General features: G+C 39.4%; 3 protein-coding genes and 1 pseudogene across 17 annotated transcripts; 3 read left to right on the forward strand and 1 right to left on the reverse strand.

Moving 5' to 3' along the window:
- Nucleotides 1-4,070: 4,070 nt before the first annotated feature.
- On the forward strand, nucleotides 4,071-262,582 carry Dock10 (dedicator of cytokinesis 10). 12 transcript variants are annotated; one of them, XM_076914939.1, is made up of 57 exons: nucleotides 4,071-4,274; nucleotides 107,666-107,785; nucleotides 123,660-123,749; nucleotides 144,679-144,761; nucleotides 158,973-159,045; nucleotides 159,312-159,434; nucleotides 159,669-159,803; nucleotides 167,788-167,971; nucleotides 170,288-170,373; nucleotides 170,642-170,725; nucleotides 170,853-171,008; nucleotides 177,149-177,370; nucleotides 177,568-177,690; nucleotides 178,949-179,031; nucleotides 184,389-184,511; nucleotides 186,525-186,604; nucleotides 188,211-188,398; nucleotides 188,960-189,025; nucleotides 190,742-190,834; nucleotides 193,717-193,840; nucleotides 194,028-194,149; nucleotides 194,504-194,590; nucleotides 196,235-196,327; nucleotides 196,793-196,911; nucleotides 198,919-198,988; nucleotides 202,295-202,408; nucleotides 204,546-204,617; nucleotides 210,591-210,737; nucleotides 211,885-211,968; nucleotides 213,571-213,667; nucleotides 215,300-215,344; nucleotides 220,830-221,005; nucleotides 221,131-221,247; nucleotides 223,061-223,172; nucleotides 223,817-223,938; nucleotides 224,035-224,149; nucleotides 224,241-224,307; nucleotides 224,531-224,578; nucleotides 225,729-225,830; nucleotides 227,054-227,178; nucleotides 228,047-228,159; nucleotides 230,427-230,564; nucleotides 231,733-231,915; nucleotides 232,951-233,061; nucleotides 233,981-234,196; nucleotides 236,227-236,284; nucleotides 236,601-236,699; nucleotides 238,386-238,492; nucleotides 241,920-242,042; nucleotides 242,181-242,294; nucleotides 249,270-249,416; nucleotides 251,293-251,503; nucleotides 253,464-253,654; nucleotides 258,044-258,144; nucleotides 258,302-258,440; nucleotides 259,678-259,753; nucleotides 261,950-262,582. In XM_076914939.1, the coding sequence occupies exons 1-57, from the start codon at nucleotides 4,149-4,151 to the stop codon at nucleotides 262,012-262,014; spliced, it is 6,588 nt and encodes a 2,195-aa protein (XP_076771054.1). In that variant the 5' UTR covers nucleotides 4,071-4,148; the 3' UTR covers nucleotides 262,015-262,582. The 12 variants fall into 12 exon arrangements, with proteins under 12 accessions (XP_076771054.1, XP_076771053.1, XP_076771049.1 ...); XM_076914934.1 differs by having other exon boundaries at nucleotides 4,076-4,274; nucleotides 107,669-107,785; XM_076914933.1 differs by lacking the exon at nucleotides 4,071-4,274 and adding an exon at nucleotides 57,162-57,380 and having other exon boundaries at nucleotides 223,844-223,938.
- LOC117722324 (large ribosomal subunit protein eL21 pseudogene) lies at nucleotides 13,764-14,246 on the reverse strand (annotated as a pseudogene).
- A 38,906-nt stretch (nucleotides 262,583-301,488) lies between the features above and the next one.
- On the forward strand, nucleotides 301,489-315,196 carry Ccdc195 (coiled-coil domain containing 195). Its single transcript, XM_034522021.2, has 3 exons — nucleotides 301,489-301,726; nucleotides 308,277-308,499; nucleotides 315,154-315,196. The coding sequence occupies exons 1-3, from the start codon at nucleotides 301,489-301,491 to the stop codon at nucleotides 315,194-315,196; spliced, it is 504 nt and encodes a 167-aa protein (XP_034377912.2).
- Nucleotides 315,197-411,117: 95,921 nt separating this feature from the next.
- On the forward strand, nucleotides 411,118-488,830 carry Cul3 (cullin 3). Of its 4 annotated transcripts, none has more exons than XM_034521266.2 (16): nucleotides 411,118-411,307; nucleotides 429,196-429,393; nucleotides 448,527-448,640; nucleotides 463,356-463,516; nucleotides 464,702-464,816; nucleotides 466,415-466,643; nucleotides 470,032-470,177; nucleotides 471,007-471,183; nucleotides 472,261-472,431; nucleotides 472,883-472,990; nucleotides 475,820-475,944; nucleotides 476,437-476,533; nucleotides 477,393-477,527; nucleotides 482,505-482,691; nucleotides 484,965-485,110; nucleotides 487,161-488,830. In XM_034521266.2, exons 1-16 carry the CDS (start codon nucleotides 411,242-411,244, stop codon nucleotides 487,290-487,292), a joined length of 2,307 nt encoding a protein of 768 aa, XP_034377157.1. In that variant the 5' UTR covers nucleotides 411,118-411,241; the 3' UTR covers nucleotides 487,293-488,830. The 4 variants fall into 4 exon arrangements, with proteins under 4 accessions (XP_034377157.1, XP_034377159.1, XP_076771055.1 ...); XM_034521268.3 differs by having other exon boundaries at nucleotides 411,167-411,307; nucleotides 429,196-429,265; XM_076914940.1 differs by lacking the exon at nucleotides 411,118-411,307 and adding an exon at nucleotides 430,320-430,470 and having other exon boundaries at nucleotides 429,254-429,393.
- The last annotated feature ends 49,999 nt before the right edge of the window (nucleotides 488,831-538,829 follow it).

Raw genomic sequence — 538,829 nt, forward strand, 5'->3', positions numbered from 1 at the left:
GTATGTTTTCTTGTCACTTCCTTATTTCCTTGACAAGGTGGGAAGAAAGTACACTATGAAATAGCATTCAGTTAAAGGACAGTAATTTAAAAACACTATAAATAAATTCAGTGATATGTTTTTTTCTACTAAGAGAAACAAGATGTGCTTGTATCAAAGCATTTTTTCCCCCAGCTGGCTCACAATTCTGATTGGTGATTTCTGTTATTCTTGGGTTAGCAATCAAATGAAGCTATATATTTATTTATCCACCATTCTTTAAGTTAATGGTCAAGGTAAGTAACCTGATTCTTTGGACTCCTCCTTCCCCACTACTGTATAATAGAAAATATGGACTTTTCTCTTAATCGGGAGTCTGAACGTCTTTTTATAAAATCAGAAAATGATTTGAACTGACATTTGTATACCTATCACACAAAGTGCTCTATTTGAATAGCCATACTGCTGAATTCCTCTCAGCTTTATTTTATGCATGAGGGAATGAATTTTTCTAGTTTGATTTAAGGTGTTCTGATAAACACCATGACCATAAGCCATCTGAGAAAGAAAGGGTTTTTGTTTGTTTGTTTGTTTGTTTGTTTGTTTGTTTTTTTCAGCTTGCAGGTTACCTTCAGTCACTGAGGACAGCCAGAGCCGAAACTCAAGCAGCAACCTCTTGGCAGGAACTGAAGCAGAAACCATGGAGGAATATTGCTTACTGCCCTGCCCCAGCTTGTACAACTATATCACAATAATGCAAAGAAGAAGAAGAAGAAGAAGAAGAAGAAGAAGAAGAAGAAGAAGAAGAAGAAGAAGAAGAAGAAGAAGAAGAAGAAGAAGAAGAAGAAGAAGAAGAAGAAGAAGAAGAAAACATGGCAAGGTTTTCATTTCTATACTTAGTACTGTGGTTTTAAAAAAAAAAAAAAAAAAAAACCCTAATCCATGTCTTACTCAAGTGACTAGTAATATTAGCCCTAAGCCAAGTCTGGTAAAATGATAAAATTATTAATTATGTTTTTCTAATTTATGGAGCTTTGACCTATATCACAGCAGGCTATAAGAACTTCCTAAGCCTTAACAAAGCCAATGAAGCCTTCAGGTAATGAGGAAGGGTATCTGGGAGGGAAAGAAAGAAGGGAGAGAGACAAAGAGGAAGAGGGAGAGGGAGAGGAAGGAGAAGGGGAAGGGAGAGGGGGAGGGGGAGGAGGAGGAGAAGAAGAAGAGGAGGAGGAGGAGGAGGAAGAAGAAGAGGAAGAAGAGGAAGAAGAAAGGAGGGAGGGAAGGAGAGAGGGAGGGAAGGAAAGGAAAGAAATGTAGATTGGAAAGAAAGGGAGGAACTCTTTATTTTTAAAATAATTTTACTGGACTATAAAATGTTGCCATGGGTCTTAAGGGTGTCATCTTCAAAAGCTTACCATCTCCTCTTACCAGCAAATTACAGTCATGTTTTACAAATTAGTTACTCCAGTTGAAATGGAGCCTTTTGGAAGCAGAAACTTCAGTGAGCTTTGTACTGCATGTCCCCGAGTCAGAGCCCTTTCAGAGTTGGTTCACCGTGAGTGGCTACTGCCTGGGGTCACTTCTTTCTGTTGCAAGATTTTGATCTATAACAGCTCAAGGGGAAGACAAGAATTATGACCTGAAGGTATGTGTTTACAGTCTATGCAGTCATCTGTGCCCAGAGAAGGTGGGGGATGTTGACCTAACTATACAGCACGTACATTTTGGTCACTCTTCAATAGTCTATTGCTTATCCAGTTGCTGTGACAACATAATTCGGACCAAATCAACTGAAGAAACAGTTTCCTTGACTAACATTTTAAGGGTCTCCTTCATCAGAGCAGGGAAGTCGTGACAGAGCTCGAGGAGGCTAGGCACAGTGCATCTGCAGTCAAGAAGCAGAGAGAGATGAATGCTGTGCTCGGCTTGTTTTGTCTTTTACGCTCATTCTGGGAGCCCCAGGCATGGGTGGATAGTTCTCTCCACATCAATTAACCTCATCTAGATAATTTCTCACAGACCTGCCTAGAGACTTGTTTCCATGGTGATTCCAAATCCCATCAAGCTGACAGTAAAGACTGGCCATCACATACACTATTCAATGTCTTTAAATTTGTACTTATTTTAGAGATAGAGCCATACTGATTGCGTTCCTGTAATGGTATCTCTTAACATAAAATGAAAACATAAAAAGGTGAGGCTGGAAAGAAGGTTTGTTTATTAAGAGCACTAGGTCTTCTTTCAAAGGACAAGGGTTTGTTTTTCATTACCCACAAATATCTGTAACTCCAGTTCCAGGGTATATGATACCTTCTACTGGCCCCGTAGGGTACCAGGAACACATTATATACATATATGTTTATATGTGTATATGTGTATATGTCACTCAATAGCAACTCACTGTGTACCAACTGTGAAAGAGCTCCAACTCTGTCAAGTGATACAGAGCTCACTGAAGTTTCTGCTTCCAAAAGGTTCCATTTTAAACAGAGTAACTAACTTGTAAAACATGACTGGAATTGGTAAGAGGAGACAGGTGTTGGCAGGATCCTGATTCCTGCGCCCAGGTTTCTGCAGTTCCGTGGGTAACTGTGAGCTAGAAGTGTAAACCCAATAAATCCTTTTCCCCTCAAGTTGATTTTGGCCAGAGAATTTCAACACAGCAAAATAACATCAACTCTGAATTGTTGCTGCACCCAAGATACACTATGATGCATGTTTCGTTACTACAACCTTTGCTTCTGGTCCACTTTAGACTTCTTGCAATTCTCTGCCTCAACACTCAAGTCTCTGACTGTCCCGACTTTCTGAGCCATTGAGATTCGTTCATAATCATGAGTTATTCAGTTATACTATACACCAGACAGTATTTATGAACAGTTTGTCAAACGTTAAGATAGAGTCACACTCTGTGCAGCCCAGACTTTCCTCAGAGGGAGCCTGTTAGCCTAAGTACATGTGAAGCACAAGCTACACCACAAGCTAAAACGTTTTTAACTTTAGAAAACCACAGAGACCACAGATCCAAAGCAAACAAAAAACAAACAAAAAACAAACAAACAAACCAGAACTTAAGAAAGCCAGAATGTCTCTACAGCTTTCCCAGGAGCCATGCTTTTCTACCCACCTACATTGGGCAGAAAACCACCCTGCATATGACTCCAGGTAAGAAATTTAGAATACTTTAATCAGATAGCTCAAGGCAAGGGTAGGTGGGCATTTGATAAGAAAGCAGAAAAATCGACTACGAACCACCCACCACATTCGACTCACCCTATCCCATAACCCAACAGGCAGTTCTTATTCATCTTAATTTCCATCCCGAAATCCCTTACATTGCCCAGATATGCACTAGATTTTAATTCAAATTAGTATGCAAAGTTAAGGAGGCATTTGGTAAACCATCCTCTCTCTCTCTCTCTCTCTCTCTCTCTCTCTCTCTCTCTCTCTCTCTCTCTCTCTCTCTCTCTCTCTCTCTCTCTCTCTCTCTCTCTTCTCATTTTCCAGAGCAGTGTGTCTGGTATAGAATAGAAAAGCAGTTGAGGGAAAATTGGCGACAGGTGTGAATTCACACAGACTATCCCAGGACTAAGTAAGGACTCTGGGTCTCCAGAGAGACTTCAAAGCAAGGAGCCCAGCCACCTGAGGGATAAAACCTCTGACCCACCTCCAAGGGTGCACAGGATACCTGAAATCAATCTTTCTCCACTTTCTAGCCTCAGAATGTAGATCTGACCCTCGAACCCCGCCAAATCCCCAACCCTCCATGCACATCGGATTTGAGAGTAGGGCGGTAGGCAGGTCCAGCTCGGAGCCTGCGGAGGCAGCCCGGCATCAGTCTCGGGTGGGCGGCGCGGGTGGATCCACCCTCGACGCGCGTCCCGCGGCTCCCGCTGCAGATGCGCCCCAGCCAGGCGGAGTTGACCGCTCGGTCAGAGAGGCGCAGAGTTTGCAAAGTCGTCGCGGAGCTCGAGCTGGAGCGAAGGGGGTGGGCAGAGTGGGGGTGCGCGCGAGAAAAACCCGCCTCTTGTGAGTTGAGCGGGGAAGAGGGGGGGAAAGGCTCTGAGTTCCGCTTCCTGAACAGCGGGTGGGTAGAGCAGACTGGCGCGGCCAGGGGACCGGCGGGACACACTCGCTCCGGGGCCGAGGCGCCAGTGGAACGGCCGGCGATGGCTGGCGAGCGGACCCGCAGGTTCACCCGGAGCCTGCTGAGACCCGGACAGGCGGCTGAGCTCCGGCACAGTGCCGCGTCCGCCGCCGCGGTGGCCGTCAGCAACCGTCAGCAGCAGCAGCGGGTGAGTGCTGTGCGTCCCTGGCGCCACAGCGGGGCTTGCCCGGGGACCCCAGGCAGGCCTTGCCGCCAGCCCTGTGAGCCTCTGTACTGGAGCTAGCTTGTCCTCCACCCTCGCATTCGCTCCCCCACAGAGAGACCCCCCCGGAGACACCTCCGCCAGGCAGTGTCACCAAAGAATTAAGGACCAGAGGCTCATTGGGGGACTTTAGGAACGCGGGACGCTTAGATGAGCAGCTGCGTGGGAGAGGATGTGCCCACGTTTTAAGGGGAATGCGGGGGGAGTGGAGGAGGCGGGAACGCATCCATGCTGGCTCAAGGTGACAGGGGTGACAGGGACCTGGGCGGCGGGTGGGGGTGGCGTAAAGGGGTGGTGGTGGAGATGTAAACAGATGGAACCTGTAGATCCACTGGTCTGCGCGTCCCTCTCCTCCCTGTAGAACCTGGAAAAGGTGCAGTGAGCTCCTCAGCCAGACCAAAGCTGAAACCCCCACCTTATATCTAGTGCGGCGGGGGGGGGGGGGGGGGGGGGAGAACTGCAGTTGGCACAGCTCTCCCTACCCCCACAGTCTGGAACCCGACAAGCCACTTTATACTGTTGCAGAAAGAGCTGGGGGAGACAGGGTGGAGGGGGACGTGGTTTATTAAGTAGCCGGTGGCTTCTGGTGTGTTTTGAAGCTGTTTCATGGGGTTCTCCCTCCAGAAAGGGTCCACTGGTTACTTCCTTGTCGAAATGCCTTCTAAGTGCTGGGTGATTTCCGCGGGAAGTCCCTAAGGCAGAAACCAGCATCAGGTGCCCAAATCATACTCGTGCATCTCGAGATATTCATAAATTCCAGTAGGTGTCACACTAAGGGATGAAAGCGGCAAGCAGGGAGCGCACATCAACTGTGGTGGATCTGGGTAGCAGTAGGGAATAGCCTCCCAGCTAGAGTTTGCTTGGCCACGGAGCTCTTGGCCTGACTTTGTTGGACCAGAATCCTCATTGTAGGTTTCATTTTCCTTTTTTGCCAGTAAACACCATTAGGAATTAAACAACCCTATTTAAGAGTGTCGAAGAGAAAGAGTTGCCTTTGCCAGTCACCAAAGAGGAGGGAGCCAGAGCTGGTCAGAGCCAGTTCCCACAGCCAGAATCCGTTCTCTTAAAGCCAGAGGTCGCGAAGCTGAACACAGCGGAAGCAAATTGCCTGGCAGAAGGGCCAGAGCATCAGATGCCCAGAGGGTGGGGGCAGGATGGAGAAGCCTGGGGTGTGAAAAGAACTGGTAGCCAGGCTGCCTTCCCTTCCCCTTCCCTCACCACTGGCTGCAATACGCAGCTGCCAGAGACAATTCAACTGTTAGCCAATCCTTTGACAGTGCCAGCCTGTGGTTTTGATATCTGCATGCATATTTTTAGGGAAGAACAGACAAACTGTCAGAAACCGGTCATTCTGAAAAGCAGGTGGAGCTATTACGAAATCAGACACACATGTGACAGTAATTTTTACTTGTAAAGCAGTGTTTCTCAACTTCTGGGTCTCGACCACTTTGGGGTTCAAATGACCCCTTCCACAGGGGTTGCCTCAGAACTTTGGAAAAATATAGATATTACAACTCATAAAAAGCACAATTATAGATATGAAGTAGTAACAAAGGTAGGTAACTTTATGGTTGGGGGGTCACCACAACTCGAGGAACTGTATCAAAGGGTCTCAAGATAAGGAAGGTTGAGAACCACTGTTTTAAGGGATTACTTAGGGTTGTGCCTCTGTTATTCTGTCATTTGCTTTACAGTAAAATTGTTTTGCAGTTAGTTCATTTTAGGGACTCTTAGTAAAAACATGACAGAGAAGTTTAGCAGTGACAGCATCCAACTAGTTGCAACAGCATGCCTTCTTTTATTTGTGTCTTGTTTTAAGTGGATTCTCAAAATGTTTCTGCAGCAATGGGATTTTTATAAATAATATGTATCCCTTACACACACACACACACACACACACACACACCCCTCCAAGATTACCCTACACTTGAGACCCTAGTGAGATCTTGTCACAGTGAATGAGCAGTGTCCATCCTTAAGGGCAGTGGGAAGGGGCATTTCATTGGCACTTCATTGGCACAGGTGCCCTGCCATCCTCACTTCAGCACCTTGGCCAACACTCCAGAACCAATTCTTGCCAAGATATTTCTAGGGATCTTACACATCTAGGCAGGCAGGGTTGGCAGTGATTTTGGCAGGAAGCCGCAAGCTCTGCTCTCTCCCCTACCACCTCTCCTGAAGGGAAGTAGGAAAGGTTGGGCTTTTTCACGCAGTAGTACTTCACTCAGCCAGACCAAGAAGGCCACTGCACTCTTAAGGGACGTAAAATCTCAACATTGGCCTACATGGTACATGCTCATCATAGGCTTGCATTAATCCAGCTTCTTCAAGCTCTATATCTCTGTTGCTCTACGTTCTCAAAGGCTGTTTGTCAAAGGGAAGCTGGAGGATGATGGGGAGAAAAAAGATAATGAGGAAATACTGTGATTTGTCCATTTTAATAATAGGTAGCAGACACGCATCTGTTTGCTGCAGCAAGCTATCCTCTGTTATATTGAGGGACTCTAGGGATTTCTAGTGAAAAAAAAAATCTATTTCACTTCTAAGTTTATAGTCTTTTCTGAAAGCCCTTCAGAATGTTACAGAGAATATAAATCTTGGCCTGTGCTCTACCTAATAAAGATAGGTGAGGGGGTTAGATTAACTACATCTGAGAATGAGATGAAGTCCAAAATTCATTTGGGGTGTGGAGACCAGAGATCAAGGCAAACTGACTGAAGTACATGACCAAGGTCAGCTTTGAGAGCTGCCACAGGAAGTGGAATTCGTGTCAAAGCAAACGTGATGTCAGTGTTAAACCACTGGACTAGGTTTACGTGTGTGCATGCAGACTCCTGGCTTGGACTTACCACATCTTGTCACTCTCTAAGAACTAGTATGTACAACAGACACTTTGAAAAAAGAAATGGTCCCTTTAGTTACTCTTCTTTTTTAGAAAATTAATGACTAACAACTTATTTTATGGCCAAATCATAATATTAAGTCAAGTTTACACTATTTCCTGAAATTGCTTTCCCTGTTGTCTTATGAACAACCCTTTCTAGTTTGGAGTTTCAGTCCTAATAGGATTGGAAATATGTTAGGACTTGAGTGTTTTATCACCATGGTTCAATACACATGCGCATACCAAGTCAGTTTTAGAGGGTTGCTGCCACTAGCTTGAAATAAGAAACATTTTTTCAAAAGTAATGAGGTGTGTCTATACTTTACATGGATTAGCTTACATCCATTACTTCTTACTCTTCATTAAAATATAAGCCTAAGATGTGTGTGTACCTTTCTGCACATATGTATGATCCCATTGCAAACAAATACCTTTAACAAGAATACCTAAGATTTATGCAAGTATCACAGCACATCTGTAATGTACTTATGGAAGGAAAGTATCTAGGTGGTCAGAATAACTAAAGGCTTTGTGCAATATGGAAAACATCAAATGTCACACAGGTGGATGGACACCTCCCTAGGTCAATTTGTGCCTGAATGTATACTGCCTAGATTTCCTGTGCTATTTAATGCCCTTATGATGGTTTCTCTTTTGTTACACAGAACATCCTCTCTAACTCATTCTTAATTGCATAGAATCTGTTATTAACTTAAAGAGGAAACAGCCTGCCAGAAGTGATTGCAGTTAACCATGATTTTTTTTATGACCACCCACTCAAGCAGGGTAAATGGTAAAGGAAGAAAGAACTTGTCCCATAATCACAAGAATACTTGTCTGCTTGCTTTGATGTCTCCTAAGTGTGGTTTCTACTTACAATACTACTTTTGACATTTTATGGAGCCCTGAATAAATAGAAGCTTTGACCTGCCAAAGAACTTTGACTGAGAAATAATGAGCATCTAACTTGACTGCAGGAGGAATTCCTAGAAAGAAGAATGTCCTCCCTTCTGAGCTTTGTGACATTTAAATAGTGGAGAGTATGAGGGACTTCTGAAAGTTGAACGGAGGAGTCTGAGATTTCCCAAAGGTTAAGTCAGAAGGAAGTAGAAAGATGTTGAAAGAGCCACTGAATGAAAACAAAGCACTTATTTTTACTCTGAGTATCCAGCATTTAAAGCAATATGCCATATGCCTGTTACTTTAGCATCTCGGGCACACACAGCCCTTTAAGAAAAAAAGATTTATTTAATTGTTTATGACTTTTATGTGTATATTTGTGTGGCTGCAAGAATTAATGCACACTACATGTGCATGAAGGGTCCATGAAAGCTTGAAACGGGTGCCAGATTTGATGAAACTATAATCACACATGGTTGCAAGCTGCAATTAGAGCGCTAAGAACCAAACTCTGGTCCTCTACAACAGTGGCAAGTGCTCTTAACCATGAAACTATCTAGCACCAATATTTTTAATATCAGGGTTCTTTATGACAACAAGACTTACACTTTAGCAGAAATCGACGCCTTCTTTTATCCAATATGCGTAAATTCTTTTGACTTTTCTGTTTGGTAAGGAAGTCAACAGGAAGTTCACAAGACCAAGCCTGAATACTATTGATTATACCAGCTAATACTTAAAGACTTCTTTGAGAAAGTAACTTCTAGAAAACTTTTAGAAGGGTCAGCAAGGAAACAAAGAGCCAACCTGTAGGATTGGAGATTTCTGTCCCCACTACATCCAACCATTTTCTGAAGACTTGCTTATCTTAGTCAGAGCTTTTAATCACTGTGAAACAAAAACTATCTAACATGTAGCATGTCAGGAGGAAGGGATGTTTTGGTTCATGGTTTCAGAGGGTTCAGTCAATCATGCCTGGTGTGAAGGTGTGGTGAACCAGAGCAGTTCACATTATTATATGGCAGCCAGAAGACAAAGGGAAAAGAGAGCAAGAAGAAGCCAGGATAAGACACAGCCCCTTAAACCATACACCTTGGGACACTTCACCTTCAAGACCCAAGAATGTATCACAAATGCATCCATCTAGAATGAATTAATTGATCTAGAACCCTCACAATCGAATTATCTGCCCAAACAGCCTCATAGACACACCAGCCGTGTGACTTTCTAATTTCTAATCCAATTAAGTTAATAGTCAACAAAAGAGAGAATTATAATTGCATTACACTAAACCAATTTTTCAGAACCTATGGGGTGCCTGAGACAATATTTAATGTTTTTCTTAATACTTGGGACAATACTATAAGGAAGCTACTATTGTAAGTTCCAGAGAGAAGACCATTAGACCATTAAGACTCCAAGGGTTAAATCCATTGCCCAAGGCTGAGTGACTGACATAATCCTTTTCCCCCTCCATCCTGAATAGTAACCATACAAAGTTACTCTTCTAATAAACATCTAATATTTTTTTCAGTTTTGTGCTAAGTAGAACCACTAATTACTGAGCATGGAAAGCTTATTTTTTGCCTTCCGGTCTATCCAAGACGCAGCTAGCTCACCTAAAGAATAGGAAATCATTCTTCCTATTCAAGTTTCAGAGAAGCTGACAACATTCATATCAGAGTTCCTGTGAGGTTTGTAGGAGCACTAGAGTTGTTTCTGTACCTTTATAATAGTAGACCCTCTATAGGCAAGTACAAGTTCAGTTGTTAAATTGGAAAAATGTGAACTCACTTGATCACCCTCATCTTGTGTCTGGCAAAGCCTTGAGTGCATCTTGTAGGCAATTGGCTCGATGCTACCCAAGGCCACTTCTCGGACTGCTTATGCCTCTGTAACACATTTCATAACCCCTATCTATGATATGCTTGTGCATCCTGAAGCACATTTTCCACCTCTCCGGGTTGTGCCAGGATTCTTGTTTCCACATCTTTTCTTATCCAAAACAGCAAGGCTTACAGAGAAGCCTGTACAAAGACAATCACTCTGAGCATCCCGAGAGTCCAAAAGGCAACCGTAGTAAGAATAACAAGCAATATGAGAGAAGCTAAACACAGTCAGATTTGGTCACTGAAGTTAAATCAGGATAGCCACTGAGGCTGGTAACTTTCCTGAAAGTTCTTCCTATGGGCATGTGAAAAAGAAAATGCCATGGAGTTTAAGATCAAAGAAATAAGAGCAAGGAAAGTAATCTGCATTAGGCCTATTCAACATTAAATTCTAATGATACCACCTGCACCAGGAGCATTGGCATCAGTTAGGAGCTAACTGCAAGTGCAGTCCCAGGACTCACACCACACGTATCAAGGCCACATTTTAATAAGTTCCTCCATTTATCTGTACGCACCTTAGGCTTTTAGGTTGAGAAAAAGAATCATAGCATACCTTAGAAAGTGCTAATCCAAATCAGGAAACATCCTGGGTTACAGAGTAAGAGTCATCACTGTAAAAATGAGACAAGTTGAGGTTATCATTTCTCATACCCAAGAACTTTAAATAATTCTAACTTGTGTATTATGGATTGAATATTTGTAGCCCCTCCTTGCCCCTCAGACACTTGTGTTGGTATTTTAAGCTACCCTTAGTATTTGGGGATGGCACCATTGGGTGGCAATTTGAGGTAAATTGTGTCATGAGAATAGAAGTCTTATGAGGGTGCTCATGGTTTTAAAATAAGGGAGAAATACTTCCTTGCCTCTGCTACAGTAAGAAGGATTCCTGTCTGCAAATTCATGGTCCCCTGATCGTGACTTTGTTGCCTCAATGCTATATGAACCAAATATCTGTTTTTAATGCCACCTACCTGTGTTGTTACAGCAGCATGAAATAACTCATGGAGCCTGCTGTTATGATGATTACTTGTTGCTTTATGTGACCCATTTTGCTACGTGTTGAAATGTTTAGAAATTTAAAATGAATCCTGTCAGTAAATCTAAAGATTACAACCAGAACATCATAAAGGCATTTTTGTCTCTCATAGTAGTGTGTCTCTTTCTCTCTCTCTCTCACACACACACACACACATACAAATATCCCTCTATTCATCTTGAAACATCCTAAGGATGGGATTTTGTAGAGCTAAAAACCTTTGACCCTATGGGATTCTAATCATTAGGGTATAGTAGGAAATAGGAGGGTCTACAAAGCTGGAGTCTAGAACTCCATGTCTATCCCCTGGGCTTATAGTGTGATGTTACTTCTCTCTTTGGAGCCTCAGAGTCTAGATTTGTGATCATGGGCCAGATGTGATGGTGCACACATCTAATCCCAGCATTTAGGAGGTAGAAGCAGGGGTATTTTGTGAGTTCAAGGCCAGCCTGGTTTATACAGTGAGTTCTAGACCAACCTAGACTATGTAGAGAAGCCCTGTCTTTAAAAAAAAAAAAAAAAAATCCTATGATTGGTCCTTGCATTTGCAGTTCCTCTGCTTCAGGGTTCTGATAAGTTCTCCAGATCCCTTGTAGGTCACAAACCTGCTCAGCAGTGCCATCCTGGACATCATTTGAAAGTCGTACATTCACTTCTTTAAGGTCTCATTACTCTGCTCTGTTGATTTCATGGCTCTCAGCGCTGCCTACAATAATCTTCTGAACTTGTCTCTTGCAAATTTTTTTATACTCTGCTTACTGTCTGAAAGTAAATATAGGGGTGAGGCTTTCTCACTGCAACTGAAGTACTTAAGGAGAGCTAGGACAGTAGGCTGGGTGGGAGGTTGTAGTGAAGGTAGGACTTGCTGTTAGTGTGAGGTACCATCCTTTATTGCATAATCCTCATGATCTTGAAGCATGGGTCAAGAGATCAATAGAAACTCACTAAGATGCCCTGTGGATCAAGTATTTTACTTGCATTGTCTTTTTACAATCAACATTTGGTTCCTATTTCATTTCATAGTTAGGAAAAATGCTCATAGACAAGGAACTTGCCCTTGATTGGTAAGTGAATGGTGAATCTAGAGTCTATTGCAGACAGTCTGGCTCCATATGGTCTGAGCTTCTCCTGAATGGTGCAAATACCTTACCAGGTAGGAAGAGAGGAAGAGCCTCATTTGATATGCAGTTAGCATCCAAGAGTAAAGGAAGCCACTCAGTCTAAGTTTCTAAAACAGCTTCTGAACATGAAGCACTGGCAATACTTTTGTTTCACTGAACAGTTCACTTGTGACGTCCAAGTGGCATGAGTAATACTCTCTAGGGCATCAGTCTCAGTGCTTAGTCATTTCTCAGCTACAGGGTTGAGACAGAACAGAATGGGTTAAGTTTTGCTAACAAAGAATCCTTCAGTTCTAAAAGGAACATCATTCCATTCTTCTCCTTCTACACAAACACATTTTTGGCAAGATAAGCACCAAGTGGTTGGATTGCAATAAATTGCATCTATTACATTGTCTCTTTCAGTCTTGATATGATGTTCATGTTTACCAACAAGGGTGTTTCTTTCCTTCAGACTCTTATTTGTTTGCTTCTTATCATTCACAACAGTATCTCCAGGCTGGAAATAAATGCTGGTGTTTGCTGGACTAGACATGTTGACCTATATTTAACGATGTAGAAATAATAAAATTTAATGAATTTGAATGAGTTAGTGGCAATAGACAAAAACATTTGCCTTGGGAAGGCGTTAATAGTCTCTGATTGGTCTAAAGTGGACATGTCTGCCTCTAAAATGAAGAGACTTCATAGAACTGCATCATTCAAAGGCCCCTTTAATTTCTGCTTCTGAAATATGAAAGTTCTTTGTTTTTCTAATCTAATTAGAGCATACTGTTTCTCCTGACATAGAATTTAGGAAGCTAGGCAGCTCTTTAATTTAAACTTAATACCAAGATGGCAGAATTAAACAAAAGATTGGAAGGGAGTCTAATTGAAACGATGACACCATTCATGATCAGTACAATGAGCTTTTTTCCCTTCCTGTAATAATCTTAGTAATTACCAATTTAAATGACTAATTCAGGCTGTCAAAATGACCCATGACTTTTGGCCTTCCAAATCACATATTCTATAAAAAGAACTCGGGCGCAAACATTTGACTCGGCAAACAAGCAAACAAAAAACTTAACAGAACTTGCTATTCAGTGAGATATGATAATTGGATTATTCTTGAATGTGTATTGTTTATTTAATAAGCTGCTCAAGGTCTCTTTGTCCTAACTCTTTGGCATGAGAAGAAAGGGATTGCATGTAGCTAGGAGATCTTCACCAATTGTGAGAGGTGTTGAAACTCTGTCACACTGAGGAAGGAAATGCAAATGGGGAAGAGACTTTCTTTTTATGGTTTTTCATTTCCTTTATTTAAAACCAGCCATTTGTTCTGAAAGAAGATGGCATTTTTTTTTTAAAAAAAAAAAGTGAATAAAATTGTGTTCTGTTTTGCTTTATTATTATAAAGTGCAAGATGGATAGCTATAAATTTGTTCTGAAAGTACTGTTTATTGGCATAACAACATGTACAGATAACATTCTTCCAGAACCTTCCTTAGTACCACAATCTATTTTATTTATTTATTTATTTATTTATTTATTTATTTAAGGAAAAACTCTGCAGTCGGTCCTTCATTTCTCTTTTGCACACTAGGCCATGAATTCATATGGCATGGGCTCCAGCAGCTCGGGTTCATTTCCTGTTAGTCCTCATGAAGTGCGCTTCTCTGGGTGGCGCAGGCTAGCGCTTCAGCTGAACCCAGGTGCCTTTCTCTTTGGCTTCCTTCGTCTTCTGATCGTTCTCCTTCATCAGCTTCAGGAAGCCATCGCTGCTCTTCGAGTGCTTGATATGCTCAGTCCGCACACTGATGCTTTTGGCCAGAATCTTGTCCTTAACTTGCTTGTTTACAGTGATGTCCACAGCATGCTGGGTGACATTGTAGACTCTTCCAGTTTTGCCGAGGTAACACTTATGGGGCATTCCTTTTTGAACAGTGCTCATTCCTTGATGTCTACAATATCCCCCTTCTTGTAGATTCGCATGTATGTGGCCAAAGGAACAACTCCATGTTTCCTAAAAGGCCTAGAGAACATTTACTGAGTGCCTCTCCTCTTTCCCTTTGTGTTCGTCATTTTAGCGAGTTAACTGGAAGATGGCTGCCGTGGCGGAAAGTCCACAATCAATTTTAAAATGCATTTTTTTTTTTTTTTTTAAAACTAGCAAGTGTGGTTTCCAAGCAATGTAACTGTGACCATGCCATTAACCTTTAGATTGCTCCTAAAATAAAATGGCAAACACTAAGACCTGGAAAGATGCTTTTTAGTTCTGAACATAGAGGACATTCTTTGTGATTTTAAGAAGGCTATTCAAAGAATAAAGCTACTCTGTTAGTTTGTTTGTTTTGTTTTCATTTGTCACTTCACCAAATTGATTAAGATACCTGACTTTAGCAACCAAAAGAACTGGCTCAAATGTTTTACATGTAAATAAAAATGCTAGAACTAAAATGAGCATCGATTCCAGGCATGGTTACTTACAAGAATTACCGGACTTGGCAAAGTGGGGACTGGACCATAGCAAGGTCAGGGGAGTCAGGTTCCTCTAGCACTGTGGAGCATCAGGAACAAGGCTCCAGTCCCATTTCCCTCTTTCTACCCTAAAAGAAGGGAAAGGTTCACTTCAGTCAGAGAGCATCCTTTAAAGGACTCTGAAGGCTCATGGTCTTGGGGAAACCCCTATCCACATGGATGATAGAAAAAAATGTACCTCAGTCTCTGAGCCACCAACCAAAGAGCATACATGGGCTGGTTGAAGGCCCGGGCACATATGTAGTCGAGGGCTGCCTTATTTGACCTCAACGGGAGAGATGCACCTACTCCTATAGAGACATGATGCCCCAATGTGAGAGGATACCCAGGGGTAGGGGGCACCTTCTCAGAGGCAAAGAGAAGGAGAAATGGGGGAAGAACTCTGCAAAAGGGGACAGAGAGGGGGACGACATTTGGAATGAAAATAAATAACAGAATTAATCTTTTTAAAAGAAAATTGTGAATGGTTCCCCCTGCCCATGTCTACCCTTCCCTGTCAACCACTGATCAGGCAATGAGAGATCTCTCTCTCTCTCTCTCTCTCTCTCTCTCTCTCTCTCTCTCTCTCTCTCCTCTCTCTCTCTCTCTCCTCTCTCTCTCTCTCTCTCTCTCTCTCTCTCTCTTTCTCTTTTTCTCCCTCCCTCCCCCTCCTCTCTTGCTCTCTGTCACTCTCTCAAGGTTGTTTTTGTCTCTATGACTCATATGACTTGCTCTAAGCATAGTGTGGTTTCAGAGAGGTAGAGAAGGAGTCTGTTTCTTTGTCAAGCCCTGGCCTGGCTAGCCCCACTAGCAGCCACACTGACACAGGGTCCCAGGTACCTACACCCTGTTCACTTCAGAGTGGGAATAAACTGTGTTCCCATGAACCTCGCAGAGGGCAGAGCCTAGGGTACTGGAGATGATGTTTAGATATTTGGAGATGACTACTGAAAGGCTAACCTCTAGACCTGCTTAAATGATATCTGCCGGTGCACAATCTAAACGATGCTTGTTTGTGTTAATTCTTCCGTATTAGAGGAAAAGATGTAGGTGGGTTTTTTTTTGTTTTTTTCCTCTGACAGTTCCAATATTTTACAGACTTTCAAGCTCAGACATGTGGTTATTGCATCTCATTTTTTTCAGGGCAACAAAATCCTGGCACACAGTAGGTGCTTAATAAGTAGTCCTCAAACTTGGGGAGTGGGGAGCCATACATGAAGACGGTAGAAGACAGATGAGGCATATGAAAAGCAACTGAAGTGCCTGGTATCATACGAGCAGAATTCCTGGATATCTTCACACTTGGCTTCTGGTGTGAGGCATAAGCCTTGGCCCACACAGGTGTTGACGTGTTTTCTACGACCCCAGCACCTTGCTTGGGTCACCAAATGGTATATGCAGGTCTTGCTGATTGACCTGCAGTATTGGTGTCTGTACCGGCTGGTTTGGTGTCAACTTGACACAAGCTGGCATTATCACAGAGAAAGGAGCTTCAGTTGAGACAATGCCTCCATGAGATCCAGCTGTAAGACATTTTCTCAATTAGTGATCAAGGTGGGAGGGCCCCTTTGTAGGTGGTGCCATCCCTGGACTGGTAGTGTTGGGTTCTATAAGAAAGCAAACTGAGCAAGCCAGAGTAAGCAAGCCAGTAATTAACATCCCTCCATGGCCTCTGCATCAACTCCTGCTTTCCGACCTGCTTGAGTTCCGGTCCTGACTTCCTTTGATGATGAACAGCAATGTGGAAGTGTAAGCTGAATAAACCCTTTCCTCCCAAACTTGCTTCTTGGTCATGATGTTTTGTGCAGGAATAGAAATGCTGACTAAGACTGTGTGTTTCCTGCAGGTGCTGTTAGCAGAGAGTAATTGATTAAAATGGAGGAATCCAGGGGCCACGAAGTGTTGATAGCCATTTGTTCCCAGTATGGAGAGTGCTGGAGATGAAAATGTAAGGACAGGTTTGGGGATAGTAGATTTCTCAGAGTAGTGCGAGTTCATCAGTGAACGCAATCCTATTTAATTCCTATTATTTATACTGGACTCGTACCTTGCTTGCTTGAGGTTAGACAATGTTCCTGACTCTTGTACTTATTACACTGCCTCCAGTTTTAAAGTTCTGCTTTTTTTTGATACATTGCAAGTGTTTGTAGGCTTAGAAAATGCTGAGGTTTTTATTAATTTAATAACTACCGAAAAACTTAATAATATCCCACCTTCTCACTGCCCACTGATAACACAGCTGTACTTTCTGGGTGTTTATTTGAAGCACTTGTGTCTTTACAAACGTCTGGTGACATAAATCTTAGCTAATATTAAATACTTACATTTTAATGTGTGTTTAGGCATTTAAGTTTTGGGTGAAATTTTGTTCCGCCAGAAACTTTAAATACAAGTACAACCTAAAGTTTATGCTAAGAACAAGGGGGAAAAATGAGAAATTCGTGGATAGTCTACAACACTAAACATTGGAATCTAAAGGGAAAATGCATCTGAAAGAGAAAGGAAGCTAAGCCACAGGAGGGAGGGAAGGATGTGCTTGCTCGCTCAGGGTTACAGGATCTAGAGACAGTTTCTAGCCCTGTGCCTCTCCTCTATAGGCCATGTGCAACACCTGTAACAGTGAGTATAAGTCTGTGTCATAAAACAGATAACACTGCTTGTTTTTCCTTGGACTCTCCAGTGAGAGCGTAGGGGCCTTCCATCCACTAGAGGATGGAAGCTTCAGTTGTCTGAATCCAGCATAGCTGGCTGAGCAGACCTACTCGCATCTTGAACACTTGAGGTCTCTAGTCCACGTCATTTGTTGGGACTCTGCACAGATGTCTTAAACATGTGTGAGTGCATTTGTCATCCAGTTGAGAACATGAATCTCTCAATTCATGAATGTAGAAAGGAGGTAAAGGTGCTCTTGGGTTTGAGCCATTCCTGCGAGCTGACTTTTTGGTCACCAAATCTGAATGACTACACCTGATCTCTCAGAGTCCTGAGAGCTGAGTGAGACTTGGCTGAACCTGGCTTGGTAGGATTTGAATTATGTGAATGGATTTCTGTTGCTTCTATAACCAGTGACTACAAATCTAGTGCTAAAAAGCGTTGATGTTTCATACAGGCAAGAAGCTGGTAAAGGTCTGTACTGGCTGGTTTTATGTGTCAACTTGAAACAAGCTGGAGATATCACAGAGAAGACGCCTCTCTTGAGGAAATGTCTCCATGAGATTCAGCTGTAAGGCATTGTCTCAATTAGCGACCCAAGGGGGAGGGCCTAGCCCATTGTGTGTGTGTGTGTGGGGGGGTGCCATCCATAGGCTGGCAGTCTTAGGTTCTATAAGAAAGCAAGCTGAGCAAGCCAGGGGAAGCAAGCCAGTAAGCAGCACCCCTCCATGGCCTCTGCATCAGCTCCTGCCTCTAAGTATCTACCTTTGTGAGTTTCTGTACCGACTTCCTTTAGTGATAAACAGCAAGTGTAAGGCGAATAAACCCTTTCCTCCCCAACTTGCTTCTTGGTCGTGATGCTTTGTGCAGGAATAGAAACCCTGACTAAGACAAGATCTCATCTGGTTATGATCAAGGCATCAGCCAGGGTTGTGTCTCTTTCTGAAGTAATTCAAGGAGAATGTGTTTTGTGCTCATTTTGGTTGTCCTGGAATTCAGATCCTTGAGTGTGTTCAGTGGAAGTTTCTATTTTGTTGAGTGTAGACTTAAGTCAACCTCCTTGGCCATGGCTCCCTTCTCCCATTGTCAAAGCAAACCATCATGGGTCAAATTCATTGTATGTTACATCACTTTGACCCTTCTGCTTCTCTCTTTCGATGATAAAGATTTACACCATGGCCGTGGCCATCTCATAATATCCAGGCCTTTCATCCTAAATACATCTGCAATGCCCCATTTTCTATGCAAGTACATTCATAAGCTCCAGGAATTTGATACAGATGCCTTTGAAAGGTGAGGCACAGAACAAAAGATGTTCAGAGATACATTAAAAGAACAAATTATCCCCCAAGAACTGCTTTCTGATCCTAAAGTAAAGTGGAAGAAGCAGTCAGGGACTACAGGTCATGGGACAGGGTAACCTGCTATCAGTATGGGTCTTCCTTCCTCGTGTAAACCTCTAGGAAGATGCTCAAACAGACATGCCTGGTAGTGACTATAGATACAGTTGATTTGAAAATGAAGATTTACCATCACATTGTCAGTATTTACTCCATCTCAGGTGCCACCTCACTTTGGTTCCTAATTAGTCTTAGGTTCTTCTTTTTGTTTCCACAGCACTGTGCAAATACATTAGTTACCTTCACTGTAATCACATAGCCACTGCCCTGTCTTATCAGAAAGCTACAGTTTTATCACAGCTTTATATATGATTCCTGGTTGGATGGACAGACAGAAATATATGTATTATTATGGTCCTTTTAAATGCTCTAAACACTTCATGTCATTCCTAAAAAGGGCACGCATTATAATAAGCATTTCTCTCTCTCTCTCTCTCTCTCTCTCTCTCTCTCTTTCCATATTTACATGCTTTGCTGAGTACCTGCTCTTTGGAAACAAGAGCCCAGGCATTCGAGTTCAACGCCTTTGAAAACAATAAAATAGATTCAGATGCCCTTTAACAGGCCTCATTTTAATTATTACCTCTCAGTGAGATAATAAGACTATGGAGGAAAAAAAAAATAATGCATCTTGGACCTGCAATTTCTTTAGATTTTTACAAAGCAGAACCTATTATCTCTAACTTGGAGTTTTTAGTTATTAACATTTTTTTTTCCTTTTGAAAACCTTTCCCCCTTAGTTGTGATGAGTCATTCCACTAAGTATTAAATTTTCGAGTGTGTGTGGGTGTTGTGTAGCATGTGTGTGTATATTGCCTGTGTTTGTGTGTATGCTATCTGTATGTTGTGTGTGAGTGTGTGTATTGTGTGGCATGTGTCTGTATGTGTGTGTGTTTGTGTGTATGCCATGTGTATGAGGTGTGTGTGTGTGTGTGTGTGTGTGTATGTGTGGAGAGTGTGAGTATATATGGTGTGTATGTGTATATGTGTGTGGTGTGTGGTATGTGTGTTTTGTGTGTGTGAGGTGTATGGTGTGTGTGTAAGGTATGTATGTGTTAGTGTGTATAAGTCTGAGTATGGTATATGTATGTGTGTGTGTATTGTGTGTGTGTGTGTGTGTGTATGTGTGTGTGTATGTGTGTGTTTTCTTGTGTACATGTAGGCAAGACTGACTGGCCAGTCAGCCTTGGGATATGTCTGTCTTCAGCTCTCCTACACTGGGAGGATTACAAGTATACTCGACCATGCATGGATAATTTTCTGTACTCAGGTCGTCATGCTCGGGATGTGAGTACCATCTGAGCTATGCAAATCCTACCCCCTCCTCCATCCCCACCACAACAAGCCCTGAACATTAAATTTCTACAAGTCATTCTGTGGTTGGAGAAATATGAAGACAATTAATCGCCCCATTGCTACCACTGAAAAATCTTCTATCTCATGTCTCTAAACCCATTGTCTCCTTGCTGCCTGTGTCAAAAACCCATGTGCCATATTTGAGCATCTGTATATGGAATACACCTTTCAGCCTCAGCCCTCATGTTTGGTCTTCCTCCTGCTCAGAATGCTCCTATCAATCAGTAGAATCTGCTTTTTAGATTTTTGCTCACTTTTCTAAAGATTTATTTATTTTATTCATATGGGTACACCGAGGGTGTCTTCATACACATCAGAAGAAAGCATCAGATCCTATTACAGATGGTTGTGAGCCACCATGTGGTTACTGGGAATTGAACTTAGGACCTCTGGAAGGACAGTCAGTATTCTTAACCACTGAGCCATCTCTCCAGCTCTGCTCTCACTTTTCATCCTAAGGAATCTTCTCTGAAATCCTAGGAAGCTTCTGAGTCCAGGGAGCTTCGGTTGCACCAGATATGACTTTCTTGTATCAGCTGCCTTTGCATCACATGGTGTCACATTTCTTGTGACAGCTTCTACACTCATGAGCGTCAACATTCAATAATGGCACTATCCTGAAGCAGTTGGGAATGTGAATGATGTTTGAGCCATTTCCATCTCATTTAATTTACATCTGTTGTTTTAATTAGCACTGTTTTCTAAACCTTCTTGTGCACAGACATGGATTCCCTAGAGCAAACTCTTCAAACTTAGAAATACACCAGAGGTATGGAAAGATGGCTCAGTGGTTAAGAGCACTGACTGCTCTTCCAGAGGTCCTGAGTTCAATTCCCAGGAACCACATGGTGGCTCACAACCATCTGTAATGGGATACAATGCCCTCTTCTAGTGTTGTCTGAAGACAGCTACAGTGTACCAGTGTACACTGTACAAAAAAAAAAAAAAAAGAAGAAGAAGAAGAAGAAGAGGAGGAGGAAGAAGGAAGGAAAAAAGAAGAAAGGAAGAAGAAAGGAAGGAGAAAGGAAGAAGAAATGAAGAAAGGAAGGAAGAAAGGAAGGAAGAAAGGAAGAAATACTGCAGAAAGGAATTGTCACTTCCCACTGTCATGGTCCATGAAAGCATCTCTTTGTGCCATTGCCTTGACACTAAACTTATAGTCAGATTTGGGGTTTTGGCAGTTTGGGACGTAGAAGATGCCTTTTACACTTACATTTCCCTGTTTAAAGGGTAAAGGACCTTTGTACGTGTTCTCTTGCTCCTTTGCACAATTTTGTCTTAGATGATTTGCATTAGACAGCAAGTGTGCCAAAAGTGAATGTTCAGAATTTTTTTGTGATAGTAATGTTGCTTTATAATTATTCAACCCATTTCATTCGTACTCAATATTTTAACACAAAAGGCTAGGGCAAGTATTTCCAGCTTTGCATAGTTAAATGAAAATGGATTTTTCTTTTTTTGTTATTTTTATTGGATACCTTATTTATTTACATTTCAGATATCATCCCCATTCCCCACCCCCAGAAATCCCCTATCCCATCCCCCCTCCTCCATTTTGCTTTTATACCATTTTAATTACATGCAAGTATTAAGGTCAATTCTAGGTCGAGGAACTAGCAATATAAAAGTATTAAGGTCAATTCTAGGTCGAGGAACTAGCAATATAAGAGATGCAAATAGTCAAGGAACAAGCAATACCATAAACATAAATAGTCAAAAAACAAACAAGGCAATAAACAAAGTTCATAATCACTCCCATGATCACTATTTTTAAGGGCTTATCCGGATGACCAAAATATCTGAGCCTACTTCCCTGTCCTAGCCCCAAGTTATGTTCATGTTTGAAGCCTACTTCTTTGTTCTAGCCTAATGTCAGATTCCTGCCTGAAGCCCACTTCCTTGTCCTTGGCCAATGTCAGATTCCTATATAATATCCTTATAATGAGAGTAACAGCAAGAAACACAAGCAGGTGTCTTCAGTTAAGAAATTTTCAAGTATTCCAAATTTTCCCCTAAAACTAAGGACAAAAGGATATTTGGGCTACACAGTTTTCCTGGCTCCAAGCCATTTCTTGTACAAATGATGCTTTATTTAAATCAAACTGAATTGCACATTGAATCCTGGCTAAGTAGTATAGAACTCCAAGCCTGCACAGCAGATTGAAATTTCAGAGCTTTAGAATTTTCTTAGAAAGAGATTCTGGTGGTAGAACTCTGAAGCCTTTTAAAAAGTTCTCTGTGACTTTAAGACTTGATTAAGGGTCAAATTCTACATGTCTATGAAGATTCATTGTGGGAAGTGAGGTTCATGTAGAAGATTCATTTTTACTACCACAGGGATGCTGTGGATAAGAAGCATGACTTGAGGAGAGTTAAAGGCCCCATTGTACAGGTTCTGGGTAGCGAAATGAAATGGTCCAGGAAGAGGTTAAAAACTCCTGTGTCAAATTCGAACAGGCAATTCCAATGTGATCCTGTAAGAGAAACAGCACAAAGTTACTTGTTTTGTGACTTGCCCAAGATGAACCGTTTTAAAAACATTTACAATCCAAGTTCCAAACCTCAAAATTTAGCCAGTCTATTGTAAAATTCTGTGCTATATGGGTGTGCCCCCCGCACGTGGGCATGGCATTAGAGTGCTATAAATTTAAGGTCATAATGGGCAAATGCATAATTAGGAAGGTATGATCTAATATGACTAAGCATAAAACCTAACTTGATTTGGAAAAACATCAGGGCTGGGGGTAGCTCAGTGATTAAATAGTTACTTAGCCTGTCTTACAACCCCGAACATTATCATCAGTTCACCCTAAGGTCAAAAAGGCCAATCACTTTCTCCAGAAAGCTCATGAGTAGAGTAGTAGCTTATTGGAATGGAAATATTCATAACTTTGTACTGTAAGTTATGTAATGTGTGAGCCCCAGCTTTGTGTTATCTGATGAGCTTCAGACTGTCCCAGCATCGTGGTATGATCTCTGTCTCTGGCTGTTAGAAATACCGAAGGGCCCAGGCACTGAAATCTGTGTGTCTCAGGAGAAAACTGGGGAAGGAGACTTTTACAAAACTATATTAGTTGTTTTCCATAGTATAAAAGTATAAGCCTTTCTCCACCCACCCTAGCTCTGAAATAACGACACAGGGGCCTAATGTATTTATTAAAAAGCCTCATGAGTTATAGCTGGGCAGTGTTCTCATTTACTCTAACCCAACCATGCTGACCTGAGCTACTTGCAGAAACTTCCCAGCCAGGAGGCATTACCTGAGATCTTAGTCTTGCTCTGCTTGTTTCTGCTCCATCCTTCCATCAGGCCTCTTCTGGTCTGGATACTCATTCCTGGCTACTCTCTCCTGGTCTCTCTCTCTCTCTCTCTCTCTCTCTCTCTCTCTCTCTCTCTCTCTCTCTCTCTCTCTCTCCCTCCCTCCCTCCCTCCCTCCCTCCCTCCCTCCTTTTCTCCCATCCCTCTTCCTCCTTCCCTCCCCCTCCCTCCCCCCTCCCTCTTCCCTCCCCCTCCCTCCCCCCTCTCTTTCTCTCTCTTTTCTCTTTCACCTGGAACCCCTTCGCTGGAATCAGAAATCCTCTTCTGCTTAGCTATTGGCTGATCAACTCTTGATCAACCAATCAGAGGTAATAGAAAACAATTTTTACACAACATCCAGATGTGAGATGCTTAACAATACCAATGTCTGAACTGCAACCAGATCTCTGGGCACAATAATCAGCATCTGAATACACCGTGCACAAAAACATCCCCAACCCTATAGAGTGATTAAAATATTATGAGCTATGCAACCTGAAGAGAGAGTTTATTTCTGGCTTATGGTTCCAGTAGGGATAAAATTCCATCATGGCAGGATGGCACTGACAGCAAGCAGCTGGCGTGGGGGCAGGACCAGGCAGTTGAGAAGACAATATCTTCACCAGTGAGCACAAAGCAGAGAGAATAAACTGGGAGTGAAGCAAAGCTGTGAGCTCTGAAAGCCTGCCCCAGTGGTACACTTTCTCCAGCAAGGTTGTACCATCTCCCCAAACAGCAACCCCAGCTGGGAATCAAGTGTTCAAATACCTGAGCCTAAGGGGAACACTTCTCATTCAAATTACACACAAACAGAAACAATGAAACCATCTGGTTCTTTCTTCTACTTTTGTCTCAATCAAAGTGCAAATTCAGAAAATCTGAATTTTAGGGATTCTTAGAGAACCCAGGAACAAGCACCTTAATGCAAGACTTCCAGGAAAACAGAACTGTCCCAAGCCCTAGAGGGGACAGGGCTTTTATGCAAAAGTCCCACTCTCAATTTCTTTTCTTGAAATCTCATTCACTTCTTGATTGACAGATTTAAATAGGTAACCGTTACCTTTTGAAAAATAATACAGGGTGTTTGTAGGAATAAGTAATTATTAATGGCCATCCTGAGGTAGGCAGTGCCACAGGATGGAGTGGGGGAGCATTATGTAAGTGCTTAGCGGGTGTGAGCAGCAAAGATTTATGAAATGATAGCTTTCCTGGTATTTGTATTTCGCTGACTACTTGTTACCTACAACATTCTGTGATGGACACAGGCTACACTCACTTCTATTTTTTTCTCTTATAGTTAAAAAATACTATCTAGTGGAATGCTTATCAACATGGATCCAGCTTACCACATTGTTACACTGAGATATGATTTGGACAGGGGATATGTACGTGATAAGATACAAACTGTTGAGCAAAACAGTAGTGGTTCCTGACACATTTGTATTTTCCTTTAAAGCTAAGTTCTACAACCCCTGTCTTTAGCAAATCCTCGGCTAGCTCTCCTCCAAAGTGTAGTTTCTGAAAGCAAATGTGTAATATCTTTAGAGATGTCCTGAGAACCAGGCTATAGAAACACTATTCTGTCTTATATGCATTCTGATACCTTTTAAAAGTTGCCTTTACATAGAAAGCAAGAAGTGTGTATGTGTGTGTGTGTGTGTGTGTGTGTGTGTGTGTGTGGTGTGCATGCGTACACATGTGTGTGCATATGTAACCCAGGATCCTTAGGAATATAAACCATTTCCTTTCCTAAGTAAATGTTCTAATGTATGTCAGAAACTCCATTTTCTGGAGGTGCAGCATTTTCTAAGTGTTGGCAAGCAATGTTTGCCTTATCTCATTTTGAGATGCTTGGAGTATAGTTCAGAAAATTGCATCATCTTGTGACAGCAGGCAAATTGCCCTCTGGTAATTTAAAATAGCTACCTCTACTCGGAGAACAGAAATTCCCCAGAGGACATCACAATAATCCACGTAACTTTTGTTCTTTTAAATAATGTTCTAAAGTACACTTTTTTTTTTTTTTTTACAGATTAATCATAATAAGAGATATATAGGGAAAAGCTTCTTTTCAAAACAAGTAAGTTGCTCATTGTTTGGCAGGAAGCAGAATCTGTTTCACAGTCAGCTCATTGTCTTTCTACTGCTTCACCAATGAGTCCACCACATTTTATCTCTCACCTTCACGATGACTCATTTGTTCTGCTCCATAGACCGCATCGACAACAGATAAGCATCGTTGCATACATCATTCCCAATAAAATGTCAAGTACATACAGTAAAAAGTGTTACAACTTACTTTTTAAAATGCTTTATATTTTAGTGTCTATTTTTAGAGCATTCACTTATGAATCAGTAACGGGAGTGTTCTAGACTGGGAGGGGAAAATAACATATGCTGTTGGCAGTTCTTAAATTATGAAAGGCAGCGGAGCTGAGTGTTCTGTGTGTTGGAAAAACAGGTATGTGTTGGGTCCATATCTCTTCCAAAGAGCTGGAGTCCTATGCCTTAATTCTTGAGAAAACACATGGACCACAAACGTGCTTGAAATGTATACCCGCGTCTTAAGGGGCTCAGCCTGTTGGTTCAGCTTTGACAATTGGTCACATAGTTAATCAGAAAGCATGGGAACCAACCTAACTCATACTCTGATTTTTAGCTGCTGATCCTTAGCTTCAAACCGTGAAATCACTACACCAATGCTTTTTGGACCGAGGACTGAACTTTTGATCAGTCTTTTACCCTCACGTTGCAATTTGACATGTCAGGGCTGAAGGCAGCTTCCAGTGATGAAGAAGTAAACACTTGGCTTCAGAACATCAGGGGATGCCAGGATGTTGTCAGAAAACAGTAGGCATGGGATAGATAAGGACCCAGTGGGATGCAGGGAATTGGGGTTTGGGAGAAGCAAATGCCAGAATGATTGAAGTGGTTACAAAGAAAAGGACCAGGCAGGAGCCGAGGAGGCTGCAGTGGAAGTGGGCTAAGGACTAGTATCTTAGCCAGGAAAAAAAATTAAACCACACTCTCTTGAGCTTTGAAGCTGCCAGTCCCCAAATTTACAGTTGTCTTCTTTTACTTAACCATGAGAGTCTGTTTCAGATCTCGGGAACCTAGAGTCTATTTTTCTTGGGGTGTGTGGTAACTCTCTATAGGCTCTGGAAACAATCACATCATTAAAGTGGCAGCAGGAGCTCATTCACAGTCCTCTATATCAGCAGGGGTCCTGAAGCTGTAAAGGGATTCAGGCCTAGAACGTGAAAGAACAGATGCTGAGGAAGATCCACTGTGCTCCAGCTGTGAGGCTCTTTTCCTTCTCTAACTGAACTCTCAAGGTCTTTTGAACAATCCATTAAAAAGGGCTTAGAAGATGTGAAGCCACTTAAAATAATAGTTGCTATTGGTGTCAGAGCTATAGAAAGGTCTATATGACACCTCCAAAAGATGTAGAACTTCTCTACTTCCAATTACAACTTGTTTCCCTTCTGTGAGAACTATTCCTCTAGAGAGGAGCTGACTTTTAGAACAACCCGTACTTTGCTTTAAGCCTTCTAGAAATGGTGGCTAACTCTACACTAGCCCTGGATGAGCATTTCTCTCTCCCAGTTGGCAGAAAAACAGATGAACTATCAGTTATGATGGTTGATGTGATATTCAGACTAGAACAGAGAAGAATAAATGCTTGCAAGACAAAAATGATAAAGTGTTTCCGGATGCACAATGCTCTTTAAAAAAAAAAAAAATACACAAATACATCATTTGGAAAGCACAGTGGATGTCATGTCATAATTTTGCTTAAGCTTTTCTTTTTTTTTGCTATTGAAAAACTTGTCAAATAGTGCTGGTTGCACACTAAGGGCCAACTATGCTGTCACTGTAAACAGAGTAATTGATAGGGAGGGCTAGGGACTGGGAGGCAGAAGGTGGCCTCTGTTTTTTGTTGGCAGAGTTAACAAAGAGCAGATCCAATTATAAATAAACTGATGGCCCAAACAAGGATTACCAGGATAACTCAGTCAACACAAGGTTTTGTTTGATTGAATTTTCTACATGATTTCATCAATGAATAACCTAACTTCATTAGGGGCATCTGAAATGAGAGCCGGCATAAGCAAGCGCTCTCAGCAAACTCGGCCTAACATTTCCTCTTCACATATTTTTGTTCCTTTTAGTAGCAGCCATATTTCAGTTACTGACTTTTGTGGCCATCCATGGCCAAAGAGGGGGGAAAATAAAAGATTACTAACAAGTTCAGTTTAGAAATCAAAATAAAATGGACAAACTGGAGAAGTAGCCATGTTGAATAATTAAATTATCTTAAGTGTTTTGTACAAATAGCATACAAATTCAACTCACCTCTACTCTCTCTCTTTCTCCCCGCCCCCAACTACCCAATGTCATCTTTATTTCTACTTCTATCTATAGAACATGAAGATCTTTGTATGCATAGCAGGATTTTCCCAGAGGCTAAGAAATCTTCCAAATAGAATTTGCATGGCTGATTCCATCCTAAACTAATTTTTGACAAGTTGGAAATCCAAAAGCGTGGAAAATGTATTCAGAAGGCCCCAAGCAGAAGTGACTGACCCTCTCCTCTCTTGACATTTCCTAAAAAATGAAATTATTGAATAATGAAATTATTTTAGATTAGGAAATTTCTTTTGAAGTTTTCTTTTCCTGGTTTAATTTCAAATCACCTCTTTGAGCTAGAGCTTGGGAGACTTAAATATAATAAGGAAAGGGATTTATCATATATGATGCTTTAAAAAAATATATCACTACCTACATTTTAACTAGATATTTACTTTCACAAATAAACCCACAATATTTATTTAAAATTTATGACTTTTAAAATATTTTATTGTTTAAACTGTGTATGTGTCTATGTATATGTATATTTGTATATATATACAAATATATGTATGTATATGTAAATATATGTATATGTATGTATATGTAAATATATGTATATATATTTGTATATATATACATACATATATATGTATATATATACATATATATGTATATGTATGTGTATATTTGTATGTGGAGGAGTGGTGCATATCTAAGTCACTGTAGTGCCCAAGGAAGCCAGAATGGAGCTAGAGTTACAGGCAATTTTAAGGAGCCTAGTATGGGTTCTGGAAACCAAACTCAGGTCCTCTGTGAGAGCAGTACCTATTTTAAACCACTGAACCAGCCTCTAAAACTGACCCTTATTTTAAGCATACAATAATAATTTTTAAACTTGTTTTGTTTTTTATTTTTATGTTTATTAGTATGTGCCTGAGTATGTCTGCACCATGTATATACAGTGCAAGGAAGACCAGAAAGGAGTGTCAGGTCCCCGTGGGACTAAAGTTATAGACAGTTGTGAACCACCATGTACTTGAGAATTGAACCTAGGTCCTCTAGAAGAGCTGTAACCCAGTGTCATTAAGTGGTAAGAGATCTCTCTAGCCCCAAATAACTTCTATATATGATGCAAAGGTATAAATAAAATAATAAAATTTGACATCTTGATAAATTATTTTACCTTTTATCTTCTCATGTACACTGCTATAGGAAGGTTCATAGTATGGCATTTAAAAACTAAATTATATAGTAGTGCCAAACCCCTTAAAGTCACCTGAGTTTAGATGAAGGGGCCATAGTATATTTTCACATTCACAGGACTGGTGAATGAATTGTGTACACACAATTCACATTCAGTCCTTGGAAATCTTTATAATGGAAAAACTGTAGCTAGGAGTATTTGAGTGAGATCTCTGGCTCAGAGGGCCTTGGCTAACAATCTGATGGTGCCAACCCCTCTTCTGTGCCTACCAAAAGTAAAGATGGGTAAAATATCAAAAGGAAAATTGGAAAGAAATATCTATAATCCACAAATAACATCTTGGAGTGCTAAGGGTGAAGCAGAAGGAGTGTGACACCTAACCCAGGAGGCCTTTTATGAACAATTAGGAGAAGAGAATTCAAAGTTTCCAAATGTAAAGAATCGCAAAACAGGTAGAAACATCCATCACCATAATGTGATCCTTGTGCACTGCATAGATGTGTTAACACACTACCTCTCATGAATACACACAATTACTACATGTTAACTGAACTAAAAATTAAATTAAAAAAAAAAAAACCATTATAGGCTGATGTCACAGAGCACAGGAAGAAAATGAATGCTATATAAAGGACCAAGTTAAATCAATAATCAAAATATCAATTTAGTTCTGATCATACAGAAATGAGAATCTACAAAGTGTTTCTTTAGAAGTACACAGTTACTCTACCATAACAAAAAACTATGCTGTGGTCTGAGAATGCAGTTTGATCACATAAACTGCAAGGTGGCATTATTTAGTCTTCAGTTTAAATTCATTTCTTTTTAAAATTGTATGTATTTATTCACTTTACATCTGATCATGGTCCCCTTCTCCCAGTCCCACCTCATACAGTCCCTTTCTCCCTCCCCTGCCCCTTCTCTCTGAGAAGGAGGAGGCCTCCTCAGTGTTACCCCACCCTGACACATCAAGTCACTGCAGGACTGGGTACATCCTCTTCCACTGAGGCCAGACAAGGCAGGTCTGTTAGGGGAACAGGATCCACAGGCAGGCAACAGAGTCAGGGACAGCCTCTTCTCTAGTTGTTGGGAAAAGGTAGCCTTACTCTACAAATGAACTTCATGTTGGTCATCTTCCAGCAACTTGTAGGGTCGAGATGAGGAAAATTCTTTGTTTTGTTTATTGGCTATATTAGAAAGCTTTTTTTAAAAAGCCAATTATTAACAATGTTGTACAATACAATAAACTCACAAGATCTTGGGTGATTATTAGGTGTTCAGCCCTAGCCTGCATAACACCAGCACCCAAGAGCTGAGAAGACTTTTCATTCATGGGAAGGTCCATACGATAGAGGTTGGTTTAGGGCTTTGCCTCTGATTGCTGGAGTCTATGTTAAGATCTTTAGGAGGAGTAAATTAAGCTTATAGCTTAATCATTTAAGGTCTGAGTTCAATCCCCAGAACCCACATTAGAAGCAATGGCATAGTAGCACGTGCTTATCATCCCAGCACTCCAGGAGCTGGAGATAGGTAAATCCATGTGCTCACTGGACAGACAGTGAAGCTCGCCTGAGAGACCCCGTCCAGTGAGAGATCCTGTCTCAAAAAGCAAAGTGAATAGCTGCTGAGGCATGACACCCAAGGTTGTCCTCTGCTCTTCACATGCACTTGTGTGTGCAGCCACTTGTACACATGTATGCTCTCACACACATACACACATGCAGCCACCTCTATACACACACACACACACACACACACACACACGCACACGTACACGTACACAAGCACATGCCAAGAAGTAGATTTTTTAAAGTGTCTGTAAAAATGGTGGCAATAATGAACACAGACATTCTTAAATGAACCAAGTGGATACCATACACATGAAAATTTTACACCTGATAATAAAGAAGAAAATTCAAGGGAGACCAAACTCTCAAGAGAACCAAAAGCATTAAGAAAATACTAAATCCACACATGGCAAAGGTAAAAGGAATCAAGATGCCAAAAGTGTGAAAGAGAAAGTTTATCACTTTAACTGCGCTACATCTAGCAGGAGAAAGAACTTACTGAACTCCTTAATAACAGAAGCCCAAAGCAAGAGGGTTCACGTGCAAGCTCTGGTGGGCATCCCGGAGTAAAGTCAGAGCAACTCTGCACAAGCTAAAGTTTAATAGCAAACTTCATAGTAAATGTAAGATTTAACCTCACCCACTACTAACTAAAGAATAGACTTAGTAATACTAGTTTAATATACAACATATAAACAAAGAAATGTCCAAAACTCTAGCTCAAATTTTTCTTTAATTCCAAAAGATACTTAAAGAGAAGTTTTTGGACTGCCCTGACATCTGCTATCCCTAGAGAATAAATGACATCATAAAAACTTCCTAGGGACAAAGAATAAGACAGTTTAAAGTGTACACTTCATATGGGGAATTTTTTTCCTTCAGCTGTCGACATTTTTCTCCCTCTGTTGAGCCTTTAAGCTGCATTTCATATTTGTTATTACAAATAACATTTCTTTATTATGGCTGACCTCTGGGAAGTTTTTGAATTATTAAATCGTTGCTATTGTCTATGTGGCCATTTACTGAAGTCCACAGAAAAGAGAATAAAGAATGTAGAGGCTTGTTTTGGAGGCTGGCAATTCTTGTCACCACTCGAGTAACATATACAAGTAACAATAAATGTACTTTTGAGTAATCAAGGGATATTTGCAGTTAGCAGACTCTGCTGATTCTCTTCCTCCACCAAGGAAATGATTCTTTTCCTATTGAGAGCTAAAAATTCTGCTTTTTGAGCAAAAAGAAGCAGAGTTTGATCTTAACAAGACAATGACCTGCACAGTGTCTGTGATGTGAGTTAACTCCAAGTATTGATCAGGACTGAGATTTCATTTAACCCTATTGTAGCTGCACAGGAGAATACATATCTATGTTTTCTTACAAACCCAGGGCTTCCAGGTGATCCCCATTAACAACAGAACCGTAAATAGCTGTGACCTTCTCTCTGCAAAAGTGGAGGCTGTGGTCACTGCAGCTAATTCGTGTGCTTTTTTGTGAAGATTATTTCTAAACGACAAGGGATGAATTGTGTTGTCTGTAGAGCACTGCTCCCGCGTGGCTCACATTATTATGGTAATTGGTTATAGGAATTGAATATGATAAGTGAGCACCAAAATTGAAGCACCTTGTCAGCTTCGGCATGTTCCAGGAACTTGTTTGGCCTATCTGATGTAAAAATTAGAGTCCTCTTGGCATTCTGGTTTTTCAGATATGGAATAAAAAACAAAAAAAACCACATGTTACCTTATAAACACATTAAAGGATTAAGGAATTGTCTTTAATTTGCAAATCAAGTGGAGGCAGATGGAATTCAGTATGATATTATGGCTAAAGTGGAAAGAACTCAGGAATGCCTTTCGGTTGTTGTGTGTATTCTTCTGGACTAGTGCATAGATATCCCTGCAAATGTTTTCCAGAGCTCCTTTTTAAACCAAAGCATCATTCAGAATAATTCTTGCTTTCAGTTGCTGTGAAGGAATCAAGTCTGATTGCTGTCCATCATGTTTTGGACCAGAGTAGTTATAAAACCCAGACGGAGAGTCTTTCACCATCAACTTTCAACACAACCCGTGGCAATCTTGATGTCCGTATTCCAGGTTCCCTTTCATGTAACTAGAGGGAACGGTTTTGTCTTGCTTATGAATAGCAAGTCTGACTAAATGGAGTATTTCCTGATAAATCTGGACACAAGACTTACTAATACTGGATTGTTATTGGTAGCAATGATGTACCAACGTCACCGTCAGTTCTATTTCTACTTCCTGCTCAGTGGATTTAGCAGGGACTTTGTTTCTCTTCTGTCAGGCCGTGTGTGTCTGCACAGAGTCAGCCCTGCTGTGGTTTTCTCTTGGGGCACATCCTGTGAACAGTTCACATCATTTTCATTCTGTCTCTCTTTACTTTCCCACATCTGAAGACAGAGCCTAGGACAGAGCCATGTGAAGCAAGCTGTCCACTGCTGAGCCTTGTCCGGGCTTTCAGGAGCTTCTGTCCTACAAGAGCTACAGCTTTCTGCAGTTTTCTTTCAAAATAATTTAGATCCATGGTACCTTGCATACAGATATGATTTCCCCATTAGTTACCCGATGTTCCAGCTTCAAGCTCTGCTTTTGACATGGCTGAGTTTCTTGACAGAAGTTACAAGCTCCCTTTGAAACCCAGAATTATAAAAATGTGTTCTGTTTTAAAGGTTTTTAATCAACATTTAAAACCTCCAATACGAACATTTTATTGCATAAGAAAACAACACAGCTCCTGCAGTCATAACTGTGAATGACTTCTGGTGAGCACCCATTGGTGGCCTTGACCTCAATATTTGACACACATGAAAAATTAAGCTATTTCAGTTATTCTGTGTAAGTTAAATCAACTTGATTTTCAAATTTTTTATTTCCTCTCTGGCAGGTGAGAAAGTAGACACTTGAAGGATACCTGGACTGAATACCCCTAGTAGGTTTGTTTGTGTTGGGGGCTCTGAGCTATTTCCTCTCAGGAGCAAGGAAAGGAGTTAAGATGCCTATCTTTTCCACTTTGTATTTAGCTGCAAGATTTTTTTGACAACCACATCAGTGCTCTTGTGTGCCTTTTTTCCCCAACTAATGTTCATTGTTGTGAAATCTTTGAGATTCACTAAGACCAGCTTGCTGGGATAAGACTCTGAGTGGGGCATCTTCTGAGACAGAGACCATATCAGACTTCCCACCCCAGAGAACTGTACCCTGCAGTGAGTCAGAGTATGTCTTCCTGGAGCTGTCTTCCAAAACCTGAAATGTTTTCCGTGATGTTCCTTCATGGTAGTTGACTGATCCATTTTCCAGCCCTCAGATTTGGTTTCCAGAAGTCAAGGCCAGAGTATCAGGATACTAGAGCTGGTGTGTTTAATATGGGCTGAACACTAGCTGGGAAGAAAGAAGCCCTGGGAGACTTCTGCTTGACTGTGAAAGACCTGCCTTGGAGTCTGCCTCAATCTCCTAATGTTCATCCGTTTCCTTTTCTGGATTCACTTTTCACACTTTAAGCAATATACCCAATTTGAATCCATTGTTTAAAATGTTAATTTCCTGAACCATGTAAACCATCTGACTCAAATGCTAAAATTTTTACCTTTAGAAAAACCGTGTGTCAGGCATGTATAGTGGTAGCCAACACCTTTCAGTTTGTGTGTATCATCTCTACTTAGTTGTACCCAGAGGAGACGATGGAAGTAGAAGACATGTGAATGATATGTAAGTCTAATGCTTTGACCATACCATTACCCGAAGGCTCAGGCATTTGAATATTTGTTTCCCATCTAATGGTGCTGCTCTTGAAGTTTGTGAAGCCTTTGGGATATAAGTCCTATCTGGCAAAGATAGACCACTAGAGACAGACAATAAGAGTTACTGGTTTCTGTTTCCTGGTCAGTCATTACCATGTGAGGAACAATCACGGGAAACTTTGTCCCTAACTGTCAACCCAGATGCCTTGGGTTTTCCTCTATGATAGACTGTATGTACTGAAGCTGTGATCCAAAAGAAATCCTGCTTCTAGTTGCTTCTGTCAGATATCTGGACACAGCATTGAGAAAAGTAACTATTAAAATATGTACAGAAATGTCATAACGAAACCCATTGTTTTGAGTGCTAACAAAAAAATGAAAAAGATTTTGTTAACATGCCTTTGTTACCTTGATAGATTGCTGACCTGACTCACCCCCATCCCCATCACCCCACCTCCCATTAATCTTACCATTTCCTGCACAGGAGGGTACCTTTCCATGGCAAGTGATTGGAGTTATAAAGTGCTTTGGTCAGATAGAAATTAATAAACACACACTATACACAAAGAGAGAGAGAGAGAGACAGAGATACACAGAGAGAAACAGAGAGACAGAGAGACAAAGACAGACAGACATGTGTGCGCACGCACACACACACACACACACACACACACACACACGGGTGGGGTGGGGTGGAATATAGGACTTACAAAATTCATAGCCATAGTTGGACAGACAATTCTTCAGCTCCTCAGCAGTAATGAAGTGTTGCTTTCTGAAGTATTGGGTGGTTTGTTTCCAAGCAACATCCAATTGATGCATCTCTTAAAGGAATCTAGAGCCTCAGCTTAACAGGAAGAGAGCCCTCCAGAGCGCCGTCGCTGAGTCTATGAAATCACACCAGCAGTAGTTTGAAGGAATTAATTATATCATTGAGCATTATGGGACCCAAGCATTGTATTGGATCTGAATTTTTTAAAAGGTTACAGGTATTTTAGTCAGTTTCAGTTGATTGCTATTGAAGAGATCACTGCTCCTAAAACAAAACTTACTGTGTGGATTTGTTGTGTTCCCTTCATCTGTATTATTTTGTGTAGGCCCACTGCCGATAACAAAGAAATGAGAGTTTCAGCAGACACTAGGAAAAAAGAATATAGAATATTGATAGAATATTATATATTAGATAAAAATCAAATGTCTCCTTAGTTCAAAACTTTCCATGGAAACAGTGTTTTAACAACCTAGTCCAAATTGACCCCTTACTTGAATTGGCCTAGTTATTCAGACATTTCTCCCTAGAGGGCATCATATCACTTCTCAGTGTTTCCTATGTTGGTTGATGGCCCTATGAAGTCATATGAGATTGAAACCATGTAGGTCGCAAGATTTGAATAGTTATATAAATTTATCAGTGCTAGACCCTTCACATAAACATGATGAGTGTAATTTCACTGGGAATATTTTGTGTGAGTGTTATGGCAAACAAGGGCTTGTGAGAGAAAACAGTGATATCCCATGAGCATGGTTCCAGCTAGCTGTTCAGTTTACTTCTACCTCAAGTTTGACGGAGAGCCTGGTAAAGACCAGGTAGTGGGGTGTCAGATGGGATAGTGAGGTGCAATCATTGGACCTCTACTTGCAGTTGGGTTGTCATGTCATTTGTATGACCTACCCCTTACACTTCACTTTCATATATAATACAGATGCCCACATGGTTACAGAACTTTCTAAAATTTTGCCATAATTTTCTATCTCTGTGACTGACAATCTTCAGTGCATAAAAAAAGTTCTGTACTTCTAATAGAGGAAGTGGCATGAGGGTTCCAAAACTGGAGATTTAGGTAGTTACCACATGAAATTTTGATGATGATCTGGTACTCATAGGGAGAAATGCTGGAATGAATAGGTGACTTAAATAAAAGGTTGAGTATGATTAAATTAAAATGGTTAATTTCTGTTTTTTTATAGAAAATTTTCAACTAAAAGGAATATCTGATCTTTCATCTAAGATACAAATACTCATCCTAGCCAAAGTAAATACCAGTTACTAAATAAGGTATTTAAAATATGCCACACAGGGCTGGAGAGATGGCTCAGTGGTTAAGAGCACTGTCTGCTCTTATAAAGGTCCTGAGTTCAAATCCCAGCAACCACATGGTGACTTACAACCATCTGTAATGGGATCTAGTGCCCTCTTCTGGTGTGTCTGAAGACAATGTATTCACATACCATAAAATAAATAAATCTTTAAAAAAAAATATGCCACAGAAGATTCTCAAATTTTGAGGGAAAATAGCCAGCTGAGTATTAAAAAGGACAAATATTAATAAAGATGTCTTGGTCTTCTTAAAGCACACATGTTCTTATAAAGTTACCCTACAATGATGGTAAAATACTAGCTTGGGAAAAAATTACTAACTGCTAAAGACACAGCACCACACATGATGAAGAATCTTTGTTTAAGAAATATTATTGCATTTATGATAAGTGGATGATTCCATTCAGGGTAAAGCTTTTGTTTCTAGGACATTTTGGATGATATCAGTTGGAAAAGATCTCATGAACTTCCAGCAGTGGCTTTATGTATACCCCTTTGAGGTATATTGAACATATTATATTACCATAAACATGGGGGTTATGTTGTTGTGGGGTTTTCTCTTTATTTTTGTGTTTTAGTTTTTGCCACACCATTACAAAAGTAGACTCTCTTAAAGAATGGAGTTCATATTACTGGCTAAGAAAACAACTTTTTCCAATTAAAATAAAATTATGTGTATGAGTGTTCACTTGCATGTTTGTATGTGCACCATATGCCGCCTTCGGTACCTATGGAAGCAGACCACTTGGAACTGGAGTTACAGATGGTTGTGAGCCATCATGTGGATGCTGGAAACCACACCAGGACCTCTGCAAAGATTCTTACCCTCTGAGCCATCTCTCTAGCTCTAGCTACATTAATGTTTTGAACATAATTATAACAGTATCTTATACCTTTTCAAAGGAAACCATGCCTCTTTGCTCAAAACCTTTGCACATTTCTCAAAGCCATTACTTCTGTTTCAAAGACTTGCTATTTGTCCATACCTGTCTTAGTCTGTTTTCTGGAACAACAGTATTCAAAGTATAATCAGTGACAAGAAAGCCTATTTTCTTCTTTGTTTTAAAATTTAACCTCATTCTATTTACTTGCTTATTTATGTACTTTTTGTAAGTGGTGTGGTTATGTAGGTGTGTTTGCATTATGGTGAGTTTGTGGAGGTCATAGGACAGCTTGCAGGAGCTGGTTCTCACCTTCTATCATGTGAAACCTGGAGCTCCAATCCAGGTCATCAGGTTTAATGACAAGTTCCTTTACCTCTTGACTCATCTTGTCAGCCCATTCTTTATTTAAAATACTGTTCTGTGAATATAACTTAACATTCTGTTCCTTACTTCATGCTAGTTCTTACTGATGGCTAAATATTTTTTATAAGCACACTGTTGAATACTATTTTTTCTTTATATATTTGTGAGTTTTTTCTTTACTTAAACTAGCTAGCATCTCCTTTTAAGCCTCCACTGAAAAGTAGACTATTCTTACATATGAGAACATTAAAGATCCTGATGACTTCAACCCACTAATTTTGCTACCAGCTTCATGTCATCATCAAAAGTGTTTTCATGCCATAGCCTCGGATTTGTTTACATTAATGGCTCCAAGAGCACCATGATGCCTGCTGCTATAAACTACCTGCCAAAGATGTGTAGAGGAACAAGTTGGACATCTTATCAGATGCCTTTCTAAGATTCAAAAACTCTTCCTATCTTAGACCAAGGAAAAGGAAAACAAGATTGTCACGCCCATATTTGGTCTCTATGATTTCTGCCGGTCTCCTTTCCCACAAGTTCTCAAACCATCTTGCTAAGGCACCCTCTACAAACAAAGTGGACAGTAAGGCAACAGATCAAAGAATATCTCTCATATCGTTGATAAATTCTGTGATGTACTGGGCATCCTTAAGTCTCTCGGCTATCCTTAAAGTCCCTGCTTGCCATCTCTCTCACCCCACCAGGTCATCCCCTGGCTTTGACATTTGTGTCCCCAGGACTGCGGCTGTGGTGTTTGAATCGGGGATCTTGTTTTACCTCCTCTTGAATTTCACCTTCCAGCAGAGATTGCTGACTTGAGGAGGTTTTGGAGACAGCAAGGCAACCTGTTCTAGATGGAGTGTAAAATTACAGTTTGTACTCTCAGAGAGTTTAGGGGTTTGTAGCCCTTAACCTACCACTCTGCTGGAAGGTGATGGAATCTCTGGCTCAAGGGGCAATGGTTTAAAGGCTGTTTTGTTTTTGTTTTTCTAACAGGAATGTGAGGTCTCGGCTTTCAGTTCATTGCCAAATCTACTGTAATTTATCTAGCGATCTCCTTTCTAAAATTAGTTTTATAAGATGCTTTGATTGATTTGAGACTCTTTATATGTTTAACTTAGTGTTCATCCTCCATTGTATTATTGCCCAGCATGAGTAAAGACGATTACACTTATGATTAGAGGAATAAAACAGGCCCATTTGGGGGCCAAGTATAGATCAGTCTTATCCCTTAGTTGAGAAGCTAGGCCACACATGAACGAAATTGCTGATGTACAGACTCTAATGGCTCTTTTAATGCAAACAAAAATTGATTCTGGAGGCAGAATGCTGCAGGATGGAGCTGCCCTGAAACTCTGCCTCAGCACACATTCAGCATTCTTGCTTCCCTGTTACGTAAACAGGTGCTTTACAGACTGGGAAGCCAGCCTGTGGCTTTGTGACTGGAGCACAGGAGGAGTAAGGAAAACTATCAGTTATAACATGACCCTACTTCCATACATAAATGCTTAGCTGCACAGCTCTGGGAAGTTTCCTCAAACTCTCTGAGCTTCAGGGTTCTCAACTTTAAGAACGCATGAGTCTTCTTGAGCTGCTGTAGCAAATACCACCCCAGATGGCTTATAATAACTGAAATTGCCTTGTCACAAGCCAAAGTCTGAAAGCAAGTCAGTAAGTCTATCTCAGGAGAAGGTCTGTGATGCCTAACCCTGTATGTAGCAGCGCCAGACATTTTGGGGGCTGGACTATATGATTCTAGGGTCTGCCTCCATCTTCAAAAGGCCTTCTCCATATTTGCTCCCTTGAGTATTTTTGTTACTCCTTCTAAGTAGAACTGAGGCATCCCCACTTAGTCTTCCTTCTTCATGAGCTTCATGTGGTCTGTGAGTTGAGTCTTCGATATTCCAAGCTTTTGAGCTAACATCCACTTATCAGTGAGTAAGTACCATGTGAGTTCTTTTGTGATTGGGTTAACTTACTCAGGATGATAATTTCTAGTTCCATCCATTTACCTAAGAATTTCTCGAATTCATTATTTTTAATAGCTGAGTAATACTCCATTTTGTAAATGTACCACATTTTTCAAAACGTGGGACAGAAACTGAAGGAGGGACCATCTGGAGACCATTCCACCTGGGTATCCATCCCATGTACAGTCACCTAAGCTAGACACTGATGTGGATGGCTGGAAGTACATGCTGACAAGAACATGATATAGCTGTCTCCTTAGAGGTCTGCCAGAAACTGACACATTCAGAGGACAATGCTCACAGCTAACCACTGATATGATCAAGTGTTTCCCAATAGAGAAGTTAGAGAGAAGACTGAAGGAGCAGAAAGGGTTTGTGACCCCAAGAGGAAAGCAAAAATACCAATCAACCGGGGCTCCCCAGGGTCTAAACCACCAGCCTGGGAGCACATAGGGAGGGACCCATGACTCCAGCTGTATATGTAGGGGAGGATGGCCTTTTCGGTCATAGGTGGCAGAGGAGATTCTTGGTCCCATGAAAGATGAACACAGAGGTGGTGGTGGTGGGGAATGTGAGGGTGGGGAAGGGGCAGTGGGGACAGGGAGTAAGATGGGGGCACTGCCTCATAGAAGAATGAGGAGGGGGGATGGGATAGGAGGTTTCTGGGTGGGGGGGGAAGTGGGGTAAGGGGATAAAATCTGAAATGTAAATATAATACCCAATAAAAAATAAAAACAAAAAAACAAAACAAAAAAAGGCCTTCCCTTCCCTTCCCTTCCCTTCCCTTCCCTTCCCTTCCCTTCCCTTCCCTTCCCTTCCCTTCTCTTCTCTGTATCTTGCTCTGCATGATCCAGCATGCTCTTAGTTTCAGACCTATTTATTTCTAAATACCTATGTTTTCTAAAACAGTCCCCGTTCTGTGTTCTATAGATTGGAGGTGGCATGTCTTGAGGGACAGGGTACCACTCAGCCTACTGTAGTAATAACAACATATTTGTGTCACAGATGAAATAAGGGAGTGGGAAGCATATAGGGAGCTTGAGAAATGTTAGTCATCATTTTATGATTATTAAATATCCCTTAATTTTGCCATTATGACATGTACTTTTGAGAGAGCCGGCTGCATTCAACAGGAAGCTCTGCTGTGACACACAGAGACTCCATTTTGAATGTTTCAAACAAAAGAAAGATGATGCTCTTTCTCCTATAGTTTAGAACTCCTTGATCTTGATCTTATTTTGATGACAGGGCTTTTGGTGTGATGTCATCATCATCATTATGTGTTCCTCACCATTGTGTCATTGTCATCATCATCATCGTCATCATCGTTGTTGTTAGTTGTTATCTGTCCACGTGGTGCAGACCACACTGATCTGGCCATACACATTTTGCAGCGGGTACTGAGAATCTAGGACAATCTTCACTCTTGCTGCTCTGGAGGCTGTGAGAAGCAGGGCCCGTCAGTCCTTTCCATCTGTGTATGTGGAGATAAATGACTAACTGGATGAGTGTATGAACATCCTCCTGACATACAGTGTAGCCATTGCCAATGTAACTAGTAACCTCTGAAACATTGTGTTTCAATATTCCCATTTGCCCAGGAAAGCTGAAAAAATTGATGGAATCCCTACCAGGAAAATATTAATGATGCATCTGTCAATAACGGACTCTCAGAAGTAGGAGGAGTTTTTTTCTTAAACTCACTAAGAACATTTGATGTTGCATGCCATATCTGCCTTTATCAGCAGTTCAGTTAGGGACTGAGACCTGGAGAAAGGAGAACATAGGTAAATGGTACTGGGGATAGCATCACTTCCTTCTTTTTTTATATTAAATAATTTTATTAGCTTGATGGGCATTTCATACTTGTTTCGATAATATCTGCCTACCCTCAACTAACTCTTCCCAGATCACTTGCCCCCTCCAGTTTTGTGCCCTTAAAAAAACACTGTTGATTTGTGCTGCTTAAATATTCTTGTATATATACACTCCCACTAAAGCATAATTGACTATCTGACATGATACTCTTAGAAACAATGTTTCCTCTCCCTGTACCTATCAATTGCCAATAACTGTGTGGTACTTGGTGTCCAACTACCTTCTTCATGTTAAGACTGGTGTTCCTAGGGTTTGTACTGGTCTTGCGCATGCTTTTGCAACCACTGGGTTTATATGTAGATCTGTTCTTCTCTGTTCAGAAGACACTGTTTTCTTCTAATTACCTATTGCCTCTGGCTTTTATACTCTTTCTGTACTTCACCCATTTTCTCAAAGATCCATGACCCTTGAGAGGAAAAGACTGCACTGTCTATGAAACGAGCCATTTGGGGTTAAGCATTTTTTAAATATGTATTTTGGCCAACTGTGGGTCTATACTGAAAGCAAAGTTTTGTGACAAGGTTTGAGAGATACATTAATCTTGGGTATAACTATATACTCACTAGAAGTTGGTTTAATACTATGTTAATTTAGCAGAATACTAGAAGTTGGTCCTCCCCTAGGGTATATGAAATTTTTATCCATAGTTTCTTTTTTTATTATTATTTTTATTTTATTTAATATTTTATTTACATTTAAGATGCCTTCCCCTTTCCCCATTTCCCCTCCCTAGAAAACCCCTGTCCCATGCCCCACCTTTCCTTTTTGCTTTTATATAATTTTTTTAAATGTTAATCAAAGAATTTATAAGTTTGGTAATGCTCAATCAGAAGCATAACCCAATACCCAACCTAGATATAAAAACTATCTTTGACTGGTGGAGACCTGTGAACATGTGCCTCCATGCCCCCTCTCTCTTTCTCTCTCTCACCACCTAGCTTCTCCTCTCCTTCATCTTCTCTCCTTACTCCATCTCTTGCTCTCAATACTCCTTCCCACTTAGCTCCTCCTACATATCACTCTTCCTTCTTACAAGACAGTATAACAGGAACCCTTGCTCTTTGAAGCGTCCTCTCTGCATGAACACCAGGGGGCGATGCTTATGTGGAAAATGCCAGCATAAATACCTTCTAAGGCTCTTTGCTTCTGAAGCCAGAGCCTCTCATCTTTAAAGAACTTAGTATCTTCATTTTTCTTCCCATAGCAATTATCCAACACACATGACCAAGAGCAAACAGCTTCTAAGAAGCCATGCATAAACCTTTTGGCTAAACTAACTGGCCCTCTATAGCCATGGTGGTCCCGAAGTTCTGTATCCTTCTTAGAATTCAAATGTTGCAATCTCAACACCAAACAATGAAAGCAGGATGAGGGATTCGGAGTCCAGTTGTTAGAGGGCAGCAGAGTCCTTATCAATGGACTCAAACCTGAGGCAGCTGTTCCAGCAAATGAGAACTTGGATGTAACATGTGTAACCTAGAAGGCAGACCCCTCTCCTGACCCTAAATCTACCAGTGACTTGGTCCAGGACTTCTCTACCCATTCAAAATATGAGAAATCAGTTTATATTGAGTATGACACCCTATTTGTAGTAGTTTTGACAATTGGAATAAGATGAGATATTATCTTTCCACAGTTCAGTGATTGAAACTCTGAGGATACCACCAGTGCCCATAAGAGGCCTTATCTGCCGGTTGTTGACAAGAAATAGCATTAAACCATTTTCAGTAGGTTAGCTCTCCAATTAGCACATTCTGAACCAAATGAACACAGTTGCTAGTCGTTGGCTTTTCTCCCTAGTAATAGCTTGAATTTTCCGTGCCTTTCTCAGAGGGGAAGGCACAGAGGCACTAGCTGGCACATCTCAGCTCGTTTATCCAGCCCTGCTGATGACATGGACTTTCTTGAGACACTATGAGCATGTTAAAATTCTATTGGCCTTCTGACGAGTGTGACACTATTGCTTTCCATGAAACAAGAACATAAAATACTCAGAAAGATATAGTCATGTCTTCCCTTTTGGGGTGTTTTTCTTCAAGTTTTCCATGAAGGCCTTTGATAATAATTGTAATGATTCTGCAAGGGCTGTTTTGAATAAAGCATTAATTTCTAGATGCTAGGAGAACCTTAACATTCAAGAATCTTCCTTTGTGTTTTTAAATGCCAGCAAGAGATGATTAGAAAGTGGATCAGTGAAAAATTAATGTGTGTGTGTGTGTGTGTGTGTGTGTGTGTGTGTGTGTGTGAGAGAGAGAGAGAGAGAGAGACAGAGACAGAGACAGAGACAGAGACAAAGAGAGACAGAGAGACAGAGAGACAGAAAGACAGACACAGAGAGATGGATGATTTCAATGCTGTTTTATAGCTGATAAGACAACCCTTGTGGCTTGAAAAGGTGCATCATAAGTTTTCGTTAGAGACAATGTGGTTTTGCACAATAGGAATATAAAATTGAAAGTCACATTCTTTTTGCCTTGAAAATGCTCTTTGTTTCTATGTCAAGGTTACTTGTGAGTTTAACGCTAATTGCTTTACCTTTAGTGCCATGTGATGAGACATGATGCAGTCTGAAGAATGACCCAAGGGATACTGTGATACTGTACACAATAATGCTTTCAACCCACGCTGAGCTTGTCTGAGCATTTGCTATGCAGTATGATACAGTTTAGTGTCCACTGCTGCATTCCATAAAGTTGCAACTCAGTTGGGAAGCTGGGAAAGGCTGCTTCTTTAGAATTAAAATTTTCTATATCAAAGTTATTGCCAACAAATTACACAACCCTCTAAAGAATCCATCAAAACAAATGAGGATATATATGAATAGTATTACCTCAGGAAAAAAATAATTTTACACATATACACACACACACACACACAAAACTATACACACATATATACACATATATAGTTTTTACCAATGTATATGAGGGCTGTGTTCCAGTGTATATTACACTATTCCTCAGGACCTCAAATAGCATCCAACAGCAGCCTGTAAATATTAATTCAGTGAGAAACGAGAGAGAGAGAGAGAGAGAGAGAGAGAGAGAGAGAGAGAGAGAGAGACTGAGACTACAGGGAAGGAAAGCTAATAAGCTAATGTCACAAAGCAGAGCATCATTCTCTGTAGTGGCATTGTTAATTCTATCCTAGAGAAGATCCTCACAGGAAGTTCACTTCTGTGAGAATTCAATAACAGTGCTTTGTAGGGAAAAAATGTGTTTAAGAACTCCCAGTACCCTTTGACTGTATAAAATCCTTTACTGGGCTTGACCAGCACCCCTTTGGTGATGTTGAATGTTGGTAGTGGACACTTTTGGGTTAAGAATAAATGTCAAAGGATGAAGGGAAATGTGAGTTCTGTAGATGAATTTTTCTGTTGTTTGCCAACGAGGGAAGGCCAAAGAGTGTCACAGACATTTCAAGGTTAAACAAAATGTTATTTGTTTATTCGGTATGTGGGAGACGATTTTTTTCTTTTTTGTGCTACTTATTAGAAAGAGTCAGCAGAGAGGAGGGTGGTGATTGACAGAGTATGACCCTGGAAGCCAAGAGTTCACAGTCATGGGCTTAAGTAGCAAGAACTTCCCTCCCATCAGAAAGGAGAACATGGGGTGGATCTATGTAAATATTTTAAGAGAGCATCAAGCATACAAATAACACCAGAGTGTTGAGCCAAGAAATCCCAGATGCTTCTGAGACGTCTTGGTGATATGCCTTTGCTACTCGTTCATTTATTTTCATTCAGCTGTTAAGTGTTGACTCACACACCGACAACAGAGGCAAACTTTTAAAGAGACACATGAAAACCTTAGAGCGGGCAAACGTCTAATGGGGAATGAGAAGTGGGTTGTCGCTTGTCCAGTGCCCTTCATTTTGTTCCTGGAAAGTAACAGCTACAAGGGAGAGGTGATGTTAAGAATGGAAGTATTTGAAACATGGGAGCCCGTGTGTGGATCCCTGGGAAATCTAAGTGTAGAGGAATTTTGCAGCTTTAGAAACAGACATGAGAAAAAACACAGAGAAAAGACGGCCAGCGCCATGGATCTCTGCTTGCCAGAACCCATCCCTACCTCCATGAGCACACACCTATCTTCCACTCCCTCTCCTTTTGGTTTCTTTACTCTATTTCAGCCACTCCTCTTCCTTCTCACTTGTCTTCTATCCTCAAATCTAGCATCCTCTGCCTGCGGACCCTATTATGCAGAAGCCAAAGTCTCCTTGAGTTTCTTTTTTTACTTTTTTTTTTTTTTTTTTAACCTTATGACTTTGAAATAGAGTCTTTCACTGGACCTTTTTGGCTAGGATGTCTAGCCAGCAAGCCCCCAGGATATGCCTGTTTCTGATCCACAACACTGGGTATCTACTTCCGAAACTAGAGGGAGAGCTATGGGAAATGGGTGAAAGAGGGCTGTATCTCATATAGAGAACGACAGGAAGAGCTTGTCTGCTGACACTGAACATGAGCCAACAACCTCTTCCCTGGAAGCTTTCAATGGACATTAGCAGGAAGTTAAACTGTCCTAAGGTAGAAGCCAGTAGAGAGAGGTACAGTTGTTGTAGGTGTATTTCAGTGACCTTTCCCATCTTCAATTTATAGCTGTTTGTTTATTATTATTTTGAAAAATCATACTAGACATAGTGGCATGTGCTTTGAACATCAGCCCCCAGGAAACAGGAGCAGGTGGACCTCTGAGTTCAAAAATGACTTGGTCTACATTGTTAAGTTTCAGGCTACCTGTAGCTACATAGTAAGACCCTGTCTAAAAATAAATTACATCCGTTGAATGAACCTCACAATGATGTAGCACATCACTACTGATATTGAGAGTTGTGCAGTAATCCATGAATAGTAACAGCCAGTCGCAGCATGATCCTGAGTGTGTTTTATATCTCTCTGTCGGATGGCAACCAGACCCTGGCTAAGGTCTAATTAAGCTAATTGGCAAAGTACGTTAGGATTGTATCTTGATCATATACATTTTTCTAAAAAACTAAGAACATACGCTATTTGACTTGGGAAATGTTTTCTGCATCCTTGCTTGAGGGATTTTCAAGGTAGAAGCAATACTAGTCTGGTGGCCATATGTCCACTCCCTTCCCATTACCAAGAAGTCACAGAGAAAAGTTCCCCTTGAACTGTGGCTTTGCCATCTGGCGGCTTGGCGTGGTGTCTTTCTAACAGGAAGACAGAGAAGGCGTAGGGGAGCGTGGTGGGAGACAGATACATTCCATACTCAAATCTTAAGTTCCCTTTTTGAAAAATGAGCCTTCTTTCTGTTTGTTCACTTCTGCACTTGACTAGAAAACAGGATAATGACACTTTGCCTAAAGGGTAAACACCAACAGCCTGCATTCTTCTCTTCTGAAATGTTGGGAGCCAGAGCTTCTCCCCACCCACTACCGGACGTTTCTGCTTTTCCATGACTGTTAGAGCCCTTGGCTATGGAGGGCACACTGAACTCAATTGACTGTGTAACAGGAGTCTATGGAACTTGCTCAGTGAGCTCACAAATAAGACTTCTTTCCCTGGGCTTTTCCTATCCCAGGCAGCAGGTTGAATTATCTCATTTATCTGTCTTCATTTAAGAAATACCCTCATCTCTGTTCTCCCACCACATCAGGCAAGAGTGAAGGCCATGATGTCTCTTGGAAACCAGTACTGGCTTCACATGTCAGCGGCAAAAACTGTATTATTATTATCATTATCATTAGAACAAGAGGAGGAGGAAGAGGAAGAAGAAGGTGGTTAAGTTTTAGGTTTTAAAAAGAAGGTGACCATTATCTTATGACTACCTCCAAGCCCTGCTGCCTTCTTTGGTTAAACCTTGACATGTGTTATTTCCTTTCGAATGTTTTTATCTGAGGGTATGTTGGATGCCTGGGTCTGGCAAACAGCAAAGCTCAGATGTGTTCAATGTGCCAGCCTCCTTCTCAGCTTTCTAACTGATTTGGGAGAACATTTGTCAGTGGCTTTGAAGACTGTCATCTTGATGTTTGAAGAGCAACCTGTGATTATCGAAAACTAGATTTCAGCCAGGATGTTGAGGACATGGGTGGTGAACTCCTGCCATGACTCAAATGTGAAAGTGAGCCTGAGAGAGAAAGCAGAGCAAGTGCTGAAAGGAGTTAGTCATTTATTTATCAAGTGACAGCTGAGACTAGTTTTCCCGTAGCTAACTTTTGAAACTAGCTCAGTTTACTCAGTTTAACTCCCTAATTTTTCATTGTGAATCACAGAAAGTACTTGTCAAAGTAAAAATTCCTTCTAAATGTTTCAGAGATCTCTCTGGCCCTACATTATGGCTACTGGACATCTTCTGACTTTTCCTGGTACATCAGTGTCATGGTGAGCTTCCTTTACATGCAGGACTTAATACTATGTCATTCATACAGACCTTTATTCTGTTTACAGTTTATAACATGAATGAATTCCAGACACTATGGGCGTTGGTTTTGTTTTTATCTTTTTATTTTTGTTGAGTTGGCTACCACTAGTCCTTTCCTTTGTGACTGACCATTTCCTTTGTAGATAGTTCATATTTTAAGTTAGCCTCACTCAGTCTTGGACTTAGCCCATTTCACTGGTGAGGTAGAGTGAGTTACACTTCTCGCTCTGTCTCTCTTGACTTTGTGTCTTTTTTTGTTTTCTAATTTATTTATTTTATGTGTATGAGTATACTGTGGCTGTCTTCACACCAGAAGAGGGCATCAGATCCCATCACAGATGGTTGTGAGCCACCATGTGGTAGCTTGGAATTGAACTCAGGCTCTCTAGAAGAGCAGACAGTGCTCTTAACTGCTGAGCCATCTCTCCAGCCCTTGACTTTGTATCTTATTGTCTTTGTACCTTGACTTGGAAGACCATTACTCGCTGATACTTATATTTGGTTACTTAGGAGACTATGATAACGATAAACAATGTTGCATTAACCAGAGTTGTAAAAGGAGAACTAAGCATATTTGTGCCACTGTTATACATTGCCTTACTTACAACTCTACTGCACAGGAGGAAAACGGAAGCCATATTCTGGACAACAAGACCAGAATTCAAAATCAGGTCTTTTTGACTTCAAAGTTTCTATTTATTACTTTGAGCCACTTTTTAGGTTGCACACTGGAATAATGCAACGTGGTGTCTTCTATTAGGAACACAGCCAAAGTCCTGTCTGATGGCTGGTTCTCAGGAGGCTGGCTTCATGGCAAGACCAACCATAGTCCTTAGGAGTTATGTATGCTTGTCTTCAACTGGAGCATACTTCTATTGCTAACTGAATGTTCCATATTAATATTTGATCAGGACAGTTGTTGGAACTGTTTTATTTCTAACTAAAGGCCAGTTCAGTTCAGCAGACTTCTGCAGAGTCCTATGTAACGTAGTAGTGACAGTGTGAGAACCAGCCCCCTAAACTGCTCCCATACCCTTTGAAAAATTAAGCATAAGCCATCTCTTTCTAGAGCTGCAGAAATTATGTCTGTTTCTCCCTGAGTCTTGGCTGTAATTAGAGTAGTTTAAGTTGCAAAATGAGAAACCTCAAGCTATCCAAGCATTGTTATAATGCTTCAAATCTGTTTACTTGTAGGAAATGACTACATATGGTTCTGGAACTTATGACCCATTACCATGGAAACTAGCTTCAAAATACAGGGGAGGAATATCTAAAATCCTTCTTCCGCCATCACCCAGGGAACACTGTGTGTTCATAGACAAGAAAAGGCAGGTGGGTAAAAAAAAAAAAATGTGGAGGAGGTACAGAGGAAACAGGCAATAGCAGGAAATCTTTAAGTCTTCATTTTTTTCAATGGTGTTGAGATAGATAAACAGAATAACTACTCTGCATCTGATACTGGGCTGAGCCCTTGACATGTGTGTTGGGTCTTCATGAGTACTCATGATTTAATAGACAAGGAAACAAGCTTTAAATCTTTGTTTAGGTTGAGAAAGGCAGTAAATGACTCAATAGGAATGTAAATTTTGGCAGCTGACTTCCTGATTTTTTTTTCTTTTTTTTTTCTTTTTTTTTTTTTTTTTTTTTTTTTTTTTTTTTGCCTAACTGCTACACCATTAAGAAGAAGAAAGATTTACTGTGTTCATTGCAACATGAGAAATGTAATACATGATATTAATGGAACATTTAAATTACCCATGCACTCAGCAGGAAGCTCACTTAGAGAGTATGAGGGATTATTCCTTGATGCATCTAAATGTACCAACAAAAGAATAATTGGCTTTTGTGCCATGCCAATGCCAAGGGGAAGAAAATGAAGATAAATGGGGGCTTGGCAACTGCACCTGTGTTCTTAAACAATAGAAGCACTTGCTTGTTCCCAATGTGATTAATAATTGTACAACTCAGTCAGCATCCAGGAAAGTCACCTGTAAGAAGGAGGCCACTATAATTAAGGGAAAATGAAAGGGAAGACGTCTTCAAACAAAAATATGGAAAACAACAGGTCTTAGGTTACTATTGAAGTTCATTCATTTGCTGAGTCCTTGAGTTGAAGTAGGCATAGGAGAAGCAAGTTGATGCCTTAGGGAGAATCACATTGGTAATCATTGGTCACCTTTCAGCTTAAAAGGTCTCAGTGCCTTCCTAGACATTCAGATTCTATGTAAAAGGACTTACTCTGTGGAGATAGACATGGATGAAAATCCTTCATAATCCCCACCCCGGAAAACAGCCAAATCCTGTGAATTGGTTTTATTTGACTTGGAACTAAAAATCTATTTTGTTTTATTCTTTGAGTATGCTCCTCCTTTGAGTCAATTTTCTTTGGAAAGAGCTGAGCCTCTGAGAACTCTAAGAAGCCCAGTAGAGTCAAGAGCCTGATGATGGTGGCAGAGACAGTGGTACCAGTGACAATGTTTATCTTTATGTTTCTACTGATTGATGTGTTCATCAAACAAAACTTGATTTCATTCCCCTGTTAAAGATCTGTTATAGCTTAAATAAGCAGATGAGTTTTCTGGTTCTCTGCCTTAGTCCCTAGGTCTTTCCCATTTTTTCCCATCAGGGAAATCAACAGACTGCACCATGTAGGGGTAGAAGGACAGGGACACAATGTCTGGGAGAGAATTGAGGTCAGTTAGCATATATGTTGTCTTAGTTAGGGTTTCCCATTGCTGTGAAGAGACACCATGACCAAGACAACTCTTATAAAGACAACATCTAAGTGGGACTGGCTTACAGGTTCAGAGGTTCAGTCTATTATCAAAGTGGGAGCGTGGTTGTATACAGGCAGGCATAGTGCAGAAGGAGCTAAGAATTCTACATCTTCATCTGAAGGCCACTAGGAGAAGACTGACTCCTGTGTGGTTAGGTAGAAGGTATTACTGGCCACCCCAAAGTGACATACTTCCCCCAACAAGACCACAGCTATTCCAACAAGGGCACACCTCCAAATGGTGCCATTCCCTAGGCAAAGCATATTTAAACTATCACATATGTCATGCTATATGTCATATAGCATATCAATTGTCAATGACTCTGAAGACAAATGACTGATGCCTTATGTAATTGTGACATGAACAACTTGTTAGCTGAATCCCCAGTATCTCCATTCTGGGAATATTTTGGTGTTTTCCATTTTCTTAGTTCATGAGGATCAGCAAGGGACTATATAGTATTCCAGCCACATTTCCACATTCCAAAAAGATGCATTGGTATCCATGTTAGATGGATGACTGAAATCATTCCTGCTAGTGAAAGTCTCTCATGACAAACACATTTCTAAAACTTCTCTTATCAGATTCGTTGCATTTAAAATTATTTAAATCCCCATAAAATGTGACTTAAACCAATCATTACCTCAACCATTTTCTAAGACTGTTAACTTTCTTCTGCAATAGTGGTACAAGAAATTTCACAGTCTTCTATGAGGGATGAACCTGTAAAAGGTATTTTTCAGGGTTACTTCCCTGATAATGTGCTTACACCCAAAGTTTGTCTAGTATACAACTTGTCCTTGGGAGACAAAAGTTAGAATTGATATGATTACCATTCAGAATTGCTTGTAAGATAAGATTCTAAATCCAGGTGGCAAAATTAAAATTGGAGTCTGTACTCCATAACTCACTATAACTGCAAATATATGAGCTGTTTAGCTTCTCTGTGCCTTGATTTTTTTCAGTTGCAAAAAGGGGGTGATTGTAGCACTCTCCTATAGGTGGGGACATAAATAAACCAATACATATAAAACCAAAGTTGCGCTGAGCACCCAGTGAGTGCTCTGTGTAGCTATTCTTTCTTGGTGCATCCATCACATTATCATACACAGAGGAACCACTGCAGGATGAGCACAGGATATGTAGCCAGCCAAGTAAGCACAATCTTAGCTTTTACAGAAACATAATTTAATCTTAAATCAGCCAGAAATTCACCGCTTGTGTGTTGGAACCAGCCAATAGGGTACAGTTAGTTATATGGTTGACACTTAGGGCTGTTAGGCAAGATCTGTCAAAGGGGGCTTCTGAGAAGCAGTATCATCTCTATGCTGAACTCAGAAGCTAAGAAGGGAGGTGAGCAAGCACGAGAGAACATCGCTTTGATTTCTCTACAACTGCTATGTTCCAGACTCTCTTTCAGTTATATCAGTTAAATTAGTTATAGTTACACTAATATACTCAAGTATAAAGTATGCTCATTTTGTACTGATTACACTGAGAATCAGAGAAGTTAGTCAAATTCCTTGATCATATATTTTCTGTAGCCCATGAGCCTTTAATTGAGCTGGATTCTGAGGCTGAAGCCCATTGTGTACTTGTCCCCTTGCACTTGCTTGTTGCCTTTCCACCAGGACACCATCAAGACAAGAATCTCTTAGACTGGAGCCATATTGCTTAGACATATTGAGTCTATGTATGATTCATTTTTGTATAAGTTAATCATATCTACTGCAAGGTCTCCAAAGTTGGGGTACCTGGCTGTGGGGACAAATGAACATTGGAAGGTTCTTTCTTTATTTGGTCAAACTGACAAACCTGTGCTCTTACAGTAACCAACATATCAGTTGAAGACTTGATTCAAAGACATGAGAACCAGGCTTTCAGGGAGGCAAGATACTGCACCAGCCACATCCAACAATAGGGTTTCTGTGAGGTGCCAGATGTTGTGGAAGAAGTTTCCTCCTTCTGAAAGTGTTGTTGGGGGCTCCTGGAGTGCTGCCTGTTGAATGCTAGAGAAGGTCCTCTACTGGATTTCTCTTGTTCTTTTGCCTACTTCCTCCAGCTGGGAGCCATTCCTGGACCCCAGGCATCACACCCTCCTGCTGAACCCATGAGATTCTGTGACTCCCCAGTCCTTCACTTTCAGTTACTGGTTAGTCCGATCACACTCCCTTTTCATCTTTCAGTGATGTGCATATTCTCCTCTGTTGAAGGAGCCCAACTCCCTCTTCTCATGAGTCCCTTCTATGCTACTCCACAATGTCTTCACCCGGTATAGGAAAGAAGGAAGGTGATAAATGTGCCTTTTCTGCTGTCAGAGTTCTGGGTCTGAAGATTCCACTTACAGTGAAGCTGCTGGCCCAAGGACATATCATACACAAACACACAGACACACACACACAGACACACACACACAGACACACACACACAGACACACACACACACACACACACACACACACACACACACACAGTGGCTTAGACAAGAAAAATACTCTAGAGACTGGAAACTCAAATTTCCTTCTCATCTATATAGGCTGCCTTCCTTCGTGTCTGCCATGGCTCCCTTTACTTTGTGTACATAAAGACAGAAACAGAAAACCTCAGAGTCTCTCCCTATCGTTAAGGACATCTGTCTTAATGAATTAGGGCTTCTCTATTATAATCTCACTTAACCTTTAACCTCTCTCTCTAAATGTGGCCATGAGGTGGGAAGTCCAATGGCATCATGGGAATTTGCTGTGACTACAGTTCAGTCCAACCACAGACATCTGTGCATTCCTATGTATTCCTTATTTATGAGGAAGATCTACTCAGAACTTATTACAGTCTTGAAGTAGTTACCTCAAGCTAACATTTAATAATGCAATGTAGGATATGTCACTAGGATGTCCAGAAAACATGAAAGCTCATCTCTGTCGCTACCACAAAACTTCCAGTGATCAGTCTTAGCTTTATAATATATTTACATCCTACAGAAGGACCCCCCCAACCTCAGCTAAAGGTCAACATTCTCTTAGGAGCCATAGAAGCACCAAATGTTTGAGGAGACAAAGAACCCAGGCTTCACCCTCATCCTGTCCAACTACAATCCAATCCAGGATGGTCAGAATAGGCTTAGATACGTGGCAAGAGAGATGAGCTGTATAGATTTAAACATACAAGTCTTACATAATTTAACAAAGCTGGAAAGCTAGAATACTTTCAGTTGACATTACTTATTTAAATTAAATGTGTTTCCTTTCCCATTAAAGTAAACAAGACCTTTGGATATACTACCCTAGTGGTAGAAATAGCTGCTCCTACACTTAGAAAATTTTTAAGCCAAAAAAAATCTTAGACAGTTACTCTAAAAACTCCCTTCACTTAGCAAGATGAGCCAATGAGCAGTTTTCTGAGTCAAGGGCAGGCACCCTTTTGGTGTAACAGACTATTTAGGAAGTGATTTCTTATCCCTGTTCCTTAATTCCTCCTCCTCCTCCCCATCCTCATCCCCTTCCCCATTCTTCTTCTCCTTTATCTTTGACCACCCTCATTTTACTTCTTATAGCATCTTTCTGCCTATTGTACAGAACCCTAACAATTGCATCTTCTTCTGCTTGTCTTTTGTTTCCCTTGGAAAAGAAGGTTAATTCAAATCTATTTTGCATGTTTTTTTTCAAGCTTTCTTTTTTTCCCCACTATGCATTGGTTTAAGATTTTATAAATGATGGATGAATTGATACACAGTATGTATTTAACAACTCAAAGTCTTATTCTCAACACCTTGGAAAGCTTAGTAATACCCATTGTTAGTGACAATATCCCTCCATATTAGAAAATGAAGTTAAAAATATCACCTGTTGAGTTTACATTTGGTCTGTGTCTAAATGAAATCATGTCCACTTAGGAGAAGCTGTAGGTGAAAGTGAAGGAATGTCTCCATAAGTTACTTTCAGGTTGGGGTATCTTTGAGGCCAAATTAATGATTTATATGAAAAACAAGCAGACTCCAGACAGAGGATGTACAGTTCATTTTAAAATATTTCCCTTCTGCCCATGTCTATGCCATGTTGATATGAGGGACTGCTTTTTGGAACAGATTTCTGTCTTCTTCCCTAATCAGAGCCACCCCTTGCAGCCATATAAGCCTCAGCTCTCACAACCTAACTCCTTTCTTACTGCTTTGCTGTTGAACAGGTCTGACCCTCACCTCCCATGTTTTCCTTGTCCAGTGGACAACTGTTTTATACTCTGGATTTGAAAGGAAGTCATCCTTGGGCACTCTCTTAAAATACAGAGTTAGAGTCAGAAAGGAAGAATGAGGGATGGAGGAAGGAAGAAGGGGGAAGGGTAGCGAGAGCTCTTCCTTAGCAGTCCATCAATAATAATAGGAGCAGATTCCTCAGAGCCAAAGAGAGGATCGATGCAAACAGGCTTCTAATAGCTAGAAAGCAGACCGTGTATTTCCCTAAAGACTGTGTCATCTGCCAAAACATCAGGCTCCAAAAGCCACCCCAGAGTGTTAAAGGTGGCCCGAAGGAAATTCAGAAACCAAAGTATGCCTTTGAGCCCCTGGGGTGTGTGTGTGTGTGTGTGTGTGTGTGTGTGTGTGTGTGTGTGTGTGTGTGTGAGACTGAGCTAGGAGTCTTTCTCCATTTTCCTGATAGAGCTGGAGGTGTGTATGATTAGCCATGTGTTCGTGAGCAGGTGATTATCAACCATGTAAAGGACTGGAGAGAGTTCTGCTATGAGATTGGGAATAGGTGGCTGGTGGTCAACCCCATCCATCCATCCAGAGCCTGGAGGGACAACCATATTTCAAAGGATACATGCGTAAACACGAACTCAAACTTAGCACTTGTTAGTCTATTCAATAGACTTGTGCCAAATGAGCTAAGCTGTGGTCTCTTATCCGTAAGTGGTCTCTTATGCCCCAGTCTTCTGGAGTGAAATGGTTTAGAATGGAGCATGGTCATGGCCGACAGAGGTCCAGAGGAACGGAAGGACTTGCTGGCGCTGTTAACATGCTTTTCTTCCTCTTCTTTCTCTGGCAGCACTAAAATATGTTTTCTCAAAACAGAATGAGATGAAAACTATTGGCAGGCAGAACGTCTTAAAAGAGGAGGGGGAAAAGAAACATTTCTTTGGCAGACATACCAATTAAAACGGTACTGTGTTGTGACAAATTACTGAGTAATTAATGCCTGATTGAGCTTTTTTTTTTTTTTTTTTTTTTTTTTTTTTTTTTTTTTTTTTTTTTTTTTTCTATATATGCTTTTGTGAAAGTGACATGACTGTGCCTGGGCCAGCCACAGCCACACCTCATAGAAGAATAAACCTTGCCTAAACTGCATTCGGTAGCACGCCGTACACAAGGAGCCCCGAAACTAAATAGAACATTGTGTTGTTTTGATTTTCTTATAATTATTATTTAAATCTCTGAGAGCTGGGCTGAAAGAATTAGCTTGGTAGGAAGATCCTAACATTGAAAAATCCTCCCGGGATTTCATGCTTTCCTCGTTTGTAAGCAAAATCCATTTTCCATGAGATATTTTTAGCTCCTGTATCCCCTGCTGCCCTATTCTCTTTCAGTATACCATTAGATCTTGAGGCCATTCCAGATGGGTCATGTGATTTCTAAGTATCCCTCTTTGGTTGCCTCCTAAGTGACTAGTCTTCCAGAAGTCAGGGAATACTAGACACTTAACTACCAAAGATCACAATGTGTTTCTGCAAAGCTTTAGTTCTCATTGATAGGATGTTAAAATGTTTTCCAGCTGTTTCTAAGAGGTCAGCTTGTCAGAGTGTGCCGAGTGACTCCTGATAGAGATTTTTCAGCCCTATAAACCGCCTATGTAAATATAAAAATGTATTAGGCTGCAGAACTGAGTGTGTGGGAACAGAACAACTACACCATTGAGAGGAAATCACGGAGAACACTGGCATCTCTCACATGATCTGTTATCGCATGCATACTTTTTGATAAACCATCTAGATTCGGAGTACTTTACATTTCTGATGTTGACCACTCTTCTGGAATTTATGCAAAGTAAAACCCCAACAGTTTAATGAAATAACCAGAAAAACTTTCTTCAGACAGTGTCTTACATATTTTAAACTGCCGTCAGTCAATACACTGCCTGTTTGCCTTGGGAGAAAAAGAGTCAGCATAAAGTCTGATTTCCAGTTGTTTAATTTGAAGAATGATTTATGGTTTGTGTGTGTGTGTGTGTGTGTGTGTGTGTGTGTGTGCATGCACACGCGCGCACATGTGTGCATGAGTAGGAAAGACATATTTACCCAAAGCTCTGAAACAGGAATCCAAGACAGTCATTGTAATAAACAGAAACCATGCTTTCAAACTGCACTGAGAAACCTTCGCTGGATGAAGTGCTCTGATGTTGTTGAGTGTGTTCAGTTTCCGTGGATCAAATCTTTCCCATCTCTGCATCCAAGCTATTTGGCTGTGATCAGATGATCAGAGCTCAAGGAAGTGATTGGAGGGTGAGCTGGCTGCAGCTGCCGTGTAGGCTCGTTCTCAGGGACAAGGAGCCACTGTTTTTCAAACATCACATCAACATAGAAGTTATTCTGTAGGCTCCAGGATGCAGCGATGGGCTGCACTCCCAGTATTGTTCTGCTCCAAGCTTTCCGCTCTGTGGTCCAGAGGAGCTGTCCACACATTTGCAGAAGACGCCAGGAGGAACCATCCCATGAAATCGTGCCTCTCGAAAGTGATGATGAAATGATGACCAGACCCAGAACCCTCATAATGGTACTGTATTCTTGGCAAACAGCCTCTTGATTGAACTGTTATTACGGAGATAGATGCTATATTTTTGGAAGTTTGGGTGTTTGGCTTTAGATCAAGATATGTGTGACCTCAAGTTTTCTACCTTGTTGTTGCTGTTTGGAGGAAAATATCTCTCAGAAGCATTGCTAACATTCAGAGAGCTGATTTTTCTTTCTCTTAGATCTTTCATGTAAATGTGTGGTGTGCATCTGAGAAAGTCTCTGCTTGCTAGCATTTGTATGTTGTTAAAACACTGCGGCATGGGGGGTGGGGGGAAGAACAGAAAAATTTGACATTTTATTTCACTGAATTCTACTCTGTATGTCCTCGCTTGGAAGAGGAGCCCAGAATGTGAGTTTCTTTATTTATCACTTATAAACAATCACAGGAGTTAGACCTCTAACTTCAAGCTATCTGGGGTTGTTTTTCTGTCCTTTTTCTGACTCTGAAAAGGAAATGCTTTTTCAAAATGCTTAGTTAACTTTGGCACAGAATCAGAGTCATGTATTGGGAGTTTTGTGGAATGCGTGGTGTTTTTATTAGAAAGTTTTTCCTGCCAACTGTCAAATTATATATATATTTTTTTAAAATTTGTGCTTTTATTGTAGCAAATGTTACTCCTCTGTGCCTGTGTTTGAGTAGCAAGGAGTAAGTACAGAGTCTGTCCTTACTTTAAGATTTGGGGAAGACATCTGCTTAGTCATGGATATCTCCATCAAGCTGTAGGCTGTGTGCTGAACTTTCCAAATCTAGGGATGTGTTGAAGTCAGGGTACTTTCAGCAAACCGACTTTTCTTTTCTCTCTTAGATTTCAGTGTTCAAGGATATAGTAAATAATGAATGAAAAAATACCTGTTGCACTAACAGTTCTTTATCGAAAATCATTTGGCCCTGGATACACCTCCGGGTGACAGGTGACCACGGGGTGACATTGTACCCCAACTTTTTGACAAGTCAAAATTTGAGTTTTCATAAAACAATATTGCTCTTGGATTTAGGTTTATGATTATCTCTTCAGGGAAGCATGAAATCCAAAAAGTTCACACTCATTGGCTCTATAAAACTTAAAAGGACTTGAGATCTATTAAAGGCCAAAAACATTCTTGATTTCTAATTGTTATCAATAGTATAACATTCATATTGATTATAGACATGTATATGTGTATGTTGTGTATGCCAATAGTTTTCAACTTAGATTGTAATTTTTCCCAAAATAAATAAGTAAGGTATTTTAATTTCTTACATACTAATTAACTAGTTTTCCAAGTTTTCTTTTGATTTACACAGTTCTTTTATCAGTATTAAATAGAACATCATCATGGATTGAGATAACCCTTACATCTTGAATTTATATCATTTCACAGTTTATTAAATCATTTTTTCCTAAAAGTTCCTCTCTCTCTCTCTCTCTCTCTCTCTCTCTCTCTCTCTCTCTCTCTCTGTGTGTGTGTGTGTGTGTGTGTGTGTGTGTGTGTGTGTGTGTGTGTGTGTGTATGTTCGAAGTTGTAAATGAATATTTTATCACGTTTTTCGCTTCAGTGACTTTAGGACAAATTAAAATTCCTAAACTCTAAACTCTGAAAGCAGAAAAAAATTCATCATGTCATGATAACATACAATATATTAGCAAATCTTAAAGAAAGAATTTTGGAGTTTTTTTCATCACAAATAAATGACAGATGTGTGAGAAACTCAATACACTTGCCCTGATCTGAGCATAATGTAATGAATGCATAGATTAAAATATCACATGGCACCCTCTAAGTTCACATCCTAGAACTGACAAGTGGCAGCATTATAGGCCACAAGGCCCATTGATTCCAAAAGCCGCTCTGCTTTCCACCTTTTTTTGTTTCTTAATGAAAATAAACTCCTGGACCATGAAGAGTAACTTAAGTTCGTACAAAATCATTGTGCTTCTTGAAAATGTCCTCTAAGGTGACTTCAGAATTCATACGCATAGCACAGTGAAAAAAAACATCAGAAATCTCTACCCTAGCTGTGAAGTGTCAGAATGATGGCACATTTCGGAAGGCATTTTCTTCTGGGTGTGTTACATTAGGTGATTTAGTGAACAAATGTGTTAATGAGAGCATGGCCCACCTGTCAACATAGTACCTTGGCAATTTTTGCTTGCTTCTACCCCATGTGGAAGCTACTATGCACGTAGACCTTTTACCTGGGGCCTCTAGTGATTTCTATGAGAAGAGATGATGGGGATGCCGGGACTCTGTGGTTTCAGCAACCAATAGAGGACCACGTAGGGTACCGTGTTGAAGAGCATGGCTCAGGTTTGAAAGATGAGTATCCAACCTCCCCACCAAGATCCCCTTCAGACTGATGGATTTGAATGTCAACTCATGAATTTGAGAGTCTCTAGAACTACAGAAAGCAAAACTAGGAGCAGAGAGAAGATTGCTAGACAGAAAGGTATAGCAGTGTTCCAGCTAAAATCCAGCATGATTTTTCTCATAAGTTTGTAAGAAGTGTTTGGATTCAGGATACATATCAATAACAGAACAAGTTGGGTTTGCTGTGAGGCTGTGAGTTTGTTTGTTTTTTTGTTTTTTTGTTTTTTTTTTTTTACCAAGCATGGGGGAAAGAGCAGTCTCGGTTTACTGTGCACTTCTCTTTTAAAGGGTTGATTTTTTATCATATATATATATATATATATATATATATATATATATATGAATAATTTGCCTGCAGGTATCTCTACCATGTTGATGTGTGCTGCCCACAAAAGGCATGCAATCTCATGGGACTGGATTACTGGTGGTTGTGAGCCACTAAATGTAGCTCCTGGAAACTGATCCCAGGTCCTCTGCAAGAGCTGCAACTGCTCTTAAGTGCTGAGAGATCTCTCTGGCCTCTGCTGTTAAGTTGTTGGTGTGTACATTCAGAACCAAGGTTCTTTAATAGAAATGTGTATGAGAATAGTAGCTCAGGACTAAGAGTCTACGTCTGTTATAGAGCTGCTGAGTTCTCGATGCCTTATAGATAGATCTATGTTGGCAAAGTTAAGTAGGAAGCTAGACATGTGACTCTGGAGTTTTAAGGAAATTCATAAGGAGAAGTAAAGCATGGCCCAATATAAATACTAATGAATGATTGATGAATGGGCAAATAATTTACTAATGTCCTGTACTATTTATAATGTGTAAGTCCATTTCACAGCTAAGCACATATTATTTTATAACCTGTCTCAGGCTGAACTTATAATTGATGTGTGTGTGTGTGTGTGTGTGTGTGTGTGTGTGTGTGTGTATCACATATATATATATATATATATATATATATATATATATATATATACATATATATATATGTGTGTGTGTAGTGTATATATGTGATATATAGGATATAGGCAGAAATCAACTCTATGGTTTTTTTATTTGCTTCAGTGGTACATAGAACAATGCCTTTTATAGACAAAAATTGGATAAGGATCTGTAGATTGACATCTTTGAGCAGTTGACACTAAGATGCAAAGCTTGGTGAACTTTTAACCATTAATGAAACTATACAGGAGTAAAGTAAGGAAAGAAATAAATGCAAAGGCTCTCTGTTGATATCTTGCAGGTATGGTATTGCCACTCAGGACTTGAATACAGATTTCTATAACAAAAACCCTTGATTTTAGTTGTTCTAGCCTTGTGTAGAAATCAGCTTACGACTTTGTGATTGTGCTTCAATGTGGGATCCAAAGGAAGAGATTTGTTAAACATGAAAATGAACTATTTAGTCCTTTTGGCATTTATCACGGACACATAAATCTGAACAGCTGAGGCTATTAAAATTCAGTGAAGATGAACTGGCAAAAAGAAGAAGAAGAAGAAGAAGAAGAAGAAGAAGAAGAAGAAGAAGAAGAAGAAGAAGAAGAAGAAGAAGAAGAAGAAGAAGAAGAAGAAGACATTCCTTCCTTAAAAGTTTTAAATTTCCTATTATGTAGAAACTTTTCTGATGGGAGAAATTACAAAAATATGTGTGTTGGTGCATGTCTGTAGCTGTTGGTATGGAGACAGAATTCAAGCTTGGGTTTCATTCCTTAGGACATTTTCTATCTTTTTCTTTACTTTTCTTTTTCTTTCTTTTCTCTCTTTTTTTTTTAGACAGTTTTTCTCAACTTCCTGGAGCTTACTGATTATGCAGGCCAGCAAACCTCAGTCATCTGCCTGTCTCTCTCTATCCAGCATGAGGGTTTCAGGTCTGTACCAACATAGCCTGCTCTTTTACGTGGAGTGCAGAGCCTAAACTCAGGTCTTCATGCAGTACAGCAAGCACTTTACCAACTCAGCTATTTCCTCAGTCAACACAAAATATTTATGAATTATTTTTTTATTTCACTTATCGCCTCTTTTGATAAAGCTTACAGATACCAAATTTAATTTATGTAGATCCACTTTTCTAGTTAATTCCTATAATTTCTTATGCCTTATAGTCACTTCTAACCCCATAGGTTTTCTTTATTTTTAAATCCTTTTTTCTTCCTCTCAAATAAAGAATGACTATCCATAACACAACAGGAGACCTGGGAAGCAACGATCAGGCAGCTTTCTGTCTCTGTCTAGCTATATAGTGAATCTTCACATAACAGATTCACAAGTCTCAACCTGAAAGTGAAACATTTTAAAAGTCAACTAACATTTTGAGATGATTCTAAAACAGTAGAGGACATAAAATGTAAGTTTGGGCATAACAAGGGTACAGTGTATACATAAAGTTAAATACGGCTTTAGTTTTTTAACTTTTGCTCAAAGATCAAGAGATATGACAATAGTCTAAATATGTGGTAAGTCTGGAAAGTAAAATCATTGCCTATCAATGATTTGCACTAACAGAATAAACTTATCATTTTGAGGGACTCTTAGTTATAATTGCCACCCCAAAACATGTATCATAAACTATCCTCTGATAATGGAAAATTTTCTCCATCCAATGTCTTTGTGAACTATATAGTGCTCATGTCAAATTCTATCTTTATCTCATAGCCCATGAAACAGGAATTATTCTCACAATTTTAAGATGGCATAAAATGAAGGGATGAAACCAAACATAAGGACGAGAAAAGAGGAAAGAGAAAAGGCTGGAGGGATACAGAAAAGATGGATAATGTACCAAATCTTAAACACTATATGATTCTTCAATACTATCAATAGTGACAGAAAAGGTTGATGGTAAATGACAAGGCCTCAATCATCAGGGAACCTTCTCTTGTCCTTAATTTTAATTTTCATAGTATGCTCTATTATCCAGTTGATCCAAAGAAACTTGGATTTTCTTCTGGATGCCTATTGTTTACCTGAGTGTCTAGGAGCTAATGTGATTGAATAGTGACTCTAGATTTGGAGTCAAAAGAACAAAGGTCTGATTTAATAAAAGCCCAGATGTCCTGGACATTCTCAGTCATTTCTGTATTTGACATAGGGCAAGGTGTCTGTCTTGTCCTTTGGAGCACCAGAATATTTGCCTTATAGAATCGCCCTGTACAACAATTAATACTTATGTTGGTTGCTTTTCTTAGCACAGTGACAAAATACACATGAAAGCAATTTAAGTGAGAAGGGATTTATTTTTGGCATACAGTTCCGGGAGATGTCAATCTATCAGAGCAGAGAAGGTATAGAGTGTTTATGGTGTCATAAACATATGGCAGAGACTTCTCACACTGCAAAGAAGGTTCTAGAGGTAGAGTGAGCAAGAGTGGAACTAGGGTGGGGCTATAACCTTCAAAGGTCTGTCCCTTCTTACCCACTTCCTCCAACAAAGTACCACATCTTAGATACTCCTTAGCCTTTAAGATAGCACCGTCGGCTGGGGAACCAGAGTGCAAAGTCTTGAGCTTGTGAGAGACATTTCAGAGTCAACTGCAGCAGTGTCACACAGGGCTGGAAAAATGCAAGCATGCAGGCTCCCTTAGTCTATGAGCCCTCTGTAATCTGCTACCCACTGGGTATCTCATGCAGCAAGACAAGGAGGTCATTTGCATTAGGAGTTAAGGTGTTTCTTCCATATCTATACTCAGAGGATGCTACCAAGAGTATATCCCCAAACCAGAGGCCAAGGAGTATGCTAGTTAGTACAACTCTGCATGGCTAGCTCTTCCCTCTGCGTTTGGATCCCCTTTTACAACATGCAAGCACAATAATCCTTGCTTCTTGCTCAAGGCCTTTAAACATCAGGATGAGAAGCAAGATGAAGGAAGGAAAGAATTATTTATAAAAATCATATTTCAGGTTTCTAACTCATTTGTTTACATATATGCTTAGTGAACAAAATAAGGACCAAAGAGGAATGTGATATGGGCACTACTTCAGAGGGAGAAAAAAATAATCTCTTTATATCTTTCCACTAAATAGTCTAATAAAACTTTTGCTGAGGGATTCTTCACATTCTTTGCCCAGTTGCATATTTATTGAATGGCTCTATGAGGTAGAAGCTTTTAAGGTCTCTAGATCCCAAATTAATGTTCTGCCCCCATTTTAGTGAGAATGGATTTGAATACACTGACTTAAGACTCCCTCAGGAAGGGAATCCCATGTAAATAATGGAAACTGAGTTTAAATAGTATGCCAAAGATCGTATAACACAAAGCCTAAAAGCCCAGAGAATCTTTGGCAGTAATCTTTCTTTGCCTGTGAACTCATTCTCAACTGAATCGTGACGCCACAGAAAAGAGATAAATGCTTTGAGTGTCTTCTATGGGTAGAAGAATTAAGGCTTGGAGCTTAGTAAATAACGACACAAATCTTGTAGGAAGAGGCTTACAGAACTCAAATAACATGTTCTATCGTCTTGTCCAAATGACTGTGCATCGTTTTTCTAAGTTGCACCAGCTTTGAAAATGATAAGAAACAAAAAAATACATTAAAATTAAAACTCACAATATGGTAAATAAAAGCAGAAAGTTGTGGGTATGATGAGATATATAATAACCAATCATGTAAACCAAAACCAATGCATAGATTCAACTATATAGATAATGTAGGTACAAGTAAATAAATGTGTGTGTGTGTGTGTGTGTGTGTGTGTGTGTGTGTGTAAACTATTATAACTTAGTGATATAATGCTTAATGCTTTGAGAGAAGCCATTGTGTAAATGTTGTAAAGATTATATTACCCAGTAAAAAAATATTTTGTTTCATGTCTAGAAAAAGGGTGTGTGGAAGGGTGGATTTATGTTCATGCTTCAACTCTAGGATTCAATATGACCCTAATCCTAAACACTGATCTTATGAAATAATAATGATATAATGGAGAAAATGAAAAAAAATTGTAGTGATACAATTGAAGAGTCAGATGTGTCTTCTGCAAGTCAAATATGAATGTAGCCATTTGTCTTGTTTCTTCAGTGAGATTTTCCTAAAATGTCAATTCACTCTGTCAGGTTTGGAACTGATTCGCTGAGTTAAAGGACTACCAGTTTAGGATTGTTGAAAATACTGCTATAATTTGGATCTGGAGTTTTCCCAAATACCTGGGTGTTACAAATTGGTCCTGAGTTTATGGCACTCTCTGGAGATAGTGGAGTCTTTAAAAATCAATGCCTAGTGGAAGGAAGTAAACTCAGTAAGATTCACCCTTGGGTGCAATGTTGGTAGTACCAACATCTTTTGCTTTGTTTTGCCTCCTGGGTGACAAAAGATAAACAACCTCCTTTAGTGTACATACTCTCCCATGTTGCACCCTGCTGTTAAAAAGTTCAAATGCTATGAACCGAATGAACCACAAACTGAAGTGTCAAGAACTAAACCAAAATAAGCCTTTCTTCCTAAGTTCATTATCTGAGGTTATTTTGTCACAGCAGCAGAAAGCTGATAGATCCACTTCGTTTTGAAAGTCTATTTTTATTTATTTTGTATTTCATTTTAAAAGATGCATTCACTATGCATGTGTTGAATGTGTCACTGATTGTTTCAACATCGAACATTTAGTCCATAACTAAACAGAGCAGAAGACCTAGCATATCACAGCATCCATTGGACACAGGTGATGATATGGCTGCTCTAGTCTGATACAGTACACAGTTTGGAGGCTGAGACAGCACAAATGGACGTAAGATCATAATCCTGATTGCTACTTACGTGAGAGCTTTTTACCTTAGTGCTCTAACCTTTGTGGATCAAGTGACCATCAGTGAAGTAGCCGTAGTTCAAAGACCTGGAGAATGAGAAAATTCTAAGAAGACAGAGAATACTCTCGACTATGACAGGACATGAGAAACTGCCATGTGCTGTCAGAATGTGTGTTCTGATTCTCTTACCAAACCGCCTGCTGATTGTATGAGCCCTGGGTCAATTCTTTCTGCTGTAGTTCCTCATCTGTAAAATGGGACTAATGAACATACCCATCTGTATCAGTTTCCTATTGCTGCTGTTATCAAATACCACAATATAGTTTTAAACAGCACGTGTATTGTCTTACAATTAAACCAACACATATTTATTATCTCATATCTCTGGAGCAGAAACCTGATGCAGATCTCACTTAGAGGAAATTGGCAGAGCTACCTTGCATCCTGAAGGTTCTAGGAAAGAACTGATTTCTAATCTTTTCCAGTGTCAAGAAGCCTTCCACATTCATTGGGTTGTGTGGTGGTTTGAATGAGAATGGTTTCCATAGTCTCCTATAATCAAACGAATACTTGGTCCTCAGCTCGTGGGACTGTTTGGGAAGGATTAGGAAGTGTGGCTTTGTTGAAGGAGGTGTCTCATTGGGGTGGGTTTTGAGACTCCAAATGCCCACACCATTCCCACTTAGATCTCTCTCTCTCTCTCTTTCTCTCTCTCTCTCTCTCTCTCTCTCTCTCTCTCTCTCTCTCTCTCTCTCTCTCTCTCTCTGTGTGTGTGTGTGTGTGTGTGTGTGTGTGTGTGTGTGTGTGTGTGTGTTGTAGTTGTTTTCTCAACTTGTAAGCTCTCGGCTTTCAAAGCCAGTAGGGAAACATCTTTATATAGCTCTGCCTCTGCCTCTGCCTCTGCCTCTGCCTCTGCCTCTGCCTCTGCCTCTGCCTCTGCCTCTCTGCCTCTCTGCCTCTCTGCCTCTCTGCCTCTGCCTCTGCCTCTGCCTCTGCCTCTGCCTCTGCCTCTGCCTCTGCCTCTGCCTCTGCCTCTGCCTCTGCCTCTGCCTCTGCCTCTGCCTCTGCCTCTGCCTCTGCCTCTGCCTCTGCCTCTGCCTCTGCCTCTGCCTCTGCCTCTGCCTCTGCCTCTGCCTCTGCCTCTGCCTCTGCCTCTGCCTCTGCCTCTGCCTCTGCCTCTCTTGCTTCCCTTGGGACCCCATAATTATCCCAGTAATCAAGGCTTTCTTCATTTATAGATCGGTAACTGTATCTACCCCTATAGTCTTAATTCCTTCCTGTCTTGTAAGTGATACATTGCTAACTTCCTGATATTTGAACGTATACATGTGTAAGGAACTATAATTCTGTCTGCCATACTATCTCAGGAGGTTATTACAAAGACTCAATGGATCAACACAAGTAACATGCCCATAATAAATCCTGGTGAATAGGAAAAGCCTGGTAGATTTTAGTTATTTTATTGGTTTTTAGTGTCTTGATAAAACACATTTACAAATTATGTTTACTTTAGGTTATTTTAGGGAAAAATTGGATTGCTAAAAAGAAATTTCATTTGTATTTCAGGGAATATGAAAAGATGGAAAGGCAAGCTTAGAAGTTTTTTTAACCATAGCACTTTAATATTTATTTAATATTTATTTATTAATCTTCACATAAATAGATTATTTAGAGAACATACAAGGTTGTTTGAGGTTCACTTTTATGTTATCCACCATGTGCTTATTTTTGTTGTTGTTGTTTTTAAATGTAACAATTTCTTTGTGTGCTTTTAAATCAATTGTGGAAGGAATAGTTCTCCTTTTCAGTTTTCAAATTATATAAAATTTAGAAATAATAAGGGCCAAAGATGCAATTGTAAGAAATGTTTAAGACTGGGAGATAAGGAGATGGGACAATGGGTAAAGTGTCCCCAACACAAACATGATGAGCTGAGTGTGGACCCCAGCTTCAAACATGATGAGCTGAGTGTGGACCCCAGCTTCCTTATGAAAGGCTGGGCCTGGTGGTGCACATGTATAATCCCCATGCTGGTAAACCTTAGGGGCTTGCTGGCCGAGCATCCTCATCATAACAGCAAGCTCTGCTTTCAGCAAGACATCCTCTTTCTAAAGATAAAGTGGAAAGTGAGAAAGGAACACTCACAATGCCAGCTTCTAGCTGCCACACACACACACACACACACACACACACACACACACACACTGGCCAGCACACACACAAACACACATAAAACACCTCAGATACATTTATACCAATTGACCACTTTTCAAACCCGCCTTGGCCACAGAGAGCTTTAGCTGCTGCATTGGACAGTGCAGGCCCAGCAGACCATGAACTTGCCCAAAGTCAGATACCTCAGAAGCATTTGTCGAGGTACTTTTTTGATCTCAGAGCAGTACTTGCAACCAGCCTGCTACACTACCAAGCCTTGTGTATGATCTACAGCTAAGCCTGGTTTACCTCCCATCTCCTTGTGCATGTTCATTTCTTTGGCTAACACAAAACCTGGACACAATCACAACAACAACAAAAAAAATTGGCCATTTCACATCTTTAAATTTTGTAGAAAGGACATAAAGACCTGCTAATCTGAGAGTTTAAGGGGAATTAAAAATGAATCATTCTTCTCTTGTCCCTAGAATATTCTCCTAAACTGGATAATTATGGCAGCACTATCAAGTTGGCAAGTGGTCTATATCAAAATAGATAGAAATGAAATGGTGCCCAGGTTAGCAGTAGAGGCAGAAGCATCCTGTGTAGCCATTGCCCAGCATGTACCTGCCGCTTTCCTTTTGCTGGCAGCCCAGCCAACCCTGCACCTTCTTTCCAGCTAGAGTGTAATCAAACCCACTCCTCCCTTACAGCCTGGCCACACCCACTAATTTAGCTTTTTTTTTTTTTTTTTCCTTTCTCATTTTCAGGCTGGATCTGTTCGTTGTCTTTTCTTGCATTGCCAGTCATTAATGTCTCAGGCCTAGATTTCTTGTTGCTGCATTGGACAGTATAGGCACATCAGGTAGTGAACTTCGACAAATCCATGCCTCTCGGGAGGATTTCAATTGCTTTTGAACTCAGTACAGTACAGGCAGCCACACTGACAACACTGCAGAGCCCAGTGTAAGCTATGCCTGGCTTACTGATAAACACAGGGGTGTACCACTCTGCTGCCCAGTACTGCAAGATGCCTGAGGCTTTTCTTTTAGTTCACACAATTGTTCAATGAAGACTGTATAGAATAGCAAAATGTTAAGAATTTGAGATGAGAGATTAAATTCACCTTGCTGGAAAAGAAAGTTCAAGATCAAGAAGATAAATTGGTATGTTGGTGGTTTTATAACATTTGGTGCCAGAATTAGGATGTATGATCAGTTCTGAAAACCAGGATACTCATTTGTTTTTTAAATACATACTAGTCCTCACCCTTCTGCTCAGAGGCAGCAGGCTCCAGTTCCAGAGTTCATGCATAATTTCAACTTGAACAACATAGATGCTACCTACAGTGCCATAGTACAATAATAATTTCAGGAGCAAGCACATAATAGCCAGTTTCTGATTATCTGAGGAATAGATCCATTTGAGAGGATGAAAGCCAATTCTGCCTTTCTGTACACAAAGGACTCCTGCTCCAAGTTAGTCTCTTGACTTTTCCTCAAGGACTAAATAATAAAAAAGGCATTGAAGTTAATCTGTGGAGTTAACAATGGCAGCTTTAAACAATGACTAGTTCAGCACACAACAGTGGGGATCCACGGGGCTGTGACAAGACATGATGAAGGACTTAGGAGGTAAATAACCCTTTTGTCATTTCTTCGTATTAACTGCCTACAGGCTTCTGTTTAGGCAACAGATATGTATCTCTGTGGTCTTATAAAACACGGAATATCAAAGTTCTGGGACAGAAACTAGATGGTCTAATAACATGGCCAGCTTTTTTTGCTGTTTGGAAAATAGGGGACTCTAAGCTCAGACCCTGAGTTCTTTGAACCTCTGTGTCTTGAATTGAGACACAAAAATGACTCTTCATAGTGCTGCTGTTCATTAAGACATCCAGGATGAAAATGCTCCCAGTACACTGTCTAGATTGCCCAGGCACTGCCCTTTGTCCTTTGTTATGCTCAAAAAACATAAATATCCACTGTGCCCCAGCACTATAGAAATTAAGATAATGACCTCTCTAGGCAGAAGCATGATCTGGATGTTACTTGGGAACATTGTAGCGTGCTATATCCCACTGTTTAAGAAACTAGAATGTTAAGTCAACGACTTAATAAGTAAACAAGTTGTCCAAAAAAGAACTCACTCAGTGAAAATGGCAGCTATCTTAGTTTGGGTTTCTATTGCTGTTACAAAATACCATGACCAAAAAGCAAATTGGGAAAGAAAGGGTTTATTTGACTTAAACTTCCATGTCTCTATTAATCATCAAAGAAGTCAGGACAGGAACTCAAACAGGGCAAGAGCCTGGAGGCAGGAGCTGATGCAGAGGCCATGGAGGAGTGCTGCTTACTGTTTACTGGCATGCTCCTCATGGCTTGTTCAGCCCATTTTCTTACAGAGTCCAGTACCAGCCCAGGGATTGCACTACCCACAATGGGCTGGATGTTATTTTGGGATAGTTCCCAGGAGACATTGTAGCATGTCATTTCCCACTGTTTAAAAACTAGAATGTTAAGTTAGAGGCTCAATAAGTAAACGAGTTATCCAAAAGAGAATTCCCACATCAATCAATCTCTTGCAGCTGGATCTTATGAAGGCATTTTCTCAATCGAGGTTCCCTCCTTGAAGATAACTAGTTTGTGTGTTAAGTTGACTTAAAACCAACCAGCACACCAGTAAACCAAATTATGGTCTCCAAATGGAAAGGAACTTAAGAAATCAGGCAAAAGTAGAGCTTGGGAACAAGGAGACATGAAGAGCAGGAAGATACCAACTGAGCAAGGAGGAGGCACACTAAGGTATAATACCACAGGGCCTGCAGCTATTAAAGTATTCTGTCATAAGGCTCGCTTTAAACAAAATATGCCTTAGTACCACTCTAAAACAATGCAACGTTTCTGTCCTTATTGTTCGCCCATTCTTTCTTTTTAATCATTTAATGTAACAGTTTTTTTTTTCATAGTGACAGCCATCTTTTGTTAAAATGTTGCTTATGTCTTTAAAGACTGTCGAGTTTCGAGCTGAGCTTGTAAAAATTCCTTTCTTTCATTTGGTTCAGAAAGTTAAGTGAAAGATGTCAGATCTGTAAATGGCAGCAGACTGTTGTTACAGGAATTGGAGATGGTTGTTTTGAACTGTAGCATATGAACCAATAGATATCTTAGAGTATTGATTTTGGGGGAAAATGGGAAATAAAACATTAACATCAAACATCTCATTTTGCATCATAAAAATTACAAGGTATGCATGGGTCATAGTGACACAATAAAAATTTCTAGAACCCCCAACATTTACCATCAGATGCCTACAGATGTTTTTAGGGAAAGAGCTGTTTGCTATAGTTGTGATTAAAATTAATACAGATCATCAATACATTATGTGACTGCCTTAATGGCAACAATGGACAGGAGAATTGAGTTTACAAAATGAATATTACTGAGCAAACCCAGAAGTGTGTGTGTGTGTGTGTGTGTGTGTGTGTGTGTGTGGTCTGCCTTGTACACACAAAATCAAAATCATGGTCCCGATTTATATTGTTTTATTTTGTTAGTGGTTAGGTGACTCTCCCCACTTCAAAAGCTTAGATTCCCATTTTCTATGCAGAATTCAGTTGTGATTTTACTGAGATGTGTTCATAAATACATAGTAAGTAGCAGAAGTTGCAGAAGTAGCAGAAGTTGCAGGAGTTGCAGGAATTGCAGGAGTTGCAGGAGCATAGGAAAAATCAGAATGCAGAAAGCCTCATATCTGTTACCACCTTTCCAGAGGCTGCCTGGTCCTTTGTACAACTAACGTTTCTAAAACTAACTGGACAAAAGCAAAGAGCCCAATTTCAAATTGAGATGAGGGAGAAATACAGAACTAACAGTGGACATTGCCTTCAATTCACAGAAGATGTCTGCTTCTCCACAGCCCCTGATTATAGTCAGGCAAGCTCCCTTGACTTTCTCCTTCTGCATCTGCTTTAAGTGTGACCTCTATTACAAGTTAACTGTGGCTATTTTGTAGTTAAACATTCAAGGCTTGTTCATTCCTTTGACTCTCTCAGCCTAATTTATACCCAAACACATAGCTTTAATATTCTCATATGTGTGCCATGTCGCCATGTGTGGATTCCACTGCCATGTTTCATACATTGGCCTGGCGACAATATTTTTAAGTAGAGTCATATGTACACAGGAAAGGCCATCTGTTCCTTTCGTTAGCTAGCTCTAGCCCTTCCCAGCCTTCATTTGTCTGTGCTGAGATTAATTTTTGTGTGTGTTTTTATGATTACAAAGGTTAAACCACCTATATTTCCTATAGATTATAAAATATTACATGTGACTTATTTTGGTAAGAAAAAATGCTAACTGGATTGTTCTTAGTTGCTTTCTTCTTGATGATTTTTTCACCTGCTTGATTTCTGAGAAAAGTCTGCCTTGTACACACAAAATCAAAATCATGGTCCTGATTTATATTGTGTTATTTTGTTAGTGGTTGGGTGACTCTCCCCACTTCAGAAACTTAGATTCCCATTCTCTGTGCAGAATTCAGCTGTGATTTTACTGAGATGTGTTCATAAATACATAGTAAGTAGCAGAAAGCAGAAGTTGCAGAAGCATAGGAAAAATCAGAATGCAAGAAGCCTCATGTTTTCTCATTTTTAATCCTTATTGAAATATAAGAACAGGAGCTGGAGAGATGGCTCAGCATGGGCTTGTCTTCCAGAGAACCTGGCTTACTAACACAAAAATGGTGGCTCACATGAGTCTTTAACTCCATTTCCAGAGAATCTGACACCTTCTTCTAGCCAGGCAAATATAGTAGATATAAAATAAGATATTTGTATATATAAAATAAGTAAAGTAAATACAAAAGAGAGACAATTTTTAAAAGCTTTGAAAGAATTACTGTATTAAAATGTTAATTTTATTATGAAGTAAAAAATATAAAATATACCTTTGAGATATCTCGCTCTAACTTCTTCCCCCAGATTCTCTAGAATAGCCATTATTGATGCTTTACAGATACTATCTTCTCTTTTGGGGTACGTAAATGTCTGTGCGTCTGAATGAATGTGTAGCTCTGTGTGCAGATACACTGTTAACCATTGAGCCATCTCTCTAGTCTCTAGTTTCCTTTTGATAAAATAAGGGAACATATTTATATTTATAAAATTAAAGTGACTGTGAGATGGTAAATTTGGACGCAGCTGCTTCTAAGTTTAATTTCCTGTCATAACTTGGCCAGAAGTTCTGTTATAGCCACTGGTCTACATTGTGTTATAGCTAACAATTTCAGATGCTTTATTATAAAACAAAATTTGAAGTATGCTGTACCTAATGTCTTGCTATAAGGTAGAAGCCTTAAATATTTAGTTCTTATGGAGATTATATAGATGTACAAAAAAATGTACATCGTAACCCTTGGCAAAACTAGTGGAAAGATTGAGCTTTGCCTGTTAGCACCTCATTTTGTGTCCAAAGAGCAGTCTCTTTGCAAGATCTTAGCTATTAGTAGTGATATTTTAGGTATAAGGTTTTCCCAAAGGTATGTGTAATTTCTGTCTCTTCTATCAAGAATAAGGTTGGATGGAACACTGCTCTTTCTCTGTTTTATCCAGAATATATGATCTCAAAATGAGCTACTTAACTTTATAACCCTGAACTAATTGGCAATGGTAGATTTATCATTATTTATTCATAGCCTCTCTCAAATATAATTGACCATAAATCCAACAATTACCATGGTATAGGCTCAAAGAAACTGTTATATCCCCCACGATACCTTTTTCACACTTAGCGATTTTTACCAGCTTTAAAATTAATTATTTTCCTCTGTCCTGAGGAATAGAGCACTGTTCTTTAAAACCCACAAATCTGAGGTAGTAGCGGTCTTACCAACTTTTAGAAGGGAGAAAAGAGCTAATGGGGTGCTGATTCTTGGGTCTGCTCTTGGGACTCTGGTCCTTCAGTTGGGTTGTCAATCAACAACTTCGATACAAATAGCTTTTGCCTCTTCATATTAAATTTAATTTTCTCATGTTTCATTAGGATCTTAGAAGCCTATTCTTTTCTAATAGAGACAGAGAGGGAATGGATCCAGACAGGAGGAACTGGGAGGACTAGAGGGAAGGAAAAACATAATCAGGGTACATAATGTGAGCATAGAATCTATTTTCAATAGAAGGAAAAAATGAAAAACGATGATTTCTAGAAAATAGAAGTGAAGCATAAACAAAGCTCCCACTTTGCTTTCATTTTTTTAAACATTTGTTTGTTTATTTGTTTGTTTGTTTGTTCGTTTTTCAGGACAGGCTTTCTCTGTGTAGCCCTGGCTGACCTGAAACTCACTTCTAAATCTGGCTGGTATCAAACTCACAGATACCTTCCTACATCTACCTCCCCAGTGCTGAGATTAAAGGAGTTATTTCTTTAATCTCACCCAGCTTATTTCTTTATTTTTAATTAAAATACAATTACATCATTTCCCCCTTTCCTTCCCTCCTTTAAACCCCGCACAATCCCTCTCAAATCTACAGATTCTTTTTCTACAATTTTTGCTGTGATGTATATACATATACATAAAAATATAAAGACAGCCCTGTGAATCTATTTAGTGTTGCTCGTATGTATATGACTTCATAACTAGTCATTTTGTATTTAGTAATAAAATAAGGGTCTATCCCTAAGGAAAATGAATTCTCCCTCTTTTAGAAGTCATTAGTTGCTTATAGTTGTTTCTCTAGGGATAGTTCTATGTTAGCGTGCCCATTGGTATTGGCCTGGTTCAAGTCTTATTTATCCAGCCATATTATTATGATATCATGGGGGTGGCTTCCCTGTCATTTTTTCCTGTTTTTTTCTCTAATAATTAGCAAGAATTTATAGTTCCATTAAACTAAATATTCAGTCTCATATGAATTAACAGTTAATAAGGAAAGTGGTTGCATTCATTTAATATATTTGAGCAGTATGCTATCAAGTAAGATTACATCTTTCAACAAGTAAAACACTAAGGGGGGGGGCATGACTCCTAGGAGGTACCATCCACATGTATTTTTAAATTGCTTTCACATTTATCAGAGAAATGTAAGGCCTTCAGAAATAGCTTTGACAACTATTTGGAGGGAAGGAGAGCTCAGACAGCGGATGATACCCAGACTAAGCACTTGGAAATATTGGTCAAATACATGAAGGCGTCAGAGTGTCTGTTGTCCCTGCTGCATCATGATGGAGTAATATTAATCAATTAGTTCAATTCTGCCATAGATAGTAAGTAATTGCATTCACTGGAAGCCACAGTGGTCTATTAATAATGCATCCTATACTTCTAAAAGTAGCACTCCTCTTGGCTTGTAAAAAAAAAAGCTGGTTTCTGTTCTTTTTTTTTTTTCTATAAAACTCATTATTGAAGTAGATCTTGTGTTCTTCTCATAAGTTCTTCTCATGTATTTCATGAGAAAATACATAATTATGAATAATATCTCTGATGTTGTTACATAAAATTGACACAATTCAAGTTTCTTTTTAAGAATGCTAAAATAACCCTTCTGGCATAGTGTTTTAGGCTATAATGCAATTGTAATATCAACGTTTGAGTCAGTGCTCACAAGTCATAACTTACAGTCCACATGTGACCTTTCTGAGTTTTCTCACCACTAAGTTGTAATGTTTTACATCGTCCCAGAAGTACAAATCAAACATGGTTCCTGTCCACTACACAGCTTCAGCCCACCTTCCCTGTCACTGGGTTGAAATAAGTGTGGTCAGAAGGTGAATGCAAGAGAGCCTAGTAATCAGAGCTATTGTGATTTAAAACAGTCTCTGAATGTTTAAATGCTATTGACACACACACACACACACACATCTCCAAACATGGAGAGTATGCAACTCTGGGACAGAGCTGAGTCCCAGGCCACCGGCTTGTCATTCTCACACACAGTCAAATTAGAGTTTCACTGTAATTGAGTGATCCAAGGTCAAGGAAATGCTCACCTCCTTAAAGACACTACGATTCCTTTGGCTGATGTCTGTGGAAAATTATTTTGATGGTATGCAAGTATGAGGCTAAGGATTATATTTTAATTTCCAAAAACATCTACTCCAGTGTCTAATTCAGAAGGATGTCTGTGGATGTATGTGCACAAATAATTATTCAGACTAGCCTGTCTTGACTGTGAAACAATCGACGGGGAACATGGCCATATGTAGCTGACAACTTAAATGCGTCAGCAAAAGGTCAGAGAGGACTGGACAGAGAAGCCCCCAAAGCAGCAAATAGTCTCAGAGATCTGTTTTAAAAACCAGAAGAAACCTCAGCTGCTGCTGCAGAGTCCAGTAGAGAGAGTGAGTACAGATGACCAGTGTTTGCAATTAGATTGAGTCATTAATTATTTTCCTTGCTGACTTCAGTGCTTAGTCAGTACTAGTGGACAGCCATGAAAATCTGCCTGGTTTTCATCCTACTAAGCTGAGGTTTTACTGAGACCCAACAAACCCAAACCCACTTACCTAAACATATAATGCCTTTTACCTAATTCCAAAAAAAATCACACTAAGTATTTCTTTAAAGATGTATTTCCCTAGTTGATGTACACAAGTACTTTGGTCATATTACCATGGAAAGTGACTCTGGGAGAGATGGGTGATTTGGCTGAATTTTGGAAAAGAATAAGCCAGTTCTTCAAAGGTGCCACCATCTTGCCCTGAAGTCTATCTCCTAGCCACTATGTTGATAACAAGAAATCCTATGCCTTGGTATTCTTACAACCTGACATTTATCCTGTGTCCTTGCTAAACTCCTGCAATCAAGAAGATGTTGCTGTTCCCTTCTTTTACAAAGATATTTAAAGTCATCTAAGTCTGTCATTTGCTATATGTACCAGTTGCAAACCCTGTTTTCTAAACTATGTGACACAGAATAAGTGTTCTCAATCTGGGCGTATTAGTGCCTTTAACACTAGCCCGCAGTAAGTTGAGGCAGGAGGATTGTTGTGAATTTGTGGCCAGACTGGGAAACACAGGAATTATAGCTAGAATATTCTAAAGGCAAAGCGTTTGTGCAAGAATAAGCGTGGGAAACATCACATACCACATACTCCCAGGAATTCTGTTGGCACATCAAGCTTTGCACCAAGGAGGTCTGTTTGGTTATGCTTGGCTCATGTTTCCAAGTGTAGCTGACTCTATGAATCTCCTGAATCTTATGACATTAGGGAACTCTAGATACACTAGGGGAACACAAAGGTACTGAGAAGAAGGCTGCTGCTAACAGCTTCTGACTTGGGAATGGCACACTTAAACCCAACTTTCTACAATTGCTACAAGGAGAAGGGATTGCTAAAACAATATTATTCCAACATTAAAATTATGAGGGTTATGTAAATAAGGAAAGAATTTGAAAGTGAGTATCAGGTCTCCAACTTTATCTCCTAGGTGGAGGTAATGTCATGAACATGATAAATCTACATGGAAGAGGGTTTGAATGGTAATGCTATGATCATTTGAAAGAAAATAGAAGGCATCTGATTTTGTGGTTAATTTTTAGTATTTTGTAATGCAAAATTCCCATCAGAGCAGCTCTGAAACGATCTTCTTTAGGCTCAGTGTGGGTAAAGAACTTTATCTTTCTAACTATTCTAAATATTTAGTGTAGTACCCAAGCTCATTCATGGAGTAGAGAAGCGGTTGCAAAAAGTTAATAACATTTGAAAAAAAAAAGGCCTTAGCTAAGTCAAGAGTAATAATGAACCAGGAAGTGCGTGTCGGCCTTCAGATTGCAGCTAAAGCCCTGGGAAGCTGAAAGAGGAATAGAACCAGAGACAATCATGAGCAAGTATGCAGAATTGAGAACACTGTTTTGATACAAATTACGCCTGTGCTTTTGTTTTTATGTCATTTCTTTCAGAACATAAGCATATAATGGTGACAGTTCCACTGAGTGAGGGCACTTTGTCTGATATGCTCCAGGAGGTAGAAGGTCTGAGGTATTACTTATGGGAAATATCAATGCCCAGTGACCATAATAGAAAAGCTGCCTTAACTCTTTCTTGTTCTGTAGACTGAAGACTGGGGATGCATAAGTAATTCTGCAGTAAGTTTATGTAGTGATTGGGCACAAGTCAGTCCACAGGGAAGAGGCAAGTAGCACTGAACACTAAGCACCTTCCAGAAACACAGGTGTCCCGATGTTGTCTTCAGTTCTTCAAATGCATTTAAGTTGAATGTAAGAATAGTGTGTGTGTATGTGTGTGTGTGTGTGTGTGTGTGTGTGTGTGTGTGTGTGCCTCCATTTGTGTCTATATGCACTTTTTCTTTTTTTTAATTGGATATTTTATTTATTTACATTTCAAATATTATCCCCCTTCCCAGTTTCCCCTCCGGAAACACCTATCATGACCCCCTTCCCCTGCTTCTATGAGAGTGCTCCCTTACCTACCCAGCCTCTCCTGCCTTTAAGAAACCTGTATGTTCAGGTTTCATAAAGATAATATGAGAAATTTGAGTATGAAAATAGGGATAATATTTTCAGTGTGGTATTTACAAACCTTATCCAAAGGTGTGTCATGTCAGAAGGCACACCTACTTACATCTGAATGAATTGTAACATCTTTGTAACCATAAGAACTGAATATGTACAGTGAGGGCTTCTAATTGGAAATTGTCTTTCTTTTCCAGCTATCAACTGAAACTAAAAACGGGAGAACAAAACAAATGCTTTTCCCTTTCTAGACATCAATTTACTTGAAAATAGATGACACCATTATGTTACTTAGAAACACAAAAATATGAACTATTGAGTATGAAAAGAGCTTTAGGACAAAGACATCCAGGAAGACAACTGTTTTACCCAAGGTCATTCAGCACAGAAGTGAATAGACTGTATCTACACCTAATGTCCAGTGTAACTCACTGGTAGACTCTGTCTGAAAGAATTTTTAAAAAATGTCTTATCAAAAGCAGTCTCCACTCCATAGCCATAGCTCCTGAAACACAGAAGTAGACACAAATTGAAAGCTGGTTTCTGAATAGACATATCTGAATGGCAATTAAAGTAAGAGGGCCGCCAACTTTCAATCCTGCCAATGAGCTTAGGATGCGATCTAGGTACCCGATCTCCTTTCCAATCTATTGCATCTTTGCATCCGAGTGAGCAGATTAAATGTCCCTTTGTCAGTGTGCTTTAATACCTGTCCATGTCCTTGGGGAGTTACGAAAAGAGCTTAGGGCAAGACAGAAAATAAGATGCCATGCTCCCTTTGTCCTGTTCAGAACGTCAAATTGGTAATTATAATGTTGCCCCTTGCTATATTCCAGTAGACAACCCAGCATAGTTGAGACATAAAGACCATACTGTTTACTGGTCTGGCCATTCCCAGACCTTGGTTAGGCAGGAAAATAACCATGAAAAGATAAAACAGCATATGATATTGGTTAAAGGGTGGCTTTCTTCTTTGGCATTTGAGCCTTTTTGTGTGGGATGAAGGGAGATGGCAGAAAGGGGATAATTGGAACCTTTTGTAGTTGTGCATCATGGGGATTTTAAGATGAAACAACAGTGTTGGCAAAAGGCAGGAAACACAAAGAAGTCAGCTTTGTGAGGGTATGAGTGTGCAGGGGTAGCCTGGTCACTCCGTCTCATTATTTGTATACATGCCAAGTGTGTCTGTTTCCACTCCTATTCCTGTCACTACCACATGAAAAAGCACTTGCTCTCGTTTTGGTGTTTCTACCTCTCCCCTTCATTCTAATGGTCAGATCTCAGTTATCTGGGGCCTTCCTATATCCCTTCCTAAACACATGCCATAGGCATCTGTCGGGACCCGCACTAACCCCACATTCGGGCGGCCAAAAAATGTCGTGGCCTGAGCAAAATGTTGAGGCCTGGGCTGCCCCGCGTTTGGCAGCCACTGTATCCCGGCCCAAGTTGCCACTCCAGTCCGCGGGTCGGGGTTCAGCAAGAGAGAGAGAGTGAGGACAGACTCGAAGAATGGAGACCAGCCAGAGTGTGTTTCAATCCCGTTTATTCTTCAGTCTCTCTTCTTAGTCCAAGTCCCAAGTCTTGAGTTCCTAGTCCCTAGTTCCTAGTCCCTAGTGCCTCCAAGTTCCAAGTTACTTCTTCCAAGTGCCAAGTGCCTAATGTCTAATAACTAACTCCAAGTTGTTCTCTCTAAAGTGTCTCCTAAAAGTGTCTCATTCTCTCATCCATAGTCTGATTCTCTACCATCTGCCTCTGCCTTTTATATGTCTCACTTCTAAGCCATGCCTCTAAGTCACACCTTTAATCATGCCCTTAGGTCTTGTCTCTAAATCTGATCTCTAGGTCACTCTTAAGTCACACACCTTTAATCTTAGACACCTTTAATCTCACACACCCAAGGTATCTAAACCAAGATTATCGGAGTGTGCTCAGCTGCTGTAGGCTATTGTAATCCAAGTCTCATGTCAGGGTATATGGCTCAAGATGGCTGCAAAGCTGATAGCTGCTTTCTGCTAAAAGTCAGCCCCCAACAGGCACCCAGATTAAAACCACCTCCTTGAAAGGATTTTCTCATAGCTGTGCTTGCAGCTGATACTCATTGAGCATGTTCTTAAATCTCAGACACTGTGCCAAGTGCTCTACACATCAAAGCTCACAGCATCCAGTGACTCTCTTCATGTTAGACAGTCACTCATCCAGAGTCCTCCTGCAAATGAGACTGGGCTTCCAACATAAGCTGGCTGATTTATAATCATTGTAATCTTACAGTGGCAAACACCACACTCCCACCTTTATCCTGAATCTTCATCCTCAACTCCAACTCACCTAGGTGTCTAACTTGTGTCTCACAATATCTCATCTCATATCGAAAGTTGTATGGCTTTCCCCACTAAGACTAGAGGCATACATTGCCCCCAAACAAAAACATGAATCAGAGACTCAGAGTGGTAGTTTGAGGTGTTGTGGAAAAGAATAAACGGTGAAGGCTGGTAGTCCAGAGATTCCTTTAAGTGTGTCAGTTCACTATGTGGCACACATAGGCTACCTCTCTTCCTAGGGAAGCTTTGTTGTGTCTGGAGATGGTTGACTGTCACAATGAAACAGAATTGTATGGTTGGCAAGAGGAGGAAGATGCAAATGGCATCTCCTGGGCTGAATCCAGAAAGATGCTTCCTTAAACATCCCACAGTAGACAGGATTCCCCTTGACAAAGAATGAACGGGTCCAAAACGTCCAAATGTCAGTAATTACGTTTTAGAAAATGTGATTTAGATAATAACTTAGAGAGACATGACAAGCAAAGCCACCTTTATTAAGTTATATGCAGAGGAATGGTCCAGGAAAAGGAGATGACGTGAAATCAGAGGAGGGTGTGACAGATAAAGGGGAAAGCTGGGGAGATCTGAGGCACACATTCTTATGGCTGACTTTATTCCAGGGGTTTGTCCTTACTCACCCCAATATACAGCACAGTACAACAGGTTTGTTAATTTTCTTGACTGAGAGTCCATTAGGGAAAGGGAACATTTGACTATATACTGAGTCTTCAGTCTGGCATAAATAAATAATTTGCATAAGGAGGTGGTCTGCACAGGAGCACTCCTGAATGATTGTTGCCTAAAACACTGTTGGGTGAACTCATTTCCTGGTCACTCAAGGTGTGGTCCATGCAGTATCTGTAACATTAGCAATGTGCTCGGTACAGCAGATGACTGCTTCATCTCCTGAGGCCTGAGGTAGGAATCTACTGCTTTAACATCTTTCCATTTGTACATATACTGGGAAACTCTCTTTGGCCTCCATTACAATGGTGTCTTTAAAACCACTATTTTGCACTTGTTTTGGAATTTGTTTCCCTTAAAGGATTGTGTAGGTAATCCAAATAGGCTGGATAAAAATGTGTTATTGGCTCTCTATAAGTTATTTCTCTGCCAGAAATGAGCCAATTCAATTCAGGTTAGATTATATTAGATGCAGGTTTTTTTGGTAGGCTGAGGGAAGTCACCTTCCCTCAAGGGCTGAGGGAAGTCACCATGAGGAAAAAGACCAGGGGGTCAGGGGGAGAAAGAGAGAAAGGGCACTGTGCAGGGAGAGAAGAGATGGAGAAGAGAGAGGAGAAAGAAAAATGTCTGGGTTACATAGTGAAGAGCCCATGGGAGCGGGGCAGCCCAACCCCTGGACTGGAAAGGTCAGGGTTGGGGGCAGGGCTTGCCAGGCAGGGACTGAGGGATGCTGGGAGAACCCAGAAGCCAGGTCTGCTTGATATGTGAAAGTTGTACCTCAGATCCTTGTCCCTGGGTCCAAAACCAAACAGTTCTTTCTTTGTGTGCGAGAGAGTGTTTGAGTGTATGGGTGTGCATATGCTCATATGGTGTGTGTGTGTGTGTGTGTGTGTGTGTGTGTGTGTGTGTGTAGCTATGGAGGCCAGAGGTCGACTCTGGGTGACTTCTTCAATTGCTTTCCAACATAGATGTTGAGACAGAGCCTCTTACTGAATCTGGAACTCCCTGATTCAGCTAAACTGGTAGCCTCCTTAATGACTCTGGAAATAACATTGTACATGATAAAACCAATTATCAATGAAAATTTTGGTTCATTTATAGAATAAATGAGCCCCAGAAGTCCTCAGCCATCTTTCTGTCATTGAGATTACAGATAAATTCTGCTCTGCCCAACTTTTGTAAGTGGATACTGCAAATCTGAACTCAGGTCATTGACCATGAATGACAATACTTTACAGGCTAGACTATCTGCCCAGGCCCTGCCCCTGATTTCTGAAAATATGTTCTTTCAAAATAACAAAGATAATCAGAGATTAAATATATATAATGGTGATATTCTATAAATGAACCAAATTTTTCATTAATATTTTATCTTATCACGTATAATGTGATTTCCAGAGTCATTATTAAAGAGTAGGTGACATTCATATTGAAAGTCATCATAAGCAATGGTCACAGGATGCCAATTTTAGGTACTTATTTTGTTTTAAAGGGAAAGGACTGTGGTCTGTTGTGAATTTTGCCAGCCGGGATTCAAGCCAACAAGCAAAGAGATGCCTCTGTCTCTGTGAAAAATCCCACTGTACAGCAGTCTCTGTCTACTTCAAAGCTATAGCCTTTATTCAGATTTCCTAGGCCCCATATAACTAAGGCTGTATTTAGGTATCTTCACCTGACAGTCTATGAAAGAAATCATCTGATCCAGCCAAAAATAGCTTTCAGCTCTTCTTCCAAAGATACTATGATTTTTTTCCATTACATTTTATTCCAAAGGGATCATTTCACAGAAGAACACTTTCTCTCTCTCTCTCTCTCTCTCTCTCTCTCTCTCTCTCTCTCTCTCTCTCTCTCTCTCTCATAGCAACAATCAAATGCTAGAAGCTCTTTATGCCCAGTTCCTCTCCACTGCATTGGGATTTTTGTTTGCATTGAGCTTGTATAGGTCTTGTTCACACTGTCACAGTCTCTGTAAGTTCATAAATACACCTGCCCTGTTGTATCCAGAAGACTCTGTTTCCTTAAAGTCATCCACCATCTTGGCTCTTACAATCCTTTTGCACCCTTTCCCACATAGATATTTGAGTCCTGAAGTGAAGAATATGATGTACACATCACACTTAAAGTTGAGCACTCTGGTGTTTCTTATTCTCTGCAGGTTGAACAAATGTAGGTGTCTGACTTAACTGCCTTCTATTGCAATACCCAGCGTCTCTGATAAGGGCTGAGCAACACACTGTCTGAAAAGGCAATACTTAAAAACATTGTAGTATCATTCCTCTTGACAAGGGAGGAGAGTTGATAAATATACAGAATACATGTTTTTAGAAAATAATTATTTTTTAAAAAAATTATTGGCTGTAGAAGAAAAAAGGGTATTGCCTTTGGAATACAATGTAATGGAAGAAGCTAAGTAAAGAGTTAGCAGCATAGTTTTTTCAGGATAACCATAGCAAGCTAACTATCTGCATTAATATGACCCAGAGGCATAATAATCCCACATCATGGTGTTTCTGAGGCTATTGTCATTTCAGTGTTGCTATGCCATTGTTGTCTGGGGATGGAAACAAGTGGGTGTGAGTTAGGTTTTCATTTCCATTATAACAAACGGTTGCACCCTAGAATGTGCCTGTTTTCAGTAACAGACCAACCTGATGCTGGACACATTTAAATACACATGTCTCTTTAAAGACAGTTGTTATCTATAGAATGACAGCCCCTGTTCTTTATAATAAAGCATCAAAAATTGTAAGATCTATGATGAACAAACTCTAAAACAATAACTTTTACAATATGAGACTTAGGTAAAATATATGAAACTACAATGTTTTTTCTAAGGATGAGAATGTATGACCAGTGAGAAAGTCCATGAATGTAGACATGTAATTCCCTTCTCTGATTGTTATTAGATTCTAACACAGGATAAGAAACAAATCCCTTACCTTCCTTATACCTTACTCCATCTATCCTGAATCAATTTTCACCTGTTGAATTCTATTCAAATCATAATATGAATAAACATCCTTATAATGTGATAAATGTCTGAATGTAACTGGATGGGTTACTATTAACTATTTTAATGCATTGAACACATTACAAAAATTGTCACACCTGTCTATCTACACACTAAGCCAACACACTACTCACAGACATACAACATACACACACACTATATGTTTTGATACTTATCTTGTGATTCATTCTGCATGGGGCTCCTTATTTTCCACGAAGGCACAAAATACTTTATTCTAAAATCAATATTATTTGAAGGAGAGTTAGACTAAAGAGAAAAGATTGTACTCTACCTACATTGTATTCTACCAACACTGCCCACTAAAAACGTTGTCTATAGAAGTGGGAGATTTGGTTGAGAAATCCATGCTATCATTGGTAACTCGGAACTGTGAAGCTAAGTTGATCTTTTTACACAGAAAGAATAGGCTTGAGTGCTAGTAACATGAATAGACCTTCTGTTGGTGCTGGGGCTCCAGTAAGACCACACAGGATGAGGAAGTATCGCCTTGTTGCTTGGTTTCTTCTAACTGAGCTGCTTGATGCAGTGCTTGCAGGTGCTCCACGGACCAGCCTTAACTTTCTCTGAGATACAAAAATAAAAACCACCACCACCACCAACAAAAAACAATGCAGTGAGTTCCCAGGAGGAAAAAAGGAAGATCAATTGGAAACAGAAGAAGAAAAAACTATATACAAGATAAGCCCCTAGGCCATTCTTCAATGCTAAGGAAGTAATCAGTAGGTTCTGCAAAGCTTAAACAATGATAATACAGATTGGATGCAAATAAAGAAGAGGTGGGTACCACAGGTGAAAGTGCTGGTAACCCATGTTCAGATTCAGGCTTGCAAACCTGTGTGGCCTCATGTGTACACATAAAACTTTCAACCCCTGAGGTTTCAGTTGTTCTAAATATTTTAGTCCTTTTTAGGAAGTGGATATGCAGACATCTATGAGACATTATCAAGTTGCTGTGCCAAGTTTAGGCTCAATGTGAGGCCACTAGCAAACTGGATAGCCCTACTAACATGATGTGATCATAATCGACCGTTTTAAATCATAACATTACTGAGCATGTGAAGGAGGGTCTTCTTGCAGCTTTCTCCTCTGGCTGATGGCCTTTGCTGTTTGCTCGTCCATTTGATGCTCTGTGTTATTTCACTTCCTCTCTGCCTAGTCCCCTTCTTTGCGCATGACTCCTACAGAGCTCACCTTAATCTCATTGTGATGTTTTTTTCCAGTAAACGATCTACAAACTAAACCTCCATTCACACACACTCATTTTCAGCTCAGCAGAAACTCAGATCCCACCTAACTGCTCAGTGGAAACCACATTCAGAGGCCAGGGGTTTTCTTCACCTACACTCCCTTCTCACTGTATTCTTCAGTTTAAAAATACTTTGAAAAGTTAAACACACAAAAGGCCAGACTCTAGCCAAGGTGGATGATAGATAGCCTTAAGATGTTCCCCAAGGAAAAAACAAATACTAATCTTTAAGTGCTACTGGGACAGATTTTTGAAGTTATGGGTTAAAGTTGCGTGATGATTAATTTTAAGCATTCATTTGCCACAGCCAAAAGTAAAGAGGAAAGGAAGGCTGGGAAAAGAGCCTAATGGAGAAATGGTCTAGATCAGGTTAGCCTGTGAGCATGTCTGTGGAAGATTTTTCTTGGCTGTGAATTGAGGTCAGAAGAGTCATTACGGGGCACGCCACTTCACCGCAGGACCCTGAACTGTGTAAGAGAGAAGTAACAGCAACAGCAGCAGTAAGCAGGCAGCCTGGGCTCACTTGTTTCTCCCTACATTTGACTGGGGATATGATGTGACCAGCTTTGAGTTCCGCCTTGACTTCCTCTCACTGATGGACTATAGCCTGCAGTCATAAGCCACACAAACCCTTTCCTCTCCGATGTTGCTTTTGGTCGGGCTACTTCATCACAACGGAAATGAAACTAGAACAGGTTAGGAGACAGCCAGAAAATATAAGAATTTTGTGTATTGCCATAAAAGAATAAGATGCCCTTCACACGGCCTTAGACTCCTAAGCATCTTCCTGTCTTAGAACAAGAGATGAAGATAATTAGAAACGTAAAGCGGAACATGAGCCAGTGGACTTCTCCTTGTAAGAGGGGTGCAACAGTTTCTGACTTAGAAAGGGACCATTAGCCAAAGATCACGGGCAGCCTCTAGAAGTTGAGTATAACTTTAAATCTCCAATGTCAAGAAGTGAGTTTGCCAGCAATCTCCCATGAGCCTGGAAACAGATTCTCTCCTGGAGCTTCAAGAGAAGACACTGAACTGCTGCCATCCAGATTTCAGACTTGTAAGCCTCTAAGCAAGGATCAGTAAGGTCATGTGTGCTCAGATTTTTTACCCTTGAAAACTGTGAGATCATTAGGAGAGGTTGATTTCAGTCTCTGGATGTGTGACAATTTTTTTTTTTTTTACAAGAGCAAAAAAACCAAAAACAGATTGCTAGCATATTTTCTCAAATTTCTGAAGTCTTGGTATTCAGTTTCCTATTTCCATTAAAACATGGTTAAGAACATTTGTTTTAACTTCCAAACAACTATTAAGAGTTGCAAATGTACTTTACCTGGCTGGATGCATGTGTGTCTTTGAATACATATACAAGAATGCATAGCCCTGAGAGTTTCCTATTTTTCAGTTACCTCTATTTATATGTTTATTAACTCATGAGAAATTCACACAATGTATTTTAATCACATTAACCACTTCCCCCAATTCTGCCTAGATCCACTTACATTTCCTACTTACTTATCTTTTTTTTAATCCTCTTTTTCTAAAAGCCCATGGAGTCTCGTTTACTCTCAGATATGTGGCCTTCCATGGAACATGGTAGACAAACCACTGGACATATATACCTTTAAAGAAAACTCATTCTTCTAGCACCTATTGGCTACCAATAGCTCCCAAGCTAAGGGTAGGATGTAGTGCCAACTCTGCTTTCTATGCTGGGATTTGGTCTGGCCTGGCTCATGCTTGGTGCCACATCCACTGTGAGTTCATAGATGCAACGTCTCTGTTGAATCTAAAAAACATTATTTACTTATAGTCATCAACCTGGAGTTCTTACAGTCTTCCTGCCTCCTTCCCCATCATACGTCTGAGCATTGTGAGCAAGGGATAAGATAGAGATGCCTCACTTAGAGGTGACTATTACTCAGTCTCTTAGTCTCTGTACTTTGACCAGTTATGGCTCTCTGTGTAAATTGTTACCTACAGCAAAAGCAAGCTTCTCCAATGAAGGTTGACAGATGCAATATTATCGGGATATAAAAGAGCGATTCATTAGAAGCTGTTTCGATACTATGTCTGTTTAACAAGAACAATAGTAGTAGAATTCTCCCGAGGGATCATGAGCTGTCTAGCCACAGTGTCTTGGACCCAGTAACAGTGCCAGTTATGGATTCCATCTTGTAAAGCAGGCCTCAAATCCAATCAGAAAGTGTTTGGCTATGTGGACGTAGCCTATCATGAAAGATATGTGTGCCACGACTGCACCAGTGGGCTCCTCTTGCCAGGTTAGCCATTTCTGTAGCTCACAGTGATCACAGTGCTCACAGCTAGGTAAGACTGGAGATTATTTATATCCTTTGATAGCCCACACAGCACCTCCTAGCACTGGGAAAGCTATCTAGTAGGGAATGCAGCCTCCAGGTGAACACCAGCTTTATTTCTCCATGTGTTATGACTCAAATATGTGGTATCTTCAACTATAGGGTTTCACCATCAAGTTCTGGAAGGTAACCAAGAAGAATGGTAATAGACTGTAATTTCTGGGTATCTTCAGATCCTTAGTAGTCAACAATTCCACTCCTGGAACTGGAGCTTTTATTTGTTAACCTCTGGTGCCTAGTAAGGGGATTTTCATTATAGGGTAATTCCCTTTAAATCCTTTTCACATATGTTTATGTGTATATATTTTAGGAAGAATGTGTATATATTCTATAGTAATAGGCTTCCACATGACTTTTTCAAAATTTCTCTAGTATTTCTTATCCCTTCCCATATTCTCTCTTAGACCCTGTTCTCCCATAACCTTCCCCAATTTAACCCTTCCTTTTCCATTATTCCCCTTCTACCATTTATATCACCATTTTATATACCCCCTCCTGGAAAAAAAAAACTTGACACCTAACTAATTTCATGACCTCTGTGGGTATTCCAAATAAAACACATATTTCTGAAGATTCAAGGCTAACATTTGCATGCAAGAGACAAATATGTGATGTTTGTCTTTCTAGGTTTAGGTTAACTCCCTCAGAAGGATTGTTTGAAGCTCTACCCATATACCTGTAAATATCATCATTTTGATTTTAGCTACCGTTGATGCTACATCTCTTTTCAGGCCCTAGATCTATCCTGGGCTCAGGTGTCACACAACTATCTTTATATACCTCTTGCCATAATGTCTGGGTTCTGCACTGTGCTGGTAATTGCTATGGTGTATTTTCGGAATTGCCTTCATCTGTCATATTCAGAACAACTCTAGGGTCATGTTCTTGATTTAATATATTAGTTTCTGCAAAAATCAACTTACTTTTGTAAACTCTCAATTGATCTGTATCCATGCCTTTTCTTTTCCCATCTTTAGCCTGGCTCATCCTCACATTTTAGAGATGGACCTTTCTGTCTCCTTGACACAACATTCAGCATTGAACAGTCAGTGTAAAGAAAGAAACCCTCTCTTCTTATTTCCTTGTAATAGGATTCATCTCTCTGATAAGCCAAACTCAGGAATCAAGAAGATTCCAATTCCAGATGTGCTGTTAACTGGCTTTGGGACTCTTGTTACTGCGGACCCAGCTATCTCCCTATATGAAGGTGAAATAGCACTTTCATTAGGGTGAGAATAGCCATAATAACAAACTTACTTCATGGTTTAAATAAGCACTTGGACCAACACCCAGCACCTACTGTTTGCTCAACTAATTCCTTTCATTATTTTTTATTTAATTACTAAGTCTGTCTTGATAGCCACCTCAGAGTTAGTATAGTAGATTGATAGAAATCCCTGGGTTTCTATCCAATCTATAGCTGCCAAATGAGGATCCTCCTAAAATACCATTTTAATTAATATTTTGAAATCCCTCAGTAGTCACTATCATTTTCAGACATTTCATGATGTTGACATTCAGAGCCATAAAGGAACCATTTCTGGCTTCAATTTTCACTCCTCTCTGTTCCTCCTATTTAAGTCTTGGCCCTAGGTAACCTTGGCATCCAGCTTTTTTCCTAATACTCTATTTAGCTCTCCCTGTTAACCTCTACATTAGTTAATATGATATAACAAGCAAAGTAATATATTGACTTGTTAAAGCATTTTCTCAGTTATCCTCATAATTTCTACAAAGTTGCAATTATGACATGTCTGTTTTATAGATAAGAAAAAGGAGACCTAAAATGGGTGAGCAATTAGCCAAGGACAATCACCCTCCATGATAATGACCATTCTCCCTTGATGCCTGTTCATGCTAGATGTCCTCACCTGTGCCCACCTTCTTGGTTCTCATCTATTATTCAAAACTTCCTTAAAAAGGACATCTCTATACAGCACCCTCCCTGCAGGCTTCTGCAAACTCTAATGGAATCCTCTGTCCAACATAGCTTCTTAAATCAAGGGGAAATGTCATGCATTTCTCATAAAGTCCAGCAATGCTTAAAAATAGTGTTTAGTCGATTCTTATCACATACTGGATTCAAGGGGTCTTTTTCTTGATGAACTTTACAGTGAATTCTTCCTATTGGACCACTGGCTTGTCTTAATCAATGAATCTCACTCATTGTCCTTGTTATTTTTGCTTTGAAACACATTTCTGAAGAAGTATTTAAAATGGGATAAGATGCTACAGGATGCTGGTGATGTACATTTTAGAGCTCCTCAGTGATACCAACCCATAGGCCAATGTCTGCTGTGCTATTGGCTTTCCCCTTTTTTGCAGTCACAATGAGGTTGGTCCAGCTAAAAACCCCATATACCCTTTGGTAATGCCTCTTTTTAAAGGGAAGCTGTGTTCAACAGCCAAAGACACAGAGAAATGACAGAACCATTTTCCCCCCTCAGGATGGGTTTTAAAATCTAGCCCCACATATACATAGTATGAGCTCTTCTACAGAGCTACAGCCTTAACCAAAAAAAAAAAAAAAAAAAAAAAAAAAAAAAAAAAAACTAGGTTTAGATTGCAGAAGCTGAAGCATGGGAGGGACTCCAGGATTCAGAACTGTGGTGCCTAAAGAGGAATAGGAGACAGACATATGCAAAGATTAGAAAGAGAGGAAGTTGCTTCAGAGTTTCTTGAGGTTATTATGTGAATTTTGGAAGGTGCTCTGCCTATTTGTTTAAAATTGTAAGTTAGGAATTTGGAGTTCCATAGTTAGGAAAACCCACAAATATATTTCTAGATTTATGATCCCTGCCAGGCTTGGTAGTTTCCAATCAGTTGAGACTTCTCCAATGAGTGGATCCATAGTTGTAAAATACTATTTTTCCAGCCACGAAAATAAAAATAAAATCTTACACCAGAAAAAAAAAATCAATATGTCAGCAGACTGCTAACACAGCCTATCTGGGGTCTGCCCATGTGCTAGAACTAGAAATCAAAGGTTACAAAGAGGCTGAGTTCTGTTTAGAATCATTCATGCAAATGATCAATGGTCTGTCTCTCTGTCTTGTATTAAGGAAGATGGCTAGAGAGAACCTCAGCATGAGAACAGCCATTCAACAGCTGGTAGTTAGCTGCTCACAGGAAGTGGTGACTTGTGGGTTTGCCTTTCCTTTCTGTTGAGCTACATAGATATAGCATGAGCCCTTCCCTTCTTAGGGGAGCGGAGAGATTTGTTCAACCAGCTTGGTGAAGCCTCAGAAAGGAAAGGTGTAAGGACATTGGTAGTTTTCAAATATTTTATGACTTGATTTCAAGGCATATGATGAGCTTCCGAGGAAAGGAATTTTGGAAGAGGAGGCGAACAGTGAAGAGAGTGAACCCAGAAGGAATCCACAGGGTTGGTGCTGTAGGTATCTGAGCTGGCTTCTCATCTTATTGCCCATGCTTTCTCTGAAAAATTGTATGCTTTAGAGCAGGCTTCTACAAGTTACTGGACAAAGCACTCTATACAGTAGCAGATTCTATTTGGCTCATAAATAGCATTTTTTTTAAAAACTTGAATATTTATTTTAAAAGTCATGTTGCTTTTCAAACTTCCTGTAATTGAAAAATACTGACACTGGATTTCATCTGAATGTTACTAGAGTGATAGAAATTCATCTCGTGTTATCGTAATGTTTCTGTGTCATTATTTCTGAAATTGTTTCTCTTGGTTCTGTTTGTTTGCTTTTAGATTTATATTGTGGTTTGAGTTCAGGGTTTGTATTTCTGAGATAGAGTCTCACACTGTCATCTTGGATGCTTTGCAATTACTATAAAGTCCAGACTGATCTGGGCTTCCTTCTGCTTCAGCTTCTGAACAAGGGGTTATAAGTGGGAGCTTTGACACTCCACTCAGTCTCTTTCCCCGAATATAGTCTGCAGTTCCCTGAATTAAGACCCCAAAGGGCTTATTTGTTTACAACTATATATATTTTTTAAATATTTATGTTCTATTTTTATCATGTACCACTAATTTAACAGTCTTAGAAAGAATAATTCAAGCTGTGGAGAAAAGGGTAAAGAGTTATATCAACAGAATCAAGGAAGAATATAAAAGGTCAGAAAAATTTTATTTTACCATGAAAATGGGTCTTCCTATTTATTCTTGCAAAATGAAGGGGAAATTATGGATATGCAGATGTCCTTACAGATACACATCTAGAAGTCTGTACAACTCAGTGGTAGCCTATTGCCATGTACCTCGTGTAACAGGAGAGGTTCAGCTTACATGGAAAAGGCTGCGGCAATGTTGTTGAATAGGTCATTATTAGAAGAGTGATCATTTCACAGGGCTGTTCAAGTTCTGCTCGACATCTTCAGAGCAGGCTCACTCAACCTCAAAGTCACAATCATTTGGGATCTGGACATACTTATTGTGGGGGTTCTTCGGCGTGTTGTAAGACATATAGCAATGTCTCTTATTTATGAGGTCTTGGTGGCAACTGTTCTGGAAGACAACTTCCAACAAGTGTACTTGATGGGAAAGACTGATTGCCTGGTTGAGAACTGCTTTTTAAGCTTTTTTTTTTTTTTTTTTTAAAGAAAGAAAGAAAGAAAGAAAGAAAGAAAGAAAGAAAGAAAGGGGAAGGAAAAAAGAAAACAAAAAAACCTGATAAAACCAATAATACAAATGTCCAACTCTAAAAACAGAGGTGTCTTTCAGTCAAACACATGAGATACATGTGCGTGTACATATACATACATACATACACACCCATACATCTATACATGGCTTTCTTTATACTAAAAGGGTCTTGTGGCCATTTAAAAAGAACAACTTTTACTACCGTCTGGCCTGTAAGAATGGCATTGTGTTATGTGTTCACCATCTATCTCAGGAGTGTACATCTCCACAAGGCACACTCAAACAATCATGTCCCTTGGCATTGTTCCTCAGGCATGTGGCCTGGGTTTGCCCACAGAATTTGCTCTCCATTTGTGAGAAATCTGAGTCCACTAGACAAACTCCATAAAAGCATACTCAGCTGTTCATTTTTAGTCCGATAAAGAGAATAATTGTTTCAAAACTTTTCCTGGTGTGTAATGGTTTCAACCTTCAGACCAGTCCAGGGAGCATAATTCTCCTGGTACATCTCTTTCAGTGTTTAGAAGCACCGTGGGTCAAGTCACCATGGGATTTACTTTTGGTTTCCACTAAAAGAGACAACACACAGGAGAAGAATGTGTCTATCTTACAACCACCACACATACAGTATTGGCAAGAGGACAGTCCCCAGTGTCTCAAAATATAATGAAGCTAATTACTCTATGAATTATGTTAATTGAATTTGAACGTATTGCTACTGAGTACTAGGGGAGAAGGAGCCAATAAGGACCTGGTGTTTTCCCACAGCATTCAGTAGCAATGCATTCAAATTTAATTAATATCATTCATACAGTGATTAGCTTTCTTCTGAGGAAGGCACAAGGGACTTTCCTGCTGCAGTTGCCTGGTTTTGGTCTGCCTAAGATAGGGATATCTACTTCCACAGGCTTTATCTTTCTACGGAGTAGAGAATTGTTCAATCCATCCTTAAGTATTATGCTAAGATGTGGTTTTCATTTTGGAAAGCAGACTCCAAGAAAATGAAATAAGTAATTAGAGGGGGCTGTATGAGATTGATGCCTCAGGGTCATTCTGACTCTCTCTCTCTCTCTCTCTCTCTCTCTCTCTCTCTCTCTCTCTCTTTCTCTCTCTCCTCACAGACAGATTATTTAAATCACTCTGAACCTCTGTTTTCCCTTCTGAGAAATGTTCATCAAACGTCCACCCTGCCTTAAGAGTGTGTGTTGGAATTACATGTGTGCCTTCTAAGCATAGTTTGAAAGATAAAAAAAAAAAAGGGTAAAATTATTATTTTTTAAGGATTGTTATTTCCAAGGGCAAGGTGGAAATGGGACACAATTGTAGTGCAGGCTTCTTCTCTGTGGCTCAGTTAAAGCCTCAGAGGTACGGGGAATTCTGTCATGATTGAAAAAGCAATTTTGGTAAGACAGTTACTCAGTAAATATAAATCTGGGTTGTGTTGATTGTCTGGTACTCCAGGGTCCCAAAATTCTCTGTGTGGATGAGTTGGTCTTGCCTCAAAAATCATGTGTCATCTCCTCTTCTGTGTATATCCTGGTTAGCAGAAGCCCATCCAGATAGAATATTCCACTGCACATTTATCTCAGCTTCTAAACAGTAACCACACACCTAGATTGTCATTAGAGCCTCCTAAAGAGGCCATAAAGAAGACTCAGATCAAGTGACAGAATTCCCCTATGGAGACTTAAAGTCATGCTAGGGAATTTAAAAAAAAATGATGCCTTTAAATTTTCTTAACTATTTTTATATATTACAGTGAAAGGAAGATAATTTTTATTGGATATAATTGCCACAATTTCTTCCTTTTTTCCCCTCATGTGAACATTAGCACCACATTCAGTCTATGCTCTCAGGCAAGTTTAACATTTGCTCAATTTCATATTAGTTAAGAATAGTTACTAAGAACCAGGACTTCTATGTCTTTCACATTGTGTACTCTCTTGGCCCAGACTTATGGTGTGTGTGTGTGTGTGTGTGTGTGTGTGTGTGTGTGTGTGTGTAGTATGTGTTTTTCAAAGGTTACTTAAAGTTGTATAATTTACTCTGTTGGATTTTTGAAATTATTTTGAGAACTTAAGGTATAGCTGAATACTATATGGTTTGCGTAACACTTGCAAAGCACTGAGTTAGACCCTCAGCACCTCAAAAATAAATAAATAAATAAATAAATAAACCATCATTACAACCTTCTTTACATAACATTGTTTGGAGGCTCAGCTTATTTGCCCAATTTTTCAAATGTATTGACCAAGAATTACCTTCATATATTTGGGTCCATGTTTCCACAGGCAGTGTACCTGTGGGTCATGACTCTTTGGGGGCTAAGGACCCATTCACAGGAGTCGCATACCAGATATCCTGCACATTAGGTATTTATAATAGGAATTGTAGCAGTAGCAAAAGTACAGTTATGAAGCAGCAATAAAAATAATTTTATCATGGTGGGGGAAGGTCACCACAACTTGAAGAACTATATTAAAGGGTCTCAACATTAGGAAGGTTGAGAACCATTGGTTAGACAGTACTGTGTTGTGAGAAATGTTCAGGAGAAATGAAACGTACGGTGACATTATCACCAACCTACATCCTTGAATTGTAGAGGTATGCATGCTGCCCTCCAGTTGATAATCTTCTCATAAGCTGCATTTGTACGTTTATTTTTAGTTTTTTTTTTTTTTAGTTGAGATTATTTAATATGATCTCTGCTGCATAGGAAGTGTTAATGAAACTATCATTTCCTTTGTCAGTTTCATGGCCTAATTTGGAAAGATCAAGTCCATGATTAATTTCAGTTATTATGTCCATCATCTGTACAGTCAGAAGCAAATGCAGAAGTTTTAAAAATAACCATGATTCATTGTTTTAAAGTTGCCGCTGGCTTGTGGATTATTAATCTGCAGGATTTCTGAGGGTTTGGGAAAGCTTGGGTTTGCGCGACAGTTTGTCCTCTCCCTAGGAATGTTGCCTGCGAGCGCTTCAGGAAGTGAAATCTATATAGGCAGAGACGCTAACTAGAGAGACACCCACTGGTTTCCTACATTCATCATGGTGCATTGCATTATTCTGCTTTCTTTCGGGTCGGCTTTAGAGCACTTATCCAGGATAACTCATAGGCTAATATGAGCCATCTCCTTCCTACTCACATACCCTCCTTTTGTGTTACTGCTTGTTGCATAGGAACATTTAAAGTGCGGGTATCTATTTAGGCCACTGTGTAAGGAGCTAGTTAGCAAAAGGAAATATAAACTGAGGTCCCAGGAGTGATGTGGTAATGCTTCTTTCTCTTCCATGTTCTTGTGGCACTGGGGATCGACCCCAAGGCCTTGCACATATTAATCAAGTACCCTACCTATCACTGGACAGGGTGATGCTTGGTGATTAAGAAAGGAGACTGGAGAAGGATTAAAACAAATCCTGATTGCCAGAATGAAAGTCACAAAAGGATACTTTGAAAGAAAACAAAGAAGCAGGAGTGACCAGGACTTCTGAACTTAAGTCAGTCCACCCCCCTAAAAAAGGAGAAGTGTGCTTTGAAACTTGATGCAGCCTAAGAGCATATGTGAAGCCAAATTAGAGGAATTGAAGTGGATGGCAGAAATATGGAAGGTAACTCAGGTGTCAGGGAGCTGCAGAGGGCTGGCTCCAAATTGGTTGGGAGGGGGGCCAGTAACATAACAGAAAATAACCTTTCCTCAAAGTTGACTATTGTGGGAAAAACAAGAAATAATGCAGGAAAGAACCACCTGTCTATCAGAGTGTGCTATAGATCATTTGTTAGAGGAAAAACTTCACGGTGCATGGGAAATAAGTTCATCATCCCAAACCTTTCGTCATATGAAATTTTTTAAAAGATTCCCTTGAGAGCTGGGCATATGCCTCAGCAAGTAAAGCGCTTGCCATGTAAGCATGAGGTTAGGGTAGCAGTAGAGACTGGAGCTCACTGAGTAGCCAGCTTGGCAACCCCAGAGTTCAGGGAAAGATACTCTTTCAAATAGAACCATTGAAGAAGACACCTGATATCGACTACATACCTTCAAATGTATGTGTGTGCTTGCACACATGCGTACACACACACATACACACACACACTCTCCTACAACATACACATACCTGCATGGACATAGACATATTCCATACACACATACAAACACAGGTTTTTTTTCACTTAGTGGCAGTTTCTAGTGTGGATCCTCACACAGTATTATTCATCTTCACTGCAAAGATCCTGAGTCTATCTTTTCATTGTCTCTTCTCCTCCTCTTTGCATTCCTAGAAATAATTTCCTGTCTCCTATTCCTGACAATCTCTTTCTGGGGACCCAGTGACCTCTTGCCATTATTCAGACCTCTAATGCTCTGCACTGTTTTGAAAAAATATCACTAAGTAGGCAGGAACAGTACCCAAAATTATAGACCTGCTTTAGAATCCTTCTGACAGGAAAATAAATTTTGGTATTCTGGCCCTTGGAAGTCCAAATTGTTGACAGAGTGGACCACAGTCTTCAAGGTGAAATGGACTGAAATATAACCCTTCCATCAATTTACTGGTCAGGTTGCACAAGTACTCAGAATCCAAGGATCATCTGTTTGGGGAAAAAATGCTCAACTGTGATGCTCTCTTCTAGAATTAAGATACGTTCTCATTAAGAGGGAGAATTAGCGTGTATCATATCTCATGTCATTGATCATTTATGGAAAGTTTATTATGACAGTGGCTATTGTTACTGTTATTAAGTATTTTGATACAGCTGTGTTGGTTTTTTTTTTTTTTCTGTAAGGAAACATGGAGGAAATAGTCTTAAAATAAGAGTCACACCAAATGGGTCTCCTGAGATGAAAATCACAGAATAAAACAAAGTAACCTGAGCCTGGGCATAGCTTCCAGATGCTTTTATAAACTGAAAAGATCTGCCAGCACTCCTAGAACAAAGAGGTGCCTCTTATGGAGAGCAAAATTATAGCCTGTGACTGTAAGCATTGAAAGCAAAAGTGGCCATATACTCTTTTTTTGCATCTCTCTTAGGAATGTGATGGTTGGGTGAGTTTATCCTGGTAGGAAATTAGAGATTAGAGCTGCTCTTCATGTATGACCTTGGAAAGCCAAAAAGTTACTGAAGCCTCTCATACACTGCGCCCATGACACCTAGGGTACATTTTTCACAGTATGGAATGATATTGGGTTGTATGAGTAATCCACAACCGTTGAATTCTAAAATCAGAAGTCATGGGCTGCAAGATGGTGCACACGAGTATTCACATCTGAATAAGCCTGGGAAATGATAGGCCCCTGGTTGTGGTAGGTACTGCTCCTGGTATTACTGATTAGAATTCTTTAATGGCAAGAATTAGAAATCTACTCCCACAGTCCAGAGAAGGGCACTGAAAGCAGAGTGTAGAAAGAACAGGAAGGAGCTCAGAGCCACTGAGGCAGAGGGAAAGTTGTCACAGTAGATGGAAGCAATGGATAGTTCCGTGAAGCCCAGCCCCACAGATACACAGCTTCCACGATTTTTCTGACTCCTGCCGTCCATTCACTCAGGATTGGAAATTCCAGGGGGAAGGTTGAATGGGTTTTCCTTGGACTCTTTACCCAGACAAGTAGACACTCAGATGTTGGGGCCTATGCTGCCCCACTTTGGGCGGCCTAAAATGTTGAGGACCGCACTAGTCCCACGTTCAGACACCAAAAATGTTGCATCAAAAATGTTGTGGCCCAAGCTAGCCCAAGATTTGGGTGCCAAAAATGTTGCAGCCCTCTCCACTCCATGCTTGGCAGCCACTGTATCCCGGCCCAAACTGCCGCTCCGGTCGGCGTGTCGGGGTTCAGCTAGAGAGAGAGTGAGGATAGACTCGAAGAATGGAGACCAGATAGAGCGTGATTCAATCCCGTTTATTCTTCAGTCTCTCTTCCTAGTCCAAGTCCCAAGTCTTGAGTTCCTAGTTCCTAGTCCTCCAAGTTCAAAGTTACTTCTTCCAAGTTCTCTTCCAAGTGCCTGCTTCTCTGTCTTCTCTCTGCTGTGTCTGATTCTCTGTTCTGTTCTGTCTCTGCCTTTTATATGTCTCACTTCTAAGCCATGCCTCTAAGTCACACCTTTAATCATGCCCTTAGGTCTTGTCTCTAAATCTGATCTCTAAGTCATACTCTTAAGTCACGCACCTTTAATCTCACACACCTTTAATCTCACACACCTTTAATCTCACACACCTTTAATCTCACACACCTTTAATCTCACACACCTTTAATCTCACACACCTTTAATCTCACACACCTTTAATCTCACACACCTTTAATCTCACACACCTTTAAGCAAGATGTTATCAGAGTGTGCTCAGCTGTTGTAGGCTATTGTAATACAAGTCTCATGTCAGAGTATATGGCTCAAGATGGCTGCAAAGCTGATAGCCACTTTCTGCTAAAAGTTGGCCCCCAACACTCAGAGACATCAGCCATCAGAGAAGTCAGACCCGTCATGACTAGTCTTTAAAGAGACTGTGAGGAATGGGTTTATATTTGGAAGTTTGCTGAAAATATAAAATTTAGTTGGAAGAACTGTTCACATGCAATTTGTGCTAATGTGTATGTATGTACATGTTAAACACACACACCAACTTAGCCTGAGAGTGAAAGTTTGTGCCACTGTTGAAGTATTAAGAGTGTAAGCTGACAGTGGCTTTTATCACAGACCCTCTATAAATTAATTTAAAGTTCCCTGCTGCTTGTGAAGAAACATTAATCTCCCCAGTGTCAGGCAGGCTTGTAATTGGCTTGTGATGTATTTTTAATGATATTTATTATCTTTCAAGTGTTTCTAGAAAACTAAATGAGACGTGTAATTTAATTTGTTTTAAGTCTTATTGGATATTTTCTATATCTTTATAAGCACCACCATTGTGTAAAGAAGCAGTTACTGTCCTTGATTTAAATTTTAATTTGCTATATGGAACTGTGGATATTTAACACGTTCTAAAGATACACACAGGGTTAGCTGCACCTAGAACAGAGGCCTATCATATACCAAGTTTCTAAAAATAAAAATAAGACTGCAAATGTAAATTAAATTTGAGAGTATCTTTTACACAATAAATTCCTTAACACTGGTTTGTCTTTGGTTTCTAATGAAATTATATTAAATATGAAAAATTGACCATGTTAATCTCGCATAGTTGCTAAAGCTCAATATGCTTTATCATGTTCAGATTTGTTCACATTTTTGAAATGAACTAATATTCAAAGGGTGACTACTGCTTGATTTCGTCTATGATCTGTCTGCCTTGGTTGCCAGGGAAACCATTTCAAAACTCAGCTTAAGCTGAGTCTGCCCAGCTGTGTGGTTCTTAACTTTGATTTTGGCTAGTGTTTTTCCATTCTCATGAAACTCATGTGGTTCAAGACAGAGAGGGAGTTAAAGGGTCAGCACAAGATGGCTTAGTCCTTACTTAACCATTTCCTTTCCAGTTAGAAACTCTGCCCTTGTTTTCTGAAGCTCGAGCTTCTGAGATGTCGTCCAGTGGAACTCCTCCTGATGAAAGGCTGAATTAAATCTGTCACACGACCACAGGGTGACAGCTGCAGCCTTAGATGCAGCTGTGAGGGCTCTCTCCAATCTTCCCATTTGTTTTAAACACAAATAGTGTGGAAGTTGGCTCCATTCTGATCTCATTAAAGCCAAAGAACCCTGGCTTCTCTTAGTTTCTAAAGAACTCTTGTTCATTTGGACCTTTAATTTCTTCTAAGAAAGTTAACCTACCTCTCTCTCTCTCTCTCTCTCTCTCTCTCTCTCTCTCTCTCTTTCTCTCTCTGTCTGTCTGTCTCTCTCTCTCTTTCTTTCTCTGTCTCTCTCAGGTTTCATCATGGAATACTAGCTAGTCCTAGAACTTACAATGTAGACCATGCTGTCCTTCAACTCATTGAAATCCACCTGCCTCTGCCTCCCATTATGCCTTACTAGCCTGTTATCTTGATAGCACAGAGTTCATTTGTTTTTTCTTTAGTTTATATTTCAGTTTCGATATTATATGTATTTGTGTTTTGCTTGCATGTACGTCTGTGTAGCTCAAGTGTGTAGAGTCAAGGAGGGAGTATTGGATCCCCTGAGACTGAAGATACAGACCACTGTTAACTACAATATGGGTATTATTGAACTTGGGTCCTCTGTAAAACTAGCCAGTAATCTTAACCACTGTGCCATCTCTTCAGCCAAACACTGAAATTATTTGACCACTATATTGTTTGTAAAGTGGTCTGATAAACTAAAGATAGGAATGATTATGGTGATTACGATTATTTTAGGATTCTTCTAAATAGCCTATGGATGGTCACTGAGAGCTCTTTGCTTTTCTGAGTTCTCCTGAGTGCTAATAGAGCCTATTGTACTTGTCCTTAAGTAAATCTTTATTTTTGATGTTTTTCCTGTATCATTAGTTATAGGAGTTCTATATTAGTTATATAACCTCAAAAAGACATTTATATATGATGTTATGTTATTGTCAGTAGATCACAGTATCTGAAAGTCAAACTTCAGATATATAGAAATCACTGGGAGGGGAATCAGAGAAGACTGGCAAGTCCCAAGTCGCATCACAGGATGCACTGGGTGACACAGAAAGATCATGAAACTTTACAAGCATAGGAGGGAAACTCTTTTTGTACCATTTCTTTGAAAAGACTCGGTGACCCAGTAGGGAGTCCCACAGGCTCACTTCCCCTGATTATACTTCCAATTTAGAAGCCAGGTTTGAGTGTGCAGCCTCCTGATAGAAAAAGCTAACCGCAGATGCAGTCCTGCTTTCCTGACCCCGTCCACCTTGCCCTGTCCACAGCTCCCTGCAGTGGACAGACTCATTTCTATTTGTGTAAGTTAGAGTGACAGAATGAAATTAGAAGCATGGTTTTTACAACATTGATTTTTTTTTCTGGAAATTTGTATCTGCAAAGCTAATTGAACCAACTATGAATCTGATCATGATCTGAATATATAAATACAAAAAAAAAATATTTTCCAGGCTATTTTTTTTTTTCAGGGGAAAAAAGAAAGTCAGACCAGACTCTGAAAGTCATGCTGAAGGGTAATAAGCGTATCTAGGAAGCTCACCTTCCTTTTCCTAAAGGGCATTAGAGAGGCCTGGGTCCCTTTTTATTCAAGTTTATTAATTCTTTTACTTTGATTAGAATTATTCATTTTTAATAGAATTTTAAGGGAAATTTAGATAACAAATGTAAAATATATTACATATCTTGGTAAATGAAAAATTTAATCAACTCTGTATGATTGAGGGCTGGTTGCTCTTGATTTAAGTATAAGGCTTTGGGTAGGATTCTTTTTAAATAAAACAAGTCTATATTTTACTGGTATCTAGTGGTGCATTTACTATGCTGACATATTTTATGTGATTGATCTTTATAACAGCATAAAAGGGCACTTTTATCCACCCTGATTAACTTCAGCCAAGATTCCTATGGCTTGCTCAAGTCAAGGGCTGGTAGGTATGAGATTCTAAAACTTCCCACTACAGTTTCCAGTTGGAATCCTTTGCTATAACCACCATTTCAGGACCTTGTGTAAGTAACTCACCAGATGTTTGTGGCTCCCTACAAAGCTAAAAATAGTTCAGTTATTAAATCGCTAATTGTGCTTCTCTGTGTTGCTGGCATGAGCTTCTAGAACCACATGCCCAATCTGTAATTATTTTCTCTGGCCTCTTTTCCCCAGTGTTTTGTGTATCTTTTGTTGTAATTACTTGAATCTGTTAGTGGTTGAAATTCTATGTGAAGCCCCACTGTGATATTTCTGGGCTTCCTCTCTGGTGGATTTTCAAAGGGTAAACAATTTTAAAATCAAATAACTCCCCAGTGTTTAATGAAGGCTTGATTCTTTTGAAGAACCAAGTTCATCCTTTTACCATGATGAAAGCAACACATGTTCTTCCAAAACCATAAAAACAACAACATCCTAAATATTCCAGTACCACCCAAATGCAATAAGCTAATGATGTTTGAGTCTATATAATTAGTTTTCGTTATAGTTTTAAAGTCAGTGTAGTTATTCTATTACATAATATTTATTCTCATCTTCATTGAACAATAATAAATAAGCATTTTTGTTTTTATTATAAACTATAGAGAAACAATTTTAATAAGTGTTCATTGTTTTATAGGCTTCATCTCATAATTTCTGAATCAACACATGTCCTGTCAACCTAACAACTTCTTAGAAACCTAGGTAGTAGAGATTACAGTTCTAATCTCCTGTGTGGATCTACAAATATCTAGATTACCTTGTACTGCTCACCTTCTGAGACAGTACCTCTCTTCTTCCTTCTGAAGCAACACTTGAACCCTAGGCCTTACCTTACTTGAGTTTTCAATAACAAAACCCCAGTTATATGCAAAATGTTGATAGCTTACTGAAGAATTTAGAAAATCCATGGCTTGTAGCAATTCCCCACTGGTTTATTCCAGACGCTTTCCTAGTCTTAATGTCATTTATAAAGCAACTTGCAGACATATCCCTTTCTCTATTACCCATGATTCTCAACAATGATTTCTTTTGAAAGGCTATACTTCAGTGTTGTCACTGGTTAGGACTGGCCACCGTCAACGTTACCTACCTTTCTTGTCACCCTCGGGTGAAATTGAATACATTTTTCCATCTTATAAGGAAGATAATGTTGCAAAGACATTCTTATATACATTTTGGATTTTATATGTGTTTTTTCCCCTCATATAAAATCTAGGTTATCCTTGGATCTGGAAGAAGGAATATACACTTAATCATGGAACACATGTTTATTGAATGTGTCCTATACACATTACAAGTACATTACAGGTGCTTTCAATCTATGGCAAGTAAAAATGGTAAATCAGTCTTTATCTTCTTAGTATTTAAGAAAACAGTATTACAGACTGAGTATTCTTCTAAGAAGTACAACATCATTTCATCCTTAAAGGTAGCCTCTACTAAGTTACTTTACAAACATATAACTAAAGCAGGAGGAGTTTAAGCATCATGCACAAATTTTAATAGCTCATGGAGGTGAAGCATACATTCTCACTGTTTTTTCATAGAAGGCCAGCAACCGCATCCTCTCATAGACTTTAAACTTAGCTAAAACAAGGCTAGATAGGCTTGGTTAATTCTAGTGTGACTGTACTTTTTATTCTAGAGAAGGGTTGGCAATTTAGTCATATTTCAAATACTTATTTTCTTCAGTGTCATTTCTTCTCGAAGTTGATTTTGAATTGCTCTGATGAAAAGAATCTAGATGTTTGTGCTACTATCCTTTACTCTAGAAATTAAAACACTTGGTTCAAGAAATGGATAGTCTACTTGTTTCAGGTCAATCGAATAGTCTTGACAGACTAGACTGTTACCATGTCAGCTTAGACCCTGTGCCCTGAGCTTAGACATTGTGTTAGCATACCATTAAAAGTTGTGGATAAGTACAGAGGAAGAAAGCTTTTGTTTTGTTTAGGAGCCCATTCTAATCCTGTGAAGTTGATTTGGAAAGGGGTTGTGGATTTGGGAAACCCAATCAAACAAATCTCTTAATAGTGCATAAGAAGAATAGGGCCTGTTACCACTGTGGTGCAACATCCCCCTGCTGCATAATAAGAGGTGCTGGTGATGGGTGTTTTTCCCAGGAGCAGTGATTTTAGAATGGTTAATGAAATTCATTACTCATTTACAAGACAGAGTAAGAGTAAAAAGCACCATAAAAACCCAATTCAATTCAGGGTAATCTTGGCACATGTTTTATTCCACTTGGTGTATTTCCAAAAGAAACAGGCCCATTAAATTCAGGAGGGACAGCTCAACCCTTGTTAAAGCCATAAATCAGTGTTGCTCACTTCCCAGTTCCATTACGTGTCTCTACCCAGAGCCAAAAGTGAGAAAAGATCCAACCATCCTTGAGTGTTGTAGAGGTATATTTCCCGCTACATTAAACTCGGTATTTTGGGAGGAGCTAATGTGGGAGGAGTAAGAAAAGGAAGAGGAGAAGGAAGAGGAGGAGCTAAGAGAGAGGACCAGAGGAGAGAGGAGAAAATGGTGGCAGATGTACACGTGTCTCCAGCAGTCTAAGATAGTTGTGATATTTAGATTAGGTATTGGGTAACACCTCTAATTGTGTGGGCTTCTTGTTATTTGAGCATTACCAAATATATAAAGCTATTGGATCATCTTTAGAGTCTCATTTCTACTGGGTATCACATGAGTGGCAGGGCTTCTGGCCCGCCTGAGTCGCAGGCATCTGTGGCAGCAGCAAGAACACGCTGCCTCCACCACTCCTGACCTCAGGCCTTGCCTAGTCGGGAAGATGGCAGCCCTTTAACAACAAGCCAGATCAGGTGATGCTGATCTTAAATATTAACCTTAACAGAGTGTGTCTTTCTCAAGACATTGAGCAGACAGGTTCTTTATTTTAGAGACAACTGCTGCTTGTCTACCCTTGGGCTCTCACCACAACAGACACAGAAAGTCTCCATGCAAGCTTTGTCAAATCTCAACTTCTAAGTGCTAGAGAATCTATTAGTGCTGTTTTGGGTTCTTTGCATTTAACTGAGTCTTCTGTATCCCAGACTGGCTTTCAACTCACCAACCTAGCTTAGGATGACCTTCAACCCCTGTTCCTTCTACTTCTATCTCCTCAGTGCTAGGATAACAGGCTTGTATCACCACATCCATTCTATGCAGTGGAGAGGATGGAAGGCATGAGCTCACACATGCTCAGCAAGGACTCCACCAACTAAGCTCTATCTCTTGCCATCTTAATGAAATTTACTTTCTAAAATCATATTTTAAAAAACTACAAATAGTGCGGTATTTTGATTGATACACATTAAGAGAATCCGTGGAAAGACAAAGGTTTACTAATGTATCCCTCAGTCAAAGGTTACTGAGCACATATTCTAGCTTTGAGCTTCCCCACGTCAAAATAATCTCAATGCAATACCTAATCTTAATGCAAAATAATCTCAATGCAATAAGGAAAGACTGGGGGATGTCATTCATGAGTTCCCTGCTGTGCCAGATACATAAAAATGTGTCTTTACAAACGTTTGCAGTCTATACTATACTTTACTGATCTATCAAGAATAGTTTGTGGTTTGATTTGTAAATTGTTGTAACTTTAGACTCTGGAACTCTGATGTGCCTACTGTAGTAGCCTGAATTAGACTAAATTTCGCTAGAGCTTGTATTTCACTGAAAAGTCTTCTCTGAAATATCATTTTGCCTCCATTTTTTTTCTTTATGCATGCTTGGGAGGAGTGTATCTGTGTGTACAGGTGTGTATGAACATGTATACATGTGAAGGACAAAGGACTATGTCAGATGTGATCTTTAGGGATGCCAATCATCTCCTTTGAGATTCGGTGTTTTACTGGGCTCAACAATTAGGCTAGCCAAAACCAGTAATTGCCAAGGATCCTCCTATCCTTGCTACTCTCAAGCAGTGATTGATTAGTAGTAGGCAACCGGTATTATACCCAGCACTTTTAACATAGCTTCAGGGGTCAAATTCAGGATCTAGTTGCAAGGTAGGCACTTTATTTAGTAAACCAACCCCTTAGCCCCATTTTCTGAATTAAAGTGCAAGTTCAGGACTAATGAGACATAACATTTAAAAAATGAAACAACTCTCCTGACATGCTGTTTTCCTTTACACCTCAGAGTTGCAATGCACTCCTGTTCACACTGGGCTTAGAAGAGAAAAGGGGAAATGTGTTAGCTACCATTTCATAGGGCATTGCAGTGAGTACTGACAAACATTGCACACTTAGATGTGTGTGTGTGTGTGTGTGTATGAAAATGCAGCAGCTCTAGGAAAAGCTTCCTAGATACTATAGAGCCTCTGTAAATTCTACTCCAATATGTGAAGTGTTTTAAATCACTGTCATGAAACACTGTGTTGTGCAGCTCAACTCCTTCAAATGCCCCATGGAGCACTTTTTTTTTTTTTTTTTTTTTTTTTTTTTTTTTTTTTTTTGCTAAGTATAGCCAGTTCACTTGATGGGGCCTTCTAGAAAGAATACTGACCTCACCAGTTTCCTTAAGCATTTAAGGTGTTTGTTTGTTTTTCTTTTAATCCAGAAAAAAAAAATGGACAGACATCTTTGCTATTCCATGATGTTCACGTTTTGATGTTTCTAATACTTGGAAAAATCATGCAAAAAATATTGAATTTTATTTTAAGAAGACTGTTAGCCATTTTAAAAACTTGAATGAAAATTTGGGGGAGTCTGCTTTACAGAGGTGGGGCATCTAGTGGGAGGCCTGAAGGTTGATAGGACAGTTTTCACTGGCATTACTATTTACAGCATCACACTAGCATACAGGTTTCATGGTGACCCCTCACTCTTCTAGGAGCCCACCTCCCCTAAAAACCCTCAGTATGGACCAGTCTTTTCATTCATTTACATGAATGCTTCACCAAAGGATTAGAGGGTTCCTTTCATTGTATCTTCAGTTTTCTGTTTTGTAATACTTTCTTGAGGGGAAGAGCTCTATTTTTCTCACTTTGTGATCTAGTTTGGTGTGGAGGCAACACATCAGCTCTGAAATGACACATTGCTTCTCTCTCTAGAACTTTACAGTTTTGTTTTGTTTTGTTTTGTTTACTAGTGGAGGTATGTTTCTAGGCAGATGTGCAGCTTCTCTTGGGTCCAGGATTTCAATACCATTTGATTTTCTGCGTATTTTCTTCAGGCTCACCCATGTTCACTACAGTGTATCTCACATAGTTCAATTGTTCTATCCTAGTAGAGGCTGACCCGGCTTTTTCTCTGTAGAGGCAAAGAAGCTCAGAGCCAAGCAATTAATCCTGACATGAGATCTGTGCTTCATTGACAACAAAGACGGCCTGCAATAGTTTGATTCCTAGCAGGTTGCCAACATTTGCAAACTGACCTAAGTGGAACTCACAAAGTATCAGACTCAGCACAAGCAGTGGGGATTATTGTCATAACATTATACCGAGTAAGCAGTAGTGGAGATCAAGTCTACATAAACATTTCTCCCATCTCCATCAGTACAAGCAGCTTGAATTACTCAGGGAGCTGTAAGGTATTTTAGGGTCTCTTTATTTCAAATCTGGAAATAATCACTGTGCAGTTCTGGGGCTTTGCTCCAAATTCCTGGAGTCTGTATGAGACCTCATTGGAAGGAACGTGTGATGTCATGTAATACCAACACTTCAGTGACAGCTAAAAAAATGAAACGGAAGCAGTCACAGAGAAGAAGCAAGATGATACACGTAATGCTTAACTCTGTTTTGTTCTCTTTTGTTTTGTTTCCCATAGCAGGAAAAGCCAAGACTTTTGGAGCCTTTGGATTATGAAACTGTCATTGAAGAACTTGAAAAGACCTATCGGGATGATCCTCTTCAGGACCTTCTATTCTTCCCCAGTGATGACTTCTCAGTAAGTTATCCTCATGCCCTTTTTCCTATGGCTACCCTGACTCATATCACTGCTGCAGAATGCTGCTTCCAGTAATAGACTAACCCAAGGACTTGCCCAGCTTGAAGGAGTGAATGTGATGCTTAACGGTGGTCACAAAGAACCAGAGCAATAATGCGTGGTACTTCCGAGTCCAATTATTGCTCAGATCTCTATCAATGTCCAGGGCCCTTTCCATGGCTTTCTTTTGACTTACAGAGTGTTTCTTCCCTGGAACTATTTCCAACTAAAAGATTCTAAGGAACAGAAATCAGCCAGGAGAAAGCATACAAAAGAATTGGTATGAAAGAGGTGATTGTTTAAAACCACCATAAATCTTGATTTAGGAGATGATGAGGCTTGGGCTTAAATCTTTGTGCAGTGATTTACAATGTAAGATATGTTCCCTTTAGGACAGGATACTTGAGATACTCCTGAAGTTACTGGAGAGAATGAATGAATGAATGAATGAATGAATGAAAAGGACAGAGATAGCCCATTTAGTCAAGAGCTTGTCTGGCAAGCATGAGGATATGAATCCATTTCCCAGAACCTGCAAAGACATCTGGTACATAACACATACCCAGTGCTGGGGAGATAAAAATGGGAAGATTTTAGGAGCTGGATTCCCAACCTAACCTCATTAGCCTGCTTCAGCTCAGTGAGATAGACCTAGAGAGAAGGAAAGGAAATTAACATTGAAGATAAGGATGATAATGTTGTGATGATGCACACTAGTATGCCCCAAGCATTCAGTTACACTACTTGTTCTCATCTGGAACATCCAAACACTGTTAGAAGTGGCTCTGCAGACAGAGGTTGCCCTGGGCAGTTGGTAACATTTTCCAGTTTGTTCCTAAGACAAAGGTAGTCTCAGACCTCTCAGACTTCAACATTGTGAATGAGAAGGCAGCTGGAGGGTAACCATGCAGAGCAGGCTGTGCCCATGGGTTTCTCTATCAGGGAGTAGAGGTCCTAGTTTCCACAATTTACTAAGATAGCTTCGGCATCCTCTCTCACCTCTGAGGACAGATCCAGCTTCTGGCTTCAAGGTGTTGTTGTTGTTGGGTTGGGTTGGATTGCGTTGGTTTTTTTGTTTAGTTTTTGTTGTTTTGTGTTGATTTGGTTTTGATTGTTGTTTTGTTTTGGTTTTTTTGTCTTTCATGAACTTAGGAAAAGAAATTACAGGAAAATTGATAGGCCTACAGATTTACCTAAGTTGCTAGAGGACTCGCCTGAAATGCTTGAGGGCCTGTGTCTGATTGAAGGCAAAAAAGAATAGAGGAGATAGAGTTAGGACTTATCTGGTCCAAGAATAGGTAACACTGGAAGAAAGAAGGCAGATGCAGGCCTGAGGAAAAGAATTCTTCCAGTCTGTTTTTCAATGTTTAAAATGGCTTCCACTTACTGTTGGCACATCCTAAGAAAGGTTTATCTCTGTAGATCTCATTTCTGTGGTTGGACTGGGACTTGAACTACAACAGGAAGTTGAACTATCTTCTTCCTCTTCTTTTTCTTATTTTAATTTTACATCCTTATTTTGATTCTTTAGCCTGAAGATAAACTGACCCAAAATACTTTCTGTCAGATGACACCAAATTTTATGAATCTTGGAGCATCTTTTCTTCCAGCTCTGTCATCCAGAAATATGACAAGTATCATTTCCAGAGCCCCTCCAGCTCAGAGAGAAAGAGTGGGGAACTCACAGGTAGACTTGAAGCTGCTGAGAACTTGAACGCCAGTCTGGTCATCTGTCCACCTTCAGTTAGACATTGTTTCTGACTTTTTTCTTCCTTTGCCATCCTTGGCAGCATCAACAGAGCCTTTAATAGTTAATGTTCTGGTTTCCCACTCTAATCAGTCCACAGGACTATTTTGCCATGTGCCTGTTCAAACCCCATGTGTGGTTCCTTATTGCCTTCATAATGATAGTGTAAGGCCAGCTACATGGTTCAGTGAGGAAAGGGGCTTGCTGCCAAGTTCAAGGACCCTAGTTTGATTCCCAGAATACATACAGTGGAAAAAGAGAACATGTTCTCACAGGGAGTCTTCTAATCTCCTGCCCCAGCCTACTTCATCCCCACTGCCACTTTCAAGTCCACCATAGTCAGATGCCAGCACTATTTTCACCCCACTATTCTATCACACACCCCTAACTATAGTCTTTACATATGCAATAAGTAATGAGATATAAAATATTGAATATTTTTTCTAATACTTCGTTCTAAGAATTAAGAGAAAGCAATGATTGAACAGAAATGTCTTGGTTCTAAGGATATTGGAGATCTTACTGATATGTGTGGAAAAGATAAAACTGATCAACACATTAACTAAGAAAATAAAGATATTTTTTAAGGTTAAAAATGGAGCATTGTGATGATGGAAACTGAGACCCAGGAAGCACTGAATTAGACTGGGTAATTGGGCAGCTTCTGTGACTGGTGACATTTGAGCTGAGCTCTGATTACTCCAGGAGAACCAGACATACTAAAAACCCAAGGAAGAACCATTTTATGCTCTTAGAAGAGAAGGAAGAAGGTTATAATAGCTTTCAGGTCAGATAGGTAAGACAGCATAAAGAATGGTCTGAGGCAAAGTTGCCCAGGAATGAGATAAAGATTTGTATCTTTTTCTAAATGCAAGCGGTGAGTCACTGGCCTGTTCCCAGAACAAATGACTGAAGTTTACTGTTAACACCCCATGTAGCTTCTTTGTAGACAACATGTAGTGGGTTTAGAAAAAGCCACAGGCCAGCTGGGAGAAAAGCATCCAATTAGTACACTCAAGAGATGCACAATGACCCCAATCTTATTATCCAAAAATTACATTTCCTAATGACTGAATTTTCATTTGTATTAAGTAATTGATAATGAGCAGTATCGAACACCGCATCAGCATAAAATTGCCAGGGATTTCAGTAATCATCTGGTGAGCTTTGCTTACTCTTTCTTGATCCATTCTTATTCTTTCTTGTCTTATGCATTTTGGCTTGGAAATCTAGATCCCATGGGACATAGGCTGCCTATTTTTGTATGTCTCATAAGCTAAGAATTGTTGATTTAAATAGGAGAGGAAAAAAACTCTAGTTGGTAACAAATGAAAACAGTGTGACATGCACATCCTGGTATCCATGAGCAAAGGTTTACTCAAGCACTTGTCCCGGTTCGGTTGATCATTGCCAGTGCTTTCATACTGCAAAGACAGGGCTCTAAGCAGTTGCAAAAGTTTGAGTTGGACATCCAGTGCTGTTCTAGTCTAATTTCCATTGCGATCATAAGATATCCTCACCAAAAAAACTTCCTAGTAGAGTAAAGGGCCTACAATTCCAGGATTGTCTATTACCATGAGGACACCATGGCAAGAACTTAAAGCGTGGCATGTACAGCTGGGTGCTGAGAATAAATGCCTGGGACCTCATTTGCTGCTGGTGTTCACACTCAGCTACTCTTCTTCACTCTAGTACAGTTTAGGGTCCAGCTCATGAAATGATGTTGCCTGCAATGGATTTCATCTTGATTAATAACAATCAAGATAGACCCCCATAGCCATCCCAAAGGCTAGATCACTCCCCATTAAGAATCATCCCACAGGATTCCAGGTTGTGTCACATTGACAGTTTACCTAACCTTCACAGGCCCTAAAAAACTTATCTTCTGATTCTGTACACACACAGTGCGCAACTGCACACACACACACACACACACACACACACACGCATGCATGCAAAATCCACATAAATCACCCTAATAAAATATAACTATATTTGTTCTGAACAGTTCTTTTATGCTTTATATTGAGTATATGTACACCTCTAAATTCCCTGGCATCATCTTCCCCATTCACAGACTCTCTCAGAGCAGTGTTGCTCACCACTAAAACAATATACAATGCCCCTGGAAAGAGTGTCTTTTCCTTGATTGTGCTGGAGCCTTGGGATTCTCTGTGGTGTGTCTGGAGAGTTTTCACCCATCCAAGCAGAAGTAGTAATAAAATGACTAGACAAATCTTAAAGGGTGGATTATGGAGCATCTTATAACTCCCACCTGTCCTTTCAAACATCAGTAATCTCTCTTCAGATAAGAAGACCCAGCTTACTTCCGTTTCTATGGTTCTAAGCACCCACACTTCCTGCCGACATGATTCATCACTTGCTTTGTTTAATCAATATTTATTCAGCACCCACTGGGTGCTGAATATAGAGCAATACTTCCTAGAGGAGTGAGACTAACAAGAGAAGCAGGAGTCTTAAACTTTACCAACTTGTGTCCTAATATGGATAATGAGTAAGGCGGATGATATTGCTTGTGGTTGAATACCAAGAAACAGCAACTGTGTCTGGCGTTTGATACCACCAAAAGAAAGCATGCGTCTCGCCATGCAGTGTTCTTGCACTGCAAGCATGAACTTTTTGCCTCTTCACTTTGATGGCGTGAGATCCTGCTATCATTTTTTGCCTAGCTCCCCAGAATGGCCTTCTGGCAAGCCTTTTTGCTTTCTTTATGGACATACTTTGATTCATTCAAATCCAACACTCACAGGAAGCCTTCAGAGTCACAAACCATATAGCCTCATACTTCTATGAAAAAAGAACCTTCCTCATGAAACCCCACCCTTCACTTCCCTCACCCCCCACTCCTGGCTCCCGATGCTCTCCAAGCTCCTCTCTTCCAGCCTTGTGGCTGGCTCACCACCACACAGAGCACCAGACTTTCATTCTGTTCTCACACTTAGCAAACACTTTGCCTCTGTGGGATCTGAGTTTCTTAGTCAGCTGTCCCCAGGGATTCATCTGTGACTTAGTTGTAAATGTGACCTCTGTAAAGAAGAATTGTTGGTCTCCAGCCTTCCCTTCTCCTGTATCAGACTTACTCTATCACAACACTATAGTGTTTCACTTTAACGTTACAACTTGAAAACATCTACACTTTGGTGTCTTTGCTTCCTTGCCTTTTCCCTTGTGGACCTGGAACACAGACTAGGCCTCCATGCAAGTACAGCAGGCACTTCACCACTGAGCTACACCATTACCTTTCAATTCTTTTTGTATCACCTTTCCAGAACTCCCTTCTCACCAAAAACTACAGCTCCACAGCCTAAGGATCTCTCCCTCCCTCACCACTGTAAGATGCACAGCAACTGAGGTAGTACTTGGCACAGAGCAAGTACAGGAATAAATTTAGGCACTGGAAGGAGGTCTCAGTGGGTAAGGTGCTTACCTCATAAGCATGAGGACCAGAGTTCAGATACCAGGAAATCAAGTAAATTTCAGAAGGGCATCGTGGTCTGCTGGGAATTCCAGCCTTAGCTGAATAAGACAAGACTAGCTATATTGCTGAATTCTGGGTTTAGATATGATGCCATTCTTCAGTGAATACTGTAGGAGAGCAGTGGAGAACAATTCCTTACATCAGCCTTTGGCCTTCACATACATATACATACATACAAACCATGCAAGCACACATACATGTACCATACACACATATACATGAAAAAAATAGAAAGAGAAAAAAAAGTAATAAGATAAATTTCGTGAATCTTCTTTCAGAAGCCATTGGGTTGTTACTTTTAAGAAATAACTTTGATTCTTTGAAAACCTTTGGAATCTATTAGGACTATCTTGTATCTCACTGGTACAATTAGGAATAAGTATGCTCTAATTGTATTTTGAGAGAAAAGTTCTACTTTAACAGGAAGAGTGATATGTAGGAGGAGCTAAGTGGGAAGGAGTACTGAGAGGAAGAGATGGAACAAGGACAGAAGATGAAGAAGAGGAGAAGCAAGGTGATGAGAGAGAGAAAGAGAGAGGGGGCATGGAGGCAGATGTTCACAGGTCTCCACCAGTCAAAGATAGTTTTTATATCTAGGTTGGGTATTGGGTTACGCTTCTGATTGAGCATTACCAAACTTATAAATCCTTTGATTAACATTTTAAAAAAATCATATAAAAGCAAAAAGGAAAGGGGGGCATGGGACAGGGGTGTTCTAGGGAGGGGAAATGTGGAAAGGGGATGGCATCTTAAATGTAAATAAAATATAAAATAAAAAAATATTAAAAAAAAAAAAGAAAACCTTTGGAATCAAAGGCCATTCCAGAAGTAAAAGTCTTGAGCTTAAAACAAATAGGGTAACTGCCTCAGCTCTATGACGAGAAAATGAAAGTTAATAAGAAATTCTCCTCTTTGACACAAATCAACATATTGCCTTAAAAGAAAGACACTAAAAAATTTGATCCACTCCTCTCTAGAGACCTCTCTGTCTAGGATAGTCCCTGGTACACAAATGACATCAGCAAAGCTAGTTTCCTCTTTCAGAGACTTTAATGTACTAATTTGAATGATTTCTGTTATTAGAAAAGGTAGAAATTAGTTCGTCTCCACAGATCCAATATACAGCATATTGTTATCATTCATGAGAATTCAAAAGAGTCTATCAAACCATGAGCTAAATGTTCTTTCAGAAGCACTTTTCTTCATCTTGGCATACTGGGTAGAAATTACTCACCTCCCATATGAATTCAGGAACCAAACAACATAAACTCTGCACTATCTCAATCATAATTTTATACTATGAAAAACCAGTGTACACGCATGTATTAAATATCTGTGTATTCAAAGACATGTTCAGCTTCATCATTGATTTGGCTATTGTTGATTTTATCTTTACATTTTGAAGTTGGTAGTGCTAGAAACAGACCAAAAATAGAGTTGGCCATCAACATGTGACTCAGTAAAGTAGTTACAGGTTGTAATGGGGGAGGGGGAAGCTGAAGAAGACTTTCAAGGAAACAATGAATAATGTTTGATGACTCACAGTAGAAACGAAGGTGACAGAGCCATAGATGACTTTCTTGCTGGGCTGAAGGTGCACAAAGCCTGGAATAGAATCATTTGAACAATGGAGTTCAGATATTCAGAAATGAGGAACACTACAGCCTGCATTTTTTCCAGTGTTGCCTATTTAGATACTGCTGTACTGAAGCTTAACTTTGAAAACTACCTTCAGTGAGCTCTGCATGTACAGCAAGAATACCAATATAAACAGGAGACAATGCTCTCACTTAACTAGGCCGGACTTTCTACCACTAGAAGGGCCACATTCAAAGTCATAGTTCTCTGCAGTCTGTTCAGTGGGTCAAGTAGCCTGTCGAAGAAGTCACAGCATCACCTCAGAGCCCATATTCTTAGTAAAAGTTCAGATTAGTATTCTAGGACATTCAAGTTTACTCAACTGGGAAAGTTGTCATTGATGACTGCCAAAAATGGCAGATTGCATCATGTATCAAGGAAGGGCTCACAGTTTTTTCATAGTATATTTTTAGTGATTGAAAACAACTGGTATTTGGGGACTTCCAGACTTTACCACACTGGCCCTTCTAGGAGAGGAAGTTCAAAGACCTTGTTATGGTTAAAGTTACAACGCAGAAAGGTCATAAGTTTTCTTTTTATCTGAAACACAATATTTTACAGGAATCAAGATTCTTTTTAATCTGTGGCTTTTGAATATGAAAAGCATACTTTAAATGGCTCATAATGTCTGTATAAGGACATTGCCATTGTGATTTAAAAGCTAAGTAATAGCCTGTGTTCAATTAGATTCTTTCTGAGTTATAACATTCCTCTCATTCTAATGGAAAGGCTCTTGTCCAACAATGTAAGCAACTGAAGACAAAATTCAACCATAAGTACTTTGATTTTCACTCTTTGTTTCCTTTCAAACAATATACTATGCTCCAGATGCTTCCAAAAGAAGTGAGGCCTCCAAATGGGAGTAAATATTAACTCCTCAGATCTCACTGTGAATGATGCCATCAGAAAGTCAATGTAGTGTTATTTAACAGCAAACAATAAAAGTGTGTTGTATCCAGGAAAATTCATGGAAGACAACTATTGTATTTGTTCTCTCATATTAAATCCAGAGAGGAAAGATGTAAAATAACAAGTGAACTATGGGGAATTTAGAAGGGAAAATGGAAGAATAAGATAGAAGGGTGGATATGGTCAAAGTATATTGTATATATAAATGGAATTGTTTTAATGAAGCCTCTTTGAGTAATTAATACATATTAATTTAAAAGAATAGCAAATGAAAATAACAAAATTAGTGTAGTGATACAATTGTAGCTTTGTTTTAAAGAATATATGTAGAGGCCCTTTCTTTGTTTCCTTGTACCCAGAATGTGTGTTCACATGAAGCTTTATACATTAATATTCACAGAAACATAAACCCCAAATGGAAACAATACAAATGTCAACCAACTAATAACTAAAAAAAAATTGGCATATTCAGCAATAGTAAGGAATGCCATATAAAGATGTGCTAAAATTTGGATGAACCTTTAATACGCCATGCTATTCCAGTCACAAAAGACGACTGTTGCATGGATATTTTCTCTGGGGGAGATGAAGTAACATCACTTCTTCCTCATAAGACTCAAGGACAAATGAAACTAATATTCCATCCAAATTTTCCCTTGGAACCAATGAGCTTGCTGGGCTTAGTTACAGACCATGAGTGAGAAGATTTGGTAAGAGTGTAAGTGACTCAAAAGCCACCAAACTAGAAAGTCTCCACGCAGCATGGATGATGGCTTCTCCATGGCTGCATAGCTGGAGCACCTCTCATTATTTTCCCCTACCTATATACTCTAGCACGTCTGTAAAACCTTTAGGCCATATGCAAATAAGACTGAATTAAATACAAATCACTGGGAAGATTGGCTGGACACTTGGGTAGGAGTCCAGTGACCCTTCCTATGTCCTCATCATATGAGAGAAGGCCTGGTCGTTAGTGACTTGCTTGGGTAGGTACAGCTGATCTGATGAATATAAGTCTCATTTGCTCAGAAAATAGGGCCATGTGTCAACCACATAAATATGATTCCAGTTAAATGGAACATGTAGGCATAGGAAGCAGATTAGTGGTTGATACTTCTCAGGTACTGAGGAAAAGGGAATCCTCTCAGACTGCTAGGAAGTAGGATTTCTTGAGTTGTGATGAAGACATGCTGAGGGTAAATAGAGGTGATGGCTGCACAACGCTGAGTGTGCTCAAAATCTAGAGGAATTTGTCCGTTGAAATGGTCCGTTCTATGGTAGAACAATTGTATCTCAATAATGTCCTCTTTTATTTAAAAGAGGTTGTTTTAGGTTATGAGGTTAGGAGAGGTGTAGATAGTCACAGAATAACAACAAACCATTAAAACACATCTATGTTCAAGTGATTTAAGAGGAATAAATTAAAAATACCAAAGGAATGATAAAGAGTATAAAAACATTAACAGCATTTCATTTGTTTAGTTTTATTTTGAGTATATTGGTATCTTGTCTACATGTATGTTTGTGTACCACAAACATGCAGTGTCCAGAAGAGGACATCAGATCATCTGAAACTGGAGTTACAGACCATTGTGAGCTGCCATGGGTGTGCTTGGAATCAAATCTGAGGCCTCTAGAAGAGCAGCCAATGTTCTTAATCACTGAGCCATCTCTGCAGACTCTGACTGCTTTACTTTTATAATTTGTTTCCAAAGCAGATTTTATGACACCTGCTGTATTAGTCACCTATCTAATTGCTGCAACAAAATACCTAACAAAGCCGCTTATGGAAGGAAGTGTATATTTTGGTTCACAGTTTGAGAGTACAGTCCATATGGTAGAGAAGTCCTGGCAGCATGAGCTTGAGGCCAATAGATCATACTCCACCCACAGTCAGGCAGTACAGAGAGATGAATGCCAATACTCAGCTTGTTTTCTCCTTTCTATTCACTCCAAAAACCCCAGCCTATCAGAAGGTGCCACCCATATTTAAGGTGGTTTTTCTTCCTCAATTAAACTGACCTAGATAATCCTTCACAGGCCAAGTAGGCCCAGAGGCCAAATTATCTAGATAAACCCTCACAGATGTACAGAGACTTGTAAATTCTATGAAGTTGACGATCCAGATTAACCCCCAAGCCTGCTTATACACCATAAAAACACTCAATTGAAATGATTAGATGAGTCAATCAACTGTATAGTCTTGGGAATTAAAATATCCCATGTCTTCATGTCTTGACTTTCTCTATGACATAGACAGTAAATTGTAGAATTTAAGAAAGAGATAAACTTTGGGTTTGTTCTATTTGGTTTGTTTGCGTGTGTGTGTGTGTGTGTGTGTGTGTGTGTGTGTGTGTGTTTTAAAGAAACTGGTATCTATTTGAAACCTGAGATCTACAGAGAATAAGTTGAGGATTTCTTGAAAACAGAAAGATAAATACAAAGACCCTCTCCAGAGGCCCCACACCATTACGCAAGAAGGATTGTGAACTCTACTATGGGAAAAGGCATAGAGAGTCAGGCAAGATGAGCAGGCTACTATGTCAGCACAATGCCCTTCTGAGGGAATCACAACCAACATGCTTCTTCCTCAGCCTCCCATATGGTGGGCTTAGCCTGTAGCCCTGGATCTAACTGATCAAGGGGGCCTGCTGGTGCAGCACAGGCTTTATGCTGACTTATGATCACTTGTTTCTGTCACTGATCACATCTTTCCCTATGCAGAATAGATAATTGTGCGATTCTCAAAAAATAAATTCAATGCTCAAAAAGACAGAAATGGCAACTACCCAAACCTATACACACATCAGATTATTGCAGGTACTCCATTAAATCTGCAATAACTCAAGTAGTTGTCCTTGTTAAAAAAAAAAAAAAAAAAAAAAAAAAAAAAAAAAAAAAGAAAGAATGTTTCATCCTTACTTCCTTAGGGAGTGGAAGATATACCTTGAGTCTAGAACAGTGTATCTCAACTGGTGGGTTACAACCTTCTGAAGGTCGAATATTAGATATCCTGCATATCATATTATGATCACTAACAGTAGCAAAATTGCAGTTATGAAGCAGCAACAAAATAATTTGATGGCTGGGGGCCACCAAAACATGAGGAACTGTATTAAAGGGTTACTGTTGTGTTTTATAAAAATATAAGGAGAAGATGGAATGTGTTTGGTAGATGTGTAGTCGGGTGTTGAGAAAGAGGTGCCTCTGCAGGCTCATGCTGAGGCATCCCTTCCTCCTTCCCTCTGAGGGACCATCCACAGAAAGGTGTAGTATAGAATAGAGTTTATTCAGGGCATGGGGAAAGGAGTTGAGGGAGTAGAGACAGAGAAAGGCAGAGAGGCAGAGTAGAGGAGTAGAGGCCGGCCATGAGCATGTGGGGAAAGAGGAGGAGCAGGAACAAGGGAACAGAGCAAGGGCAAGAAAGCAAGAGAGAGATGAGGGGCAAGCATCCCCTTTCATAATAAGTCAGGCATGCCTGGGCGTTGCCAGGTAACTGGGGGGGTGGGGGGAGTCTAGAAAAAATGCCAACATTCCCCCATTTTGGTTTAATTAAAAAAGAAAAATTAGAAAGAGGTGATGGTAGAGAAGGAATGTGGTCATCGTGATCTTTAGCTACTTCCTGGTGACTCTGGGGCAACGTGTCTCTGGGAAGCCTAAGAAAATGGGGATGAGGATGTTGGTCCAATCTCGGGAGACTTGCTGCCCAGGGTCTGTGGAATCATCTATGGATAGCTTGGAAGGAACAGGTCCAGTAGAAGTGTCTGTGAGAGGAGATTGGAGCATCTGGGGGTTGCTTCTCTAGAGCTGTCCTGGATGTAGTAAATGCATGGACTTGGCAAGATGCTGAAACACTCACACACACACACACACACACACACACACACACACACACACACACACATTATAGGTAGAGAAGAAAGTTAACTACATTTGGGAGAAAAAAATTTTTGGAAATTTAGGTATACATTTGAAAATACATTTGAACCCCTTAGGTCTTGGTGGTTGGGGGAGAGAATGAGAAAGGTTGAGAACCACTGGTCTAGAAGATGAATCACAGAAAAAGGTGAAAGAACTTTCCCAGAGCTTTGCTGGTCTGATGGTAGAAGACCTTGAACCTTACTGACATACTTAAATAGTATAATGACTAAGTTGTCATGCTGGACCTTGCTGGATTGTGATTGCACACTACTTACAGATGGTTCTTCACAGTTTATGCAACCTATAGTCTATGGTTTAGTCAGAACTAGAAGAGACTCCCAGTAGAGCACAGTGAAGTTATTAAAGAGACATTCTCACCCAGTTAGCAATAAATGAGAAAAAAAAAAAAACACAATGGTGGTGGTGCTTTCTGAATGTGGTAAAATGTGTTTATAAAGCAAGTCTAGTAAATGCGTCTTCTCCAATAGATCTGAACATGGGTGTCTTAACCTACTGGATTCTGTGGCATTTCCTTTTCAATTCACAATTAATCCAGGAGAGATCTTAAGCGTGAGTTACTGTGGACCTGCTCACATCTGTTAGGACTGATGGATTACATTAACCAGCCATCTATTTGTCCTTGCCTTTAACAGCTGGAATCTATTATAGGTACTGACATAGGGAACCTTCTCAGCCCTGGGATAGTAAAAGCAATCCATCCCAGACCTTCGCAGTGACATTTAGCCAACTGAGAAATGGCCCCCGTGCACTTAGGCTGAAGTCTAATCTAGAGTCATTTTAGCCAGCAGAATGGCTTCTGCAACAAAACCGCAGAGACTCCTCGGTGTAGCATAGAAGGAACTAGAAAGTAACCAGGCTGCAGTCAAAGACACTGAATATCGTGAGCCTAAAACTGCAAACACAGGCTTGGGGCCTTCAGTTCAGATGCACTTTCTTTTCCAAGTGCCTGACAATACCTCCCTTATAAAACGCTTGCCACCAGATGAGGAGCTCGGCTGAGTGCCAGTGCTGTCTGAGATCTGGTCCATGCTACTGAACTGTACCAATTGTGGAACAGAGCTTTATTAAAGAGAACAGGAAGTCTGTTGTGGCCAAGGCAATTTGTAGTGGTCTGAAAGCATAGACTTCTCAGAAAGGAAATTCTTTTTAAATGTATTAATACCCTTAGCAAGTAGGACTCTTTAACCTTCTATTTTGAACAAGTCACTTGTGCTCTACCACAAGCACTCTAAACAAATATAAAATAATTGGAAAGAGACCAAAGTTTTTGAAAGATTTAGCCTCATGGCCTTTTAGTTGTTTCAGACAAATGTTCCAGTGTTCTGCTGATATAGTTAGTATGTTACAGCATGCACTCACATGCACATTGCCATTCTTATGCCATGTGTGTGTTGTACAAAGTATTTGACGTACACAAACATTGCAAAATAATGATCTAGACTTATCACAGTGTTTCAATCATAAGCATGATTCAACTACAACGGTCTTATTTAATAGAGAATCAGCATCATTCCTTGACTATAAATTCATCAGGAATCCTCCAATGTATTGCACATACGATGAGATGGGTTTCCTAACACTACAGGAGTGATTTCTAGCCTCATGTGTTCCACAGGGATATCACCTTACAAACTTGTCTATCTTCATGATGCTAGGTCACTAACGAAGTAACCATGTGAGTTTATATCTTTTTATACTGCCAGCTCCTGAAACTCACTAACCTGCTAACCAATTATGTACCAACTCTTTTTTTTTTTTTTTTTTTTTTTTTTTTTTTTTTTTTTTTTTACCAGCCAAGCAGTATCCTAAGAATTTGTGGTGTCACTGTGAGCCTTGCTTGGAATCAAGTTACTCGACATCCCACCAGGCTTAAGGAATGTGTTAGAACAGCTGTAATTTAATAAATAAAAATAAGAAACTAATGTTATTATTTTGGGAAATAAGAAAAATATTGACACTCTTTTTTTGTTTAACAGTATAGAATGTATTGTATTTTTTTATGTTATAGAAAACAAATTTGTAACCTTAATTCGCAATACTTTCTGAAAACAAACCAGGTAACCCTGTGTATCTGTGAACTGTCTTTCCAAAGTCATGCCTGGGCCACTGAAATCTAAACAAGAATCCTCAAGGGTCAGTCTTGACAGTTAGTATTGGCAGAGAGACTAACAACAAAGAAGCAACCTGAGGGAATTGCAACAAACAAGGAATTAGAAATGAAAAAAAAATCCAGATATTGCTAACCTGGCTTCATTGCACTTTATACAGAAAGAACCACTTCCTGGTCTGTCTGCAGACTTCTGCTTCATCTGCAAGATCTACACTTGCTCTCTTTGTCTATAGTAGGCTTAATTTGGCAGCCCAGCCCTAGCATTTTTATTCCTATAAGTGCCAAGACGCCTCAAAGCTTGGTGAGCTTGCCCTGTCGCTGTATTTCCAGCCAAGCATTACTTTCACTGGATGGAGTATCAGGAACACTTTTTTTTTCACCGTTATTTTAATCTTCTGATTGTAGATTCACATGACATTCTTCCTCTTTCATATGTTGAAATCCACGCTTCCCATGTGCCCCAGCATATACATGCTCCCAAAGACACTTCCATGTATCAAATGCATTCACACGTGCACAGGAATACACAGATTGACATAGCACCCTCACAAACAGCATGCAAACTTATGGCACCTATACACACTATAACAACACAGCCTTATGCACAGCTACAACCACACACCCGCACTTACTGTGTAGACACACTCATGCACCCACTGAGCCACTGGCCACACCCACACATAGCAGAAACTCTGATGCTCTTACAAGCACTCACATGCCCTGACACCAAACACAAACTGCATGCACGCACCCGGAAAATTCAACAGATAACCAACTAAGTACTCTGTTGGACATTAAGGTTATAGCAGTGACAACAAACAAATTATTTTCCCACATGGAACTAGTCAGGGCTGAAGGGAGCATTTAAAGAATATCCCAAGCCTGAGAACAGGAATGATCCACACAGCATGGCTACTGCTGACAGAGGTGGCTGCAACACCCGTGAGCTCAGAAGATGAAACTCCAAGACACCTCGTGGACCCGTTTTTCCTAAACTAACAGTGGGTTTTGAGATTCTCACCCATTTCAACCACTAATCCAGAAGTATGCCTTGCATCAGGACCAGTTTAAAGAAACTGTAGTTTGCATCTCAGAAACTCTTAGGAATCATTTTTTTATTTGGGGGAATGTGTGTATATGGTATAAAAACTCTCAGTGATTGGTACCATGAGTGGGACTGTCAGTCCTTTGCCACATAACCATGAGAGTGTACAGACGGAAAGAAGTCTTTGCCTGTGGTACAGTTACTAGAAAAAGTATAAACCAAAACCTGGAGACAAAGCAAAGGAAAAAAACCTTTGAAATTCCAGTCTAAATGTTTCAAGGCATACTTTACATATCGGTTTATGTGAACCTATTTAACAGAGTGCTATTTGTTTAAGTAGCTATTTGTTTGAATTTGTGAAAAATCCTTTAGTTATTTTAACAGAAAATAACATTTAAAACAAATCAAATTTTCTTCAAGCCCAAATTTATTGTACTTCCTTTCATCTATGTGTGCACACGCACGTGCGTGAACGCGCGCATGCGCACACACACACATACATACATATACACACGAATGTACACACATGCACACTTCCTAAACAGGGCAAAGTTAGCATGTTACTGTTTACAGTAGGATTTTGTAAGTTTTTAAAACTCATTTCAAATTTATTTTAACATGAACAGCAGGAACAGTAACAAAAGATTCCAATAAGAAACAAGTCACACACACAGATGTTCACATTTTTTTCCTCTCAGTAATAAAAGCGATCTTGAAACTTTTTAAGTTTGCACAGATGAAGCAGTAACTAGGGAAATTGTAGTAGCCATGTTTTTAGGGCTCTTTGCCTCATTCTCGGTTTATTGGGATTAAAGCAATAAGGACAGTAAGGGCGGGGCCCCTTCTCTGCCCAGCTCTATGACAATCTGTTTTGGTGTTTGCGGGATAGTAGATCACTTTGCTTTCAAGAAGGAAGGCTTAATTTCTTTTCATTGCTCCTCCCAGACAGCCACGGTTTCTTGGGATATCCGAACACTGTATTCAACGGTACCGGAAGAGGCGGAGCACAGGGCCGAAAGTCTGCTGGTGAAAGAGGTAAGTACAAGTGCTGCTTTCATTAATTGCACTCTAAAACGTTAGCTTCCACTCCCAGCCACCATGCCAGACAATCGTAACTGGCTTTCTACTACTCTCCAACAGCGTGCTCACGTGCAAATGAGAATTTTACAGATTCTCTCAGTCGTGATGTCTTTAAACCTCTGTGTGGCCCTCCATCTTTCTGTAGCCATTTTTGATTATGTGGTAACTGTTCTGTCTTAGGATTCTCTTCCCTTTGTGCTTTTCTTTAAACATCCACAATGAGAAGAGTTTTAGTATGTTAATAGAAAGATTTGATTTGGTTTTACAACTTCAGACAGCATGTGTAAAACGAAGAAGACTGTACTTCATGAGACTGTTGGATTGTAGGGTATGTTTTTAGAAATATAGTTCTCTTGACTGCTGTGAAAAGGGGTGATGACAAATTTCTCCGGACATCTTGACGGACTGAAGTGAATTCAGTTGGTGGAACAGCTTCCTCATCTTCTAACCAGGCACTAGGCTGTACACAGCAGCTGAATAGCAGGACTTTACAGGATGAATGAAGCCAGCCTTTCCTTTACACACAATAGTGGGTTAGAGTGCAGAATTACACAGGTTAGCTGATATAGGAAGGGTCTGAATGTCCTGCTTATTTTAAGAAAGTGGTGTATTCTGATTATGATTCTAATGAAACTTTTATGACACTTAATAATCAAGTTAGACTGTTTAGCCAGGTCGTCTTATATGTCGTTCAACATAAACTGCACATTCTTTATAAAGACCATAAATTTGGGTCCTGGGTTCAGTTCCTGATGCCTTCTCATTTTGTTGTAAAGAAGAGCAGAATCTTTGAAGAACATTTCCTTTTCTTACTGTTAATTGCTAATATATTTAACATCTTTTAAGCTATTGATTTCAATATGAATAACTAATTCATCAAATTCTGTATAATGATTTTATTTTTAGATTCATAATTACATCATTTTTAAGTGATTGTATTTTTTTCTTCTATTCAAATAAGAGTATTACATCCTTAATTTTTGTTTTATTATATTATCTAATATCCCCAAAATAATGTTGAATAATAATGTTAATATTGAGTGTGCTGTTGTCTTATTTATTTTGATTTTAGGGGGAAGCCATTATAATCTTTTTCATTCTATAAAATACCAGCTTTTATATTGGTTTCTGATATTGCATTATTGCCTTTTAAGAAATACCTTTGAGGTACTTATGCATGGTTCTCTTTCACCAGAAGACCTAATTAATTGATACCGCTTTTCTGATATAGCTCAGCACTGAAGTAAAGTTTATAAATTCTTTGCATGTTTACTTGCATTTCTGTTATACAATTTCTTATTTATCTTGAGTTATTACCCTAATAGGCTGTTAGATTCATTACTGCTGTTTTATTACAAGCTTTTGCATCTATACACATGAGTAAATTTTGCATCTTATACAGGACACAGTTGCATCTATAAACATGAGTAGAATTCATTTCTAGCTGTTACCTTACTCTGTTGATGTTACAAAAAAATCTACCTCTAAAAAAATAAAGTGGAGATATAACAATAGTGACTAAAAGATCGACAAGACACTACTAAAACTTCTGGGGAGCAAACACATAATTTTACAAGGACACAATGAATGGACAAGAGACCTTGTGTAGCTCCATTGATATCACTGGATGGTCATGAATTCACTGTACAACAAAGAACGTGTACTGCCAGCAGCAACAGAAAAAAAAAGCCATGTTTAATGAGCCATTGCTGAGAATAAAACCAGTGAGGTCTGTTTTAGAGAGTTCTTATCACACATGTGGGCAAAGGATGCATACATTTTACCTACATGGAACATTGTGCTAACAGCTCCCAAGAATGCCGAGTTCCCACTTGTACCTGAAATTGTACCTGAAATGCTAATAGCTGCAAAGACCCTAGAGTGTTAAATCAAATATGATAATCTGTCCAAGTTTTCAGTGCCTACAGTTAGTGATGTTTTCTCGGATAGCCACTGCCTGTGAGCAACTGAGTTCCAAAACTAACTGCAGGGCCGACCAACTTGTTTCTGTAGGTTTTGAGTAGTGATCAGAATTGAAATTTGTTTGATACCTCAATGAATTAAGTAAGTTTTCATAAACTGAGAAGCAGATGTATCAAGTCAAAAAAAGTGTATGAACCGCACTTTCTTTCTATGTCACACAAGAAATAAACAAAGGGGAAAACAACAGTGTCTAAAGAAGGTGATTAACTAGCAAATAAGGAAGACGGCACCCAGAGTCCCCACAGAAGGGCGAGCAGCTCAACAAAGAGTTCACTGTCCAGTGCTGGGGAATATTTTGAAAGGTCTGTTTCTCTTATTACCTAAGAAAAAAACTCCACATGATTAAACATTTAAATTAGGAAAAAAAAATGAAACAAAAGTTACAAAAGGGTAGAAGAACATTTTAAAATGAAAACAAGGAAGATTGACAAATGTAACTCAGTAAAAATTTAAATTTCAGTATGACAACTAGTATCCTATATACAGGGTGCATATAAATTCCTAGCAGTCAAAATTTTAAAGATGTATTGTTTAGCTTATATGTGTGTGTGTGTGTGCCCATGTGAGTTGATATGCTCCCTGTACATACAGGTAGCTATGGAAACAGGACAACAGATCCCATGGAACTCAAATTTTATGCCACCGTAAAATGACAGTGATGGGTGCTAGGAACCAAGCATGGGTCCTCTGCAAAAGCACTTAGTGCTCTTAACCACTAGGCCATTTCTCCAATATTTATATACATGGAGAGAAACAAACATAAATATATGCAGATATAATTACAAGCATGTGTACTAATGATTTGGAAATTTTTAAATATCAATGGGGATTCCGTTTAAAAATTTTTATTAATGTATCTATGTTTTGTAATAATACACAACCAATAAAAGCCAGGCAGGCATGCTGGTACTTAATTCCAGCACTCAGGAAGCAGAGGCGGGTAAATCTCTGAGTTTGAGGCCAGCCGGGTCTACAAAGGAATTTTCAGGGTAGCCAAGGTTACACAGAGAAACCCTGTCTTGAAAATCAATTGTGCGGCCAGGCGATGGTGGCGCACGCCTTTAATCCCAGCACTTGGGAGGCAGAGGCAGGCGGATTTCTGAGTTCGAGGCCAGCCTGGTCTACAGAGTGAGTTCCAGGATAGCCAGGGCTACACAGAGAAACCCTGTCTCGAAAAACAAAAACAAAAACAAAAACAAAAAAAAAAAAAAAAAAAAAACCAAAAAAAAATCAAGTGTGTGTGTGTGTGTGTTTGTGTTTCTAAATAGATATAGATTAGATCTAGATCTAGATCTAGTTCTAGATATATTTAAATAGCACTGTTTGAATTTCTGTGATACATTGTAATGAGAAAAAAGCTAGTCACAGATTGTGAAGTATAATATTACTAAAGACATAAAACTCATAAGTCTGTAATATTACTCATAATATTCATAACTCATAAGTATGCAATATTAGGTCTTGTAGAGCAAAGGTATATATAAAAGTTTAATTTTTCAATTAAAAACACTTTCTGAGTAATTAATTCAAACTTATTTTGAAATGCTGCCAGAATTGGAACCCGAGTACATGACCGGTTAACCCAAATCCCACAACCAATTCAAAACCTTCCCCACCAATCTTTAACAACGTCATGTCTCCAAGTTTAATGCTGCCGCCTGGAAACCACACATGTTCAGCACAGGAGGCCTCCCGCGTGTGTGATCTTCGTGATCTGAAGTTCTGTGTTCCCAGAGCCGCTGTTCCACAGCTTCCAATGTCATTCACTCTATGGTTCTCTAAGAAAGTCACCTTTCATTGCAAATAGGTGGACTGCAAACTTTGCCTTGCTTTCGTTACTTTTCCTGTAAGGAACCGCCTTCCCGGTGCTTTGGTTCCACTTTGATTACATTCGCCCACTTGCAGACTTCTCTCTCTTCCACTCCCAGCTCCCCACTTCTCAGGAGAAGAATTCCTCCAAAGAAGGGAAACGAGGAAAGAAATCATTTTATTTTTCTGTTAATTCCCTGTATCGTCAACAGCACAAAAGGCTCCAGATTGTGCTTGGTTTGAAAGATGGAGATGAAGCAGAACCTGTGCTTTACCATCGGGAAGCAGGAAAATCCTACTCACACGTGTCCCTCAGTAGCAATGGAAAGCAATAGCCAGGCCTGCAGGTGGCAGATAAAAAGAAAAAGGGTTTACAGAGAGCTACTTTAAGATAGAGAAGGCACATGCGTGCACACACACACACACACACACACACACACCACCAGCCAAAGAATTATGCAGAAAGGAGAGTCTTAACCTCAAATACTAATAGCAGCCAATCATTACTGCTTACTTGCTTTGTGCCACATAGGCATCTAAACCATTCATTTATAATAATTATAAACAAATGTTACAGCCAAGCATCACTTTTAAAGATGAGGAAACCGCGTCAGAGAAAGATTAAGAAACTTTCATACATGCAAGAATATATTCAATATCTAACCCCAAGCCATGGAGCCAGAGCCCCTGGATTTTGATTGACAAGGCTAACTGCCACTGGAAGGAGTCTGCCCTAGTGACCGTGCCGCAGCCTCTGCCCAGGCTATCCTGGTACATATAGTTCTTAGACTGCACAGTGAGAACACTGCTAGAGTTTCTTAAACCGGATAAATAAAGCTAGCACTAAAGTGGCCTCAGACATTTGCAGGGCTTTTGTAGAATGCTGTACTGAGCTTCCTTCTTGTTCCTCCCTGTATCAGGTTGCCCAGTGACTTCATGTGGTGGCAAGGACAAATGTCGTGGTTGCTAGGCAACAAATTGGAAAGAATCTAGTTTCAATACATCTGGTTCAATAAAAATCTTGAATTTTCTCTCACATTACTCTTACACTGACAGTTCACAGCCTTTTGTCAAAGGCAGTGGCATTCTTTTCCTTAGTCTCCAATGCCTTCATATTTTTAAAGGAAATTAAATAAAAGGAACCATGGATTTTTTTTTTCTACCTAGTGATTGTCCTCCCTGTCTAGTAGAGGAAGCTCTGGTGTTTCCCACACAAAAGTATAGGCTCCTTTCATATCTACAATGCCACCAGTTGTGAAAACATCCAGCCACAGTTCAGCAGCAACGTACATTCAGGTCTACGGCTGAGCATCATGCAACACAAGCAACATAAGCTCATTTTACAGCCTCATCCACGAGCCTTACACGGTTAACTTGCCTCTGTGCACAGAGGGTGGCAATCTAACCTCAGCTCACTCTGACTCTGGACTCCAATTTTTTTTTAAGCCTACGCTTGGTATTTCCACTGCTAACAAATAAACATGTTTATTTTGGCATGCCATTAGTCTTTCTGCCTCAGTTTCTCCATCTTATATAGGACTATTAACCTAGTGATGTGATCCTGAAAATAAAACTAGCAAAAGTATGGAAAAACACTGTCTTGGGAAGATTGTCTTTATCCTCCAGAGTACTTTATAAACCTCTATAATACCATTAAAAATAAGTAAAATCAGTGCTCCTGGGAAAAAAAACAGGCACCACTCCCACTGGGGACCAGGGCAATAAAAGAGTTTATATATAGAAGTCAGGGTTCCTGAGCAAAACTTCTATAGTAAAGTTTCTGTTTAAATATGCACAAAGGGACAATATGAAGCTGAGCCCACTAATTTAAACTAAGCTGCTGGTTTATTCTCTCTTAACAAAAGAAAATGAAGAAACGGCAGAGTGAGAGTGAGCAATGCAAGGGCTCACGAGAAAACAAGCCCTGGGGGCAGATGAATGGGTGAGGGAGACCTAGACTAAGTTTTCAAGGTTCTTTGGTACCAAAGCCCATTTGGTTAATGGAACCTGACATCTCTAGAGGAGCAAAATCAACATAAAATGAGAAGAAAATAATAAAGTCAAGAGTATAGGTCTCACTTCAGTCCTAGAGTTAGATACTTAGGGACTAAGTGTTACGGAAACAATACTAACAGAAGTAACCTCCTTTATGCCTCTAGCTAGACTGGTCCATAAGTGCACACAATCTTGATGTCCTATCTTTATGTGGACAGTACAGAGTTACCATGGAAAGTTCCTATTTTATGCCAAGATTCCAAACTAGAAATAGTGGAGTTCTCCAGGAAGAGAAGGAAAATAGGACACATGACTGAAGAGAAAATATGTATCATATTTAAGGGAGGAAAATTTTAAGCAGCCATAGAAAATATATACTAAAAGCTTGAAGACCTCCTACTTGAATTAAGGCACAATCAATTTCATACTAGCAGGGTATTTTGCAGAAACACAGTTCACCAAAGTATTTGCGAGTACTACAAAGACACACACACACACACACACACACACACACATGAGGGACAGGGGCCGAGGATTAACTTTTAGTTAGTAGACATCCATTCAAACCATTTTAGAAGCAAATGTGTTATAAACTATTTTCCAGATGTATTTGACCATGGATAAAACAATCTTGTTTTCTCCTGCTATTTTGAGAAACACATTTGTTAAATGCTGGCCTTAAGCTGATAAAAAGAAATCACCCGAACAAAGGACCTAATATATTTCAATTAAAATGCAAGTAGCTATCCAGTAAACCCAGCATGCATGCTTGTCCTTGGAGCACCTGCTAATGATGCAGAGGAGAATATTGAACCTCCAAGAGCAAGTAAGTAGTGATTTCTTCTCATAACCAAATCGCTACTGTTAATTCTTATTTTTAAGATTAAAATGTCTGCTTTTGTTAATCGTTGGTTCATTACTAGGACACAATTTCCAGACAAGCATCTGAGAAAGCTGTTCTGTGGACTCTTTCTCATCTAAGCAAATTGTCAAAATAAGCAGGGCCAACTGCATGTTTAAAGTCAATAATCATGACCAGGAAAGTCAAAAAAACACACTTTTTCAGCCATTAAATACCTCCTCTCAATCCTGTGACCAATTAATAGGCTATTTTTTCTGTTTTCCTGAAAGTAAATTTGGGTCCAGGAGCATAAACATGTTGTTACTGCGTTGCCCCCAGTTTAATTTATTGAAGTTAATTATGGCAACTTTCTGAAGTGTTAAATTTTTAAATAGAAAGTTCCTTTCCCAGTGAGGTACTGTTCGTGTAGATCATGGCGTTCCTGTGGATCTAGCATGGAAGTAATGAAAGGCATCAACCACTAACTCTATGGCTGGACTGGATTAAGTATCTGGCACATACCACATTACTAAGCAGGTGTTTCCCAGTCCATGTTCCTGAAGAGCGCAGCACCAGGAAAAGTCACACACCTGTGGTCAGACCTACACTTCAATCTGATGAGAAACCCCCAGAGGTTTACTGAGAAGAAGGAAGCCCGGGTTTACGTAGCAAGAAAAATATAACAAAAACACACTAAAGGATAGACTGGTTGCTGGGGGTAGTGTCAAAGCCTGAAGAAAAGTTGGACAGATGTGAGGCTATTAATATCCCAGGAGGGTGATTATGCCGACCTATAATAACAATAATAGTATTACTGTAGTGGTAAAACTAAAGGGCTAATAAAGGAGACAGAATTTGGCAGGATTTGGAGACTAAAAACAAAATAGTAGAGAGGAATGTGTCAAAGATCACCAACACATACAGCTTGGCCTGCTGTGACATTAACTTAAATAAGAGATGCAGAATACAGTGAAGATTACTGGTGCAGGCTTTGAAATATGGAAGAGAAGCCTATGTAGTGAGGCAGAGGGAAGTTAAAGGGAAACAGAGAAAAGGAGAAAGAAGGGAGGCAGGGAGGGAGGGGAGAGAGAGACAGAGTGAGAAGGGGAGAGGAGGGGAGGGAAGAAGAAAGAAAGGGAGGATACGAGGGGAGGGGACGGGAGAAGAGGGGAGGGGAGAGGAGGGGAGAAGAGAAGAAGAGAAGAGAAGAGAAGAGAAGAGAAGAGAAGAGAAGAGAAGAGAAGAGAAGAGAAGAGAAGAGAAGAGAAGAGAAGAGAAGAGGAGACAGAAAAACAGAGAACATAGAAGAAGGAGGAGATGACTATATAGAAAACAGGAGAAAGTTGAGGACAGATGCTCTGGTTTGAATGAGAGGCTAGGACTCTTAGTTATGTCCCCAAACTAAGGGGCTGTTAAGGAGGACCTTGCATAAACTGCAGAGATGGGGGCAGCCAAGAAGTGGGACAGAAAGATTGAGAACTAATACTCAGAATCAAACAGAGATGAACAGCAAAAGTGCATCCATGGTATAAAACACCAAGCTCACTGGATGGTAATATGAAGTCATTAAGGGTCTTTAAGAGAAAGTTTCAGAAGTTAGTGGCATGGACTGGTTATAGTTGTAGTATATTAAAGCCTAAGGAGATGTTGGAAATGTTACCATCAAACTGTTATTTATAATGTGGCTTGGTGTTGCAGCCCGAGCTACCCAACATTGGGTGTCAAAAAAGTTGAGAGCCACTCTAGCCCACGTTTGGGGGCCAAAATGTCTTGGACCACTCTGTCAATGTTGGAACCCACACTGCCAAAAGCCCTGGGGACTAACTTGTTAGCCTGCACTGCCCCAAGCTGCTCCAGTCCGCAGGTTGGGGTTCAGCAAGAGAGAGAGTGAGGACAGGTGCAAATAATGGAGACCAGACAGAGTGTGATTCAATCCCGTTTATTCTTCAGTCTCTCTTCTTCTCTTCAAGTCCCAAGTCTTGAGTTCCTAGTCCCTAGTTCCAAGTTCTTCTTCCAAGTTCCTAGACTTAAGTACAAGTGTCTAATTCCTAGTTGCCAGTCTCCAGTCTCAAGTGCCTACAACTACTTCCAAGTTCTTCCTCCAAGTGCCAAGTGCCTACTACCTAATAATTTCTTCTGAGTTCTCTAGTCCAAGTGTCTTCTTCCTCAATGCCTAATTCCTACTCCAAGTTGTACTGAACTCTTCTGTCTGCCTCTCTCCTTTTATATGTCTCACTTCTAAGCCACGCCTTTAAGTCATACCCTTAGTTAGGCCTTGTCTCTAAATCTAATCTCTAAGTCACACTTTTAAGTCTCACACACCCAAGGGAAGATCCTGGCTATCTAAAACAAGATGTTATCAGAATGTGCTCAGGTCTTGTAGGCTAGTAATCAAGTCTTGTAAAAGACTTGTAATCAAGTCTTTGTCAGGGTGTAGGCTCAAGATGGCTACAAGGATGATAGCCGCCTTCTGTCAGCTCCCCACACCTTGGGAATAAATTCAATAAAGATGTTGTACTCTTGAGACAGAGTGCTTTATGCACAGAGGAGGTAAAAGTTGTTCACTGAGTCATGTATTGATCTTGAAGTTACATACCAAAGTACCATTCACTAATGGAAAAGGCAATATCCCCCAACATAAAACGCACATTGGTGAAGGAAAATCATCTCGAAGAAAATGCCGAGAATGTGTTTTCTTCCTCTTCTCTCCTTCCTGTCTTACCACCTAGATTTTGTCAGAAGGCATTCAGTGAATTCAGGAGAGAAGTGGGAAGTCCAACTTAGAAAGCTTCCTGGGACAAGGCCTAGGTACATGACAGAAGTTCCAAGGGTTGGAGAGCAACTTGCCATGATTCCAAATGAACTTCATGACGCTCACCTTTGTTCGTGAGAAAGAATGTGTCTGGTGGTAACACTTCTCTTGTTGCAAGAAAAGTTGATTTTGTTTTTGTTCCTGGGTAAAATGATAAATTTTCTGTCTGATTTTGAACTGCCAGGCACGTTAGGATGAATCCACTCATCCTAAGTGCCTTTGTTTAGTGTACTTGTTACAGATGTTTCTGTACCTAAAGAGCATGACATCAATAAATATGGAAGTCTTTCAATAGTTTCTTTGAGAGAATAGGTTGCATTCATAACTAAAATGGATTAAATGCATGCTGTTTCCTGCTTTGAAAACACTGGACAGCAAAGGAAGGACCCTTAGACTAAAGGCCAGTGCTTCTTACTTTAGAACTGACTTCTGTTCTATAACATCATACTACGAAAACCATTTACATTCCTAAGAACATTGAGAGATGTGAAACATTTAACTCCAGTTGTTAAAAAACAAAACAAAACAAACAAACAAACAAAAACCTATGCTCTCTCCCAACAAAATTAGGATTAATAGAAATATTCATTTGTGTATGTATATTGGCTTCTACAGTTTATAGTTTTATTAATGAATGAGGTTCTTGTTTCCTGCATGAAGGTTTTGTTGGAAGTTTAGGGACCTCGTTTGGTGTGTACTTTTTCAAAGTTAATTTTGAAGTAAGGCTTTATTTTATAGCCTTGAAATTTTAATGGGGATATTAAAGGATATTAAATATAAATTTTAATGGAGCTACTAAAGGTCAGTTTTCCTGTTTGGTCTGCTCTCATTTGCACATGGGCATTCAGTGTCTATCATAGACCATAAATCTATGTTCAGAAGCAAACTGTTAATGCCATATTTATTAATACTAAACACACAAAAGATAAGAAACATAAATTAAATGCATTTAGAATTGAATGATTTCAGGATAAAACATACCAAGAAAAGTTGTGATGAAAATATTGGAAAAAATATCCTTTTTCATATTAGTAACCTGAAGAAATTGTCTGTTTGCTAAAATCTCTACAAAAATAGTCTTGGTGAATACAAAGAAAGAGCCATTCCAATTTAAAGTTGGCTTCTTCATGAACAATAATATCCCCTCCCCATACCCCCTCCCAATACCCCCCTCCCCATACCCCCTCCCCATATTCCCCTCCTCATGTCCCCCTCCCCATACTCCCTCCCCATACCCCCTCCCCACAGAATGTTCATCAGTGGAAAGAAATTTATGTGGACCCATTGGGAAACTTGGCATGTAATACTATAAATTTGCATTTTGAGTTGAAACTGAATCTTCTGGTCATATTGAATTATAACCCAGGTCTCATGTTTACATGAGAAGAATGTTTGAATCATAAAACAATTGCCAAGGCGTTTTAGTGTCAGCCATTATTCATGTCCTAAAAATTTACTAGGAAGATCTTTCCAAGGGATTACAATAGGTATTTCCAGGCTAGGCCCAAATGTTACTTGTGAAAGTTCAGCTGATTGCCTAATAGATCACATTTTAAGAAAATAAACCAACATTTGTGTCATTTTTAACTTACAATTAGCAGAGATACTGTGGGACCTGTCAGCCTACTCTCAATTGCAAAACAACAGCAGAAAAAAAAAAATGGAAATGGCATTCACTTCTTTCATTTGTAGCGGGTACTTCATAGGCATTCTGATTACAGTGAGCATATTGAGTCTGCACATTTACATATCGCACTATCTAATACCGTGTGATTTTTTTAACAAATATTTTTACTTAATGTGCATTGGTGTTTTGCCTGCATGTGTGTCTGTGAGAGGATGTCAGAAGTTCTGGAACTGGAGCTACAGACAGGCATGAGCTGGGAGTTGAACCTGGGTCCTCTGGAAGAACAGCCAGTGCTCTTAACCACTGAGCCGTCTCTCCAGCCCCTCCCTTGTGGGATCTTTTTTTAAAAGCAGAATTGAAGTTCACTCTATTAGATCTTTCTGTACTATCTGAAACTAGGTCATGTGTATGTCACAGTTTTGTACTGTCTAATATCATTTTTACTTCCCAGCTAAGTGTTTGACAGGCTCATTAGCTGTCCATCTTGGTTTTAGACAAGCAGAAATTAATTGTTGTGCATTAAGGGAACGCACAGCGTGGGTGATCCAACTGAAGAAGCCATTGTTCCCTGTGCCTTTTCTTTTGTTTCTATGGTATCCATGTGTTAGGTGATCACGCGCCCTGCTTTGTAGGAAAAAATCCCTTGTGCTGTTCTTGACCTGGCTAATGGCACCTCTGTTCCCGCTGAAAGGTCTCATGTAGGCAATAAATTATCCAGTCATCCTTTCAATGTACAATTTGCCTTTCTTCACTTAATTTCCTGATGCTTCATTTTCAACATGGATTCAATAGCCATGGCACGAGTATAAAAATTGTTGTATTTTACAAATGTAGAATTACTCAGTGAGGATGAAGGACCGCGGTGGTTTCTTTTATGGTCGCATTCATTTCTCTGGCAAGAAACTACTTATGTGTTTAAATAAACCTCCATAGCCAGAAGGGGAAATAATTTTGTGACTAATAAGCCATTTGTTACCTTTCAAGTACTCTGTAGCCAGAATCTAATCAGCAGCCCTTTGAAGAGGTTGACAAATTGTATTGCCAAACAGAAATTGCTAGTTCAGAAATTGTAACATGCTTTGAATTGATCCTAATGATCCTCTGAAGAGGGAGAGAAAGGGAGACATGAAATATTTGGGGAGTCACTTGTAACTCTCCACTTTCCTAAAGTATTTAGATTCTTTACTTCAGTTATTTTTTTTTCTAAAGCGGGGCTATTAGTTCTTATAGTTTTAATATAAAATGTCCCACATTGGCTCCTGTGTTTGAAGAATTGTGGTGCAGCTAGTGGCAGTGTTTTAGAACCTTTAGGAGGTGGACCTAGCAGAGGAAATGGGTTACTGGGTGAGAAGCACTGAGTATTGTATGCAGTCCCTACTTCCAGAACTTTCTATGATTCTTTCCTTGTAGCAATGTAAACAAGAAGCCTCACACTGAGCTGTGCCTTCTCTATCATGCTGAGCTGTGTACTTTCAAACTATGAGCCAAAATAGACCCTTCTTTCCTCTAGTTTCCTCATCTCCTGTAATTGGTCACAGTGGAGAGAAAAGTAATTTTTTATTATTATTATTATTATTATTATTATTATGTATCAAATACATATTGAATAGACTCTGTGATGGTTTGTATATGCTTAGCCTAGGGAGTGGCACTATTAGAAGGTGTGGTCCTGTTGGAGTAGGTGTGTCACTGTGGGTGTGGGCTTTAATACCCTCATCCTAGCTGCCTGGAAGTCAGTCTTCCATTAGCCACCTTCAGATGAAGATAAAGAACTCTCAGCTCTTCCTGCACCATGCCTGCCTGGATGCCGCCATATTCCCATCTTGTTTATAATGGACTGAACCTCTGAACTTGTAATCTAGCCCCAATTACACTTTATCTTTGTAAGACTTGGTTTGGTCATGATGTCTGTTCACAGCAGTAAAACCCTAACTAAGACAGCCCCCAAAAGTAAAATCATGTGTTAGAGTGGACAATATTGTTTTTAAAACCTGTATGTAGGGGCTGGAGAAATGTCTCATTGGTTAAGAGCACTTGTTGCTATCACAGAGGAGCTGGCTTCAGTTCACAGTATCCACATGGCAGCTCATAACTATCTGTAAATCCCATTCCAAGGGATCTGAAACCCTTTTCTGGTTTCTACAGGTACCAGGCAAGTATTTAGTTCATAGATAAAGATGCAGGCTGTTATCCACATAAAATAAAGGTAGGGGCTGGAGACATACTTCAGCAGTTAACAACAGTGGCTACTCTTGTAGAAGTCCTATGCTCAGCTCCCAGCACCCACACCACAGCTAACATCCACCTGTCGTTAGGGTCCAAGATCACTGGAGAATGATACCCCAAACTAGAATAGTATGCAAAAGCAAAGAACATTTATTCAGCTGGATTTCCTGCATGCAGGGGTCTCCCCATTTGTGAATGTAGGCCCCTCGTGGGCTTGCAGGCTCAGCTTTTATTGTCAGATAGGGAAATTCCAGGGAGGGGTATGTGCCCTTTTACCCTTGACTGGTTAGATCTATCTTTAGTGTTCTGACTAATTCTATAATTGGTTAGGCTCTGAAGACCATTCTGGGGTGGAGGGGGTCATTTATTCATCCTGGCTCCCTATTCTTACGTCAGGCCAGATGACAAGATGTTCTCAGTTTGGCTGCTCACAGCTACGGTTTCCTGGATCCGGTTCCTGTATCCAGGTTCTCATTTCTGGGAAACAGAAACTTAGGCCTCGTCTCCCAAACTGTCAGTTTACAGCCTGCCATAGAGTCAGCCTGGCTCTGAGTTTAGTCCTCTCACTGTAGCTAAGTTCCAGGGAATCCAATGTTCTTTTCTGGCCCCCATGGACATTACACACAAACATGGTTCAAATATGTGCGAGCAAAATGCCCATACACATAGCATACAATAAATAAACTATTTTTAAGTAAATGAGTCTATACTGTGCATGAGTTATTAGCATCCATGGCTTAAAGATGAGACCTAATGCCCTAAGTCAGAGTGATGAGTGCCAGGCCACATTGTCACTTGGGCAAAATGATGGATTCTGTCTGATGAAGTAGCAGTGTTTCTTTACATCATTTGGAATCACGCGTGGCGTTTCATTATATTTATATAAACATACACACACATATTCAACACCTTTACAGAGATTCTGACTTTATGGCATTCAGGTAGAACCCAGAGACCCCAAAATATTCATGGACCTGGTTTTTAAAGCACTATCATGATTGCTGAAAAGCCCGTGAGCATGTCAAGGTTAGCTAGGACTTTTGTATCTAAACACAAACACACACACAGGCCAAGATGGAAAAAAATAGATGCACTTCAAACTGGTAAATGATTTTTAAAAATGTGCAGCAGGACATCTCTGAAAAATTACGAGTTCCACTAGTTCTTTCTCAGTCTTCCACTTTGAAGTCCACGGTGCCGGTCTCCAAGTGAAAAGGGATGGGGAGCTGATGTCTTGACACCAGAGCTAGGCACCAAGGGCGAAGTCCATAAGGGCAAGTGGAAGCCACTGCCTTGTTGCAACATGTAGAACTAGCCTGTGGCTCTGGATTTCAGCTTTGCTTTTGGTCAAAGAGATCCTGTAGCCACAATCATCACTGTTTCTAATGATCGTTTTCGAGTGACTGTGTGGGCTGCAACAAAGAATAGAGAGTAATTTTCTATGCATAGCATTTGAAAGTGAAGTGCCATCGCCGTGTAGGAAAAACGTGATGTGTTTGTAAAATGTGCCGGCTTCCACAGAATCAGAGAAATTGCAGATTGAGAAGGAGGTCTCAAGAGCCATCCAGCCAACCCTCGATTTTCACCACCCTACCACCTAATATGAAACCTTGCCAGCAACTGCAGAAGAAACACAATGAGAACAAAATTCTTCAAAATCACTGCTACTGCATCTCCCTAAGCTCTTCTTATACAAACCAAGGAAACCAAGTTATTGTTGGCAATTGAAATGAATGTGAGTTATAGACTGGATCAAACTTGAAGGAAGAATTGATTATTTTTTTTAAAGCGAATATTGGTGGAGTCCTTTTTTTATGCTAAGTGATGTATAAGAGTTCTTGTTTTTGGTCCTTGCAAAATCAGTGTTACTTAGATGAATAGAGAAAGAATTACTAAGCTACTCATTTAAGATGCCACTGATAATAAATAAGACAACAGAATTCAAAATCAGACCTGTCAGAATCTAGGGCAAAAACAAAACACCATCAAACTTTTTTGGAGTGATGGACCAGATGTGCTATAGAAAGCAGTAGGCATCAAACAATGCATATGTTTTCTGAATGGATTTTTGGAGCCAGACAAATTCCATTTGAATTTTTCTCTCAGTCATACATGGTCCTAAGTAAAGAAACAGATCTCTTCCTGTGTCTCTGATCTATTAAGTGAGAACAGTAAAATCCCATCAAGTGCTTAATAAGATGATGTGTAAGGTGTTTAATAGCAAAATATCTGAGAAATATTGGCAATGGGAGAGAGACAAAGGAGAAAGGAAGGGGGCAAGAGGAGAAAGAGTGATAGATAAAGTGGGGAGGGAGGGAGGGAGGGAGGGAAGGGGAAGGTAGCAGAGAGGAAGAAGAGGGAGGTAGAAGAGGAAGAGAAAGAGGATGAAGAGGAGGAGTAGGAGGAGGAAGCTCATTGCTTTTAACCAGTAAATTTAATAAGTAGCAAATCTTGAGGTCAGTTAAATGTATGGCCTATTGCAAACAATATGTGTAATGCGTGTAAGTATACTTATTTATCATGGTTGGAATAGCTACCCTTAGGAATAAAAGTTCAGTGAACCCTAGACCTGTTCATCTGTGTCCCACTAACACATTTCAAATCAGTTTTGCAACAGAAACATCTCACCCAGCCCAGTATTCTGAGCACTCTGAAGCTGAGTCTGGGATCCTAATAAGTAAAAAATATTTGACCAAGATCATTGGCCAATATTTTTTAAAATGAGAAAATATTTAAAGTACTTTGAAAATTCTGTCCTAAAGATAGCATCCAAAGTGGATACTACTTAGAGGAGGGTTGAGAGGCTGTAGGCAGGAAGACATAAGTCTTTTTGATAATGGCATCAGATTTGATGTGATCGTAAAAACAAGTTACTTGTTTCCCTACTCTAAGTCCACACTCATGTCACCCTTTCTGTAAAATCCACCCTATTTAAATCACGTCTCCCATCCCCTTCCTCTGCTGAGATCTTTCTTGCAACATTCCCATTCTCTGACACAAGGCATAACCTGTAATTTTTGCATTTTTTTCACCAGACTTTCATAGTGACATAAAGAAGAGGTGATTTCTATTTATTGTTCCCTGGAAAATTCTTACAACCTAGATACAACTACTTCTGGGTCATATCAAGGCTTAAGAGTGTTAGATGAATTACTGAATGAATAATCTTCAAATTTAGTAGACTTGGGTTAGTGAATTATTATAGTGTGAGACCTCATTCCACCTAAAAGGAAAATGTAGAAAGCAAATCTAAATGGGGCTGTTGTGGCATATCCACCAAAGAAGACTGCTCAGACATGGGCTTAAGCCAATAGAAAATCTTTATTAGCCAGCCAGCAACTACACTGGGTGTGTTACTGAACATAGTGTGGCACTGAATCTTTCTCAGGGCAACCCTTTAAGCACAAAAACTATGTTCTGGGCTGACATACTCCAGTTAACAAGAACAGTTAGCCACACGTGGAACTACAGAAGCCAAAAAAGCAAAGTTAGTATATTTTTAAGACTTTCCCAGGACTGTAGATTTGTTGGATTAAGTCTTTGCTTTAGTTTGGGCAAGTGGTGCTGTCTGTGTGCTGAGTTTTACATACCGAATGTCACTTTCATCATGGAGCCTGTTGTATTCGCATTTCAGGGCATACACACTGAGGTCTGGGGCCCTGTTATAGGGACTACAGATGCAGATATGTGGTATTATGGTTGCCGAACATGTTCAAGGCCCTTGGTTCAATTCCTCGTATCACCCAAATTAAAACAATAGTAAATGATAAAGGAAAGAAAAAGTAAGTAAACAATAAGTCTTTACAACATATTAACTGAATAAAAATAATATCCATGTACAAATATAAACAGAAACAAACAAGAAAAATGGACTAGAAAAATAATAAAACATATTCTAAAGGAATAAAAATAGGGAGTGGGTGTCACTTTCCATTTTAAAGCACTGTAGAGATGACTCAGTTATTAAGAGTACTTGCTGCTCTTACAGAGAACCAAAGTTTGGCTCCCAGCATGTACATGACAGGTCACAACCCTCTGTTCTTCTAATTTCAAGGAATCTGATATCCTCTTTGGGCTTCAAAGGCACTAGGGACACACATGATGCACACGTATTCAGCCAGGCAAAACACACATTACACATAAATTAAAAATTAAAAAAATCTCAAAACACATTTTGTCTCACATGAAAATGGCCATAAGATAGGAAACAAGGAGAAGATAAGGGAGGAGAAATGGCCAACCACACTCCTGGGAGTCCAGACAGCCTGGCTCACAGCATGCCCTTAGCCTTTCTGCTCCTTGTCTGAATGCTTGGCATTTTTGTCTAAGATGGAGAAGGACTTTTTAGCCAAGGGACCTATTAAAAGCTCAGTTTTCTTTGTCTGCACTTTGCAAATCTGACTCAAGGATTGGCAAGTCGCTGCTGAATGTTAGCTAAATATACTGTTTGTTCAAACCCATTCAATCCAGTCTTTCAGACCTCCTTAAATTCCTTTCTTCTCTGTGTGTACCTGTCTTGCTGGGGGTCCTCTTTTAAAGAAGAAGAAAAAGATGTTGTTTTTCTTTTTAAGATATATTTGTCCTACATGTACATAATTCATTTGTGTCATATTCCCTTCCCAATTGTCATTCTAACACCTCCCAGATCCACCTCTGCCATGGGCTCTCAACTTTGTACCCTCTTTGCATCTATTTTGTCATGACCTACCAACCCCAGTTTTTGCTGCCCATATGCTCATGAGTGTGAGGCCACTCAATGGGGTTCAGAGGACCTGCCAGGAGCCATACCCTCACAAAAACCAACTTTCCTTCCCCCAGAAATCATCATCTGTCAACTCCTCAGCTGGCTACAGATGCTCTTGCAGCTCCATACTGGAATCATTAACTGTCCACTCCTCAGTTAGATGTGGTTGCTCATAAGCTGCATACTGGAATGCTGACTGGCTTGCTCTTATACAGGTCTTGTGCAGCCAACCATGAGTACAGAGATCCTACCATGCCCAGAAGACTCTGGGTATGTCAGTCTCCCTTGGCCTCAAGGTCTTACAGTCTCACTGCCTCTCCTCCATGGGCTCTGAGCTCGACTGGAGAGGGTGTAACACAGATATCCCATATGTGTCTGAGCACGAAACACTTACCCTCTGCGGGTTCACCAGCTGTGAGCTTCTTTGTTAATGATTGTCCAAAAGATGCGCAAAGAACCTGCTCTCATGAGGTCTGAGAGTTCTCGTTTTTATTTATTTGTGTACTTAACAAAAATTGTTAAAGAGACATTGAGGATTGGCCCAGTGGATAGAAGCATTTGCTAAACAACCTAAGCCTCAGAGCCTACATTTAGAGAGAAAGAGAGAGAGAGAGAGAGAGAGAGAGAGAGAGAGAGAGAGAGAGAGAGAGATCCAAATGCAGCAGTGCCCATTTGCATCTGTAACACCAACATGCCTAACACAAGATAGGATTCAGAGACAGGCGAATCAGCCAGAAGCTCAAACACCAGTTATTCTGAAGTATGCCAAGAAATGAGAGGCCCTACCTCAACAAAGTAGAAGGAAACAACTAACTCCCCAAAATTATTCTCTAACCTCCACAGGTGTCCTGTAGCAAGCATGCATGTCTCTGTTTACATGGAGGCATACACACATACATGTGCACTTACACACACACACACACACACACACACACACAAGCAGTAAGTGATTGTTTTCTTAAAATTAAAAAAATAGTATATAAATACAAAATGTTCAGGTTTACGAAATAATATATGTTTATCTTGGATCATTTCAGATCTGAGTCAACATCTGTTGCCTCATGTTCTGCCTGCCTTTTGTGTCATTAAAAATCCTTTTTCTAGCCTTTTGAAATCACAGTATACATAGTTATGAATGGTCATCCCATTGTGTCATGGCATGCACAAAATTTTTACTTACAACTAAGTACAATTTCGAACCCTCTGTTCCCCCTTTTTTCTCCTTCCATCCTCCCAGCCTGCACTCTGTCTCCATGATCAGCATTGCTTTTAAGCCTCCATTGGCACTGTGAACACCCTACTAGCCTCCCACTCCTGCCTTTGTCCTAACCTAACTTTCTTTGTCCAGTTTGTGCGTGGGTACTTCCCTGAGCAAACACAGCTATGGTGCTAAGAGAAATCAGGGCCAGAGTCATCCAGAACAGATAAGATCCCCTAACCCATCTGTTATGTACATCTGAAGTCCCCTACCTCAGGCCTCTTAATGGAGTCCCTGTCTAAAAGGTCTCATGTTAAGCAAGGTTGTCAAGGATCCAGACAAGGAACAGAAAGACCACAGCAACCCTAGTCAAAGAGCCTGAACCCTGGAGGTGTGGTTCTTTCCCACCTAGCTCCCTGACTTTCCTTACTCCCTCTGTCTGCAGTGGACTATACCCACTTTCCATCTAACTGGACAGAAGTCATGACTTCACTTTCCTGCCTGCAGCATCTATGAATCTTCTCTGTCTTGTTCTCAGTTCCGAAGACAACCCCACTGGCCATTATTCCTGATAGATCATTAAATGTTTTGTGCCTCAATTTTTTTCCACTAGTGCAAAAAGATACGCTCTGCTTGTCATCCTAATATACAGCTGCTTAATTCTCAAAATCCAAGGGGGGTGGGGAGTCTTAGAATCTAGTTTGAGATAGTAAAATCTCTATTACAAATCCATGATTATTGCAATAAGCTACATGGTAGGTAGATGTTTGGAAAATATTTTATGTTCATAAGTAGCATAAAATCAATATTTAGGGAGAGGATACAGTCAGTAGAGCTATAGGGACTTAGCTTCCTGTCTTCAGTACACATATGTAATTCTAGGCCTGGGGACAAACACTTGTAATCTTAAAACTGTGGATAGTGCAAGGCAGGTGGAAGTCAGAGGACCCTTGAAACTTACTGCCACGCTTGGATTGCCTAATTTGTGAGTTCCAGGCTCAAAAGATAAGGTGGAGAGTGACCATACTCAATCCATCTCTGGCCTCCACATACACGTGCACACACGGTCACATATGCATACAACACACATAATTCACTAGCTTTATTTTCAACATAATCCTAAGTGATCTTTTATTCACATTCCATGAAACTCAGAGTGATGGAAACGCACAGGTTTCAAAGAGAGAGAGAGCTGAAAAAAAACAGCTTAAGGCTGGGCCAACAAGGGTGGGAATAGTAAAGGGGCAGAAGGAACAGTAGTTCAGTGACAAAAGCAGAGTGAGGAAAAAGAGGCTGAAATCAAATGAGAACGTCCTTGGTGACTGAGGACCATTGATGATGGTCGAGGTGACAAGTTACACCAGCTTCTCATTGAGAGCTGCACATCTGCTCTGACTCAATGATGACTGTGCTGGGTTTCCTGATGATGGAGGAAAGCAGAATAACTGTTGAACAGTTAGTTCCTCCTTCAGGAGTCTGCAGAGAGTTCCGTGACACTAGAGGATCTCTGAGGATTATGAAGAACTCTTACTGACTTTGAAGTGGCCAATATGGCCGCCTCCATGCCCGCCTGTGATTATGAGAACAGTTTGCCAGCACAGCCGACTTTTAATGACAATTTTTATAACTGTCTTTTCTGTCCATTTCAGGCTTGTAAATTCTACAGTTCCCAGTGGCACGTGGTAAACTACAAATATGAACAATATTCTGGAGACATTCGACAGCTACCCCGGTAAGAGCATACCATCTGTTCATTATAAAGACTGCTTTTACACACATATGTAACAATCACCTCTTTGCAAGCTCCAGCATTGTTTAAAAATACGTGTGTTTATTTTATGTCAGGGTACATTTTGCAAATTCTATAAGTCAAGATGGAGGACATTTTGATGAACATCATACAGTTATGTGTTTACAGTCTGAGTTTGGAATGAGACCTGGTCTTCCCTATTTTGGTGTGTCGCCGCAGATTTAGCCTTTGCTAATTGTTGCATCATCTATCAACGAGCCTTTCTTTCAACCCTGGCACTAGGAAAAGCCAACTGGGCTCATAGAATTTCTGACCAAGTCCTGTGCAGTATTTATATCTGCTTTATATTGCTTTATGTACTTTTACTGTGGGATGTCAAAGGCATGCAAATGAATTCCACACAAGGGCATATATCTAAAAAGAGCAAAACAGAAACAAAATGCCTAACTTCTCCTCTGACACTTGGGACCACAAAGCCTCTAGGAAGGTCACTCTGTTCTGCTTCTCCTCAAGAGTCACTTCATACAGAGCCACTGGGTGACCTGCATCTATTTACTGTTTTCTCTACTAAAATAAAAGCTATCAAAGGACAGGGAATTTCCCTGCCGAAACCTGAATTCCTGGCACATGATACTATGGAGTAATTTATTTTAATGCACAACATCCCCAAATGGTGATGAGTTGCTTAAAATTTAAACAACAACCACACACACACACACACCCCTGCTTTGAACTAGTACCTCCCAGTAACCCTAGTTAATTATCCCACTCTGTGCTCCCGACAGGTTGCAAGTACCCACATGCCCAAGAGCCATCTGGATTCGTGAATGAAAGACACACACACACACACACAAACAGACACACACACACATACACCACACACACACATACACCACACACACATACACCACACACACACACACCACACATACACACCACACACACACCACACACACACCACACACACACCACACACACACCACACACACGCACGCGCACACGCAAGCATGCGCGCGCACACACACGCACACACACATGCACGCACACACCATACACATGCACGCACATACACACACACCACACACACACACACCACACACACACACTACACACACACACACACACGCACACACGCACATACACACGCACATACACACACACACACATACATGCATGCACGCACATACACACACACATGCACGCAGGCACACACCAGTTAATTTTGATATGCCTTAGCCAGCTCAAAGGCTGAGCACTTCTAATCCCTCAGCTAGCAGACAGCTCCCTCTGGAATTCCAGAGTTAACATCCTTAAAATCTGTATTTCATTTCAACAACCCCAGACCCAATCAGGGAAGTGACCACTAGGGCCACTTACCCAAATTTCTTGCTTGGCTGGTCTGCCCTATGCCCTTCCCATGATGATTCTGATGCTTCCTCTCTTTATCTCTCCCAAGCCTGGGAATCCAAAATGTCCTGTCTCTGTCTGTCCTGTCCATCCATTGCTCCTGGCATCTTTATTTAGCAATCAGAGCCCACTGGAGACAGGGTCTCTCAGTGTCTTACATGTAAGCAGTTTTGGGGACCAAAATTCACATTATAACAGCATTAGGCCCAACCCACTTCACTTGCCATCTTGTTGGTTCTTCAAACATGATACACATGCTTCAGAGAAAAAAAAAAAAAGATAGTCAAAAGTTCTGATACACACTGGGTCAAGTTTTCTCTGTCTGTCTGTTGGTTGGTTGGTTTTTTTGTCCATGCTACAAAATTCAGCTCTACTTTGCAATATTTTCTGTCGGCAGAAAAATCTTTCCAAACTAGGATACTTGTAAGTGCTATCTCACTTCCTGGAGGCACACTCTGAAAAGGGGATTTTTGAATGGCTCTCAGAAGGTGACATTTGAACTGTATTCTCAAGAGACAGTAGCTGCCAATGCTGGAATCTCAGGGGGGAAAAAAGGCCTCCTACAAGCCCTGAGGCAGAAGTTGGTGTGATAACTTTAGTAGACTGAGAGGCTGGGAGGCTGAGGGGTGAGACCTCTCAGAGGGAAGCATAGCGACAGGATCCATGGACCTTATGAACCCTGGAGGAGAGCTTAGATTTTATTCTCACTATGATAGAAGTCTTGAGGAATGTCTACTAGGGTGTGACATCTTTTAAAAATCACTTGCCTCACATTTGGAGAAGTGACATGGAAAAGAAAGGAGAGGAGGAAGCATTTTTTTCAGAAGTTGTCTCACTGTGAAGAGCAGGCCAAAACAGGAAGTCTTTTATTCAAAGAAAACTCTGCGCCTTAACTCCCACAGATTTCTAAACATTTTGTAAAACTCAGGACTCCTTAATGATCATCTTTTGTAACTACTTCTTGGGAAAGTCCTGTCACAGCCTGCAGTGTCTTAGCTAATTAATGGTTACATTCAAGATGTCAGAGTGGTGGTCACACACTTCCTCTAGGTGAGATCGAAAATCAAATTGCTTTCTAACCTCTGCACTCCCTCTCTTTCTGAGGATCAGTCATAACTTGGAAGATGTACCCATGCTTAAAAGTTTAAATTAAATGGTTGGACCTAGGCAACTACATTCAACTCCTGTTATTTTTGCATGTGTCTGTGCAGTGCTCATGCATGTTTGTGTGTGTTCAAGTGCATACAGGGCCCTAACGTTGGTGTTAGGAGTCGTTTTTGTCTATTCTTACTGTGCCTGTAGCAGCAAGGGCTCTCAGTTGATCTAGAGCTTGCCAATATGGCTAGTCTTGCTGCCCGTCTTGCTTGCCACGGTCTGTGTCTCTAGCTCTGAAGTTACAGGGGGGCTACCATGCCCATCAGCATTTATAAGGGGTGGGGATTGAAACTTCAGTCCTGTGCTTCTGTAGCAGCAATTGCTTTGCCCAATGAATGATCTCCCCTGGCCCTCACTTTTGAGTAAAATTCTTTCCTCTGTCTTCCATATATGGGGCACTTTCACTACCAAATACTAACTTGTTACAGTCATGATGCCATAAAAGAAGTAAACACAATATTTCATGATCACAGAGTTCTCCCTCCATTCAAAAGATACAGAAAGCATATCCACTGAGGAGAGATTCTGGGCATGATCACCGAGTTAAGTTTTTCATAACACGTGTGGACATATCTCCCACATGGTAAGAAAAAGTGACTGAAGTTTGTTGAATTTTATTGATATTATCTAAAGAAAGTAGAAGTAGATAGTAAAATGGGGAAAGTTCGACACAAAGGCATAAGTTTTAGCTTTTTTCTTTGTATCCACATAAAATACATTCTATCACTTAAAGAGTATAGAATTCCCTAGTATATGCCCCAGAATAATGAATACTTTAACACTGCATAGTAGAATTATTTTTTAATGATTTTACAAAGCTAAGACATGCCCCCTAAAGACTATCCATATTTAGGTCAGGAGTGGAACCAGATTAATTTATTTAGGCCGTATGAGGCTGCTAAAAGGACATTATGTCCGTGCCTCCTGGATTGGAAGGATGCTCCGATGTCTGCTACCAACTTAAACTGACCACTTCTTTGTCCAAGTTGCTAAGGTTACAAAATAAAATTTTAAAAGATGAAATTATGGAAAAGTAAAAAACAGTGCGACATACTATTTGAATTTACAAGTAAGTATGCTAAGTTAATTTTAACTGTTAAGTACCCTGCACAGTCAACATTAAACATTGGAGTTCCTGGGATATTCAAAGGGCATAAAAATTATGATGATGCTTATTTCATTAGTGTGTGGCTAAAATACAGAGATATACAATGTAGAAAACAAAACAACCACAACCACAATAACAACAAAACAACAAACAACTTTACTACAGTTGACCTGAGAAAGAAGAATATTTCCCAATGATATACATTTTGGCTGAAGATCAAATCAAGTATCACAAGTTTAACTGGGCTAGCAGAGGAGAGAAGAGAGAGAGAGAGAGAGAGAGAGAGAGAGAGAGAGAGAGAGAGAGAAAGAAGATTTCATTTTAAAGGAAGGAAGCAGGAGCTTCTAATCAGGAACTCAAAATTATTTTCTTCTACATAGTGTGTTCAAGGCCACTCCTAGCTATCTGTAACCCTGTCTCAAATATAATAGAGAAAAACACTTTAAATAGATAAACAGATATTTGTTCAGTGTTAGAATATGCCAGGTGTGATACATAACATTTTCTCATGTGACACTCATAACCATATATAATAGGAACAGTTGTTGCATTTTCATGGGAAATGTGGGCACTAAGTTCACAGATAATAACTAAAGAGGCACTCGGGTATTGTCATGATCCTTCTCAGGGCGATAGTAGGAAATATGAGATAAAACTGAGATTCTCTGTAAATTACTACTTACATTAGGTTCAAACTCAAATTATGAAGTCCCTAGTCAATCATTTATCTTCAGACTCCAAAGGTTCTTAAAGACCACCCAGTGCTCCTTCCTGTTGAAATCTGAAGGCAATAGAGATAAAACCTTAACGATATCTTTAAATTAAAGAACAAACATTGTTGAATAATCATGTAAACTTCAAGAAAGGACAGCAGGGCTGGGCTGTTGCTCTTTTAAGGTAGGGTAAGGGGTGTGTTGCCCTGGAGACCAACAGACAAAAAAGTCCTCAATTGCTGGGAGTCTCAGAAATGGTTTAAACACTTCCTGCCTCCTGCACCTGGAAACTTTTCCTGCACCACTAACTTCCCTTTATCTGTGTCTCTATTGCTGCAGCCTTTCATTCCTGGGTGCTCCAAACTTGCTGTCCTTCCCCGGGACCTTAATTATGTCTCTCTCTACCACAACCATGTTTCCCTGGCTCCTCACTGAACCTGCTGTTCTTCACTGTCATCCTAAGCCACACATCCCAGAGCTGGCCAACTTTGATCACTTTTTCTGATACAACTACTTAGTCACTCCTTTCTCTTTGGTTTTCTTTTCCAAATTATTTGTATTAGTTCTTTGAGAATTTTATACAAAATATTTTGATAATATGTGGACCCTCCTCTAAATCCTCCTGGACTCACCTCACCTTCATCTCTCTACCCACCCAACTTGTTCTTTTTTGTTCAGACCCAATGAGTCCAATCTGTATTGTCTAAAGACTCTTGGGTGTGGTCCTATCCCCCAGAGAATTATCAACCAACCAGGGTCATACATACATACATACATACATACATACATACATACATACCTGGCTCTCCCTTTCCCAGAAGCCATCAGTTTTCCGTAGCTGTGGTAGGGAGTAAGACTTCCTGCTTGCCTCCCAATCCATGTTCCATTTTGTTTGGCATGAGTTCTACCAGGTCTTGTACATGCTGTCATGACTGCTGCAAGTTCGTATGTGCCCTGTTACGTTTGGAAAATACGGCTTCGCTCCGGTCATCCACCACTTCTGTCTCTTAAAACCTTTCTTACCCTTGGCAGGAGGGGGGGGGGGGATGATGTAGATGTTTCATTAAGAGATGAGCCTCTTATTCCCTGAATATTGGCCAGTTGTGTGTCTCTATGTTAACTGGCATCTATTGCAAGGAGGAACTCTCTTATAAGTGTTGAGAAATACACTCATCTATAGGTATAATGATAAGTCATTGGGATTGGATTAATATTCTATTCATTTAGCTGTATTAATAATAGTAGTAGGTAAATCACCTAAGGTCCATGACCTATGTACTCACAAGTTATTGTCCTGAATATGTTTCATCTTTAGAAGCGAGCCTTAAATTCAATCAAAAAAGGTGTTTGGTTATGCCCATAATAGTCATGTCACTGTTGGGTGTGTCTTGTAAGACTGGTCCAGACTGTTTCCACTGTTCTTGGTACCACTCGGAATTTTATGGTAAAGTCCTGTTACTGAAGATACTACATTTAGAATTTTAAAACATGGAGAAACATATTGGTCCTCACATGGAAGCTTCACCCCTGTTGGCTAACACTCAAAATGCTGGACAGTGCTAAGCATGCTACCAGAAAAGAAAATTAGTCATTAGTATTGCCTAACTAAGAGTCCTCTGACTTAATGACTGGTCTGGAAAACTATGCCCACAGGGTATATTCCTATCATGTGCCCAAAGTGATGTTCTGAAATACAGAGACATTGAGGAATTGTCAAATCCAGCGGACAAGGAAATGAATCACTTCATATCATCATTTTTGTGGTGACAGATCTTAAGACCACTCCCTCTCCAGTTTACAAAACTGTATGTGTGGTGTCTTGACATGGGAGTTTCCTCCACTCACTCTTTACTGCCATAACTAATCAGTTTAAAAAAAAAAAAAAAACATTCTATGATGCACATGTTTCAAACAGAACAGCTCAAGCAATTGCTCTGAAACTTGCCATTTGAACTTGCCCCTAGAACCCAAATGGCATGTCACCTCTCATGGGAGGGAGAGAGGAAAATATTATATTCAAAGGCTTTATCTTGTCAATCAAATAAAACTGTGAAAGAACCAGTTCCTTGTTTAAGGGGTATAATATGTTTTTCCAGAAACAGAGAATGGGTTAGGAAGTGTTTTCCAGTGATCCAAAGAGAATGCTGTAAAGACTGCTTACTCTGCCTTCCCAGGAAGTTGACCATGACCAAAAGGAACAGAACAAGTTAACATCATTGTGTCAAGTAGCACAGATGAGTTGGAATGAAATCGAGGCTCTGCAAAGAAAAAAAGAGAAGGATTCTGTATTCTTAGTGTTTTCAGTGATGATTTGAAGTCATCTTTCCTGATTAAGTTGTTTCACAGAGACATCCTCCAATCCTATCTCTTCAGTGTGTTTATATAAGTGGCCCTTGGTCTCTTCATTTTTTTATCTCTGTAAAATAGCAAGATTAGACAAGATTGGAGCCCCATACATCTGTTGTTAGGCAAAAAGCAATAATGTTTGAATGCTGAACTTCTGTCTATATTTTTAAATATCTTCCAACTTGTCAGTCAATAAGCTATAGATGGGGAATGTCATATTACATATTATTGGGGTTTTTATATAAATTAATTTGGGTTTGTAAATATATAAGTTATATGTATTTATTAACAGATATGTTTTAAATACCTATCAGACTTCAAAATGAGGTAACCTCCATGGGAAGGGGAAGCAGGTGCATTCTTCTCTGTATGAGCAATGTAGACTCCACGACATCAGCATCAGGTGCATTATTCTGTCATCTTAGCCCTATTTTCTGAGACAACCTTGTTCATTGAACCTGAAGCTCACACTTTAGCTTTAGTGACTGGGAGTAGCTCCTAAGAACTTCCTATATCTCACCCACCCCTACCAGTACTGGTGTAACAGTTATACTTAAACACAACTGGCTCATACATGGGAACAGGGGGTTGGAATTCAGATCCTCCTCACACTTCTGCAGAAAGCACTTTCTCCACTGGACCATCTCCTAGCCCAAGGGATAATCCCCAAATAACGGTGACTACAGCTCTTCTTCCCACTTTTACTGTTGAGAAAGACTCTTACCATATGCAAGTACTGATCAGCAGGTCTTGAGATTTTCACGAAGACCACAGACAAAACAGTAGAGAAGGAAACTGGCACACTTCATCCACAGCACTCAGCCTCGGGTCCTGTGTTCATCACAGTAGCTTTCAGGACCTGGTGATGGAAACGGGGAGGGGCAGGATGGGTAATAGTGATGGATGTAAATGTCTTCTAATTTTTGAGAATCTGTTGAGACATGGACAGTGCTTAGCAATGTGGGGAAAAAAAAGGCTTGGGGATCCCGCAGTTCCTCCTGCCATGCTGTGGGTAGTCGGCTGGGAACGCTCTGGGTTTCTCCAGCTGGAAGTTGGGCCCGGCTGTTCATTAACTAAAAGTCTCTCCCTGGCTCCTCACGGTTTCTCATAGCGGCACAACCCCAACACACGAGGAAGCCCTTGGGTTTCCAAAACTGGTTTATTCACATGGCGAATTGTGGACGGATCTGGATGCATACCCCCCAAAACCCAGGATCGACTTGAGTTAAAAGGGGAGGGGAAAAGGGGGGAGGGGCTGGGGAGGAATGTTTAATCGGCTCCACCTCTGGCCTTCAGGTATGTAAATCTCTCTAGGGCCTGTTCACGCCCTCCACCTGTGTACATGACTGAAGGGTGGAGGTGAAATGGAGATTAGACCTTGTGTTAGGCCCAACATCCCACCCTTTTTTCTTTCATAAAAGGAGGGGCAACTCTGTGTTAATGAGAGATGTGGACCACGTGGAAGTGGGCCTAGGAACAGGGCTAAACATCCTACCGTCCCTTAAAAGGGTCTCCGGGGTTTAAAGCCCGTTCAACCAGGCTATGTCCAAACCATCTCTTCACGGCCCAACATCTCACTGTTTTTTTGTGAAAATTTGGGATGAGGTGGTCAAAATAAAACACTATGTAGGCCAGAGGGTGTAGCATAACCAAGTCAAGGGTAATGGGAATTGAGGGTAGGGTTTGGAAGGCAGGGAATCATTGAAACAATTAAATACAGATTGTACAGTTTGAGGGTAATAACATCTGATTAATCTAAATAGACATTATGTTTTCCTCACTAACATGTAACTTTAGCTATGTGACTTTAGCAAAAGAGTTCATTTGTAGCTGGAAGGTCTGGATCTGTCTTCTGTAGTGAGCATCTCTGGGTTCTGGCGTGCATCTCTGGAGCCTGGTGTGGGTCTCTGGATCTCAGCATGTTCTGGGTTCTTCAGTCAGATGAGACGACTGGAAGAAGGCAGCTTGGCAGGTTCCAGGAGGTGGCTCTGTCTCTGGATCTCAGCGTGTCTCTGGAGTCTGCAGTCAGATGAGGTGGCTGGGAGGAAGCAGCTTGGCATCTCAGGCAGGTTCCAGAGGATGGCTGGACTCTGTTGGATCTGTGGGTATACCTGTAGGATAATCACAGCAGGGAAGGAGCATCTCCAGCAGGGAGATGTCTGTAGGCTGGATATGGAGCATTAAATTGCTTGGGAACAAGCACCTTATGGCCTGTCGTTAAGATCCTGGAAAAGCAAAGGTGTTTGAGGAAAGTTTAGTCTTAGAAGGTATCTTTGAGTCTGTTTTTGGATGGCTGAGGGAGAAAAACAATGTTAATTTTGTATTTGGGATTGGCAGCAACAGTTTGCCTGTAAAAGAAATTAGTTGTTAATTAAGACTCAAGAAATGGTGATCAGCACGTTCACTTAAACTGTGGAAGGAAATTAGATGGCTTTTAAACCTTGAAGAAATTATAAAGGTTGAAAAAAAATAATGTTGGACATATATCACGAATATTAGAGAGAAAAGGCAGCATTAAAATAAAAAATTAACAAACATTTTGGTTGAAAAACACAAGCATTGTTGCTCTAGGTGTTCCTGTTAGAAAGAAAAGGAAAATTTTTTGGTTGAAAAACAGGAACATTTGTTGTAGGCCCTCCTGTTGGGGAGAAGCAGTATGGCGGGTTTAGAAGCAGTGGGGAGGGGCCTTGTTCTGCGATGTGGCGTCCGGGTGCTCATGTGGCGTCCGGGTGCTCTGGCAGAGAGGACCTGTATTCCACCTTTCTTTTTATTAAAAATTTTAATTGTAGAGAAGGATCAAAAGGCTAACTTGAAGTTTATAGGGAGAGATACCTAGGCTTGATAGGAGAGCTAAGAGTCAGAGAGTGAAAGGCTATATGAATCTCTCACCTAAGGAAGGAGTCTTAGGAGGGTCACAGCAGGCACTGTGACTTGAAAGACAGCTGTTGTCTGTGAAGGAGCCCTCTCTGTGGAGCTGGGGGATGGGCAAAGTGGAGGCTAGGGGGTCTGCCATCTTGCCCTTGAGCTGGAAAGCACATGGAGAGGGAGAGACAGAGAGAAAGAGAAGGAGTTAAAGTAGAGAAGTTGACCAGGAACACATGGAGAAAGAGTGGGGCCTAGTCTTTTGAACTAGGCAGTAGCTAAAAATTAGAAGAAGCTAACAAGGAACACGTGGAGAAAGAGGGGGGAGACAGAAAGAAGCCTGCCTAGTTTTGTGAACTAGGCTGGGAATTACTCACTGTCCTGGAGTTTCGGGGAGAGGTTTTCTGTGGGCAATAACTGGGGAGAACACTCTTGGAGCTGGCTCTACTACCTGTAGCTGGCTCTACCACCTGTAGGGAACGATATGGGCTCATGCGTGGGTGAGCGGGTCCCCTGCGGAACCTCAGGCGGTAGGTTGGATTCCGATGGACCAGGAGTTGTGTTCCCTCGGGGACTTCATCTTTCATCTGTCTAATCTCACCAGCATTATGGGGAGGTCCACGGTGCACAGCATAGTGGCTCCCTTCTACTGGAACTCCATCTGGGCCAGTCACATTTGTTGCTTTAGGACCCCCTTTTCCTACAACCACATCAAACTCTACAATTTCTCCCTCCCCCACACTGCGCAGATACTTTCGTGGATTATTCTTCTTGATGGCAGTCTGGTGTATAAACACATCTTCTTTGGTGTCATTTCGGTTTATAAATCCATATCCATTTCTGACGTTGAACCATTTGACAGTGCCAAGGACTTTGGTGGCGAGAACTTTCTTCTCCAAGTCCTCGATGCCCACGGGAGCTGAAGAGGCCGGGGCGGGTCCGGGGGCTGCGTCTCTGCCGGGGCTCCCCGCGAGGGGCGCGACTGGCGCCGGGGCCTGGGGCGTGCCGCTGGCTGCAGGGCTCTTAGGCGCAGGGTCAGCGGCCTGCAGGAGCGTGGTGTCGCAGGTGGTGGCCTCAGCCGCCTCGCTCATGCCGCCTCTCTGCTCTCTCCGGGCACCGGTTAGCGCGGTGGCGGTCTCGGAGGGGCCAGCTCGCAGCAGGCGGCTCGGGGGCGGGGGACGCGCGAGCTCGAGGTCTCCCTGGGTCTCCCGGCCCCGAAGATGGCAGGTTGTAGGGCATTCATCTTTCCAATGTCTTGTCTCCCCACATTTGAAGCAGATTCCTTCTGTTTTTACTGCTGCCACAAATGCCTGAGCTATGGATGTGACCTGGTGCGATGCAGTTCCTATTTCTCTGGTTGCCACAATCCACCTATCATGATGTTCTTCCCGGAGACCCTGGCAGGCTAGTCTAGACTCAGAAGTCATGCCTTCCCAAACAATGGTTTTAAGAAGAAGGTCTCTAGCTGTGGGATTGGAGATTTTTCTTTCTAAGCTCATTTTAGTTCTGAGGATAAAATCAGACAGGGATTCTCCAGGCTTCTGATGAAGGGAGAGTAGGGAGTGGGCAGGGTCTTGAGATCCTGAAGGTGGGGTAAGCCTATTCCAGGCTTGAATGGCACAGAGGCGGACCTGGTCATAGTAGCCTGTTGGCTGACTTGCCTGTTGTGCCCCAGTAGAGAAATCTTCCTGGCCAAAGAGTTCTTTAAAACCCCATGGAGTGTCATCTTCCCTTCCCTGGTTTTGCCTGACTTGCTGAAGACACTCATCACGATAATACGCCTCCCATTCTAGAAACATTGGATCAGGAAGGGCAGAACGGCAAATATCTCTCCAATCTTGGGGGGTGTTTAAGTTGGCAATATGGCTCTGTAGGAGGGATTTTGTCCACGGTGCATGAATGCCATCTTCCTTCACTGCCTGCCTGAGTTCTTTTAGGTCGGAGGCTTGGATAGGGTGCCATTTAAGTGGTTTAGTTCGAGTGGGGTGGATATTAACTGGGAATGTTTGAGCAGTTTGGGTTTTATCTATGGATTTTGAAGGACTGCTACTTTTGCGGCTAAGAGGAGGGGGAGGGGACTTATCTCTCTTTGGTTGGGAGGTAAGAGGGAAGGCAGGGGAAAGCTCCTTTGGTATTTTAATGAAGCCTTGCCTTTGGATGGGGGAGGGAGGGACAGGAGGAGCACATGGTTTCATTTCCTCCAAGGCATAAGGGGGAAGGGGTGGGTATATGGATTTTATTTCTCTTATTAGTTGGGTAAGGGCCTCAAGGTCTGAAACCAGGTGACTTTTGGGACCTTGGTTTTTGGGTTCATTTAACTGAGGGGCCCCAGTAGCTGTGTTGTTCTCAGTCTGTCCTATTTTTGATGGTCTTATACATTGCCGAATTGCAGCTAAGATTGGCAAAAACTCACAAGGGGGTTTTTTATCTCTGTTTTTGATAAGGGAAGCTACTTTGCTCCAAGAGTCTGGACTGTAAATATTATCCTCTGCCATGCATGGTGCTATCTGAAGGACTTCCTCCCAAAACAAGGAGGCTTGCCTTTTGCCTATTTTTATCCCGTGGGTCTTTAGTAAAGAATATATTTGCCTGGCTTGGGGTGAACATTTACGTGAGGTGGAGTTTCCCATGATAGAAAAGAGGAGAAACGCCTTGTCCAATGGGAACGTTCCCTTGGCCTATTGGCTTTGGGGGATTCCACAATGGTCCAAGAGCGCCAAGCCTTCCCGCAGATTTAAGAACTGGCAGCCGCCCTTATGGCTTTTAAATGGCTGCTGCGTCACCAGATTTCTTTTTGTTTTAGAGAGAGTCTAGATAGAGTCTTTGCCAACGCCCGTTGCGGGCTATCGGGATTTAAGCAGAGGCCAGGGAAGCTTTGAACTAGCACCAGAGAGTGGCCCTGGCCAGGAGGTAGCAAAGGCTCCCTTGGCTTACTTAAATCCGCGCGATGGCTTCCGACTGAAACACAGGAGGAAAAAACAGATTTCTTGTTTCAAGAGTTCGGGGCTTACCCTTCCCGCGGTATCAGTAGCTGCGTGGTTGTGTGGCTTCCAAGGCCCCACGTTTGAGGCGCCAGATGTGGGGAAAAAAAAAGGCTTGGGGATCCCGCAGTTCCTCCTGCCATGCTGTGGGTAGTCGGCTGGGAACGCTCTGGGTTTCTCCAGCTGGAAGTTGGGCCCGGCTGTTCATTAACTAAAAGTCTCTCCCTGGCTCCTCACGGTTTCTCATAGCGGCACAACCCCAACACACGAGGAAGCCCTTGGGTTTCCAAAACTGGTTTATTCACATGGCGAATTGTGGACGGATCTGGATGCATACCCCCCAAAACCCAGGATCGACTTGAGTTAAAAGGGGAGGGGAAAAGGGGGGAGGGGCTGGGGAGGAATGTTTAATCGGCTCCACCTCTGGCCTTCAGGTATGTAAATCTCTCTAGGGCCTGTTCACGCCCTCCACCTGTGTACATGACTGAAGGGTGGAGGTGAAATGGAGATTAGACCTTGTGTTAGGCCCAACATAGCAATGAATGGGATTGCCTTCTGTGCTACAGCTTCCAGTGGTGCACAGGGAAGTAGGCACTGTGCTGTCCTTCAGAGGGAAACTAAAAGCACTTTCCATCCATTAGGTACTATCCTGTGAGAATGCTCAGGGGGAACTGGAGTGTAAGGAGCCTTTAGCCCTCTCCCTTTCTCTTCAGAACATTGTTAGCGCAGGAAGAAATCTGTGATGGGTTTAACAAATTCACCTCTGGTCTTCTTTTCTCGTAGTCTGACTCAGATTCTATGTGGTATGTCATCTTAAAACATTAAAGGGGAAGTCTGCACATGGGAGATTTTATGCCTTAATAGGTGGCAAAGGGCTGACAATCAAGGAAAGCTTAAACTTTGAGTGGAGAGTCTGGCTTCTGCCAGCCATTCATTTTGAGACAGGCTTGAGCCAAGGAAAACTTACTTCAGACTTATTTTATTCTGTACATATAAAGCCATGTGGGCTTGCTTGCTCCCCTGGGATGTCTGATCATGCCACAGCCGAATCTGAAATTTCTGTGATGCCAAAGGGTGCACACAGCACATGCAGCCACCGCTACTCCATTTGAGTGGGCTTCTGAGGGGCTACCACAGGGGCATGATGCAACGTGAGAGCCAAAATATAGGCTGCTTCTGGGAAATCAAGTCCTTTCATGCCTGAGGCTGCTGTCCAACCATGCAGAAACATTGACTGTGTCACATACAGGTGACCCAAAATAAAGCTCACAAAATTGTCATTGCTTAATATCCTGCTTCCGATTGCAGAGGAGGAGAGGAAACACTCAGATTTACGTCCTTCCTCTTTGCTCTCATTCAACACAAAAAGATATGTACAAATCTACATCAATTTGTAACTCCTCAATTTAAAATATGCACTTAGTAGAGATAAGATACAATGTCTTAAAGGGAAAGGTAACACTTTCCAGAGAAAGAACCGATAGATTTTAAGGTTGCAAAGCTTACAGAAACTGAAACAATGTTAATGGAGTCATCGTGATCTTGGAAACAGCAGAAAACAAAAGCAAGATATCAAATAACAAACTCGACATATTTTTTTCTCTTCTTTTTCAAATATCAGAGCAGAACACAAGCCAGAGAAACTTCCGTCACATTCCTTTGAGGTTGACCATGAAGACGCTGACAAGGATGAAGTAAGTGATTGTTGCAAGGAACAGGTTTCAAACATAAGGGCAATTAGTTCCTGCCTGCACTGGCTCCTTTGCAATCTCTTTCTGGTGAACAGCAGGAGCTGGTTGTGTTGGGGCTTTTAGGCAAAATGATTCATGTTTGTTTTGACACCGAACATGATTATTATGGATGAGTCAAAGAGGACTAGAAGTCTTGCTTTTAAATGCAGTGTCTAAGATCTGGGCTCCACCAGGCTTGGCTGCCTTGCTAATGATGGCTTTTGTTTCAGGATACCACATCCCACTCATCATCCAAGGGCGGTGGGGGAGCTGGAGGTACTGGTGTGTTCAAGTCTGGCTGGCTTTACAAGGGGAATTTTAACAGCACTGTGAACAATACTGTCACTGTTCGGGTAAGGACACCTCAAAACTGATCCCAGATCAGTCACCTTTCTGCACATCCCTTCTTGAGGCACAGCATGGAGACAAGCCATTTGCATGAAGTTTATGTTTTCTACATTATTTTATTTACCAGAGCCTCTGCTCTAAGTGCAGTGCCCTGCTGATGAAATTAATCTGAAGCCTTGTCATTTTCTTGAGTAGCAGTGTAACAGAATTCAAACTCTCTCCTTTTATCTTCTCTTTAGTCGTTTAAAAAACGCTACTTCCAGCTGACTCAGTTGCCTGATAACTCCTACATTATGAACTTTTACAAAGATGAGAAGATATCCAAAGAGCCCAAGGGCTGCATCTTTTTGGATTCCTGCACGGGTGTGGTGCAGGTGAGTGAAAATCATCTTCCCCGTGATGGCTGTATTTTTGTTGCAGGACTCATGTAGCAAACATGTAAACTGTATCTGTGTAAGTCAAGAGCTGTTCTAGACTCCGGGAACTTGCTGAACAGTCTAGATCCATACTTCCACAAAACTTACTTTCCATAAAGAAAAAGAACCAAGAAATAAGCAAAGAAACAAAGGAGCAGTGGAATCAATTGGTTTTGTTGTTGTTTTTCACTGAAAAACAAAAAGAGGTAGACAGATAGATGAAATGTATGTATCCTGATATTGGAAAGAAATATTGATATTTGAAAAGAGACATTTTTAAAAGAATACAAAAATAATTAAAATGAAAAAAACTAAAAGATCTCTGCAGGAAGGATGCGTGGGAGCGGTAATCGCAGAGTCCTGAGGTATAAAGCAAGACTGAGCTATTTCTTCAGGCACAAGAAGAAAATGACCCTTATCCAGTCTACAGCCTAAAAATCCAACGAACTAATGAAATTCATGAGGGAAATATGTCAGTCACATATTTGATGCATATACTTTATAAACCATATTCGCTTTATTACCAAGTAATAAATTCCACATATACACACACGTCATCTGTCTTTGAAGTGGAGATTTTCTTTAAAGTCACAGATTCCTTCGACTGTCAAGAGTTTACAGACAAGAATGTTCTAGAAGCTCTTGATCTTCAAATTATTGTCCTTAGTATTTCACATGATAAGTGGAAGGAGAATAATTCTGTAGTTGTCTCCTGGTCCATGGACATTGGATGTCCTTTCTTTTTTAAAAAAATAAATTCATAAAAAAAATCTGTTGTTGTTTTTTTTTTTTTCTTAAAAGTTGAAGCAATTAAATATTGTAGCAATCACTCCTCAAATTTTACAGTAAGACTCTGGACCGTAGAGATATACTTTTTGTATTAAGCACACCCCAGATCTTTACAGAGCCTGTAATGTCATAGCTGAGTTTCCATCCTGAACCATTACAGAGGATGCAAAATAGTGTTGTCTGCAGCCTCTCAGGCCTATGCTGTTTCTGGACACTTCATCTGTTAAAGTCTGGAACTCCTCCAGAAAGTAATAAGGCTGAACTTTAAGAATTAATTAAGTATTGCTCAGTACCCTGCTAGAAGGGAAAGCTAATTGCATTTTAATGCAGAAGCCAGCTTTCCATATGGAAAGGGCAATGAGGATCCTAATGGAGAAAGGATATGGTTGTCTGTTGGTGGCTGCTCAAAGGAGACTCTTCGGCCTTAAAATCCATAGCAAATCTTTAACAATACTTTGGATATCATTGATTACATTTTATAATTATGCTGAGCTGAAATTTGTAAAGTTTTTCCTTTTGTTTTCTCTAGTAAGTGGGTCATTATTTCTAAAATAAGTTCCATCATATTCTTTTTTTATGTATTAAGCTCACAGGGGTGAAATTTATATTGAATGCCATTTCGACACACCACTGTATGTTCTGATCTGTCTATTCTGAACACTGGTCTTTATCATCTCGAACTTAGGTTTTATTTCACTCCCTTTTAAAGCATTGTCTTAGGAAGAACCTGACAGAGCAAGCAGAAGCTTAGGGTCAGTTCTGGTCAGCCTTCAGATCCTAGTTTTGCTGTTTACAACCTAAGCCCCTGAGATTGTCACTCAGCTTCTAACCTCAGGATTCTCATACATAAAACTGCAATAAATGTGCAAAGACTTCAAAAAGACCTAGGTGATTGTGTGTCTGCACCCTGCTTCACTGCCCCCATTATAGTTCACAACATGGGAAGAAGGACACCCTACTGCAGAAAAGCCCTCTAGTAAAATGTGATTTGCATTTCTCAAACTGATTCCTAAATATGTTAGTTAATCCATATTTTTTAGTCACGAACTCATTAATTCATTCAGCGCTTTATTTAGTGATTATATTATGCTTGGAATGAAGCATGGGGAACACTTCCCTTCTAAAGTCAAGGTCAGATACTCTGGCAGGTTCTGGGCATGCAGAAGAATGATAACTCTTACATAGAACATCTCAAATCTAATCTTCACACGTCACCTTTCTGAGATCTTCTTCTTGAGTCACAGCATAGAATCTACAGGGTATCTGGATCTTTAGGATTCTGCAAGGTGGATTTTACATATGTGCCTTTTAAAGAGTTCATCAGTAGATCCCTGAACTTAATCAAGACCGTTCACAGTATCTTCTTCCTTTATAGAAACAGGGGTCTCCAGTTCTTTGAGGTCAGTCTCTTTGGGGTGACACACATCAGGGACATTGTCACCTTCTGGTAGCCCCAGTTCTTACATCACAGCTCTCCCTGACTTACACCTTTTTACACCTGGGAAGGAAATTTCAAAAGAGATCATGCAAATTTTACCCATCACTCCAGTAAGCTCCTGGGGACATTTTGTGCCTGAGCATGAATCACAGGTGTACAAAAGCATAGAACAAATGAATAACTAGACTGAGTCAGATCTGTTTTGTCAGGGATCGTTGCCAGATTCTCTTGAAGAAAAAGAAAGAAAAAGAATAAAATCTTTGCCTCAGTAAGTACTACCTAACTTCTAAGATCTTTTGGGAGTTCAACTTTATGACAGTCCTTCAATGAATATAGCATTTTAGCTTGCCTCATTTGTACTCAATCTATACCATTATTGTTCCCACAAAAAAATTATTGGAATTATAAAACATACACTACAAGGGTGACTTCAAGGAGAGGGAAATGTCAATTCTTTCTCAGGAATAGCAAATTGGTGTTTGTGATTTGCAGGTTCTTGAGTCATGCTAGTAAATAAAATTCTAACCATCCTTTTTTTTTTTTTTTTAGATTATCAATAAACAGTATTATATCTTCATTATAGGCCAATCTAGAACAGATTGCTGCCTCACTTTTATCCAAGGACTAAGGAATATTTATGTTTGCATTATCCAATCTTGGTTCTTCAGGCTTTCTTCGTTCATTCACTCATTTGCTTCACCATCTAGCCATTCATTTATGTCTACATTTTGGGTCTTGCCAGCATTGAAGAAAATGGCTCAGGAACCCCATACGTCTAAGGTCCCATCTCAACAGTGCTAGTGGCTGAAAGCATGTCACAATGGCTCAAGATGATGGTGGAGTGATACCCACAGGTGACACTCACAGATCTGACTCATCCTAGCCACTACATGGATATGAATTTTTTTAAAAAATAATGACTACATGTGTTTAGTAAAAGGCTAGAGATTAAGATAATTTCTGCAGGTTAGACATCACACTTCATGAGTGAACTGAGGCTGAGTGTGAGATGCAGGAGTGCCTTAAACAGTAGAAAAGTAGTGTGTGCATGCTCAACTAAAAACAGTCACATGGGAGGAGTGTAATTTTGAAATAAAATGAATTTAGAAGCTATATATGGCCCCCACATTACCCATTAACAATTTATGGCTCTGAAGATTTTTATTTCCCTTTATAGTAACAACCAGAAAGGTAGTTATCCATTTAATATATTAATATACTTGATGGGATACATATTACTATTGTCCTGTTTATCAAAATAAAACCAAGAGAAAATATGTCTTTCCCAAGTCACAGAACTAATAAGTGGCAAAATTAGATATGGGGTAGAGGAATTTCCAAGATTCAGAAAGTGGTCCATGGGAGTGTTGTATTTACCACATACAAAATTAGCATATCCATAGACACAGATAGCAACTGAGAGAAGACACATGGACAAAGAAACTCACAAGGACATGAGCAGTTTAAGGCAGCCAGACTTAGACATAGGATTCATCTTAGTAACTATATGCATATGTATGCACAGTTCATTGAAAAAGCCAGATATAGGAAAAGGTGTGGTTCCTTTCTTGAAAGAATTTCTAGCCTGTGGAGAGAATACACCAAAAAAGAAGTGGAAGATAGATAGATAGATAGATAGATAGATAGATAGATAGATAGATAAATGACATGAGTAACAATCTCAAACATTAAGTTTTATCATTGCAGTGAGAGTACATTTATCACTGAACAATGCCTCATTCTATTGTAGCAATGATATTATAGTATTCACATTATATTATCATCACACATTTCTGCCTTTAATTTATCGACACCTTATTAGAATATAAGTTTAAGAGTTTGAGGAGATAACTTAGTCAATGATTGCAGAAAAATACGAGGTCCAAAGGTAAGATGCCTAGAAACCCATGTAAAAGTTGGGTGCTGCAGTATACGTCTCTGATCCTGAGTCTTCAACGTAAAAGTAGGCAGATATTTGGAGCTCATTGACCAGCTGTCCTAGCTGAGTGGCTAATTTGCAGATTCAATGAGAGACTTTAACTCAAAAAGTAAGATGGAGAGCTATTGAAGACATCAACATTGAGCTCTGGTCTCTACACACATGCACATAAATACACATGGACTCGTTCACACACAGACATATGCATAACACACACACATGCACACGCGCACACACACACACGAAGCTTAGTAGGAAAGCCTGAAGCAGGACACATAGTTAACAAGGGAAAGCACTTTGGGTGACTATTTGCTAATGCTGTGTGATTGACACTTGATAAATTTTGCTTCTTGAATGAATGGATAAACCTTTTTAAAAAAGTAAAAAAGATGAAAGCCACTAGCATCACAAGCCTGGGTGGGATGTCACGTGTTAGATCATTCTCATTTGGTCCTTGTAAAAATCTATAAACAATCCGAGTAGTATAATAGGCAGAATGCGGCACTTGGTTTGGGTAATTTCCCTCTTTACTACCGAGCCTTCTGTTGGCATTTGTACTTTCCTTACAATCTATATAATTGGGATGTTTCCAGGTGACTAGAAGACCTGCTGTACAATGGCAGCCACCATTCCATACGCATCGTATAGAGACATAGAACTGCCGCCTTTCCTATTGGTTATGTCTCTGGGTAGTACTAGCTTTATGTCAGTGACAGGACATTGATTTCAAGAAAGGGGGGAAAATTGGAAGCGTAAAAATTGTCATTACCTCTTCATTACTATTCCAATGACAATTGCCTGTTGGAATTATTCAAGTATGTTACTGATTTTCCATGTTTGTCTTTTCTTTTTGGTTGTTCTACCCGTGGTTGTCTTTGGCATTACAGAAAGAGCACGAGAAAGTGCTCCCAATGTAGACATCACCCCAGCATCACCCCAGCATCACCCGAGCATCACCCCAGCATCGAACCCCTGCATCAACCTCAGCATTGCCACCAACTCTGCCATAAACTGATGGACACTGCAAGCAGCTCTGTCTCTCTCAGAATCGCAAACACGGTGCCCATTTCCCGTATACACATCCCATTTGAGAAACAATAGCTTGTTACACTTTGCTGAGTTTTTTTTTAATATATGTATTTTAATAACTCTTTTGAATTATTAAAACATTGGCAACCATAGTCAATCCATCTGAAGTACAAAATGCAATTTAGAAAGTCAAGTCTTACTTCTAAAGCTGGATCTCAAAGCAAATTGCAGTGGATCCACTTTTAATTGTGACCCAGAGGAGGATCTGAGAGAGTTTTCCAGCTAGCCCATGCTCTTTCCAGCCTCGGGTGAGACAACAGATTCCACAGTATTGAATTTCCAAATAGCACTAAGATTTGTTTGCATTGTGCTATTCTTTGATTTTGACAACATCCAATCAGAAGTTATGGCCCACACTCAGTACACCCCTACTTCTTCCTTGAGTGTCCGTTTTTAATTCTTCTTGTCATGTGAAGCAATAGGAAACCTCTTTCAGCCCCATTGTCTTTGCTGGCAGGGCCCTGTTTCAGGTGTCTCAGGCAGTCTGAGAGACCTTCCTGCACCACAGTGTACCAGGAGGCTTTGTCAGGGTGGATGGAGGGAATCTGCCCGTCTCTCCCACGTGGAGCATCTAGAGCTTTGCGTTCCTAAGATCTCTGGATACTACGTGTATGGCTGCTTACTCTCTATTTGGGCTGCTACCCTGTTAGAATTGCTATCAAATGCAAGTCTTCACTCTTACTTTGTTTTATCCAAATAATTCTATTCTGTGCCCTTACAGAATCTAGTATCTCTTTTTCAACGCATTTATACAATGTTTAAGTGTGTTTATCTTCCAGTTTTATATGTCCAGGGCTAGCTGTTTAACATTTATCTCCTCCATTCTGCAAGCACAGAGACCAAAAAGATCGCCCGTGCTACAGAGGGAGGAGCAATGAGCTCCTGGGAAGACTTGGCAAAATAGCATAGGCTCATGTCTTACCCGTTTTACATTTTTACATGTTTTTTATTTCTAAGCTTTATTACCAGTCTTTCCTTTTCCTTCACTTCTGAAGTTTTTATTGTCTCAAGGCTTACGTGTTACCACACTGTAAGTTTTCTCATACACATACGAGAGAAAACTGTGACTCCCTGTATCATGAAAACTCTTAAATGTGTGGTAGTGACAGGGGTCACTAAGCCCAGCTAAACAGGTGTCAGTAGGATCCCAGATATGGAAGTGAAACAGGACCCTTTTCCCTGTGGCTTTTTGCTGTGGTTATAATCCTATGCCATTACTCGGGACAAGTTCCATTTTGAATTTACATTTCTAATCTGTGGTTAGAATATATAAAACTCACACCTGCTCCTGTGTGTGTGCCCCTTCCTCCCCTCCCGCATATCCTTCCTTTCACAGATTTCAATGTATACACTACCTCCTGAGGGTGGACTTCCTTGACTGTTCAAAATGCAAATCAGCCTATATCTTAACTCTATTCACCACAAAATATTCAATTTTCCCACTGTTTGTTTCCCCCATTCTTTCAATCTACATATGCCTTCACAATTTCCCCACTAAAATATCAACTTTAAGAGTTAGCTTACTCTGCTCCCTTTGTAAACTGTGACTGGTTTTGACCCGTGTGTGAACTGTTACAAGCAAAACTATGCAAACCCTCACAAAAGTATGTTTAAAGGATATATATGTTTGTCAAGGAAATTTTTTAAGAAGAATGAAGTGTATACGTCCAATTTATTTTACATACTCCAGAGTTCAAGAACCTTTGTTTCCATATTCTAAGTTTGGAAGCTGAATAATGTTGTCAATGAAGATTCAGAGAGAGAATATTGATCATGTCGGCACCTGGGGAGTAAATGCTCACTGTGTTTGGTGAACACGCTTGGGGTGGGGTTCATTTCAGCAAGAATGGTATTACATGAGCAACACGGGACTACAGCAAGGCCTCCTTGGTTGGACAACAAATACAATGTCGAGGTGTCAAATTAAAGAAGAGCAAGGAGTTTGGCATGTGAATGGATGGTCTTGGGAGCCTTTAGATTAAGTGAAAGTGAAAAGGATTTAAGCAGAGCCAGGAGTTTTGTTTGGAGAAAGGGCAAGAGGGAATGGCCATCGGGAGTATGGAAATATGCAGAGACGGTTAGATGGAAAGGAAGTCAGGTATAGTGAGGGTCCAGGGAATCAGGGGTATTTTAATTTAATTTATTTGATTTTATCTATTTTAATAATTTATTTTTATTTAAATTTATTTTAATAAAGTAATGGCTGACATGCCAACAATGCTAAAAAGATAAAGTAAGGTGCAAAGTAAGAAATGTCCCTAGTGTATGAAGACATGGTGCCGCTTATTAGCGCTATGGCAGATGCTGTTTCCAGGGTGTGATGGCGGGGTCAGTAGACTTGCTAGTATGAATAGCAATAGAATTTAGGAGACAAAATGAATGTGGAAGGTCTCAAAGCAGTAATCTGAAGAAGGCTCCACTATACTCACACTTGGGCCTAAGATGAAAACCTTTGAGCCAAAATGCCATCCAATCGACAAAAAACGGATATAAGATATTTTCAGTCCAAAAAAGTTCTAAAAAAAAATAATAATAATCCAAATGATTGAACTCCTCTTAAGCTCTTTTGTGTCTTGTAAGGCTTTGTTTTTGTCACCTGCCTGGATGGAAACGCTGGAATCCAAAGACCTCATCGATGTCTCTCTGTCTCACGGCTTACTGTTTGGTTCTTTCTCGTTATACCACAGAATAACAGGCTGAGGAAATATGCCTTCGAACTGAAGATGAACGACCTGACCTACTTCGTGCTGGCAGCTGAAACAGAGTCAGATATGGATGAGTGGATCCACACACTTAACCGCATCCTGCAGATCAGTCCTGAGGGCCCACTCCAGGGAAGGAAGAGTGCAGAACTTGCTGAGCTGGGACTAGGTAGGAGCCCGGGGAACCATCTCCCTGCTTTGGTTAAGTGTTTAGTTCACTTGGACAGTTAGTAGCCATGGGAACTGTCAGGCTGGACTCAGACATTCTTGAGCTACCTGCTCCAAGAAACTGACCCCAGAGCTTTACTTTTACTGGGTCACTACAATTGCTACACAATGGTACAGTTTTGAATTGACTGGAAGGGACTGGAGACCATCATCCAACAAACAGAGCTGGATCTCAAATCCCAGTAACTCAAAATTTATACACATTTCTGATGGAAAGATTTTATAGAGGTACATTTTGAATTTGGGCTTTAAGTTACATTTAATAAGTGCAATATATTGTAAGAACAAACATGCTTTATTTCCTCTTAGCTACAAGGCATCTTGTATTCGTGGTTTGTTTGTTTTTTTTTTTTTTTTTAAACAGTCTTGAGGTCAGCTGATATGTGAAAGTTCTAACATCACGTGGCACATTGTTTTCGTAAGAAAATAAATAAACCTGGAAGATTGATTCAGTCACTAAAGTGCTTGGCAGGCAAGCATGATGATCTGAGTTCAGATCTTAGCACCCATGTAAAAATCTGGTTACAACCGTGTATACTTACAAACCTGATACTAGGGAGGCAGAGAAAGGACCATCCCTGGAGTTTTCTGGACAGCTAGTCTATCCTTATCAGTGATCTCTGGCTTCAGTGAGAGAACCTGTCTCATGACATAAGGTGGGAAGTCACCAATGGATTCTTCTAGTTTAACAGTCATACAGGTCTTTTCTAAAGAAACTAAACGGGTGACAAAAGCAAACCTCAGGAATCCGAGGAAGGGACTGAGCATGGTGTGTGGTAGCAATTGGACAGGAGATAGAGTAGGTGAGGATAATCAGAACACATTACATGCATGTCTGAAATTGGCCAATTAAAAAACTGATCAATAAAAATATAAGATGGGAGAAACTGAAGAAGACAATGGACATTGTCCTCTGGCTTATACATGTTGTAACTATTATTTGGGGAGGGATTACCCCACTTAGACCATATACTTCTTAAATAAAAGACACAAAACCTTTATATTTATAATAAGCTTAAAAGCACTGGAGCTGGGCAGATATCTACCCTTTAGACTGTTTGGTCTGCTTCCCTGTCAGTAACCCTTAGATACCATTTGCCATGTTCTACCTGGGCTGCTCCTATCTGACAGGACAGCCCTCAGGGCCAGCACTCATGATCCACCTACATGATGGCAACTTCTTTCTTCTCCTTTCCTTCCTCATTCTTCTAGTAATTCCTGCCTGAGACCCCGAGCCCAGACCCAAAGCCCCACCTATGTCTCTTCTGCCCAGCTACAGGCTATAGGCATCTTTATTACCAATCAGGGATAACTTGGGGAGGGGTCAGGGTTTACACAACAAAAGCTGGTGTGTGTGAGGATTTGCTTGTCTTGAAGCAACCAAATCTTGGGGTACAGAATTTAGCATTTGAATACAAGCAGCAGCAGACCAACCCCCTACACACATATTCATGTGTAGGCACACATGAACATGTACATACACAAACACACACTTACAATATTTTTCTTTTTTCCAGTCTAGTTCCCTCATAAGATTCTACACATTATAGTCAAGGAGAAGTAAAAAAGAAAACAGAAGAAGCTGACAGTGTAGCAGTCAAATCTTCGCTATGTAGTTGGGAGCATCTCCTCCACAGACTCAGTCAGTGTTCCTCACAGGAAGCCATTTCAAGATATTCAAGACAACTGTGAATTAGAAACCAAAGTACAGCCATTACTGAGTTCTACATGCAAGAAGTCACAGATAATGAGGAAGAAAGTTATCGCTGGGTTTTCCACGGCCGCCGTAGGCTATAGCCAGTGTTTACATTAACTTATTACTTAGTAACTGTCAAATAGAGTGTACATGTTTACAGTGTTCTACAGACTTTAATTAGTTCCAGATAAAAGATGGGCTCTAAGAAAAAAAAAACCTGAAGGTAAAAGTTAGAAAAATATTAAAATATTTATATATTTGTGAAAATTTTATCGAGTGTTGTTGAAAGAAGTCAAGAAACCTATACACCTTAGCATCTTTAGGATCCAAAGAGCTTAGTGATAGAGAGTGCTAGGATGGCAAGGATCCTCACATGACTATTGGGAAGTTTCATTTCCAACCCCTGATTGCTTAACAGTCTGGTATATTGTCGAGAGGACAAGAGGAGGGCTTAGGCCCATCAATCTCCCTCTGAGCTCACGAATTTAATCCACTACTGTACATGAGGGAAATTTATGCCTCATATTATTATATAACCTGTGGTTTTTCTGTCTTTTCAAGATCCACTGGATAATTCCGTGACGTGTGAATGTGCGCTGGAGGAAACAGATTCTTCAGAGAACAGCCTGCATCCAGACTTTGCAAAAGTAATGAAGTTGAAAATGTATTTTCCCACACATTTGAGTTACTCACTGATTTCATGGGAAAGATGGCACTCCTTTCCTTTAAGATTTAGACTAAGAACTAATCTCAAGTTTTTCAGTAATCTAAAATGCTTTTATAAGGTTTGCCCTCTGTTGATGGATGACTTAATAGTGTAATAAAACTAAGGGGCTGTTTCTTGGCAATTTGGGGTATTTCTGGGGCTACCTGGGGAAGTCTAGACACTAGGGACTAACATGGGTTTCTCCACAGTACCTCACAGAAACCGAAGACACTGTCAAAACAACACGAAACATGGACAGACTCAATCTATTTTCCCTGGACCCGGATATTGATGTAAGTCAATATTCTGAGCAGAGATGAACTTGACCTACATAACCGTGGATTCTAATGTAAAAAGTTCTTTTTTCCATGATTCGTATTGGCTAATGAAGACTTTTGATAACTTTTTTATTTTTTTTAGACCCTGAAGCTGCAAAAAAGGGACATTTTTGAAAATGAGTTCATGATCAAACCCTTTGAAGAGAAAGCTGCCAAAAGGATCATGGTCATCTGTAGAGCTCTCAACTTAAATCTTCAGGGATGTGTTACAGAGAATGAATATGATCCTGTAACCAATGTAAGTTCCTCTCTCATTCTGTCGTAACCAGCAGGCCTACATCATTCTATCCTAGCCCAAACTTTTCTACCCCTGCTAATGCCGGGGTCTAGCATCTAGTAGTCAGAGAGTCTGTTTGCAGGCACTTCTCATATGGCAAAGGAGCACAAATTCTGAGAAGAGTCCTTTATACACTGCTATAAAAGTTTCCTTTTAACTTTAAGATGCAACAAAGGGCCAGCGTTCTGAAGTCCTTTGTACACAGTCAGCACAGCGATTTCCTACAAGATTGTTTGTATGTTTGGTGACATTGAAGGGGACATTCACTCATTTATTGTAGTGCTGAAGCTAGGATTTGGGGCCTTAACAAGTGCTATCCAAGTGCTTTCCCCACGAGCTCTGGCCTTTGGTTTTATGAGGTAGAGTATTACTAAATAGTTCTGGCTAGCCTAGAACCTGTGATCCTCCCCAAGTGTTAGGGATGACAGGTGCACACCACCATGCCTGACTCAAGGTGGCTTTTAAACTGACATTTGGGTTTTGCTGTTATTTGGAGGAAAACCTGCTAACAAACCCACCCTAAGATTTCATAATATTCCTGCTTAGAATAAGATTAAATGATAAAGCAAGTATAGAAATCTTGAAGAAACATTAAATAAAAAATATGGGTGTCACAAACAATGGCAGGTATCATGATGGCACTGCACTGTATTTGCAAACACCTAATGCACAGTATGCCAAACCCACATAGAATTTCTTTGCCGACTGATAGAACTCTCTAGAAAATCTCCTCTTAGTAGAAACATAATAGTGGGCAATTCGAGACTGATTGCCAATGTATGTGTGAGAAAAGAAAGTTAAATGTTGGAGCTGCAGAGAAGAAAATAGGTCACTGTCATTATCCTATCATTGAAAAGAATGGCAGTCAATCTTTCAGTGTGTTTTATTTCATTCTCTTTCAATGCATCCTGTTGTAATGTCTATTACATCTCAATTGCTGACTTCCATCCCAGAAAAGAAACTTGACTTTCATGCTCTTGACACACAAGCCATATGTCTCTTAGAAGGCAGGAGTGGCATTGTTCACTTGCTTGGCCCTATCCAGTCCCACCCATGCCTCCCTTGTGAGTGAAACTAACTTGATGAATTGGGGCACAGTGGGTCACAAGAGACAGTGAGACCTTTGTCCCTAGCACCTCCTTTGTCTTTAGGCATCATACCTGCTACTGTAGGGACAGGATAGATCCATATTTTTCTATATTTGATGAGGAGAATCCATTGAGATGGTCAGGTTGGATCAGATTCTCTCGCTTTTCAACTTAGGAATTGCAGCATGTACTCAGGTGTCTTACCTCAGTCTCCCCTATATAAAAGGTGTGCAAAAGAGGCAAACATTTCAAAGGGTCATGTGATAAATAGGTAATCTCTGGGAAGCTCTAAATGCTCAGTGCAATGTAGCAATCATTCAGTTCAAAGAGGTGACGATGAATCAAAATATAAATCTGAAAATCTAGTTTAGGCACTGACCTGGAGACAACCTCTAAGATGGTTCACACCCATAGAGAAGGGGACCGGTGTGAAACATTTAAACATGACCAGCAAAGCTACCAACAAAAGACTAAGATGGCTTTGCTGCTGTTTGAAGAGAGACAAACCAGAGAAACATGAGATAAGAGGCTGACAAAGAACAAGCCCAGTGTATGTGATGGCCCCGACACCATGCAACATGAAGAAGAGAGGCCAATATGCATGAGGGAGGATAGGTGCACTTTCCATGTAGAAAAGAATAATAGAAGGAACCAGGCCATGCCTTCATGCTGAATGTAAAACAAAACAAAGTGCCTAAAATCTTGGTTCGTGAAACCATTTGGAAATTTTAAGAAAACTTGATCCAAAGTGTAAGGCCACGTAGCCATCATACTACATAAAAATAGATGGGCCTTATTATTTCATACATTGATCTATACTAAAAATATAAATATTTTAAATTTATGGGTTTTTTTTTAATATAGCACATCCAGTGCAATTTAAAAATCTATTCTGGAAATCGAAAGTCTACGAAAATGGGCTTATTTTTAGATGTGAGGGCCATGGGACTGTGATAATAACTGTTTCTCCATGCCAGCCTCCCCGCTGATCACCAAGGTTGATTTGACTGGTCTTCCTGGCTAAGAAAATATCTCTAACTCTCACCACCTGAGGGGTATCTTTCCTGAAAGCTGCATACATAAAGAGCACAGCCTTCCCTAACAGATAAACGGGGCCACACTAGTAGTTCTTCCTCTGATGAAGCGCCACACCAGCCCCTAGAGACAGTGTGACTCCACTGCCAAAGACAAGCGACTCTTCCCATGTAGGTCATGTTCAGAAACTACATGGTTCAATTTGCTCAAGTCTCAACGGAGTAAGCTCTTTGGGAATATTTTTATGTTTGTTTGATTTTATTTCATTCTGTGTGCATCAGTATGTTTTATGGATGCGTGTATGCTTACCTTGAGTTATCTACAAGAGCAGCCAGTACTCACTGGTCAATGAGCCATTCCCTCCAGCCTCCTGAAAATGGCTTTTTAGGCACGCTGCTTTCCTGTCTCTTAGGCCAAGAGGTTTAGTTGATTTCTAGCATCTAAAAGATGTTTTTAAGTAAATGTGCAGTGGGTGTACATGTTTAAAAAAATACAGTAGGAAATTACTTTTAACAAATAATTTCATTGCACGTGTTAGTAATCGTATTGAAATCAGTAAAATGGCCTCACTTGGGTGGCAGTTTAATCATTGGATGGAACTGGGTTTTTTGGGAAACTTCTGTGTGTTTATACAGCAGTGCTCTTTCATTTATGGCACTCTTCAATCTCATTCTTGCTTTGATGAGTGTGTTTCAAAGGCCAGTTCTCCACATCTCGGGAGAGCTGACGACTGCATTTCATACGTGAATGTCTACAGCCTCCACGAAAGACTCTTTTGTGATGAGGAGGCAGACTTTGACAGCATGCAATTTTTCAGTCAATCAAACAGAATATCAACTTCTAGATGATGGTTTTATAGTATGACACATTTCTTTGAAAGTGGGAATTGACTCCAACAATCCAAGCTACTTAAGCCGTTTCATTGTATCTATGTTTAAATGTTCCTGTTCCTGTGTTCTCAGAGGGAACTCACCAGCCTAAGCCTCCGTAGCCCACAACTTCAATTATCAGGCTTTGAAGGCGTTTTGTTAGACAAATCCATCCTGAAAGCCAGCCATTCAAAAAGTAAGGTTTGGCATTTTCGTTGCAAAGGTAGATTGGAAAAAAAATGAATCACCACAGGAGCTTTAATTTCTGACATGTTATTAACAGAAATCGTGGATTTCCATTCAACAAATGGGAATGAGCGTCAAAACACAATTCAGGAAAAAATAATGATTTTTTTATATCTTGACCTTCCAAGTGGTTTTTTTTTTTTGTTTTTTTTTTTTGTTTTTTTTGTTTTTTTTTTGCACCTTGCTATTCTCTCTTTATTTTTGCACTTTCAATTCTTAGCAGACTACAATTACCACAAACAAGGAGTTTTTCCAAACTAAATTAAATTACTAAAATCAAAATTGTACTTGATAATTACTTTTAAATAAGCATGAATGTATGTGTGTGCGCGTGTGTCTAGAATAGTGGATACATGTTTGTGTGTGGGTGCATACTCCCATATGAGTCAGTGCGTAATGTACGGAGGCCAGATGTCAAAGCTGGCGTTGTTCTCCACCTTAATTTTTGAGACAGAGTCTTTCACTACATCTGAAGCTCACTGATTCAGCAAGACCGGCTGGCCAATGAGCTCCCGGAACCTTTCTGTCCTTACCTCCCCAGCACTGGGATAACAGTGGCCTGCAGCCATGCCCAGCTTTTTATATGAGTACTAAGGATCTGAACTCAGGTCCTCATAATCTCTCAGCAAGCTCTTCACTAAGACGACTCTGGGGCCTCAAAAAGACTACTTTGAACTTTATTTTAATTTGGAATTCCAACTCTAATAGTGAGGAAGTTGACAGGCATTGCTATCATTAAATAACTGAACAGTGCCCCGGCTACAAACTAGTCACAGTGATACATCTCAAAGGACAGGAGCTATTTGACAAGGCTCACAGCACCAGTCTGTACATCATGTACAGCACTAATTGGGCTGCAGTCCTTTGTGTAACTTACTTGTTCAGAGAATATTGGCAGAAGACCAGCCCCAACTCACAGTTTAGGAGCACAAACCAAAGCAAACTATTATTGACAATCTCTTAGAACCCCCCACTTACTTGCATAGCTACTAAATCAAATGCACGTTCATTTATCTAGTATACTTAATTATACATACATAATCTGTGTATGTGCAATGTGTACATAAGCTTGTTTATTTTGCCTAATTTAACTCATGCTATTTCACTTTTCCATGTTTTTGCCTTGTTGAGGAAGGAACACAGATGTACACAGATGTCAGCACTCCACCACTGTCCTGCACCCCCATCCCTTAATTTGTGTTGATTGTGACACTTTTCTAGTTAACCACTCTGTATCCCTTAAATATGTCTTCATTTCTGTAGTGTTTTGGCAGCATTTTAAAATTTTGTATCACATTTTGTTTTGTTTTTTTCAGAGTTGTGGCCTTAGGTGAATGGTATAGCATTTACCTGGCCCGTGTGTGGCCATAGGTTTGACATTCAACACTATAAAGGGAAGGAAAGAAGGAAGGAAGGAAGGAAGGAAGGAAGGAAGGAAGGAAGGAAGGAAGGAAGGGAGGGAGGGAAGGAGGGAGGGAGAGGGAAAGAAGGGGAAGAGGAAGGGAAAGAAGGGAGGGAAGGAGGGAGGGAGGGAGAGAGGGAGGGAGGGAGGGAGGGAGGGAAGGAGGGAGGGAAAGTAGAGGGAAGAGCAGGGGAGAGGAAAGGAAGTGGGAGGGGATGGGAGAGGAAGAAAAAGAGAAAGAATGGAAGAAGGGAAGGGGAGGAAAGTAGAAGAGAAGAAGAAGGAAAGAAGAAAGGAAGGGAGGGAAAAACATCTGTACAAAGACTCAGGAGTAGAGTGTGATCACTGGGAACCAACACAGTGGTCATCTTACTGAGAGTTCAGACTGGACAATAAGAGTGGTGGGGTACAGTTGAAGAATAGCAAGACAGTGAGGGTTGTCTCAGAATACATATCTGCAAATATGATTGATGATAAGGGGAAATGGTAACCTTGGGGTCATGAAAACTGGCTGTGGACAGCATGAGGAGAAATTAAAGTTAGCATCACAGCTGCTGAAAGTTGACCCTGGAGCCAGGAATGTGATGAACTCCAAAATGAATACAAGACAGAGGGACTAAGTAATATATTTTTGAAACCCTTGGCTAAGATATTTGTCTTCTTTTCAGAAGTCTTCCCATCTCCTCTGACAACAGGTCCTCTCACAGGCTGATCCTCGTCTATGTGTTACAGTATCTCATTCATGAACATATTAAAACCACGTAGAATGTAGGAAGCACAAAGTCAATGGGAAATACATGTTGTACTGTCGTTTCAAGCTGTGAATTTAAAATATCCGAAAAGTTCCAGTTGTGGTAGCAGTGCACATGGGTAGAATTTGATGAAGGAGACAGAGGCAGGAGGAGGATCACGAGTCTGAGGCCATTCTGGGCTACACACTTAGTCCAGTATTGGTGGCAAATGCCTTTAGTCCCAACACTCGGGAGTCAGAGACAGGATCTTTGAATTTGAGAACAGCCTGGTCAACAGACTGAGTTCCAGGGCAATCAGGGCTGTACAGAGAAAGCATGTCTCAAAACGAACAAAACCAAAAGCCAAAAGAATGGAGTGGGGGGGAGGGACGATGAAGGAAGGGAGGGGGAAGAAACAGAGAGAGGAAAGAGAAATCTGAAAAGAAATTGGAGTAGTGCAATGTTTCTCAGCGTACTCTGGAGACTGGGGTAAAGGGTGTTTTCTTTGAGTCCAGGGGAAGCAGAGAACTCTTGGGTGGGTGTCTAGGGTCAAGAAACAAAAGAGATGAGCCCTGGGCTTGGAGGCCTCTGCTGCAGGGACTGATTCTGTGTACTTCACACTGGGTTATAGAAAGCTTGCTTTCTGCCTTTCGTTCAATTGTGTTGTGAAGTTCGGTGATGTACAGACTGGTGCACTGGCAGAACCATCCGGTTTTTGTTTTGCCCACAGATTGAGCCCTTTTTCGTGAGTGTGGCGCTTTACGACCTCAGAGATAACAGGAAGATCTCTGCGGATTTCCACGTGGACCTAAACCACCCTGCTGTCCGGCAGATGCTCTCAGGGGCCCCAGCAGCCTTGGAAAACGGCAATATTGACACTGGTACACCGAGACAATCAGAAGAACCTCGCATAAAGGGCCTTCCAGAGGAATGGTTAAAATTCCCAAAGCAGGTTGTGCTTTCGTTTCCTTGTAATGGGACAGAAAAACCTTGCCTTTTAGATTATTCTTAAAGATAAATAGTCCATATGGGATGGGAAATTTCCCAAATAACAATGTTTTAAAGCTGTCGTGTTTTTAAATAACATCTGTGAATGTCTTCAAGGTGGCTTTTTTGGTAGTTATTATCCACTGCTCTCTTTGGACACAGGCTGTCTTCTCTGTGAGTGACCCTCACTCTGAAATTGTTTTGGTGGCCAAAGTTGAAAAGGTCTTAATGGGAAACATTGGGAGTGGTACTGAACCTTACATCAAGAATCCAGACTCCAACAAGGTACTGATTGTTTTCTTATCAATACTTTCAGTTGCTTTAGAGAGAGAGAATCATGCTGTCTTCCTGCATTATGTAATTTCATAAATGTATGACTTTCAACATTAACCTAGCAGCATAATTAATATCCACCAGAAACTTTTAAAAGTATTTTGGCGTGTGTCCTTTAGACTCAACAGCATAGTCTCTGATGTCTATGAATGTATTAGTAGAAATAAATTTAAATTCGGATATCATTTTAACCCCAGAGGTTGAGGTATTTACAATAACCAAGTTAGGAGTCAGTGAAGGCAATTTGCTAAGATCTCAGCAAGCTAACAATGGGCTCAATAATAAAAACAAATGATTATACACTAAATATAGTATTAGTCAGGTGCAGGAAGCTAGAGATAAAGATAGTTGTGACTGGCCTGTGTAGTAAGACCAGGCTTTCTGTTTGCTTCATTCTATCACCCTGTTATTTCAAATAAGCAAATTGTGGATTATCACTGTTTATTAAAAAATAAATAAAAGTATATATAAAGGAAAGGTATCAAGGAAATAATGCAAAACGATTGAATTTGAGCATGTGCAACATTTTAGAGTATAGCTTTACATTTAATGTCATACTACATAATTACATATTATATATCTATTATGTATTGCATTCAATGAACTATCTGTTCAGACCACATCCAGCCTGTGGCCGGCATTTGTAAACAAAATCTTATTGACAGTCAATCCCACCTCATTTATTGCATAGAATGTCTGAAGCCCTGGGTTTGATCCAGCACTGAAAATGGAAGTGCTTCTTGTACGACTACCTCCCAGCTATAGCAATAGATTTGAGAAATTGTGACAGAGAATGCAGAATCCATGCAGCCCTTTACAGAAAAAGTCTCCTGATGAATAAAAGAAATGATCTTGTACCAGTTGTGAATATAAATTTGATAACTTTCCATTCAAGATTTTAACTTCTCTTAGCTGAAGGGAAAGGAAAAACGAAGGCAGGAAGAGGAGAGGAACGGGTAATAGCTGATATTTCAAGACAAGGGGTTGTTCTACATATAGAATTTTAAAATTAAAAAGAAAGCCCAGAATTCTGCAATAACTTGAACACGGGGGGGGGGGGTGTCTCACATGTAATCTGTAGGCCAGTAAGGAGAAATTCTATAGAATTTCAGTAGACAATAAAATGGAAAAAATAATCACTATTATTTCATATGTACAGTTTGTAATTGGCTATCCCTAAATAACATTTTATTTACATTTTTCCCCTCAGTTTGCACAAAAGATTCTAAAATCTAACAGGCAGTTCTGCAGCAAATTGGGGAAATATCGGATGCCATTTGCTTGGGCAGTGAGGTAAGGTCCTACTGTGTGACTCATGGAATAGAAATGTACTTACAATCTGCTTTAGAAGCTATGCTTCTGAACACCTGTGTATCATCTGATGCTTTTTAATGAAACTACACCTAGAGAAATAACACGCTATCATCTTCATAGACATCATGAACTCTACAGAGACACACTTCATTTATTAGTTCAGTGAGACAGCTTACACTAAAGGCCCCTGCCTCGAATCAAGTGTGGGCATGGCCAGATGTACTGGGGGAACTTAGTAAGTATGAAATCACAATCATAATTTGTTTATATGTAACTGCTTTTAGCGAACACTGTGTTTTGTCTGTCCAGAGAGCCTACTGGACACACAGAAGGAGGGATACTGGATACCTTCCTGTGCACCTGCATGCTTTCACTTATGCATAGAGCTCTGCTCGGTATGAATGTCCAAATGAAGCCATCAAGTTGATCACTTAGGCTGCCTTTGATTTGAATGTAGATTAATACAATTATGTCCCCAGCTGACTCTGATGGAAATGCTGAGTCCTGTGTGCTCAAGCAGAAGACCATCCTTTCCAGAAATGGGACCTCTGTAGAAAATAGACTTTGCTTTTCAGATCTCTGACACATCAACTCCCAAGTGTCCTTCTCAGTCTCTTTGCGTCTTTACCTAGTATAAGAATTCCTTAAAGGAGGGAAACCTTGCCATAGGCTCATGAAAAAAAAAAAAAAAAACCTCAAAGATCAACAATGAACAAGCTAAATTAAAGGGGTGTGATTATAGGCCTAGTATAAAATGCCCCACTTATTGAATATGGGGAACATTATCCCAAAGTCAGTCATTTCCGTTTAAAATTCAAAGTGCATAAGGAGAGCTAGTCTGTTGTGTATTCATCTATTCATATAGCTTCCACTGGGAAACATATTCAGAGGAAGCCCACCAGTGTGTGTCAGGATGTTGTGGTCATTATTTTACATTGGGGACGGGGTATAGGAGTGCTATGGAGTCCAGCACCAGTAATGCAAGACAAATCCCTGCAGGCTGCAAGTACCAACTTGCATTCAGACAGCCTTGCAGCAAGGGTGGAAGAGCCAGGCTGCAGAGCCTGGTAAGCCAGCCCACCTGTCAAGGTCAACCCTCCATTTATTGTGTCATTGAGCAAGCTTCCTCTCTGGGCACAGAGTCTCATCTATAGGATGGAGCAGCCAATACTTGTCTCATGGGTAATATCTTCTATTAACTTCAAATATACAAGGATTTGGCATAAAATATGTCATGAATATTATTTTTGTCCCTACCTTTCAGACATGAAAAACATATTATAGACATTGTCATTATTATTATTGTTATTGTTGGAAGTCACTTGTCGTTCATATTCATGCTGTGACTTCCCACTTGTTGTAAATTTGGGCCAGTGAAGAAGAGTGTGAAAAAAAGAAGTAAGTCATGTGTCAGTTATTTGCAGAAGTAACATCCTGACTCTGAAATTGTCAACAAACTGTCTGGAAGGCAGATGGTGCTTCCATGGTAGCTGAAAGTGCCATCAACTTTTGAAGTAGCTATTTCTAGGAAAAGAGAGTTAGCAAAGTCACAAGCCCATGCTGGATGAGGGCTCAATTAGTGCTTTGACTTTTGTTAGGAACTTGTACAAACCACCAATGACTTGTATTTACTTGAGTTTCTCGGGCAAGTGAGGAAAAAATGGCCGATCATACCCAGATTATGGTTTTGGTTTTGTTGGGTCCTTTGGATTACCTAACCTCAAAAAAAAAAAAAAAGTTACACAGCCACCCAATGTAGCAAGCCCTGCCCCACCTTCCAGTGCAAACATTGCTTCAACTAGCAGTCACTCACACCATTTTGGAATAGACCAGCTCCATGGCATAGGTAATATATTGTTGGTCCTGCATATTCTCCATTGGCTTTCCTCCATACTTTATTTTCTGCTAACCCAGCTCTGCTTCTTCCCTCGGGGTATTCAGATACCTTTGCAAGCTGGGTGGAATGAAAGGAACGCAGTGTGGTAGGTTCACAGGAACTCTGGTCTTGAGTGCTGGGGTTGGGGGTGGGAGCAGAAAGAAGCCTTCTCTGAGACAGTTTTTTGGTGTTACAGCTCTCTTTATTCATGGGTAGTAAGGGCTATATAAACACTGGGGAGTGGGTAGGGGTTTTTGAGGTGAGTGAACATTATTGGCTGGTGCCCAGATGCTGGAAGGCTTCATTTACACAAAGAGGAACTCCAGGTGCTTGCTGGGCATGTCCTTATAGAAAGAGAAAAAGTTAAAGCTGGAATTTGGCCATGATGCTATGTGACTACCTGAAGGTGGGCCAGAGATGGGGGTCAAAAGGATATGAGTACCTTAGTACAGGCAGGCTCAGAACAAGAAGGAAGCAATTCCTACTCCTGCCAGGCTCAAGATGAGATTTTATGGGATTGGACACAGTTTGACCTTATTTTTGCTCCAGGCTCACTTCCGGGGTCACATGGCCTGCTTTGACCCACAATTTCCTATCTTGTTATTTGTTTCAGAGCATAGCTCTGAGCATACCCTAAAACACTTCAAAGCAACTGTAGTTAAAAATAGTAGCATTAACAGTTACGTGGAACCAGATTTTTACCCAGCTGCTGCAGTACACACAGATCTCATTGCTGTGAGCATCTAATTTGAAATTTATCTGGTATGTTCTCAGATTGGGTACCAGTTGTACTGCCACTTTGGATCAAAAAGGATTATCCTTTCAATAGGTGGAGAACACACATACACACACACACACACACACACACAGTTGCACACACACACATACATGCACAGTAACACACAGCCACACGGGATATTTTACAACTCACAATTAGAAAAGAAGGTGAATTCACAAGTGTGCCCTACTGCAATTAAACTTTTCCCATACTTATGCAGGATCACACGGGGGCCCAAGGCCACACCACGCCAGGATCACCTCGCAGATTCTTGTATATTCTAGTCATTTTAACTTACAAATGACTAATCACAGTGCTCAGTTTTCTTCCAAGTCAGTCAGGCCTACCACAAAAATAAATGTTCGTTCTCACAACTGAACAGCTAAAGATGCTCAGTACAGTGATATCCAAGAATCTCATGTTGTCAACGGCCCAGCAAGTGATGGTCTGCCTCTGCTTGCATCCTTCCAGTGACAAGGCTCCTAGTACACCCTCACCACGTCCTTCTCTCTGCCTTCCTATAGTTTTGTTATTAGATAATTCAGTTTTATACAGTTAAAACTGCCAATCAACCAAATTTATTTATTTTTTTGCTGCCTTATGAATTCTAGGTTAAATGTTCTACCATTGGAAATACACCCTCAGTCCTTGAAGAGAATGTTAACTGTCATTATTATTTTGACAGGGTGTCTGTATAGCTCCTTGTGGCTTTGGATGCCTGTCCTTCTGTCCTTCTGCTGTCTTTACCACCCCATTGCTGAGTCACGTGTCCATGCAGGGCCCTAACATCTTTCATCTGCTGTATTCACACACACGTAGACATGTCAAAAGTCCACATGATGGTATGTGCCTCTAGCCTTAGCCCTTGAGAGGGCGATGTACAAGGGTCAAGAGCAAAGGTTCATGTACTCCGGTCATTCCATGTGAAGGACTTCCACAGGCCAACTGTTGATATGATCAAAACAAAATGGAGTTTACAGGGCACGTAGATTAATGTAGGTGCGGTAATTTATTCACTGAAAAAGACTATTATTCAAGTTGAGTTTATAACTCCCTCTTGATTTGGGAATCACAGTGTGCTGGTTTCAGCATGTCAAGTGCTTGCTCAAATGGCCCTTAAAGTATTTATGCAAAAGTCAGGTTTTTTTTAAGTTAAATGCTTTGAAATTTTTATCCCATGCTAATGTTTTTATATTGTGGGCATGCGCAGCTTGCCACGGCACTCTTGTGGCCGTCAGAAAACAATGCAGAAGCTCTCTCATCTACCACATGGGCCCTAGAAACAGCAGTTGGTGGCCAGGTTTGGCAGCAAGTGTCTTTACCTGCACAGTTATCTTTAGTCTTCAAGTTAAATGTTTTTATTCTGCTTTACTGATGTTATTTCATTAAAATTTTATGAAGGAGAGATTTGGTTGATTTTTCCTCAGTTACTACTTAACAACAAGAATATCAACAAAACTGTGAGGAGACAATTTCAAGGAGTCTAAAAATATCATTTGAATACATCTCTAGCCCATGTTCCTTTTTTCCATGTTATTTTATACTAAATATCTATAGCTAATATCAGTTTCAAGGCCATTTCGCTACTTTATTGAAAAATTTGATCATTTAAATGATGATGATATATTCTAGCTAAGGCTCTTGAGCTAGAAGAAATAAAAATCCAGTGTTTCTCTAATGTTGAAGAAAAAGCAGTTATATGAGGGCTTAATTTTTTGATGCATAATAAAGATGGTGTGGGTAACAGCAGAAAGCTGCATGTGAAGCAAATATTACCTGACCTCACTTGATCATTTAGACAAAAGCAATTATATATTTTAAGTAAGGCACTATAATTCCAATGAAATGGATGAAGGAAAGAAAAGTAACATACATTAGCCTTATTTCATGCAAGGCTCTGATATTTCCTGTATTTTATGCTTATTTCTGTCTAAAAGTTAGAACATGGGCTCATTTATCTTCACAAAGACAGTTTAGGAATCTGACTTTCTACTGCCATAATTACAACCCAATTCCTGTTACACACTTGTAAGTTCTAATGCTGCCACCCTAAGTGCATTGGTTCCTTTTTGCCTGGGTTAAGGCACCTTGAAGAAACACTTAAATAGAGAATTTTAAAAGATAGTTCAGACAGTGCAGTGTTTGCCTTGCGAACATGAAGAGCTGATTCTGAGCCACAGAACCAAGGTTAAACATTCTGGGCATGATGACGCATGACTGTAATTATAGCACAGACGAAGTGGAGACAGGAGGATACCTGGAACTTACTGACTAGCTAACCTAGGCTCTTTGGTGAGTTTTAGGCCAGTGAAGATCTTGCCTCATAGAACAAGGTGGATAATGTATATACATGCATATGTGTACACACACACACACACATACACACTCACACACACAAGACTAGCTGACCCTCACCAGCACAAATATTTTCTTGTTTTTCTCAACTCCCCAATACTCCGGGGTTTTGATATGGTAAAAATGTGAGAAACCATAAAAACATTGTAACAAGAACTCTTCCCACTTTAGATATAGAGGTGAAAAGGAGAACCATGACAGAAGCGTGTTAAGTCCCTTGAATTCTCTCAATTGTAAATTGGAATGATCATTAGTGATCCTCCTGAAAAACACAAGTTACTAAGCAATAACAAAATATAAACCTGACTAAGCATTCTGTTCCTGCAGATCTGTATTTAAGGACAACCAAGGGAATGTGGACCGGGAGTCAAGATTTTCACCACTGTATAGACAAGAAAGTAGCAAAATGTCATCCGAGGACCTCCTAAAACTGGTATCAGACTACAGAAGGTAGGATATTCTGGACGCCCCTTTAAGTACTGTAAGCTATTGCCACATTGATTTCTTCTGTCTCCATAACAATACCTGATGCCCTGAGTCTCAACTATCCAGACACCTCCAGAAACAAATGGTTTTATGGTGACTTCTCTTTTGTCCAAATGGTGCCACAATCACATAGAAGATTTGTGACATGTTAGGCTATATCATTCTTCTACAGCTATGTGACAGTAACACCCCCCCCCCCGAATTATTATTTATATACTCCTGATTCTGTAGTTTCAGTTTGCCTCTTCCATATATGATATTGGCCGGCAGAGGTGAGTTGGGACTGGAGAATCAACCTCTATCCCACAGGAGCCTCTTGAGATGTGTTGATACCCTTACTATACAATATATCTTACACTCTTAGCCTCCAACACAGAAAGTGATCTAGTACTCCTTAACCATGAATAACGATTCTGTTTCTTCTGCCTAAGAATCAGCATGTCTCTTATCAATTAATTTTGTACATCCCTCAAAAATATCATGGTATGTGTTTGTCCAGTATCTTCTGTAGCATCAGTAAATTATCTTCTTCTATTAAACTAGAAGGGGTGTCTTATCAGTGTTATTATTATTATTATTATTATTATTATTATTATTACATATTACTTATTGAAGATTTTAGAACATACAATTAGGATGAGAAGTAGACTCTTAGGGAAGACCCTGTACTAATCTCAATTCTTCCAAGTCCAGGCAGGTCCCTGGTAATATAAGACCTTTCTTCATATCACTCACTCATCAAATATCCTGGTCAAAACTTGCACTCAAGTCTTAACAGGGCTCCTCAAGCCTTTATGAGAAAATAAAAAGTAGTTTTCCTATTGCCTTCTTGACCGTCCCCTCAGGCACGACAAGCTGTATTGATAAGCATGATGGAACATATAAAGATTTGTGAACGAACTCATATAACAAACAGTAAAACAAGCCCTGTCAACCCTCGTGTTGACAGTGAACACAAAGAAATTATAATGGTGCATAAGAGGGACCTACAATGCACAAAGAAGTGCTGATATTAAGTTAAAACTGGCATTAAGTTAAAATCTCTATTGGGGAACAGTTTCTGTGGTATAAATTAATTTGTCATTGCTGACTTCAAACCACCAGTGTGGTTCACTGAACACAAGGCTGGGAAGAGAGGTAAAGAACCTTGGGGCTCCAATATGGTGTGTGTCTGAGTTCTGTTCCTGAATAAATACCTGACCAAAGCAATTTAAGAAAAAGGCTTAGTTTGGCCTATGATCCTGGGGGTTATAGTTCTTCATGGAACAGAAGACACAACAACAGGAGTAGTAGTCAACTGATCACCATTGTATCTGCAGTCAGAAAGCAAAGGGTGAACAAGGAAAGAAGCTGGCCTATAAAACTCTAATACCTGCTCCCAGTTATGCACTTCCTCCAGGAAGACGCTACCTCCTAAAGGTTCTGCAGTCTTCCAAGAGTGCCAACAGGGGGAGCCAGCAAAGGAAACAGAACTGCCAGAGTGCAAGAGTGAGCATGGATGATGATGGAGGGCGGGGAGGAGCCTACACACCTGTAGAGGCAGTCAGGGTGAAATGTAAGCTCTTCCATTCATAGCAGAACTTAGCTTCCTGCTCAGAAAGTCTTAAAATCCACTTCACCAGTGAAATGCTCAAGCAAATGCAAATACATCTTATTGACAAGACCATATAATTTACTGTTATACCCATCTGGTGCAAACGAAGTCGGAGAAAATAAGTTTAAGTTATTATTCAGGATAGCAGTAATATGACTCTTCTATAACATTTGTTTTTATTTATACTAGCTTTATTGTATAGGAGTTCAACTAACCAAAGGGAGGAAAAATCATTGCACTATCATTTACTGTCTATTCTTTACCCTTCTCAAAGCTCAGAATTATAGAAGATGAATTTTTCTGTGAAAATGAAAATAACATACTATGTGTGTGTGCGTGTGCGCGTGCGTGTGTGTATGTGTGTGTATGATGTCTTTTCACAGAGCTGACAGGATAAGCAAAATGCAGACCATCCCTGGAAACCTGGATATTGCTGTGGACAACGTTCCCTTGGAGCAGACAAGTATGATGCCCATGTTATTTGTGTTGTGCTTCATTTAGAGACTTCCAAGTATCTTGTGCGGGAGGGCCGTTTGGTTCCTTGGTTTGTCAGTTAACTGCTTGGTCTCAAGACTTGGGTTGTTTGGGGATTCTGCCTTCCAAACTGTAACTGGAATTCATTATAGCACAGGAATATGGGACTTATTTGTTCGTTGAAACAGACATGGAGTTCATAGTAGAAACTGTATCCTGAATAGCCTAACTATAATCTGTAATACAAATATAAATTTAATTTATCCAGCAAGATACCAAATTATTTACATAATCCTTAATACTCTGAAGCGTCACAGGAATGTGGTGTCAGATTCAAGTACACTAATAGCTGATAGTGAGAGAATTCAGATTCTGTCTAGTTTCCCAGACTCAAGTACAGACTGGTTCTGCCATACTGTAGTGCCGTAAATTGCTTTGTGCACTAGACATAGCCATCTAAGAGACTGAATTGTTATTACACATAGTGTCTACCTTCTCTGGAACTCGACAAAAATCCCGCTTTTACTGACATAAAAATGAGGATTTCAGAATGCAGATAGAATCAAGGTTTTCTGTAATAAATAATAAATGGGTCATAACTACTGACAGAGAATATTAGGCTGGCCATCTATCCTGATATATGTCCACAAATCACTATAATATAAACTATAATGAGAATTCTAACTTAAGCTCTGACCTCAAATCATGTTTACATGATTGATGGGGAACAGCAAAGGACAAGCTATTTCCTCTGTGTGATTTAGGGAACAAGGCTTTACTGCCCACAGCAAAGACAAACAACGGAAGAGAAAGCTAAATATTCTCTTTAAAGAAATGGTATGGTATTAGAGAAATTTGAGCATATAAAATATTAGATTCCTGATTAAATACTAGAATTTTTATCTGGTTTCCCGGGATGCACAGCCCATCACTTGTTTTCTCTGAGTCCAGGAAGATCCTCTGTAGAAAGGGAAAGCAGCAGAGCATCTCTCCTTCAACGTGGCAGTTTCCACCTTCAAACAGTATAATGGCAGAAGTTTTGACTTAGACATTCCTAACCATCTTTTCTTTATTTTTTCCCTTAGGCTGTTACTACAAAGTTAAAGTTTTAAAGGTGGCAAAAATTGAAAGAAAAGAAAAGTAATAAATTATGTACAGAGAGGAGGCTTTAGGCATTTGCTCTAAAAAATCATTCCATATATGAAAATTGCTATTAATTCATGTTACTATTAATAATAAACCCACTGAACAACTTTTATTCTGCCATGCAATCATATATATCATATGTGTAATAGCAACTGAAGGTCAATGGGCTACATTTTATCCTAGAAAATCTACCTAGTATAGTCTATGCACAGGAAATAATAATGAAAAATATCAATCCATCTCAAAGATTTACTATAGTTCTCAGCCATGAGTTTCAATACTAAATATATAATTTTCTTATTCCCAAGGTCTACATCTCACATTACCATCCTCTTGGAACACAATACCAAATTTCCATTTTAGGTGGATTCATGTTAAAATATGTTAAGTGTTGCTCACTTTAGAAGACCCATATTTAATGACAAACTCTTATCTTCTGATTTTTTAAGACTGTGTAACATCGTCCTTTATCCCTGTCAAGCCCTTCAACGTGACGGCTCAGTCAGAACCCACAGTGGAGGTGGAAGAATTTATTTATGACTCAACAAAGTATTGCCGTCCATACAGAGTATACAAAAATCAAATTTATGTCTACCCAAAACACCTCAAGTATGATAGCCAGAAATGCTTCAACAAGGTATGACATATGGTTCAGAGGCATTGACTTCTCAGCCCACCAAATCCGGACCACACAAGATGGTTCTTGAATGAGCATCTACAAATAACTATGAGCTAAGACTTGAAGGAAATGCTTATCCAGGGGTGGGTTCATCCTAGAATTCACTTCAGGATCATTTAAAGAGGAATGTACTTGAAGCATCTAGAAGTGTTACAAGAGAGTTGTCTTACAGTTAGTTCTTTATTCTGAATAGTTTAAAGATGCATGCTTGTGTAATACATTAATAATCCTTTCTAAAATCAGCCTGACATAAGTTTGATCTAGACTATTTTTTCAGTTTCTTATAATACTTTGAAAATAGCATGCATAGTTCTGTGCTGGGAACATTTTTGTTTCCTTTAAAATCTCTCCAAACCCTGCAGTTTCTGAGGACCATGGATAATGTCACAAGACAATGTTGGTTATTCTGCATTTTTTTCACATTTAATTAGGAGCTACTTTTTTTAAACCCTTATATTGTTTAGGGTGTTATTTAAGAGGAAATTACCATCTCCGTTATTCCCCTCACTATAATTTCAGGCACGGAATATAACTGTGTGCATTGAATTCAAAAATTCAGATGACGATGGAGCCAAGCCCATGAAGGTGAGTCAAGCCATCTGAGGACACAGCATGAGAAGAAGGGCAAGCACCTTGCTCTTTTACACCACAAAGGGAATTTTTTTTTATATAAATCTGGTTAAATGAAAAGCAATTCTGGGCATTGGTTTTAGATCTCCTGAAAATGTATCTGATTTTACAGCCATCACTAACTCCATCTATCAAAAATGCTAGTCTCCCACAGCTCTTCACCTCATGATTTGGAAAAAGGGAAGTCATCACAATGTGAAAAAGATAGTCATTCCCTGTAGATAGTCTGCCCGGTCCACCTCTTGACTGTGCACACTTGATTAGTAGCAGTATACCCTGTCTGTCATCATGCAGTCTTCAGAGAAAGGCTACTATGCACAGATCTACTAGATAATGCAGGATGTCCCCGGAGAGCTCATATTTATGTACAGGCTTATTGGCCAATGCAAGGTGCCCCTATAGAGCTGACATTTATAAAGCCCAGTGTCCAAGGGGCTCTAAAATAACAGTTCAAGTTGTTGAGCACATGGGTTAATAATGCCACAATTTTGACCTGTAAAACTTTAACAGGATTGCCTTTTCTAGCATTTATACATGATACACAGTTTTTGTTTTTGTATTTTTAATATGAGGGGTATCAAATAACAACAAAAAAAATAGCCTATAAAAATAAAGAGAAAAGCTATTTTTGGTGAGCCTATACTCACATCTTCCAGGCCGCAGTAAATCAGAGGGAGGAGGTAAAGAATAACCAGGATAATGTCTAACTAACGATACCATTGCCTCGGGCTGTTTCACATAATACCATTGGGTACAAATCATGCCCAGATTGATGCTACCAAGAAGTTTGTAGTCTTATTTCAAAGCGTGGCGATGAACTTAAGAATGAGCTAACTCATATAGGATAAAGAGGTAGTGTTCAAGATAATCTTAAGCTGCTGTGAGCATCCATGCTCATCAAGCTTTTCTACAGCATTAATATCAGGAAAGAAAACTTAGCATGTGATGTCACTATGTGATGTCACTGTTAAGCGAAGACAATGACCAGGTAGGAATCTCAGCCGTCCTGCCAAAGCATGGCTCCTAATGGGGATGAATTTGGAAAGAAGGGAAAGAGCAAGTGTGTGGGTTCCATGTTTTGTCGCATTCTTAACACCACATAGAGACATGGCATGACCAAATGTAAGACTAGAAGAGAGGCTCCAATCTCTAGGCATGGATGATGTCTCACGTGTGTGATTCACGAGAGCCTGTCCAGGACTCTGGTTTCATCAGAGGCTGCGATAGACTATCAAGAGCCCAGTTTCTCCCACCCCTTCCACTTTAATTAGTACGAGTTGATTTGAATGAAACTGGCATCCAGCCAAGCCTTAGAACCTTAACTCTAGACAAGAGTTGGCTCCGTGGTCCCCAATAGGAAGTCATCCTTCAGGAATCTGTCTTGATTAGCTCATATTTACAGTAGTCAAAAGTCATACAGCAAGTTGGTTCACTATTTTACCCTGGTGCCATACCTATGCGATAAATAAATGCTTTTAGGTGATCTTTGATGTCCCATTGCATACTACATACATATAGGATAATGTATCCATAAAGTTCGAAGTTAACTGGATGTCATCCTGGGAAGTAAATCACAAAGTGTGCCTTAGTACTGGAATTGGGGGCCGAAGAGTTGACTTTTTGAATATTTTCAGGTACTCACAATTGTTTCCTTCCTAACCTTCTAAACAGTGTATTTATGGGAAACCTGGAGGGCCCCTCTTCACTTCCGCTGCCTACACAGCTGTGCTTCACCATTCTCCAAATCCAGATTTCTCTGACGAGGTAAGGATCGGGCCCCTACTGCCTGTGCCTAAAGCTTCTGAGTGAGTAGGTCAGGAGAACCTTGTCTAGACCACATCTCAAACTAAGAACAGTTGTGTTACTTTCCAGGACTGTTAAGTGACAGTGACTACTGTGACATTGGCTGATGATAATCCTGGCTTATGTTTCAAATTCCTCCGTGGAATACAAAAACTGAGCTTCCAAAAAGGATGGTTTTATTGTATTTTTTTCAAGGGAGACAAATTTCTCATTTATTTTATGCATGATTTTAATAGAGAGATTTTATTAGAGAGTATTAGCAGTTGGTGGCAGCATATCATGTTATAGCAGGAGGAGATGTTTTGGATCAACACCATTGCTCACAGCTGTATGAACATCACTGGGCCCAGTCCTCTCATCTCATGGTTAGAACTGTGACTTACCCTGGAAAACCTAACACTTTTATTATGCACTAAGCATGCATGATCTCCTCCATATCCTTGAATTAACTCAGCCATAGCCTTGAGAATCAGGTACAGTTATCACCTCCTGTTATATAGATGAAGACACTGTGGCTCAGAGGAACCAGGGTCATGTTACTACTAAGTAACAGTACTACATACATATTAGCTATGTTATCAACAGCCCATGACAAGTTTCAGTGATTAAACTCAGCCTCTAACCATAAGGCAAAAATCTGAACTACTTCAACCAATTAGGATTTTATGTGAATTCCTCAACTAATGCTGTAACAAATAGCACCCATTAGTTGCCTAAAACAATACACACTGTTTATACCTCTGGTGGTCCAAGATTGGAATTGGCTGTCACATGGCTGAAATAATGGCATCACTGAGGCAGCATGTCTCCTGAAATTTCTAGAGGAAGATCTGTTTTCTTACCTCTTGCAGCCTCTAAACATCACCTAGCACCTTGGGTTGTAATTCCACACCTGCCTACCTTTATAAGAACCATGCTGGGACCAAAAATGTTGATAGAGTATCCCCTCACTTACATTAAGCCCTAAGTCCTATTCCTAGCACCACATACAACTGGGTGTAGTAATCACAGCCCTTGGGAAGTAGAGGTAAGAGAATCATAAATTTAAGATAAATTTTTGCTATTTAGAGACTTTGGGGCAAGCATGAGATACATGGGATCTTTTATGAAAATGAAAAATATGAGAGAGAGAGAGAGAGAGAGAGAGAGAGAGAGAGAGAGAGAGAGAGAGAGAGAGAGAGAGAAAAAAAGCAAGCAAAGAAGGGGAGACAGACAGACAGAGACAAGTCTTGCTGTGACCACATTGTACCCACTTGTGATATCTGGTATAATTTTACGGTCCCTACCTTAGTTACATCTTTGAAGTCACCTTTGCCTTGCACAGTCATATTAATGGGTTCTGGATTTCAGAACGCAGAGTCAACTTCAGGAGCCATTATCTGACTACCACCCCCATGTTACCCATTTGTCATTTTCAAACTAATTAACAGAATTCCCTGCCCTCACCTCCTACATCCATCTCTACTTAATGCTCTTATTTTCCCTCCATCAATCCAGGTCAGGAGGTTAAAAAGCAGCTAAGGGAAAGAGTTATTATCAAATTACAGAATCTCTACCGTATTGATTGACCTTTTGACAAAACACTTGTGAAAGATTCATTTACACGATGTAAGAATTTCATAAATTAGTGTTCTCAGTGTCTCAATGCTGTTAAATCTGGCGTTTGATCTTTTTTTTTATTTTCTTATATTTCCTGGAATCTCATAAAACCTATGAGCTTTCTACATGACATATAGATTATTAATCACTTAGTGGTCTCTGCAGCACAGATTTAATACTAACGTTTTATTTTCTTGATTACAGGAAAAAAATGATTCCATTAACTTTAAAATGGGTATAAATTAGCCAGTGCATTGTTATAATAAAATGTAACTGCAGGATTTTTAATTGAGGAATTTGGAAGGCTAGTTCTATGTCAACTTGACACAAGCTAGAGTCTTTTTTTAGAAGAAAGGCCCTTAATTGAAGAAATGTCCCCACCAAATTTGCCTGTGAGATAGCCTGTAGTACTTTTGTTATTATTACTGTTGTTGTTAAATGATGTGGGAGAACCAGACCACCATGGGCAGGGCCTCCCTTGGGCTGGATGTTCTGGGTACTGCTAGAAGGCAGTCTGAACAAGCCAGTGAACAAGACTACTCCATGGTTTCTGCTTCAGTTCCTGCCTCCAGGTTCATGCGCTGCTTGAGTTCCTGCCTGTCTTCCTTTGAATAAGCCCATTCCTCCTCAAGGTGTTTTTGGTTGTGATGTTTTGTCACAGCAATAGAAACCCTAAAACAGGGATGTTCTTGTTACTATTTGCTGGAATTCTTAAGTACACGGCTATGTAATCTCAAAGTTGGTTAAGTAGTTTCCTAGTGTTCTGCTTATTATTATGTATTTTGAAGTGTATATTGGCTTTTGTAGCAACTTAAGTACACTGATATAATATATCAGCTTGTAAGTCATCTAAATCCAGACATCCTTAAACTTCATCATACACCAGGATTATCTGGAAGGCTCACTGAACCAGAATACTCAGATTGGGGTACTTAGCATGTCTGGGTTAGGCCTGAGAGTTTATGGTTCCAGGCGATACCAATGATTCCATTGCAGGGACCACACTTTGTCATCTACAGCCCTAAATTCTTTCTTAAACAGAATGAGAGTAACTAGCCAGATGCACACGACATCTAATTAATAATCTATGAGTATTAGTTATAGCTTGATTTACGCATTCTCTGAACAACCTAGTGACTCATATAAAGCTAAAGGCAGGCTACTCTTCTTTAAGGCTGTTGCCTCGTGCTGATGTTAAGCAGATGATTTTAATCTCAATCCAAATGCAATGCCTTTCATTGCAGGTGAAAATCGAGCTGCCGACTCAACTGCACGGAAAACACCACCTTTTGTTCTCTTTCTACCACATCACCTGCGACATCAATGCCAAAGCCAACGCCAAAAAGAAAGAGGCTCTGGAGACGTCAGGTACTTAACAGAAATGACCTGAAGTAGGTCAAGGTGACACGTGTTTAACTTGAGTTGGAGACCGTTTTGAAAAGATGGAATTTATCGATTCTTAAATAAGTTAATGTTTAGAGTGACAGATGCAGATTTGTACTTCTTAGCACAGAGGGTTGTGTTCAAAAGTTTTCTCCCGGCTGTTTCTTTGCAGTGGGATATGCTTGGCTTCCTCTGATGAAACATGATCAAATAGCTTCTCAGGAGTATAACATCCCAATAGCAACGACCCTGCCTCCTAATTATTTAAGCATTCAAGATCCTGCAAGTGCAAAGGTATTGAGTAGTGTATAATGTACAAGAAAAGTATTTTAAACATCAACGGTGAAAATGGCTATCTTTTTTCTCTGCTATTTAAACTAACATGATAGCATGTCCATTGTACTTACGAAGTGAACCTATAATGATACAACTCTTATTTTACTTATGGCCACTAAAACTGAACCATTAAAAAAAATTGACTCCATGGAAATATATCATGCTCATCTCCCAAGCCTCCAAATGAATCTGTACTTTTTCTCATCTTTAGAGCTATGTAGTAACAGCTCAGAACAGCAAATTAGCATAAACCAAACGGCTTGAGACCTTTATCTCAATTTGTCAGTGATGGTGGTAAACTCTTTCTTGCAGCATGGTGGAAGTGACATTAAATGGGTCGATGGTGGCAAACCGCTTTTCAAAGTGTCAACGTTTGTTGTATCAACAGTAAACACTCAGGTGAGTACTGTGTCCTACAGTAGAGGCATAGACTATGATATAGAACCTGACAGTAACTCCTGCATTATAGGAGGAAATGAATTGTCACATGGACAGGCGGCTGAACTTGCCAAGCAAGAGATTGAGAGTGTACTTCCTGAATGACCCCTAAAGTCACTCAGACCTTAGAACAATTGTCACTTGTCCTAAGGCTTCCTGGTTCCTTGAACCTGCAGAACATTAGGCTGCCCTGTCACCTGCCCAGGTGGCATCTTGCTTTTATCATGAAATTCTTCTTGAGTTGTGAATAAACAGATGCAGGTGAAAGCTGGTTATCTTACTATGACAGACAGTTCGCAGCTGAAGTCCACCCTGCCTTTCCTCTGTCAAAAAATGCCTACCAGGGGCCTGACACACAGTCAGCTTTTAATAACTAATAACCAACTGGACAAATATATAAAATCATATCTAATGGGGAATTGACCATCTCTAAGAAAAGAACTACACCTAGGAAACAGAAATGTGATACTCCAACACGCTATGAGAGGAATCATAGATGCCCATCTAGGATATATAGCTAAAGAAACAGGACAAATATATTCTCAGCCTCAAATTATCTTTCACTCCTTGACCACATAACTCAGCTCAGAACTTGGAGAAATTCTAAGCAGATTTCAACAAATAAAAACCAAGATATCTTGGGTTTTCTGCCACAATTTCGGTTATGTCATACCAGGCTGATGCAAACATGCCAAGTCTGGAGCTATCCCTAGGTATCCCACAACACACTGTCCTTTGTGTCGTGAAATATGTAAGAGAGATTTATAAAGTTCTTTCAAACATGGACTGGAAAAATAAGGGATATTGGAAAGAAAGGAAGAGAGACAGGAAGGAAAGGGAAAATAAGAAAATGGAAGAAAAAGAAAAATGAGAAGCAGGCTCGGCAGAGAGGGAGAGAGGGGATGAGGGGAAGGAAGGAAGAATGAAAGATGGAGGGAGGGATGGAATGGAGTGGCGGTAAAGAGAAAAAGAAGAAGGGTGGGTGGGGAAGGAAGGGAGAGGATGGAGGGAGAGATGAAGAGAAGGGAGACAAAAAGGAAGCAGGCAGAGAGGAAGGGAGGGGAGGGGAGAAGGGAGGGAGGGAAGAAAGGAAGGATGCAGGCAGAGATGGAAGGAAGGAGGGAGGGAAGGAAGGAAACAGGCAAGGAGAGAGGGAGAGAGGGAAGGGGAGGAGGGAGACAAGAAAGGAAGGAGGCAGGCAGAGATAGAAGGAGGGAGGGAGAGGAAGGAAGGGAGGGAGGAAAGAAAGGAAGGAAACAGGCAGGGAGAGAGGGAGGGAGGGAAGAAAGGAAGGGAGGGAGGGAAGAAAACAGGCAGGAAGAGAGGGAGGAAGGGGAGGATGGAGTATGGAACCCAGCCAGCCATGTGATGCCATGCCCTTGCCAGAGCTATTTGTCCAAAAGAGAGGAGAGAATAGTGAATAGAAAATGTGTTCGTATTCATCCAGAGTGCTGTGGTTCAGATGGGGCCTTTAGAAGACCTCTCTTTCTATGGAAGAAGAGGGCTCTAACATCTGATTTCATGAGGAGACACTCCTTACAAGTGCTTGCCATTGGCACTGAGTTTGTGTGCCATCACAAACTAACATTTCTTTTACCTTTGCAGGACCCACATGTGAATGCATTTTTCCGTCAGTGCCAAAAAAGAGAAAAAGACATGTCTCAGTCACCTACCTCAAGTTTTGTCCGCGCCTGTAAGGTAACATGCCATGCAGATTCATTGCAGAGTCATGCAGATTCAGTGGTTTTCAGAAAAAAAAAAAAAAAAAAAAAAAAAACAGGCAAAGGAAACCTGTTTCCCACTGAATAGCAAGCTAAGATGTGATTATTATTCAGGCCTTCCAAAGATCTTAGAGTTCAGGGAGCAAATTATTTTTACTTCATGGTTTCTACATGATTCTGTTATATAAAAAGGAAGAGAGGCAAAGATCAGCTTTTTATCTGAAACAAAAATATTGAAAATTAGTATGTATTTACCATTGCTAATTAAGCATAGAGTCCCTTCAACGTGACCTACACCATCCACAAGGTGAAGCAGGGAAGCAAAGGACCAGATAAAGGGTGGGGGTTAGGTGATCATGTCACACCCCTGAAAGCACCTGCAGACTGTGCTAGACTACACTTCCTGTTTATCTGTATGTTTCCTCCTGTCATTTCACTGCAGAACTTGCTAAATGTGGACAAGATCCAGTCAATCATGAGTTTCCTGCCTATCATCTTGAACCAGCTCTTTAAAATTCTAGTGCAGAACGAGGAAGATGAAATCACTGCAACCGTCACCAGGTATCCATAGCAACACTGGGGGGTGGGGCAGAGGGGTAGCCTTTGGTCTTACGGAACTCTGATGACATGATTCCAACTAGATAGCCACTTATGTGTACGTTTCATGTGAACATGTTTTTCAGATGTAAGCATTTCTCACACTCTAATCCTTATTTTCTGGTCCCTATCTAATATCATTAGTGGAGGGCTAGATGGGGTTTTTTTTGTGTGTTTTTAAACATTCTATTTTGAGATAACTATGGATTCATAAGCCATTGAAAGGGATAATATTGAAAGAATAAGTGTCCTTGTTACTTACTGTCCCCCATTGGCAACACACACATAGACACACAGACACACACAGAGAGACACACACAGACATAGACACACAGAGAGACACACACAGACACAAACACGAACACATACACACACAGAGACACACATACACACACACTGACACACATATACACACAAATACATACACATATATATACAAAGACACACACACACACACACCCTATCTGTGTATACACAAAATTACACAATGTGTAATCACTTGGCCTTGGCTTTTTTTACTTATCATAGTTTTCTCAGGATTCAGGCCGTCTCTCTGTGATGAGACCATTTCTTTTCATGGCTGAGAAGTATCATATATAGATTATACCACTGTATGTTTAAGGATTCATTTGTTGAAAGATATCTGAACTTTTCTCCATTTGGGGGCTATACGGAATAAAGTCACTATAAATATTCATATATAATTCTATATAAACATAGCTCTATATATACTATATAAGCTTTACTTCTGACATGGATCCCCAGTAATGCAATGGTTGTACAACTTATTACCTGGGTGTTAGATTTTTTCTTTTTAAAAATTGCTAAAATATTTACCAGAATAGTTGTGTCATTTTATAGTCTGACAGAAGTTTATAATTGCATCATTTTCTTTCTTTTGTGTTAAATTTGGTCACACCATGCTCTTCCGACATCACTCATGAGTCTAGTCATGAACTCGGAATTTTGCATTTATATTGTTTTAAATAACTTAATCATATAATTATTTGTTTATAAATGGCCATAGCATTATAAGAAAAAAATCAGCTCTAGTGTTGAAATGTTGACTGTATCTTCCCTGTTCATAGACAGACAGACAGACAGACAGACAGACAGACAGACAGACAGATAGATACAGATATACAGATATATAGATAAATATGTGTGTATACATATATTTTTGTGTGTACATACACACATACACATTTACGATGAAGGCTTTTAGCCTTGTTTTTAACAAAAACCTCCTCAAGTTCTGAAAAATTAAAAAAAAAACACTATCAGTTCCACAAACCTCCAGTTCTGGACCCAGATTAAAAATCCCAAATTGTGTCATCAACTAATGTCTCTTTCAGCTGAGTGTATATGTCAATTTTGACAAGATTTTTAAATCTTGAAACTTCTATATCTTTTGTGATTTCTGAGATTGCCCAAAGCTCTCCAACCAGGCAGCAACTGTTCATGTGTATATGACAAAGTACCAATGTACCACTGCTACATGAAACTCTAGCCCAGCTAATGAGGGAGCTATCCAGATTAACCTAATCTTTTTTTCCAAAAATAGGTCTTCTACTCTCAGGTTGGAAGATGAGCCCTTTAAAATGGAATATGATCATTAATCAGAGACTAATTGGGTACTTAAATATGATCCCTTTTCCAGGAAGACAATGTCAGCCAGTGCAGAGACCACACGTGGTACATTCAGCTCAGACAAAATGTCTCCAGATATTGCATGCTAAGACCTTAGTCCTTGGAATGTTTCTAATTGGAAATGGCTCCCTGGTGATAGAAATATATCAAGTGCCCTCTACTGGGGAGTAAGGAAAGAATGAGAAGAGTGTGAACTGACTGGTTTATTCATCTGTCCACTCACTCATTCATGAGATACCTCACTTCCAAGCATTCTAATGCGCAGATAAAGTGCTGTCTGCATACCTTCAGCCAGGTCACTGAACATCCATGCTTTTCCAGGGTTCTGGCTGACATCGTGGCCAAGTGTCATGAGGAGCAACTAGACCATTCCGTCCAGTCATACATTAAGGTAAGGAGACGCCATTCGGGCCCTGATCGTATCTCCTGTGTTCTTCTGGCTTGTCTCGTTTCCTGTCTGCACTAAGTGGGAGGTTCTCACCCTGACATTTGATGGCACCCACCACGGTCAGAACACAAATATGTTTTAGAATTTTATTTCTTTTAATTGATGGGCTAGCAGTATTACTGTTTAAGTGCAAAGCTGCCATGTGAGTGTGTAACTGAGTATTGGTGTGGGAATGGTGGAAAGAAAAGAACAACAGAGAAAGCTAAAATAGTGCTCCTTTGAAGCTGACGTTAGAAATATATGGAATTTCTGGCCTAATTAAGGAAGACTTCTGCGGGTTTGTTGAATGCTCTATGTTTCTTCTGCGATGTTTTCTTAGCTCTTTTTATTGTTTTTCTCAGGCATTATTTCATTTCCCCAGTTACTGTATATTTGTACCTGCTTCTGGTATGTTGAGTCCTTTATCTTCTGTCATGAACCATTTGCCCATCTCATTGGTGTGCACTGCTTCCTCAGTGTCCCTTGTCAAGTGTCTACTTGGAAGTATTCTGTTCTCATTTTCAGTTGGCTGGAAATTGGTGCCAGTGAACTTGGGATGATGTTTGCAATCTGATAGCTCTGCTCCAAACAGCCTCCCACTTGAATGCACAGAAGCAACCCAATCCAGACACAAAGACAAGCATTCTAAATTAGATTATAAGACATACAAAACTTAAAATCCTATTTTTTCCACACAAACTAGGTCTTTGGAGTTGTTGACTTTTTAAAGCAAATACATTTAAGTCATACATGGCAATAAACATAGACTCGTGCATTCTAAATGTCTAGAAATGCGGCCGGAGAAGAACTGGGGCCCTTTGTGCTAGAAACTTCTTTTTAACAATAACTGGTATGGTAGAAATGTTGCTACAAAAAGAAGTAGCTAGAAATCTCATTCTGGAATGAACCACTCTGAAATTCCACCTCCAAGGATTCCTATCTATGTATTTTCTGCCAGAAATGTTGGATGTCTTCTTCAAGTACCAAACCATGAGTGTATGCCCCTCATTAAAATAGCCTGATTGCTAGAAATAGACATTTCACACAAACTTCCCTGTGATATAATTTTACCTGCTAGGACCTCGACTTCAATTGCTAAAAGCCAATTACAAATAACCTAGACACTTACTTTGCTGGTGGATTGATACATGCATGTATTTGCCAGTGGAATTATTTGGAGAGAGTTTATCTCCTTAATACTTACCCTAACTTCTATTTCAATCCACAAAGAGACTATCTAGAATAAAGTGATTCCTTGGATCATTGTACTTTATTCCACCAAGTCTCTTTCAAGTGTAGTGTCAATGTCTCATTCAAATGGAGTTGTTTAGAAATATATTAAGAACATCAGCTATTGTGACTACATCTGCCATCACCAAGGCCAGAGACCTGTGAGAACCTCAGATGCTCTGACTCTTACTCTGTGGTCCTCTTGGAAATGTGTCTTGGAATGAGTTTTCTTCCCAACCAAGAAAACATGAAATATCTTGGCAGGATTGTCTCAGTCTGCAGTACAGAAGAGGAGTGGTTTATCTCTTTTGTTCTAAAGTAATTCAACTCCAGAAATATTCATAGATGAAATGCCAGTTTGACGATTCCTACGGATGTTTTAGACTTTATTTTCAAATGAACAGACACTTCCTAATAAGTGCAACTACTTCAGAAAAATCCCTAAACTAAGAGATGAGAGACAAGAGCCTGAGCAGTGGCAATGTCCTCACAAGTGAGCTTCAAAAGGAGGTGGCTAGAAATCTCAGGAAGTATCTAGATAACGGGAGCCTCAGTTTTCTCCTCTGATACATGAAAGGAGACACATCAGATGAGGATCCAGCTGTGTGCTTCTGTGATCGGACACCTGCTGAGTTAAATAGTTAACAGCCTGACCTTGAGCTCAGAGTCTGAATTTATTCTTACCATAGATGGGGGGAGGCATTTAACATATAAATTTATACTAAGTCCCACCCCAAGGAATATTGCTAAAAAAAAAATTTTAAAGAAGAAGAACCTGATGGGCTGACTCCGAGACATGCTTGTATATCCTCGGGTGGTGTGACAGTCATTGCAATTTATATTTATTCAGAAGTAAACGAAACACCATTTCAAGTTCAGTGGTACTAAGTGCTGCTAACTGACTCCATTCACAGTATCAAGCTGCACACATACACCATGGCCTTTTCAAAGATGTGCATCTAAGTAGATCTAATTAAATGTCATGCTTCACAAGGGTTTGTAGCACTGTCAATTCCGAGAATCAAGTTTACAACGTAAGAGTATTCCAGCGCCAGTTGCAATGAATCACCCTTCAGGCTCAATAACTGCACTGAGTTAGACAGTTGGTGGTGAATTTGTCTGCATATGAAGCACAATACTTAAGGGAAATTAATCACATTTGTTGTAGCTAGTTTTCTAAGTCTGTTGGCTTTTTGTCTCCCCTTTGAGAAGAGTGTCAAACCTCAGGCCATATGATGGTGCTGATGGGCTTGAAAGTCCCAAGAAAAGGTTAGCAATCCAAAAGTAAATGTGCCAGTCTCTTGTCTACCTTCCCTCTCAATTGTAGTCTGTTTTAAATTGTGAATATCATGAAGGCCATACCTTTTCTTGAGGCAAACCCAACTCCTAAACAAACTACTGTAATTCAGCATGAAGCATTTTATGTTTTGAAATGTGGGTGTTGATGTATGTGTGTTCCTAAAGTATATGAAGAAATAAAAAAAAGTGTCACCAAAATGATCTTTGGAGAAAAGGCTAGAAAAGTAGGCAGCATTCGTTATCTTACTGATGGCTGATATTTACCAACCTCTTCATAGCTGTGTAAAGCACAGAATGGTAGAACCTGGGCTTGTGGGGAACTCACCTCTGGAAAGCACCTGCTTCCCCACTTGGCTATTTGAGTGGGTGCTCTACCCTTTCAGGATGAAGAATTGCTACCATGCCACCTGTTGCCAGTGGAAGGAAAGAGAAGGGGAGAGTGTCCTAAGTAGGTGGGTCCAAGCCCTCCATGATTCCTTGAACCTGCTCAGTGGCTCTCTGGCCCTTTCTCTTGATTTCTACAAAAAGAGTGCCAAGAAGAGCTTAGGTGAGCAAGGCCCTACTTCTGCAAAGACCCCAAATAGGAGCAAGTGTGTCCTCTCTTAAATCATCGGGCCTCCACTGACTCCATGACAAAAGTAGACACAAGCAGTTGATTGTGAGAAATGAGTCATTTTGTGGGATAATCTTTGAAAATTTTTCTGGATAATTAACCTCTTTCACCTTTTGGGTTTTCTCCAGTTTGTATTCAAGACCAGGTCCTACAAAGAGAGAACGATACATGAGGAACTGGCTAAAAATTTGAGTGATCTTTTGAAGTCCAATGATTCAACAATAGTCAAGCATGTTCTAAAGGTAATTCTCTTCATAATAGTGGATAAGTTTGGAAGCAACGGATGCAAAATTCTTATCCCTAGAAGATGATAGGACTTGCTGATTTCCACAAGTCATTTTCCTTCTAGATTCTGACATAGGTTTCATATCAAAGTTTAATTATATCAAATTATCTATTAAAGATGGAGGTCTATATCAAGAGAACAGAGGAGTAGGTTACAGCCAAGTTAAATGCTTTGATCTAAAGGCAGAATGAATTACTCTTTAAAAATCTAAAACATTCACAAACAGTAAGTATAACACAAAGCTTGGGCAGCTAGTTACAGCAGGATATAATACTTAGGAAAGAATTGTTAATGGTATATTCACAAGCATATTGACAACAGAGAGTAAATGTGTAACAGCCAGTTTTTGGTCTCATGTGTAGGGACATGAAGAGGAGACCATAGATTAAAAACTATAAAACTATGTTATGGAACCCTGAATTTAGATGCAAGCTTCTTGTCTGTTGTCACTTGAGAAGTTCATCTGACCAGATCCAACTGATTAGCAAACTTCTTGAAAGGCAATTTGACATCATAAGCCATCAGCAGAAGTTCACCAAAATCTAATTCTGAGAGACCAAGCAGTTTATGTTTTAAGCAGCCTTTGAGTATAGTCTTTTATTCATTTGATATATGTCAGGCATCTACCTTAAAGTAGTCAGACTCATAGGCACTTGAGATACATTAGAGCAAAGACTAAAATTCCGTGCCCTTGGGAGCTTACATTATACTGGGGGAGTATTGAAATAATTTAAAACAGACACACACACACACACACACACACACACACACACACACACATATATAATTTTTATATATGTATAAATTATAAAACATATAATTATATATGTAAATATAGTGAGAAAAAAAGCACAGAGCAGTTACTAGGGTAAGGCAGGTGACGAGACAGAGAATGGGGTGCTTGAGAAGAAAGCGTGAAGGAGGTCAGGGAGCTGCCCAAGAGGACATTAGAGTAGAGTATTGCAGGTGATGGAAAAGCTTTTACTATTCAGTGAAGCTATAGCACAGCTCTGGGTCTGGGACAACCTGTGTGGACAAGGATGGGAGGACTTTAAATGAAGCCAGAGAAACCATGAGCAGCCTGGGATGCCTGAGGACCACCATGGGAGTGGAGACCATCTATTGAATTCATAAACAAATGGCAAAACATTTGTCAGAATGACTAAAAGTGCAGTTTGGGACAAGATAGATGATGGAGGTGGTTTCAGTGTGCCTTGGATTCATTAAATTGTCCTAATGGTGTGGGCTACACTTCCAGTATCACGCAGACACTTTGATTCCTTTAATGAAGTTATCCCTTCATTAAGCCACATTTACTTCTCTACAAGGGACATTACCCTCCTGTCCTTCACCTAAGCCAGTCCTTCAGAATTTAAGATGATCTTCCACAATGGTTGCCACAGCAGTGCAGCAGCCAAAAACTAGATGTGGTTCAAATGCCCTCTGGTAGCAGAGCAAACCGGTTCACACTCGTTGGGTATGTGATATGGTGATGAGATGTGACTCCATGCTAATGACTCTCCATAAGTGGGACTCTAAACATAGTTGTGTTGAATTTAAAAGGAAGTCTTAGGAGACTATGTTAAGAATAGCAATTTTTATGTGAAGTTCAGTGATTTAAAATTAAAATACTTTATTGTGTAAGTATTGGTAGGAAGATGACTAGCACAAAATAGAGAACTTGACAATGAGCCTGCCATGAAACTTCATTTTAGTTTTGTTAACTTAAGTGAAACAGAGTGTCTCACGAATCACTTTTTCATGAACAGATGCTCAGAAAGTCATCTCAAGTAAATCGTTGACTTTTTAATCATAATTTCTATATTATTAACCTATATTATTAATAATATTCTATATTATTAACCAAAATTTCTATATTATTAAAAAATTGAAATACATGACGTGAACTATTACAGTTATAACTTTGATAAAGGTTAAGGTAACAGAAAATGTGTTACTTCCCTGGTTCATTTAACCTATTCATTTACTTTAAGATTGAAAAACATGAGTAGAAATATTCTATTGTAAAAATCATAATTGTCATTACGTTACCATAGATTAATAAATCCTTCATTGTCTCCTCTCCCCTGCAGCATTCTTGGTTCTTCTTTGCCATTATTCTAAAATCAATGGCACAGCACTTGACTGACACAAACAAAATCCAGGTAAGATCATAGGTAATATAGCAATGCAATATCATCCCAACAATTACACTAATGAACATGTTCTCATTAGTTCCACGTTTATTGGCTGTGTAAAACCTGAACCATTTATGTTAATTGCTTTTTAAGTACAGGAAATGATCGTATATGTTAATAAAGGCCCACTTAGAAGCAGATTCGAAGACAAAAATGACAAATGCAAAGATCTATGGAGGAGACTTAACTCTAAAGGGCAAATGGGACTGAAATAGACAGGTCTGATCCCTATGAGAAAGGGAGGAGGGGCTGGTTAAAATGAGCCTGGCAGTGAAGAAGCTTTCAGCCTGGCCAGTGAGTCATCTGGAAGCAAAGAATGTTCATTGGAGGCATTGTACTCTGCACAGGTCCTGCTGGCAAGCCCCAACCAGCTCCATCATTGAATGGAAGCAGCCTGGGATACTGTGGTTTAACCATGAATGACTGATTGAGTCTTGGATATGGCAGCTTTGTTCACATTTTCCACAAGTTAAAGAACTGTGCGGGCTTCTGCAGTCCACAGCCACCATGCCTCACTGCGCACAACCATGAATCTGCTCCTCCATAGCCCCCATAGGCCTCTCAGAAAATGAGGGTTGGTGAGATTAACTCCAGCTCCTGCCATGGCACCTGGCCTCCTCAGAAACCTACCTACCTGAGCTCACCTTCCCTTCCTTTATAATCTAGGTCTGTTCATCCTAGCTCACAGCACAGAAGGGCTTGGTGACCCACTGAAGAGTGTGATCCACACCCTCTTTCCAGGGTACTCTGAATCTCTGATAACCTGACTTTACTGCAGCCAAGGCTGCTGCGTGTCATCACTCACAATCACTGTAAGGCAATGAGGACCCAACCATGAGCACCCAAGGGAATAGCATGAGTTATCATACACCTCCCATGTAGATAAAGCTATGGGAGGAGCTCTAAGACTCTTCCCTGCCTACTAGCATACCCAGGGGTAGAGTCAGAACGGTATTGCACATAATGGATGGCCACAGTAAGGATCACTGACGTTGTTCTGACTTGCCTTCCTAGTGGAGGTTAGACAGCACCAGAGTTCTCTCTGACATCCTTACAAGAAAGCTCCAAACATGAGTTCCATGCTCACTGTTGATCCAAATGCCCTTTTCTTCTACATGAATTTCACACCTGGGACCAGGTAAATTAAATGGCTTTGAGTGGTTCTTTCATACACATGCACACGTACATGCACACCATCTATCCATCTAAATGTTACCAGAACTTTAGTCAAGGATGTTCAGTGTCTATAAGTATGCACTCCTAACAGGGTACACATGATAGTGATTTGGGTTTCTTGGTAAGAATGTTATGTAGCTCCTCTGTCCAGTGATGCTTCAAGTGTGTGACTGCCCCCCTCTCTCTAGCATACATAGCCTTGGTAAATGTCCATAAGGCATGTCAGTTACCACCATAGTTCAGCTCCTGTATATTTCATACATCATTTATTCAACTCTACGAGACCCTCTGAGTCAAGCATCTTTGGATGTCCCTCTACCTTTAGCATTAATCACAACCCTCTAGCCAAGCACATCACATGGCCTCAGTCACTAGGGTGACACATTATCTTCTTGGCTGTTAATGAGTCAGTCCTGTGACTGCTTCTGCTATCACCAGACACACAAGACACCATGAAACATCACAGTGATGGTAGTACCAGCACCTTGTTGGTGGCTTGGGGGTCATTGGAGTATTTGCTTTCCTGTGCAACATCAGGTTTTAATGGGCACAATGGTCACAGTTAATAGCAATTCCTGCAGGTATCCTTTCTGCTGTGTCTTTACTTCAGCCTTTATCCTCTGCTACAGTGGCCAGGACAATTACAAATTTGCTTTCAGGTGACTTATATCCATTTCTAGGATCTGAAAAACATCAATTCCTATAGAAATTCCTATAGAAAGGCTATCATTTAATCCTACATGCTCAAAAAATACCTTCTCCTCTATGAATTGTAGAATATGCCCTTTTATATTCTGACCCTTTTATCAAATGACCTCAGTGGCCAATATTAAATATGCTTCATGTTGCTTTGGTACATGCTACCTAGTTTTCATAGCCAATTATGGCATAGTCTCTAGTCTTCTTGGTTAGGTCCAGGAAGCTCTCAGGTTGGGCCTTTCACCAATGAAGAGGTGGGTGATCTTCTCTAGAGTTTGTCTATTTGCTTCCAAAGCCAGGGCTTTGTGGTATCTTCTCTAGCGAAAGAAGGGACGACTGTTGCTGGGAGATAAACAACACTATAAACAGTAAAAGTTAAGGACAAAACACTGGGGTATCAAGTCACCAACCAGAAGGTCCTGCCAGGCCCCAGCACTTGCCAACCATCACCTTGACCTTGGTATGCTCTCCTGTTCACTCATCTCTGCAGAGTGCATATCTTCACCACAGCCCCTACATGTGTGTTTTGGATACATCTGCTTTCCAACTTCTAAAGATAAGAAAGAGCCTCCTGCCCCAAAGGAAGAGGAAAATCTAACATGAGATAAGAATGATTCCTATCCCTGAATTTTACTGTGCTGGGATCAGAAATTTTCTCAATGTTGTAATGCCTGTTTTGTCCCTGAAGTGCTGGGTAATAAAAATGACACTTTATATATAGATAGCAGCTGGGGTTTTTTTCAGCTGTACAAGAATGGATTGGACTAGCATTCTGCTACAGTTGTAATTGATATGAATCTTCTCTGCTAGGAAGGCCACAGAACAGACTAAGAACAAACCATCTAGACAGCCCCACTATGCCCAGCAGTTCATCTTTACTGATCCCAACTTGCTTTTTTGTTACCTACTTCAACAGTAGCCCTCAGACTAATTCCAGCACCTTCCATTTTTCTTACTAGTTTCCATAGGAAAAGTTGTCGTCATTTGACACAAATGCATTCATAGTAGAATTCTCCCAAGTGTTTGAGTACTTTCTTTTCTTTTCTCTCTTTTAATTATGGAGTGAGTGGCTTTCTACACTTAAGGAATTTTAGTCATGAACTTCAGGAGCAAGTCTGGAGAATCTGAGGGAGTCAGGAGCAACGTGTAATTTGGTCCACTGATGCTGTGATGTGGCTTCACAGAGAGTATTCCTGTGTGATCCTAGTCCTCTGATTTAGGATCATTCATATTCCTGGCATCTGCTACAGGTCTTCCCAGCAGGTCCACGGAACTAACTAACCTTCTTTTCCTCCCCATCACTCACTAATTTCCAACAAAGCTCCCAAATGCCCCAGACCTGGGTTGACCCCTCATGACCTTGCCGTCTAACAACCCAACTCTTCCTCCTCTCTGTTCCAGATGTGCAGTTTGGGAGTCATCACAATACCCTTCCACCTATCCTTCACCTCAACCTTTTCTGATATTTATCTAGGGAATGATGGATATTATTCCATGTGTGTTTAGCACACCACAGGCCTTTGGGTTAAGAGTATGAGTAGACAACACAGAGAATTTCAAAAGAAGGGAGGACAAAAAGAATAACAAAATCTCTCAAAGGAGACAATATAAGCTCTGCTATATGTAATAAGTCTTAGAAATTAACAAGCCCCAAAGAGGAAACTACAAATGTGTTTTACTTATGTGACAAGTGTTTGTTGAGCCAGGGGATGGCCCTGTCAGTAAAGGGGTTTCTGCACAAGCCAAGGGCCCAAGTGTGAGTCCTTGTACCCACATATAAAGCCAGGTGTGGTCTCATATACTTGTAACTCCAGTGCTGTAGAGACTGGTGCATTACCTGGAGCTCACTGGCCACTAGGCATAGCTTAAATAGCAAGCATCGGGTCTCAAAGAGAGATTTTGTCTGTCCCACAAAATAAGGACAGCTCGTAAAGAAGACAGCTGAGATTAATCTCTGACCTCCACCCCTACACACACACACAGCCATATATACCTGTCTATTTCAACGCTCCCCACAAACACAATAAATAAATAAATGACTATTGTTTTTTGGACAGGTAAATTATTTGTCTTTATTGCCCAAGATAAATGGAGAAGAATGAAAATGGCATATGTGATTTATGAGATTTGATGTTCTTATCAATTTGTATGATTTCAACAATAAAGTTTAAATACATACAAAAATAATGATGAGGCTTTTAAAATACTTAAAGTGTTGTAAAGTATTACAAGTATACTCTCAGTATTACTTGTAATACTTACAATTATTACAAATGGTGTTGCAGAAAGAAAAATAAAAGTCAGCTTCAATGTTCCATTATTAAGTCTCCATTTAGAACAAGCCCTGTAATAACAGCCCTCATGGTTTGTATTTCTACAGTATGAAAGGCTGCATGCTTGCAGTTGAAAATTATGTGACTCAATCTAACTCTAATTGTAGTGACAATAATTACTAAAGCCAACTTGCGGAGATGAAAGAGTTCTATTGACCTTATAGGAAAGGCCTATGTGAACCCAAAGAAAGAGCTCAGCTGTCTAAAATTGTCCCCCTTTATAAAGACATCCAAACATGACATAAAATTGTGATGGGTGTATTATACAATCTCACATCTAAGCTCTTTTATATCTTGTGTTATAAGGATCTTGATATTTCTTGTCTGTTGGACATTCTGGAAACATAGTTTAGGACTGACTAGAACTCATGTTAGAAACTATTTCAGACCAGTACCAATTTTCATCCAGTTATTTGCTTATTTGTTACAAGTTTTTACATTTTTATTTTTGTAAGTGTACAATGTGTATGTGATAGTGTATAAGTGTTTGTGTTTGTGTGTGTGCGCGCGCGTGTGTGTGTGTGTGTGTGTGTGTGTGTGTGTGTGTGTGTGCAGAAAAGCATGTGTTTGCTGAGGTCTTGAGAAGGCCAGAGGTGACACCACTCACTCTTCATCTTAATGTTTCTTGAGACAGTCTATCACTGAACCTGGAGCTCCGTGATTGGCTACTCTATGTAGCCAGTGAGCTCCAAGAATCCGTCTCTGTTCCTACTCCCTGTGATACTGTTGAAGATGCAAGCCAACATCCCCAGTTATTACAGTTACTCCTGCTTCCAAAGTAGAGAATTTATCAACTGAGCCATCCCCAGGATATTCATTATCATCCTATTTCTTTACATTTTGACAGTCTTACATGTATACAATATATTAAAATCACATTCTCCCCTCCCCAATATCCTTTGTTATCCCCCTTTCTTTCCTTCTGTACCCCTTTTTTCTTCCCATCTAGTCCCCCATAGGTCACACCATTAGACAAAATTACATACTCTCCTCCAGCATCCATTAGCAGTCATTAGCACCTTAGGGACTTAAGCAGAGCCATGTGGGCACTCCCTCCACCCATGATTGAAAGTTTAAGTATCCAATCCTGTATAGGTTGCTGTAGCCACTGTTTAATCACAGTAGCCAGAGCAATGTCATATCTGGATGGCCAAATTCCACAACGCTATTTCCAATCCTCCATGATTTAAATTCTTTCCTTACTTTCTTTTGTGATGTTTCCTTGTCCTAGAAAGGGGCCATGCTATAGAAGATGTCTCTTTTAAGGCTGAACACTCATAGATTTATATTTTAATATTCATTCTAAATTAAAATAAATGGAGCTATCTGACTAAATGAATGTTTTAGAATAATATTCATCTTTAAATTAATATATTTTATTTAAAGTTTAATAGTTATTGCTTGGGAGGCAAAAGAAGGGAATTAATATGAGGGCATAAAATTATTCATGTTTTACTTTGCACATATCTATGTGGTTTGAGTATTTGAGATTAACAGTTTTTAATGGAAAAAAAGTGTAAATTTACCAGTCAAGCTAGAAGGGAACATTTAGTCAGAACAGTAGAATTATGACCTTGAAACTTAAAAGGCTTGTGAAATTTATTACTGCTTTTCAAGTTTTCCAAAGAACTTCTTTGGTTAGCTGTTCTGTAAAGTAAGGTAAGTCTTTCAGTTTGCTGTCCTGGCTTGGAAATTCACATACCACGTTATGAACAAGACATTTTTTCCTTAGCTTCCCAGAGCTCAAAGATTCCCTGAGTCTTACCAAAGTGAACTAGACAACCTGGTGATGGGCCTGTGCGACCATGTGATTTGGAAATGCAAGGATGCCCTTGAGGAAACCAAAAGGGCGAACCACAGCGTTGCCAGATTCCTTAAGGTACAGCTATGCGAGAGCACTGTTCTGTTCAAGTCCCCTTGACAGTGGCTGCAAGGTATCCTAAATGTCATTAACTTAATCTCTATTTATAATGAAGTATCAAAACTCAACAGTGAGATGAACACTCCCACTTTTACACCTCTTCTCTTGAAATATGTTTAATATTCATTCGAGCCCAGAGGCTCATTAAAGAAAAATGAAGGTTAGATAAAAATGTGCACCTGAGTGTTGTCAAGTCATGGTGCTTCTAAATAATTTCAAACAGGAAGCAGAGATGCTGAGAGGAGTCACCTTGTGGTGATGTCATTCTCTTGAGGTCATTGCTGTCTATGTATAAACTTTATGTGGAGGCAACAGAAAATGTCTAAGATGCAACGTAAATGGCAATGATCAAATGAATAGATTGACAATGAGTGTATCTACTAATAACAGCAATAACAACAGAGCACATAGACTTCAGGTTCACACATGCACACATACATACAAAAAGTTTGTGAATGGAAAGGTTATATTATAAATGTCTACCATACACACATACTTTAAATTTAATGGCATTTATTGACACAAAAGACAACAAAAGCTTTGGGGGATGATTGTTAAAAGTAATAGAGAAAAATATAGAAACTGCTCCCTCATAAAAATTGCAGGGTCTCTTCTCTTTGTTCTTCAAATGCATGTTTCCCTGGATGAAATAGAAAACAATCCCCTGGCGAAGGAAACCAATAAGAATGAAGAGAGTACTGGCCCATTGTACCATTTTCCATCCCACCCAGAGGTACAGCAGATGGTCTCCACCCAAGCTACTCTGGGATCAATGTACTAAAAACAGTAATAAGATGTAACCAAGTAATTAAAAAGCAGGCAACTTTGTATATAAAAGGGAAATCCTAAAATACCTCGTTACAGAATTCCAGGCAATATTTTAAACAGTTATTAGGTGCAAGTTTAGAACCTCAAGCATTAATCCTATCTGTAACATTTGAATTAGTTGCTATATTCGGATGGGTGTTCCAACATGCTTTAGAGATTTTTTTTTTAAACACTTACATAGCATGCTTAGTTGAATATTACTCTGATTCAGTATATAATCATCTTTCCCAAAGTCTCACAAGTAAAAAGATTTGACTTTGAAATTATATCTTCTTAGCGCTGCTTTACATTTATGGATCGGGGATTTGTGTTTAAGATGGTGAACAATTACATCAGCATGTTCTCTTCCGGTGAGTTCAAGGTAAGGACCAGGGATGGAAGTAATGGTTGGCCCCATCCAGCATGGTAACTAAGGTAATCTCTGTGTGTATCTGCCTGAAACACTGACTTAGCATCCACCTCGTGAGTCATAAAATAATGTCTCTACCATCTGGTTTGGAACTTTTCTTTGTTGACAAAATTTCTATAACTATTTTAATCTCATTGATATGGATATTCAAGTTGTTTATATTCTCATAATTTAATTTTATTAGACCCTTCATTTATTCTAGATGTCCCAGGGTTATTGTTTTAAATATTCCCTAACAGTCTTCTGGACTTCATTGTAGTTTATTACAATACTCTTTTTATCTCTAATTTTATTAATTTGGATCTTCTTTCTTTAGTTAGTTTGGATAGGGTGTGTCAATCATATGTATCTTTCCAAAGAACCAACTCTTCGGCTGATATTTTATGTTCCTATTTCATCAATTTCTTCCCTCAGCCTTCATTATTTTTTGTAACTACTCCATTCTTTGAGGTTTGCACATTCCTCTTTATCTGAGACTTTAAGATGTACATTAAGCTATTATTTGAGATCTTTCTCTTTTTTCACAGACACACTCATACCTATAAACTATTGTAGAAATAACCTTAGCTGTATAAAGTTCTTTAAATATTTCTTTCAAAACTATCCAGTTGTGTTCCTTTGATGCATGAACTGTGAATAATCTCCATTTAAATATGATTGTACTAGACCTATATATTTTTTGAAGATCAATTGGCATATTCTCAGTGAAGAATAATTAATATGTGTATGTAATTTAATTATATACTTGCTCACATACAAAAGAGCACATCGAATACCATTCTTGTTTGAAATGGCAATTTTCTACATTACTGAATGTTGTTGCAAGAAATAGAATTCTATTCTGAGGTAAAAGGATTTTTTTTATATTTTGTGAACTACTATTAGTGTACATAGTAATGACAAGCTAATTCACTCTTAAAAACTATTGTCTCTCATACATGAGAGTGGATATAAAACTGTTATGACTGTTAATCATTCCTATGTAAAGTATGTTTATCTTAGACCAAGTCTAAATCTGACCAAATCCAAATGTTATGAAAAAAAGACATCTTTTTGCAAAAACAGGGGAGAAAGGAACTAAATGACAGATGTTGAGAACTAGGGGCCTGTGGACTTGATGCCACTTCAGATAATATGAACCATTGTCTTCCTTGATACTGGACCTCACCTGTTTATAATCAGTCTGCTCTGTGATTTGAGTTGGAGTCTTGGGAGGGCTCCATTCACATGATACAACAGGACTGAACATACAATAAACATATAACATAAGCACAACTCAAGGTGTTCTCTCATAGAAATGGAATGTGGGATACAGTTGCTTTCTTCCTATAGATTGTCTTGATCTGTGTGCAGATATAATGAATGTGACTACAAGAAACACTTCTGAGCAAGCAGGCTCCCCTAAACCTAGGAACTACTTGGTGGTCATACAAAATTAACTATTTCTTCTTTGTCACAGTCCAATTGAAGCACACACCTTTCTCATTCTTTTGCTTGTTTTTATGAAACTTCTTGATGTACAAACCATAACCACACCATTTGCTTCTGTTTCAGACTTTATGCCAATATAAGTTTGATTTCCTTCAGGAAGTTTGTCAACATGAACATTTTATCCCTCTGTGTCTCCCCATAAGATCTGCGAACATTCCAGGTAACAAGTCCGAACATCTTCCTAAGGCCCTACAAGGCTGGCACTTGTTCCGACTCTGTTCTCCAATTTCCTTAACCATTCTGTTTGGACATTTAACTTGGCTATATAAGCCTAATCATCTGGTAAAAATACAAAAAAAAAAAAAAAAAAAAAATCCCCATGTGGTTATGACTACAACACTGTATTTTTCTTCCCCTTTACATTGGAGAGAAATCCAGTAGAATTTTCAACCTTGTTACTATAAACCAAAGAATTAAAATGAGAATCCTACTAGCTCCTAAAGGCTGAGTTCCATTGATAGTGAAACCTAAAGACAAGGACAAAAACATCAGGCATGTAACTCCAGTTGACGCTGTTAGTTAGCATGCATAGCTGAGTCAGAATGGCGTTCTTCTAAGAGTCACACAAGGAAGACTGGAAAGCCAGAAGAAAGGAAGGAAGGAAGAGAGGGAAAGAGGGAGGGAGGGAGGGAGGAAGGAAGGGAGGGAGGGAAGGAGGGAAGACTGCCTTATAAACTCTTGACACTCCTAGGCCAGAGAGGAGATAAGACTGGGTACAGAAATCAGAATGAAGCATGTTTCATTTACAAAATTTGATATACATCATTACATTTAAATACCGCAATAGGGCTGGAGAGATGGCTCAGCCGTTAAAGGCTAGGCTCACAACCAAAAATATAAATACCACAATAAAATGTTCATTTTGTAAATTTGAAATGAGAGAGAGAGAGAGAGAGAGAGAGAGAGAGAGAGAGAGAGAGAGAGAGAGAGAATAAATGTGTGCCTATGGGGAAAAATCATGAGTGAAAGTAAACATCAGAAACTAACTGAGCATCCAGCACAAAGAGAATACTGAAATTGAGTCAGAAACTTGAAATTCCGTGATACCAAGCTATGAATAGGCTGTTCACACTGCCCTGTTGAAGGTCAAGAAATCCGAAAATAGTAGGAAAAGAGTCTCTTGCAGCAGCTTGCGTTGACACTACAGAAGGAAAGTTGCAACAGCAGGCCTAGAAATATGCTAATATTTTCATTTTAAATACAATCTATATGGATTCCCACATTCTTTTTCCAGTGAACTGTCACATCCCATAGTGGAGGGGGAAAGTAGAAATTTTAAGTCAGACAAAAACATTTTTGGGCTTTGGATGTTGTTTATGTGTGATGTTATTTTATCTGTCCTTAAAGGCATAGCTCATTAGTAGAGTCCTTTGACTAGAATGTATGAAGCTTAAGGCTTGATCCTCAACAATGAATAAATAATAGGGGACTGGGAGAGAAAGAAGAAAAGGGAAAAGGAGGAAGAGGAAGACAATTTCTTTTCCAACTTAATGCCAAGTTATTCTTGGCTAGATAAGTTAGCTAAGATATTCAGGGGGGAAATCAAACCTTTATTTAGTCATTATTAGTGTAATCATTCTTGGTCAACAAAGCAAATATATATATATATATATTCTGTTCATGAAATTGAAGGGCATACAACCTAAGTTTTCTTGGAAAATGGTGATATAATAGCAAGTAAATTGAAATATGTCTTAAATTTCTTCTATAAATTAAACTAATTTATATATACATATGTATATATATGTATATGGATGTATCTGAAATTATTCTTTATTTATACCATATCTAGATCCTTTGACACCTTCAGAATCAATTCGAGAGTTGCATGCCTCAGGTAAGCAATGACATTTCATATTACCTGCATAAGCACCATAGCGGTATTATCATGTTAGTGGGCATGGATGCTACAAATGCCTATGTGTTCACCTATAACCAGCATATCCAAATGCTTATCTGAATTTTTCTCTCTTGTCACTTACAATTTGATATCTTAATTTCAATTCCTTTATATTTTATTCTTCAGAGGTTGCAGTGTTAATTTTCCAAGTCATCTGAAATTTTCCTCATATGTACAACAAATAAAGTCCTCAGCTACACACATGTGTTCCGTACAACTTGGTCTGTAAAGCATTGCTATTAACTACAGTCTCCATGCCACATACTTGGCATCATAATGAGTTCATTTCCTCACTGAGAGTCTGTGCCTCAGAGCAAAATGCCTCGTTTCTCTCATCTCTCCAGTCCCTCAAACTACGTTTCTAGTCTACTTCCAGGAGCTCAGCTTTTTAACATCCACAGATGAGATCCTGAGTGTCTGTGTTTTGTTTTCACTTCCCACTGCTCCCTCTACTATTTGCAAAAAGCAGATCCCCTGCCCCCTTTCATATCTTTGGGATAAAATCCCAACAAACATGGAGTTGCAGATGTTTATTTAAGATGTCAGTTTTTATACAAAGTCTAAAATGGCAAATGATGACAAGATGTGTGAAGAAAAGAGAGTCCTTGTGCAGTCTTGGTGGGAATGTAAATTAATAAAGCCATGAGGGAAAACAGTTGGAGGCGTCTCAAAATAAAAGGTAGGTAGGTAGATAGACAGATACATAGATACATACATACATACATACATACATACATACATACATACATGATAGAGATATATATATAGATGATAGATAGGTAGGTAGATAGATACATATATACATACATGATAGAGATATACATAGATGATAGATAGGTAGGTAGATAGATAGATAGATACATACATACATACATACATACATAGATGATAGGTAGATAGATAGATAGATAGATAGATAGATAGATAGATGCATGTATACATGAATAGATGGATGGATAGATGACAGACAGATAGATAGATAGACGGATAGATAGATAGATAGATAGATAGATAGATAGATAGATGATAGAGAAAGAAAAGATAGGGAGGGAGGGAAAAAGTAATTATAGATAGATTGATAGATAGATCCCCCTACTGTATGAATAAACAGAGGTATGCTTGTCATGTCCTTGAGAAGGCATGTGGTCACTGAAGCACTATTCCCAGGAGGTAGTAAACGGAAACAGCCTGGGGCTCCAACTGCCAATGAACAAAATGCACATTGCAAGGTGAATTACTGTTTGCCCATTAAATATTAGTGTCGTTTGTGGCATGATGGATGGAACTAGATCTCACTCCAGTGAGTTAAATGAGCCAGAAAGAAGGACAAGTTACACTTGGATCTCACTTATATGTGACTCTACAACATAGGCACCTAGAAGTTGAGAGAGTACAGGTGTGGTTCTGAGAGGCTCAGCAAGTATGTAAGGGAGATATTGAGAAAGACTGGCCAAAACAGAGTCAGTTCTGCTTCAGTAGAAGCTAGAAGTCCTGGTTGCTGTTGCATAGTAGAGAAATGATACTGGGTAACATAATACACTATACACTTCAAAAAGCTAAAAGAAAGGACACTGAATATTCTCATGATAGAAGAATAATAAATATTTAGGACATAAGTATGTTTAGCTGATTTAAGCATCATGCAACATATATATAAATGCACACATGTATGTATATGTATATACATATGTATATGCATATACACATATAAGGCATTACATGCTGCCTCGTTCTCATGAAGAAATTTTATGGGTTTTTTTATGTATTAGTTAAAAAAGAGAAAAAGAAATGTTCTGATTTAAGTTCCTTTGGGTGTATATCCTTAAGTTTTATTACTGAATGACGTAGTTCTGCGTTTACTTATCTGAAGAATCCCCATTCTGGTTTTCCATATTGGCTGTACTAATGTTCAAGTTCACGTGGGCAGTGTATTGGGTTCCTGCTTCTTCACTTCGTCCCTATCACTCATTATCATTTGACATTTGATAGTGGCCACCCTGACAGGCATGAGCTGACAGCTCACTGGGACTATGATTTGCACTTTCCTCGTTATCAGTGGTATTAAACACTTTTTATTCTTTTGTCAGGAACTTAACATCTTCCTTAGAAAACTGCCTATTGAAGTTCTTTACCCATAATTAGAGTTTAGAGTATTATTTTGTTTTGCCATTAGCTGGTATAGATTATTTATGCTTTATCATTTTTAAGATGGACTTTTTTAAGTGTTATGAATGTTTGATTGCATGTATATATGTGTACCACCTGGTTGTCTGGGGTCTGCAGAGGCTAGACTACAGCACTGTATCCCCTGGAACTGAAGTTATACGTGTTTGTGAGCCACTGTGTGTGCTGAAAACTGAGCCCAGGTTGTCTGCAATTGGAGCAAGTGCTTTTACCTACTCAACCATCTCTGCAGATCCTCTGTCTTTTGAATCCAACACACCCCTTCCTATAGGATATATAGTTTGCCCATATTTTCTTGCAATCTTTAAGTTGACTCCTCCTCATCCATCTTTTTTCTTCTTCCTTCTCCCCATTTTATCCTCTCTCTCCTCTTCCTCCTCCTCCTCTCCTCCTTCTTCTTCCCCTTGGTTTCCTTTGATGTGTAGAAACATTTCCTAATTTCAGTGTACTTTCAGTTGTATGTTTTGGCTTTTGTCACCAGGATTTGTGGGGTCATACTCATAAAGGCATTAAGCATTCCAACATGAGGAAGTTTCCCCAATGTTATCGTAGGTGTTAGCCCACTGCTATGGGGAAATTACACTGTTGTACATGATGTACAACTGCAGATTAGTCTAATCATTACGAAAGAATTAACATAACAGTTCAGGCTCAAATCTTCCAGTCCCACTGGCTTTTCCCTCTCCCAGCTCTGTCACTTCCTTCAGCCAGCTAGTCCTGATGTTCCTGCTGCTGCCAGTTCCTATGACGCCCCCCAAACACTGTCTCTTCTGTCCCTTCTACATTGAGTTGTATCTCTCACTTCATATGCTCCTATATCTAATTCACCTAAATACCATCACCATATTAATAAGTCAATACATCACGAGCTTAATCACAGGCCATTGATCTTAAAACCCTTAGTGTCTGCCAAGCAGTGGGGGGGATGGGGTGGGGCACACACCTTTAATTCCAGCACTTGGGAGGCAGAGGTTAGCAGATCTCTATGAGTTCGGGGCCACCCTGGTCTACAGAGTAAGTTCCAGGCTACAGAGAGACTCTGTCTTGAAAGAACAAAACAAAAGCAAAAACATTATTGAAAACCAGCTCTGAACAATATCTTCAGTAATCTAAGGAAAGGATGTGCAGTTGCTGAGGATGTATAGCAGGCATACACTCAAACATACTTGGTGGATGCAAGCTCCAATGAACAAGCTCCAACAACTTTACATACATATACATACACACACATACACACACACACACACTTTACATATATGCATATATACACATTTTGGTTGATGAACCAAATTCCAACAAGCTGGCTCCAACAATTTTGCACATATACATATATACATTTATGCACATATATACATTTGGTAGACGGAGCAAATTCTCACAAGTTGACTCCAACAACTGTATTTTTTCACCCAAAGCTTATAGGTCCCAGCAAAACCTTTCAAGCAATATAAAGTTACAATGTGATTACATTCTATTTTTTTCTAGTGAACAATTATGGAAAAACAACATGTTCCCCAATACCTTCCCATGAAAAAACATTACATTGTACAGGTAAAAAAAAAAAATTATTCCCAAGAACCCACATACATTTGTAACTAAGCAACTTGTTATAGATTAACAAATTGTGAGCGAGCAAGGTAATTTTCTCAGCTAGTTTTTCTTACTGGCAGGCAGCAATTTGAGGTTATAAAGAAAGGATCAATTATTTTATTATTTATCTTAAAACAATCTTATAAAAATCTTAGCGGAATCACAAATTAAAGTGTTATATAAAAAAAACATCAGTCATATCTACTTCAGATCCTCAGGGCACATATCTACTCATTTAACACATTTTTTCTTAAATCAGATCAGGAAGCTGAGAGTATATAATGAGAAAAAGAAATTAATCATCACCTTGATCTTTCTTCAGCAAGAAAGGCAGCTAGTGTTGGTCAGGCTGCCTTTGTTCTTGTTCCCTGACCTCAAAAAAATCCCTACTCAACCAATTAAGAGTGTGCCTTTCTGAGGTTCAAATTGTTCCCAAAGATTTTCTACAACAGAGCCACTATGAAAAACATCATAACTTAGCTTCCAAAACAATCTGTTTTTCCAAATGCTCTCTAAGGGTGGTAGTCATTGCTGACAATCTACATTCCTAAATTTTTTCCAAGGGTGGGGATTGGATCATTAATCTGCTCTAGCAGGAATGCCTGAGAAAGATCAAGCACTATTCTAGTGAGTGCCAGTGATGCTGGCCAGTGAGGGGCTAGAAGCCCCCCAAGAGTTTTCCTACAACTCAAATATTAGGAAGAATGTAAAGGTCAGAAGGGCAGCAAGTACAGTAACAGCAAGAAGCCCTCAGATGCATAGTCCTCAAGGCTCTGCCTCTCAAAGGCACACCCATCATGATTGTGCTAACTGGGTGGGCCTGCATTCCCTGACTTCTAAAGTTCTTCCTCTCCCACAAGCCTCAACAAAACAAAAAACAAGTAAGAACAAACAAACAAACAAACCCTTCTAGTCTTAGCCACTCCTACAGAACTTGAATGAGGGGGACCTAAGTGCTGGATACAGAATTTGTACTTAGGTTACTCCACCTTCTACACACAGACACACACAGACACACACAGACACACACAGACACACACAGACACACACACAGACACACACAGACATACACAGACACACACAAACACACACACACACACACACACACACACACAACATTTCAAGCCTCGATTTCCAGGCCCCCTCTTTTGACCACTGTATTTACTAATTCCTCACACACGTCTGTCTCCATGTACCTGTCTGTATTTCAGAAACCTGTGCCATTGAAAGGAAGCCTTCCCTCTCTCCCAACATCCTTCCCCACCTCCATTTACCATCTCAGTAAGTCCAAACCATCCAGCATCCTCCAAGGTCTAACTTGATGTAACCCTCTTTTCCTAGAACCTTTCTCAATTCCTACAGACACAAAAACACCTTTTAGCCCCTGCAATGACGTGAGCTGCCCATTCGATAGGCAGTGGCTGTTAACTATGCTGTGTTAGTATCTGTGCTTGTGTTTAGGTCAGCAAATATTTTCCCATCTGAAGAGACACTTCCAAGGTCACAGCAGGCCACATCGCTGTAGCAAGGCTGTTTTGTAGAATCCCTCCCGCTCAGGGGGCAGGGGTTTTAGTAACCGTTTGATCTGCCTTTTGTAATCATAATGTGGCTATCAAGTTTTCCATAACATATTCTCTTCCTCTCAAAGATATGCCTGAGTACTCGGTCACAAATGAATTTTGCCGCAAACACTTCTTAATTGGAATTCTTCTCCGAGAAGTTGGCTTTGCCCTGCAGGAGGACCAAGACATCAGGCACTTAGCTTTAGCGGTCCTAAAAAATCTAATGGCTAAGCATTCTTTCGATGATCGATACAGGGAACCTGTAAGTAGTCTTTCTTTCTCTCTCCCCCAAAACACCATTTAATGGCCTGCTGCATTAAATGAATATAAAACTCTTGAGCCTATTGATTTTTATGTGATTCATTTCTCTTGTCTGCCTTCACCTAGAGGAAGCAGGCACAGATAGCAAGTCTGTACATGCCGCTGTATGGCATGCTCCTGGACAATATGCCAAGAATCTACCTGAAGGACCTGTATCCTTTCACAGTGAATACATCCAATCAGGTACATTTGCACAGCTCTCCAAATTTCCATTTCCTTATGGAATTTCTCTTATTTATATTTATGTGCTGTATAACCATTTCTTCTCCCTGTAAGCGAGCTAGGGTTAAACAACAATTTTCAACAAGTACTTGATCAATACCTTTTGTCCCTAATGGGTGCTTGCAGCTTCCACTTGGCCCGTTTCTCTCTTTGGGATCGTTTTCATTCCCTTTATTCTCCGAAGCACCACCCACGGTTGCACAGCCTTTGCAGCTTATATAATGTCTTCATAGCCTTAGCCTCAATGTTTTTTCTTCACCAACTGCTCCCCAATTTTTTCCCATGGTTACTAAGTGTCTCATATGGTCAAAAGCCCAGTGTGGCCCATTGTGACTGTCGTCTATGCAGCCAGTATGGTGACAGTACAGAAAACTATTCAAGGTTCTCAGAGACGGTTTAGTTGGCAAAATGCTTGCATGCAAGCATGAGGACCTGACTTTCATCACCAGCACCTTCATAAAAGGCTGCGTGTGTGACATGAATCTGTAATCTCATCACGGAGAAGGTAGAGACAGAGAATTCCCGAGGGCTCACTGGCCAGGCAAAGTCAATCACGCTCTTGGTGCATTGAGAGACCTTGCCTCACAAAAGTAAGGTAGGAAATGATAGAAGAAAACACCTGACATTGACCTCTGACCTCCACATCCACGTACTCCTGTACACACACATAAATGAACATGTAAATACATACATAAAAAATTAAACTCATGAGAGAGGACAAACATACTCTGAATCCAGTAATAGTCCAGGATAGAACCTTCTAAAAGTTAGAATTATTCCTTTAGATAATTTTTTGTTTGAGGAACAATCAAATCCTATCAGCATTGTGTAACATGTACACACCCTTTAGAAAGTTATTCAAGTTCTCTAGGCCTCTGTTTTCATATTTGTAAACTGGGACAAAGTGCCTGACACAATGTAAAGTGCCTTAATATCAAATTGTGTAACAAAACATTTGTCAAGATGCTCGGAACATACAGATTTAAAATCTAGTCCCTAGTGATGTATATATATATATATAATCTCATCATATATATACATATATATGCATATATATGTATATATATTAAATCTATAGTTTAATACATTGCTATATCAGTAATTGTTTTAGCCCACATATAAAAGATTGTCTCTCATACATCATTTAAAAAATTCCCAGAAGAAGGAGCAGAAAAAGTGTAAAAGCCAAACATTGAGGAGGAAAGCTATGAAACTATGAAATGTTGTCATATGAGATGGTTTTTAAACTCAGGAACTTGCAATAGCTATGATTGCCTGTACTGGGCCCTGCAAAAGAGCAAGCCAGTAAATAGTCAGTCATAGGTGTGGAGAGGATCATGGGACCCCGCCAACCCTGGGGAGCTAATGGCAGGGGAGGGAGGCTGGAGAAAAGAGATTCTCCATCTCCAATGATGTAGCCATTTCTGAGTTCCTCATGCTCCACTGGCTAACCCATGCCTACTCAACTAGACTCTGTGAAATCCAGTGAGTCACATAGCAGAAACAAAGGCAGAAGATATAATAGTGTGAGGAGGACTTAGTGGGAGGAAGGAAATTGTAAAAGAATAAAAACTTATCACCGTGCATAAAAAAATCAAACTGTGAATGCTTTTGACAATACTCATTGTCATTGCCAACTTTAGTGGAACATCTTTGCTAGAATACAAAGTGTCAAATGGCATACCTAATGGAGAGGGATGTAAAAGGCATGATGGTCCACCATTCTGCACCCCACTAACCCTCATTCCTCTCCTCTCCACTTTTTTGAATGCAGGGATCTAGAGATGACCTCAGCACTAATGGAGGATTTCAGACTCAGACGTCCATGAAACATGCAACTTCTGTGGATACCTCATTTTCCAAAGACGTTTTAAATTCCATAGCAGGTACTCAAGACCTGCTGAGAACACTCGTGTTTACCACTCATCAACATTTACATTGTACACCATGGTGCTTTCTATCCATAATTCATAAGCATAATGTACCTGGCAAAGTACACCATGCTATATAACTAGTCTTTAACGTGCTTCTTTGAATGCCATCCAGTAACGTCCACTTCTGCTTGGCTTAAAGGGCTGTCGGCTCAGATGTTATCAAATTACTTTATTCTGCAGTCTTTAGCTTTTTGTTATGCAAAGCTTTTTAAAAAATATAATAGCTCTTCAGCTTCAAGGATTATATTAAAAACTATTTTGGAAATGTCATTTCTATTTCCCATAAACTGTCAAGTTAAACACTCCCTCCTCCAAGCTATCTTCTGTTAAAGTATGAGTTATCTCCGTCTATTTTTCGTTTTAAGAGATCAAAAGAACAAAACTTGATGTGCACTTAAAACAGTTTCAATGTTTCTAGATTCATCATGGCCACTGTTGTGATGCTTTAAATGTTGCATAGCTCCCAAGTCAATCCCAGATTGTATGTCACAACTCTGTACCCACCTCAGCAGTGAGCAACCCTGTTTCCTCATGTTTGCTCTTGTTTGTGCTCATACATCTCATCACCATATGTGTGCTGTGGCTTCTGTTTGCAGCATTTTCATCAATAGCTATTTCTACAGTGAACCATGCAGATTCCAGAGCATCCTTAGCGAGCCTCGACTCCAACCCAAGCACCACAGAGAAGAGCAGTGAGAAGACAGACAACTGTGAAAAGGTGCAGCTTCCCTCCCCGCCACACATGTCAAACACTGCAACTACAAGCCAGGGTTCTCTCAGTCTTCCTTATCCCTATTGGTCCTTTGATTCCCAGATCCCAAGGCCCCTGTCTTTGATTGGGTCAACACTTCGGTTTGACAAATTAGATCAAGCAGAAACCAGGAGTCTTCTTATGTGTTTTCTTCATATTATGAAGACCATTTCAGATGGTAAGCAGAATGTCTTCAAGTCAATATAAAAGGAGAAAAGAAAGAAACCTACATTTCTAAGAGCCTCATGCCATGCTGTGTTTCTTTCTAGAGACTTTAATTGCCTACTGGCAGAGAGCACCCAGTCCCGAGGTGTCAGACTTCTTCAGCATCTTGGAGTAAGTTTAGGGTTGATCCAATAACTTATTTTCTGGAACTTTCAAAATAGCTCACTATACCACTCTTTATTCAAAGAAGCCCTATGGTAAATAAATATCAACAATAGTATATGGAATATGTAAAGAAAATTTACTGTTTTTCTTTCCACATATTTAGATGAATTGTTATGTTGTTGTGTATAAATTAAGGAATATAAATAATAATGTTTTTTCCTCTTTCTAGTGTTTGTCTTCAGAATTTTAGATACCTGGGGAAACGCAATATAATCAGGTAATTGTTTTAAATTCTAGTAGATTAACATAGTCTTTTTAAAAATCACAGAGCTTTGAATATGGCTCATTGAGTGAAATACTTGCCATGCAAGAATAAAGACTTAAGTTTGGATCCTAGAACCCACATAAAGCCAGACACAAGGAAGGGGTCTCTAATCCCAATGTTCCTGTGAGAATTCTCTTTGTGCTGGAAGCTCTCAGGCTCAATAGTCTAACATTTGCAGTGGTGTACAAGAAACCCTGCCTCAAACAAGATGGAAGGCTCGAGAGCTAACATCCGACATTGACCTCCAACCTTGTGAAGAAGACCAGGATAGGGGAGAGGGAATGTTTCATTATATAGATATTTATGTACATAGATGGTAGATAGACAGACAGATGATATATGGAGAAATAGAGAGAAATACGAAAAAAGGAAGGAAAGAAAGAAGGGAAGAAAGAACAGATAGATATAATAGATGCAGATAGATAGATAGATAGATAGATAGATAGATAGATGCATTCATACATACAGGCATACATATATAAACAGAAAGATAGATAAATTTATATGGGTAAAACATCTATTTCAGAACATGCTTTTAGTAAGGTAAAAACAAAAATTAATCTAGAATTACTTCATGCTGGCACCATTTGTCACAAAGACAAGAACATCCAAAGCCCTCTAACTTCCTATTCTCATAAGAAACTAAAATGTTGATTTTATTTTTATTTTGCTTATGTATGTGGTGTTGGGCTGTGTGCGTTTGCCTGTGTTTTAATGCAACCAGAGGTTGACATTAGGTGTCTTCTCAAACACTCTTTACCAAAAATACTGAGTCAATATCTCTTCACCTGAAGCCAGAGTTTACCAATATGGTTATTCTAGCTAGCCATCTTGCCCAGTGGACCCCTGATTCTGAATCTTGAGACTGGGATTACAGATGGGCCTCCATTTACAGAGATGCTGAGGTCCAGAAAGCAGGTCCTGATGCTTTCTTTCATAGCAAGCACTCTACCATTATAAGCGATCTCCCAGCCCGTTACTTGTCATTAATTCACAGAGTATGAAACATCTCATCATTCAGTAATAGCTCGTCACTGGTTATTCTGTTTTTATGTATACATTATAAATATGGAGCTGTGCTTTAAACTTGTGTTCCTTGCAGGAAAATCGCTGCAGCATTTAAGTTTGTACAGTCTACCCAGAACAATGGAACTCTGAAGGGATCCAATCCTTCCTGCCAGACATCAGGTCTCTTGTCACAATGGTAATATCTTCTTAGCTTGGTATTTAAAAATCATACATGTGTTGTTTATACGTGAAAGTGCATTTTGTGAGGGTGGATACGCTCATATATGTACATATGTCAAAACAAATGTGGTTTTAATCAGCTTAATATATTTATCTGAAGAAAAATTTTAGCTTACTTCTCCAGCTCCCTCACTGGCTTAAAAATGGAAATGAAGAACTGTGGTTTATTTATGTTCAGTTAAAGCACCACACCTTGAATGGATGAAGATTAGTAAGCATTTCAATCTTGCTAAAACCTAAAAAGTGCACAGAATTCCAATAAAATGCCCCCCTTCGTTCTTAGCAATATAGGAAAAAGGCACTCTGGAATCATGACTCCAGTTCTGATGAGCAATTAAAAGATCTTCTTAGTGTTTTTGAAGCTCATGTTGTTTAAAGGGTCAGAGGTCATGAGGAAGCCAGGGAACCCTCACAAGTCTCCTTAGATTATCTCATTACTAGCTAATCTCCAATTATGCAGACCTTACTCACTTCCTCATTAACCTGTCCAGTCAGGATCAGTTGCCCTGAAATTCTACCTCCAAGATCCTCTGGGTCTAACAATTAAAAACTGTTTCTCCAAACTTCCCTGAGTTTGATTTATTCCTCTCAGGCGTATCATAAGAATATGCGATATGGGTATTTTAGAAAAGGGCTTTAGGAAGAAATAGGAAACTGTAGACAGTCAATAAATAACAAAATAGATATTGCTGCCATCCGTGGGGACCTATAGAAATGAGCTTCCCCTGAGAGAGTAAATTTAAAAGATGTAATCATGGGTTTGCTTTGCAAACTATATACAGAGTACAATAAAGAATCGTTTCACATGTTTCATAGCAATTGTAATGCACCTAAGGTCACCACAGTCCACCGTGTGTGATGGACAAGTCTTAAAGTTCCTCCTTATAGAGTAGCCAGATCATGCTGGCCCTCATCTCCTGGAAACCAGAGCTTTTCCCTCACTTTCAGACTGCAATGAGCTCAAAACCTGGGAGAAAAATTCCCAAAGTCCCAGCCATACATCCCAGAACTCATTACTCCTCTAGATGCAGGCACCATCCAGACTTCATAGGTTACAGAAAGCCAAAGTTGGCTCTCCACAGATTCAGCCCAGACAGGTCCTTTCAACTACCTGAATAAATGCTAGTTAGGTAGGACATTGTGGGTTAGAGTCAGCCATAATTCTCATCTCCGTTCCAGGATGCATACCACTTCCGGCCACGAAGGACATAAGCAGCACAGGTCTCAAACTTTACCTATAATCCGAGGCAAAAATGCACTTTCCAACCCCAAACTTTTACAGATGTTGGACAACACCATGAACAGTAAGTAAACCAGATGCAATTTTCTCAGCAGGTGTGTAATACAGGAAGTGCATTGTGTGTGAGACAGAGAAATGTTGTAATGCCAGGGAAACCACTGGTCTGAGGGCCACTGCCATAGGCCTGCAAGTATTTCTTCAAAGAAAGAATCACCAGAGTGTAGCTGTGCAGAAAAAATTAAAATGCCTTCAACAAGAAAGAAAACGAAAAATGAAACTCAGTGTAATGGTCTCGGGGTAGCTCGTCTAGGTACTTTTGTTGTTGTGAGGTTTATGGGGTTCTCTTCTTAAACGGGTAATTATTGTTGATTTTAGGGGAAGAGGATAAAAATGTCTATCTCCCACAAGCAGTAACCATGACATCATGACTCCAGAGATACATAACATCCAGCTTGGCAATAACATAAAAATAGAACCTGGTGTTGTGAAGCATGGAAATTATGATCATGTGACCCATGATTACTTGTTTGAATCTACATTGTCTTAAGCTCTGAATACACAATGTGGCTTTCTGAAGAGGCTGTTTGTGTGGACTGTCCACCGAGACCATACATTTAGTCTATTAGCCCAGAAGCAAGATCTTTAAACAGGCTGATAACAGAAGAAATGTGACCCTGCTGTGGCTAGATTAAAGAAAAAGAATTTTAAAAATAATAGTAACCCTGCAGCTGATACATGGAAAGGGAACACATGTCTAAGATGATCTAGTGTTGTTTTTTTTTTTAATTGAGGCAATAAATGAAATTGATCAAATAAAGGCACTTTGATTTTTATAAATTATTCATCAAAATACCAGTAAACACTGCAATAGAAGAAAATGTTTCACTGGACATAGAGGATTGTCTTACACTTTTCAATTTTGTATTTCATAGGCAACTCCAACGAAATAGACATTGTCCATCACGTAGACACAGAGGCCAACATAGCTACCGAGGTCTGTCTCACTATTCTGGACCTGCTGTCTCTCTTCACCCAGGTCCACCAGGTAAATATGATCAGAATGTTTTCTGCAAAAATGATGACTTGGGTGGAGGGGGAAAGCCATGAGAAGCCAAGAACACTTTTTTTAAAAGATGATTTGTGAAATTAATTAATCTGAGGTAAATCAACTTCCACACCCTTGGGAAGCATTTTAAAAATGAGATTCTTCAATTTTGCTAGAGGTTGATAAACACTGGCTTAAACCACTCGCCCGGGTGTGTCACTGCTGTCAATATTATCTTTCTTCCCATTTCCTCTTCCTGTGCTGCCAGGCATCTATGAGTGAGAATAAGACTCCATATTTTTTAATAATAAAATATGTACTTTTGTTAACATAATTAGTAATACAATATGTAATGACAAGAACAAATGCTGAGAAGTGCATCCCTCAATGATTTTGACAGTACGTGAATGTTATGGTTTCTTCACACTAGGTGGCAAATATATTACCACGCCATAAAATCTTATTGCACTATCATATATATATACATAGTCTATTGTTGACCACATGTTATTGAATTATGTGTAACTATACTAATCTGTAATATAATTATGTTGTTGCTACAGTTTGGGTACCAAGGCTTCAATCCAGGGTTCTCTGGGGGACATTGAAGATTCCATATGTTTTAACAGATAAACAAAACACAAGTAGTGCTATGCTTTAACTGATGACTAGGTTTATTAAAAAGTGCTATGCCAAGCATCTTTCTTATTTGTTATATATACAATATTGGTGAGGTGTTATCGTGATATATTTAATAAAATTTCTAATACTAACAAAACTATCGATACCATGTTTTGACAAATATTTAGAGAAATGGTAAATTCTCATTCACAGAAAGTAAGACTCCAAATGGGAAAAGACAAGTTGGAAAACACTGTAGTAGTTTCTTTAAAAGCTAATTATGGAGCTGAAGAGATAACTTAGTGGTTGAGTATTGAGTTCAGTCCCCAGTACCTACATTGAAGTACTCACAGTGGCATGTAATACCAGTTCCAGGGAATGTCATGACATTATCTGTCCTACACACATGTCTTCATACACATGGCACACATACACACACACATGCACACCTGCACACATATACATATACATAAATCAAAACAAAAATAAATATTTTAAATGCCAATTATATACCTATCAGGTGACCAACCATTTGATAGTAGCACCTGACCAAGAAGAAATAAAAGCACCTACCATGTAAGGCTCCACTTACAAGTATACATACCATATTTATTTTAAATAACCAAAACCACTGGAAACAACCCAAAGTGCACATCAACAGGTGAATGCAGAGGCTATACCATACATGAGGCTTCAAAAGGCAAACCAGAAAAGAGTACTTTGTCATTCCACTTAGAAAATGCCATTTAATAGAAGCAGCAGATCAGTGACTGATTAGAAGTATGGAGATAAGACAGGAATACAGGATTGCAAAAATGTCTATGAAAACCTTAGGAAGTAGTGGCTGTTTGATTTTCTTGACTGTGGTGGTGGTTTCGTGAGTGTATGCCAAAGGCAAATTAATGCAATTGTACTTTCTGAATGTATACAGTTTCTCCCACCAATTGCATTTTAATAATGCTCCTAAAAGCATTTACAGCTCAACCAAAAGAACCTACTTTAAGGGCTGCACCAGGAAAGGTTTGATCTGTTAAATAAAACCTCTCCCTCCAGCAGCATTGCACCAAGAGAGCCTTGCTTTCGAGTAAAATGCCAACACAGTGGGAGAAAAACACAACCTGATTTTGATTCTTTATTCCCTGCTGGCCATGCGCCTTAAAAAGCACACAGTTGAAAGGCTTCCCTAATGCCTATCTGCCACCTCGACCTCTCTCTCATGACCCAACCCACTAGCCACACACCAACTACTGTTCTTCTTCCTCAAGCTTGAACTCGCAAGCTTCCCTGCAACCCAAGGCTCTTACCCCACGACAATCCTCCCAGGTATCTATGAGTCACATTCCTTCACCTTCATTCATCCATTGGAGGGATCTTTGCTCACCCTCTTAAGCAAAGTAATCCACAACCCACAACCACTTTCTGTAACATCTTCCTACTCCAGGTACTGTCTTAATCTGAGTTTGGTTTGGTTTTGACACTACTGTATAAGCTTCCCTGAGAGCATGCGAGAATCATCTTTTCTCACTTAGAATTTGCTTCTATCACTCAAAATTGTGTTCGACACACGATAGGTTCATAATAAATGTTTCGGAAGGGAATCAATTGCTCCTCTACTTATCCTAAATAACAGCCATTCTGAATTTCAGAGACAGCTCCAACAATCCGACTGTCAAAACTCACTCATGAAAAGGGTCTTTGATACTTACATGCTGTTTTTCCAAGTCAACCAGTCAGCCGCAGCCCTGAAACATGTGTTTGCTTCTTTGAGACTGTTTGTGTGCAAGGTAAGGATGTTCCAGGTCACAGGGAAAGCTCAGCTCAAGGTGCCAATAAACACCTAATAATCTTTGCAGCTCTCAGTGTGTGCGGCAGGTTTATTTCATGCTATTTTGATTTTACTAGATACCAGTCATTTGCTGTTGTAGCAGTGAATTAATAAAAACACTTTGACTCCCAGCAGGTGGAATGCACAATGCACCCACCCAAGAGCTCTCTGGATTCTCAAATGAAATACACACACACACACACACACACACTTTCATATGTTTTGACTAGCTCAATGGTTGGGCACTTCTAAACCTCCCTGCTGCAAGCACACACTTCCCCCTAGTATTACTGGCTTAACACCTTCTAGATCTAAATTTTATCTTTGTTTCTATATTATCTTCTGGGAGCATCCTCCCACTAGGGCTGTATTCCCTTTCCACCTTCATTGTAGGGTGCTTTCTCTCCTGCAGTTTTAAAATCTGATCCTTCTCCCTCTGAGTCATGGTGATTCTCCATCTCCTTCCCTCTCTCTCAGTCCCTTACCTGCACAATCTAAAAGTCACATCCTGTCTCCTTGCCCAGCCATTAGCTGTATGTCAATGCTTTATTGTCAATCAAAGGAAGCTGGGGCAGAAAACCTCAGGTCTGGAAGCGTGGCTTTTGGGGGGTCAAAATAAGACAAAGCATTAGAATCAGTTCCCAACAGCTGTCTCAAAATGAGTGGCATACCAAAATGTGGTGGTACTATATGGTGACCAATTATATGGTTGCTGCTTGGAGTTTTTAAGCATAAAAAGTTTGGCAAAAGGAAGGAAAAAAGGGAGGGAGGGAGGGAGGGAGGGAGGAAGGGAGGGAACATCAAGTTAAAGGTTTCACACAAAATAGCTAGAGTAGCCATCTTTGAAAATGACTATAAACAGCATCTGATATAACAATATCAAATGCATAATGGAACATTTCAAAGACCTCATGTGTTTTGAGTTGCTATCAGTTATTAGCACGTGGAATGTTAATACAAGAGAATAATTAATGCAAAAGAAGAGCTTATTGAACCTGGACTTAAATAACAGAAGCATCCCTCCATCTGCTGCAATTGGAAAAATCATATTTTTTAGTAGCATTTTAGTCTACAAGTTTGAAACACAAAAGAACTTGGCTGACTCCCTCATTCTTCCATTTCTCCAGTTTCCTTCAGTGTTTTTCCAAGGGCCTGCTGATCTCTGTGGCTCTTTCTGCTATGAAGTCCTAAAATGCTGTAACCACAGGTCACGGTTAACTCAGATGGAAGCCTCAGCACTTCTCTACTTCTTCATGAGGAAGAACTTTGAATTTAACAAGCAGAAGTCAATTGTCCGGTCTCACTTACAAGTAAGTCCTACCAGTTTTCATTAATGTTGTTGTTAAAATAACTGGTGTGTTTTGGCAGTGAGTAAAGCATCCTGTTACCAAGCAACCTGTCAACTGAGTTTCTAAACTGCTCTCCCAGCACACTTGGTCCTGGTTTATATAAGAGGAGGTCTGGGCAAAATTAATGGATTACAGTTTACATTGCCACTTGAGCTTGTGTTTCTTCTGCTTGTGCACTAGAATCTTATGAAATAATCAATTCCAAGAGACATGGTTAATCTAGGAGGCAAAATCCAAGCAAATTCCAAAAACATCCATGTCTTTTTTTCAAGGCATCCCAAGATTATAAGATTCTTGCATCTTTCCCGGGCTATTTATAGTCATAATAATGGCATTCATTGAACTTTCTAGAAGAAATGTATAGTGTATTTGTCTAGCCCAGTCAATTTCCTTAAAATACAGTTTCTAGACTAAGGAAATGACTCGTCTGTGGAGTGTGTGCCTAGCAAGCCTGGGAACATGAGTTCAAGCCATAAAACCCATGTTAAAAGCCAGGTACAATGGTATATGTTTGTAATCTCAGCACTGAGGTTTCAGAGACAGGAAGATCCCAGAGGCTTACAGCCATCTAGTCTAGCCAACCTTAGTGGGCTCTATAGATCATGAGAGATCCTGTCTCAGATGACAAAGTGAATAATATCTGAAGATCGGCATTCAAAGTTGACCTCCAGACTCCACACGTACATCTGGGCCTATACAACCATAGGCTCATCTTCCCACATGCATCCATAAAACACAGAGTGTAAATTCATTTTGCTTTAGAGCAGTGTTCTCAACCTCACAACCCCTTTGGGTCACATATCAGATATCCTTCATATCATATATCTACATTACAATTCATAACAGTCGCAAAATCATAGTTATGAAGTAACAACGAAAATAATCTTATGGTTGGAGGTCACTGCAGCATGAGGAACTGTATTAAAAGGTCATAGCATTAGGAAAGTTGAGATCTGCTGGTTTAGATAGAATGTTCCTTTTTCTTTTTTCTTCCAGCTCATTAAAGCAGTGAGCCAGCTAATAGCTGATGCAGGGATTGGAGGATCCCGGTTTCAACACTCCCTCGCAATTACCAACAACTTTGCCAATGGAGATAAACAGATGAAAGTAAGAGATGCTTCATGGGCTAATTTCTAAAGAATCAGAAGTAAAGTGGGGTTTTATTTGACATATCAAAACCACAAGGTATTTATGAGTTCTGTCCATAGTTTATCAAGATTTTGACCACTCATATTCTTTGCTTATTTAAATTAAAATCATTAGGTCTCATATTTTCAGTACATGATCTTTTAGGTGGAATTTCCAAGATCTTCATTCGATTATTATATAACAAAAATTGCCAGATGTACCATCATTTATTAATAATCATCATAAGCAAACTTATTTTTCTTTCCCTCTACTTATTATTTTAGCACCTTTGGTAGAAAAGGCTTCAATCATAGCTTGATCTGGAGATCAAGAGCGCTTTGAAGTCCCCCACCCCACCCTATTGCTTTATTGCATCAGTTAATTGCTTCACTTATAGCTGTCTCAGGATTCAGCTCTGAAGGTATAAGGACACTGATATTAAGAGTAGAAAGGCCCTTCTTCAGACACTACCAGTTCAAGTAAAATGGGATGTCCTTGATATCTATATTTATAAGAATATGATTAGTCAATCCAGGGTCACATGCCATCAATATGAATGACATCAAAACTTGTTTAAATGACATAGACTAGAGTCAGAAAGAACTGAATTTCAAGGGCATTCAGGAAACTCTTACTAGGAAGTTGGGGTATAAGGCAGTAGAGTTGACAATGATTCTTATGACCAAGATTCTTATAGTTCTGCCTTTTCCCAAACTATACCCCTGTAGCAATAGGAATGTTTGAATATAATTGCAATGACAATATAGATGATGCAAACATTTATGAGCACTAGATAAAACATAACAACATGTGGTACCATGCCCTAATTAAGAGTATAGGTTGAAGTTAACAAAGGAATGTTGAACAGATAGTGACCCAGGCTCTCTCTTTTCCAAAGAACAGCAATTTCCCAGCAGAGGTGAAAGATCTGACTAAACGTATAAGGACTGTTTTGATGGCCACAGCCCAGATGAAGGAGCATGAGAAGGACCCTGAGATGCTGGTGGACCTCCAATACAGCCTAGCAAACTCCTATGCAAGTACCCCTGAGCTACGGAGAACCTGGCTTGAAAGCATGGCCAAGATTCATGCAAGAAATGGAGACTTGTCTGAGGTGACGAACAAAGGCTCACTCATTCTTCATCGACATTGCCTTCCTCACCTGAATAATTGGCTTTTAATGTACACAACATAGTATGAAACATACCATATTTTCCACCAATGTAACAATATACATCTACATATCAAGTGCAGCTACTTTATATGTAGGCATCAATGACATCTGATTCTAAGTAGAAGACATCAGATTGTGGCCAGATATAGAGGTGTCAATATCAGTTGTTTGAAATGCAGTGTACAAATAGATGGCTAAAACTTGAATCTAAAGACAGTGTTGCTGCCTCGCAGGAATCTGACATTGGCCAAGGACAAGGAAATGGGCTTCAGGCAGGAATCTGACATTAGCCTAGATTTCAGGCAAGAATCTAAATTCTAGGCTAGAACAAAGAAGTAATTTCAGGCAGGAATCTAGTACAAGAAGGCTTCAGATATGACTTTGGGCTAGGACAGGGGGCTAGGCTCAGGTATATTGGTCATCCTGATAAGCCCTGAGAAACAGTGATCAGCCCTTAGAAACTTGGTTTATTGCCTTGCTTTTTCTTTGACTATTTATGTTTATTGTCTTGCTTGTTCCTTGACTATTTGCATCTATTCTATTGCCAGTTCCTCAACCTAAAGCTGACATTAATACTTGCATGTAATTAAAATAGTATTTTTAAAAAGATCAAAAAATTACAAAACCCCTTGGTAATATCACTACCTGTAATTCACAAATAACTACTTGTAATTTACAATGCTAAGACATAATAAGGTAAAATAATACAACTAGTAAGTTGCACTATACAGAACCGGACTTGGTCACTCTCCAAATTCTGCATCTATAGCCTCCCAAACCTCCCCTGAATTTGGGTTTAAAAAGACCAGAGGTGGACATTTGTTGTGTCAATTGCTATATGTGCATTTGTCAGACCAGCTTGATTAACAAAGTTATTGAAATCTTGCATATCATTTCAAAAGAAAAAAAACATTCAAAAGTTAGCAATTATATCAGAGTTAATATTCTGTGTTTTCAAACTTGTTCCCTGAAAACAGCCATGGAGAAGAAAGTCCCCTGGGTGAGGATTATAAATCAATACTTTTTTCTGTGGCAGGTGTAATGCTGGATAGATTTATGCCCAGCAAATTTGGTGATTTATAGCATCCAGGGGCTTCTGAGTTACCGCTACGGAAGTTCTGCCTTTTCCCAGAACTATACCCCTGTAGGAGTAGGAACTACATCTACTAGGATAAGCCTAAAGCCTGAAATTTTATCTAGGCTAATAGATAAGCATTTGTTAATCAGGGACTCTAGAATAGAAACCAGAACCCTGGCTTGGCCGCAGTTTGGTGAATAACTTATTTAGTTCCAGTTCCCATTAACTTATCTGAAATGGCAGAATCCATTCGTGAAACCTTAAAAGAAGACATGTGAAGCCCTGGGCCCTTCATCTAGTCAACAGTCAACATATGCACCAATGATGGAAGCATCTGGAGGAGAAACAAAGCATCGCCTGTGTCACCAGTTTGAGGAGAACCTGCCTGTTACGTTAGCTTACACACTATAACCAAGGCTAAATGATGAGGCAACTGTTCTAAAGGCAAGAGAAATTAAAGAGGAGCCAGAAGTAGAGGCAAAAAAACTGAGAAGGCAGATATTTTTTACTTCCATTTTTTCTCCAGATACTAGAGTCTATATATTTGAGAAGAAAAGAGATACATAGCTTTTAAGTAGCAATAAATTATGATTAGACATTAATAAAGGAGGGGCTGTTATTTGTGGGAAAGTTGTTTAGGATAGCTTAGTCATCCCATGTCAGATCTATATCAAAAAAAAAAAGAAACAAAAATATCCCCAAATATCTATTTTCTTCTTGATGATAGACTTTGAAAAAAATCCAGTAGATTGACATTTTCACGTCTTTCAAAATGAAGAGTTAGTCTACACGACATATTCTGAGGGAGCACACTGACTACCTTTGAGAAACCACTGGTTTCATGAAAAATTAAATCCATCCTTGACATCTCTGTTTTTCCATTTTGTTATAGGCTGCTATGTGTTACATCCATATAGCTGCACTCATCGCAGAATACCTGAAGCGCAAGGGTAAGAGGGCCTTGTAAAGGGGCTACAGCCTGGAGATCATCATACTGGAACCTAACCACCTAAATTCATTAAACTTATGTTTTATTAAATAACTTTTACTTTTATAGGCATTTACTATTATGCTGTACTTTAATATTTTTAATTCTATGATCTCACCAGCATATTCATTTGATGTACAGTGAAGCTAACTGGATGGTCAACTTCTTGGTTCAAAATGATGATTTTGAAGCCTCATTGATTAACAATTTGTGGTTCCATAAACTTGTATTAACAAGAACATTCAGCCATGCCCTAACCTCATCTTGCACTACCATAGGTTACTGGAAAATGGAAAAGATTTGCACACCACCCCTGCTTCCAGAAGACACCCACCCCTGTGATAGCAACCTATTACTAACAACTCCAGGCGGAGGAAGTGAGTGGCTCTAACTGTGTTCATTTGCCTTTGATGCTGAGGAAATCAACTTTACAGCTTTAGGAAACTTCCGTAAATGTGTTCTTAGAAGCAAAAGCCATGACCTGAAATCAGGTCAGCAGAATTTACTGTATAAAAAGCTTAAGCTCAGACCAGTCAGAAACCACATCCTAAACTTAACAAGTTTAGCTTTCTTCTCAGTTCTCAGCAAATAGAATATGATCCAGTCTTCTGGATAATGAATTATGGTCATGCCTATCTGCATGCTGGCCTGCCATTGAAATCTTAGCTTGAAAGTGCTAAACCATGCAAACTTGCAAGAAGAATCTAGTTTGTGAGTGTAATAGTTTATTCAAAATATGAATGTAGATATATACATTTAGATAGATGTATATACCTTTATGATTGGTATATTATATTTTGCTTCTTAAAGACTGTGTATCCTAGTTATATAGTAATTGCCTAGCAAGTATAAGCCTTGGGTTTTGATTTCCAGCATTGCAAAATTAACAACAACAATAATAACAACAATAATAATAATTTACTCTAACAATTTATAATATATAATTGATATTTATTTACTTTCATTAAAAATATTCCACCTTAAATGTCTAAAATAACATTTTGAAAAAACTATACTATCTTTGTGTAAAAATGTGGCTGTATCATTCATACATTTTATCTAAAATCTCTTTAAAATTTCTTTCAAGTCCAAAGTTTCTGAACAACAATCTACTTGATAACATTATTTGAACTTGCAAATTGCTTTTGAAAACTCAGTGTAGAGTTCCAATCAAAATATCCAAACAAAATGAAAATGGACTTTGATTTTTTCAATACTTCAGAAGCACAATTCCATTCATACTCATTTAAACCTGAGTACATTTTCAAAAAGGTCACAGTGGATTTTCCAAATAATACATTAGAACCAAATCAGCTAAATGAACTATGAGATAGTGAGGTCTCTTGCTTGGGGCCCTCGGAAAAGACAGATTTATAACACAGGAGCAGATCCACCTTAAAACCCTTCTTACTGCCGTATGCCATACACACACTAGTTTTTATATGCAAATTGCAGGCATCACTTTATTTATTTAACATGCTCTTCTGACTCAGCCATTGATCATTTTTATGTCCTGCAGAGCAACATAAAGACTTTCATATTTTACCTAAAACCAAACTGGAAAAACCTGATGAAGCTCAGGTGTCAGTTCATGTCCCAGTTACTTCTGTGACTCTTAAATACTCAAGCATTTGAAACAGTCCGTGTTATTTGGAAGGTAATAACGGTGATGCTATGCCATATCTATTGGAAAGGGATACACTTATGAGCGAACACTAAAATGGGAAGGTGAACCCTCATGCTTCATGAACACATATTGATATATTTATCAGCACATACCTGAATCCCATTGATATATTTGAAATCTCTAATATGATTTTATGTTAGAAAGTTTCAGAGCTAGAGAAGTAAATGATCCCTTACAATGTGCATCTGATTAAAAAAAAAAAAAAAAAAAAGAATACATCAGTAAACACAGGCAATGCCAGAAACCATGATCTAATCATCACGTGCCTTTCAAGTGTTAGGATACTGCCAAGCGTAACCTCATGAAGCAAGCCATGTTCTAATCCCAATACGAATTGCCTCAGATAATATTTCATTGTCTTTGATCCCCTCCCAAGGCATGTTCTCTATGGGATGGCCAGCTTTTCTGACCATCACCCCAAACATTAAAGAAGAAGGAGCAATGAAAGAAGATTCTGGAATGCAAGACACCCCGTACAATGAGGTAAGATACAAGTTATCTACTATCTTGATGAAGTTTAAAAATGCAGTCAATTGTGATTTTTTAATGTGCATTCAAAAGACAGATAATGTAGTTATTATCTATATATTTATCAGCACATACCTGAATCCCATTGATATATTTGAAATCTCTAATATGATTTTATGTTAGAAAGTTTCAGAGCTAGAGAAGTAAATGATCCCTTTACTTCAGGGATTCAGGTATGTGCTGATAAATATCTATCTGCATTATGACTTTAATAAACAAAGTAATGTTGAGGCTCAAATAAAAAGGAGATTAATAGATATCAAGTTCCATGAATAAAGCATAATCTTCACTAAAATTTTAAGCTAGGCCAGATTTATTTCACTCTGATGAACTCAGATGTTTACCGTGTGCTCTTCTATAAGGTACACAATCTCTATGCTCTTATAAAATGTAGTAAGGAGGCTAATTTTTTTTTATGAACTTGGCACAGCAGTTCTTACACAAGTTTACTTATTTACAAATTTGGCTCAGTAGCAGGGCTCACAATTTCTGTGAGAAAGCCTTCTGACATGTAAGCTGGTCAGTTCTCATAAAAAAGTAGTTTTCTAGCAGGAATCACATAACAACAATTCTAGTGAATAAAACAGAGTTTCCTTCACCAAGAAATACAGTATTCCATAACCTACATTTTCTTAAGTCTTAATGTTATATAGATGTAGAAAATGCAAATTTAGAAGGTAGATTTTTATGAACTTTAGCTTTCTGCATAATGCATACAACTATAGTAAGTTAAAAGATACTGTCAGAAATATCCAAACAATATTATAAACTTGCTTTAGAGATTATATGATTTCACATAGTTGGACATATTAATTAATATACCACCACTCTGAAAGACATTATAATTAAGAGCAGGAAAACGAAGATTAATCAAACCTAATCCCTGCTTTTGAAGAATTCAGAATTTTGGAAATAAAATCTTCCTTCAATGTGAAAAGAAGCCCATTCGAAATAGATATCCAATAACTATAAACTGAGGCATTGTATTTTTGTAATTAGAAGATGACAGTTTTCTACATGAAAGTGGTTGTAATGGAGGTGCCTGGGCATCAGTAAAAGCTCTCTATATTTGATTCTAAATATTGATATTAGATAGAACAAGGTATTGTTGCTTGCTTTTGCTACTCTATTGATTCTTCTTCCTCCATCCTTCTCCACCCCCTTTCTTCTGCCCTTTTAAGCCCCTAACACTAGCTAAGAGAGAACAGAAAGATAGAGGTGAAAGGAAACAGAATAACATCTGGGGTCAGAAAGAAGGCAATGTTATCATTAGGCCACTTCCCACTGATTGGGGTGGGGGTTCAAGTTCCTTGGGGCAAGTTTGCTCCTTGTCATCAGGATATCTAATTTCTTCTCATTGTTGTTTCTTTTCTGTGCATGACAACTTAACAAACTGTGACCAACAACAACCAACTAGCAACCCACCCTGCCTCTCGGGGCCCTCGCATTTATATACCCTCTAAAAAGTATTCAAAATTCCAAATGTCATAAAATCACAGAAACTATCTGCAGCTGGCAAAATCATACCCCAGCCAAAGCACGAGGCAAATCGTAGTCAGCTGCTGTGGACAACTAAAGCAGCCCCATATTCCATACCTGGGATCAAAACAAAAACCTATTCTTATAGTATTTCTGTGTTTTTTAATTCCAATTTTTTTGTTAATTAAATATAATCTTTATTTATGAATATACACAGAAAAAAGTTAATGAACATGACCTCTGATAGTATGTAGGTAATAAGGTTTGTATATAAGTCAGCCTCTTCAACAAATCATGGCCAAGGCATGTTGAAACAGGTTAAATCATTACAGAGTATAGCAGGAAAATGAGGTACTCCTCCAAAACACACCTTTAATCAAAGGGCATGTTCCATATTATCTTCTAAAATATTTAAGTCTTAAATATCTCCATGGACTACAGGTATTGGTGTCAGATTTTATTATTATAAATTTATAGTCATCCTAACACAATTATCATAAGGAACAAACTTCCCCCATTGTTTTGAAATGTGTACTTTGTACTAAATTATGTTCATGGAAAACATAGGACTTTACCTTTTTAAATTTATTTTATTGGACATTTTATTTACACTTCAGATGTTATCCCATTACCCCATCTTCCCCTGCCCAGGAACCCCCATCCCATCCCCCCTCCTCCTGCTTCTATGAGGATATGTCCCACCCACCCACCCACCCCAATCCCACCTCCCCACCCTCGAATTCCCCCTCACTTGGTGTCCAGCCTTCATGGGACCAAGGATTTCCTCCCCCACCTATGCCTGACAAGGCTATCCTCCCCTACATATACAGCTGGAGCCATGGGTCCCTTCGTATGTGCCTCCAGGCTAGTAGTTTAGACCCTGGGGAGCTCTAGTTGGTTGGGATTGTTGCTCTCCCCATGGGGCCACAAACCCTTTCAGCTCCTTCAATCTTCTCTCTAACTTCTCCATTGGGAACCCCTTGATCAGTTCAATGGTTAGCTGTGAGCATCCATATCTGAATATGTCATACTCTGGCAGACCTCTAAGGAGACAGCTATATTAGGCTCCTGACAGCATGCACTCACTCCCTGACATCCACATCAGTGTCTACCTTTGGTGATTGCACATGGGATGGATACCCAGGTGGAATGGTCTCCAGACGGCCCCTCCTTCAGTTTCTGTTCCACACTTTGTCTCCATATTTGCTCCCTTGAGTATTTTGTTACTTTTTCTAAGAAGGACCAAAGTACCCACACTTTGGTCTTTCTTCTTCAGGTGTCACACAGGAAAGGAATGTTTTGGTGTATGCAATAGCATCATGGTCAATGCTTTAGAGGATGGGACCACTCTAAAGATGGGGAGAGAAAGGTAGAAAGCTGGAGCCAGAGTAAAATAAAACACAAGAGCAGAGTTCTATAAAGGGATTGTGGACCACCTTGAGAGTCAGTCTGGACAGAACAGATAGTGCTATATAAACTGGACCTCCATAAAGGCTTATGGGCATGGAGATCTCATGAGCAGATTTATGTTTTAAAAAGGAATATCACTTTGAGCAAACATTGGAGAGAAACACCTGTTTGCTAGAAAGCTACTCCAGGTCTAGGAGAGAAGGGGCAGGGGTTGGAGCTGAGCATCAGTGACAGTAGCAAAGGAAAGAACTGAAAAGGTTTGAGCTTAGTATGCCTACTTTATGGGTTAGGGGATGATGAAACGAAGAAAGGGAAATCCAAGATGGCGCTGCAATCCTATGGTGGGCTGTAAATGTCAGTAATGAAGATCAGGAATCAAAAAATCACATTGTGGAAAGACTTAAGGCTGATATAGTTTCAAAACCAAGCTTCTGGAAGGAGCCACATCTTTAAACATATTTTAAAAACATCCTTTTCTCTGGGGAACTTGCAGAACATCCTGGTGGAGCAGTTGTACATGTGTGTGGAGTTCCTTTGGAAATCCGAACGATACGAACTCATCGCTGACGTCAATAAGCCCATCATCGCTGTCTTTGAAAAGCAACGAGACTTCAAAGTATGTGATCTCCAGCTCTGAAAAGCCGCCAGCCTGTTTGACTTCCAGTTGACGACTGGTGTACAGCATTGAAACCTAACAACGTTCTCCCTCACATGTCAGCAGTTTTCTCACAAAACCCTCTGGTTTTTGTTTCAGAAATTATCAGATCTCTATTATGATATTCATCGGTCCTATTTGAAAGTGGCAGAGGTGGTGAATTCCGAGAAGCGATTGTTTGGTCGTTACTATAGAGTGGCGTTTTATGGGCAGGTGAGTTCGTTAGAAGTAACATGGCCTGACCGCTCCATTCAGGTTGCCATCTTCCATTCTTTATAAGACATCTTATGACATGCACCAGTAGACTGGGGGAGGGATTATTCTGAACCTATATGGGTGTTTTTATGGATGTGACCATTTTTTCAGTTTGCCTATAGGAATGTATTAAATACACATAGGTAGAGAAATCCATGAAACTTATTACAAGTTAAGCTAAAAAAAAAAAAAGAAAAGTGATCTCTAACTTTTGGAAGTAGAAGAGGCTTCTTTTTAATTATTCTCTGCTTCGCACTTTATCCTAAAATACCTAACAGGTTTATGTGATAGATTAAAGTGAGATTGAATCAGACATGCTTTAAGAAATAGCATCTGTAACACTCAAAATTGACCACCATTTCCAACCATTGACTTTACAGTCCTGTAAATTGTATCTCCTGTTTGTTTTGAAGCAGATCGTCACAGGGCTATGTTGTCTCCTAAGTCATGGGCCAATGTTGTTTTACAGTTATCTTTCTCAATGTTCATCATCAATGAACAAGGTTAAAGATGTTAGCTAGCCATAGCATTGGCCTGAGGAGATGTGTTACACACTAGTTATAAATAGCTCTGCATAGTGATGCTTTAAATGGTAGGGCATTCAGGAACATCATGGTCCCTTTTCCAAAAAGCTGTGACATTCTTCTCTCTCAGCACCAAGTCTTTCTGATGTTTGTAGAAGGATGCACCAACCAATTTTATATTCACAGTGGCTCTCAGACTTCTCAATTGCTTTCCTCTCCTTCACATGAGGCACGATTACTCACAGCTTCTTGTTTTCCTCAGAATCTGTTAAGACTTACAGATAGAGTCTGTTCCAGGATTGTGATTACAGATATTTTCCCACTTAAGTCTTTAGCAAAACAAATTTTCCTCTGATCAGTAAAGATAGCTTTAAGACTAACTTCTGATTCTGTCTACCTGGAAAGGATCCGTAAATAATTACCTCCACAATCAGTTTCATCATTTTTCTCAGTTCTTAACAGCATCACAACTGCAGAGACAGAGAAACCTAGTGGTATGAGAACAGACTATAAGGAAAAGTTATAGGCATGTGGAAGGGGAGTATAAAGAATATTAGCTAGCTTCAGTTGAGGAAGAAAGAAGCGTAAAGGACCCAAAGATGAGAGGAGATGGTATTTGGGAAGAAATAAAAAATGTATGGCCTTGGCGAAGCATTAGCAAGAAAAATGACAGAAAATCGCACCAAGAAATGGATCCGGGAATTGAATGACTGGAGAAAAAACTCAGGCTAACCAAGCAGCATAACGATGGCCTGTAGGGGGTGCTTTGCTAGGCAGGATATAATGGCAAATCTTTGGGTGATCTTGCCAATGAAAAAGACATGAAGTTCCATTAATGCCCTGGTCATGCAAACCGGCGTGTGAGATGCAAGCTGGTGAATACGTGGAACGAGCTTTGCTGCCTCCCAACTAGTTTTTAATGCAAATGTTTGCTCTTTTCTTTCTTTGGTCTTAATTGTTCCAGGCTGTGGTAAGTTCACTTCTCTATGTCCCTTTGCATGTACTAATAATCCTCACACTTCCCTCCTTACAGCTTTACTGAACCTTAACACTTGTGTACAGATTGACATTTGGTATAAAGAGTGAGGGAGCTGCTTTGATTTGTTTTGGAAGCATCTTTCATTTCTGGAGCTAAATTCTGTTTATTCCAGTTACCTGAATTACAAAAAAAAAAAATCATTTTATGCACATTATCTTTCTCCAGAAGCACAGAGAATGTAATCTAGGAGCTTTACACACACACACACACACACACACACACACACACACACACACACACGAGACAGATACGAACATCACGTATTTTAAATAGATGCAGAATAGACTCAATGGAGGAGATCACCTGTTTATTTGATCTTTCATGACTCAAACCTTATGGCGGTGGTTCCCAACTTTCCTAATGCTGTGGCCCGTTAATACAGTTCTTCATGTTGTGATGACCCCCAACCGTAAGATTATTTGCTACTTCAGAACTGTAACTTTGCTATTGTTATGAATTGCAATGCAAATATCTGATATGTTGGATATCTGACATGTGAGACCTCTAAGGGGGGTCAGGAGCCACTACCTTATGGAATAAAAAAGGTCAGATGTTGGAATAATGGCTGTTTACAAGGAACTACAGTTCTTCCCAGATTCCTTTACAAGGAACCCCTTTGAGAGGTAGGGCTCTGTATTAGTAAATTCTGTTCATTTTCAAAGGTGGTGGTAGCAATTCAAAACACAAAGAATCAAGGAGAACAAATCTTCACCCAACAGGCAAAATCTTCAGAGATGGAGAAAGAGATAAAGAGACGGAGAACACAGTCAGAGCAGAAATCACTGGCCAATATCAAGAACTCTCAGAAAACCATCATTGAAATTGCCTATCTTTAGGCATTATGTTAACCTCCAAAAATAATGTCTTTATATGGTTTGATTTTATTATTTTCCATTAAGGTAGACAGAAATATTCTTTCAAGATCCACAATGTCACCATTTAGCTCTTCTTATTGAAACAATATAAACCTTTTTTTTTTGTAATTCTTTAAATTTCTTCCCACCTCCACGCCCTATGTGTATTTTATACCTTCATTTATAAACTTGGACTCATGAGTCCTTAACTGACCTACTAGAAAAAGACTCAGAAAACCATGTACTAAATAAACAGAGGGGGCCATTGGGGAATGCTGCTTTCAAATGACCTAACTTTGTTCTTTTTGCAGATTTCTTAAAAACATGCTGTTGGTGCATTTGATTTCTTTTTTAACACTGGCAGGACTATCAATGCCTTGGGTTAAGAAAAATAAATCCAATTAGAGCTTAAAAGAGAAAACATTTTGTCATTATGTGCAGACCTGATAATATCACCTGAGCATGGCCTTCCATAGGGTTCACTATCAACTGCCTTTGAACAAGGAGAACCTGTGGAGTTCATCCTGATAAGCTGCAAATTAGAGCTTTAATGATCATTATGCAAATGATATTCAAATGCACACGCCACGGGGAGCCAACCAGCAAGTGTGAATTGTGGTATTCAACAGGAATAGACAGCTCCCATCCCTTCTCCTTGATGAGAAGAGAACCAAAGTAGACTTGCACATCCTCCTGAACCTGTGCAGAATGCAGGTTCAAGAGCTCAGAAAGGAACTACACGGCACCTGATTAGCATAATACCCATCCACAAAAAAAAAAAAAAAATTCTTATTCGAGATGGCATTTTATATTCCTCTAAAACACACCTTTCACAGCCACATTGATGCATCTTGCAATCATGCTCAAACGATGATGTGAATATAGCATGAAGTAGGCTCTAGGTCTGTACAGCGTCCTTTGAGGACACATTAGAGTCCTCTGTGAACAAGCGTTTTCATTTTATTGTACTGGCTAGGGTATTTAATATTAACTAAGTTGGTAATGAGTCAGACATTAGCAAACAAGTTAGAAACTCTTTTTTCACAACAGGGACTATATATATATATATATATATATATATATATATATATATATATATATATATAACATGTAAGTCGTGCATAGCATGGAGTTTCTCACACAACCGCTGGCATCATTGGCTACAGATCTAACAGCCTGCAGAAAGCGTTCCTCCAAGTTCCCTCAAGGATCCGTTGCATAAGGAAACAGCGGTAGCAATCAGACACTGCCTGTAATCACCGAAACCCTTAGGAGCTGTCCTTTAGCAAGAAGTCAAGCCAACGAATGCTTGTTACACAGCTTCAAACGTCAGCTACCCCTGGAATTAATTCGCTGAGAAAACTTGGCAGGGGAGATTTATTCAGTACACCAATGGGTAGAGGTTATATTACTCCCAATAGTGCCTCCTTTGGTGTAGATGCATTTCAGAATGTGAACGAGAAAGAACTTGAAGGGAGGGGGAACATACGTGTGTAAATAACAGCTCCACTTTGGATTGGGATATACTCTTTCAGCTCTTTGCCTATATGAAAGTCACTCATCTATGTATCTACCCATGCATCCACCTATCTATCATCTATTTCTTTCTATCTATCTATCTATCTATCTATCTATCTATCTATCATCTATCCCTCTCTCATGTGTGTGAGAGAGAGTTTAAACATAACCAATGAATTCCTACTTACCGAGAGCAATTTCCCTGCCTTCTCGTGTCTTCCTGTCTCAAGGAATTTAGTCTACTACTAACATTTTCTGTACTGATTCTTCTTGGACTGCATTGATTTATTTGTGAACTTTGGACCATTCTGCGGCGGGGGCACTGATTTGACATCCAAGTTGTGATCCAAAGGCACCTCGATATTCTGAAGAATTTATAAAGAAAAATCTAGAAGGAATCAATAATTTTATTTGTCATTTCATTGAAATCGATTTTCATCCATATTTACTGCCTTGAGGTTTCACAGTCTATGTGTGCTACCTCTACTGACCCCAATTACTTGCTTAAGTAGAATGTGCTGCTTCAGAAGGACAACATATTAAAGCATATACTGCATTATAAAATGCCTTTGGGGAAAAAAAATCAAACCAGCTAGAGCAATGTACAGGCCACATTTTCCCATTGTCTGGAAATGCATCCAACCTGGACACAAAGCAAGTGGGAAACTGCCTCCTGGTTTGCATCACTCACTCACACCCCACTTGTAAATCATTGACTCTGTGGGCAAATCTGAGAGTGAACCTTTCCCTCAGATCATGCCTTACAGCTCAGTGGCCTCCACCCTCTTGATGGGTTCCCTATCACAAGGTAAGGATCCTTTCCAAACATTTTACAGTTGCCATTGGTCTGGCTCAAAAACGTGTCTTCCATAAACCCTGACAAATAACACATTAAATTCTTTATTCAGCTACCCCTCTTTCTTCTTCGTTTCATCTCAGAATTATCAGTAGGATACACCACACCTCACATGTGCGTGTGTGTTTGTGTGTGTGTGTATGTGTGTGTGTGCATTCGAGCACACGCACACACGTACACATACACAAACACACACAAACACACACACACAGGCGCACACACACTCACACACACACTGACTTTAGGAAAATGGCTCAGTGTCAAAGTCCTTGTTTTCTCTGCAAGCAAATTCAAATCCACAGAACCAACATGAAAAACTAGGCAAGTCAACACATACCTGTAACCCTAGCCTTGAGAGTAGAGACAGACAGATATCTGGAGCTGGACATCCAAGCCTGGCCAAATCTATAAGCTTCAGGTTCCATAAGAAGCCCTGTCTCAAAAACTAAAATTGAAGGCATCTACCTTACATCTACACATCTCTCTCCATACTCGGTAGGAACAGGGTGGGGATGAGAAAGGGGTAGGGATGGTGGTAAAGTCTTTTCCTGAAACTTGAATTCATTTTTTAATCTGTTGCAATTGAAGCTGTAAACATTGCTTTGGCTGAGGCCCTTTGGGAATTCTGGTATTTACCTTCCCAAGTCTCACTCCTCTGATCTGTCAGTCTGTCAGTTTTAGCTACTGACTCCTGAACTTGAAGCTGACAAAAATCTAGAGTCATCAGTGGAGGCAGCAGAATTTTTTAGTCAAAAAAAATGATTTTTGTCTTCCTGGTGCATACATATGTGCCTGTCACACATCGGTGCATGTGTGTTTACATGTGTATGAGGCACACGTGTTGGGGGTCTAAGTGTGCTTGTGTGCTTATGCATGTGGAGGCTGGGGAGAGATTCATTCTGATCAAATTTCTACCTTCTTCAATGAGGCAGAGTCTCTCAGACAATCCCCGAGATCACTGATGTGGGTAGTCTCATTAGCCAGCTTACTCGGAGGGGCCGTGTCTCCATCTTCTGGGACCAGAATTACAAAAGGCATTCTCAAGCCCTGGATTCTATGGATTGAAATCTCCCATCCTCAAACTTGTTTCCAAATAACTAGCTACTAAACCATCTCCCAAACCCCTCAAAAACAATGTAAAACAAAATAAGTGTTGTTTCTTCTTGGACTCGGTAGTTTTACAAGCCTCAAAATCAATTTATTTGCAGATAAACTGCCATCAGAAGAAACCGATAGTGAAGGTTCTTCTCTCTCAGCTCATCTCATATTCTAAGCCCACATTTATTCCACAGGGTCAGAAGGAGACATGTTCCTGTCTCTTCAAAGAGAATGAATTATAAGGAATTTCTCACTTAGTTATCTACAGATAATGGAATCTTCTCTTTCCCTGGCTTCAAACCAGACAGATTTATAATGGCCAAAGCCCACTGGGCTCTCATGGAATAAAAATGATGGCTCGGGTGTTATTTTTAGTCCTGCAAACTCCAGCTTTTCAAGGGTTTAAAAACTGAGTAATTGAGTTACATATAACTAGCTTGTACCCTACAGTCTTTGAAGACATATTAATGTGGGAACTTTTAAATAGCTGTAATTGGGGTGTACCATGTGCAGTTTCTGTCACAGTAACACTGCAGAGTGTCAGAGATCTGCAAACAAGATAGTATAGGAACGTGTAGTGACACATTTAGGTACCCGTGCGTGCCATATGGGGTCACCTGGGCTACAGTTAAAGACTAACAGAAGACATAAAATGGTAATGAATGGTCTAAAAATTGTCAAACATCACTCAAAATGTTGTGTTCTACTTAAGACTACCACTAGAGGGCATTCTTCCTCCAACTTATATGCAAACAAATTCTTCCTTTGATTTGTCCAAGTAGGAAAATTATGCGTAGGGTATGTGCTGGCATTCCTTTGCCTGGCTAGGATGTTTATGCTGTTGTCTGATTATGACACAATATTCTCTGCTCGCTACTCTCTCCCTTTCTGGTTTGAACTTCATAGGCTGCCAATTAATGGCTTCAGACAACTGAAGGACTGGAACTTTTTTTTTTTTTTAAGTAAATAGCTTTGTTTTTCTGCCTGTGATTTTTCACTGAATTTCTCTACTAAAGCCAGTGGTTCGATGTGTGTCTCCCCTAGGGATTCTTTGAGGAGGAGGAAGGCAAAGAATATATCTACAAAGAGCCTAAGCTGACGGGTCTCTCGGAGATTTCCCAAAGACTCCTCAAGCTCTATGCAGACAAATTTGGAGCAGACAACGTGAAGATAATTCAAGACTCCAACAAGGTAAGGGAACACACAGTGTTCACACGATGTGACTTGACTAGGTCCTTTCTATTTTTTAGCTACTGTTTTAATTACCTAGCTGATCATGTGGAATGAACTATCCAAAGTGTTTGAGACGTTTTCCTTATTGGTTGGCTGGTGAGCTTGGGGGTTTTCTTATGTCTGTATGTACATGAGTTTATGAACACCATGTTTATGGATGTGTTCACAGAGGTCAGGAAAGGGCATTGGGTCCTCAGGACTTTGGGGTTACAGGTGATTGTGAACCACCCTGTGGGTACTGCTAACCCCATCTGAGAGCAGTAAGTAAGCACTGTTAACCCACTGGGCCATCTCTCCTTAGCATGATTATAAGTTTTTACTTCAGTAATTTTTATATCATTTTTAGAAACAACTTAGCAAGTCTTCTGCTTTTTCCATAGTTCATATGCTTTTGAGTAGCAGTTAAAATGTTGAAGTAGCTGTGCTCAGAAGCAGAGTTGGAGGAAAAGCAAGAAACTTACCTGTTCAGGAGGCCTTCGTGAATCCCACCATTCTGATAGAACCTCGATAGAACCCAGCTTGCTATCGCATGATATTAATTTGAGAGAGTACAAAGAAGCTCTCCTTGGCTCCAGGAAGCAACGCATCTTCTCATTCAACTACTCCCAACCTTCTCATATATGATCATTCCCTAGTCAACCTCTAGCAAGCATCCACTTACATGCTGCACCCAGAGCATGGACTTGGGGCACGGAATCTCTTCTTCTAGACCTCTCAGTTCATATGCATGAAAAACCTTCTATGAGTGGTTGATTAAACAGAGTGCAATGGAACGTCCCAAGAACCATCATAGAGCAGTGCAGGAGAAAACCAGGGCAGGTTTGTTTGGCCAGTGCTACCCAGAGGAGGTGATCTTTGAGCTGACAATAGCAGGGCAAAATGTGTTGCTGAAAGCCATGGACATTCATAGAAGCCCAACCCATGCTGACAGGAAGGACAATTCGTGTTTAGAAAGGCAGGTCTTTGAAAGACAGACTAAACAAAAGTATGACCAAGAGAGAAAGTTGGTTTGTGACCAATGGCATAGAGTTCTAGTAAGCCAGCAAACAAAGTCATTTTTTTTCCTGCTTTCATTTTCAAAGCTGATATTGAGGGAAGTTTGATACAAAATTCATGGCTCTGGGTATAAATCATTACGAATATATCCATCACTCTTAGCTTGAAAGATCGGACTGTGGCTGGAGAGATGGCTCAGTGGTTAAGAACACTGACTGCTCTTCCAAACGTCCTGAGTTCAATTCCCAGCAACCACGTGGTGGTTCACAACCATCTTCAACGTCATCTGACACCCTCTTCTGGTGTGTCTGAAGACAACTACAGTGTACTCATATATGTAAGATAAATAAATCTTTAAAAAAAAAAAGAAAGAAAAGAAAGAGAGCTAGGATTGCCTTCTCTGTTAGAGCTAGCACAACTATCATAGTAGTGACCTGTTTAAACAGATGAAAAAAAGTAAACACAAGGATGAGAAAAAGCTACCCCCACAGAGGAATAGAGAGATTTGTTTCCACTTTCAAGAAATGTTCACTCTGCACAGGGTAACTTGCTGCAGATGGGATAAAAGTTTAAGCAATGCCCTAGGCAGGAATCTGTGTTGAAAATACCCACAAGGCAGCCTGGCCCTGGCATGGTGAGCAGAGTTAGCTCTAGCCATGTTGCTACCAGAGCCTGCTCCTTACTCACTGTCAGTCACTCCATCTTCTGTGGTTTGACGAAGTCTTCTGTGGTCTAAAGAACACGAGTGCCTTTTATCCACCAGGAGGCAGCAAGGGAACTCATAAATCACCTGCAGTTCACTAGTCTTGCTACATATACCCTTAATGTGTTGACACAGGTAAACCCCAAGGATCTGGACCCCAAATTTGCCTATATTCAGGTGACTTATGTCACACCATTCTTTGAAGAAAAGGAAATAGAGGACCGGAAGACAGATTTTGAAATGCATCACAACATCAATCGCTTCGTCTTTGAGACACCCTTCACTCTGTCAGGCAAGAAGCATGGTGGCGTGGCCGAGCAGTGCAAGCGGAGGACGGTCCTGACCAGTAAGTGCAGGGGCTGGCTGCCGGGAAACCTTTCCCACCTCAGGCTAGGACAGTGTTGTTGTAGGCTGGATTAGCATAAGTCATGTGTTGCCGCAGGGGTGAGGAAGACACCTCAGTTAGCAAAATGCTTTGTTGTACAAGCATGAAAACCTAAATTCCATCCTAGCACCCACCAAAGAAAGCGAGGCATACAGGCATGTATTGATAATCCCAGCACTGTGCAGGCAGACACGGGTAGATTCCTAGCACTCAGTGGCCAGCCAGCTTTAACCAAATCAGGGAGCCCCAAGTCACTATCTCAAAAAAGGCTCTGTCTCAAAAACAAGGTAGTAGACTTCTGAGGAGTAATCCTCATTTTGGTAACTGACCTCCACACACACACATGTGCAAACGCACAAGTGCACCTGTCCATAGGTACACACATATGAAGTTGCTTTAATCCTGCAGATAGGTTTCCAAAATGTGTCGACCTAGATTTGTTTGAGGGAACAGGAGATTCATCCCTCTTTATGTTCTGCTAAGAGGAAGCCTCTTAGCCAGCTATGGTGGTGAACCTCTCTAATTCCAGTAGTGGGAAGGAGCCTAAGTTCAAGGCAAACCTGGGCTACATAGCCACATTCCACGTCAAAAGGACAATAAAATGGGGGGGGGGGGGAGAGGGACCTTTGAGAAGATACTGTCCATAGAACTAGTTTGACATCCTCTCCCTTGAGCTGGGATATTCATAAGTATCATGTGTCATGCCATGGTAAAGACACCGTCACTAAACTGCCCTCCTCTCCATGAACCCCCCATTACCTGTGTCTGAGTTAGCAGCTATTGCTATGATCAACTTTAGGGTAACATTCTACCCACTGTAGAATTCCAGCTCTTCTCTGAATGAAAGTAGGCCTTGATCTGCAGCACCTAATTCTATGCTTGCTGCATCTCTTCTGTGAAGTAGTCACCCTTCCTTTTTTTTTAACAGACACTGAGAACTGACTAGAGGTTGGGCTGCTTCAGGGTTCTGTCAGTCCATGTAAATAAAGCACAACTGTGCCCTCACGGTGCTCACAGTGGGGTAGAACAAAGACCCAAGTAAAGGAAGAACTTCCGGGGAAGGCTGCATAAACAAATAAATGTTTTAAAATATAGGGGCATGGTCAGAGAAACGAGTGAAGTTTCTGTGGAGGAAGGCTATGTTGAGAGACCCCAGTTTTGAGTTGAACCACCAAGAATCACACTGACGTGCAAAGTCTGAAAAGCATTCACCTTCAGAAAGATGACCCAGAGGATTAGGGTTAAGACACATCTCAAGTACAACTCCTATATCCTATTCTGTATTGAGAATTCATTTTTTTATCTTTAGTAAATTATTTTATTAATTTACATTTCAAAATGTAAATTAATAAATTTTATTAATTTCAAAGTGTAAATTTATAAAATAGCCCCTCTTCCCAGTCCCCTCTCCCTAAGTTCTTCACCCCATCCTCCCAGCCTCTGACAGGGTGCTCCCCCACCCTCACCTCACCACCACAAGCATCCTTCTTCCTTGGGGCATCAAGTTTCCACAGGATTAAGCACATCCTCTCCCACTGAGACCATACAAAAAAAGTCTGCTGCTACACATGTGCCCGAGGACACAAAGCAGCCCATGGAGGTTCATGAGGATTTTAGTGCACTGACCAGTTTCAGTACACGCTGTAATCCTTTCAGATGTGGCTACTCTGTCTTAACACAGCCTCGGGAAGGTTGAAGAGAGCTAGTAGAGGTGAAAATGGACACAGGGAGAAGTAGCTGGGGATAGAACTAAGAAATGTAAGATGGGATGACCCCTAGGCTAAAAATAATTCACATCCAGGGATACCACACAGACAGAATGTGATATGTTCTTGGAAACAATAAGAAATCCTGAAGACCTTCAGGGGAACCTGGGACTTCTCTTTGCCCCTTTACATCTCTTTGCATGTCCTTGGTGCAGCAAGCCACTTGTTCCCCTACGTGAAGAAGAGGATCCAGGTCGTCAGCCAGTCAAGCACAGAACTGAATCCAATCGAAGTGGCAATTGATGAGATGTCCAGGAAGGTCTCTGAGCTTAATCAGCTGTGCACCACAGAGGAGGTGGACATGATCCGACTGCAGCTCAAACTTCAGGGCAGTGTCAGCGTGAAGGTCAGTGAGCATCACCCAGAGCTCAGACTCACACAGCCAGAGAAACTTGCTATAAAGTGCTGTGGAAATCTATTTTATATAATCATTTACTATATTGTATATAAGAAACACTCGGGCTATTTGTGTTACTGTCTATATTAGTCACTTTCCTCATTGCCGTGAACAAGTATTTCCCAATACCTGAGAATAAATGACTTAAGGGAGGGAGAGCTTGTTCTGGGTCACCGTTTACCAGTGCTGTCAATCAAGGTCAGGGAAATATACTGGCAGGAAGATGAAGTGGCTGGTCACAGTGTGCCCCAGTCAGGATAAAACGAGAAATGAATGCTGGTGTTGAACTCACTCCTATCCAGCCATGGAATAATGCTACCCACATTTACAGTGCATCCTCCCATCCCAGTTAAATTAATCTTGAAAACCCCTCACAAACATGCCCAGAAATTGACTTTGTAGATGATACTGTGTTCTGTCAGTTGACAACATTAACCATCTAAAACTTTTATCTGCATCTTTAGAATTAGATTAATGCCAACATAGATGAAGGAAAGGGTCATAAGATCCCACTTCTGGTTGAAAAGCACTGTGTTAGGTCGCCCCTGCCCAAATGATCAGCCCACATGTATACACATGAGCAAGACTAATCAGATTCAAGAGGTTGTTACGGGTTTGGAGATGGTGTGTGTGTGTGTGTGTGTGTGTGTGTGTGTGTGTGTGTGTGTGTGTGTCTGTGTGTGTCTGTGTGTGTCTGTGTGTGTCTGTGTGTGTGTGTCTGTGTGTGTCTATGTATCTGTGTATGTACAAAACGATAATAAATATAGAAGAGGTTATTAATTCCACAGGGAGTGGGGAAGACTTGGGAGGAGTTGAGGGTGTGGACGTGATGATAATACAGTATAATTATGTCTAAAATTCTCCAGGAAAAAAATTTTAAATCTAAATTTAAAAACAAAAGAAGTTAGGAACCTCAAGGTGGTGGGGAAAACCTCCAGTGGGAGAGGAAGATAGATGTGGTGGGCGTGGGGGTGTGCAAATGACCAAAATTCATTATATAAATGATTTAAACCACCATAAAATATTAACACATCCATAGACGCACGAAATTTGGCTTCAAGAAAAAATCTATTCTCCCTAATCCTTCCATATCATAAACCCTAAAAAATAAATTAACCAATAAATACATTTTGCACTCTATACTTACCTGTTATAAAAACCTTATTTGTTATAAAATATTTTTTAAAGAAAGTTTAATAGTTGAAAAATGTGCATTAGTGCTTATGGTCTGTGAGGGATATGACAGAGGCCTAGAGAATGGACAGCAGGTGACAGGGAGAATAAAGCATGTCAGAACCTCTGAGGAACACCAACAGCTTCCGTGGCTGGTAGAGGCACCCATCACAAGCTGGATATCCACCCCTAAAACTAATGATGCTAGCACAGGAGGGCTGGTGGGAACAAAGAAAGTGAGGGCCCACTAATAAGGAACAGGCCTGGCCTCTCCTGAGTGCTTTGAGGAAGAGGATGGGGTTGAACCCCAACATGTCCCTCATTGTGTGGAGGAAGGTAATAGTGAGGTGACTCTTGGGACAGCATTTAATCAGTTAATCAACATAAAATAGTATCTTAATATACTAATTTTACAAGTCAAAATTAACATGAAAAGCCCATAGTGAACAAAGTAGTAACGTCTTATGTCTGGGACGATGGCTCAGTAAGTAAGGACATTTGTTGTGCAAACATAAGGACCTGCATTCAAATATCAATAATAGTAATAATAATAATAACAACAATGATGACAATGATGATGGTGTGGCTGCATGCACACCTGTAAGCCCAAGGCTGTGGAAAGGGGCAGTAGATAGATATGGGGGATGGGGGCCTTGCTGGTAATCAGCCTAGATCCAGGTTTAGTGAAAGTTCCTTCTCAAGGAAATAAGGCAGAGAGTGGTAGAACAGGACATCCGATGTACTCCTTTGGCCTCTGCCTGTGCACATAAGCGCGCATTCAAATATGCATGAGGAGGGGTGGCAAAGAGGAGAGAGAAAGAGAGAAAAGGAAGAGCTGTAAAATGCCCAACAGGTAAAGGGCCTTGCTGCCAAGCCTGAAGACCAGAGTTCAATCCCTGGAACCTACAGAGTTGAAGATAACTGACTCCCACAAGTTGTCCTCTGACCTCTTTACGTGCATCATGGCACCTATGCTAACACATACATACATACATACATACATACATACATACATACATACATACACACATACACACACACACAATACACACTACCATAAATAAATAAATAAATAAATAAATAAATAAATAAATAAATGGCAAATTTTTAAAATAATTAAAGAGAAAGAAAGAAATAGAAAGTCTAAGATAAAATCAGACCAGTAGCAATGCCTTTCCCTGTTATGTTTAACCTCTAACAAAAGAAAGAATCATTGATGCTGGCACTGATATGCTCATTTCTCTTTTCTGTGTCCCCACTGACTGACTCAAAAAGACTGAAATAAATAGTTACATTCATACTGAGCATTAAAGAGAGACAAGCCAGCAGCCCTGGGCACAGAGTTGAGTGGAGGATGAGCCTGGAAAATCAAAGTCACTGCGTGTAACACCAGTGACTGTGCCTACTGCACCGCAAAGCTCAGTGTCCAAGGGCATCTGACTTGGGATAAAACATTAGTTCCCATCCTGTCATGGTTTCATCTCTGCTGCTCTTTTATTAATATTAATGTTCTATTTATAAATTAGTAATTATAAGTTGTTAAATTTATAATTAATGATTGGTCATTGATATCAATTAATGTTGACATTGTCAAGGTATTATAAAATACCTTGACAAAAAAACAACCTCAGGAAAACAGGTTCTACAATTCCAGTGATATAGTTCTCCATGTAGTGAGAAGTCAAGGCAGAAGCTTCACATAGCTAGTCATGTCGCATCTACAGTCAAGAGCAAAGAGAAATGAATCCACACATCTTCACTTGCTTGCTTGCTTGCTCAGCTTGATTTCTCTCCTCTGCACATCAGGAACCCCTGCCTAGAGAATAGCGCCACCCACTGTTGGCTATCTTCCCATGTCAATTCACATATGGACAAGCTCACAGGCCAAACCAGCAGAAGCAATCCTTCATTGCCAGATGATTCTCAGCTGTAGGGTTGAAAATTAAAGCTAATCATCATACTTTCCAAAACTCATACCCATATTAACAGATTATATCACTAAGAGACATGAAATCATTTACTCATGTGCATGTGTGGGAATAGAAGCTGGTATTGTAAAGCTGGGGGCAGGGGATGTGTCTCAGTGGTCGAGCACATACATATCAAAGGCAAGGTCTAGGGCCCAGCCTCCAGCACTGCAAAAATAAAATAAAATAAAATAAAATAAAATAAAATGGTCATGCAATCATTCAGCAACTCTGATAAACACTTCCTTGGCCCAGATCTTTGCAGGGCTTTCAAGTGGCACATAGAGAAACACGGATTGCCAAGGCAGTATGCACACCATTACCTCTGTGGAATGTCTTTTCATAAGAATTATGTGTTTATTTTAGTGCTAACAGAAGAAAAAAATCAAACACTGGATATCAAAAAGTATTAAATTTAACTTCCGTGAAAATATTTAAGGGAAAGAACCCTCATTTTCCAAGTTGCTATAGAAAGGGCACTCGAGCAGTAGGTGAAGGCCACAGGAGGCAGAGGGGCTGTGTTCCATGATATTTCCTGGGGAGGTGTGTTCAAACATCTGCCCATCCCAGAGAGAGAACCAATGATAAAGCTAGTAGTGATCGTATCAAAGTCCAACTTGGCAAACCAGTAAGGTTCTTTGGATTACTTACTGAAGTGTGCATGAGGAGTTACTCACAGAACCATGTGTGACTCAGACGTCCCCAACACAGGTGACAAATCACATACACCCCGAGTCCCTAGAGCTCTCTGCTCAACTTACAGGCAGTTTGCTCTACAGGTTAGGTCTCTTTCTTCCTTGCGAGTGTTTGTGCTTAGATTCAACCTCAAGGAGGCATCTTGTGAAGCTCTTCCACTTTCTGGGACTTGTAAAGTTTGGTTTATTTCCTAAGTCTCACTAGCTACCTTCTTACTTTGGGAGTGGGGATGTGTCAGTGCAAGGAAACCACAGCATAAGATGACACATGACTAAATTTGGCAAGGGGAACAGGAAAGGCCAAACTCTAGGGTATCTAATTAGTGGCTTACTGACCCTTAGAAAAATAACAGTTTCAGCAAGGATACAAAGTGGTAGATTACAACGTGGTGGGAAGGTAGCAGAGGACCATGTGATTGGTCAGAAAACTAACCCTCCCTTTACCATGAAAATGATCCATAAAGGAGAGGAACCAGCCTCAGCTAAATCTCTTCTCCCCACAGGTCAATGCTGGGCCAATGGCTTATGCTCGAGCCTTTCTTGAAGAAACTAATGCGAAGAAGTATCCTGACAACCAAGTAAAGCTACTGAAGGAAATATTTAGGTGAGATTGGAATGTTCCTCTTTTAACTACCCCATACAGAAAGGCATGAATGCCATTCAAGGTAGCAGTCTATCTACCGGGTTTCGGACCCAAAGTCACTGAACTCAATGCCTCTTCCTGTGACTGGCTTTTAATTTGCTTAATGTTGTGGTTAAAGGCAATTTGCAGATGCGTGTGGGCAGGCTCTCGATGTGAATGAACGTCTCATCAAGGAGGACCAGCTGGAGTACCAGGAAGAACTGAGGTCCCATTATAAGGACATGCTCAGTGAACTGTCTGCCATCATGAATGAGCAGGTGAGTGTCCCCTGGTGTGGCTCACAGTTCCTGGCTATTGCTATAGGGACTGTAGAGTCTTTCCTTAGTGTACTGTTCCTGACATCAGCACTGTGATGTTGAGTTTCTCTCTCCCTGTGTACAACAGCCTTGGCCCAAAGCATAGAAAGAGAACTGAAGTGCTTTTCACAATTTTACAGGTACTTACCCAAGTCATACAGAGTGTTGGCTCTCTAGAATGTGCAGTTCTGGTTAGACACTGAGAAGCACAAGGTGGGAACCTCCTCTCTACCCCCCACCCCACTTAAGGCCTGCTGCCACTCCATCATTCCCTTGAGGAACTCAATACCTAAGATATGGGGTGGCATTTCACATTTTTGCCACTAGGGGCTTCTAAACCATGCTCAGAGTGAACCTTGGGATTTTCCATGGGTCTTTTACCTTGAGAATTCCTTAGCAGACACTCGACCACAAGCAGAGGTCCACAATTAGTAGAAAAGAAAAAAAGATAGATTAGATAGATAGATAGATAGATAGATAGATAGATAGATAGATAGATAGATAGATAGATAGATAGATAACTTTGATAACATAATATATGATATATAACAAACTCTACTCCATACTCAGGTTGTTCATGATCCTGGGCACATATCCACCATAGTCTGTATGGCTTGCATGAATTGTGACCATTCAATAATGTCAGCATTTTGGAGGCGCTAAAAGCAAGCAGTTGAACATCAAGTGACCTTCCCTAGCCTGCTTAGCAATATCCATCAACCCTCACACTCTACTTGGGTGGTGACCTGTAGCCTTCCCAGTAACGTGATATCACTGGTTTCACATTGGTTCCCTCTCCTCCCCTTAATGACCTAGTACCATCACCACAGAGCAAGGCAAATGCTGGAACTGTTATTTGGACCGTATGTAGGACATGTTCCTTCTTCCCTGTCTTCTGCCACCTACTCCTTTTAATACTCCACACTAGCTCAAGGAGGAGGGAATGGTAGGTTGACTTATGATGGAAAGAATAAATCTCTGTAGATAGGATTCCCAACAGAGATCGTGCTAACTTTGGATTTCTGAGAAGTGGTGGGAATTAAACACCCCGGTGAAGCACACATGGGAGACATCATTAAATCTGGGATTTAAATGAGGAGAATGGATGTAAAAGCTGGGAAACCACACTTGTCTCTCACTAAATTATGCCTGGCCTTGAACTGTCTGGCAAAATATTTTTCTCTTTTTTTCCTGGCAGCTCTGTCGTGGTCCATGTCTATACAGCTTCTGCTCCTCTGTGTCTAGTATTTCCCTCAGTGCTGTGAGCAAAAGTGGTATGTTTTTCTCTTCCTATGTCTATCCTGTCCTGCAGCCTTCTGTTCACCCACCTCTCCCCATCACCAGCCCTGTGCCCCAGTCGACTTTGGTGGCTGAGCTCCTGTTAAACCTTCATTGTCACTTGAAGACATGTCATGTAGACAGCTTAGCTTTCAAAAAAGAAAGCTCGTGCTCCCTCACCTCCTAAATGTATTTGAGCTCCTTCGATTTTTTTTTTAAAAATAAAGAACCAAAAATGTTTTCATGATACTTCAAAATATAAAAGAAAGACACAAAGGCCAGGTGTTGAAGAGGAGAAAAACATAAAATGTCTTTTTTGTAAAAGAAAACTTTAACAAGAGAAGGAAAATTTGGCTCTCTGCTTCCTGGAAACAAATCAAAGAGAAAAACCTGATGGATTGCACCAGTCTCCTTATTCAGTAAAAGAAATGTATCTGTTGAAGAGAAAGGTGATTTTTCCTGCTGGTTTTGAGGATATAATAGGGCCTCATCACATAGGTGACTGACTATATGATGGACTATTTTTCCTTTTTCTGAATGTGAATTTACATACTCCTGAAGCAGGTGCACAGATAACTAAGTGCTGAGAGAACTTATCAGCTGAGCTTTCAAAATCGGGAATAATTTGAACCAACTGACATAGAAACAGAAACACAAAATTAATTATACCATATGTACCCCAACAGGGCCAAGGAAAGTCTTAGCTTGAAAATTACCAAAAATAACCATATTGTTAGGGGGAAACACTCATTATAAGCGAAAACAGGGTCATGCCTGTAACCTGCCTGTGATCTCAGCACTTGAGAGTACAGGAGAACAGGAACACTTCCGGATAATCATTGGCTACACGGCAAGTTTGAGACCAGTCTGGGCTACATGAGATCCTTTCTCAAAAAGAAAAAAGGAATGATCATAGCTGGAGAGGCCAGTGAGGTAGTTCGTTGGTTGAAGTCTCTTGCCTGAAGCCTAATGACCTGAGTTCATCCGTTGGGACCCACATAGTAGAACGAGGGAACTGACTCCCACGAGCTGTCTCTGGCTTCCACATGAACAGTGTGTCATGTACGCATGCACACACACATTTAAAAACAATAAAAGGAAAAAGAGATGGAACAGAACCACACTAGAGTAATGCTGGTGTGTAAAATGGAGATGTGAAAAATTGGTAGTGACAAGGTACCCCTTCCGTTAATAGGCAGCCAGAGTCTCACACTGTTTCATAAGCAACCCCAAACCAAAACTATGAAGACCGTTCCTTGGCTGGGGCCAATGGAACTCATACCAGCACGCAAATGAAGCATAAATATAAGATGCTCTTTTGGACTGTGTTTCAACTGAGTGAGTATGGCAGCAGAATCAAGTCAGCTGTGGCCATGAGGATCCAACTTAAAACACAGAGGCGGGAGCAGAGCCATTTTGTTCTGGTGCCAGGAAAGTGAGATGTGAGCATGGCTTGCTGTCAGATGCAGATACACTTTAGACACATAAAGAACCAGATGACTTATGCACAATCTTTTGACCCTGACCCGAGGAAGGGTGTTAAGGCAAGCATGGGACACTCCGATGCTGAGTGCTCTATGGAAAAAAGCTCTGGGGTGGGACATCAGCACATTACAGTATGTGAGGTCAGTGAAGAAATCATAGCAGAAAACAAATACTCGCCAAATCTCTTTTGTACAATGATAAACGTCAGGGATGGATCTGCAGTTTCTGTAGGGCTGTGGCTACTGTTTGCATACAGTTATTTTGATATAGCTGACAAAGTGTCATACTGATATTATTTTCAGGTAAGTCGAGTTGACTTTCATATACTCCCATTAATGCAAACATTCAAGTGAGTTTTCCGATGTTTTCCCTTTTAGGATAGATGTTAGCAGTATAAATTATAAATTTTTAGAATAGAATAAGATACTGGAATTAATCTAATACATTTGTAACCACTTAAACATTTATGAATTTATATCTGACAGTCAGAGTATATAGTAAAGCAACTTTGAACATCCCCATAGCAACCAGCATATGGGCTTTGAAGAAAAATAGTCTTCAGAACTACTTTGACTAGGATATTTTCCAAACTTACTAACACCCCATTGGGAATGAGTCACTGTTCTGGATTTTAATTCTGTGTTTGAGGATATGAAAATTGATCTCTACTTATTTTTATGTGTGTGTTGTATCTGTCTTGCTTTAAGATTACGGGCAGGGACGACCCAGCAAAGTGCGGAGTGGAGCGACCTTACACCACCCGTGTAACTAGCAAGGGAACTGCGGCTATACCTGTGGTCTCCATCTCATCCAGTGCTGAAGTTTGAGAGGAGCCCTGGAGCATCTAATGCACCTCTCAGAGAACTCTCTCCATTTTTGCAGCTAATCTCGGGGAAGAAAGAGATAGATTTAATTTATTTGAAGTTTTTACAGCGTTAATCTTGTTTACCTCGCTAGCTTGAGATTTTGCCAGCCTCTGAATTTGCACATTTTCTATTATTCCTTTGTTTCCTTGAAGTAGTATTGATCAAAGCCACGCTAAACGTTTGTTCTGAAATTCCAATGAACGTGCAGCTTAGAAGCAAACTGAGTTTTCTTTTGGGTATAATTTGTTCAATTCAAGGTCTTCATACACGCATTTTAAAGGTCAAAGTGAATGTTTTTGTAACATTTAGGCATATTTCCGATGTAAATAGAAGATTGTAAAATATATGGTTTTTATCACATTTCAAAGAATGTTTTTAGTTGATACTTACGAAAGTACTAAAATTATATGGGTAACGTTTCAAATGTTATATTAAAATATTTGTGTATGTGTAAAAAATGTTGATAAATACTAATCTTTAAAGTTTGTGGACTTCCTTTATTTGTAATATATGTGCTTTTAAAGAGCAATGGGATGTGAAATTATAAAAGTATTTTGCTGTTGTTAATATGAATAAAAATACAGTTACTTTGCACTTGATTTCCTTTGGGGAACTGGGTTGGTAGGGCATTCATCTGGCATGCACAAATGCCTACGTTCAGCCCTCAGCACTGAGCGATTCAGACATGGCGATGACACCTGCAATCCCAACACTCAAGAGGTGGAGATGAGAAGGTGTGATAAATTTAAGGTCATCTGCAGCTACTTAGCAAGTGAGGGGACAACATAAGTACTGAGAGGAGGAGCCAGTTGCTGCTATGACTGGCTCCTTGGATAGCCATTGAACCATCCATATACTGTGCTTTTAATGCCTTACCAAAAGCCAAAGAGGGACCTGAGCTTCAGCCTGGAGGATCCTCTAAGGATGAATTAAACACTTAGGGTCAATATGAACCAGAATCTTGATGGCTGTGGTAACCATCCACACATCTTCTAGTTCTGTACTCTGTAAACCTGTGGAGGGACTGTACTTTACTATCTCTTAGGGGGATGGCCAGGACATGTGATTTGCTATAACCACTGAAATGGGAAACATAAGCCACTGACCAAAATCAGTTTAGGTAGAGTCTGAAAAGCCTAAAACATCCCTAGTCTCCAGGTAACCACAATGAGCCAGACATACACATAGCCCGCATAACACCATAGCTCACACTGTCAGAGAGAAACACAGTTTCTCCAGAGTTAACATCCCCTGAGACTCAAGATTGATTGTAGCTGTGGCTTTATTTGTTCTCATGAGTGTGTCTGTCTTACTGAAGCTGTGAATGACGATCCGTGAAGTTTGGGAGAGACTGACACATTTCATATGGCAGCCTATTTCCCTGTCCTCATCCAGTGTCAGTGGTGGTGGCATCAACTGACCTGCGTACAGCTGCAGAAGGCAAGCTATTGAGTGGCAGCATACAATCGCCCTCGACCGCAATTCCAAAGTTAGAACTCAAAGAAAGGGATCTTAGTTGGACTCAGCCAGCCTTTTGCTACCCTGGCTTTATTAGCCAGTATCAGCACAAAGAGACAAGGTGGGCGTTAGAGGAAAGCTTCAGATATCAGGAACGCAAAAGTGACAGATGAACTCTGTCATCTCAAAACACATCTAAGTTTTGTCCTCCAAAGCAGGTTACCGCCTAACATTGCCCAGTGTTGAGATGGATTCTAGCTCCGCAAGTTGCATCCCACACCAATCTGGCTCCTGTTCTCTTCTGCCTGCCTTTTAATTTCCTCCACTTAAATTGTTAAGCTGCCTGAGATAGTATGGCTGCTCAAGAAATCTAGGAAGATTGTTTTGTTGGTGTGCTATCTACCCTTGGTCTTAGCTACAAGGTCTGAGCCCTCATGCACTTCGCAACCACCTGTCCACCATATTCAAAAGAAACTCTTGGCAACAGATTGCCACCCAGATCTGGAAATGAGGCTTCTCAAAGTCTGTAAGAAAACAGTCATCAGAGACCCTTTGACCTAGGCTAACGCCATCCTGTCTTTACATCACAATTATTAGTATGATAAATGATTTTACTGTGTTTTGCGCCAGATATGGTTTATACAAGAACTTTAAATACTCTAACAAGACCAAGTCCTCTTCCCCAAACAGTGCTGAAGTAAGCGCTGTACCATTCCAGTCCTTCCCTTCATTACACTGCATATATCAAATAAGCGTGGGTGACTAAATCCAACATAATGTCTTATCTCCACATAGTATTTTTTTAATTATATATCAGCACATCAGTGTCAAGTGCATTTAGAAAGAATTCTAGTTTCCTGTTGTCTGTTGAAAACCAGGGCATTTGGATTCATGTTGAATTCTCATCTCCCATAAGACATTGAATTTAAAATAAGACAGAGTTAAGCCTTACATGTACGCTTTCTGGCTTGCCTCTGTCATCACCAAGCCCTAATCAACCAGTGTCAATTAGGTCATTGTGTGTGTGTGTGTGTGTGTGTGTGTGTGTGTGTGTGTGTGTGTGTGTCCCCTAACTGGAACTCGTATGCTTAAGCAGACCCCAGACAAATATTTTGTGTCTAATTGAAGAAGTGTAGCACCCACTTCCAAAACAAGCAAGATACATTTATTTTTGACACATGTTTCTGAGCCTTGTTAAACCTTCTGAGACAGACACTGGTAAGGCTACCATCCAGTACTGGGACCACATGATTCTTACAGTAAGTGTGAGACTGCACCAAGTTCCCTGATAATTTGCTACCCCAAAGCCTTGCAAGGAATGGTGCATGGGAAAGTGATGACCTGATTTTGAATCAGGTCAAGACATTAAATCTTATTTCGTATTCTTTTTATCTCTACATAAATTGACCTTAATTTCTCAAGATAAACTCAGATTTTAAAAACTAGTAGTGAAATCTCCAGTTCTGCAGAAAAAAAAAAAAAAAACCTGAAAATGAGCCCCAGACACCTAGTACAGAGTAAGTATATCTTACACAGAATGTTAGTCCTAGCTTCGTCTTTTTACCCAATAGTCAGCCTACCCAGTGGCTACCTCTATCTTCATCCTCATTTCAAAGTGCAAAATTCCAAGACTGTAAAGAAATTAGCACGCTCCTTCATTTCTGACAGCAGTTGCCTTAGAAACGAGTGTGCATTGTCCGAACCTCACGCCATGCATTTCTGTTCATGTTCACACTCACTGACAAGTGAATATTATTGGAATAGCTGGTGTACTGTCTTCATGATGATTGATGGCTGGCTCTCCGAAGCACATGGATGGTCCTTGAGAGACAGATCATGTCACGAGCAAACTGGCTTTCAGAACACTGAATATTGTTCTGTGCAAAGATTTTTACTGTATTTTCAGATTGGCGATTTATTATTTCATATTAGTCCAAGTCCAAAAGCAAAAAGGGAAAATCCTAATGTTCCTATAAGCATCAGAAAATAAAAAATATCTGAGAGCAATGATGACAAAACGGTCCTAAGCCAAATTTATTCATGAGGGTTACAGCTGGGCCCTACACCACTGTGCTTACACCAGAGAAGACTATATAAGACATATGTAACATGTGCTGATAATAAGATACTTAGTTCAAGATATGATAAAGCACATTGTATATTATTTGAATAATGTTCAAGACCATGCAAGAAGCCCCTTCCCTTCCTCCAGTTTGCATGCCCTGTCCTATGCATTCCCACTATAAAGTCTTCTGATTCTTTATGAACTCCCCATCTTGCTTCTCCTGACAAAAAGATCTATCCCTGTCTTCTTCCATCTATTTAAGTCTATTGCATATGCACCAGGAACCTGTCCAATATCTGTATAGCAGGTACTGTATTACCACACCTACAGCCACACTCAGAACTGAGGCCCTCAATTCTTTCAGCTACTGCACTCCTACCAAAGTCCTCATGCTCACAGCCATGTCACTAAGCCAGAGTAAGCTTACTCCAGGACTGAGGGTGATTAATCTTAGCTATGCTTAGTTCTCCTCTGAGTCCTTCTTGCCCAAGTCATTAGAAAAAAATAGAGGGAAATAAAGAGATAACTTTTCAGGGTGAGACACACACACACACTCTCTCACACACATATATCATATATACATACACATACACACACATATACATATATGCCATTGCCATACATTGGTAATTGACAAGTTGCAACCAACAGTCCTAGAAATCCACTGGTCTTATCACATTGATCCAGAAGCAATCAACATCAATGATGGAGATTCTTAAACAATATTCAGAGTCTGGTGATGACTGAGAGCTGTGTGGGAATGAAAGTAAGAAAAGAAGTTTGAAAATATGGGAAAGAGCCAGGTGGTGGTAGCACACACTTTTAATACCAGCACTTGGGAGGTCTCTGAGTTTGAGGCCAGCCTGGTTTACAGAGTGAGATCCAGGACAGCCAGGAAATACTATCATATATGTGTGTGTGTGTGTGTGTGTGTGTATATATATGTGTGTGTATATATATATGTACGTATATATGTATGTATATATATGTACGTATATATGTATGTGTATATATATATATACATATATATATATGTATATATATATACATATATATATATGTATATATATACATATATATATATATGACATCATGTAAAAAACAGGAAGACCTGTGCCTCTCTGAAGAAGCCCAGTCTTCTCCCTGCAGAGAGTTTATCTACCCAGTGTGCAGCATGGGAAGACCTGGTCCTCCTGTGGGCACAAGAGAGGACTGCTACAAATGCCAGACAAGAGCGAACCGGTGGCGCAGCGGCTAAGGCGTCCCCCTGCAGAGGGTGGGGTCTCTCTCTATATGCCCGTTCGAATCCCGCTCCATCCCGTTTGTCTCCGCCCGAGTTTCATGGGGAAAAAAAAAGAAAAAAACAAACAAACAAAACAAAAAACAAATGCCAGACAAGAAAACAAATTTGAGTTCAGAGTAGAGGCAACTAAAGTGTTCCAGCTGATGCTTGCAGATGTCAACAAAGAAATTCCCAGGAAAGGGTGACTTTCTTTAATCCTTGGGTGTTCCTACAATGGGATACATGTGAGAGGAGCTGGTACTAGGTAAGAAATAATCTGGTAGCGAGATGATAAATCACAAGACTCAACAGAGACCATGCTTAGTACCCAGGGCTGATCTTAAAGTAATAGGAAAAAGAGTGATCAAAATATTCCCAAAATTCAATGGAGAAAGAAATGGTTTAAGCTCAAATCATTGGGTAAAGCTTCAAAGCCAGGTTTGAAATAGCAGCCAGTGTAGATGATTCCCCAGGAAATCTATTTACATTCCTTTTGCATCATTTGATATCAATGGCCTAATGATCAAAACTTCCCAACTAGATTCCTAATGTATAAAGGACATTGACATCTGCACCTTTTGTCTGGTTATAGGTAAGCCATGAGTTTTGCAGGACATTTGACTGTCCTGAGTCAGTTTACTAATACTTATTCGATATAGAGGGTAGATGAGCAGTTTCTAAAGGAATAGTGAATTATGGGAAAGTCTGGCAATCAACTTAGATTCTAGGCTTCTTTGCTGTTTCCTTATTTTGCTTTACTTTTTGACAAGGTTTAGGGAATCTGGAAAGTCAGTTTGAAAGCACAGGATCATCCAGAGGGAATTTTTCCAAGCAGCAAGCCAAGCCTGGAAAAAAGGATCCTTTGGTGTCTCATCTCAGAAACATTCTCAACAGGTCCATCAAGTTCCACAATGTGGTGGCATCTTTTCAGTCTCTCCCTCCCAAAATGCCATACAAGAAAACATGGATTCCTTTAGACTTATCAGACTGGCTGCTGCCCACTAACAGATTTGCAAAATGCAACACCCTTTATTTTTTACTTTAACATCTAGAACTAGAAAAGAAGGGACTTTTCCAAAGAGAAAGAGAAAAAGTAATTTACATTAGAATTTTAAGCCTATGAGTTTCAGATAATGATTTTTTAAAAAAAAGACATCATTGGTCATTTTGGGGGGGCCGGGGGTTCAGGTTCAGCTACCATAATTACTTATATGTGTGTTGGGGGTGGGGTGATGTTGGTTATGTATAGCCACAGCCTTCTCTAGACTTTTATTCACTGCTTCTGTCGAATAACTTTGATTTCTAACTATGCTGAGTCTTTACTTTTTTTCCCCTTTCTCTTCCTCTGCCTCACTATCATTTTTGCCTTGAATGAGTCAGAGTCTCAAGAGGCTGTGGATAGGTACCACACCCCACGAGCGGGGATTTCCTAACATCATACATTTGGCAAAAAGAGAACAAGATGTTCTTAAAATGCAAAACGTACAAATGAGTGTCGTCCAGCAAATCCATCCAACAGTTTCCTGCTCCAGAGAGGTGCCCTCTGCAAAACCTCTCCTACAGCAAAGCATCTGTTTGTTTCTGGAGAATTCCATGGCAATGTTTTACTCCTTTAATAATAGCCTCCAACTGGCTTTATTCCCATGTTTGTCATTAAAAGTTGGATTTTCTCAGTAAGGAATACACATAAAATTATGTTGAATACACATCAATCTATGTGTACACATACAAATATATAGTTCAAACTAAATTTCCCCACATGGGTTGACAATATTTCCCCCCCCCCCCCAAGAGCCATAGACTTTCAAATAAAAATTAATAATACAAGGCAAGAGAAACCTCCATTACATTTATTGACGAGGGTTATCCAAGAGATTCCCAAAACATTATAGGCTTTTGCTGTGGCCCTTGGTTGCCTCCCAGAGGTTGAAGATAAGTTCATATTGCTGAAGATACATGTCACACCTAACTAATTCACAGGATCCAAGCTAGATCAAACTCAAAGTCTCCTCTCTGAGAACCAGCATTCATGGTACCAGTACCCAGATATGTTGTTTGTGAACTAAAACAATAATGAGCATGCCACAATACCCTTAAGGGTACAACAGCAGCACATATACCTTGGTAGTAACCAAAAGCTCTCTAATTGGACTTAAGGCCCATTCAATAAAAGGGAAATCATGCTTGGCATTGGAAACCTAGCCAAATACCTCGGGATAGTGTGGCCATGATCTTGGAGGAAAACTGACAACCTCTGCAAAATTATTCTAAATTTCTACATTCTACATAATATTCTAAAAACTACATTCTAAATATTTAACACTGCGCTCAAAGATAAGTGTAGCTTTCAACTCTGATAACAAAAAAAAATAATAAAAGCAAAAATTTCTCTTTGCAGCAATCAAAAACTGTTAGAGAAAACTACAACTTGTCAAATTACGGAGAACATGTGACCCTGTGGCACTCAGTCCCAACTGATGCATCTATAACACAACTCCTGCACATACGGCTCAGAAAGCATCAAGGGAGAGGGAACAGAAAGGTTTGAAAAACCAGAGAAACACTGCTGTGAGACTGGATCTCCTGAAAATGTCAGGGAACTACACCCATGAAATCTCAACAGCATGGTTGAAAAGGGAAGCCCAATAGACATGTTAACATGGAAGGGGAAACCCAAGCAGGTCCCAATCCTAGACAAAGAACTACAGGAAACTAAGAAATAGTTGGGGAGAAATGTAGTCTTCCCCAGGGAAGAGTCTCTCAGTTCCTAGTGGTCAGGTCTGAAATAATATACACGTGAGTAATATTATACAGAATGAGTAGGTTGTAGTTACATACTTAGGAGCATGTGCGTATGTGTGTATGTGTGTGTTGAACAACAAAGAGGCCACGAATTTGAAAGAGAGCAAGGGGGTATACATGGGAGGGGTTGGAGGGAGGAAAGGGAAAGGGGAGATGATGTAATTACATTTTCAATTCAAATAATAAAAATAACAATTTTAAGGTTGGATTTTCAAATCAAGTTGTTAGTGCAATAACAACTTAAATTTGAAACTTAAACTTGAACAATAGGTTTCAATGCTGCTGTAGTTATTGATTTTTTTCCCCACTCTTAACAAATGTGCAGTTCTTTTTAGTCCTTTGAGAGAATCGTTTTAAAAAAGAGTACTTTTGACACAATGCAGGAGTCCCGGAGGACTAAGTGCAATTCAGGGCTCTCCTCTGCAGGTTTTAGAAATAGCTCTTGGCTGGAGTGACAGACAACGCTCCCACTCTTTCTCACAAGTATCCTTGAGTAATGCAAGGCTGTTACAGGTGGAAGCTTTGCATCGTCTTAACCAGTTCCAGCTCCTAACAGATTTCACAGATGCTCAGGATGCCTGTTTTCTCTAGCATATGATGTGGCCTCTGAAGCCTAAACTGTTTGGCTTAAATTAACAAGCAAGATTTTCTTGGCAGGATCAATGCCTTACATTTTCTACACTACGGCATCTTGACATTAGAATATGCAACTGAAATCAGACGTGGAAGATATCCTGATGCCAAAAACAAAAAAGCAGGCCACTGTCACCGTCTCCTGATGTTGCAAAGCATAAGGTAATGGAAAGAGAAATCTGTGGACGACAGAAAATTAATTGAACCCAAGCGTGCAAGTTTTTGGAGGCTGAGACTGCATGGTGTTTGCTTTTGGGTTCCAGGGGCAAGGAGAGGCCTAGGCATGAGTAAGAGTTTCTGCAAATGCTTGCTGAGTGCATGTATAAAAGAATTCACAAATGAGTTTAAAAGAAAACAAGGTTAGACTTCTTAAGGCAACTTCATACTGATTGATGCCTCTGGTTTTCCCAGTAGAAGTATTCAGCCAGAGCAGACTGAGAGAACAGGTATCACTCAGGCTCTGAAGGAAAGCAGCCCAGACACAGACACTTAGCCTCATTGCTGATGCCCTTGTGACCTTGAGCAAGGAGCCACACGGAGCCTCATTTGCATCTTCTGGAAACTGGTAGAAATAATGATTAAGGGGATCACAACAGAATACAATGTTTGTAATTCAAGAACTGGTAACGGTAGATGCCCTGTGTGTGAGCTGTAATTATTATTCACGGTAACAAATACAGCTCAAGTGAGAAACTGAGCGTTGTGACATCAAGTTGTTTTTAGTAATATTTATTCATATAATTGTAAAACATGTATATAATGAATACATACATTTAGAGAAATGCTAATTCATGCTGTTTCCCCATAAAATAACAGATGAGCACCTCATGGCTATTGTAAGCCCCAGCTTAGGAGAGCTCCAAAGGCAGAAATCCATCCTCTCAGGGAGCTTGCATAGTGTAGAGTGTATTATAAGTTCTCTAAAGTACTATGAAAAGCATACAAATGTTGTTCTTTATCTAATGTCTCCCCAAGGACAGATGCTACCTCAAGGTATGGATTTGGATAAAGAATCTGAAATATCTCATAAAAGATGACAGTGGATTTAGAATAACTGTTGACAAGGAACATGAGTCCCATCTAGCTGAATCCTACTCTCTAAGATTCAGCTAGATAAAACAGTTACTGAGATGAAGACGTTTCTTGATGTCAAAAATAATTTGGAACAGGGTTTGCCTTCTATGTCAGGTCACTGTGATCTTCCTTAGTGACAAAAAAAATAGGAGTATATGAAATTTAGTATCACTTAAAAGGTGCAGAGGCTATATAAAAGCAAGAAGACTGCTCTATATTCTTGGCCTGAAAGGTACTTCTAAGGTTGAAATCTGACACTTATTGAATTAATGTCTTCAGCAATCATACATTATAGCCAACACCCAATACCTGGCTCAAATTGAATTCAGGGCCTTTCAGAGCAGTGCTAGAGAGAGCTAAGTAGATGTACATGCACACAAATTGCTATAAAGGAAATGTAAAACCAAATTCAAATTAAGAAGATAAAGACCTAAGAGCATACAGGAGGAACCTACAACAGACACTGAATTACATTCTTTATTGAAAAGACCAGCATTTGCACATACATGTCCACATCTATGCAGAATACTGACAAGACAATTGCAACTAAAGAACCAGAAAAAATTATTTTTCATTTTAATGACGCTCCATTCCATAAACAGGACTATTCACAACATCTACCTCCATTCCAAGAGAGCAAGAACTCACACATAACACATGAACTGCTCAAACCTAGTCACATTGTACACTATGGACTATGAACTAAACACATTGGAGCATGTAAGTTGACACCATGTGGACCTCCTCACACCCAATCCACTCCAATTAAAATCAGAACTCAGCCAGGATGCATTGTAATGGTCTCCAGGAGAACCACTCCTAAGGACTTTGTGAGCTACATAGAATCTACTGTAACTCAACATTGATGTCTTCAGTTGTGTCCTTTTGTGGTGCACTTGGAGAGTTTGGAAAGGAGAACTGGAGAAGAAAATAAATGGCAGAGACAAGAGTAGAGTGGAGTGCTTAGCCAGTCTTGGACAACCTATGGTTTCAAATAGAAAGAAAACATAAAAGTTCATCTCACTTAAGCCCACTATTGTTCCTGTGTCTTTACTAACTTCTTTGTGCAACATCTTTCTAACCAACAGAACTTTCTGGGCTCCCCTGAACACCTTAGGTCTCCTTCTGGTCACCTATGGCACTTTGATATGTAACTTATATCTCCTCTTTGGGAATATGACTGAGTAAATTATTATATTTCAGGATATTGAAAGTCTCTAATTGAGCCAAATTATATTGAATTAAATCTAAGTTTGAATCAAATTTCTAAAATACCTCTATACTCAAACAATTGTCAAATAAATTTATTAATACAATAATTAAATATATCCTTTATTGAATTATCCATATGTACACTGAAAATAACTTCTTATTTAGTTATGTTTACTAGTTTATCTACCAAAAAAAATTTTACTGTAGGTCTTTTTTAGTACAGCTAGATGTCCAAGAATCTGTGTCTGTCTTCCAGCTGAATTTCTCCATCACTGACAGTGTTCCAGTGCAGATCTTTCTTTGTGGATGCCAAAACAGTCTAGCAGATCTCAGATTATAGTTTCCCAGCTTACAAACTAGTGAAAAATTCACTTCTCCAGAAGCCATGCATTACATTACCATTCAGTAGATATTCATTGGTCCGCCCTCACCTTCGTAAGTACTTTTATGTTAGTATTGGCCATGTGCTTTGCTTTGGCTAATGGAATATTAGTGTATGTGACATAAACTAGAGATGAAGTAAGCTTTCACAGAAACAGCTGGTCTCTGACATTTTGTTTTCCTCATTCAAAAATTATGCCTTCATTTAAGTAGCCCCTGGCCTAGGAAGGATGTAGAATACATGGAACAGAACAGAATCCTAGCCAAATCCCAGAGTCATACAGCCAGATACTAGCCAACCTTAGCATGTTGAAAGAGAAATAAATACCTATTGTTATGTACAACAGAGGTGTGGGTGTTTTTCTATATAGTACCAATGAGGCAACAATTAACAAACATGTAGCACTCCAAAAGCATTCTTCGATCTAATATTCTTTGATCTAATGTTAAATCAGTGGTTCTGTAAAAGTGCTCATGATAATTGCCCAAGGAACAGCAGCTCTGTCATCTATAAATTTGTTGATAACAATCACTGAAGTCAGGAAAGAAGATGACGATGATGAAAACGAGTAAGGCAGAACAAGAAATGAAACAAGAGTGTGACGTGAGGGTTCCAGGAGCTGGAATGGGAAGGAGGCAGTAGATACTGTCTGAATACATTGTGTTTATGTCTAAAATTACCAAAGAAGATCTGTATGTTCTTTTTATTATGTGACTGTCAGCCCTGAGTCTTCAGATATATGTACTTAAACTGGAGTATCCATATAAGTCAGGAAAAAAGAGACCATGAGGGAAGCTTTGAAAGAAATGATAGAATGGAGATCCTATAAGGAGAAAATGAGAATAATGGGGCAAGAAGTGTTTTGTATGGTGAAGAAGGGGAAGGCAGGGTATAATAGGCAGTGTATACTTGATAATAAGACACTATTTCTTGTTGTAGAACATTTGACCATACTGTGAGCCTCAAGATTATATTGCTTGCTGGAAAAACCTGTTTCTAGTTGTGTTGTGGCTCAGCCCTAGCACATGCCTTCAATCCAAGAGCTTTCTGTTTATTGTAAACAGGATTAAATAAAGTCAAGGATTTCATCCCTTACACACATATATACACCTTACATACATACAAAACATACACATATCACATACGCACAAATGTTTGTGTGTGTGTGTATGTGTGTGTGTGTGAGTGAGAGAGAGAGAGAGAACATGAATGGAAGACATAAGAGAAATATCAATGTTAGCAACAATTTTGTGGGAACAAGAAAATAGGCACCAAAAAGAGAGATCTCATCTGTTGTTCAGTTCATAGAATTGATCGAGGCAAGCAATGATATATTTATCTCTTCAATTTTGCTGAAATTCAATATAGATCTGATGAATCAAATAAAAGACAGAGGTTTGGGATACAGCAAGCTATGTATCATTTTCAAATTTGATATAAGTTGTCACACTAATCTTTCTTAGTACAACTAAGATAAATACAGTGCTTAGAAAAACAGTGTCTGTGTATCAAGCAGTTGAGTTACTCTGATCTGGACTGATGAGCCAAGAGGGCACCCTCTAGTTCTGAGTGATCCAAGATATGCAACTGAGCTACAGACTCTGGTGATTGACGTTACTTTTAATCTATTCTTGCAATCTAGAAACCAAAGAATTTTGAAGTCAGTGGAGATATTGCATACTACCAGAAAACAGGCAATATTCTGTCCTAAACTTTTCATATTGGTCTTACACACCAGTACAGTTTAAACTATCAAGTATATTTTAAGATTCTGACTTCGCTTTGAGAGATTGATGATCTAAAAATACATAGTAGGGAATCTTGTTTAACCTCTATGGACAGTGAGTCAGAAGTAACAGCTGTCTTCCTTCAAAGATTCAAGGTACTCCTGTGACAGCAAGTTGATGAGGACACAACCACTTTGCCCAGCTTTTGATTCCAAACTACCCATCTTCTGTCTCTTGCCAGACCCACCTAGATTCTGGGAACATTCATTTTGCACTCCTCATCCTGACAACCCCCTTACTTTCTCAATGGCAATCCTGAGGTGGCTGGCAACCACTGATCTTATTTCACATCATCTTAGTGGAGAGATGAAGTTTACATTGTCAGAGTTGGGTTTTTTCATTCTTTTTCATTTTGTTTCATTTTAATAATGTTGTCTCATTCACAGGCATTTATTCACCATGGGGAAAAAAATCCCATTACAGAGTATCACAATATAAATTCTACCTAGTCACTTTAGAAGCCAATAGCATAGTGCATGAATAATTTCAGATGCCAAAGAAGAAAGAAAGAAAGAAAGAAAGAAAGAAAGAAAGAAAGAAAGAAAGAAAGAAAGGAGAAAAGAAGAAGATGGAAAGAAAACACGAGAGAAGAGACAGGAAGGAAGGAAGGAAGGAAGGAAGGAAGGAAGGAAGGAAGGAAGGAAGAAAGGAAGGAAGGAAGAAAGGAAGGAAGGAAGAAAGAAAGAAAGGAAGGCAGGCAGGCAGCAAGAGAGAGAGAGAGAGAGAAACTTACAAAGTGTGTAAGAAATGACACAATATGACTCAATAACCTTAATATGAAGTACATACAGATTTGTTTAAATTCTGATGTTATTCTAATGGCAGTGTATTTTCGCCTCTATGAGTAGTACAGAAAAATAAACTTTAAAAATAATTGCTACCAGGGGGTGGTGGTGCACCCTTTTAATCCCAGCACCTGGGAGGCAGAGGCAGGCAAATCACTGAGTTTGAGACCAGCCGGGTCTACAGAGTGAGTTGCAGAGCAGCCAGGGCAACACAAAGAAGGCCTGTCTCAAAAACAACAAACAATTAAAAGTGCTAAGAAGACTTATCATAGAAAAACAGAAATAAGATTCATCCATCCAAACATAGGCACACCCGACAGAATAGAAAGGTAAGAAATAAAAAAGGCAGACAACGTGACTTCTGGAAGAGATCACAGCTCTTCAGCCTCCAGATAGTGATGTAATTATAAGTCTACTTTTCAAAATGATCCATGTCCAGTGTCCTCAAAGAGGACTCAAATAAACAAACCAATGAAGCAGTTAATTCAACCCTAGATGAGAATTCCAACCTTGAATGAGAAATTCAGCAATTTTTAATGCAAAGCTCAACAAAAGATGGATGCTGAAGAAAAAAAATGAATCTGGAAACAAGAATCTCAGTAACTCAATTAATAAAACTCAGTGAAAAAGTCCCCAGTGGACAAACCAGACAGAAGAAAGAATATCAGGAATGGAAGACACTGCTGAGGAACAGTTGGAGACTAGAAAAGAAAAAAATAAACAATCCTGAACACTACATTCAAAACCTCTGGGACACAATTAGGAGCTCAACTCACAGATGTGTCATAAAACAGGTGACTGAGATACAGACTGAAGACACAGACAACCAACTCAATAAAGTCATAAAAAATTTCTCGAATCCAGGAAGGGAAACAAGACATCACAATACAAGAGTTATTTAAAGCTTTAAACAGACTTGAGTAACAAAGAACCTCTCCACATGAAACAATAGTTAAAATAGCAAGAACACAAAACAGAAAAGAATATCACAAGTTGCCATAAAATTGTTATTTTCGTGGAGGCAAACCTATCAAACCAACATCAGTCCTCTCACCAGAAACTCTAAAAGTCAGAAGAGCATGCTCTGACATAAAAAGTTAAGTGGTATTCCTGAAAAAGAAGGGGAAGGGGAGAAGAAAACAGAGAAAGAGCTCAGGGACGAGTGTACATTTCCAAGACAAACAAGTGAGATTTAGGAAAGATTCCAGTATTATGCAAGCTGACAAGTCTCTAAGATGAAGAGAACAAAAAGGAATAACTGTCTCTCAGCAGCTTGAAGTAGCTGAGCACATCACACCCACTATCAGGAGCAGAAACTGGCAATTGTATACACACTGCTCTGTCCCTTTCTGTTTACGCAGCCAGGATCCTAGCCAAGCAATGTCCATGGTCAGTGAGTCTTCCCACCTCAATTTCTGATACCAAGATAATCCCATACAGCATGCCCAGAGGCCCATACCCAGGTAATTCCAGAATCATTAAATGAAAAAGTAACATTAGCCATCACACTAGGAGAAGAAGCAGCATGGTTATCACACAAAATGCAGGGAAGGCTTCTGACATTAATAATTCATTCACACTAAAAGAAACTAGGAATACAAAAAAAAAAAACATAGCTCAGGTTTATGAAGGCTATATACAGCAAAACTACAGTCAATATCATAATATTAAAAAAAAAAAAACCACAAGTCCTCAAACTTAGAATTGAGACTAAACTGCCCATCCCCTTATTCAGAACAGTGCTTGAAGTCTTAATTACAGCAATAAGACAAGATAAATAAGAATGATGTAAATGAGAAAATAAGAAATAAAATTATCCCTATGTATAGACAATAAAACCTCATACTTATTAGATCCTAAATACTTCACCAGAATAATCTTGGATCTCATAAACTTTCAGAAAAATAGTAAGATACTAAATCAATACACAACAGTAACGCTTCTATATACAAATAGTGAACATGCTAAGGAAAGAGCAGAACAGTCCATTTCACAATAGCTTCAGATAGATAGACAGACAGACAGATAGATCAATATAAAATAGATAGATGACAGATAGAAGACAGATGATTGATAGAAGATAGATAGCTAGATTGATCAATATAAGATAGAGAGATGACAGAAGACAGACAAATAGATAATAGAAGATAAATGATAGAAGATAGATGATAGATAGATAGATAGATAGATAGATAGATAGATAGATAGATAGATAGATAGATAATCTAGGAATAAGCCTGTCAGAAGACTTGACTGTACAGTAAAAACAAAAAATGCTTAACAACAGAAGCCACTAGAAGATGGAAAGACATCTTATATTCATGGATAAACAGAATAAACTTTGTGAAAATAATTATATTACTAAAACCAACCCACCAACTGAATGAATTTTTTATGAAAATACCAATGCTAGTCCTTACAGGAAAAAAAACCTAAAATTCATATGTACAAAATATTCCCAAATAGTACAACCCTGAACAAACAAAACAATGTTCGTGAATCTCAACATGCAATTTCAAAGTACACTGCAGATAGCAAGTAAGAAAAGCAGCTCAGTACTGCCACACAGGCCAGGAAGCTAGAACAGAGATCTTGAGGTAAACTAAAGAGCAATGACCTAATCAGCTGTGGTCATTTGATTCTCAGCAAAGGTACCAAACATCCACTAAGGAAAAGACAGCATCCTCTGCATCAGCGTTGTCTTCTTCAAATCTTGCAAAATAGAAACTTTATACTCATTAGACAAAACTCCCCATGTACTTCAGCCCCTGGCAACCACTGAACTGCTTCAAATACCTCACAGAAATAAGTCAGTTACGTGTTTTATTATACATAATATATATTACATATCCCATTTCTGTTTAGCAAGACCAGAAAAGTATAGTTTCATTCCACAAAATAAAAATATTTAACCCTACTGAACTGTACAGTTAAAAATGGTTAGTGATAAACTTTTTTACTTTTTTGCAGTTCTTACTGTAATAAAAAATAATTTTAATAAAAGGATTTCTTTGCCAAGTCTAATGGATTCAGGAGGGGGAGAATCATTTCAAAGGTTGCAATCATAGAGCTGTGGAATCAAAAAAATGAAATAAAAGACAGATATGTTTTACCCTGTACCGACTGATGAGTCACCCTGGGTATCTGTGGAGAAGAAAAAAGACCTTTTATCCACACATGAGCAGAGCTGAGGAAATTCACAGACACAGTCAGACCCTGCACAAACCCTCCTGATGTGAAGAATAATGAGTGCTCTCTGGAACTAAAAATAAAAAGAGTTTAAGTTAGAATTTTATCTCCTGAGATGGCAGCAAAAATTTTGCATTTTATGTTTTTGACAAAAAAAAAAAAAAAAAAAAAAAAAAAAAAAAAAAAAAAAAAAAAAAAACCTCTTGTGCTTAAAAAAACAAGAGCTGAAGCTGGAAGTTTCATTCTGTGAGCAGAGAGCTTGTCTACCATGCAGGAAGCTACTGGGCTTAACTCACCAGATGTGGTGGGGTATGGCTGTAAGGGAGAGAGGCGGGTTGGGAAATCAAGATTATCCTCAGCTATGTAGTGAGGTTTGCTCCAGCCTGGGCATGCATGAGCAGTGGTTATGGCAAAGAAATATTTTCAAATGAGAACTCGACCTGCTATCGTTAACATCAATTCACTATGGGAAAGGCAGAAAACGTTTTGTATGATGCTTCACTCTTTTCCTTTGAATTTTGCAATCTAGCACTTAGATTTTAATTATCTCCTTGTTATAGATTAATTGCTCCTGCTCATAATTCCTAGAGCTGCTCCTGGAATAAGCAGTTCACATAGTGCCAGTTCTATCCCCCACGACGTCATCAAACATTGAGTAAAGACAAGACCAGTGGGTCACGGGGCAAAAAGGCAGTCCTAATGTAAGCCACTCCATAATGACTTTGTAATCAAAGGTCTACTGTTGTCTCTGGGTAAAGGTGCCCACTGGCTACAAGTACAGATGTCACTTTGTTTCACCAGCTTTCCACCCTGCCATGGTGTCTCAGAAGAATGTCAAGGGAAGAACCATGCCATGAACTTGCCAAATGCAGCTCAATAAATCTGAGTTTACTTTGCTGGGGAAATTTCATTTGGCTCCACTCTATCAACATCTCGTGTCCTCGCTTCTCTACGAATACAATTGAGCTATAAATAGTGAACACTCAGCGCTGTGAAATGGAAACTGAAATCTATCCAGGAAACAGACTGGTGTAGTACTCTGAGGTAGGCCATCCCCGAAGCACAAAGTACAGACTCCATTGAGCATAACAAAAGAGCCAGGGTTGCTATGTATGTGTATGTCAAAGCTTAGTTGGGCTGGCGGACATTATCCTGAAGTAAGTACTTTTGTAAGCGTTCTGAATACTAGAGCGGGGATTTGGGGGTGAAGAATTTATAGCAATGCAATCAGAATTTGCCCTCATGAAGTTTATTTGCAAGTCAAGATGATCAACACTACCTACACAACTCTAAAAAGGCAGAATCGAGTGTCAAATTACATAGTGTGTGCTCTATTTTGGAAAATAATTCAGAAGAAGAAAAGATCAAGTGGATATACAGTGTTGAGGATGGTTGAATAAACTTAATAAGATTTCGGTCATTAAAAAAATACTTTAGTAGAATTTGCTATTTAGGAATAATTTGAGGCTGGTGAGATTACTCAGTGGGCAATGCTCTTACCACATAAGCACGAAGGCTTGAATTCAAATCCTTGAGCTCATGTAAAACCAGGAAGAGCAGAATCTGAAATCTTGCTACAGTGAAAGGAGAGACAGAGAGAGAAGACTCCTCAGAAGTTTGAGGGACAGCTAACCTGGAGTATGCATTACAATAACAAACATTTTTTTTGACCTACCTCAAAAAAAAAAAGTGAACTCCTGGCATTGTCCACTAACCTCAATCTAACCTCAATACAATTATCATGGCATGTGTATGCCCACACTCTCACACAGGAATGTGTGCATGTGTGTACGAGCATACACACACACACACACACACCACTAATGCTTCACTGTACATTAAACTACTCATAATTTTCTCTATTTTCTTTTCAATCACACTTCTATCAATCTATACAGTCCTGTAATAATCCATCATCCATCTCATTTTATATTTTTTCTAAACTGGGGCTAAAAAGATTTATCAGATTTAGAGCACATACTACTTTTTACTAAACTTGGTTCCAAGATCCATATAAGGCATTTGACAACCACCAGTTATTTCAGTTTCCAGGGAACCCAAGGCCTCTATGGCCACCTGAACTCTCTCACATATACCTACTCACAGATTCACAGATACACAAATAATTAAAATTCTTGTTGTTTTTAATCAGTTTTTTAAAAGAATTATTTACCTTATATATTTGAGTGTTCTATCTGCATGTACACCTGCATGCCAGAAGAGGGCATCATATCACATTATAGATGGTTATGACCCATGATGTGGTTGCTGGGGATTGAACTCAAGACCTCTGGGAGAGCAGACAGTGTTCTTAACTGCTGAGCCACCTCCCCAGACACTCCTAATGAGAACTTTTAAAAATAAATCTTAAATTGCTGGCATCAGCACAGCTCACCCACATAAAAACACAACCTGGACTATATTAATTAGAGTTTAACATTGGTTTATAATTTTGAGGGATAAATTTCCATACAAACAGTAAGAAAAGTGCAAAAACCTTAAATGTATGCCAATGGGTTTGACAAATTATGATCCTGTATAACACAACATCTCTGTTTTAAGGTATATAACACTACCATCACGCCAAAACAAAATATACGTAGTAAAATTATTATCACACCTTCCTGGTCATAGTCAACTTTCTAGGTAGCTCATGACAAGAATCAGGTGAAATGCTGGATCTTATCTTCCCACCTAGAATCTGAAAAGCAAAATCCTGTGTGCACACAATTCTCTTTTCTGTGCTCTGATGGATGCAAATGGTCACACCCTGCCTCAGATATTTCCCTAACAGTAGGCAGACAAAAAAAGTGGGCCTGCAGGTACATGGCTAAGGCACAGTCATGACACTCTGAAAGCCACAACTTTCAACTGTTTTCTTGCTGCTTTATCTATCAAATGAGAGATGTCATCTGGCATCTGTCTCAGCAGATAAACTCACAAGTCAGATGATAGTAGGAGGTATTTAGGTATTTTTTGACATCTGCTGCAAGACGAGAAACCACCATTATGACAATTTTCTATGTTAGTGCTATGTTCGCCAATAAGTACTTCTATTGGAAATTATCGAGTATAGCTTCTGCAGACTCTAGGCCTGGTGGTGATTATTATGGCACACAGCCAGGAAGTCTCTGTTGTTGAAATGAGAAGTAAGACCTTTAGGCATGAGGCCTAGAAGAGCCTACAAACTATGATAGCACCCAAATCACCTTGCCTTCATCTTAAAGAATAGGAAGCCACCCAAGAATTCAGGAACTGTGAACAGGTACCTCTATCCTCCACCAGAGAAAATTACTGCTACTTACTGTGTCAGGGATGCTTTGACCTAAAGGCAACCAAGCAAAAATCAAGAGCACTGTACCCCAAAATGGGACAAGTGTACAAAACACTGGACAGTCACCCAAATGCATACCTCTTTACCTGGCCTTGTGTATAGCCACAGGCACAGTAGGAGGCTCCTGTACTGTTTAACCCACACATCTGAACTGGCTCCCTTGCAGACAGGTCTCCAGGAGGCTGGAGGACACCACTGTGTGCACTGACAACAGAAAGGTCACATTTTATTTTTTACTTTTGACCCAAGGTCTCATGTTGCCCAAGCTGCCCTCAAATTTTATACTTTGTGTGCTTCAATAACCTTGAGTGTGCTAAGATTCCATGCATGACTCTTTAACATCTGGCTTCATGTTTGTACCCACAAATCAGTTTTTCCCATTTTAGAACATAGCGTAACTGGAATTACATTGAAATTTTATTGTAAGGCTTCCCTCGTTCGGCATAAAAAATCTGACATTCATTCCAATGTGTGCCTGAATCAGTAGTTTATCTCTTCTAGTGCTGCAGTAGTCCACTGGCTGAACACACTGTACTTTGTTTATCTTGCTGATAATCACAAGGCTTGTCTCCAGTTCAGAGTTATTTTGGATAAGTCTGCAATCAACATTGACTATATGTCTTGTTGACCCTTTACGTCAGGACCTAGAATCAAAATCACTGTATCAAGGGGCAGATTATACATCTGTCTTAGTTTTACAAAAACAGCCAGACCTTTATCCAAGTTGATTGTTTCATTTCATGTTCCTAACAAAGATGTAGGAGAGTTCTGTCTGTTCCGCAACTTCATCGACACCAAGGCCAGCAATCCCTGCATGTGTTCCCTTCTAATAGCTGAGTCTTGTCTTCCGGTTCTCTTCTTAATGATGTTGTTACATCCTTGGACCAAAATGAAGGGAAAAAATAACTTCACAGATGATACCAGCATTGTACTGAAAGCACAGAACAAATAAAGAAGAAAATAGGAAGACACATGACAGCAAGTCTCATGGCGTGTTTTAATTAGATTTTGCCCTGTAGCATTTTCATGGGCACCCATTAGAGTTTTATGTGTTTCTGAGAGCACATTGGGGAAGGCATATCAGACCAATACTCAGACCTACGACTTGTATTTTATTTCTGCTTTGAAATCAAAAGCCAGAGAAATATATGCAAAGGGTTATTTACAAAACTGCATCTCATCAGGGAATGCTGGGAAATCCAGGAATGTGTTCAGTCATTGGAGATTATTAGTATTTATTTGACCAAAATCTGAAGAACTCAGCAAGATGACAAAGCACGGTATTCGATCTTGCTTCTAGCCTGGGTGTATGGGCATCATATCACACTCAGAGAAAACAGTCATTTTTTTTTTTAAATCTGAGGTAAATACAAAGAAACCTTTCTTTAATGATGCCCAAAATATCTCAGAAGATTCCACGTGTCCTATTCACCAGTAATTTTTTCTAATAAAAAAGTTATTAAATATTTTTCTAAATTAGTAAGCAGTTTCATAAATAGAAGCTTCGAGAAGATCTGAGTGTCCTATTGAAGAAGTGTGTGAGCTTCCTGTTTGCTTTATGATAAGATTAATACATTTGCTCAAACACAACTTCTGGACATTGACTCTCCCTAGCAAGAGTTTTGAGCCCCTTGAATCATTCTCTTATGTTTGTAAACCAGCAGTACATGTTAATTCTCACTCTAGAGCAAGTTTCTGAGTTGCTAAGCACCCACCAGGAATGTAGGCAGACAGAATATCCAGGATTAACTAAGCCCATCACACCTCCCTTGGTCTTCCCACCTTGGGGCTGAGCAAGCCAGTGGGCTCTTCATGGACTCCTTGTCTTCTTTTTCATTTGTGAAAAATAAGTAGGTACAAATGTAAGGCTTACCTTTCCCTTCTCATCACTGTGCTCTACCAGGTGCACCCAGACTGAGAATAGAAAAAGCCTTGCTGCAGCTTCCAGACCAAAGGGGTGGCACCAATGACTCCCTCTGTGTCCAGGCTGCTAGAGAGTAGCCACACTAGCCTTCTCAAAAGATCAATTGTAAAAGTAACGGACTATTTAATTCAAAATAAATGGTAATATAACACAAGCACTGCAGTTTTGACTATTTTTTTAATTGATATCCTTCAGCTTTTCTGATATTCGTAAAATTCCATATCTTTATATTACTAGTTTCTATATGGACAACAATATAAAAAAAAAAACTTACACCGTTGATGACCAAGACTATCTCTAAACAATAATGATATGGTTTTTCTCCTTCAGTCACAAAGCCTAAATCTGGAGATGACCTGAACCTTGGTTGGGTAGATGGATAGCTGCCTATACAAACCCATGTCCATTTGCTTAATCTATAAACACTTCCGGAGGTTAAGCATGTGAACTGAATACAAACAAGAATAAAATGTTAATTTATAGAGGGTACATCGAAAAGAAGAGGAAAGTCTGTATATTCAGTTAACTTTAACTTCTACATCTCCATAACCATTGACTAAGTTTCATAGATGAGCCCACGGAACCAAAACTAGGGAAAACTTCATTAAGAGTAAACCAGAAGTGAATCAAAGTTCCAAGTCTTTTCCCTGAGTGGTAATCCTGGATATTTCAGAAGGAGATCTCTGCTTATCTTCTCAATGTGTGTCATAGCCCTAATGGCAGGTGATCCCACCGCCTGGTGAAGCCAAGGCGAGGACCTGGTTGTTTCTCACACAAGCTCTACTATGAGAACAGGGACTGTCTGAATGTCTCCAGCCCAGCTGGACTGTGTGAATCCACATCCCCATGACTGCATCAGCTTGGGCTCTGGAATCAGATGCTCTGAGAATTTATGTTATTCGTCCTTTCAGAAGTAAACTCAGGGCTTGTGGGTATTCTTATTTCTTTTCCTACCAAAAGACATCTGCTCTTTATTTTTTTAAAAAAAATAAATTCAGAGAAAACTGCTATTTCCTTTTGCTTTGTCCAATGTGCCCTACTAGTCTAGGGAATGAACAACGCTCTTTGTTCTAATACAATGCAGCAGACAAAATTGTGCAGTTCATTTTGAACAGTCTCTTATGTAAACCAATAAAAGAACCAAGTGTTCATCTCTTCTATTTGGGATAAGAATTCTGTCCCACAGCAGAGAATCGGAAATTTCAATTAGGCAGTTGATCTTCAACTAAATCTAAGGGTGTTTCACCACTGGAAATTAACATTTCTTGAAAATAAAGTGTGGTTTCCTACAACAATGAAATCATCCAGCAAAAGAATCCTTGCAAAGAGAGCATAACAAGAGTATGGTTAAGTTTGGTGTTGAAAATGACTAAAATATTATCTGTAGCAGACATTTTCTTCTTGACTTTACATCTTAATAAACTGCAAAAATATCCTAAATTCTCCTGTATCCTCACTGTCTTAGTCAGAGTTTCTATTCCTGCACAAAACATCATGACCAAGAAGCAAGTTGAGGAAGAAAGGATTACTCACCTTACACTTCCACATTGCTGTTCATCACCAAAGGAAGTCAGGACAGGAACTCATCTCACACAGGGCAGGAACCTAGAAGCAGAGACCATGGAGGGGTGCTACTTACTGGATTATTTCTCCTGGCTTGCTCAGCTTGCTTTCTTATAGAACCTAGAACTACCAGCCTGGGGATGGCACCACCCACAGTGGGCTGGGCCCTCCCCCGTTGATCACTAGTTGAGGAAATGCCTACAGCTGGATCTCGTGAAGGCATTTTTCTCAAATGAGTCTCCTTTCTCTGTGACAACTCCAGCTTGTGTCAAATTAACACACAAAACCAGCCAGTACAAATGACCCCCTGTCAACTTGACACACCAACACATCACTATTAAGCGTCAACCCTTACTTTCTTTAACAGCCCCAAGATCTAAATAACTTTAAAAGTCTCACAGTCTTTACAAATTCTTACATATTAAAATCTCAATACCTTTAAGATATCCAATCTCTTTCGAAATTCAAAGTCTTTTTACAGCTCAAAGTGTTCTTAACTATGGGCTCCACAAACTACTTTTTTACTTCAAGAGAGAAAAATATCAGGGCTCAGTCACAATTGAAAGCAAAATTAAACTCTAATCATCTAATGTCTGGGATCTACTTATGACCTTCTGGGATCCTCCAAGGGCTAGGATCACTTCTCCAGCTCTACCCTTTGTAGCACACACCTTGTCTTCTAGGCTCTAGCTGCCCTTACTCCACTGCTGCTGCTGTTCTTGGTGGTCATCTCACGGTACTGGCATCTCCAAAACACTGCTGTCTTCTGCTGCAACTGGACTGCACTTTCACAAATAGCCTCTCATAGGCTCTTTTCATGGTGCTAAGCTTCAGCTTCTCCACATGATCCCTTCAGTCCTGGACCTTCAGCTGCCACTGAATAGCCTCTCCTGGCCTCTCACAGTGACAAGCATCAGCAGCTACCCCTTCATGTTTCAAAACCAATGCCACCTGTGTGACTCTTACACATTATCAAGTCTGGCTGCCAACATGAGGTACAACTGTGGCTGCCTCTGGAACACAGCTTCTCTGTGCTCTCAGGAAACACTTACCAGAAGATTTCACCGTACTGATGCTGGTCTCTTCTTTATCACTGCTAATTTCTTAGCTCCAGCATCAATCATCCCAGTAATATAAAGGTTTTGCTTTACTACTTCTGATATCTTGTTAATCACAGCTGATTCTTAAGTCCCAGCTAACCAAAACCACAGAACCTTCACAATCAAAACAGCAATGTCCCTGATAAGAGTCTTTAATCTTCCCTCTGAAGTTTCATAAGCCAGGTCTCCATCATTTGCACTGTTCTCAACATTATCTTCCAAGTTCCTACAAAACATCCCACAGAGCTCTTAACACCCAAGGGCTCTTGTAGACCAAAGTTCCAGAGTCCTTCCACAGTTCTCTCCAAAACATGGTCAGGTTGCTACAGGAATACTCCACTATGCTGGGACCAGTTTGTCTTAGTCAGAGTTTCTACTCCTGCACAAAACATCATGACCAAGAAGCAAGTTGGGGAGGAAAGGGTTTATTCAGCTTATACTTCCACACCGCTGTTCATCACCAAAAGAAGTCAGGGCAGAAACTCAAGCAGGTCAGGAAGCAGGAGCTGATGCAGAGGCCATGGAGGGATGTTACTGGCTTGCTTCCCCTGGCTTGCTCAGCTTGCTTTCTAATAGAACCCAAGACAACCAGCTGGGGGATGGATGGCACCACCCACAATGGGCTGGGCCCTCCCCCCCCTTGATCACTAATTGAGAAAATGCCTAACAGCTGGATGTCATGGAGGCATTTCCTCAAGGGAGGCTCCTTTCTCTGTGATAACTCCAGCTTGTGTCTAACACACACACACACACACACACACACACACACACACACACACACACAACAAAAACAAAAAAACAAAAAAACAAAAAACAAAAAACAAAAAACAAAAAAAGACGTCCAGCACACTCACATTTCTCAGGAAGCTACTTATTGTCTATTCTGATTCACCATCTTCTCTACAGCCCCAAACACTTTTTAAATCTTAAAACAGCAACAAAAACAAACAAGCAAACAAAAGCATTTAACCTAATCACTTTTAGTGGTTTGCAGAGCCTTTAACAGTCTGCCTGCGCATCCTGAAGGGCTTTAATGTTTCAGAAAGGTCATACATGGCTGTCATCCCCAAAGAACATTCTCTGAGTAGTTTCTTCCTGATGCTAACAACAATCTAGATTTTTGTGATCTAATGCATCTATTTAACTGTTAACTTTACTCCAGGCACAAAGTCTGTCTTTTTTCCAGAGTCCAATGTTACACAAATAGCACACTTAATATGTCATTGCCTAATATACAAATGAGTGAATAGCTTCAGTCTCTCAACAGGTCTCTCTCTCTCTCTCTCTCTCTCTCTCTCTCTCTCTCTCTCTCTCTCTCTCTCTCTCTGTGTGTGTGTGTGTGTGTGTGTGTCCCTCTCTCCCTCCCTTCCTCCCTTTCTTCCTCTCTTCTCCCTCAACCCATAAACACAGTGCCAGGCAGATGATAAAGAAATCCTTCCAAACTACTGTCTCCCTGAGTCAAGAACTTCAAAGAAGTTGTTCACTTTATGCTAAGAATATAGGGTATACTCTCCTTGTGTAAAAGTCTTGAATAGCCAAGGACCAGTGAAGACCCAGCCCTTGGATATAATACTCCAAGCAGCATTAAAAACATGGCTATTGCTACTTAAGCATCTGTGAGACATCCTGGATTGAACCCCTTCATTTGCACAGCAAGTGGAGGTAAAACATAATCTGAGATGAAGAACTTGGAGAGTAGGTAGGCATTTTGGATGCCAAGCCTAAAAGGGGAGTAATGACATCTGTGCATACAGTATTAATTGAATTGTGTCACATGATTACACTTGTTGCACTTAAGAAAAGACAGCTTGGAATAGTTTACTTGTGAAGCAACAAGAAAAAAATAAGTAAGATTAGTAAGCACATTAAAACATATTCGTTTAAGGAACAAATACCCCTGTGAAGATTGTTATGTCAATCCCAGAGCTTTGTCTTGCATTTTTAATAGTTTCATTTCCTCTTTGAGACACGGGTGCTTTGTAATTCCGACAGAGACAGCCTCTTGGTAGTAGGAACAGAAACCTCTATTCTTGTTAATATCAATTGTCTTCAGAGACTTTGACCTACATGTCTCTGCTATCTTACTTTCAACCTCCAAATTCTCATGTCTTTATGGTCTTCATTATCTTTAATAAAACCTCTCTGTTCTCCTAACACTACTCTTCACATAGTCTCCCAGGCATGTTAATTAAGAGTATTTGTCTTATTTCCCCTTTATTGTTTATGTTCAATACAGGTATTTCTATCCTGTTTTTAGCTCTTGCCTTTCACAATAAAAGATTTCCAGGTTTTTTATTTCTAATTTCTTGGTACCAAGCATAGTCAAAGTGAGGCATTATGAATGCATGTTAAATTCAGTGGATGTACAATTATATGCATCTGGGTGGGAGAGAGACAGAGATAGTCAGAAACAGAGAAAGAGACCGATATAGAAACAGCACAAACCTCTTCATTGCTGGGATTCATTACTGGGTGACCCATACAGATGCATATTTGTACATTGGGCAGCACCACACTGCATGTCCATAATCACTGGATACTTCCCAAGTCACCGGTCCTGCTTTTGATGGAATGGTTTTAAGGATTCCATCTAGACTTTCAATCTCAGCTTTCCTATGGCCTGTCAGGTTTGTCACTTAATTTACTTTATTTGTATATTATTTCATGTGTATGGGAGCTGTCTGTAGGAGGTCTGTATGTCACATACATGCCTGGTGCCCTGGAAGGTCAGAAGAGAAAGTCAGACTGTCTGGAACTAGAGTTATAAATGGTTGTGTGCTACCATGTGGATTTTGGAATCAATTTTAAATTGATTTTTAGCTTCAAAATTTTGTCACCATTCCTCTTCCTGGCCATTCTAGAGACATTTGTCCTTCTGTTTAGATCAGCTTTGACAGAAAATGCAGAAAAAGCATTTGTTTTCATCCTGCTGTGCTAGACTGTAAGAATGGGACATTGCTTTCTTTACTCCTGTTGTTAAACTGTTTGTGTTACTGAGGGTTTTTTTTAAATAATTTTAAAAAATTTAAAAAAAATTATGTTATAATTACATATCTTTCCCTTCTCTTTCACCCCTCCAACCCTTCCCATTTACCCCCATTTTTCCTTTCGTGTGTGTGTGTGTGTGTGTGTAATACATATACGTTTCTGAATACTTGCATAAATAAAACCTCAATCTATATATTACCTGTGTGTATGTGGTCATCTCGGGGATGACCAGCTGGTATTAGATAGCCAACTGGGGGGCTCTTCCCTGAGAAGACCTTTCTCCTGCTCTCAACATTCATCAGTTGCCTGTAGCTCTTTGTCTAGGGCTGAGGCTCCAAGAGATTTCCTTGGTTTTAAGCCTTTCCACTGTAACCATTTATCCAGATTGCACTACCCTACCTTTAAGTGTGGTGATTTGAATAGGAATGTCCCCTGTAGACTCATGTATTTGAATGATTGGCCACAGGGAATGGTTCTATTAGGAGATATGGCCTTGTTGGAGGACATTTGTCACTGTGGGGTGGGCTATGAGGTCTCAAATTTTCAAGCCTGGTCTCAGTAGCTCACTCTTCTTTACCTGCTGCCTGTGGTTCAAGATGTAGAACTCTCAACTCCTTCTCCAGCACCGGGTCTGCCTGCACAATACATGATTCCTGCCATGATGATAATGGACTAAACCTCTGAAACTGTAAGCTAGCCTCAATTAAATTTTTCTCATTTATAAGAATTGCTGTGGTCATAGTGTCTCTTCACAGCAATAAAACCCTAAGATACCAACAAAGCCTCGTCTTGAGCAGTGCTGTGGGAAGAGTCCATTCATAATTAAGGTAATAAAGACATAATTAGACCCACTCTCTTGGGAAGATCTTACATTTTCTAATTACCAGCACTTTACTGGTGATGGTGTACATTTTATTTCTATGGTTTAGGATACAGGAAACCTGTTTTTGGTTTTCTAGTTCTCGGCTTTACAGCATACATAATATATAAGGTTTACCAGGTTTATAAGCTTTATCTACATCTGTATCCTTCTGTAAGTATATGGAATGTGTCATATCTATATTTTCCCAAAAAGACACTTAGCACTACAACATCCTATAATATTTAATGTCATATATTATGAGATTCTAGTTCCAGATAGTGTGCTATTACATTTTTATATTACACAACAGGGTTTGATAAGACAGCTCAACGTCTCACTGGTTTACTTACCTGTCGATTCTTACAACTCCGATTTTACTCTTTTCTGATTCAGTTTTTCCATGGCTGCAGCATGTCCTCAGCTCAGTCTTTTGCAGAGCACTTGTAAATGGTAATCCTTCAGAGTCTTAGCAGGTCTGAAAAATCCTTTTTTAATCACATTCTCATACATAAATGAGTGTTGTGCTGGATATAGAATGCCAAATTCAAAATTATTTTATCTCAAGACTTGGATGACAGCTTCTTTTCTTACAAGCATCCAGTGACTTAGGATTTCTTCTCCTTCTGAAGCTTTTAAATTTTTTTCTCAAGGATTCTGAGTGCATTATGATTCATCTACATATATAAGCCCTTAAAGACATTCCTCCTGCTGAATACACAAAAGGATATGTCATTCTTCAGCCCAGAGAAGTTTCCTCTCTTGTTTTCTAACCTCTGTTGTAACTACATCAATTACCTCCTGCTCATAACATCCCAAATCATGGCTTAAAATGGTATATCTTTGCTTTTCTATTCTCTAATCCGATGGGTTAGCTGGGTGGCTCTTCCGCTTGTCTAACCTAAGGTCAGGATGAGTCAGTTGCAGTAGGCTGAGGAAGTCAGATGGAATGGCTGTCGGGCTGAGATATGCTCTTTACATGACTTCTTTGTAGCATGAAAATCTCAGGACAGCATTCAGATGATTGCACCTTCTCTCAAGTAATGAACTTTTTGTCCCACCCCCCAGGGATGCAGATCCTCGATGATATATTTTTTTATTAATTATTTTATTTGTTTACATTTCAAATGTTAACCTCTTTCCCTTTCACCCCTCCACAAATCCCCCACCTCAACACTTTGCCTCTAAGATGGTGCTCCCCCACCCACCCACCCACTCCTGCCTCACCCCTCTAGCATCCTCCTTCTCTGGGGCATCAAGCCTCCACAGGACCAAGAGCCTTCCTTCCCACTGATGCCACATGAGGCAGTCCTCTGCTGCATAGGTGGCGGGAGCCATGGACCTGCCTATGTATGCTCTTTGGTTGGTGGTTTAGTACCTGGGAGCTTTGAAGAGTCCAGTTAATTGATACTGTTGTTCTTCCTATGAGGTTGCAATCCCCTTCAGTTTCTTCGGCCCTTTCCCTAACTCTTCCACTGGGGTCCCTGGGCCAACCCTACATACAATAAAGAGCTAATATCCAAACATACAAAAAACTCAAGAAGTTAGACTCCAGAAAACCAAATAACTCAATTTAAAAATGGGGTACAGAGCTAGACAAAGAATTCTCAACTGAAGAATCTCAAATGGCTAAGAAGCACCTAAAGAAATGTTCCACTCCCTTAGTCATCAGGGAAATGCACATCAAAATGACCCCCGAGATTCCACCTTACATCAATCAGAATGGCTAAGATGAAAAACTCAGGCGAATGCAGAAGCTGGGGAGGATGTGAAGAAAGAGGAACACTCCTCCATTGATGGTGGAATTGCAAGCTAGGACAACCACTTTGGAAATCAATCTAGTGGTTCTTCAAAAAATTGGAAATAGCTCTACCTGAAGATGCAGCTAAACCACTCCTGAGCATATGCCAAAAAGATACTCCAACATATATCGAGTAATCAACTTTAAAAGAGAATATTTGTTTGGGTTCATAGTTTTCAGCCCATTATCCATTGTTTTATTGCTTTGAAACCATGGTAGCAAATGCATAGTAGACTAGGCTTTTTACCTTATTGTGGTCAAAAAAGGAGAGAGATGAAGAGTGTGGAGTCCCAATATCTCTTCCAGAAATAGTCAATAACCTATCTTCCTTTCATCTTTATTTTTTAGGCTCCATCTCCTAAGAGTCTGGGTAATCAATCACCTCCCAATGGCACTACAGGCCAGTGACTAAGCATTCAGTGTTGAGAGGTGGCCACCCAGACTCTTAGGAAACAGCAAAGGGGAAATTTGAAGTGTTCTTAAGATATGGCCATCAAAATCACGTGGCACCACAATTTTCTATTGGTTTAATCACACTATGTGACAACCTCAGCTCAAGAACTGGAGAACTGACTTCAAAGCCGAAGCTTGACAACAAGCACTGCAAAGAACTTTTTCTCATTTAATCTTCACAGATGCCCATTGGCTCTTGGGAAACTACTTCTGAAGTGATGTTGAAATTTTGGGATTCCATCCCAGTGTTTCTAAACTCCTCCCTTTTTTGGCCTAGACAGTGTAATAGACACTCAAGACTATACTGAAGCACCTTACGCTCACTACTGCTCCTCATTAGTGAGATTACTTCTTGCTAGAGCTTCTAGAAATGTCAGACATGGGCCCATATGGTATTAAACACCCCCAAGTCCCTTCAGAACAATACAATAAACCTTCTCAATAAAACTATGATTCTGGGAATGTATTCAACTTGTAGAACATGGAGACAGAGCATCCTCTCTCACTCTTTAGTGCCATTAACATTCTCATTTGCATAGAGAAGCTTTAGTAAATGCCCACAGACTTGTTTGCTCAAGAGAAAAAATATCACATATTCTTATTTAATCATGGTACTTCTAAAACAACACACAACCTTTCAAATACATTCTCAAATGGTTTTCTAGTTAGTTTTATGTTTCCTTTAACTATTCCCTTTCATTCTACCTGTGGGAATTGGTAAAATAATATAGTTTGCCTCATTCCCAACTGAGGGCAAAAAGAGCCCGTCGATTATTAATGGAAAAAGGCAATCAAGCTTTCAGAAATCTGAGTGTTGAACTATTTAGACCTTACCCAAATTCTAACTGTGTCTATGGCCTTGTACTAATAATGCTAATGTGTTTAGTAATTGTCATGTAGAAAAGAATTAAATAAATTAAATAAGTTAAATTGCCTGTGTCCCCTAACCTTCCACGTGCTGCTGGTAGGAGATACTTGACCTGTATCTCCCAAAGGTCTCCACCTCTAATACAATCAGGAGTAGATAGGACTTCAACACATGAATCTGGCAGTGAAAGAAGAAAAAACATTTAGTCCATGATGCTAAAAATGCATAAATAAAGTTTGAGTTTAAATGCTTTCCCTTCATCATGGTTGCTATCATTTAAGGATCTACTGTGAGACATCCCACCAACCTCAGAAGCCGTTTATTTGTCTAATACTCTTCGAATGTCTACCATGTGGCAGCCATTTTCCTCAGATACATAGGTCCACTAAAGACAAGACAAACAAAGCCCATAATCACAGTGTCTATGTTTTACTGGAAGAGGCACATGATGAATAGGTAAACAAATTATCTGTCATATGGACCTTCATCAGGAAACTAGAGAGATGGCTCAGCAGTTAAGAGTACTTACTGCTCTTTCAGAGGACCCATACTTAATTCCCCTACCACATGGAGGCTCACAACTGTCTGTAACACCCTCACACAGATATGCATGCTGGCAAAGCATCAATTCACATAATATAAATTATAAAAAAAAAAAAATAAGCAGCCGGGCGGTGGTGGCACACGCCTTTAATCCCAGCACTTGGGAGGCAGAGGTAGGCGGATTTCTGAGTTCGAGGCCAGCCTGGTCTACAGAGTGAGTTCCAGGACAGCCAGGACTACACAGAGAAACCCTGTCTCGAAAAACAAAAACAAACAAACAAACAAAAAAAAGCAGAGATGAGGAATCATGGCATGACAAGAACAGCTATTTTAGATAGTGACAATTTCTTCTTCACTGTCCACATGTTCACAGGCCAGCAGAACACTGAGTGAAGTAAGTGAACAATAGGACTTCATTCTTGTCTGCATGGTACAATTGTGTCTCTGTTATTAAATTATATAGTTGGATATTTAAAAATAACACAGAGCTAAATATCTATTCAGAACCATTCTGTTAAAAAACATATAATTATATGATTGTAACACTAATAATCAGATGAAAAAAAGCTATCAACTTAAGAGTGAGAAAAGGAAAGAAAGGGGGTTTAAGAAAGGGTAACTAGGAGGGAACCCATGGAGGAAGGGGAGGGGTGAGTGATGTTATTCTATTTCAACTAAAATTATACTTAAAACATGAATCACCTTTCAATAACAAAATACCACAGTCAGGATATCTTATTCAACAGACAGTAAATTTCTTACAGGCCTGGAAGCTATAAAGCCATGACTAAAATGTTAAAAATTTTGGTTTCTGTAGATGATTTTTTTTTTATGTCCTCACTTAGCCTTTCTTCTTTCTATATTCAGATAAAGAAGGCACAAGTTCTCTGGAGCCACTTGTAATCTGGACACTAATCTTATCAGTTAAGGGCACCACCCTTACAATCTCAGTCACTTCCTTAGAGGCCCCATTCCACATACAGCTCTACTTGAAACTAGAGTTTCAACATATAAGTTATGGGGACACTCAATCTATAAGAGCTTTATACCTAGGAAATGGCACGCATGCAACGTCAACCCCTATCATATTTTGGGTATACTATCATATCATCTGCAAATAGTGATATTTTGACTTCTTCCTTTCCTATTTGTATCCCTTTGACTTCTTTTTATTGTCTCATTGCTCTGGCTAGGACTTCCAGTACTATATTGAATAGGTAGGGAGACAGTGGGCAGCCTTGTCTAGTGCCTGATTTTAGTGGGATTGCTTCAAGTCCATTTAGTTTGATGAAGGTACCTGTCTCATGGAAGCTTTGAATAGGGAGCCCTGAGATTCATCCATCCCCACTGACTTGTTTTGTTGGCTTGGTGCAGTGTAGTGTAGAAGGGTGAATATGTTGTTTAAAATGTGTGTATCTCACAGAATTTGGATTCCCAGATTTGAGGTGCCTGGGGTTGTAACTCAGTTTGCAAAGTGCTTGCCTAACATGCACAGGGTCCTGGGTTAAGTTTCCAGCACCTGATAATCAAGACACAGTGATGTGTTGTGGCACTCCCTGGGATCACAGCACTTAGGATGGAGGTAGAAGTGTCAGAAATTCAAGGTCATCCTTGGTTACATAGTGAATTCTAAGCCAGCCTGTGCTACATGAGACCTCATCCAAAAAGGGGGCATGTGGGGCAGGAGATGCTAGAACTTCACTCCTTCATGGTAACACCTAGTTGGAGCTAAGCAGTTGCCTCACTCAGTAGCCCATTTATTTCTTTTATTCATCTTACTTGTAAGGATATTTGATTTATGTCTTTGCAGTGCTTTTATCCTAAGTTATGATTTCATATGTCCTCAGTGACCCTTTTAGCACATCAATATTTTTCAATGTGTATCAATCTTAGCATGGGGACTGAAATACCTATTCTCTAAACAGTCTCACAACAGGTCACAGATGTCTATCAACAAATAGTTGTTCTTTACACACCTATGTCCAAAGAAGTCTCTTTAAGTGCCAAGACCAACTCACATCCAGCTGCACATCTGGTTCATCTCTTTCATGTGAATTGACCCAGGACAACCTTCAACATCTCTTCCATGGACTTAGCACTATGTCACAAAGTCTTGTTCTTTCCACCACCTTGTCACATGATCACTCTGCCACTGTGTAGTCTTCAAATGTCAAAACAACACCAGAGTGGCAACCTGTCAGGTGTGGTTCTGAGTCAGGACTCACGGCAACAACGGATGCTTCTGATCACCAGGGGGAAAATCATGATGACAATAGCTGTATATCAAGTTCAAGGTCACAGTGAACCATCAGCGAAGACCACACAAGTAGAATTTCTCAGGAGCAGTTTAAATAATGTATGACAGAAAGATAAGTGTCTGCTTGAAACGGAAGACATACGATTTCATGTAAGTGACCTTTTCCTACTGTGTCATCCAGGGGAAGGCAATTAGATATCTCTGCATGGAGGTAGATGTGACTGAAGAGTAACGATCTAGGAAGATCCCCTGTGCTCTCTTCTGACCTTGCTTGTCTTCTGTCAGTTACTCACGTAGAAGGTTCTGACAGGTGAGGAAGCCTCTAGTCAAACTTGTTCCCAATATTCTAGCAAGAATGATTTGTAAAAAGTAAAATTTATATCATAATTTGAAGCAAATATAAAGAAAGAGACTTTTTGGTTCCAAGTCTCTCTCCTTTAAAACCAGACATGCCAATGTGAGGAAGCTCCTGTTGAGAACTTGGCTCCTGAATTTGGGGACAAGCTCAACAACCTTACCCTGTTTGGCAAAGCTACATACGACAAACTCTGTAAGGAAGTTCCCAGCTATATGCTTATAACTCCAGCCGCAGTCTCAGAGAGACTGAAGATTCGCAGTTCCTTGGCCAGCGTGGTCCTTCGGGAGCTGCTTAGTAAAGGATGTGTCAAGCTGGATTCAAACCACAGAGCCCAAGTAATTTATACCAGAAATTTCAAGGGTGGAGATGACCCAACTGCTAGTGAGGATGCATAAACAAGTTCAATCGGCTGTACATTTAAAAAAATAAAACATTATTAAATAAAAAAAAAAGAAAAATTTGCTTTTAGAGCTAAAAGAGCTCACCATCTATACTCTTCTCCCAATGTTTACTTACGCTGGGCATGAGGTTCACTGGATGACACAGGGTGATGTAGACAAGGAGGTTGTCTGTGTAGGTATCTGAAGGGGACCTGGACATCTATACCATAAGATAGCCACACACTGAAAAATAAATCACTCTCTATCATAAGATCCTAGCCTTTATGCAATATCCAGAATCTAACCAGTTTTTACTTGTGTGACCATTTTAATAGCCTGTGATAAGTATTGGGGAAAAGAACTACTTTGGTGTAGGAATTAGAAAATCCCAGTTCTCACAAATCCTAGGAATGAATCATGATTCAATGTTATCAAAAACTGTCCAAAAATCCAAAAGAAAACAAAATCTAACACTGGTGTATTTTATTAATTTTTTGTTTATATAATTTCTATTTTCATCATTCAATATATTTGTTGTAGAGGCTTTTTACATAACTAGATCATTTATAACACAGATGGTGTGGTGATTTGAATAAATATGGTTCCCCTAGGTTCATGCATTCAAATGCTTGGTCCCCAGTTAGTGGAAGGATTAGGAAACCTTGTTGGAAGCCTGAGGGGGCACATATTTGAAATGTCAAAAACCCAAGCCATTTCCAGTTAGCACCTCTCCACAACTCTATGTCTGTCTGTCTGTCTGCCATCCATCTATACACCCACCCACATACATTCATCCATCCATTCATCTACCACCTGTCTGTCTGTCTGTCTGTCTGTCTCTCTCTCTCTCTCTCTGTGTGTGTGTGTGTGTGTGAGAGAGAGAGAGAGAGAGAGAGAGAGAGAGAGAGAGAGAGAGAGAGGAGAGAGAGAAAGAGAGAGAGAGAGAATGCACACTGTTCAGCCATGTATTTTGTGCATGTGTCTTCATACATCCACCATGTGTACTTTCCTGACTGAACTATTATCTCCCTATACCTAGTAAGAACTTCTTTAAATGCTTGGGTTTTTTTTTTTTCATTTTAAAAAGATGTATAACTACTGAGTCTGTGGAGATTTTTTTTCCCCAAAATGTTCACTAACATTTTAGGCCCCTCCAAAAATAAGTATTTCATTACTTTAATATCTAAAATTACTCAGAAGTCTGGATTTTTTCCATGTGTCTCCTCTTGTATTCTTTCTCAGAACTACATGTAACCTTGTCATGATTATTACTATATTGTCATCATAGCTTTGTATTATGTTCAACAATCTAACTAGATAACCTCTGGAAATAAGCCTTCCCTATCAGATTATGAGATACTGTATAGTAGTTGTCTCCAGATGACCTTTAGAGTGATTTTGCCAATTTTTCAAGTTGTGATTTTCACTGGGCTGTCGTGAAATGTATAAATTATTTAAAACATACAGTCTTCTTGCCAGGAGCAGTTTCCATTTTTTTTTTTTTTTATTTTCTTTTGTATGCCTCAGTAAAGTGTTAGAATTTTCTTCATTACAAAAACATCAAACTCCATTTTAAAAAATCCTTGTGCATTTTACATGTAAAGAATTCTTGTCAGAGGAATACTTTCTGATTTTTCTACATAGTTACTGGTAGGTGGTGCTTAGGAAAACTACTGATTATTTTAAAGTATTTATTCTGTAGCAAAATAAAATTTTGGATCCATTTCCTCTGGTTTCTAGAAATATAATCAAATTGTCTGTAACTATAACTCTCTTGTAATTTCCAACAGTTATATATTATTTTGTGTCCTGTGCCATTACTGAAAACAATTGCAAGAAAGAAATATAATTGCAATGCCGAATATGACTTTAAGACTGATTTTTACTACCCATTTGTGTAGAATATTTTCTATAAGACAATACAAGTGCTAGAATAGAAGCCTTTTGAAGGATGGCATTACGGCTGGATAGCCTAGTTCAGGAAGCCTATTGATATATAGTGTATTTAAAAAGAGTATCTACAATGCACTCAAAACCCTTGAAACTACATTAGACAACTAACAGTCAAGGAGGTAGGAGATAGTTCTGGAGAATAGAGACCCATTTGAACCTGCTAATCTTTTTTTAATCTTCCTAATACTGCAACCTGTAAATACAATTCCCCATGTTGTGATAAACCCCCCTCAACCATAACATTATTTTTGTTGTTACTTCATAACTGTAATTTGCTACCGTTATGAATTGTAACATAAGTATTTGCTTTTTCCGGTGGTCTTAGGTGACCCCGGTGAAAGGGTCATTTAGCCCCAAAGAGGTCATGACCCACAAGTTGAGCACCACTGTGCTCCAACAAGAATTTCATAAAAACAAAGCTTAGATGTGTTGCCACATGTTTCTGAAAAAGAAATCTGAAATCAATCTCATAGAAGTCAGCTAAAAAGCAAGAAAAAGCTGGAGCTGTAACTCAGCTGGCAGAGTGTTTGCTTAGCATCCACGAGGTCCTGTGTGTGATCCCTAACACCCTTACAACCAAGTGTGTTAGTGTAACCCCAGCATGTAAGGCAAGGAGATTGGGAGCTTAAGGTCACTCTCAGCTACATAGGAAATCTGAGTCCATAGGCTTTTAAGATCTTACCTCTACACTGAAGAAGCAAGTAACAAACTTCAGAAAGAAAAGTACTCAGATAGAAGTATTCAAAAGTGGGGTCCATGACAGACAAACTGTGAAACAGATCTGCTTATCTAGTGTTAGACAAGACCACCATTAAGATCTCATCTCACTTTATAGTCTTTATTTCCGTCATCCACTTATGTACTCTCTAGGGAGCCTCGTACATAAATATTTACCGAAAATTCATTCACATTAAAATAGAAATTACATATCAGAATAACCCACTTATTTTTTTTAAAGATTTAATTGTTTACTTTATAAATGTGAGGGCTCTAATTGTATGTATTTCTGCATGCCAGAAAAGGACATCAGATCCCGTTATAGATGGCTGTGAGCCACCTATGGTTGTGGTTGCTGGGAATTGCACTCAGGACCTCTGGAGGAGCAGCTGGTGTTCTTAACCCCTAAGCTATATCTCCATCCTCTAACCTATTTTTATAAACTAAGTTTTTAATAAATATATCCTAGACTTTGAACATATAAAAAAAATTGTTGGCTGGGACTGTATCTCAGTGGGGTGTGTTTTCAATCAAGTTCAAAGTCCCAGGTTCAATCCCCAATCCTGGTAATAAATAAACGAATAGTATTAAGAAGCAAATTTATTTGATGGAAAGAGGAGTCAGACTTGGTCCATTCATCCCTACCTATAACATGGGGTCAGTCAGTGAATGTCTATTAGGATGGGCAGAAACTGTCAACATACACAGAATGGAGAAGCAACGTTTTTAAATCAATTTCACCTAAACTCATTTCTGTTTAAACACTCACTGGATTTCCAAATATTGCCATCAGAGAATGTGCTATTTAGAATTGGACTTTTCATTTCCAACAACAAGCCCCTGGAGGAGATAGGTAATGAAAGCTGTAGGCGCCTTACGCATTTCTCATTCAAGATTAATGTTCACCCTGGGTCTTCTCACATTCCAAAATCTCCCTAGAAAACCCTTGCCAAGAAAATATCCTAGAAGCCAATAATAACAAAGTGTCTCTGTGTGGACAGAAACCTGCTTATCTCTCAAGATAAGATCTATGAATACTTACTAATAACACATTTCAATAATATCCTGATAGTTCGTATGCCACTTTGTGGCTAACATCAGCTTTTCTTAATCAATAGATGTCAAAATTAGTAATTTGTCCCAAAATACAGAACTGCAGCCTATTTTTTTTTTTACAAAGAAAGGAATTATTTGTGCATCAGTTTCGATGTAACAGTTGGTGATCATGTGAATATTTGATCTCAGATGTGACAACAGAAGAGACTGAATGGTAATCATGGTGGTGAATTAATGATGGAAACAAGAAACCTTGCCCTTCACTGGAAATTTTTAGAATATTCTCTTCACCCAGACACAAACAGTATTCTATGTCTGTTGATTGACATGAAATGGAAGATAGAAAAGTACTGTTCTGGAAAACAAAACCCAGGATGAATAAGTGATGGATGTCCTTTCCTTCCCTGGACAGTCTAACCCAGGTGCTGAAAGACTGTAAAGGGAGACATGAGCTATGTCATTCAAGTGACATACTGTTTATGGGCAGGATGATCCTACCCCTACTGAGTAGACTGAGTATTTGGCTCATGAGAAAAGTCGGTCTGTGAAAACCGGCAATGGAAGCCAGCATCCAACTAGTGCGGGTTATCCAAGAAATGCGGGCAGAAATCAACAGACTAGAGGATGAGAACCATGCCCTCCGTGTGAAGCTCACTTCAATTAGTCAGCCAGCATCTAGCTCAGGGAGAGAATCAGAAGATGAAAGGGAAGAAGCCGCAGCACGTGACCAGTCTCCGAGGACCGTTCCTGGGGATATTCCCATCGATTCTGCACCAGCTGTGCAGGAACATCAAGGTACCAAACATATGTGGCTCTTCTGGGCGATGCTCACCTTTTCAAGTATCTCCCAAATCACTGGCTTGCTGGGCTACTCCAATAACGTCATCATTTGGGTATTTGCGGTGTTTTCGGTGATTGGTTTCATCCTCTTCCTCCTAGTAGATGAACTTTGCATCCCTAGTCAAATTTTCCTTTAGGTTCTTGAAGGTATATGTTTTAACAACAGTAAAATGACTTCTATGTGTACCAGGAAAGATAAGAACAGAAGTGTAAAAATCCATCACATTCAAAACAGTTTTTTCACTTTGATTTTAACTATATAAATTCTGCAATGCAAAACAATGCATGTGCGTGTTGATTGGTGTGCTCACTTATTTAAGCCTGAATAGCTTTTTAAGTGTGTTAGCATATGAATAAAAATCAGATAAATATGGTTCTTGGAGATTTGTTGCTCATCCACCTGACTCTGAGCTCCTTATTAAAGTCCTTAAATCTTCTCCACCTGAAGTACTGTAGTACCTGCCTCTGTGTTGATGACAACTATTTGCAATGATAAGTAGTGCCTGGCGGTATGCAACAAATGACTGGTACTATCTCTCATCTTTCTGCAGAGTTTCTCTGTCAATGTGAGCATACACTACACACAAATCAGCATATATATATACATATATGAACATACATTATACACAAATCAGCATATATATGTATATATATAGATAGATACTTGCAGTGATGTATATATATATATATATATATATACATATATATATATATATCAATTAATAGTACCAATACCTGCAAGTACATATATAAACATATATACATATGTATGTATATGCATGAGTATATTGAATACCTCAAGATACAAGGTCAATTTTTAGCATATTTTAAAAATCAATTATCCCATTTTTCACAGTAGATTCTTGATTCAATAATTACTTAAAAGGTTGGAATCAACAGTAAGAAACCTATTCTACATTTCAGTTGTCAGTGCTTGCCTACAACAACATATTTAAATAAAATTTATGTACATAATTATTAACTACTCATAGCTCTTAATACCATCCATCAAAGACTTCAGGCAATGCCAATTAGTGGCTGTGAACAGTTTGACAGTGGAACATGTCACATCAACTGCTTGGTCTTATTAGACATGTTCCTTTCTAGTAATGAGTCAAAGCATTTCAAAGCTGCAAACATTTCTGTCTGGTTCCACATAACTCTGTCTACTGATTATCTAAGAAAACTATAAAAGAATAACCTATAAGATTAGGCCTTCTTATTTTAAAACAGAAGGAAAAGATTCAGCTATTTATAATATATCCTTACTACAGAGTTTCTAATTCCTTGCAATGGTGACAATTTGTACTGAATAATTTTTTCATTGTGGAGGTCAGTCTGGATGCTTCATGATGTTCTGCGTCTTCTGTGCTCCATAGCAACAGTTGCTGTAGCACTTATCTGTCCAACCCCAGTTGCAACCATTAAGTTGTCTCCAGCCAGTTATGATGGCATATGTTAGTAACCCCAGTATGTGAGAGGCTAAAGTGGGAGAATTGTGAGTTTGCACCTAGCCTAGGCTATACAGTAAGTTCAAGGATAGGCTGGGTTACAGCGTGAGAGCCTGCCTCAAAGCAATAACAGCAAAATGGCTCTGAGCACTGCCAAATGCTAGCTGTAGCTACTTCACTTGCCATTACAAGCCACAGAGTCACTCTATAGGTTGATAGTTCTTCCTCAAATCTCTTCTCTATATTGCTTATCCAAACAATGGAGCACCTAGGATCTTCACATCTTAGTACCTTATTCTAAGATAAGTACTGCACTACTCTAAGTATTGCCCTTTATACATTCAAGATATATTATTAAGCTTAGAAGATGTTAGAACATTAGTAAGATCTAAACACACAGTTGGAATCACACTTCTTCAACACATAAATAATAACTTCCAGTAAGAATATTATACTAAGTTTGAGAAGGGCTAGCTAAATAGATGTCATGAAAAATTAAGAATCTTTTCTAATTGTCCCAACAAAACACACACACATATGCAGGCGCACACACGCACACAAAATGTAAAGGTATGCATGAGAATCGAAGCTTTTAAATTGTATTTGTCACCATATGATCACCGCTGAATACATATAGACAGGTATCAGTGAAACTACACAAATTGAGTAGCTTGTAGCTATGTATCAAGAAATGTGAATGTGAATATATATATATATACATATATATATTTACATACACGTATGCAACAGCAATCAACAAAAAAGACAACATGGATTTTACATATTAATTAGGGGGATATAAGGGACAGTTTGGGTTTGGACAGGGATGGGGCAAATGATGTAATTATATTATAATCTCATAAAAGAAAACAATTTAAGTGGTATTTGTCTTTTATGTAATATGTTTTTTCAGGAGTAAATAAAAGGAAGGAAGACAAACTAGCCCAACAGTGCCCTCACATAAAATCCATGATTGTATCCTAATCTCCAGCTAAATGGTTTTTATCAGATCTAAGTTTTCTGGTGAAATATGTATGGTCTTTTAAGAAGAGAATAATATCATGTACCATAGCAATAAATTGGCTTTTGTATAATAAAAATAAATAAAATTGTGTCATTTTCAGGAAATGAATGGCACTGGAGATCAACATTCCAAGTAAAATAAGCCAGACTCAGAAAAGCAGATGCAAAGTCTTTTCTATAATATGTGGAATCTAGACTTTAAAAAATAATTTGTGTGATGTGAAAAGAGGAGGGAGACCATTTAGCAAAAGGAAGAGGGGGTGTGTGAGAACACCTGAGAGTGTCGGACAATTTGAATTCAATACATTTGTGCTTATTAAAATCTCATAATGGAACTCGTTGCTTTCAACAGAGAGTACACAATTGTTTCAAAATAGCAGGGCTTGAGAGACAATTGCATTGTAAAATGCTTGCCCTGCACGCCTGAGGACCTGAGTTTGAGCTTCATGTGGCAGAGTGCACGGGAGCCAGCACTGAGGAGTCAGTAACAGGCAGGGCTGTGGGACTTGGTGCCCAGCATGCCTAGCTCACTTGGTGAGTTCCAGGCGGCTGGAAGATACTGTCTGAGAAGAAGAAAGAAAAAATAAAGAAAGGAAGAAAGGAAGAAAGGAAGGAAGGGAAGGAAGGGAAGGAAGGAAAGAAGGAAAGAAGAAAAGAAGGGTGGACAGCATCTGAGGAACAATATCCAAGATCATCCTTTGGCCTCCACATACACATCTATACACACACACACACCCCTAAACATACATGCATGTGCACATACACATATACAAAAAATACATATGCACACACAAATATATACACACAGAAACAAACACATATACACAAATACACAGTCACACACATATACACCATACACACATGCACACACAAACACATATACACAAATACACATTCACATACATACACACATGTACATAAACAAACATGCATACACACATACAGACATACATCCATACAAATACATATGCACACACATACATACACACACAGACACACATAGACACACACAAACACACACATATACACATATGTATAGACACAACTTAGAAAAAAATCAGTAAATTGCACCAGATATATTTCAACGCTTTTTCCAACTGTAAAGTTCTTGGTTCTATGAATGTGACAATCTGTTAATGAGTGATTGCTTCACCTATAATGTAAAAGGAGTGATATTCCTTATCTCCTAGGCTCTGAAATATATAAATGTTCGTATATAATAGAACATTACAAGCAAGAGCAATGTGAATTTTTCAATGATGCTTATCAAAAAACATTAGCTATGCCAAGAAAATATTATTACTTAACTTACAGATATGTTTTTATTAGAGGTGTTAGTAATATATTGCCAACATCATTTGAAATTCAAACTTGCAATAGAATCCTAAAAATCTATTACATAGAAATTTCAGGGTACATCCCATTTTTTAAAAATCCATTATTTTACAGTTAAGAGTATAAAACCCAGAACATGTAAGAAAGCAACATCCTCAATACCTCCTCAAAAACAGAATCATACAAAACTACCCTTTGATAACTAGATGGCATAAGACAGATATGTGCCTCTCTTCAAGAAAGGAACTCGAAGAACCTGAAAGCAAATCATTTGGCGCCACAAGTTCTTCCAGATGTTGTGTGATAGATACAGTGAGAAAAACAAAGGAGACATTCTGTGAGCAGAGTTAGCTTCCCCTCTAATTGCCAGAGGCCAAGGACTGAGCTATAGCTCAGGGATACACCTGTTGGCTGAATAAATACATACATATATATATATATATATATATATATATATATATATATATATATATATATATATATATATTACAAAAATAGGTTTGCAGAAAGACCTGCACTGAATTGTTTTTGATGGATATAAAATCTAGCCATGACCTTACAGAATGCTCCCCTGTGCTTCTTACCCTGTGCAGTCTTACCTTGTGACTACCACAGGTGTTAACATTTGCAGGGGAAGATAAAAGAAACATCTCATTTCAGGAAGCTCCTGGCACTGTGGAGCCTTTTCCATCTGCTCATATCCTTAACTGGCAAGGGAACTGCACTTGAAATTGGACTAATGGTCCTGTGATGCTATGTTGAATATTTCTTCCCTTGTGTTGATAAGAAAGAAAAGAATAATTTGTGACCCAGGGAGATGAGCAAAGAGTTTATTTGGTAATCAGTTCCATATTAAGCAGTCTCAAATAAAACAAATTTCACTTCGCTGTCATGAGTATAATCTCCCCCTGCTGGGTTCTCCAGGACTAGAGTTGTTTAGATAGATTGTTAGCTAATTCTTTTAATCAGAAAGTTTTGTGTTTGTCAATTTTCAAAAACCGGTTTTTACATAATATTGCATATGGTGTATACACTACAGCCCCTGGGAGTGCTTAAATATAGCATATAAATAGCATTTACAGTTAATCACTTCAGACAAATTTGCACATATATGTCCTAAACTCTTGCCTAAAAATGCATCTTCTGATCTTCTAAACTATGCAAAGCCAAGACAACCCTGCTGGGGTGTTTCATTTCGTTTCGTTTCGTTTCGTTTCGTTTTGTTTTGTTTTTGTAATGGCACAGAAACTTTTTCTTCTTCCTGCAATGACAGGAGGCAAATTTAAATCAATCATGTGGTTCTGACATTCTCAAAACATCAATACATTGCATAGCTTTTATTATCTCTCTGTGCTGGCTAATAACACAGTTATAGCAAGCAACATGAAGATTTAGTGAACAGAAAGGTCCTTAGAAAAATGGAAATCAACCATGAGGTTAACATTGTCCTTATAAATGATAACCAATGTTGTTACATAGGTGACAACCAATGTGCTCATAGGTGACAACCAATGTCTAAGTAGAAGTCAGATGATCACCCTCAAGTCACAGCATTAAGAGGGACTCAGAGAAATCAAGACTCCCTAAAATAAAGTTTTCTGAACCAAAGTTCTAGAGTTTAAAAAAAAAAAAGGAAGATTTGGGTTTCTTCTAGGAAGAAATATATCACAAGACATTGATGGACAGAAATTGAACTGTGAGGCCTCGGGAACTAAAGCCATCCATCTGCCATCAGGATGAAACACCCAATTGTCCATATAAAGTACTTTTGCTCTCTTCTATGTTGTCTTGTTCGTATCTCTCAGTGGGCTGTCTCATGATGACTAAATAAAGCCTGTCAACCAAGTACAGGCCAGTCAGTAATCAGCAGCTGAATTCCTGTGGCCATCCAGATGACCAAAGACAGTGGATGAACCTACTCTTCTGTATTCAACAGTGAGGAGGCCTGCTGAGATTCTGTTCATATTATGTTTAACATGTATACCTACTATTTAACTGTGTATATATACAGTATACTATGATGAATTTTATACATTTTTACAGAGACAATGCTTAATATTGATATAATTAGTATTTGAATCCCATGAAACACATTTTTAGTTTTTATTGGCACATAATAATTGGACATATGTATGAGGTATGTCTTCATAGATCAATATATGTGTATACACATTATGTGTACTGAACAAATTATGGTGTTTAACATTTCTATATCTTCATTATTACTTTGTGTTTAAAACATTTAAACTAAAACATTCACAATCTTCTAGTTAACCATAAAAATCTACAATAATCTATTGTGAACTAATTCTGTTAGTGAAGTTTTCTCTGACCACACAATTAAATGACCTGATCTCCCCTTTCATATGTGCCTACCCCTTGCTTTGATCAGGTTTGTCTTCCTAGAATCTATCATTATCTGAATTGCACCATGCATTGCTTACTCACAGTGTATTTTCTACATAAGCTACACACTATAAGCTCTATGCAGGCAAAATTATCATGATGTTTATTGCCCCAAGTGAAAAAGTGTCCAGCATGTGGCTGTGACCAACTAACAATTAGAAAATAAATCAAAAAACAGATGTCTTTTTTTTTCAACATCGATGAAGTATGATCAACATAATTTTTTTTAATTTGTGAAGATCCTTAAGGGTCAACTGTTTTTTAACTCAATTTTTGTGCTTCCTGTCCAGGCAATGTCATGATTGTCAGACGCTATGCCATTTCTCCACCGGTTCACTCCTATGCAGTCCATGACCCCTGGGAAGCTAGAAACAGACATCCAAATGATGGAACATCATTGGCATGTTCTTCAACTAGAAAGCAAGACAGTGAAGAAAAGAGGTTGGCAGCAGACGCTTATGGCAGTGATAGCTCCAGCCAGAGAGCTTCTTCTGATGACAATTTTGTTTGCAGGTAATGTTCTCCGTGCCTCTGGTTAATTTACAGGCACCGACTGAGAGGTCACCAAGCATCCTTCTAGATGGCCAGGAAGTACCCACTGGAGGAAACAAATCCAAAGGGTATAAATAATTTCCATCTCAATGATTTCCACCTAGGGAATCAAAAGAACAATTTTTAATGGGGGTCAAATGACTCTTTCCAACAGATTCTTTAATAAGCAAAAAACGTAGTCTTTATACCTTCTTCAACCATTAACCATACTCTGAACTAGGTACTGACAGCAGAAGATTCAGCACAATAAGCCATTAGATGATGAGGGAGACATCCAGGCAAACTCACCACTCAGCAGTATGTCTCAAGGAAAAGAATAGCTACTTTGGGAGCTAAATACACAATTTCTTTCAGAGAGAGCAAGCGTCTTACAGAGGCAAATGTCTTCATCAGAGTTGAGGGAAAATTAATATGATGAACTGTTTAGGCAAAGACTCAAAGGTGCAAGAGACAAGGGAGAGTGCTCCAAAATACATGAATTGGCATTTAATATGAAATGTTTCTCATGGTTCCATGTGTTGTACACGCAGTATCCCAGATCATGACAATATTTAGAGAGGTTGTGGAAACTAGAAGATGGAACCTAGCTGGAGGAAGTGAGTCACCAGAATCAGGTCCTAGTCTCTTCCTGTAAGTTCTTTTCAATCTGTCTGCTGTGATGTAAACAGCTGTCCCCTGCATGCACCCCTGCCACCAAGATGTCCTGACCATGTCAATGTATAAACTGAGAACATGACCACTCCAAGGTTTGGTTGAGGGAAAGGTTTTTATTGTAGATATGAGGGAGAGTACAACCAGAGGAATCTGGAAGAGTCCAGAACAGGAAGAGAAAGTGTTAGATGGAACATGGCCAGAAGACTGGACTGGGCTGTGAAGGAAGAGGCAGGGGAGGTTGTGAGCAGGAGAGGAAGAAAAAGAGAGGACCAAGAGAAAGAAGCAAGAGAGAAAGGACCAAGAAAAGAAGACAAGAAAGAGATATATAGCTGACATGGAATAGGGGAATGAAAAGCCAGAGAAGGAAAGCCTGTGAGCTAGAGAAGTTTAAGCAGGGCAGAGTGAGAAAAGCAAAGAAAAGCCACAGGTACTTGTGATACTGAGGAATCCCGGAGGCCAGCAGGCACTTGGATATGCTAATAGGCACCACAGATAGCCACTTTTCCCTTCTGACAGTGATAAGGAACTGGCTTCTTTGGTAGAAAGTAATAAGGCTCTAGACTCCAGGGAGTGGAGATTCCATTGAACCTGACAGGAAAGATGTTCTACCCACCAACACAGGACAACAAACTATGGACTTGAACCCTCTTATACTGTGAACCAAATGTATTAACTTTACTCCCTCTAGTTGTTTCTAGACTTTGGGTCTTAGCTACAAATAGTAACTAATAGGAGTTAGAAGACACCTGAAAAGTAGAGGAAGTTGAAATAATTGACAGACTAGCTTGGTTCTTGAAGATGAGATACAGCCTGCAGTCACTGCATGGGTAGGGCCAAGGGCCTCTGCAGAGCAAGAATTCCTACTAGAAAGGCTTCATACAGGAATACAACTTCTTCCCCCTACTCTTCCGCCCACCCCCAGTAAAGCTCTGACTCTGGCAATGACTCCAGGCATCTGAATCAAGTAGAAAAATAAAGAAAATAAAGTGTGGGTTTCATGATTGGCTTATCACAGTTTTAATAAGGGGGAAAAGTATATTGTTGAGAGAAAACATGAGTCATTGAGTTTGGTGGTGGCTGAAAATCAAATCAAGAAATAACCACAGGCCTGCAAGAACTCTTCTAGATTTGGGGGAAAAAAACAGACTTCCCACTGGGTGTGGGGTGTAGAGCCTGAGGCACTTTGATTTGGATTTCAAAAGACAGAATGAAATGTGTCACTTGTACAAAGTTCCTCTAAACAGAGAATTACCCTGAGTCATAAAGATGGTTGGGTTTGGTCAGACAAAGAAAAGTGGAAAAGTTATACCCCATAGGACTTTAAAAAAAAAAAAAAGACATTAAAAACTGAAATACTGCAACTTAGAGAGAAACTGTAGGTGTGGGGAAAATGAGGGCAGACAGCCAACAGGATCCATCATAGAAAGACCTTGGGGATACGCTATATGATAGTACCTTGCCCCATTGATTACTAAAGATTTAGTTTTGAAATATGTCTTGAAATTTTTCAAGATACAGGTCCTCTGTGATATTATAAGCACAAGAATATTTGTCTATAAGGGTTTTTGTAAGAAGGAGGTCTTTTGTGTCTGTTCCCATCCTCAGCAGGGGTAAATGTCATCATGGGTTTGATCCTTTCTATCCATGGTTCTTTACTTTTACTACACTCTCCACTTACCCATCCATCTACCTGTCCATTCTCCCATCCATCCACCTATCCAGCTATCCACCCAACCATCCACTCATCCACCCATCTACCCATTCACCCATCCACCCATCCACTCATCCACCCATCTACCCATCCACCCATCCACCCATTCACCCATTCACCCATCCACCCATCCACCCATCCATCCAACCATCAAACCATCCATCCATCCATCCATCCATCCACCCAACCATCTACTCATCCACCCATCCACCCATCCATCCAACCATCCATCCACCCATCCACCCATCCATCTAACCATCCATCCACCCATCCACTCATCCATCCAACCATCCAACCATCCAACCATCCATCCATCCATCCACCCAACCATCTACTCATCCACCCATCCACCCATCCATCCAACCATCCACCCATCCATCCAACCATCCATCCACCCATCCACCCATTCATCCATTTATCCATCCATCCATCCATCCTTCAACAAATGTCTCCTGAGGTATCACCTACTGGGAAGGATTCTGGGTCCTGCTGCACAGCAAGAAACAACTGTCAAAACTCCCTTTTGGAGTGTGTTTCTTCAGATGTGATAAACAATGAATAAAAAAATGATGCACAACGTATATATTACATCAACTGCTACAAAGGAAAATAAAGCAATAGAAAGAAATTAGAGTAGCAATCATTGTTAAAATGCTTGGTACTGTAGCCAAAACCTCAGAGGGGAGAAGGGGGCCAGGGAGTGCAAAGATAAGAACTCTCTGGATGTTGAGAATAGCTAAATGCAAAAACCCCAGTTAAGGGGATCAAACTGGGTGCGTTCAAGGAGAGGCAAGCCACAGGAAGAAGCTCAGCATAGCCTCATGGCCACATCCAAGGACTCCTTTTTTTTTAATTATTTATTTCATATATATGAGTACACTGTAACTGTCTTCAGACATACCACAAGAGGGCATCAGATCCCATTACAGATGGTTGTGAGCCACCATGTGGTTGCTGGGAATTGAACTCAGGACCTCTGGAAGAGTAGTCAGTGCTCTTAACTGCTGAGCCATCTCTCCAGCTCCAAGGACTCCCTTCCTGATCTACTCTTTTTTTAAAGTTATTATGCAGGAAGCCCTATTGTGAAAAGGCTGCAAGAGAATAGCAAAAATAGGAGACCAGGCTTAAGACTACAAAGTAACCTAGGCAAAGGGTGATTATTTCCAGGCAAAGAATAGTCACAGTATATGTGGTTACTGGGCACACCTCACAGCTGAAGACAGAAGAGTTTGTTAAAGAGTCCAACATGAGATAGAGAAACAGGAAGTACACATATAACAGTTGAGTTTCTGTAGCCATGAATCTTCAGAGAAGAAGATGAAGGAAAGCTAGAGACGGGCTATTTATTTTTTTTAATAATACAAATAAATATACCATATACACATATGTAACATATACAAACACACAGATGTATACATACATATATCATTTGATGCTTTTACAAAATTGGTTGACTATCACTCATTGAAAACATAATAAAAGGTAAAAGTATACAACTTGTACATTATTAAATATACTTGCCATTTTAAAAAAAATATGCTTGCAATGTTACAAAGTATATCTTATACTTCGAAGTGTACGTAAGGAAAATTTTTTTATTATCATACTGTTCTTTAGATTTTGATGGCTATCTTGTATCTATAGATTTTGAAATTGTATTGTGACTGTTAGAATATTTAATTTTTGCACTTAACAAGACCAATAGAACTTAGATTTACAGTACTTTCTCAATTTCAATTTATATTGTTTTTTAAATGACAGTTTGGGGAATTAGCCAATGTTTACATAGTATTGTTTTTCTGAACCAAAAAGTTTTCCAGCTTTCTATGCTGCCAGCTAATAAACCCTGAAAAACAGAATCCAGTTCAAATTTAGAAGTTAGTTAAATTGAAAAGATCAAGCCAAGGGCAGCATTGTAGTAAAAGAAGAAAAGTCCATGTTGGCTTAAAATCAACATCAGGATTGGCACAAAGATCTGCTGGTGACAGAGAAGTACTTACTGGGAATTAATATATTTTATTATAGTCCTTTTTCCACTCTGTCTCTGCTGCACTCAGGAATTAACTGATGAATGACATGTCATTACTCTGATTTGGAAAGTTTACCTACCTCCTCGCAACTTCCATAGTTTTACAAGGATATGCAAACCCCCTTTTTTTGTAGCTGGATTTTGAATCATATCAGACATTAAGCCTAATGTGGTTGTAATATTTTCCATCATTATACCATGAAAGTGATCCTTTTTCAAAACTTGTCTATTAACATTTCTAAGAACCCAAGCTTTCAAGAACTATCGTTACAGTTATAATTTTACTTTGACTTTGACACGGAAACCAATTATTTTTCATCCTGTGTTTCAAGATTAAATGATTTCATGATTTTATAAAATTCAGGAAATAGGTCCAGGGAGACAAAAAAGAGCAAAAATAAAGATGCTGTTTTATTAAATTTACTGATAGGAGGAACAACGAGTTATCTCAGTGGGTAAAGGCACACTTACTGTCAGGCTTTATGATCTGACTTCCATCCCCAAATACACAATGTTGAAGGAGAGCACAGAGTCCCACATGTGGAGGTGTCCTGTGACCTCCACATGTGTCCTGTGGCACACACATGCATACATATCTATACACAGACACAAACACACACAGTAAATAAATGTAATAATATTTTTTAATTTGTTGATTGGTGAAAAAAACAGACCTATTGTAATAAAAATTAGCTGTACTTTTCCACATCAATGTGTTTAGAAAGGTCAGCCTTTGGAATGAGATGGCTAAAACCCTAGCCTCATCACTTTCAGATAGCATGTTCTTGGAAAGACTTATTATACATCATTTGCCACAGTCTATTCTTCGGTGCAAGGGGAGTCATTATAGCAGTTACCTCACAGTGTTTGTGGAAATAGTTGAGTGAGTGGGTCATTAACTGGAAGTGGTTGCTACTATTTTATTGATCCTAATACATGGAAGCACTGGTCCACCTTCTTCCCAAGGGAAGGTGCAGATGTGTTTCGAGATGCAGGCCACAGAATGCCATTCTATGAAGCCACAACCGTATCTAGCACAAAAGAAAACAACAGCTAAGAAAGGGCAATCATTTCAAACATGCTCTTTATACTGAGTCTTAAGACCAATTTCTCATGGGGAAGATCAGAGACCTACACAATACTTTGGAGGTAAAAGGAGAAGTGAGCTAAACGGAAGGATTCAGTCCCTTAACTGACACTGGCTGTCACTCTTTCTCTTGTCCCTGTTGGGATTCACACACAAAGCCCATTCTGTGATCCAAAGAAGCAGGTTAATCTGGAGTTTAAATGTGTGCTTCCATAGTTAAATACATCTGACATATTTAAACTATAGGGTTGTGAGACACAGCACGACATTCAACTGATGTCTTCACATTTTATCAGTACTCTACACAGGGATTAATTAAAAGGCCAGTTCTGATCTACATTCTCACATTATTATTAAGCGACTTAGAAAGTAAATATTATGGTACATAAACTTTCAACAATGCCGGCAGTATTCAATGACTGGAAAAAAAGAAAATGTTAAATGTTACATATCAAGGTTCATCTAAAATCTCTCTCTCGAAAAGATTTGAGTAGATGGTCGTCAGCTGACATTCATCCTAAAGCCAAGTTCAGAACTAAATGTTTTAGTTAGGAGAGATGACAGAGGTTCTGGTTAGTCAACAGAATGATGGACTGGGTATTATCTTGGACTATCTTGTACCTCACTGGTACAAATTGGCATAATTATGCTCTAGTTGTATTTTGAGAGAAAAGTTTCATTTTAACAGGAAGGGTGATATGTAGGAGGAGCTAAGGTGGGAGGAGTACTGAGAGGAAGAGAAGGAGTAAGAAGAGGAGGAGAAGAAGGAGAGGAGAAGCTATGTGATGAAAGAGAGAAAGAGGGGGGAAACAGGGAGGCAGATATTCATGCATCTCCACCAGTCAAAGATAGTTGATATATCTAGGTTGGGTAGTGGGTTACACCTCTGATTGAGCAATACCAAACTTATAAAGCCTTTGATTAACATTTTTTTAAAAAATGTATAAGTGCAAAAAGGAAAAGGGGGCATGGGATAGGGGTTTTCTAAGGGGGGGAATGGGGAAAGGGGATGGCATTTGAAGTGCAAATAAAATATCCAATAAAAATGGGAAAAAAATAAAATATCTCTCTCTCTCTCTCTCTCTCTCTCTCTCTCTCTCTCTCTCTCTCTCTCTCTCTCTTTGTTCCATGTAGGGAGAAGACAAAGACAGTCAGTTTCCAGTTACCCAGGGAATAGGTCATCAGTTCCCAAAAATTCACATCCTTTGAAGTACTCAACAAATGAGAGAGCAGACCAACTAAGCCTCATTGCAGAAAAGGATGTGTGAAATAAGTAGATTCCCAGGAGATCCAGGAGATGGGCCCAGGAAGATCCGTGTCAGTGATCTTCCCGGGGGGGAACTTTGTCAAGATGTCCAGTAAGGCACACAAAACCTCACTTGGTATTCAGCTGCCGCACTTACTGGCCAAGGCATAGGAGTGATTGTGTTATCTTGTTGCTGAATATGAAGGGCAGATGTGTGTCCAATGTTTAGCATGTGACACTGGAACTTACGTGTGCTGAGTGTGCAGTGCTGCCCTGTGTACCATCTGGAAACACTCCTGGGTCACTTTCCAGATGAGATCACAGCCAACCTAGAAAAATCTGTTCTAGTTAAGCAGTGGTTCTCAACCTGTGAGTTGTGACCTCTTTGGTAATCTTTTATCTCCAAAAATGTCTACATGACAACTCATAGCAGTAGCAAAATTATAGTTATGAAGTGACAATGAAAATAACTTCATGATTGGAGGAACCACATGAGGAACTGTATTAAAGGGTCTCAGCATTAACATTAGGAAGGTTGGGAACCATTGGGTCACTAGCATAAAAACAATCATGCTAATCCTTATAGCTCTTGCTGTATTGATAGCTCATCATAACTCGTTGATTTGTTCTGTGACAGACATTCCTTGATTTGTTCTGTACTAGTCAAAGTCACTGGAATGTGAACACGAATCCATAGCATACACTATGGGCTCAGAACCACCAGAGGCCAAGCGACTACAGTCAATTAGGAAGAGAGAAGAAGCTCAAATCATTATCACCCGACAGTCTCACCCCAACTCTTGAGCTTTCAGTCAGTAGACTCTTTCCCACTCCTGTTTATAATGACTTTATTTATAAAACTCATCTCATTTTCAAACAAAGATTTTGTTTTATAATTGGCAGTGTTAAAACGCCGATCCATAGGCCATAACTCAGATCTACTGGGTGGGTAGAAAACAGAAAGGAGGCTGGAAGTTTTCATTTTAAGTAAGCATTCTACAGTGATTTCTGCTGTATAGCGTTGATTGTCATGCACTGTTGTAAATACAAAAAAAAAAAAGAAAGAAAGAAAGAAAGAAAGAAAGAAAGAAAGAAAGAAAGAAAGAAAGGAAAAAAGAAAAGGCCCAGGACTCTCTGATTCCAGCCTCCCATTGAAGGAAAAGCAATAGCAAGCAAAGGCAGGAAGAATCCATGCTGACCCTCTGAAGAGGTTTCTAACAGTCCTAGATAGACACTGGAAGGAAGAGAGATGTAGCATCCAAAACCTGCTATAAAAGTAGCATAATAGCATCAAATGTTTCTTTTATCACTTTCATTCAAGAATAACAATATTCTCTACAACATAGCAGACTGGAGAACAGGGCAGGGTTGCAACTGGAGGGAAAAGATACAGATGAGACATAAAAACACACTGAGTAGAATCAAAGCTGTTAACTATGGAGCTGCCAGAAGGTTTTGTTTGTGCACAATTACATTCACTGCATTTTACACTTAAAACGTTTTGGCTTTTTTTCCCAAGAGTAAGAAACATTGCTCAAACTGGGGACTTTTTAAAAATAATACGTAACAACCACTCACATTATGTTACTTAGAAATGTTGCAATGACTAATTATCCCTCATGACAACCTCAATGACTAGTATGTGACTGGTATATTGTTTCTAGTCATTGCCACAAACTGAACTGGCAGTTCTATGAATGAGTCTAATATTGCCCAGCAAAAGCAAGCAAGCAAACAAACAAACAAACAAGCATGTAGCAGCAATCTAAACTTTGAAATTAAACCTTCTGTTTCCTGACTTGCTCGGGTACTAAATATTAAAATTTCTGACACTGTTTTTATATATAATGAATGACAAGTGAACATGAAATAAATTTCAGTCACACTCCAACAAGTGAGTTATGTGAGAGTTGTACCAGACTTTCAGTGATCTGTATGTGAGTCAGAAAATCAAATGCCTCCCAGGGACAGACAAGAGATGGGTGAGGATTCCAGAGCAGACCCACATGGCCCCACCCAGAACAGACCATGGTTAATCATATTTGTTACACAGAATTGCCATTAGGCCCCATTGTGAAGAGGTATCAAAATCTAGGTACTTATGCACAATTTCCTGATTCATAGATATTGATATGTTCACTTAAAATGAAAAAGAAAAAGAAAAACGTCTGGGCTGGAGAGGTGGCTCAGTGGTTATGAGCACTGACTGCTCTTCCAGAGGTCCTGAGTTCAATTTCCAGCAATCACGTGTGGCTCACAACCATCTGAAATGGGATCCGTACTCTTTTCTGGTGTGTCTGAAGGCAGAAACCTGACCCTGTACTCACATACATAAAATAAATAAATATAAAAAAAAAAAAAAAAACCAACTCTGTGAAAGTCAAACACAGGAACCAGATCTAAACTCTAGGAGACCAGATCTCAGTCTCTGATTTAATCATAATTTCCCAAGCATAGATCTAAAACAAGAGAGTAGATTGGAAAAGCTATCTTTAGAGGATGCCAAGAGGATAAGGAAGTTTGGGATTGAGAAACAGTTGGGTGGTAGGAGAATCATCTTGGAGAGTAAAGTGCTGAGGTCCGGCCTCAGTCATTTAGGGTTCGGAGTCTCAGGCAAAGATGCAGATGCAAGCTGGCAGGTGACTCATTGCTGTTCTGAAGCTCTGATTGGAGAGAGCTTGCAGTTTCTCTCTCTCTCTCTCTTTCTCTCTCTCTCTCTCTCTCTCTCTCTGTCTGTCTCTCTCTCTCTCTCCCTCTCTCTATCTCTGTCTCTCTCTCTGAGTTCACCTCAGTCTTTTATTGGTTACACACCTCCTTGTTTACAATAAAATATAAGCAAAACCCTTTTCATTATTTTCCTCAAGCCCATTGTTTTTCCTGAAAATCCCCCATATAACTATGTCACCAGAAAACAGAATGTACACACATAGTCACAGTTCGGTATCTGCTAAAGCAAGTTATACATTAACTTTTAACTCTCAGAAAAGCCTCCACATCACAGGTCATCTGGACATGAACTTTCGGTTACAGCATTAGCATGAGATCAAAAAGATGCTAAACAGATCAGGGTGATGCTGATATTTTTAACTTGTCTAAATTTGCAGAATCTCCGCCTCAATTTATTGAGTTCATCTAAATATCAATCTCTACAACGCTTTTCAAGCTTTTTTCCATATGCAATATTAATTCCTCTCACAGCTTCCCCCAGGACTCTCTCACAAGCCTGAGTTTTATCTCTTAAACTTATAACCTAGTTTCCTTAGGCAGGCAATGCCAGGGTGTCAAATCAGTATGTTCCAATCTTTCCAGGAAAGTCAGCTCACTAATCCTCCGCCCCCTCATAGGGTCCAAATTCTTCTGCCCATCCTTTTATCTTTTTAACTCTACATATACCTTCCAATTTTCCCCAATAATATTTCTGAATCAAACTTTTTATTATTAGAGATCTCCCCTCATGAGCGCTCTCACCATTGGACAAAAATCCAGTAAACCCAGCAATTTCTTCCTCTATCTTGTCCCTTGTATTTTCTATGGACATCACGGTCTTTAGTGACCTAGGCTCAATGTTCCTTTTCCTTGGGAGGTCTTTATTTCTTTTAACTACTGAAACTTCAAGGTTTCTCAAAAGCATTTGCTACTTCAAGTGTTTCCCAGTACAACGTAATCACCGTGAGTCAGCTGAAATTTCCCAGAGATCAATTAAGACAGTCAGCCTCCACCTCGGGAAGCCCTGGCCCCAGTATGCCTGAGTTGGCTGCTTGAATAGCCAGGGCCAGAACAGTTTCTTCCTATAGACATCAAAGCCATTTTCTTCTCTACTAATGCCCTCAATCCCTTTCCCAAAAATTTTTAACAAAATTGTATTTGAGGGCAAATATCGTATAGAAAAAGTCAAAACAGACAAGCATACAAGAAAGAGCAACGCCATTTGTATACTAGAAAGCCAGGAAAACATTGTTCAGTTGATGGTGCTCCCGCAGCTAAAACCATGTCAGGCATTCACAACCATGCTGAAACTAACAGTAAAGCTGAAGCTCTGTGACGTCATAGTCTAATTCAGAGCCAAACATATCTCACAAAAGAGAAACAGAAGATGAGAACACCTGAACAGATTTTGGTTTAAAACTTTTTCTGAGCTGGAGATGTGGATTGTCTTGACTAACATGCAGAGACACTAGGTTTCCGAATCACATAACATAAAGCTGAAAATGAGAGCACACACCAGTAACCCCAGAACTCAGGAGATGGAGGCAGGTACATCAGAAGTTCAAGGCCACCCTGGCCCACTAGATGCTACCTAGAAAAAACAGACTTACTACTCGTCTTGCTCAGGTTAAGGCCATTGTTCAAGGAGGAAAGATGATTGACAGGAACACTTCCAGATATCGTTAGCGTTCATCAAATCCTGGCAGACCAGGATGTGTTAGCCCTCCTAGGGACCACAATGCTAGGCTGAACATAAAGAACAAAGAGCATCCTCTGGGGATTTATCTCTCAAAATATTTTAGTTGCAGACAAAAGAAAGGACAGGGTGAAGGTCAGTTAGTATATTCAAACACACCCCTTGCATGCTGTCTATTCCTAACTGCTAACAGCTTCAGTGAGGTTCCTTCCTAAAGAGACTGACTCTTGATGCCTGGGCAATAGTTAAGCATTCTCCATTCATTCAGTCTGTGTTTGAAAACACATATAGTCAGAGAACACTCTTTGTCCGTCGTGCAGAAATAAAGAAAAGAGCCACTGAGATTTTTCCTATGGTGTCTGTGTATTATTAATGCTCCAGAGACTCATGGTCAGTGTTTCCCGCGGCCTTTTCTAAAAGGAGAGAGAAGAAAGACCGTGTTTCCTAGGTGTCGTAGTTCTGCTTAATAATTTGGAATTACTAAAAGCACCTGGAAATTTCCAACCTGCAACATCATTCACCTTGAATTCAAGGAAAAAGTAAACTTTCTGTTGTCTGGTATTTTCTAAAAGGTGATTCCCTATGGAAGTCGGATTTCCAGTCACATCCTCAATTGCCCCCCCCCCTCCTCTTTTTGATTATTTCAAAATTATTTGACACTTAAACCTTCTCAGAATTGTATGAACAAGTACTATATTTACATCATTTCCACCTCCCCTTGCCCCTTCTGTGTCTCCTCAACTCCCTGTCAAATTATTAACCTCTTCTTCATTACTTCTGTGCACATGTACATGCACACATGTGTGAACGCGCATGTGTGTGTGCGCACACACACACACACACACATGCTGTCATCTTCTTGGTCCCAGTTTTGAAACCCATATAGACACTCATCTATGTCTTAACACAACACTCTCCTTCAATGACAAAATGAGCAGCCTCGGCTTCACTCATTCATCTCCAATCCTAGGCGTAATTCATTCCTGACCCCTCACCTTTTGTTTTTTCTCCCGTGGTCTTAGAATGTTCCCTGGCCTTAAGCACAGCTGCTACAGACTAAGAAATCTGGGAAATTGGAGGAAACAACCAAGACTTTCCACATAGATGAAAGCACTGGTCTCTGAAACACCCTTGATTTTTGAAATGACATTTTGACCAGCATCTTAGTTTGTTTTCCTCTTGCTTTGATAGTATATCCTGACAAAAAGTGACTTCAGGGAGAAAGGTTCAACCTGGCTCACTGGCTCATGGTCATGGTTCTTAAGAGAACTTTTCTTCACGGCAAGGAACCCACGGTAAAAGAAAGGCAAAAGCTTGAAACAGATGATCACATTGCATCTGCTACTGAGAAGGAAAGGGCATGGATGCATGTACCCAACTCTCTTTCTCTTTTGTATTCAGTTCAGGACCCTAAACCCAATGAACAGCACTGCTCAGTTTTAGCCTGAGCCTTCCCACCTCAATTAATCCTGGTAACATAATCCCTCACAGGCATGTCTCCTGAGAGAGTCTATCTCCCTTGTAACTTTTGATTCTGATGAGTTGACGGTTAATAGTAGCCATCTCAGCCACTTAACCCTGTCCTCTACTGTAATAAGAGATTTAGTACTGAGGGGTATGGGAAGAAATGGAGAGTTCAGGAGGAAAACATGCTCTGTTCCCATTACTGTACCATTTAACACACTCGCAAAGGCAATCTGCTATGGCAGCAGTTGAAAGGGCATCCACGAAGTAAGCCAGTTGCTGCCTTTCTAATTCTATTACCTTAGCTGTTAGGTGAATGGCTTTCTGTTGTCTGCTCAAACCAAAGGATTAATTTTCTTTCATCTCTGTCATAACCTCTGCTGTGTTCACATCTGGGCTGGTCCTGGACCCCCTGTTGTTTCATCGTTCCACGTTTTTCCTTCTTGAAACAGGAACTCGCCCTGGCATTGATTATGTCCTGTTCTAAGCCCACTCATTCTAGAGGTCTTTCCAAATACTCTCTCCTTTTGCTCCCCAAGTGCTTTCTTGGTATGTTTAGGGTCACACTGAAGCTTGACCTCTAATCCAGCACCCCAACATTAAAGAGCTGATCTTCCAGAAGCTATTCCAAGAAAAGCAGCATTCCAAAACTTGGAGCTTAGATGAGAAAGTCTCAACTGCATGTGGCTTCCAACCCTGGGTTCAACACGGTATCAAATGAACATGAATGCACTTGAAAGCCTCACTGCTCAAGCCACACCTTCAAGGGGCTAATGTTAGCCTCTCTAGGAGGGGACCTTGGCTTAAATAATCTTTACCTCTTCTCCAACCACTCCTGATGGCAACCTTCAAGATAAACCATCATGGAAATTGTAAACGTGATAGGTTGCTGAGACCAGCCCTACGGTTCATCAGTCTTACAGTGGAAGGTACACTAGCTTGAAGTCAGACAGCCTGTTCTCTAACACATCCATAAGATTTTAAGCGTCATTAATAGGTCCCTTTAAGTCTCAGGTCCTCGGTCTGATACATGAAGATATTCTAGCATTCTCTACCTCTCAAAGATTTAATGGGCTAAATTATGCAAAACACTGAGATTATCCAACTGCCAGGAAGTGCTGAAGAGGTAATTGTCCTGAGAGAAGTAATGTTAGGAACAAGATGTGGTTTTTACCTTCAAGGATAATGGAAGCAGAGATGCATTCAAAATCCAAGCCTGGGCAGGGAGTTAGGGACACCCTGTTTACATCACAAAAACCTCATTTTCTGTCTCATTGTCTGATATCCTTTCTGCAGCTTAAATCCTGCACAAGATGATTTTAGCCTTTTGTTCAGCAAAGATACAAGCAATGAATAACACCAGATGTGGCCCCAAACCTCTTCCTTATTAAAAAAAAATTATGTGATAAATCTACTTTTAAAATAAAACACAATGAGTACTTTTTCTTTTGTTTAAAGACCAGGGCTTCTTTCAACAGTTTCAATTAACTCCTGGCCACTTCTTCTCAGCTGTATTCCTACTATAAAGGACCCTCTACCCATAGCAACTGTCAATCACAGACTGGCCAAGCTGCAGGGAAAGTCCTGGTGTGAAGCTGTTACCACCCTTGAAGCTATTTCCAACCCAATTTCCACACTGACTATTTTACACCAAGGAAGCTTAGCATTTAGTTGCTCTACTAGGCCTAGAGCAACTTTGCGGGGAGGGGCAGGTAATTAACTGACTAATCTAGTAAATGGAGCAAGCCAAGGAATTATATTTTGAAGGTTAAAAACAAATCACTCTGATAAAGTATCAGTTTACTAGTTGGTGTGCACAGGAACTCAGAGATGCTTGATGCCTGCCCACTCTAGGTTTTCACTTTGCTTTGATCTGATGTTTGTTACTCTATGTCTACCTCTTGACATGGGGTGGTTTCCTCTGTGCCTTGCCTTATAGAAGGATGTGGCTTCTTTCTTGTTTCCTAGAGACATGCAGCTACAACCTTACTTTTGTTCTGAGCAAAGACTCTGGACTCTAACTTTTGAACAATGTAGGGACTGTTACGATTATGGGAGCTCTTAGAGATTAAAGCCACTTTGCATTATGAGATAGACATGAGCCTTTGGGAGACAGGCACAGAGTATTGTGCTTTGGCTACTAAATGTCCCCCTCCCCACAATGCTCATGCATTGAAAACTTGGATGTCAGTACACTCAACTGATCAGATTGATTATGTTATGAGGGTATAGATATAGTCAATACATTGATATATTGATGATGCATTCATAAAGGGATGTTGTTACTGGTTGGTTGTGGAAGTTGAAGTGGAGCCTAGGTAAGGAAGCAGGTTGGTTGGGAGAATCATGTGGTGGTGTACCTCTTTGTCAGTAGACTCAAGTGATGGACCATGGAGAGAAGCTTCTGAAATTTATGAACCAAGATAAGTCTTTCCTCATTGAAGAGTTTGCTTCAGTCAGGTATTTTTGTCATGGCAACAGGAAAGCTATCACAGTGACAGTTTGGGTGGCTTAAGACACGGATTTTGGAAGAGGTGAGGTTATCATTACTTGGCCTTCTATAAACAGAGCTAGACCAGAGTTCTTCAAACTAAATCACATCAGACAACAAAAGGGTTGATATTGCATGGAGTAAAACCACAAGCCTATATTACATATGAATGAGAATAGTCCCTGATCTTCTTTTCTAATTAAAAAGTTCATGTGCCAGGTCTACCACTGCATTCTGTACCTGCGATTGTAGTAATATGTTCTAGGAACTATACCTTCTCTTGGGGCTGGGGATATAAACTGCTTAGTAAAGTTCTTGCCACACAAGCATGGTACACAGAGTTCTGACCCATGACACTCATGTGAAAGCTGGGCTTGGCGATGTAGGTCTGAAACCCTGGATTGAGGGAAGGGCAGACACAAGCAGATCCCTGGAGATGTTGGCCAGCCACTCGAGCTAAATCAGTGATATCTGGGTCCAGTGACAAACCCTACCTCAAAAACTAAGATGGAGAGCATTAAAGGAAGCCACATGACACCCACCTTCGGCCTTAACATGCATGCGCTTATGTGTACCCATGCACGCACACACACACACACACTCTCTCTCAAACATATTTTATAATTTTTTTAGAAAAAAAAACACACCCTATCTTGTTAAATGTTGTCTACAAGCATTCTCTGGATTTATTAACTTACTCTGGAGCTATATTGACTAACTGAATGGAGACCATCAAGTCTGCCCATAGAGCCTTAAGGTCAATACTAACCTCCCTAGGCTTCTTTTAATGCAATGTTGTTTAGGGGTTTCTAAATTGTACAAGGCTTAAAAAATAATACCAGAGACTTTTGCTCGAATTTCTTCTCTCTGGATAGAACTTGCTGCATTATCAAGACCTCAAGGCAAGACCACACTGGAAGAAAAGAAGAGAGGAATGTTGTGGTGATGAAAAATGTTGGGGAGATATTAACCTTATCCTTGAGAAACTGAAAATAAAATACATTCCTTTGTAAGGAATGGCATTTAAGAGAATATATAAAAATGGCTCATGTGAAAAGAAGCTATCTCAATAATGCTAATGTTTGGGTTCTTTGCTGTTTATATTTTGTTTGGGGTTTGGTTGTCTTTTGTTTTGTTTATTGTTCTAGTAGGGAAAGGTCAATTAAAAATTATAGATGTAAATAATATTCTGAATAAAAGAAGTCATGTAAATTTAGTGTTTACTGTAGCAAAAAAAGTCATTACCATGTCATCAAGTGCAAACCTAAGAAGAATAAATGTGTAAGCACACATGTCCAGGGTTATGGAAAGAGGACCTATCATCTGGCTTGCTTTTGTTTGTTTGTTTTCCATGCCTTCTTATGTAATCTTTCTTATTATCCAAATTAGACAAAGCACCTGGATTTTATCATCTAACATCTAGGGATTATTTTGACTATTTCTTGTATGTAAATGATAGCACCCTACTAATCTTTCTCTGTGGATACAATGAGCACTCTCTTACAAAGGTCACAGAAGGAGAGAAAATGGTTACTTGGTAATTTTTTACTCTATCTGACCATTAGAATAATGCACTAAGCCTGCTGTGACCACTAAGAAAGACCCAGAAGACAATGCAGTATTCAAAGTTACCAGGGGAGTGGTGTAGTCCCACACATAGAGGACTATGTGATTGTAATCATCACATCCCTGAAAATGGTCTTTGGTGACAGCTCTTCTAGTCTCCCTCCTCCAGCATCTAGTTTAAATTCCCTCTCTGCTAATTTTGATGACTTCCTTATGGAACCCTGGCACTCATTCCTGAAGGGAATGAATGAATGAGGTCTAAGGTCCCAGAAATCAAATGCCACTCGTTTCAAGATCACTGTGCTTGCATATTCATAGTGACAAGAAAGGGAAGGTTGTTGTTGTTGTTTTGGTTGTTTTGAATCATTGTCTCCTTAAGGCTTCTACTCCAACTAGCATAGTGTCTTGCATGTAGCAGATGTTGAATGAATGGTTTTGGTTGGCAAGCTCACAGTATTTAATCTGGGGCTATTTGACTATCATTGAGTCTTCCAAGGGGCTTGTTGACTGACAATATTTATAATAAAACAACATGTGCTTTTTATTTTGCTTCTAATATAAATAAAAATCTGGTTTGGCTGGCTTAAATTAACCTTTTTAAGAATATTGAAACCAGAGGGGAGACAAGAAAATCTGTAAGTGAACATGCAAGAGTGTGTAAACATATGTAAGAGGGATCTTGAGTAGGACACGGAATATTAAAGAAATAACTGAAAATAAATAGTGATAGAATTCAAGGCCCATGACTCCTGATCAATATCATCATTACTCTTCAGAATGTGATATTGTCTACTTAAAAGCACCTGTATATGGCTTTATTATATAAAATAAGAATTAAAATATTTTCTATTCATGTACACCTGAACAATGGAGATATGATAAATGACGTCATGATGTTTTTTCTCCCTCTGAACAAGTGAAAATAGAATTCAACTCCATGTTTGTTCCTTTGGCTGGCCCAAACACATAACTTTTCACAAGTAGAAAGCATTGCAAGGGCTGCCGTTGTGCCTTGGCAGGAGAATGTTTGTATAACATCAGAGAGGCCCAGGGTTCAATCGCCAGTACAACCAAAGTTAAAAAAGAAAAATGTTTGGGGTGAGCATATATCTTAGTTGATAGGGTGCTGACACAGCACACAGGAATCTTTTGATACAGCATCACTTAAACTGAGTGTGCTGAATGTGCCTGAAATCACTGCTAGAAAATTGGGATCAGGAAGATCAGAAGAGTTCAATGTCTGTCTGACTGTCTGGAGTGTGTGTGTGTGTGTGTGTGTGTGTGTGTGTGTGTGTTTAAATTGCAGGGTATTCCATCATGCAGACACACAATGACCTAACATTCCTCTAGTTAAATGGTTTTTCACAATATATCACTACTAATCAGTTGGATCCTGGACTTTCAATGATAGAATTCTAATTTACCTGAGAAACTAATCATTTATTTATGGAATATCAGTAATTATTTATGATACTGGTAATGCAGAATTAATTCTTATTGTATTTATCTTTTAACAAGTTTTGCATATTGCTTACCATGACCTCCTTTCTTCAACTTGACTCACATTTATTAAATATAAGCCAGCAGAAAGGATTGAATTCTAAATCATGACAATCAATCCCTCGACCTATATTTTCAAGTTTCTTGTTTGTGAGAGGGTTGCTTTGCTAAACTTGTGGGTCTTCCTATATTAATATCACCATATTGATATCTATTTGAAAAGGAAATAACAGATATACCAGTAAATACAAAGCAGTAAGTCTCCAATCTAAAAAAAAATTAAGGTGAACTTCAATAAAACCTGACTATAAACCTGAAGAAATTCCATTATGTCAAAAGATATTCATAAGTGCTTCTGTTTCTATAATTGGTTTGATGAATTTTGTTGTGGTTGAACTTCTCAGAGATGTCAATGGAATCTAAAACCTATATGCAAAAGGCAGTGTCTTTTGGTATTCATCCACAGTAGGTACAGAACCTTAGGTTCTGTAAGGTTAGTGTGATGTGTATTAGTGAATACTGAACCATAGTTTTAAGAGAAGTTAGGGTCCTGTGAAGCACTAGTCTCAGTCATCTCATCAACTGATTTATACAATCTTATTTAATGTATAAAAGCACTTTGTCTTCTCTGTGTGGGATTCATCACCAATGTACTCACAGCCAACAGTATCAAAGTTCCTGCCCAAAGACATCTATCAAATACTTGTACTTTCTCTATAAGTCATACATGACATCGTCTTCTTGCATTCATGCCATTAGACAGCTCTTAAGCACTAGGCTTGAGGGACATTTTAAACAGTAAAATCACTAGCAACGACAACAGAAAAGTGACACCATTGATTAGAGAATAGACACTATTTGCAGCAAAAAAAAAAAAAAAAGTAAAACGGGATTATTTTAAGAATTGGAATCTTCTCAACCCAAATTAATAAAAAAATATGTAAGGCAATATGCATATTAATTTAGGCATTATGAGATGTATACATGTATTCAAACATGCTGTGTACCATAAATATGTGACAACTATTATCAGTTGGCAGACTTCAAAAAAAAATGTTTGCATGAATTCTAAAAGCCATGAAGAAAAGGAGTGACTTCATGGTGTGTTTGTATATCTCCAGAAAGATTGTGTACATCTGGTTTATATCTTTGAAGAAATATTCTGTATTTATTTATTTACTTACTACTTAGATGTGATGATAACGAGTAAAAGAGCCCATGAATTTGAGAGGAGTGTGTAAGGATTTGAAGTAAGAAAATGAAATGAGGGAAATAATGTAATTATGTTTAATTAAAAGTATTCTGTGATAATGTAACCATTTGGGAGAGTGGCGGACTTTAGTATCTATGCCAAATATCTATGGCCACCAATTCTACTCTTAGAATGTCCCCCAAGAGAAATAAATACATGTGCAGAGAAAGGGCCTTATATGAGGATGTTCAGCTGGGCAATGGTGACACCTGCCTTTATTTCCAGCACTCAAGAATGAATCTCTGTATGTCTGAGGCCAACCTAGTCTACACAGTGAGTTCTAGGACAGCCAAGGATATACAGTGACTTTTTAAAAAAACAAACAAACAAACAAACCTGGGATAGACAGTAGCTCAAAGGGCTGCACTACTATTCATGTTAAAACAAAGAAATGGAAAAAAGTAAATGAAGAAAGTGTGATACAGTCAGACAATGGAAATAATAGCAATAAAAATAAGTTACATTCTGCCCCTGCCCCACTCTATTCCCAAAAAGTACTAGCCTATGCAGGAAGCAATCAAAGAGAATTTTTTAAAATTGTGATAAGGATGCTGAAGTGTAGCCCTCCACAGTCCCCTGGTGGGTGGGGAAGGACTCGGTTTTCTATAAGGGGCTGGGAGTTTGAACACGCTCCAGTGAGTGTATGGGCCATACAAATTGAAATCGATGTCTTCTTCCTCCTCTTTTTCTTTTTCTTTTCCTTTTTCTTCATCTTTTTCTCCTCCTTCTTCTTTTACTCCTCTTCCTGCTTCCTCTTCTCTCCCTCCTTCTTCTTCCCTCTGTTGTGGGAGGTATTAGAAAAAGTGGCTCGTTCCCTGCCTGGCTGCCATGTTTCCACTCTAAGTTCCAGCACTAAAGATGGCAGCAGCTGGCCATTGGCTCCAGCCTGGGACCTACTAGACTTCGGTGTGGCTGCTGCCTCCGCTGGTCAGCTCCGAGGTGTCCAGCCCCCAAAACCCAGGGAATATCCGCCACTCCCATGTAGTAAATATAACAATTCCAGTACCCAGTAGAAATAAGACTCTTAATGCTAAAGATTAACCAAATAGATTTATATATCAGAAAATACCCAATCCACAAGATGCCCACACAATTAGAACTGTTTTCCCAGTTATCTAACCTTGTTAATAGTAACTATCTTTGATAACTAGAGACACGAGTGTAACATCTGCCTCCATCTTACTTCTCCTGTTCCTTCTCTTTCTCTCATTCCTTCCTCCCCCCAACTTTTAGCTCCACCTACCTCTTCTCTATCCAATGGCAGTTCCACTGCAAATACAATGAGCAGGAAAGTCCTGCCACACCTCTCCTCCTCCTTTTTTAGAGGGGGAGGTCACAAAGGTAAGGGGACAGACCTGGAAGGACCGAGAAGTGAGCGTGATCAGGATATGTGATGTGAAATTCACGAATAATAAGTACAAATATTATGCATTTTTAGAGGAAAAAAAGATGAGCTTCAGAAATGTTACATTAGAAGAAAGAAGCCAGACCCAAAGGAGTATGTTACATGAGTCTGTCTGTAAGACATCAGAAAAAGGCAAATCAAATCTATGAAGGTAAAAGGTGACTTTGGGCGGTGGTGGCGCACGCCTTTAATCCCAGCACTTGGGAGGCAGAGGCAGAGGCAGGCAGATTTCTGAGTTCGAGGCCAGCCTGGTCTACAGAGTGAGTTCCAGGACAGCCAGGGTTATGCAGAGAAACCCTGTCTCGAAGAAACAAAAACAAAACAAAAAAAAACAAAAACAAAAAAAAAAAAAAAAAAAAAAAAAGGTGACCAATGGTTATTTCAGATGGGTGACATTGACTGGTAAGGTACATAAATGAACTCTCTGGAACAAAGGAAATAGTCTATCTTGTCCTAGGTGGCTGGTACACAGATCTATCAGTACACAAAAACTTGCTTAGCTGTGAAACTATGTTTCTATTGCTTCCATAACAAATTATGATAAGCTTAATGGCTTAAAAAAACACAACTGTAATCCTCATGATTTGTAGGCCAGAAATTTAGTGAAAGTCTCTCTGGGCTAAAGTGAGGGTTGTACCAGGGCTGCACTCTTTTCTCAAAGTTTTAAAAGGAGCACTTGTCATGCTTTTGTCCTGCTTCATAAGTTTCACTCATTCCTTGACTCATGGTCTCTCTCCTTCAAAGCCAGTAATTAGGGTTTTCAGGTCTCCCTCTCTTTTAACTCCCTCTTCTCCTTCCAAGAACATCTGTGACTACAATGTGTCCATGTAGATAATTAAAACTGTATTGCCTTCCAGTCTCCATCTGCACCTGTGAACTAAGACTGTTTCACAGCCTTCCACACACAAATCCCACCAGGACAGAGCTCCTCTCCCAGGAGTGCTCTCACTCCAGGCTCAGAGGTAAGATCACCACTTTCACTCCAGTAACTATCCAAAGCAAGAGCGACCAGGAGCCCACAGGACACAGGAACAGTGGAGGTGCTGGGGACAAGATCTTTCCAGTCTACACCCCAGAAGCTAAGGCTGTGCCACAGCCCTCCATACCCAAACTCAACTGAGGAGAGAGCCGGTCTCACCAGGAATGCTGAAACACCTAAGATCACAGGCTTATAAACCCACAGAAGGGACAAGCTCCAGTCAGAGACAGGAGGACCAAGTAACACCAGAGATAACCAGATGGTAAGAGGTAAGCACAAGAACCTTACCATCAGAAACCAAGGCTATTTGGCAACATCAGAACCCAATTCTCCCACCAAACCAAGTCCTGGCTACCCCAACACACTGGAAAAGCAAGATTCAGATTTAAAAATCACATCTCATGATGATGATAGAGAACTTTAAGAAGGACACAAATAACTCCCTTAAAGACATTCAGGAGAACACAGATAAACAGGTAAAAGCCTTTAATAGATATCTAAAGAACATGTCATCCTAAAACAAAAGAATATACCTTCTTCTCGGCACCTCATGGTATCTTCTCCAAAACTGACCATATAATCTGTCACAAAATAGGCCTCAATAGATACAAGAAGATTGAAATAATTCCATGCATCCTATTAGATCACCATGGACTAAGGCTGGTTTTCAATAACAACAAAAACAATAGAAAGCCCACATACACATGGAAGCTGAAAAATGTTCTACTCAATGATGACTTGTTCAAGTAATAAATAAAGAAAGAAATTAAAGACCTTTTAGAATTTAATGAAAATGAGGACACAACATACCCAAACTTATGGGACACAATGAAAGCAGTGTTAAGAGGAAAACTCATAGCTCTGAGTCCCCACAAAAAGAAAATGGAGAGAGCATACATTAGCAGCTTGACTGCACATCTGAAAGCTCTAGAACAAAAAGAAGCAAATACACCCAAGAGGAGTAGACGGCAGGAAATAATCAAACTCAGGGCTGACATCAACCAAGTAGAAACAAAAAAACTATACAAAGAATCAACAAAACCAGAAGCTGGTTCTTTGAGAAAATCAATAAGATAGATAAACCCTTAGCCAGACTAACCAGAGGGCACAGAGATAATATCCAAATTAACAAAATCAGAAATGAAAAGAAAAACAGAAACTGAGGAAATTCAAATAATCATCAGATCCTACTACAAAAGCCTATACTCAACAAAACTGGAAAATCTGGAGGAAATGCACAATTTTCTAGCAGATACTTGGTACCAAAGTCAACTCAGATCAGATAAATCATCTAAATGGTCCCATAACCCCTAAAGAAATAGAAGCAGTCATTAATAGTCTCCCAACAACAACAACAACAACAAAAAAAAAAAAAAAAAAGCCCAGGACTAGATGAGTTTAGTGCAGAATTCTAGCAGACATTAATTCTAGCAGACATTCACAGAAGACTTAATACCAATTCTCTTCAAACTATTCCACAAAATAGAAACAGAAGAAACATTTCCCAATTCATTCTATTAAGCTACAATTACTCTCATATCTAAACCTCACAAAGACCCAACAAAGAAAGAGAACTTCAGACCAATCTCCCTTATGAATATCGATGCAAAAATACTCAATAAAAATATTTGCAAACCAAATTCAAGAACACATCAAAGCAATCATCCATCATGATCAAGTAGGCTTTATCCCAGGAATGCAGGGATGGTTCAATATTCAGAAATCCATCAATGTAATCTATTATATAAACAAACTCAAAGAAAAAATACACATGATCATTTCATTAGACACTGAGAAAGCATTTGACAAAATCCAACACCCCTTCATGATAAAAGTCTTGGAAATATCAGGAACTCAAGGCCGATACATAAACATAGTAAAAGTAATATACAGCAAACCAGTAGCCAGCATCAAACTAAACGGAGAGAAACTTGAAGCAATCCTACTAAAATCAGGGACTAGACAAGGTTGCCCACTCTCTGCCTACCTATTCAATATAATACTGGAAGTACTAGCTAGAGCAAAAAACGAAAGGAGGGCAAAGGGATACAAATTGGAAAAGAAGAAGTCAAAATATCACTATTTGCAGATGATATGGTAGTATACTTAAGTGACCCCAAAAATTCCACCAGAAAACTCCTAAACCTGATAAACAACTTCAACGAAGTGGCTATATATGAAATTAACTCAAACAAATCAGTAGCCTTCTCTACTCAGAAGATAAACAGGCTGAGAAAGAAATTAGGGAAATGACACCCTTCACAATAGTCACAAATCATATAAAATACCTTGGTGTGAATCTAACCAAGCAAGTGAAAGATCTGTATGACAAGAACTTCAAGTCTCTGAAGAAAGAAATTGAAGAAGATCTCAGAAGATGGAAAGATCTCCCATGCTCATGGATTGGCAGGATTAGTATAGTAAAAATGGCTATCTTGCCCAAAGCAATCTATATATTCAATGCAATCCCCATCAAAATTCCAACTCAATTCTTCATAAAGTAAGAAAGAGCAATTTACAAATTCATCTGGAACAACAAAAAACCCAGGATAGTGAAAACTATTCTCAACAATTAAAAAACTTCTGGGGGAATCACCATCCCTGACTTCAAGTTGTATTACAGAGCAATAGTGGTAAAAACCGCATGGTATTGGTACAGAGACAGGCAGGTAGATGAATGGAACAGAATTGAAGATCCAGAAATGAACCCACACACCTATAGTCATTTGATCTTTGACAAAGGTACTAAAACCATTCAGTGGTTACAGAGTGAGTTCCAGGACAGCCAGGACTTCACAGAGAAACCGTGTCTCAAAAAAAAAAAAAAAAAAAAAAAAAATCCAGTGGAAAAAAGACAGCATTTTCAACAAATGGTGCTGGAGCAACTGAAGAGCAACATGTAGAAGAATGCAAATCGATCCATTCTTATCTCCTTGTACAAAGCTCAAGTCCAAGTGGATAAAGGACCTCCACATAAAACCAGATACACTGAAACTAATAAAAAACAAAAAGTGGGGAAGAGGCCTGACTACATGGGCCCCAGAGAAAATTTCCTAAACAGATTACCAGTGGCTTATGCTTTAAGATCAAAAACTGACAAATCGGACCTCATAAAATTGCAAAGCTTCCGCAAGGCAAAGGACATTGTCAATAGGACAAAATGGCAACCAACAGATTGGGAAAAAATATTTGCCAACCCTATATCTGATAGAGGGCTAATATCCAATACATCCAAAGAACTCAGGAAGTTAGACTCCAGAGTACCAAATAACCCTATTAAAAATGGGGTACAGAACTAAACAAGGAATTCTCAACTGAGGAATCCTGAATGGCTGAGAAGTGCCTAAAGAAATGTTCAACATGCTTAGTCATCAGGGTAATGCAAATCAAAACAACCCTGAGATTCCACCTCACACTGGTCAGAATGGCTAAGATCAAAAACTCAAGTGACAGCAGATGCTGGCAAGGATTGGAGAAAGAGGAACACTCCTCCATTGCTGGTGGGATTGCAAGTTGTTACAACCCCTCTGGAAATTATTCTGGTGATTCCTCAGAAAGTTGGACATAGTATTACCTGAGGATCCAGCTATACCACTCTCGGATATATACCCAAAAGATGATCCAACATATAACAAGGACATATGCTCCACTATTTTCATAGTAGCCTTATTTATAATATCCAGAAGCTGGAAAAAACCCAGATGTCCTTCAACAGAGAAATGGATACAGAAAATGTAGTACATTTAAACAATGGAGTACTAGTCGGCTATTAAAAACAATGACTTCATGAAATTCTTAGGCAAATGAATAGAATTAGAAAATATCATCCTGAGTGAGGTAACCCAGTCACAAAAGAACACACATGGTATGCACTCATTGATATGTGTGGATATTAGCCCAGAAGCTCAGAATACCCATGATAAAATTCACCACATGAAGCTCAAAAAGAAGGAAGACCAGAGTGTAGATACTTCCGTCCTTCTTAGAAAGGGGAATAAAATACCCATGGGAAGAGATACAGAGACAAAGTGTGGCGCAGAGACTGAAGAAAAGGTCATTCTGAGACTGCCCCACCTGGGGATCCATCCCAAATACTGTTACCAAACCCAGACACTATTGTGGATGCCATGTAGTAATTGCTGACAGGAGCCTGATATAGCTGTTTCCTGAGAGGTTCTGCCATAACCTGACAAATACAGAGATAGGTGCTTGCAGCCAACCATGAGACTGAACACAGGATCCCCAATGGAGGAGTTAGAGAAAGGACTGGAGGAGCTGAAGGGGTTTGCACCCCCATAGGAGGAACAACAATATGAACCAACCAAATCCCCCAAAGCTCCCAGGGACTAAACCACCAACCAAAGAGTATACATGGAGGAACCCATGGTTTCAGCCTCATATGTAGCAGAGGATGGCCTTGTGGGACATCAATGGGAGGTGAGGCCCTTGGTCTTGTGAAGGCTTGATGTACCAATGTAGGGGGATGCCAGGACAAGGAAGAAAGAGTGGGTGGATGGGTGAAGGAACACACTCATAGAAGCAGGGGAGGGGGAAATGGGATAAGGGGTTTCAGAGGGGAAACCAGGAAAGGGGATAATATTTGAAATGTAAATAAAGAAAATAAGAAAAATAATAATGTATCCCTGTAAAGAGTTTTTTCTTAAACCCATCTGTAAATTTTCTTCTATCATTCAAGTCAACAAATTCAGAGATTCTAGTTACTGAGATGTGGGATTTCTTTGAAGATATTATTCTGTTTACTTCAGCATTTAAGGTGCATTGGTTTTGCTGACTGGGTATAAATTATACACCCAAAAATGACATAAAGAAAGCTTTTCAAGAATACATACATATGCTGTTCAAAGCTCCATCTCTCAGTCCACACCTCTACCTTCAATCAAGGATCTGCACTCCACTCCCCAGCACACTGCTCTACCTGCCTCCCAGGGGGTGTGCTCCCACCCAGGACAACCAGGTGAGACACTCATATCCCAATCCCCACTTCTCGGCCCCTGGCAAGCCCAGTGGCTATGAGATATCCCTAGTCCTTTCTGAACTTCATCTCTCAGTTCACACCTCTACCTGCAATCAAGATCTGCACTCCATTATCCAGCCTACAGCTCTGCTAACCTCCCTGGAGGCCTGTTCCAACCTGGGATAACCAGACCACAGCTCTCCTGACTCCTGGAAGGCCTGCTACCACCTGGAATAACCAGTCCCTGAGGCATGCTACTCCCAGAGAGTACTAGCCTAGCCAATATCACAGACAACTAGATGGCTAAAGGCAAATGCAAGAACACAATCAACACAACTCAATGCAATATGGCACTACCAGAACCCAGCTCTCCAAATACAGCAAGCCCTAGATAACCTAACACATCTGAAGAGCTAGACTATGACATTAAATCTCATTTTATGAAAATGATAGGGGCCTTTAAAGAGGAAATAAATAAATCACTAAAGAAAAACAGGAAAAATACAATTAAATAGGTGAAGGAAATGAATAAAAACTGTTCAAAACCTGAAAATGAAAATAGAAGCAAGAAAGAAACAAGTGGAGGCAATCCTGGAGATGGAAAACTTAAGAAAGAGAAGAGGAACTATAGAAGCAGGTACCACTAACAGAATACCAGAGATGGAAGAGAGGATCTCAGGCATAGAAGACACAATAGAAGAAATTGATACATTGGTCAAAGAAAATATAAAATCTAAAAAGTATCTAACACAAAACATCCGAGAAATTTTAGACACTATGAAAAGACCAAAACTAATAATAATAGAATAGGGAAAAGATTGCCAGTTCAAAGGCCCAGAAAATATCTTCAACAGAAGCATAGAAGAAAACTTCCCTAACCTAAAGAAAAAGATGACAATAAACATACAAGAAGCTTTCAGAACACCAAATAGATTGGACCAAAAAAAGAAAATTCTCCTGCCACATAATAATGAAAACACTAAATGTATAGAACAAAGAAAGAATATTAAAAGCTTCAAGGGAAAAAGGCCAAGTAACATATAAAGGCCAACCTATCAGAATTACACCAGACTTTTCAGCAGACTGTAAAAACCAGAAGATCCTAGACAGATGCCTTGTATACTCTAAGAGACCACAGATGTCAGCCCAGACTACTAAACCCAACAAAACTTTCTATCACCATAGATGGAGAACCCAAATATTCCACTACAAAACCAAAATTTAAAAATATCTTACTACTAATTCAACCCTACAGAGGATACTAGAAGGAAAACTCTCACACAAGAACAGTAACTACACCCAAGAAAATGCAAAAAATTAATCATCTCACAGCAAAACCAAAAGAAGAGAAATGTACACACGAGAGAGAGAGAGAGAGAGAGAGAGAGAGAGAGAGAAGAGAGAGAACCACCACCAACATCAAAATAACAGGAACTGATTGACAATCATTGGTCATTAATATCTCTCAGCGTCAATGGACTCAGTTCACCAATAAAAAGACACAGGCTAATAGACTGTTTACATAAACAAGATCTATCATTCTTCTGCATACGAGAAACACACCATGGGGCTGGAGAGTTGGCTCAGTGGTTAAGAGCACTGACTACTCTTCCAGAGTTCCTGAGTTCAATTCTCAGCAACCACATGGTGGCTCACAACTGTATGTAATGGGATCCAATGCCCTCTTCTGGTATGCCTGAAGACAGCTAGAGTGTACTCATATACAAGAAAGAGAGAAAAGAAGAAGAAAGAAAGAAAGAAAGAAAGAAAGAAACAAACAAAGAAAGACAGAAAGACAGAAACAAAGAAAGACAGGAACGCATCTCAGGAACAAAGATAGACACTACCTCAGAGTAGAGGGATAGAAAAGGGTTTTCTAAGCAAAAAGACCCAAGAAAAACAAGCTGGAGTCACCATTCTAATACCAAACAAAATAGACTTTCAGCCATAAGTAATCAAAAGAGATGGAAATAGACACTTAATACTCATTAAAGGAAAAAAATTCACCAAGACAAGACCTCAACTCTAAACATCTATGCCCCAAATGCAAGGGCACCCACATTTGTGAAAGAAGCATTACTCAAGCTTAAATCGCATCAAACCCTGTGCAATAATAGTGGGGACTTCAACATCCAACTGTCACCAAATGGACAGGTCATTGGAAAAGAAACTAAACAAAGAAATAATTGAACTAACAGATGTGTTGTAAACCAAATAGACCTAACAGATATCTACAGAATATTTTACCCAAACACAAAAGAATATGCCTTCTCAGCACCTCATAAAACCTTCTCCAAAATTGATCATACACTAGGTCACAAGGCAAGCCTCAACAAATACAAGAAGATTGAAATAGCCACTTACATCTTATCAGACCACCATGGATTAAACTTGAACTTCGGCAACAACATAAACAACAGAAAACCCACATACTTATGGAAACTACACAATGATCTCTGGGTCAGAAATAGGAAATAAAGAAATAAATTAAAGAATTACTAGAATTCAATGAAAATGAAGGCATAACATACCCATATGTATGGAACACAATGAAAGCAGTGCTGAGAGAAAATTTTATAGCATGAGTGACCTCATAAAGAAATTAGAGAGATCTCATACTAGCAACTGAATAGCACACCTGAAAGCTGTAAAAACAAAAGGAAGCAAACACACCCAAGAGGTGTAGGTGGCAGAAAAATAGCCAAACTCGGGGCTGAAATCAGTCAATTAGAAACAAGGAGAATGATAAAAAGAATCAACAAAACCAAGAGCTGGTTCTTTGAGAAAATCAACAAGATAAACAAACCCTTAGCCAAACTAACTAAAAGGCAGAGAGACAGTACCCAAATTAACAAAATCAAAAATGAAAAGGGAGGCATAACAACAGAAACTGAAGAAATTCAAGAACATCATTTTCTTACTTCAAAAGCTTATACTCCACAAAATTGGAAAATCTAAATGAAATGGATGATTTTCTAGTCAGATACCACTTATAAAAGTTAAACCAAGATCAGATAAATTATTTAAACAGTACCCTTAAAGAAATAGAAGCAATCATTAAAAGTCTCCCAACCAAAGAAAATTTCAGGGCTAGCTGGTTTTAGCATAGAATTCTACCAGATGTTCAAAGAAGAGCTAATACCAATACTTCTCAAACTATTTTATAAAATAGAAGCTAAAAGAACACTGCCAAGTTCATTCTATGAAACCACAGTCACTCTGATACCTAAACCACACAGACTCAACAAAGAAAGAGAACTTTAGACCAATGTCTCTTGTGAACAGCTTACCTGAGTTGTCAGGGCTCTGTGGCTGGACCACAGAGAGGTCCTCCACAGGAGATTAAACGACTTGGTAATCGAAGGCCCCCTCCAGGGTTCTCCATGGCAGGCCCTAATGACACAAGGAAGTCCATGGTTTTAAAAGGTTTATTGTCATGGTGGAAAGTGGATGTAGCTGTACCCTGTATCCTCAGGGTGGGCCTGAAATTAAACACCATTTGTGAGGAGGAGGGTCTGGGAAGGAATGCTTAATTGGCTACGCCCTCTGGCCTTTAGGTACCTCATTAATATGGAGATCTCTTAAGGCTCTGTGGCCTGTAGTCATGCCCTCTACCTGTGAAAGGGCTGTAGGGGTGTTGCCCTACATGACTGAAAGGTGCTGATCAATGGAGGTCTTCGGCCTCATGTCAGGAGCCTGGAGTCTGTGAGTGTGGCAAAATGTATGCCATCCTTGCAGGGATACCTGTTGGGTCTCTGGCCATCTGTAGCCAGTGTTCCACCAGTGTTCCACCAGAAACCATGCTATCTTTTCACAGTCACACAGCAAACCAAATCCAGGAAAATATCAAAAACAACATCCACCATGATAAAGTAGGCTTCATTGCAGGGATGCAGGTGTGGTTCAATATAGGAAAATCCATATAAACAAACTGAAAGAAAAATAACATGATCATTTCAGATGCTGAAAAAAGCCTTTGACAAAATACAACACACCTTCTTGTTAAAAGTCTTGGAGAGATCAGGTGTACAAGGCATATACCTAAACATAAAAGCAATATATAGCAAGCCAATAGCCAACATTAAATTAAATGGAGAGAAATTTAAGGCAATTCCACTAAAATCAGGGACAAGACAAGGATGCCCACTCTCCCTGTGTCTATTCAATACAGTACTCTTATAGCTAAAGCAATAACACAATAAGAGGAGATCAAGAGGATACAAATTAGAAAGGAAGAAGTAAAAGTATCACTATTCTCAGATGACATGGTAGTATACATAAGAGACCCTCAAAATTCTACCAGAAAAGTACAACTGATAAACACCTTCAGCAAAGTAGCTGGATACAAAATTAACTCCAAGAATTCACTGGCCCTCCTTTATACAAACAATAAACATGCTGAAAAAGAAATTAGGGAAACAACATCTTTCACAATAGCCACAAATAATATAAAATATCTTGGTGTAACTCTAACCAAGCAAGTGAAAGATCTGTATGACAAGAACTTCAAGTCCCTGAAGAAAGAAATTGAAGAAGATACCAGAAGATGAAAAGATCTCCCATGCTCATGGATTGGTTGGATTAACATACTGAAAATGGCCATCTTACCAAAAACAAATTACAGATTCAATGCAATTCCCATCAAAATTCCAACACAATTCTTTACAGACCTTGAAAGAGCAATTCTCAACTTCATATAGAAAAACAAAAACCTAGGATAGCTAAAACAATCTTGAACAATATAAGAACTTCTGGAGAAATCACGATTCCTGATCTCAAACATTACTGCAGAGTAATAGTAATAAAAACTGCATGGTGTTGATATAGAAACAGATAAGTTGATCAATGGAATCGAATTGAAGACCTACATACCTATGGACACTTGCACAAAACTCACCTCCTAGTGGATCAAAGACCTCAACATAAAACTGGATACACTAAATCTCATAGAAGAGAAAGTGGGGAATAGCCTTGAATGTGGCCACATTCAAACTTCTTAAACAGAATACCAATGGCTCAGGCTCTAAGATCAAAAATTGACAAATGAGACCTTGTGAAAGTAAAAGGCTTCTGTAAGGCAAGGGATACTGTCAATAGGACAAAATGACAGCCTACTGATTGGGAAAAGATCTTCACTAAGCCTACATCTGACAAGGGGCTAATATTCAAAATATATAAAGAACTCAAAAAGTTAGACACCAACAAACCAAATAAATTAAAAATGGGGTGCAGAGCAAACAGAGAATTCTCAACAGACGAATCTCAAATGGCTGAGAAGCATTTAAAGAAATGTTCAATGCCCTTAGTCATCAGGGAAATGAAAATTAAAACAACCCTGAGATTCTATCTTTCATCCATCAGAGTGACTGAGATCAAAAATTCAAGCAACAGCACATGTTGGCAGGGATGTGGAGAAGGTAGAGCACTCCTCCACTACTGGTGGGAGTGCAAACTTGTATAATAACTCTGAAAATCAACCTGGAGATTTCTCAGAAAATAGGAAACAGTTCTACCTGAAGATTCAGCTACACTGCTCCTGGACGTAGACCCAAAAACTTCTTTATCATTCTACTAGGACTCGTGTTCCACTATGTTCATAGCAGGTTTATTCATAATAGCCAGAAACTGGAAACAACCCAGATTCCCTCAACCAAAGAATGGATACAAAAATGTGGTTCATTTATATAACGGAATACTATTCAGCTATTAAAAACAAGGACATCATAAATTTTGCAGGCAAATGGATGGAACTAGAAAATATCCTGAGTGAGGTAACCCAGACCCAAAAGAACATGCATGGTATGTATTTATTTATCAGTGGATACTAGCCATAAAATACCCACACTACACTCCATAGACCCAAAGAAGCTAAATAAAAAGGAAGGTGCAAGCAAGGATGCTTGAATCTCACTTAGAAGGAGGAATAAAATAGCCATAGGAAGCAGATGGAGGGAGGGAATTGGGTGGGAGAGGGGATGGGAAGGGAAAGGGATGGGGTGGGGCGGGGGGGGGCAGGATCAGGTTTCTCTGAGAGATTGGAGGAAGGGCCAGAGGGCTATGAGAATGAATGAAAATCTGAGCTGGTGGGGGTGAGGTGGTAGAGGGCATCCCTAGGATGTGCTAGAGACCTGAGCTGGGGGAGGCTCCCAGGAGTCCATGCAAGTGACCTTAGCTGAAACACATAGCAGTGGCAATATGGAACCTGAAGAGGCAACCTTCTGTAGCCAGGCAGGACCTCCAGTGTTGGCACAAGGACTCCAACCTACCCCCAAAACGTTCCACCCAAAATTTGTCCTGTCTACAAGGAATGCAGGGACAAAGATGGAGCAGTGATTGAGGGTATGGCCAACCAATAACCAGCCCAACTTAAGACCTATCTCATGGGCAAACACCAGTGTCTGACACTATTAATGATATTCTACTATCCTTGAAGACAGGAGCCTAGTATAATTGTTCCTGGAGAGGCTCCACCCAGCAGCTGGCTGAAACAGATGCAGAGATTCACAGCCTAACATTGGACAAAACTTGGGGCCTCTTATGGAAGAGTTGGGGGATGGATTGAGGGCCTCTAAGGAGATAATAACTTCACAAAAAGACCAACAGAGTCAATATACCTGGACTCCAGGGAGCTCTCAGAGACTGAGCCACCAACCAAAAAGCATACATGGGCTGGACTGAGACTTTAGACATATATGTAACAGAGGTATAGCTCAGTTTTCATGTGTATCCTCAACAACTGAACCAAGGGCTGTCCCTAAAACTGCCACCTGTCTAGGAATCCATTCTCCTAACTGGGCTGCCTTGTTTGGCCTCAGAAGGAGAGGATGTGACTAGCCCTGCAAAGACTTGATACACCAGGGTGAGGGGATACCCAGGGGGCCCCTACCCTCTCAAAAAAGAAAGGGAGGCACTGGGAGGGGGGACAGTGATAAGGATGTAAAATGAATAAATAAATTAATGGGAAAAAATACATACATACATACATACATACAAACAAACATACATACATACATACATACATACATACATACATACATACATTGGAGAGATGGCTCGTTTAAGAGTTTTTGCAGCTCCTGCAGAAAATACAACCATATGCCCACCTCTAGCCCTGAGGGATCTGACACCCTCTTTCCTGCCCCACCCACCCACCCACACCCACACACACACCAAGGGAGGGAGCACTCAAATACATGAGCTTAATATATCTTGGTCCTAAGAATAACAACCCTTGGGAAGAGATTTATCAAACTTCAATACAGAAGCCAAACAAAGGCCAAACCACTGAAAGTTAATTCATATCTCATCCATTAACATAACAACAATAACCAACCTAATTTAGAAGTAATCAAAAGCCCAAACTTAGGTCTTGATTCAACTGAGAGGCCTATGGGAAGACTAAATTCAGCACAATGCAGTGCATAAAAGAATTATGGAGCCCAACAACACATGCATCTGTGTCCCTTACTTCTCCCAGGCAACTATTGACTATTATTGATCATATGGCTCCTTTAATTGGTGGCTCATGCTGACTTTTAACTGGACAAACAAGCCAAGAGATAAATCATTATCCAGATCTCAAAAGCTTTTATTTTGAGCTCCAATGTGCAATTAAACTGAGAAGCTTGCTAACTTTAAAGGATTTTAAATGCAGAAACATGGGAAGATAGTTTAAACATAGAAACAGACCCAAAGGATGCCATTGGCTTTGTTTTTCAATGGTAGTTTAGATATTGCCATGTTCACATCAAAATATAATCACAGCAGATACCTGCTGTGTGATAAATAGTAGTATTTGACTAATAAGAAAATAAATACCCCACCATATGGTCTCAGTCACATTTACACTGTTTTGCCAACATGTATTATCACATTTCCTTGAAAATTGCTCTGTAGATTAAGCTTCAAAAATAGCATAAAATGAAATACTATCTCTCTGGCCCTAATCCGGTCTAATCCTGCTTACCTGCATGAGCACCTGCTGTTCTGCTAGAGCTCAGGGCTATCATGGCCCTAGCTTGCACCTGGGCCTGGATAGTGTGCCAAGAATCTTTCACCAGAAGCATTATTACTTCTCTGCTGGCTATAAACAACATTAACCAGAAAACTGGGGGTTTTCCAGGAAGAGAGAATACATGTACACAATGTTCTAGGCAATTCCTAACTGTGTCTGAGCATGGGAAATGTCTTCTGGTGTCAGAAATCTGAGGAGAAAGGGGCTTTTATGAACATGGACTTTAGCTTCTGAAGGTAAGAATCCAGACACTAACATCGGTAGGCAGTCTTTCAGATAGGAAGAACCATTTTCCGCAGGTCATTTTGGGCTGCTATTATAAAATTTGGTAAACTAAGTGGCTTGTAAGTGACAGAAATGTATTCCTTGTAATTCTGGAGGTTGGGCAAACATAAGGGAAAATTCAGTGTGTGATGAGGACTCACCATTAGGGTCAAAGATTTGCTTCTGTCTTCATGTGGCCAAAGAGCCAAGGGCCTCACTATAGTCTTGTCCAAGGGCATAATGTCTCAACCATGTGACCTAATTACCTCCCAAAGACCCAAGCTATGGTTTGAATGAACACTTCCAAACCCATATTGAAATTGCTATTTTATTAGTATTTGTATTCGAGGGTAATACATTAAAGGCTAGTGAGGCAACAAGCGCTCTGGCTTCATGAATGGGTTAATGGAATTACTATAGAAGGTTGTGTTTCAGCACTTTTTCTGGAGAGAGAGAGAGAGAGAGAGAGAGAGAGAGAGAGAGAGAGAGAGACTCTTAGCCTGTATAATACCATGGGGTAATACAGCAAAGAAGTTCATTGTCAAATGTCAAAACATCTTGATTTCTGACTTCCCAGGCTCCAAACTGTAAGAAATAAATTACTGTCATTACAGATTATTCAGCCTCATATTTTATGTGATCACCACATAAACAGACTAAGACACATGCCACCTCCAGATTTTTTTTCCTTAAATGTCTTCCTCTGTTGCACTTTGCTTATCAAAATCTGCCCTCAGAGTAAGCTAGACTCTCAGTTCCCCACACCATTAATTTCATCTGGTGTTGTCTTCTTCCCCAGTTCATGGGTTCTGAAGATGCCTCCTTGAAAACTTTGTCTTGATATCATTTTATTTGTCTCCAGGCAGACGTTTCCACCTGTCACTGGCAACTTCTGGAGTTTAGTTCATGCCTGGCCTACAGCACACAGCACAGGAAACAGTGGTTTATTCTCAGACATAAGCACCACTAACCTACTCTAATTCCCACCAAACTATCCACCAGATTGAAAACAAGACATGGTGTTGTTCTTAAGACGGCTTTTTTTCAATTTCTAAACTTAAAGACAAGGCTCTGCTGGAGTAAGTGTAAATTAGGAAAGTGATCACTTGATAGGAGAAGTGAGCAGGGGATGCAGGGACCAATCGACCAATCGTGTGTCACAGGTGAGCAGGCTTCACGTCAGGGACCCACTGAACAGCACAATTACAATGCTAAAAAGACAAAGCAGGATTTGAAAGACAAAGCAGGATTTGAAAGACAAAGCAGGATTTGAAAGACAAAGCAGGATTTGAGCTCCCTTAAGCATCACCCTTCTTAATCCTCTGCCAACACAGCCCAGGTTTTCCCTGACCCATAGTCTGGGTGCTTTACTGTCTGCTAAGCATGGTCTCCCTCCAAATAAGCTTGGCTTAGTTCTCTCAATTTAAATGCTAACTTCTGGCACTGGATAAATTCTGGATGAATTGATGGTTAAGATGCTTTCTAAGCATCCAGAGTACTCAAGTTCAGTTCCCAGCATGCAACTTGGCAACTCACAACCAAGCACACCTCTTCTAGCTCCAGGGAGCGTCCCACTCTCTTCTGACCACCACACATACTGCATACACATGGCACACACTCACACAGACACACAAGAGAATACAGAAGAATAAAATCAAAATAGCTTTAAAAAAAAAAAAGAAAACAAATGAATGCTCTGGTTACTCTATGCAAAGTAGGCACCTCTCGTTATTAGCCTCAGCCTTTCCTTGATTTACTTTGTAAGAGACACATAATTCATTATCAACTGGCCTGTTCACTTGTCTGCATCTGCCTTCCCCAGGGGCAGCTAAGTCCCATAAAGGTGGATGTCACATCTATCTTGTTCTCCATTACTTCCCTGCTTCCTAGGACACAGCAACTCTCAACACATACCATTAATAGATGGAAGAAGGACACGTTATTTACACACTGGATGATTATTACTACAAAACCAGAGAAAGAATTAACAGTACTTGGACCACCGATTTTTAAAATGCTTGTATTTAGTGATAGGAAGTGTTCTGAGCAAATTGTTCTCATTCTTGGTTTATACTTATCTGTTAATCTTATTATATTAAGTTTATTCTAAGTATAAACTTGTGAACTATGACATGCTTAACATGGAGATTCTTATTTCTCATCCCAGGAATTTTCTGATAAACTGACTATTTGGAAGCTATGAAGGGCTCAATCAATAATGTGTTTGCCGTGAACTCTTGAGGACCTGAGTTTGAACTGAAGAGCTCCAAACTCCGGAGACCCTTCCTCAAGTCTTAGGACATTGCGGCCACCCAAAAATCACAAGAAACCATACCTGGATGCAATCAGCAGAGGTTTATTAGGGGAGGAGCCGGCGGTCAAAACGACAAGCTCTTTAGCTCCAAGAGCAGGGTTTTGGCCTAGAGTGGTGGGTTAAAGAGTCTTTTATAGCATGGGGGGGGGGGGGGAGGAAGGCATTTTCGCGCACTTACACACGAATGGTTGCATTTTTGCGCGGTTACACATGATTGGTTGTTTTATAAATTTTGAACAAAGCACAGGGAAGACCAAGGGAGGGGTAACCAAGAACAGTGGAACATTCCAGAGAATCTAGCCCAAATGATCTAGAGTCATGTGAAAATCACTGCACACTCATTTTTCTCAAAAATGTGGTTTCACCAAGTCACTGACCTACCTTGTATTCTCACTAGCTCCAGCTGTAAAGCCACAGCCCTGTCATTGTGTTTTTACCACCTGAATGACTTTCACTCCTTACAGCCAGTTCCTGGAACTGGCCTGGCTTGTTTCAGAGAAAATTTTCCATGTCCCTAAAAGAATTTAAAGGGCATCTATATATGTATATATTCTATAAAAATGATTTTTATAATTTTTCATTCTTCAAAACCTACCCTAGAACATATATTTTAAAAGACTGGCATGATGGTTCACTCTTGGAATCCCAGTACTGAGAAGACAAGAGATATGTAAATCTTTGTGTCTTTCTGATACCCAGCTTAGCTAACTTGCTCTTCCAGCCTAATTAGGATGCTCCAAGTCTCAGTGATAGACTCTATCTCCAATGTTTTTAAAAAGAAAGAAAAAGAGAGAGAGTGAGAGAGAGGAGAGAGAGAGAAGAAGAAGAGAAGAGAAGAGAAGAGAAGAGAAGAGAAGAGAAGAGAAGAGAAGAGAAGAGAAGAGAAGAGAAGAGAAAAAGAAACAAAACAAGGTTGAAAACTCCTGAGAAAATATACCCAAGGCTGACCTTGGTGGGAGCATGCCATCACCCAGGCAGGCATAATGCAGGAGGAGATGAGAGTTCAACATCTTGTTCCAAAGACAAGCAGAAAACTGGGTTCCAGGCAGCTAGAAAGAGGGTCTTAAGGCCCACCTCTGGCTTCCACCTACACTGTATCCACTACTACATGTATCCACACACACATGAACTCACACATGGAAATACACACACACACACACACAAATAACTACTCACACTAATACAAACTATAATTATCTTTTTGAAAACAAATTTTTCTAGAAACATTATTGGAAGTAAGTGGTGCATCTCTCCTACTTTGGTAAGCAAAACCTTCATTACATAAAAGAAAAACACAGTCTTCCAGTAATAGTGCTGTTTACTTTTGCAAGTAAACCTAAATCCCTTCCTTTATGAAGGAATTCCTAAATGAACACAAACAGCTGTCTGCCACAAAGTTGCTTTAAAAACGTAACGCCACTTGGCTGAGCTTCACCAGGCTGTGTTTGTTCTGCTTTGTGAACATAGAATGCGTATGATCAGAGCTCAATGTGCAGCGTTGTTTTAAAGCAACCTTCTTAGAACAATCCTGTGGGATGCTCTGATCCCAAATTGGTGCAAACAATATGGCATTTTTGATTATTGATTTCTTTTTTACTGCCTTTCTTTTTCTACTATGTTTTCTAGCCTAGCTTTTTCCATATTAACATTGCTTTTCTTTTGGGGGTAGAATCTTATGTCATCCAGGCTGGCCTGAAATGTTATGTACCTGAGACTTATTGTCTTAGGGTTTTACTGCTGTGAACAGACACCATGACCAAAGCAACTCTTATAAGGACAACATTAAATTGGAACTGTCTTGGAGGTTCAGAGGTTCAGTCCAATTATCAAGGTGGGAGCATGGCATCACACAGGCAGGCATGATGCAGGAGGAGATGAGAGTTCAACATCTTGTTCCAAAGACAAGCAGAAAACTGGGTTCCAGGCAGCTAGAAGGAAGGTCTTAAAGCCCACCATACCCACAGTGACACACTTCCTCCAACAAGGCCACACCTTCAAATAGTGCCACTCCCTGGGCCAAACATATTCAAACCACCACACTTACCTTTAACTGTTCCTTTTGTTTCTCTACCTCTTGAGTGCTAGGATTACTGGCATGCATTACCACACATGGTTTTATGTAGTGCTGGGGATTGAATGCATAGCTTTGGATATGCAAAGTAAGTGCTATACCAACTGAGCTACATCCCCAACCTTTGTTATTGTTGTTGTTGGTGGTGGTGGTGGTGGTGGTGTGTGTGTGCACATGCACATGCAGATGCACACACACACACACACACACATGTATGTAGAGGTCAGAGGATGACTTGTGGAAGCCAGTTCTGTCCTTCCACTACATGGATCACAGGGATCAAACTCAGGTCATTTGACCTGGAGACAAGCATCTTTCCCACTGAGCCATCTTGATGGCCCAGGTTGCTAATTTCTTATACTTACAATCAAAACAGAAAATATTAACGATCATTACCAACAAGATACTTGAATTCAAATATACTTGAATTCAAATATGTTGAGAAACTTAATATATGATTTTTGGTCAATGAATTCAACATTATATATCATTGAGTTAACCCTAACTAATAGGGATGGGGTGGTGAGATTTGAGGAGAGTGTCCATAATCTAGTGCTTTTGTCTAAGATGCTGAAGGTTCTGATTCTGAATTAGTACTAAATTAATGAGTATATAAAACAGAACCCTTGCTTAAAGCTCCTGGGTCCTATCACAGAGACAGGGTGATACTGAGGTTGCTAATCCCAGGATCACATCCTAAATAAGGTTGTTCTCCTATACTGTTGATGTGAAAAGCATCAGCATGAGAGTGTAAAAATGATTATTAATATTCTGTATATATATATAAATGCTGAAAATCGTTATGGCAGTTATTCCTTAACCAACTTGTCCCCCAAATAATCACACGGAGACCTTTTAATATTTCAAAGCTTAGGCCTTAGCTGGGCAGACTCTCAACTAGCTAAACTAAGTAAACCTGACCACCTACCTACCCCAATCCAGCCACATGACCAGCTAGCTATACCTTTCAGGTCCATAGTCACCTCTCATGTCTTCTGTCAAACGGGCCTTCCTTCCTTCTTCCCAGAGTTCCAGGAAGTCCTGCCTTCCCCTCTCTACTGTCTAACCACAGGCTTTATCTTTTTATTGATCGATTAACTTGGGGAGCAAGGTTCCACAACAAAAGCTGCTGGACTTGAAAATTCACTTGTCTTGGACCAACCAGATCTTGGGGTACACAATTTAGCATTTAAGTACATAGCAGCACCAGAACAACCCCAACATAAGAGAACCCCTTGTGTTCTTTCAGCTTTGTTAACTGATCACACACATAAGACACTACACAACATATCCCGTAAATATAAGTTGTGAATTTCCTTTCATTTCTTCTGTGAAGCAGCTTGACTAGTGAATGCTGAAGTAGATTCTACGGAAAGTTGGACTTTTTGTTTGGTGTTGCGAGTTAACCTTTTACAAAGTTCTGGTGATGGCTTTTAATATTAAAATATGTAGTTAACTGAAGCATAAGAGCAGCTTGTTATAATGCCACTGAGGTAGAGTACTTAAAAGCCAGAAATTCCCTACCCCACCCCACCCCACCCCACCCCACCTCCACACACATCAGACTTTGCAGTGAAGCTCTGATAGTTTTCCCCTACAAGGCTAGAATTCTCTTTTCAACCACCCAGAATTCTATCTGCCTTTGCAGCTTGCTTTAACTATACAATGGGCTAACAGTAGGGTATGCAAGTCCAAGTCCCCAGAGGATTATAGCTTTTTTTTTTTAATGGTGCAGAAATTAGAGAATGCTAATTTAACCTAATGAAGGGTAAGATTGTCGTTGAGAACTAAGGGACACATCACAGCCAGAAAGCAGTTCGAACAACTACCAGCTCTGGAACAAAGGAGCCCAACTGATCTAATGCCACTGCATGGGTATCCCCAAACAAACCAGCAGATGGCCTGTCACATTTACCCTTAGAAACATGACAAACAGTAAGTTGCTGCTTTTAAGCCACCAACTTTTGAGGTGCTTTGTTGAGCAGCAGTAACTAACTAACCAGCACACCCCATGTTTCAGGGATCTTACTAAGGCAGGTGAAGGGCTCTAGCAGGCCCTAGCCAGGTAAGCACAGACCCAAGCATGGCAAATACGGTTTTGCTCTTTCCCCTTCACTCTTCTGTGATAAACCATTAGATTTCGTTTTTTTTTTTTTAAAGGTAGCCATCTAGGTCTATTCCTTTATTTGGCCACCGACTCAGCCCTGAGAATGACCACCAAGGTCCAGACATCAAAGTTCATTATGTTGGCTACCCCAATTAAAATACCCAACAAGAACTTACCAGTGTGCCCCAGCTCATTCTAACCCAGACCTTCCCCCTTTCCCCTCTTAAAATGAACACTTGCAAAGCTTTTTCCTGCTGTTTCTGCCTGATTCAGATTCAGGTACCTTATTTATCTCTTTGTCTCGTGGAATAAAGGACCCCTTTGCATTTGAGTTGTGCTGACAGTTGGAGTTTTGGGTGTGCTGTGTGCCTAATCCTGCGTCCAGACAGAAGCACTCCACAGTACTCCTCTGGTCCTGTCCGAGGGCTCCTGGGGTCTATGGTAAGAAAAACTATAGAAGACCTGGGATTTAAATCCAGGTGAATGTGTTGACAGCCTATTTTGTAATCATCGCTTACATTTAGTTCACATGAAGCATTTTGAAGTTTTAAGAAATCACATGTTTTTAAATTAAAAATGACCTAGAGTTATCCTGAAGAGCCACTTATGTCACGTGTCCTATCTGGGAAGGGTATCTGCCTGAAATTGTCCACCGTGTGACTGGAAGTCCAATAGACCTACAGTGTTTCCTCTCCTGGGTTAATGCTGGTTCTGATAACTGAGTGAGAAAAGTTTTATATAATTTGCCTCTTTGATACTCAGGATAAAAAATTGAGTGCAACATCATATTTGTTATGACTACAGAACCAGAACACTCCAATCCCCATCCCAGATGATGAGAAATACTCCATGGTTGCAAAGCTTGCCTAAGAAACACAGAGTGTGGCCAACAGAGAAGTGGGTGCTGGGAATTCCCACACAGTAAGACAGATGTTCCAGCGCGTAAGAGAGAGTAAATCTTTCCAGAGCATAAGCACCGAGAAGTGAGTAGTAAACTCCTTGAAGGAAAGTAGGTAGAATTTGCATTGAAGTATAGCTTCTTCCATAATCTCAATAAAATGACTTAAGTTATCTCCCACCACTGCCTGTTCACTAAACCTTTTACAATTTTGACTTTAGTCTTAAGGCATTTGATTTGATCCTCAGAGGTACAATGGATCTGCCTGAATGTCGCCACTTTATGAAAGTAAAAACAGATTAAAAATTTGGCCAGCTTCTAGCTGATGAATCATCCCAGTCTCAGAAGGTCATGATGAGGTGGCCCAGGCATCTGATAATTCTACACAAAGTATTAAGAGTATTTATTTAGGGTTTACATTTCTTCCATATTTCTCTCAGTTACATGCTCATTACTTCTGGAGCGAGTGCCTGAATTTTCTTTCACATGTAACGATTCCCAGTGCTTCTTATGTGAGTGGTCCTTGAATAAGATGTTAAGAAATAATGGAGAGCTTTGAAAACATAGTGTTTGCCACCCCTAGTTACTGCTTGACTTTTGAAATGTTTATCTCTAAGCTTAGCATCTGTGTCTATATATCATGATAGTACCTTACTGATACGTTCCGGCTGCCATGACTCAGTCATAGCAACAACAGAAATATATTAACACATCACTGAGGTCTATGCACATTTGAGAGCAAGAAGTCAGCAGAGTGGTTTCCTTAAGGCTAAGAATGTCTGTTCCATGCCCCTCTCCCAGATTCTGGGAGTTCACTAGCAATCTTTAGCATTCCTCAGCATATGAATCTCTGTTTTCACCTTGCTGTGGTATTGTCCTCAGTGGCTATGTAGAGTGAAAAATTATAAAGGTCGTTTTATGAAATATGTAGACTTTTTCTTTGCCCTTAGACCTGGGCAGAAAAATGCAAGTTCCAGAAAGCAGAACTGAATGTAAGATTTTCACTACCCCAGGACACATTCCAGGTGAAGGACATTGCCCCTGAATCAGAGGACACTTGCTGGATTACATTCCTCAAGCCTCAGGCAGCAGGCCCACCTGTGGGTGGGTAGGGGGGGCAAAGCAGGAAGACACATTCCTGACCATAAAAAATACAAGCCATCTAGGTGGGACTGTGACTGGAGGAAGTGAGAAATATTTTGTAATGACGGTATAGGGGACAGTGACTAGATAAGACTACATTTTTGAGAAAAATGATTGTACTGAGTAATTTCCATGGCTATTAACCTTTCAGGGTGGGTTTCTCTGGAATGTTTCACTATTCTTATGTATCCTTGACAACCCCTCACCCCCTCCCCACTCCCCTGGCTTGTGGTTTTGCTCTTTAAAAGACCCCTTAACCCATCACTCTAGGCCAAACCTTGCTCTTCAGAGAGAGAGCTTGTGGTTTGACCGCTGACCAATTTCCCTAATAAAGCCTCTGCTGATTGCATCCAGGTATGGTTTCTTGTGATCTTTGGGTGGTTGTGATTTCCTGACACTTGAGGAAGGGTCTCCCGAGTATGGGGGTCTTCAGCTACATCCAAATTCTTGCTCTTCTGGGGGCAGCAATTGTATCCACACATGGATCCATCTGACTTTAAGACCTCATCATAATTAATTGCACTTGCAGCAATCTCACTTCCAAATAAGGGAATACTTGAAAGTCCTGAATGGTAAATTAGGCCATATGGATTTTAGAGGAAGACAGTTCAACCCATGGCGAGTGCACCCCTTTCAAAGCTACACTCAAACTTTAAGGAAATAGTATCTAACTTATTTAGCAGTGTGTCTGGTGTTTATAAGCCCTACTCAGAGCTGAGAATGTAGCTCAGTGGTAAAGTACTTGCCTAGCATGTGTGAAGGCCTGGACATTAGAAACCAAAGACTGAGCCGGGCGGTGGTGGCACACGCCTTTAATCCCAGCACTTGGGAGGCAGAGACAGGCAGATTTCTGAGTTCGAGGCCAGCCTGGTCTACAGAGTGAGTTCCAGGATAGCCAGGACTACACAGAGAAACCTTGTCTTGAAAAACAAAAAACAAAAAACAAAACAAAACAAAAAACAAAGACTGGGAGTGGCGTGGTAGTGCAGACCTTTAATTCTAGCAGTAAGGAGGCAGATCTTTGTGAGAAGGGGCAAGTCTGGTCTACAGAGAGAACTAGTAGTGAGGCCCTGATTCAAGGGAGGGAAACAGGGAGAAAGATAGAGACAGAGACACAGAGACGTGGGGATGAAGGAGAGAGGAGAAGAAGAAAGGAAAGAAAAGAAGGAGAGAGACGATGTTAATAAATGATAGCTATTAACTATTACTATATATCTTCATCTCCCCCAAAGTTCCCCCTTACAAAAGAAAAATATACATGTTTTACCAAATACGGGGGTGGGGGTGGGGAATGTAGTACTTGTGCAAACCCTACTGATGCATGCTGGGTCTGAAAGGTTCTAGAAAACAGGGCCTTGGTGCCCTTCTTGCTTTATAACACAAGTTATTTTTTAATGCTGTTTTTAATTATATTCCTGAGACCCCAGGATGCCAAGTCTTCGCTGCTCTTCTTCCTGTTGTATAATGGTTTTCTAATTGGTTTTTTTTCCAGGTTTTATTTACTTATTTATTATTCAACTAATAGGATTGTTGAATCCTTTGGAAATGAAGGTAATTTAAGGAGTTTATTGTTTAACTTAATAATTAAATTCCCCATGTCCTCTCCCTTAATATAGCACTCCTTACTTCTTGCAAACTGAAGACTCGCCATTAAAAGTAAGTAGACTTGCACAAGAGTGATTTTCAGAATAACTATCTCTCATTATCCCCCAGTCAATTATCTACTTTGCATAGAAACAGAGAGTTAGAGCCCTCATTTTGCCTTTAACCCTCTTAGTAGTTTTTTTGCTAGCCCTGAGAACTCTCAAAAGACCTCATTTCTTGCCTGCCTGATCAGTCAGACATGAGCAAATACAATAGCTTCTTTTATATGTGAACTTAAGTAACCTGGGAGTTCCCACATTTAAAAAACAAACAAACAAACAACAACAAAAACTATTTCTGGGCTGGGGCTGTAGCTTGATGGTAGAATGCTTATTTAGCAAGCAGGAGACCATAGGGTAAATCCCCAGGGTGAAAAAAAAATTAAAACTAAACTTACTTCTGGCTGTGCTTGTAAGGGTATTTCTGGATGAGATTTGCATTTGAGTCAGAGGACCGAGTGAGAGCAAACCACAGCCCCATCAGAGGTGGGCACCATCTAATCCATTGAGCATTGAGAACCTGAATAGAATAGAGGAAGGAGGTGGGAGGAGAAAATTGCTCATTTTTTCCCTCCTCACTGCTTAAGTATGAACAGTTCAGCCCATCCTCCCCACATTGCCTGTTGGCAGTGACTCCAGTCGGTGCTCTTGAGTCCCAGGCCTTTGGACTGGACCGCTCTGCCAGCTTTTCTGGGCCTGCAGCTCTCAGAGAGTAGACTGCAAGACTTGATCACCATAACATCATGAGCCAGTTCCTCACAGTAAATTTCCATGTATCTCATACTGGATCCATTCTGCTGGAGAATCTTTACTACATGAACTACACTTAAGGTTTCCATAAAGTTATAAAGTTTTATAGATTACAGCTAAGATCATTGGCAAAGGAAATAAACTCACCAAACTCTGTCTATGCTGTATTGGCATCTATATTTGTACGATAAAGAAAACTAGAAATTATTTGCATTTTACTAGTAACTTTTGACATAGTCCTTTAACCAAACAACCTAAAATAAAATAATTTAGGATGTTAGCCTCCCTTCATAAACTCCTTTATAAGTTTTTACAGTTCAATAAAGGGTTTGAATTTGGTTCTGTTTAGTAAGATATGTTTCATGGTCCCCATTACAAAAATTTGGATTTCAAAGCCCAGTACATTTCAAGGACCGCCCCACCCCATTAAGTCTTTACCTTGTCTACTTTCAAGGAACTACCTCTTCTGTGACCCAGGTCATGTCACTAGAAGAGCTGATCCCTGACCACAATTATTGATTCAAGAATAGGTCTGGAATGCAAGATGTTTCCAAAAATATTGTCTCTAGTCCTTTTGTTAGAACTACCAAGAAAGAAGAATTTTCTAAAAGGTATAATGCTAGCAGTAATCTGTCTTTGTTACCACAGAAGGAACACAAAGAATAAACCTATCATAAAGAAAAACAGAACCAAGAATTAAGAAAGACATATTACTAATAGTGGTTTTAAATCCTAGATCCAACTGGTCCTAAAACACTACTATTTCTCAAATATTTATGGGCAATAATCTGTGGTCTGGAATAATCTAATGGATACTAATATTAATATGTGGACAGACCTGCAACATACAGATAAACGTGTGCATTGTAGTCGGACATTTTGATTTCAATGTATCATTTGCTTTTCCTAATTTTGGTTGACTAACTTTCCATTTGTAAACAAAGAAAGCAAAATCACCTCATGCCTCCACTATACTCATTCATTAATTTTAGGGCGGGAGAGATGGCTCAGTGGTTAAGAGCACTGGTTAGTCTTCCAGAGGTCCTGAGTTCAATTCTTAGCAACCACATGGTGGCTCACAACCATCTGCAATGGGATCCAATGCCCTCCTCTCACCAGAGGAGAACAACAGTGTACTCACATACATTAAATAAATAAATGAATAAATAAATAACAAAAAAGAAGATATTAACAAGGACACTTAGATAAGGAGCAGAGACTGGATTTTAATATTCTTTAGACTGTCTCTCCACTGCTATGACTGTATAGTGATTTTTATAAAATATCAGTGAAGGTCTAAGTAAGCCTGCTGAGAGAAACTGTGTAATTTTGTAAGTCAGTTTACTTCCTTTCCCTTCTCTCTTCACTCTCTCAGATCTAGTCCTCCAGAAGATGACCTTGATACTGGGCTTCCTGTACAAGGGACAGATTTAAATAGAGAGGGAAATGGTTAGAAAAAGGAGGAACTAGGAAAGGAAACCAATCAAGGTGCAATTTCAGGCAGAGACCTGCAGGGTGGGGCTGTGATTTCATGCTGATCCCGCTGGGGAGCTGTGGAGTGTAGGGAACAGGTCAGTTGCTCCTGTTGCAGCCAAGGTAATTCATTGTTTCCGATTCTTGCTTTTATTTTAAATTATCGTCCACAGGATCGTGAGTTCTATAAGCAGGCAAAGTTCCCCAGGACCTCCAGGATAGTGCTGTGTGAAGACAAAAGCTGTTGGACACAGAAGTACAGAGAGGGAAGAGAAGATTCAGAAATAGTATAATCCAAAAGAATATAGTACCATCTTATTATCTACTGCAACCATTTTTTTATCGCCATTAGCTTCTGGGAAGATGGTTCCTAAAATCATGCTTAAAGCCATGTGGAGAGAGGCTTGTTCTTGCATTGATCAAACATTGTTCGTAATTTTCTCTAATCAGTTTATTACCTGCTCTTCAGCAACACTAAAACATCAATACTCTAAACTTAATGATATGTCCATGGTCAGCATGTCAACAGAAACATCACCTCAAAAGTCCTGATGCTTCCATTCCTGCCTCTTTTGGCCACTGAGGTCAAGAATGTTGAAAAGGTTCTGAAGTTACTCCAGGGCCTTGTCTCCAAGTCTCAGAATTCTCTGGGGTCTTAGATCATTCCCACCTCACTTAGGAGGTGGGAATATTTTATGCCCTGTTCTGCCTCAGCCTTCACTATTTTGTGTATATGAAAAAGCATGTGTTTCGATAATTACAGTTCACTGTACATTTACCATGTACCAAAAACTACAAGCATATTTTAAATCTCGTCATGATTGACCGTGACCAGAGATATAATAAATGTAAAGTTACATATATCCATAAGCTTTCCTATGCCAATGATCAGTTTCCCCTCTCTTGTCAAAGAACTTATTTTTTGTGCGTGGAATGAGGAAAACAAATGGAATAACTTGGGAAATTTTTTTGAAAAGCTTTCTTTCTTTTAATAAGTCTTGTGTTGATGGTGGGAGACAAATCCACAGTGCCAGTTGCTGTCTCCTAAACAAGTGAAAAGACATTTGCAGAAGTGGAAGTAAGCAAGCATCAGATGAAAGTTTCAGGTCTCCACTCAGAAGGAAGTCTGCCTAGTGCCTAGAAAAGGAATAGCTCCCTAGAGTTAACAGCCTTGGGCTTGAGTGCCAGAGGCTTTCCAAGCTGACTTTTCAAAGCCAGAAGCTTATAGCAACAAACCCTAAAAAGCAGAGACTCATGGCTCTAGGTTCTGAAAACCCAGAGGCTTAGAAGCCTAGAGCAGCGGTTCTTAGCCTGAGGGTTGCAACCCCCACAGGGATCACATATCAGATATTCTGCATATCAGATAGTTACATTATGATTCCCAACAGTAACAAAACTACAGTTATGAAGTAACAACAAAAATAATGTTATGGTTGGCTCCCCACAACATGAGGAACTGTATTAAAGGGTCACAGCATTAACAAGGTTGAGAACCACGGCTCTAGGGTCTCGAGTCTAGACCTTGAGTTCCAGTGGCTGAGTATCCAGCAACTAGAGTGGCAGTTCTGAGCTCTGGGGTCAGGTCCTTATCTCTCAGCGATGCTAGGCAACTCGGTAGCTCTATGCAGCTCTTCTAAGGCTGGAGTTTGCAGTTCCTCTGCCATCTTTTCCCTCTCAGGACTTCCACAGTGGCTCATAGTCTCCACAACCTCTGCTTCCTGGCTCTCTCTAGAGCTCTTCAGTCAACCTCTGGATCAATGGTTCTCAATCTTCGTAATGCTGTGACCTTTTAATACAGTTTTCCATGCTGTGGTGACCCCCACCCATAAAATTATTTTCATTGCTAGTTCATAACTGTAATTTTGCTACTGTTATGAATCATTATATAAATAAGTATCTGTGTTTTCTGATGGTCTTAGGCAACCCCCATGGGAGGTCTTGACCCATAGGTTCAAAACTATGGCAGTAAATGTTACTGCTGGGTGTGCGTAGGGCTGGCAGCCAGGAAAGCACGCACTGGTCTTTATTATATAAAGATCAGAAACAGGCAATAAAAACATTCACAAGAGACTTTATGGGAACTAATTTGCAACATGTTGGGAGGCATAAGCAAATAGCAGTCAGGAAGGAGGTTTCCCCAAAATAACCCAGGATAAAATACACCACCGCTTATTATACACCAGTCAGTCACCTATACACAAGGACCATTATGGGTCAGGGAGGTGCTTCTCCCAACAGGAGTGGAGACTGCTCTAAGGAGATCCAGGCCCATCTGGAGTGCTGCATGTAGTTATCCTGAGGTCATCTCAAACTGCTATGCACTGTGAGCCGAATGAAACCTTTCGTCCTGCAAGCTAACTGAAGCAGGTGGCACCAAGGTCAACTCTTGTCAAAGAAACAAAGCCTTGGCTGCACAGGTAACGTTGCTAACAGCCACAGAGATTTCCTGAAGTCTTCTCTGGCGTCTGTGCTTTGAAGGTTTCCTGAGCAGCTGTGAGGTATTCATGATAAGTCGTTTGCTGCCATCATAAGCCAGAAAGAAATGGCTGTTTGACTGACAATTACAATATCCCCACAAAAATGGAGCCTTCGGAATCATAGCCAGCTTTCAGGAACTGAAGCGGTACTGGTCACAGTCCTCCGAGACCCAGTACCTGCAGGGAAGGGCAGCAACAGTCCATCTGGCCTCCACTTGCCTTAAGATGCTCATTGCTTAGGGGCAGCTGCTACAATGTACAATGTCCCTGCAAAGGGAAAGAGTGACAGCTGTCAACCAAGTGGCTAATCTGCCTGCAACTGAAATCTTCTGTCTTTGAAAGGGGAAAATATTTTTAGGTGTGCTACAACAAAGATTAAATGTGCACTTAACTTTTCCAGCACGGTTTTCTTCTAATAACCCTTAACATCTAGCCAAATAACCTTGGGAGGGTTAGGTACTCCCTGAACTGTCAAGCACAGTGTTTTGTTTATCCTCATTTCTTTATATTAATATCATAGTCATAACAAATCTTATTGTCACAATGCCCCTATGTGGCAAAAATAGAAGGTGGACATACCTTCCTCCCATAAGTAAATTTAGTAAGAACAGTCCATAAAAATCACTCCTGCCCATCCTCTTCAATTTCAAAGTTAAAGTTTTCCAGACTTTATTTTTCTTCTCTCTCTCTCTCTCTCTCTCTCTCTCTCTCTCTCTCTCTCTCTCTCTCTCCAGCTGCCATTAAGTCCATGGCCCTTCTACTCCATCAGACCTGAGCAAACACAAATGGGCTCTGCAGAACTCTTGGAAACTTTGAAACATTTTTCTTTCTTTTTCATTGTACTAAAGATCAAGTCACACCCTTTAATACAACTGTATATTAAACAGACTTATAACTTTATAAAAAATATGTGAGTATAATCAAAACTCTATTTATAGTCCTTATGATATATAAATATGCTTGGTTATGTTATATATTTATAATATTTATATAATGTGTATTATCTATAATATGTAACATTAGAAATGTAATTTGATATAAAATTGTCACATGCATTGCTTTATATCTTACTGGTAAGATATTATCTATATGTATAAAAACAGTTAGTTGCTAGGCAGATCAAATGTCACCACGTTTACATGTGTTGTCTTGGTGCCTCTTACAGGGTGAACAGTGCATGACCAAGCCTCTTCCACATGCTACAAAGACTTGAGGAGCTGTTCTGAGACTGGTGCTGAACTAATGAACCCATCCTTGAGCCTGCTTTCATTAGTCAAACTTCCCTGCAGTATCCTCCCTATATTCAAAGCTGTCTGGCTTCTCTCCTGAAAGTCCCCCAAATCATAACTATAAGAAAGAGATTTGCCATCCAGATTTCATCAGAATGCAAATGTCATGCAGACAGTAGGTCCCACGGCTCGGTGGGAATGCCAAGGCACTCAAATGCTGTCCAATTTGAGCTTTGTCTTGTGAGCAAAAGTCTTGCTGAACTGCTGCAGACACTGCCCTGCTATGATAAACATTATAACAAGGTGTCTTACACCTTAGCCATAAGAATGTGTATGGCTGTTGTGCGGTTACCGTGCACGCACGCAGCATCACTCACTGTCACTTACGCCACTGGTCAATCAGTTTCATAGACACTATCTAGGTTAGTTGAGTTCATTGAAGATGAAGAACAACGTGCAGCATGGTGCACAAAGGGCTCTCTGTGCTTCATTACTCATTTATCACAAAATGTGCCCCGGACCTTTTACAACCTCAATAACTAGGTCTGTAACAACTATCTTTCTTGTCTAAAAAGGGGACCATGTCAAACACAACAGACTAAACTTTTTATAATTATTTTTCATTTATTTATTTATTTATTCACTTTATAACCCAATCACAGTCCCCTCCTTGTACCCTACTCCCTAACGACCAGCCTCTCTCCCTGTCTCTCCTCTCTTTCTCCTATGAGAAAAATAGGCCCCTCCCTGGGTGTTGCCCCACCCTGGCACATCAAGTTACTACAGGACTAGGCACATTCTCTCCCACTGAAGCCAGACAAGGTGTTCCAGTTAGGGGTACAGGGTTAAGGGACAGCCTCTGCTCTAGTTGTTGGGGAACCCGCATGAAGACCAAGCTGCACATCCGCAACACATGTTCAGCCCATGATTGGATGATTCATTTTTCTGAGTGATTCAGTTTTTGAGAGCCCCAAAGGGTCCAGGTTACTTGACTCTGTTGTTTGTTTGTTTGTTTGTTGTTTGTTTTTTGGAGTCCCTATCCCCTTCAGGCCCCTCAATCCTTTCCCCAAGATTTTTCTTTTTTTGTGATTGTAACTGCTTGTTAAGTGCTAAATAATTTTGTTGCCAAGAGGTGATGTTTCCATGGTGCAGGAAGGCAGCTCAGTTGGTTAAATGCCTGCTGTGCGAACATGAGAATTTCAATCCCTAGCATTCACGTAAAAAACAAAAGCTGGGTGTATGCCTCTCCCCACACTGAGGGTGTGAAGAAAGGCAGATCTCTGAGTCTCATTGGCCACCCACACCGGCTGAACTGAAATCAGCTTCAGGTTCAAAGAGACATTGTATTTTAAAAAACAAAAAAGGAAGGAAGGAAGGAAGGGAGAAAAGAAGGAAAATAAGTGAGGAAAGATATGGCCTCTACCTTGACCCCATGCCTCTGCACAAATGAGCACACTCCTACACTAACAAGTACATATACTACACTAGAGACAGAGAGAGGCAGACAGAGAGTACAGTATACACACACACACACACACACACACACACACACACACACAAAGTGTTTATCAGTTCAGGCTAGTAATCATTTCAGTGTCCTTTAGGATCAACAGAGACATTTCCAGGGCATTTTTAAATGACACCTTCCTTTATTAATACAACCCTTAGGGAATATAGAGTCAGTAATATTTACTGGCATGTTATTTAAGTTGCAGGGAAATCTAGTCCCCAGAAGTGTATTCTCTGGCCTGGATCTTCCATGAGACTTTCCATGCATCTTGTGAAGGTTAAATCTGTGGCCCAATGTTTCTATGCTTTGTCAAAAAGGCTTTTTTTTCCCTTGCTGGTCATGTAGGTCTGTATCTAAGGGCTTCATCTGACAAGTCAATTTCACATCCTGCTTTGAGGCTCTCTGCTTTGCACTTCCCTGATGCTCTAAGTGTTGTTTACTGATTTTGTGCCTGACTCTGAGAATTTATGGTCTGGGAAGAATTACCAGCCAAGGTTCAATCAGCAATTTATTATCAGCTCACTTTGAGTGAGAAACCAAAGGAACATTCAGAAGTATGGCATCTTGAAGGAAATATGTTTCTCTCTCTCTCTCTCTTTCTCTCTCTCTTTCTCTCTCTCTCTCTCTCTCTCTCTCTCTCTCTCTCTCTCTCTCTCTCTCTCTCTCTCTCTCTCTCTCTTTGAATGCAGTTTTCAACACAAGCTAATAGTAAGTAGCAGGGAGCCAAGTGCTATCGCCTACCGAGTTCCACCATGCTGCACCCTTACTAAATTGTTAGGGCTTTGCCTGGCCTCAGAGTTGACACAGCAGCCAACACCACAAGTTTGCTATTATGGACGTAAATCATATGACTCTGAAAGCGAGTGACTGGAGCTCATGCCATACATGCTAACATGAATACACATGAATACTGTCTGGTCAAAGTGGACATGTATCTTTGGTATGTGTGTGTGTGTTTCATAATGAAATCTATTTTGAGCGAAGACATTTTGTTTAGATTCGGATATAGTTTTTTTACCCTGCATAGGCCTTCTTCACAAATGTTTATTAACACCTACATCCTATCTTCAAAAAGATGTTTCCTGCTCTCTGTCTAAATTTCTCCAGCCTTGCTTGACCTTATCTTTCACATCTTTAATCATACAGTTTATTAATCCTAGCGCATTCCTGGACAAACAGTATAAGACAGAAATCTAAGCAGAATTTAGTGACCCTGATATTTCGATACATTCTAGCCTTGACAAATGAACCAAATTATAAAGATAATATTTAAATAGTCACTCTTGTCGCCATGACAGAGTCTAAGAAATGTGCCACTTCTTGCTAATTAACTGTTGTTTCTTCTGTTTACTGATTTTTAATTTCCTGCTTATGAAAGGGATTCGTCATTAACGATCTGCTGCTTTATTCAGTTAGTGTGACGAGAAAGCCTCAGAAGGGAGGCAAACTGGATTGTCTAATTACCTAAATTGTGCTAATTAGCCCCACGTGTTAAAGCCTTCTACCCTTTGCAACCTTGAATTCGTGGCCTCTCAAATTAGCAAGTTGTTTTCAGCTGCAATGTCCTCATGAACGAGAATGTCACGGGCCCACATCCGCAGGAGTTCACAACAACAATGTTAACGTCTCCTCTAGAGGGCGATCCTTCCTAATTTTCATAGGCTCTGGGTCTAGGGCAGGGGCTGGAGTGCTCACCCTGTCTCAAACTAGGTAACCATCCCCTGTGAGGACCACAAAACAGGAAAAGACACTAAGGCTTCCAAGCTCCCTGAGGCACATCAACAACCCGCTTTTCACTTCTCACATCATCCTCTTCCACTGCCATTCCTTCATCAACATGATGCTGATCCAGCAAAGTACCATCCATCTGAGTTCTGAACCATGCCGTCTTCCTCGGGGTATTTTCTTTATAATACCATACGGACATAGTAATTCATTCTGTGTCCCATTTTCCTGGCTTTTACTTGGTTTTCTTTTTCTTACACATTGATTTTACTGCACACACACACACACAAAATAAAATCGTTACTAGTAAGTAACGTGCCACCTAAGAAATGATGGCTAGCCATGTACTGTGAGCGCATACATTATATAATATCTGTTCTTAAGGGTCAAAGTCCCCCAAATCATTTTCCAAGGGACTTAATTCTCCTTAGTAAAGACAGGATTGAACCTCTAAGTTTTAAAATGCTTATCTGAGATTTAGTTGCAAATCCATTCCCAGTCTGGAATTCCACCACTAGCCTCTGCAAATATATTAAGGACTCACATCCCCTGAAGCACTTCCCACGTGCCAGGAACCACCTGATGCCTCACCTGGTTTCATTCAATGTGGATGCATCTTTGGTGTGTGAGAGTTTCATACAATGACTAAGAGATATAAGCACTCATTTTACAAATGAGGACTTGGAGGCTCAGAGATATTGACTGGCCCTGCATTACTTTGCTATAGGTTTAACTAGAACAGAAGGCAGTCTTCCCCACCCCAGTCTGTTTTCTTGTCCACTGCTCATTCATCTATCGGCAAAACCTCCTTAAATGTCCACGTCTTATACATTTTAAGTGTTTGTTATCCTTTTTGTTTTTTTAAGGGTGGTTAAGAGAATTCAAATGAAGCTCAGGAAAAAAAAGAATCAGTTGTTTAAGTCTCCCCACCTCTCACCCAGCAAGATGGACTCAAGTGGCTTGAAATTTTCTAAACTTTGATTGCAGACCAGAGTGCAGAGGTGGTACAGAGTATGTGTACCTTTTGGGACTAGTTCACTTACCCTGAAATTTCAGAATCCCCAACAACAAAACCCTACAAGCTGACTTTAAACAAATTGCCTGGCCACTCTAGGCCCCACTCTTATCATAGAAACTGGATGATAATGCTTCACAGGTAGAGGGTATACAAATAGTTATAGAAAAGTCATTTCCCACCCCTGATCTCTTACAGTAAAATCAAACTGCTTATTTCTTTAAAAAATAATAATATATATATATATAAAAAAAAAACCACTCTGGAAGTCAAATTGTCCTTGCAGGAAAAGAAAAATTTCTATCACACCAATCGTACTTCCTTCCCATCCAACATTTTGAGAAATTCAGTATTTCACCAACAGCTTGGTCTCCATTTCAGGATACACCTCTTCCTTCAGAATTAATGACCCACAAATTCGGGGGTTTTTTCTAACATACATTGTACCTGACAGCTAGACAGTCTGCTGCACAGTATACACAAGCTCCTCCACCTCTATTTATGTATCCATTAACTATAAAAAAAAAGTAACTTTTACTTGCCAGATGTAATTGTCATCTCAGAGGTGTACTACAGAATAAATTCACCTTTTCTAGTTCTTTCTGAGATCTGGCTGGCTGGTTTAAACTAGCCATGCTGGCTCAAACTCCTTCCCAAGCTGATTGATTCAAACTGGCTTCTCTCAGCTTCTCACTGAATTGCTCTGCTTGACCTCAAATTAACTCTAACAATTTGTTCTAATCTTCTGGCTTCTTCTCATGCTCGGACTCATTCTGTCTTGACCTGTGTCTGGCTTGTTCCCTCTGCAACCTGTCTCTATAAAGTTGTCCTGTTAAAATGACCTCTGCTGACGAGCTCACAAAATGAATTCAACTCTACTGCCTGCATTCAACTTCACTGACTGACTGAACTCAACTGAGTGAACAGAACTGATTTCCAATTCCCCTCTCCCTTCCTGTATTGCTCTTAAATAGCCTCCCTTTCCTGTCTGTTCTTGTAAGAGTTGAGTGTACCCTATCTCTGACTTGTTCTTTCAAATCTATCTCTGATGTCACTTTGTCTGCCTCTCAACTAGACATCACTTTCAAACATGGCTGCTTCCTTGTACAAACTAACCTTATGTATACTGTTTGGTATTAAAGGTATGTACTCAGGGGACATCTGTATTCCAGCCAGAGCCACGTTGTAAAAAAATAAATATTTTATAAATTATTGATAATAACATTATTATATTATTAATATTATTATATTTATGTCATGTATTCTAGCCGTGTTGCTGTATTAAAAATTCCTCTACAATTAACAAAGCAAATGGCAAAGACGATAAACTTTGCAACCAGCTACTGGAGGTGACATCACTGGTGGGTTCCCCTGGCAGGATTGCAGAACCTCAATTATTTTGTGACTTATTTGTGTGATTACTACTCTGTGTATCAGCACATCCATCTTTTGGCAGTCTTCCTTGTGCGGCTTTAAGCATCTTTTTAGAGTGAAATTGGCTTTTGGTTACAAGAGGAGGTAGATGCACCCTTTAGTATATAACTGGCTTGACTGATTGAGCTAAGATTTCATGAAGGGATAGGTGTTTGTCACAATAACATAGTGCATATCTATAACTCGGTGCATTGTATGTCAGTCTTTAATTTTGCTCCTAATATCACTTCTAAGATTACCTTCTCATTGTGGCACTCACATGATTTTTTTCTCTTTAAAATTATAGCAGTTTTCTTAATCTTGCCACCATTGATGAACTGAACCTGATAGTTTTTTACTATGTATTACCTATGTATTATAGGATACTCTGAAACATCCCTGGTCTCTATACTTGCATACTAATAACAAACTCCTCCCCCAGGAGGTGTAAAAACCACAAATGTCTCCAAACATTGCTAAGGGTCCCTGGCAGAGCAAAATAGTACCTTGCTAGGAACCATTTGTCTGTTCATCCCTAAAAGAGGCATCTGTACCTCCCCCTTGAGGGCCCCGTGAATATCATGAAAGAGGCAGACAAATATGTATAAGCTGGAGGAAAGAGAAGTGTTGTTGAACACTATCCTCCAAGGATCTGGTCCTTGCACTTGTGAACTTTCGGCACCCATAATTAAGCGAACAAGATCGTACCAATCAACTTTGTATTGTGGAGGCAAAGGGCTCACAAGGCTCCAGCTGTCCCTGTGGCTTTCTAAGCCATGAATGGTTGCTGGGGGGAGGGGACATTTCCTTCAATAGTGCCTTGCCTGTGCTCTTGTGAATGACCTCTCACCCATGATCCTATAAGCAAATCTGGTTAAAGTCATGGGGTCATACACAAGACATGGAAGTAGATGGGGGACATGTCGGGAAAGGAAGAAAATCCATGGGAGTGAACGGTGAACAAGGGAGAATAATGAGGGTGACTATGATCAATACACACTCAATGAATGTACAACGATGTCATAATATAAAGCCAGTTATCTGCGCAGCTAATATATAATAATAAAAATCTTTCAAAGCCAAAAAGAATCATTCGCCAACTGGCTCTGTCCTATAGGTCTTAAATTACATCTGATGGTTGATTCTTACTTTCAATTCTAGCAATAAACATCAATGATTTTTTTTCCTCTTTATTATTCTTTGCTTTTTTTTTTCTGCCAATAGAGAGAAGATCATTTTTCAAAAATCATGAAGCTTTAATTGGGCCTTGCTGAGTTCTGAAAACTATAAGCCAATAGCTGCACGATAGTGGAAGCATTAAAGAACTGCATTAAAGAACTACAGCATTGTCTGCACACCTGTTCTCCCATTCAGCTTGTCTATGGGCTTCCATCATCTGACTCCAGTGAAGTCTTCCTGCTTTCAGAACATGATAGGATCACAAGAGCGTCAAGACAAAAGCAAGCAGTTGCCTAACTGTGGATGATGCATAGCCATGCATAACAGGTATAATTCAGGGCCCCGGATGCCGTGGGACTTAACAATACTGCCTCTGTGTAACCTGGTTGCTGAAGTAAAAACAACCTGTATACTCAAAGTGCAGACATTTGTGGCATTGGGACCAGCCTCAGATGAAGTTATCATGTATACCTCGGCTACTTTGGGTCAAATGCCAACACTTTTTAAACATCCTCCTACTTTGGAACAGCTTATAAATACAACTTCCTGGTCCTGTCTGTTCCAGGGCTTCCAATGCTTAACCCAACCTCTTGCGTGCATTGGCCTTTCATGAACCCCATTTCTGAATGATCTCACCAACTAATCTACTGCCTTCTAAGTCAGCATTTCTCAGGAGGTGGCCCAGGATGGGTTCACCTTCCTAAAGTACATCTCCTGGAGATGCAAGGTGTTTTTTAAACTCTGTGACTTAAATGCCAAAGTTTATACCACCTGAAATTTTATCTAAAAATTCCAGATCGTCAGCTTCCCTTAGAGAATTCATCTGTGACACTGCTGATATTGAAGTAGTCTGCTGTGGCTAAGATGCAGCCACCTGTCTAGATAAACCAGACTGTGCACTCTGGGTTATCCACTGCTTGCTTCCTGCTTTTATTTCTCTGGCCTGCTTCACTTCGGTGGGTCTATAAGTTTGGGATTTTGTCATTTAGTCCTAAAATATTAACGTGCTAAAGTGGCAACTGTTTCTGACAAACAAAATCAGCGAGGATAGGGTATGATTACATTAAAAATAACTAATTTTATTGATCTTATAGCACTTTACAGGCATCGTTTTGCTTCATAGTAGCCGTGCATGCATACCGCGCCTGTAATCGACAGCTATCCTAAGGCGGTGTGGTCAAATGCTAGTCACAATTTGCAGTACTTACATGACTTACATTGTTGAATTTTCACAACGACCATCTGAAGAACATCACGTTATTATACATTTATTGGTAGTAAGCAATCTGGAGGCAGAGACAGGTTTAAAAACTTATTCCAGTGTACCACAGCTAAATGCTACAGATGGGAAAGAATCCCAGGGGTCCTGAGTCCAGACTCCAAGACAAGTTAGACCCGTTGCTGCCTCTCTAATTTGATTATCCTCAAAACAATTCTACTAAGTAGTCACTATTCCTATCCACACTCTACCTTTGAGGGAGTTACACACATTCTGCCTCGGTGCCTCTTTCCCTACTGCTTTCTGCTGCTGTTTTTGTCTCTTGTGTCCTAACTCTTACAGGTTTCTTTCTTGAGTTATTTCTCAAAGAGCCCCATTCATTGTCTTCCTGCATCACATCAACTATCTCCTCAAACTGCCTTCTCCCCTTTCCTCTTCCTCCTCCTTCAGATCCCACTACTGCGATTTAATGCTCCGCTTCCTCTTTCTCTACTCTCAGCCATGTCTGAAATGCAGAAGTATTTCTATTTGCCTGCAGGTATCTTCTTAGTCTTCCTCTGAAATGTAAGCGTAAAGAAGAAAGAAGAAGCCAGTTTGAGGTTGTTTCCTTAGGACCTAGAACCCTACCTGGCACATAGTTTTTGTTAGATGCCAGAATGCAGTTGTAAACTGCCGTCACACTTATCGCTCTCAGGAGGCAAGGAGACAGTAGGAAGACGAGAAATTAGAAAGAGAGTGGGGCATAGTCCTATTCTTTAAGCATCTACAGAGAGTGAGCACAGTGCCTTGGATGTTATAAGCCCAAGCAAATAGTAGCTGTGGGTATTGATACTATAGGCCCACTGATTTACTGGAACAATTGCATTTAATGTTATTCACCCTATAAAGAAAACAGTAGTGTCCCCATTGCCTAGAAAAGGCAGCTAGGGTCTAGAGCAACCAAGTATCATGTGCCAGTCAAATGACTGAGCTAAGAAAAATAACATGGCAGAACTGAGTCCAAGGCCAGGGAGATCTCTCCTCCCACTGTCTTGTAGCTTTGGCTACTGTCTCTGAAATTCACTCTGAGACCTTTTATCTTTGCAGTTCCTTTCAAAAGTTGGTACCAAAGAAACCTTGCTCCTAAGACTATAATGAACATAAGCAGATAATGCTTTTAAAAGTTTCTGTGTCTTGAAGGATGAGTGTCCTGTGACAACAAAGGACCTCAGGGTTATCTGAAATGCCAGCACAAATTGTGCCTGTGTTGATAAAGTGACCTCAACAAAGGAAGGCCTGTTGATTGATGTGTCTGTTCCTGTTCCTGTCCATCTAATATAACATTGCTGGCCTGCCATAAGTAATGTACTAATATCTTATATGTGTCTCTGCATTATTATGATGCTTTGCAAAAGGGATTCAGTTAGAGTGCTTTTAAATAGATCCACAAATTGGCTTTTCTTATTTAGGGACTTTATCAAAAGTCAGTTTCTTGTGGTTTTTTGTTGGTTGGTTTGGTTTGGTTTGGTTTGGTTTGGTTTGGTTTGGTTTGGTTTTCAGGACAGGGTTTCTCTGAATAACAGTCCTGGCTGTCCTGGAACTTACTTTGTAGACCAGGCTGGCCTCAAACTCGTAGAAACCTGCCTGCCTTTGCCTCCTGAGTACTCAGTTTCTTAATAAGTCACTCTACTTATTAAATTAAAAAATGCACACTGAGAATATAAAATGGTCACTCTGAGAAGCACTTACATTTTTTAATAAAGACTCAGCAAGTACTTAACCATATTATCTAGCATTTATCCTAAAGAACTGGAAATATATGTGCCCCCCCCAACCAGACCTGTATGTGTATGTCCATAGCAACTTGATTTGAAGTAGGCAACAGCTGGCCATGTAGTCACTCTGTAGACTACTACTCAGTCACAAAAAGGAATAAATTATTGATACACACAATTTGGATAGATCTCATGACTATTATACTGGCCAACCCCAAAAGGGCATGATTTTTTTTATTATTATTTCATTGATATGACTGTCTCAAAATAGCAAGTCTAGAAAATTAAAATAAACCAATGATTGCAGAGTTTGAGAATAATGGATAATGAGCAGGTAACAAGAACAATCTTTGTATAAATCAAGTAACTCTATTTTGATTTTGGCAATTGTAACACGTGTAATTGCACGTGTGACATACTAGCACAGAACCATATATGACATTGTATAGATAGTAGTTTTCCTTGTTCTTGTATCCAGTGGGGGAAACTGAGTGGCTTGAACACAAAAACTCACTCTATTAACTTTGCAACTTCTTGTGAGCCTACAATTTCAAATAAGTAAATGTTATGCTTAACTCACTCTGGGCTTTTAGGAGACAGCTGGTGTGAAGCAGGTCACTTTCCTGTAACTAATAATCCTGGAATTCATATACCATAAGGATCTATGAACCCTATCTTAGATATATTTTCCCATCATTAAAAATGGCTAGGATTCAGTACCTCCTAAATCACTAGCTCCCAACAACACTCTTGCAGCCTGTTAGGCCCTCACTCAGAGGCAACTGCCACCAGTTAAACAGGAACTGGCATCCCCAGTTCAGAAAGACCCCAGGATACAGCAGCAGCTCAGCGAATGTGAGGTAAAATGAATTCATAAATATAGAAGTATTAAGAGCAAATGTATAATAATACAAGAAAAGACCAGAGATGCCTTTATAGGAAATCTAAAAAGAAAATTAATAAATAATATCATGTAATGTTAGAGAAATGTAAATGGAAGCATGGACAAGAAGCCATTTTCAGCGCAGTGTTTTATGTAAATTCTCAGAACTCTTCTAGAAACAGAAATTCTAAGAAAAATTGTCAGAAAGAAATAGGTTTTAGCTTAGTCCAGGAAAATCCCTCAGAGTGCCCATCAAGTCAGTCTTAGTTTTCTGTAGACAGACATGAATAGCCAAGTTCTGAAGGTCCTGCTATGGCTACTTCCCTCTAGTTCTTGAAACAATGACGATCCATTATCTTAGGGTGATGTATACATGTCTGCTTTATTCTTTGCCTCACCACACTTAACCTAAATACATCTAGTTTTAACATTATTTTCGTCCTTCCACAGTTTGGTATGGTAAGGCCAAGACCTTTAGGAGCCAGTCAGGCAATGGAAAAGTATGAGTCAGTCAGGTGAGGTGTTGGGAGGCTTATATTATTGTATGAGCTATAATACAGCCATTCACATCCAATTATAACAGGGGAAAAAAGTCACCTTATGCAACCTCAGCTGCCAACTTGTGACCTCTGTTAAACCACGAGGGCCTAGACCAGGAGTTTCCTCACACTTCAGTAAAGTACCATTCACCTTTCACAGGCCTACAGGTGTCGGAGGCAGACTAGGCTTGTTTGTTTTCTTTAGAATCCGTGGGAGGAGGCAGCCACCCAGAGGAAATGCTGAAGTCCTTTGGCAGGAATGACAGAGGGCTCCTCCCAAAGCCACCCACTTGTTGAACTGTTTACATTATGGGGAGTTTGACAGGAAGCATTATGCTATCAGCAAGGCAGTGAAATAGGCTACCACCCAGAAAAGGCCTAGAAGTTGCTGCTAGCTGTTCATTTACCTCCTGCTCCCTCCTACCTGCAGAACTCTAATAGAAGTAAAATTAGGATACTGATGCAGCCCTGGGAACTACTGAGAAATAGGGAGCGATTCCTAAAAGCTAATGTTTTCTCCTCTCTCCCAACAGTCATAATAAAATCTGAACAAAACACTACAAGTTATCAACCCAAAAGTTAACTTCCCCAAGTCCAATGAAATAATTCTAAACATATTAATGTGGGGTAGGAATCTGGCAGCTTTCTATCACGTGATGTTCAGAAACGAATTTGGTTCATGATCCAATTAAAAAATGTAACGTTGTCTGCCCACTGCCAAACGTGATGCAAATGGTTGACATCTGGTCTCTTATAAAGACCCTATGAAATTAGAGTCCTGATTACATTATTGAATCTCTCACTGTTCCTCCCCAACAGTAGACTTTACTCTCTGGAATAAATAAAAAAAATCCTTTATTTTTGAGTTTTAGAATGTTTTACAATATATATTCCAAATATGTGTGTGTGTGTGTACATAGACATATAATATGCACTCACATATATAACTTTAGGACAGATGTGTATATATGTGTGCACGTGTCAAGCTTACCACCTTTCTGGTTGTTTGTTTGTTTGTTTCAATGAGGATTATTGAACAAGCATTGTTTACCAGCCATTGTGACAGAAACCAGGAACAGAAGAATAGGTATTCAAAACATGACACCCACCCTCAGCACTAGAGTCTTCTTGTACTTGCAAACAAGGTTGTGTAATACACTTATGCCAGAGTCTCCTTCAGAAGGCTCACAGTTTGTTCTGATTATTTCTTCAAGATAGTGGCAAGCAGTGGCAAGCATCTCAAGCCATTTGAATTAGATGAGAGTTTGCTTCTCAACTCAAGCTCTCGATGCCAGGGAATATTTTCTCATCTATTGTTGCCCATTGGTGGCAGTGTCTCTTCCCTTTTCCTGCCTAACTTAACTAACTCCAACACAAGAAGGTTAGGCATAAAAAAGTTTCTCAAAATAGGTTCTTGTAAGCTTATTGTCAGTCATAAAAGTATGGTGTTGATAAAAAAAACTATCCTTAAAATTAGAACTTGGTGATGTTTATTTGGGATGGAGGAAAGGTACCTGAGCCAAGACAAGAACATAGAGAGTATACAGAGAATAAACAAGCTCTCAACAGGAAGTTACTGTTCTGGAAACCTCCAAACCATTGTTTGTTGTTTTATTTGTTTGTTTGTTTGTTTTCATAGCAATCATCACTAAAATTTTAGCTGAATTGTATTCATCTCTATCCCAGAAGAAAAAAAAGTGGAAAAAGGATGGCTCTGAGGAGACTCAATTTAGGACTGGGCTCTATCACCAAAGTGGCTAATTCTGATCCTGAGCGTCTGCTAGCCCTAGCCTGGGTGCAGCTTTGGTGTTCACCCACACAGATGACTATCTCAAATCCTCCATTCCATTCATAAGACATCAGAAATTCAAACTGAGAGTGGTAGTTGGCACGTGACAAAAACAATACTCTGATGCTGGCTTCAGGACAATTGTGTTTTGTTCCTGGCCCACACAAAACAAAGGATAATGCCACAGGACGCCATCTTATCTACTGTCTGTAGCCTTGCTCACTCGTCTTAATGATTGATCAAGTAAGTTCCTACACTAAAGAATAAGAGGTCTTAGGGTTTCTACTATTATATCCAGTATTGTTCACACTTTGCAATGATGACTGCAGGCAACAATTTATCTAATAACCTGATCATATTAACATTAAGAGAGTAGATCTGATGTATAAAATGAAACAACAGCTAATACTTTTTCTATTTCAAAAGTACTTAAGTGGATTAATTTAGAAAAAAAAAAAAAAGCTCTTTAATTTTTACTACCTTTCTTTGAAAATATCTCCACATCAGCTTTAGTATATTTCAGATTTTTTTTTTTAATTTACTTCGTCTTTGTTGTCTATGTTATAACAAATAAAGCAAATGAGAGTGATTCTAGTTTATATTATTCCAGGTTTTTTTTTCTCTGTTAGATATTCAATTCAAAGAGAAATTTCCATTTTTCAAAGGGTCAGAGTTGGCTCTTGCAGCTGCTACTGATGGGCTGTATAATCTAGTGAGTGTTTCCAAGGGTTCGGTAGAAGACACAAATTAAATATACAGAAAACATTCCAACCCTTATCACTACAACAATAGCATCTACTACTTCTCTGCCACTCTCAGCTTATATTACTTCTTTGCATTCGGTGCTGAATTTTAGTTTTCCTTTTTCTATGAAGTAGTCTTCCTTGAATCTCTATTAAAAGCTCTGAAAGGTGAGGACAGTAAGAGCACAAGAAGTCTTACCTAGCCAGTAAAATTTGAGCTCAAGTTTGTTGGCAGCTAGTTTTAATTCTGTTTTAAATCTTAGCTATTTTAATTCTAAGCTATCTTAAATTTAAAGGCAATGCTCTTATTTTTAAAAATGGTGGTCAACTTGAACATCACTGACAATGTGCCCCTGAGGATTTTGTCTTCTAATAACAATGGAGTGCATTCTTGTTGCTGGCTCAGTTTGGTTGTTGTTATTTTAGCCTGTGATGAAACTATTGCTTAGATTTTAATATGATAGCCACGCACAGTTTAAGAGCAATGCCCACATCATTTTTCTTTGTCCCCATATTGCTTACTTTGTATGTAATAGGAACTCCGACACCACAGGCCTCCCATTGAGAGAAGCCAAAAGAATGTATCTTCCCATAACAGTTTCCCTCTTCCTTAGAAGTTCTTAAAACACATAAACAGGGTCCAAAAAGAAAGCAGCTTCCTCTCATTTCTTTATTTCCAACAGGGTCAGAAGGGAGCCTACAGGTGCTACTCTTTCCTCAGCTTCCCCAAAAGTTCACCACCTTTGTCTTGAATTCCTAGGATAAATCTTATTATGTTCTGTGTCTTCATGTTTGTCAACCACTATAAAAAGAGCCAGATTCTCAGACGTCTTGGGATCTTTCTCACCCTCATGCCCACGGGCTCTATTACCCTTGAACTCTATCTTCTATCCCTCCTCCCACTTGGAATGTTTTCTGTGTTGTTCTCTACAGTCCATGGTCCATCCTTTACAGGTTCCTAAATTCTCAAGCTGTCTCTAAATGTTTGCTTCTTTTTCTTGTTCTCGGCCAATAGTCTTCCCCCCACCCTCAACTTTAGTATCACTTGAATTTCTAATTAGAAAACCAAACAGTGCAAACAGTCTGAGCCACTCTTCCAGACACACATTCTCAGTACTGCCAACCGGAACTTGCATGAAAAATCCAATGTGCTAAGGGTGTCTGAACTGTTTCTTCCAGAAGCACTCCCTGTTCAGGCACTCTCAACCCCAGTCCTCCCATGGCTATTCTGTTATGCTCCTGGATTTTGTTATGTCTAATGGCCTTAAATTTTGGTAATGCATTTTCATCCTCAGCCTCTCTGGGAACATACTGCCAAAGCCTTTGGACCTTTCTTGATTTTATTAACTAAGGTATCCCAATTATCTATTTAGAGCAGACTGCCTTGAGATTATTTCTCACAAACCGGCCCCACCACTGATCCCCCACACCTGCCTCAGGTGACAGCAACCCCACCCTCAAGTGACCCAAAGCACAAGAGGCATCCTCAACTTTTTATCTGTTACACCCACATCCAACCTGTCAAAATGTCCTGTTTGTTCCACCTGCAAAACAATTGCTCAATAATTTTACATTGAAGGAGGGACTATAAAGTTAACTAATAGCATGGCTCAGTCTTACTACCACTAATTATTTTACATATCTCAAACATTGACACACTATGAATTACATACATAGGTATTGATAGTCTCGCTAAACATTAATATCATATCTTTATTTGTCTGGCTTGGCTCCTACCCATTATAGAATCCATTAGCTACCTAAGTGCTGGGGTCATGTACAAGACACTGGACAAGTCTCATCTTACTTTTATCTATGAAGAGATCAACACATATCAGTTTATACTAAAGGTGCTTTTGATTTCATAATCAGCTAAGTCAGAATTAAATGTCCTTATTTTATTAAATAGTCAATCCAGGAGTTAGAGAGATAGCTCCATCGGTGAAGTGGCTGGATTATAAGATGGAGGACCTGAGTTTAGGTCCCTAGCATCCACATTAAAAGTCAAGTGCAAATGCCTGTGACTGTAGCCCTGGGTAGCAGGAGATAGGAGAAGCCATGGAGCTCACTAGGCAGCTGATCCTGCTGAATTAGTGAGCAGCTGGTTCAGTGAGAGACCCTCTCTCACCAAGTAAGATGGGGAGTGGAAGATACAGCTATTCAACATTAACCTGTGGTCCACACATACGTACATGCAAATGCACCCACATATACATACACGCACATACAATACTACACACAGAGACACATGTACAAGCAATTAAATCAACTCTACTAGGAAGTCTACTGAATGCTAGAGATAAACAAAATTACATAAATCTCAATAATTATATGATAATGAAAGTCGTCTCAATACAGTGTGACAAATGGAATATGAGTCGTGACATGAGATGGGAGACATGGCTCTGTAAGACAGAAGGCACAGGGGAGGACAGAGGACATGTGGAAAAGACATTCCCCGTAGGGGGAAGCTGAACACAACTTCTTCATTGGCTTCTGAGCTTCTGTCCTATGTTATAAACAACACCGCTTTTGGCTTCAGAGGACAAGAGACAGGGAATGTTCAATTCATGATCCAGGATTCGTGCATTGTGGAAGGATTTGGATTAAATCGTTTCTAAAATCTTCTACCAAATGTTGAAATATGATGATTCAAATGATAAAAAAAAAGGGGGGGGCTGTATTTAGTCTAGTTTTGACTCAGAATCCTTTTGGCAAAGACTGCATGAATAATACTATTTCATGTGTCTCATGCCAAAACTGAAATATTAATAGACGGTGTAAAAACTTAAATCTAGCCATAGACGTGTCTCCAAGATGCAATGCTAATTAGGAGACAAAATAATCTGAAGCCATTCCTTTCTGTGAAGCTTTGAAACTGCGAACAGCTACAATCTGTCCTTGCATTTTCCTTGAAAGTAAAATCACCGAACACGAGAGGCATAGGTCCCTGTTGCTCTGAAGCAGAATTCTTTGTCACGTCTGTTTTAGGAAGTCTTGACTGCTTGTTATGGTAACATTTTCCTCACAATGCTGCAGATTGAGCTCAGCAGTGTTTTTCCGACAAGCATGAGCAAAAACACTGACATCTAAAACCTAAAAAATATGAAACAAATGTCAGCTTTCCTTGGGGACACTATGCTTCTTTTGACATTCTTGAGTGTGTGTGCACATGCAAGTCTATTTGCACATGTGTGTTTGAGTGCACTTGCACAAGTATTCACAATCGGAGGCCTGACAAAGATAGATGTCAGGTGTTCTTCTATGGTTCCCCAACCTGCTTTTGAGAGTGTCTCTCAATGGACCTGGAGCTCACCACATTGGTTAGACTCTGTGGCCCACAAGTCCCACTCTCTACACACCAACACATGAGTTGCAGACTTTTTCAGCCATCTTAGGCTTTTTCATACATGCAAAGGATCTAAACTCAGATACTCATGCTTGCTTGCCCAGGGAGCATGTTACTCACTGAAGCAACTTCCCAGCCCCTCTACTGACATTCTTTAAACCATGGTTAAAAATAGAACTAGATTTCATGTGGTCTGTGAGTTGTATTGTGGCTATTCTGAGCTTCTTTTTGGCTAATATCCACTCATCAGTGAGTACATACCATGTGTGTTCTTTTGTGACTGGGTTACCTCACTCAGGATGATATTTCCAAGCTCTATCCATTTGCCTGTGAATTTTAAGAAGTCATTGTTTTTAATAGCTAAGTAGTACTCCATTGTGTAAATATAGCACATTTCTGTATCCATTCCTGTGTTGAGAGACATCTGGGTTCTTTCCAGCTTCTGGCTATTATAAATAAGGCCACTATGAACATAGTCGAGCATGTGTCTTTGCTATATGTTGGAGCATCTTTTGGGTATATACCCAGGAGTGGTTTAACTGGGTCCTCAGGTAGACTATTTTCAATTTTCTGAGGAACTGCCAGACTGATTTCTAGAGTGGTTGCACCATCTTGCTATCCCACCAGCAATGAAGGAGTGTTCCTCTTTTTCCACATCCTCAACAGCATCTGCTGTCACCTGAGTTTTGGTCTTAGCCATTCTGACTGGTTTAAGGTGAAATCTCAGGGTTATTTTGATTTGCATTTCCCTGATGACTAACAATGTTGAACATTTCTTTAAGTGTTTTTCAGCCATTTGAGATTCCTCAGTTGAGAATTCTCTGTTTAGCTCTGTACCCCTTTTTTAAAAGCATTATTTGATTCTCTGGAGTCTAACTTCTTGAGGGTTTTTTTTTGTATATATTGGATATTAGCCCTCTGTCAGATGTAGGGCTGGTAAAGATCTTTCCCCAATCTGTGGTTTGCCATTTTGTCCTATTGACAGTGTCCTTCACCTTACAAAAGCTTTGCAATTTTATGAGGTCCCATTTCTCAATTCTTGATCTTAGAGCATAAGCCATTGGTGTTCTGTTCAACAACTTTTCCCCTGTGCCCAGGTATTTGAGGGTCTTCCCCCACCTTCTCTTCTATGTGAAGGTCCTTTTATCCACTTGGACTTGAGCTTTGCACAAGGAGATAAGAAAGGATCGATTTGCATTCTTCTACATGCTGAGCTCCAGTGGGACCAGCACTATTTGTTGAAAATGCTGTCTTTTTTTCCACTGGATGGTTTTGCTCCTTTGTCAAAGATCAAGTGACCAAGGTGTGTGGGTTCATTTCTGGGTCTTCAAATTTATTCCATTGATCTTCCTGCCTGTCTCTGTACCAATGCCATGTAGTTTTTTATCACTATTGCTCTGTAGTACAGCTTGAGGTCTGGGATGGTGATTCCCCCAGAAGTTCTTTTATTGTTGAGAATGGTTTTTGCTATCCTGGGTTTTCTGTTATTCCAGATAAATTTGAGCAAAGTGTGGATGCTACAGTCCTACTCAGAAGGGGAAAGAAAATCTCGGGAAGTAGAGGGAGAGAGGGATCTAGGAGGGAGAGAGGAGCGGGAGGAAAAAGGGGGCCAATTCAGATACTGGAGGAGATGGGAGAGAAGTACAGAGGGTCAGGAATTTGAAAGGAGGTGTGTAGCAGTGGGGAAGGGAGAACTGGGTCCCAGATGCCAGGGACCCAAGAGGTTCCCAGAATATTAGCTGAAATACCCAACAAAGCGGAGATAGAACCTGTAGAAATCATATCCAGTGGATATGATATCCAGTGGATAGGCATGGCTCCCAGTGGAGGGATGGAGCCACCCACCCACCTCAAAAATATTAATCCAGAATTCCTCCTGTCAAAAGGAAATGCAGGGATAAAGAGTGGAGCAGAGACTGAAGGAAAGGCCATCCAGAGACTGTCCCACCTGGGGATCCATTTCATTTGCAGACACCAAACCCAGACACTATTGCTAATGCCAAGAAGTACTTACTGACAGGAGCTTGGTATAACTGTCCCCTGAGAGGCTCTGCCAGAGTCTGACCAATACCAATGCAGATGTAGGCAACCAACCATTGGACTGAGTATGGGGACTCCAATGGAGAAGTTAGGGCAAGGACTGAAGGAGCTAAAGGGGTTTGCAACCCCATTGGAAGAACAACAATATCAACCAACCAGATCCCTCCAAAACTCCCAGGGACTAAACCATCAACTAATGTCTACACCATCAACCCATGGCTGGATATGTAGCAGAGGATAGCCATCACTGGGAGGGGAGCTCCTTAGTCCTGTGGAGGCTCAATGACCCAGAGTAGGGGAATGCTAGGGTGATGAAGCAGGAGTGGGTGAGCGGGTCAGGGAGCACCCTCATAGAGATAGGGAGGAGGGAGAGGAGAGCGTTTGTGGAGGGAAAACTGGGAAGGGGAATAATATTTGAAATGTAAATAAATAAAGTAACCAATAAAATTAAAAACAAATAAAATTTAAAAAATACTAAAAAAAAATAGATCGGAATGCTGATTCTAACACACATTAGACAATTCTTTCTAAGAACCTCTGTTGCTGCTTATAAAATAGAAACAGTGAGGCCGTCTTGTTCCACACAGTATTTGTGAGGGCCAGTGAAATACTAAGATACTTTATACAAACAAATGAACGACCTTGTAACAAACAAGCAAAAAAAAAAAAAAAAAAAAAAAAAAAGCCTTGTAAAACTGTTTTGTTTGCATTATTTGTAACATCTGGAAAGTAGAGGGAATCAAACGTCTTATGTCTATCAGCTGCTGAATGTATGAGCAAAATGTAACACAACAGAATATTATCCAAACATAAAAAGGAAGGAAGAGCTGATTTGTTGCTGCATAGAGGAAGCTTGAAAACATTATGCTAAGAGAGACAAGTTAGAGCACAAAAGCCATGTTTGTGTAATACCGCTTATATAAAATGCAAGCATAGGTTAATCCCCAGAGAAAGAAAGTAAATTGGTAGTTGTCAGCACCTGGGAAGGAGCCCATGAAATTGCTGCTAACAACTACAGGGTGCTGAGAAGGTTCTGAACAGAAATGGCAACACTGGCTATACCACCTTAAAATATACCCATAGCCATGTGAATCATAAAGGGATTTTTAAGTATAAAACACAAATATAACATGTAAACATTTAACTATTGTCATCATTTGTGAGTCACTTGTTTCCAGTTTAGAGATATTTTCCTGAGAATATAATAATTGTTTTTGTTTGTTTTTCATAAGCAAAGAAATCTCTCTTTACTATTTAGGGTTGCCCTATTCAGGTCCTAAACAAGTTACAGACAGCCGGTATGTAAAACACAGCAGAGGCTGGACATAACTCAGTTAGGGAAATGACTGCTTGTAAGTCTGAGAACCAGAGCTTCACGCGCAGAGCCAACGGAAAAGAAAAACCAGACATAGAGGTCCCCACTTCTAATGTCAGCACCGGGGATGCAAAGATGGGACCCACATACACACACTGTAAGTTTTAACAAATAATTTAAATTACTGATATAATTTTAAAATGCGCCCTCAGATTATATCATCCCAAATCTGACACATTATTGATTTTTTTAAATTCACGAAGTATTTTGAAACAAAAGACAATGCAATTTGATTTACCTTGACCATTTTCTAAGAGCAAATAATAAATATAAGTAAGATAAAAATAAATTTAGTATGAATCGCATGAGTCTTATACAGAATTATTTCATTCTTATCTCTTACAACTCAAAGGAATAGCACAGGATCACAAACGCAGAAGGGATTTGGGTGGTAAATGTATCTCCATGGGAAGAGTGCTTGCCTAACATGCATAAGACTGCAGGCTTGATCCTCAGCAGTGCGTAAAAGAAGTGTGGTGGTGCACACCTGTAAACCTCAAGAGGTAGAGGCAGGAGTTCAAGATCACCCTGGCTACACAGAGAGTTCAAGGCCAGCCTGAGATATTATTATTGTTACTATTATTATTAAATTGAAACATTTAGAAGTACATATATATACATATCTGTACATATACATACACATACATAAGTGCATATGTGCATATGTACATACATATGCATATACACATATACACATATACGCATTTACACATATACACATATACACATATATACATATACACATATACACATATACACATATACATATATATGTGGAAGTGAAAGCCGGTCTAAAAGCCATGAACATATGCTGTTCAGGTTTCCTTTGCTTTTAGTGTGAAAACATAAAAGGCCTCTTAACATAAAACATAAAAAGACTGTCTGGTGTCCCCTAGATGTGGTGGATGGCCTTAGCTTTCTCAGGTTCATCTGTGTTTTCTGACTTTCTTCAAGACACATCAAAGATGAGATCTTTTTATAAGGAAAAAAAAGAAGTTGCTTGCAAATAAAACCTCTGTCACGACTGCAGTTCACTTTTACAAAATAATGTGCTCCCCTAAATAAGCCCTGCTTCCCTAGAGTTAAGAAAGCTTGCTCTGAACACAGAGGACAAGGAAGGGCGGGTCAAAGAACACCCTTGAAAAGCAAGAGATTTGTTAAGCCATTTCTACTGTTTAACTAGAGTTTTCCTTTTTCAGCTTTTTGTGACCATAAGGGACTCCGCCTAAATAACATAATGCTTTTAGAGAAATGCTCCTTTTTTTTTCATTTTATAATGAGATTTTAAAAATAATTAGTAATTAGGACATTGCATGCAAATAGCAGATGATTTTTTTCCTTAAGAAGGCTGAATATTTTTGTTTATGCACTTATTTATAATGTTAGTAAGATCTCTATTTTCTTAGAAAACAAAAGAGTTTAGTCTGCTGTGTGTACAAATATAAGCATTGCAATCAACCTTTAGCCAGCAAATGACTGACCCTCCGTGGTGTAAGAAAGAATTCTTCCTCCATAGACTCTCTTTTAACTGGAGCATCAACATATTCCTGCCTAGATACTCATCCAAAACATTGACTCACTTGGGTCTCTAGTCTACTCTTCTCAGGGTAAAGACTGTATCAGCTCTGCTGGGTCTCTGTGTGCCGACTCTCCCAGCAGACCCCAGAATTTGTCAGCCTCTTGAACCACATGAGCCAATTTCTTATATCTCTTTAGGGGAATATGTACATGTGTGTGTGTGTGTGTGCCATGTATATGCCCTATGGGTATAAACACTAATATATACTAGACACAGAAAAATATAACCTCAGGGGCTGGTGAGATGGCTCAGCGGTTAAGAGCACTGACTTGCTCTTCCGGAGGTCATGAGTTCAAATCTCAGCAACCACATGGTGGCTCACAACCATCTCTAATGGGATTCGATGCCCTCTTATGGGGTGTCTGAAGACAGCTACAGTGTAATTACATATAATAAATAAATAGAAACTTTTGGACTGGAGCGAGCGGGACCATAGCGAGAGGGAGAAGGGAAGAGGGAAAAAAATACGACTTCAGAAAACCCCACAGCTCCAGGTCCTGCTTTTCTCCAGCTCTTTGAAGTGGCCCCTCCTGAAAAGCATACTAGGGCTGGGTAAACACTTAAGACATGCACCTCACTCTTAAACACTATGGAAGCAGCCCAGGCTAGCCTCTGCTTCCCATTTTTTTCACATGTTTTTTAAAAGAACTTTCAATTTGTCATAGGAAAAGCATCAAGTGTTTACTGTGACATGTATTAGTTGTGTATGAAGGTTTGCTTATAAATAAATGAATATGCTAGTGAAGAGATTGACTAATAGTGAATAGCCTTTCAGGTAAGGCAAGTATCTACAACTGTGGTGAAAGATGAATGCGTTCCTGCATTGAGTGATAGATTTATACACCAGCCCATCAAACACTGAGGCAGAGGTATTAAACTGGGAATTATTTCATTCAGTTCAATTGTAATTAACAAAAAATAGTTTTTAGTAAACCTCTGAATAGACAGACATGCCTGGCATTAGTGTGGAGAAACATAAGGATATAAGAGCAATTGTATAATTCCTGGTAAGCCAAAGACTTTAGTAAATCAGTAGGTTTTCTTTTTACAGTCTAAAATTTCACTGCATAGCCTTGAACTCTTGATTCTCCTGCCTAAGTTTCCTAAGTGCTAGGGTTACAAGAATGAAACATCACACTTAGTTTAAGCATGATCACATGGAGAATAACCCTGACTTTAATCTTACAGAAAAAGAACAATGATAAAATATGTAAGAGTGAGCACATGGGCAAATGAATCGAAAGCGAAAATGGTTTAAGTTGTGGCACTCTTTTCCTACCTATGGCCTCCTTTGACAGGACAGGGATGATCTTGGTCTACAAACAAGAATGTGAGGCACTTGCAGCCTTCAGTAATTTTAAACTCTAAGATTCCTCATCAGGCTGGCTCTACCACCTTGAGTGTTCTTTATATTGTGTTCATTTTCTGCTGCATAGCTGTAAGACAGAGTTATGCTTTATCTAATACAAATGAATTGTGTTCAAACCCATGAGCTACACTAATGTACTCTCTTAGCTTGGCTATGCTGTTCCTGATCAGAAGGATGCTTCCTCTGAACTTCCACCTTGATGATAGCCTGTTTAAATGGGAAGTGGCTAAGCAGAGAATTGATTCTGGAGTCTGCCCTCCTCCCGCCCCCAACACACATCTCTATTACACATTGTCGGTAAGTCTCTGAGTGAAATGACTTATACAGGGATTTTTGGAGAGTTAAGCCAAAGCTTGCAAATAAGTCACAGGCAGCTAGAATCAACAGAATGGAGAGAAAGTTTAATTGTTTTTAATATAAAGGTCTTTATGTCCCTATACTTGGCTACATCTGATATTTGAACTATTTCTGTGGCTCCCTAAAGGCACCTGAATTTGTAACCCCAGAACAGGTGTTTACTACCAGGGTTCTGGGTTTATTCCAAAATAGTACTGGATAGGAAGTATAGCAGATACGGCAGGAACCAGTCACTATTTTTTTTTTTAACTTTTCATTGGAAATTTTATTTACATTTCAGATGTCATCCCCTTTCCCCATTTCCCCACCCTAGAAAACCCCTATCCCATACCCCCTTCTCCTTTTTGCTTTTATACAATTTTTTAAATGTTAACCAAAGGCGTTATGAGTTTGGTAATGCTCAATAACAAGATGCCCATACAATCAGAAGTATAACCCAATACACAACCTAGATATATCAACTATCTTTGATTGGTGGAGACACTCGAACATCCGCCTCCATGCCCCCCTTTCTCGTCACCTAGCTCCTCCTCTCCTTCTCCTCCTCACCTTACTCCTCCTCTTCTTCTCCTTACTCCCCCCACCTTAACTCTTTCTACATATCACCCTTCCTGTTAAAATAAAACTTTTCTCTTTAAATAAAATTAGAGCATACCTATACCAATTTGTGTCAGTAAGGTACAAGATAGACCTAATACCCAGTCCATTGTCGGGGACTGCTCTATCAATGTTGGAACCCGCACTGCCAAAAGCCTTGGGGGTTAAATTGTTAGAGCCCGCACTGTCCCAAGCTGCTCCAGTCTGTGGGTAGGGGTTCAGCAAGAGAGAGAGTGAGGATGGACGCGAAGAATGGAGACCAGACAGAATGTGATTCAATCCCGTTTATTCTTCAGTCTCTCTTCTTCTCTCCAAGTCTCTAGTTCCAGGTCCCTAGTTCCAAGTACCAAGTCTCAGGTCCTAGTTCCTAGTTCCAGCTGTAATAAGTCTCAAGTCCTAATTCTAGTTCCAGCTGTAATAAGTCTCAAGTCCTAATTCTAATTCCAAATTGCTAGTCTCTTTCCCAGTTCCAAGTTCCAAGTTACAAGTTACAAGCCTCAAGTATCTAGTTCCTAGTTTTTTTTCTTCTGTCTGCCTCTCGCCTTTTATATGTCTCACTTCTAAGTCACGCCTTTAAGTCATGCCTTTAAGTCACACCCTTAAGTCTTCTCTCTAAATCACACCTTTAAGTCTCACACTCCCAAGGGAAAATCCTGGGTATCTAAAACAAGATGTTATCAGAGTGTGCTCAGCTGTTGTTGGTTGTTGTAAACAAGTCTCTTGTCAGGGTATATGGCTCAAGATGGCTGCCAGGATGATAGCCGCCTTCTGTTGGCTCCCCGCAGCCCATCATTTTGTTGACTAATCTGTCATCCCTCCTATCTAAAAGACTTAGTTCTGAACCTGGCTTTTTTTTTTTTTTTCTGGGCTTTAGAATGAATGTCAGCTGAAAACCATCCTCTCAAATCTTTTCACTCAAAGTAAATAGCAAGGATTGGCTATGAGACTATAAGTCTTCAACCTGGTCAGAAATCCAGAATGACTGAGTTAACTGAAATTATGGGAAGCACAAAGCATAGTTTCTAAAACGTGGCCAGTTTATAGAGACCACTGAACACCTGGACAGTCCCTATACTACAAAACATTGGAGCATCTGATCTTCAGCCTTGTGGCCCAGTATCATCTGACAGACCTTAGTGCTACAGAATTATTAAGGGCTGATTACTCTGTCTTGGCAGATAGAATCAGTCAACTATTCCACAAGTGTGTCCTTTTCTGGACAGTGATTTGCCTGTAGATGAAAAGAGGCAATTCTTGCCTGACCCGACCCACGGGCCTAGTAATTCGTGGATACGAGAAGGACCGTAACCTGAAAGAAGAACGGGCGAGACAGAGAAAGGACTCAAGGAAGCAAATGCTTGTCAAGAGTCATATATTTGGGTGCAAAGCGCTTATTTATAATACAGTTTGCAAAGGGAGGGGTAAGAGGGATCCCGGTGATGGGAAAGTACAGAATCTTTTTGGCCTGTGCCCTGAAACAATGGCGGTCTAACTGCTATTCTCAAAAGATACGGTACACTGCTTTGAGTCTATAAGTCTATCTGTAACTGTCAAGCTGGACCTTGTGGTTTCTAGGGGGATGAAGCTGCAGGGGACATTGTGCAGGTGGGGAGAAGTAGGGGGTGAGGGTAAGAGGCGAGGGTCCTGTCTTCTGACACTTGCCTAGTGGCTGTCTCACCACAACTGGAGTAACTCCAAAGATGCTCAATTTCTTCTTAGAATCCAAGACAGGAAGCTGTCAGGAGCAGACAGGTCTCTAATCAAAATGAACATTAATACAGAAATATTTGTAACATCAACTCTGTGGACTTCTGATGTTTTGACAACCAACTATCCATGTAAGGCAATCTGGACAGTTGTCTGTTAACTCCTCCCAGCTATTTCTAAATAAAATATAGAAAGCACCCTAACAATAAACTCAGAGCCATGAATTTGCTATAGGCCCTTAACTCACAGGCTAACCATCTCAAATCAGTTAAAAAAGTTAAAGAAGGACTGGGTCTAAGCCTTGTATTTTTAAATGTGTTATATAGGCACAATGCCTATGAGAGTAACAATATTCATCTCACTTTTGTATTAATAAAAAGCTCATACCAATGAAAACCTTAAATTTGAAATCAAAGTAATTTTTTTACTATTTAAGAAATTATAACTTCATCTTAATAACAATTATACTTATTTCTACCAATAGGTTATGACTATGCAATAAATCTTAGCTAATCCTCCCTGTTCCAACAAAACCACTACTTTTCCCTAGAAAGACAGCCCAATATTAACCACCTCAGTCCCCAAGCCCAGGGAATAGGGGTGCCAACTCTTCATTAACTTTTTCAAGCTGATTATGAGTGTTGAGATGTTAGAAGAGGGGTCAGGGGAAGAGTAAATTGATAAGCCTCTGAGGTGTTTTCACTGCATCCAGCTGGAATTCCAGGACATCAGAGGTTCCAGCAGGTCTGCTCAGCTTGCCTGATGAGTAAATACACTGAGACTGTGTATTCTGCAATATACAATTCTCCAAAAAAAAAAATTTAGTATCTTGATAATTTTTTGTTTGAATTCTGGAATCTAGACTTCTGGCGGCCTGCCTCTGTCATGTCTAATCCATACAATTCATATTGTATCCTTATATCTTGCATAGTTGAGAAATCCTATAAAGACTAGTTCTTACATTGATTTAAATATTATTGACCTCATGTTTTTAGAGTTATTTCCTTAAGGGCTGTCCTGGAGGGCACAGTGCTACCATTTTGCTGAGGAACATCAGACACATTCACCCTTCCTTTGGAATCATGCTGTTTCTGATTATCATGGAGTCATTTACTTTATCAGGGAAAATATTCTTGAAGGAGGAACATAAAATAAATACATTATTATAGAAACAAGCTTTGTGCCTATAACAACTGTCAGCACCCAAGAAGACCCATGCCCACCTGGCTCTGCTCCAGGAGCAGGAACTGTGTTACATAGTCCCTTCCATGGCCATGTTGGACCTGGTACTGGGTGACTCTAAGTGGTGTCAACTTGACAATAAAAACTAACCAGCACAGAAGCACTGCCTTGACATTTCTCTAGATTATAGCACAAAGAATTATGTAACACAAGGCCCAAATCACCTTACCAATGTCAACAAGAAAAGGAAGGCTGAAGAAAATGAGGGGTTTCAATGTTCCTTTTCACAAATGTTTGATAAATTATCATTAAATGTTGGTGCCTTTAAAATGTTTTTATAACTTTATATAAAACGAAGGAAAGACTCCAGAAAACCTCAGTCTTAGGATTTTAGAAGATCTCAAAATAGGCTCCACTCACATGCACTAAGTGGGAGGAGGTCTTTGTGGGCTGGAAAGAGGTATGCCAAGTGAGTTGGCCTCTGTGCTCTGAAAGCCTGCCATATGATGGCACCCACTTAATATAAATGAAGAAATAAGGAGAATAGAGACAGCATGCATTTATAATACACTCAGGGTAGAAATCCATTCAGCACTAATTGCTTAGCAAATTAACAGGCTAACAGAATTGCCCAGAAATTGTTGTTTAGTTATGTGTAACATAATTCATTGTGTTAAATACAAACTATTGCTAACCCTAGAGGAACTTTATTTAAGAAGAGGGAGAAGTAATGCCATAAAGCATTCTTTTTTTTTTTTTTAAAGCTCTCTGCCATCTGTTTGGGTGAAAGATTGCATAAGGCCAGTGACCATTTTCATTAATTATCTGTAACTAAGAATCTTTTCAGTTTACCATTAGCAATATATTTGAAGCAAGAAATGGGCTCATTAAATCCTAGGCTAGGTTTATTTGCCACAGAGATTTGTCTTTTACAAAACACTGATATTACCTGGTGGATTCTAGGGTCAAAACATCTAGCAACCCAAACACTGGAGTCTGTATGGCCAACATTGATGAACTAGTCTTCATCCTAAGATGGTGGAAAGAGCTGGAATCTATTGGATGTAGGTATTTGGCCAGTCACCAGGTAGCTTTTGAGTATGTTAGAATAGTCTCTCAGGTAAATTTGAAGAGCAGATTTTTCTCTTTTGGAAAACACGTTTTTATTTCTTTATAACTAGCATCTAATGTGTTACATGCTTTTGTAACACATTCTATATCAAAGTGTGTCTTTGTGGTTCTTGGTCTCCATCCTCACCCACTGCTGCCCCTGTTCTCAAGTAGCTGCCTCCCCTACAGATTCTTTTCCTCTTTCATATCCATCTGTCCTTCTACCCATCCTTCATCCTTCCTCAACACCTAATACTCTCCCTTGGTCCTTCCTGCTTAGACTTTAATCTCACACATATATACATTATCGGTTAAGATCAGTATATGAGGGAGAACATATAGGATTTTTTTTCTTCTTAATTGGAGTTACCTTGCTTAATTGTATACTTTGCAGATCAATCCAATTTCCTGGCATTTTCATGATTCCATTTTCCTTCACAGCTGAAATATTTTTCGAAGGTAAACAAAATGCTGGTTTACTTACCCTACATGTTCACACAAGTGGTTGTTGCTTCACAACTATTTGTTGCTGAACCACAGAAAAAATCCTGATGAATGCAGTTGGTTGTCATTATAGTGAAATGACTGCAGGGATCTTAGCTTGATATTTCAATTAGTTTCTAAAGAGTGATCACTGAGAGAAGAAGGAATTAGCCTCTCCTAGGGATGAGCCTCTTAATTTGTCATCCAATACAAAGTTGTCAGCTCTGAAGTCATATTGAAATAAGCCACATTGGACAGACTCAGGAGGCTGGGAAGCGTTTGTGCTTGTATATATGTGTCTAACAATAACCAAGAAGAAGCCCTCAATTTGAGAAGGAGTAAGCAGAGGGTTTAGACTCTACATTTGAGAAGGAGGACACACAAGAGGAATGTGGTGTCCTCTTGAAACGTTGAATTAAAAATGTTCTGCTAACTATATGAGATAGCAGGAGGTCTGTTTTCTCTAGTATCTTATGAAGCAAGTTCTTATTTGGTTATAAAAACCCAAATGTTTCAACTTGGCATTTAATGCCCTTGACAGTGAACTACCAGTTCATATTTCTAGTCTCATTGCTTACTTACTTATCTTTATGTAACTTGAGTTTCTATAAATCTAGTTTATATAATGATACTTGAACTTTGCTGCCCAATAATTTGAAGGATTTACTCAATGTATATAAAATACATTTAGTTGCACTATTTATCTTTCTAATAGCTAATTTCTCAACTGTGTTTGGGGAGCTATATTCTCCTAAATTCTCTTCCCTGAGAACTGCCATCACTCACTGCACACCATCAGGGCTGACAAAAAGACAGCATTTTTTTTTATCACATATATTTACTCCTATTCTTGTGGGATGAGTTGTTTAGGGTATGTAGCTGACCAATCAGATCGATCCTTCTCTAGAAATTTGGAATTCACAGAATCCGTGCAATGTAGGAAGGTATGTAAAATCTCATCGAGGCGTGTTCTTGACTGAAAGCCACAGTAAGCTCAAGTCAAATCCAAACATGTGTAAGGGGGATCAGATGCCCAGGGAGAGCAAAGAGACTTAATTGTGGAACAGAGAGTGCGTTTGCAAAGCCTTGCGACGAAGGGTCCAGCAGCCACTGAAAGGCAACTGTTGTCTGTACAGCTTCTCCAGTCTGCAGCTCCTTTTCCAGCTGTGTCCTGTCTACAAGAGCATCCTGCATCCTAAAAGTCAACTCCCTTTGGACTAGAATGAATTGGAGAGGGTTTCTGTCTCTTTTAACCATTCAATTTTGCCTTTTAAAAAAAGTTACCCCACTGTCTAGGATTTCTGTTGCTTCAACCAGAAAAAAAAAAAAAAATCAAAAATCAAGTTGGGGAGAAAAGGGTTTATTTGGCTTACACTGATATACCGCTGTTCATTGTAGGAAGTCAGGATGGGAAGTCAAACAGGGCAGGAACTTGGAGGCAGAAGGTGTTGCAAAGGCCATGGAGGGCTGCTGCTTACTGCCTTGTTTCCCATGGCTTGCTCGGCCTGCTTTCTTATAGAACCCAAGACCATCAGCCCAGGGATGGCATCACCAACAACGGGCTGGACTCTCCCCCGTTGATCACTAATTAAGAAAATGCTTTACAGCCAGATCCTTCTGGAGGCATTTTCTCAATTAAGGTTTCTTTCTTTCAGATAACTCTAGTTTGTGTGTCACGTTGGCATAAGACTAGCCAGCACACCCACACAGCTGACAAAGTTTTCCATGGTACATTTTGAAATCTATCCCAGCTGGGTAGGTCCTTGCCTTGCTATGCTATCAGTAACCTGCCTACTTTCCTATTCAAACTGCCTTCCAGTTACTACTCCACACCAAGAGATTTAGACTAATAATCTGCTGGTGTTAGGGCAGGGTTCTCAAGCTGGAATGATATCACCCTTGGGGTACATTAGGCGCCGTCCTTTTACACAGCCTGGAGGGGAGACTGTGCTCACCGATAGATACTAGAGAATTCTGGAAACCATCCTGTACTGTACTAACAAAAATGCCTGTCTCTGTGTCTGTGTAGAACATGGAAAATTCTATTATAGAGTCCTGGACAAACAACCTTGGCAAGTGATTTAACTTTATGCTTTCAAATCTCCTTCCTGCAAGAAATAGATACATCTCCTACAAAGACCTCAGAGTAGTTGCCCTGGGGCTTTACTCATCTGCCATAGTCATATTAACACATGAGGAAAATAAACCTCGTTTAATCATTATGCCATTGTAGAACTGTGCTTTCAGCATTTTAGCATTGACGTTGACATTTCTTAGCAGTTATAAATTGCGTGTTTGTCAATCAAGTGTTTTAGGATTCTAAAGCCTCTAATTAGAGCACATGTAGAATAAAATTGACCTTATTAGGGATTTCTAAATGTGTGATTCAGTCGTATTAAATGCATCGTCCATATTGCCGTGTAACCATCACCGCCATCCATTTCCAGGAATCTTTTCACAGTGCAAATTTGACAGCCTAGACTCATTAAACAATAACTTCGAAATTTCTTCCTCCTAAGCCCTTGGTATAAACAAAATTTTGCATTCCATCTCTGTGAATTTCATTATGCCAAGTACCTCCTATAAGTAGAGCTACAGGCTTGGTATTTTTGTGGCTGGCTTATTTCATTTAGAAAACTATCCTCGAGGTTCATTTATACTGCAGAGTAGTTCAGAATTTCCCAGTTATATCCCATTGTCCATATTTGCTGCATTCCCCGCAAGCATGCATCTGCAGTGGACACTGGGTTGCTTCTATGTTTTATCATTTAACACTCCTGGCTCTATGAACATGGTGAAGTATACACACATCTCTTCCAAGATCTTGCCTTCAGTTGTTTAAGGTAGAGACAAAATTCCTGGGTCACATGTTAATTCGATGTCACACTTCCGAAGAACTGCCAAACTGCTGGCCGTTGCAGCTGCACCATTTTGTATTCCTACCAACAGTGCAGAAGGGTACCAAATTCTTCACATCTTTTCCAACAATTGCTGTTTTCTGTGTTGCCTGTTTGTGTATAAAAGCCATCCTAATGGGTGTGAGGTGGCCTCTGTTTATGGTTTTGATTTTAACTTTCCAACAGATTAATGGCATGAGCACCTTTTCATGCCTTAATTGGCCATTTGTATTTATTCTGTACTGTCTACTTAAGTTCTCTCTCTGGCTTGTTTGGTTGGATGTTTTTTGAGGGTTACCAGTCACTCAATACATTCTGGACATTTCTTTTCATACTGGCTATTTTCAACCATCCTGTGGGTTGCCTTTTGCTCTGTGTCTTTTAATGAAGAAAAAAAAAGTTTAAATCCAGTTTATTTTTATTCTTCTGTTACCTTGATGTCTGATGTCACATACAAGAATGTATTGCCAAATAGCCAATGTTGTGCACAAGCATGTATGCTTACATGCCAAAGCATGCATGTGGAGGTCAGAGGACAAGTCATGAGGGTTATTCTTCCCCTTCCAGGTTCTGGGGATCAAGGGCAGGCTATCAGGTTTGGTGGAAAATGCCTTTGCCCACCATTCATCTCACCAGCTCTGGCTCCAGTTTTAAAGAAGTTTCGACTGTTATTTTGTTTTGTTTAATTTTGTTTTTCAGTCAGTGCTGAGAACTGAACCTAGAACTTTGTACATGCTAGGTAAATACTCCACCACTGATCTGTACCTCTAAGCCCCTTACAAGGGTTTTAAATCATAGCTCATTCGTGTTTTTCATTCGGTTTGCTTTTAAGAGTTATTTTTTCCAGGCTAAATCTGTAGCTTAGACATGCCTGAACACACACACACACACACACACACACACACACACACAAAACATTATATGGTGATGAGAATGCCTGTGTGTTGTGTGTGCATCCTTGTGCATGTACCTGCCTGTGCACAATGTCCAGGGTATCACTCATTGCTAGAAATAGAAAAAGATTTTAATAGCAATATATTTTAAAGACAAATATATTAGATAGGAAAGGCTAACAGCTAAACAAAGAAATAAAAATAAAAAATAGCATTTTTTAAGACAGGAAAATTCTTGCCTAACATAAAAAGTGAATAGTAGGCTATCCTCCAAATGATGAATCAGAGGGTATGTGTTCCTTCCTCCTTGTGCCATCTGTCACAAATGGCTTTTGAAGGCTGCCATGTCCTTCCTGTCAAGCTGGTAAAAAGGGACAAAGAGAGTAAAGAAGCCAAGCTGACTCTTTACCAGGCTATTTTGAATATGACACAAATAGGGTGGAGTGTCATGTTCTGTGACACCAGGTGACTGTGTTAGGGTCTGACTATGAGATACCACCTAAAAGACTTGGTCCTCAGGTGGCGGATTCCATCTATTGAGAGCAGATTGAATCATGGGACTCTGATTTAACCAATAAACTAATCAACTAATAGATTCATAATTTGATACTATTATTGAGAAGGGATGAAGCTTTGCAAGGTGAGGACCTATTTATAGTATAAAGGTCACAGGAGGCATGCTCTTGGGGTCTATGTTGTCCTAGGCCCTTTTCTGTCTTTTTCTGTTACCTGGCTGCTATAAAGCAAGCAACCCTTCTTTGCCACATTATTACATCATCATGATTCTGTGTCACCTCGAGCCGGAATGAGTAAGCAAACCATGGGCTGAAACCATGAACCAAAAATAAATCTTTCCTCTTTGTAAGTTTTTCTCAAGTATTTGTCATAGTGGTGAAGATCTGATTAAGCATGTGTTGCCATGACAGATACAAGACAACCAGGAAGTGTAGTGCCTGCGAGCACACCTGGTTTCCATTGACTCTTCTTGACAAATAAGTAGATGGATTTTTTTTAAACTGATATGTGCTGTAGCAGACTTTGAGGATTTACCATAGAAATGAGGATGCAGACACCTCAACGATTTCAAATTGTATGTTAAAATAACATTGCTGATATATTGCTATAGATTATATTACTTAAATTTATTTCATCTTTTTTCCCTTTTTTAAAAAAATAGGGTTTCTAAAAAACTTTAAACTGTATAAGGAAGCAGGACATGGTGGCACATGGTTTTGATCCCAACACACAGGAAGTGGAGGCCACCTGATTTCTGTGAGTTCCAGGACAGACAAACTACACAGTGGACCTTGTCTTTAAAAAAAAAAAAATTACTTAAGTGGCACAGATGTTATCTTTTGGGATTATGCTCTTGTAGGAACCGGCTTCTATGTCAGGCAGACTACCTATTTACCTATTTCATAAACAGGAAACACCTTGGGGTCACTCTAGAGTCAAGATATATGTAGTCAGAATTTTGGAGTTTTGGTTTCTTTAACAAAAACACAGAAAAGGGAATGTGCTTTTGTTTTAATCCCAGATGTGGGGATGTGGGGTGACTTCAAATTGTCCACAGCAGGTGATTATGATTTGCCTGGTACTCTAGCAGGAGCACAATTTTGCCTGCCACAGATAGTTTCTGTGACTGTGTGCCATTTGGAATTCTGAGGATCTTTCAGAGGGTATTTAACACTAGGGCCCCAAGAGATGGTGTGAGTTGTTGGTGGCTTGGTTGTTGTTGGTCACCATTGGTAGCAGTTTGTTAAGTAATGGAGTGCAAAGAAGAAACAACAAGAAGAAGCAATTAGATGTCCTGATGGCAAAGATCACAACTTGCCTCAGGGAACTCAATGCCCCTAATCAGCAGGAAGAAGTCTAACAATAATGTCACCCCCTTTCTTACTCCTGACTTTATTCAGGGATCTCTTCTCTTTCCTATTTTTTTTTTTTTTTTTTTTTTTTTTTTTTTTTGTCTCCTATCTAGTGGTAGGGGGGTTAAAGGGTGGAATGAAAGAGGTGGAGAAGGGTGGAAGAAAAAAGAACCTACTAAGTAGCCAAAGACCAGTAAGAATGTATAGCTGGGTGTGATGGTACTTATCTGTAAGTTGAGCATCTCACACATTGATGCAATCTCCAGGGCTCCCTGCTCTGCACAACTATATCTCAAAAGAAAAAAAAAAAAGACGCATATTATTCTTTCTCCACTCACTGGAGCTGCATGCACGATCACCAGATTCTGTCTTGCTACCTATTTTTGCGGGCACATGAGTGGGATGGGGGCAGAGCATACCCTCTTGTGGGTGTGGACATTTTGGGATCAGGTATCATTCTTCCTTATCTACTGTCCATCTTGTTTTTTGAGTCAGGGTCTCCTTGGGCTAGTTGATTAGGCTGGGTTGTCTGGCTAGCAGCCCTGGAATCTTCCCCTTCTTTGTCTTTCCAGGGCTGAGATTACAAGAAGATACCATTGTGCCTGTCTTTTTACAAAGATCCTGGGGATAGACTTTGAATCCTCATGCTTCGGTGGAAGAGATTTTATAGACTGAGCTCTCTCTCAAGCTCCCCCAACCCCACCTGATTTCATTTAGCCTTCCTTCTCCTGCCTTTGTCTGTCTATTATGCCTCCACCAGTTCACTGTAATCAACAGTGTATCATCATATGGCTTGCTGCCCACTTACAAGAAACAATGGAAACGGGTTTTCAAAAAGAGAATACGGTGAGGACAGACAAACTGGGTTACATGCTTGCTCAGCATATAATGTGTGTAAACATAATATTTGGCAGCTTGGCAGCTGTTAACATTCCCCAGTTTTTATACTTCATATAAAAAGCATCAAAGCAAGAGCTTTGTTGAATAGGTGACACATTTAATCTGAGGGTATATTGTTTAACTCATGTCATTACTAAAGAAAACATGTAACTGATCTCTCTTTCTAGGGCTTGTAGTGATGCCCAGAAACAGTCAACATCTCTGACAAGCCTTGAATTACTAAAAGTATAGCTTGGATGGCAGGAAACTCATATAACATCAGAATTGTCCCATAAGCTTGGGCTTATAAAACCGCATGCATTGATTATAAAAGGGTGCAAAGTTATAAAGAAGGGGGCTAAAGAGGTGACTCAGTGGAGTACTGGCTGTTCTTCCAGAAGAACTGGTTTGAATTTCTGCTGGCATCCAGAACACATGTGGTACATAGACATATATGCAGGCAAAGCACCAATATATATAAAATAACAACTTTTTAAAAAGGGGGGCGCTGATTTAAAAATAGTTATAAATGGATAACATACTACTAAACTCAACTCGACCCAAGGGTGGAGACTTTGACATCTACTGTCACTCTCAGTGGTTTAAAAATGTCTCCAAGTTGTCCCTGTTAGAATATATGTGTCCTGGAAATATCACATTACATTTTCCCAAACACTTAGGTACCAGACACTGTACTGGGTTCATTCTCATCATTAACCATTTAGCAGAAATAAATCTTTTGAATGTTATATTTCATGTAGAAGAAACAATGGGGTCTTTGAGGAATGGAATACGAGAATGATTTTATTTGAAAGATAGGATTTGTTTTGCCTCAGAGTATGTCCAGAAGACATTTCATGGAATATGGAGTAATTAGGGTGTGGGCTCAGATCCTGGGTGTCTAGGAGGGAGGAACATGCTTGTTCTGTTTTGATGATGGACCCTGGGATGTACCACTTTCTTAGCCCAATTTGAGGAAGTAATCTTCAGAGTCACTAGAAGATGCTGAGACTCCTGAGGTTGCTCAGGCTAGTCTTTCCAGAGGCAAACTGACAAAGGACTAAGAAACAGAACGCAAATCTGTCACTACTCTTACATTGTTTTTTTAAAAATCACATAATATTCACAAAAAGACTACTTTTAAAACATCTGCTGTTGATATATATTATTTTAATAATTACACACATATTAAAAGAACATTTGAAATGTATAAAAGCCATAAAGATTTGGATTTAATTTACGCATAGTTTAGAAATGCCTGGTGATTTCCCATCAGTGCTGTTTGGCTAATAGTACAAATTTATCTCAAATGGAAGTTAAGTAGGCTTCCTAAAGTCCTGAGCATTTTGGTGAATTCTGTAGCTAATAACACGTGGATTCGCAGGAGTCTGACACAGATTATATGTGATGCTAGGAAAATGAGTTTAAAACATGCTTCTCTGGGGCTAAAGAAATGGCTCACGGGTTAAGAGTGCTGGCCACTCTTTCAGAGGACCTAGGTTCCATTCCCAGCACCCACAGGGTGGCTCACAACCATCTGTAACTCTAGTCTTAGGGTATCTGACATTCTCCTTTGGCCTCTGTGGGCATATGGTGTACAGACATACATGTAGGCAAAGTATATTTTCATTCACATTTTAGAAGAAAAAAATGGAGACTAATGCTACTGTGTTACTGACACTTCAAACAAGTTTTAATTAGTTTTTCTGACAGAGCAGTAAATCTTTAAATTAAAGAGTTCAGGAGTGCTTAGCCCCATAAATTCTCTAAGGAAATTTAAATAGGAATAAGTTTTAAATACATCATACATGGTGCTTCCCAGATGGCAGCCAAAGTTGCCCCTTGACACACATCAAATATAAATACACAGTGAAATTCCCAGAGTCCACCACAGACATTTAGTAAAATAAAATATCATTATGTCAAGGAATTAAAAGTCAAACTCTCATGTAAGAGAATAGTACACACACAATATCAAGCAGGGAATCAATGCTCTGTTCTATAATAAAAAGCCAGCATTTACTAAGCTCTCATGAAACTGTGGCCTGTTTTAAGTGTTTTCTATTATTTTAATATTTAATTCTTTTACCAACCCTATATAATGGTACTATTATTATTTCCATTCTAAAATTGGGAAAGCAGAACACTAAACATCTTTGAATAATACCCTAAACATATACCACAAGAGGAAATATGTAGCAAATGTTCTAGGTACGCCTGCTATATCTCTCTATGCTTTAGCCATGTGATATACACAGTCTTCACCTCCAACTGCCATGGCCTGTTGCAACCATCTTTGTGCTATGCAAGATTGCCTAGTGTTCAGGACTAGAGTCAAAACCCAACGCAGGAGCCCTCAACAAATAACAAGTAGGATCTGGTATAGCATTTCCTAATTCCCTTACCCATGGGTAAAATAGCTTTTAATTTTATATTCTATGCTGGCCACCAAGAGTTCTGGAGTAGAATTAAGCTTCAGCTACCCACATTATAAATTCACTGGAACTTCACAATTTATCCACTTTTTTCTATTCCCCCCCTTTAAAAAAATGTTTTTATCTATATTTTTTCTGTATGGATGTTTTTGCATATGTGCATATATGTGTACCATGAATATGAAGGCAGTGCCTATGGAGGCTAGGAGACGGCATCGAAGCCCTGGAATTGGAATGACAGATGGTTGTGAACTACCATGTGTGTTGTGGTCATTATTATTCTGAGGATTCGGTACACCCCCTTGTTGCCTTTATCTATCTATTCGGGGTTTCTACTCCATTGAGACCATATAATTCCTAAATAAATGGCACAAAAAACTTTAGATTTGTAATAAGATTTAAAGCACTAGAGCTGGACAGATATCAGTCCTCTATGCTATTTTGTCTTCTTCCCTGTGGTGATTCCTGAGACATAGATCACTTGCCATTTTCGGCCTGGGACACTCCAGCTCCATCAGGCCAGCCCTCATGGCCCATGTGTTCTATCCCATGGTGACCTCTTCCTTCTTTCTCTCTGCTCTTGATCTCAACTCCAGACCACAAGTTGGGAACCTTCATTCCACCCACTTCTCTTGTTCAGCCCAGGTTGTAGGCATCTTTATTTACCAATCAGGGATAACCTGGGGAGAAAGGTTTACATAGCATCATTTGGTGCACATGAGGATCTCCTTGTCAGGGCAACCAGCTCGTGGGGGCCTGTGTTTAGCATTTAAATGCACAACAGCACCAGATCAACCTTCTACACATGTGGGTGTTGGAACTGAACCCGGGTCCTCTGTAAAAGCGGTATATACTCTTAGCCATTGAGCCATCTTTCTGGATTCTATTCTTCTTACTTTCTCACTACATGACAGTGATTTCTAAGGTCACTTGTAGTCATGTTCTTGTCTTGGGGTCAATTTCTGGCAGGACAGTAAAAGATAGCCCTAGCCAGGATGAAACTTAAGACAGCCTAGCTGTGGGAGCTGTGCTATTTACCATTGTGATGTGTTATCTGTTATCCAGTGCATATTCTAGTGCATATGCTTCAAGAAGCCTCTCACGAAATGACAGGAAGAAGAATTATTGTATAACTTCTTGTCAAGAGCCAAGAAAAATCTGAACTTTGACTCCCTGTTGTTTGCATCAGTTCTTTTCGTCATGCTGTGACAAATGCCTGGCAAAGGTAACCTGAGGAAGGACGGATTGGTCCTAGCTACCACTTCAAACAGTCCATTGTCATGGGGAAGGTACAGGAGTAGGGGGGTTAATGAGGCTGGTCACATTGCATCTGCAGTCAGGAAGTAGAGAGCAATGAATTCTGCTCTCTCTCTCTCTCTCTCTCTCTCTCTCTCTCTCTCTCTCTCTCATTTCCATATTTTTTATTTTCTTATTTGTGTATCTGTGTTGTATAGTTTGCGTGTGGAGGGATCCACAGAGGCCAGAAGAGGCTGTCATGTTTCCTGGAGTGGAGATACAGGCAGTTATGAGCTACCCATCCCGAGCTTTGGATGTTCCTAGGAAGAACTCTCATTCTAAGGTTCTTAGCCTATGAACAATCTCTTCAGCACCATCTTTTTTTTCCTTAATCATTTATTTATTCGTGTGTGTGTGTGTGTGTGTGTGTGTGTGAGTGTGAGTGTGTGTGTCCCCACGTGCATATACATAAAGACATAAAGGCAGTGGGTGATTTGTAAGAGTTTATTCTCTTCCATCTGTGGGTCCCAAAGATCAAAATCATTTTGTTAAGTCTTGGGGGTAAGTGCCTTTACCCACTGATCTCTCTTGCCATGCCCCGGCCTTCCCTTTTTCTTCGTCCTGAAATCCCAGCCTATGCAACACAAATAAGAAAAGATAAATATAAATATAAAAGTGTGTGTATGTGTGTGTGTGTGTGTGTGAGAGAGAGAGAGAGAGAGAGAGAGAGAGAGAGAGAGAGAGAGAGAGAAGAGACCAGAATTCATTGCTCTCTATTTCCTGATTGCAGATGCAATGTGACCAGCCTCATTAACGCCCTACTCCTATGACTTCCCCATTGACCCACATTCAGTGAGAATATTCCCTTCTTAGTTAAACCTCACTGGATAGGGACTTATAATGCCCAGAGATTTGTTTCCCAAGTGAATCCACATCCAGTCGATTTGACTATGAATAGACACACTGGCTAATGAATTTGCATGGCACAATTAAATAAAGGCTGTTAGACAACATGAGGCTCCTGGATCAGGGACAGAGGGCTTTACTCTATTGGTAGCTTCTGCATTTGCATTGGCACCCAGCACCTATTTCCACCAGGGTAATGCAGATGAGTGAAGACACTCGAATAAGCAGTGTTGTATAATAGGTAAAAAACCCGAAGCTAAGGAAGCTAGCTCTTTAAGATAGTGTATTGGCAACTGTTCTATTACTGGGAAGAGACACCAGTGATCAAAGCAACTTATAAGAGAAAGCATTTCATTGGGACCTTGCTTACAGAGGATTAATACATGGTTATCATCACGAGGAGCATGGCAGCAGACAGGCAGACATGGTGCTGGAGAAGTAGCTGAGAGCTCATAATTGATCTGCAAGCAGCAGGCAGAGAGAGAGAGAAGGGGAGGGGAGAAGGAAAGAAACAGAAAGAGAGAGACAGAAAGAGACAGACACACACACACAGAGAGAGAGAGAGAGAGAGAGAGAGAGAGAGAGAGAGAGAGAGAGAGACAGAGACAGAGACAGAGACAGAGACAGACAGAGACAGACAGAGATTTGAAATCTCAAAACCCACTCCCAGTGACAACCTTCATCTAACAAGGCCATGACTCCTAATTCTTCCCCAATAGTTGCACTAACTAGGGACCAAATATTCAAACATTTATGCTTATGAGAGCCATTCTTATTCAATCCACCACATACAGACATGTCTGTATGTATGTCTGTTCTTTACGAGAGAGAGAGAGAGAGAGAGAGAGAGAGAGAGAGAGAGACAGAGAGAGACAGAGAGACAGAGAGAAAGACAGAGAGTTTTTTCAAAGCTGTTATTCAAAAATTCTTACAAAGCAACTTGAAAGCTGTGCAGGGGCTGGTAATGTAGCTCAGTTGGCTGAGTGCTGACTTAGCGCACACAACGCCCTAGGTTTGATCTCAAGCACCATATAAAACTGGGAGCGGTTATACACGATTGCCATCCCAGTGCTCAGGAGGGAAAAGGAGAAGGATTGGAAATTCAAAGTCGACTTTAGCAACACAAAAAATGTGAGGCAAGCCTGGGGTGGATGAGACACTGTCACAGAAAAAAAGAAAGAAAGAGGAAGAAAGGGAGGGAGGGAAGGAGGGAGGGAGGGAGGGAGGGAAGAAGGAAGGAGGAAGGCAGGAAAAAGGAAAAAGCACTGAAGAAGGGGATGGAAACAAAGAAAAGAATGAGGGAGGAAGGAAAGAGAAGGAAGGAGAGAGAGAGGGTAAGAAGACAGGAAGGAGTGCAGGGCAATATCCAGAGTCATGGAAAATCATGCTTCAACACTAAAATCAAGAAAAATACATTCAGGGTTTTATTAGGAAGTAAAGCCCCATACTGTGCATGACAGAAACGGCAAAACAAATTGTGAAATTCTAAGAATGTTTCTTGTTCTCAGGTTTTATAGTTTTAATTTTAAAACAAACCCTTTTTTTTTCTTTAATGCTTACAATAAACCTACTACTGACTGCGATAAAGGTTAGGCCTTTACAATTGAGGGGAATATCTTGGAAATACGCCATTCTTTTTTAATGTTCAATTTTCCCCCCTCCTGTCTTTTTAGGGTGGTTTATATGATGCAAACCAGCCACCATTGAAGCTAAAAAACAAAGGGAAGCTGTGAGCTTAGAATTTAGCTTCAAGAAAACCTCTGAGAATTACCAGAGCTACAGCATATTTGTTTCAGGATTTTGTTCATTTTCCAGTAGAGAAACATGCATAATTTGGGCACATTTCAAAGCTTGAGCTAATGTTCCACTTTCAGACACACTGTGCATAGCATCAGGGTGGCTTTGTTTATGACCTGGTTGATACCCGAGTAAGGGTATACATCAAGTTCTACCATATCAAATTATAGTGGAACTGCATTGTAAATTTGTTATGTTGAGAAATCCTAAAGCGAATTCATTTGGGGAGAAACAACAATAAAATGAATGCCCTGGTGAGTGGGTAAATTCTAAAGACTTTCTAGAAACTCTGGGATCCTAGTGATAATGGAGTGTATGTGTGTGCGTGTGCGTGTGTGTGTGTGTGTGTGTGTGTGTGTGAGAGAGAGAGAGAGAGAGAGAGAGAGAGAGAGAGAGAGAGAGAGAGATTTGGAATAAGGGGTGGAGAAACTGAACTAGAAAGTCTAAAGATCTCCCTTCAAATATCCCCCTTCTAGAACGCAGTGCCTAACAAAATTAGAAGGTAAGGATTTTTTTCTTTGCTTGTGTTTGTTAAAGATATTTTATAATTCATTTGTGGTCTTTTATTCTTCCTTCAAAGATAAATATAACTTGCAAAAATTATGTATTTATTTTTGTATTTTGGAGCTATTTAGTAATTCAAAAATATACTAGCTACATTTGTTAAAGTGACTTTAAAATACAGTGTTGGGCCAGGGAGATGGTTCAGTGGGTATCGTGCTTACCACACAAGCATGAGGACCTGAGTTCAGATCCCCGAAAGTCATGTAAAGCCAGTCAAGGTAGTATGTGTCTGTAACTCCAAGGATCCTACTGGAAGATAGGAGATGGAGACAGGGAACCCCAGAAGCCGGCAGACTATTAAGTCTGGTATATACAGTGGCCAAGAAGACCATGACTCACACAAGGTAAAAGATGAGGACTGAGAGCCAAGGCTGTACTCACACAGACATATGTGCACACATACATCTCTCTCTCTCTCTGTCTCTCTCTGTCTCTCTCTGTCTCTCTGTCTCTCTGTCTCTCTCTCTGTCTGTCTCTCTCTCTCTCTCTCTCTCTCTCTCTCTCTCTCTCTCTGTGTGTGTGTGTGTGTGTGTGTGTGTCAGAGAGAGGAAGGGAGACAGAAAGAGGCAGAGAGGGAGAGGGAAATGAAGAAATTAAAATTCTGATGTTGAAGGGCACTCTCACAGGCCAGCTGAACCACATCAAGATTCTCTTGTAATTTTCCCATCTGGCCACATGCAATTTGTCCAAAACCGTAAGATGTGCAGTCTTCAGTAAAAAGAAGAACCATTATAGTTAGTGGGGGGGAAAAAAACCCAACATCAGTTAAGTATATATAGCCTCCTCAGATATATCTACTTTTTCTGGCAAATAAATTCATTTTGCTCCAAAACTTGAAAACTTACTTTCTTTCTCTAATATGCTGAGAAGAATATACTCAACAAAACTACATCTTCTCAAATTAATTTATACTTTTTAGTATATGGACACTGTCGTCCTGAACAAAGATTCTAAGAATGGAAGTGGAAAGTCATGTCCTCTCACTAGGTTAACTGAGCTTGGTCCTGAGATTCGGATCATTTAAGACTTAGCTATATAGTGTATTAACGCTAACTTCAGTCTGGATCACAGATTATTTTTGCAGAGCACTGGGATGACCCATTAGAGAGCTCAAGAGCTTGATGAAGGCCTTGTACACTGCCCGCTGGGCTTCGCTGCGGTGGTATGAGCCTGGGCAAACTGCTTTACTTTTTTTGAGCTGTATCTACTGCTACATTCTGAACTCATCACTCAAAAGTACAACAGAGGACTCCATCAGTATCTTAGATATAGTAGCTGCTACAGCTGTTGTCTCTGCCCTGCTGCCTTTTCCTCTTTTTCCTCCTCCTAGTTCTCCTCCTCTTCCTTCACAGCAACATCTGTGGTGCGACTTGCAGGTACAAAATGTCTGAGATAAACCCTCAGTTTTTTGATCCCCAACTTTTATGCATTGCATCCCATCATCCTAGGCATTGGACCATAAGCCCAAAGAGATGACCTAATAAAAAAACAGAAAGCAAAAACAAAAAACCACCACCACCACAACAGAACAACAACAGAAAAAACATACAGACTCTGGAATTGAACATGCCTGAAATTAGTTTAAAAAAAAAAAAATTGAATCCTTCTGTCCCGACTTACTTGAACGGAGCCTTTAAGTCAGACACTTAACTTGTTAACTGCCCTCAGATAGGGTAAGTTATTGAGCCTGTCTGTGATGACTTTCTTACCTGTAAATTGAGGCTCACTATAGACCAGGAGACAGACTTGGCTAAGTGCTTATTATCTGCAGGGTACTGAATAAGAGCACATCACATTTCTTACACCAATTCCATAACTACTATGGTAAGTACTGCTCTTACCCTCCTCTATTCAGGAGTTCTCGGGGAGGGGGGACTCTCAACTAACTGAACCCTGCACTCTTTACTACCATAAGAATACTCAGCTACTGCAATGGTGAGGAAGAGGCAGGCAGAGCAGTCATGGAAGAGGCACGGAACACATGCTCAACCAATGACTCCCTTCCCTCATAAAGGCCTACTGAAATAAGAGTACCAGAAATTGTGTTGTTTTCCTTATAAGAAGTGGATTCATGTTCTCTTAAAAGAAGCAACAAGTTAAGATTAGAACTGACCTGGTATACTAACATATTTCCAAAGGATAGTTTTCTGATTATGGCCACCTCTTCAAATCTTTGGAAAACACGGCAACACGGTAGCCTCAAGAATTTGAGTGGTTTTGGAGTGACTGGCACACATGTATGAATCAGTCAAGTCTAAATATTTCAGAATAGCTATTACAACTGTAAACAAGGTCATTGAGATGTATAGACTTTGGCTCTGAGCTTGTCTGAGTGGCTTTATTAACCTGGCTGCAGGGCTGTTTGTTTGCTTGCTTGCTTTAGTTTACAAGTTGTTTAAAATAAATTGATTTTTAAAATGAAGAAGTAGTCGGCAAAGAGGCCTCCTTATCATCTAACAAATTACACTGTGGGGCAACCAGTGTGCTTCCATTTGGCTCTGGCTACCCTAGTCTATAGGCCACGAGACAAAGAGAACCAAATAAGATTTTGCTAAATGCCTTTGAAGAGAAGCCAAGAGTGGTGTTTTTACGGGGTGTCTGTAAAACCATGCACCTCTGTCATCTCCATGTGGTAGGTTTCACCTCTTTGTGAGTCTTTGGCTGTAATGTGTTTCTCTTCTCTTAGATTTGTGTATGAAAGATCTCCTTACAGTGTAGTTGGGCCTGAGATCATGGATTTTCATTATTTATCTACTTAATTTAATACACACACATACACACACATTCCCAGTAAGCCTTCAATGCATTGATTGCCATTTATAATCTCTTCAAAGGAGGTAAGTATAAATAAATGTGTGCTCTACTAACACTTGATAGTGGTCTACTTGTAGGGCCTATTCTTCCCCCATTGACTAGAATCAGGCATGTTTATTTCCCTTGCCATCTAGTGAAAGAGACTAGGCATGTAACCTAGTCTTGGCCAATGAGTCATGGCAGATTATCTCAAGATCTGCCCCTGGGAACCATTCTCTGCTCACAGCGCCTGTGAGAATAAGTCTCCCTCTGGCCCAGTAGTTCTCAACTTTCCCAGTGCTGAGACACTTTAATACAGTTCCTCGTGTTTTGGTGAACCATGACCATAAAATTATTTCATTGCTACTTCATAAATGTAATTTTGCTACTATTATGAATCATAATGTAAATATCTGATATGCAACCTCAGAGGGTCATGACCCACATATTGAGATTAATTGCTCTAGCTTCAAGTTAATGAGACAATGATACACGTTGTGAATATAGATGCCTTGTCACTAGGAGGAAGCTAGGGCTCCCAAAACTGTAACAAACTTTGGCTAGAACCTAAACGTATTGTATCTGGGTTGCAAGCTAACTCTGGGCTTCTTGTTATGTGAGACAATGATCTGATCGTTCTTCCACCAGAGTTGGGGTTTCTGTTTTGGTATGGAAAGCAGCTTAGCTGATTCAGATATACTCTAGCCTTCAGAGACAATATTAATAGTTAACAATCACCTCATTTGATGCATTTCCTCTGCTTACTCATCTACTCTATTGCTGTCAAATAATCATAATTGCTAATTTTCTCTGTATTCACAGAAACATCTGTTATTGATATATGAGAGTTTGCTGCTTGTTTACTTTCTGAACCTTCTCTATACTACCCACAGGGACGTCACATGAAGTGGAAGCTGTAGAAATACATCCAAAACAGTGTCGATACGATGCTCAAACAAAAAGAAGGAAGGAAGGAAGGGAAGAAGGGAGCAAAGAAAGAAGGAAAGAAGGGAGGGAGAAAGAGAGCAAAGAAGGAAGAAAGAAAGGAGGGAGGGAATAAAGAAGGAAGAGAGGAGGGGAGAAAAAGAGAGGGAGGGAGGGAGGAAGGAAAGAAGGAAGGAAGATAGGTTGGTTTGGGTGCAATTATAAGATGAGCTATCGTCTTCACACTAGAGATCAAAATTGCTTCAGGGTGCTGGAGAGAAGGCTCAGTGGGTAAGAGCACTTGCTGTACAATTATGAAAACCCAGAAGCTGAGGAGCAAGTGACAATGAGAGTCAGCCACCGTTATGCACAGCCTAGGTTACTTACTGCTTCTGTCCCTGAATGTTCTGCCACCTTGCTTCCTTCATTCATCCACTCAGGTTTTAGAATGGATCTCCTTACACTGAAGGATCAATCAAGCCACTTTGGCTAACATAGTTGAAAGTGACAACTGCTATCCACTAAGCCCACCTCTGGTCAGAAATTCCCCTAAAACAAAGGTTAGAAAGCTAATAAGAAGCATGCCTTCTCCCCAAGAACAAATACCATTGTCTTCACTGTCTTAAGTAATTTAGCCAGACGTGTAGCCACCTCAACAATTCAAGCATCTGAGGTAGTTGTTCTAAGAAACCTGAAGGGTCATGTAAGGTTAGGCACTTTTCCATGAGAATTTCAGCCACAGAGAAGTAGCACTAATATATAAACATATTGTTGGGAGTTTTTTGTTTGTTTTTTTAGCTCAGTTAAGTGTAAAGTTGTCAGATTCATTTTAACAAGATGTCCATGTTACCACCATCTCAAACTGCGCACTCGGTGGGTGGATCCTTTACTCAAAACCCAGCCACGAAAGAATGACAGGATCCAGAATGTGGTGGCATAGAGTCAACTTCTCTCCAGGAATTGCTTCATGATACCAACTAGGGGCCGGATGTGGCTCTGTTGGTTTTGTGGCTCTGTTGGCTCTGTTGGTCTTTTAGTCAGTCAGTGTTAATTCTTTTCTCCCACTGCTGCTTTAACTCACTTTCATGATGACTTCTACCAGCTCTAGAGAGAATTAAGCATACGGTTTCACTCTGAACAATGAAGTTTAAGAATAATGCTATTTTATTACCCTTGTTGGTGGCTAGTTTATACAATCACTAAATGTAGAATAAAATGTAGACTATTTGCTTTTATGGCTCTCTGGCACCATCCTATATCTCAACTACAAAATTACGTTACAAAGAATGAGCTGATGAGTTATAAATCTCAACATATACTTTAGCTGTCATGAATGCAAGCAGTGAACATTCATAATTGTCCCCTGGAGGCTTCTTGCCGTTTTACTGTTACAATGTTATCGGTAAGAGGAAATTATTTTCCTTCAAAATAAAATCACATTGAAGTTAGCATGATGGCCCAACTGGATGAAAGAGCACGTGCTACACAAGACTGTAATCAGAGTTTGAACACCCAGAATGAAGGTGAAGGAAAGAGCTGTGTCACCCAGTTCATACTCTGGTCTCCACACAGACTTTATGGCACTTGTGTGCCCGCCATACATACATGCTAATAAATAAGTTTTAAAAAAAAACAGGAGTACAATGCCAATAATTGAGAATTCATACTCTGCTAAGATAACATATACATATTTTTATTCATAAAAGATTCACTTAGTGGAATAAAGAGAACACTGTCTAAGTCAATGACAAAGTTTCTAGAATTGTCCACGAAATATTTAGCATGAAAGTGTGATGGAGAATAGGGATGTGTTTTTATGAAGTAATTAGGCATGTGGATTTTTCTTTAGTTCAAGGTGTGACTTTATTTTGTCTCCTTATAGATGCCATACACGTCTTGTCTCAGGATATAAGAAGAAAAGATACACCGTAAAGATGTATAGTTAAGTTTTAGTGGCTAGTATGGTACTGGCCAGTCCATTCTGATTTCCCTTTGATAACATGGCATCTTATAATCTGATGTAAAAATGCCATTACTGGGCATCTGAATGGCTCCACATCTATTGACCTGAAATAGTTATTAGGAGACAAAAAGAAAGAAGACCTAGCCCCTTCATCCAAGGAGTTGGGACTCTCTCTATATACCTGTCTTCTAATCTGAAAAGCACAGAATTTTCCTTCCCATGGTCTTGGTCTGTTCAAATCTATAAAATTCTAATTGAATTGGTAGGCTGTAAGCTGATTTAATAACCAATATCTTTACAATCAAACATGTGAGTCTGCAGCAGTGATTACAGTGGCTTGGTTTCCTGGATACCTAGAAACTCATGGCCAAGAAGAGGCTATTACTCCCTTTTATAGGCTCTTCATGCCTTATGGTGCTTTTTACACACTGGGACTTAAAGACGAGGGGCTGGCCCACCCAGCTGCCTGGCCTGACTTGCCTGACTGCACGTCCTCCTCTGGATAATGGAACTGGGGCCACCGTTTCCCTTTGTTAGGACACTGTCAGCAGGAGTAGGAATAATAACTGTCAGGCATGCAAGATCTAGTGTGTTTCTATTGCAGTGTGCTGGCTCTGCTGAGAAGGTGGCTGCTTGCACAAAAGATAATATCCTGAAAGGTCATTTTCTATTTGGAGGTCAGGGACCACCATGGGGCATAGAATAATAGTCTACTGATATAGAAGTTTTTTTCTATATATTTTTGAGGATGCTTTTTCCCTAGAAAGAAAGAAAAAAACCCTCTGATTTCTCGATTGAAGTTTACAGTAAGTTATTACTCAATTCAACTTGGATTTGTGGTTTCTAATTTCAAGATATAGAAAAGGACTTTTATGTTCTATGATGGTGGGTCTCAACTCATTCATTTACTCTAGTACTTTACATATGTAGTAGCAGTTTAGTAAACATTTGAATAAATGAATGAATGAACAAATAAATCAGCAAATTTCTCAATGAGATTTATTTTGAAGCATTTTTGTAGTTTTTCGGTGGTTAAAATCTAAGAAAGAGTTGATAGTGATTCTTTTAAACGCACCTAAATTTTGCTTACACAATACAAACATGAAAATCTGTGTTTGTAGAACAAATGAAAGTGGTTATATAGTTTTACAAGTGAATAGAGATAGGTCATAAGGTAGTTAATTCCTTTAGTCTGGCTTTGGGTGTTTCCCCAAGTTCATGGAAAAATGAGAAAGATTAGGGCGATGTACTGTTTTTCCTAAGGCTGTATCTCTCAATGTAGAATAGTTTTTGTTATTTTTTAAAAACTTGCAAATAAAAACATCACCTTCATAATACTCAATGACCTTCTACAGCTGGAATTTGGCATTCAGAAAGGAAGCTGTGGAGTTTCACATTAAAATTTTACACTTTTACTACTGAATATATTTCATGTACTTATTCACCACCAAAAAGAAAAAAAAATTCACGACAGAATTATAACTAAAAGTAAGATTTTTATGCCCCTTCATAACTTGTGTGCATTAACTGCATTCAGTTCTTCCTGATATTCTTATATCCAGTGTTGCTTCTTTCTCCATACCCACATGCATATTTGATTGCATATTACAAATAGTATTGGCTTTATACTCATGAGAACACTTTCTTTCAGGGAAAGTTATACAGTTGATAAAGTGGCTGAGCTTAGATTCAAGCCAATGGCTCCAGAATGTGTATTTTAATAATAGAGCCATTTGACAGGAGAGCCAATAGAAAAAGGTTTTATATTCTGATAATTGTGGAAATGGACACCAATTAGCATACTAGTTATAAACACCTATGCATCACTTACTATATTTGTCAGAGTCCTTTCTTGTTTTACTTTACCCATTCTTGATGCTTTATTTTTAGCTTAGTGTAAGCAACATTCTTAAGCTTCTGTGTTAATTAGTAAACGTTTTTGCTTTAAGTTTATTTTTCAAAGGGGGCATTTCAACTAACGAGACCCCGAATGCATAACTATGTATGTAGCCTTAGACATTACAAATAATTTAGGGCCAATTCAACCATAAATAAACGAGCTTTATCAAGTTTTCCATTTATTTTAATTTAGAGCTCAGTTTTCAAATGTAGATGCTAATTCCAACAACACTTCATTCAAAATGGGAAGATCAGAAACTTTGGGAGAATCTCGGATTTCCTAGCGGCGTTGAGCAAGTAGGTAAGTGAATCCAAACCTACAGCAAACTTAATTTCACAGTGATTTTGGTTTTAATGATTTATACTGCTCTTGGGAATGGTCATGTTTAACACAAATATTGTAGTGCATTAGACACTTGTTTTATTTCAACACAAACGAAAACCGGGTTTTAACATTAGTGGGCTCTGGATCTTTCAGAAGTATCAACTAATCAACAAACCCAGGAGCTGGAGCAGTGTAAGGAAGCCGGGTCGACTCAATTCTGAGGCGTTTCACACCACCCAGCTAAATACCGGACACTGGTTTCGTAGGGTGCAGGTAACTCAGGCACTAATACTGCTTTCAAGTTTCTGGCTGGGCTCAAGTTCCCACCCCTAGGCCACGTGCCCTAGAAAAACACAGGAACAGTTCTAGGACACAGAGCCTTCCTAGTCGCACCCCACGCCCTTTCCCAGGACTACCTGCAATCCTCACCGGCCAAGCTCAGCCCAACCAGCCCACTACAGAACACTCCACACTTCCCTTCCGGAACTTCCCCCGCCCACTGCCCACGTGACACATCGCCTTCGCGCTCCACCAATCAGAAGCCACCTCCGCCTACCGGGGTCTCAGACGCTCCTCTTTTGAAAACGCTGCCTAGGCCTCTGGTCCCAGGCCCCGCCCCCTTTCCCGCCCACAGGGCGCTGACCACGCCCATTCCTCACCTCCACCCACTTCTCTCGCCGCCCTCCCTTCCCGGGCTTCGCCCCGCCCCGCCCCCGGCCGCGCGGCCGCCCTGATCTCGCGAGATCTGACGTGCCCGCCGCGGCCTCCCGCCTCCCCTCCCGTCCTCCCGCCCCCTCCCCCATCTCTCCACTCTCCGCTCTCCTCCCTCCCTCCTCCCCCCTCCACCCTCTGGGCCGGATCTCGTCTCGCTGAGGCGGAGGAGGAGAAGGAGGAGGAGGAGGACGTTCGGCCTGCGCAGTGAGATGTTTGTCCGTCGCCGCCGCCGCCGCCATCGCGGAGGAGCGCGATAAAGGGAGCCGAGCCCGGCGCGAGGGGAAGCCCGTGGAGCCGCCGCGCCAGCGCAGCCCCCGGCCGAGCCCGAGCCGCCCGAGCCCGAGCCGCCGCCCCCGCCGCCGCGGCCGCCCAGGGGCCGGCCCGCCGCCCAGCCCAGCCCGGGGGCCGCGCCGCCGCCCCCCGCCGAGCCCCGCGGCCGCCCTCCCGCCTTCAATGTGACACCGGCGCCTCGGAGTGCGAGCCGCAGCCGCCGCCGCCGCCGCCGCCGCCGCCGCCGCCGCCGCCGCCGCCGGGGAGGGGCCGAGCACCATGTCGAATCTGAGCAAAGGCACGGGCAGCCGGAAGGACACCAAGATGCGGATCCGGGCCTTTCCGGTGAGTCGGTCCTCGGCGCCCGGGACCCGGAGCGGCGGCCGGGTGCCGCACGCGAGGCCGGGGCTGAACTCCGCCAACAGGCCGCAGCCGGCCTCCCCTCCCCCACGGCCGCCGCCGGTGGCGGGGCGCGAGCCTTCCCGGCAACGGGGCGGCGCGGGGCCCGCGCTGCCACCTCCCGGGCCGTTCCCCGCGCCCCGGCTGCCCCGGGGCCTTCTTCGCGCCGGCCTCGGTGTCGCGGCCCTGAGGGGATGCGCGCTGTCGCCGCCGCCGCCGCACCCCTCGCGTGGGGCTTGTGTGTAACTTTTAGCGTGCGGTTTCCAGAAGGACCCGGCTTAGCTTTTATGGTGGTGGGGAGGACTGTCCACCTCTGCCCGACTCCTGTAGTCAGGAGCGGGCTTGCCATCCGACTGCCCCACTCTCTGACAGAGATGCCACGAGATGCCCACTGGCAAAACTCTACTAGCAGCGAGCATAGTATTTATAGCATCTTTGATCCTGCAAGCCTCCTAAGCGCTTGACCCACTCACTCCGTTCAGAATCGTCCCTCCACTTCTTGGAGGGCCAGGCACACGGCGAGCTGGACTCTTGCTTTTCCACGGCTTAGCCCAGGAAATCCCCCAGAGTAGTTGCCCCTCAGAACTGTTTTACCTTGTACGTTTTTAGCGACAGGAAGCGTTTTTCTCTTCAGAAACTTTTCCTCTTGGCGTTACGTTGAGTCACAGGCTTGCGGTGTTTTAGTAGATGGAGTGAGTGTGTGTAACTTTGGATGTCATGCCTCGATCAGATAGCCAGTGGCAGGCAATTAAAATGTCCTGTTGTAACAAACTGGATGTACTTGCTCATGTCGCTACAGTAACAGGTAGAAGTCAAATAGACACACCAGCAGTGGAGCAGAATTTTTAAAAGTAAAGCCGGGGGAAGTTGTTTTTTCCCTTGTAAGGCTCACAAGCATTCTGTCGTGTGGGAGGGAAAGGGGGCCTTTGTCATCACTTTTTGAACAGGCTTTTCCTGAAGTACCCTTTGCTGTGAGGAAAGGAAGGACCACGATAGTATTGTCCGAGTTAAGTAACTTTGCCCTGGAGAACCTGAGGGCCTCTGAATTTCTCGTACCGAAGAAGTGTACAAGTGATGCAGAATTGTGACTTTGCAAGGGACATATTGTCCGCGTGTAGAAACTTGCACCTTTATGTAAATAAATGGGCTCTATGTAAACATGTAGGGCATAATCAGGAGAATGAGGTATTTTGATATTAATTGCTTTATGAATGATTTGTCTAAGTAAATAAGAGATTGCATCGGAAAGTGAGAAATGCTGGAAAAACAGAGCTAATAAAGGTAACTATTATGTTTTCCTTTGTAATTGGGCAGTGAGGCAGGTTTCTGAGCTTGAATAATTTCCCTGCTGAACCAACCACCCAAGTGATTGTCAAATCCGAGTCCCTCCCTGCCTCTTTTTTTTTTAAAGCAGAATTCAACAGATTTCGTTGTTTTTTATGTTTTTTTTAATTATTATTTTTTAATCAACAGTGACACTGATTTTTCTAGGAAATGTTTGCTCTTGGTTCTGTTGTTTCTTGGAGTCTTTGTTGTTTGACAAAACGTGAAAGCTTATATTTGACCAGTTAATATTTTTCAGAGTAACCAGTTCTACCTTTATCTGTGTTTGCAACTCTTTGACCTCTAGATTTCTCTACTTGAACCTGTTTTCCTCTCCCCATCATTGGTCCAATATATACTGAGTACTGTATGCAGGCACTATTTATTCCTAGAGCTTCAGGACTTATCAGTAAAAGGAAAAGATCAGTGGTTTCAGGAGCTAGCATTAGGGATTAGAAGCAGGAAGAGAATTTTGTACCATTAGCTGAAGATGGTAATAATAGTGTGTGATAGGCTAGTACTGAAACTGAGATTTTGCTTTGTTTTTTGTTTGTTTTCTAGTTCATAAGTAAATAACGATAGGTTGTTCCCATTGAAAATAATCAGCCATTGTTGAGGCTAGATAATGCTCCAGTGATATTTCATTGAATTCTGGGAAGTGCGTCCTTAGGCTGTCAGAATTTCTTTCATTCAGATTAGACATAATATAGTATAGCCCACTTGGACACCTAGAAGTTGTAAATACATAGTATTTCACACACAGAATACACCATTTATGCTTATACATCTGTGTATTCCTACAACTGGTATGTTACACCATGTGGATATGTATTTAGCTATAATTTATGGCAGACTGTAAACTAATCAAGTTTCAGTTGCTCATTTCAGGTTTTTTAGAAAATGGATGTGTAAAAGGAATGAAATAAGTTAGACTTGTTTGTTTTTCACTGTACAATAGTGGTAAGTTAACTTACAGAGTATATTTCTTATATAGATGGGTATTTTTGATAAAAGTTTTACCAAATAAATCAAGTTCTCTTACATTTTTAGTGTTTATTTTAAGTTTGCCTTAAGCAGAGTAAAAGTTACACCACATCAGCTTAATGCACAGTTTAAGTGTTGTTTCTCCCCCCCCCCCAGTTTAAGTAAACCTACAAAATTTATTTAAAATCAGAATTTTCTGAAATTTTAACTGTTAACAGAAAAAAGTTGTCTCTTAATTTTTAGACTTCTGTTCATTATGTAAAGTATAGCTTATTATACATCTTTTTGTTGGTAATTTTTTTAAAAAGATTTTAAAATTATGTATGTATTCATTTGTGCGGATGAATGCAGGTGCGTGCAGAGGGTGGAGGAGTCAGATACCCTGGAGCTGGAATTACAGGCCCTTGTGAGCTACCCATTCCAGTGCTGGGAACCAAAGTTCTGGTCCTCTGCGGGAGCAGGGGACACTTTTAACCAATGCACCACCTTTCCAGTCCCTATTGATAATATTTTGAAAAATTGTTCACAAACGATCAGCTGGTGCTACAGAAGGTTATTAAGAAGAGAGTTTTTATAGATTTGGGCTAAGTAATTCCTTTGGAAAAGATACTTTCCTCACTTTTACCATGTATCTTAATTCATACATTCTCAGCTCTGTATATTCTATTGGGTTTACCTTTCTCTGAAAAGCCATTTCTCCCTGTATTGTCCAGAATTTTTGTTCCCATGGGCTTTAACAGGCTTGGTTGGAATTGGAGATGTGATTCTTGAATGAAAATGCTATCCTTAGATTTAGGAGACACTGAAAATCACTTCTACTTTGTGACCTTTCTCTTAAGACTGCTACCATGAGTCTTGGAAGTAATGTCAGCTAATAGTTTATAAAGCTTGCTAAATCACAACAGGGACAACTCTTGATGTAATCTCCATGATTGTAGATGAATTTCACCTGTGCAACATGGTCAGCAAATGGTGCCCACATAATGACAAACAGAAGTGTTAAGATCATTCATGATGGACATTAGAGCATGAAGATAAGGACTTGGGTATATAGTCGATGATGTCTTTTTTTTTTTTTTCCTATTTCTAGCTACAGAAGTATTTGCCAGATTTAAGGGACATCTTTGATCTTCATGATAGGTTTACTTCCTAGAGAAGTTTCTTGGTACAGAGAACTATTTGGACTGTATATATGAACAATAACAGTTTTATTCATACAAAGCCAGGAATTAATTGTAAATCTGTTTTCATTCTTTGTTACTTTCTTACAGAGAAATTATGTAGGAAGGTGTATCAAAATGTTGCTTACACTGAGACTTATGCTTTCTATTTAATAGTTTTGGAACAGTGTTTATAGTTAGCAGTTAATGCTTCTTTGCTTTAGAAAATAAAAAGCAAAAGAGAAAAAGAAAATTAAAAGACATTTTTTATTTTATGTATATGAGTATTTTGCCTCCTTGTATGTCTGTATCATGTATGTGCCTGTTGCCCTTGGAAGTCAGGAGAGGGCATTAGATCCTCTGGAACTGGAGTTTCAGACAGTTGTTAGCCACCATATGGATTCTGGGAACTGAATCCGGAGCCATCAGCAGTTGTAGCAGGTGCTTTTAACCATTGAGCCATTTCTCCAGCCCCTTACTTTGTTTTTTAGTTATATGTGTATGCTTATGCCCATAATTACAGGTGCCCATGGAGGCCAGAAAGAGGGTGTTGGGTCCCCTGGAGTTGGAGCTATAGAAGTTGAGAACTGAGAACTTGCTGGTTGGGAACCAAACTGGGATCTTCTGTAAGAGCAGTATACATTGTGCTTAGTCAGCTATTCTGCATTAGTCTACTCTCCACAGTGTCTTTTTAGGTATAACAGCAGTTCAGAAGACTCAAGTAAATTAGTACCCATGCTGAATTCTTGGATGGATGGATGGATGGATGGATGGGAGAAAGAAGGTATCTGTTATTTACTTGTGTTAAGTGTGAAATATTTGTATGATGTGGGCATGTTTGAGGAGGTCAGAGAACTTTGGATGCTCTTGTCTGTCACTATCTTATTCCCTTGTGATATGTTCTCTCACTGAACCTGAAGATGGGCTGGCAGCCAGCAAGTCCCAGGAATCCTTCTGCCTCCACCCTTCCATAGAGCTGAGGTTATAGATACCCATTCACACATGTATACTTAGCTTTTTACACGAGTGCTGGGATCTGAAATCATATCCTTATGTAGCAAGCACTTGTCTTCACTGAGCCACTCTCCCGCCCCATGAATTATAAAGCCTATTTGCGCAATACAGGATATAATGTGAAAATTTGGCCTTTCACATTTAGCACGTTAATTACGAAGTTGAATCACTCACATAAAATAGTCATTTGTTTGAAGATCATTCATTCATTAAATGCAGCTTAGTTGTAGTAGTAATAGCATTTGTTCAGTTCGGAAAGAATATAGAATTATGACCAGAAATATTACCACTTTTCTTTGTATTATAAATATGGAAAACTTAGAATGTATTTTTTTCTTTCAGGATTCTCAGGTCTTTAGCAGATAAACTTGTATGCTATTGGATAATTTTTATTTTAAAATAAGTTAATAAAGAAGTTCTTTTTTGTCTCTTGTAAAATGAACCCAAAAGTATTAATACTAAGAATCATTAAGGTTAAAATATGATTGTTTTGACAATATAGTAGATAATGTTTAATGTTTCATATCACTGTGTGATTAAATAATTCAATTGGGTTTTATTTTGTATGTTGTCTTTTTTGTTTGTTTGTTTGAATTCTTTTTGTGGTGTTGGGAGTTTGAACCCAGGGTTACACATATGCCAGACAAGCATGAAACATTGACCTATGATATCTCCATCCCTTTACTCCTTTTTTAAAAAAATTAGTTTTATTTTTACTATTTTATGTGTGGAGGTATTTTGTTTGCATGTGCACCACATGTGTGCTTGGTGCTGGAGGAAGTGGGTACTGGGAGTTGAATACAGATCTTTAACAACAAGTGCCCTTAACCACTAAATGTTCCTTCTTAATAGTGCCTTCTCATAGTACATATAGTTATATGTACTGTAACTATATTTTGAAAACATTTTTAGTCACTGGTACCTCACAATTCCCACATTTGCCTAAACATTTCCCTACTGTCAGGTATTTGATTGCCTCTAGGAAGTCCTTATTTTTTTCTGTTGTACAGAATGCAGCCTGGACTCTGTATAATCCATCTATGATTCTAGAATTACTGAGCTGAGTAGAGTTTAAATGTATTCCATAATGGTTGTACAGCAAGATAGAGATACAGCTAAAATTTGTTCAGTGTTTTCCATGTGCTGAGCAGTCTATACTTAATTTTTAAAGCTCTGTATCACTTCTCATTTAGATTGTGAGTTTTGTCCAGTACTTGTACCAGACAGCCTTTCAAACCATGGAGTGCATAGCACTTAGTGTACATGGGTAGTGAGTGATTAAACTAATTCTTTAAGCCAAACAATAGTAATTAATTAATTTAGTGCATATGGTGGTTTGAAGTGTTTGACTCTGTAAGTAAAAGTAGTCGATCATTAGTGGTCTTTGTACCATTTTTCTTAGAAGGGTAATTTCCTTAGTGTCTGAAACAGAAATTACTTGAAAGTACAGTGTGATGGGTTACCAGGATCAGCATTAGATGAGATTTAACAGTAGAAGTCTTAATCTTTGATTTCAGTGTTTTCTGTATCTTAGCTGAAGTCAGTATTATACCAGGGCAACACTGCCAGGACACACTTGCATGTCCTCTTCCTCAGCCCACTTCACTGTACATTCTGATTCACTCTTTTTCACTGTAGATTAACTAACTATGTGCTCAGGATTTTCTTGTTTTCTTACCATCTGAAACACAGCTTTGCTCTGAGGAGTTAGCCTTATGTTAAATTAAGGTTCCTATTTTTCTTACACTCATTAAGGGCCTAGAATGCTGTTTACTGCCACAACCATCATCTTTTTTGACTCAGGCTCTTAAGAACTACTATTTTCTTTTCTGACCATCTTCTTACTCATGCTCACTCAGACTTTGAGAAAATTAGTGTCTACTTCATAGATTATCTCTAGTTCAAGTCTTCGCTTTTATCCATTGCATGTCAGAATATTAATTTGTTTAATTTAAAATGCTTATGTACGCCTGGGGTGAGTCAAAGACAGAAGTATTAGGGGAAAACTATCTTGGATGATACCACCTCTTTGTTTTTTCATTGCCCATATTTCCTAGACTGTGATGTACTGAAGAAAATAGAAAAACAGTGGTCATTAATTTAGCCAGACATTCAGTGACTTAAAGCACTTTGTTACCTAGTTAGTAAGATCTCACTGTTTCTGCTCAGCAGTTCAGAAAGTTTTTGATTTATTATTTAACTTGATTTTATGTGCATTTATGTTTTGCCTGCATGTATGCATATATGAGGGTGTCAAATCCCTTGGAGCTGGAGTTAACAGACAGTTGTGGTGCTGGGGATTGAACCTGGGTCCTCTAGAACAGCAGCCAGTGTTTATAACCATCTCTCCAGCCCCTGCTATTCTAATTTTTAATCACTATACTGTTTATTAGCTGTCTATTAAGAATTCTCTTACCTCTCAAGAAATCTAACAATTATTCCTACACACACACACACACACACACACACACACACACACACACGGGAAACTTGTGTCAGGAGATGGAAGTTCTTTAGCAGTTTTTCTATTTAATTAAATTCTGGAACATGTATCATTCATTACTCAGCTCTCTGCCTCTAGTCTGAAAAGAAACTTTTTTTGTCTTCTCCATTACCAATTTCATTTTGTTTTCATAGCCAAGATTCCTGATAGAATGGTTGGTCTGTCTCTCTGTCTCTCTCTCTCTTGATTTAGGAGTATAGTTTTCTTTTAGAGGACAGCATCAAGACTTTTTGTATTGATTTTCATTAGCCTAGTTATAATAGTACACAACACAGAATAGACAATATTCAGTAAATAAAGTAACGATAGTCAATATTTAGTCCATTTCTTCATTCTTAAAATGGCAGCGCCAAGGACAGTTTTGCACAGAATAAATATAAGTAATAAATGAGATCGTATAAAAATTATTTTCTAATAAATAGTAGTGTAACTGGGAGATTTAAAAGAAAGAGTTGATAATTGTAAAGACAAGTTTCATTTTAAAATGTTTTAGTCTTTCCTGTGGGGTAGACACACTCAGACACAGATTGCAGAAGACTGGAAAGGGGTTTGTAGTAGAAGGAGTGTTTTCAGGATTGTCCTCAATGGTCATTTAGAGCTGCTTCCATATTGCCATTGATACAGGAATCTGTAAAAGATTTCACTGAAAAGGCTAGCCATTGCCTTAATATCACTAATCACCAGCTTACTTAACAGGGCCCTACTTCCCTAACTGGGTGGTAATAAGAAATTTTGAACTAGCCCTGTAGTTCTCTTAACTAAGGCATAGCTTTTGCTATTAGAAAGCATTCCTTTTAGTATTTCTAAAGCCAACTGAAAGTCTGATGTAATTAAATTACACTTGCTGATAAGACTTAGAATAATAGAGAAAAAGGAATGGACCTATTTTGCTCTTTAACTGGGAAATGTTACTGCTGAGCAAGTAACCTAATATATCAAAGGGAGAAGCTCCTTTCCGTGGAAAATACAAGATTGTTTTGTGATCCTCTTCTAAAACAGCAAGGCAGGATCACTAAGAAAAATTCTTTAACACACTGAAAGTTATTCTCTAAAGTAGCGGTTAATAAACCTTTAGCCTATGACACTAATGCATTTTCTCTAAGTAATAATAAACACGGTTTTCCTCTTTATGTCGTTACTCTCCATCTCAAAGAGAAGTTATTTTGTAAGATTAATAAACTGCTAAGTGTTGAACACCCACTTTATTCTGGATTTTGTTTTAAATTTTTTGACTGTTCTCAAATCCTAAAAACAACTTTTAGTTGACATTTTTCTTCCTGTTTAAATCTAGTTGGACTTCTGACAGACCTAGAAAAGGATAGGTACAGGATTCATATCCAAGTGTCTGCATCAGCTTTGTTTTCCGTTAAACTACCAGGTCTGTCCAACTTTTGGATCTCATTACATGGTATTGTCATCTGTAGAAGTGTTGGGTCATATTCAGCCTAGCCTAGCATGCATGCTTGAAGCAAATGGGACACAGGTTGATCCTGCCTGCTATACTACATACTTACGTTGTTAAATGTTTTCTAGATTCTGGAATAGTATGCTTTTTTACTAGAAATATGTTGGGAAAGTAATTCTAAGGTTGTTTAAATTATTGGCTGGTGACATATCCAGGAGCCCTGGAGCTTATATGCATCATAGTACAGTGTACCTTAAGTATATACTTAGAAAAACTAGATTCCTTAAAGTTAACATGTTTAAGTTCTTCTAAAAACAATTTAGAGTATACTAAGGTGGTAAACAATAAAATAAATGTAAAGTGTGGAAATTAGAGTGTTCAGTTAATATTTCCTTTGTTATATATAAATGAAACATGAAGTATTGTTTTTAAATGAAATAAAATTAGCCAAATTGAACTCCATTTTCTTTCCTAGTGTGTTTGTATATGAACACATGCAAACAAGTGTGTGTGAATGCCGAGGTCCAAGTTCAGTCTGTTCTTCACTTTGTTTGCTTGCTTGCTCACTCACTCGCTTATTTATTTACTTATTTATTTATAAATGAGACAGTCTGTCTTGGTTAGGGTTACTATTGTGATAAAAACACATTGACCAGAGTAGTTTGGGGAGGGAAGGGTTTGTTGTATACTTTCATACCACTGTTGTCAGGACAGGATCTCAAACAACAGCAGGAATCAGGAAGGTGAGGCAGAAACCATGAAGGGGTTGCTCCCTACAGCTTAATCACCTTATTTTCTTACAGAATCCAAAATCACTAGCCCAGGAATAGCACCATTCACAGTGGGCTGCGCCCTCCCCCATTGTCAACAACCTATAAAATCCCCTACAGCCCAGTCTTACAGAGTCATTTTTCTCAACTGAGCCCCCTCCTCTCTGATGACTCTAGCTTATGTCAAGTTGACAGAAAACTAGGCAGTACACAGTCACTCTCACACAACCTCATTGATTCAGCTGTATTGACTGGGTGGGCAGAGAGCTCCAGAGATACCTTTATCTTTTCCTTCCTAGCACTGAGGTACAGGTATGCACCACCAAGCACAGCCTTTTACTTGGCTGCTGGGAATCCAGACTCATGTTCTCATGCATTTTATGTACTAAGCCATCTTCCTAGTTCCTAATTTTAAAATGCTATGTAGGACTGTTTTAGAAATTGTAACAATATACCATAGACTGGACAACTTTAAAAAAATACATATTTTCTCATATTTCTGGGGACTAGAAAGTCCATGATCATGGTTTTCATAAGTTGTTACAGGCTGTTCACTGTTCTCAAGGTGATACTGTCATGCCACATACTCCAGAAGAGAGAAATGTTTTTTCCTCTTTTAGCAGAAAGCTAAAGGCCAAGGGGGATTACCTCTCTCTATCAAGTCCTTTTATAAGATTACCTAATTCTACCCATGAGGGATCTACCCATATAACCTACATCCTGTAAGCCTCAGTTCTTATTATCAGTATATTCATAAGAGTTAGAAAGCTTTGGAGCAGACACAAATACTCAAACCATATCAAGGACATTAAAGAAAATTGGTTATCAGGTTAACAAATGAGGAAATTAAGGACTAGATAAGATGATTTCACCTAGGAATTTGCATCTTACTTGAATTATGGAAGAGCAACTAACATCTGGTTTTTGGTTAAAAGCTTGTTTCTGTGGACTAGACTGAAATAAGTGTGTATCCATACTAACTCGTTGTTAATTCTGGCCTTTTTAAATTACAAATTTCTCAGTATGGCGAGGCTTGAGTTGATATAATACATGCAGTAGAAGTACACTTGGGCTCCTTTATTGCTCTAACAAGTTTTGTGGTCTTTGATAAGCCACTTACTCTGTTTTCTATTTTGTAAAATGAAGAGACTTTGCTTTGAGGTTTACCTAAGGCACAATCCAGCTCTTAAATAAATTACAGTGGAAGGTAGTTTCTTTATATGTAAATTTAGGAAGTAATGCTTATGTGCTCTTAGAATTTGTGAAACATTTTGTCTCACATAGCAGACTAGCCTTTCAGAATTCAATTTTTCTTAAAAATGGGAATGCTATATTCCATTGACAGTGGCTGACTTCTCAGATGAAGCAGTATGGATGTTAGCTAAGTTCTGACATGTTTTGTTGGTGAACTGACCATTTTAGGTAAGACCAAACAGATTCTGTAAGCATAGATATATGTGTCGGGTCTTGAGCTGTCACAAGTGATTGCGGTTAGTTCATTCAAAGACCAAGCTAATAATAGCAAATTACACCATTACATTTATTTTTCCTTTCTTTGGTGTATGTATAATTGATTCTCCAATATAGCTGCAATTTGGTTATGTCTTAACAGTTTATAGAGGTTTCATTTGGAAAAACTGTTTTTTTTTTTAAACTAGTTATTTCAGCTAAAGGGAAATACAATGATAGTATCACTGTTACTAAAAGACCTAAGTTTAGATTATGGAAATAGGGAGCTAAGTCATGCCTTCATGTATTTTTTCTCTGACAACTGTTCGAGATTCTGTCTTTTGTGCTTCAATAGGTAGACCGTCTATTTACCCAAGGCATCTTTCTTAAATCTCAACAGACTTTACCTGTAATCCATAAGCCGTGCAGCAACTATTCATATAACATTTATGTTGTATTACTATTATAAGAAATCTGAAATGACTTTAGAAGTATGTGAGAAAATAAATACGCAATTTTAGGTAAGAGACTTGAACATTCTCAAATATGGTATCCCTAGGGTTCTTGAAACCAGTCTTCATTAGATGGTAGGGATGAATATTCTTAAATGATTGCCTCTTGCTATGGTCACATTGGATTATAAAATGTTTCTCATGTAAAAATCAGAGAATATACTACTAATAATTCAGATCTATAAGCAAACAGGCTTTGATAGACTACTCTGAAAACTTAATCTTCTGTTTGAAAAATCAGTTCCAAATGTTTAAGATGTTCATTTAATATGACACCTGAGTATTCTACTCGTGTGGAAGATTGAAATGCTGGGCATAATTGAGCCTTCTATTGATTCAGCTTTGTTATTATAAATGTAGCTGTCCTGTAAGTTAATATTAGAGACCACTTGGGTATAGATAGGCTTTCATGGAATTGTTTCATGATGCTGTGCTTTGATGTTTTTTTTTCTTCATGACATAAGTTATTAGGGTGTTTCTGTTGTAATTTTGTTGTTGTGTTTTACTTTTTGCTTGATAGCACATTTTTATTCCTAAATGGACTCCACTTTACAAAACATTGAAGCAAACGTCAGTGATACTCTTGTTCAGTAAAGGAAGAATCAACTTTACATTTAGTAAGCAAATGCTGTTCTGTGTTCTTTCATCAATGTTCTCAATTGTCATTCAGTACACCATGTCACTACTCTTCACTTCAAATAGACAAAGTGAAGTTAAAAATTTTAATAACTTGTTTATTCAGTGCCTTTACCCTGTGCTATATGCCTCAAAACTTGGATCTTTGGCTGTGTTTTTGCTGGTTAGCATTATTTAAGGGATTAGTACTAAAAAAAAAAAAAAATGAGGTTATTGCTGATATCATATGTCATCTAATCCTGTCAACAAAGTAAGATCCTTTATCAATATTAACTATTGTCACCTAGTCATCATGCCGTGTGTATATGTTTTGGGGCATACAATAACAAAGGAAGAGAGACCGCCTTACTAGTCTGAGGTGTTTACAATCTAAGTGGGAGCTGCATTAGTAATTAATGTCTTCATTGTAGCTGGATTACTCAGAAAAGTATACCAAGGAAACCTTGTTGAGGTCTACAGTTAAGCTCAAACATTTCTCTCTCTCTCTCTCTCTCTCTCTCTCTCTCTCTCTCTCTCTCTCTCTCTCTGTGTGTGTGTGTGTGTGTGTCTGTGTCTGTGTGTGTGTGTGTGTGTGTTTGTGTGTGTGTTAGTTGTGTCATTCTGAATTGCTTGGAGTTTAAAATTTTCACCCTTTTCTGCTACCCACCCTGTTCCAAATTTCTGGTAAATTATTCAGAAGAGACTGAAAGTTTGTTGTGCTTTGTACATAGTGGATACAAAAGAATACAGTTCTATCTTAAATTTAACTTGTTTTATGATGTAATTCTTCTACCCAAACTTTTACAAGTTGTAGCACAGTCAAAGATGTGTATATAATAGACATCCTTTCAAACTCAAGCCTTTACAAGTTATGGCATTTGAAACAGTGTAGGTCAACAATTACAGTTTTTAAAAGTCAGTAGTTATTTTTATTGCTGTTGCCTAATGAGGGAATTATAAACTAAGAATAATTATGTATCTTTTCTATAAAAAGAAGCTTTTCCTGTTGAAGGAATTTACTTTCTGTAGCTTGAACTTGGGGAAGAACACTGAGGGTATTTATAAGTGTATAGTAGACATTAATTTATGCGTGTACATACATACGTACTTTCCCCCCAAAAGCCTTGGTTATCAAAACTCCTGAGTTTATCTGTAGTTATAACAAATTTAAGCAAATAAGTGGGACTGCTAAAATTCTGGTTGGATAATTCAGATGGTTACTTTAAAGGATTTTTTTTAATGTGCAAACAATAGAACCTTAAGATTTTTTAAATCATCCTTTATAAAGTGTAGCCTAATGTTCCTATGGTTAAAGTTAATGAAATGATTATTGAGTGAGAGATCAAAGCTATTAGTAAAAATTATTTTGTCAGTGTTGTGCTTAATGCCAGGACCAAATCATGGAGGAATCTATACTGACATCTGTTTTGTTTGTTATCTCTTGTCTTGTTCTTAGACTTGTTTACTTAGGGAAAGAAAAATTATAGCTTGTTGATCCTTTCCTAAATGGCTTAGCTAGTCCACTAGTTTTTTCCAGCTAACACTTAATAATGAAAGCAATGATTAAGCAGATTTCTAGGGTCTTTAATAATGGATAAGATAAATGAGTAAGTACAAAAATAAATAGGAGATTTTAGAGCCTGTTGTTCCTTACTATTCTTTATTTCTATTTGAAAAAGACTTTTGCTATTTGAAAAATTAGATGCTTCAGATAAACAAGTTAAATGTTCTTACATTATCCTTGTGCCTAGCTAGTACTGGCTCACATTTTCAAGATGCATTAGTGTAATATTAGCTAAGACAATCTTCATTTGACAATTGCTGCTTTATTACCACTGAAGTGACATTGAAGAAAAACACAAGTCCCTTAGGAGTCTCATGGTTCAGTGAAAGAAATGGAACAGAATAATACTTGTAAAGCAATATAAGATTGTTGTGTTAGATAAACCTAAGTGTTAGGGAGGAACTTTATGTTGAATTGTGGTGTGGCCCAGGAGAAAATTTCAAAAGAGTATGGTACCCTGAACTGGGTTCAGAATCTCAGAGACTCAGTTTAAGAAAAGGGGAGTATAAAAAACAAAAAGAACAACACTGGCTAGGAGGTGGGTAGAGGAGGTTTTGTGACTGGAAATATACTAAGAATCTTAACTGGATCTTGAAGGATGCTTCCTCCTATGGTACTCCTTCTAGTCCACCTTACCCTATAGAAGGGGTGATAGGAAAGAATATACATTTATACTTCTGGTTTGTAAAATTAAGTGACCTAAGGCCATGACTGAATAAAAGAGTAATACAGAGAACACTTTGGGCATGTGTATAGTGGTGAGTTTACTTAGAATGTGTGAATGGTTAGCTAGATCTGTTGCTGGAGCTGGTTGGAGATAATGCAGTAGGTAGTTGAGTATAGCAGTTTTAGGCTTTGGAGCAAAATCTGAGCTGGCACTCTGAATTTGGGAGCCACATAGCTTGCTTATGATTTTACTAAGGTAAAAAAATACTCACAATCAAGTGAGACAAAAATAAACCCAGATTGAGAATTCTGTTAAAAAACTAGGTGCTTACCCTCTAAAAAAGAAGTGCATACAAGTTATAGTTGCAAAATATTGTATACAGTTTAGGAAACTTTAGTCTTTCTTGCAACTAGTCTAGAATTCTAACTCTATGTATGACTAGTATTTGTAGCCTTAATAATGAATAGAGGTGCATAAGGGACCATCGTCATTGTAGAGAGTGAAAAGAGCCAGAGAGGAATGAGGATGAAAATTACTGAAATGATTGCTAAGACTGATGGAAGAAAGTATGGGGAAATAATGCTTTTGAAATAAAGCTGCTTAACACTGATAGGCGTTTTACCTCTTCTCTTAGGGAGTCTTGTTTCAGATTTTACCTGTTTATATAGAGAGAGTTTGAAAACTCCTTCCTAAATTCTGTTTGGTGAACACATGAAAATTCAAGAGATTCTATTACCTAAGTCTCCTTTGTTGTTCTGATTCTGAGGGATTATACTGTGCCCAAGAATGAATCATACTAAATTTACTGATATTCTCATTTACTTTTTATGACAGTCTCTGAGATAGATAATATTATTAAGCCTATTTTTAAAATGAGAAAATGAAGATGTAAAGGAGTTAAGTGATTTAGCTAAGGTCCTGTGGCTTGACAGTGAGGAAGCCTCGATATACATCCTGGCCACTCTAACAACAAAACTTATGACCTTTACTATTGTAGCTTATTGTGTTTGTTGAGATAATCAGTGACTCACTATCTGATTTACTCTACCATGTGAAATGTGAGGTGAATCCAGTGCTTTGGATTTTGTAATGTTTGGTGATTTGGGGTAAGCTATATAATTTCTTTGTGGTTATTTTATCTTGATTACTTTTACCTTAGTAATCACTAGCAGTAACATGTTTGTCCTCTGGCTCTTGGATTGTAAAACAACTCTTAAATATATAAATTTTAAAAGTAGTTTGTCATAATTGTGTCAGAATAATTAGGTAATATTAGAAGTCTCTTTAGTAATTTATTTGTGTAAAAATGTCTGTATTTTGTCCAGCTTATGTTATATAGTAAGGAGCCTGAAAAGATCTTCTTACAGACATTTCGTGGTATAGATATTTCTGGAGTTAATAAGTTCATTTTTTTTTCTTTGATTAAAATTGTTCTTTATATTCTCTTTGTGTGCTTATTTAATGTCATGAGAGTCTTCATTACAGTATTGATAGGTATCAGTAGAGTAAAATTTCATTGTATGTGAATGAAGTATCTAAGCTATCATTTTCTTAAAGTCAGATGTGAGAAAGATATGGTGAACAGAAGGAAGTACTGTATTAACATATCACCTTTTGTATGTGGCTTACCGTAAAGTGTTAGAATTCTTAGACTGAGCTTGAATCATTTGTTTAAGGATCCTTTTGATGCAGTTGAGCTGCTATTTTTATAGATAGGGTAAGTGAAATAATTTTTTCTATACTTCCTTTTTTACATGTTTATGCATGAACATAACTTGGAAGAAATTCCACTGACTGAGTAATTTTTACTCAGTTAGGCTAGAATGGTATTGATTGACTAGTGTTTCCCAGGTTGTAAATACTGAACTGAGTAGATTTTTGTAATACAGAAGGGGTTTCCTGGTCAAGTATTAACAGAAAGATCACTCAGTCAGAAACTACAAATACCTATTGTGTACTAAGTATTACTTAGGGCCTATTTTAAAAGTTCTACCTTCATGAAGCTAAGATTTGACTTAGAGAAAAAAAAATCAGAAAAAGAAAAATAATAGGGGCAGATGGGTCGATAGTGGGTAGATGTATTTATTGTAAATAGGATGGCCACTTAATAGTTTATTGTCAACTGGTAGGTTTGGGACATTCATATATGTCTGAGAGTGAAACATTCCAGAGGAGGGAAGCACAAAAACTAATATGAGTTTATTTCCATATTCCAAAGAATAGGTGGGAAGTAGGTGTGCACAGAGCAGAGTGAACAAGTGGGAAAGATGAGGTCAATCAGATAAGACTCTGTGGGAGAACCTTGCAAGCATTTGACTCTAACTCCAGGGGAATTGAAAAGTCATTTGAGGCTTGTGAACAGGTAAATGACATGACTTGGGTTTCGTTTTTAGGAGATCACTTTCTGGAGTCAGGTCAAAAATTGTGGAGTAGCTATTAGAACTGAGAGATGATGGTTTTACCATGAGTGTATTAATGGAACTAGTGTGAAGGGGAGGGGGCGTTGTTCTGCTTTTTCTTTTTGAAGGTGGAGAACAAGATTCGTATTTGGGGTTGAAATAGCCAAAAGGTGATTATAGGATGTTTGCCCTTAGCACCTGGAAGGAAGAAGTAAACATCTGTTCAGTTGGAAGAGATGGCAGGACAAGTGAAATGTGGGGAAAAGATTAGAACTTTTCTTAACCTTGAGAAGTTTGAGATGCTTAGTAGGCAGTCAGTCAGAAACATAGAGTAGGCAGCTGGAACTATCTATCATATAGTGTGCAAGAGACAGGGCCAGGTTGGATATAGGAAATTAATTTGGGAATGACTTCCAGCTATAGAAATAAATGAGATCTCTAGAATGTGAGTTTAAGATTGAAGATGGTATTAAGAACCAGAAGCAAACCAAGTAGGAATCAGTGAAATGGGAAGAAAAAGAAGTGGCCGTAGTTTAGTGCTTGGAAGAAAGGCAAGTTCAATTTTTGTTTACGCGGTAGAATTGGTGAACGCTTTCAAAATACTGCTGTATGGGTCTAGTAAAATGACATCTGAAACTTTGACCATTAGATTTATGAATGTAAAAGTTACTAGTGACTTTGTTCCAGCTAAGAGATGTGAATGTTATATTGAGGATTAAAGAATGGAAAATGGTACTTGGAGACAGTGAATGTAAGGGACAGTTTCAATTACTTCCTATTTAATTATTTTGCTGTAAATAGAAAGAAGTTGTCATAAAAGGATTGTGAAAATATGTTTTGAAGATGCAAACCTAATAATTTGGGATGTTAATAGGAATGATTTAAATAGGGAAAATCAGTAATGATGAGAAAGGTGATTGTGAACAAAGTGATCGATCCTTCAGTGTAGGTGACTTCACATTCTGTGTACATTTCACCTAGAGTTCCTGTTAAAATGCAGATTGATTTTTGTAGGCCTGGGGTGGGGCCTGTGACATCCTGTTTATCTTTGTACTGTTTACTTGTGGGTCCTGGACTGTACTGAGAGTGTAAGAATTAACAGATTATATTAGCATATAACCAAAAATGTTGATGGATATGGTCAGTTTGTACAGTGTCTCCTGGTTATTTGTATTTTTCAGTACCTTGAAAAGAAGAGCTAAGTGACTTATGGATACATAAACCATTGTGATTTTAAAGTAGAACATTTTGATGCACTTAGGAATGGAGGGGGTTATAAAGGACTGAATAAGAATGTTTCTATTAGCTCAAGCAACTTCAGATGTATCCTGTATGTTATTAAGGTAAAACAGTCGTTAATGTCCTTGTAAATCATTGTAAGTTTGTAGTCATAGTCAAAATATGTATGATACGAGCAAATACAGAATTATTTTCAACCTTTTTTCCCTTTTCTCTCTTGGATATTACAGATGACCATGGATGAAAAATATGTAAACAGCATTTGGGACCTTCTGAAAAATGCAATTCAAGAAATCCAGCGTAAGAATAACAGTGGTCTTAGTTTTGAGGAGCTCTATAGAAATGCATATACAATGGTTTTGCATAAACATGGAGAAAAGCTCTACACTGGACTAAGAGAAGTTGTTACTGAACATCTCATAAATAAGGTACCCAATTTACAGGACTGTTGCTAATACAATTTTGACTGTAGAGAATCCTTATACTATTGTATTTTGACCAGGACATTCTTTTCAAGGGTACAGGAAGCCTATATTTAGCATGTCACTGTATTGTAAAACCTTACCGAAAACCTATAATAGGCTAAATCTCAATTTATAATAGTTGAGAAGAGATTAAGTTTGTGGTCTGTTTGAATATATAATTGTAATTAATGAAGCAAACATTTTACAAATTTTTTAGTTGAAATAGACTACTCATTTTAGCCAAGTTTTTGTAGTAAATATAAAATCTTTAAAGATAAATTCAGTGGTTAACATAAAGTATTTTCATTGAACAGACTGCAATTTCAGGTACAAAATATACTTACTACAATGTCTTGCTTTAAGATTGTCAAATACAATATAACATATTACAGATTCATTGATACTTTTTATGATATTAATTTCTTGAAGATTTGGGGGGGAGGTAGAAATGATTTATGAATAGTAAAATGAACTCATTTTTAACCTATACATTTTGCTACATTTTTTGCAAATCAGTCTATTACTATATTTTATTTATTATAATTGTTATTGAACAGTTAGAGAATAAGGTTTACATTTCATTTACCCTAAATTATTTGCTTTCATTTTTCCTACGAATAAGGAAGTTGTCTTATATAATCAAAGAGGTATGAAGAAAACTAGACAATTTAGCATTAGTGCAGTGCCATGTTAGATTTCACTGGTTGTCCTATGTGGCAGTGATGTCCTCTATGGTAAATTTTTTCTGATCCATGATTCAATCTAGGATCACATACCAAGTTCCTCAGACTTGGTCTGTTTGCACATTGGCATTTTTGAAGGTTGTAGGTCAGTTGATTTATAGATTGACCCTCAGATTTTGGCTTGTCTGATTGTTTCCTCATGACTAGTTTCAGGTTGTGCATTTTTGGCAGGAATAATACGTAAGTGATGTTGTGTCCTCAGTGCATCACATCAGGAGGCACATGCTGTCAGTTTATCCCATTATTGGTGATGTTAACTTTGATCACTTGGTGTCCGCCAGATTTCTTCACTGTAAAGGTACCATTTTTCCCTTTGTAATTCCTAAGTAATCTGTTCAGTGATATTTTGATACTGTATGAATGTCCTGTCCTGTAGAAACTTCCATGCGGTGATTTCAGTGTTCATTGATGGTTCTTTGATGAGTCATCGCTGTAGGGTTGCAAGCAGCTTTCTGTTCCTGTCTGTCTTCTAGAATTTCTTTCTCTGGAAGGAGGAGTGAAGAGCTAGGTAGGTTAGTATTTCATGACTTTTAAGAGGATTATGTTCATGGTGCAGTCAAGTTTTTGTTAGATACCTGTGCTTTTCAGTTAACAATACAGTAGGTGCATAGAGGTAGTGTATACTATCCTTTCCTGGGGTTGTTTTTACTTTGATGTGAGAGATGACACACTTTTAGTAATAGTGTGAAACCTTATGCATTAAGTGGCAGATGAGTTGTGTAGGTGATAATAATAGTTTAGGGATTATGTGAAGGAAAAATTAACCTGAGCTCTGTAAGATTTCATGAGAAAGGAAATTTATTTAACCAAGTCTTAATATAAAAGATTAAGGGTTGCGTCCAAGCACTGCGAAGCACTCTAGTATAGCAGTTCATATATGGTTTTCAAAAGAACAACTGGTTATGCTTAGGGAGAAAAGAGGATGTTGACTGTGGAGTATAATAATTATAGGATTATTGAATTATTATATGGCAAAGAACATAGGAAAAGTTTAATAAATTTGAATGTATCACTAAGGAATTTGAATTTAAAAGTGTAAGGATTTAAGAGGTACACATGGGTGACAATATAACAACATTCAGAGATTACTGATATGACGATATAGAATCAGATGGTGTTTATTAGAATCAGAAGAAAACCTTGAAAAATCTGAATAAAAGGAAAGATTAGAAAAGAGTGAGTAGAAATAAGACAGACAAAATTAGTTTGCTTGAAAAATTGTATATCTTGTAGGAGTACTGTGACATCAGACTATAAAGTGATTTGCAGCAGATAAAGAAGTGGGTAAGTTTTGCTTTAGGTTATATTGACAGTTTTTATCATTAGAAAATATCTTTTACGTGTGAGCCATAAGATCTTCAAATATAAGTACGTGTTTGTAGATAGACTTGAAAAGTCAGAACTACATGTGGAGATTTGGTATTTGGTAGTATGTACTGAGGAGTAAGCATTATGTTTCAGAAGATGAAATGACTAGAGTCAAGGGATGAATGTTGAGGAAATTTATAAGTAGTTGTTGGAAATAAGGAAAACTAATATAAGAGGTTAGACTTTAAAAGAAAGAGGAAAAATAGGAAGAGTAGAATATTTTGTTTAAAGCTACCAAAGGTTGGTGGCTTGGGATACTTGAGTTCTTAGATGTGGGATCAAGAATGATGGAGAAATAAATTAAGAAAATTATGTTCATATTTGTCAGAGAATAATGATAGTAGTACTGATTGCAATTTTGTGTTTTGTTTTGTTTTGCATTTACTGTGTGTTAGGCCCAGCCCTAGTTGGTGAGGCTTTCAGGTTAGTTAAATGTAAGAATTGAATAATGCCTTTCGAAACTGAGAGAGGCTACTTGATATAATCATTTTGAAGATTATACTAAAAAATTGGTGAAGGGTTTTAGTAGGAGTTGGTTAGAAGGTGTAATTTGTAGTATTACTATTTTAAACAATGCTTTGTAACTTGGACATGGACTCAGAAAAAACCTATAGTTATGTTTTTATGAAAACTGGCTCAAGGAAAAAGTAAGGAGAGAAGTGGAAGTGTGAAGTCAGTGTTTAAGTGAATGGTTTTTGGAATCTGAAATGTGATTAACTATATAATAGTAAAGTCATAAGAATAATCGTGCCATGAGAAATGTTAAGAGATTTTAGGCTTAATGCAGTCCCATAACTATTGTCTCAGCTTGAGTTGCCATTACAAATATTATAGCCCAGATGGCTTGAATAACAACTATTCACAGCTCTAGATACTACATAGTCCAAGTCCAAGATATTCATAGATTCGTTTTCTAGGGAGGGCTGTTTGTCTGCTTTGCACATAGATTCTTCCTTGCAATATCTTCACATGGCAGAAAGAGAGACTATGAATCATGTACATGAAGGCTTTACCCTCAGTATGTTCTTAAGGATGTGTGTTAAAGTTAATTATCCTAAATTTTAAAGTTAAACATGTAATGTATATACACTAAATTCTGATTTCTTCTTATACACAATCTATAATATATCCCGACCATCTGAAATGTTTTATTTCCCCACATATGTAACAAGCTCTTTCTAATGATGTGTACTGACTCCACACATCTATGTTTCAGATAAATTAGGTTTAAACATCTGCTAGCATCTTTGCTTTCTTTTAGTTTTGTCTTTTCTATTTATATTCATTTTTATTCTTAGGGGAGAAAAAGTAATAGCTACAGGTAGAATGTTACTATATGAACAGGCCACTACCAAGAGAGAACTGTTATTGGATAGGAGAGGTCAGTATACAGTAGCTCAAAATGCTTGTCTTTGGATGTAGGAAGTATCAGCTGCTTCAGTGAATAAGTTTTTTGGCAATGCTAAGTATGATATAATGTACACAAGTGTAGTCTGCATTGGAACCCATATTACCTATATTGCATTGTATTTTCTTGTCTGTAGTTACTTGAACTATCTGCATAACATAATAAGGTAGATAAATACATAGTAGGTAAAGAAATAGGTAGGTAGGCAGGTAAATAGATGGATAGATAGATAAACATTAGTGCCATTGTATAATCAAGACCCATCTTTTCAGACTTGAAAGGAAATTGAATTTTTACATAGAGTCAGGTTGTTTTTATGTTGTTTTTAGTACTTGGACTTTTTTGTGATGAAAATAATGCACTTTGATATATGTTTTTGTTAGGGCAGTGCAGACAATTGAAGTAGGTGAAAAGATGTTGTAGAGAAGATATAGGACTATTATCAATTTGATTATTAATTGTATTATAATGATAATTATTATTACAATTATTAAAGTAGCTGATTATTAATTTAAGAAATGTTTCCAAAATTGAAAAAAGGTGCAAATAATCCAAGTGCTATCTCCAGTCCAGCAGTGGTAGTGCATTCTATCTCTAGAATATTTCCTGCTAGAAACCTGAGACCCAAAGAAATAAAGTGAAATGCTTGAACACAAAACAGAACATGGGATATGAGGTAGGTTTTTGTGCCTTCCAGTAAGAAAAATACTGTATTTTAGTAAGCATAAAAACATCAGTTTCTCACAGATGTTCTCTCCTACTCTTTCCTAAGAAATGACAGTGTAGGTAAAAATATTCCTGATGTTTTCTGTATTTAAGGAGTTTTGCATACTAGTTTGTGAGTTCCTCAGAAGTATCCTTCCAGCTTTGTCAGTACAGAGTCCAGCATACTGTGGATTTCTTAATTGCCAAGCTCTGAGTTGGATGTAAGGAATATATGAACAGAACATATCTTATCTCTACCTATAGAATAAGCATGCTTAATTTTAAAACACAGTAAAAGCATGACAGGAAAACTAATGAGAGCTTCTGCACGGATCCATTAGGATTATTTGAAGAAGTGGTGGTATTTAAATTGGGACTTGAAGATGAGCAGGCCCAAGGCATGGTTGAAGAATACCAGGCAAAGAGAATGCCTATATATGGTGTTGGGGTTTTTTTTGTTGTTGTTTGTTTGTTTGTTTGTTTGTAAAGAGCCAGATAGTATTTTTACTTTTCTGTGCCTGTCTCTGTCACACTTCTTAACTTTTCTCCTGAGGCACAGAGAGCAGCAGTATGCCATATGTAAGCGAATGCTTATGATGGGATTCCAGTGAACTTGATTTTAAATAGCAGGACATCCTTTACCAATTCCTAGAGTCTTCACTCTTATGAAATCTGCTCTGAAATTTTTGTGTAAGAGTTGGTAGGTGCTGGGAACTGGACAAGATGAACTTGAAGAGAGAGTCAGAAACCATCATGCCAGACCTTGAAGCTGTTGCAGAATGTCTTGATTCTTAACTCTATGTATGTTAGAAAGCAAATAGTGGTTAAGCAAAATGGTGGCATGGTGTTATATTGGTTATTAAAATCCTACTTGTGCCATTGCTTTGAGAATTATGAGGGCTTAAGAATTGAAGTGAAGAAGACTAGGAAGAAGTAATCCAGAAGCTGATGATTTATACCAGTGAAAGTAATAATATACACCCATATAGTAAGAGCTAAGGAGCACAGAAGTTTTCAGATACATGGAATCTTACATGTATAATGTTACCTGCTGATGGTTGATGTGTAAGGAATTTAGAAATGTTGAAAGGCAGCTTTGCTTTGTGTTTAAAAATAGTGACCTTTTTTTTTTTTTTTCGTCAGTTGTAGATATGGTAAGGATGATTCTGCTTCCTTAGATGCTTCCTGTTTGGGATGCTAAATGTAACTGACAAGTCTCTAGGGTTGTCCTGTAGTAAGGAAATTATTCTTCTGCCTTCTGCTGAGCATTTACTTAGTAAGTAACTTAGATGTAGCTGCAGTGGGGAAAGTACTAAGTAGAAATGAGAATGGCACTTACAAGGTTAATAGGATAATTCTGCTTCTAGTGATCTTGAAAAAATTAAAAAATTATTAGACTTTTCTGGATTTTATTGATTTCTAAAATGAAGCTAAGGTTAGGATTTATACTTTCTTAATCTTAACTATTAAGTTAAATAAGGAGTGTGTGATAAATTTTTGCTTGTTACTTTGACTTGTTTCAGTGGCTTTTTAAAAAAATTACCCTTTTAATATGTATGTATGTATGTATGTATGTATGTATGTATGTATGTATGTATGTATTTAGACAGAATTTGAGTATATAACCTTGGCTGGCTTAGAATTCAATGTGTAGAACAGACTGGCCTTAAACCCACAAGCTACCCACTTGCTTCTTGCCCATTTCTGCCTTTGCTTCTGCTTCCTGGCTGCTGGGATTAAAGGCATACGTCATCATGTCAGGCTGTTTCTTTGTTTTGAGATAGAATATCCCTGTATAACCCAGGTTTACCTCAGACTGGCTATCATAAGGTTCCTGAGTTAGGATGATGGGCATGAGCCCGCATTTGGTACATTTAGGTTATTAAGACTTGGAAACGTTTTCTGATGCTTACTACTCATAATCTGTGTGTAGAGTAGAATCTTTTTCATTCAAGAAGAAACTAGTTTTGATGTGATTTTATTATTGTCACAGTCTTTGTGTACATTACAGGTTTTAGATTGACATACTTGGATCTGTGGGTTGTAATTCTGACCGTCTAAATATTTTAGTTTACAGAAGGAGAAATTGGAACTGCGAAGGGGTCAGAGTTTAAAATTTTAGATGACTTTCCTTTTTGAATTGATTTGCAAATGCAAACAAAGTCTTAACTTGTAGAACAAATAACTTGCTTTCTTTCTCTTTTTTTTCTTTCTTTTTTGGTTACCCTCTTTGGTAAAAATTGTATCTGTAAACCAATTTCTCAGAGTCTCGATTTTTTTTTTTCTTGTATATTTTAGAAGAGAAGTAATATATTAAATGTTGTATCTATAGATAGATGATTTAGGGAATGTTTATGTGAGGGTACTAGTTGTAGAAATGAAGTTGACCGTGTTTTTTTTTAATAGCCACAAATTCCTAAGAGGCCGTTTATGTTATGTGATTGGGCTTACACCTCTACCTACTCAGATTACTATTAAATAATGTCTGCCTGGAGTCAAACTCAAAGTCACTTTGGAATCAGGTACCTTTACCCATTGAGCTATTGTACAGGCACCATGTATTCTTTTTAACCAAAACTAAAACAAACAAAACCAAAAAAAACCCACTTCCTTTTTCTTCATGGTACTGTAATGTACTTAGAAATAATGATTCTCTGATGCGGATTAACACAAGTTTAAACATATTTACAGTACTGGGAACTGAAGCTATAGTCTCATACATGCTAGCAGATGCTCTACCATTGAGTTGTATTCCAGCATTGAAAGGATATTTGAAAATAAGAATGTTTTCTAGAGGGCTAGAGACATAGCTCAGTGTTAAGAGCACTGGCTGCTCCCCTTCTTCCTATTCTTCCTCGTCCTCTTTCTCCTCCTTCTCCTCCCCCCTTGTTCTTCTTACCTTTATTTATTTATTTATTTAGTTAGTTAGTTAGTTAGTTATTCATTCATTCATTCATTCATTCATTCACTTTACATCCTGATTGCAGCTCCTCCTCCTCCAAGTCCTACCCTCACAAACCCCTCCCCCCATTACCCCATCTCCTTATCCTCAGAGAAGGGGAACACCCCGCCTCCCCAACCATCCCACCCTGGGACATCAAGTTGCAGTATGACTAGTTATCCTCTCCTGCTGAGGCTCCACAAGGCAGTCTAGCTAGGGAAAGGAGATCCAGTGGCATTCAATAGAGTCAGAGACAGCCCTCTCCCTTGCCACTTCAATTGTTAGGGCACTCACAATGAAGACCAAGGTGTGCATGTGTTACAAATATGTAGGAGACCTAGTTCTAGCCTTTGCATGCTCTTTAGTTGGTCCTGTCTCTGTGAATCCCCATGGGCCAAGGTTAGTTGACTCTGTAGGTCTTCTTGTGGTGCCCCTGACACCTTCTCTGGCTTGCTTGCTTCTATCCCCAACTTGTCCACAAGACTCCTATAGCTCTGCCTGATGTTTGGCTGTGGGTCTCTGCACCTAACTCCATCTGCTGCTGGATGAAGCTTCTCAGGGACAGTTATGTTAGGCTCCTATCTGTAAGCATAGAGAGTATCATTAATTAATAGTGTCAGGCGTTGCCTCTCTCCTGTGGGAGTCTCAAGTTGGGCCAGTCCTTGGTTGGCCTTTCTTTCAATCTCTGATCCATATTTATCCTTGTGCATCTTGTAGGCAGGACAAGTTTTGGGTCAAAGGTTTTGTAGGTGAGTTGATGTCCCTTCCTCCACAGGAAGTCCTGCCTGTCTACAGGAGGTGGCAGTCATTTCAGTCTCCATATCCCTAGCTGCTTAGGAGTCTGAGTTAGGGTAACTCCAGTAGACTCATAGGAGCCTCCCCTATTCCAGGTCTCCAACCAGTCCCAGAGAAGCCCCACCACACACCCCCCCACTGATTTTTGTTCTCTCTCCCAGTCCCAATCCCCCCCACACCCCCAAACTGTTCTGCACACTTGATACTTATCCCCGTTCCTCTCCTCGTGCCCTCTCCCACCCAGTTCCTTTCTTCCCTCCCCTCCACCTCTAATATCTGTTTTATCTTTTTATTTCACTCTTCTGGGTGTGATTCAAGCATCCTCCCTTGAGCCCCTCCTGTTTCTTCTTTGGGTCTGAGGATTATAACATGGTTATCATGTACTTTCTGGCTAATATCCTCTTATAAGTGAGTACATATCATGCGTGTCTTTCTTGGTCTGGGTTACCTCACTCAGGATGATATTTTCTAGTTTCATCCATTTGCCTGCAAATTTCATGATGTCCTTCTTTTCAGTAACCAAGTACTATATCACTGTGTAAATAAATGTACCACTTTTTCTTTATCCACTCTTCAGTTGAGGGACATCTCGGTTTTTCCCAGTTTCTGGCTATTATGAATAAAGCTGATATGGACATAGTTGAGCAAGTGTCCTTGTGGTATGGAGCATCTTAGGAGAATATGCTCAGGATTGGCATAGCTAGGTCTTGGGGTAGAACTATAACCAGTTTCCTGAGAAAGCACCAAATTGATTGCACTACAGTCAGCAGTGGAGGAGTGTTCCCCTTGCTCCACATCCTCTCCAGCATCTACTGTCACTCGATCTTTGGATCATACTCATTCAGAGAGATGTAAGATGGAATCTCAGAGTCATTTTTTTATTTGCATTTATTTCCCTGATGACTAAGGACTTTGGATATTAAAGTACCTCTTGGCCATTACAGATTCTTCCGTCGAATTATTTTTAGCTCTGTACCCCATTTTTAAGTTGGGTTATTTGGCTTGTTGCTGTTTAATTTCAGTTTTGTGAGGTCCCATTTATTAATTGTTGATCTTAGTGCCTGACCTATGGGTGTTCTGTTCAGGAAGTTATCTCCTGTACCAATACATTAAAGGCTATTTCCCACTTTCTCTTCTATTTAGTATACCCGGTTTTATGTTGAGGTCTTTGATCTACTTGGACTTGAGTTTTGTGCAGGGTGATCAATATGGATCTATTTGGATTCTTCTCCATGTAGACATCCAGTTAGACCAGCACTATTTGTTGAAGGTGCTTTCTTTTTATCATTGTATGGTTTTAACTTCTTTGTTAAAAATCCAGTGTCCATAGCTGTGTGGCTTTATTTCTGGGTCTTTGTACAGGATTGTTTTAGCTATCATAAGTTTTTGGTTTTCTATGTGAAGTTGAGAATTGCTCTTTCGGGGGTCTGTAAAGAATTGCATTAGAATTTTGATGAGGATTACATTGAATCTGTAGATTGCTTTTGTTGCAATGGCCATTTTTTTTTTTTTTACTATGTTAATCCTACCTATCTTCATAAGCATGGAAGATCTTTCCATCTGATAGCTTCCTTAATTTCTTTCTTCAGATACTTAAAATTCTTGTCATACAGGGCTTTCACTTCCTTGGTTATAGACAAACCAAGATATTTTATATTATTTGTGGTTATTGTGAAGGGCTAATTTCTTTCTCAGCCCATTTATCATTTGTATGGAGGGCTACTGATTATTTTTTTAGTAAATGTGTACCCAGCCACTTTGCTGAAAGTGTTTATGAGTTGTAGGATTTTCTGGTAGAATTTTGGGGGTCACTTAATTTATACTATCATATCTTCTGCCGATAGCAATACATTGGCTTCTTCCTTTCCAATTTGTATTCTATTGATCTTCTTTAGTTTTCTTACTGCTCTGGCTAAAACTTCAGGTGTATAGACAGAGTGGTGGTTCTTCTAAGGGACCTACCTCATTTGATTCCCAGCACCTATATGATGGCTCACAACTGCAGCTTCAGTCCCATAGCATCTGACACTTTGTTCTGGCTTCTACATGCACTGTGATGCGAAAACATATGCAGGCAAAACAACTATGCGCACAAAATTTGGAAAGTTGGAATGCATGCTTCTTAGGCTAGACAAGAAGGCTTTTCTAGGAAAGGCACTTATGCCAGGCTGACAACCTGAATTCAGTCCCTAGGATCCACATGGTGAAAGGAGAGCTGGTTCTGGCAAGGTGTTCTTTGACCTTCCCGTGCACACAAAATAATTTTTTCTCTTTTTCCTAATGTGCATATTTTTAATGTATGAAATTATGAAAATATACAACCCCCAAACTTTCTGTAAGTTTACTTTTGAGCCTAAAATTAATCCTCCTATTACTCTACTACAGAGATTATAAAGTAATTTAATGCACCCTATATTCCACTATAGTGTTGTTACAGCACCTTGCTTTGCCTGATGGAAGCTGTCATTAAGTCTGTCAGTACAAGAAAGGGTTTTTGTATATTCCTTTGAATGGTAGCTGTTATCTGCAATTATGACTTAATTTCTTTGTAAGCTTTTAGGCATTTAAAAGAAAGACTGGTGGTAGAATATTTGATTTGAAATTCAGAGTTTGTGTGATCTTTATGATTTTTTTAATTTATTTATTTATTTTTGGTTTTTCGAGACAGAGCTTCTCTGTGTAGTCCTGGCTATCCTGGAACTCACTCTGTAGACCAGGCTGGACTCGAACTCAGAAATCCGCCTGCCTCTGCTTCCCAAGTGCTGGGATTAAAGGCATGTGCCACCACCGCCCAGCTCTTTGTGAATTCTTAAAGCTATATTACTGACTAGTAAGATTACTTCTAGAAAAATGGGGCATCAGAAAAAATTTTCTAGAGAATATAGTGGTGCTTTGTTAAAGTAATTGGGGTGATATTTTTAATTCCTACCTTTATTCTTAACAGTTAATGAAAAGTAATTAGAATGATATAGTCAATCTAGCCAGTAATTAATGAATTTTATGACAGACATTATGGATTTTTGGGAAGTTGAAAAAGCTACACAATATAAATTTTATTTTCTTAGCCTTGATGTTTGGTTTGAGATACATCTAAAGAATGTATGTGAATAATGGCAACATCTATTTATGAAATTCATGTTGAAGATAGAAGTAATTGGAATTTTGGTATTGTGCATTAACTAATGCTACTATTTCTGTTTTGGGGGAAGGATAGCCACACCTGTAGTCTTAAGTGCTGACACTGTTCATAATGTATGAATATGATATATAACTGTATGTTGTTTAATAGCATTTCTTTGAAAAATGTGTAAAGTAACAAGGACCCTACCTAACCACACACAGTTAATACAAGAATCTCATTTAAGTAGAAACAGATGGGGTTTCTTTTTTGGTTTTTTTGTTTTTTTTTTTTTTTGTAGGTCATGTAAATGTTAGCTGTCAAATTTATTACACTAATTACAAAATTACAAATTTATTACACTGTCCTCAAATGAAATGACAACATGCATTAGTTATTTAGCAGACATCTAGTGACTTATTTCAAAATCCTAGAAAATCCCTTTAAACACAAAAATAGTAAAAATCATATCTGATTAGTAAGACACCTCAGGCATGATAGGAAATCACAGGTGTAATTATTAATCACAGTCATACTTTATGTAAGAAATAGGCTGCAGATGAGACCAAGTAAGTGAGTTGGTCAGAGACCCTGCATAGAGTTGTCTGAAAATGATGATTTTGGTTATTTTGGTTACTTAGTTACAATTAAAATACCACAGATTTCTAGGACAGTATGCCCAGAGTTATGCCTTTGTTGTACTTTTTAATGTTCTTGGCATAATTAGCATGTATTTCACATAATTCACGCCCCATTTTAGTTACATGTTTATGTATTCCAGTGAATGAAATAGAGATTTGTCTGTTTTTGGACTAAATATTGCCTTGCATTTTGAGTATTAAAGGAAGTCCTCAATTTTTACTTCTATTTTGTTACTAATTATATGGCTTTGTTACTGTTATTTTGTTTTAGGTGATGATTTCTGTTTTATCTAGGCATTTGATTAAAATTGGTTCTTTGAGATTTTTAACCTTGGGCATTAAAATTTAAAAGGTGAGAATTTTATTAATGGGTAAAATTGTGTATTGGAGAGTGGAATATTCTGGCAGATTGTCTCGTAGTGGTCTAGCATCAGCTTTCTTGTCCATCTACAGGAACTCTTAGATATAGAGACTTCTGTCCCCTGTCTTGTCAGGTCTCATTCTTCTCTGTGCCAGGAGCTTCATTGACTTAAGAATATATTTATTGTAGCTTGAACTTTGTGGGCGAACAGGTTTTATTACTGAAAAATAAAAGATTTCCTTTTGATTCAATAATTCTACTTTAATTTTAGCTAAAGTTGAAATATTTTAAAATGTAAGGAAAAAGCTGTATTCACAGAAGTAAATAGTATGCAAACCTACTTTGTTACACTATTAGTTTAATATGTTGAAGTTATCTAATAATTCCAGCATTTTTTGACATTTAAGTTTTTTTAACAATGCTTGTTGAATTACAGTTTTTGACAAGGACCAACTTGAGAATTTTATTGCCAATTTTTTAATGAATATGTACAAATTGGCTTTTATTTTCATATATAGTTCTTCATGAGTTTTAACAGTTTGATGCAATCACCACTACCTTCACTGTGGAACAGTTTTTTACCCGGCAAGACTATGAAAACTCCCTTCATAGCTATGCGGTCCTTGTCTTCTCTATAACTACTGGTCAGTTCTCTTGTCACTATAATCTTGTATTTTGAAGGATGGTTTGTAACTGGTGTCAAAGTTTACTACCTTAAGTGAGCAGCTTCTTTGAGCGTAATTATTTCTACCAATTCAGTTGGTTCCTTTTTGTTAATGATCAGCTCATACTCTGTTGTCTGAGAGCTTTACCATTTGTTCATACAGTTACCTGTGTTTAATGAAAGATGATTCTTGTATACAGCTTTTTGAGATTGTGAATATGTGTGCAAACTTTGAATAAATTTTGATTCCTCTGGGATAAATATTTAGAAGTGAGATTGCTGGGGCATATGATAAGTATGTATGTATTTAGCTTCATAAAAATGCCTAGCTCCGTATTTGGCTAACTTGCTCCCATTTGCTCCATATCTTTGTCAGAACTTGATACTGTCAGCTTACTTTAGAGTTCTAGCATGGTTAATAGTTTCTCCTTGAAAACTTACCTTCTGCTTTTCCTCTTTTTTTTTTTTTAAATATAGTTTATTAGTAGTAGTAGTAAGTGCACTGTAGCTGTCTTCAGACACACCAGAAGAAGGCATCAGATCTTATTACAGATGGTTGTGAGCCACCATGTGGTTGCTGGGATTTGAACTCATGACCTCTGGAAAAGCAGTCAGTGTTCTTAACCGCTGAGCCATCTCACCAGCCCTGCTTTTCCTCTTTTATGAAGTATCTGTTCAAGATGTGTCCATTGTTAAAATTGAGTTTTTTGTCTTTATTGATTTTTTTTTTTTATTTATTTTGGTTTTTTTTTTTTTTTTTTTTTTTTTTCCTTGAGGTCTGGCTTTACTTTTCTCATTTTAACAGCATCTGTAGAATTTTAAGTTTTCTGATGGAGTCTGGTTTATATCTTTCTTTTTTTTTTTTTTAAGTCATGCTCTACAAGTCAGTATGACAGTTAAAATTCTCACATGATATAATATAACCCCTTTTCATGATGCCTTGCAAATACAACCAGTGTTATTATCAGGAGCCAGAATTGTGTAAATGCTGTTACAGTAATATAATAACAGTGATGTTGAAGTACAAAAACTAGCAAGGCTGGCCTGCTTCTTTAAGCCAGTGGTCTTCTGCACCTGGGCCTTCTCAGAGGTGCCTAGGTAGCGCTTTACTTTTGTGTATTGTCTGCCTTTGCATTTAGGATGGCCCCAGAATTTGTTTAAATATCATTTGTTTTCCACAGAAATATTAGATTTTTAGCAAAATTGAATGGAAGGTACAGCCATTTCTCATGTACTGGCTCTCACTGCATCCGCCTCAACCAGCATTCCTTATAGAGTGGTACATATTTTTTTGTTATCTAAATACTGTTGCCTCATTATCACCCAGATCCCATAGCTAACATAAGCCTTAGTCAAGGTGATTCTGGGGATTTAAAGGTATAGATTTGGGGATGTATGTAACCATTACAGTCTGCTGAGTTCTTTGACTCCCCCCCCCCAGTCTTTCTGTACTGACAACCCATTATTTTATTGATTTCTTGGTTTTGCTTATCATGTAATTGTAGTCACACAGCATTGTAGCCTGCTCAGATTGACTCTTTGCTTGACTGATGCATTTAAGTCTCTTCACATCCTGGTCCTGTATTTCCTTTTAGTGCTTAGTAGTATTTCACTGTTTGCATGTGCCATGTCTGTTGATTTGTGTATTGAAGGGAACAAGACTTTCTGTTGCTTTGTTCTCAATGAAAACTGCTTACTTGGATTCCTGTCAGCAGTGAATAAGGCTTCCTGTTACATTATTTGTTAACACTAGGTTTTGACTGTTTTACTTTAGCCATCGAATAGTCATGTGTGATCACTGCCATATTATCCCTAGAGGCATGGTGTTGAATATTTTTTTAAACAGTTATTTGCTGTCAGATGATCTTTAGTTAGGTACCTTTTATTGCCCATTTTAAAAATAGGGTTATTTGGTATTTTGTTAAATTTGAAAAGTTCCTTGTATGCTTTGAATTATAATCTTTTATCAGATAGGTCTTTGTAGCCAGCGCTGGTCTTCTCATTCTCTTGACTGTAATCTATTTTTCAAAAGTTTTTAAATGGTTTTAATTTTCTGTAGACTGATCCACTATATTGTGAGACTCCTATTCTTTTGCAAGGCCAGGTACCACACATAGCCATTAGTTCTCCACTGCTTGTTTTCCTTCTCATCACAGTTGATCCCATTTTACTCTTAACTTCTGACGTGGTTACTTCTTCGTGTTTCTTCTTGTGTTGCTCTTCAAATGTCAACTCTTCACCTGGATGAATTTAATGTAAGTTTTGTTTCAGTATTTGGTGTATAGCAGTTCCTTTATTTTAGTACTGCCTCTCTCTACAGCAGGTTCTGGTCATTTGCCTTGCTGGTGGAAAAAAGTAATGGTGATATTAATAGATTAACAACAGTGTTCCTACACAGGTACATGTTGCTCTGCTATTCCAAATTTTTGTGTTAATTTTGAAAACAAGTCACTAACTTAGTGTACATTTTAGTTTCTGTGTCAACTCACCTTCCTTTTAAAAGGTGTTAATTTTTATTAAAGTTGAATTTTATTTTATTTTTACTTTTAATTGTGTTTGAATAAATATCTTCACTTTTAATACTTAACAGCAGAAAAAATCTGTAGGAAATTGTTAAAAGAATTTTCTTAAGGTATAGTGTGGAATAAGTATGAATAGAATAGCAGCTGTGTTTAAGATATTTCATTTTTTGTTTTTTGTTTTTTTATATGTTCCCAGTTATTTTAAAAAAAAAATCATTGGGCTGGGGAGAAAGGTCAGGAGGTAAGAACACTTGCTACTCCTGCAGAAAACTTAGGTTTGTATCCCAGCAGGTCTTTAACCAATAAAACAATCATAAAACAGCTTTTAGTCAGATATTTTCTACCTAGTAAAAGCTCACTATAACTAATTGTCAGTCTCATTCTTTGAAAAATGATGTAAATAGCATAGTCATTTGATGCCTGTGCTGGTTGATGTCTTTTTAATTTTGCCCAGAGGCTGGTTGTCATAGTTACTTTTCTGTTACTGTAATAAAACACCATGACTAAAGCAACATATGAAGTGAAGAGTTATTTAGGGCTTACAGTTCCAGGGGTTCAGGATTCATAATGACGGGACAGCATGGGAACAGACATGACAGCAGTCACAGAGGCCGGAATAACTGGGGCTCATATCTCAAACCCCAAACAGGAAGCTTTGAAAGAGCTCACTAGAAACAGCACGTGACTTTTGAATCCTCAAAATGGGTTCCAACAACATACTCCCTCCAGCAGGGACACACTTCCTAATCTTACAGCCATCAACAAGTGACTAAGTATTCTAATGTCCAAGAATTATGAAGGACATTGCAATCAAACTACTATACTCATAAAAATTGTAAACATATTACATGAAATATTTGCTGATATATTCTCAAGTGTATAAATCAGTACATTTTAGAGAACATATTTCATAATACTAACTTTTTATTAGATTGGTCAGTTTTTCATTCATTGAACAAATATCTCAGGTACATTTAAGAATAATTTCCTGATTTGAAATGTATCCCCAGTTAGGTGGTGGCTCATGCCTTTAACCCCAGCACTCAGGAGGCAGAAGCAAGTTGAATCTCTGAGTTTGATGTCAGGCTGGTCTGCAAAGCTAGTTCCAGGAAAGCCAGGGCTATACAAAGAAATTCTGTCTCAAATAAACAAAAATAAGAGAAAGAAAAGTAAGAAGTAAATGTGTTTCCAATATAGTTTATAATAAACTCAAAATAGTTGGCTAGATGTTTTGGTATTTGGAATACTTGATTTTCATATGTAGATTATCTAAGGTTTTTGGTTTGGTGTAGGGGTTTACTATGTAATCCAAAGCTATCTTTGGAACTCGGGATCATCTGTGTCCTCCCAGTGCTTGGGCCTTAGTGGTCCCGTGAAGTATAAAAAGCTTGATGAAGAATGTTTCATGATGCTGCTTTTTTTTGTGTGTATATGTATGTGTTCACTGCTTTGCATCTTACAAGCTCTAGACTTAATATCATATAAGTCATATATTTACTCAAAACATAATTTTACAAATTTGTCCCTGTCGTGGGAAAGTATGTCATTATTATAGCCCTATCAACCAACATTTTTTTTTCTCTTTTTATAATAATCAGTGTACTTGTGGAGCAAAACTAGGGGCAATACTTTAAAATTAAGGTGTTTAATCTTAAAACAAAAACTAAAGTATGCCAATTTCTGGGTTTATGATAGAGGCTAGTAGTTCTTATAGTGTACATTGGGTAGGTTATATGTATGATCCCATTATTAAAATCTAATAGCTACCTTTCTCCAGCATATAAGGAAAAAAATGGGATAGCACTTCCTGTCAAGTCTGATGATCTAAGTTCAATCCCCAGAGCTTAATGGGATATAGAGAACCAACTTTTGCAGGTTATTTTGTGACCTCCACATGGACAGAGTATCACCCACACTCCCATACACCTATGCATGCACATGCAACCAATAAATAAATAAATGTATGTTTGAATATTTCTTCAAAAGTTAAAAAATAAATTTCTGGTTTTAACTTTGTTTTATGGTGAGGGCATTCTGTATGTTTAATCTTTGCTTCTACCCACTTAATAATTGATCTACTGTGGAATTGCATTTTGTTCATATGCACTTAACAATTCAGATTTATAGATATGTATATCTAAATTCATTAATTCATGTGTTTCAATAATGCACCATGGCTTGAGATTCTTTCTAACCTTACAAGGTTTAACATATGTTTGATGTTACAAACCTGTTTAGGCTAGAGTTAATGAGAGTTGTATTGGTCTGTGGAAGATGTTGGAATTAAATACTTGTATTGGAAATAAATACTGGTTGGCAGCATAATACTCATTTTTTGTCCTCTTGGGTTGCTTCCTTGTCCCTCATAGCAACCAAACTCTGTCGTTGGTTGGCTCCCTTATTATGAAATCTGCGTGCACATACCATCCAACACATCTTCCTCTATACTTGAATTCATTTCTTAGTTACATATAGCAAATACTGTGCAGATGTTCCAAAAGGTATTTATTCTGTGTTTGGGGAATGATGACACGGATGAGAGGCATGTACATTTTTAGTAGAACACAGGCATTTTCTCACAAATATTTTTGATTCTTTGTTACTTGAGGTGTGGGACACATAGATATGAAGGTCCAACTGTGTAATTTCAAAGAATTATACAGACTTGGGATACATCTACATTACTTCTTCATTCTGAAGTTATAAACATAGAAGAAATCTGTCTTTTGGCAAATATTCTTTTCATTGAGCTAATGGTAAAGCAGGAAACTAACTAGAAAAGGTGGTAGCAAGCTTGTAGATTAGGAAAGTGGTCTTTTGTTACGATTGAACTAAGAAGACATTTCAGATATGAGGGAACTTCATGAAAATCTTAGCTTGTTAAAGTGACTGATAGTTGATATGCTCTTCTAAATACCAAGCACTGTATTATTTGTGAGGAAGAACACTAAAAGGAGAAGCATTTGGCCACCATGGAGGCATTTAGATTTTAGTGGAAGAAGCAATAAATAAATAGGTAGTGTAGACAGGTAGCAGTGAGTAGTAGGAAGAAAGGTGAAGCAGAGGTTAAAGAAGTAGAGAGATAGAAATAGAATGTATATAGAAAGAGAGTGCATATAGAGAGACAGAAGTAGTATCTGTAGAGAGATTATATTGAAATATTACAGGTAGGAAAGGGAGGGAGAAAGGGGTTGGGGAACACTGGGGTAAAATTTGGGTAGAAGAAAGTGAAGTAAGGCCATGTGATTTGAGTGACAGTGGCCAAGCATGGTTGTTACTAGAGGTTTATACCTTTTGTGCTTGGAGAGTTAAGTACCTTAGTATATTGTTCTTATTTCAATCCTTCAAGAGGATACTATTTTATATGTCAAGAAACCAAGGTCCATAGGTGAAATAACTTTTCCAGAGTCTCGGAGTTCATCAGTGGCCTAGCATTGACAGCGCTCAGGCAGCTTGATTCCATCTTACTGATCTTGAGCTTCATAGCTGGGGAAGGGTATTAGTACATTTCATGAGCATGGTAGTCTGGGGCTAAGAATAAAGCCTTTTGGTTGTAAGGGTTTGGGATTTTATTTTCTGTTAAGCTACTGGGTATTTTGAAATGCCTAGGAAGTTGCTTTTGATCTAAAATTCAGGAGAGAAATCTGAAATAAATGAGCACATTTGACAGTCTGCTCTGTGTAGGTTATAGATTAAACTTTTGGCTGGCTCGTAACAATTTGATTTAAAGCTAAGGATTCTACTTGATTACTTTATTGAACAAATGTATGTGCATGTATTTTTCTGAGTGTTTATGTGCATAAATGAACTAATGAACTCTTCTGTTAATAGGTGCGGGAAGATGTACTAAATTCATTGAATAACAACTTTCTTCAAACACTAAATCAAGCTTGGAATGATCATCAAACAGCTATGGTGATGATTAGAGACATACTAATGTATATGGTAAGTAGAGTTTTTCTTGTTTTTCTTTAAAAAGTCCAACATTTAAAAACAATGATTTTCTCCATGTGCAGTCACCAAAGGCAGATGCTGATGTGGATGTCAGGAAGTGCATGCTGACAAGAACCTGATATAGCTGTCTCCTTAGAGGTCTGCCAGAGTCTGACATACTCAGAGGCAGATGCACACAGCTAACCACTGATCTGTTCAGGGGGTTCCCAGTGGAGGAGTTAGAAGACTGAAGGAGCCGAAAGGGTTTGCAGGCCCCATGAGGAGAGCAACAATACCAACCAACCAGAACTCCCCAGGGTCTAAACCACCAGCCTGGGAGCACAAAGGGAGGGACCCATGACTTCATCTGTATATGTAGGGGAGGATGGCCTTGTGGGGCATAGGTGGGAGAGGAGATCTTTGGTCCCATGAAGGCTGAACACCAAGTGGAGGGGAATTCGAGGGTGGGGAGGTGGGAGTGGGTGGGTAGGTGGGGACACATCCTCATAGAAGCATGAGGAGGGGGGATGGAATAGGAGGTTCCTGTGTGGTGGGGGGAATGAGGTAAGGGGATAAAATCTGAAAAGTAAATATAATATCCAATTTTAAAAAAAAATAAAACAATTATTTTCTTTCAGTTTTAGTTTGGGTGCTGCCTAGATTTTTGTTGAAGGTACTTTGGGGTTGTGTTTCTTTCTTTGTTTTTTTTTTTTTTTTAAGGACTGTTTTACATAGGAGTGTTTTGCCTGCATGCTTGTATATGTGCCATGTGCGCAGTGCCCATAGAGATCAGAAAACATTGTTTCTATTCCCAGGAACTAGAGTTACAGGTGGTTGTGAGCTACCATGTAGGCAGTAGGAACTGAAACTCGGGTCCTCAGCAAGAGCAACAAGTACTCTTTACCACTGAACATCTCTCCAGGTCCTGGCTTTTGACTTTTTAAGTAAAAATACTTCCTTTGTAAAGGCTACCCTCGACCTGTGTCAGTCAGCTCTTAATCAGGTGCATTCATTTAACATAAGAATAAAACACTGAAAAGGCATGTCTTAAAAAATTGTTTGGTTGGTCTGGAGAGGTGAGACATCTCAGTGGTAAAACACTTGGCAAGCAAGCAAGAGAGCTGGGTTTGAATCCCAGGACCCATACCAATGTTGAGTGTGGTGGCTCATCTGTATTTACAACTTTGAAAGGTGGAGTTAGGATTCCTCAGAGTAATCTAACTAGCTACATTATATTGGCAAATTCTGGGTTTGGTTGAGAGACCTTTCCCCCAAAAGAATGCGGGAAAAGAACTGGACCTCCACAGGCGTATGCACCTGTGTTAACCAGGTTTAGGCATGCATATGAAAACAATGTTTTTGTAATATTTAGCACTGTGTTTCAAAATAAAAAGTATTTTTAAAAGCCTTTTAGTACTTCTTCCTGAGGTAAAGGTAGTTAAATGACAATGTGAGTTGAAAGCCAAATCTTCTAAGTTTATAAAACCTAACTATAAATATTTTCAATGACAAAAATGTCATATAATAGAAAGTTTCTCATAGTTATAGTTTTCATAGCTGCTGTCCATCTCTTTTGTAAGTACTTGCAGTGTGTTTCTACAGTTCGTCTTGTTTAAGTCTTGTTGCGCTTTATTGGTGTTGCTGTTTTTCATTTTTATCAGTCAAAAAAATGATCTTTAGAAAAATGGCTTGGGAAACCTTGGATTTCCCTCCCGCCCTCCCTTCCAGGTTTCTCTTTGTAGCCTTACTGTACTGTACTGGAACTCACTCTGTAGACCAGGATGGCTCAAATTCAGAGATCCACCTAACTGTGCCTCCCAAGGGTTCAGGTTAAAGCTATGCACCCAGCCTGAGATTTTTATTCTCAATTTAAAAATACTTGTAAGCTTACAGAATAAACCTAAATTATTTCACTTTATTGTGTCACTATAAAATTAGTAAGTCTCATGACTTGTTATTCATGTTTTTTGTTTCTCTGCTTATGTGCACGTATGTCTTAACTTTGCTTTGCCTGCATATGTTTGTCCACCATGTGCATGCAGTGCCTATGGAAGCCAGAAAAAAGCATTGAATCCTGTGGAACAAAAACTACAGTTGTAAACAGTGTGGTGCTGTAAATTGAACCTATGTCCTCTGAAAAACAGCCAGTGCTCATGACCACAAAGCTCTAGCCTTTTTTGTCAGTGTTTATGTTGGAGAATTGGACATAATGATTTTAGTTTAACACTTTAATTTACTCTCTTTAGTTTTATTTTCAGTTCTTCAGGTACAATATGAGAAGAAAAGCTTGTCCTAGTTTACTTCACTTAATAGAATAGAGCAATTTGGAAAGTATTTTCAATGAGAACAAGCAAGTAGAGTTTTGTTTGTTTGTTCTGCTAAATGAGTTCAGGCAAGCCTTTACCCCTAATTTTGTGAGGACTCATAGTGGCAAAAAGGGAGAGGCCACTTTATTTTTCAGGGATGAAATAAAAAGTAACCACTTTCTGAGCATTGCATTCTGTCGGGTTATGGGCTCAGTTTGTGTTAACAATTTAAAGATAAATGGGATAGCATGGGAAGACAAATGTCTGACATTCAAGTGTGAAGGAAGCTGGCTACTCTTGTCCTCTTTGCAGTTTTAATGAGTGAGCCTTTAAATTCAGTACCAGCTATCAAATACAAGTATACAACCACCAGGAGTTAGAATTTTATTATCCATTGTCCCTTAATAAACTTTTAAATTTATGTTTACTCAATTTTAAAAATTGTTTCATTTCTGTTTTCAAAAATAATGACATCCCAAGGCTTGTGTACCGACTCTAGTTCTTACATGACTATGTCAAACAGTAAGTTCATGCCAAATGTTGCTCATTCTAGAGTTAAAAATTATGATTGGGTACTGTGGGGTTTAGACAAACTGTTTATTGTAGAGTGTGGCCTAGCAATAAACGCAGTTAAAATGAACTAATATTGATTCTTCTTATCCCTTAATGCTTTTGGTAATCCATATGGTAACACAATACTGGATGAATCCAGTGACGTACCCTACCATTTCAGATGCTCTACTAGATGGCTTAGTGTTAGCATTTGTCCACTGTCACAGACCTTCTGGCAACCCTCTATCTTGCCTGGCTTTTAGACTCCTTTTCTCTGGTTGGACGTTCTCCTGATTATTATTGTTCATCAATCTTCAGCTCTGTCCTCTGGCTTCCTTCCTGGAAAAGGTCTTACTATCTCCCTCTCAGAAAAGGGAAGGGATCAGGTAGGACCTGTGTGTGATTCATTCTCTCTCTCTCTCTCTCTCTCTCTCTCTCTCTCTCTCTCTCTCTCTCTCTCTCTCCCTCCCTCCCTCCCTCCCTCCCTCCCCCCCTTTTCCTTGCTTCCTTTCTTTTCTTTCCTTTCTTTTCTTTTCCTTTCCTTTCCCCTCCCACCCTCCCTTTCTTCTTTCCTTCCTTCTCTCTCTCCCGCCCCCCCCCTCCCTCCCTTCCTTTTTTTCTTTTCTTTTTTTCACCTGTATTAATGCTAGAAGACATCTTCTGTCACAGGCCAGTTTTTTTTAACCTGTGTTAGGGATCATATCCACTACTACTTAATCTATACCTTTAAGTGTTTTGTGTTTATTGATCTCGTAAATGTTAGACATGTTCAGGTCATGAATGCTTGGGATAAAATTCAACTAAATTTTTCTGATGGACCACCATCTTCTAGGGTTGGTTTTGTTTTGGGTTTTTTGCTTGTTTATTTGTTTTGTTTCTCGGTATAGCCACCCTGGCTGTCCTAGATCCTGCTTTGTAGACTAGGCTTGCCTCATACTTACAGAGCTCCACCTGCTGCTGCCTCCCAAGCTCTAGGAGGCTTGCATTACTACTGCCCAGCTCCCAGGGTTTCTTTTCTTTCTTTCAGGTAAATGTCAGATTAACAAATGTTGAAAGTTGTTCTCTCTGTTTTTATATACACTCTAAACAAATCCCAGTAGAGCATCTCCCTCAGTTTTTGTTCTATTTCATCTTTACTGGGGTCACTATGGAGAAGTTATACATCTGGATACAGAGTGCACTGCTAATCCTCCTCCCTTGTTACTTTTCAGCAGCATATGGCACAGCCGGGTGCACTTTTCTTTTAATATATTGGTCCCTGGTTACTGTGACAAAGCGCTGTGCCTCCAACCTTCTGCTTCTTCCTTCTCAGCTACTGCTTCTCTTCCACTTCCTCCTTTTCCTCCTCTTCAGTAAATGAAGGTATCTTTGGACTTTTTGATTTTTCTTCTACTTATCCTTACAACCATTTATGGTTTTTTACACAGTTCTCAAATTGTATATATAACTATTGTCAGAGATTTGGCTAACACTGTCTGTTTAGATGGAAGGCACCTCAAACTTGGCGTTTCCAAGTGAGCTTGTAATTGTCGTTCAAGTTGCCTATGTCTTCCCTTGTTGGAATCTGATTTTTTATGTTCCTTATCTATTGGCCAAGATCAATCTTCTTCCCCCTTTTTTTTAATTAGTGTAACTAGTCTTAAAAGTAGGTGTTTATGTGTGTATGCATACACACACGTACTAGTCTTAAGCACCACTAGATATTTCTCTGTTCTGCTTTACATACTTCCCAGATGAATTTTTATTGTTGTTGTTGTTTTCCTTACAAAAAAGAAAAAAGAAATCATACCACTTAAATTTTCTGTTGTTTTCCTTACAAAAAAGAAGAAAGAAATCATACCACTTAAATTTTCTTATCCTTAGTTTTGAAAGGTTTTAAAAACTGCCCTTGTTCTGATTAAACATTTTGAAATTTTTTGTCAAAGCTGGGGTGGAATTAGTGGTGACCCACCTATGATCTCTAGACTTGGAAGGCAGAGTCAAGAGAATCAGGATTTTAAGGTCATCTTCGGCCACAGAGTGAGTTAGCATCCTGTCTCAAGGAAAATGAACAGTTCTTACTAGTGTTCTGATGGGTTTTGCTCTGTACGTTAGAAGTGTGCTCCTTTTGTACTCAGAACTGTTCTTTAACAACATTCACAGTATCTTGTCACTTACTGAAATTTGGAGCTAATAATTAGTATGAAAATTACTTGTAAAAAGAATTTTGGTCATGTGACTTGCAGGTCTGAAAACCCAGTTCCTAAGTAGAGATTGGGGGTAGGCTGCTGCCTCACTCAGTGTGGAAATTACAGTCAGAGCATTGATTCAGTCTGGTAGTTCATAGTGAGATGGTGAGATTTCATGTCCTTACTTAAAATGCTGTATAATTTTCAACTTAGGCATTGTTTATTTCTAAAATTTTTTATTTAATATGTGGAGTCACTAAAAGCAAACCTTCAAAAATGTGGATTATTGTCCTAACTATTGTATGCTTATCTGCGAGACTGAATTGAGGACAGGGGCAATGCCTATACAATAATTTTGTGTCATAACACCTAGCCCATCTCCTTGTGCAAGCTAGATATATGAAAGCAGTATAGTATATGATCTTTTTGAATTGACTGCCTTTTCAAAATACTTATTAGATCTTACTTTAAATTCAGAGGGAATTATCTTCACATTCCATGAGCCTTTATATCCTTTATTTTCCTGTCTCAAACTTTTTAAATACATGTGCTATTCTGTTTTTAATTTAAAATATATCAGAAATGACATTTAAAACTAAGAAAAATGTATATGTGTAGTATACATTGAAGTAAAGTAATTTTTGAAATACTAGTATATGTACTCTTTTATATTTTTACTGAATCTTTGAGAATTTCATACAGTGTATTTTGACCATATTCTTTAATTCCTCCGGAATCCTCTCTGACCTTCCTAACAACCCAACTTCATTGTTCTCTGTGTATCAAGTCCAGTTTGTATTGACCAACTACTTGTGGGTCTGAGTAGTTGTAGATATACCAGGTATTAGTGTCATTAAAAATGACTTGAATTTTCCTCTCTTAGCAGGATTCAAATGCCAATAGCTCTTCAGTTACAGATGGGACTTCATGCCTACATCCCCTCCTCCAGTCTGAGATTTTATGTGGTTTAGTTTATTCAGGTCTTGTGCATACTGTCACATTTGTTATGCATCTTCGTTGTATCTACAAAACAGTTTTCTTGAAGTGATCCACTACCTCTGGCTCTTAAAGTCCTTCTACCCCACTTTCACATGGATCCTTCAGACTTTTGGGGAGATGTGAGATTTACATTACCTGTTTGGCTGTTGAAGGCATTAGAGTTTGTAACTGCTTTATTTAAATTCACTTTTTCATTTTTCCTGGGTTTTTTAAAAGATTTTTTTTTTTTTTGCCTGTATGTATATATGTGTACCTGCTTGTTGCCTTTGGAGGTCAGAAAGAGGGATATCAGGTCACCTGTAACTGGAGTTAACAATTGGTTGTGATCCATCATCATGTGGATGCTGGGACCCAAACTCTGGTCTTCTGTAATGAGCAAGTACACTTAAGTACTGAGCTTTCTCTCTACCGTTGTTAGGTTTATTGTTTCCTTATGTGTAGCTTTTAAGATAGTTTGGAGGAAGTTTCATTTTCAGTTTGGATTATCCAGAAAACTAGTGATTGGGAAAAGATTTGTAGTTTTTTGAAACAGAATCTCATATTATCCAGGTTGGCCTCAGACTTACTGTGTAATAGAAGATGACCATTACCCTCCTTGTCACCTCCTGGGTTCTGGAATTGCATGAGTGTGTCATCATGTCTGTGATAGTGAGACAGAAACCTAAAGTTTTTGTGCATGGTAGGCAGGTACTCTACCAACTGAACTATATTTATTCCTAGCCATATTTGAGTGTTTTATAGACTAATGTTGTATTTAATAGTTTGTTAGTTCACCTGGTTTATTTTCTGTATACTATAGAAATAAATAACAAAGGAGAATTTTTATAAATGTTCTATAGGCTGCCTTTAGCAACCCGAGTTAACATTAAAGGAGTAGAAAGCCATTTCTATAGGGGGATTGGAGAGGTGGGTAGAGGTACATACCACCAATGCTTGGCTAGAGCATGGGCTTTTTTCCTCTTACTAACAGTATGCCATCCCTATATAACATGTTTAACATGACCTCTTAAAGGTATACCAGAGTATCGTGAGAAAAAAACAAAGCACATAAGGGATCAGGGAGTAGATAAAGGAATTAACAAGAAAGTAAAATCACACTAATGTGCTCAGAAACCATAGCCAGTAATACCAGCCAGTGAAAACTGGGAGCATGGGAAGGTGTTGATAGAATTTCCCAGATGACTTTGCCTTATCCTCCAAGGAACAGAAGGGGTTTGGCTCACATGGATCACAGTTACCTTCCTTTATACTTTGCCTGAACCTCACTAGAGTATTCAGAACTGACTTTTGTATATCTTTTAATTTTTTAAAAATTTTTCACATATTTTGATCATATTCTTACTCCCACATCCTACCCACCTAACTTCATGTTCTCTTGTTGACCGCACTTTCTCACTTAAAAATAAAATCAAAACAAATAAGAAAATCAGTAAGACAAAAAACAATTAACAAAATAAAAAATGCACAAAAACCACTGGAGTACATTTTATATTGGGTGTGGGGCCTGTCCTGGAGTGTGGTTGATGTACCCAATAACTCCTTTGGAGAAGACTGATTTCCCTTTCCCAGCAGGTACCAGTTACAAATGGTTGTCTAAGGGTGGAGCTTTGTGTCCACTTCTCTTCTCAGTTCAGGGCTGAGATTCTGTATGGTTCGGACCTGTGTGCAGGGCTTGTGCTTAGAGCACAACTTTACTGATGAAGTACATGGAATAAAGCTTACTTTGGAGTGAAGTGCTGCCAGTGCTTGTGGAAAGTTTGAAGCAGTGAGAAAATGCTTAATGATGATTAAGAGAGTCTTAGCTTTAGTTTCTGCTTTGCTACTATTTCACTTATTTAATGCTCTGGGTGATCCTGTTTTTCCATATCTACAAAAAAAGATTTATTGTATAAGAGCTCTGGTGCTTTCTGGGAGTCAGAGAACTCAGTGCATGGTTGGAATTTCTGGATCCTGTCTAGAAATGGGCATGCGTGTGTTCATGTACCTCACAAGATTTGCTTTTTTTATTTGTGTGGCAGTGAGCATGAAGCCGTCTGTAGAATCTGGTAAGGGTATGTTGGTTAGAGCATTAGAATTTTCGGGCTCTTTCAGCTCTAAAGCTTTGAACTATTTTAGTACTGAAAGGCAACGGTAAAATATAATGTGTGGGGAATAGTGAAAAGGAACAAAACTGGGAGTGTTGATATTGGTATTAAGTGGATCACAATTTAGGAACTCTTAAAGTAGATTGATAGCAACCTGGTGTAACAACACATCTCAGTGATAAGTAGATAAGTAATCTACTTAATGATAGCTGACAACACGTCATAGTCCATGGTGTGGGCCAGACACTATTTTAAACACTTTTATCAGTTAGTCTTCACAATATATGTTTTATTATTGTTTTTAGGTAGTTATTATATTAAAAGTACTTAAGCAATAAAAATAAAATACTTCCCTGAGTATATGACAGTAAATATCTCTTATTACATAGCTCTTTCTATCCACTACTTTATATATCTAGCTCACAAGCTGAATATTAAGTTGTCTCCTTTTTATGAATAAAGAAATGTAAGGTATAGTAATTAAGAATTGGGGTTAGAGAGATTGATTAAGCAAGATTATTCCTATCTATATAGCTAGAGTAAGGAGATGATTCCAAGTCTTTTTTCACTCCATGCCTGTGGTCTTCATGACTTTGCTGTTTCATCTTGGAGTATTAGTTATATTATAGTCAATCATACAAGCCAAGCCACCTGTCTAGTAGAATTAGTGGTAAACTCAAAGTTGAACTGTTTGTGCTGTGACAACAGATTCAATAATGACTAGCTATTTCCTTCTCAATCAGCAGTTTTCTAACGTAGAAATTCTTCTAAACAGTTAATCCTGGTTTCCCATACCTAATTTGGCAATGATGACTAGATCTGTGAAAACATTGAAAATGGTTTTTTGTTTGTTTTTTGGGTTTTTTTTTTGTTTTTTTGCTTTATATGTTGAAAATAATAGTAAAAGTTTCACTCTGAAGAAGTCAGTTTCCAAGATCAGTTATCAGTAGTTCTTAAAACCATCGTGGGAATACTTAGAAGCTCTGAAGCCTGGCAGTTATGCCATCCACTGACAAATCATAAGCCTATGCAAATTTAAATTGGGGGGGGGTGTTCTTGTTTTTTGTTTGTTTGTTTTTAGGAGTGGCCAGCTTTAATTATCAACTTGACACAACCCAGAATCAACTAGAAAGAATCTCATTAAGGGGTCTTGAGTCTACCTGTGAACATGTACGTTGGGGATTGTCTTAATTAAGTTAATTGATAATGGGCAGATCCAGCCCAGTATGTGGGGTACTATTTTTTTCTAACTAGGGGGTCTTGAATGAAATTTTTAAGAATGAAAGCATTTCAGTCAGGTAAATGACATGCATGCATTCATTTCTCTCTGTTCTCAGTTGTGGATGTTATAGGACTAGTTTGAAGTTCCTGCATTGACTTCCTCACAATGACTGTAACCTGGATTTGCAAGTTTAAATAAATTTTAATAACTTTTCTACCTACGTTGCTTTTCATAAGAGTATTTTATCACAGCAGCAGAAATAAAATTAGAACATGTGTGTAACGTAAAAGTAATCAAGTGTTTTTGATAATGTTTTTCGACTTAGAATTGTAGATGGAATTGTAGATGGAGTATTGTATGTTAGATGCTTGTTTGGTCAGGTTTCTTGACCCAGTATCTCATCTTTCATATCCTTACCCCAGTTTTTGACAGTTTATTTTGCCAGTTGCTGAGAAATATCTATTTCCTTTTAACTGAGTAGCTTGAGGTTTCGTTACAAAGCAAATATAAAGTTAAGATTTCTTTTGTCTTCTTCTTGAAATGTCTTTAGCTTTTATAGAATTGCTTGTGATTTCCAGTAATAAATTTTGCTGTGTGTATGAGAGGGGTGGGGGGGTAGAGATTTCTTTTCAGCTATTTTAAAGTGTATCCTTGACATTCTTAAGTTTTTGGTTTTTTGAAGTCACTTTCTGAGTAAGGTAAGAGATTATGAAACACTGGCTTCCTGGGTTGTGTCACAGTCCCCCTTCTTGACCCCTTTCACCTCCCACCCCGGTTACAACATTCTAATCTGATTTATTTGTTGTTTTGTGTTGAGGGAGGGCAGCGTTAATAGTTGTGGATTGACCTCTGGTATTGTGTGAAAAACTAGAGGCAATGGATTAGAGGCAATGGATGATACCGTCTTCTAAAGAAGGTTTAATTTTCTTTTAGTAGGTTGACAAATAGGAAAGCATCATCTAGTGGAAACTACTTTAAGATATTATTAGTGTTAGCATGTTTTAACATGTTTTTACATATTTAGCCTCCCCCACCCCAGGCTATAGTTTTGTGCACAGTGGCTGTAGCCCCTTTAAGATTTCAACTAAAATCCTGAGGTATTAGCCATGCTGTTTTCCATATAGTCATACTTGACCTGTTGGACTACATGTCTGCCAGTTAGCATCTTAGTGCTGTGTTCTCTTTATTCTGTTGTGTTTTGGATTTTGTTTTATTTTATTGTTATATTTTCTCCATGGCTTAATTCTGGAAATCTGACTGGGCTAAGAGGAAATACTGAAAAGACACAGACCCAGTTGTAGAAAAGCTCAGATGGAATGGGTCTTGTGCTCCAAGGGAGACCCACCACCCGTGGCCATCCGGAAACTCAGAACTTATTTTTTCTCTTGAGTGGAGAAGGCAAGTTTATAGTATTCAGCTGAATGAGAAGGCAGGTGGTTTAGCTAATCTCATCTTGGTAGGAGGTTCTTGTAGGGGAGTAGTCTCAGGCTGTAGTCATCCTAAAGCAGAAAGCTGTAGTTGATAGCTCTGTGTTCACACTAGAGCCAAAGGAAGGCTTTGCCAATTCCCATGGGTCTGAAATGTTGGGGGTCCTTAATATGGCTAGGTTCATGTCAGCATTTTACTCAAGTAACCATCTCGTGATTAACAGTTTGGTTGTCTTTCTTTCCTCTTTAGAACCTTTGCCTGTTGTATAGCCAGCCCCCATGTACTAATCTCTGACATTGTGCCTGACTACTGAGGGGATACTAAGTTACAGTAATACATATTTAACTGTACTTGTCTCTCTTAGCCCTTTAAGTCCAGGTTGTGGTGATGATTTTAAACACTGGTCTGTGTGTATGTGTGTGGTGGTGTAGATTTTTAAGATTATGGTAAATAACTCCCTGTAGAATTCTTACAAAACTGGAACTCTTTTTCAACATCTTCCCCAGTCCCCAATTCTGTTCTTTGCATCTATGATTTTGACTGCTGTGGGTACCACATGTAAGTGGAGCAATACAGGATTTGTTCTTCTCCACTTAGCACATGCTTTTCCATGTTGTGAAATATGCCTGTTTCCTTTCTAAGTCTGAATAATACTCCATTTTATGTATAAACCACATTTTGTTTGTCCCACTCATTTATCATTGCACATTTTAATTACGTTTAGAGCTTGTGAAAATTGCTGCTGTGAACATTGTCCCTCCAGCTCTGCTTTCTGTATTTTGGGTGTGTCCCAAGAAATATGACTGCTCAGTCATAAGCTAACTCTGGCTTTCATTTTTGACAAACTTGGATGCTGTTTTCCACATCTCCTACACTGCAGTGCTAAGAGTTCAGCCCACTTACAAACAGTAAGTGCTGACCACCACTTACTGTTTGTGGTTTATTTGTTGCTCTTGTTTTGTTATGTTGTTGGGTGTTTATTTTATTTATTTAGGTTTTTGGAACAGTGATTCTTTGTGTAGTCTTGGCTGTCCTGGAACTTTTTATAGAGCAAGAGATCTGCCTGCCTCTGCTTCCTGAGTGTTGGGATTCATGGCATGGCTTTGTTTTTTTATTTTAGGAGTGAAGTTGTTATTTTTAAATTTGAAGGCAAAGTAGTAGCTTTGGCAGTTCTTTCTATTGTTGTCAATATTGCAAATGGATGACATTTGTGATAGATGTTTACAGATAAGGAAACAGACATGAAGGTCATAATTAAGTGTTAGAAATAGGACTGATTGAAAGAAATGTTTCATGCTTCTTGAATCAGTTCTTTTTTTGTGTGCCTGCAAGTGTGTCTGTGCCCATATTTGTACAGTGCCTTTCAAGGTCAGAAGAGGGCATTGGATTCCCAAGACTGGAGTTACAGATCACTGTGTGGTGCTGAGAATTGTGCCTGGATTCTCCGGAAGAGCAGCAAATGCTCTGACACACTGAATCATCACTCTAACTCACTGATTTATGCCACATGTCTTCTGAACTCCATGAGTCTAACAGAGATTATTTCCTTGAGTTCTTCTTCTGCTCATTGATTATAAAATTTCATCGTGGGGAACAGTGTATTTTAGTTTATCTTGTATTTTCATAGGTGATTCCTAAGTGAAAATTACAAGATTTTTTTCTTTCAACAACTAGAATGTTATTTATTAAAATTTCACAGCCTTGAAAAAGATTTTGAGCCCACTGTACAGTGTTTGAAACCGTGACTGAGCTTAAGGCATCCAAATAGGTGCTTTTCACTCAGTTTATCAGTAGGTAGTACTGTGTATTCACCCAGTAAGTGTACAGCTTACTGCTGTATACCTGGTAACCTTTGTAAAAAAAATGAAATCAGAGTTACATTGAGGAAATACTAAGTTCGTTTTGTAAACTGACTTTTTTTTTCTGATTCTGTAGAAAAATTTACTTGGTGCTTTGGCTTTTTATTGTTGTTTCTATCTTTGTTGTGGTAAGTCCTTTTTAACCTATATCTGTTTCATGGCTTCAAAGGAACCTTGTTTGAAAACACTTCTATTACTTTTTGATAAATGACATTGTCTTGTGATTAAGCCTATCAAGGCAGGTTCAAACATGTTCTGACAGACTAGCTACATAGAGCTTAGTGGGGGGCATTTTGTTGTTGTTGGAGTATGGGTGTATGCTACCACCCTCAGCACCTGTTTAATCTTGAAAGCAAACATTGTTCAAAACAAACACTAGATAGGAATGGTAGAACTTAAACTTTCCTCCTTTTGCACACTGATTACTTCATGAGCCTTGGAGACATGTGCCATGGCTTCTCTGTAGCATGGTTTTTCATACCATTTCTTGAGTAATGAAATCATTTGGCATACTTACAGAGGTATTTCTTGACTCTGTTTAGGTTAAATTTCCTAAAAACTACTTTGGCATAGTGGGTTTTTGAACCTCTAGACATGCTTTTGTTTCTGAGTTGGGTGTGTTAGTGCTTTTGAACCATCAGGAGGGAAAGGATAAACTTTGCTAAAATGGTTAAAGTTTTAATATCTGTGGCCTTGTAGAGCCAAGTACATGCTTAACTCTATCTATTGGAGATAATAAGGACCCCTAGGCCTTAATTAGATATTGGAGGAAGGAATTTGATATGGAGATCACCTGGTTAAGGCTATAGCTAGACTGTATTTCTCTATCCCAATTCCTACATTGGTATTTTAAAACAAGTAGTGCTTTTCTTAAAAATTGTTGTCTAGTTTATAGCTGTTCTTAGCAAGGACTGAAAAGTTGTAAAATACTGTATTATAGATGTGTTTACAAGTTGGTTTATGAAGTGAACCACTCTAAAGTCAGTAGCAAGAATCTGACTCCTTACCCAGTTCTGTGAAAGGACAGGCATGAGATGGTACCCATTTTTTGATTTCCCCATTTGTGCTTGGGCAAGAAACAACTACTATGAGAGAAATACAAATAAATTTAAAATGTGGTTGGTTATCTCTATCGTGTTGATGAAATGCATACTCTTTTATTGAACTTTCAGATATTTTTCACAATATTTTATCTTTAAAATGCCTGAATTTGGGGTTTTAAAGGGCAAGTCAAAAGCAGGCTATTTTATTTGCAGTCTTTGCAGTAGATAGTTACTAGTATTGGACTTTAAACATAACTGCATTTGGTCTAATCGTGAGAATACAATATTTAAAATTAGTCCTTAATGAATTTATTGTCTGTCTTTGGCGATGATTTTTTTAAATTAAGCCCCGGTTTCTTTTGAGAATAGTAAAGGGTCTTTCTAAATTAACAATGAAACATCTGCAATTTAAGTGATTAAAGCTACATTTATTACGGTATTATATAAAATCAACAATGTAGTTTTAACAAAGGGGAGATTGCAACTGCAGTAAGTTGTGAAAGTGTTCTTGTCTACCTCCAGGCCAAATTCCTTCTCAGTGCTCATAAACAGTAAACAAAATACTTGACATTGCCACTCAGCAGATATTTCAGTGTTTCTCATCTTACTGTCTACTATTTTGCTTGAAGAACCTGTTTAAAACATGCCTTTCATACATGCAGCCTTTGCCTTACTTGATGGTAATTAGCCATATATGTCAAGCATTTGCTATAAAAGATTATTACTAATTTTATATAGCTATACTTAAGTTTCTTAGGTGTTCTTTATACTTTCATTGGCTCTTTGCTGTATTTCCTTATTATATTTGTTTAATGTTCCATAGGCTTATCATGTAGCTGACACAAAAGACTTTTTGCAATTACCAGTACTTTCCATTTTAGCTGTATAGTAGACAAAAGTTTTTTAAAATTAGTTTTATTAACCATGGTAAATTGTAAAGATTTAGCTTTATATAACTGGAGAAGTACTAGAAATTTCCAAAGTGTTTAAAACTATTTTTATTATAGGTTGTGAAGATTATTTTATATATGCAATAATTTTGCTTAACATTTTGTTTTAACTGCAGGACCGTGTATATGTACAACAGAATAATGTAGAAAATGTCTACAATTTGGGGTTAATAATTTTTCGAGATCAAGTTGTACGGTATGGGTGTATTCGGGATCATCTTCGGCAAACTTTATTGGATATGATTGCCAGAGAGCGGAAAGGAGAAGTTGTAGACAGGTACATCATTTATCTTTACATTTGGTTTTGGGTTTTCATCTTTATATCATAAGAACTGGTTGATGTCATAATTTCATTAAAATGATAAGAAACATGAGTGTTCAGTACTTACTGAAATCTTGAAAGGCTTTCGCTATCTTTTTTGGTTCCCTAGAATTTAAGGGCACCATTTTAAGCTTATTTATTTTAATAAATTAGTTTTCCATTTTGGTTTTTCTTGCTTTCATTTGTTTTTGCTATGTCAGTTTAGTCTTTTTTTTTCCTTTAAGAGCTCTTGTTGAATTTTCTACCCCTTCCTCTTATTTTTTATGTTTCGTTGTTTTAGCACTACTTAGAGTTGAACCTAGGACTTGGCACGTGTCCTGCAGGTGTAAATCTGCAGTCTGCCTCATTGTATCGTAGAAGCATGGTCTCATGTGTTATGCAGACCAGTGTTGAACCTTTGAATCCAAGTCTTTCCTCAGTCTCCCAACTAGCCTAAACTCATTCATATATATATATATGTATGTGTGTGTATATATATATATATGTATATGTATATATATATATATATCTCAAACACACACTGTTGTGCCCTGTAGACTTTTTGTCTAACTTTGACTCTCATTTTTGTAGAAAAAAATATTGTGGCCTAAAATACCTCAGAACTACTTCTAAGTCCTACAGTATCAATTTTCTTGACATGACAGTACCATTTTTGTGATGTTGCTGCTATAGTGGCTTGAAACATCAGGAACAGTAAGCTAGTAAAGTTCTTACTGATTGAGCTTAGTGTCTAATCAGAATTGCTCAAAAGCCATTTATTGAAAAATCTTGTATTGCCTTGGTATTAGGTGTAGGTTCTTATTCTGACTCACTGAATTACCTGTCCACCTTTTCCCCTCCAGTCACATCCATTAACTACCTCTGTATTTTTTTAAGGAAATAAAAAGTTTATTTACATTAAGCATACTTTCTTTAAATTTTTTATGATAAACTAAGGATAATACTTGATAAATCACTGTATAGTTAAGATAGAATTTCTGATTAAAATTATTCCATTTCCATATTTTATAAATGAGTTTCTTATAGAAGATAAAAAGTCACTTTGATAAAAGCTAAATGTTATAAAGGTATTTCAACTTTTGTATAATTTACATGTCTTTAATATATTTGATTATCAAGTAATTAAACTTTTTTCGACAGAGGAGCAATAAGAAATGCTTGCCAGATGTTAATGATTTTAGGTCTTGAAGGAAGATCAGTCTATGAGGAAGATTTTGAGGCTCCCTTTTTGGAAATGTCTGCAGAATTTTTTCAGGTAATCTGTGGCTGTATAGATAAATGCTCTTTTATGATGATCATAACATGATTCAATGTAGTTACTTAATCTGAACATTTGACCTGTTTTGAAAAGAACTCATTGGAGAGAGGATACTACAAAAAATACTCTTCAGAACCCCTACTTTGTGTTCTGACACACTAATGAGGTGCTCATTAATAATAATTGAAAATTTTCCACTTTAAAATTATGTTAAAAAACACAAGCTTAGAAAAGACTTTATTATATTTATCCAATTGCTGTAAATTTCACATCACAAATAAAATCTCTCTGTAGGCTTTTTAGCTATTAGTTACTAATACAATAAATATTAGCAATATGTGTGATCCATATGGCATATTTTCCTAAATTAAAGGTTACTACTAGGAAAATTAAAAGCTGTCTTCAGCAAGTAAAATTGTTTTAAAACATCACAGTGTCCCAAACCAATTAAACTCTAAAAGTGAGGTCATACTAGAACAAATTAATAATGAATTATGGTAATAACAGTACTGACAATGTAAGAATAACTGTAAGAATGGCCAGGTACATCTTTCCTTAATCATTAGCTGTTTTACAGAGGAAATATAGTGGTACCCAACTACAACAGTAAGTTTTTATTCTGATAGTATGATTTTAAAAATAAATCAATATAAAATTATTAACTTGGAAGTTCAGTAATTCATTCATACGAGTCGTTAGATGTGTAGAGCTTGATAATTCACCCCAAAACAGATGGAGTTGCTGCTTTCTTCCAGCCATTAGAAAGCTCTTTGTGACTGCACAGGAGAGACTAGGTCATGCTTTATGAGTATAATGTTAGAAGCAGTGCTTATTTTTAAATCATGTACTAGCTGATTTTAGTGCTAGTTTCTTTCGTCTCCAAAATAAATATGCTGTAGTTACATGCATATTACAGGTATACTTAGAAACACCACAGTGTTTGTTGTGAATGGAGATGGTCTCGCCAAGATTTTTGTTCAGTGTGTTAGTCTGTTCTTAGAAACTTGATTTTAAAAATGAAAACTACTTTTGCTAGGTAGAGAGTGTTACTTATTTCTTTGTATATCATGTTTTATTATATAATTCTTAGATGTATGGATTAATGCTGCTATCAGGTTAAAATCTATTGAGATGACATTAAGTAACTGAAACTGATAAGGACAAAGTAGACAAGATTCATAATTATTTAAAAGTTATTTTTCTCAAATTGAGTATATGTGTTTTTTAAGCTGTGGAGTAGAGTAGCCGGAGAATTTAGTAATGATGGTGTGTCGGCAAAGCTTATGACAGTGAATCTTTCCAGGTACAGTTTTACAATAATAGCGGAAGAAGCTCCCCTCCTGACTTAGGTCAAATGCTTGAATTTGTAGTATATTAGTAGATCTTTAAAACAGTGCTTAAAGATAATGTGTTAATTTAGTTTTATGTAAATAAAAGCTTTGAAGACTAATTTAGACTAAACAAATCTGTATAAGAAACTGCATGAAATGTCTTTAGCTGTTAAACTACTTGGTATGTTTCATTGTAAATGCTATAGAAACCCTGTTAGAATAGAAGCATTTTTTTATTAAGTTTTTTAAAAATCTTAATTACAGATGGAAAGCCAGAAATTTTTAGCAGAAAACAGTGCTTCGGTATATATAAAGAAAGTAGAAGCTAGGATTAATGAGGAAATAGAGCGGGTGATGCACTGCCTTGACAAATCCACAGAAGAGCCTATTGTGAAGGTGGTGGAGAGGGAACTCATTTCCAAGCACATGAAGACTATTGTAGAAATGGAAAATTCTGGGCTAGTACATATGCTGAAAAATGGAAAGACAGAAGGTAAGTGTTATCAATTAAAAACAATTCTAACTTAGGAATGTCAATTTTTCAAAAGCTATGTTTTATAGTAATAACTTACCCTAGTTAGCACTGGGGTGGGGCTAAAGCTTTTCATTGTATTATTCGTGAAAATGATACATATCTAGTTATTCAGTTACATTTTTCCCGTTTAATCATTTCATATTTGCAGAAGATTAAGTTTAATGTTTAATCATAGGCCATTAGGTTCCTCATGCACTCCTATACTTTCTTTAAATACAAATGAGTTTCAGTGCTTTCTAGTCTCACATTTTACAAGGTTGGAGCATTTATGTATGCTTATGCATACACTTGTGTTCCATATAAGAGTATTTAGAACAACTAGACAAGTAGTAAAAAAAAAAAAAAAAGTTAGCATTTTTTTGAAATAATAATACATTTTAACTATGGTAGTCACTGTTTAATTTACCATGTTTATGTTTAGACGTTATGAAATGATTGAGTGTTCTGTAATAAATTCTTGGTTTCTGGTGTTTTGCTTTGAAGCTTTCATTTTATATGACAGTAATGATGTTCTTTTTAATAGCCATGATTTTTTTTCCTGCTTCCTTGATGAAATTTTAGCAGTATTCTATCTGTGTACTATTAGTAAAAGAAAACACACCACCTGTTTCTATGAGCTACATAAGGAATGAAAAAAGGTTTTATTTTTTGATGTTGCTTTTGTTTTGGGGGATTTTTTTTTTTTGACAAAAATATCAAGAGACAAGACACAGAAGGGCAGGTGTTAGAGAAATACTGGCAGGAAAGACTCTTAGTCTCTAATGTAATCCTTGACTTGTGTTTTTAGTTAGAGTTTTAAATATTTGGCAAGTTCTCAGAAAACTGTATCTAAATTTGTTTCTATTACTATTTTGAGAAAACAAAAGTCTTCTAGTTTATGTTTTCTAAACTACAGTACTCTTGTATATTTGTGTAAGCTAGGTGTTAACTTTTTCCAAAATTAGTTTTACTGCATTTATTTATTGTATGTGTATATGTACACACAAACACACACACATGCTTGGAAGTCAAGAGAACAATCTGTGGAAGTCGGTTCTCCTTCCATCATGCCATCATCTGAGTTCTGGGGATTAAACTTAGATCATCAGACTTGGCAGCAGGTGCTTTTACCCCGTGAACCATCTCCTAGGCTCCTAGCAAGGATCTTGCCAAGGGGTAGATAACAAATATTTTAGGTTGATGTGCTGCTACAGTGAAAAAGTCACCACTGACAGTAATACCAAAGCTTGGCTATTATATAAACTACATTATGGAAATGGAAGTTAGGAGCTGGGAGATGTTTGAAATTGCTGGGTATGCTTGAATGACAGTATTTCTGTAAGCGGCATGGAGGTGTGTGTTGTGAATATGTTCTGCATACCCATTATGGCAAGCATTCTAAATACCAGAATAGCTACTTACCATGCATGATTTTGCACTATTAAGTTCTTAATGTTCTTAGCAGGTATCTACCTGTGATTGTAAATTAGATTTTAAATTGCCTTTAACTTCCCTGCCCTACCACTGTAAGCTTAAATGAAGAATATGTTAATTGTGGGGCCTTACTCATGAGCAGTTGTTTTCAGACACAGTTTCATCATCCTCATAAACCAGAAAGTGAAAGATATGAAGGGAAGATAAATGTACATTGATCATTAGATACATAATAACAGTATGAATTAGTAAGTTCAAATGATATCTCGTATTACTGGATTATTTTTAAGTATAGAGGAATAATACATAATTTTTCAATGCCGGATAGTTTTCAATTACTTGCTCACATTTTCTGTCTCATGTGTTTGATGTGTGATTCAGACAATTTAGTGAGATTATATTGATTTATATATTTAGTGAGAATATATAGCTTAAATGTACAAATAAGTAAATCTTAAAACATAAGAACAAAATAGTCATTAGAAACAGTTTACTTCAGCCGGGCAGTGGTGGCACATGCCTTTAATCTCAGCACTTAGGAGGCAGAGGCAGGCAGATTTCTGAGTTTGAGGCCAGCCTGGTCTACAGAGTGAGTTCCAGGACAGCCAGGGCTACACAGAGAAACCTGTCTCGAAAAACAAACAAAAAAGAAACCGTTTACTTCAGGTATTTGGCATGCAAAGCGTTCTCTATTTTATAAATTGCTATTGTACTTTGTGATGATTTTAATATAGGACGTTTTGATTATAATGTATTAAACATGATTTAATATATATGTTACTCTGAAATGTATTATAGATGAGAACTTGTGTTGATGTGATTTATAATTAATTCAGTGAAACAAATATTAGTGACCTCTTGTGTAAGCTTTGTTCATTATTTTTAAAATATACCAACGTTGAATTTAGGTACTAATTTGGTCTTATAAAGTCCAAAATAGACAATATGGTTTCTCTGTCAAATCTGGCCTATCAGCACTTTTTTCTTTAAATAGAATGAAAATAGTAAGCTTTCTCTTTGAATGCTTGGTTACTGTGATGACAAAACTGATTTTATGTCAGATCATACGACCCATTAGCCTAAAATATTTGTCATCTGATGTTGAATAGAAAACTGTTATCTAACCTTGACCTCTTAACTGCTGTTGTAATGCCATTTTCAAAAGTTAATGACAGCGCTCCTATTATAAAATTCTGACATCATAGTGTCCTAGTAAGCATTTTTATAGAGAAACTCTGGGCATATAGAAGAAAATTACTTAAGCTCCTTATTGTGGTGGTGTTGAAACTGGTATGAAAAAATGGGTAAAGACCAGAGTCTAAATTGAAGCAATGTAGTTTAGTGAACCCAGTTTTTAAAACAGAGATACAGACAATGTCACTGAGAAATACTAGTAGTTGTCCAGAATTGCTCAGGGAGGAACATTAAAAAAAAAAAAAAAAAGTGAATAGCTTGTAAATTTATTTAAAATTTGCTACGAGATACAGTGAAGTAGTAGTATAGTAGTAATAAATTTGTTTAATACGTTTCATTTATTGTAATGGTTGACAGTTCAGCTATAAGATATTAATTGGTTTTAAATTTTTTACTTGTGACTTGTAACTACACCTTTTAGTAGACATTTGTAGTATCTGTAGTTTCTACATTAGAGTAACAGGATACATTAAGTACAAGTTCAAATATTTGACACTTAGAGAAGTTGGTTAGTATGCTGTTTGAGTTCTGTCTCTTCTGTATAAGTTAAAATATGCTAGCACTTTATTAGTGCTTTCAACACATCTAGTCAAGCACTGTAGCTCATAAATTGTTATAGCTTTCAACTAACGCTCTTTTTGTAGTCATGTGGACAGCAAACGGTGATAATTGATAATCTTCTTTAACAGATTGGAAATTTTATTTTAATGTAACCAATCTCTTTATTTTCTGATTCTAGATCTTGCTTGCATGTACAAATTATTTAGTCGTGTGCCAAATGGTTTGAAGACAATGTGTGAATGTATGAGTTCTTATTTGAGGGAACAAGGAAAAGCCCTTGTTTCTGAGGAAGGAGAAGGGAAGAATCCTGTTGACTATATCCAGGTAGATTAACGTTTTACATTCATGATAAGCATTTTTACAAATATTTGGTGCATGACTTTTAGGTGTTATATACCTACACTAGCTATATTAGAATACTTCAAAATGTCCACATATGTCAGGGACCTAAAACTCAGCCTGTTTGTTGGGTGTTGGTAATTCTATTTGTTTATTATGAATAATAAAATGAATAATAATAATGAGCTGTATTTTGTGGTTTGTTAGTATTTAAATACAGGAAAAGCCAGGTTGTATTTAATAGCTTAAATGTCAAAATGTTTTGTTTTAAGCAGGATTTTGAGTAAATTGTATTCCAAGTTGTTGTTTTAATATGAATTAGTCTTTTGTGAATTTTTAAAAACCTTTTAATTAATTAATCAATTAATTAATTTTTGGCTACCGTATTTGGTCCAGACAAAAGGGTTACGAGAAGCAGGGACAGGGATTTTGTTTGTTTCATCTTAAAATGTTTGCATTTCATTTATTTAGTAGGATGGGGTACATGCACACACATGTGCCTTGTAGAAGTCAGAAAAGAGTTGTTTCTTTCCTCCTTTGATGTGGGTCCCAGAGATCCAACAAGTACCTTTACCTGCTGAGCCATCTCTTGGATCCTGTTGTATTTCTGATCTATTATACATGTGAAAGATAGAATCCTTTACATCCCATTACTAACATTTGAACACATATACAAACTGGAAAATAATAATAGTCTGTAAAATTAACTCCAAACACATAATTACCAACAATGTTAAGGTAAGGCTAGATTGTAAGTATTTTACTTAGAAGAACATTTTTTATAATGTTTCCTAAATTTGCTTTTATTTGGAAGGGCTTACTGGATCTGAAGAGTAGGTTTGATCGCTTCCTCCAAGAATCCTTCAATAATGACCGGCTCTTTAAACAGACTATTGCTGGGGACTTCGAGTATTTCTTAAACCTCAACTCCAGGTCTCCTGAATACCTCTCATTATTTATTGATGATAAGCTGAAAAAGGGAGTCAAAGGGGTAAGTAGTATGCATGTAAAGTGCATTAGATTTTCCTCAGTGGTTTAAAGTTTGGAAATGAATTTAAGATATTTTACAGATAAAAATGTAAAAAAAAAAAAAAAAAGGCAGGGTTCTTTACTGCACTTATGTGCAGGTTTTGAGATAGCTCTTTTTAAAAAGTCTTAGACATGCTTAAAAGTTGTTTGACATTTCACATATACATCCTTATGTAATTGTCATTTTAAAAAAATACCCCCAAAAGAAAAAGCACAAACATCACACCTACAGGTTTTAAAATGATTGCCTTTGTAGCTGAAAATTAGTGTGAGGGATGACAAAATTGGTGAGCTTGCCAGCAGTTGCCGATTGTTGCTGCTTTTATCTGGTTCTGGGTATAGAGTAGCAAGCAGGGCTTGATTTTGGAGAATGGGAAAAGTGTACTGAGTTCTGAAATACCTTGAAAGTTCTACATAGTGAAGCTCAATATTTAGTTTCATATCCAGGACCTCGGGAGCTCACTTGGAACCATAGAGAAATCAAATTAAGCTATTTTGATCATGTTTTAAAACCTTATCTTAGAGATCTTGAGACAAAGGAGAAACGCAGCAAAAGGCTGCAGGTTACAGAGGCAGTAGCTGGGTGAGAAACAAATCACTGAATTCGAAGAAATCATATCTAGTTGAATTTCTCATTTCTAAAGTCACAAGCATACTATACCCTACTATGCTACTTTCTTTTCTTTATTTAAGAGATGAGTTAAGACTTTTTTCCCTTTTTATTTAACAAAAAGTTACCTATTTGTTTACCAATTTTGAGGTTTTTAATGAAATTTTTTGAAAAAAAAAAAAACTTTTGGAGCTACGTAAGTTTCTACAGAAAGTTTTACTCTGTTCCTTGTCAATAAATTTATCTTTTCTTGATTAGCCCTTAGTTAGCTCAGTCCTGCAATAATGAATGTCCCATCAGAGTGGTAGACTTCTTTAAATGCAATAAAGAGGACAGTGTGTGAAATAGGGCACAGTCCCAGATTACATTCATTCCCTTAACCAGTTACTGTGGTTTTAAAACTAAACTCTCTTTCAATTAATTTTTTAGCTAACAGAACAAGAAGTAGAAACAATATTGGATAAGGCAATGGTCCTTTTTAGGTTTATGCAAGAAAAAGATGTATTTGAACGTTATTATAAACAACACCTGGCAAGAAGACTGCTCACAAATAAAAGTGTTTCTGATGACTCTGAAAAAAATATGATTTCTAAATTAAAGGTAAGCTTTATTAAAGATGAATGCAATATTTCCAACTTATGTTGATTTATGATGCTAGTGTTCACCCACACAATTGTGGTAGTCATTTTGAGCAGGGCACAGGCTTTCCTTCCATGTGTTAAAGGTGCAGAACGTCAAAGTTGTCTAACACTGTTGAATGGACTAATCTGATCTGTGCTACAGTCACCTGAGATGTCTGTAGGACATTTCAATTCACCCTGCTTTCCCTGGAGTATATTGGAATCTGGAGAAATCTAGAAATTATGTTTTAAACTAAAATCTTTAAATTATTCTTAAACACTCTAAAGTTTAATAGCCATAGACTTAGAGCAACCACTAGAAAGACTTTCAGAAGAATAATTAGGGATTGCAATAACATGAAAGACTGTTTCTACACTTTCTCATGGTAAAGTTCACTATTTGTACATATTTGTGGTTTTTTTTCCCATAGACTGAGTGTGGATGTCAATTCACATCAAAACTGGAAGGAATGTTTAGGGATATGAGCATCTCAAACACAACTATGGATGAGTTCAGGCAACATCTACAGGCAACAGGGGTAAGAGTCTGCATTACTTTTTAAAATTAATTAATTAACTTTATGACCTCAGTTTCACCTCCCTCCTCTCCTCCCAATCCTCTCTCATCCACTCCTCTCCCTTTGTCTTCAGAAAAGGGAAGCCCTCTCATGGCTGTCAACCAGCCTTGGCATACTAAGTTGCAGTAAGACTAGGTACATCTTCTCCCATTGAAGCTAGATAAGGCAGTCTAATAGGGGCAAAGGTCCCAAAGGCTGGCCACAGAATCAACGGTCGGCCCTGCTCCCGCTGTTAGGAGTCCCATAGGAAGACTAAGCTACACAACTGTAACATTTGCAGAGGGCCTATGCCAGGCAGGCAGTCCCATGTAGGCTCCCTTAGTCATTCAGTCTCTGTTGAACTTCTGTGGGCCAATGTTAGTTGATTCTGTAGATTTTCTTATGTCCTTAACCCCTCTGGCTCCTACAATCCTTCCTTCCCCTCTTCCACAGGATTCCCCAAGCTTCACTTAATGTTTTACTGTGGGTCTCTGCATCAGTTTCTATCAATTGCTGGATAAAGCCTCTCTGATGACAGTTATGCTAGGCTCCTATCTGCAAGTATAGCAGAAGATTATTATTAGTGTCAGGGATGGGCATGGGTCTCAGATGCTGGACCACTCTCATTGGTTGGCTACTCCCTCAATTTCTGCTCTGTCTTCCCTCCTGAACATAAATTGTAAGGCAAAAGTTTTTGTGTCTAGACTGTTGCCACTGGAGATGACTGGTTCAGGCTCCATATCCCCCATTGCTAGGAATCTTAGCTAGGATCACCCTCAAAGATTCCTGAGAGTTTCCATTGCCCTGTTTCTAGCTTGTCCCAGCAATGTGATCCCCATTTCAGGTGTCCCTCCAGTACTCCTCTGTCTTCCTCCCCACCTAATCCCTCGTGTTCTCATCCCTGTATAGTCCCCTCCCTCTGTCCACTCATGATGTTGATTCTATTAGTAAGGTTCACAAGTACCCTGCTTGTCACTTAGCTTCTTTGGATCTGTGGATTATAACATAGTTATCCTTTACCTTATGGCTAATATCCAATTACAAGTGAGTACATACAATGTGTGTCTTTCTTAGTCTGGGTTACCGCACTCAAGATGGTCTTTTCTAGTTCCATCCATTTGGCTATAAATTTCATAATGTTCTTGTTTTTAATAGCTGAGCCATATTCCATTTACATTGTGCAGATATACCACATTTTCTTTATCCATTCTTCATTGGAGGGACATCTAGGTTATTTCCACTTTCTGGCTATTATGAATAAAGTTGCTATGAGTAGAGTTGAGCAAGTATCTCTGTGATATAGCAGGGCATCTTTTGCGTATATACTCAGGAGTGGTGTGGCTAGATCTTGAGGTAGAACTATGCCCAATTTTCTAAAAAACTGCCAAATTGATTTCTAAAGTTACGGTACAAGTTTGTACTTTCACCAACAAGAGGAGTATTCCCCCTGCTTCACATGAGCTGTCACTTGAAATTTTGATCATGGCCATTCTGACAAGTGTAAGATGGAATCTCAGAGTTATTTTGATTTGCATTTCCCTATTGACTAAGGGTGTTGAACGTGTTTTAAGTGCTTCTTCCTCTATTGAAAAGTCTCTTTATATTTGCACCCCATTTTTAAATTAGGTTGTTTGGTTTGTTGATGTCTAGTTCCTTGAGTTCTTTATATATTTTGTCTATCAGCCCTCTGTTGAATGTGGGATTGGTGAAGATATTCTCCTATTCTGTGGGCTGCTGTTTTGTCCTTTTGACAGGACCTATATTAGTTTCTTATCTCAAATGTTGGATCTCTGCTTTTATATTTTTAAAGTCTGTTCCTTACGTTTTATTAGTATCTTGGGCAGTTAGTTCCATATAATTTAAGGCCACTCTTTACATGCAGTTAGAGTAGTTGGAGCTGGACAGGTGGCTCAGTGGTTAAGAGCTTTTATTGGTACCTAGCACATGTTAGGCAGCTCAGAACTGCCTGTAACTCTACCTCCAAGGAACTGACTGACAGCTGCTCTGTATCACTAGGGCGACTGCACTCCAGCACACAAAGTCATACAGACACACATAAAAACATGATTAAAACTAATAAATAAATAAAAAATCTTTAAAAGTAACTTTATGCTACTGAATTTAAACTTTAAATCTTCTAAGCTTTTTCCCGTGTTGGAAACAGTTGTATAGCAGCTGAGTTAGCTATACAAATGAATCTCCATGAATTCTTTGAATTTTGTTAAAATGTTGTGGATCTTCAAGCTGAACATAGCTTTTTCAAGGTTTTGGGCCTGTTGAAATCTAGCCAGCTTAGTGGTTCTTTGCTTTACTTTTTGGAGTCACGCAACAAATACTTTGGGTTTTTTGTTTTGTTTTGTTTTTTTAAACCTAATATTAACTGTGATTATTTATAGTATTATAAGAATTTATAAATATTTACTCATTTTGTTCTTTGTTTTCTTAACAAGGACATAAAGCCTAATGATGAGAGTGATGTAGTATGTATTTTATTAAAGTTGGCATTCATCATATAAATAGATGTTTATTGAAACAAAATACATAACAGTGTACCTACAGCTAATGTTAGGTGTCTAATATAAAAATCTTAAAACCTGAGATGAAAGATACAGTTATGTGTAAATGAATTATCATGTGTTTATTTCATATAATTGTAATTATTTGAAAAATATTAAACAGATCCAGTCATTAATATCATTATCTTTATAAGATTCTAGTCATGAAAGTATCAACTTTGATAATTGTAATAGAACTTGTATATATACGTAATGCTTGTAATCCATTGTCGTTTGTCTCTTTCTATTTGTATAGGTATCTTTAGGTGGTGTTGATCTAACAGTCCGGGTTCTCACAACGGGATATTGGCCTACTCAGTCAGCCACACCAAAGTGCAATATCCCACCAGCACCAAGACACGCTTTTGAGATATTTAGAAGGTAACACCTAAATAAGACTCTTTCTGAATATTAATCACCAAGTTTGAATTCTTGTATTCCTAATCAATGATAAATATATTCCACTTTAAACCTCATCTTCTAAAGAATTTATATTAGTAACTTTTAGCATGTAAGAACAGATTGCATAAAACTTCAGAGAGTCAATATCATTTCTTCAGCATTGGCACATGTTAGTATCGATACTGCCTTACGATAGGCTGTGGAGAAAATCTTAAGAGTTGGCTTGGTCAAAGTATACAGGAGAAATGTTGGTACCTAGTTAGGTTACATTGGTCTTACAACAACACCCCATACTCTGCCCCCAACTTTCTCTTCTGGTGAAAAACAGGAACAGAACTTAATTCTTAAGGGTTTCCTTTATCTTTTAATATCTCTTATGTATGTGTTTGCTAAGGGTTGTTCTCTTACAATTTATAATTTTGGATGAGTAAATTGTATGATTTTTCTAAAACTTGGTTTGTTTTGCTACAGGTTCTATTTAGCCAAACACAGTGGTCGACAGCTCACACTCCAGCATCACATGGGTTCTGCAGATCTCAATGCCACCTTTTATGGTCCAGTTAAAAAGGTAAATATTGATACTTTTCAATACACAGGATAACTTAAAATTCATGTACAGAACTGGTGTGTGATTTGGGGTTGACCTGAGTATAGCTGTTAATCTCTTATCTCCTAAGTTGAAAATCCTTCGTTTTTATTTATTACGTGTATTTTTTCATTTGCTAACTGCATTTGAAAATACCAAAAACATGTCTTCTTTAAAAATAAAATACTAAAGAGATTATGTATTGTATTTCTAAGATTAAACCAGACACCTGGTTGCTGAAATGTGAGTTGATTGGAAGGCATACTAAGCAAAGCCATGTGCCCTTTTAGAAACTCTTTTAATTTTTATTTTTAAAAAATGTGTCAGTGATTTGTTTCTTTTTAGTAATTTTTTTGTAGATTTTGAGATGTAGACTAATTAATAATTTATTCTTATTACTTGGCTTAGATCAAATCAAGGTCATTTGCCTTAAAATTGAAAATTAATCAAGACTTGGTCAGCAAAAATTTTTAATCTAGATCATAACCTAGACTTGGTTTCTGTGAGTTACATTTTTAATATTTTAACTACATGTATAACTGTTGTTTTTATATGCAGTTAACATAGATGAGGAACTTTATAATTTATTTAGTTGAAAAATATTTGGCACTGTTACCTATTTAAGTAAATATCACTTTCTTGGCTACATTGAAATATTCACTGTATAGGGAAATGGGGACAACTCCTTAGTAAAGAGGTATGTGCATGCTTGGATATGTTTTAAGCCTGTTGGAATGGGGTATAATTTTATTGGAGCAGAGGAGCTAATGGGATTTATTTCTGAAAATATGGCTAAAGTTGGTAGGAGATAATGTCTTGTTTTTTTAAAAAAATTCAACAGGAAGATGGATCTGAGGTTGGTGTTGGCGGTGCACAAGTAACTGGTTCTAATACACGGAAGCACATACTGCAAGTCTCCACTTTCCAGATGACCATATTAATGCTTTTTAATAATAGAGAGAAATACACATTTGAGGTATGGGTTATAGCAATAATATGTTTGACCAGTGCTATTGTTTTCTCTTACTTGTTACTTGAGTCTTGATTGAGCTTAAGAGATGCCTTTTGAATACCAGTAGGGAAAACTGCATAAAATTTAGCCATTGAACTTTGTGAGCTTCATCCATTACTAGGTCATGCTTTGTTTTTGTTGTTCTTCATTGACATTTTTGAGGTATAGCTTTCATATTTTATAAGTAGAGAGCTTGCTAAGTTTTAAAAGTAGGCTACCTGTGTGTCCATTATCATCATCATGAAAACTACCTCTTTTTTTTTTTTTTTTTTTTTTTTTTTAAGATCTGTACTCAGTTACCGCTAATCTTGGTGCCAGTTAGCTAATGATTAATGTTTTATTTCTGTGAGTTTTGCTTTTTAAAGAATTTTATATAAATGTAATTATGTGTGTTATTTGTGTTGAGGTTTCACAGTTAAGTGGTTTTTGTTTTGTTTTTTTCATTCAGATTTATCCCTAATGTGTAGTGTCAGTAGCTGGTTCTTATTGCTGAATAATGTTTTACTATAGGATTCTCCATTATTTCACTTGCTGATACAATTTTTTGGGTTGGTACCAGATTGTTAAGAATAGAAACATAAAACTGAAAATATAACTCAGTCAACAAAATCACTACATTACCTGAGTTTGATTACCTTAAACACCATGTTAAAAGCTAGGTGTCATGGCACAAATACGTAATAGAAGCACTAGGGAGATGAGCCGTAGGCCGGTGAGAGACTACACCAGGGTTGTCCTCTGACTTTTACAGACATACTCACTTGTACCTAGACCTATACATGTGCACACAAACACATGGAACTCTATGTTTAACCTTTTAAGAAGCTGCCCAATCTGTACCTTAAAGCAAGAGCTCCAAATGCTCCATATCTTCTGCAGTTTAAATATTTTTGGCCAGTTTTGTTGATCTTCATATATATGTGTATTTGTGTACATACACACACACACACACAAAACTGCAGACAATTTTTTGTTGTGTCTTTTCTAATTGTAAGAACACTGTGACCAAGGCAACTTATAAAAGAAAGCATTTAATTGGACTTACAGTTTCAAGTGGTTAGAATCTATGATGGCAGAGAAAACACATGAAGACAGGAACAGTTGATAGCACTAGTCTCTTGAAAACTCAAAGCCCACCACTAGTAAAAACCTCTCCTCCAACAAGGATTTTTAAAATTACTACATTTTTATTTATTTTCTATGCACATGGATATGTGTGTGTGTGTGTGTGTGTGTGTGTGTGTGTGTGTGTGTGTATGCACATGCTAGGACATGTGTGTGAAAAAGAACAACTTGCAAGATATTTTTTTCTCCTGCCATGTCCTGAGGATCAAGAGTGGAATTTGGTGGCAAGCACCTTTACTGTCCAGTCATTTCTAAGCCCTGTTACATTAAACTACATTTAACTAGTCTTTTCTTACATGTGTAAATGTAGCTTGGTGTTGAAATAAGTATCCTCTTAATTTTTTGAAGTAAGTTCTTAAGTGTTTTTGAAAGGCTTTAAAATGCCTTCATACGGGCTGGAGAGATGGCTCAATGGTCAAGAGCACTGCCCTTCCAGAGGTCTTGAGCTCAATTCCCAGCAACCATATGGTGACTCATAACTATCTGTAACAGGATCTGATGCCCTCTTCTGGTGTGTCTGAAGACAGTGACGGTGTACTCGCATATATATAATAAATAAATCTTTAAAAATTGCCTTGATATTTATTGAAAGCAATTTTTTAGCTATCACCAGAAGAAAAAATGAGTTTGAAATTAAGAGCAAGAAGATAAAACTAAGCATCTATTTTGGTACTCACCATCATGTTTCTGTTTTCTGGCAAACATACTAAGAAAATGTCATTTTTATATGATATGCTAAAGCTTTTCAATTTAGATATTTTAGTTCAGTGGCCAAGTCAAGATGGTTTTTTTTCTTTATATTTAACAAATAGATTCTACCTAAAGATAATGTTCATTTTCACTAACAAATTATGTGGAATTCCATGGAGTCCTGACTGTTAATGAAGCAAACATGGAGTGTGTCTTAACCAGCAATACACAAAACTTTTCTACAGAGATGGAATTCAGTTACACTTTTTAGAACTAGGATGGGATCACAGGCCTCACTCACCACATCAAGTTTTCCGTGGTGCTCAGGATCAAACCCAGGTTGTCCTGCATGCTAGGCAAGTACTCTGTACACTGAATATATATACCAGATCCAGTAGGGTTTAGTTTGATTTTTGCTTGCTTGTTTTGAGGGGCGTAGTTAAGGCTGGATGGCTCTTTTATATAGCTCTAGTTATCTTAAAATCCAATAGATTTTTTTAATTGCGGTTTTTTTGTGAACATTTTATGAAGAGTGTCTCGTATCTGATAAATAGCAAGGTTGATTTTTTGAGAGCTCTATGCATAAAGAACTAAAAGTATGATGGGATAAGCCAAAATACAAATTCATTTTCCAAAGCTGTATTAAGAAGGCAACTTCCTTTTTTCAACTAAGTTAGGATACACTGATATTAATGACCACATTATAGGTAGAAGTTAGATTATTTCTCTAACATTGCCAATTTTAGCTATGTCATACACAGAGTTTTCTGTATAGAATTTCATGCAATGTAATGGGCCTCAAAACCTCTGGGCTCCGTATTACCTCAAATCTAAGGTGATGTGAAAATATGCATGACACTTGATTGAGCTTCACACTGTATGTTACATCTATCACTTAAGTTTCATTAGCCAGCTGTTTTATAGAGATTAAAAGTGTTATTATATGCTGGGCGGTGGTGGAGCACGCCTTTAATCCCAGCACTTGGGAGGCAGAGGCAGGCAGATTTCTGAGTTCGAGGCCAGCCTGGTCTACAGAGTGAGTTCCAGGACAGCCAGGGCTATACAGAGAAACCCTGTCTAGAAAAACCAAAAAAAAAAAAAAAAAAAAAAAAAAGTGTTATAATACTTAATAAGGAAACCAACTTTATAAAAGTCTTGGAGTTCAATAAGGTGAGTGTATCATCCACATACCAAATCCCAAAATGATGTGACTAACAATCTGTTACCTCTTGGTTTCTGAGTTGAGTGCTTAGCAGGACCTCACTTGGGTAGCGGTGCCACAAGATCCTTTTGGCTTAAGATTCTTGACAGGTTGTATTTAGATGTCAGGTTGAGCTTAGAAAAATCTACTGTTTGGGCTTGAGGGATGTGCTTCCAAGGTATTTTGCATGGAGGGCAGATTGGCTGTTGTTCTTGGTAAAAGTCTGTAGTTTGTAGTTTCTATGGAAATATAGGCCTTTCTACTTGACCTTTTGGTCTCCTTCACATCGTATTGCCTGATTTGTCCTAGAGGGAGCACTCTTAGAGCTCCAAGAAGAAACTACGTTATCTTTATGATCTTGGTGCTCACATTATTGTCTCTCCCTTACTCTCCCTCACTCAGTGGGTCTGGGCTGGTAAGATGGCACAGAATGCGAAAGTGATAGCAGGTAAATATGCTTGCCACCCAGCCTGTTGATCCTTGGAGAACTAACTTCTACAAGTGAATTCGGACAAATGCATGCACACACACAGATCCAGTAAATAGATAAATGTAATAAAAATATTTAAAAACATTAGCAAGATTGTTACGAAGGAAGGATTGTTACAGGAAGATTTTGTAGTATCATATTTAATCCATAGTAATAAAGTTGTTGAAGTTTGTTTTGTTTTTTGTTTTTTGAATAGCGTTCACTGTAATCCAAAATAGTTACCAGGAGCATAGAATAGTAGCTTACGTCTTAGTTTTAATAACTAACATTTGGCTTGCAAAGCAGCATGAGTAGTAATTCCTGTATTAATGTTCTATGTTATGCTTTTTAAAGATTTTTATGAGTCTCAAATATAAGCTAATTTGGACTTTAATGTCAGATATAATTGAAGTGGAAAGCCATTAAACATTCCATCTAGTGCCGGTTGTGGTGGTGTATGCCTTTAATCCCAACACAAGAGAGGCAGAGGCAGGCAGATCTCTGAGTTCAAGGACAGCCAGGGCTATGCAGAGACCCCCATCAAGGAAGAAAAAAATTTTTCATTTGGAATTGATAGCAGTCATACACCACATAGTGTGTGTAGTAATGCATAATAGGTCGAGGGAAATATTTAAGCATATTCATAGAGAAATAGGTGTATATTCTTGGTAATTCCTTACATATTTACTGACTAATAAATAAAAGGGTTCTACATGATTACATGAATACAGTTCAAAATACAATTGAAACCTGTATGAAGTAAATCTGTACCTGACAAAGTTGTGTTAACTACCTAAGAGTGCTTTCAATTCTTTTAAGTATGACTAAAATATGTTATAGCTAACTATCTATAATCTAAAATAAGACCTATTTAGCTTCCTATTAATTAATAATAGTATTTGTTATGTTTATAGTAGTAGTAAGCATGTAATTTTTAAAACAAATGTGTAAAATAGCATTTCACAACTTTAATTTATATTTATCAATTAACAGTCAGAACAGATATCTTAGATTTTGTGTTTAATGTTAATTTCCAGTAATCCCAGAGGCATTAAATATAGTCAGTCCAGGTTCTGATGTTTGTTTTCCATAAAAGCTTGAATAGAGTGTGCTGTAAGTAAATTTAAACTATAGTAAGTACTCCTGAGACTGCTGTAGCAGTTTATCTGAATGCTGGTAAGTGCTTGGTGGTACCTGCAGAAGCATTTTTAGAGAATCTGTTACATACTTTTTGAAGCAGAAATACCCTTGCCTTTTAACAATTTATAGTTTGTCCAAATAATAAGATTTTAGTAGCAAGTCATAATATTCAGGAGATTCTTTATTGTCAATGAATTCCTTAATAGAATTAACCTTTCTCTAGCTACTGCTTGATTTACTTATTTGCTGATTAACTAATACACTTTTAATCTTTGTGGGGAAAATCTAATTATGTTAAATCTAATGAAATTTTCAGGAGATTCAACAAGAGACAGATATTCCTGAAAGAGAACTTGTTAGAGCCCTCCAGTCCCTCGCCTGTGGTAAACCAACACAGCGGGTCCTCACAAAAGAACCCAAGTCCAAGGAGATAGAAAGTGGCCACATATTTACAGTTAATGATCAATTCACATCCAAACTACACAGAGTCAAGATTCAAACAGGTACCTACAATTAAATTTTTCTTTTTAAAATAATATATATTTTACATTAAAAAGTTTTACATCTGCTGAATTTTTTCCTCTTAAAAAGTAATAGTTTCATTGTTAACAATATGCTTGGTCCTAAGATGAGAAACAGGGTAAGTTTTGGAATTGTAAAGCCAATGTTACCTTTAATTTAAAAGCATAAATAATACTGTTAACAATTTTTAGTAAAGTCTGTCATGTTGATAATAAAAATATTATTCAGTGTGTATAATGAGTTTGTTTTTACTTTCTTGTTTGTAAGTGACAAAAAGCCTTCCTGTTTTTTTCATTGTTTAGAATTAAAGCATTCTGCTACCTGGTTTCAAGGTTAATATTAGTACAGACAAACACACCTCAGAACATACATCTCCTTAAAATAAGGTGTTTTCCTACATTATAAAAAAAATAATTGTATAATATGTATATACTAGCTATATTTCTGTATTCTCAATTGTCTCAATGATTTCTTTTGTTCTTTTAGTGTTTTCATGTTACTACTTATTTTATTTCTTTTAATCTCCTTTTATTTATTTTTCATTCAGCATGGGTGGGAAATAATTCTTTGTGTAGATTACTTTTATTAGCTTTTACTCTTTTTCTTATGAGATAATACTGAATGCAGTTTTTTTATGTATGTGTCTCTGTTTGAGTGAGAAAAAGACATTAGGATAGATGGATGGGTGGGTGGATGGACAGACAAATAGACATGATAAGATACTGGAGCTATTGCGGGGCAATGGTGGTGCATGCCTTTAATCGCAGCACTCGGGAGGTAGAGGCAGGTGGATTTCTGAGTTTGAGGCAGCCTGGTCTACATAGTGAGTTCCAGGACAGCCAGGACTATGCCGATAAACCCTGTCTCGAAAAACAAAACAAAAAAAAAGATACTGAAGCTATAATCTGTCTGTGGCCTTACACATGCTGGGCCAAGTTTTCTTTGGCCCTTAGACACTAAGTCATGTCCCTAGGAGAAAGCAGTATTTTTTGGTCAAGAATGCCTTTTTTTTTTTTTTTTTTTTTTTAAGATTTATTTATTTTATGTTTGTGAGTACACTGTCCCTCTCATCAGACACATCAGAGGAAGGAAAGCATTAGATCCCATTACAGATGGTTGTGAGTAGTTACTAGGAATTGAACTCAGGACCTCTAGAAGAGCAGTCAGTGCTCTTAACCGTTGAGCCATTTCTCCAGCCTAAAAGCAGTATTCTTAACCAAGAAACTTTACCTACAAGTAGCTAAATGGTTATGCATGCCATAATAATCTTATAAATTATAAATCTTGTATCTCATGTCTATGTCTGTGCATAGTCAGCCATGTTTCTTTGAGATTTTCTGCTTTCATTCAGAAAGTTTCATGCCAGTCTCTTTTTAAGGGCCAAATAGCACAACAAATGGTTTTGTTGTTTGCTACATCAGTTACAGCATAGTTATACATTAGTTCTTTATTTGTTTGTTACTGGTTACTTCAAACACAATAGAAAAGACAGAGTGAGACTTTTCTAAAGTTTGGAATACAGTGTGAATATGATGATTAGATTATGAAAAGAATTTTGTTAGATAATAAATTCCAAGGAGATACTGGCAAGGCCTACAGATCAATATTTCCCTTTCTGATACCTCAGTGATGCTTTTTTATTGTATAACTGATAGAATCTTGACAATGCCTGCTCTTCCCTCTCTTACAGTGTCTTATGAATTAAACACAACAGATACTTGCCTATCTGAAATATTTTTGTTGAAATAAAACTTGGAAGCCATGATGGAAAAGTAAGAGTTGAGGTCTGAAAGTCCTGGGCAGTTTATAAATTGTGTACTACTAATGGTACCACTGAAGATATCCACTACCTTGTTCTTCTAGGATAAGAATTATTCTAGTCAGCCAGGCATGTATGTATCCAGTGCAATTTTAGTCCCAGAATTCAGGAGACCAAAACAGGTGAAACTCTGGGAGTTTGAGGACAAACTGGTCTAAGTTAGTAGGTCCTAGGCCAGCCAGGGACGTATAATGAGACTCTTTTATTAATTAAAAAAAAAAAAAGACTTTATTTTTTTCCCCTCTAAAACTAACTTCTAATTTTGCAAAGAATAATTCTTAATTGAGGTGAGCATGAATATTTGCTTATTGTGTATTTAATTGTGTACATACTCTAATGGAGATGAATTTTCCTTTAAAACTAAATTACTTTACATTTTATTATAAGCCAAATTATTAATCACTTTCCTGATAAATGGTTTTATTTCTATTTTAGTTGCAGCCAAACAAGGTGAATCCGACCCAGAAAGGAAAGAAACAAGACAGAAAGTAGATGATGACAGAAAACATGAGATAGAAGCTGCTATAGTGCGAATAATGAAGTCTAGGAAGAAGATGCAGCACAATGTTTTAGTAGCAGAGGTAAGGAAACTTGAAGCCTGGGTCAACATCATTGTCACACAACACTGCTCACTAAGAACAAGATACTGTGCATAAACCCTGTATATCAATATGCCTTTATAAACAAATCACCTGTATTTCTGAACATTAGTAACTTACCATTGTTTTTGAGAGCTTCTTTTCATAAGTTACGAAACCAATACCCATGAAAGGCCGTTAACATAGTTAAGAGTTGAGAAGTAGAGCTGGCAGTTCATTAACGAATGATGGCAAATGAGAAGGATGAGTTTAGCCTCCTGGGTTTCAGGCTTGAGTGAGTAGACAGAAGTTGAGCCCTTTAACTATAAAGTGAGAGAGAATAGAGTACTTCTGTGTGGTCCATATCTTAATTAATAATGGTGTGCACAGTTGACTTTATTGAATACTGGCATATGCATGGGCAGGAGTTGATTATGGCACTGAAAGTCAGTGGAAAAGTGAAAAGGCCAATCATTGAATTGGGAATTCACATTGTATAGAAATACAGTCAGAACTGAGTTCATATTAAATTGCTTGGGAGTACCATGGGAAATAACAAAAGAAAAAAACTGCAAGAAAGAGCCCTACAGTTCCATATATTCGGGAGCAATGAGAATTCTTAATGAATGATGCTGAGAAGACACCCTTGGACATTGGTTTTAAAGGGGTTCTTTTTGAACCAGCTGTGCTCATGACACAAGTCTTTGACATAGAGGTTCTTGGTCCACCCAGACATACTGAATCAGAAATTTTAAGGTCAGCAATCTGACCTTTAACAGATTCTGCATTATGAAGTATGTTCAAATCCAGAGTTGAAGATGGTTTTGAGAGTTGATTGCAATTTAGACCTTATAAGGAAGAAGTCTATTCAGTCTGTAAGATAGAGTTAAGGATTGGCAATTTCAAGTGGGTGGTAGCAAAGATTTTTGTTGTTGTTACTTATTTTTTTAATAAGTAGGTTGATTAACTGCACTCTGAGAAGACAGAGAAGCTAAGGTTGGAAAAGAACTACCTACCAAGAGCAAGTTTTTTAATACTACAATGGTAATTGTAGGAGGATGAGAGATTGTAGTTGCATGGTTGAATGCTAAAATTTCACATTTCAAAGAATTTCCAATAATTGCATGTTGGAAAATAGCCTTGATTAACAAGAGTAAAAGAAAATCTGGCTAATAGGGTGGATGATGAGTCAGGGTGGATTATTGAAATGAGCGTGAGCTCTGAAGACAAAGGTTTAGATTCTCTCTGGTTCTGTTACTAATTGTTAATACCAATTTTTTATTTCCTTTATAAAATGAAACAGCAGCTTACATTGCAGTTAAAATCAGGTGTGTGTGTGTGTGTGTGTGTGTGTGTGTGTGTGTGTGTGTGTGTGTGTGTTATGATTAGCAGACTGGCTGCTACAGTGAATATATTACTGGTTAGCATCATGCTTAAGATCTGACTGCAGTTGGAGCAAAGAATGCCAGAAGTTGCTCTTAGTATTGGGTGCCATTGCTGTAAAGGATTTTATCTGTTAACTCATCTCTGAGATTCCAGAGCTGGGCTGAGAAGAATCAGTAATTTAAACCCAGGCAGTCTGGATCCAGACACTTTGCTTGTAAACACGCTATCCTACTAGGTTCTATGAACTGGGAAGTTAACCCAGAAGTTAATAATGTCATTAAAATGATTAAACTATGTGCTGGTATGTATTCAGAATACTGAAATTTAACCCTATATTTGACACATAGAAGTGTGTTTTAAACATCCATTAAATTTTTAAGTAAAAGCTTTAAAATTTTTGTACTTTTTCTTGTGTAGTTCTTTTATCTGTTTGTTATGTTGAGGCCTCACATTTCCAAGTGCTAAGATTATAGGTATCAGGTACCATGTCTGGTGCATCTAAATTTTTTTTAGTTTAGATGTACAATTACTAATTTTTTTAGTTTTAAAATGGAATGTCACCTCTAGTAACATTTTTACTAGAGATTTTTACTAAAGATTTTACTAGGGATTTTTGTTTATGTGAAAGTGTTTCAGTTAAAAATTAGACTTTACCTTTTCTTTTTAGGTAACTCAGCAACTGAAGGCTCGATTCTTACCAAGTCCAGTTGTTATTAAGAAACGTATTGAAGGACTTATTGAGAGAGAATATTTGGCACGAACACCTGAGGATCGCAAAGTATACACATACGTAGCATAAAATGCATTCAGAAATTTGATTTATTCTTGGACTGTACTCTTCGCATGGACTGGGAAGTTCTTTTAAATCATACTATTAAGACGACCATCTCTTCTGTTAAATTGCAGTACATGTTATAGACCACTCAGATCAAGCCTCTACTCCCTCTGAGAGTTTTCAACTTCAGTTGATTGAGCTTCAGGCTTTCCAACGTTATCCCTGTAGAGATCATCTTTACAGTTCCTCGGGAAAATGTGAATGTGCCGCGTTTTGTTTTCAATATTGTATGAAAACAGGAAAAAAATAAAACAAATTTAGAAAACACAGCTCATTAAAATAAAATTGTTGGATTTCATTTCCCCAGGTCTTCAGTGTTGATGTAAATGTGTTTCTGTAGTGTTGCTTATTAGCACTTTGCGCATTGTGTAAGTCGGGTAGCAAGAATGGCAAACGAGATGCACAATTCCCAGTTATCTTGCTCTGCTTGTGACATTTCCTTAGCTGGTATTGTTTAAAGGTTTGATAAATATACAAAGACCCAGGCATACAATTGGCGCATGCTTTATCCTACCACTTGCACTTACTAGTCTCACAGCCTTATAACCAAGGACCTTTGTTTGGACATCAGTACATACCCTGAGTTGTTTTTCTCTCTTGTAATCTGAGGTTTTCCAAATTAAGTTCTAAGATAATTAGGTTTTGCTCTGAGTTATTTCTAGAGAAAGAAAATATTTTAGTATGTATAAATTGTACAATAATTTTTTGCTGTTGTACTTACTGCTAATAGTGGATTGTATAGGGTGGTGTTTTTATTTCATTTATTGTAGACAAAAATAAATGAATTTCGTATTCATATACACACTAACTCAAGTATGTCAGAGCACAAAGGTGGCAGCTGGTTATATTTAATTCAGTTCCTTTGAAAAGCACATCCATTCTACCACTTGTTTATAAATATATCTCCCATCCCCCCCCACACACAGTTTAAATATATATTTTGGTGAAGCTGTGGTACACCATTGTTTCAAAATGCAATCTAAAGATGCAATAAATAGATTACCTTGATAGTTTGAAGGAATTCTAAAGTTCTTGCAGCTGTGTTTTAGAAAGTGATTAAGCAATATTTTTCAAACGTGGATATTTAGCTATCCATTGTCTCCTGAAGAGTTGTTCTCATGTTTTCAAAGATGTGCTTTGTGCTGCAGATTTGTGTCCATTCCTCTGTGCTTCCAACTATCACTGACGTTTTCTACCTGATTGATCTGCCAAGGATTATAGTTTGCTTTAACTTCAGAGTATTTTTATCTTCCATTTTATTTAATTTTGTTCCATTTTTTTTCTTACAAGATAATGTTTTAGATATGTAATTGGGGAAAACCACTAGATTTCTGTCATAAAAATGAAATGTTACTGAATACAAGTAACCAACTCTCCATTGAATATCAATACTGTTTATATACTTACTAGAATGTATGTCTCAGAAGATGGTTTCTGTTAAATTTATGAAGTTACAATAACTGAATTCTAATATGGATTAAAAGCTCCACATAAATATTTTCCCCATGCGTCTTGGATTATAATTTTCCTTTTAGACTTGCTTTTATTACATTTAAATTTGCTTTTATATGCACTTTATGATTTTAAGTCATATGATCTTAAACTCTACATGTTTTCCACCTTTACATGAGACAGTAAAGGTACATGAGACCAATATGGACAGGTTCTCAGTACACCTTGCTGTACTTGCACAGGTACAGTGGAACAGTGAAGAATTGCTTTCCAGTGTAATTAAAATTTTTACTAAGGAAGCTGCTTTTAACAGTTTGGAAGTAAGGACAGCTCATCTGTATAGATCAGGTCTAACATATGTAGGGACATAAAGGGTTGCTGCTTGTTCTGGTAGATGCTTGCTTTTGGATTAAAGTAGATTTATTTGTTGGGCAGTGCTGGCTCTGCTACCTTACAAAATTCCTGTGATGCATTTGAGTATTTCTCAGCAATAGGTCATTGACGTTTTTATCCCCTAAGTGGTTTAAAACAATAATGTGATAAGCTTTTTTGTGTGTGACTTGAATTTTAGGGAAGATGGATAATTTTTCCAGCTATAAAAAATGATGTCATTAATTGTTAAGTTATTCTTTGCTGTCATTCTTTGTGGGACAGCATTTTTTAATTGTCATTTAAATATTGAAAGTTTACTACAATTAGGAAACAGCTTCACAAAATAAAAAAAAATGGTTTGAATTGGAAGGCTTCTTTATGTCAGTGAACTATACAAATGGAATTATGGGATGCATGTGTGGGGCATTGTGAGGACAGGGAAGGAAGGCACCGTTTCAAGATCTGGAAAATACTATGCCTTTGCAGTGAGACTGTTGAGAGCAGTGGAGCATTGTTGACTTGTTTCCTCAGTATGCAGGACAGACAGAAAAGCTTAGGTAAGAACCAATGCTCTACAAATAATGTGTACATTTCCAGAAACTAGTGCCCTCACCGACACCTTAGGTTTTTGAATAGTTGATTTCTCTATTTGGGTCTAAATTTTAGTATATTAAGTTTACACATTGTCTTTTTGGGGCTAATTTTGAATATCCATTTTGAACAAATAATACAATATCTTGCCCTTGTCTGTCAACTGTCATTTGAGAATACCCTGAGTTTTCATATTACATGTATTATACAATATAAGGTTCTCTCAGTCTTAGAAGGGAAGCCTTGGTGTGTACCATTTGTATCATATATTTTGCACTATATAGTAATTATGCAGTAAGTACTTTATGTTCTGTTGATAAGAATGAAAAAAAATCTAAGTGAAACTAAATTATTTCTAGTCCTGAGAGCAGAAATAGTCAAGTCACACAGGTGTTTACTGTGTGCTCACTTGTGAGCACTTTCTGTTGTTTATTTGGTTGTCATGTCCTCTGACTTACCAAGTGTTGTGCAACTGCTGAAAAATGGCCAAGCCAAGATTTGAACCTTGGTTTGATTCTAAGCTAGTACTTTGGAGTTTATGTCTGTGTCTTATGTTGCAAATGGATATATATGGTTTTCCATTTAAATCTGGCATTGTGTACTTCATTTGCATGAAGCAATAGATGTAATGTGAAATGTATCTCAGTATGGAATTCTGCATGTTTTAGTTGGCCCATACTTGCTGATACCAACACTAGGCAAGAAGCAAGGATGATGGTGACTACTATTTTGGAACATGTCCATTTAAAGGAGCATATACTCTAAAATTCTTAGTGTGAGGATCACAAGGTAAGTGGTTAAGATATATATTTTTTTCCTTATTGCATTGTTTTTCATTCCAAGTCAGTTTTCCAGAAGGTAGAAGACACAAAATGACAGTGAATTTAATGATTGGTCATAAAGCTAGCTCTTAGGAGAACTTGAATAAAACTTCATGAAATGTTCTTAGAAATGACACATTTGTAAACAAGACTTAAGTAACTTCATCCTTAATATTTGGGTCTAACTTGACTCTGAGTGGGCCTCAGTGAAATGCCTTGTAGTATATGAGAAGCTCCAAGTAGTGTGTGCTGTGTTTCTAGTTAATGAAGTAAAGTTGAAGCATTTTAATAAAATATAGCTCATAGAGCATAAAGCTGTAATGTGCACAGTTCTTCCAGTGTGAAAAATTAAAATCCTTAGTCTCCAGATTATTTGTCTATTGTGATTGCTGAATGACACTTAGCAGGATCTGGTGTGCTGGATGTGCTAAGTTCCAGGTGGGCTTTATCATTAGCAGGTAGTTACAAGTCTTAGAAGCCTTGAGCTTCCTAAGTTAAAATCTATAATAAAACTCAGACATAATGTAACAAAAACATGGACAAGACAGCTCACCCTCAAAAACTTAAGGTGGCACTGTATAGTATTCAGGACCTTTATTTGGTGCATTTAACACAACTGATAATTACAAAATCCACTTTGCTTGTGTAAGTGAACAACACAGATACCTTGTTGGCTCTCTGAGAGTCTTCACTCTGAACCATAGGAAGGTAGGATATATTACCTTTAAAAAATTGCAAAAGTTTATATAGCAAGTGGTTTTAAGTTGACGGGCAAGTGTTACAATAATTTCATATCATTTATAATCTCACAATTTACTTAAGTTGATTAGATTTCAGTAAAAACTATCTTCTAAAGTAGTTCCCCCCCTTCCTGGGATAGGGGTGTAAATAACTATACTACAGTTAATATTCATGTGCAGAGTTTCATGCAAATGAAGTCAGTAGCATTACAATTTAAATGCATTAAAGCAAAGGATAAATGCAGATGCTTGTTGTTGGCTTAGACCACTGGAACTTCTAGAAACTACTGGTTTAAAAAACGAAAAACAGCCTGGAAAAAAAAAATGCAAAATCTCCCTACTAGGACAATGCTGGAATTTTGACACAACTCTCTAAAAGCCTGTGTTTTTAATGACTATTCATGTACCAGTGGTTTATACAGAGTGAGCAGTGCAAATTGAATTTGGATCTTAAGATTTTTCTTGGTATATAGTTTGATGGACGTTTTTGTTGGTTTATTGGTGTTCCTGATACTGAAACAGCATGGACAAAAAATTGTAGTGTGCATATTGGTATATATGATATGTACTGTTGTTTGAAAAAAGAACACTGTCAAATATCAACACCTGTGGAGTTAATATTTTCTGTGTGTTAGCCTAGACTTACTAGCTTGATGTTTTAAAGGTAGAATTATAGATGAAACAAGGCTGAGAAATATAACTAAATAGTATGATGTAGAGTGATAACAAAACAATTCACTCTATTCCAGTGCAGCTCTTAGAAGAGGTACAGCATGTGTGTACTAACAAAGCAGGAAGACATGGTGACTGTGATGTCTAAATGAAGGGGGGGGGGCAGGTAGGGGAGAGGCTGGGGAAGATCTGGATCCACTTTCATAAAGTCCCCTCAAGAAGTTGCCTACAAACATTTTTGCAACATTTCTAAGAAAAGCATTTCTTAAGAAAAAAATCCATATTCTTGTTGGAAGGCATCTGTATTCATTTGACTTGACTTGAGCCATTAAAGGAACAGAGTCCATTTTCAAGGTAGTGAAGGTTTGTTCTCACCAAGCTTATAGAAGAGTGCTCAAGAATAAAAGGCAGTTCAAGAAGAGAAATAGCCAGGCTTTTCTGGTGTTTATCCCAAGCGCACACCAGAACCTAGAGGGGTTCCCTTGTGAAGATGATGGCTTTATAGGTTCAAGGTGAGGCTGTGGGAGAACTAGGGGAGGAGCCATTGTTGAACGGTTGTGTTACACTAACTCCTAGTTTCATTAATTAGCTAAGGTTATTCTTAATAAGTGGAAAGATGCTTTAGTAGTTTGTATTTACTAAACATCTGGTTATAACTGTGTTTCTCAAGGCAAAGTGTGTAAGAAAATGGGCTTATGGTCACGGGTCACATTCATCACAGCCAAGTTATTGTTCTCATTGGGAGGGTAGCATCAGTCATATTGCCATCACAGAAAAGTAGCAACCTGTGTTCTCTAATAGGCCTTGTCACTAAGAGGAAATGAACTTAGATAAAAAGCCCGAATTCCAAGTTCAGTGACTTTGCTCCTACAAGTCCAAGTTTAGGCAGCAGTGTTAGATGAGTAACAAGCAAGTACCTATTGACTTGAGTTTGGAATTTATCCACTAGAACCATGCATTATGATGTGACTTAGTCTGGGTGGCAAAAATTGGGATTTGTATAGCCAACTTTGCAAATTATGTCCATAAATACAAACCATTTTCCTGGCAATTTTCAATCTAGATGACTTGAAGAGATTCTATTTTTAGCCTTTGGTTTAAAGATTGTATATATAATTTAACATAAGATAACTTCCTCAAGAATTCAGGATTCTTGATTTCCTAATTCCCTGGTCTGGTGTAAGTTTTGGGCTATTTTTCAGTAGTTCATCCATAGAATTAGCCAGTAAAAAGTTAAAATGTGTTTACTCCCTCATCAGATTGGCACAAAACATTGCATAATCTAAGTATATAAAACCTACAAGCTCTTAAAACCTAATTCCAGTTTTCAAGGTTAGTGACTCAGACTTCCCCCTAGCTCTAAACCAATCTTCCAGACTCAACTGTTGCCCTCTCCAGATGTACCTGCCCTTCATAGACTTCCCAATAGTGGGCCCTGTTCTCAGCCTATGTTGAAAGCACAGCCTGGTGTTTACTTCTCATGAGTCGGTTCTCCAAGCCTCTGGACCCAGTGACAGTCTGGGAGCAGGGAGAGTCTGCAACTCTGATGGGTGGTTGTTTTCCATCTGTGTCCTCTTCTAGAAGATTGAAGCTTTGGCCTACTAAGGAGTAGCTGATAGTATCCTCTCACTGAAATAGCTTTTAGTATGGTACCTGCTAATCAGTTTTCAATACCTGCCTTCTTATCCTTTAAGAATAGCAACGATCATTTATGAAACACTAAGTGGGTTGGGTGTCCTCATTTACATAAACTGCCCATTGGCCTGGCCATATCATGCTCTCAACTGACCTTATCACCTAGAGATTATAAAATTAGATTAAGGTATCAATCCATTTTTAAGCTAGTGTAACTATTTAAGTCTTATTTTTCCTGTTCTTTATAGTCATTATGACCAAAATATGAGGAATTAAGATAGTTACAAAACAATTATACTAAGTCCAGTTTTTTTGTCAGTGCTTTTGAACACATATGTCTGTATTTGGTCACCTTTGGTCTGGGTGTGCTTGTTTGTATATGCATGATTAGAGACTAGATTTTAAGGGTTACTAGATAACTGATAGGGAAAGGATTTTTTTACTATATTTTGTTACATATACAGTTCATTATCAGACAATAATAAAATGACTTTAAGCCCTAGTTTTTTAAAAAGATGGTTAAGAAACCAATATGAAATACCAACAGATTTTACTAAGGCAAAAAAATGCACAAACCTATAAACCCACATACCTAGATCATCATCACAGTAAATTTGTTTACTAAGAAAAGTATGTAAGTTAACCATTGTTACTTGTGTCATCAGGATTCATGGTATGGATACTTCTTTGTGCTTAAAAACATGTACTACAAATGCATGAATATAAAACACATCTGTACAAAAACATGTTCTATCAAGTGCAGCCAAAGATTGATATGATTTATAATCCTGTCATTTCTGATACCAATTTGAGATAACTATAACTAATTTATATGATACTAATTTATGTAGTCTCTCTAGATTGGATTCTAATTCCTTAATATAATGTTCAACCCTAAATTATAAGGGACTCTGAAGGACGGAAGTAAAAAAGACCAGAGTGCTGGTGATTCTCACCAAATTCTAATTCATTCTTTATATGTCCAAAGGCAGTAGATACAAACAGCTATAATTTTGGAAGTTACCTCTGCTGGTGGTGTGTGGGCTCCCAGATATAACTGGGTTGTTGTAAAATAAACATCCCCAATCTCCTAATCTGTTATTTGATCTATGTGTTATATATAGCCTTATCTTATAGGATATGAATGTAATGAAATATATTTAAGTTACAGTAACATTTGGTTTTTCCATAAATTCATTTTACCCTATCTATCAAGCACTTTCTTTGTTAGATAGAATTTTAGGTACTGGAGATTCAACAGGGAACAAAGTAGACAAAAAGCCTTGAGCAAGAAGAGCATGCTCCGAATGACAAGCATGTGCAGAATTTTGTGGACATGCTGTGATGGCAAATGAAGAGCTCAAAGAGGTGGAAGGGTAAGTTGTCACTTTAGATAAGATGACAGGAGTAGGTTTTAATGAAAAGGTGATTTGCTCTTGAGTAACTCATGTCAGTATGAGAAAAGTAAGTTCTGGCCAAAGGAAGAAAACAGGCTAACACTGTCCAGAAAGGACTAGGAGAGGGCATCCCAGGTGCAAAATACAAGACTGGGGTGGGATGGGACAGACAAGATGGAAGCAGGACTCCACAGAGAACAGGGCTGTGATGCCCACAGCCTTCACTCCATTGCAAGGGCAATGAATGGAGTGCAATGGAGGAGCCTTGTACTTGCTGGGGTGTGACTATGTCCTCAATCTCTCACTGAAGGCAGAGGACTGCTGGGACCAGGTTAAGAAGTGGCTATGGTGGACTTTGAACAACAGTATCTGGAATGTGGGAGAAAAGGATGTCACTTAAAGGCTTTAGTTGTGAGAATTTTTTAAAAAGTTTACCATTTTAGGAGGAGGTGTTAAGTAGTAGTTTTGTTGTGTTTTTTTTTGGGGGGGGGCTGGTTTTTTTTTTTTGTATGTTTTGTTGGGTTTGGGGGTGTTTGGGTATTTTTGTACGTATTTTTAATAGACTTTGTTTTTTTGGAGAGTAGTTTTAAATGCACAGAGAAATTGATTAATTTGGGAGACGGGGAATCAAGGGGTCAGTGTGGAACCTTGCCATTTCTGTAGCCAGAAACCGCTGAGCACTGTGCTATGCACCTGGGACCTAGGAAAAGGGCTGGGCAACACAGCTGGAAGTGTCATCACTCTTTGTGGGTGTCATTTAAAGCCCAAGTGCAGGAAGAACCTTTGAAGGTCTTCCATGCCCATGATGTATTGTCTTTCTCCAAATGAACTGACTATTTGGGGTTTTGAAGATAGTCACCTGCCTAACCTAGCATTGAGCTTTGCCAGTGGAAGGCAGTGGTGAGCCACCGCAGAGAAGCAAGGAGTGTTTCTGATCAGGTTCCAGTTCTGCTGGCTCACAAACTGGCGGGTCGGGCAGCTCTTCCAGCACGAGGTGCCAGCAAAGTATAGTTTTCTCTTTCTCTTTTTCTTTTCTTGTAAAGGCTTATTGATTTTTATGTCTGTGCCTCTGCACCATGTATGTGCAATGCCACCACAGGCCAGAAGGAGTCCAATCCCATGGAACTAGAGTTACAGGTATTTAGTCACCAAGTAGTTGCTGGAAGCTGGACCCAGGCAGTTCCTTTGACATGCTATCTCCAGCGCTAGCTATGGTTTTCTTAAGCCCTTAATGTAAGTTCAGCAGCTTACCTGATACTACCAACCAAATTGCTATGGCCACAGCCCCTTCTAGACACAAGACATGCACGCACACATGCAGGCATGTCAAGCAGCTCTAGTAAAATGGCTGTTTGACCTTTGCTCCTTGCAGCTTTTGGAGCTACCTGTGTAAGGCCATTCGTGGAAGCCCACAAAGTTAGCAGGATGTAGTATTTTTAGCACCTGATTCCAGCCATGTCTGCAGGGATACCCTACTCCTTCTGCAAGCCCAATCCCTTCTGCCAACTCACTGGCTGCCTCTACTGACCCAAAACCTTGGGCTTTGTTCAACAAGCTCTTCCCAGCATAGCCAATGTGGTGGTGTGAATAGGTTTGATCCCTATAGACCCATGTATTTGAATGCTTGGCCATAGGGAGTGGCACTGTTAAGAGCGGTGGCCTTGTTGAAGGAAATGTGTCACTGTGGGCATGGACTTTGAGGTCTCCTATGCTCAAGCTATGCCCAGTGTGGCACAGCCTCCTGCCTGCAGATCAAAATGTAGAACTCTCAGCTTCTTCTCTAGTACCATGTCTGCCTATATGGCTGTCATGCTCCCCACCATGTGATAATGGACTAACCCTCTGAAACTGTAAGCCAGCCCTAATTAAACATCCTTTATAAGAGTTGCTGTGGTCATGGTTTCTCTTCATAGCAGTTAAGACCTAAGATAGTATCTGTTTAGACCTTGATGACATTGTGGTACCTATCTCTCCACACCTCCCCACAATCTGGCTCACCAGCTTCTGAGAGGATTGTTCCTACTTGTCTGTGAACAGGAATAAGCAGTTTCTTCTTCCACACCCTCTTCCCATGAGTCTGAACCTCAACATGTGAATTTTTCCTTAAGAACTCTGCCTAAATTGTAGAGTGCCCAGCAGAATTATTTTGTGTCATGGTTATTCTCCCATAGAAGCATAAATACTCATGTTAAATCATCTAAATAGCAATCCTCCATGTTACACTTGCTGTGGTTAATTTACTGTTTGAATCTGTCTCTTATTATACCCAGACTGGCAGGGTATTGAGAGTAAAGAGGAAAGGGCTTAGGTGAAAGCCTCTGAAACAACTAGTAAAAAATTACGAAGATTAACCAACTTGCAACTCAAAGCAATGCTGCTTTCCAGGTCTCCAGGAACAAACCTCTCCTATGAGTGGGAAAAGACAAGTTTGTTTGGAATATCACTAGCTATGTGTAAACTTTAGGGCTTTGTGTGGTTTTAAAAATCACACATTAGTTATTGTAAATAGAGAAAGATAAAATATTGGGGTATCTCCTGGTGTTTCTTTGTATTACTTTAGTGAGTTACTGTTGTTAATTATACCTGGAAAGTATAGTGAGTAAAATCAGAAAGCTTGTCATCACAAAGCACCCATTATGGATGAAGAAATGAGCAGTAAGCATGGAAAAAAGTACATGCAAGAGTGTGTCTTCTGAAGTACGTAATACAAAGGACATGAAGAGTGATAGTAGATCAGAATGGCATCCATGGTTAGAAAATACTTTTGGAAGAAGTAGTATATAGTCTGAGACCTAAATGTAGACAAGGGTATAAAATAAAGCAAAACAAAAATAACCTCTGGGCAAAGAACATCTCTGCTAGACTGGGTGGCAATACAAGGAGAAGCTTTGCAGAGTCCATTGAAAAAGAAGACAACTGAAGCGTAGAGTGGTGGCTGGTAGACAAATGTAAGACAGAAGAAGGTGGTGTGATGGACAGATAAGAGGGGGAAGGGGGAACTCTATTGCCCTAGACAGAATGTTGGACCTTTATGTGGCTCATGTTTCACGACCTCCATAACCTTCCACTCCCAACACTTTTGGCTCTAACTCTCCTATGAGAATTACCTTTCATACTTAAATATTATCTCACTGCCATTCCCCCTTATTTGCCTGTTTTACTTCTTGTTATATGTAATCCTCTTGTTTCCAGCTAAGCTGAAGCATCTTAAGGGAGATAGCATCTTTAAAGAACATGTTACCATGTTCTGTATACCCACAGGTTATATACACCCTACCACATTTGTCTTCTCTATAAATTCCTATAATGAAGCCTGATCTCCAAGGCATTTGCATTTCTAGGGTCTTTAAAAGGGGATTATGCAGACAGAACCTGTAACGACACTGCAAGAAGATGTACTGTATGAACCATCCCATGAGTTCTCTCCAGGTACTACCCTGCCTGCACCTTACCATTGTTCTGCCTTCTAGAACCCCAACAATTTTCTGTTGAAGTTTTGCAGGTTTCGGTATTTTGTCATAGTAACTGGAACAAACTAAAATGTATTCTCATCATAGAGAAAAGAACTTGGAAGTCTAATGGGTACCACTTCCAAACGTAGCCTCCTGGCTCCCGTGGGGAATCTGATTCCTTAATCACTTTAGTTCATCTACTAATTAGTGTTTCTGCTGAAAAATTTGAGTATCCACAAACATTTACATTTTTTTTCTTTTTTTCTTTTTTCTTTTTTTTTTTTTTTTTTGGTTTTTCGAGACAGGGTTTCTCCGTGTAGCCCTGGCTGTCCTGGAACTCACTCTGTAGACCAGGCTGGCCTCAAACTCAGAAATCCACCTGCCTCTGCCTCCCAAGTGCTGGGATTAAAGGTGTGTGCCACCACTGCCCGGCTCTACATTTCTTGACTTCAGCAGAAGTCTGTCTTCATAGCATACCAGTTATAAAAACATATGTGTATATATGATTTTTATAATTTATTCAATTGATTTATTTATCCTATAGTATGAGTTGTTTCCTTTGTAGAGGACAGGTTTCCCGAGTTGCTGTGTAGACTAGCCCCTCACACTTTTGTTACTGTTTTTCCTAATTTTACTATGTCACACGGTGAAAATACTACCCAATGAGTTGTCTTTGCCTTGTACATGTGGAGGCATGAGGGAAGAATTCATGCTTTTTCCTTCACTGGCTTTTCAATAGTCTTCAACCTCTACTACCTCAGACTCTTCCTGCATTCATATACCATCTTTACCTCCGTCTTCCTCTCCTTGTACCCCACCTTTCTGTCTGACCCTTACCCTTCCTGTGTCCTCTTTGGAGAGCCCTGAGATATTATGTCAGCCCCAACTAGGTAAATCAGGATAATCTTCCTACTCAAAAGAGTGTTTAAATCACACCTGCTGCTCTGGGGATTAGCATGTAAACATTGTGAGGAAGCCATTATGTAGTGTATCACACCAACTAAACTAATTATTTTTACTTTTTTTTTTTTTGAAAAATAAACATTAAAATGAGGTCAAGCTTTATTTTTTCTTACAAATGGTAACCTGAGGGATTTAGCTTCTGTTTTAATAATGTGATATGTGTTGGTGTGATAACATCAAGAGAGATCAAGATTTCTCTCACATTGATTAGTTTCTTTGTTCTAGTTTCTTTATAACATGGAACATTATTTATGATTTATTAAAAGGCAGGTCTTGGCTCAGTGGCAATGATGCTTGCTGCCATGTCTGATGATCTGAGTTCAGTCATCAGGACCTATACAGTTGAAAAAAAGAACCAGTTCCCACAAGTCCTCTGACCTTTACATATGCACCATGGCTTTTGTTCACAGGTACACATAAATACAAATATATACACACACACACACAAAATGTAACCTAAAAAAATAATGCTAACCTTTACTGGAGTTGTACAAGTCATTTAAAAAGGACCACCTAAAAAGTATTTGACCACTAGAAAACAAATGTCAAGTTAATGTCTAGAGAAGTAATCTGAGGGTCAAACAACACCTTCACAAGGGTCACATAGATATCCTGCATATCAGATATTTACATTATGATTCGTAACAGCAAAGTTACAGTTATGAAATATCAATAAAAATAATTTTATGGCTAGAGTCACTACAGCATGAGAAATTTTCAAAGATTTATTTATTTATTTATTTATTTATTTATTTAATATATGTGAGTACACTGTAGCTGTCTTCAGACACCAGAAGAGGGTATTGGATCCCGTTACAGATGGTTGTGAGCTGCTGTGTGGTTGCTGGGAATTGAACTCACGACCTCTGGAAAAGTAGTCAGTGCTTCTAACCTCTGAGTCATCCCTCCAGCCTGAGGAACTTTATTAAAGGGTTGAAGCATTAGGAAGGTTCAGAGCCACTGAATAATTTTTGTAGCTTAATTATTTTCATGCTGATAAAATAAATGTACCAATTTACCATCCTTACATTTGAAAAACCAAAAGCAATAAAAAAAACTGAAGTAGATTTAGATTGATTTAGCAGTAGCTGTCAAGAATCCCCTACATACATAAAGATATTTATACAACCATCTTGAGGATTATATCAACTCCGACCCAAAACCACAAAGGAGATTACAATGAAAGCAAAGGAAAAACTTAATTAAACAAAGGGGGCCAGATATGGTGGCACAATCTCAACACTTGGGAGATGGAAGTAGGTAGAGCTCTGTGAGTTCAAAGCCAGACTGTTCTACATAGTGAGACCCTATCTAAATCTTCTTCCCCCAAAAGGCCAGTGAAATGGCTCCCCAGACAATGATGTCTGTAGCCAAGCCTAGTGACCTAAGGTCTATCCCCGGGACCACATGGTAGAAGGAGAGAACAGATTCCCAAAAGTTATTATCTAACCTATACACACATACACACACAAATAAATAAAGCAAAGAACTTTTTTTGTATAACAGATCTGCAAGCTGAGAGACACAGTTGTTCTGCCTGACATGAGGAGTTAGAAGTTTTCAACAAGCAAAGTGGAGCGTACTGTATTTAGCTCAGCTGATTCATAGGAAAACTGGGAAAGTCCGGCTATTTGAAAAGTTGACTCTAATCAGCATAGTGATAAAATTTGAAAATGCACTTCAATGTCCAGAGAAGGACCATAATTGAACAGACAGTTGCCTGGGCAGATGTCTACAGAAACATTCATGTGACGTAGCAGTTTCCCCTTTTTTTTTTAATTACAGATTTTCATGACAGTTTTCTATCACTGTGACAAAATACCCCAGAAAAACAATGTAAAAGAAAAAAGTGTAGAAATAAATATTAATCCCATTGGCAGGTTTGCTACCTGCCCCAGTGGTTTATGTTTCCAAATGAAAGACACACAACAGCCTTTATATTTTAATATGCCTTAAACAGCAAAACAGCTGGCCACTGCCTAACCTCCATGCGGCTAATCCCAAGTTATTATTAATTCTGTGCTCCATGTTGGCTGCCCTGGATCCAGTTGGGCAGCCCTCTGGGCCACACTCTCCTGGCTGTTTCAGATGGTGCCTATTCCTCTCTGTCCCGCACTCTCCTCAGGCACTCTCCTCAGGCATGGCGTCTCTCCTCTACGCCTCCCTGGCTTGGTGGATTGTCCTTTCTCCTCCTTCCAGTCCTAATCCTGCCTCTTTGTCTGTCTCCCCAGTTATTAGCTGTTGACATCTTTATCAGAACCAACTGGGGGCAGGTTCCCAGAAGCTACATGCAGATACTGTTTTGTTAGCAGTTTTTTTTTTTTTTTTTTTGGGGGGGGGGTTATAATTAGCATTCTAATACAAGCAGCTACAAAAGAGGCCTATTTTGACTCTGTTTCAGATGTTTTAACCCAGAGTACGCTGCTTTCCCAATGATGACCAGTCAGCAAAGGACAGTGGAACAACAAAATATAGCCTTACTTTTTTCAACTAGATTCTGAACTAAGTAATGGATTAATCCATTCACAGGTTCACAATTTGATGGACGATTGGAAACAGATAATTCAGAACTGTTGTGATTCCATCACTTCTCCAAGTCCCTCTTTATTGCTCCTACTATGGGTTTTGACAAGTACATACTGTCCTGTAGCCACCATTACAGTGTTGTACAGAGCAGCTTAACTACCCTGAAAATCCCTTGTACTCCTGTCGTCCACTCCTCCCCCAGTCTACTGTTTATACCTTTACTGTCCTATTGTCATACCAGGCAGCTGGTGCTTCCTCAGACTGATTCCTTTCAATCAGCAAGATGCATTTTAAAACTCTACATATCTTTTCATGCGTGAATAGCTCACTCCTCTGTCACTGAATAGTTCTGTACTCCACAGTAAAGAGCTATCAGTCTTTATTCATCAATTAAATGACACTTAAGTGGTTTCCGAGTTTGGCAGTTGTGGATATAGCTCGTATAGTGTGTGTAGTATTTGTGTGGTCATGGGTTTTCAGCTTGTTTGGTTAAATGCCCAAGATCATATGGTAAGAATATCTTCAGCTTCAAAAGATACTGCTGAAATGTCTTCCATAATGACCGAAAGCATTGAGTGAGAGGGAGTTCACTTTGCCCTGTGTCTTCATCTGCTTTTGTTATCATCAATTCATGTTTGTTTGCTTCTTTTTTCCCCCCAAAAGACATGAAGTTTCCTCATAACATATGATGTAGGGCGGATCTTCACATGCTCGTCATTTGTATGTCTTTGGTAAGTCATCTGTTCCAATATTTTGCTCATTTTAAAATTGGGATAGTGCCAGAGAAACAATACAACTAGTAAAAGCATTTGCCACTATTACCATAAAAACACAACTCTTACCTCAAGGGAGCTAAGAGATGTTGAGTCTAGAACTAAACATTAGTGACCATGGCACAAGAACACAAATTTTGGTTCTAACATGGTAGCAGTTTTATGAAGTTTTTATCCTAACAGACAAAGCACTTTTCAGGGACCTTAGTGGAAACATTTGATAGGCAGCTCTGGAAGCTCAGGAAAATCCCAGCTATAGACCTCAGATGCTATCAGATGCATTCTTAGCGTTTGCTTGCTGGAAGCTAGAGAACTGTTGGTACCTTCCAAAGGATTTACTTAATAGTCACAAAGTTAGGGCACACACAGAGAAGGGCAGTAAGTGGCTATTCAGAGCCCAGATTCACCCAGGTAATTTGGCTCTGGATTTGCAACATTCCAAACTTCCCATAGTTTTTGAAGTCTTAATCGGTTAATCAGCCTTGTAGAAGGCTCACAGTAATGTGGTGTTCTTTCCAGGAACCACAAGCCTGACAGCCTAAGTCCATTGCATGCCTGGGGCCCATAGCAAATGGAGAAAGCCAACTCCTGAAAGTTGTCCCCTGATGACACACACACACACACACACACACACACAAGCACACACCCTCCCAAACACACATAAATAAATTTTAAAATAAGATTGTTTTCTTTTTGTTGAGTTTTAAGATTTCTTCATGCACTTTTAGATAATCCATTATCAGACACATATATGGTTTGTCTTTGATTCTTTTAGAGTTTTAGATTTTAACAAGGTCCCTCTCTCATTTCCTTAATGGGGGTGTGTTTTTTTTTATTCAATTGAAAAGCTCATCACCAAGTCTAAGATCAGAGGGGTTTCCTTCTAAGTAATTTTCTAAAGATTTTATAAGTTTTTGATGTAAATGTAGAAATATAAACCATTTAAGCTCATTTCTGTGAAAGGTACAAGATTCTTTTTTTTCTCTTCTTTTCTTCTGCCTGCCTGCTCGCTTGCTTCCCATGTAGATATTTCTGCTAAAGCTCCAGTTGTTGGAAAGTCTATCCTTCTCTGTCAGATTGCCTTCTTTCCTTCAGTTGAATAGATTTGACTGCATCTATTCCTTGGCTTTTTATTTTGCTCTATTGATTTGTCTGTCTGTTTTCTGTCATCTTCACTGTTATAACAAGTTTTGAAGGCAGGGGTGTAGGGCTGTGACTTAAACAGGTTTTCATCAAATGACTCATTTAGATGAAGTTTCCTCCTGAAATTCTTTTTTTTCCTACATAGTGAATATCATGCCACTACATTTCATGAAGTGGGGGGCCCAGAGGACCTCTTTCTCTCTAACCTGTACTTGTTTGCATGAAATTGTTTATTATGTCTAGTGCATCAGACCTAAGTCTATCCTACTCCTCTTAATTGTCAAGCAGCTATGAGGACTAAAAATATGGAAGTGGGGTGGGGTGGGGAAGATCTGGGGAGAAATGGAGGTGAGAAACAGTGATCAGAATATATATATATATATATATATATATATATATATATATATATATATATGAGAGAGAGAGAGATTGATTTATCAAAATGCAGCCTAAGGACCTGCTCTATGGGCTCCCTCTCCCACCTGGAGCTTCAGCCATGTATATCAGCTAATGTGGAAAGAAAGCAGTCTTTCAATCCTGAAAACTGAGAACTAGGTTCCAGTTCCACCCAGTGATCAAAAGAATCTACTCAAATGATACAAATGGGGCTGACATATTTCCCGTCAGTCATTTTGTAGATGACAGATTCTTTACTAGGTGATTTCCCTCCAGCAATCATGCATAGCCTGCCACAGACCACTACCAGCTCAGAAGAGAGAAGACACATTTCCTTGCCTGGCATAAAATGTAATCTGGCGCTGCTGCAGTCTGAGTACCAGGGACACCACAAAGACCATGCCTATGTCTCCTACAAAACAATTATGTTCTACCATTGTAGATGGGGGTGGGGACAGAGAAGGATCCCCTGAACAGGATCAGCCACATGAAAACAATGGCAAACTGAATAGTCAGCAAATGGCCCGAGCACAGAATTAATACAGAAAGCAGAGAACAATGGAACAGTATTTATAAACTGCTTTTCAGACTCACTGATTTAGGGCTATTGGAACAATAAACTAATATTGTCAGGGAAGAGGCTCTGACTGCAAAAATACAGACTTTGAAAATTTTTTAAAATGCCAAAATATTCTCAATTCACTGGAGACACTAAATGGAATGTATATTCCCAAAAATGAAATAATGGTTTGAAGAGAGTAAAGGACTCCATGAGTTCAAAACAGAGAGAGAGAGCAAGAGAGAGAGAGAGAGAGAGAGAGAGAGAGAGAGAGAGAGAGAGAGAGAGAGTTAGATTAAGGGGGTCAGAGAGATGGAGACCTAGAGAGGAGAAAAAACTTAGAAGAGACCCCATGTTCCTGAAGTAGTAACATCAAGAAACAAGCCGTAGACACTGAAAGAACTCCACCCCAGGCCCCCATCACCAACCTCACCCCCTAAAGAAAACCCCTCCCAGATGCTCAGGAAGATTGTTTTAAAAGTTGAAACTCATGTTCTGCAAGCTAAGCAATGCATTAATAAAGTGGGAAAGAAAGGATTGCAATCCCAATGCAGAATATAGTGGGGTGCAGCCCTGAGGAATTTCAGACATCTCAGAATCTCATACCAGAAAAATCTAAGGGTCCTCATACAGTGCTCCGAAATGAATCCCTCTGAAGTCTTCCAGCCTAAAGTCAGTGTGAATCTGAATTTCAATTGGAAAAACTGAAGTATGAACTCTTGTCGACAAAGAACAATAAAAGCCATGACCCACTCAGAAGGATTAAATCAGAGTGTGGCATTTTTACAGACTCATGGGGAAAGCTCTCTACCAAGTAAGCCTTGAAGCTCTTGTAAATTTTACTCCACCTAATTTTATGCCAATTTGGGTTGAAAGTATCATTTATGCAATATCCGGGCCTAACTTGGTGTCAGGGGCATGAGTTGGCAGGCTGTGGGTTAATACAATCTTCCTTATTCTGCCTATCATGCTATTGGAACAAGGGGTTGGATAGAATGAGATCCACAGAGACTCATTTGGGTCTAACAGAAATGCTTTGGCCTCAAGTTGGACCTTGGGTATCACTGACTGGAAACTAGCAAACTGCAACACTCCTGTGTTCCTTTGGACATGCTGCAGTGACCTACTTCTGAGTTTTTGAACACAAAAAGCCAGAGTTTGTTTTTCTAGAGTCTATCCGGTCCTGACTGCCCCTCTTGTCATGTTACAGCCCTGACATTACCTGTTCCTTCCTAGTCAAGCTCAGTACATCGTCCTCACTGTCTTCTCAGGTCTGAACAAGGATGTGACCACAACCCTAGATGTATCACGATACTACTTGTCTTGAGATTGCCAGGGCCTCCTTTGTTAAATCAAGGCTGTCTAAATACCCATGTGGGAAGAGAGTCTTCACCAACATCACAGTCACAGGATTCCCTCACCGGGGCAAGGCTCCAAGAGAAGGACCTGCAAGGCCTCTTTGACTTTCTCCTCCTAAGTGTCATACCCAGCCCCTTGCCTTGATCTTCACAGGACCAGAAAGGGCAGGCAGGCTTGTTAAGCCCTACTTCTGATTAATCCTCTCTGCATCTCTGGAGTCAAGCCATCCTGGTTAATCTCTCTTAGCAAGCAGGATAATTTTTATGAGGTCTATAAGAATTACTGCAACCTTCTGGGCCAGGCCCAGCATTTGATGTATTAAGCAGAAACAGAGGAATTTGGACATTTGTCTTCAACTAGCTTTCACACATATTTGTCTATAATCTTACTGCAAAATCCCATTTAAATGTCAGAAGCTGAAAAACTCTTTGTTCATTGTTATATTGCATTTCTACAAAGGAATCTTAATAATTCCCATTTCCTGACTTTTCTTCTGGGTGGTAGATGAACACCTTGGACTCATATGTAGGAAGGCAGAAGAGAAAAGTGCACAAAATTTTTTAAAAATATTGTTTTATGCTACTTAAAATTTACAGTGGATTCAAAAATAATTTTTCTAGGGTAGTTAGGTTGACAGAAAACAACCCATTTTAAAATTAAGATTTATATAATATAAAAGTAAACAGTAAAATGCTAACAGGTCTACAAACATTTTAGTAAAATGCTAACAGGTCTACAGGGAGCAGTAAGCAAGGGTATACATTAATAAACAAAAAGGTAACAAGAATTAATCTCACATAGATGTCATAGCTCTTCTAAAAACACAAAACAGAAAAAAAAGCTGAACATACACGCTCTTTTTTTAACATTTTTTTATTGGATATTATATTTACATTTCAGATTTTATCCCCTTACCCCATTCCCCACCCACCCAGGAACCTCCTATCCCATCCCCCCTCCTCATGCTTCTATGAGGATGTGCCTCCACCTACTCCCCCACTCCCACCTCCCCACCCTCGAATTCCCCCCCCCCCACTTGGTGTCCAGCCTTCATGGGACCAAGGATCTCCTCTCCCATCTATGCCCCACAAGACCATCCTCCCCTACATATACAGATGGAGTCTTGGGTCCCTCCCTTTGTGCTGCCAGGCTGGTAGTTTAGACCCTGGGGAGCTCTGGTTGGTTGGTATTGTTGCTCTCCTCATGGGGCCACAAACCCTTTCAGCTCCTTCAGTCTTCTCTCTAACTCCTCCATTGGGAACCCCTTGATCAGATTAATGGTTAGTTGTGAGCATCTGCCTCTGAGTATGTCAGACTCTGGCAGACCTCTAAGGAGACAGCTATATCAGGCTCTTGTCAGCATGCACTTCCTGACATCCACATCAGTGTCTACCTTTGGTGACTGCACATAGGATGGATGATACATGCTCTTTAAAATTCTATGGCAATAGTATTATTAGCTAGTAGTAACTAGAATTGGCCACAGCTATCTAAGTGAAGGAATTTATGGATTCAATGCTTTTATTTTTTAAAGTAGGAAACATTAAACTCTCAATTTAAGCCTGTAATAAAATAGCCACAAGCCGGGCGGTGGTGGCGCATGCCTTTAATCCCAGCACTTGGGAGGCAGAGGCAGGTGGATCTCTGAGTTCGAGGCCAGCCTGGTCTACAGAGTGAGTTCCAGGACAGCCAGGGCTACACAGAGAAACCCTGTCTCGAAAAACAAAACAAAACAAAAAAAACAAACAAACAAAAAAAAATAGCCACAAAGTGAACCAAAAGAAAGGAAAATGATATAACAAATATAAAACTAAAAATTAATGAACAAAGAAATGGTGGACCAAGCTAAGGCTTCAATTTTGGAGAACGTTAAATCTATGAGAGATGTATTTCAGCAAAACCTTCAAGCTCATCTGAGAATCTTGTTTTATACTTGGCTGAGCAGACAAATGTGACCATAGGCAGGTCATAGTGTCTTTTTATCAAGCTTGCAGTAGAGAAAATCAAGCAGCAACTAGACTTACTCTATAGGACCTTCCCATCTCTCCAGTACTACACACATCAGGAACCTATGGATATGGAAGAAAAGGTTAGGTCACCAGCCAGGGATGAGCTGATATTCACTTTGAAAAGCATTCCAGGACCTTTTACATGGTTTTCCCTCACCTCCAGTGGTCCCAGAATTACTTTCAATCCTGGAATGAAGAAAACAGCCCAAAACAAGTTGAAAACAAACCATTTTGTTGGGAGGAGAGAGGGTGGAAATAGAAGTTGGCACACAATGAAGCTTGCGACATGCTCCCCAGCAGAGCTCCCTCCCACAATCCAGGCAGCTAGTGAACACACTTTAGAAGGGCGAGGGGAATGGGTTTCCTTCAAAATGAGAGACACAATTTGACACCAGGAGTACCCTACAGCCATGACCTGATCAGAGCTTCTCAAAACAAAGGGCATGGTCAAAGTTACATTCAGAGCCTCAGATCTGCTGTTTGGTTCTTTATATTTACAGGTAAATATGAATATAAATGATGTACTGAGAAGAATTTTAAAAAAATATTACCTGGGAACAAACAGTACAGCACTGCAATTGTAACACATGTGTCACAGAACTATGTTCATCTTCAGGGAGACTGAAACAAGAGCAAAGTTTTAAGGTTAAAGTGAAGATTACATAAGCTACTTTGCACACAGTACTTTCTGGCAACAAGGATCAATTACAAGGGTCAGATCTATCCACTTTTAAACTGGAGATGTTGGGGAGATATCCTTTTAAAAGTTTGTTGTTGTTGTTGTTGTTGTTTTGTTTGTTTTGCAGTGCTGGGGATCAAACACAGAGCCTTGACCTTGCGAGGCAAGTGCTCTATGATGGAGCTCCACCCCTAACCCTTTTTTCGTCGGGATCTTATTGACCTGCCTGCCCATTCTGGCTTGAAACTCCCAATTCTTCTGCCTCAGCATCCTAAGGAGCTGATATCACAGGGATGTGGCACCACACAGCCAGAAATATTTTTATGTAAGGTGGTGGCTTCTGTGCAATGTTATGGTTCTGTCAAAGTCTTTTGTGGCAAAAGACTTTGACAGAACCTTAGACAACCATGTGCAACATATTCCTTTATAGCCTTCTGGAATTATTATTTCTATTAGTTAGAGTTGACATAAGTAACTCCATTTTGATCCTGACAACATTTGTATGAGAAACCAAGACATAGAACAGTTGATTGCTCCAATTTAAACATTTGATTGTGTGCTCTAAAAATAAATAAATAAATAAATAAATAAATAAATAAATAAATAAATAAATACTAACTCATAATTTGTCCTCTGAGCTCACCAGGCATGCCATAGTACACATACATGTAAATAGATGTAGTGAAAAAAAGTTAAGAAAATATATAGTACAAATGAAGCAACAACAACAAAAAAACATACTAAAAATAAAACACAGCATAATGTCCCTTCCCCAAAGCACTGGAGACTAAAGTGACACTTTTGGAATTAAAAATACCATCATAGAAATGAAAAACTCCACAAAAGAATTATAGGATAAAGTTGAGAAAGTGAACTAGAAAGCAAGAAAAGAATAATAAAAAAAATGGAGGACCGCTCTAAGACGTCTACATTAATTCCAGAGACAGCAGGAAAGGAGAGACATGGTAAGAGGAAGCTACATCAAGGAAATAATTCTTCCCCTACTCCTTCTCCTCCTCTTCCTCCTCCTTTTTTTTTTTCTTCTTTAGGTTAGGAGAGAAGAGAATGATGTGGACTTTCAAGTGGACTGGACCTACTCAGTGTTCAGAACAGGTCTGATATAGCATTATCATGATGGCCACAGAGTAGGATGCAAATATGGTGCTTAACATGTAGAGAATGAGGGAGGAAATTCTGAGACTAACAAAATGGACCACAGGAGCCATGATAAGCCAGGTTCCTTTACTTGTCCTCACTAAGCCAGTTGAACAAACAATAACAAAGAGTAGAAAAAAGATTTACTCAGTGTGGCCACATTGGGAAACAAAACAAAGCATTCCAATGATATCCCCCCAAATCATCTTCAGGGCCCTGGAATGAGGTTTATGTTTAAGCAGAGGGCTAGAGATGTGCATAGCTAATGTATGGTCCCTTGATGTCCATTGCTCATCATTGTCTGGACTCCATAGTTTCTACAAGATGGTCTGACAAGTTGTAACTCTCTTTCAAGGTGACAAATTCCACTTCAGACTGGCCCAGTCTAAAGCCTTTTTCTTTTCCCAGCATGAAATTCTTACAGAATTCCAATTTCTTGGGGTGTATTGTTTTAATAGTATGGTAGCTAAATGGAGAGACAAAGTGTCTCTCGAATATTCTTATTCTTTCCAGCATGCTAGTCACAAAGAGTCACTAAACTAAATAGCAGTTAGGCATCATCACGGACCGAGAAAAAGAACTGGCTAACTGTGTGTATCATTAGTGCTGGAGGGAAACTAAGTAAATGTTCTTAGACAATTGCAGTTCATTTAAAGTATAACTTGGATTTTTTTAAACCTCAGTAAAATATAGGTTTTTCTTCCATAATACTTCTGCTTTTGCTTTCTTTTATGTGGCCTACTCAGATCTGGGCTGTAAGTTAATCATCACTGTTTGTTTCCAGAATGTATTCTGTCTTTGCAAAATGTATCTGATGTTATTTAATGTTATTCATGCACACACATACACATGTGTATATCACATATATACCACATATATATATATTACAGTATATATATGTGTGTATGTGTGTGTTAGAGAATATGATATGTTAAAATATATGATATGGAAAAATATATCAGAGAAAAGCTTGGGTACAGTGGCTCACACATCACATCCTAGCACTTGGGAGATCAAGATTGAAGGACTTCCTGGAGTCTGAGACTGGCCTGGGATTCACAGTATTAGGTCATCAGGGCTACAGAGTAATACTCTGTCTCAAAATAAAGTAGCAGCAAAAAGAACAAACAACCACAGGCACAGCAAAAAGTAGAAACAGTATAATTACCACAACACTTAACTTTCATAGTAGAGAATTGTGCTGTACATCACCCCAAATAATATAGAAAACAAAGCAGTTTTTGCTTAAGACATAGAAATAATGCATTAATTCACTGGAAAAATATTTTACTCACTTGGTCTTGTCAGTACATACCTAACCTTACTTGAATGAAACAGCCCTCCACAGCATTGATGAGTTTCTGATACATTTTGCAAAGACAGAATACATTCTGGAAACAAACAGTGATCATTAACTTACAGCCCAGTTCTGAGTGTGACCTTGTCACAGCATAACTTTCCTGTGTGCAACAGAAGGGTGGAATTTGAACCAACATGATTGACCTAATTAAGCACTGGCTCTGGGCTTTACCTGTGTGTGCTTTGCCATTTAAAAAACATGGTTGTCTATGCTGTTAGCATAGTTTTTCCGGATAACACACAATCTACTGTCATATACAGGGTTTCTGTACATTTATATAACCTGTCTGGCCTCTGGAAGCATTGAAGTCTGACTCCAGAAATTGCCATAAATAAGCATGTAAAGAATCCACCAGGGGTCAGCACAACAAGCATGACAACATTGCTCCTATGAATTGAACCAAAGAGGGGGGATTCCAAATACATTTAAAACTTGTAATTTACATATAACTAAAAAATAATAATCCCCCCCCCTTTTTTTTTTTTGGTTTTTCGAGACAGGGTTTCTCTGTGTAGTTCCTGGAACTCACTCTGTAGACCAGGCTGGCCTTGAACTCAGAAATTCACCTGCGTCTCATTTTCCCCTTTCAAGTAAGCTTGCTTGGCACTGCTTTGGTCCTTCCTCCAAGGACCAGTGACTCAACAGTCACTAACTCTGATTTCAATACTGAGTGAATCTATCAGGTCTCCTTTCAATTCTATTATGAAGGCCCAGTAAAGACAGACTATCAGAAGTGTGAAGAGACAATCTGTTTTAAAAAACAAAATAAATGGCTTTGTGGGACAGAAGGTGACCAGCAAGCAGTGCACTGTTAAATGCAGTGGACAAAAAAGACCTATCCTGAAGTTATTAAAGAATATTCTTCACTAGTAAGAGAAGAGAGCCAGAACAGAAAACAATGAGCAAAAGCCCAGGAACGGATAAGATATAAGGTAACAATTATAAACTGCTGGCTGTAAAACAGCAGGAAAAAAAACACCCTCAAATTTTGTTCTGCTTCAATAAGTTCAAAACTAACCTAGAGATGGGTAAACTGAACAGGCAATGTGTATGGTATTTGAGGTGTGCTAAGGGTTCTTTTGCTATTGTTCAAAGTTATTAGACATTTCTGATTTATTGGAATGTATGGTCTAATATGTACATTACACAAGTAAAGATAAGCAGTCTAAAAATAAAAACATCATCTATAGAGTCAGTAAGAGAAAGAGAAAGCACAATCTTTTACAGTCTGGTGGGCTCTAGGAGAGGGCAAAGAGGAGAATCCAGAAAAAACAAAAGACAGTCACCAGAAGGTCAAAACAAGAAAGAGGGTCATGGTAATCACCCAGTAACCCATGAGCTGAGGCTATAATTAGTTCACCATAAAGGAAGAGGTAAGAGACTATATAAGATCAAAAAATTGTTTTAAATCTTGGCATGATGATTTAATGTATTCAGCTCAGAATGCTATAACTGTCATAACCTGGGTGGCTTACAAATGACGGCGTTTGTTCATGGCTCTGGAGGCTGGAACTCTATAGGTCAGAGCAGCATCAGAGTTGTGTTTGATAGGGTTCTCTTTCTGGCTCACAGATGGAGTCTCCTGGCTGTGCCTAACGCAATGGAGGAAGATATATGGTCTCTGTAAAGATTGGATTTGTAGCTTCAGGAGCCAATCACCTCCAAAGGGCCCTGCTTCCTGTCACTGTTACAGTAGTATTAGAGACACTGCTGTAGTAGGAAGGGAAATGCAACATTCAGATCACAACAGATAGTTTTCTTTCCTTTTTTTTTTTTAAGATTTATTTATTTTGTATGCATATGAATGTTCTAGCACCATTTGTATGTATACCTGTGTGCCAACAGAGGGCGTCAGATCTCACTATAGATGGCTGTGAGCCACCGTGTGGTTACTGGGAATTGAACGCAGGACCTCTGGAAGACCAGACAATCCTCTTCTGAGCCATCTCTCCAGCCCAACAAATAGTTTTCTTATGCAAGATACACATAATGTTAAGCACCAAGATAAATTAAAACAGGGGGTTAGAAAACTTGTACCTTGAAAACAATTAAATGAAAATCCTAAAATGATAGACTGGCAATGCCAAGTTCAGACAAACTATAGCTTATGGGAAAACATACATTTGAAAAAGATAAATAAAAGGGACATGTAGTGCTTGCAAATAAATATTCATCTAAAAATTATCTTTGGGCTGGCTCTTGTACGGGACCCACTCAGTTGTTCACACCTATTGAATTCCAGTACCAGGGGATCTGATGCCCCCTTCTGGCCTCCTCCAGGAGCCAGGCATGGTACACAGGCATGCATGCAGACAAAACACCCATACGTATATACATAAAATATATAAACTTAAACAAAAGAAGGAACAGAAAGGAATAAAATAGTATGGGGGGGGGAGGAGTGGGGGGGGGGATGTTTCTGCAAACACCATGGCCAACAGAATGTTCATGCCAAGAAGGAAATCCAGTTCAACACAACTCAGTAGCCAGTATTGGTTTAAACTTTTAGAGTGGGATTCCAGGCCATTTATTTTAGGCATATTTAAGCACAGCAGACTTAGAAAAAAGTTTCCCAATGATAATGAGTTAAGTACCATCTGTATAACAAAGCTTAAGATATAACTACATCGGGACTCTTTGCAAAGTACAGGTGACCTCTTCTATAAAGATAGGTTTTATGATTGACTACACGTGACCTCTGAAAGGTCTGGGGATAGATCTGGTCTGGTCTCTGTCAAACAGATAGCACGGCGGTCACTGGGCTATTAACCACATCTATTCCCAGCCTTCAGAGTGGAAAACAGGTTATACATGTCCTTCCCTGAAGAGATAGTGCTTCTTTGTGAGCACAGGACCCTTATGTCCCTTATATAATATGAAAGAAAGAAACTGGGAATTCAAAGGCTATTTTTTGTACAAAAACTAGAAAATGGATGGAATGAAACAGACAAATAACACTCATAATAAAAGAGGACATCTCCATATATTTAATGGAGTTCGAATATATATGTATTTATGGTTTGAAATATATCTTCATTCTGAAGCCCAGGCTAACCTCAAACATGCAGAAATTCTCCTGCCTCAACATACTGAATGCTGGGGTTATAGATATGAGCCATTACACTTAGCTTTGTGGAGATTTATAAAAGTACACACAAACAACTAAAACTTTGCTGAAATAATTATTTTTCTAAAAATATATTAAAAAAAATGGACCTTTAAAGTACCAAAAAGACAAACATTCTCATAAAAATGACAATCATAATAGAAATAATATGAGGAATCAGAAGGTCCCATTGGCCTCTCACCCCTCAAAGGACACCAGATGAGATCATCTTACTTAGAAAGATCATGTATCTATTTCAAACCACTTAAGAGAGAAAATGGAGAAGTTGCCAGCTAATTCTGTAGGCTAATATAACCTTGGTACCCAGGTGTGAGATGGTATAAGAAAAGAAAGTCTTAGGCAAATTACATGGATGATTCAGACACAAATATGCCAACTAAAGTACTAGTAAATAGAACTCAGCAGAATGTCTGTTTAGGAGGTCACATGAAGATCTTAATGCCGTTTTGGACTTTGCTTCAAAGTCACACATATCTGTTTTTTTCTTGTTCACACACACTAGCTCTGATTCACCATAGGACTTGCCTATGGCTGTAAAAACAAGGACCACCTTTTAGAAATTAAAAGCCCACATATCTCATTAGCTTTTCTAAAAATTACTGCTATCATTGTTTTTTTTTTTTTTTTTGGTTGTTTGTTTTTTGTTTTGTTTTTGTTTTTTGAGACAGATCTCATGTAGCCCAGGGAAACCTGGGCTAAGTCGTCAAGATTCCTGTATCCTCCTCCTAAAGGCTGGGATTATAGGAGTGTACCACCCTGCTCACTTTAACCAGGGCTTCCTGTTCCTCCTTGGGTAGTATACTGTTAGCTGATATACTGCAGCACCATAACTAGACCTCCACACTGAGGCTACTATAAGCAAAAGAGCTCTAACACTATAAGGGGCCCTCCAGTTCATTTTTTTAAAGCATGGGTTTTTGTGTGTTTGTTTTTTAAATCCTGTTTTACCATGGAATCTTTGACTTGCATAACACTATTGATTCTATGGGTACACAGTAGAAAGTGTTGAGTTTAGTCTTCAGTTGAAGGGAGTATAAAAAATCCTGTTCACAGCACCTTAAGCTGGGTCAGGCTTTGTAAAGCCATGTTCACCTACAACTCCACAAGCATTAGATCGGTAACCCGATATATGATTGGCTTCCGGAGGCCTTACAAACGTCCTATCACGAGTGGTCTGGCTGCCCTTTCTGGGTAAAGGATTCCTATTTTCGGAAGGCAGTTCATCCAGGGTTAGAAAGAGCTCCCCAGCCAGGGCTGGGAGAAGTCTTCTGTAGGCTTCTGATCTGTGTGGGAGGGTAAATCTCTTTCTATTTCAAAATGCCACAATTCCTAATTCTTCTCATGCCTTTGGGTTCTGTGACCGCCCTCTCCCCAGCACAGCACAGCCCCACTCACAACCCCTCTTTCATTGCACGTTCGAAAAGTATGGGCACTTGAGAGAACAAGCTGGGTGGTCCTCCACATGATGCCAGTCTAAGAAAGGGAATCACCCCAGCTAAGCCCGGCTGGGCCTTTCATGCATTGAAGCATACCCTCATCAAACAAGTAGCTAATAAAGCCAGTTGTTGTCAGTTCTGTGCACAGTTGACTGGAGATCCTCTCACGTGAATGAGAACCATAGAGCTCTGCCGGAGCCCCTCAGCCCCTCCAGAGATGACCGTGGAAATGAGAAAGATAGCACTCCTTGAGTCAGATCCGTAAGAGAGATGGAGAACACCTCTCAGAACTTTTCCTTAGGTATTTGTGGGTTGGGGGGCGTCAGCATCCATCATTCCATTTGCAGCTGTCCCTAGTCCTAGCTAGGTGCTATCTGCTGGCAGGACTCCCTAGGGAAAGGTGGGAGTTAGAGAGAATGGGGTTCTGTCTAACCCAACAGGGCTATAGCTAGGGCAGTCTGCCCAGCTGTGAGGCTGCAGTGAGCATTCCAGCGTGCAAGCAGCAATGGCCTTACAGTTTATTGGTGCTGAAGAAGGAAAAGAGTGGGGGGAAGAAAGAGCAGTGAAGAGGGAAGTCTTAAGTGTTTCTTCCTGATTTTCTTTTGTAGAGAAGACAGAGCGGCAGTCAACTGCAGAGTAGCTTACCTGGGAGAATTCAGGGCTAGAAGGGTAGCAGAAAACCAGGCCTCTGGATGACTCTTAGGCTAAGTCTGGGTTCAGTGAAAGCAGAGGAACACATCTGCACACAATTCTCTGCACAGGTGGAAGGGTGTAACAGACAGGGCACCCAGGCCCTCTAGACCATTTGTTGTTTGTTTGTTTGTTTGTCTTGTTTGTTTCTGGTTTTTGTTTGGTTGAAGTCCCAGGCTATTCTAAAGCAGGAAGGGCTAAACAAAGCAGCTTTACTTAATGAGAAGGCAGAGACTGAGTGTAATTCTGTCAGCCCTGCAGGGCAGTAAATATTCTTACTCCTAGCGTTCAGGAGGCAGAAGAAAGTTAATTTGAAAAAAAGAAAGGAAGAAAGAAAGAAAGAAAGAAAGAAAGAAAGAAAGAAAGAAAGAAAGAAAGAAAGAGTGAAAAAAAAGAAGCTAAGTTTTAGTACCTAACATGGTCTAGGGGGAGTATTAGTGTTTTTCTTTTTACAGTTTCCTATAGGAAGTCTTCAGAGATAACTCCTCTAAAGGGTCCTTCAGGGCTTGGATGAGCAGGTGCCTTAGATCTTATCAGCTTATTAGGGCTCTTGGCTCTGTTGCAGGGGAATGCAGACCTAGGACATGTGGTGCCTTCAGCCTGGCCAGGGCTTGGCAGCCTCAGTAGGTTACTGAGGTACTGGGACACAGTGACCGGTGTGATAGACATGATGCACAGAGGAGACAGTTGAGCATCCGGACTCCAGAGAGACAGAAAAATGGTGGCAGCTGCTTGCAGGGCATCTGATATCTGCTGGTGGATCTGAATGTGAGCACAGATCTTGGGTAGGCAGGATCTTGTGGCCAAGCCTCCCACCAGTCAGCTTTGCCTGAACAGTTGGATCTCCCTCTACCTCCCTTGCTGGTGTTCCTGACACCCTGGTGCAATCCCCTCGGGCTTTGAACTTCTTCAGCTTCATCATATCCATCTTGTCTGAGCTCAAGGTGCCTCCCCCTGTCTTCCAGGACACACAGTGGTCCCTTTTCACAGAACACAGAAGGACTCAAGCTAAGCTTTAGGCTTGTGGCCACCACAACCTGACCCCAGCTTCTATGTTGGACCTGAAAAGACCCAGGAGCTGGTCAACATCACAGGGGTGCACACCTGGCAACCAACAGCCCAGACCCAGTCAAGTTGGTGCCTTTGGATGGGTTTGCAAAATCTATGTCCAATTTAGGAAATTGAAGAGGTGTGTAGCAATGGGGGATGGAGAACTGGGGGTAGCCAACAGAAAGTCCCAGATACCGGGAAAGCAAGAGGCTCCCAGGAGCCAACAGGAATGAGGTTAGCTGAAATACACAACAAAGGGGGGAGGAAGCCTGTAGAGACCATATCCAGAGGTTAGGCACGGCCCCTGGTTGAGGGATGGGGCCACCCACCCTTCTCAAAATTTTAATCCAGAATTGTGCCCTGGCCCGCGGGGATTCGACGAGACCTTAGGGAAGGGGGCGAACGAATGAAAGGACAAGAGACACAAAGAATGAGAGCAAGTCTGAGGTTCTGATCAAGCTCTGAAACTTTAATTTTGGGGGAAGGTTATAAAGACACAGCAAACAGGGAAGCTTGGGCGAGGGTCATTGTTTAGGGCTATCTTACTATGGAATCCTTACTATCTAAGACCTTCCCACTGTCATAATCTTATCACTCTAGACCATCCCACTGTCATAATCAGCTCCAAGGAAATGCCAGACGTTCTTTAGGTTCCTGGGACCTGAGACCTGTGACCTGTGAATGTCCTTTCTTAACCTTGTACTGACTAGACTTTCTAAAACAGCAGGTAATTTCCTGGGCTTGGCTCCCGGCAGAATTGCTCCTGTCTAAAGGAAATACAGGGACAAAGAGTGGAACAGACTGAAGGAAAGGCCATCCAGAGACTGCTCCACCTGAAGATCCATCCCATATGCAGACACCAAACCCAAATACTATTGCTGATGCCAAGAAGTGTTTGGTGACAAGAGCCTGATAATGGATGTCTCCTGAGAGGCTCTGCCAGAGCCTGACAAATACAGATGCGAATGTTCACAGCAACCATCAAATTAAGCACAGGGACCCCAGTGGAGGAGTTAGGGAAAGGACTGAAGGAGCTGAAGGGGTTTGCAACCCCATAGGAAGAACAACAATATCAACCAACCAGATCCCCCAGAGCTCCCAGGGACTAAACCACCAACTAAAGAATACTCGTGGAAGAACCCATGGCTCCAGCTGCATGTGTAGCAGAGGATGGCCTTGTCTGGCATCAAAGGGAGGGGAGGCCCTTGGTCCTGTGAAGGCTTGATGCCCCAGCATAGGAGAATGCTAGGACAATGAGGTGGGAGTGGGCAGGAGGGTCAGGGAACACTCTCATGGAGGCAGGGGGGAGGAGGGGTGGGATGGGGGTTTTTCGGAGGGGAAGCCAGGAAGAGGGATAACATTTGAAATGGAAATAGACAAAATAACCAATAATTTTTTTTTAAAAATCCATTTGGGGCTCTCTCTACATAGTCATTTCTGTCCTGGAATTTCCTATGTAGATGAGGCTGACCTCAGACTCCCAGAGCCATCTCCCTCTGTCTCCCAGTGGCTGGCTTTTTTTTTTTTTTTTTTCTTGTTGTTTTATCTAAAAATAATAAAGGTTTCTGTGGGGTTCAGGCCTTTAACTCCAGCTGTTCAGGAGGCCAAGGCAAGATAATATCACGTTCAAGGCTAGCCTGGTTAAGCTCAAGACTCAGCCTTAAAAAGTACAGAGGGTTAAGGATAAAGCTCGTTTGATAGAGCATTTGTCTAACATGTTTTAGGTTCAATTCTAATCACATTTAAAGAAAACAAAAGTAAAAAAAAAAAACCTGATATTTACTAAGTATGGTTGTAATTCAATAATGAAACAAATAATTAAGTCAAATGAATGTGAGTGGACACTTCCGTTGGACTCAGAAGACTCCTTGTAATTCAAACTTCATTTGGATGTCTGGTAGTTTCCAGTTTGTTGTGACATTCTCAAGGACATTGTCTGTCCTCCAGTTGCAAAGGTGCAATAAAATATGTGTGTGTGGGGGGGGGGGGGATTGGGAAGTGGTGGAGCCCGTGTTTCCTGTCTCTGGAATCTTTAAATAGTGGATAGAAATGAGAGGAAGGAAGAAGAATAATTAAACAGTAAGTTAATATTGCTCTCATTCTGTTCTCAGGGACCACAGGATGGGATTTACATGACAAAGGGTGAATTTCCATTATAAAAGAGTCCTTTAGGCATTTTTGTAACTAAATCCTCTTAGGCAAAGGCCTGCAAAGAATCCTCTTAGGCAAAATCTGCAAAGATTTGTAAAAACACCATTTATAAGGTCTAATTCTACAGAGACGGAGACCAGAGGCCGTCCATACAATAGGTGATGGACACATTTGGAATATAGCTCGACAGACTTGGGAGTAGGAGCGTGTGTGAGCGGTAGGGCTGCATGGTCAGAGTCTTGGTCCAGGAGAGTGGAGAGTAACGCACATAGTCATCAATCAGTACAGAGACCTCTACAGCTAGATGACCTGACTAGCGATGGTGTTGGAAGTGGAAGACCCCAATCATTAATCCAAAGAAGGTAGCCCGCTTAGTTATGCTGAAGAAGTCTTATGGGAAAGGATTTAGTCTTAAAGCCCCAGACAGGAATTTTCGGTGTGATGTAAGGGTCAGATGGGAAGAACAATGACAAGTTTCAGAGGAAACTCTGTGAGCTTTCTATGGCTGCTCAGGAATTTCCAGTGTGGGAAGTGAGTGGGGCAGGGCTCTGCTCTAAGTTACTGGGTCACGTGCAGATCAGTGGTCTCCAGTTTACAGAACAGCTCCTCTGGAAAGCTCACCTCTAAATGAAGCTCTCTCGTATTATATAAAACAGTGCTTTCTTGGGCTGTGTCTTCATGGCTCTGCACCTTGGTGGACATATAAACAACGCCATCTATCTAACACTGCCTGTGGGACATAGACGTACCAATAGACAAGTTCAATATAATGTATCAGAGTGAATTGGTACCTTAGGAACTGTCTCAAGCCCAGTATGTTATCTGTCATGAGCAGGTTGTGATAAGGTTTTAGGGTCCCAGTGGGAAGAGGAATGACAGGTCCTCTCCACGCAGGAATCGTATACAGGATTGACTGTGAGATGGTCAGTTCCACAAGAGGGGAGAGAGTACGCCAGAGACAGAGGTTTGATATTCAATTGTTCTTTAATAATGCACAGCAAACAATATATTATCACCAATGCCAAATCTATTGTAACAACGAGGTATTGCCACATTTCCTATACACTGACTCTATCAATATCAGCACAGGTAACACAAATAATAAATCGCTAATTACCAAAGAAATAAGTATAGCAATAAGTACCTCATTATTTATGAGTTATACGACCTGAGTCCTTATGACTGTAGTTTCCAGCAGCTCAGGTCTGGAGAGTGCTTGACCACGAAGATAGGGGCATTGGTCTCTTGGCTGCTGCTTTGATGATCGGGTGCAGCAGAATGCTTGGTCTCTCAGCTGCAGAGGAGGCTTGAACGGAGGATCACGCTAGCCAGCCGTGGCTACCAGTGTGATGGGATCACGCTAGGTAACCATGGCTACCAGTGTGATGAAGTGCTCTGGCCAAGGGCTCCTTTTTTATGCTTGAATTAGGGTTACTTCCGACGTACACCACAGATGACCAGTGCAGATAACCAGATGTGTCTGGTTATCTGTGGGTTATGACTTCATTGCACGTGGACTTTTGGTTATCATAATACTTTAAAACATGTCCAAACTTGTTTTCTGGACTTGTTCAGACTTGTTTTCTTTCCTATTACAATGTGGAGTCAGCTCTGTTAAGGACCTGCTTCTTACAGGAACACATGGGCATATTAAAACCCTATCAGGAAAACTAGCTCAAGAATTTATCTAACTGGGGAAAGGGATGCAACACCCTCCCCTGGACAACCTGAACCTAACAGCTGTGAAGGTAACAGTTCCCACCAACCTGTAATCTGGCCACTCAGAGTGTGAGTCAATGTACAGACAGAAGAGCTCATGACTCCCTCAGAACCTCAGCTTGGCTCAGGCCCAATAGTGATATGCTGTTAGTTCATCTGGAGCTGCTGTCCACACGTTCATCTGTGTAGATCTCATCTGGAACTACACCTGCATGGTCTCCAGAAACCCACACTTGATTCTGCAGCTCTAATTAACCCTAAACTTGATTAAACTCTGACTGAATATGACTCTTCAGGAGAGCCTCCAGCAGACTTCCTACGGGGTTCATTATCTGACCCCAGCAGGACGCCATTAGCATTCCTACCACCTTCAGCTTCTGCTTCTCAATTAGACCTCTTTGAAACTCTTGTACTCTACTTTGGTCCCATTTCACCATCCCTAATGTGTGTGTTGTGGGTCTGTGTGTGGGTGTGTGTGTGATGTACTGTAGGAGTTAAATTAGCAGTCAGCATTAGACTAAAAGAACCTGGGTTTTCCTTTACCAGCTTTCAAGGGAAAGCAGGACTTCTTGTTAAGTTGCTGCCAAGGAAACTTAGGTAGCTTGTGAATTCATTGAAATTCGATACATTCTAACATTGGAAAGACACAAATGTGTGTTTCATGTTTCTTTTTTTTTCCTTTTTTTTTCTTTATTTTTTTAATTGGATATTTTATTTACATTTCAAATGCCATCCCCTTTCCCCATTTCTCCTCCCTAGAAAACCCCATCCCATCCCTCCTCCTTTTTGCTTTTATTCATTTTCTTAAATGTTAATCAAAGGCTTTATAAGTTTGGTAATGCTCAATATCAATCAGAAGTGTAACCCAATACCCAACCTAGATATATCAACTGCCTTTGACTGGTAGAGACATGCAAACATCCACCTCCATGTTCCTCCCTCCTCCCACCCCTCATCACCTAGCTCCTCCTCTCCTTACTCCACCTCTTCCTCTCTGTACTCCTCCCACTTTAGCTCCTCCTACATATCACCTTTTCTGTTAAAATAAAACTTTTCTCTCAAAATACAATTAGAGCATAACTATACAAATTTGTGTCAGTAAGGTACAAGATAGACCTAATACCCAGTCTGTCATTTTGTTGGCTAACCAGAACCTCTGTCATCTCTCCTAACTAAAAGATTTAGTTCTGAACCTGGCTTTTTTCTTGGCTTTAGAATGAATGTCAGCTGAAAACCATCCTCTCAAATCTTTTCACTAAAAGTAAATAGCAAGGATTGGCTATGAGACTATAAGTCTTCAACCTCGTCAGAAATCCAGAATGACTGAGTTAACTGAAATTATGGGAAGCACAAAGCATAGCTTCTAAAACTTAGCCAACTTATAGAGACTGCTGAGCACCTGGACAGTTCTTATACTACAAAACATTGGAGCATCTGATCTTCAGCCTTTTGGCCCAGGATCATCTGACAGACCTAGTGATGCAGAATTATTAAGGGCTGATTACTCTGTCTTGGCAGATAGAATCAGTCGACTATTCCACAAGTGTGTCCTTTTCTGGACAGTGATTTGTCTGTAGATGAAAAGAGGTAATTCTTGCCTACTGGCTGTCTCACCACAACTAGAATAACTCCAAAGATGCTCAATTTCTTCTTAGAATCCAAGACAGAAAGCTGTCAGGAGCAGACAGGTCTCTAATCAAAATGAACAATAATACAGAAATGTTTGTAACATCAATTCTGTGGATTTCTGATGTTTTGAAAACCAACTATCCATGTAAGGCAATCTGGATTGTTATCTGTTAACTCCCCTCAACTATTTCTAAATAAAATATAGAAAACACCCCAACAATAAACTCAGAGCCATGGATTTGCTATAAGCCCTTAACTCACAGGCTAACCATCTCAAATCAGTTAAAAAAGTTAAAGAAGGACTGGGTCTAAACCTTGTATTCCTAAATGAGTTATATAGGCACAATGCCTATGAGAGTAACAATATTAATCTCACTTTTATATTAATAAGAAGCTCATACCAATGAAAACCTTAAATTTGAAATCAAAGTAAATTTTATACCATTTAAGAAATTATAACTTCATCTTAATAACAATTATACATATGTCTACCAATACTTATGGCTATGCAATAAATCTTAGCTAATCCTCCCTGTTCCAACAAAACCACTACTTTTCCCTAGAAAGACAGCCTAATATTAACCACCTCAGTCCCCAAGCCCAGGGAATAGGAGTGCCGACTCTTCATTAACTTCTTCAAGCTGATTATGGGTGTTGAGATATTAGAAGAGGGGTCAGGGGAAGAGTAAATTGATAAGCCTCTGATGTTGGGGGCCGACTTTTAGCAGAAAGCGGCTATCAGCTTTGCAGCCATCTTGAGCCATATACCCTGACATGAGATTTAAATTACAATAGTCTACAACAGCTGAGAATACTCCGATAATCTTGGTTTAGATACCTTGAGATTAAAGGTGTGTGAGATTAAAGGTGTGTGACTTAATAGTATACTTAGAAGTATAGAGATCAGAGTTAGAGACAAGACCTAAGGGCATGATTAAAGGTGTAACTTAGAGGTGTGGCTTAGAAGTCAGACTATAAAAGACAGACCAGAGAGAGAGATTCATATACATCAGACATTAGGTAGAATCTGCCGTCACCCTCGCTCTTGCTGGAACCCCCGACCTGAAGACTGCAGCGGCAGCTTGGGCCAGGATACAGTGGCCGCCCAAACGTGGGTCGGCCCAGGCCTCAACATTTTGCTCAGGCCGAGACATTTTTTGGCCACCCCAACGTGGGACTAGTGCGGTCCCCAACACTCTGATGCTGTGTCTTCACTACATCCAGCTGGAATTCCAGGACATCAGAGGTTCGAGCAGGTCTGCTCAGCTTGCTTGAGTAGATACACCAAGGCTGTGTATTCTACAATATACAATTCTCAAAACAAATTTTAGTATCAAGATAATTTTTGTTTGAATTCTGGAATCTAGTCTTCTGGTGGCCTACCTTTGTCATGTCTAATCCATATAATTCTGGGAATTTCTATGAGGGTGTGCTCCCACCATCCTCCCATTCCTGCCTCCCTGCTCTTGAAATTCCCCAACACTAGGGAATCCAAATTTTCAGGCACCAAGGCCCTCCACTTCCACTGATGCCTGGCAAGGCCACCCTCAACTACCTATACAAGTAGAGCCATGAGTCCCGCCCTTTGTGTTCTCAGGCTGGAGATTTTAGAATGGCTACTCCAGCTTGTTTCTTAGGACCATTTGCTTGAAAAATTGTTTTCCAGCCTTTTACTCTACGGTAGAGTCTGTCTTTGTCACTGAGGCGGGTTTCCTGTATGCAGCAAAATGCTGTGTCCTGTTAATGTATCCAGTCTATTAGCCTACGTCTTTTAATTGGGGAATTGAGTTCATTGATGTTAAGAGATATTAAGGAATAGTGATTGTTGCTTCCTGTTATTTTTGTTATTAGAGGTGGAATTATCTTTGTGTGGCTATCTTCTTTTGGATTTGTTGGAAGAGGATTACTTTCTTGCTCTTTCTAGGGTATAATTTCCCTCCTTGTATTGGAGCTTTCCTGCTATTATCCTTTGTAATGCTGGGTTTGTGGAAAGATATTGTATAATTTGGTTTTATCGTGGAATATCTTGGTTTCTCCATCTATGGTAATTGAGAGTTTTGCTGGGTATAGTAGCCTGGGCTGGCATTTGTGTTCTCTTGTGGTCTGTATGACATCTGTCCAGCATCTTCTAGCTTTTATAGTATCTGATGAGAAATCTGGTGTAATTCTGATAGGTCTGCCTTTATATGTTACTTGGCCTTTTTCCCTTACTGCACTTAATATTCTTTGTTTTGTGCACTTGGTGTTTTGATTATTATGTGACGGGAAGTATTTCTTTTCTGGTCTAGTCTATTTGGCGTTCTATAGGTTTCTTGTATGTTTATGGGCATCTCATTCTTTAGATTAGGGAAGTTTTCTTCTATAATTTTGTTGAAGATATTTATTGGCCCTTTAAGTTGGGAATCTTCACTCTCATCTATACCTATTATCCTTAGGTTTGGTCTTCTCATTGTGTCCTGGATTTCCTGGATAGTTTATGTTAAGAACTTTTTGCGTTTTCTGCTTTCTTTGACAGTTGTGTTAATATTTTCTATGGTATCTTCTGCACCTGAGATTCTCTCTTCTATCTCTTGTATTCTGTTGGTGATGCTTGCGTCCACGACTCCTGATTTCTTTCCTAGGTTTTCTATCTCCAGGGTAGTCTCCCTTTGTGATTTCTTTATTGTTTCTACTTCTGTTTTTTATGTCCTGGATGGTTTTGTTCAATTCCTTCACCTGTTTGGTTATGATCTCTTGTAATTCTTTAAGGGATTTTTGTGTTTCCTCTTTAAGGGCTTCTACCTGTTTACCTGTGTTCTCTAATTCTTTGAGAGTGTTATTTATGTCCTTCTTAAAGTCCTCTATCAACATCATTAGAAGTGATTTTAAATCTGTATCTTGCTTTCCTTGGGGAATTCAGGACTTTCTTGTGTGGGAGAACAGGTTCTAATGATGCCAAGTACCCTGGGTTGCTGATGCTTATGTTCTTGCGCTTGCCTTTTGCTATCTGGATCTCCTTAGTGCTACCTGCCCTGTCTCTGACTGGAGCCTGTCTTTCCTATTATCTTGGTTGTATCAGAACTGTTTGGGGTGGGTGTTACTACTGGGGTTAGAGCTGGGGCCCAAAATCTGCTCAGTGCTTGGGCCTAGACCAGAAGAAGCCAGTGATCCAGGCCAGGAGTGACTTCCTGGGTCCTAGTGGGTCCAAGTAACTCCCTGTTTGGGGCAGGCGTTGCTGTCTGCTTACCTAAGATACTCCCTGGGTTAGAGTTTCCTGGGAGGCCTGATTCCTCTGGGTTCTGTGAGATTTGAGGCAGAGCTGCCACCCAAAATCTGCTCAGTGCTCAGGTCCAGACTGGAAGGAACCAGTGTCTTCCATGTTTCTGATACAGTATTCTCCTCTCAGGGAGTACAAATGGTGGGGAGACTAAATGTATATCTTTTTTGTTAAGCAACCACTATCTATACAGCACAAACCATGAGGCAAAGACTGATAAATGGCTTACTTATGCATATAAAATATTGCCATCTGTCTCAGTTAGGGCTTCATTGCTGTGAAGCGACACCATGACCAAGGCAGCTCTTATAAAGGAAAACATTTAATCAGAGCTACCTTACAGTTTCAGAAGTTTAGTCCTTTATCATTATGGCAGCATCCAGACAGGCATGGTGCTGGAGAAGCTGAAAGTTCCACATCTTGATCTTAACGCAGCAGAAGGGGATTGTGTGCCACACTGGGTATAGATTGAGCAGAGGAGATTTCAAAGCTCACTGTCACAATATCATACTTCCTCCAACAAGATCATACCCACGCCAACAAGGCCATATACCTCTTAGTAGTGCCACCCCTATGGGCCATGCATTCAAACATACCAGTCTATAGCAGCCATTCTATACAAACCACCACACTATCTGTGAACACATGGATATATCAGAACCATGTCATGAAAATAGGCCTGTGAACGTATCAAACATACCAGAACAACTGTTACTGGATGGAAGCTTACTCGTCAGCTCCCTAGTCTTTGCAATTTCCATCAAATGTATATAAATAAGACACCGAGTATAGTGTAGAAGACTAATGGCTCATTTCAGAGTACAGTGGAATACACTTAAGGCATGGGAATGGACAGTAGCAGCTGAGGGCCCATAGCAGATACACTGCAACAGTCGGAGAGAGCATTGTGTCAATCTGCATATGAGAAGGCAGCTTCATGAGGTGTGTTTAAAGTCCACTTCACCAATCGGTCCATTTGGACTAACTCTTAAAGGAGGAGGCACTCATATGTCTTTGAGGGAACAATACTTCTTTGTTCTTTACTAGAAAATTCCTAGCTATATAGCAGTCTTGTGACCTTTGCAGAAGTTTAGAATGTCATATTGTCACTAAAAGATAGATTGATAAAATCCATCTTTTGACAAGCAACTGAAGTCCTCCAGTTTCAGGTGCTAATTTTACAAGCTACCAATGAGGAAGGGTCTATCCTCAACAACATTCAAACCTCCCAATAGCTGACTAGCTACCTCACAATTCCTATTCAAAAGCTGAAACCCTAAACCATTTAAGGGATGGTTCTTAGTTACTCTTCTATTGCTGTGAAGGGATATCATGCTCAAAGCATCTTATAGGAGAAAGAGTTTATTAGGGGCTCATGGTTCCAGAGGGTGAGTCCATGACCATCATAGTAGTGATCCAGATAGTAAAGCTTCACAGTGGCTGAGAGGTTACATCTTGAAACAACAAACACAAAGGCCACACCCCCTAATCCTTCCTAAACAATTTCACTGCCAGGGGACTAAGCATTCAAATATATGTAGGGGACATTCTCATCCAAACACCACATGTATTGAACAGATACGGCTTCTTAAAGCTGAACTGAGATAAAGAAGGGTTTAAGGTCTTCACATGTGTTGACTTTTAGGTCTCAGGATGATCAAGGAAACCCAGAGAGACTGAGTTAGATTGCTACAGGATGATCTAAGAGTTGATTGATTGCTGATAAGAAGAAACAAAATTAAAACAGCATTTAAGTACCCAAAGACCAAAGAAAACTATGAAGGTTCTAATAGGCATAGCCCACTTCCACCATGAAAATCTGAAAATATGTAGCTCAAAGAACACTTATGAGGTACTCCAAATGATCTTAGTAAGCTCAAAGTACCCTATTTAGAGTTCATAATGTATGTTGGAACCCACAAAGGACCTCCCTTGGGTTGATATACTGCATTGAGCCCATGCTATACTTGCATGGAGTACAGGGTATATGTACTGCTATGATGCTCTGAGCTCCTGGAGCTCCAGGGTCCCTGGGTGTAAACCATGGCCCACCTAAACTGAGTTTCCAGTACACCTACTTAGAGAGCATGCCATGTATTTGTAGAGTTTTTGGTGCACCTTTCATAGCCACTCATAACCACAAAGCACACAATGTAGAGGTCATATATCCCCACACAGAACTTATAGTGCCCTATATACATCTCACAGTGAATCTACATTGTCCCCATAGTGACATGTATTAAGCCCAGAGTGGTATGTTTAAAGCTCATATTATGTTTTCATTGAGGTCCTAATGCCCTATCTTGAACTCCTACTTCACTCATATGGAGATCACTGTGTCCACATAGAGCTCAGAATGCCATGGCCACAGTTTATGGTTCCCTGTGTATACATCTCTGAAGTCTATGTTGAGCGCATAGAGCATTATATAATTCACGATGGCCTCTGCATAGCTCACAGTACACCTCTCTGTGGATCACAATGCTCACAACCAGAGGATATCATGATGTCTCATAGTGTCCTATATAGAGCCCAAGTGCCCCGCATGGAGCCCACAGTGCATGTGTCAGAGCTCAGTGGGCCAATGTATAGAGTTCAAAGTTCATGGAAGAACTCATATCTGCAGTAGTATATGATCATGATGCGGCAGGATAACTACAGAGCGCCCCATCTCCTCTGTTCATCTCACAGAGCAGTTGTAACACCAGCTCACGGTGGCCTCAGAGGTCTCATACTGCACTTAGAGTCATCTCGTGGTGTCCTTTATAGAGGTCATAAAACCATTTGTGGAACTCATAATTCTCTGTATATTAGCTTCAGTGACCTGTTTAGAGCTTGTATTGCCTTACTTATAGCTCACAGTACACCGTGTAGTCTTCATAAGGTCCTTTATGGAGATCATAGTATTTCTGAGTAGAGAACACCATAGTGCAAATTTATTGAGCTCACAATGCTTTGTGTTGTGCTCATGCAGCACATTTTATAGCAAGCATAGTTCCTATTACGCATTCATCATTTTTCTCTGTGTGATGTCATGTGTCATGTATAGCATACACGAAGCCCTACATGCAACTCCGAATGTATACTGCATAAGCCATTCCGTGCTTCACATAATTCATTTTGACTGCTCTAGAGGCTATAGTGTTCTGCATAGGGGTTGTGTTAGACTATATTGGGCTCATATAACCCTGCACAGAGTTTATACAGCATCTATATGTTGACAGCACACTTGTCTAGAATAGATAATTCCATTTCTGCACCTAATACTTGATCATTTGTAGCTTATTGTGCATCAGAATCAGAGATATAATTCCCTATATGGAAATTGTGGTACCATCAACTCATCTCATATTATACTTTTGTTTGTGTGTGTCTTAGGGTTTCATTGCTGTGAAGAGACGTCATGACCAAGGCAACTCTTATAAAGGGAAATATTTTATTGGGGCTGGCTTATAGTTTCAGAGGTTTAGTCCAATATCTTCATGGTGAGAATCAAGGCAGTGTCCAGGGAGACATGGTGCTGGAGGAGGAGCTGAGAGTTCTACATCTTGATCTTCAGAGAGCCGGAGACTGTGTACTACACTGGTGTAGCTTGAGCATTCACGACATCAAAACCCAACTCCACAGGGACACACTTCCTTTAACAAGGCCACACTTCCTAATAGTGGCACTCCCTATGGGCCAAGCAGTCAAACACATGAGTCTATGGGGCCATACCTCTTCAAACCACCACAGGGTACATCATGGTCTATACACTGTATGTATCTTTTGCATTTGTATACATCTCATGATACAAATTATAGCTGTCACCCTAAGGATGTTATCAGGTTGTAAATAGAATGACAGGGCCCAGTAGCTTAGAAGTGTACCCAGAATAGACTCCTTGAAGTATTACATGCATTTATAATCACTAAGAGTACTTATAACCCCCCAATTCAGCTTTCAGTTCACACTGTAGATGTTGTGGTTCCCTGTATAGAAATCATATTGCAAGGCATCGACATCATAACCCCTGGTAGCCACCCATGATGTCCTGTATATAGCACATAGCTACTGTGTGGAATACCTAGTGTTCTTAGTCAGCCTCTCAGTACACATGCGCAGGAAAAGAAGTGTAAAGAATAACCTAACCTTTAATGAACTAATAGACCCAGAAGCCCCTCTCTCGTCTCAGTTGCTCACAGATTCTGTCTACTACACTTCCCACTTCCTGTATAAACTTCTCTCGCTCTCATTACCACACAGTAGCTTGCAGACTGTTGAAGCTAAGATCGTCTGGTCTCTGTGTTCTAACCCAGAAAATGTAACTATCTTCTCTCTAACATTTTATCTTTCCCCTCTTTCTATCCCTTACCACTAGCTAGAATCCAAGGTCTGATGTGCCAGGGATCTTCACTCTCTCTGAAGACCCTTCTTTGCTCCAAGAGGCTGCGTGCAGAGTTCATTTTGGAGGCACCTGCCTTTTTGACTCTAACTCAAAGTCTGCCTTCTCCTAGACACTGAGATCTTTCCTGCTGTGTTGTTTTTACTCTCAAGGTCCAATAAAATCGTTTCTTGAGTTTTTCTTTTAAGCCCATCCTTAAGTTCTGGTATCTATGAGACCAGAAGTATATAGAAGGAACCATTTATCATCTGGTACACTCCTTCCTGGAAACACTCTCATGGGCATAGCGCAAAATCATGTTTTACCAAATTCCCCTGCATCCTGTGGCCTAGTGAGGTCAACACACAGTAAATCCAAGACAGGGATCTTTTATTAAAAGGTATTAGGGCAGTTGTTGACCTCATTGCTTCTAAGAGACTCAGCAGCACTCACTGATCCCATGCAAGAGTCTCAGCTGGTATAGAAAGCAGGCATCTTTCCTCTTCCCTTGTGGTGATGTGGGGGTCTGTTCTGCTCCCATCCCTGGAATAGAATTCTTCATTGTTACTCCACTCCACTGAATTCTCTTCTTCCTGAGTGTGGGGTTGTCGTTGATGTCAGCTGTTACTCTGTGTCCCATTCACACCTCACGAGAAAGATGGCCCTCATCTGCTGTAACACTTGAACTGACCAAGCTGGGCTTGGAGGTGAAGTTTAGGGGTAAAGGAGCTCGGTTAGCATGCTCAAGGCCCTGAGTTTATCCCAAGGACCACAACACAAATGACAACAGAACAACTGGCATGGGAAGGCAACAGTTACAATGGTTACCCTCCTCTGCAGAGGTCCATTGCACATTACACTGCAGGCACAGTCACAATACTACACAAGACAAGACAAAACAAAACAAACAACAACCCTCCCCCAAGCTCCTTTCATTTACCTACTAATTTTTTTGCCCAACATACTACTTTTATTATTTGGGAATTTCACATCATGCTCCCTGATCATTGTCAGTCCGCCCATGTCTTCCTTGTCTGATGACCTCCCCCAGAAAAGAAGAAAAAGAAGAAAAAGAAGAAAAAGAAGAAAAAGAAGAAAAAGAAGAAGAAGAAGAAGAAGAAAAACAACAACAACAACAACAAGAAAAAAAGAAGAAAAGGAAGAAAAAGAAAAGAAGGAGAAGAACCAACAACAACAATAAAAGGAGAAAGAGGAGAAGAAGAAGGAAGAGGAGGAAGAGGAGTCCAATTTGGTTTGCCCATGGTCAAACTCCCAGTGTTCAGCCCATTAAAGAAAACCCCCACCCCTACCAGAAGCCCTCAGTTGTGGAGAACTGCACTCAGCTTCCTTATTCACACTTTTTAAGAGTTCACTTCAATGATTTTCTGTCTGGGCTGTTTCCTTTCTGCAAAGGAAGGGGTTGTCACAGAAACTTTTTATGTTCCTCTTTCTCAATTGAGTCCACGGTCAAAAAAGTAGCTTCCTTGCCCTTTATAGTCAGAGAGGGCGTGGATTATGAACTTCCACATAGTTTCTGGCATCAGTATAGGCCACGGACACCATCTTAACTCTTGGCTGCAGCACACAGCCCACAGACATCCACATGGCCTTTGGTGGTAACACTGTCTGACATCAACATGACTCCCATTTACAGCACGACTATGGACCCTAACATGGCCTCAAGGAGGCAGCTCAGCCCACAGACATCGACATGGCTTCAGGCAGCTGCATAGACAATAAACGTCACATGGCCTTCAGTAGGTTCACAGGACACTGACGTCCACATGGCCTCCAGTGGCAGCCCAGACCAAGGACATCTACATGAACCTTGACTTCAACTCAGCCTGGGGCAAGGGACCACAGATATCAACATGGCCTCCAGGGGCAGCACAGACTGGACCATAGAGGTTTTTTGAGGCGGTCCAATCCAGAAAAGGAACCCTTCTTCATCTTGGACATACTGGTTTGCGCAGAACCATTGTGATCGTGGGCCTTGGCAGACAGTGCGTTTTGGGGGCTGAGTCAGAGCAAGCGCCAGGCTGCTGAACATGGCCCTGTCGGTTCCATTGCAGACTTCTCTCACATCTGTTATTGCCATCGATCGAGTCTTTAGTTCTGCTTCTCTCCACCACGCACTCATCGCTCTGTTCCTCCATCTTTCCTACCACTCGATCTTATATTCATTCATTCATTCATTCATTCATTCAAGGCTTCCGGTTTCTGAAGCATCATAAATACTGGACAATTGCCAAGACTCCTCTCAGATACCCTGCTGTTGCCCACAGTCAGGATGATGTCGTGGCTAGGAAGGGCATCTGGGGGCAGGTTCTGTGCGAGCTCCTGGCTGCTGCACAACTCCCAGCATTTGATGTTTAACAGCTCTGTTAGGCTCTGCTGGGCTTGACCTTTGTGCCTGTAGCCTGTGGGCAGCATCACTGCCCCAGCTCTCCATTTCCCAGAAGGGCAAGCAGGCAGCACCAGCTCCAGCCACAGCAGCTCCATGCTTGGCCAGCAGGCTTATGGCAAACAGCAAGCCCTATCTAGTAATGACCTGTTTTTGCTGGAGCTCCAAGCCACTTGCTGCACATCTCCCGGTCATCGGTGCTGGCAGCCCCGTGACTCAGAAGGGACAACCTTCGTGTTTATCCTAACATTCTTTACATATGGATGGTGACTGTGTTCTAAGGGGAAACAAATGTGGACATCTCTTAAAGTGGAGATCTGTGAGGGAGGCTCATGACGCTCCTGCAGATGACTTATGTGTGAGAACGCATCTATATGCCTTTGTCTGGTATAAAGTAGCTCTGTCTTGGACTGATGGAGCAGTGAGCTTCCTCAGTGCTGTGGCAGAATGCTCGACAGAAACAAGCTTATGGTCTGTCCATACTGAAGATAAGAGGAGAGGAGGGGAGGGGAGGGGAGGGGAGGGCAGAGGAGAGGAGAGGAGAGGGAGACAGAGAGACAGAGAGACAGAGAAAGGTGGTGGGTTGTTCACATGGCAGCAGACAAGCAGCTCAGGGCAAAACCAGGGTGTATATGGCATCACAAGGCCTCTCTGACCTGCTTCTACTAGCCAGGCACCACAATTTAAAGTCTCCACAGCTTTTAAAATAGCACAATTAGTTGGGGACTGAGTATTTAAGATATTGAGCTTGCCTGGGTATGATGGTACACATGTTATAATCCCAGCTCTTGGGCGATAGAGGCAGAATGATCATGAGTTTAAGGCCAGCCTTTGCTACATAGTGAGTTCAATTCCACCCTAGGCTCTATCTCAAAAAAAAAAAAAAAAAATCGGACTGAGGTTTTGTCTTTTACTGTCTATTCAAATGCTAAGTACGGGGGGACGGGGGGGGGGGGGGGGGGGGGGGGGGGGGGGAGAGCAAGACCTGGAATTTACACATAACCCCTGTGACCCTGCCCCCAAGTTAATTCTGACTGGTAAATAAAGATGCCAACAGTCAATACCCGGGCAGAAGAGACATCAGTGGGGTTGAGGTTTTTTTTTTCAGGCTTGGGAAGAGAGAAGGACCCCAAGGAGAAGAAGGTGCAGGAAAGGAGAGAGGAGAGCCACCATGGGTTAAGGGTCAAGAGAGCATAGCCCTGAGAGCTGTCCAATAGGAGATAGGAGAAGCCCAGATGAAATACAGTAAATAATAAGTAATAACTCAGAGTTATCAATAGGAAAGTAGACTCTAACAGCATGGAGGGTAGGCAGCTGCCCAGCTCTTGTGCTACTTAAGGCTTATTAAAAACAGAAAAGCTATGAGAGTGTCTTTCATCTGGGAACTCAATAACCAAAGATGGGGTAGAAGCCCCGGGCCGGGATTTTACATAATTTCTACAACATAGTCCTGTGGAAGATATTTCAGATTCAAATCACAGCAGCTAGTTAAAGGTCAGAGGAAAAATAGCACAAAGATGTATGAAGAAAGCCCTGAGAAAGCTTTATGGAGCAATCTCACACAAAATAGGAATGCTCCTGGCTCCCAGTGACCCAGCTCCGTATCTACTGACTTGACTAACTAGCCATGTTCTATGGACTCATGACTTCCTCGGTTTTTTTTTTCTTGTGGGATGTAGACCATATATTGAGGAATCTTCTAGAAAGCTGGCTTCACCAGAATGTACAGCAGTGTTTTCTCCCGAACCCTAAATTCTTCCAATAAAGTAAATATTTAGCTTTAAGCATTTCAGCTCTTGCTATTGAGAGGTTTCTTTCACGTGGCTTTTTAAACGGAAGTAAGTGATTTTTGAGGGTTGGTTCTACATTATTTGGCTTCCCTGTACTTCCTAAGAGGAAGGCCCTGGACAATGGGGTCATGAACTGAAGGAGGTGGATCCAGACACAACCCTTTCTGAGCTTCTAGTCCAGTTAAGCAGACCATCTCTCATGCAGTCCCTGGCCAGGCTTTCAATAGGCTCACACAGAGAAGCGCCACGTCCTTAACTATAAAAGCAGGGTTGAGTGATATTTGCATTTAGTGGGATGAAGTTTAACTCTGAAGAAAATGATTAGTAATTTCTATTTTTTTTTAAAAAAAAACAAAAGGTAGATATTTGCATGAATTTTATAGTCAAGTATCAGGTACAGAAGAAATTCAGGACACGCATGTCTGTACTTCTTACAGTCACGTGGGCTGACTAATGATATTCTGCATGTGTCCAATTTCAGATTCCTCTTGCAGCTAACAAATAAACAGCTTGTAGTACGGGTGCTGCAGAATCCACAGCTGGCTCGGGTTTCCCCTGTGTTGGCTTCTCACACTCTATTTATTTATTTACGGATTTTCCAAGCCTAGAATGTTCCAGGTGTTAGAGAGCTTCAGAAAACAAAAAGCATAGACCTCTGGCCCTTCCCCTTCTAGAGGCAGACATCTTGGGATAGCTGTAGCAATGCGCCCAGTGCAGGGATGTGAGTGTGGCCACGGTGAGATCTGTAGACATCTGGGAAGGATTTTTGGAGGCAGAAATACTTATACTGATTTTCTGAGAAAGAACTGAGCTCCTCAGGCACAAAGAGGAGGTGGGGGTTAGATAAGGGCATCGAAGAGGGGGTAACCAGTGAAAGGCTTGGGGGAATGCAGCTTGTTCTGGAACCTGCAAACAGATTCATGAAGCTGGAGGCTAGCTCTTTTTCAACCTGAGCGGAAGTCAGCTATAAAATTTGTCAGGTGTGTGTGTGACCAGGGCTTGGGTGGAGGGTTTAAGCATCTGAAACTCATATGGTGATGGCTGTGGTAGGTGAGGAAGAGGCAGAAGAGACCTGGAGTCTCTTCTAGAGTTACAGAGCTAAATAAGGCAGTAAGGGGGCAAAGGCTGGGCAGTTGTGTGCACAGGAGACAAGCCCTTATGTTTGGGGTGCTTCCATTCCCTCTTATCACCACAACGACGGGAACATGACCCATCATATTACACTGGGGTGCTTCAGTGATTTAATGATGCTTGAAAAGCATTGAAAACAAAGTGTTTGGCCCATCATAAAAAGAGCCTTGTTATTAGAAACCAGCTACACAGACAAATGTGAACTCTGAGAGTTTATTCTTGTGGCCCAGTAGAGAAAGGTTTAAGGGACAGGCCAGTGCGAATGTGTTCGGAGGTCACCAGATGAAGAACCAGGCTTGTTCTTATTTGACGACTACCAGCATGCCTTTTCAAGTCCTTTATAGATCCCAGAAGACACAAGGCACCTGTGTTAGTTGTCTGTGTCCTTGCTGCAAGGAAGGGTTGAGGAAAGCTCATGGTTTGAAAGCAGGAGCAGCAGGCAGATGGTTATACTTACAACCAGGAAACCAATAGGGATGAATACTGACATTCAGCTTGCTTTCTCCTTTTAATACAGTCCAGGACCCCAGTAGAGTGGTGCTACACACATTTAGAGTATGTCATGGTTTGAATATGCTTGACCCAGAGAGTGGCACTATTTGGAGATGTGGCCTTGTTGGAGTAGGTGTGTCACTGTGGGCATGGGCTTTAAGACTCTCATTCTAGCTGCCTGGAAGCGAGTATTCTGCTAGCAGCCTTCAGATGACGATGTAGAACTCTCAGCTCCTCCTGCACCATGCCTGCCTAGATGCTACCATGTTCCCGCTTTGATGATAATGGACTGACCCTCTGAACCTGTAAGCCAGCCCCAATTAAATGTTGTCCTTATAAGAGTTGCCTTGGTCATGGTGTCTGTTCACAGCAGTAAAACCCTAAGACAGGGTACAACTTCTCATCTCAATTAACTTAATGTAGATGATCTCTTACAGACTTCAGAGGGCTTATTTCCATGGTGATTCTAAGTCCCATCAAGTTGAAAATCAATATTAATTATCACAGGAACCCAGCCTTATTGCCCATAGAGGAGGCCCCCATTTCAAATGTGGCGGCTGTGGGCATTGGGGCTTCATAGTGTGAATTTTGGAGGTAAAGAGACAAGTCTGCAGTGTCCATCAAATGGGCTTGAGTGTTAGGACCCACTACGGATGGTAGATGCTGAGTCTGGTCCCTAACATCATCTCCATGTGCGTCTTTACTGACTCGGATTTTGTCAGCTTCATGTAATGCATCTTGGTTATCTGTGCACCCCATTAGGACATGGCCTGATTGTTTTCTGGAAAACCCCCAAGCTTATATGGCTCCTGCTATATTTCCAAACTACTCTGGAATCCACTTTACTTCCCTCTGAAATAGGTCTGAGTCAGGCCCTTGCTGGGCTTCTCCTAAGAAGCACACTGTGAAGGTACAAGCTTGGCCAAACAGAGATCTGAAGCTCAGATACCCAACAACAGTGCTCTTTCTTTTTCTTCTTCATTTTTGGGGGAAGTTTTAGAATTAAGCTCTGATATCTGTGGGCAAGAAAAAATAGAGGTAAGTTAGTTGAAATTTCCCCCACCTGAAAAAAGGCATGATCTTTGAATAGGTACTCATGCTGCAGATGGTCCCATGGTGCCTCAGGAATCAGGGGCACGATTGAAGGAGATGACAGGAAACAGTGCCAAAAGAACTAGAAAATCTAGCCTGTGGCTTGAAAACAGGATTTCAGACTTTGTGAATTCTACATTCACAGCTCTGTGTGCTGTCACCGGGGTAAATATCTTTGATAGCTAGCTAGCACTGACACTTAAGAAAAAAAGTTTAACTCAGAGAACGAGAGTGCTTGGGTCCTCAGGGGCTGACATGTTTTCCAGAAGGTAGTCATTTTTATACTTAATTAGGTAAGAGTTGAGTCCTGTGTCAGTGGGTACATTTGATAATACAACCTCTTTTATCCACCCCCACCCCCCACCTCGTGTTTTTGAGGCAGAGTCTTATGTAGCTAGCCCAGACTGACCTAGAACTCACTATGTAGCCAAGGCTGGCCTCGAACTCCTGATCCTCTTGCTGGGATTACAGGCATGTGCTACCACGCTTAGTTTACATGTTGCTGGTGATTGAACCCAACCCAGGGTTTTATGGACTCCACCTGAGCCATGTCTCCAGCCATGACTCATTCATTCATGTCTTAATTGTTTACAACTTCTGTTAGCTGAGCACAGGGAAGAATCAGTCACAAACCTGATTCTGATGAAATAAAGCACATTATCAATAGGTAATCAGTATGGATTGTGTGTGTGTGGTGCAGCATGTGTGTAATATACATACACATATATATATATATTATGAGCATGTTGTGTGTGTGTTGTATGAATCTATGGTGTTTGTGGTATGTGTGTTTAGTGTGTGGGTGAGGTATGTGAATATATAGTGTGTGACTGTGTATAGTATATACATATGGTATGTGTTTGGTGTGAATGTGTGCAATCTGTAGAACATGTATGTGTGTGGTTCATATGAAATATGCATGTAGTATTATGTATTGTGTGACTATGTTGTGTTTGATGTGAATATGCATGTAGTATGTGCTGTGTATGTGTATATATGTTTGATGTATATGGAATGAGGATGTATGATATGTTTGTGCTTTGTGATTGTGTGTGGTATATGTATTTGGTGTGAGCTTATGCATATGCTGTATGTATGATACACATGTTTCGTGTAA

Source organism: Arvicanthis niloticus, chromosome 17, assembly GCF_011762505.2.
Source record: "Arvicanthis niloticus isolate mArvNil1 chromosome 17, mArvNil1.pat.X, whole genome shotgun sequence".
NCBI classification, from domain to species: domain Eukaryota; kingdom Metazoa; phylum Chordata; class Mammalia; order Rodentia; family Muridae; genus Arvicanthis; species Arvicanthis niloticus.

Excerpts from the sequence above, each read along its gene's own strand:
- Cul3 (XM_034521266.2), top strand. The coding sequence starts at position 411,242 with ATGTCGAATCTGAGCAAAGGCACGGGCAGCCGGAAGGACACCAAGATG. Across the intron at positions 429,394-448,526 it reads CTGAACATCTCATAAATAAG|GTGCGGGAAGATGTACTAAA; the intron begins GTACCCAATTTA and ends TTCTGTTAATAG. Across the intron at positions 448,641-463,355 it reads GAGACATACTAATGTATATG|GACCGTGTATATGTACAACA; the intron begins GTAAGTAGAGTT and ends TTTTAACTGCAG.
- Ccdc195 (XM_034522021.2), top strand. The coding sequence starts at position 301,489 with ATGGAAGCCAGCATCCAACTAGTGCGGGTTATCCAAGAAATGCGGGCA. Across the intron at positions 301,727-308,276 it reads AGCTGTGCAGGAACATCAAG|GCAATGTCATGATTGTCAGA; the intron begins GTACCAAACATA and ends CTTCCTGTCCAG. Across the intron at positions 308,500-315,153 it reads GATGACAATTTTGTTTGCAG|GGAGAAGACAAAGACAGTCA; the intron begins GTAATGTTCTCC and ends TGTTCCATGTAG.
- Dock10 (XM_076914931.1), top strand. The coding sequence starts at position 57,219 with ATGGGCTGCACTCCCAGTATTGTTCTGCTCCAAGCTTTCCGCTCTGTG. Across the intron at positions 225,831-227,053 it reads TCAGGTCTCTTGTCACAATG|GATGCATACCACTTCCGGCC; the intron begins GTAATATCTTCT and ends TCTCCGTTCCAG. Across the intron at positions 230,565-231,732 it reads TGAGACTGTTTGTGTGCAAG|TTTCCTTCAGTGTTTTTCCA; the intron begins GTAAGGATGTTC and ends CCATTTCTCCAG.